General features: G+C 38.9%; 7 protein-coding genes across 28 annotated transcripts; 2 read left to right on the top strand and 5 right to left on the bottom strand.

Annotated features, from left to right (window-relative positions):
• Window positions 1-65,510: 65,510 nt before the first annotated feature.
• Window positions 65,511-183,407, bottom strand: tnk2b (tyrosine kinase, non-receptor, 2b). 4 transcript variants are annotated; one of them, XM_052134343.1, is made up of 15 exons: window positions 183,205-183,407; window positions 146,274-146,454; window positions 121,401-121,578; window positions 117,979-118,049; window positions 95,687-95,899; window positions 87,213-87,365; window positions 86,649-86,926; window positions 86,281-86,407; window positions 85,857-86,098; window positions 82,477-82,671; window positions 81,020-81,111; window positions 77,893-79,292; window positions 71,394-71,489; window positions 70,824-70,951; window positions 65,511-67,266 (listed from the first exon to the last, which is right to left on the bottom strand). In XM_052134343.1, exons 3-15 carry the CDS (start codon window positions 121,561-121,563, stop codon window positions 67,260-67,262), a joined length of 3,165 nt encoding a protein of 1,054 aa, XP_051990303.1. In that variant the 5' UTR covers window positions 121,564-121,578; window positions 146,274-146,454; window positions 183,205-183,407; the 3' UTR covers window positions 65,511-67,259. The 4 variants fall into 4 exon arrangements, 3 of the variants coding, with proteins under 3 accessions (XP_051990303.1, XP_051990304.1, XP_051990302.1); XM_052134344.1 differs by lacking the exons at window positions 146,274-146,454; window positions 183,205-183,407 and adding an exon at window positions 145,980-145,998; XM_052134342.1 differs by lacking the exons at window positions 146,274-146,454; window positions 183,205-183,407 and adding an exon at window positions 129,076-129,721.
• A 1,041-nt stretch (window positions 183,408-184,448) lies between these two features.
• On the bottom strand, window positions 184,449-205,582 carry LOC127649232 (transferrin receptor protein 1-like). 3 transcript variants are annotated; one of them, XM_052134240.1, is made up of 20 exons: window positions 205,422-205,582; window positions 201,925-202,005; window positions 201,759-201,818; window positions 196,260-196,310; window positions 194,293-194,527; window positions 192,693-192,867; window positions 192,368-192,590; window positions 191,695-191,817; window positions 191,504-191,599; window positions 190,995-191,134; window positions 189,258-189,424; window positions 188,975-189,094; window positions 188,792-188,877; window positions 188,429-188,492; window positions 188,278-188,345; window positions 188,107-188,174; window positions 187,915-187,999; window positions 186,985-187,212; window positions 186,613-186,765; window positions 184,449-186,339 (listed from the first exon to the last, which is right to left on the bottom strand). In XM_052134240.1, exons 4-20 carry the CDS (start codon window positions 196,290-196,292, stop codon window positions 186,097-186,099), a joined length of 2,307 nt encoding a protein of 768 aa, XP_051990200.1. In that variant the 5' UTR covers window positions 196,293-196,310; window positions 201,759-201,818; window positions 201,925-202,005; window positions 205,422-205,582; the 3' UTR covers window positions 184,449-186,096. The 3 variants fall into 3 exon arrangements, with proteins under 3 accessions (XP_051990200.1, XP_051990201.1, XP_051990199.1); XM_052134241.1 differs by lacking the exons at window positions 201,759-201,818; window positions 201,925-202,005; XM_052134239.1 differs by lacking the exons at window positions 201,759-201,818; window positions 201,925-202,005; window positions 205,422-205,582 and adding an exon at window positions 199,562-199,676.
• Window positions 205,583-211,213: 5,631 nt separating this feature from the next.
• On the bottom strand, window positions 211,214-356,814 carry dlg1b (discs large MAGUK scaffold protein 1b). Of its 15 annotated transcripts, none has more exons than XM_052133245.1 (26): window positions 356,181-356,814; window positions 355,687-355,818; window positions 337,748-337,911; window positions 298,747-298,914; window positions 294,106-294,219; window positions 270,540-270,638; window positions 269,925-269,978; window positions 260,695-260,745; window positions 253,746-253,870; window positions 252,487-252,656; window positions 249,508-249,644; window positions 249,275-249,419; window positions 242,023-242,149; window positions 235,266-235,422; window positions 234,785-234,887; window positions 233,300-233,414; window positions 232,858-233,034; window positions 231,702-231,768; window positions 229,497-229,530; window positions 226,620-226,661; window positions 222,717-222,767; window positions 222,440-222,541; window positions 214,845-215,017; window positions 214,477-214,586; window positions 214,072-214,163; window positions 211,214-212,915 (listed from the first exon to the last, which is right to left on the bottom strand). In XM_052133245.1, exons 1-26 carry the CDS (start codon window positions 356,197-356,199, stop codon window positions 212,809-212,811), a joined length of 2,835 nt encoding a protein of 944 aa, XP_051989205.1. In that variant the 5' UTR covers window positions 356,200-356,814; the 3' UTR covers window positions 211,214-212,808. The 15 variants fall into 15 exon arrangements, with proteins under 15 accessions (XP_051989205.1, XP_051989204.1, XP_051989203.1 ...); XM_052133244.1 differs by lacking the exon at window positions 229,497-229,530 and adding an exon at window positions 229,823-229,919; XM_052133243.1 differs by lacking the exon at window positions 229,497-229,530 and adding an exon at window positions 229,823-229,922.
• Window positions 356,815-385,769: 28,955 nt separating this feature from the next.
• Window positions 385,770-389,012, bottom strand: ptmab (prothymosin alpha b). The gene is made up of 5 exons (XM_052133262.1): window positions 388,846-389,012; window positions 386,840-386,902; window positions 386,672-386,750; window positions 386,497-386,588; window positions 385,770-386,394 (listed from the first exon to the last, which is right to left on the bottom strand). Exons 1-5 carry the CDS (start codon window positions 388,888-388,890, stop codon window positions 386,350-386,352), a joined length of 324 nt encoding a protein of 107 aa, XP_051989222.1. The 5' UTR covers window positions 388,891-389,012; the 3' UTR covers window positions 385,770-386,349.
• A 27,820-nt stretch (window positions 389,013-416,832) lies between these two features.
• On the bottom strand, window positions 416,833-431,476 carry phb2a (prohibitin 2a). Its single transcript, XM_052133261.1, has 10 exons — window positions 431,383-431,476; window positions 430,173-430,302; window positions 429,674-429,758; window positions 429,505-429,584; window positions 429,162-429,346; window positions 423,936-424,065; window positions 421,303-421,406; window positions 420,579-420,656; window positions 420,057-420,133; window positions 416,833-418,267 (listed from the first exon to the last, which is right to left on the bottom strand). Exons 1-10 carry the CDS (start codon window positions 431,401-431,403, stop codon window positions 418,249-418,251), a joined length of 909 nt encoding a protein of 302 aa, XP_051989221.1. The 5' UTR covers window positions 431,404-431,476; the 3' UTR covers window positions 416,833-418,248.
• Window positions 431,477-443,792: 12,316 nt separating this feature from the next.
• On the top strand, window positions 443,793-495,155 carry pex5lb (peroxisomal biogenesis factor 5-like b). 2 transcript variants are annotated; one of them, XM_052133259.1, is made up of 14 exons: window positions 443,793-444,037; window positions 465,344-465,436; window positions 472,583-472,694; window positions 473,582-473,794; window positions 475,870-475,999; window positions 476,966-477,056; window positions 478,760-478,846; window positions 484,034-484,153; window positions 485,041-485,184; window positions 486,585-486,655; window positions 488,547-488,765; window positions 489,687-489,852; window positions 491,370-491,527; window positions 493,240-495,155. In XM_052133259.1, the coding sequence occupies exons 1-14, from the start codon at window positions 444,017-444,019 to the stop codon at window positions 493,427-493,429; spliced, it is 1,815 nt and encodes a 604-aa protein (XP_051989219.1). In that variant the 5' UTR covers window positions 443,793-444,016; the 3' UTR covers window positions 493,430-495,155. The 2 variants fall into 2 exon arrangements, with proteins under 2 accessions (XP_051989219.1, XP_051989220.1); XM_052133260.1 differs by lacking the exon at window positions 465,344-465,436.
• Window positions 495,156-498,474: 3,319 nt separating this feature from the next.
• Window positions 498,475-520,559, top strand: gnb4a (guanine nucleotide binding protein (G protein), beta polypeptide 4a). 2 transcript variants are annotated; one of them, XM_052133648.1, is made up of 10 exons: window positions 498,475-498,569; window positions 501,103-501,211; window positions 502,965-503,003; window positions 503,466-503,572; window positions 514,082-514,145; window positions 515,077-515,239; window positions 515,374-515,440; window positions 516,373-516,574; window positions 516,696-516,912; window positions 519,826-520,559. In XM_052133648.1, exons 2-10 carry the CDS (start codon window positions 501,155-501,157, stop codon window positions 519,930-519,932), a joined length of 1,023 nt encoding a protein of 340 aa, XP_051989608.1. In that variant the 5' UTR covers window positions 498,475-498,569; window positions 501,103-501,154; the 3' UTR covers window positions 519,933-520,559. The 2 variants fall into 2 exon arrangements, with proteins under 2 accessions (XP_051989608.1, XP_051989607.1); XM_052133647.1 differs by lacking the exon at window positions 498,475-498,569 and adding an exon at window positions 499,516-499,692 and having other exon boundaries at window positions 519,826-520,558.
• The last annotated feature ends 2,640 nt before the right edge of the window (window positions 520,560-523,199 follow it).

Raw genomic sequence — 523,199 nt, forward strand, 5'->3', positions numbered from 1 at the left:
TGCATCAACATGAACCCTCATTGGTGCTCATGGATCTCTTTTGTGACAATTCTGGGTGCATTAAATAAGTCACTATCCACTTTCATTATACTGAAATAAACAAAATATTTTAAAACATCCCCTTTGTGTTCCACAGAAGAAAGTCATGTGTGTTTGGAACGACATGAGGGTTAGTAAATTACAGAATTTTCCATTTTTGTTTAATTCTTTATTTATTTTACATCAAATGAAATGATGCCTCATAAGAGAGGGATCTGCCAGTGCCCTCATGTCAATAGGCCTGCCCCCCACCCAGTGGCCACTTCTTAATTCGAGTGGTAGAATGGTAAGAGTGGTATTCTAATTTTCCACCTCACATCATAATAAATAGACCAATCAAATTAGATTTAAAGAAAACATCGTTGCATTATGACTGCATCATTGTTTAGCAGGGTGAAGTTTAATTTAAGTTCAATATTTATTAACTATTCACTTATGGTTCATAAGAGATCATCTGAAAAGTCCACCTACTGTGCTAAAACATCACTGGTGTCCATGTGTTCAATGCAACTGCCTTGCATGTTCTGTATTTTCTTTTTGGTCACTTATAATTACAATGCATGCAACATTTTTAAACTCATATAAATTGAGATAGATACATTTAAAAATGCGCCTGATACACTAAACCATATAAAATTTACTAGTGAATTAAAAAATTTGCTAAAAAACTCTTAAAAGATTCTTAAAGGAAATGGTGATCATTTACAAGACCTGTACATGCTGATCATAGCCTACTGTTTAAATTCTTCATTCATTTTACCCAAGAATTTTACAGCATTAGTCATTCTAAAGAACAGAATGACAACGTGGCTTAAAGTTTGTGGGTAAAACCAGAACTTTAGGGTGCATTGACTAATTTAAACATTTGTCACAAGCCTGTTTGTATATATATAAAAAAAGTTAAATAAAAAAATATATATATTTGGTGAATCTTTGGTTGTCTTTAAAAAAACTGCATGTCCGCAAATATTAAAACAGCAAATTATGATTTATGTGTGTAAAGGCGTAATTTAAGGTATAATACAGTTGCCCCCCTACAAGCACACCCGCCCCCACCCCAAGTCAAAATGGTCTAGAACCGCCCCTGCGCACAGGAGACTCAACTTACAATTCACAGCATCTTTCAATGCAGGTGACGCAAGAGGAACAGCATTCTAATGAGCATAAATGCACATAGAACACTTTTTTTGTTTTAGAAAATTTTGTTTTCTATCATATTCAATTCTATTGCTTCGTCCACAATCTTGGTTTAATTTTTCCACCGAGCTCATCACAGTACATTATTGAATCGCCTACCCAGGGAAGAACAAATATGATAATACCTTTGAACCAAAATGAGGCATCTTAGAGACTTTGGAACAGCCTCTGCATTGGGAGCACACCTGTGATGCTTAAAAAATGCCAACTCCAGAGTTTTGGACCAAACCCTGTAACAACCCTGATTTAGATGTTAATTGGTTTATCAAATATCTCAAATAAATAACTCTGTGTAAGAAACTCAGAAACTGTAGTTGACTGAAATGAGCACTGTTACAGTTTAAGCTCTCAAGACAGGTAAAAAAACAAAAAAAACAACATTTGTTAAAAATGAGACAGATCTTATAACAGTTAATAATGATATCTACAACCAAACAGTGTTTTACAAAAGATCTTGCTGAATGTTAGAGGGGAAAGGCAAGCTAGTCATGGCAGGAACCAGTAAACCACCTGGTCCAGCTAATTGATTAATGATGTCATCTTTAAGCCATTTTTACCATTTTAACATACTCCACAGAACTGGATTCAATCTCATGATTGTACACTATTTTAACTCATAGGTACCATGTGTGTGGAAATCTTCAATGCGTGGAGATGCTTCCATGCATTTTTCTGTCTAATTGCCCAGAATTCCAAGCATGGAGCTAAGGCCATAAATGTTCCTCACAAATGATACAAAAGGCACATGACAGATGACATCTCCCAGACCAACTGGAATGTTTACAGACCCACTTCATGAATTTTCAAGGGGGTATGCAGTGTTTTATTTTTATTTTTTTGCTTCAAATCAAAGTTTGTACCACCTGGTTGGTTGGGAGGACTGAAAGAAAAAAAGGAAAAAAAAAGACACAATTTGTGACAAAAGAAAATAGGTCACTTTAAAAATGATCTCTTTTTAACTTTCATTTATTTTCCAGCTCCGTGAGGGTGCCTCATCTCTTGGGATTATAGATCTATACATGTAGCACTCTCCTGTATATTCGACTGGGTCACTAGGGCACAGCACAGTCATTTATCAAACCGCTGCTTATGTAAATGCAACAGCACGGCAAGGAACTGTATGGCATCTGTATTCTGAGGGCCAACTGTTCCTGATGAAAAAAAGTTTAATGCTGTACCAAAATCCATTGATATGAAATTATCTGCTCATTATAATCCTAGCATGCTTTAGCATGATAAATAAAAGGGAAACTCTGATAGTGTTTTAGAGGTTAGGGATGTATAAATCATAATCCATAAGCCTGTAGGCACACCATGCTAATCGTTGTGTCTGACACTTCTTAGTGAATCAATACGCAAAGTTATGTTTTCAAAATGCAATTTTGCAATACATTGCTTTTGGACGTTGATAGTTGTTGTTATGCAGCATGCAAAAAAGCAATTATAAAATGCTGTTATGGTTCTCAACATCTTCACCTGGACCTTGTTGTGGCTCTCAAGGGAAAGCATTTTAAAAAGAGATCTAATTTAAATCTAACCACTGCAGAGCCATAAAATCATTCAGTGAATCTGGAACAGTACTATAGTTTGGGATATAAATGGGATTCTCACAATCACTATCACCTATATTCTCTTCTAAATGACCAGGCAAAGATATTAAAATGCAGTTCCGGTTAGTTCTGTTTCGATAAAAGATTTTTCAAAACTTTGCCATTATAAAACCTCAGTAACTGTACATACAGGTGGATAACAAGAGACCTTACAAAGAAGCTTTTAGGACATATTTAAAAGGGATAGTTCACCCTTTTACTCATCCTGTGAAGATAAGAGTGATGAGACAAGGAAAAGATTAGAGCTCTAATAAAAAACACAGTGGTGTTACCATAGTTACCAATCCGCTCCTGCCGCTGTTGAGGTCTGAGAATGTTACTACTGCCTAACATCTCTTTTTGTGTTCCACTGAAAAAAGAAAGTCATACAGGTTTGGAACAACACGATGGTGAGTAAATGGCCACAGAATTTTCATTTTGGGGTGAACTAGCGCTTTGAGCATTCAGTTTAGCTGGAAAGATGCTACTAGATTAGTAATATTGATAATACAAAATATCAATATTTTTAAATATAATAGAATTAAAATGCATTACATTACATTATTTAGGCACACAAGTTAAGCATTAAAAGAAATACAATATTAAAAGTGGCTTTACTGTAGAATGCAATATATAGTTTATTTCCATATTATTGCACATATTGGCCAAAATTTCACAGCAATACATTTGTCTAATGTCTAATGATGTGTCAATGTACACCTGCTTCAGACGGACGCTTTTGGAGCATCTCAGTTGCGTTGCATCATATACCGTTTTTATGTCGTGGTGTCACGTTAAACTACATTTGAAACTTAAAAAAACACATCTTGAGATCCCTGCCTTCGGATTTGTGCTCCATCAAGCTGTGTTTTAACTCAAGAATATAGATTTAGCTTGAACATTGAGGGGGCAGGAAACCTTTACCCAGGCTTCCACTGATCAGGCTTCCACCTTATCAAAGTGGGTTTAGGTGTGGAAGAGGGACTTTGGATCCAATAGTATCTTTTGAAGCCAATATAAGTAAGGCATTTATAATTAAGGAAAGTGTAATCGGGTTTTCTTCTATATAGAAAAGGCTTATGATATGTTGTGTGAGGAGGGATTATTAATAAAGCTATGAAAGATGTAAAGGAAATGGTGAAGAATGTATAACTCGGTTAAAGAGCTTTTATCGGGAGAAGAATTAGGGTGAAGGTTGACGGGGCTATATCCTCTAGTGGAGTGATTGATAATGGAACACCCCAGGGCAGTGAAATAAGACCACTTTTATTTATCATCATGATTAATGATGTTTTCTCAAGGATACATACAAGTATGGGGAAATCATTGTTTGCTGATGATGGGGCTCTCTGGTTTAAAGGAAAGAATATAGAATATAAAGAAAATGCAATGTGCGTTAAATGAAGTAGAAAAGTGGTCAGGGGAAAAGACAAAAATAATACTTTTTACAAATATGAAGAGGAAGGTGGATGTTAAAGTAAAATTATATAAACAAGAATTGTAATGTGTAAATATAATACGATTTCTAGGAGTATGGTAGATTAACCTGGAGAGAGCATACAGAAAAGATGCTGGGAAGATGTACGTAAGTAGTGAATGTAATGAGGTGTCTTATTGGGTAAATCTAAGAGGTCAGAGTGGGATTCACCCTACAAAAAAGGTATTGATGCCTAGTTGGGAATATGAGAAGAAAGAGTGCGGGAAAATTAGTAAAAGGTATGAGACTGGAAGAATTTAAATATGCTCCATTAATTCCTTTATCTCCAGTGCCATTGTTGGTTATACCCCAATCTATATGTATTAGAAAGAAGGCAAAAGGAAGGTCCATATGAAGCTGAGGTATATGATGTAAGGGAGTATGTGGGGTCAAGATATGGAGATTATATACACATTTATACAGATGCTTCAAAAGATCCAAAAACAGGTCACGTGGGTGCTACATTCATAATTCCAAAGTTAAAAGTGTATAAACAGGATTTCAGATTACATATCAGTGTATACTGGAGAGATGTTTGCAATAATTTTGGCAATAAAGTGGATTATTGAAGTTTATATTATCTAAAGCAATAATATGCTCAGATTCTAGTTCAGCTCTAATAAATCTGAATGAGCAGAAGTCAAGACATGATAGAGATTATTCCAGAATTAAGCAAAATAGTATAAAGGTACAGTTTTTGTGGGTTCCGGCTCATATTGGGTTGAGAGGTAATGAAGAGGCAGATGTTTTAGCACAAAGGCCATAGAGAGAGAGAGAGAGATTCCTTTTTGTAGGTCAGAAATAAAGTCAATAAACAAAGTATCTGAAAAAAGTATTCAAAATACCTTTGAATTTGGCCAAAATGAGGCATCTTAGAGACTTTGGAACAGCCTCTGCATTGGGAGCACACCTGTGATGCTTAAAAAATGCCAACTCCAGAGTTTTGGACCAAACCCTGTAACAACCCTGATTTAGATGTTAATTGGTTTATCAAATATCTCAAATAAATAACTCTGTGTAAGAAACTCAGAAACTGTAGTTGACTGAAATGAGCACTGTTACAGTTTAAGCTCTCAAGACAGGTAAAAAAACAAAAAAAAACAACATTTGTTAAAAATGAGACAGATCTTATAACAGTTAATAATGATATCTACAACCAAACAGTGTTTTACAAAAGATCTTGCTGAATGTTAGAGGGGAAAGGCAAGCTAGTCATGGCAGGAACCAGTAAACCACCTGGTCCAGCTAATTCATTCAATCTCATGATTGTACACTATTTTAACTCATAGGTACCATGTGTGTGGAAATCTTCAATGCGTGGAGATGCTGCCATGCATTTTTCTGTCTAACTGGCCAGAATTCCAAGCATGGAGCTAAGGCCATAAATGTTCCTCACAAATGATACAAAAGGCACATGACAGATGACATCTCCCAGACCAACTGGAATGTTTACAGACCCACTTCATGAATTTTCAAGGGGGTATGCAGTGTTTTATTTTTATTTTTTTGCTTCAAATCAAAGTTTGTAGTGTTATGATTCACCTGGTTGGTTGGGAGGACTGAGAAAAAAAAGGAAAAAAAGATCAGCTTTGTGACAAAAGAAAATAGGTCACTTTAAAAATGATCTCATTGGTTATGGGGGACAATTTTACTTTAATTTATTTTCCAGCTCCGTGAGGGTGCCTCATCTCTTGGGATTATAGATCTATACATGTAGCACTCTCCTGTATATTCGACTGGGTCACTAGGGCACAGCACAGTCATTTATCAAACCGCTGCTTATGTAAATGTATTTCAGGACAGGAATGGGGAGCAGATAGGTTGGCTTTAAAAACCATATATACATCCATGATAAGATCCATATTGGATTAAGGTTGCATAGTATATATTTCAGCAAATAAATCTAATTTAATTAGATAGAATTCAGTCTCAAGCCCTAAGAATTTGTTGTGGAGGAAATGTGACCTCCAGTTTCAGCTCTTCAAGTAGAGATGGGTGAAATGCCTTTGCAGATAAGAAGACAACAATTACTGGTGTCTTATTGGGTAAATCTTATTGGGCAAGCATCAACTATTTTTAATACACATTATTAAATGCTGGGCCCAAAACACATTTTAATAATGAGTGTTATGTTGCGGAAATGTTATATACGTAAATTGTTGCCTTAGAACAGGCCCCCCATTACTCATATCGCATTTTTCTTTCTTTTAAGCCTGCTGCATGCAAGAAGTGTGCAATACAATGCACTTTACAAACTTCCCTTGCTTAACCCACAATTCCTACACTGCAACAAGTACTGGGAAAGGTAAACATGTAGAGATATTAATCTTTATGAAAATCTTTATTGAAGTATCTTCAACATTCTGTACATGAACATTCTCAACATGTTTTATGAAATAAAATGCATACACTGTATATGCAAATAACAAAACCGGAGAAAATATTCTTTCACTTTTGCATTCTTCTATATCGCACATTACACATCAGGAAGCTCTCTGTCAAGTAAGTCTATGGAATTGCATTATCCAACATCAGGCAAAACAGCCTCTGATGAAACGGCTTTAGACAAAAAGGTCTCAGAATGAGCAGAGAGTTGGTCGCTAGGCAGAGTTCGTAGCTAAACTGGCTGAGCTTGGTTGCTAGCTTGCGAAACTAGCTGAGCTATCTCTAACTTTGTAAATGCAGAAGTGTCGTTTCTATACATTAATTACTAGCTAGCTGACATAATTGGTGTAAGTTTAAACTGACATTTGAAACTCGTTAAATTTACTTTACAACTAAAAACAATCCAACCTATAGTCATTTTTAGTCGCTAGGTAATTAGCACACAGCAGCCATAGTTACTGCCAACTGTTAATTTAGTGTCCTAAACTAGTGCTAGAAAATTACATTATTAATTTCATAATCAAAAGATTGATTCATTGTTACCAAAGACAGTACTACAGAACACAAAAATGTATTTATTTTCTCTGCAATTCCATAGACTTGACAGAGGATATTCTGAGACTTGATGCTTTTTCATCTGATGTCCGAGACCTGACTCTGACAGCTGAGGATGTAGTTTATCAAGTCATACCTCCCTCAAACTCATCTCTCCTCTTTGCTATTCTGTTCCTGCTTCATCCAAAGAATTTTCTAATGTCCATCTACAGGATTATTTAGTTTGTAACCAAGTCATTGCTTAATTTGGTTGCACCACCTGTTCTTAAGGCAAGACTTAACTATTAGGTCATAAACTCTCCATAAACAATGCGTAGTATTGTAATATACATAATGTGTAGTTGCATAATATGACATTTACCTGTATTGATCCAATAAATAGCCTTCAAATTTGTACACAGATGTGTTAAAATGCCAAGAATTTCAGATTTATCTCTCTACGGTTGATGATCAAACATTGTCTGCACGTGTAACTATCAGCTGTAATAAATGATATCCCCATTAAAATACGATATGTAATAAAAGTAGATTTAATAAATAGTATATTTGCCCAGTGTAAATAACAATATATAGGAACTGTACCTAAAATAAATAAGGGGTGATAAATAAATACCAATACAGCAGGCTGGAAAAATAAATGTATTCATTTTAATAGCTTATATATTTTGTATATGTTGACACTTGACTCCGGCAGATGCATGAAAAATGCACCGTTTGAAGGGTTTCATGCTGAAGAGCCGGTTAAAAGTACGTTTTTTTTTCTCTCGTGTAAATGCCAACATCATTATATATGTTGAAATGATTGATGACTATCAGGCAAAACATGAGCTCATTGATGTCATTAAATAAGTCTGCTTTTTTATTCCAACCATTACTCCAGGTCAGAGGCTTCCGTAAATATTTAGTTCATACGTAGGGTTAGGTTCTACCTAAGTTTGATGGTGCAATGCTCAAATATTTAGTAGTGTGTAAGTTGTGGCTTAGTGTCCATTTACACTACAACTAGGCTAAATTGTAATGTACTTATAGCTGGTGCAACCAACCCTGGACTTGTGTGTGCGCTGCAGTGGCTTTGGTTATAGCAAGCGCACAGGTGCACGCTGCACGGACATGGATTTCTGCGCGCGTGCATCAGATGTGTTTTCAGTAGAGTTGCGTTGCTTTTACAAGCGTTGATTGGGTGGTTTACTGCATTGCATTTAAAAAGATCCATTTAATTTTTCTGGGATTATCAATCTAAACGAATGCCCTGACAAATAAAGAAAATTGTTAAAACTCAAACTTCAGCTTTTACTGGGGCACAGCATATTTATACTGGGGCACGTGCCCCAGTAAAAGGGGTCTAGTGACACCCCTGCTTAGAACCCACCAGTCAATGGAAACAATTGCCAGAGTGGTGAAATTCATGACCACATTGTTTTAAATTCAGGACATTAATATTGGTCATGTCACACAAATGTATGATTGTCATATGTGGAGCAGAGCAGGTTTATGTCCATTAAATAAGTCAATGAACGATATTGGCAGATCAGCTTATGACATAAAACAAAAAGGAAAGATTGCCAGTTAATTTAGTTGTTTCAACATCACAGGCCTCACACGTCACTCTTCCCACAGTTTAGAACCACTGGAACACACAGCTGCAATTAACTACCGTAATTTCCGGACTATAAGCCGCAACTTTTTTCCCACGCTTTGAACCTCGCGGCTTATACAATGACGCGGCTAATATATGGATTTTTCCCGCTTTCAAATTTTATAAAAAAATTTAAAAAAAAAAAACATTCTGTGACGTGCTCAGTTTTTTGGCAGCGTGAAGCTTTCATTAGACCAATGAAATTGCTGAACGGGTTAAGGTCAAAACAACTTTTTTTGTTTACTGTTTAGATTAAATCGAACGCGCTCAAACTTCCCATCATTCTGATTACGGTAGTCATTTTGTCACCCTCATCATGGAAAAGACACGGAGAAATGCATATGATGCTGCTTTCAAGTTGAAGGCGATTGATCTTGCTGCTGGACGGGAGCTTGGTCTTAATGAGTCGATGATAAGACGTTGGAAACAGCAGCGTGAGGAATTGACTCAGTGCAAAAAGCCTATGCAACTCCGACACCGAAGGAGTTGACTTCAGTGGTTTCATGTGCACAAGAGGAGGAAGATAGTGACCAATGACTTTCTTGGTAGGCTACACGTTTACACCGTGTTTCGTTAAAGCCTATTTATTTTTGTTACAAGCCGTGTTTCGTTAAAGCCTGAGTAAAGTTAATTTGTTTCAATGTACCGGTAGGCACCTGCGGCTTATAGACAGGTGCGGCTTATTTATGTTTAAAATAATATTTTATTTAAAAATCAGTGGGTGCGGCTTATATTCAGGTGCGCTCAATAGTCCGGAAATTACGGTAAACTGAACACTAAAGACAATAATCTTAACCTGAATGCACAAGGCTTTCTTTTTTTTTAAACAGACACTGTGCCCTGACATTAGAACTATAAAACACAGACATAACACAATGACATGGTTACCATATCACCACTGCATAGCCTCAGACTAACCAGAAACAATGATCTAGTATCTATGACCTAATTTTTAGTAAATCTATTAACTTATCTTTAAACACAAAATCCATGCATCTCTCCTCCCTAATGAACATCTCAATCACTTTGTTGTAAAATTCGCCCGCTTGAAGTTTCGATAGCCTCTCTTTCTCAATTTTTTTATGAAATTAACTTCGCAAATCCATGTTGGTCGATGCTTGCACTGCATATATCCCTTTTAGGACATAATAATGCACCAGTTAAGTGAACTTGAATGTGTTGACAAACCTAAAATCAGATAGCGTGACTGAAGGAAGGAGTTTCTGATTGGCTCACACATTTAAGGCTTTCCTTGACCATTTGTAGCGGGTGTGAAGGGACGGATTATGACTTGCTAAGGCCCCAAGCCAATTTAACTACAAGGGCCTGCCTCCAAAAGTTGTTGCCCTTGGGGGTGGGGATGGGGGAGTTCCGTAAGTTTGCACCAGCTACATGCTGTCCAGATAAGCAAGGTAAGCAGTTCTTACCTAACAGAAGGGTGAAAAGAAAAATTACTATGAAATATTATATATATAAAATATATTCATCTTTCATCTCAGTTGAGCAGCACAGACAGTTACTTATTTGCTTTGGCAACACCCTTAGGTGTAATTACTTTGTTATGCTTTCTCTGATTCGAAGCATTGTTCACCACCCTTTCAACACTGTATGTTCATTCACACAGGGATGGATTACAGACCGGACTAAATGAGAGTGTTACATCCCCTAGGGGTAGGACGCAATCTTCAAAGTAAAGGGAGGTGTGAGCGAACAATATCAAATAAACAGGGTAGGTCACCCCTACAAACCTAACTGCTATAGCTCAGTTCTGAAGAGCAACAATGTAACAAACTCTCAGCTCGTGAACACGAGGGATTGGTCTGGCAGATGGTGGGGAGCGTGGAGGCGCATGACTGGCCCAGTCACAACAGCTCGCATCTGAAAGGTAGCACAGGGATTTTATAGGCACACTATCAGAAATGGCCAATCTGCAAATCAGCAGCACCTGCAGATACTCAGAGCAGAAGACATACCCACAGACACAGACAGAGATTATAAACACAGACAGCACAGCAAAAACTGCACACATTACAGAACATAACACTTACCTTCATCTGTATGATGTTTAATTAGTCTACAAAAGGAATCAAATCTACTCAAATGATCTTAAGTGCCCCTTCACGCTGTTGTTAGAAATATAGTATGTCTCTAATGATCATTCTTTTGTCTGAATTATGAACATTAACACTCTTATACATCCATCTTTAAAGTATCAGTCATCATATATTACAATCATAGAGTGTAACTGGCACTTAGTATGGCTGCATATAGCGTGTTAGCACATTAGTGCCATGAATGCAGAATGTAAACATGACAACAGTCAAATTACCTAGTGCAGTGTTTCCCAACTGGGGTCAGTCCCCAGGGGCTATGTGGGAAGATTTTCTAAAATGTGCAAAAAAATATTGGGAAAAGTTATTTCAATCTCAATAGGAAGGAAAACATTTACTGAGGTCCCTGGTGTGAAATCTGTAGTTTATTTTGTATTTATAGGACAATTTTTTTACTTAAGTTTCTGTGTGTATTGTTTATTCACCCTGGCCACTTCCCACCAGTTGTCCCTCGCTCGCTCCTCTGCAGCCGCGCGCCAGAGTCACTCACGATTTCAGGTAACAGGGAGCTAGCTTTGAGAAGAAGAAAGACTCTAGCTATGGATCAATGGCTGAAAAAATGCACTGTTTCAAGCAGCAGCATGCTAGCGGCAGGTCAAGTGAACACGTGGAGCAAAGAAAGAAATTTGACAAGTCAAAGTACCATCAATTTCATGAACCGTATATCCTCTTTGGTTTCACATCCACACCTACGGAGCCGCCTCAGCCACTGTGTTTCCTCTGCGGCGATGCACTCTCAAATAATAACATGAAACCAGCCCCATTTACAAATGGCACCTCACTACCAAGCATCTTTCCTGTGTGGGTAAGACAGACGAGTTTTTCCATAGAAAGCTGTCGGAATTTAAGGGATGTCAAGAGAAATTAATGTAAGCAACTGCAGTATTACCAAAGCATTGGAAGCCTCATATGCTGTGTTGCTACTAGTGGCTAAGTCCAAAAATCTGTTTACTATAGCTGAGCAGCTAATTTTGCCTGCTGCTGTTATTCTCACAGAAACAATGATTGATAAGAAAGCAGCTGATGCACTGAAGACTGTACCAAATAACACAGTGTGCCGCAGGATCGATGACATGGGCATTCGAATGTTGATCAAATGGTGGAAAAGTTAAAACATTCCGGTTCATTTGCTCTGCAGTTGGATGAATCGACCGATGTCAGCGGGGAAGACCAGTTGATTGCGTTTGTGCAATACAGAGACATTTCAGAAATTAATGAGCACAGACTGTTCTGCAAGAAGCTAACAGGGAGCACTATGGGTGAGGACATGTTTCATGTTATTGACAGCTTTTTCTCAGAGCACAATCTGTATTGGAAATCCTGTAATCATGTGTGCACGAATGGTGTGGCATCAATGACCAGGAGGGTGAAAGGATTACTTGCCCAAATAAAGAAGGTCAACCCCGACGTTGAGTGGAATCACTGTATCATTCACAGGGAGGAACTGGCCAGCAAGAGAATGTGTCCTGAGTTACATGATATTTTCAATGACGCAGTGAAAGTTATTAACTTTATTGAGTCCAGGCCTCTGAAGCACAGACTGTTTGAAAGGCTCTGTCAGGACAGTGGGACTTAGCACCAGCAGCTATTGCTTCACACCGACGCACATTGGCTATCGAAAGATAAAACACTACAGTACATAGGCTTTTTGAGCTGAGTGACGAAGTAAGTGCTTTTCTGTCAGAGCACTCACACCCCCTTATGGCTGTGTTCGAGGACACAGACTGGGTAGCCCACTGATGTGTTCAGCAAACTGAAAAACCTGAATCTAACTCTGCAACGTAAAGACACAAACATTCTAAACATGTATGACTAAGTGTGTGGATTCATGAAGAAGATCAAACTCTGGGAGAGGAAATGTGAAGATGGGGACAGAAGTTGTTTCCAGCAGCTTGAGACCTACCTTTCTACAGGTGATGTTGACAGAGCTCCTATGGTGCAACTAGTAAGCACACATTTATCCAAACTCAACAGTGCGTTCAACTTCTACTTTCCTGACATTGAAAACAAGTCTGCCCAACTTGACTGGGTGTGTAATCCTTTCAGGACTGAAAGTACAAACAACAATATTCCTACCATACTGCAGGAAAATCTGCTGGATGTGTCCTCATACCGTAGCTTGAAGATGAGGCACTCAGAGACAACACTGTCACAGTTCTGGTGTGATGTGGAGAAGGAATATCCTGATATGGGGAAACATGCACTGAATGAACTGCTGCCATTTGGATCTACATATTTATGTGAAGTGACATTTTCATCTATGATGATAATCAAGACCAAGCACATGAACAGACACAACTTGGAGAAAAGCCTGATAACTGCTATTGCCACACTGTCCCCGAGATTGACAAAGCTTATGAGTGAGAGATAGGGTCAAGTTTCTCATTGATTGGTGAGTCCACATGTGTTGTACATAAGTCTTTACATATGGGTCATATTGAGAGTAGGCTGCTACTATGTGTATAAAATTAGATCTTTGTTTTTGTATAATTGGGCTGGATTCTTGAATATAAATGTACAAGTATTATTATAGTTATAAATTATCATTATTCACAGGTAAATTATAAGATTATGATCACAGAAAAAACAATATTGATACTAAACCTAATTTTGTCAAATTTACACCTAATCTAGGAATCACACCAGTCACACACGCATAAGGGGGTACTTCAGGCAGGTGAAAGTGTTTTGGGGGTACAGTACCCAAAAAAGTTTGGGAACTACTGATCTAGTGCATATACAGTAAATTACTTAAAATCATCATTGAGTGGTTTAAACAGCTTTTTATACTGATCTCATCTGAATTCTACTCATAGAACGAGGCATGAAGTCATTGATAACACATTTTTATGCCACATTAGTTATTGTTTTACACGTAGTCTTGTGCGTATTCTCGCATATTTAAATGTACTTCTAAACGCGTCCCGAAGCACCATGGTCGGTGTCTGAATGGTCGCAAACAGTATACCATTGCTCAGCAATTTCAAACTTCTTTTTGGCTATGAGCAACAAAAAAAGAAGAACTTTGCCATGTGTATTCCCAAGGCAATTACTCTCTGTTTTTGTTCTATATTCATTTTGAAATACTCAAGAAGGCAAGAGGTCCATATATTGTCAAGAAGAAAATCCCTTTTTTGAAGCACTACTTTCCAGTCATGGTGTACATGTAATTTATATTGCATTACTCATGAATCAGTTGGATAAATAATTCCCTCATACCCATATAGAAGGTTGGGAGAGAAGCACAGGTGTATCTAATACCACATAATAATACCAGTCAATTATATGAAATGGGGACTTCCATCACAAACTGACAGCATAAACCTTTTTCAGCATCAGCTTGTTTTTCAAGGTAGATCGAATGATGCCTAGCATAGCACATTCATATAAGGGCCGATGTGCAGCTGTCTAATTATTTGAGAAATCCTGGAGATATTTCAGGTTCTCCTCACAAAATTGGTATTGAATGCTGCAGAGTGCATCCTTGATGCAGTTATTGTGAAATAAAGTTTTGAATACCCCCTCCCCTCCCCTAAACAGCATAACTCAGCAATGGAATATATTATTTTCTGCTGTGCTCTCAAGAGCAAACTAGTGCCAGCATGTTAGTAGCAAACACTTCAAGCCTTTCCAAATGCACTTCACTGACCAAAGAGTGTAAATATATTGATCAGCTACATTAAGCATCATGTGTTTTTGACCTCAACACAAGAAAAAAGATGGAGAGAGACAGAGAGAGAGAAGAGACCCATCAAAGACACTGGGTGATAATAATTCAGACTGGCATGGGGTTGAGCTTCCAAAGAGAGATGAAGTGTGTGAGGACAGACAGATGGCTTTTTGCAGACACAACCAGAGCTGTTAATCACAGGAAAAGAGGTCCCTATGGAACAGCAGCCATTAAAGAACTCCTCACTGAGTTCAGACAGTCAATGACATTGCAGTTGATGGCTAAACTGGGAAGTCCAGAGTGTCAAACTGTCAGAGTACCAGAGCATGTTGCATAAGAACAGTGACTTTGAATCAAATTTTTAATAAGCCAGAGTAGAAAGGGACCAATTATATTGTTCACATTTGGTGTTTTTCCACACAATTGTGGAACTAGTACCTAAACTAAAATCAGTTAGTTGTGGAACTATATCCGTTCCAATTATATTCCAAGCGTCATTTCTCCACCAGGGAAACGAAAGCATGAACATTATATAACATATATATATATATATATATATATATATATATATATATATATATATATATATATAAGATTTTGTGTTGATTTTCCTGTTTTGTTGTGGAAAAAATCACCAGGACAAGATGTGCTTGGATTTGAAAGAGATGGAAAACAAAGGGAGAGTAAGAGCAGAGAGGAGATGGATTGCTACCTTCATATAGTCAGCTGCATTTTGTTTGTTGTTTTTCATACATTTGCATGATAATATGTGTGCTTCAATAAACAATGTCACTTGAAACTACTGTTTTTGTGTATGAGTTTTCTAACACTAATTTCAACTAGCAATCCAATCAACACTAGGATTCATTGGATAGTACTGTGTACACATGACAAACGTAAAAATTATTCACTGTGCTAACTTTCAAGTTTACTAAAGCCATTGGATTGCATTGTGTCCAGAACTTCCCTATCCCGAGCCACATTAACCAGCTCTGACTGGGGGACCCCGAGGCGTTCCCAGGCCTGTGTGGAGATGTAATCTCTCCACCTAATCCTGGGTCTTCCCCGAGGCCTCCTCCCAGCTGGACGTGCCTGAAACACCTCCCTAGGGAGGCAGACAGGGGGCATCCTTACTAGATGCCCAAATCACCTCAACTGACTCCTTTCGACGCAAAGGAGCAGCTGCTCTACTCCGAGCTCCTCACGGATGACTGAGCTCCTCACCCTATCTCTAAGGGAGAAGCCCGCCACCCTTCTAAGGAAGCCCATTTCGGCTGCTTGTACTCAGCGACCTAGTTCTTTCGGTCATGAAAGCGTTAATTCACTGAAATCTTCCTCTTCAACCATTTGAATCAGGCGCACACTATGGCACGTCTTTGTTTACAATAGTGTAGAGAAGTTGTGTGAGTTTACATTAAATTCCAGGCTAATAGTTGCATGACTTTCACAGTAAATTTTACAGTAGTCTTCGAGTGTTTATATCTTGCAGAATCTTTCAGACCAAACTCCACGCAAGAGTCGCTGACAGCGAACGCTTGTGGGTCCCCAGCCCTCTTGATGGAGGTGAGCGCAATAAGGAGGGCCATCTTCAAGGAGAGGGATTTCAGCTTGACTGACTCTAGTAACTTAAAAGGGGCTTGCCGATGGCCCAGGAGGACCATGGAGAGATCCCATGCGGGGAATAGGAGTGGCCTAGGAGGATTCAGCCTCCGAGCATCTCTGAGGAACCTGATGATCAGGTCATGCTTCCCTACAGACTTACCATACACCGTGTTGTGGTGGGCCGCTATGGTGGCCACATACACCTGCAAGATGGAGGGGGACAGCTGCCCCTCCAGCCTCTCCTGCAGGAAGGAAAGCACTGACCCGACTGCACATCTCTGGGGATCTTCGACTTGGGAATAACACACTACCTCACGAACAAATGCCAGTTCAGGGCATAAAGCTGCCTCATAGAGGGAGCTCTGGCCTGAGTGATCGTGTCTACCACCGCCACTGTAGTGGCCAGACTTGGAGGTTCCAGAGGTCTGGGCGTGGTACCCCGTCCCTTACTTTTTGAGAGCAACATTTATATGTGCAAATATTTCACAATATTATTGTAGATGTTTTCTACTTTTGTCTTTTGTGGTGTTTTTTTGGAGGGTTTTTTAAAGCATAGAATAGATTTGGCTGAAAATGCTGATTGAAAAACTGCCATTGAGATGAATAGTCTCCAGGAAAATTAGACCACTTAATACGGACTCAGCCACACCCATACATACATATATAGGAGCACCATGACAGAAAGAATCATGTGATTACATGTATTTCATGTCCAAGTCTCAAACATATCTGCTGCATTAATGAACCTCCTATTGTAATTGCTACTGCAGGGCTGGAAGACCACTGAATTGTTTGCCTGGGAAAAGGTGCTGACAACACAGCCATGATAATTCAAAAGTGTTACACTCTAATATTGAGACAGCCATCCTCTAAATACGAAATGAGATCCATATCATCTCCCTAAGAAGCCATGTTCTCCCTTGCAGAGGGCTCGTCATTGTTTAATGCTCTGTACCACTGTAGTAAGCGAAAATGTAATTGACTGTCACAAAGGGCTAAGGACAGAGGCAGCAAAGATTTACCTGAAATATCTAATTCATCCTCCCTCACGTAACTTCACAGAGTTTAAAAACCTTTTTGCTTAGTGCATTCAGTCTGTCTCCGTATCTGTACAAAATTGTTCAATGTTATTTTCTGTTTGTTTTTTTTAATATCACAAGTAGTAGAGAGATTCTATCAAATTTAACACTGAGATAATGCATAGAATACAGTGACCTGCAGAATGGATGTCATTGTGTCAGAGTAGGAGGAACTGACAATGGCCAAATTAAATTATTTTGTAAACATACTGTAAGCTAATAAAGAATGACAAAACAGGTAATTTGGACTGGCAAAGGGTCCAGAATGTTTTAAAAAAATCAGGGAGGTCAAAAGATGGGACATAGTGACAAATGGGAGACTGAAGTATTTATAGATGACCTTCCTCTCTCAAATACACACTGGCATCTGCTTTAGAGAGTGACATATTCCTGAGAGGGGTAAGGACATTCACCACGTGTCTTCACAGAGAACAGCTCTAAACGAATTGCCCCTGTCACCTGTACCCATCATCATACCCATATCTACAGGTATACAATACATTTTTTGCTTTACCCTTTCGTTTTCCTTGTGCATTACAATGCTTGCAAGGCAGCATTGTTCCAATATTCTATGCAATATTCTTTTATATTTTTTCAAAACCCCTAACCCTTAGTATTGCAAGTCTGCAATTCATTCTGCCTGAACTGCTCAACCTAAAGACATTAAAAGTTTATTTTGTATGGAATTTCAGTCTTGGGTATGCTTAAAAGTTTTGTTAAATTTATATACACTATATGGACAAAAGTATTGGGACACCTACACATTACACCTACAGGAGCTTTTATGACATCCCATTCTAAATCCATAGGCATTAATATTATAGTTGTACTTTGCAAACTCTCTTCTGGAAAGGCTTTCTACAAGATTTTGGAGTGTGTCAGTTGGAATTTTTGCCCATTCTTCCAGAACAGCATTTGTGAGGTCAGACACTGATGTTGGACAAGAGGGCCTGGCTCGCAATCTCCGTTCTAGTCCATCCCAAAGGTGTTCGATAGGGTTGAGGTCAGGGCTCTATGCGGGCCAGTCAAATTCTTCCAAACTCATCCAACCATGCCTTTATGGATCTTGCTTTGTGCACTGGGGCACAGTCATGCTGGAACAGAAAAGGGCCCTCCTCAAACTGTTTCCACAAGTTTGAAGCATTTCAAACTTGTGGACATTTTCCAAAATGTCTTGGTAAGCTGAGGCATTAACATCTCCCTTCAGTGGAACTAAGGGGCCTAAATTTCAAGAACTGACTTGTTGCAATGGTGGCAACCTATCACAGTACCACGCTAGAATTCAGTTAGCTCTTTAGAACGACCCATTCTTTCACAAATGTTTGTAAAGGCAGACTGCATGGCTAGGTGCTTGATTTTATACACCTGTGGCAATGGGACTGAATGAAACACATGAATTCAACGATTAAGAGATGTGGCCCAATACTTTTGTCTATATAGTGTTGTTTAGTGTGATTAATTATATGAAAAATAACAGGTTAAAAAAAGCAATGCCCCTGACCTGTATGTAAATTCTAAAGAATGTTAACATGACACAGCATCCTGAAAACACAGCCCTTATGACTAAAGATGTGGAAAACTAGTGAGACAGGGCGCAACCAAAGTGAGACCGTCCGAAAGCATCCGTCTGATGTATGTGTACATAGACCAACAATTAAAAATAGCGCAGATGAAATTAAGCCAATAATAAGGTTATGTTCAATGATATATAAATAAAACAAACACTATTTTGATATTTAACATCACTTTTGGTATTGTCTAAATGCAAATAGTCTCTGCTGCTACAATATATGCATAACATGTAATGTATTTGAATGATCTGCATTATAATATGTATATACTATATATTATTATATTTATAATTATTGAAATTGTTATTTACTAAATCATGGGTGACCTTTTTCAGTCAAAATAGATATGTGAGTACTAGTGATTAATTAACATCATGTAATTAATTTGATTTAAATATGTAATTAGCCTTTGTTAGAATGTTCAGCATTCAAAATGTAACCATCATCATAATATTTTCATACAAAGTCTTTCCAGCGGCCATCTTTGGAACACTACCGGGAAGCTACACTGCCAGGCCAAAAAAAAAAAGTTGCCTTCTCTAATATTTCGTTGGGCCACCTTTAGTTTTTATTACGATGTGCATTCATCATTAAATTGTTTTGACAAACTTATGCAACATCACATTTATTTCCATCCATAGTTGTATTCATTTTTGTCCAAGATCTTGTATTGATGACCGGTGTGTCGAACCACTCCTAAAAGTCTTCTCCAACACATCCCAAAGACTTTCATTGGGGTCAAGGTGAGGACTCTGTGGTAGCCAATTCATGTGTGAAAATTATTCCTCATGCTCCTTGAACCACTCTTTCAAAATTTAAGCAAGATGAATCTTGGCATTGTCATCCTGGAATATGCCTGTGTCGTCAGTGAAGAAAAAATGTATTTATGGGATAACCAGGTCTTTCAGTACATTCAGGTAGTCAGCTGACATAATGTTGCTGACCCTAGACTATACCAATTGAATCAACCACAGATCATAACTCTGCCTCCAGAGGCTTGTACAGTGGGCACTATGCATGACAGGAGCATCACTTCATGCACTTCCCATCTTACCCTGACAAGCCCATCGCGTTAGAATAGGGTAAATCTGGACTCATCAGACCTCATGACCTTTTTCCATTGTTCCACAGTCCAATCTTTATGCTCTGTGGCAAGGTTATAATAAAAATAATAAGTCCATAAAGGTGATAATAAAGTGTCCAGGGGGGAATAGTGTTCATAACAAAGGGGGAATCTAGCATCTTAGTGGTGAGACTAGGCTCCGTGAAGGGCGGGGTAGTGTCCATGGAATGGCCAAGGCATGAGCTTGGTCCGTTGGCTGCACATGCTCCCCTACAGGGTCCACGGCGCGAGGGGCGGTGGCATCCTTGGTGGTCTGTCTTCCCAGGTCCTGGTGAAAGGGGAAGGTGGCCCATCCTCTTGCCCGTCAACCACAACGTGTGCAGTTCTCCCCAGTCGACTCATCTAATAGGCCCGGGGGTCCATGGAGCGGGTTCAGAGGCATATCATCTCATCCAAACCCTCCCAGCTCTGGATGCTAGTGTGTGCACACATGGAGATTTGAAGCCGGCTCTCCTAGAAGAGGTGCGCTCTCCATTTTAAAGACAGTGGCGATGAAGCATTATTCACATCAGGTGTGCTTCATTCTCCGCTTTCAGTATGAGGCTTATTAATTATGCACCTCTTCTCGCTCTCCTGCTCAAATCCCTTCATGAGTCTGGCTGAAGGGTGGTTCTAAGATGCAAGGTGACGATAATGAGCCGGAGGGGAGGATCATTCCAATAGTATCCAGCTGCAGACCAGCAGCACCAGCAGTTTCAGAACAGCAGCGCCAGAACCGAAGTGATGAGTGGAGTTATTGACAAAGAGATAAGCATGGCGGAAAGCACGGTGAGTTGTTTGTAATGTTTTTGCCATTATGTGGTGAATAATTATCGTATATATTAACTTAAGCATTTATCTGCTAAATACTGAATCTGTGCATTATGTTGTCATCTTGTTGAAGCCTGTATTTGTTGTCATGCTTTATTGTACAGAATTTTCTTTTTCTGCAAGTGTTCGGTTACATTTCGAACCTTGTTGTAAATGGGCCTTACGATGAAGTATTGAAGACGTTTAATATTTATGAATATAAATGCACGCTGTGACAGTTGTTACAAGAAATACCCAAAAGCTGGTGACTGCTGTTATTTTGCATGGATTCAGAGCTTCAAACTGTTTGTGTCGCACAATGTAACTTTGCATATTAAGAAACATTTTTTATTATTGGTGTATTTTTGTTGCAGTAAGATGACAGCCAAAATTGCTCCTGGCACATGGATGATACTGGAAAACAAGGTTGGTTATTAAGAAGTCTGCTAAAGTACGGACAAGTGTCAAACCCTTACACTTAACCTCATGCTTCTCCTTTTTTGAGGATGTCCGCCAACAAATTGGTGGTGTGGACTGTGGATTCTTCATGTTGATGGTGAGACAAATTATGTTTTGATAAGAAGCACACCAATCATTGGTTTATTTATAGGTAGTAGTTAAAGAAGGAATAATTTTTTTATTTATGACATTTACAGAGAACGTTTTCTTGATTTTTGTTGTCTTTCAGTATACATCTTGTTTTGGGAGCACCCTTTGATTTTGATTAACTTTATGATGCTGTAGCAGTTGATATTTCAAGATTTCTCTATATTTTTGTCTTCCAGTGTGACTTTCCAAACATACGGATGTGGTGGACTCTTATACTTCTGGAGAACTCTGGGTTTTTCTCTGAAAAGTAGATACTGGACATTGCCTCCAGCCCACCATTACATTGCCCCCCTTGCAACCAATTCTAAATTAACCAAGAAATGTATGTTACAGTAGAGAGACCTTCAAGAGCCCTTCCAAGTGGAGAACAAGCTACGCATAGCAGCAGTGTTGTATGTCTCAAATATAGACACACATACTGTATATATCAGTGAATCGTCTAGGTTACGTATGTAACCTCCATTCCCCGATGGAGGGAACGAGACGTTGTGTCGGAGAAGCGACACTAGGGGTCTCTCTTGAGCACCGATATATACCTCTGGTCTATGAAAAAAGGTCAATGGGCTTTGAAAACATAACCCATTGGAGAGAATGCTCATCCCGAGCTCGGACGGAAACAAGCAAGCATGCCAGGGAGGCGGGGGGTTTCGAGGGGGTTCACCCGGCGAAATGGAGCCCGTCATTGTCCCCAGATCGTCTTCATCGCCCGTGGCGCCTGCCTCAATCCCGTAGGTAGGAGGCGAGGTGCGGGGGGCAGCTGAAGTGGCTTTCTCTCACTACAAGAAAAAGCCTACGACCGCAATGCTGTCATGGCTATGTTCTCGTACTGAAAACATAGATCATTCATAAAAATGCTGCCTGCGTGTGATCGCAACCCAGGTACGCGAGGCAGTTTTTATGACTGTCAGAGGTGGGGAGAAATCAACAGCATCCAGAAACTACACAGGGGTGGAAAAATCGTCTTTAAAAAGACGCGTCCTGAGAAGGACGTTAACGCCACTGTGTTTTGCTCTTTTTAGAGCGAAATTACTCTTTCGAGTTGTCTGCGCTGTCGAAGCACCCAGGGGCAATAAATGCACAGCCGTGCAAGGAAGGAGAAAGCCGCTGTTATGGATTCTCAAGATGATTGACAGGTGATGTCTGTACCTAAAAGGTGCTTAACTCTTTAACCTGTTGTACAGGACTTCCTTTCTACATCCATTGATTGTTGGGCATTCCAATTTCTCCCATTCATTTTAACAGAAGTGGCCCATCTCTGCTAAACAGTCTCTGTTGCATTTTAGGCAATGTTCAAACATGTTTTTAGTTTAAAACAAACTTTCTAATGTCATTGTTTTTCAAAGTATGCAGTAGATAGTTCCAGTGTGGATGAGAGGCGTAAACAGAAATATCTATGTGCTTTTAGCTGCAAATGTATTAGCGTCAGGGCTGTTTCGGAGCATATGGGGGCCGTAAGCGAAAACCTACTTGAATTTATATAATTTAGGAGAGAACATTTAGTCTATTTTAGTAAGAGAGTATTTTGTTTGATTCAGTATTATGATTATTTTATGCTCAACAAAAAATTAAACCTTCATGTACATTCCAGTTATAAATATACATTCTCAGTTCAAGCATGCCGTCAACCACGTGAAGCACATGGACAAGTTTATAGGGCATAAATTAACAAGGCCATGCATGATATAGAGCAATGACAGCCATGCACGATATAGAGCAATGACAGCCATGCACCGATAAAATACACTGAGATGCGATTTGCCCTTGCCTGCTCAGTGATGCAGAAGCTGAGCAGACTCTGAATCAGTGAGGAGGCTGTGAGTGAATTCAAAATTGTCTGCATTTCGGGGCTGAGAGGCACTTGTTCCTTTATCACGGCAACATCTGGTCACTTAATCATTCCACGCTGTCCTAAGCTTCAGAGACACTATTCTACTCTCTTGGTATTGCATTTGTTTAAAAATAAAACATGTATAAGTGGGTTAGGCACCCTTGAGGTCACTTACCTAAACCTCAAATAAAGGAATATTCAGAGTTCAATACAAGTTAAGCTCAATCAACATTATTTGTTGCATAATGTTGATTACCACAAAGAATTATTTTATCCCCCCTTTTTATATAAAAAAAAAAAGAAAGCATAATCAAGATGACATTGAGGCACTTACCATGAAAGACAATTTTTGGGGTTTAAAGGCAGACACGTGAATCTTTTTTATAACAGAAATTAATTTTATAAAAGCACTTCTATTAGTTCTTCTGTTAAAAATGGTGTATTATTAGGAGCATTAAAGTTGTTTTAATGGTTGTTTTAGTGTTTACAGCATTATGTCGTCATGGCAATGAAGTAGTAAAATTGGACAACTTCACACAAAATAGAATAACAAAACGAGAGATAAAAATGATTACAAAAGAGACACTAATGTTGCCCTATAGTACAGAGCTATACAATGAATTTGGCTACTATAGTACAGATCATTTGGTTATGAAAGAATTTTATGATACATTTTGGAGTTTATATTGAAATCTCAAACTTTGTTTAACTTGCTTCTGAAACTCTTGAGGAGACACATGTGAGATTCTTAGGTTATTTTTCTCAAGAGAAAAATCTGAAAAGCAATGCATAGAGTCAAGCACAAAAGTCGATTTGATCTCCACTCAAACTTATTGCTGTTGAGAAAGAGTTAAGATAGTAAAGATATATCATTTTTGATTTGTATTTCCAATGCTTTACAATCTGAGTAGAATAGGCTATGAAGAGAATCAGTCGGATCATGCTGACATTGTAATCTATTAGGAATATGGTTGACCATCATCTTTCATTTCTGCAAGTAGTGACATTAGTAGGATGCTGTATTTCAACCTGATGGTAAAGGGGAAATGTGATATAGGCTCATGAATGCATACCGTTTGTGATTTTAATCCCAATGCCATTAATAATACAGAAGCCTCCAAAGACACCTGTGCACATTAACCAAGATGCAGTGCAATGTGATTTACATTGAAGGAGATAGAAACACATTCATTGAGTGTTATTTTTTTATATATTTTTTTTTTAATCTGGGCTGTCCTTAGCTTAATTTGTCCATTAGTATTCATAAAACATAATATATATTTTATTATTGTATATACAGCTTGTGTCCACCAAAACTATTTTAGTTATTTCATTTCCAAGGACCAAGAGGCTTGTAATACAGTAAAGTCACACAAATATACTGTACGTACACACATGCATAGGAAAGAACAATGCTGTCACGTAACTATGGTTTAAAAATAATCCGCTCACAGCAGAAATCAACAGTTTGGAAAATGTCAGCAAAACGTTTTTTTAATGTCTGTGAGCAGTGTTAATTATTTGGCCTGTCTCTCTAGTTTTGAAACCACAGCAGTCAAACTGCCCTCCTGCAATCTACAGCAAATAGCCATTCATCATAATGTCAACATTCACTCTCAAAGACACACGGTTCTCTGATGTAACAACATGTATTTCTCATGTTGGCCAGATTACAAAAATACATATTAATACCACCCACAAATATAATCTAAGTACAGCACATGACTGCACTTTTCTTAAGTATGCATGCATAAACACTTCAGCAACTTGTTAATTTTCCATTTTCAGCTGTACTGTATGTTTCTCAAGGTGATTCTCACCACATATCTACCTGGCATACATAGTTTGTTCTATATTCAATAGAATTAACATAAAGTTTGTTCTACAGTACGTAGAGTCAGGTCCATAAATATTGGGACATCGACACAATTCTAATCTTTTTGGCTCTATACACCACCACAATGGATTTGAAATGAAACGAACAAGATGTGCTTTAATTGCAGACTTCAGCTTTAATTTGAGGGTATTTACATCCAAATCAGGTGAACGGTGTAGGAATTACAACAGTTTGTATATGTGCCTCCCACTTTTTAAGGGACCAAAAGTAATGGGACAACTGGCTGCTCAGCTGTTCCATGGCCAGGTGTGTGTTATTCCCTCATTATCCCATTTACAAGTATCAGATAAAAGGTCCAGAGTTCATTTCAAGTGTGCTATTTGCATTTGTAATCTGTTGCTGTCAACTCTCAATATGAGATCCAAAGAGCTGTCACTATCAGTGAAGCAAGCCATCATTAGGCTGAAAAATCAAAACAAACCCATCAGAGAGATAGCAAAAACATTAGGTGTGGCCAAATGAACTGTTTGGAACATTCTTAAAAAGAAAGAACGCACCGGTGAGCTCAGCAACACCAAAAGACCCGGAAGATCACGGAAAACAACTGTGGTGGATGACCGAAGAATTCTTTCCCTGGTGAAGAAAACACCCTTCACAACAGTTGGCCAGATCAAGAACACTCTCCAGGAGGTAGGTGTATGTGTGTCAAAGTCAACAATCAAGAGAAGACTTCACCAGAGTGAATACAGAGGGTTCACCACAAGATGTAAACCATTGGTGAGCCTCAAAAACAGGAAGGCCAGATTAGAGTTTGCCAAACAACATCTCCTTCACAGTTCTGGAACAACATCCTATGGACAGATGAAACAAAGATCAACTTGTACCAGAGTGATGGGAAGAGTATGGAGAAGGAAAGGAACCGCTCATGATCCAAAGCATACCACCTCATCAGTGAAGCATGGTGGTGGTAGTGTCATGGCGTGGGCATGTATGGCTGCCAATGGAACTGGTTCTCTTGTATTTATTGATGATATGACTGCTGACAAAAGCAGCAGGATGAATTCTGGAGTGTTTCGGGCAATATTATCTGCTCATATTCAGCCAAATGCTTCAGAACTCATTGGACGGCGCTTCACAGTACAGATGGACAATGACCCGAAGCATACTGCGAAAGCAACCAACGAGTTTAAGGGAAAGAAGTGGAATGTTATGCAATGGCCAAGTCAATCACCTGACCTGAATCCGATTGAGCATGCATTTCACATGCTGAAGACAAAACTGAAGGGAAAATGCCCCAGGAACAAGCAGGAACTGAAGACAGTTGCAGTAGAGGCCTGGCAGAGCATCACCAGGGATGAAACCCAGCATCTGGTGATGTCTATGCGTTCCAGACTTCAGGCTGTAATTGACTGCAAAGGATTTGCAACCAAGTATTAAAAAGTGAAAGTTTGATTTATGATTGTTAATCTGTCCCATTACTTTTGGTCCCTTAAAAAGTGGGAGGCACATATACAAACTGTTGTAATTCCTACACCGTTCACCTGATTTGGATGTAAATACCCTCAAATTAAAGCTGAAAGTCTGCAGTTAAAGCACATCTTGTTCGTTTCATTTCAAATCCATTGTGGTGGTGTATAGATTAGAATGTATGTACGACAAAATGAACATTTAGTTTGTTCTAGACACAACATAATTACTTTTTTATATGACATAATTAGCATACAGTTTGCATATAGAAAAGAGAAGCTCTGAACCGGGAAGAGCTTGCTCTTTTCCCAGTTGACCCAAAGCCCTAGCCAGCTGATGTGTGTGAGCACCAGGTCCCTGTGTGCACAACACGTCCCGAGAGTGAGCTATGATTAGCCAGTCGTCGAGGTAGGTGAGAATGCGGTGAGAATGCAGTGACCTTATGAAGCAAGGGCAGCCTCTGCAACATTCGTGAAGACGCGAGAGGACAAGAACAGGCCGAAAAGGAGGACTTTGTACTGGTACGCCTAACCCTCGAATGCAAACTGTAGGAAGGGTCTGTGTCGAGGTAGAATTGAGGCATGGAAGTACGCGTCCTTCAGGTCTACCGCTGCGAAACAATCTTGATGCTCGATGCTTGTTAGAATGTGTCTTAATGTCAGCATCTTGAACGGGAGTCTGTGTAAGAACCGGTTCGAACACCGTTTTTTGAAGTATGTGCTGTAGAACCCTTTCTTTATTTTGGCTGGATGGACAGGCTCGATCACGTGCTTCCGTAGAAGGGTGGTGATTTCCGGGTGATGGCGACGGCCGAACACACCGGTTATGTGACCCAGGGTCTGAGGAAACTGCTCTTTAGTTGAAAATGTGGGTACCGCAGCTACTGGAGCATGCAGCGAAATAAAAGGAAAAGGGAACAAAAATCTATCCTCCCGGCCCTCCACCGGGGGACAGAGTGGTCTGCTTACCATCTCCGGGGCAGTGGCTACTTGTGTCCCTGGGTTGCCCGTCTCAGGGGCGATTTGAGGTCTTCTTCCTAGCGTCTGCTGCTTCACGGCTGACAATTACGGGGCGAAGTCCTCGACAGTGTCACCGAATAGGCCAGCCTGGGAGATGGGGGCTTTCAGGAACTGTGTCTTGTCGGCCTCGCGCACCTCGCGCACTGTGTCTTGTCGGCCTCGACCAGGTTCAGCCACAGGTGGCGCTTCTGGACCAACAGCATGAACATCATCCGCCCGAGAGACCGAGCCGAACCTACCCTCGTGCAATTCTTTCAGTGCCTTGGCTTGGTGGACCTGCAGGAGAGCCATGGCGTGTAGGGCGGAGGCGGCTTGTCCGGCGGCACCATAGGCTCTAGCCTGTAGGTAGAAGGACCAAGGGAGGGAGTCGCTGGGGTTCTTGCTTTCCATCCCTATATATAGGATTATATTCTCTTTTGTGAGGGAAAACTGCTCTTTTGGAATATACACTCTTTTTTAGATCTGCTGAAGCGCCCTTATCTCTGCGGTGCACCAGTGCAGAGAAGGAAGAAAGCCGCTGTAATGCGCCGTAAGGAACCAGCAGGTGTGAGGGATGGAAATCACTTGCTTCACAGCTTGAACCATCGACCGTTCGGCTGCGAAAAGGATGAGCAATATGCATGTCCCCTCCCTCATGAAATCTAATGAGCAATATGCATGTCCCCTCCTTTTATACCCGTATGGGGGAGGGTCATGCAAAAACCACTCATAAATTCCCAATGGCCTTTTATCGAAGATCAGAGGTGTTTTCAGGCTCTCAAGAGTGACCCCTTGTGTCACTTCATCAACACAACGTCGAGTGAGTGACAGATAGGGAAAGTTTGTTCTACATACATCCGAATTAGAATATATAGTTTGTTCTGAATTAGCATGTATAGTTTGTTCTGAATACGACAAAATTGGTGTATGATTTGTAGTATTGTATACAACAGAATTAGCATATAGTTTGTTCTACATACAGTATGTCAGAATTAGCATATATAATTTGTTCTGAATTAGCATATATAGTTTGTTCTACATACAGTATGTCAGAATTAGCATATATCATTTGTTCTGAATTAGCATATATAGTTTGTTCTACATATGACAGAATTAGCACATGGTTTGTTGTACAACAGAATTAGCATATTGTTTGTGAATATACAACAAAATTAGCATATGGTTTGTGTATTTACAACAGAATTTACAGCGTATGGTTCATTATACAACATAATTAGCATACGATTTGTTGTACAAATAATTAGTGTATGGTTTGTTATACAACAGAATTTGCATATAGCTTGTTTTATATTCAACAGCAATAGAGTATGGTTTGTTCAATATTCAACAGAATTAGCATATATAGTTTGTTAGGTCTTTCGATCCGATGGCTTGGGTGCTGTGACATAGAAGGGGCGAAGAGTGCAGAAAGATGAATAACTCAGACTAATGTCTGGGTGTTGCTTGGTGAACTCTTTGTGGAGGTTAACCATTGTGTCTGAGAGGACCATTCTTTGATGCTTTTTCTTCTTTTGTGTAATTGTGTCTTGTTTGTCAGTGGTCATAAGTGCGGAATTACAAAATAAGTTTTGGACTGTTTGTGTGATTGTTTTAAGGTAAGTGGGCCTTCTGAGTTTGGATTTCTTTGGTCTTAGCGTTTTGTATGTCAGACCAAATTGCCTCATTTTGTATAGCAGCCGGTATTTTTTAAGGATCCTCCCTGATAAGAGAAGAATCTTTTTTTTGATTTTGTATGAGATCTCTGAAGTGGTTCTGCACTCTGAAGTGGTTTTCCTTCGTTGAATTCTTTCATTAGAACATTGTGGAACAGGAGAGTTTTCTTTACTGAAGGGGAGCTGGAATTTCTACCGTGCATTATGTCCTCTGTGGTGGTTCTTGGCAATTCACATGGTGTTCTCTTCTGTATTGTTTTCTGTTTTATGCGCCATATCTGCTTTCTTAATTTGCTGTTCTTTTTGGGCCTTTCTGAATTTGGTCTTTATTATTATAATTTCTCTAGAACATCTCGGTCTTGTTTTGACTCTTTCTGCAGCAGCCTCCCTGCTCATCTGTGGTGTCTCATTCAAGTAATTTGATAGACTATGTGAGGGTGTTTCCAATGGTTGATTGTCTGTCTGTCTTGCTCTCTTGATTTTCTCTGGCTATGCTTCCAGTTCTTTATACTTTTTCTCTGTTCTCTTTCACTCAAATCCTTGATTTGCTTTATTTTACCTTCCTCGAGTCTCTGTTTACACCTTTGTCTCTCCTGTCAGATATTCCTCTTTTTATTCTGGCTGTGTACTGATTTTCTCTCTTCGCTTTTTTTATACTCTCTGTTCCTCCTATGCTCCTCCAATGAGAGATTTTGCCTAGCCATGCTGCACTGAAATACACAACAGCACTGATATTTAATCAAGAGTCTGCCTATGTTCCCTCAGCTTTATGTTTCTTAAGCCCTATGTTTCCTGAATCTTATGTTCCCTCAACTCAGCTAGAGTTGATGTCTATCAATCCAAAAAAGCTATATATGCTGTCATGCCACATATTTAGTATTTATACATTATTAGAAAAACTAAACACTATTTCTATATTTCATACAATTAAAATTTACTTGAAAACCATGTCAACTCCGTCATTGGCCAGTCACCACCGTCAGACAGAAAATCGGACAGAGTTGACATCTGACGGTGTTGACATATTTGGCATTTCTTTCACAAAACAATGGAGTTCATATAGTAGTCATTTTGTTTTTTCTGTTGATGCAAGATGCTAATAGAACCTACTTCAGGAGAATAAAATGATCCAAACAATTCAAATAATTTCCTCAGAAATTGGAAGAGGGTGTTGACATATAATGGTTGTGACACAGGGAATATTAACATTAAGATTTAAAATATTCTAAAACTGTAAAACTTACCAGAGCCTGTCTGACATTGATGCACTCTGCAGAGGTGGAAGGTGGCAAGGGGTCTTTCAGAGTGACAGCTGCCCCTGATATTGCCTGATTTTATTACATTTTAATGAATGTCTGACAGTGTTGACAAAAAGTGGGGACACAACTTTGAAACCTTATGAAACATGCATGTGTTGTTGAAAAACAACCTTGCTCTGATATAAGATATTATTAAGTGTTGCTTTTGATGAAACAAGCTCTTTTTAATAATTAAAAAAAATAATGTATCCATTTTATTGCATATGAATGATTGAACCCTTTCTCTGTGGACAAACTGTTTTAGATGTAGTGAGAAGACAATAAGTGCTATAGATTTTATATAATAATCATTAAATGAAATTAAAGGGGAAAATTGTGTTAAAAACATTCTATTATTAATCCCTCATAACATCTACAATTTAAAATATTTTCATTTTTAAACATATGTGGATACAATTGCTGAACTTGTTTTGTCCCAAGTCTCAAGAATAATTGACTGTATAAAACAGAATTATCATATGGTTTGTTATAAAACAGAATTATCATATGGTTTGTTATACAACAGAATTAGCATATGATTTGTTGTACAACAGAATTAGCGTATACAGTTTGTTCTATATAGAATAGAATTAGTGTATGGTTTGTTTAGCTGATTATTGCTGCTGAATTAGCATATAGTTAATTGTACATACGTCAGAATTAGCATATATAGTTTATTCCTTATACAGCAGAATTAGCATATATAATTTGTTCTGTATATGACAGAATTAGCATATATAGTTTATTCTGTATACAGCAGAATTAGCATATATAGTTTATTCTGTATACAGCAGAATTAGCATATATAGTTTGTTCTGTATACAGCAGAATTAACATATATAGTTTGTTCTGCATACAGCAATATCAGATGGTTTGTTCTATATAAAAACAGAATTAGCATTTAGTTTGTTCTATATACAACAGAATTAGCAATTTGGTTGTTGTATATACAACATAATTAGCATGTTTTTTTTCTGAATTAGCATACATAGTTTGTTCTATATACATCAGAATTGACATATGGTATGTTCTATGTATGAGAGAATTATCATAGGCTATACCTTGTTTAGAATTAATGGATATTTTGTGATACACAATAAAATTACCGTATATGTTATTCTATATCCAGGAGAATTAGCGTATACTTTGTTCCAAGATTGACACAGAACACATATTTTTTTTTTTTATAATTTCTAGTAATCAAGACCATAATTCCTTGATTAGGATGCAATAGTGCACAGACACTCATGTGAAGAGCACATGTGCAATCACATCTTTTTCATCTAAACACAGATGGCTGAATGTATCTGAGGGCGGTACGATTTTAGGAACATTTAAATCACATCACCCCATTAAATTTTTCAAGTACACCAGATTTACTTGTGAAAAGCAGAAAATCTTGGTTCCCCTTCTGTCACTCACTTGACGTTGTATCGAATGTAGTGACACAAGGGATCTTTCTTGAGAGCCTCACATACCTCTGAACTTAAGAAAAGGCCAATGAGAAACTGGCAGACAGAATTTGCATTAGCATTGCTGTTAGATCTACGACACGTTACCAGTGGCTTTCTCCCTCTGTGCAGTCCACGCTCCTGGGCACTTTGACAGCGCTTCTGTTAAAAGAATGCTGTCGTGTGCCTGGGTTGCTATCACACTGAGGCAGCATTTGTGGATGGTTCATGTACTCACTGCGAGAATATGACCATGGCAACATTGCAGTCGAGATGCCCAATCTTGAAAAGGCACGCTTTCTCAACGCCCCCGTCTCTCAGATTGGCCTCTTTGGTGACACCGTCGACGACTTTGCCCAGCAGTTTCCCGCGGTAAAGAGCTAGACTGGCTCATTCTAGCTCACTCTTGAGAGTCACAATGCGCCCACAGGGACCAGGTACTCAAGCACCTCAGCTGTCTAGGGCTTCAGGTCAACTGGGAAAAGAGTATACTCTTCCCCGGTTTAGAGCATCTCTTTTCTCGGCATGAAGTTAGACTCAGTCTCAATGACAGCATGCCTCACGAATGAGCGCATGCAATTGGAGCTCAGGTGCCTCGCTCTCTTCGAGCCTGGCACAGCGGTTCCTCTAACAGTTCCAGAGGCTCCTGGGGCATATGGCATATGGGGCGCCGTATGCAATGGGCACGCAGCCGCTGGCTCCTGGATAGGTTCCCGGCTGCATTGGCACATCAACTGCCTAGAGTTTCTGGCTGTATTCCTTGCCCTGCAGAGATTTATCCCACTGATCCGGGGCAAGCATATCTTAATCCATTCAGACAGCACCGCAACAGTAGCATACATAAATCGCCATGGCGGCATGCACTCTCGTCATATGTCACAACTTGCCTGCCATCTCCTCCTTTGGATTCAGCAGTGACTCAGGTTGATGCACGCCACTCATATCCCGTGCACACTCAACACGACAGCGGACACGCTATCGTGACAGGTCTCACTCAGCGGAGAGTGGAGTGGTCCAGATGATTTGGGGCCGGTTCAGCATGGCACAGGTAGATCTCTTTGCCTCCCAAGACAATTCCCACTGCCCGCTCTGGTACTTCCTAACAGAGCTGGCCCCGGGGTCTGCGCAAGTACGCATTTCCCCCAGTGAGCCCTCTTGCACTGGTGCTGTGCAAGATCAGGGAGGACGAGGAGCAAGTCACCTTAGTGGCTCTTTACTGGCAAAATTCTGCTGAGGAAGACACATCTTTCCCCTGGACGGGACACGGAAGATCTGAGTGACCTCCCACCTGCGGATGTAGACATGATCAACCAAGCCAGAGCTCCCACTACCAGGCAGCTTTACACCCTAAAGTGGCGCTTGTTCGCAAATTGGTGTTCTTCCCGGTCTGAAGACACGCACAGATGCAGTTCGATCAGTGCTTTCATTCTTGCAAAACAGGTTTGAGGGGAGGCTGTCCCCCACCACCTTGAAGGTGTATGTAGCCACTATTGCGGCCCACCATGACGCAGTGGACGGCAAGTCCTTGGGTAAACACATCTTGAAGGCTGAGTCCTCCCCGGCCAAGCCTGTGCCCCTCCTGGGATCTCTCAGTGGTCCTCTCGGGCCTTCAGAGACCCCCTTCTAGCCACTTGACTCAGTTGAGCTCAAGGCCCTCTCCTTGAAGATGCCCCTCCTGATAGCCCTAGGTTCCATCAAGAGGGTTGGGGACCTGCAAGTGTTCTCTGTCAGCGACACTTGCCTGGAGTTTGGTCCGGCAGATTACTCACGTCATCCTAAGGCCACGACCGGGATATGTGCCAAAGGTTCCTATGACCCCTTCAGGGACCAGGTCATGAACCTGCAAGCGCTGCCCTGGGAGGAGGCAGACCCGGCCTTTTAGTTGCTGTGTCCGGTAAGTGCTTTGCATATCTATTTGGAACGCACGCATAGCTTTAGATGTTCTGAGCAGCTCTTTGTCTGCTTTGGTGGACGGCAGAAAGTGAACGCCATCTCCAAATAGAGGTTAGCTCACTAGGTCGTTGACACTATCTCCCTGGCCTACCAGACCCAGGCCCCCTTGCAGGATCGAGCACACTTGATGAGAAGTGTGGCATCCTCGTGGGCACTGGCCAATGGCACCTCCCTAGCAGACATCTGCAGAGCAGCGGGCTGGGCAACACCCAATACCTTTGTTAGATTCTACAATCTCAGGGTTGAGTCGGTCTCGTCCCATGTTTTGTCAGGTCCGAGCCGTTAGAACTCAGTAATACGGAACAGCTGGCTGGGTGTTACGCTTGCACCTAGCGCCCTTCAACAAAGTGATCCAGTGCGCTCTCTCTCCCAGGTTAGCCATTAAGATCTTGCTTCCTGGATGTTCTTCCTCCCTAGCCTGGTGGCCTGCGAATTGCGGCCAGACCCACTACGAGCCTCAAGTGCTCTGTACTGTGGTAGGGCTCCACAGGCCTAATTCCCTCTTCAGGCAACTTCCTGTGACGTATTTTTCACGGTACGGTCTCCCTGTTGGTGGACCCACGTCTCCCTTGGACAGTCCCTCTGCCCCCGGTTGTTGTGTTTGTAGAGCTCCTCCCTCATCAGGAGGATGCCTACCACCGCGCCTCTTCCACGTGTGGCTTGACAACCCATGTGACGTATTAGCCACATGTTACCTCCCCCCAGTGTGGGTAGGTTGTGGTCTCCGCAGGGTCTTATCCCCCTGAAAGAATAGGAACGGAAAAGTTCTCCTTCCCCGACGCATTTCATAGTGTTAAGATAGCCCCAGCCGCTTTATGCTCAATGACGAGAAACATAGAGAGAGAAAAGGCAGCCTTTTCTCAAGTTAAGAGGTACACAAGGTAGTTGGTCACACTAGGTAACAATGTAAACATAGAGGGAAAATGCAATCTCTGAATCATGCTCATCATTGATTATGTGAACGTGATTACTTCCTGGTTTCCATGGGACCTGAACCTGTGTCTCAGATTGCTCGCGTAACATGCTTTTAGTAACGTCACAGGAAATGGAAAACATGTTTATACTTATGCTTATCTCAAACTCGTATAACTTAATTTCTTCTGCTGAACACAAATTAAGATTTTTAGAAGAATATTTCAGCTCTGTAGGTCCATACATTGCAAGTGAATGATGACCAGAAATTTGAAGCTCCAAAAATCATATAAAGGCAGCATAACAGTAATCTATGGAATGATATTCCGGACATTATTCAAAAGGAATTGCAAATTGTATTTGCAATTGCATTTTCAATTTGTGGACGCATAAAATGTGACATAATCCAAACGCAATTGCAAATCGCACATTACCGTTTGCATTTTCGTTTAAGCGAATGCACAGTGACTGCCAGATTTCAAATGGAAAAGCAAAGTCCGTTTGCAACTGTGTTTCCCATATCTTACGAGTTTTGGCCCTGTCATATTTAAATAGCGATTTCAATTACCACGTCTGCTTTTTCACTTTCTCAGCGTCGCGTATGTAGCCAGCCAAAACTCAAATGGAATACTTTTTTTTTTTTTTTTATTGCAATATTAACAAACAGAACAAGAAGATACATACAAGAAATATAAACAATCTTTCAAAACAAAAGAGAAATTATGGTTCAGAATACATTAAGAGAGGAAATGTGAAAGAAATTTAAATATATTCAACAATAGTCTAAAAAGAAAAGAGAATAAGAGAAGAAAGAAAAAAAAAAAAAGAAGAAGAGGGCACAAAAGAAAAAAACATTAAGAGAGAATATTAAACATGGCACCAATTCTGGATGTTTTCATTGCTTTCTTGTTAACAGAAGTTGAAATTGTATTTAAATACATCTTCAATTCTTCTTTGAAAAAGCTAAAGTGGGGTTTACTTTTCATATATTTACATTTATGGATATGAAACTTTGAAATATATAAAAGAAGGTTTATACAAAAACATGCATTAATTAGATTCTTGTCTTTAACATAAAATCCAAAAAGAATGTGTCTATATGATAAAGAAAAGTTACATAAAACCTTTTGGACAATCAGAGCATCAATATTGTTCCAGAAAGACTGAGTAAAAAGACATTCCCAAAACAAATGATCAACAGTTTCAGAGGAGGCTTCACAAAAGAGCAGGAAGTATCAATATCATTTCAAAATTTCTTTAAAAAAGTATTTAACTGGATAAAATCTATGAATAATTTTATAGGATATTTCTTTAACTTTATTAGTTAGAAAGAATTTCTGAGGAAGTGACCAAACATATGACCATTTAATATCATCAAAAGGTTATTCCAATAAGAAATGGAGGAAGGAATTGAAGTAACAGGGTCCAAAAATAATGACCTAATTTTATAATTGGATTTATGTATTGAAAAACAAATAGAACCAACCACAGTAGATTCAGGGCTAGGGGAGAAACAGAAGTCACTGTAGCACTATTATTGTTTCTAAACAGCATACAGATTTCCAAAGAGATGGCCTTGAAAACTATATTAAATTCTTTACTAGATACTGGGAATTGGTATCCTGAAACAAAATCGGAATAATTTAATAAATTACCTTCACTATCAAATAGCTGGTTTACTAATATCACCCCATTATTGAACCAGTTTTCAAGAAATAAAGATTTCCTCTTATGAAGAATATTACAGTTGTTCCAAATTAAAAAATTGTGTCGAGAAATTATGCTTGTAAATAAGTTTCCAAGCCATAAGCATCTGCTGATGATAATTGGAAAGTTTGACAGGAAGTTTTCTAATTCAATAATTGCACATTAAAAGAAAATGTATACCTCCTAATTGAGAAAAAAATATATCTTGGGATTATACTCCAAATAGAAGATTGATTGTGAAGGAAACGTTTAAGCCAATTAATTTTTAAGGTATTGTTAAGAGAATCAAAATCAATGAAATTTAAGCCACCTTTATTATAAGAATTCAAAATAACTGATTTTCTAATACTCAAATGGAATACTAATTCCCTTAGTATTTCCATTTCCGATGCCTTACACAGAAACCTGTCAATCAGGGTCAAGGGTGGGATTATGCTATGGAGCGTGTTTGTCTTGGCAAGTGACGCCACTCACAGTCGACGGTCAAGAGGTGATGCCCTGAACAGACGCCGGTTTATCAAATCAAATCACTTTATTGTCACACTACCATGTACACAAGTGCAACAGTAGGTGAAATTCTTGTGTGCAGTTCCGAGCAACATAGCAGTCATGACAGTGACGAGACATATACCAATTACAATAAACAACATACTTACACAACACAATTTACATATCAAATGTACACATACTTACACAACACAATAATTATATACAATGTACAGTAAACAATACACACAATATACAATACAATAAGTAGGAGTATATGAAATATATATATATATATGAAGTAGTATATTGAGGAGAATATGTTGACAGTCCAGTGTGAGATTATAGATGAATAAAGTGCAGTGCTAATTATTGATCCTGATAGACTGTGAGTGATGTCACTTCTCAAGACAAACACGCCCCATAGCATAATCCCACCCTTGACCCTGATTGACAGGTTTCCATGTAAGGCATCAATGGAAATACTAAGGGAATTAGTATTCCATTTGAGTTTTGGCTGGCTACATAAGCGACGCTGAGAAAGTGAAAAAGCAGACGTGGTAATTGAAATTGCTATTTAAATATGACAGGGCCAAAACTCGTAAGATATGGGAAACACAGTTACAAACGGACTTTGCTTTTCCATTTGAAATCTGGCAGTCACTATGCGTTCGCTTAAACGAAAATGCAAACGGTAATGCGCGATTTGCAATTGCGTTTGGATTATGTCACATTTTATTCGTCCACAAATTGAAAACGCAATTGCAAATACAATTTGCAATTCCTTTTGAATAATGTCCGGAATATCATTCCATAGTAATCCATAGTACTCCAGTGGTTTAATATACTGTACGTGTTCAGAAGCTATATTAGAATGAGTGAGAAACAGATAATTAAGTCATTTTTTTACTCTAAAATTCCACTTTCACTTTCAGAATGTGAAAGTGAATGAAGAGATTTAAAGTGATCTAGTGATCTGTTTCTCACTCAAAGTGATTACATTCCCCCTGTGCAGTATTTATCTTCTCCGTACCTCCACCACTCCTCTTCTTCTATAATCTCATGACCATATTTTTCCCATCGACTCCTCTCTTCATCTCTTCTTCCTCTCCTCTATTTCCTTCTTTATTCATCCTTTAAAACACACAGTGTTGGTTACCATATTGAAGATCAGGGTGGCGTGTGATGGATGTTAAACTCTGACCAGCACAGTGCTTGAGATCAGTCCCCTGGTACCCTCTTATTTAAAAGACACACACACACACACACACACACACACACAGCACCTGCCGCAGGCACGCACTTTCATACTGTTCCATACTGCCTACTTTTATGTGGCTTTTTTTAGCAGGCTGATCTCACTGTGAATTCGGTGGCAGTAGGTCGAAATTGCTCTGTGCTTACCAAAATTTGAGGCACTGCCCCAGTTGCAAAAGCTGGAAGTGTTGTTGAATGTTTGGGCATGTGTGATCACCAGTTTCCAGGTGAAATCTCCACAGAGTGGCACCAAAAGAGTTGTAAATTATTGTGGAATAAATAATGCTTCTCAACAACTTCTCTGGTGATGTAATATGGAATAATGAAGGCCTCTTTTACACTTCTTTTGTTGGGGGTAGCTACAACTGTTTCCTGTTCCAAAGATGTTCTAAGGAATGTGTTTTTGTCTCTGTTCTCACGTTTCACACTACCTCGAATGTATGTCACCCCCATATAAGGTAAAGAACTATTTCATTGGTGGGGGTCCAGTGGAATGTGATTTTCTGGACCATATAGCAGAATGCTGAAGCAATAAACGCAGAGGAAAGGATTTGATACCATTGAGTCTGTGTCAGTTCTTTCTTCTGTATCGAGACGGGGATTGCAGATCAACAAATAAATTAAATACATTGGATGACAAAATTATCTAACAGTTTGGGGGCTCGTCCGGGATTTCTCCAGACAGGTAAGACTGATTTAAGTATCAGGTATTCCTGTCTGATGAGAGATTGAATAAAACGTAGTTTAATTTGGCTCTATATTAACTCTAATATATTAACTCTATATCAGCAATTTGGCTGGGTGGTCAGAGAAAGGAGAAAGGAAAAAGGAAGAAAAAAAAAGGAAAAAACATTGTTAGATCAATTCAAGAGTAAATCCAAATCTATGGTTAAGAAGGGTGAAAAGACCCTCAGTGGGATTATAAATACATAAAAGAGTCATATGAGGTGTGGAAGAAAATACAACTATTCTGGGACATAGGTCCTGAACAAAAAGAGACTAATCAAATGCACGCAGCGGTCTCTGTTTCAAAACTAGCCGCCTAAATATGAGATTGTCGTGAACAAAGCTTTAACCCCTAACCACCCAAAGACACCATGCGCACTGTTGTATCCCGATTTAAGACAATTTAAGGGTAACTCATTCACTGCAGCCGCAGCCGCGGATGTATTCAATTCAGATTCAAAGAAAAATAAGAGCAAAGATACAACAGCTGCATTTCCTTTAATCAAGTGCCCAAACGGATATAAAATCGTTTCAATAACATTGTCAGAGACACTGGCTATATGCAAAGAATTACTATATATAAACCGCATACCTTTATCATCGAAACTGGGGCATCTAAAAGTTAATTTACGGCGCATTGCTATGAGGAGTCTATTACGGGACGCACACTGAACTCTGTGGGAATGAATGGCATTCCTGTGAAGTGTGATATGACACCGAAATTACCCGTAACATCTCCAGATAACACAAACTTGTTTAAAATGCATGATTTTGCCAGACCTCGTCTGTAATCCGATGCATAAAATTGAAAAAAAAAAAACTTTTGATTCTAACTGATTACTATTGCTGTTTCCCTCAGTATATTTTCAGTCTGTGTATACAGGACATTACGGAGAAGTTTGCAGCTCAACGTCTGACAACACTTCTGCTGCGAAACAGGAAATGCTCAACCTCGACCCAGCGCTATGGGCTGCCCACAAAGATGAGGCGGGCTTTATTGACGTAAGACCATATGTTGTAAAACTCTGATCTAACCTACCAGTATAGCCTACTGCAAACAGTATCCACTCTCCAAAGAAAGTTACAGCATTGCCTGTAACAAGGTATTTTGAAACACATTCACTCATCATATAAATCATCAATTAATCCTATAAAGAAAGCTAATAATACATGGAAATTAACACAAGATTTGAAAATTAATGACATTGTCACCAGTGGTGCCGGATGTGTGCACTACTATTAACTAAATTCCAGCAGAACACACTCATTTTATCTTTAATAATTTGTGTTAATTCAGTGTCAGTCATGGCTGATATGCAGCCGCTGTTCACATTTACATACGGAGGCCAATAGTAACAGAATTTAGAGACTCGCCTGCTGTGTTCTCTGCTGTAGTGCACGCTACTTTGAAGGACACCAACCTGCCACCTGTCTATGGCAATATGCTGACGACATTCTGCTTTCCGGCCCGGACATCAAGTCATGCACAACCGTTTCAACTATTGTGTGCAATGCATTAGCGAAGGCTGGCTTCAAGACATCAAAAGAAAAGATGCAATGGGTGAACTGAACTATCAATCTGGGTCATGAACTACAGAAAGGAACAGTACGTCTCTCCACAAACAGAGTGAAGATGATTAATACCTTCCAACACCCTAAAACAAAGGCTCAAATGCACAGCTTATTAGGTTTAGTGAAATTTTGTCGAGCATGGGTGCCAAACTGCTCGTTATATGACAACATCCTGAGAGAAGCAACACTCTCAAGGGCTGAGGAACCTATCAAATGGACTGCTGAATTGAACATTACTACCAAACCATGATGAACCCTTTCATCTGTACGTGCATGAGGCGACAGGCACAGCAGCAGCGATCCTCGCTCAGTCCCATGGCGGAACATATAGACCAGTGGCGTACTTGTCAAAATTTTAGAGGCAGTCGCCAAAACCTCCCTGCATGTTTGTGAGCAGTGGCTGTTGCGGCATTGATGGTACAACATGCAGAAAATGTACTCTCACATCCATTAGTTGTGCACACCTCCCACCAGGTAGGAACTATCATGCACAATCATGCACAACATTACCACATGACAGCGCAACATTGATCGGGGTATGAAGTTATTTTATTGGCTACTGCTAATCAGACCATTAAACCAACCTCCGGTGTACACGCCCCGACTTTCACATGATTGCATTGATCGACTTTATGCAGGTCGGATGTTTCATCATCCGCCCTGGAGGAGGGGAACCATTGGAACGTTGATGGGTCCTGTTTGGTTAAGCTGTAATGGAACTTCCAAATCGAATTATTGAAGATTATTCGCTCCCATATAAATCTGCACAAGCTGCTGAGTTGTTTGCGTTGATCAGAGCATGCCATTTGGCTAAAGTTAAATCAATCGATATATACACAGACTCGAAGTATGTTGATGAGGTAGCAAAATGGGCTGCAAGGGAAGTTATGTTAAGCCCAGAGCTGAATCAAGCTGAAGAGACTTTTTCCATGATACAATCAATACTTACTTTACAATCAAAAACGTTTCCGTTTTTAGTACATCATTGTCATGGAAACGTATCCTTATGCTCAAACTCATATAACTTTCTTCTGCTAAACACAAATTAAGATTTTTAGAAGACTATTTCAGCACTGTAGGTCCATTCAATGCAAGTGAATGATGACCAGAACTTTGAAGTTCCAAAAATCACATGAAGGCAGCATAAAAGTAGTCCATAATTCTGAAGTGATTTAATATAGCCTATGTGTTAAGAAGCTGTATTAGTGTTAGTGTTCACTTTCAGAATGTGTAAGTGAATGTGGAGATTTATAGCGAGCTAGTGATCTGTTTCTCGCCCAAAGTGATTGCATTGCTCCAGAATACATGGCTCCCTATCTGTCGATGTAGTGACACTAGGGATCACTCTTGGGAGCCCCAGACACCTCTTCTTTATTTTCTGAGAAAAGGCCAATGGCAATTGACGAGTGGAATTTTCATGCCACTCCCCCGGACATACAGGTATAAAAGGAGATTGCTTGCAACAACTCATTCAGATTTTTTCTTCGGAGCTGAGCAGTGTTGAGCAGCGAGTTTATTCTAACAAGAGTATATTTCCTTCTAAAAGAGTGCACAATGACAGAGAGCGTCTTTTTAAAGATGCCAGATGGCCACGAGCGCGGTCTCTCGTGGCTGGGCCACACTCACGTTGAGGCAGCATTCGTGGATGATTCATGTTCTCACTGCAAGAACATGACCATGGCAACATTGCGGTCGCTGCTTTCCTTCTTCTGGGGAAAGCCATTCCTGCTGCTCCCCGCCCCGGTCCTTGCACCTATGGGTACGAGGCCAGGATGGTTTGTGCTGGGGGAGAATTGGGGACCCCTATGGGAGTGGTTATGCAGGGTAATCCCCCATGGACCTCCCATTGCCTAATACGCTCGTTTGCCCTGGTCGAGTGCTGGGATGAGACAGGCAGCTCACCTCAGATGCGAGTTAATTTCTCATTGGGGCTCGAGAGCAGGATGAGCCCTTGATTGCAGCCTGCTCTGAGCCCTCGCGGCTTGACGACTGGTTCCTGGATTCGGAGCGCCACTCACGGCCACACCTCGCCCCACCCCGGTTCAATTCTTTCCAGAGGTGCACGAGGAACTCACAAAGTCATGGCAGGGCACCTTTTACTGCCCAGACCCGATTTATGGGTTCCTCCGCTCTCACTACCCTCGACGGTGGGGCAGCCAGGAGGTATACGGAGATTCCTCAGGTGGTTAAGGCGGTTGCGGTGCACTTGTGCGGAATTGCCTGAGACTCCTGTCCAGGGCCTGTAAGTTTCATCATCTCTGGTGGCCAAAGCTTACAGTGCTGCTGAACAGGCTGTCTCTGCCCTGCATGCCATGGCTCTCCTACAAGTACACTAGGCCAAGACATTGAAAGAGATGCACGTGGGTAGTCCTGATCCGGGATTGATGCAGGAGCTGCGCTCTGCAACGATTTCACCCTCCGGGCGATGAAGGGCATGGCGCGGGCTCTCTGGCAAGCAATGTCCACCTTTGTGGTTCAGGAGCACCACCTATAGCTTAATCTGTTTGAGATGAAGGATGCCGACAAGGTCTGCTTTCTTGATGCTTCCATCTCCCAGATCGGCCTATTTGGTGACACCATTGAGGACTTTGCCCAGCAGTTCTCAGCGGTGAAGAAACAGACGGAGGGCACCATCTACCGTCGTTGTCACGATCGGCGTACATCAAACACTCGTGGCCAGGACACTTCAAACGCGGGCTCCCCTCCTTCGTGCACCCGGCCGTGGCACACACATACCCATGGCCAGGAGGTCGTGACGAGCCACGAGGGTGCTCGGCCTCCACCCCCGTCGCTGACCGGTCCTATGGTGGGTATGCAGAGCAAAATAAGTGCTTTGATGTGTCCCTCAGCACAGCCATGAGCTCGGGATGCAAGGCTACTCGACGTGGCGGTACCTACTTCTCCCCGACTCGAGGCCCCACTCGCAGGTATGTTAAACACGATTGTCCCCTTGGTGCCCCTCACTCAGAGTTTGGAGATGTGGCTAGCACTCTCCAACCCATCACGCTGGTTGGCCAGGACGATCAGACTCGTTTATGCGATGTAGTTCGCCCAGCACCCGCCGCTGCCCTTGTTGTGGAGATCATGATCCTTCTGCAGAAAGACGTGATAGAGCCTGTCCCTCCAGCCGAGATGGAGAAGTTTTACAGCCCCTACTTCATCGTGCCAAAGAAAGGCAGTGGGTTGCTGCCAATCTTGGACCTGTGAGTGCTGAATCGGTCCCTGCACAGACTCCCGTTCAAAATGCTGACTCAGAAGCGCATTCTGTCATGCGTTCGGCATCAAGATTGATTCGCAGCAGTAGACCTGATGTACGCATACTTCCATGTCTCTATTTTACCTCGGCACAGACGCTTTCTGCAGTTCGCTTTTGAGGGCCGGATATATCAGTACAAGATCCTCCCCTTTCGGTCTGTCCCTGTCACCTCACATATTTACGAAAGTCGCAGAGGCAGCCCTTGTCCCGCTAAAGGTCATTCGTTGTTATGACTGAAGCCGGGGTGCCATGTGAAAAGAGGTAAATGTCAAAGCAAAGCAGTTTCAGTGTGGTTTTATCAATGATGGTTGACAAAGCGTCAGTTTGTGAAAACATCCGTGACATATGAAAGTCGTAGTTATTGTTTCGTAAAAAAAAATACAAAAATACAAGTATTTTAAATGTATAACATTCTAGTTCTTTTCTGTGTTCTTGACATTCTGACATGTTAAATAAGTAAAAAAAAAAAAGTGCAAGCTTTTGTCATAACCACTGCTGAATATTCCTTTATGTCCTCAAAACATGGAATAAGTTGTTAATGCCATTATATTTAATCAAAGTCAAAATATGTGTAATGTAAAAGCAACAAAAACAGTGTAGATTAAACTGTATCCGATTGCTCTTGTTAAAAAGATTCCAACTTTCTAGGCAGATTTTAGGAGGCACTGGAATGGAAACAGAGGTGCAGTGTGTTTTATGTGACCTAATTTACTGTCTTGAAAAGGACAGAGTGTTTTTCAGTCTGTGTTTCATATTCTTATTAACTGGGTCATTCAGAGTGTGTGAATAAAGGTAACAGATGACAGATGTCTTGATAAAGGCCAGTTGTTGCATACAACGTTATAATAATTTTTTATATTGCAAAAATTATAACACAATTACAACGCAATCTAAAAAAAACCAATGATGTTTATTTCTGAAAATAACGTTATATTATTATACAACGTTGGGAAAAACTGCACAAAACCATAACTTAACGTATAGACCAATAGATAATTGTCTTACCAAGAAATTAATGTCTTATTCTATTGTTGCCTTTTTGCTTCTACGGTTAAGTGAATAAGAAATAATTACACAATATTCAAGACAAATGATAATAAAAAAGGATGCTTTATCATGAAAATGCATCTTACTCATTTATGCCTTTGTAACTGCCTTGTAAGACTTGGCAGGTCTTGAGGTTCTCTCCTTTCTTTATATTTTAGAGACTCTAATCCTAGGACAATAGAAAAGAAAAGAGAGAACATATTACTCCGGTACTGCAATCCCTACATTGGCTTCCGGTCAAATTTAGGATTGATTTAAAAATTCTCTTGTTTGTTTACAAGGCATTGTCAGGCCTTGCCCCGCAGTACATCAGAGATCTTATAGTTCCTTACTCTCCTTTTAGAGTTCTCAGGTCCTCCGATCAACGACTTTTAAAAGGTACCTCGTTGTAATTTAAAATCAAAAGGAGATCGTGCTTTTTCCGTGGTAGGTCCCAAACTTTGGAATAGTCTCCCATTCCATGTGAGATCAGCTCCATCGATTACAACTTTTAAGTCTTATTTAAAAACTTATTTATTTTCTTTAGCTTCTGAATAATGTATGTCTGTTTTTTGTTGTATGATTTTCATGTTATTATTCTGTAAAGCACTTTGGGGCAACGTCTGTTGTTTAAAAATGTGCTATATAAATAAAGTTGCTTGCTTGGTTGCTTGCAATAATCCTAAAATCCTCTTTGAAACAATGACAGCTAAGATTTAATTTTAAGTTACTTACTTTAATATAACATTTTCAAAAGAAAAACTTTTTAATAGAAACATTTTAATAATATTGTTATTTATGTAAGATATTTGGTATGCAACATTTAGAAGGGAACTTTAAAGTGCCCTCATTCTCACACCATTATATGTAAGGGAATTTAGAGTCTCGAAATATGTGAGCTATGAACTAAATACATTTGCATTTGACAACCATTATAAATTAGATAAACGACAAATAACTAGATTATTCTCCACCATTAAAATTGTAATATCCGCTCACAATTTCTACTGTAAGGAATTAGCTTTAATAAGTGAATTATGATTTATTCACTTGTTGGTGTGATAATTTTCTCATGGCTTATTGAAAATAATATCACACAAATTTAAGTACAGCTTTGAAGCTAAATCTTTCAGAAACAGTGAGATTATTTATTCTATTATTTATTTAGATTATTTATACTATTCTAAACATAAATCTAATCTAACACATATATACATGAGACAGGTTGGTGAACAGAGTGCCAGAATGTGAACTAAATGATCAATGTCTGTTGACAATGCCTTAAGAACCATTTATCCTTCTTTGAGTCTACATCGATTCCTATCGGATTACCCAAATTATTTGATCAATACACCAGCACCTTGAGCACAATATTGGAGATGTACTTGCATGTTGCGGTGTTTCCTTGCGTTCTTTGTGTTGCTTGGTTCTTGGCGCTTGGTCGAAAGTTTGTTCCGTCGATGTTTTGGAGCTCTGTAAGATCATTTAGTTATTGTTTGTATGAATGCTGTGGTTGGCTTTCTCTGGCCTTATCATGGGTGTGTGAACCGTAGAGAGTGATGTGCTTTCTCGGGACGTTGAGTCCCGAGCTTCCTTGAACCTCACATGGCATGGATCTGGTTGTCAGCGGAGTGACCAGTTGAGTGAAGAGAAGAGACGAAGAGAGAAGAGAGCATGTTCTTCCTGTTTGGACACATTTGAACTGAAATTGGACGCATCCCCAAAGGTGTCCTGCGCCAATCAAAAGTGACATCTCAGAGTCACATGGTCAACTGGGCTGTCTTTTCCAATTTATGGTCCTTTGTTTCAGATTATTACAAATCTCCTGCTCAAAAATAGTGCATATTTAATCATTAACTTTTATATCTTGAGAATGGTACAAGAGACATGATATTCGTTGTCATCAGCTTTCTCTGCATACGCCAGTGAACGCTTACATACTAAACATGAAAAAAAAAATCATGGATATTTTACCTGTAGTTAACAAAACATGAAAATCCCTGGTTACAAATCATACTGGTTAATTCCTTGGTTATGCAACATGGATAAAACGTTACACACATTTTAAGAGGTTCATCAGGCTATAATCATAAATTTGTCAGTTATACAAGTTACCACAGTTCAAAGCAATTGTCAGAATTACCTAGCAAGACTAGGTATTGTATAAATCGTGGATTTAAATGCATTCTGTACATTTTAGAAGGATAAATCGGTAAAGTACTGTGACTTTGTGTAGAATGTTCCTGGATTAAGATGATATGCGTTAGTATTCGAGTCGTGCAAATCTGATGGTCTTTTGGAAACCTTTCAAGGAAAAGTCTGCTTTAACTCTGTGTAGAAGTTCAGGAGGTCGTGCAGAGGGGCTTTTCTGACCCATGACCCTTTTTGCTTTGAATTAGGTTGTTTAGAGTGTCTTTTTTATTTTCCAAAGACAGGCCTTCAGTAGGAAGTTGAGGCTTGGTCCGTTACTTTATGATGCCGGGGAAATCCAGGATTAAAAGGATAAATCCTAGATTCAAATCATGTTGTTTCAATTCTTCTGCATGTATAATCCAACATTTAAAAAGAGACATTCAGCAAGGAGTGGAAAAAATATATATTTTATTTCAATTACATGTGCAATAATGGTGGAAAGCATTAGATTTATAGGTCTTTGCAAGACACAAATGGTTATTTAGAGAGAGCTTGCGGTTTTGGGACTCTTCTTCTTCCCTCATCTTCTACCTCAGCCAGGCAGACAATGATCTTTTCATCCACAGAGGGAAAATACTCTGGTCGCCATCCAGTGCATTAGTTACAAAAAAGAGAACATTGATTTATTTATCTGAATAGAGGGGGAGAAAAGGAAAAAACAGAAAAAAGGACCAGAGGGAAAGAAATGGAGAGAGACTGAGAGAGAGATTGAGAGAGAGAGAGAGAGAGAGAGAGAGAGAGAGAGAGAGAAAGAGATTTAACACAAAGAGCTCTACTTTCCAGCCATTATAATCAGAAAGCACACATACTCAAGAACAAGTTAAAGAAGATAATGTGTGCAAGAAGAGAGTTAAATGGGGCAAAAGAGCTAAACAAATTGACTGGAGGTAAGGTGACTAACTTTATTGACTTTTGGTTCTTTGATGTCAGTTAGAATGGAAGTGACACATTTTTTATGTCTTCCACAATAGGAAGTCCCAGTAGATGTTATTGGTGGAATGTATTTATTCAAGAGGTTTCCCAACCCCCACCTTTTCTTTAATGAGTGCCGTGTGATCCAATAATCAAATGAATAGCCCCATGCTTCTAAATCTATACCTAATATGGAAGAGTTGTTACAGAAACATTATTGTGGAATCCCAGCATTTAGCATTCAAATAATTTCTACACTGTAAATATTATACAAATAATGATAATAAAATTATAATTCAGTGATCTCACTGTTTTTAGGATTTTTATTTTTTATTTTAAATGCTGTGAGGTCCAAAAGTCTCAGAATGCTGCTTTATCAATTTAATCAATTTAAAATAATAATAATATAAATAATAATCATCATTAAAAGTTATATCAGCATAACAAATTTGAAATAAATGTAGGACATATTGACATTGTTTGTCATTCTTATCCGATGTACTTAACCTTTGTACATCGGACAAAGGTTAAATACAAAACAAAGAAACATGTCTTTGTTTTATTTGGTTATTTTTTGGTTTATTTGCCCTATACAGCTTTTTGAAATAATTTGGCAAAGCAATATGGAATTATGTATGCGGTCAAGACCTAGAACTACTTCATAGTCATGCGTTTCCTTGAAAAATAACTGCACACAACTGCACAGAACGTCCATCAACCAATCAAAATCAAGCATTCAACAGACGCGTGGTGTAAACTGCAATACATCTCAATATCATAATTTGCTTCTATTATGTATCAATTCCAATTTAAGTTCCAATTGATTTGGGAATGTTTCAGTTATATACTGATGTCTGATGAAGAGCATATAGCTCGAAACATCAAGTTTTGTTTTCTTGGTGAGCTCATTAAATTGATTTGGAAGAAACAGTGTGCCAAATTTATTGTGTGTTAATATGATTTGAATAAACTAGTAGTTGAATACAAATATTGATACATGAATCTAAAGTATCAATACAAAATCAAGAGAAAAAGTTTCATGATATATCTATATTTAATTGTATCGACACAGCCCTAATTTACCATATGCATCATTCAATTCAAAATACTACAAAAAGTTATATTTTTACATATAGTATGTGTAACATATATTTTTCCGAATAAAAATGTTTTATGAGTTTTAATATGCCCAAATATACATATGAACTATAATTTTATATACTATATGTTCATATATAGCCATAAATAATAATAATTTCTGTATGGGCTTAACTAATGTTATTACATTGCTCACTTGAATACTCTATTATGATAGGCCAATTCGTTCCATCTGGCGTTCTGTTATTTCTAAAAAACGACCTCACATCCTGGGATAAAAAGATGTTTCACTAGTCATCTGGGTATTGCGAGTCATCTTTCTTTGTTCTCGTATCACTCTGCGATCTCTAAAAATAAGCTTATAAAAATTAGTTCAAATCAAAGCAATACTGAATGTTCATTTATTTATTTATTTGGAAAATCGTATAATAAGCAGGTGTAACAATTTTGTTCTCTTGGGCAATGGAGGAGTCAGGAGGTTATGAAGCAGTACAGGCAAGACTTTTATTTCTCGGCCTCAGATTCTGAATACAGTCTGTTCACGTAGATTCAAACACTCAATCAGATCACAAAAGAAATGTTTTTTAAACACTCAGTTAGTTCATGGAAACACTCCATGTAAGTGTCGGGTTCGTGCTCTCTCTTTCTCTCTCTCAATCTCTCTCTCTCTCTCTCTCCACTGGTGAGCTGGTGCGGCTTTTGAGTCTCCCTCCATCATCACAATAGCAAGAGACAGGTGTTAGAGATAACCCAGGTGACGAGCCTTACCGCTCCCTCTCCCACAGACAGACACATGGCCACGCCCCCATCCCTACAGCAGGATATTGAGCTTAAAGATGGACATTTCTGCTAAATAAACATCTTACAGAAATCCGACACAAACCGGATGTGGAATTCAGCTGTTTCTTGCAGGCTATTTCTTCTCACATAATAACGTAATTTCAACTCAAATCAATATTTAATGTTGATTTAATTATTCAGCTTGTAAGAAGCCGTGTAATAAGTGGGATAATCTCTTACTCAAAGTGTTTAGTTACCCAAAAAATGTCTATATATTTCTAGGTTTAAATGAAAATAAAAATCTATTATTTTCAATGATGTCTCAGAGTTTGGGCCATCCTGCACATTTTTCTTTTGATATATGCAGAATTTATATAAAGTCAGCACAAGTCATTCCTATTAAAGGCATGTATATAATCATGAACTTCCCTAAACCTTGGAAACACTTCCCTTGGTGTCTTTCTCTCAGACACGGGATGATGGCCAGGCTATCAAGGTAATAATAATACAAGTAATGATTATCACCCCAAATCACAATCCCCATTACAGAAGGTCCAATAGAACTCCAGCCAATTTTCAAAGGATCTAGAAGAAGATGGACTTGTCGATAAGATGTCATTACCAGAAGCCTCAGCTGTCTCAGTGTTATATAAAGAGGGGGCTTTAAAGATAAGTGGCATCCCCGAAGACCTCTCTCATATAGGCCACCAAGATTACTCCAGCATCTCAGTGGACATTCTGACACCTAATCCCAACTTCATGGTCGTCAATTAGAAATGTAAGACAAGCATGGAAAATGGGGCTCCAAAACCAGAGCGGGTTCACTCTACGGTGTTCAAGCGATTACGCAACCCATGAGATGGGAGAGAAGTTTCAAGTCAGAGTGGGTAGAGGTCTGTCATTGTGTCCTGTCCCTGGAGTATTCTTAGTCACTGCAGATCAGGTGAAGTGGGAAAACCTGCAGGTGTGCACAAATTCCCAGACTCAGGAATCCACCAAAGAAGTCATTCTGTAATGGTGCATGGCAAAGTGTAAAGGGCAGATCGATACAAAAATTCCAGTGAAATCTCTTCAGCGTAGGTGTCAATGGCATCAACCCACTTTAAACACACAGCAGGGGAGAAGGAAGTGCTCTGATCACACTTGATTTCCACATCAATGGACAACATGTTTCCAGCACCATGGGAGGCATGTGGGGAAACTCAACTATTGGAAGTAATGGTCAGATAAAAGATATCCAATGCATCTTATGGTACTTCTGTATTCTTTGGCTGCAATTTTTCACACCTACAGTTGAATAATTTAAAAAACATTTTTATAATAATAATAATAAAAAATAAAAAAAAAAGAATAATAGATTATAATTATTAATTAATAATTTTATGTTTACAATATTATGGTGAACATGATTTTTTTTATTCTGTCTTTGAAAGTCTTTAATTAATGCTTTGTTTGCTCTTTGTCCCTGCAAAAAGTGTTAGTTTATTCCACTTGATGGCAGCAAGTACAAGGAAAAATAAATCTTCCTCTGTCACTTTCCATAACAATATACAGATCAGAAATACAGATGGTGCTCTAACGCAGCTGTGCTCATCTATAGCCATTCAGTCTATTTTGTGATCCCATGCAACTTCCCCACTGTCTTATCAGATATGTCGGCCTCTGAGTGGACTAGAAGCTTAATCTAATTGTCATTGGAAAATTCACTGGAAAGCTGAGATCTCTGCCTTAATTTCTGAGTCCCTGCTTAGTCCACAAGATACTAGAGTGTCCCATTTGTTATTTTAGCACTCAAAAGGATGCTCACAAGTGCCTCTTTTGCACTAATATATCATATATATATATATATATATATATATATATATATATATATATATATATATATATATATATATATATTTGTGTGTGTGAGAGAAACAATGTATAAATAATGCATCATGAAGTCTGTCCTGAATGCACGCTTTTAGAACTCATGCACTCTCATGGACATGCTGACTAGTTTCCCATCAGTATGCACACGCTTGCATCACTGGAGTCTGGACTCGGAGGAGGACAGCAAGGCCGTAGGGTGCCATTTGGGACAGGGCTGATATACAGTTTATGGCTACTTGGGACAGAAGGTGTGATCAGAGCAGACATGAGATTTTTGTTGTCTTACAGAGATTTGAAACATTTTATATTCATATAGCCATTGTAAGTGCTATGTGTAACTTTAGTAGATTACAGTACTTTGTTTTTAGATTAAACACTGTGGCAAAACACTTCTCTTTTTAAGTTGTTCAACAGCAACTTTGGTTTGACCAATGGTATGAGTTTGGGGCAGGACTACCTGAAATCTCATATGGCATCTTTAAATCTACACTATGTAACTTTTGGCCCTCTAGCAGTTGAAGCATAAAATTGCAGGTTATGAGGAACATAGTTTTGTTAATTACGTGAGTTGGGCTTCGACTCTGCTCTTCTACTTGGATGAATCTGATGGTTTGTAGTGTACCGGTGTAACCATGGTTACAGGTGATCGTCTTATCAGAGTGAATGTCACTAACGTCAACAAAACTCGCCCCCTCCCCTAAATATTTTTTGTATAAAATAACAAAATGAAGATAAAGACAGATATCCAAAAATATGTCTAATGAGCAGGTAAGTGGCATATTTTCCGCTGTTGTTTTGACTTACTGAAAACAGTTAGGCAACAATGACATTAGATATAAGGATTATATCCTGCCAAATCCGTCCAGATAGCTCTAAAATATAAATCTGTATTATAGGCTTACTGTACTGAATCTGAGTAAGGCAAAAATATGGGTTGGAAGATGGATTGTTGGTGTACTTGCTCATGAATGAAATTCTGAAATCAAACATAGTGTAGCTTTAAGGAATGTTTTTTTTTTCTTCTTGTTATTGCAGTTTTTATTTCATGACATTCATAAAAGCAGAGGATAAAATATTGCACAAACCAAACCAGCACAGGTGCACCTGCACAAACCTCCTGATCCCACAGAAAATCTCAGACCGCCAATTTATGTTTCCTCTTACTGTACAGGCAGAACATTTAAGACTGAGTTATAATTATGTGGCCCTCAGATGGTCTGCTCCAGATAAAACAATACAACTAAAGCCTTCCAATCTCATGCAACACTATGAGACAATAGATTTAGTAAACTTTTTTTAATTGAAACAGCCCTCTGAGGAGCATCCATCACATCCGCTCATAGCCAAGAGGAACGAGACATAACTGAGCTAAACTCACAAATTTGACAATACACTGCCTGGCCAAAAAAAAGTTGCATGCTCCAATAATTTGTTGCACTGCCTATAGCTTTGATTACGGCACGCATTCTTTGTGGCATTGTTTTGATAACCTTATGCAACGTCACAACATTTATTTCCATCCAGAGTTGCATACATTTTTTGTCTTGTATAGATAACGGGAGAGTCAAACCACTACGTAAAGTCTTCTCCAGCACATCCCAAAGAATTCACAATTGCATCTTAACTATCATAATTAAAATCTAAATCCACATTATCAGTTTGATATTATAGAATCTGACCTTAAGAGCACCTGCTGTGATATAATCTGTCCTCCAGTGTAAGTGTAATTATGAAGCACAGACTTTATTCACACCGGCAGACTACAATGTAAACATTAGTCATAAACACTGCCATGGTTGCTTTCACTTTCCGTGTGCTCTTCATGAGTTAAAAGCAGCTCTTACATTCATACAGACGTGATCATCATAGAAGTTTTGTAATTAATCAGACCACAAAACAACCCAAAACATTTGAAACTTCTTAATGAGACGTTTAAGGTGATGTGCCGCTGAGATTGCCTGGTGTTATGGATGAACTGGAAAAATATCACACCTAGCAAAAATATCAATGTGAATATAAAAGTCTTATAAATAGACAAGTAAAATATGCTCTCAGGAATTTGACTGTATAGTAAGTTTATTTTGTTAACCTAATAACACAGTGAAATATGATTTCTTTAAGAGATCAAATAAAATCATCAACGCAGATGTAAGCCCCAAACAGCTAAAAACTTTATATCTGCCTTTACCTTAGGAAGGTTTCTACAAAATGGGCCATGTTTTACTAGTCTGTGAGCTTGATTTGGTTATAAATCCAATGTTAAATCTAAGATATCAAGAACAAAATGTGCATTCCAGCATGAAAAGCATGCTAAACAACTATTGACTATTGGTGATAAAATGATAAAAATCTTTATCATTGCAAAGGGGAGTATAATGACACCTAGATTGAGGTTCTAGTCAGAAGGTGAGATATTCAATGAAACAGTGGGGTGGTGCATGAACTGAAAATTAGACTGAATATCTATGGACGAGCACATCTGTGAATGATCAAATGCATTAGGGCACCACCTACATTTCAGATAGGCATTTTGTGACCTAAGGTGTTAAAGGAAAAAAACATCTCTAGTACTTCTGCCATCTAGTGAAAAGAAATAATACTTTTTAAAAGGCCAAACAGAACCAGAATTACATGGTAAAAATCTACTTTGAAAAAAAAAACATTTGTTCATGATAAGATTGTAAAAATATACATCCATATACTGAATAATTAGAGTGTTTTTTTCAATTGCAGTATGTGTGAAAGGGGAGCTTATAAATTTGAGTGTGACAAATTGCTGATGGCAGTCAAAACATGTACCAGAGTTTACACATATTAGTTTAAATAACATGGACTGATGGCTTTAACGGAAGCATATACCATCGATTAACAACCTCGGAGCTCACAGTAGGTCTGTCTCGCCTGAAAACTAACTCTCACACAAGATTTTCATTAAGATATTAATATGTTTATTAAGCTGTTTTTCTTATGCCCACAGAGTAACTGATTTCAAGGTTTACTATCCTTGTGGGGACTTTTTGATTTATTAATTTTTTTCTACCATGTAAGTAAAACTTTGACCATCACACACACTTAGCTACCTAAATGAATACATTCTAAAGACATCTATTGTTTTTATATAAAGCTAATTATAGTATGTGTTCCCAAAAATAGCTATGCACATTCACACAAACACACACACTGAGCAGAACCGATGAGCTGATGCACAGGAAATGAGGTACAAAACATTCTCTCAAAAGACAGTAAACGCAGCACCTGAGCCCGCAGGAATACAGCATTATCAACAGCAACAACTGATGAGCTACTAGCATTGCACGGCAGGAACAGACAAGCAGGCAAGCTCAGAATTATTTATGGACAAATCTGTGCGCTTACATTTTACTTCAAGGTAGCAAGTCTTAATTGCTTGAATATCAAACCACATCTTAAACACCTGAGGTCACCTTTACACTCACTGATACAGAGAAGACAATAAAATGCCAACAGAATGAAAACAGAAATAGACAATCAGAGATTGTAAAGATAAAGAGAATTGACCAAAAGGGATAGTCCACCAAAACTGTCATCATTTGCTCACCCTCAAGTTGTTCCAAACCCATAAGACTTTCTTTCTAAAGTAAAAGTAATATATTAGGCAGAATTAAAGTGAGTAACAAGAATTAGAGAAATTTCATTCTTGGCTGAACTATCCCTTAAAAGTTTTATTAATCAAACATTACCCGTGTGTTAACCAACCGCGGTGTATGTATCTATGCTTTCCATAGAAGTTACTGTAACATGTTTACAAATATTATTGCCATCTGAGTATTTTATTACATTGCTGTAGTTTTGAGGTTCTCTAATTGTGTGTGTGCCGCTGATTTCTCATTTATTTTACCCTAGTCGCAGAACTGCACAAGTTTTTCCATTTACAATGTCCAGCAGATAGTTTGTTTAAAAATCTGTTTAAAAGCCACTATCGGTACAAGTTACTACAAGGTAGTTATGTATAATCGTCTCAAGTTGTTTATAATGTACCGATTTCATTGCACAGTAATTTATATATGAATTTGTCAAGCGTATAACCATCTCTCTAGAACAAATTTACTGCTAAAGAAATGATTAATGGAACTTATTATTGTAATTGTTATGTTGCATATTTCTGCATATTATTTGAATCTTTAATAAAGTATATATTTATCCCCATCATTACTGAATAGTCGTTTTATGTTTTTAATTTACGGTGTTGTTGTGTGCAGTGCATAGACAAACTAATGTAGTATTACGGTTCACTTGCATTATCAACTGAGGCTGTACGATATAATATAAAAATAATAAAGTCTTCCATTTAACTTGTATCAACCATACAAGTTAAATGGAACAAAACAAATATTAATAGCAGATAAAACACTGGCATAATCATATTTAAATATACTGTTAACGGGTGTACTCCGTGATCACTGGCGATATCCAGGTATCTTCAAACCATGATATTCCTCCCCGCAGATAAATGGTGCCGAAACACAACTCACGATAAGTGTTCTTCTGCAAGCTGCTTCAACCACAGATTGAGCTGGAGAGCACAAAGTTCCACAGTGCAGCTTTAGGAAAGACTAATTGAACGGTTAGAGTGAGTGAAGCAGGGAAATAAAGCAAAGCAAAGGAACATAGAGTTGACCTCTGTGTGAACTACCTGCTGTTGCTATGGTCCAATGTGTTGTTGAAATGTGTGTGGCAGTAACTGTTAATCTACACATCAAGCTCTGAGTCTGAGAGTGCAGTTGTGTTTAAAGTATGATCTCTCCAAAGTGCATTTCACAGTCAAACGGTTCTGTCCTCGCCACCCGCTCTGCAATCAGTCTGTGAAACCGCCCAGCAATCACTCACCATCAATAGACCGGGTAACATAAGGGAATAGAAAAACAACAGGAGAGAAAGCTGCATAGTGAAAGTTTTTTAAGAGTTCACTTTTAAATAAGCCCTGCTAATGGGATCCTGCCATCCTTCTCATGACAAGCCATAATAATAGTACAAGATGGCAAAATCATAAGAAAAGTGTTATTCTAAAATAAACAAACCAAAGAACGATGTTTCTAAGTCTTCACCCTAACCTAACCAGGATTTTACAGTAATAACTTTCTGTACCATGAAAGAAATAACTTTCATGGTACAGTCATTTAACAGTAAACAGTCATTTATATTGCACAAATTAATATGGAATGAGTAAACAAATTTGTTCGCAGACAGTTCCTTTCTTCAAATAAAGTGTTGGATAGTAGACTAGTTAAATTTTGATGCCTGTATTGTATCAATTATACATTTTGTTTGTTAATTGGTTGCTCTCTATAGGAATACAAGTCATACAATGTCTTGTGATTTTGTCATAGCTGTCATGATACTATGTTGGATCCTGCTATAAGATTTTGAATTATTATGGCTAATTGTTATGACACCATAATATTACGATTTATAGAATGACTTCAGAAAGACTTAACATCACTTGCAAATTTCTACATGTTATGTAAAACTTATTTTGACGCCAGTGGCACAACTTATCAAACCACCCAAGATATGTGGGTTTTAAACAACTAACCTTTGGTTCTTTGGACTTCTTGTTGCTGATGTTGAGAGAGCACAATTGCAAAATTTCACCTAAGGCTATTGAAAAAAAGTGAGTAAACAATTGTGTATTTCAGTTTTCATAGCTTACATGAATGTAAGGTAAGCAATGTCTAAAATAAGAAATAATGCCTACAAAACAATATCACACATAGCCACTCCACACCACATCTGTCACAAAATGGGTCTATAATGGATAGCCTTAGCCACACTAACAAACGCAATCATTAGAAAGGAGCTTTCTGAGTAACAATAAGGATATTTTTTTAACAACTTCACTTAATAACCTACATACACTCAACTATGTAAAGTGCGTTGTGGGTGAATGTTCACTTACGGAACTTTTGAAGCTGAATTTATGGCTTGGTTCTCTCAAGGCAATTAAAAATGACACCAGTGCATTCTGCAGAATAAAATGTTGAGAATAAATGCATACTAATTAGTTATTGGCTCCAGTGGCAAAATAATATATTTTCTGATCACTTGTATCAATGCCTGCCTCATGTTAGACATAGATGCAACTGGAATTTCAATGCTGTTGTACAGTATGCTCTCATTTTACTTTGAAGCATGGTGGAGGTTAAATTTAACCTGCTTCTTAAAATAACTTTCAATCATATTAACAAAGAAAAACTAAAATAAATAAGCTCCTCATAAAACGTAATATCTTACAAAAAGAACTGTTTACTGAAATGGCAACAGACACATTAATTATTTTATTTTTTGTAAATAAATTGCTTGAACAACTTGGGTAAAATGATATGGGCTTTTTACTTGGGGGATTATACAGAAATGCCAAAAATGTCTTGAGCTGTCATTGCAAACCCTTTGTTTTCTTCTCATTAATGTCATTCAAAGGTCACATAGTCTTGAAGAAACTGAGCATTAAGGCACAACGGTGACAGAAACCACTGTTTACAGATGGAACCAGGTTACGGATTAACCTTTTTGTCACAAGCTAAGCTCATTTAACAACTTCTATAGAACTAACGCAATACAGCACATATGAAACTTGAAAAACTTTGGCCATTCAACAAATAATATATTTATATAGCACCTATGCATTAAGTACATCGCTTCAGCAATCATGGAAGATGTCTGTGATACAGTGGCAAGAAAATGTAGTGAACCCTTTGGAATGACCTATATTTATGTATAAATTTGTCTTAAAATAAAAATGACATAAATTACAATTATGAACAAACAAAATCTGTTTTAACTAATAGCACCCAAATTATTGTATTGTTCTTATACATACATCATTCAAATATTCAGTTTAGGTTGGAATAAGTATGCAATCCCCTAGGCTAATGTTATCAACAAAAGCTAATTAGAGTCAGGAGTTGGCAAACCTGGCAACCCAATAATAATACGAGATTGGGGGTGTAGGTTAAAGATACTTTGACTTATAAAAAGCACTGTTTTGTTGCTTTGCATAAAGCTGGAAAGGGTCACAAAGTTATAAATCGTGATGATGTAGTACTGTGGCTACTCTCCATAGAATTGTCTTTTTAGCCAAGATGACAAAGGCCACACTGCAGAATGCTCAAAGAGGTAAAAAAAAGTGACAGCTAAAGACTTGAAGGAATCATTGGAACTGGTTAACATCTCTGTTCATGAGTCTACTATACGGGCATGGTGAAAGGTATGGTGACCATGGCAGGACACCACGAAGGAAGCTGCTGCTTTCCAACAAAAGCATTGCTGCAAGCCTGAAGTTTGCCAAAGACAACATTGACACTTCACAGTGCTATTGGGAAAATGTTTTGTGTACAAGTGAAACTACTGTTGAATTGTTTGGGAATAACACGCAGCACTACGTATGGTGTAAAAAGGGCACAGAATACAAACATGAAAACATCATCCCAACAAAGAAGTACTTTTAGGTGAAGTGCTTTGCTGCCTCAGGGCCTGGACAACTTGCCGTCAGATGGAAAATGTAATTCCCAAATTGCCAGCTGAAGCTCAGCAGAAGTTGTGTAATGCAGCAGGACAATGACCCTAAACATCGAAGTAAATCCACTACAGAATGGCTTAAAAATAAAGAAAATCCACCTTTTGGAGTGGCTCAGTCAGATCCCAGACCTTAACCGAATAGAGATACTGTGGAATGACCTCAAGAGAGCCGTTCACACCAGACATCCTAAGAATATGGCTGAGCTGATGCAGTTCTGTAAAGAACAATGGTCCAAAATTCCTTCTGAACATTGTGTAGGTCTAATCCACAGCTACCAGAAACACTTGGTTGAGGTTATTGCCAGGGGTGGAAAGACTATTGAAAAATCATACTCAAGTAGAAGTAAAAGTGTAGCTCATTTAAAAGTACTCATGAGTAGTGAGTATTGAGTTGCAAAACATATGCCATATTATAATGAACACTGTATGCCAGCTTTTAAAATACATCACTTATCTATGATAAACATTACATTGATCTTATTACAAAACATAAAAAGGAGACATGATGACAGAAATGAAAAGATTAAAAAGTAATTTTCAATACACGGATCACCATTTTAAATCATAATGTATGAAACAATTACATTAAAATCAGTTTACGTCGACAGAGCATTATTGTTGTGTTAAAAAAAATGCAAGGAATGCCAAAAAATGCTAAATAAGCAGGATCACTTGGCACGTCATGTGCTGCACAATAGAGGAGGTAGAGCAGGCATGGGAAAAGTTGTTTGGTACAGGGGCTACATCACACTTATAAAAGAATAATTCACCCAAAAATGAAAATTCTCATAATTTACTCAACCTGATGCCATCCTGGATGTGTATGACTTTCTTTCTTTTGCAGAACACAAATTAAGGTTTTTAGAAGAATATCTCGGCTCTTTTGGTCCATACAATGAAAGTGAATCTGTGCTAAAATATTGAAGCTCCAAAAATCAGCATAAAAGTGGTTTAATCCATGTCTTCTGAAGCAATATGATAGATGTGGTGAGAAACAGATCAATATTTAATTCCTTTTTACTATTAATTCTCATCCCTGCTCAGTGAATCTCCACTTTAAATTTCACTTTCTTCTTGTGTTTTTGGTGATTCACATTTTTCACTAGGCAGAGAGAAGAATTTCTTAAATATTGATCCGTTTCTAAACCACACCTGTCAAACCAATTCTGAAGTCATGGATTAAACCACTGGAGTCACATGGATTACTTTTATTATTATTAACTTTTTGGAGCGTCCAACTTTTTACACTAAATGTACTGAAATATTCTTCTAAAAATCTTAGTGTGTGTTCTAAAGAAAGTAAGTCATAGACATGGCATGAGGGTGATTAAATTATAAGAGAATTTTCATTTTTGTGTGAATTATTTCTTTAAGTAGCACATGGGTGGCAACATTGTCCTCCTTTTGAGATACAATGTTCCAAAATGATTTAGTTCTTGTATCTTTTAACCCAGAAATAGTTCTCATTCTAATGCATGATGCACAATTTTCTGAAGTTTCCACAAATGTTGATACTTTTCTATCTTTATAAAGGCTAAGCATAATTATAAATCAATATTATCATCTCTACTTTCCTGGTAATTTATTGTACCAATTAACACACTCTCTACATCAGGGGTCAGTATTATTAAAAGACGAACAATATTTTCCAAAAATACCCATGTGACGTCTCAAGGCAGCAAGCAGATGCTCAGATTAACCAGTTTGATTGCTTCCTGACCTGGGCCCCAATTAGTCAAATACTATATCTATTAAGACTATGAACCAAATTATTAGAGAAGAGAACGGAAGAAGAGTTCGTCTCTCTTTAGAAGGTCAGGTCTACCCCAAAAACTCTTCCAATTTTCTATAAATCCTATACTATTCTCCAGACACCACTCAGACATTCAGTGACACTAATCTACTATAAACCTCGTCACCATAACAAGCAGGGAGGGGGCCAGAGCATATGACATTGTTTTTGCAAGTTCACACACCTTTAACATTATCTTTAGTGATCACAGACTGACGAAGCCGGACCTTTTTTAGTGACAACATGAATAACTATTTTAGAAAATCTACATTTAGCATTAGCCAGCACTTGTAAATTTGATCTAATGTCAGATGCTCAAGCCCCGGAAATCCATTTAACAATGGTGGCTGGAGTCTCTATTTCCATGTTCCTTAAAATAGAACCACCTATAATCACAGCTCTTTCAAAATTATTCTCAGTGGGTGCATCACTGAGTGGAGAGAATCAATTGGAAACCCTAAGAGGAATAGGAGAGTGGTGTCACTTTGCTGAGCATGCTGCCGAGACGTCACCCAAACGCCATGTTGCGGGAGCTCTATAGCCGGAAACAAAGTGTGTGTGTTTCTCACTGTACTACCTGTACCCAAGACAGTATATACTGGCTTCTATCTCACGGACCTCCACTAGCATTCAGATGCATGTGTCTAACTCATTAACCTTCTCCATCAGCCTGACTAATTCCTTACATTTATCACATGTAATTCCCTCACTGCTGATGGAAGAAGCTATAGTAAACATGTGGCATGCAATGCAGGAAGAAATAACTTGAGCGTATGACATGACTTACAACAATTGTGTTGTTGTTATGGTTGTACTTGTGTAGGGAGGGTTTGAGATTAATGGGGTTTGAGATTGATGCAATAATCCATGTAGAACACAGAGGAGAAAACAAATCCACACAGTCGAGATGCAAGATGTAGACAAGTGAATTAAAAAAAGATAGGGCTGAGGGACTTATTAATGTGTCTTATATTCACTGCCGGAGTAAAAATTCTTTAAAATAGTTTTATGATATATTTCGATATAACATGGTAAATATGACATTTTATGACATTTATACCCATAAGTTACACATAATTGTAAAAAAGTTATAGATTGTGAAATTAAAGATGTGTCATTGTTTGTGTTTTTCAGTTAGACTAAAGTTCAATGACATTCTATCACGATAACAATGTTTTTTGCTTAGTCATTACAAACGGTTACCCCCACGGGGACTCGATTAACCGGGTGTACTCAATTTATCATGACATCAACAGTTATAGACAATCTTTTTTTCTTCATCAATAAGGGAATACTTTAATATTTTGTGATGAACTCTGTGAATATAGCAGGTGAGGCCAATAGAAATATTATAAATACAGTGAGGAAAATAAGTATTTGAACACCCTGCTATTTTGCAAGTTCTCCCACTTAGAAATCATGGTGTGGTCTGAAATTGTCATCGTAGGTGCATGTCCACTGTGAGAGACATAATCTAAAAAAAAAAAATCCAGAAATCACAATGTATGATTTTTTAACTATTTATTTGTATGATACAGCTGCAAATAAGTATTTGAACACCTGAGAAAATCAATGTTAATATTTGGTACAGTAGCCTTTGTTTGCAATTACAGAGGTCAAACGTTTCCTGTAGTTTTTCACCAGGTTTGCACACACTGCAGGAGGGATTTTGGCCCACTCCTCCACACAGATCTTCTCTAGATCAGTCAGGTTTCTGGGCTGTCGCTGAGAAACACGGAGTTTGAGCTCCCTCCAAAGATTCTCTATTGGGTTTAGGTCTGGAGACTGGCTAGGCCACGCCAGAACCTTGATATGCTTCTTACAGAGCCACTCCTTGGTTATCCTGGCTGTGTGCTTCGGGTCATTGTCATGTTGGAAGACCCAGCCTCGACCCATCTTCAATGCTCTAACTGAGGGAAGGAGGTTGTTCCCCAAAATCTCGCAATACATGGCCCCGGTCATCCTCTCCTAAATACAGTGCAGTCAGCCCTGTCCCATGTGCAGAAAAACACCCCCAAAGCATGATGCTACCACCCCCATGCTTCACAGAAGGGATGGTGTTCTTGGGATGGTACTCATCATTCTTCTTCCTCCAAACACGGTTAGTGGAATTATGACCAAAAAGTTCTATTTTGGTCTCATCTGACCACATGACTTTCTCCCATGACTCCTCTGGATCATCCAAATGGTCATTGGCAAACTTAAGACGGGCCTTGACATGTGCTGGTTTAAGCAGGGGAACCTTCCGTGCCATGCATGATTTCAAACCATGACGTCTTAGTGTATTACCAACAGTAACCTTGGAAACGGTGGTCCCAGCTCTTTTCAGGTCATTGACCAGCTCCTACCGTGTAGTTCTGGGCTGATTTCTCACCTTTCTTAGGATCATTGAGACCCCACGAGGTGAGATCTTGCATGGAGCCCCAGTCCGAGGGAGATTGACAGTCATGTTTAGCTTCATCCATTTTCTAATGATTGCTCCAACAGTGGACCTTTTTTCACCAAGCTGCTTGGCAATTTCCCGTAGCCCTTTCCAGCCTTGTGGAGGTGTACAATTTTGTCTCTAGTGTCTTTGGACAGCTCTTTGGTCTTGGCCATGTTAGTAGTTGTATTCTTACTGATTGTATGGGGTGGACAGGTGTCTTTATGCAGCTAACGACCTCAAACAGGTGCATCTAATTTAGGATAATAAATGGGAGGTGGACATTTTAAAGGCAGACTAACAGGTCTTTGAGGGTCAGAATTCTAGCTGATAGACAGGTGTTCAAATACTTATTTGCAGCTGTATCATACAAATAAATAGTTAAAAAATCATACATTGTGATTTCTGGATTTTTTTTTTTAGATTATGTCTCTCACAGTGGACATGCACCTACGATGACAATTTCAGACCCCTCCATGATTTCCAAGTGGGAGAACTTGCAAAATAGCAGGGTGTTCAAATACTTATTTTCCTCACTGTATATTTGTTTTTAGTACTGGAAAAAGTACATTTATAAAACATATATACAGTACTGTGCAAAAGTCTAAGGCACATAACATGTTTCACAATACACGCACCAAAATACATACGTGACCATCTGATTCCTTACTCTCCCCAAAGAGCACTTAGGTCTAGTAATCAGCTTCTCTTAACAGTTCCACGTTGTCACTGTAAAACCAAGGGTGGTCGGGCCTAATCTGCTGCAGCACCTAAACTTTAGAACAGTCTGCCCGTAAATGTGAGGTTTGCTCCTACACTAGCCAGTTTTAAATCAGCTCTTAAATCTTATTTGATCCCTCTGGATTTTGATTAATATTAGTTTAAGGGTTTATATTGAAGTTTTATGATTGTATTGTATTTAATGTGTTTATATTTTTTACATTGCATGTTTTCTAATAATGCTTTCTTTTTATATGCTAGACTTTATATTGTACAGCACTTTGGTGCAACTCAGTTGCTTTTAAATGTGCTATAGAAATAAATTTTGACATGACTTGAATTGATTTGTTTTAAGATGGTTATTTATATCTTCAGCTTTAGTGTGTCAATAGGAAATATATATTTTGCAAATAGAATAGAAGAAAAGGGAGCCCTGCAACAGATGGCATGACCCCCATAGAGACCCCCCACTGAACATCAAGTCAGTTTGGGATTACAAGAAGAGACAGAAGCAATTGAGACACGCTAAATAGAAGAACTGTGGTGAATTATCCAAGAAGCTTGGAACATCCTATCTGCCAACAACCAAGAAAAACAGTGTCCAGTTGTGTAAAAGAGAATTGGTGCTGTTGTGAATGATTTATTTAGCTCTTTTTTTATGATTATTTGACTTTGTATGATGTTAATTGACAGTACTGTACATCATATATAAAACTCTATAATTTTACACAATATTTATGTATGGCACATATGTTCTGTGCTTATTGAAGTATCAAGTTGTTCACTTAGATAAATGCTTACCTTAAATGGTCAATGGTCTGCACTTATATAGCGCCTTTTTAAGCCTTAACGGTATTCAAAGCGATTTACACTGCGTCTCATTCACCCATTTCTACTCAAATCTCTAATAGCAAATGTGAGAGGAGCTATTCATCCGCTACATTTGAGAAGCTGTTAAGGAAGTTTCTGCCTCTGGAGAGCATCTCAATCAAATCAGTTATTTTTAGGCTTCATTTGATCAGAATGTTTATGTAGATAGCTGCCCATGTAATCAATAGAAAGCTTGGTTTGAAAATGCAGCCATGGCGTGACATGTAAAATCTGAGACCCGAAAGCTACACTAAAACATGATGACCTCAATGTAGAAAAACTATGAGATCTTCAGTCAATCTGGGATTCTGCAAGTGCAAGAGGAAGAAAGAAAATATTAAGACACTTTCATAGAAAAAGATTTTAAAAAAATGTGTTTTTAATAAAAAATACATTTATATATTTATATTATATACTTTATAAAATTCACATCATTATGCATCTTACACAATTAGGACACCAAGGTCCTAACTTGTAAAGCTATTCATAGTAAACCCATTTGAGCACATAGGTAGACTAGACTGAGGAGAAAAGAAATAAATTGTAAAACACATCAATAGAAACACAGGGTTATCATGCAACTCCACAAGCCCATTTCAGTCAACCTAAAACAGCATAAGGTAAGACTTGGGCAAGGCTCCACTGTTTACTGAATCTTCAGATGGTGACAGAAGCAGTCTCTGCACTTGAAACATTGGCACTGTGCTAGAAAGCAGCAAGGTGCAGTACGTCATCAAATGGTGTCCCATCAAAAACAACACAGAGGTTGCCATGGTAACAAATTCTATAAGCCCACTTCCAAGATTGCTAGGACAGAGGAAAGGGCTGCAGACAATGTTACTTCATGCACACAAAGCAGCTTCTACATGATACCCACACATACTACACTAAGCATTCACACAGAAAGACAGGGTGCTACAATACGCACAGAACACCATTGGACTTGGCCATATACCTTTGAATGATGTGTTGTACAGGAAAAAAAATATGTCTTAATTTATTTCTTACATTGCTGTGGGGTTGTGTGCTGGTCTCAAGTTTGTTATTCATTGGTCAATTTTCAAGCAGATTAATTTACAGTATGTATACAGGTAAGTTGAAACCACCTTACCATGAAGGTAAGATCTTCAACACCTGAGTGTTATTATATTCTCACAGAAAGAAAAAAATGCCAGTTCATAAGTTCTGAATAAAAACTGTACAGAAGCTACCATTTGAGAGTGAACCAAACCAAAACTTCATGTTATAGTTGTGCTAAATAACAGACAATAGCCTGGTTTAAATAAGAGCAATAACAAAAAATCAAAAAACACTAACAAGAAAATGTTCAGTCGCTTATTTGTGCTTTGGAGGTCTTAGGATGTGTTTTCAAGGGTTTTGTCTCTTATAAATACTTTCAGATCGGAAGCAGCATTGTGCAAATCAACATAAGAAATATTACCAAAGCTTTACTGATGACGGGTGTAAATGAGCTAAAACCAAAAACAGTGATTCATAGTGATGCATGAGCAAAGTAAAAAAAAAAAAAAGGTAAAAAGCTAAAATTAAAAGTAAAAAAGGCAGAGATGTTTATGTTTATGCCAACATGGGTGGAGACAGGATGATTTTTCAACATAAAGGGCCTGTTGAATTCATTTGAACTCAACTTAATAACAAATCATGAGTCAAGAGTCTGAACTTTAATTTGTTGCTGGTGACCCATACAAAAAGCAATAAAAGAAAAACAGCCAAATATCTGACAAAGACCAACAACACAAACATATAAGATGCAAATGTATAACCAAACATTTGATAATACAATATATACATACGTACAGGCTTTCATAAATGTCTACTCACCTCTCTTACTTGTATAAAATTATTTATGAAAATAAAAAAGCAGCACCTTGTTTTCCATCAGCTGTTATAAACTGGAAGAAAAAGAGCAGGTTCTTTCAACTTTGACCTGTGAACTTAGTATTGCACCCTAGAGAAGGATCTCTGACCAGACAACAAGAGGCCTGCAGGAGCACACTCACTGTCTTATGCATGTATACACAGTCAGATCTGGTGCTGGAGTGGAGGTAAAATGTGCTAGGAAAGAGTGCTTGGGTATTGGTCGGCTCTCAGCCCCTCTTTGCTCTTCATATGGGGATATCTCAACAGGGCACGAGGCTTTTCCAATGCATCAGTGTCTGTAAAGATGAAAAAATAAAATAATGATTGATGCATACAATTTTCACTGCATTTGACAAAAATCAGAAGACATCAGAATGGCAGCGAGACTAATACACAAGCAGATGAGGCAGAGCACAACTGACTTGCAGATTTTTTTTATCAAAATTAGGAGAGTACAATAAATTAATGTAAAAACAGAAATTGTAAATTGCAGATTAAATTAAAAGCCACACAAAAATGCCAGGAAAGCATCCTGAAGTGCAGTCCAGTACAAATGAGTAGTGAGTGTGTACAAACTTTTTTTCTTTTACAGGCAGCAATAAAATGACTTCAGAACAACACACACACACACACACACACACACACACACACACACACACACATATTGGGTTTCCATGTTTTATGTGGACTTTCCATAGACATAATGGTTTTTATACTGTACAAACTTTATATTCAATCCCCTAACACTACCCTTAAACCTAACCATCACATATTTTTTTGTACACTCAGCTCCTTGTCTGGAAGTTTCAGAACTGTCTAAAACAGATGGTAATCGAGGGTAGGAGCCGAAAGTGACAAACTAGGGAAAAATGGCCCCCATGATATATTTGCTACCTTAAAGGTTACCTACTGAAATTAATTCAGAGTTAATATAACATCTCTACAGTTAAGCTCTCAAAAATAGACTTAATATGAAGCTACCCGCAGGCTCAGAAGATGAATCTGCCTCTTATCCTGGTTGAGGGCTGATTTCGCCACAGTCTGAGTACAACACAGTTAATGTTGTAAAAATAGGCAATTATTTCCATGACAGATTTAAAAACAGCATGTTGCATGAAGTTTGAAAGGATCACACACTGTTTTGATGAATTCTAACATGAGCAATTGGGGTTCGAGTGAGGTGAATTAAACAGAATAAAAAAAAGCCTTGGCCAGAAAATAGAATCGGTTTATGACAAATCCATTTTTGCCATCAGCTCAAGCGAAATGGAAGATTTTTGGTATAGGAGTAAGATAAGGGGTATGGTTTTATGGAGAGCTAGGATGGCATTTCATAATCGTTCTGGAGCAGTTGACACGAAATGCCAAGCAGTGTCCTCAGGTGTGACAAGCTATTCTCCAGAATAGAACTATTTTTACAGCATTTTTCTAATTCTTGAAAAATAATTATTTACCTTGTACTTATTGAGACTGCGTAGAATATTTCTACTTTTAAAAATGTATTTGATACATTGTAGGACTAAGTTAACTACAAAAAAGCTATATAAATGTAAAATATAAATTAAGAAAACTGAAAAGAAATGCTGACAAGATCCAGTATCTTAAATATAAACATTTCTTCTAATACAGCATGTGGGTCATTCTTACAATTCAGTGACATGTTCGCTTTGAAACGTTTGGAAAATGAAATGTACTTTTATAAGTATCTTTTTAATTCTTAATTTAAGATGCATGTTAAAGGTTTGATAATTCAAAGTCAAGCTAAATGACTACAGCTAAATAAGCAAGATCAGGGTGGAAAATAACAGGGTGGACATTCAGTGGATAAATGAACCATTACACCATGGCCCATAATTGCTATTCAGCTAACATATTTGTAAACTTATAATTATTTTATAATATAAAACAACACCTTGGCACGCCTCACAGCTTCTGGCACACTGTAATTTGGAGTGACGAGACCGAAATAGAGCTTTATGGTCACAACCATAAGCGCTATGTTTGGAAAGGGGTCAACAAGTCCTATAGTGAAAAGAATACCATCCCCACTGTGAAGCATGTTGGTGACTCACTGATGGGGGGGGCCTCTAAAGGCACGGGTAATCTTGTGAAAATTGATGGCAAGATGAATGCAGCATGTTATCAGAAAATACTGGTAGACAATTTGCATTCTTCTGCACGAAAGCTGCACATGGGAAGCTATTGGACTTTCCAGCACAACAATGACCCTAAGCACAAGGCCAAGTTGACCCTCCAGTGGTTACAGCAGAAAAATGTGAATGTTCTGGAGTGGCCATCACAGTCTCCTTTGAGCCACTCTGAAGAGATCTCAAACGTGTGGTTCAGGCAAGACGACCAAAGACTTTGCATGACCTGGAGGCATTTTTCCAAGACAAATGTGCAGCTATACCACCTGCAAGAATTTGGGGCCTCATAGACAACTATTACAAATGACCGCACCCTGTCATTAAAGGGGTCATGACATGGGTTTTTTTATTGTATTATTATGTTCCCTTAGGTGCAATTATAGTATTAATATATTTTTTTTTAAGAAAAACTTTTAAAATCTAGTGATTTATGACCTTTTCCCACCCTGTTTCTCATCCTCTGATTCAAACAGTCTGTTTTGGGGGCGTTTTCCATTTAAGACTTCAGTGTTAACGCCCAGTGTTATGATTGGCTAACGTCAGTGCCTATGTATCAATTATTGACGCCCCAGCCAGAACAATATGCAAGTAAACTAAGTAAAAACACTGTGATTATTCATAATGAATGAAATTGCGCTTTAAAAAGTAGTTTAAAGTTTAAAATAGATTACTTACAGTTTAGCGTCGTTGTTGTTCCCAGAATAGTCGGCACGGACTTATCTTTGAGCAACAGTTTTCTGGCAAAGCCAGCATCATATTGAGATTTGTTCTCAAAACAGTCATCCTTAAAATGTACAGAACAAACGCTTAAGTTAACACTGCCGTGACTGGGACGTCCTCAAAAAATAAACTGCATCCATTTTTCCCTGACGTCTGGATCTTTCGGCAGCTTATTCAGAGGTTTTGTTTGACCACAGCCAGGAACAGCACATCTGTGTGGCATCGTAATTTTCCTGTGCACAAGTAGTCTCTGTCAGAGCTCGCTGTCCATCGACTGAACACTTGTGAGGCGCACGGCGATACGAAATGAGCGTAGTTGTCTTGTGCTGGAGGCGGTCATATGCAAACGCTGTTACGTCACTTCTAACCGACACGTCACTTCTAACCATGAATCCAGTACGAGCTGTATTTTGAGCTTGATTAAATAAATGATTCGTTTAGAATGGGGAGGACGTCTTAAAATATTAAACTTGCAGGACGTTTTAATGATACAAAGACCTCTTATATACCAAAAGATCAAGGCAAATTTGGTTTCTCATGTCATGACCCCTTTAATGCTAAAGGGTGCAATACACAGAATTAAGAACTAAGGGTATGCAGACTTTTGAACAAAGGTCATTTCATTTTTTTCTTTTTTGCCATGTTTTGTTTTATGATTGTGCCATTCTTTATAACCTACCGTTGAATATGAATCCCATAAGAAATATAAGAATTGTGTTTTGCCTGCTCACTCATGTTTTCTTTAAAAATGGTACATATATTACCAATTCTCAGAGGTTATGCAATCTTTTGCGCACAACTGTATTAAAATTAAAATCGGATGAAATAAAAAATAATGAATGCCACAACTTGTACTGGGGACTCAAATGTCACCTAATTGTAGGAATGAACCTTGTATGTTAAAAAGGTTTCATGTAAGGAATTAATTTAATAAGTAAAAAAAAACAGTAGGGGGCAGCATGGACCAACAGGAGAGAAAACCCTACCTCAGCTTGACTGTGCCATAGGAGTCCAACAGTTGGGTGCTGGCCAACTCCAGGTTCCAGTCATACATCTCTAGAATCTTATGACAATCCACCCTCGTCTTCAACCCCAAACAGAAGAGCTGTTCCACCTTTGAATCAGAATGGGTGAAATGGACAGAGAGCAAGAGAAGAAAGTAATACATTAATTTACCTCATTAATGTCCTCAATGAACCCCAGGTGCTCAACGGGCAGTTTATGAACTAGTCCAATGGCCATAAATGTAATAAAAGGGTTTTATTAACATGATTTGTTAGCAAATACTAGTAAAATACACCAGTTATTGTGTTTCTATAAGAATGAACTCAAGAGATTCTGGCTTAAAAGAACCCTATTTATCACTGCCTGCATATATCCTTTAGTTTGTTTTGGTTTATATTAGTATTTTACCTCCAGCTTCTGTGAAAGAAATGTCCCATAGACAGAGGAGGGACGTTTCCAGTGTCTTTTTCTGGCTGATTACTTATTGATTTAATTATAATTAGATTAAAACTAACCAGGAAGTAAGCCATGACAGCAGTAATGGCTGATACCTTCAAGTAATGCACAGCCTTCTGCACGTTCCAGCTGTGGTTCTGTAAAGCTGTCTGACATTCTTCAATTGTTACTCCATGGACAGCCTCCTGCACCTAAACAGGGCAAATCCAACCAATCAGCTCTGTCATGCTATGAGAATAAAACAGAAAAACGAGCTCTGTTCAAAACCCTTATGCAAAGGCTGTTTCAAAAAGTAGGCAGCATAATTGTATGCATTTGAAAGTGCTGAAATTATACACTATATATACTTTTCCTGTCAAAATACATGTATTTCCTTCTACTAGGAAAGAAAACAAAACAATATGTAACAATATAAATCTTTATATTTCAAAGTATAAAGATAAAAATGCACTAAAATAGCACCAATTCAAATAAATTTAAATGTTTGCCAAAGTCTAATTGGGAGGTTGACTAATTGAAAGAACTAGTCACTAACATTTTCATTGCAATGGATATTAAATCTCTTAAACTCTCATCCTCCACAATATTAATCTGCCAGATAGACTGTGGCTATCTGCATTACTACATTACGGAGAATAGCAAAGGTGTTATAGACCATGGGAAGTGTTTTTGGGGTAGACCAGGCATGCTAAAGAGAGACGAACTCCGTCCCTCCAGGGAAGGCTCTCCTCTCTAGTAATTTGGCTCACAGTGATAGTATTTGACTAACTGGGTCTCAGGTCAGGAAGCAATCAAACTGGTTAATCTGAACATCTGCTAGCTGCCTTGAGACATCACACAAGTCATATAAACTACAACTCACAGAGACTGCATCACTAGATTTCATATAGAGACTGTCTGTTCCCCCGAAATACCAGACACAAACCTCTCAATAAATCATTTACAAAAAGTGATTAAGGTCAAACTTGAAAAAAAAAAAAAAGAAATAGCCAGATAAACATCATAAAAAGGTAGGGTTACTAAACATTAGATCTCTTTCAACCAGTGGTGATTTCTCAGGGCCAGCAAAGCCTTCTCTGCTGGGTGTAAATTGCCTAAAAAAAATTTTTTTTTCATCCTTTCCTTCTCATTGACCTTTTTGCCAATGCATTTTCAATCACTTTCTACTCCTAATTCATCTACAAATGAATAGCAAAAAACTAAAAGTTTATCCAATCAGAATTTATTCCTCGATGCTTACAAGCAAAGTGTGACAACTGTCTCACAAATCGCCTGCCCCAAGCCATGCTCCTCAGCCGAAGCAGCGTGCGAGTCTGAGCTACACCCTGTCAGGCCTTCAGAATTTCCACAGAATCACTCAACATTGCAGTTAATAGGCATCTAAAGTCAGATTGTCAGATTCATCAGCCAGTCAGATTGATTGATTTGTTTGGGTGTGGTCTTTAGGATCTATTCCTGTCCAGGACATCTAGCTGGCCTTGAGTGACACAATCACGCTTTAAGTGAAGAGCGCGAAATCTTGCTGACAAGTCGGATGTCATCACTGCTGTTATTGCCGTTGAGAAAGAGATCCTTATGGATTTAAAAACCTGAGGTGTTCCGCATGATCGAGCGATTGATTAATTAAACAGGAAAGAAGGATTGATTTTCACTTCTAGTAAATCTGTAAGTGCTTTTTGCATTGTTATAGCAGAATCAGGAGTTTTCTAAATTAGGCTGCTTGAGCATTCAGTGTCAGATCAAGTTTTGAAAATTAACCATGTACCCTGACAAAACAAAATTTATGGCAAGCCAATTTTAATTCACAAATATTATTAGAGAGGTTTTTCTTGGTATTAGACCTCCTTGGTTCTGGCTTTCGTGCGTGGAATTGTTTTAAAAATGTCAATTGGTATTATAAGTTGACTGCCACGTGATGTATGATGGGCATACGGCATCTTGTTCATTGTGAAACTGTGTTTTCTTAATGTCATGAATTGCACTGAAGGCCTAGACTTAAAATGCTTTCAACCAAAGCACTAATTCTAAATTAAATTATTTCAGATCATAGTTTGGATGTGCTCTGCTTGACTGAAAACTGACTTAAACCAGAAGAATATATTAGTTTAAATGAATCTACTCCCCCAGGTTATTGTTATAAACATGAGCCTCGTCTGAAGGGTCGAGGAGGAGGTGTTGCTGCAATATACAGTGAAGTTTTTGGTGTTACTCAGAGGACAGGACATACATATAAGTCTTTTGAACTAATAATGCTTAATGTGACCGTCAGATATAAATGAAAAAATCACTTTCATATTTTGCCCTTGCTACAGTTTATAGATCACTCGGGCTGTACTCGGCTTTTCTATCAGATCTTGTAGTTACTGTAGATAGAGCTTAAATTGTGGTGACTTCAACATTCACACAGATAACGAAAATGACACATTGGGATTAGCATTTATTGATATTCTCAACTCTCTTGGGAGTCAGACAAAACGTGACAGGACCTACTATAAAAATTCTACCGCAGAGCGTTGACATCTCAGATCATTGCCTCATCACATAAGGGTACAAAACAAAGTAACATGTAATGTACTAGAGGTACAAAACTTTTCTCTACTTCAATCTATGCAAAAATGCAATGAAGTTGTAAATCAAACATATACATTTAAAATGCCCTAAGTCCAAAAGAGGGTGCAAAGATTACATTACAAACTAAATAGCACCTTGTTTTTATTATTGCAAAATAAATAAATAACAATTCTGTAAAAAAATAAATGAAACTATTTAGTTTCAAACATGCTAATTCAAAAGCAAAACGAGCAAAAATAAGCTTAATTAACAGTTTTATGTCAACTTAGTTTTGCCCTGGTAGGCAATAAAAAAATAAAATAATAATAATTTTAATTAAATTAAAAAATATATATTTTTAATTAAAACATTGTGGCCTTCAGAGTCTCTTGTAAAAATTGCTTCAAGATTTTAAAGTAATTATTCAAGAGCCAGTAATTCAATAGAGAACAGAGTAAACAGTGTTTTACATTTTTCATCAACCGTAATTAAACATTTAAAAAATTACAATATAAAACATTAAAAAAGTTATTTAATTCAAAATGAAACTATTAAATATTTTACACTCTTTCTGTGTGATTATTAGATATACATTAATACTAATTTGATGCAGTAAGAATGCCTAAATCCTATAACAAACAGCATTCAGCTTATATTAATTTCAACATCACACAGATCTAACAGAATTTGTCCTATCAGTTTATACATTAACATCTGTGTTTGCTTTAATACCTCGTCAATACAGTACAGATTTAATCCCATGTGTTTACACTCTCGTAATTCATTAACAGAAGTGTTTACATTAATATCACCAAAAGAGGGATATTTTGATTAAGAACAGAACAGAGCAGAGCAGTCTCATGCAGGAGTCCTGCATTCTTCACAAGACACACGCATGTGAGTGTTGGAAAATAGCCGGCTGTAATCATACAGCACATGGGTAGCAACTTTAGTCAGATCTAATTAATGGCAGTATTTTTTTAGCATCAGTTGGTGGCTATTAAAATATTGAACTTTGCAGAGTTTCCGTCACACTCCTAGCTAATTGTGGCTGCACCCTGCAGTTTGTAATCCACTATGCTGGACAAACGTCTTTGGCTGTTGTGTTTTAGCTTACTCAACATCTCATACAGGAGTGCTGTGTTTTGTAGATGCCATTTTTAGTTTAAAAGATCAACATTAAAAAACTGCATCTTGAAGTGAATTTCTCATTTAAATTTGACTGCCTTACAAAAGGCATGCCACGGGAATGTTAATAAACATAGCAGAATCGTTGTTATTTAGAAATGAGATTATGTGGGTGTTTGAATAGAGCTCTTTTAACGATTAATCTAGCAGCTCTACATCACACTATTGTTCAGGTAGAATCACTAAAGATAGCTTCATTAATAATCTTGCAGAATTGTCTCTCTCAGTAAGCCAAAAAGACTAGAAGAACTTGATGTAATAACAGAAAACATAATATATAACAGTCTTCTCTAGCACTTTTGATAGTGTTGCCCCCCTTTGATTAAAGAAAAAAAGCCCTGCACCTTGGTGCAATGATCACACTCATGCTCTCAAGAGTGCAGCTCGGAAAATGGAGTGCAAGTGGAAGAATAAAAAATTAGGAGGTAGTTCACGGTCCATGGAAGGATAGTGTCTGTAGCTATAGACAGGCGCTAAAAGCTGCAGGTCAGCATATTATAGCAAACTCATTGAAAATAAACACAACGATCCTAGGCGTTTATTCATTACAGTTAGGAATCAAGCATCGACTGAACCAGATATTCGTTCGCAGCACAATATTAATGACTTCATGAATTTCTTTTCTGATAAAATAGAAATCATCAGAAATACATTTGGAATAATTCAATGAACTATCATTTCACCTCAGAAAACAGTGTCTCAAATTTCCTCATGAGCAACTTAAATCCTTTGCTGTCATAGTTCATGAAGTGCTAACAAAACTTGTAAAAAATTAAAAGCCACACATGCATGTTAGGTCCAAAATCAACTAAGCTCTAAAAAAAGGTATTCCCTGTAATCTCAGAACATTTTCTTAATATTATTAACTCCTTGCTATCCTTATGAAATGTCCCAAGAAACTTTAAATGGCAGTTATCAAACCACTTATTAAGAAGCCACAGCTTGATCCTGCAGAACTAGCTAATTATGGACTGATTTCAAATCTCCTATTTATGTCAAAAATACTAGAAAAGTTAGTGTTATCCCAACTAAGTTCATTTATACAGAGAAATTGCATATATGAACAATTTCTGTCAGGATTTAGGCCTCCTCACAATACAGAGACTGCGCTTATCAGAGTTACAAATTACTTGCTCTTATCATCTGATCACGGCTGCATTTCTCTTCTAGTGCTTTTAGATCTTAGTGCTGCCTTCGACACGATAGATCACGTCATTCTCTTGAATAGGGTAGAGAATGATGTTGGTATTTGTGGACTTGCATTAGCATGGTTTAGGTCCTATTTATCAGACCACTACCACATTGTTTGTGTAAATGAGGAATTGTCAAATCAAGCAAACGTTAAGCGTTGAGTGACACAGGGATCAGTATTAGGGCCTCTGCTTTTCTCCTTATACATGCTTCCCCTGGAAGATATTATCAGGATTCATGGAGTAAGTTTCCACTGTTATGCTGATGATACCCAACTTTATATTTCTACTATAAAATTTCACAATTCTCCAAATTAGCAGAGTGTATAAATGAAATCAAAGATTGGACGGCCAGAAATTTCCTTCTACTCAATTCTGACAAAACAGTGATACTAATTATTGGACCAAAAACCTCCAAAAGTAAGCCGCTAAAATATAAATTGACTCTAGATGGATGTACTGTTACGTCGTCTTCTACAGCGAACAACTTAGGTGGTATATTTTATAACAATCACATCACATTTCCAATGTTTGTAGAACAGCATTCTTCCACCTCAGAAATATTGCTAAGTTACAACACATGCTCGCTGTTGCTGATGCCGAAAAACTAATTAATGTGTTCATGACCTCAAGACTAGATTATTGTAATGCATTACTGGGAAGATGTCCAGCAAGATCAATAAATAAACTTTAACTGGTTCCAAATCCAGCTGCCAGAGTGCTGACTAGAATCAAGAAATATGAAAATATTTGCCCCATTCTATCATTGTTACATTGACTACCTGTTAAAATTTCAAAATAATTATACAGTTCTGTTAACTACATACAAAGCTTTGAATGGTCTATCGCCACAGTACATCAGTGACATTCTGTCATGCTATATTACAACACGTTCATTACGATCACAAAATTCTGGCCTGTTAATAGTCCCTAGAATATCAAAATCCACAAAAGGAGGTAGATCCTTTTCCCATTTGGCTCCTAAACTATGGAATAGTCTCCCTAACACTGTTTGGGACACAGACACACTCACTCAGAGTCTAGAGTAAAGACTCATCTTTTTAGCCAGGCATACACCTAATTTATCCATCAACACAATTAGGCTGCTTTAGTTACGTCTGCCAGAACCAGAAAAAATTCTCAGAAGCATTTCTCATAATCTATAAATCTGCAATAAATTGAATGGCATCTATGATAATATTATTCTATTTGTTTCTGTGTCTCAACTTTTATAAATGTTTTTTATCTTGGCAACATGCTAACAGTTAAATACTGGAATCAAGTCTCCTGTGTGTCTTGCACTATTTTTGTAGAATGCACAGTTGCTGCCTATATAAAGCACCCAAAATCAGTCACTTATAAGGTTCCATTTCATTCAGCCAAAGCATTGGCAAATGCAGGCAGTAGATAGCAAGGCAGCTCACTACATTTTGGAACAGAGCTATTGGCTATAGGCATGCTGCCCACTATAATGAGATAACAATTAAACATGACAAATACCCTCAATCAACACCACACACAGACAATCCAAGCCAACCATCAATCACTGTTTGACATAAAAAGGAGTAATGCATGGCAATCATGCATGTTTATGGTGAATACACATCTTCTTCTCAAAGTTCAAGAGTGTAATAAACGATCTGTGCAATATCTTCAAATCACTCACCAGTCTGACTTTGTCATGTGTGCCGATGCTGTCAGTCCTGCTAAATAAGCCATCAGTGCTGCCTGTGCACAGGCTGAGAGAGTTCTTCAACCCTCCTCTACATCCAGAGACTGTCAGACTGCTGTTGTTATTGGAAGAGAAGTTGGACTTGAGCTCCCCTGGTTGATGAACCATGGGCTTGACGGTGGCTGTGTTAAAATGCTTCTTCTCCTCACCACTCTCTGCTTCTCTGAAGAACTTATTGTAGCGGTCTAGATACGAAGGCCTCTCTGGCAGGAGGTAGTAGTGTGTATTGCTGACTTTCTTGCCATCACGCACGATAGGCAGAATGCAGGGCCCTTTGGCTGGCTCCTTGTCTTTGCCTTGCGCCTGTATGACCTTGGGCGCAGCATATTTGGGATCTGAGGCGAAGCTCTGAGTGGTTGGCATGAATTTAGCGGGAGAGGTGGAGAGGTAGGATGAGCCATAGATGGAGGCGGATGAGCAGAAGCTGCCGTGGGTCTGCGGGGATCCCACGTGTGGGCTGGGCGTGCGTGAGCCTGGTTGGGAGAGGGGCTCTCGAGGAGGGATCTGGGGTGGACGCTCTTTGTCCTCCTCGTTTCCCGAGACTGGGGAGAACTCACCAGACCAGCGTGCATACTCGCCACCTGTGCGTTTGACTGGACGAGGTGGGATGGGGATGCGTGGTGGTATCTGGGGTTTGTCTTCGGAAAAGGTTAGGACAATTTGTCGATGTGGCTCCAGCCCAGGACTGGTAGAGCTCACGGGTACATTAAGATGCCTCATACACTCCTGCTGCAGCTCTTGGAAGATTTCAACAGACTGGGAAAAGGTAGAGGCATGGCTCTGCCTGCAGGGCAAAAATAAATTGTCTTCTATATGAGCTTTTCCCTCTCCAATGGGAGTACAGGGCGTGCGTGGAGAGCAAGGTTCATCAGCTCCACGATCCGCACTGTTGATGGAGCTTACTTCAATGTCATCCTCGTCTTGTGCTACATCGTCATAGGCTGGGGGTGGAGGTAGGGGTCGAGCATCCCAATCCACAACTGGTGTAGGGTGAAGGGGGCGAGGTAAAGAGCATGAGGGGCTCTGAGGAGGAGTTCTGTCTAAAATATTCTCTGCATCCAGGGCAAGTTTAGCAAGGGTGGGGATTTGGACCTCCACCACAGGAGAAGGAGAAGGTGTGGCTGATGGGAGCTCTTCCCCAAAGTCTATCAGAGATACCTCTGTGGGAGTGCTGCCCCCTGGAGTCCGCACACCATAAGTGGAACGATCACCTATCTTGGTAGCAGAGACCCAAGCAGCTGGTTTGAGTTTAAGGCCCTTTTTCTTTAAAGAGAGTCGATGAAGGCCTAAGGATGTTTGGTCCTCGTCCTCAGCAACAGCGTCATAGCAGGGTTCTGTCCACATGAAGAAAAATAAAGGCACAATCAAATGTCTTATCTGTTGAGCAAAAAAGTAGTGAGAGAGGAAACTGAATCCTCAGAGTGTCACTGTAACAAAGGCCAAATACTAACTGCAAAGTTTTGGGATTGACAACCGCATTTAAGGCAATCATGATTGCATTCGTCTGACAGGGGGGTGCACGAGATGATCGTCTGATGGGAATTGTGTTCCGCGACTGCTATTGGGTCCTTCAATTACATATAACATGCGAGGAAGGACAGCCGGCTGACTTTTTGTTTGCCCCTATTAGAGGTTGGTGCCCTATGCAGATGCCATAATCTGCGTATAGAGAGTGGCGGTCCTGAATGCAGTCTTCTAAAAAATGCAGTTATTATATTTTGTTTTAATTTATCCCCTTTTCTCCCAATTTGGAATGCCCAATTCCCACTACTTAGTAGGTCCTCGTGGTGGTGCAGTTATTCATCTCAATCCAGGTGGTGGAGGACAAGTCTCAGTTGCCTCCGCTTTTGAGACCGTCAATCCACGCATCTAATCACATGGCTCGCTGTGCCTGACACCGCAGAGACTCACAGCATGTGGAGTTTGGCCTAATCATGACAATGAGAAGGTTCCCCCATGTGACTCTACCCTCCCTAGCAACTTTGGCAAATTTGGATGCTTAGGAGATCTGGCTGGAGTCACTCAAATGCCCTGGATTCGAACTTGCGACTCCAGGGGTCTGAATGCAGTTTTGACATCCGTAAATATCCGATCTCTGTGTGTACAAACAGAACTAAGCACACAGAAGAGTGGCAACTGTTGCAAGCTGCAGTGTGCATGTGGCCAACAATGAATAATTTTTCCTGACTAATTATTTTAGAGTAAAAATATGGGAAACTGTCATTAGGGTATTCCACATAAAAGAAAAAATGAACGATACACCCAACAGGATCTCATAGGAGCCTTTTCCTAGCAGTTAGACCATAGCAAATACACAACAAACAGATAAAATGAGCTTAAAACAGGAGCAAATAAAAAAGAGAGAGTATAAATGAATGGGAGCAAGCAAAAAAAAAAAGTTGTACAATACAGATGTGCTGTACCTTTGAGGAGGGGTGCTAGGAGTGAACAGAGGGGGCATGAGCAGTGCTTAAACTGAACTGAGGGTCCACACTTACTCTTAACCAGCAAAGATGGCTGAGGGGGCCGAGGGTGAGACTCCTCTGCAGAGTGAGCGAGCAAGTGCGAGAGAGAGACAGAGCATATGCAAAGAAGTTTAGGGGGTAGGAAAAGAAAAAACAGGAACAAAGCATAATAGAAGTGGGTAAGAAGCACAATGCACGAGGACCTGTCTTAAAAAAAGCAGTGAACTGAAAACACCAAACCAATTTTTGCTTTAGTAAGTTGTAGTTTGTTTGTGATTCATGCATCAGGATTAAAAAATAATAATAATTCAGACTGATCCGCTAATGAAAAATTCAGACAGTTTCAAAAATGTTTTGAAAAGAACACAGTCAAAAGAATGATTTGCTTTTAGTGCAGAACATAACTAGGAAAATATACTGTTTATTCACTACAGAAATTTCTATGACTTTCCATGACCGTGATTTTATTAATTTCCATGACCCTTCCAGACCTAGAACACAATTTAAAAATGACATGATATTATTCCACAGGGTACCCACAATCATGGAAAACATGCAAATGTTCAGACAGTTGTAAATGAAAAGCATTCGCTCACTCTTAGTGCGTCCAGATAGCTGTGTTGGTCTGGCAGAGTTTAGGTCAAGCCCCAGCACATCTGGAGGATCCATTGGGTTACCAAGATATAGACTGCAGAAGGAGCAGAAAAACAGAAGCAGCCCACCAGTGTATATATGATATCATATCTTAGCCTTTTTTTCTTTTTTTTTTTTTTTTTTAAGTTTACAACAAAACCAGGCTCTGGAACCTTGCCATTTGAAGATTTGATAACACTGTATAACCAATGTAATACAAAGACGTTTCAGGTTTTAACCGACAAACATATATTTCACTGGATGTTTAATCGAGGTATTTACAGCTGTGACATTATCAGTTGATAAATCAGGGTTATGGAAGTGACATAGTGTGCTGTGTTCTACTGCCCTCTTGTGCTGATGAAGCAAAGTGCTTTTATTCTGTTGGCATGTGTAAAGACTTGGGCCATGGCTCCACATAAGTGAATGTGACACTTTACTTATTGGCCATGACAGAGGCATCTGTCATCTAATGTGTGACCCACAACATTTAATCTTATAGGTGAGGGTATTATATCACTGCAGCAGCAGCTATTCATATATACCCACTACAAACTAAAAATACATTATACTCAAATTCCTCTGTATTTCAGCAGCTAGCTGGTTATAGAGGTATTTATTATCATTAAAATTTGCAGTAGTATTGTGGAAGGCCAATTATAAAAGAGAAAGATGGTTCTGTGGGAGGATAGCAGGGCATTCAGAATTACAGAATGAACATGTTATGAGTGGACAGTGCATAACCAACAATGTGACTGTGATATAGTAGACACATTCAAACTAGTGACAGACCGATACATCAACCAGGGATTATATTGTATTCACTTCATCGATAAAAACTGATGTCTCTCAATTATTACAGTTTGAAAATGTATAGAGAGCCTTGCTAAAGAATAACACATTTGTATTTTTTTTATTTATGAGTGAACTTGAACTTTTATTGTATACAATATTTAAAATATTGTGTAAATATCAATCTCATTTGGTATAATAAAAAATGTTTGTGTCATATTTTATATGGCATTATCCCAGCCACCACATTCTCTAAATCTTGGCATGAAACACTGAAACGGGAACAGGGCACAAGATTTAGCCATTTTATCAGCATTAGATTGGCTAACAGAATAAACAGAAAGCAAACATGGATAGTTGTAAATGGATAGTGCACATCCATTTGTATTTTTTTAGTGAAACTTGAAAAAATATTTTGTAAAATGAGTGTTCATTTAAATTAAGCAGTTTTGCACATATCTTATTTGCTATGATTAAATTGAATTATGTATTGGCCACTCTGCTCTCTAGAAATTTGTGTCGGCCATTGAAAAACCCATGTCGTTCAACCACCACAGAAAAGCCTGCCAGGAGCAATAGTGTGAAGATACAGACAGTGCCAGTATGAGTTAACATTTAAGGAACTCACTCATCAATCCTGTCAGGAAAGCCCCAGCAGTGGTGAGGGTTACTGTCTCCATGTCCCGTGTGGATGAAACTGTTCTTCAGTGGACGGCTTATGTCATGGGCAGAGAGGCCCGCTACTGATGTGACGGTGTTCCTGGGAAACTGACCAACCTTCAGCGTACGCTTGTTCTGACCTCTCCACCAGTAGTTCTCAGCCCTGCAGAAGAAATGGAGAATGTTCTAGCGCAGGGGTCTTTTTTCACTAAGGAGCCAATTGTTCAATTTTTGTTGATGCATTGTTTTGAAAGAGCCATAGGGATGTCCCGATCCCAAGTATTGCATCGGAGCCTATATGGGCATTTTTTAACTGATCGGGGATCGACAAACAGCCGATCACCTTACTCCTATCATTTAGTCAGCTGAGCACAATTTGTGGAAGAGTGTAAACTGACAAATAACTAAGAATTAAAACCCCGTGGCCAAAATGTCAGCAGTGTGGAAATATTTTAAACAAGAAAGCGGAGACTGCCCAACACCCACTTCAAATATCTGCAATCCGATCGTTTCGCAAGGCGGTAGCAATAGAGATGTGTTCAATACGACCATTTTGATACGACATCTTAAAACTAAGCATGAAACGGAATACGGCGAGTTCACTAAAACATCACAGGAAAAGGCTGCTGCGCCGAAGCAACAAACACTGGACAAAACTTTTAAAAGGAAGGGAAAATATCATCGAGAGAGCGAAAAAAACTAAATGATTACAGAGAAAGTGGTTGAATTCATAGCTTTGGACAACCAGCCCATCTCTGTGGTAGAGAATGCAGGTTTTTGGCCGTCTTTTGGAGCTTTTGGATCCGCGCTATGCCCTGCCATCTCGACACCGCCTTACCAGAGCTGTACAGTAAGGTTCATGACAACCCACAAGGTGATTTAAAACATAATGTGACTGCAGTTAGTTTTACAACAAACATTTGGAGCTCTGACGTTTGCCCCATGTCATTGCTCAGCCTCTCTGCAAACTGGATTGATTCCTCCGTTTGATTAAGCGTGCAGTATTAAATGCACACCAGTTTCGTGGGTCTCATACAGCCGATTATGTAAAACAGGCCATCGAGGAGATGCTGAACATGTTGGAAATAAACAAGTAATTGCTATTTTGTGTGACAACGCAAGGAATATGTTTTGAATTAGTTTTATTGACTTCATTATTGTTGAACTTGGGCTTGTTCAAGTGTAACTGTTTACACCACATTCTAGAGTAATTGCAAGAAGTTTTTATAGAATAAATGTTTTGTTGTGACTATTCAAGTCAAGCTGATTACACCATTTGTAAATGTAAGTAAGATTATATTCATCCATACAAAACTGGATTTGTAATTTAGTTTTGTACCTGAATATTAAAGTTAAAATAAGCTATATTACACCATTCTAAGTAGAAGTTGATTTTATATGTGAGTTTTATAAAAAAAATGCTAGCTGCACTAAGTTAAATGCATTAAGCTGAAGACATCTTTTAGTTACTTTGTTTACTTAGTTATTTTTGTAAACACAAAAACATCTCTATTATCTTGGCAAATACAAGTATCTGATCGGGACTTGGTATCAGCAGATATTTAATATTTAAATATCGGATCCAAAAAAGCTGATCGGGACATCTCTAATTGCAAAAACTGATAATTTACTATTTTCAATAAAATAACATGTTTATTGTGCCCATATACTACACAAAATAAAAAATAAATAAAAAAATGCAACAATTAAAAGTAACATGTTGCAATATGGAATTGAGTACATGTTTGTGCAGGTCTCCATACAATTATGTAATTTGACATTTGTTCATGAAAAAGTGAACTTCCTGATAGGGATGGGTAATATGTAAAAATATGTTAATGATAATCGCCTTAAAACAATTACTGTGATATCCAATTATATCGTCAACACCCCTGCCCAGGGTCAGTGAATGTTTTTACTTTATTGATTTTGTTTAAAAATAAAATCTATTTATTGAAACACAAAAGACTTAAACAAAAGACATTTATAAATTAAAATGACACTTTAAACTAAACGAAAAATGCTATTAAAATAATGGTGATCAAAAAATCTTATATATCCTCCTCCGCAAAACCAAACATTTACCGTCTCCAACAGCCCTATTTGTCATCAAGCATCCGTCAATGAAAACAGGTGAAAAATTACTAATAGTCTACAAAAAGCCAATTATACATTTCAAGATAATAACAATCATAATAAAAAAAGCCTAATACATTTCCCTGTGTTCCCAAAATAATGTTGCCAAATGTGCGTTCTTATCAAATGTGTTTGTATTGCAGTTAATGCTGCCTAAAGAAAAAAAAAGGTTCAAGGTGTCTTATTATTTTTATATCTGCATTTGGTTCTTCAAACGTTTCTTCAAATGTGCGTCTTTGTGTCTAATTTCTTATATATCATATATCACTCCAAACAGAGTATGTGAGCGGTGCGTTGTCGAAGCGGAGCGAGGAGTGGAGCGGCATGAATTTGCCTGGAGCGAGGAGTGGGTTTTTAAAAAAAAATCGTAGAATCATTGTTTTCTCTCGCTATAAGAGCGCTCCACTAATGCTTAATCACAGGCAAAATCCCTGTTAAAGGACCTTAATGCAATAATTCACCATGTGTTTGGCATGGTGGCATGAAGGAAAGATGTAAAAAAAAAATACGGCTCCACTCCACTCACATACTCTGACTCCACAGTGGCTGGTAAATCAGCAAAATTACCCACCACTACGCATGAAAAATCTGCATTTGCCAGGTGTTCATTTGAAAACTTGTTCACCAGGAGTAGGCTGTATGACAAATTCTGGAGAAAGGAAATCAAAACAGTGTCATTAGGGGGCCTATGTAGCTCATTGTTAAAGACACTCGCTACCACCCCTGGAGTTCGTTAGTTTGCTAATTCGAATCCCAGGTGGTTGCTAGGGAGGGTAGAGTAACATGGGGTAACCTCTTCGTGGTCGCAATAATGTGGTTCATTTTAGAATGATGATAAGATGCACGGGTTGATGGTCTCAGACGCGGAGGCAGCTGGGATTTGTCCTTCGCCACAAATTGACTTCAAGCTTTGCAATCGCTCCCACATTTTCTGTTGGAAAAGTATCTCTAGAAAGTTTTAAATGATCAGGTGAAAGATCCCCAGTGAGCCACTTTTTTTTAACAAAGAGCAACTTGTGGCTCGCGAGCCATAGGTTCCCGACACCTGTTCTAGACAGAAGAACTGGAAAAGCTCTTCGTGTTTGGAGGGTTCATATTTATATTTGGTTATTCCTGACAAAAAATAAATAAATGAAAAAATAAAAAGTATGACAGATCTAATCATTTCCTTAGAATAACAACATAAGCATGAAGATGATTGTAAGGGCTCACCTGCCCTCTATGATGGTAATGACATCATTCATCTGGATCTGAAGCTTGTCAGGCTCATCAAAGTCTTGCAGGGCCCTCATGTCAGTAGGCATGGTCTCCACTAGAAACTCCCTTAGAGCCACGAAGGTGGGCCTGTCATCTGTTTTCTGAGCCCAACATTGCATCATGACATTATAGATGTCCAGAGGACAGTCCTCTGGTTTAGGCAGTCTTTCACCCTCCTTATCGATTTTGTGGAGGATCTATCACAAACACAGAGATATATCATCTCACTCAGTAAATTAATTTTACCATGTTCAAATAAATAGAAGCACATCTGATAATAGGTTCTCAAATTTCAGATATTTTTTTAATTTAAATTACTTAGGTTGATTTAGGTCAGTGTTTATGAGTGACTGGAAGTGAGTGAATGAAAAGGAGGCACCTGACTACCATTGAGGCCCAGCCAAGGCTCCTGGCCATAGGTAAACATCTCCCAAAGTGTCACACCAAACATCCATATGTCTGTGGCATGAGAAAACGTGCGCGTCTTCAGGCTCTCTGGGGCACACCTAGGTAAAACCCATGCAAAAAAAATAAAAATACACAGCATGTAGAAATTAAATCAGCAGAACATTATGCCTGTAAATGAAAGACCTAAATGAAATAAGGATCATGCAGAATTAATTTATTCAAAACAGGTGCCACAAACAATGACCTCATACAATTGCAAGCTGAATCCTGAGCTCTGGCTTGCCAGAAATCAACCAAGTTTAAACAGTCCAGCCCTTACCCCTCAACCCATCATCTCACCAGGCAAAAGGGACTTTGCGATGCTCTTGCATGACGTAATGATCATTATTCTTGGGCAGCGCCCTCATCAGTCCAAAGTCTCCTATTTTAACCAGCTCACTGGAAGCCAGCAAGATGTTTCTGGCGGCGAGATCTCGGTGGATGAAGCGTTTGGACTCTAGGTAAGCCATGCCATTGGAAATCTGGATGGCGTACTGACACAAGGTGGAAATGAGGAAATGGCCTAGGTTCTTTCGCAAACGATCTAGCATTGAGCCCAGAGGTGCAAGCTCAGTCACCTTAGAGAGAGAAAGATAGATGGGACATGGAGGGTAGAAAAGCAAGGGGGAGAAGAGGAGAGCATATTCAATTTCATTTCATAACTATTGAAAAAGTAACCCGACAAGAAGCATCTTGCCATCGGAGACAATGAACACTGCCAATCACGAATAGTCTGAGAGAGCACACAAATGTCAGGCCTTATTTTAGCCCACCCCCTCCCTTCTCAAGACCTTGATATTTTAGCACCCTGTCTTTGCCACAAATTTGATTTAGATGAGGGTGCACACACACATACACACTCACCATCTTCATGGGGTGTGTGAGAATGACTCCATAGAGACGGATGAGGTTCTGGTGGTCAAGAGAGTGCATGGCATTGACCTCCCGGATGAAGTCGTCCAGAGCATCTGGCTGGTTAAGCACGTCTGTCTTCAAACACTTCACTGCCACATTAAGCTGAGGAGGACATGTTGAGAGAATGAAACTCTAGACTAAAATATAATCATAATATTAAGACAATTTCACAATATCTCCATTCTGCCAAAAAAAAAAAAAACCCTGTATCTGTATTTAAGGGCCAAGGCATCCGTCTTTGCTGGGGAGAGCTGTCAGCAGCTGGACTGACCTATACACATTACAATCCTCCACACACCAGGGTTATTTTCATAAACTAAAACTGAAATGAAAATTATTGATTAAAAACATTTTCATAAACTGAAATAAAATAAATATTTCAAAATAAATGAAAAACTAAAACTACACGAAACTAACAGCATTTATTAAAAAACTAACTGAAATAAAATACAAATTCTCATGTCATGTAATGCACATGTGGCATATAAGACTGATATATGAAGATGACAAGTCTTTATTTAAAAACAAGTATAAAACAAAATTTCATGATCTTGAATGGTGAAGTTACTGTTTACACACACAAACACTGCTGTTTTTAATTTCCAAAGTGCTGTCGCTGTGACAGATATGAGGTCAAATATAATCTAATGATGATGTTATATGACAACATGTAACAGGAGGTACAGATCCCGTCTCCACCACAGCAGCACATGGACTACTGTTTGTAAAAATAACATCATACTGCTAAAATGATGTCTTTGCATTTATTTTGAATGCAGTAAATAATACTGTTCTATCAAAAATGCCTGTTATTACGTTTTGATAAGGAATATGATCATATTAGGTAAAAATATTATTTATTATTGTATGTGGGTGAATAATTTAAGCAGTTAAGACACATATTGTATGTCTGATGGTAGTTTTCTTTTCTAAGTACACAAATTCTAAGGCTTTAGAGGCATGTTAAACGTGACGATATGTATTCATCAACCTGTTACATGTCCGGCATAATGATACAGGCTCATTGTTTAAAATAGTTTTGCAAATAATTCACAAAAGAACATAATTTCTTTGCTGCAAACTATAGATATTCCTTTATAATAACATTTATTAACATTAACAGACTACAAAGCTTAAAAGATTATTAAAAATGCAGTACTGCCTATTTCCACCATTGAAATCTGCTGCTCAAAAAAACCCAGATGTGCGGTTTCCTGCGGATTCAGGTCCTACTGTGGCGAAGGCTGGCATACTGGGGTAACAGGTGCAATACTATGGCAAAGGCACTAGAGTGTTAGCGTTAGCTCATGTAAATATGACAAATTACTAGGGATGCACCGAAATTTCGGCCGCCGAAAATATGAGCAAAAAGGCCGAAAATATATACCTCCTTGCCCCACCCCTCAGTGCTCTGATTTCACTCTGGATCGATCTAGCCCTTATCACGGCGCTACCAAACAAAGGCCGATCATGTCAATGGTGTGGAAATTCTACAAAGTTTCTGATAAGGACATCACATTTGTGATCTGCAGTGTTTGTTCAGCAGAACTTTCAAGATAAATATATACAGAGTACAGCAAGAGATTCTACAGGAAAGCGCCCCGATCCACAGCAGTGCCACAACTAGCGCAGCTACACCACAACTTGAGACGTATGTAGCTGAACTACGCCAGAAGCTACAATCCCCTTGACTACGGTCGCATAAACAAAGACCGCTTTCCTTTGCTTGCGCAGACTGCGCACAGGTATTTATCTGCCCAAGCACAGCACAGAGAGTGAGAGACTGTGCAGTGCAGCATCTCATGTTCTTGATGAGCTTTCTGACAGGAGAGACTGTCAGAACGTTTAGCAACTTTTGTTCTTGAAGAGAAACCTGTCACTTGTACTTAAATAGAAAGCAGTCCAATATGATGTGTATAGCAATTACATTACACTTGTTCTTCACTCGAGGATACATCTGTCGTTTACAGTTGAGGTTGGATTTAGTTCAATTACTGCTGTTTTGCACTGTTGTTTTGCACAATCATTTTCACTTAGTGTACATACGTTTACATAAACAGAATAGAGCACTGATCTATATATATAATTATATATTATAGTTATATATAGATCAGTGGAATAGAGGCCCTCTGCCATTCTGTGTTCTGCCTTTTGTTTCAATTAAAATTACTGTTGCATATTTAAACTTTTTCAAAGATGTTAGCTAAGTTCATTACTTGACTGTTGTTTTGCATATAATAGTTTTCTAAAACTTTACATTATTTGGATAATTGTTAATAAAATCTGTAAAATTTGATTTTTACAGAACTGAATGAAGAATAATATTTAATAATGTTTTAATATATTTTTTGTCCAATATTGGTGTTACCATCCATCCATCCATCCATCCATCCATCGGCAACCGCTTATCCTGTGTACAGGGTCGCAGGGGGCTGGAGCCTATTCCAGCTAACATTGGGCGAAAGGTGGGGGACACCCTGGACAGGTCGCCAGTCCATCGCAGGGCCACACATAGACAGACATACACTCACACTCACACTCACCTCCACATCCACATCCACACCTAGGGCAATTTTTTTGGAGACACCAATTAACCTAGCCTGCATGTCTTTTGGATGGTGGGAGGAAGCCGAGTACCGGAGAGAACCCACGCAGACACAGGGAGAACATGCAAACTCCACACAGAAAGGCCGGGGCAACCAGGGTTTGAACCCACGACCTTCTTGCTGTGAGGCGACAGTGCTAACCGCTGCACCACCGTGCCTATAATATTGTATATTATAGGCACGGTGGTGTATATGGATAATATAATATTGTATATTATATTATCCATATAATAATGTATAATATTAATACAATTATACACAAATTATTATTTTTGTTTTTCTTAAATAGGTAAAAAAAAAAAAAAATGTAAATTGCGGTTTCGGTTTTCGGCCAAGTGCATCCTGGATTTTCAGTTTCGGTTTCGGCCCAGAATTTTAATTTCGGTGCATCCCTACAAATTACACATAATCTAATACAAATATCTTTCAATCATCATCAAGTTATTATAACTAGGGATGCACCGATCCGATACCTGGATCGGTATCGGCTCCGATACTGAAGGGTTTAGACGGATCGGGTATAGGTCTGACGAGTCCGATCCTAATCCGATACTGTGTGTTAGTTACTGTCAAGCTCAAAAACATAAAAGAACCATAAAAACACAATTAAAGTAGTTCATATGACTTGAGCATTTTAATCAAAGCCACTTGAAGACGTGCAATAGCTCTGTGAATCACAAAAGGCTGTGTTTAATAAGTAAATATGCACTAGCAGCTCCAGCGTGTTATTGAATGGTACTTCTCTGACACGCACACACGCGCGTGGCTATTTTTTAGCCTTCACGCGGTACACAATATTTGAGCACTACTCACAAACAACATCTCAGATATACATGCTCAATAGTTCGGTTCACTTATAATATGCATTTAGAAGTGTGCCGGAGGTGCATTTGACCAGAATTTGAATGAGAAGCGAATTAAACTACTGTGAACTTGCCTACAAACAGACACACTTACAGGACTTCCTGGAGATTTCAGAATGTCAAAATAAAAGGGTGAGAGTTTATAAGTTAAAGGTGCATGATTGAGATATATTACTATATATTACTATTATAATATATTATTATAATTTGTTTTTATATTTATAATAATATTTAAGTTGAATGGGTTCCAAAAAAATAACTGTGTGAATGAAAAGTGAGCTGATATCTCACAACCAAATTGAACAAAAAAGAAATCTGAATCCTTTAAAGTCCAGATACAAGCTGAATTTGTTTTGCAAAAAAGCACATTTACTGATTAATTATACTGGAATTACTGTTAATTTTGCTGCTACATTATCCAGTATACTAGTTAATAATAAAGTGTTTCTTAATAAGCTATACATTTATATTGAAATAATTTGTTGTTAGAGGTTTGTGTTTCTTTACGAGCGCACCCAATTAGTTCCACACAATAATGTAAAGATATTCTAAACTAATTATGTAATATAACAACACTGGTATCGGATCGGGAGATAATGAGATTTCCAATATCGGAAGAGAAAAAGTGGTATCGGTGCATCCCTAATTATAACAGCTTCATTTACTGATTTCATGTATGTTTCATTCATAGAATGAAGCAGGAAGCATAATATTTCTAGAATTTGCAGCCTGAGTCCAGTGCCAGATCCAGAACTGTTCAAAAAACTTATACAAATACCAGCGATCGCTTGGAAAATATTGACAGACCATACTTTTTGTAGTCATCTATATATTCATTTAGGTCTGAAATGATTAGTCGACATTATCAACAATGTGGACAATAAAAATTGTCGAGAAAAAGGTTTGATCTAATTTAATTTAACATGAGATCACTTTAATCTCTAATGATGAGAGCAGAACTGCAGATCGCACTTGACTTAAGAGAGGAAGAATTACACAGCTCAACTTTAAACTTTCCAAAAAGCTTCAGGTGATATAGATCGCAAAGTATGAGGGAATTATAATACAAAAATACAAAGTAAATACAGAAGCACTCTCGTTGTGGAATAAGTGGAGCAGGAGCTGCTGCTCCGCTCCACTGAAGGAAAACTTGAGTGTCAAGCGTATTTAAAGGAAACACCCCGACGTTACATCTTAAATACAGTTATATTTAATGCGTTATAGATTTATTGAAGTTCAAATCATATTCAAGCAGATCATGTAATTAGGAAGTCCAAAACATGCATTTTTCTGTGCGGTCAGCGCCTCTTCTATGAGTTGAGCGAATGTCCCGATCTGAGGGGGAGAGACTGAAACTGCATCTGGCTGATGCACACTCTGTCACGGGGACGCTCCTCCCTCAAACGCACACGCTTAATGCAGCTAGATAATAACGTATTGGCTCGCAACTTATTTAATCATAATATAAGTCACTGTGCATTTCTTATCATGAAGAACATTTGGCAATAAGCAGCTTTATTAATATGAGAGAGGTTTTTTTTTGTGAGTTAAAGATGGATTGATGTGAACAGAAAGGTGAGAGAGGAAGTCTTCACCCCATTATACACTGCAACAGTAAATTTTGCAGTAAATTTCTTTACTGAATTAAATTTATAAAAAGTATTTTTCCCTTTAATTCGGTTAAGAGCTAATGATTAATCGTTGCAATAATCACAGAATAGTCGTATAATTGTGTAATAATCGTTAGATTAATCCATTAACAAAATAAACGTAAGTTGCAGCCCTATATTCATTACATCTTACATCAGACTAAAAATGTGTTTTTCGCTTTACACAGAGTTTATACGTATAGATCCAAATGAGGAAGTCTGTTCATGTGGTCTCTGATGTTCATATTTGGATCATTTCTGCACTGCAGCGGCTTCTGGCTTTGTAGTTGAATGGATAACATACTATATTTAACAGACGACCACGGAGTTCAAGATTATACGAGACAAGCATCATATCGCATGCAGTAAATGTAAACATATAAAAGTGACTGAGCTCGCAGTCGGTACATTGAGCATCAACAGTTAACAAGAGTTTATGTTTAACATGAATTTGAGTTCATTTGAAATTTTCAAACATTTAACTTTTATGCTTTTGAATTGCTTTTGTTTTGTTCTTTGTGACTTTGACCATTATGTTACTGTTATTATGCACAAGTATGCTGAGTCCAAGTAAACTGTGCAAATTTTAAGTGTATTTAGTAAGTTTGCCAAGCTTAAATTCAAACGTCTTGCTTTGGTCTACACTCGGGAAGTGTTCTGTTAACTCTCAAAACTATAATTACTAAAGCTGAAACTAAAATATATAAAAACGAAATAGAAATGTGTTTTGAAATTAAACTAACAAAATCATTAACAAAACTAACAAAAACTAAACTGAAATTAATAGCAAATTTGAAAAAGATAGAAAATAAAAACTGATTTGAAAATGCTAAACTATAATAACCTTGCCACACACACACATGCTAATGACCCCCTCTGAGACCTGCAATTACACTGTTACTGGTCTTTGGAGTACAGAGTACAATAACAGAACAACATTATTCCCTGTAGTTCCATCTCACATTTTTAGGAAATAACGCAGGTTATTTCAAGCTAAATTATGACCAGACCCATCCGCATTACTAATTGTTTTATTTTCTGAAGAAAATGTCAGTTGTACTTGACCATGCAAACATTTCCACCACAATGCTAGTGCACTTAAAGATACAATACTGAAATAATTTCACAAACATGCACACATAGCAAGGAGAATGTATTCATGATAAGATCTCAGCAAATATCAAAAAAGAGCTGGCGGCCGTTTATTGCACTTATTTGCACAAAGCGCGGAAAAGCGAGAAGTTCGTGAAATGTGCGTGAGGTTTAATTAGGGCTGTCACGATTATGAAATTTGGCTGATGATTAATTGTCAAACAAATAACTGCGATTATGGCAATTAATTGTCTATTTTATGGCTATGGTGATTAATTGTCTTTTTAAGGGCTTTCACGATTAATTATCATATAAATTGTCATATTTCTTAAGGTATGAGGTTTTATGTATGTGTGCTTCATACATCTTAAGAAGTCATTTTACACATTTAACTTGAAAAATATAAATAAAAAATAAAACAGGGATATGTCAATAAATTAAGTTTTAAATATCAAAATATTTTCAAATATGTAAAATATGTCTTTTTTGTCATCTTTAGTTTGTCAATTTTACATTTACACAGTTGTTTTTTTTAACTAATTGATTGTACATTTTATATATATATATATATATATATATATATATATATATATATATATATATATATATATATATATATACACACACATACATACATACATACATACACATACAGACAGACAGACAGACAGACAGACATACATACATACATACATACATACATACATACATATATATATATAAAATGTTTACATATATTTTATTTATATAATATTTGATTATATTATGCAATAGTAAAATATCCCAATTTCTTCATTTTCATGTTATTTTAATGCTCTGATTAAACAAACAAGCCCTTATTTATCATGACACAAAACCTTTGAGATTTCTTTTCATCATTTCATCACTCCACAGAGGTAAACGTGCATTTCCTCTGGGTTACCACGTGTATGAACCAGAAATATTTGCCATAACACGATGGATTAAAGTGAAACTGAAGCCCTTTGCGTTCACTGTCACAGTTTATTTTTGTTCGTTCATATTTTTGCGTGAGTTTGGCACGAGCCTCTGCTGACAGTGTGCGCATCAGAGAGCCAGAGGCTCTTCATGCGGTCTTCCGAAACAGGAGTTGGTTGGCGTCCGCAGTGCGGCTCAGTGACGATCGGACTAGGAGTTCAACTGAATGGCACACAAATGTGGCCTTCATGGCATTTATACAGTATATTCGCTTAAAATTCCATTATTTGGGCATTAAAATGTGTTGGAATTAGACTGCCAAATAATCGCGGTTGTCTCAAATAACCGCGGTTAGATCAGATGGTTATTTAATAATCACGAAAGGCCTAGTTTTAATTTTATTTTCGAATTATTCTAATCGTTTCCTGCTTCCCAATACATTGATCTCCTCTTGTGTTCTCTGCATTTCATTGGCTTTTGGTCATTACAGAGTTCTCGCAACTCAGGACAGTGTGCACACCTGACAACTAGTCGGCCATATTTCAAACAGCTTTGTATTCTGTCGTAGCCTCTGTGACAAGTGGGGGCTAGTCGCAGGAGTGTGCACACTGATCCTTGCCTTAGCAATAACAATGACAGAACATAACATGCATCAAAACAACAGGAGGTTTACATACATCTTGTACTACACAATAATTTTATTCAGTATAGCGCAATAAATCAGTGTTTGATTGGCACAGATGGCCAAAGGAAAGATGTTCCCATTTGTGTAACATGTGCAAAGAACCCTTTGGTAAGCAACATGCACTATCACTACAGCCTCCAGCTCAGTTCACATGACATCTGAACCCTCATCAGGCTATTAGAGGCCATCTCCCACCAGCCTCCTCTTGAGATCGCAGCTGCTACAATGACACACAGAGATCAGATCTGAAACAGGATGTACACATGGAGCCCTGGAACATTTGAAGGGAAAGGTGGGACCGTAGTTACAAAGTGTCTGAAAGCTAATCTTGTGCTGATCTAGGGTTCTGAGTGCGACAAACAATGTTCCTGCCAAAAATGTGTTTCAGACATTAGTGTTTGTGTGTGTGTGTCATGATGTTTAGCACATATTTCAAAATAAATCAACAGCACAGCCTGAATCCTTATCCTGAATCTGTCCCAGTACGTAAATGAGGAGGTGCCTACATTTTGCATCTGCAAAGCTTATGTTTTTAACAATGCCCCCTCTGTTTTTCCAAACACTTCAATTCTTTCACTTCTCATCCACTCACCACTTTCCCGTTTGGCGTGAACCACTCTCCACGCTTGACCACACCAAAGGAGCCGTCGCCCAGTTTTTCATAGAGGGCCAGGTCCTTCTCACTGATAAGGCAGGTGAGAGCCTGTTGCTGGCCATCCACCGGAGGCGGCGTGGGGGAAAGTTTCCGGAACGTACTGGCTGGCTGGGGATTAAAATCTCCATCTGGTCTCTTACCACTGAACACCTGAAGGAGAAAAAACAACAAATTCAAGATTTGAAAACAAACACAAAACTTTAATTTAAAACACAAAACTGCTGTGCTAAGAATAAGAATAGGAATCTAAATGTATAATTGTGAGCAGACATAACAAAATTGAATCTGCCGCTTTAGTGTGGTTTCTAGAAAATGTTGTCTGGCTAGTCTCTCTTCAATTGCAGTAATGAAATCAATTAATAGTTAACATCCCAAAGCCAAAAGAAGGATATCAGTAATAATCACAGAGAAAGAGAAAGGCAATTACAGATAGCGCTGCTCTTTTGAACTCTTATCAGCTTATGAGGCACCTTGCATGAGAAGCTTGTGGGTCGGCCAGGGAGAGCGGAGTTATCAAGAAGCAGGGTGTGGGCTGAGGAAATTCAGATCCAGCAAACTCAAGTGACAAGAAGGGCGGGTGAAGGAAGCCGGAGTGACTCCAGGGTATTTCTTCTGTTGAAAATCTTCCACCAAAGCGGTGATATTAGTTATATTCATCTCACATTCTGTGCTTTATTAGGGGTGTAATGATTCATTGATCTGGATCGATGCACCGATCGAATAACCAACGATCCAATGTTAATATCAATACTGACATTATTTTAAGATGTACATTTATTCTGGGGGCCTGGGTAGATCAGCATTGACGCTGACTACCATCCCAGGAGTCGTGTGAGATCGAATCCAGGGTGTACTGAGTGATCCAGTCAGGTCTCCTAAGCAACCAAATTTTTGCATGGTAGAGTCACATGGGGTAACCTCCTTGTGGTCTCAATTACTGGTTCTCACTCTCGATGGGGTGCGTGGTAAGTTGAGCGTGGATTGCGGAGAGTAGCATGAGCCTCCACATGGTGAGAGTCTCCACAGTGTCATGCACAATGAGCCACGAGATAAGATGTGCAGATTGACAGTCTCAGAAGCGGAGGCAATGGAGACTTGTCCTCCACCACCCGGACTGAGGTGAGTAACCACGCCACCACAAGGACCTACTAAGTAGTGGGAATAGGACATTCCATTCCATTACACTATTACATTAATTTCACTTTATAAGCACTAAATACGCTATTCATGTGGGACACAGATATGCACGGGGTCTTTGAATCCAAATTGTGCTCTCTGTACGCGTGCTTCAACCAGGCTTCCCACGAAACCCGAGCTCCAGTGACAGGATCAGTTATTTAAAATGTGACTTTCACTTATGTGTGATGTTTTCTTAATATTATTATATGTATAATTTTTTCAACATCTGAATTACCTTATTTTGTTGTGGATGTCTCAATGTGGGTACTAAATTTGCACTTTTCCGAGAGCTCAATAAAATATAAAATTATATTTTGGTTGCATTTGAGGGTAAAATGTCTTACTGATTGTGTAAAATAGGCACATAATATCGGAATATCGATTGCAGGGCCCTGAATCTAATAAAAATTAAGGCAGACTTTTAAGAATCTGCAAATATTGGATCGCAGGCCAAGAGAATCTATATAAGATCGTATCACGATGAAACATCCGATTTACCTCCTATGCTTTATAAGCACTATATATGCTTCTCATCTAAGATGCGCATCTGCTGTTGACGGCTGGTTTAAGACGAGTATCGCGTGAGCCATCTTAGAATCACGCCAATGATCTGCTGTGCACTATCCTATCTCTGGAGCATGCAGGTGCATACAAGTTTACCAGACTTTCTGAATCACAGTCCTGCTGATATAGTGACAAAGCACAATTACGAGTGTGATATTACTTTACTAAACATCACGTATGGTTGTTTTACATGTCAATCAGATGGCTGCTCACCGGTTCTTACATTGAGAAATTAAGCCTAAGAGATTATTTAAATAAGATTATATCAACATAGATTGAAAATAGCAAAACGTTAAAAGTCATTTTCGAATGTATTTTATAATATTTTGTTTTAGTTTGTACTGTAGTGCACATATATATAGTTTCATTTGAGTTTTTGACTTTGACATTTTTTTTATTTTAGTTTACAAAAGTATCTTTTCACTGCCAGTTTTTGTCATAGTAATGATTTTTGTTCATGAAAATAACCTTGAATGAGGTAAGGGAAAATAACTTGTTTTTGCCCTGAATAAAGTTTATTTCCCTTACCCCACTGACAAGTAGTATATATATATATATATATATATATATATATATATATGACCATATAAGCATGAACATTACTAAACATATCTTGTCATTTTTATACGCAAGTCACTTTGTCTTGTTTTAATAATGTAGATTATTACTGGAAAACAAGACAAAAATACTCAATAAGAAAAAATATTTTGCCGTGTAACCCTATATCATAAATAAACAAAAAAAACAACATCAGATTAGCCGGAGACACAGTGATGAAAAAAAAAGAGAGAGTAAACAGAAATAGAGGAGAATGGAATGCAATGTTCGCAGCCTTGAGAGTGAGCCCAGATTTGATGGACAGGCTGAAAATAGATGAACTGAACTGAGACCCGAGTGAATGTAGAGGATCTAGACAGAGCCTTGAACCCCAGATGATAGTCTGATAACATACACATAGGAAACATACATTACACACTGGCGAATGTGTAGAAAATCCAAACACACACAAGTTTTCTTATATCATAGACAAATAGTAGATTTTATTGTGTTTACACACGCACACTCTTTATATAATTATATATAAAAAAAACGCTGTATAAATTAACACAATATATCATGTCTCCGTACTGTGACAAGGAACTTTCCTTCCATCTGAGCAATTCAAGCTTGAAGTACCACCTGTTTTCAGCAGGGGGCAGTAAGCTAAACTTCTGCTTTTGGGCAACAAGCAGCTCGAACAGACAGAGAACAAACCACACTAATCCAACAACAGACAACACAAGATGAAAACACATTCTTGCATTCAAACACTGCTGATGGAGTGCAAATACTAACGCAGGGATCTCAAGATGTGTTTTTCTAAGTTTCAAACTATGTTTATCTTGACACTGCAACCTAAAAACAGTGTTTATGGTACGACGCAACCGAGGCACAGCAAAAGTATCTGAAGCACTAAAGTGTGATGCAGGTGTACACTGACGCGTCCTTAGAAAAGACCTTATAATAAATTGATCTCAGACTGATTGACGAATTCAATTTGAAAATGAGTGTGTGAACTGTAGGCCAATTATAGGCAGATGACATAAGTTCAAAAATATGGAAACAAAATATTAGATAATGCATTAGGTATCATGAACAAACAATTAACAATATATTTGTTACAGCATTTATTAATTTTGGTTAATATTAGTTAATAAAATACAGTTTTGATCGTTCATGTTATTTCATAATGCATTATCTAATGTTAACAAACACATTGACTCATTCATTGAAAGGGTGTGTTCAAAATATGAAGTTGAATTAGTTTAATTAGAGAATTGATTAATTATGTGAAAAAACAGGTGTCATTAATTGTCATTTATTGAGGAAGTAGGGAAGCAAATGTTTCACACATTGTTATAAAACATATTTCCTTCTGAATTGCAAAGTAAAATGGTCCGTTCCAAACATTGTTGGAGAAACAACATAATTTGATTCAAAAGTTGATTGGGAGGGGAAATCTGCAGGGGAAGTGCAGCAAAATATAGGATGCTCCGCTAAAATGACCTCAAATGCTTTAAAATTGCAACAAAAACCCGAAACATGTGGAAGTAAAGGAGCAACTACTGTTAAAATGGGTCGAAGAACAGTCAGAATGGCAAAGATTTAGCCAATCATCACCTCCAGAAAGATCAAAGATGATCTGAATTTACCTGTAAGTACTGTTACAGTCAAAAGACATTCGATCGAAGCTAAGCTATCAGCAAAAAGCCTCCGTAAAGCACCATTGTTGAAAAAAATGGCATGTGCAGAATCAGTTCCAATTTGCCAAAGAACACATCGATTGGCCCAAAGAGAAATGGCGTAACATTCTGTGGACTGATGAGAGTAAATTTCCTTTTCGGGTCTAGTGCTCATCGACAGTGTGCCAGGCAACCCGCGGGTACTGAATTCAAGCTACAGTACACTGTGAAGACAGTGAAGCATGGTAGTGCAAAAATCATGGTATGGGGATGTTTTTCATACTACGGTGTTGGGCCTATTTATCGCACACCAGGGATCATGGATCAGATTGAATATATAAAAATACTTGAAGAGATTATTTTGCTCTATGCCGAAGAGGAAATGCCGCTGAAATTGGTGTTTCAACAAGACAATGATCCCAAACACACGAGTAAGCGAGCAACATCTTGGTTCCAGACAAAAAGGATTGAGGTAATGGAGTGGCCAGCTCAATCCCCTGGGCTCAACCCCTCATCCTGGGCTGAAATACCCGTTTCTAGGTGCCAGAAGTTGGTTGACTCAATGCAATACAGATGTGCAGCAGTTATCAAAAAACAATGGTTATGCAACTAAATATTGAGTTTGAAGAGAAAAAGGTCCACACTGCTATTTTTTTAACAGATTAATATCCCTTTTCTTTCCATCCTGTAAAAGAATAACGCAGACTTGATAAAATGTGTCAATGCTTTGATTTGGAATTGAATATTTATTGTTCCCACTACATTTGAAATATGGAAATAAAAGCTATTTAAAAATATTTGCACTTTATTCACTTTTATTAATGCACTGCTAATGAACACAACTGTAAGTTAGAGATAAAATGTGGAAATGGTGTTTTAAAAACAGGGTTTGTAATCATTAATTGTCATGTCAATTGTGAGCCAGCAACGTTTTAGTGCACTGTGTGGATCTTTCAGATAGTCCCTAGAGCCCGACCAATATGGGATTTTTGAGAGCATTACGCATACCAATATTAGAGGGGGAAATTCACCGATTACCGATATGGTGGCAATATAGTCCATTTTTGAGCTGGAATGAAAACAGACCGATTTTGTTCACCGATTGTACTGATATGACTATGCAAAGGTTCTCAGAAGGCTGCTTTCTAAACAAATATTTTTATCAAAGAATACTTGACATTATTACTATTCATTGTCAACAAATTCTAGAAATGAACACTGATAAAAATAAAGTATAAATAAAAATACAATAAATAGCTAAATACAACTATTTGGAACTATCTGGAAAACCAGACTTATAACTATTAAATTTTATAAATGCAATGACTGGAATTGCCACGGAGAGTAAAAGATGGACTCATTGCCACGGAGAGTAAAAGATGGACATTTTTATTTACTTTCCAGCATTGCATCTCACCAACTAACAACATGGCATGAAATCAACACTCAACAGCCACAAATCCACCACTGCACCATTGTCTGCTGAGCTGCAAAATATCTATATATCGGTCGGGCACTAGTAAATATTCAACATCTATCCTATTTGGTCCGAACCGACAGGTCTACTGTGGCTCAAGTCGCAGATAATTTTAATGATGGTTAGAGGAGGAATGTGTCACAACACACAGTGCATCGCACCTTGCTGCGTAGACGCAGACCGGTCAGAGTGCCCATAATGACCCGTCCACCATCAAAAGCGCCTACAATGGGCACGCAAGCGTCTAAACTGGACCTTGGAGCAGTGAAAGAAGGTTGCCTAGTCTGATGAGTCCGTTTTCTTTTACATCAATTGGACTGTTGTGTACGTGTGCACCGTTTAATTGGGGAATTTATTAGATGGCAGCAGGATGCAATATGGGAAGACGACAATCCAGTGGAGGGAGTGTGATGCTCTGGGCAATGTTCTGCTGTGAACCCTTGGTCCAGCCATTCATATGTATGTCCATTTGACATGTGTCACCTACCTTAACATCATTGCAGACCAAGTAGACCCCTTCATGGCAATGGTATTCCCTGATGGCAGTGGCCTCTTTCAGCAGGACAGTGTGTACTGCCACACTGCACACATTGTTTAAGAATGGTTTGAGGAACATAATGAAGAGTTCAAGGTGTTGCCTTGGCCTCCAAATTCCCCAGATCTTAATCTGATTAAGCATCTGTGGGATGTGCTGGACTAACAAATTCAATCCATGGTGGCTCCACCTTGCAACTTACAGGACTTGAAGGATCTGCTACTAATGTCTTGGTGACAAATATCTCAGGACACTTTCAGGGGTCTTTTAGAGTCCATGACTCAGCGAGTCGGCACTGTTTTGGCTGCACACGGAGGACCAAAAGCATATTAGATAGGTGGTCATAATGTTTTTGCTCATCGGTGTACAGTATGTGTTTCAGTTAACATGAACGTGCAGTTTCTGGGGCCAAAGTTCAAGATGTTCTCTCATCCCACAGAGAGAGGAATGTGCACTGCGCACTGATGGTTTAGAAAAGAGCAATCATTTCACTCCCCAACCTGTGTGTATATCACTCCCACATACACACTTTCCTTCAAACACACTGTAAATTAACACACACATCAACAGCCTATCATCCTTAAATATATGTGTGAATAGGAGATTAATGGCATGGAACATCAAAATGAGCAGGAAAGGGATCGCCTTATTAAGTGGTCTCTCTAATTCTAGCTTTGGCACTATGTACACCCAGTGTTATAAATGAGCTACCAGTCAAATACAGAACCCCCCCCCCCCCCCAACCCCACATATTGTACATTCCAGCAGAGAAACATAGACACAAACACTGTAGGTGTATTAAAAGATAAAAAGCAAATGAGGATGGACAAAGAAAGAAAGAAATGAATAGATGTGCCTGTTACAACTACAAATGCAGTAACTGGTTGCTGTTTACACAGGTTTAAACTGACTCTGGCTCAAAAAAGGTCTTTGGTCAGTACCAACCAGACATCCAGCCATATGAAAACCAAGTCTCACATAACGGCCACGCTATAACCAGCCACACAGAAACAGCTCAGAGGAAATCATGCATTTATTCAGGTCAGTTTATGGTATGTCATAAAATATTTTGGGCATAACAAGCTGCTTTTATTTTCTGATAAGGCTCATCGCCTGTTTTTATCCCCCACACCAAATCAACACTCAAGAGTTGCACGCTCACGGACTTCCGGTATAGCCATGAAGGTGTGAGGTCGAAGGAAGAAGGGCTCCCGACCTACATTGTCAAACTAAACTTGTTACACGCCATATAGCGTCATTCATTGTTGATATACGCATTTAGAGCACCGCTGGTTGAATTATGAGTAACTCTAAGCAGAAGCAACCGCACCCTTCAGTGCCACCGACCACGAGAGCTACTGCTAGCATTGCCGGTAAGCTGGTAGCCATTGCCGCCACCCCCAATCTCGAAAAACAGGCCATGACAGAAACTTTTGAAACTGTCTCCATGGACCAGTTGATTTCTGAATGAACTAAACAGCGCATTAGTATCAGGGAAGATATCTCCGACTTGATTTGGGAATCTATCTGTCCTTTACAAAGCTCTGTAAATGCACTGAGAGAGACTGTGGATGGCTTTCAAAGCCGTTTAGCCACGACAGAATCCCTAGTTGGGGAGAATTTTGAAAAGCTGACAGTGGCCGAAAATAATATAAAAACTTTGCAAACGCATAACACATCTCTCCTTGACCGCATTGAAGATTTGGAGAATAGATCGCGAAGGGCTAACCTGAGGATTGTGAACATTCCGGAAGGGAGCGAAAACGGTCATGATCCCGTTATTTTCATTGCTGAGATGTTGCTAGAGATGACGGGCATGGAGGTCTTCAACAAGCCACCAGCACTTGAGAGAGCGCACCGATCACCCAGTCAAAAGCCAACTGACGGCCGTAAACCACGTCCATTTGTGGTGTGCTTTCACAGTTTCCAAGAAAAGGAGCAATTACTGCGATGGGCAAGGCGGCATGAGGCTAAATACAAGGGGAATCCAGTCAGAATCTACCCAGATCTCAGCGCTATCCTTTCAAGGAAACGCGCGTCTTACAATGGCATCAAGCAATCACTCAACCAGAAGAACATTCGATTTCAACTGCTCTACCCGGCTCGTCTGAGAGTGACTTTTAATGAAGAAACTTTCATATTCAACACACCGGAGGAGGCGAAACAGTTCTACGATCAACGTATCAATGTTTAGGATTTCCAGGATTATTCTAATTGTTTATTTTACGCTCAAAGTTTCCCTTTGAGGGGTGTTTTTTTCTTTTTTTTCTTTTTTTTTTTCCTTCTTGAGACGGATCATTTAAAAAAGGTACAAACACTTTACGACCAATTCTTTTATTTATCTGATTTCTGGTTATTAGTATCTCTTTTTTTTTTGTGTGTGTGTGTGGCTTCGCAAATAGTTTGTTGTTCTAAACTTAACTAAAATCGCTGATGGTTCTGTGACATAGACATTAACTCTACTGGTAAAGACTTTATTCACAAAGGTGTTTTAACGCACTGAGAATGATTCTTAAGGTTAAAGGTTGGGTTGCTCCTTAGAGGTTGGGATGGTTTTAAGTCAGTTGAGGGATTACTGGGGGTTTGACAATGGGGGCCTGCAATTTGTCTCTGTTCTTGAGGCAAATATAGGAAAAGTTCAGTTTCTTCAGGGTGGGGAGGGTAACCGCCATTTTTTTTCTTCTTTCTTTTTTTTTTCCTTCTTTTTTCTTTACCTTTCTCTTAATTGCTTGTCATGCGTTGGAGACGTGGTCGTCATATTCATTATTCTTTTATAACCTAACGATTGATTAATGTGTGATTCAAATAGTACAGGAGAGTCTTCAATTCGGTTCACTAGCTGGAACGTTAAAGGTATGAATGGGCCAAATAAAAGATCTCGTATCTTTGCTCATCTTAAAAAATTGAATACTGAAATAGTATTTCTACAAGAAACACATCTACTGGTAACAGATCATATGAGACTCAAAAAACGAATCGGTTACCTAACGTAACCTCAGTTCTCTCTAGATGAGGGAACGAGTATTGCGTAAGCTAGCTTACGCTACGGGAAAGATTCATCTTTTCTGAGATATTGAAGCCAAAAAATTATCCTTAATTTTGTATCATTTGTCAACGCAGTGCAGCAACTGCAGACCTTGAGCGGGCTAGCTAGCGAGCTCATTGGTTGCTCTGCGGCAACTGCTGCAGCCTATAGACGAACTTGGGCGAACTCGCGTCCAATGAGAGAGCGTCCACGCGCTACTGCATCAAAGCCCGCCAAAATGGGCGTGGCTAGAGTGCATATAAGCGTAGTTCGTGAGGCTGGAACCCTGGTTTTCATTGAATGAAGCGAAAGTCGCTGCGTGGCGCGAGCACGGCCGGCTACGCAATACTGTTCCCTCATCTAGAGAGAACCGAGGTTACGTTAGGTAACCGATTCGTTCTCTTACGAGAGGTTCTCTCGTATTGCGTAAGCTAGCTTACGCTACGGGAACCCATTGTCAACGCCGTGCGCGCCAAGCATCCACTGCATGAGCCCCGGAGGTGGGGGACCCGGGGGAGCCCTTGTGAGTGGGGAAATAATATTTGGCCGGCAAGAGTGCGGGCCAGTGTGTGTGTAATACATAAGCACATAGTGGGAAGGGAACGACAGAGCGGCGGTGCCGGTCTGTGTGGAATGAGTCCCATCAGTGCAGCTCACCAGGGGAGCTGTAGCATATTAAACCGCTAGTAGTTTTGCCTGCAGGGCGGGCATTCCAGATTGTAAAATCTGACAAAGGTGGAGGGGGAAGCCCAGCCCGCTGCCACACATATGTCGTGAATGGAAATCCCGCTGGACCATGCTCACGATGAGGCCATGCCTCTAGTGGAGTGAGCCCTAATGCCCAACGGGCATGGCAGGTCTTTTGACGCGTATGCGGCAGAAATAGCGTCCACTATCCATCTAGACAGTGTCTGTTTCGAGGCGGCGAGACCTTTGGTGCGCCCTCCGAACGAAACGAAAAGCTGCTCAGAGCGCGCAGCGCGCAGTATACAATCTCAGTGCTCTGACTGGGCAAAGGAGATTGGCGTCGCGTTCGCTATCGGATGCTGGCAGCGCCGATAGGGAAATGACCTGTGCTCTGAAAGGAGTACCGATCACCTTGGGAACATAGCCGTGTCTAGGCTTTAAAATTACCTTGGAGTCACTTGGTCCAAACTCCATACACGCAGCGCTGACAGACAGCGCGTGAAGGTCTCCCACACGTTTGACTGATGACAGGGCAGTCAGAAAAACGGTTTTGAGTGAAAGGTATTTCAAATCCACGGACTGAAGCGGTTCGAAAGGGGGGGCTTTCATAGTTTCGAGAACTATAGAAAGATCCCAGATAGGAACCGATGGGGGGCGCAGGGGTTCATCCTTCTAGCTCCCTTGAGGAAGCGGATGACCAGCTCGTTTTTTTCCCAGTGACTGGCCGTGCAGGGGTTCAGCGAACGCTGCGACGGCCGCCACATACACTTTGAGCGTGGATGGGGATCTGCCCTTATCCAGCAGCTCTTGTAAAAACACGAGCAGCGACGACACCCCAGTCCTGGGCCAGCGCGTCCTCGCTTTTCGAGAAAAATATTGGGCAGTGAGAGTTCTCTTCTGACGCAAGAGGTCCATCTCTGCTCTGCCGAATATGCGCCATAACTTCTGGACTGTTTGAGCGTGCAGGGACCATTCCCCTGGAGGAATATTGTCTCTGGACAGTCTGTCTGGGCCGTCGTTCAGGTGGCCTGGCACGTGAGTCGCCCTCAGCGAGCGCAGGTGGCACTGGGACCAACTCAGTATGCGTTTCGTCAGATGGAAGAGGTTCCTGGATCTGACACCGCCCTGACGGTTTAGGTAGGACACCACAGATCTGTTGTCCGAACGGACCAGGACGTGGCGACCCTGAATGACCGGGAGAAAGCGCACAAGCGCGTACTCGACCGCTATCATTTCCAGACAATTTATGTGAAGGAGCTTTTCCTGAACTGACCATAGGCCAAAAACCGGAGAGCCCTCGCAGACCGCGCCCCAACCCGTGTTGGACGCGTCTGTCAAGATGACTTTTCGGCGAGATACAGCTCCCATGGTCACTCCCCGCTGATACCATTCGGCCACTGTCCAGGGCTGCAGAGCTGAAATACAGGTCTGAGTCACCTTGATCGGCTGGCGGCCTGTGGCCCAAGCCCGGCGAGACGCCGGGTGTTTAGCCAATGCTGAAGCGGGCGATGCGCAGTAAACCCAGCTGAAGTACTGCTGCGGCTGAGGCCATGTAACCTAGCACTCTCTGAAATTTTTTCAGAAGCGTGAGGCTGTTCATCTGAAAGGACGCGGCTAGTCGCTGAACACGGCGCCGGCTGTGTAGATAAGCGAGCCGTCATTGCCACGGAGTCTAGTTCTATTCCAAGGAAGGAAATTGCCTGACTGGGCTGTAGTGAGCTCTTGGTCCAATTGACTGCAAGACCCAAACTGTTCAGATGGCTGAGGAGAACTGTTCTGTGAGACAGAAGCTCCGTATGTGACTGTGCCATAATCAGCCAGTCGTCCAAATAGTTCAGAATTCGCAAGCCCTGACTCCGCAGGGGTGCGAGCGCCGCATCCATGCACTTCGTGAAAGTACGGGTGCTAAAGACAGGCCGAATGGAAGGACGGTGTATTGATAAACCTGGCCGTCGAGGCTGAATCTCAAGAATGGCCTGTGACGGGATTTATCTGAATCTGAAAGTAGGCATCTTTCAGATCGAGAGAGATAAACCAGTCCCCTGGCGCATATGCGCGAGGAGTTTCCTGATTGTAAGCATTTTGAACGGTCTTTTGCAAGCACCTTGTTCAAACCCCTGAGATCTAATATTGGTCTGATGCCGCCGTCTTTCTTGGGAACAAGAAAATAACGGCTGTAAAACCCCGACTCGCTCAGCGAAGGCGGCACTTTCTCTATGGCCCTTTTGCACAGAAGGTTTGCTATTTCTGAACGAAGCATGCAGGCTGCTTCCGTGTTCATAATAGTTTCGAGCCGCGCTCTGAAGCGGGGAGGGCGGCGATCGAACTGTAGCAAATAGCCCTGTTTTATTGTGCTTAACACCCATTTGGATATCCCTGGGATAGCTTCCCACGCTTTGAAGTGTAACGCTAGAGGGTGAATGGCCAAATCGCCCTGACTGTTCGCAGACAGCAGGGAACAGGCTGTTCTGTGAGTGACTTCCCGATTGAGGTGAATGGGGAAAGAGTCACATCTGTTAAGTTATGCGCGAGCATAGTCACGGGCACGGGACTTACATACAGAGAAGTGTTTGCTGGCCGTGTGACAGAGCGGGCAGAGAATGGGCGCGCGCACGTATTCGTGAGCGCGTTTATTGACTCTAACACTCGAGCGGGTTGTGTCCGCTTTATGTGAGTGGGCTCTGATCGGGACACGGGAAGTGTAATGCTTGTGTGTACAGGTGAACACTGGATTGTGGGCACATTTTCTACACATAAGGCATGTTTGCTCTTTACAAGATTTCTTTGGGTCGCCGTGAAAACGGCGTTTGAGTGCAGGCAAGCGGGCAGTATCACCGGCTTGTTGGCTGCTGAATCCACCACTGTAGTAGCCTGAGAGAGGGGACTGACAGGGGCGAAGCTTTGACGGTGGTCCGCCGCGGCGGGACTGAGCCGTCGTTTTTCAACAAGGCTAGGAGGACTTCGGTTGCTCAGGTTTCAGCGCAACCTTAGACCGAGGCCCGCGGGGGGGCGGCGGTCTGCGGCGGCTGTCTGAGCGTGATCGAGGGCGGCCGCCCTGTCGACGCTGAGAAGTCTGACTTTGTTGAGCTGGGCGCTGTGAAGAGGCTCGTGCAGGAGGCTGGTCACGTGGGCGGCCTGCAGAGGAGCTAGCGCGACGCGGCAGGAAGAGGTTCATGGCTTGGGTGGCTTTCTGGACTTCTGAAAAGCGGTCAACAATGCCACTCACCGCGGAGCCGAAGAGACCGGTCGGAGAGAGCGGTGCGTTGAGGAACGTGGAGCGCTCTGCTTCTCCCATGTCGGCTAGCGTTAGCCACAGATGTCTCTCGGTCACAGTCAGCGAGGCCATGCACTTCCCTTGAGCTTGGGCTGCAGCTTTGGTGGCGCAAAGGGCGAGGTCCGTCGCGCTTCTTAGATCTGTAACAGCCTCTGGGTGCCTGCCTTTCTCATCCCACTCCCGAAGAAGGTCCACTTGGAGGATCTGTAAGACGGCCATGGAGTGCAGAGCAGATGCGGCTTGGCTGGTGGCAGAATAGGTGCGGCCAACATAGGCGGAAGTCGCTCTGCAGGCCTTAGACGGGAGCACTGGCTTAGACCGCCATCTCGCGGAGGGCGGGCAAAGGTGTGCTGCTACCGAATCATCGACCGGGGGGATGGAGGAGTAGCCCTTGAGTGTGGAGTTCCAGCAGGAAGGGAGCGGCGACAGCTCTGAAGAAAGCAGCCATCGAGTCTGTTGGGAGCCTGCTCAGGGGGCGGTGACCACTCGAGCCCGAGGCGGTCGACGGCCTGTGTGAGGAGGCGTGTTAGTTCCCCTGAGCATTGCATGCCCCAGTCCCAGGCAGAGAGCGCAGATGATGTAGCGGTCTCCGGCGCTGACAGGGGCGGCATGAAGCGCAAGTGGTGCGAGGCATCTTAAAAAAGATGCTCGTTACTCTTTTGTGAAGTTCGTTAAGAACTAGCTTGCTCTAAAAAAGGATACGTCGCCGGATGGCGTAGCTCGCAGGATGGCTGAAGGTGGCGGAGACGGCCGGCTTCTTCGAGCGCTGTCCAAGCTTGCTAGATGCCCCCGAACCGCGACGCGGCTTCCAGTTCAGAGATGCGAAGAGCTTCGCTGAAGAGATGAAAATCAGGGTTCCAGCCTACGAACTACGCTTATATGCACTCTAGCCACGCCCATTTTGGCGGGCTTTGATGCAGTAAGCGCGACACCTCTCATTGGACGCGAGTTCGCCAAGTTCGATCTATAGGCTGCAGCAGTTGCCGCGAGAGCAACCAATGAGCTCGCTAGCTAGCCCGCTCAAGGTCTGCAGTTGCTGCACTGCGTTGACAAATGATACAAAATTAAGGATAATTTTTTGGCTTCAATATCTCAGAAAAGATTAATCTTTCCCGTAGCGTAAGCTAGCTTACGCAATACGAGAGAAACTCTCGTAAGAGAACCCTGGATTGGTCAAGTTTTTCATTCTCACTTCAACAGTAAAGCAAGAGGAACAGCAATTCTAATTCATAAGAAAGTACAGTTTCATACTTCCAAATGTGTTTCAGACCCCCAGGGACGTTTTGTCATTGTGACAGGTCATTTATTTCACACCCCTGTTGCCCTGGTATGTATTTACGCCCCCAATTGGGATGATGTTAATTTCATTTATAAAATTATTTCACTTTTACCCAACTTAAACTCACATCAATTAATTTTTGGTGGGGATCTGAATTGTGTTATCAACCCAATCCTAGATCGTTCGAATCCGAAAACCACATTCCAGTCTAAAATTTCCCAAGCTCTCTCTACTTTCATGGCACAAACGGGTTGTCTGGATCCGTGGAGATTTTTATTCCCGCAAAAGAAAGAATTCTCTTATTTTTCCCATGTTCATTCTTCATACTCAAGAATAGACTATTTTTTTTATAGATAAGACACTACTTCCTTCAGTGGAAAATACTCAATATTCAGCAATTATAATATCAGATCATGCACCATTGCTCCTTGATCTACGTTTTATTCAGCATTGTACCCAACGCCCTACATGGCGATTCAACTCTACCCTGTTGGCAGATAAAAATTTCCACAGACATATATCAGTGGCGATGGATAACTTCTTGCTCACAAATGCTTCAGAAACGGTATCACCACTAATTTTATGGGAGACATTTAAAGTTGTCATCAGAGGTGAAATTATATCTTATTCTGTATCCAGTAATAAAAAGAAAAATGCAAAACTACAACAATTAATTGATTCGATAGAAAAATTTGATCAACAACTCTCTCTATCCCCTTCTGAAGAACTGCTCAAAAAAAGAGTGGAAATTAAAGCACAATACGATCAGATATCAATTGAAAAAACTCAACAAAATCTGCTTTGGTCTAAAGGGAATTTTTATGAACATGGGGAAAAAGCGGGCCGTTTATTATCACATCAGATAAAGTGTCAATCAGCTTCCAGGTTAATTCCACAGATTCGCAACGCATCACAACATTTGACAGTGGATCCTAAAGAAATTAATGAAACTTTTAAAAAATTTTATTCAAATTTATATACTTCAGAATTTCCCGGGGATATATCAGGTATGTCAACCTTTTTGAATGACCTGAATATCCAGACAATTAATCCAGATTATAAAGAAAGATTAGAACAGCCAATTGAGCTGCAAGAGATTTTAGATTCTATTAATGCAATGCAAAATGGCAAAACCCCTGGCCCAGACGGTTATCCTGTCGAATTTTATAAAGCTTTTGCTCCCAAATTAGCCCCGCTTCTCCTGAAAATGTTTGAGAATTCTTTAAACAGTACAGAATTGCCACAGTCCCTCACAGAAGCATTTTTACACTCATTTTGAAGCCTGGAAAAGATCCACTAGAGTGCAACTCCTACAGACCAATCTCTTTGTTAAATGTTGATGTTAAAATTCTTGCCAAATCGTTGGCCTCTAGAATAGATACTGTTATACCAGAAATAATATCCCCAGATCAGACAGGCTTTATTAGGGGTCGCCACTCATTTACCAACTTAAGGAGGCTTCTTGGTATTTTGTATTCTCCTGCGTCCAGGGATGCCCCAGAGGTGGTGGTATCCCTGGACGCAGAGAAGGCATTTGATAGAGTGGAGTGGAGCTATCTATTCGCAGTATTGGAGCGATTTGGTTTTGGGCCAAAATTTATATCCTGGGTCAAATTATTGTATTCTAACCCTAAAGTATCTGTTATAACAAACAAAATACGTTCACAATTTTTTCCAATATTAAGGGGCACAAGACAGGGTTGCCCTTTAAGCCCTCTTCTTTTTGCATTAGCAATAGAGCCACTTTCCATTATGCTTAAATCCTTGCAGTCTATACAGGGCATTGATCGAATGGGGATGGAACATAGGGTTTCTTTATATGCTGATGACCTATTGTTATACATTTCAAATCCAGTTGAAAATGTCCCAAAAATAGTGCAGAAGCTATCTGTTTTTGGCAGTTTTTCAGGATACAAACTTAACCTTTCTAAAAGTGAATGTTCCTTATTAACCCTCTTGCTTTACAAATTAAGGCTGCATCCCTCCCATTTCGCATCTCTCAATCTGGTTTTAAATATTTGGGAGTTCATATTACTCGTACTTTCTCAGGTTTATATGCAAACAATTTTTTACCACTCATAAGTAATATTAAGTCTGATCTTCAGAGATGGGATGCATTACATTTGTCTCTAGCAGGCAGAGTAAATTGTATAAAAATGAATATCTTACCTAGATTCTTATACTTATTTTGTTCACTTCCAGTTTTTCTCCCAAAAACATTTTTCTGTTCAGTAAATAAACCCATATTATCATTCTTGTGGGGGGGAAAGAACCCTAGAATTCGTAAGGAGCTCCTCGAAAGGCAAAGGCCCCATGGAGGCTTAGCTCTTCCTAATCTTATGGGCTACTACTGGGCCGCAAATCTTCAAAAAATTATTTGTTGGTATACTTCCCCTGAGGTTGATTGGTGTAAGGCGGAGGCAAATACTTGTATTTCTACATCGCTTTCTGCTCTAATAACAATGAAGCTACCATTCTCTCCCTCTAAATACTCTTCAAGCCCAGTAGTACGCTCTACACTTAAAATATGGTCACAGTTTAGACAAAGGCATAAACTCAGCAACTTTTCTATGCTAAGCCCTCTCTGTAATAACCATTTGTTTCCTGCTGGTAAAATAGATCTCACGTATGCACAATGGCAAAGGATAGGCTTGGCCAGGTGTAGTGACTTTTATATAAACAACACTTTTGTCAGTTTCAATGACCTCTCAGAGAAATTCCATTTGTCACAGTCCAACCTATTTCGTTACTTTCAAGTCCGACATTTTGTTCAATCTCAGAGCTCAACTTTCCCTGACCTGCCACCTACTTCACTATTGGATAAAATTCTATTGTCTCCTACCTTTCTTAAGGGTGAAATTGCAGCAATATATAAGATGGTTATGTCCTCAAATGACGTTTTAATTGACAGAATAAGAGGTGAGTGGGTAAAGGACATAGGAAGTGAAATACCTGACGAAGTTTGGGATGAGGCTCTTAATAGAGTAAATGGATCAACCTCTTGTGCACGCCTCAGCCTTATACAACTTGAAGTCCTCCACCGTGCCTATTACACAAAATGTAGACTTTCAAAAATGTATCCAAATGTTGATGACTTGTGTGATCGATGCAAAGGTGACAAGGTAGACTTTTTTCATATGTTTTGGGCTTTTCAAAAGCTGAGTGACTATTGGACATTCATATTTAAAACATTAAATGATGCCTTTAGCTTGGATATAAAACCCAGTGTTGAAGTTGCTATTTTTGGAGTACCAGAACATGGAGTATCATTGACAAATAAAGTAAAAAATGTTATTGCTTTTGCTACCTTATTAGCGAGAAGGAGAATATTATTGGAGTGGAACTCAACAAACCCGCCTAAGCCTCAAAGTGGTTATGTGATCTAGTATCATACTTAAAATTAGAGAAAATTAAATATTTAATGAAAGGATCTGTTGACAATTTTTATAAGACATAGCAACCCATGATTTCATATTTTGAGAAGATGAAGACTCTCCCACTTATTGATCAATGTTAAATATGATCACCAATTGGGGTTTTGTTTTATAACTATGTACGGACCACGGAACAATAATTTTATTTTTGGCTATTTATGTACATATCTTTTATTTATTTATTTTATTTATTTTTTTTTTTATTTTTTATTTTCTTCAAATTATTATTACTATTGTTGTCTTAACTTGTATGTAATGTATGGTTAATTATTGTGGCGGAACGGGTTATAATGGGGGGGGGGAAGCTCTAACTTTAATTGTATTTTCTTTCTGTTAATGCTTTAAAAAAGTTCATAAATAAATAAATAAAAAAATAAATAAATAAATAATAATAAAAAAAAGAATTGCACACTCACAGCAACTCAAACAGGTCTTTCTTCTGAATATTATACAGGTATTAGCAAGGCATACATATCCACTAGGGCTATTTATTGATATTTGATATATATATTTGTCTGGCTTTTGACCAATTTTATTTATTTATTTTTTGCATCATGAAGGCGCCGCGGATGGCCGCCTCGGTATGGAGCGCTCCTATTCTTTTGAAGTTTTTGTTTGTTTGTCATGTGTTTAGTAATAATTTTCCAGTCAGTTTTACCAGGGATGAACTGCTGAACATTCGGCAGCATATACCATACAATCTTTTCCCGGTTTTTGAATATTCAGACACTTTGCTGGACATTTTAGTCGGAGGCGCAGCTTTACTGTTCAAGAGACGCAGACAAAGGAGACGAGCAGGCGCGCTGGTCAAGCTCCGTCGGCCCAGCTTTCAAACAGCGTCAAGCATTCATCAAGCAAATCTACATGTGCTGTCCTAATTTGGAAGGGCTCTTTATTAATTGTAAGCCATTCTACGAACCACAGGAGTTTTAACCCAGATGGTGTTTCACCTGCGTGTCTTAGATCCTGTGCTAACCAGCTTGCCCCCATCTTCACACAGATCTTCAATAGATCACTGGAGCAGTGTGAATCCCATGCTGCTTCAAATGCTCAATCATCATTCCCGTTCCAAAGAAACCAAAAATCACAGGAATTAATGACTACAGACCTGTCGCCCTGACATCTGTGGTCAAGAAGTCAATCGAGAGACTGGTGATGGCCCACCTGAAGGACATCACTGGACCTTTCTAGATCCCCTTCAATTTGCTTAAAGCAAACAGGTCTATGGAGGATGGTCAACATGGGATTGCATCATATCCTGCAACATCTGGACAGACCAAGGACATATGCAAGAATCCTTTTTGTTAAATTCAGTTCGGCTTTCAACACCATCATCCCAGCTATACTCCAGAGTAAAATACACTAGCTCTCTGCTCACCCGTCTTTCTGTCAGTGGATTACCAGCTTTCTGACAGACAGGCAGCAGGGGGAAGACAGGGGCTTGTGAGAAAGGGGGAATTCACTACCAGCACCTGTACAAACAGCACTGATGCCCCCCAGGAATGTGTGCTCTCCCCACTACTCTTCTCCTTCTACACCAATGACTGCACCACCAAGGACACCTCAGTCAAGCTCCTGAAGTTTGCAAATGACACCATAACATTTACATTTACATTTACATTTATGCATTTGGCAGACGCTTTTACAGGGACAATCCCCCCGGAGCAACCTGGAGTTAAGTACCTTGCTCAAGGACACAATGGTGGTGGCTGTGGGGTTAAAACCTGTGACCTTCTGACCAACAGAAGTCCTGTGCTTTAGCCACTACGCCACCACCACCACTCCACACCACCACACCACTGTCATCGGCCTCATCCTAGATGATGATGAGTCTGCATACAGAAGGGAGGTTAAACAGCTGGATGTCTGGTGCACTCAAAACAACATTGAGCAGAACACATCCAACCTCTTCTGCCATTACATTCCCTTGCACTGTATATAACAGATTTGTATTAAAATTGCACTATGTATGTTTATGTGTATGTATGTGTGTGTGCCCATATAGTACAAAAAAGATTGTATTATGTAGGCCTATCTGCGTTCGCTTGGCACTATGTGCTCCATTTAATCCATATTATTCAAATTGAGGATTTTGTTTGAAGATTTTAAAAATGTTTAGGGCTATGACGTCATAAAATCTGAAGACAGACATTAGAAACTTCATTCTAAAACCTCAATAGAGGTTTCGAATGTAAATATGACATGAAAAAAAAATGACATTTGGTACAGTTTAGTATGAACGGTGGCCATTCTAGTAGTTATAGAATTCCGGTAGTTCTAGTGTTAAGATGTAACGCTGGGATGTTTCCTTTAAAGAGCCCCGCCTCTGCTTATTCCACAACGGTACACGCACTTTTTCACGGTACATGAATGTACTTTTTTCCCTAATACTTTGGGATCTACATATAATAAACTGTGAAAGTTTAGAGTGCATCTGGACTGATCTGTGTAATTCTTCCTCCCTCAGGGGTGAACTGCTGCTCTCACGCGTCATCGTTACAGTTTATTGTGATTTTATGTTACGTTAAATGAGATCAAACGACTATTCAACAACAAACATTTTTCTCATCAATTTTGTATTTTCGACGAGGTCGATAATGTCGACTAAACGTTTCAGCCCTAATGCAAATGATAATATGCTTTTAAACTCACCTGCTTTATTTGCTTGAATAAATCCGGGTGTCTCTCTTTCATGTGCTTTATTAAGTTTGATGTGTTTACAAATAGGTTTTTGCTGATCTATGATGTTTCCCTAACCTATGAATTTCCAAACCTGGCTTTTTCCACTTTTCTTTTCGACAAGATTCAGTTGAGACTCCGCAGCAGCAGCTACTTTGCTTGTGAGCGTTCCAAAGTTCCCAACTCTGCATGGGTACTGGGTAGACCCGGTAGTCGGTACCCTGGTACCTCCAGAAATTCTAGTATCGTAAAAAAATAATTTTTGAGTACCGACTTGGACAACACTACTTACCACACCCTCCACAGTTTTAGACCATTTTAGCATAATGTGTTTTGGACCAGCTTAAATACAGGAAATCATGTCCAGTATCAATTCAATAAGGGACGCATCATTTCATCTTTAAATACGGGACGATACCGTATTTTATTGTATGGGTGGCAACCTAACTTAGTACTGGAGCTCTGAAATGATGATGTCCAGAGATTGGATTGCATTCAGACTAGCAGGTAATGCATGGAGCTAGCACATGCAATGCTATGTAAAGAGACTGTCCAAAAAGTATATTTCATAGCATTGATGGATTACAGTGATTGGACAGCTAATATTTAACGTAAGAGAAATGCAGCCTCTTATTTATAGTCGTTTACGTAAACCTGAAGATATTAACATGATTCAAATAAATAGAGGCCACTGTTGCTCCAAACATTGCAAATGTACAATTATATACTTCTAATTGATCATTTGTTCTCAGGATAGAAAAGGTCTTGCGACCCAGCAGACAATCGTGACCTAATGGTTGAGAAACCCTGCTCTTGAGTGTTCACAAGTTGTAAAACTAGTCTATTGCAGCACTCTCCAGGAAACTTGAAAGAGTGTTAAAATCATCACAAGATTTACAAAATCCCTCTGTATTATCAAACAAAATAGCATTGAATATATTATAAATATTCAATGTATTGCCCAGCCCTAACATGTGCCATATTTCATTTGTGCAGAATGTTGCAGCTACACAAAGTTCAGACTGGCTCACAGAACCAAACACTTACTTAATTTCCTCTGCATTATAAATCTATCTGCAAGCATGCACACATACACAAACCTCAGAGAATAGCCCACATTGTGCAGATTTATTGCTTGTGACTGAGGCCAAGTTGAGATTCTGCCTGCAGCATTTGATGGAGCATTAACCAGGTTAGTGCCTGAGAGGTATGAGCGACAGGCCGGAGTGTTCACTTCCTGCCTAAATCCCAGTGACCAGCTACATCAAACAAAAATCCACAGAGAAACTGCCAACAGGGCACGCACAGGACAGAGACCACATTTCAGCTCCTCTGTGTGCAAAGTAGTGGGAAAATAAGAATGCAAATAAAAGGGGACACTTTAAAATAAATTAAACACAAACCACTTTTGAGTGGATAGTAGGCTGATCTTCCGACTCATTCAAATGTAGTGTACAGTATCTTCCTGTTCATTATTTCAAAGATTTTGTATAGAAACCTCAATTCCATAACTGTGAGTTATCTTCTGAGAAGTATCACGACTGTGACCTCAGCTTGACAAAAGCAACAATGAATGTTGTACAAAAGATGAAAGGCAGCTGAAATGGTCTAGGTCAAGCTTAAGGTTAAACGTTAGTTCTTGATTTATTCATTTCAGGTTCAATGAGAGACTGTGGAAGTCACAGACTCTAAAGTGCTTGAGGGAAATTGTGAGCTGAATCTCCTGTGAATGAAACAAAGTCCTTGTCCGACTGAACTGAACTGAGTGTGTATGCTTGTAAGGGAGAGTATGAGTGTGTGTTTGTGTGTGAGACATGATCCTAGACCAGAAGTGTCATTGTTCGGTCAAAGTGCGAGGAAGGTTGTTGACATACCTTGCTCATCCAAGACTTGCGCTTGCACATGGTTTTTCTCCTCTTCACTGCCTCCCACAGTCGTCTCTGCCCTGTCAGAGAAAACAAATGACAGAATGTTATTGTTAAAGGAATGTTGCAAGTAAAAAATGTATGCTCTATGCTCAAACTGTGACAGAGTCTATAAAGAAAATTATTTTATTTATAAAAATAAAACAAATCTAGTTTTATAAAATCCCTTTGGCCTGTTCAATATTACTGAAATTGATCTTGACGTGACGTAACTATCTGTGAAATACTGTTGACACGAAGCACTCTGCCTATGTCAGTAACGGATAACCAGAAGTACTGCCTAGAAAAGTAATAGCGCTGATAAAAGGGCAGACAACTTTACAGCTAAAATAAAACCTTTTTGTATTGAAGAATGCCTTACCATATACACTTTCATTATAAGCATGTTACTGTAAACACGGTTTTTGCCTGATTATACAAAATGGACCAATTAAAAAAAACAAATTGTGTGGTAATCAAAAACATGTCACAAATTCTGTCAATAGAGCTTAAAAGGTCACTCAATAATATTCTTGTATAGTTCTCAGTTACAGATGTCTTTGTTAAATGTGCTTTTCGCAGTCAAAAGTTTTTCGCAAGACAAAGTGTCCAATTACAGGGAATTATAGAGATGAAACAAGTAATTCTGGGTTGGCCATATGAGCTTAACATGTCTTCATCTCATGTGAGTGTCCATCATTTAAACATCCTTTCAAAAATCAAAAACACTATTCTACTATTATTATTTCTTTCTGTGTAAATGTTTTAAAACATAAAAAATACTGAGTGCAAGAAAAGAAAAGACAAACAGAGACAGACTGAAAGAGAGCGAGAGACAGATGAAGGGAGGGTGCAATAGAAGATGTGATGAAAATGGAGTGTGACCAAAAAAGAGAGAAAAGAGAGAGTGCTAGGAGAGGCGTGTAATGAGTTTAAGACGAGAAGTGATCAGGCTGGCTTAAGTGAAATTACATTATTAGAGTTTACACCTCACACAAATGCTGAGTACTGAGTGTGGACTGACACACTGATTAGGATTTGGCAGACACTCAAAGCTTATGCTACCAGTGAAAAACATCCCTCTGCTTTACAGAGTAATGGTAGTTTCATAAATTTACTTTCACTACCTGCTTTTGTGTACTTGAGGAATGGTTAGGTAACAGGTGTTACAGCCCTAATCCCCTTTCACTGTCATTAAATGGAAAAGAATGACCAGGATATTCTTCAAAAGAGAAGAAAAGAGAAAGATCATTTTTAATTTTGGGGGAATTTTTCCATTATCGTGTTGGTAGACACAACATTACAGAAGTGACATTTGCAGTTATAATGTAAATAAATGTAGTCATTGCCAGTATATCAAACCATTTGTATGTATAATCGTAACCCCCTGCAGAGTCCAGACATCAGAAAATTCAGAATAGACAATTTTTTCTTCAATTTAGATCAGGAAAAGAAAAAGTGTTCCGGATGTTTTTGAGAGACTGCACACTTTGTATATACATTTTGAAATGAAATGCACAATCCAGAAATATGAATAGCCACAGAATGTAAAAGGGTTGGCACTCCTAAGACTAGTATCATGTAATTTACTAATACTGTAGTAACAATGACTGTAAGAACCATGACTGCTGTCACCAATGTTTTCTCATCAGAATTCATGGTTTTGACTGCAATACTGTTTCCATATAGTAAACATGATTTTACTATATATATTGTAACCATGAGAGTAACCATGTTGATTTTGTGGTTACTATGATTTTACTACAAATATCATGGTACTAAACTATTGCCTCTGTAGTAAAACATGACGATTTTAAGTAAAGGCAAACCTGTTGAAGTGTGTTACCATATAGAGTATTTTTATTTTGGATTTGGCAGAAGAAAAAACAAATCTGAACATAGTAAATACTGAACTGTATCATGACCCTAAAACCATGATACAAACCAAACTGTTAGAAATTTGAACTATTACACCCCTAAATTATATTAATATATATATACATGATTTGATGTGTCTGTAATGCAAAATTATGCAAAATTAAAGAAGGGAGACCATTTGTTCATCATAATTAAGGTCGGCATATGTTAGCTTTGTTCAAATGTTTGTATGAATATTGTATGAGTGATGAACTTGGCACAGCATTGAAATACAGCAACATAATAAATGTGGCTCTTACAATAAAAAAAAAAGTGCTGTTATAAGAAAGTGTATATATATATATATATATTTCTTAGTCCTTTCCTTATCATTCTGGAATGATACATTACAAATATATATATTGTAATCAATATTGATGGTTGAAAATGTTGTTTTAAATATAGTGAACCAATAATGTAAGGTAAATAATGCAATTTCCTAAAAAAAAAATCCCTTATAGCATTGTAGTACAGTATGAACAATTAAATTGTTCTTTTGCTTCAAAAATTATTTTTTTCATGGTATGGTTAAAATTTACATGGAATTGGCCAAATGCGATGTCATTTCTTGTTTATAGCTTCACGCAGCACTGTGTTCTGGAGAACAACTACCGGACATTGAGGTAAAGTGCATCTGATTTGGTATTCAGAGCCGGGACAAAAACAATAACAGCTCTGACTGGAGAGGTAGTAATGGGAAAGAGAGATGGAAAGAAAAGAAGGAAGCAGGAGTGTCTCTGGTCTGGTGAATGGCAGGCAGAGGCTTTCGCGCAGTGCTCAACATAGCAAAATTCAGTATCTAGTACACTTGTACACTAAAGCCTTAGGCATTCTTCAGATTTGACGTGAACACTCAGTCGAACGTGAGCCTGTCAAAGTATACTGCATACAACTGTGCATGCATACGCAGGCAGATGGCACATGCACGCTACAACTGCTATGAAACCCCAAATTATTTCTCGTCATGAGTTAATACCCACAAAGATGTCTTTATATTCCTTCAGACTAGAGTTATACAAATAAAGGTATCTCCAGAACTCCTCACACACACGCACTCTTGAATTGCATATCCACTGTTATTTTTACCTTTATCTCCTGATGGCAATTACATCTTCTAATGCTTCTTTGTGACAGCAACGGCTCAAAGTGTTAGCATTGCCACCTTGTGGACCCACTAATTATTGCAAATAACTTCAGACACATGTGCATTCTGTGCATTCAAAGATGTACGGTTAGAAAAATCGGGCTGCACATGCAGTGCTCAAGAACTCTTGATGATGCTGATGATGAGATTTGAGTCACGCATTCTGTATGCGGTCTGACCGAAGTATACTTTGGGCTTAATGCGAACCCCCTCCAAAATATTCTGTTGCTTTTTCGTCTGTATGTAACAGTGTCACAGTTTAGATTTACATTTTTTGTGCAGACAATGTAAAGAAAAGCTATATTTGTTATAAACCCTGGACTGGACTCACCGGGTCGGCCCATACCGATCTTCTCCAGGTCCTCATTCTTCACATAGTCAAAATGCGAGAGGCGTGTAACATTGAGCTCATCCCGGATACGTAGGAAGTACTGCTGCAGTTGTACTTCCATCAGCAGCTCTAGCAGCCACTCAGTGCCCTCCTCACACTGCATACTGCTGCCCAGCTTCTGCAAAGAGAGAAATTGACCAGTGAACTCCACTCAGCTATACCCTGAGGGGTAATACTGATTTTTATATACACAATGCATTACAATCTTTTTTAACAAAGTCACAAACATGCAAGAGAAATTACTCTCCCAAAAGCCTGGAACCAAAATTAGTCACGCTATTCTCTGCAAATTAACAATCCCCAACCCATTAGCCAAAAATAGTGTCAACCTGGACAGCAACAAGTGACCAAGTCCAAATGTGTGATTGAACATTCATCATGCTATTGATATGATTTAGGTCAGTGTGCTACAAAAACGGCTCATAAAAAAAAGATAGCTACAATTGGCTTTCTCTGTTCGACCATACCGCACATCTAGTCAGCACACACAAATACACAAATGAACAGGCACACCTGAAGTTCATGAAACACAGATGGCATTGGCCCTGGCCACATGTGCTGAGCTATTCTCTAAGCCAGGGGTCAGCAACCTATGGCACGCGTGCCAGCATTGGCACTCAGAGGGGTAATCACTGGCACACCAGCAACGGCGAGAGAGGAGTACTCTATTTAATTTATATAAATTCCGCATCTGCATTACAATCTACATCTTGATGTAATCCTTACTCGTGATCATGCAGCGCGTTTTTATGAGCTGAATGGGAGGCTGAACAAAAAGTTTAAATGTGACAAGAATGCAGTGTACCCAACAGACTCGTGCAGCACGTGTACTGTATTACATCAAGATGTACTGTAGATTGGAACGCAGGTGTGAAAAACGTAATAAGTAAAATAGCCTTCTCTTTCACTGGTTGCTTGCATGCTAGTGATTACATGATTACAATGACATAATATAAGAAATATTTAAGATTCCACACAATTGGGGACTGGGTAGCTCAGCGAGTAATTGACGCTGACTACCAATACTGAAGTCGTGAGTTTGAATCCAGGGCATGCTGAGTGAATCCAGCCAGGTCTCCTAAGCAACCAAGCTAGGGAGGGTAGAGTCACATGGTGTAACGTCCTCATGGTCACGATTAGTGGTTCTCGCTCTCAATGGGGCATGTGGTAAGTTGTGTGTGGTTCGCGGAGAGTAGCATGTGCATCCACATGCTGGGAGTCTCCGCGGTGTCATGCACAACGAGCCACATGATAAGATGCGTGGATTGACTGTGTCAGAAGCGGAGGCAACTGAGACTTGTCCTTTGCCGCCCGAATTGAGGTGAGTGACCGCGCCACCACGAAGACCTATAAAGTAGTGGGAATTGGGCATTCCATATTGGGAGAAAGGGGTATCGGTAATCAAGTAAGCAAATTTGTACCAAAAATGGCACTCCATGTCAAAAAGGTTACCTACCCCTGCTCTAAGCCATTTAATGCCTCCAAAAAAGAAGCATCTTCACACCTCTGATTTGAACCAATTAATACAGGCCTTACTGCAATAAGGAGCAATAGTAAGCTCCTTAGAAAGCAACAAATAATAATTGCTGAGTAAATCCCTATTCAAACAGGAATAATTTTCCAGACATATGTCTGGAAAGTAATTACTCTGAATGTCTGTTGTGTTTACCGCCAATTCGCATGAGATAAGCGATGTCCGTTAAAATTTTCCATAAAAAAATTGCATTTACATACCGTCAAACGCAAACTGACTAATAAGAATTATTTATTTTTTTATCCCCTTTTCTCCCCAATTTGGAATGCCCAATTCCCACTATTCATGGTGGCGTGGTTACTCGCTTCAATCCGAGTGGTGGAGGACAAGTCTCAGTTGCCTCCGCTTCTGAGACAGTCAATCTGCAGATCTTATCTCGTGGCTCGTTGTGCATGACACCACGGAGACTCCCAGCATGTGGAGACTCAAGATACTCTCCGCAATCCACGCACAACTTACCACATACCCCATTGAAAGCGAGAACCACTAATCACGACCACGAGGAGGTTACCCCATGTGACTCTACCCTCCCTAGCAACCGGGCCAATTTGGTCATTCAGCACACCCTTGATCTGAACTCATGACTCAGGGGTGATAGTCAGCATTATTTATGCAGGAAATAGTATACATGACACTGCATCAGTGATTACTCGAAGAAATTGATTGGAATATCTGGCAAATTACAAAAGAACTGGTTACACAGCGAGCCTGTAATCCTTTTACACTATTTAATTAAAAAATATGTAAAGCCTTTTTCACATTATGTAATTTTATTAGTGCCTCTGTAAAATATATTCTGAAATGTGAGGCTCAATCCAATTCCCACCATTCACTTAGCTGAAATCACAAAATAACGTGCTTGTGTCCCTTCTAATTTTCCTAAAAAAATAAAATAAAAAAAATGCTTCTTTCCCTTTTACACAGGTCAATAAATACCCGACAGACAAAATGCTTGAGAAAAAAATGCCTTAGTCCAAACGCATCATCTGAAGTTGAGAAGCGTATCTTTAATTTTCTAGCATCTTGACTTAAATCCACTTCAGACACTGAGAACTTCAGAAACAGTGCTATTTAAAGGGCTCACAGGCTGGAAAGTGCAGATTCACTGGCTTTTTACCAGCAAGTCAATTCACATGAGATTATTATAAAAAAATGTTTTTTATTATTTTTACAGGGCTTTTAAATATGCTGTAATTTTTACCTGCGATGGACCCTAAAAAAATTACTGACATACTGATTAGAAAGGAAATAAAATCAATGAGAGGCTATGGTAATTATTACATTACCCCACGTCCCCATATACAACTAATCCCCTCCGAATAGGGCTTTAGAGTTTCTATTGTCAACAAGTTTTTCTGAAATATTCAAATTCCCAAATCCAAATGTGTTATTTCAACCATACACATCTCTCTCCCATAACAGTGAACTTCCCAGTAACCTTTCACACTTAAGCTGGGAAAAGAGCCAACGTGATGTCACAATATCATTCACTGTTTCCTGTCTACTTTGCCGGCTTGCAAATGGACAGTCACTGAAAGGCATTGACGTCTAAAGTTCAGACATACCTCTGAATATACAGGAAACATTGCTCCTATTAAAAAAAGGGGGCTTGGAATGTGTGAAAGAGTAAGAGGAAACCAAACCTCTTCAGAGCAGCTGATGGTGGAAAAAACAACACTTGCCCTCTGCAAAGTGGGTCATCAGATTGGAAGTGGAAGAGAGTAAATGTGTAGTGGCTGCAAGCAGATATGCTAGGAGTCAAAACTACAGAAAATTACTTACAATCTTCTGCTTTTGTCTGACTGCAACTATGTGCAAATTCTTATACTAAACCAAAATGTTACTCAAGCAGTAATCTGTCCTCACTGTGCCAAAGTATCCATCAAATGTGGCTGAAAGGTTATCTTATCTGATCCACTGTACCTGACAGTGTTGTAGTCAAGACCACCTAAACCGAGACCAAGTCGAGACCAAGACCAGAGTGTATCGAGACCGAGACAAGACCAAGACTTTGAGTGGTTGAGACCAAGTCGAGTCCAAGACCAAGGCAGAGCAAGACCGAGTCAAGACCAAGACCAGACCAGTGCGAGTCACACACTGCATGACACACTCACGATAAAATATGGAACACGCAAACCATAGGCACTCCTCAAATTGATCTGAAAAGATCAACATTCCCATAAAAACAGCCACAGAAAACAAATGTAGATTCCTCTTCATTCACCTCTTTTATTGCCATATGTGTGTGTGTGTGTGTGTATGCATCAGTGTACCATGACAAAATGTCTTGATAAAATAATCAAAAGGCATTGCAGAAGTGAATAGTGTGTGTGTGTGTGAATTTTCCTTTGTTTTCTATGAGCAAACAAACACAAACAAAAACTAAGGAGCTGAAATCAACTTAACCATCTTTATTCAACACTCCTTTTCAGGTGGAGGCAACTGAGACTTGTTCTCCGCAACCCGGATTGAGGCGAGTAACCATGACACCATGAGTATTTGGGCCTTGCAAATTGGGGAGAAAAGGGGATAAAAAAACCTAATGGGTCAGTTTGTGTGACAGTGTGTAAATGTGATTTTTATGGATGATTTTTACCATACACCTAAAACAATAAAATTTTTGTGCAAGCCAGAGTATGTGAGTGGAGTAGAGGAAAAACAATTACCCCTCCACGCTCAAAGTATTCTTTAATCACTCCGCTCTAGCTCCACTCCGGGTCGTTCATTTCCTGCTCCTCGCTCTTTCCACGCTCCTGGATTAGAGAAACCCTGCATTGTGTTTGCTCCATGGCAAAATTAGTACTACCTCTCCACTGTAAAGTTATTTCAGTATGTTTTTAATATCGCAACCTTCCATGCAGAAGCTGTATAAAATTAAAAATAAATATACAATGCTAGAAGTTAAGCTACAATGTGATTTATTAGAACAGTAACATTAGCACAAAACTAAATTCAATAATTTGTATAGCTTACTTTTAAAACATATTGGCAGCATTCTCTGGGTTTGATCAAATAAATAAATGGCTAGATGCAAAAACAAACAACAACAAAAATAAAACATTAAATTAAAAATATAAATTACCCCCCCCCCCCCAAAAAAAAAAACATTATTAGGCTTATGTATTATTGCCTATTATTTTCTATTATTGCACTTTTAATTAACCTTGCCTTATAATTTTGTGAATGAAAAAAAAAATACATTTCTCAGAATGTTCTACACTTTTTTCCTCCATTTGCATTTGCTGAGCTTCTTCATCTGCAAATGTATAACACAGATGACAATCGATTAAAATCAAACTATGCAATATTAACATGTTGATTAGTTCAGTTGGTGTTTTACGTCGTTAAAAATTCTATTCTGTTTAACGCAGGACATAATAGCCTACAGTTAATATTGAGATGCATTCCATTAGAATGTTGATATGATTGTTCAAAATATTTAATAGGGGATATATGTATTACTGACCTTTAGATTTTCTCTCCACATTATCATCATGATTTCACAACAAACATTTCACAACAGATCATGGCAATCACCTCCCCATTAGTGTTCTCCTTTGCCATCCCATTAATTTTCACTATATGCCAGTTGACGCAAGAATAAAGATACGAGACACACGCATGTAGTTAAGTCAAGCTTTACCGCAAGCTTAACTCAATAATAGGGAGCGTGAAAACAGTGAAAGCGTGAAAGCAAAAGTAACCTTTGCACTGGAGGTCGAACATTGCTGCTAGATTTTAAATTTGTATTTTTTTATCACATTCTTTCTGGTTATATCAGAAATTCCATCTTTCCTTCATGCCAATAGTGTTTAACACTGCTTAACACGTGGTGAATTATTGCATTAAGGTCCATTAACAGGTGTGTTGCCCGATATAGAGCATTAGTGGAGCGCTCTTGGAGCTAGAGAAAACAATGACGCTCCGATATTTTAAAAACCCGCTCCTCGCTCCAGGCAAAATCATGTCGTTCCACTCCTCGCTTCGCTCCCACTCCACTCACATACTCTGATGCAAGCATCACATAAGGTTTACTAGATGACTCTTCCCATAGAAACCATCATTAAGTACAGAATATATCAAACAATTATTCAATGCTCAAGTCATCACTTTTCTCTGTTTTTTCATAAAAAATACAGCAACTTTCCGATTTGAATAGAATTGCAGCAAGAGGCAGATTTCTAACGTTAGCTAGCTAGTTTTGCTAGCATCACTTACACTTAGCTCATCTTTCTTTATGCATCCTTTCGAAGTGGCGATAAAAGTTTGACATGGTCCCAGCCTTCTAACATCGCATTGCAGAATTTACATACTGCTGTGTGTTTTCTTTTGGATGCTTTTTTGTAGATGAACTATTTGTGGTTTAGGTCATAAAAAATTCCATGGCACACCACTATCCAACATAACCATCGTCGATAGTTTTCATTTTAAGAAAGTATCCATGTTTTCTGTCTTAGTAGCGTGAACTTGTAGTGTTTGAAATTCGGCTATTCAAAAAAAACTGCTGTATAATGAGCTGTATAATGAATAAAACGCTTATATCATCTCTATGCCTACACTAACATCCCTGGGAAAAAAAAAATTATTCATTTATTTAGAGGAAATTGATCATTTTCCTGACAATCTTTCATGGCACACTAGTAGGCACAGTGGTTGGGAAACACAGGTAGCCAAATTGTATTACAGAAGATTTGACTGACATCTCTCAGGCAGCCACAGATCTCCCACATTCACTTTTTTGGAGTGTGTAAAGGGGGGTGGGCAGGGGTGACAGCCATTAACAGTAACAAAACAAGTCCTCTTTATCTGAGACCGAGACAAGACAGAGTAAAAATGTGGTCGATTCCGAGATGAGACAGAGAGCTTCAAAAAGTGGTCTTGAGACCGACCGTTCTCGAGTACTTCAACAATGGTACCGGATGCCTACAGCATCATGCTTAAGAGTGATGGTTAAGACATACTGTGTACCAACACCAACAAACAGCTAGACAGTTTTGTGGGTTGTTGCCTTGCCAGGGCTTTGCTATACAGTTGCAGGTGGCTGATTACTGGCCCAGGACAAAAGAGCCCCCCCAAAGATACTATGATACTCTGGTCTCTACATATAGCTCAAGTCCCTCCTTGAACTTTGAAAAACCTAACCTTAAAGGCCAAATTATACTTCAGTTGTCCGTGTTGCAGATTGCTCCTCGCACATTATGCATGATGCAAATTTCCTTGAGGAAGGAAAATTTGCATGCGCACAGTACTCGTCTGTGCACAGCGTTGGCGCATGCACCTCACACAAAAGTTTTACTAAATGAGTATCACAGAGTAGTCATAGTGCGCATACATCGAATGTGTTTTTTTATTTGCTCAGTCAAAAGTATACTTTTAAAGGTGTTATCCGATCTGGAACCCAGAAAAACTAAGTATATGCAGGCATTAAGCAATGATAATAAACAAAATAATGTCTGTTTTACTGCCAGCTAGTGTCTGCCAGAGTAGGGAAAGATGTCTTATTGAAATACAGCATAGCAAAAACAATTAAACAGAAACATAGTCCAGTGGTATCGTGTGAAGCTTGAGCAGTGTGAAGTAATGCATATGTTATTAGAAGGCTGCTGTCTCTAATCCCAAAGGAACTATTGCCATGGTCCTTGGAAAAAGGCCATGAGTCACAACCAAGAGTGGTCACACCCTGCGCACCAAGCAAGAATTCGAATTTAATGGCTATAATGAGATACAAGAAATCAACTACATTAAAGATTGTATCAACAATTGTAGTTTAATAGATATAGTGCATAACGGTCTGACTGTTGACAGCATGTGCATTATAAATCAAGCGTGGACTGTGTTTCACAGGATGCTCTAAAGTTATGCAATGTGAAATCTGATGCACAGTATTGTTGGGGTCAGGCTCTGGTATGGTCTGATGATATCCATGTGCACAGCTAAGATATTGCACACATGTAAGGAATAATGTGGTTTCACACCAACACAGATGCTGTCAAGAATTGGTACACTCGCACGTGTCAATCCGGAAACGTCCAGGTCCATTTCCCATCCTGAAACAAATAAGACAACCAAAAATAGACTTACTCTGTAAACATGGAAATGAGCAAGAAATGGGAATGATTTCTTGAGCTTGTCAAAGCGACGCATCTTGAATCGTTCAAAGGCACATGAAAATCCTCAAAAAGTCAAGCTCGGTCTAAATGTCCCAGATGATTTTGCTGGAGAACAGTGCAGGGAGACCGCTCCAGAACTGTGAAGGTCTCCTCAGTTTGAAGGTCTCCTCAGCTTGTGCAGCCCACAGACTAAATTCCATCACGGGACAATCCACATTAAGCTCATTTAACCAAAGTTCAGTTTGGGGAACCGTATGGGGCTAGGCAAGAAAACAACAGAGGGGTCTGCCACAGGGTAAGTGTTTTCTTGGCAGCCTAGAAAGATTACACTCCACACTGTGAGTCAGAAGCTGCATAAGATAAAGACCTCCTTGTTGTTCAAGAAGCGTTTTAAATTAAGGCTGAAAGGATTTTGAAAAACATGAAGATATTAGAGTAATTTCCCTCAGTTGTCCATCTACTCAGTCTACTGGTCAGCTATTAATAGGATGGTTTCATCTCTCCCCGATACCCTCACTCAGATGACAGCCACAGTGGAAATGATAAGAGAAATGGAAGAGCAGCAAAGTCGAGATACAATTCCATCCCTTAGTGTCTGAAAGGTCTGTTTAGCTAGAAAAGGTAGGTTGTCTTTTTCTTCAGTGTGGATGTTTGTGTCAGAGAGGAGGCGTGTTGTTTTGTAGAAGGAGGAGTGGCTAGAACTCTTTTTTCTACTGCGTGCCTGTGTAATTCCTGCAACTTACAAACAGATGCTGGGGAAGTGTCCCTTCTCTCTCCCTCCCACTTTCCCTCCCTCTGTCAGCCCATGCCCAGGACAGAGACTCTATGGTATTCGGATGGAGGAGCATTTGATTGTGAGCCAAAAGGTCAGATTTAACTGCAGGATGGAGAGCTCATTTCCTGTACTCCTTCCATATGTTGGGCTCTTAACAAATCCCCCTCCTGAACACTACCATATCCCCTCCTATCTTTCTCTCTCTCTTTCCAAGCCACAACAATCTCTTTTATATTCACTCTCTCTCTCTCTCTCTCTCTCTCTCTCCACTCTTCTTTCAACTCCCACAAGTCTTTTCTTCTTTATTTGGTTCACAACTTTCTATGGTCTCAATCCTTCTAAAAATGTTATCTCAACCTACTGTAAACAAACCCATTCTCAATTTTTGTCTCCTCCATCTTTCTCAAACTTTTGGCTTCATCATCACAAACAGAATAAACAATTTATGTTTTATTTACATTCAACCCCTTTCCCTCATTCCCCACTGATTCATCAAGAACATAGACTAAACAAGATGTACAGCATTTTAAGCAATAAAATGTACGATGCCAGTTGAGCTTGGGTTTTTTGGAGCCAGCGGGAAGATGAGGTGGGCAGGGACAGAGACAATAAAGCTAGGCCATGCATGTCATAAACAGTCTGCCTCCAATTACTGCCCTAACACAAAGAATTTCCAGCACTGCTTCACACCATGTGGATAATGCAGAAGGAATGTTATGGAGACTTATTGAAAAAGGAGCTTTATTTTAAGAGACTATGGTCTCTTGGTAATGCCAACTGTAAATGAGGGAAAGTCTGGGTTCCTGTGACTTAGCTCAGAGATTCAGCTGTACATTTTAACCAGCTGCAGACCAGACACTATGATACCAACAAACAATTTGCAATATAATGGACCTGTATATTTATCTTCACACCAAATGCATCCTTGAGACCATTGCTAATTCTTTAAAATTATAAACCAAAGAAACATGGTAACAATCCTCGCCAAGGAACACTTAATTCAATGTGTCTATGTGACCAGATTGGAGCTTTGCACATTTGGACCGGATGAGCAATATTCACACTACACCTCCATATGTAGCACCTCATAGGGAAGAAAAATCCAACCTTACTCTCATGTCTGCCTTCAGGATCCAGTGATAGTCAGTGTCAACATAGTGCAAGTGTTCAAATCTGACTGATGCAATTAGAGAGTGGGACCCATATATCCCCATTCACAAAGCGGGCGGCATATCGCTATTCTTTGCGATCCGTGTCGCTCGCAGGCGATCCTACTGCTGCCGGTGCTCTAACATTATTGGTGGACTGCACAACTGGCCATACAGGGCTCCATACAAAAAAAAAATTTACTTGGGAGCCATTGGCTCCTAAACTGAAACATTAATGAACCAAATGGCTGTTTTTATTTGCCAAATCACAGAATTGCTCGATTGTTTAGATTGTTGTTCAGAAACAAGATAGAAAGCAGAAGAAAGAGGTTTAATAAACAGTATTTATAGTTGAGAAGTTTGCATCCCCTTTTGTCTCGTAAATGTTCATGCCCCTTTCATAATTTATATAAACATAAGAGATAAAATATTTGTTTTATTTAGTACTGCTCTTCAGAATCTACATTACAGATAATAACAAAGTATAGTATATGCTTAAAGTATATATGCTTATAGTAGTGTGTTGTCTTCTTGAGCATCAGTGAATATTTGCACCTTGGTAATAGTTGTGAACAAATCCCTCAATTGTTTTAAGTGTCAAAAGCTTAATCTCATTTTATATATATATATATAAAAATGTTAATTGTTTTACAGTATTGCCTTAGTCTTTATTTACTTTTACCGATGACCCAGACACAGCAACTACAAGAGTAAAAATGTTATCAAATTCCAGATGCAGTTTATTGTGCTACTCCAATCCCAATCAATAATTACCAGCAGAAGAAAAAAAAGTGGTACACAATACGGGACTTTTAATAATAAAGAAGCCCGAAATACATATGGGACTCTTATTTTGAAATGTCTGCACTCCCAGTTGTGAGCTCACTGATGGCTGATTCGCTGAGAAAGTGAATGAAAGTACCATTTGTGGTGTGAATGGGGCTTAATCCACTAACTATTGTATTGCTTGTTCTTCTTAACCAGATTTGTTATTTTTGTCTCACAGATCATGTTTCCAAGCTGCATTGTTCGAACAGTCCCCCAGAGGGCAGCAACCACACAGAAGTGTTGTAACCGGTGGCATTTGAATGGCACCTGGAAACATCTATTAAGACCATCTTTAGAAGATATTCCACTTCAAAAAAATAAATGATGTTACAAATTCAATACGACAGAAATCTAGTAACCACAGCATAAAAAGAAAGTCATAGGTCCTTTGCATTACATCTAGCTTTTGTAGTTGTGTTAAATTGTCCACATTTGCACCCCTATTCACATACACAGAACTAAAGGGACTGAGTACGTTCTCTTTCTCTGTCACTCACAGCCAGAATGGAGATGAGCTGAAGCCATCACTCTTGCGTCCAGAAAGCCTTTTACAATAAAGGACAACAGCAGTTACATAACTGGCTCTTTTAAAGCTAATCTGGAAATCTCATAAAAAGTTAGAAGACTGAAAAATACACGCTTGAACATGGCTAAAGAGACAACCACATGCTTCTGTTTAACAACAATACCATGGTACTGCACAATTCAGCTTTGTAAATGTTAATGAATATGCAGCTGAATTCACCAGTACTCAGCTTTAAAGACAACAAAACTTATCAAAAAATAAATTGCAAGATTTTTGAGTGAAAAAAAGAACCTTCAATTGGATTAAATGTAGACTTGATCAAATATCCAACATGATTTAATTGGATTGTGAAAAGTGGGCTAAAATATTGGTTAATATTTTTCACCTGCCTGTGTGGCCTTGGTTACATCAGCAGAAATGTTGAATAAAAAGTCAGGACATTTCCATATGATATTATTCTAAAAAACAAACAAAACATCTTTAGAATAACATAGTCTAAATACCAGTAACTTTGCCACAATGTAAAAAAACATTTTTGAACAAGCTGTTGTGTTATCCTGTGTATGATCAGACGTAGAGAAGATGCGATGGAATATGAACATCTCTAAACAAATCCATTGGCCTCCCTGTATCATCCACACAGACAATCACATCGGTTCAGGAGAGCATGCAGTTACATTCATTCATATGAAATCTCACCATCAAGAAATATCCCACAATCTACAATGTGAATTTTTTATGAAATCAAATCTATATCTTCTATACAAGTTGCTACTAACAGTAATATATTAATAGATAATTAATATAAAAAATAATCTGAACTGAAAATATATTAAGAGGAAAATTTCAATACTCCCATTTCTTACTTTCATTTATTTGAATGATATTTAAAAAGTAGGCTACATGCACATGCTTGCATCAGTGGCTGTTTCATGTTTTCATGGAAGTAATTTTAGAGGTAATGTTGATGTTTTCAAGTTTGCATTAGAATGATTAGTCAGTCAAAAGTCAAACTTTGTATAAACAAATTTTTGAAGAAAAATGTGTCTTGCATTTGAGTTTGAAGCTATTTACCATTTAGTTTATTTTTGTTATTGTTTATATGATTAATCAATTTTCATTCATTAACATTAACGATTGGAGATTAAGAACATTTTAAATAATTTGCAACCCTAACCTACGTCCCTTTTCTGGATCTCCCGTGACAAGCTCTGCATACCATTTTGTACACAGCATGCTTTGTAAACACACACTGCCAGACTGAGACTGCAAAAAGACTGTTCAGCCACGTCTGACCTCACACATTCAGATAGACACAGAGTACCACGTCACGTGACAATTCATCCACATGTGGGTTAATGTAACGTCTTACAGACACACTGACACACTTGTAGACCTTCACATGTCTAGCGCATTTAATCAACTCCTGAGCATCACATTTTTAATATATGTGGTTACAAAAATCAGAAGGTAAGAAAAATGTCTCATTGACCCCCCATCAGAAAATAAGCATTTTCAAAACAGATGACATCCCAGTAAAACTGTTATTGGCAATCTGGATGGTCTCACGATATGTTCAAAGAGCTGTAATACCTCATCCTCATCGCAATCGCTTGGCAGACGCTTGTATTCTGCAGTGTCCCACATGTTAAGGTCAAACAAAGAGTCCTGGCGCGTCACTTGTCAGCCCTCCTGTTCAAATCGACATGGACGTGCACTAACTTCTGCTCCTCATAACGGACTGCTGACCCTGGTTCCTCGATGCCTTGTCGGTGTGTATTTGTGTGTGATCCAACCCTATCTCCGAATTCTATTGTGTACAAAGCAGATCGCACATCCTCTTTTCCCGAGCTGTTTTTCAACCTGGCTCTTTCAGCGAGGTTATCTGAAATGGTCCATCACTCCTCCCTCTCCCTCTTTCACAAACAGCTGTGTGCGCTATGAGTTTTCTTTAATGGAGTCCTGCTGGCTCAGCGATGCCATGGTCTAATCCATTTATATTTTTGTCATGTTTTATTTTCTCATTCCTTTCCCTTCCTCTTGTTTTTTTAAACCCTGGCTGCCTGTCTCTGCTGCTGCAGTGAGTGGTTTCCCCCGACAACACAGCAAGGGCACTCGATAAGGGCACTAGACAGTGAGCGGTGGGCTTGAGGTTCTCGACCAATCAGAATGCATGGTGGCTCTTCTTGATGAGGAGGCTTTAATACAGCGAGCAAGTACGCTCGAGTGAGAGAGGGAAGTGAGAAATAGGGACATACACAGAGAGAGAATCAGGGCCATTTGGGAGCTCACAGTCCATGCATTTAGATGGATGAATGAGGGGAGAGGAGGGAGGTGAAGGGTAGCCTGTTTGTCGCATCCGGTCTCCTGATCTCTCGCCACTTTCTTTGAGCAGGCTTAATGTGTGGCCAATCTGTTGTTTTATAATCCACCCAACCAGCGGTCTTCACTCGTTTGACCCACTGAGGCAAAGTCTTAACTAGGATACAAAAACATCCACTGTGTCAGCTTATTGCTCTGTAGTATGTAGAACAGATTTCCCCGGAACTTCTGGAGAAGTTGAGTTGGCCTCATGTAGTTTCAGGTAGGTTTTTCCATTTAGGACACTTCATCTTGTCTTCCCAAACAGAAAGTTAAATCCACGTGATGCCTAATGTCTCAAAGCTTTAAGCTATGAGAGAACTAATCCTTGACCATCACCCAGGTGTGAATACAAAATATTACACTCTGTTCCACTAACAATGATCACTGTCACCCTGCCAAGCCTCTCTCTCGCTCTCTCAAACACACACACACACACACACACACACGCACGCACGCACGCACGCACGTACGTACGTACGTTCGCTCTCATCCATCTAGAGGTTTTCATATGCAAATCTCTGGGCCCTGCCTTCCGCAACAAAGCTTGTTTGAAACCACCACATCTATCCTTTCAACAATTGGTCAACAGGATGCCAGTTTGCGCTCTTTAACTGCACTCCTTCAAATGATGCATCTGTGCAGTTGTTTTCTACCTTCTCTTCATCTCCTGCTTATCTCAGAGGGCATCACACTGTAGTGTGTCCCAATGGAGGATTGAGCATGTGTAATGGTATAAAATATAATTTCTCTCCCTCTCTCACTAAACCAGAATAAAATTGGACATATTGACTACAAACTAAACAGAACAATACTATTTTTGTGACATTCTAATATTTTTATTTAAAAACATTTATCACAACAAGTCTTGTGAATGTGTATCTTTAATTATGCATTGTCATACAGTCTATAAGCAGTGATTAAACTGGGATTTCAGAGTTGGGGGAACCCTGAAATCGGGTGGTGATTCTAGTGCAAAATAAAACAATTTCATTGCAAATTATTAGTGCTGTCAGTCCATTAAAATATTTACTCGTAAATACTTGCAGGATTTTGCATAGTAAATTGCAATAAATTGCAGATTTAGAAAGGGCTGTAATTTAACTCTATATATTAGGGCTGCACGATTTGGGGGAAATGTCATATTGCGATTATTGAGTTTAATATTGCGATATAATAAACAAATGGTATCATGAGTCCACTTGCTTTGTTATCAAGGAAAATGCACAAATAGATTACTGATAATGCTGAAATGTGTTTTTTTCAACTCAAACATACAAACTAGCAACAACAACTATAAATGCAGTGTTTTCAAATAAAAATATTTTTACAAAATTAAATAATATCTTTGCATTAATGCAAACTTGTTATTTTCTCAATTCTGCACATAAATAAAATAGAACAATAAATAAGAACATACAAATTTTCATGATATTAAGATTGTCCAAACAAACAGGGACATTTAAGCAGGATGCAACATGTACTTTTGTATAAACTCTTTTGAAAATGAAACTGGATATAAAAGTGTGGTTCACTCAAACCACTAAAACTGTTGTTGTTGTTGTGTGTGTGTGTGTGTGTGTGTGTGTGTGTGTGTGTGTGTGTGTATGTATATATATATATATATAGTAAGTCAACCATCACTGCAGCCATCCACCAGTCGGGGCTTTATGGCAGTGGCCCGACAGAAGCCTCTCCTCAGTGCAAGACACATGAAAGCCCGCATGGAGTTTGCTAAAAAACACCTGAAGGACTCCAAGATGGTGATAAATAAGATTCTCTGGTCTGATGAGACCAAGATAGAACTTTTTGGCCTTAATTCTAAGCGGTATGTGTGGAGAAAACCAGGCACTGCTCATCACCCGTACAATACAGTCTCAACAGTGAAGCATGGTGGTGGCAGCATCATGCTGTGGGGGTGTTATTCAGCTGCAGGGACAGGACGACTGGTTGCAATCGAGGGAAAGATGAATGCGGCCAAGTACAGGGATATCCTGGATGAAAACCTTCTCCAGAGTGCTCTGGACCTCAGACTGGGCCGAAGGTTCACCTTCCAACAAGACAATGACCCTAAGCACACCGCTAAAATAACGAAGGAGTGGCTTCACAACAACTCCGTGACTGATCTTGAATGGCCCAGCCAGAGCCCTGACTTAAACCCAATTGAGCATCTCTGGAGAGACCTGAAAATGGCTGTCCACCAACGTTTACCATCCAACCTGACAGAACTGGAGAGGATCTGCAAGGAGGATTGGCAGAGGATACCCAAATCCAGATCTGAAAAACTTGTTGCATCTTTCCCAAAAAGACTCATGAATACTTAGGACCATGTGATATTTCAGTTTTTCTTTTTTAATAAATGTGCAAAAATGTGAACAATTCTGTGTTTTTCTGTCAATATGGGGTGCTGTGTGTACAATAATGAGGAAAAAAAATGAACTTAAATGATTTTAGCAAATGGCTGCAATATAACAAAGTGAAAAATTTAAGGGGGTCTGAATACTTTCCGTACCCACTATGTGTGTATGTGTGTATATATATATATATACACACACATACACACATACACACATACACATACACATACATACACACATACACATACACATACATACATACACACATACACACACACATACACGTACATTTTATTGTTGTTTTAATTTTAGTGTTATTTTTCACATAAGATTGATCTTATCATGATGCCGGGGGTGAGAGACGAGCATCTCCGTGTTAAGAGGGCGCACCAGCCGGGGAAACTTTAAATCTCCCGGTCTCCCACTCAGATTGGGTCTCTTCCACAACTGGTTGAAGCAGCTCTGACTGCACAAAGAATGACAGTTTTGGAGTTGTGCTTATTTACATGTCACACTCTCAAATTATATTAACTTAAATTATTGATGAAATAAAGATCTATCGCCAAGCTGTTATCGGTGTTTCTGTGTTGTTTTTTCTGACCACCAGTTCAGTGTCGGTCTGCTCGGCATCTATCTTCACCTGATTTCCATGCTGCACACCGGAAACTCATATGGCATGACACACGTGCCACTCCCTAAACTAAGACTGACTGGTCATCTTTTTATTAGGAGGTGTAGAAAATGGGCAAACAGCTCTCAGAGAGAAGGGGCTGTCACGTTCACACATGCACTTATTTGTTTAATAAAATCACAACATTTGCCGTCTTATAATCGCACAGGCTGATATCGCGATTGCGATATGATTAATCGTGCAGCACTACTATATATATATATATATATATATATATATATATATATATATATATATATATATATATATATATATACACACACACACACACACACACACATATACACACACACTTTTTTCTAGAAAAGAAAACAATATGTAACAATGTTTTATTAACATTTACCAAACAATGCATTCCAGTATAAAAATAGAACTGCAATAAAATAGTGCCCCGACTTAAAATATTTTATTAAGCATGCTTACTAACAATAAAGAGAACAAAATCATCTTTTAAAAATACCGTTGAAGTCATGAATGTACATAAATGTATTTTGGTGCGAAAAGTGCAAATCAATCCCAGAAAAACATCAAAGGACCTGGTAAAGATGCTGGAGGAAACAAGTAGACAAGTATCTATATCCACAGCAAAACGAGTCCTATATTGACATAACCTGAAATGCTGCTCAGCAAGGAAAATGCCACTGCTCCAAAACCGCCATAAAAAAAAATCCAGAATACAGTTTGCAAGTGCACACGGAGACAAATAATTTTTGGAGAAATGTCCTCTGGTCTGATAAAACAAAAATGTAACTGTTTGGCCATAATGACCATTGTTATGATAGGAGGAAAAAGTGCAAGGCTTGCAAGCTGAAGAACACCATCTCACCCGTGAAGCATGGGGGTAGCAGCATCATGTTGTGGGGGTGCTTTGCTGCAGGAGGGACTGGTGCACTTCACAAATTAAATGGCATCAAGAGGAAGGAAAAGGCCAACACAAAGTGGCCAACACAAAGCCCTGACCTCACTCCAATAGAAAATGTGTTGGCAGAACAGAAATGTGTGCGATCAAGGAGGCCTACAATCCTGACTCAGTTACACCAGTTCTGTCTGGAGGAATGGGCCAAAATTCAAGCAATTTATTGTAAGAAGCTTGTGGAAGGCAACCCAAAATGTTTGACCCATGTTAAACAATTTGAAGGCAATGCTAACAAATCAATCAATAAATGGCATTTTGTTCATTTTAACCTAAAAATCTTCCATAGTGCAGCTTTAAAAAAGAAACTGGCTAATTCATGTCATTCATGTCATGTCATAAATAAGATAACACTGGTCAAACTGTATGCTTGTTTGTTTTTACATGAAGTCAGAGAGGACAACGCAATAGAAAGCCTTGTTTTCCATTTATTGTCTGTCTTTTTCTGTGGTACCCATTCTTTCTCATCACATTTAATTCAGACTGCAAACTCACAAAAAGAAATGCAATGACTTTGGTTCTGGAGGGGAAAAGGTTAACCTAAAGTAAAGTACAATAAATAGGCTGAAAAGGTACAATAACAGAGAAGAGACCATTATCATTCAATTATTCTAGCATTTCTTTCTCCTTTCAAGTCTAACCTGGTCATCGTCCTCACTTGTATTATACAAAGCAGAGCCTGTATTTGTGCCTGGTCTCCATTCTCATCCCTTTCTCCCTCACTCTCTCTTTCTCCATTTCTAAGCTTGCCTTGCATCAGGACTCTCTCTCTGAGCAGATGGCTGAAGTATCAACAGCAATGTCATTTAATCCCACTTCACCCACATTTCCCCCTCCCCCACCCACTGGGGATATTCTCCTGATGCCAGGCCATAACCACACACATCAATGTGACAAAGACAGACTAACGTTCACCCCAACACTGTTTTCATTCATGGACATTCTTCAGAATAAAAACAACATTGTGCTTTTTTCCACTCCGAATCAACAGGCTATGTTTAACTCAACTGATCTAGTGTAGCGCATGGTATTAAAGAAAAAGCTTTAATGACATGATCCAATTCACAACTAAAACAAAGCCCATTTAAACAGTGCACTGGTTAACGCCACATCTGGTGCTCACAACAACACCAAGATATAGGACACTGAAACAAATGGAAAAGATAAAAGAAAGGTGGAACAATAATGGGGGGGAAAAGAGAGTGGGTGTATGTTATAGTCCATCCCCATGGTGCTTCTAACCAGTTTTCTCAGATGAAACTTTAAAACAGGCTATTTGATATCCCATAAGTCTGGAAAGACCAATACAGAATCTTGTGTAAACAGTCTGGTCATGTCTACACTCAAAAGGAAAACTTATGAAAGATCTTTCATTGGTAAATGGGCTGCTTGGTACCAAGTGAGTCTCCTGAAGACAAGAATGGGATTAACAACAGCAGATAAGTACTGCAGTTCAGCAAAATTTACTTTAATCCCTCGGCAGTTCCACTGAATAATGTGATTATTCATTCTCAAGTAGTCAAAACCGGTTCATGCCCTTTACTTCTGCATTTAAGAGATAAGCTACAAAACTGGGGTAACTGCGCAAACTGAACATTAAGAACTTATTATGCAATTTATCTGTATGTAGCTTTTATTCAATCTGTCAAACCACAAAAATACATACTTCCAACTGAAAATACATTGAGTAGGCTATATGAAAAATAAAGTTACTAAATATACAATCCACTGATGTCTCAAGTAAATAATCTTTGACTTTCGATAATAATTTGGGTCCAATTAAATGGAAAACTATGTTAGTTGAGCTCCATGGCGCTGCAGAATTTTGAGCAGCCTATGGAGACGGGCAGTGGCAGTGTGTGCGTACCTTCGTAGAAAATAATTGGGTTACACTTTATTTACTACAGTGTCCTTGTTACTGTGTAATTACACACATAAGTACAGAGTAATATTAATTAACAACATGTACATGTTTAGGTTTATGGTTAGGGTTTGGTTTAGGGTTAGTTGCTTGTAATTATGTATAATTTACTGTTACTACCATAGTCATTACATGTAATATGTATAACAAGTACAATTGTTGTAAAATGGTGTTACCAAATATTTTTTTCCGAATTTAAGAACGTGCCATGTCGTACGCCAGATGCGTCTGGTGTGTGACCCCCTTTAATTTCCCCTGCCACTCACACTTTATGTTGTGTTGTGAAAAATGTCAGAATTATTGTGCAACAAGCAGCCCTATTTATATCTGAATTTTTTTTAGATATATATTGATTATCATCAGGAAAACTGTCAGATTATTTACGCTTGAAAAAGGCATAGATCCCAAGCCTAGTAGACATCTTTGTTAATTATAACAGGAGGTTTCTAGATTTGTTGTGCACATTGCACCGCTTGCTGCAGTGTAGATGTAATGCTATTTGTGTGTCAAATGTTGAAATTATATACTGAGCAGTTCATTATCAAAGCAATGAAGTATAGATAGGCTGTAAAATTTACTGTTTACTCATTACATTTACTCTGAGCATCTCACTGAAGATCACCCTGGGAGTGTTTTGAAAAACAATACACATTCAGGGGTGGCACGTTAAACCACAAAGTGGAAAAAGCCCTGTTATGTTACCAACAAAAGCAGCAAAAACAGATGAGTAATTAGATTGTGATTGTACAATTCAGTGTGCTGGTGAGACTTTGTAATGTCCCCTGAACTAGTGATGACAATGCTGGGTTTGAGCTTGCATATTCATTTTAGTTTCCTATGGAGACTTAAGTTTATCCTTCAGAAAATCCGCCCTCATTTTCTGCCTGACTAGTACGGGTTTAGACATATTCCACAATCTAATCTCCATCAGGATCAGATATATGTATTCTTCTCCATATGCTGTGGCTGAAGATAGGCGAGATGGTTCAATATGGAGAGAGATGTTTTAACTCATCTTAATCAGCACATCTCTGTTTGGAACTTCTAAAACTGCCTTGTAGGGAAAGAAGAAACATGCAATAATTTCTCTAAGCTTTAGTCTAAATCATTCACTGACAATCGGCAAAATGGATTATTCCAACTTCCCATAAATAGGTTAAAGGTGCAGTATTGTAAGATTCAGAAACCCTTGTTATTAATGATAGCTGTGGCAGTTAAGCAGCCAGCTACCTGTTGCTCATGCTCGTGCACACATGTCATAGGGACGTAAGCGAGCGAGCATCAGCCAAAATAATGATGCAACGTACAAAGAGACTGAACATGATTCACCAGCATAATTTCACAGTTATGATGGTTTTACTACAATCTTTGAGACTAAATTAAAATTACATATCAGCTAGCACAGCATACTGATACATGTTTTATATGTCATATGATGTACTACGATCAAGAAACCAGCATATTTGCTTAAATGTATCCTGTATACCTGACTTTTAGTATAAAGAGAAGATCGATTAAATTATTTGAAAGCTACAAAGCAAGGTAGCTTGCTATTCGTCAGCATTAGCAGGCAAGATCAAGTTAGCTAAAATTACCAGATGTATTCCATCTCTAAGATAATGTTACCTAGTGTTGTTGTCGCTGTTGAATAGTGGAAGAGAAGCACTGAGGCAAGACTCTTGGGAGTGCGCATAAACATCACATCCTTTGAATTTTCAAGGCTTTAATAGGCAACCTAGGAAGTCCAGGAAGGGCTAATTTTTTAAGTTGCGTTACAAGTTGCCATTCACACATTTGCCAAAAAAGATGAAGATTACATGAAAATTGTTACATATTGCACCTTTAATGAAAACAGTGCGATGGTATGGTCAAGTCACTAGCAACACTCCTTCCTCTGAAGAGGAATGCAAATATGCAAATTAGTTATGCAAACTAAGCCCAAAGTATACATCATAAAATAAATACAAATCCACAAATGTATGCTGTGAATGCATTACTAAATTCACTGTATGTTTACAAAAGGTACATACAAAGAAAAGCACGCAGCAAAAATTGATCCGAGTTAAAACAGGTCAAAGTCGGTCGCCAAATTATGATGAAATCCATCCAAACGGATGCCACACCTCCCCCCACCCAGCAGAGCCCTAACATAGCGTATTAACCCTACTTCCCAGAAAGCTTTACAGTTACGTTTAAACACAGGCAGTGGTTCACAGGGTGAGAATCTAGGATAAACAAACACACTGTGAGTGTGTGTGCAGGCTGACTAATCTCTACTTTTGTGGCATCTTTCTAGGAAGGTCTGTTCAGCCATGTGAACCTAACTGGCACCAAGGCATGGTGTGTGTGTGTGTGTGTGTGTGTGTGTTTGTGTGTGTGTAAATGTATTTGACAGGTGTAGTTTAGTCCCACAAGGCGAGAGGATTACTGATCTCTAGTGAAGAGTGAAGGGGATGGGTTGACCCAGGTGAATCCTAAGGTCATCAAACAAATCCACAGCCCCTAGAGTGATTGCACCCAGCTGTGTCACCCTCGCGGGCAGTGAGACAGTCGGGGCAACAGACTGTAAACAATATGCTATAAAAGGACAGACAAGTTACATACATGAGGTGATTTGTGCAAGGTTACTGAAAGAAATTATTCAACCATTTGTATTTTTCCCCTTGACAGAAACACATGGGACATATGCAGAAAAATACACTCCTTTAAAGTGAGGATTAGGTCATAGCCATTACACATTTGCATGTGCTCTAGACATGTTTAGTTGTAGTGATCATTTGGGTGACACAGGTTTGAGGTCAGCCTGCAGCACATGTCCCAATCACATTCCTTCTTTGTACCAAAGTATTTTCTGTCAGTCTTCACTATACAGTATAATAAAGAAAGAGCCCTGAATTAAAAAAAATTGGATTTCTACAGATCATTGAAATGATTGTATCAGCAGGGCTTATCATTCATTCAATAGCGGATGCTCATTCACAATGATCTGTTTCTCTTCCTCCATCCTCTTTGTGTGCAGTCGCTTGGGTTGCTGTAGTTCAAAATGGCCACTGGAGGCAGCGGAGAAGAACAAATTAGGCTCAATGAACAACAGTTAGCCTTGAAGAGTGTTACACAAAGTTTACAGAGGATGAACTGTCAGACTGTGAGGTTTCCAAAAACTTCTTACACATTTAAGATGAAAGTAGAAGTAAATAAACTTGTAATTGTCAGAGTCCAAGTCTTAAATCTCAACATGCAATTTAGTACTTAAGTAACTAGAGTAAACTTCAGCATATGGAAAAAAAAAAAAAAGCTGTAAATTTACAATGTGGCCAGTTCCACCCAAAACAAAATGGTGCTCTGGACAATGAATGTTTTAACAGTATGTGGCAATTTCCATACCAGACACAAACACATGTAGGCACTCGCACCTGTGTGAAACACTGAATCACAGCTAAGCCTGTTTCTTCTAAAGTTGGTTAATGACCAGGCGCCACCACTCACTGGAGACCTTCATTCTAAAAATACATTCCCAGAACTGAGCATGAAGCATTAAAATAACATTAAGCAAAAAAATGTGTTAAAGAAATGCATATGCAAGCGCATATCTGTAGACAGCATGCATGCTGTTTTTAGTCCATAAGCACTGTGATGTTATGTTCAAGTTAACAGGCATAAACAGAACTGTGCCTGTGTACGCACGTGTAAGAGTGTTAAATACACACAGTTGAGCTCATGGGCTCTGTGTGTTTACACTACAGTTAAACTAGGTACTTAGAGACACACCAAGCCAGGTGAGCAGACAGTCAGCTGACAGGAAGTGAAGGTGAGAGAGACATTAAAGGAGCGAGACACAAAATGAAGACTGACTAGCTTATTTTCACTTAGTTTTTACTTATTGGTTTGTCAATATGCTATAACATTTTTAACAGCGAGTTTGTCTGTGGTTGCAGAAGTGCCACTTTTGTCAATGTGTAACCTGTCTTTCCTTCTGACGTGGTGTTGAAATGCACATTGTAATACTGAGAGAGAGAGAGATGGACAGACAAAATGAGACAAAAATAGAGAGTTGATCTTATATAATTGTTAGGCTACAATCCAACTCTCCCAAGGACCACATTAAGAGCACTCCAGGAATGTTCGTCAACACTGACATGTCTATGAGATGGGGCGATTCAAGGCAATTCTGGACCATTTGAAGAGGTGGACATGGAAATGGAGTGAGCATTGGCGACATAGAGGAAGGGACAGATAGAGGGGTTAAAATAACATTGTGCTGCTAGCTCCTTCCTCTTACCTCTACGCAAAGCACCAGAGCTGTCGGTCTTGGCTTTTCAGTCTCTCCAGGCATGTGCAACACTACTAAACAAGAAGCATGCTCACTGCTATTTCAGCACACACAGAAACACACTTCCTATGAGGTAAAAATAGCCGCACTTCCCCTGATGGGAACTAAACCCCCCACCTTCTGTGAGCAGCCACTCTTCTGACAAACACTCATGCGTATCCATATCAACAGTCAGAGCTGGCATGAAAGTTCCAGATCGGGTTTATCACCTCGTTATAAAAGACACTCCAAGACCACTGCTGTATCAAAACCAAAATTCCTACCAAGCATAATTAACAAAAAGAAGATTTCCTGGATTCAAAATTCAGTTAATAAGCCAGGAGACATGAAAAGTAATGTATGCAGTCACAGACACACACAGGCATGTTTAAGCAGGTGTATGTCAGAACTGCTCCACCTCCAGATAAAAATCTAAATGTGTCCGTAATGTATTCTGTTCTAATTATAGAGCTATTTGACTAAGATGGGAGCAGTGCAGTGCAGATAAGCATACAGTAATTACACTCAGACTGAGATAATTACCTCTCAACACACGATGCACACACAGTGCTAAATGCTAAACGTATACACAGATGTTTTTTCTGATTGCTAAACTTCTTGTGAAGACATACCAGTCTCTAAGACTGACCGCCACATACCCGCACTGAGCTTACCTCAGCTTAAAACAGCACTGTGCACTCTTTGTGATGTGCTTTGGGGAAAAAATAACTCTCGTCAGTCAGAAATCTGGGGCTGACATGATTGCCTCCTGTTTATGAAGGAAACAGTTGACCACAGTGTGTTTTATAATATGCCTTCTGCACAAACCTCATTCACCATTATGGGCTACAATAACGCTGCAAGCAAACCCTTGGGTATGTTTTTACAATGGAGCAGTCCAGTGCATCTAAATCAGGTAAAAGCCAAATCTCGAAGCCACTACACAGGGGGCTACATAGGGAGGCATGTCAAGGCAGTGGACCACACAGAGTGTGCTTGATTCTAGGGAACAGAGTCCATAGAGTAATAAGATACAGAATGCTCACCTTCGTTCTCCATTTCACCCTCCACACAGCTAATGATGGATGGGACATGGCGAGAGAGCTGTGTGGCATGTGTGGAGAGCAGTGATAAATATCAAGGGCGCACACACACACGGACACAATAGTGCTTGCTGCAAATACCTGGACTCACACAGCTTTAATTAGCACCATTTAATTCAAGAACATACAGTAAGATCACTGCAAAAGACAATACACACATATACAAAGACAAACAGATATGCAATATTCAGTCACAGCACACTTTTATGATGACATGAGCAAAATGTGTGGTCTTACCAGCTGTCCACTCCGTAAGAGGACTGTTGGTCACTTTGGTTTATGGGCAGTGTGAGTGTGTGGCACAGCAATAGATTCACACACAGCATGCAGGCAGGGTATCTTTGCAGTGACTGGCTTCACAGGCTTCTAAGTCCATCACACCATCGTGCACATCTCCGTCCATAGGGATCTTCTGTAACTGTAAGACACAGTCACACACACACACACACTTTGTCACACATTGAGTTTGTGTAAACACATCCCTGTGAATACCCATTAATTGAAAATCAACTGAAGAGTATTACACATTTAAATATGTGGAAGTGTCTGTCTCTCTCTCTCTCTCTCGCTCTCTCTCGCTCTCTCGCTCTCTCATCTTTTGGTACTTTTTGGAAGCTTTTTTGGAGGTCGATACCATGCATCCCCTTTTATTGTCATTGTAAAAGAGCAGGGTGGAACCTTCTTTAAAACTTTATCATTTCTCAGAAGAAAGTTAGATGAGTTTGGAATGACATATGGATGAGTAAATGATAGAGATAAGTCTGGTTCATCTGATAGAGATAAGTCTGGTTCATACCGCTCAGGAAGAAGACGACGAACATAGTTTGGTGTGAAAAGTGCAAATCAATCCCAGAACAACAGCAAAGGACCTTGTGTGAAGATGCTGGAGGAAACATGTAGACAAGTATCTATATCCACAGTAAAGCCAGTCCTATATCGACATAACCTGAAAGGATGCTGAACATGGAAGAAGCCACTGCTCCAAAGCCACCATAAAAAAGCCATACTACAGTTTGCAAGTGCACATGGGGACAAAGATCTTTTTGGAGAAATGTCCTCTGGTCTAATGAAACAAAAATTTAACTTTTTGGCCATGATGACCATTGTTATGTTTGGAGAAAAAAGGGTGAGGCTTGCAAGCTGAAGAACATCATCCCAACCATGAAGCATGGGGGTGGCAGCATCATGTTGTGGGGGTGCTTTGCTTCAGGAGGGACTGGTGCACTTCAAAAGTTAGAAGGAAAATTATGCGTATATATTGAAGCAACATCTCAAGACATCAGCCATGACGTTAAAGCTCGGTAGCAAATGGGTCTTACCAATGGACATTGACCCCAAGCATACCTCCAAAGTTGTGGCAAAATGGTTCAAGGACAACAAAGTCAAGGTATTGGAGTGGCAATCACAAAGTCCTGACCTCAATCAAATAGAAAATTTATGAGCAGAACAGAAAAGTATGTGCGAGCTAAGAGGCCAACAAACCTGACTCCGTTACACCAGTTCTGTTTGGAGGAATGGGCCAAAATTGTGGAAGGCTACCCAAAACGTTTGACTTAATGTAGCAATGCTACCAAATACTTACAAGGTCTATGTAAACGTCTGACACACTGGGAGTGTGTTGAAAGAAATAAAAGCGGCAATAAGTAATTATCTCTAATGTTATTCTGATATTTCCCATTCTTAAAATAAAGTAGTGATCCTAACTGACATAAGAGAGGGAATGTTTTCTATGATTAAATGTCAGGAATTGTGAAAAACAGAGTTTAAACGCATTTGGTTAAGGTGTATGTAAACTTCTGACTTCAACTGTATTATCATCCAGCAAAGTTTATTTGGCTCCCTATGACAGAATCATCGTGATTTGTTAATGTGTGTCTAAGCAGCTAATACCCGCAGGGCTGATGAGAGAAACAACAGTGAAGACAGACTGCAATATATAAATGAATGAAGTATACATGCCTCTGTTTGTGTGATTTGCACCAGGAGAAGACGGACAAATCTCACACGCGCTATTGATCATGTCATTAACAACTCATTTTTCAGTCCATACACACTAAGTGCAATTTCTGAAAATGCAGTTGTAATTTTCAGGAGTTCATTTGGTTGAAGAGTGCGGTTGTCACCCCTGTAAATTACTGAACTGTGTGTGTACAGAACAGGATTAAGCACTAAAAGGTAAACTGACGTATTTAGCTGTAGTGTGTACATGGCCTAAGATCACTCCTCCAGCCACAAAGAGAAATGCTGATTATACTCTGAAGCCACTCTGTATCAGTGGCGGATTCTCAAAGCCTTCTCTGCTGGCCTAACATGCCAAAAAAATAAATACATTTACTTTCCTTCTCAATTACCTTTTTTCCTATGTATTTTTAATTGCTTTCCACTCTTAATTAATCTACAAACAAATGGAGAATAACGAAAAGTTTATCCAGTCAGAATTTATTCCTTGATGCTTACAAGGGAAGTGTTACAACTGTTTCACAAATCACATGCCCGAAACAGTGCATGAGTCTGAGCTCCACCCCGTCAGGCCTTCAGAATTTCCAACAGTGCAAATGAATGAGCAACTAAAGTCAGATTGTCAGATTCATCAGCCAATCAGATTGATTTAGTTGTTCTTGGTGGGTGTGATCTTTAGGATATGTCCCGGTTGAGGCCTTCTAGCTGGCCTTGAGTGACGCAATCATGCTTAGTGATATACGTAATTTGAAAGCGAAGAGCGCGAGATCACTCCCTTCACTGCCGCTATCGACATTGAGAAAGAGATCCTTATGGATTTACAAACATGAGATGATCTGCATGTAATTTATAAAACAGGAAAGGACATCTGATTTTCACTTCTAGTAAATTTGTAAGTGATTTTTGCATTGTTATATTAACATCAGGAGTTTTCCAAGTGTAAATTAGGCTGCTTGAGCATTCAGTGTCGGATCAAGTTTTGAAAAGTAGTGCTGCATTCCATTCAACTCGGAAAGTCGGATTTTACAACTTCCTACTAGGAAAAGTGCAATGAAACCAGTCAGTAAGCTTTTATTTTACACAAGCAAACAGTAAGCATCACATAAAAAGATGCAAATATTTTTCAGCAGGTGTAATAAAAAACATTTTGTAGCTATGAAGGCGATTCATCTGACGTCAGAGAAGTATAATATCCATATGGATTACAGGTTGGAAATCACAGAGTAGGCTGGCATAACTATGTTTGTATAGGATTTACTCAGTTTCTATGATGTCAGTGATGTCAGACATGACACAGCTGACTCACGGTGGCATGGTTGGGAGGGGGATTGGTCAGTGGGCAGAGTCTGTGCTTGGTCAGTGGGAAGTTTAGGAATGCTACCAGGCGCCAGGCCCTGAATCAGTCCAATTCACACGGCTACCAAACCTCCACCTACAGTGAGGAACAGGCAGTACAGACACGCCACGCTATTCTACTCTCCAGCACACAAAGAGCACTTTTGTCCTCACACAAACATACACAGTACTGCATTTCCTCTGCAGTCCTGGTAATGGCCCTGTTGTGGGGAATGACAGCAGATGACTGACTTTTCCAGCCAAAACATAAACATTATGCAATTAGAGTTCAAGGAAAGGGCTGTGTTTAGGTCGTTGTGGAAGGAAACAGCTTTACCAAACAATTGCTGATCTAACCATTACTGTAGGCAATCATTGTAGAGATGGCTCCAACTTATGAAAGAGCAAAATAACAACACTATGTACTAGTGTGTGTCTGTCTTTTCACATTTGGGTGCCACTGACATCATAGCAACATGGTAAGGGCATGATGCCATGTTGCTTTGCAGCCTGCATTATCTGTGCCACAATAACAGCAGTCATTCACTGTAAAATACAGGGTTTAATCAGAGATGCTCCGATTGATCTGGCCACTGTTCTGCATTGGCTAATATTCAATTCTTATGACTTGATTGATGGTCTCTTAATTTGACTGTTCGAATGTCATTGCACATAGGACATGTCAAAGGGAAAGTGGCCGTAGCCGGGTGAAACGGTCTTAACTTTCGTCTACGCCAGGCATAAATACCATTATAACATATGCAACAGAATGGGCTATGATTCAAATATATTTATAAAAAAAAAAAAAGTTACAGAAGTACCTGCATGCAAAAAGAAGCTCCAACATCACCAGCATCCAACAAAAGTAAAGGCATGGAATGTTGTTATAAATGAAATTATTTAACATACAATGTGTAAGGGATAATGTACAGTTAGCCGGTTGTTTTTGCAAATTGAACCCCTTCAAGGTGATACAAGACCAAGTCCTGATCATCCTGTCTGGGTTTTCTTTTTTTTGTGATTATTTCGAAAAATATTGCTATTCCCATTTGAATTGTGATATGGTTATTAACATATATATTTTATAATAATCTTATATATATACACACATGGCTGCCAATCGATTAAAATTTTTAATCGAATTAATTACATGGTATCCCGTTTAATTAATCGCATATACAAATATTTGCTGAGAAAGCCACTCATATAACAATAATTCAATATATAATGATTAAATAATTATACATAGTTAACTTCAAATATAACAAAAAAAATAAAAAATTATATATATATATATAAAATAAACAAATATTCAGATAATTAAAATGCATTACATTCTTGTAGCAGAAGAGTTCATCATTGATAAAACAATATAAAAGTGGCTTTAGAACACAATGTATTGTTTACTACCATATTATTGAACATGTCAATCACTGGCACAGAGTTCACATCAATCCATTTCACAAGCGAATTTGTTAATCAGTTCAAGATTTATTGTGAGGGCTTGTTGAGGTTATCAAATCTGTGAAAACCAAATAAAACATCTTTATAAAGCAAAGAAAAACTAGTTAAAATAGAGGTACATACAAACAAACAAACTTTTCATCACAGCATTACAGAAGGAGCAAAGTGGATCTATTTCAGGGAGCATGTTTCTTAAATAAAGATTGACTGGGTAAAAACGGTGTAACAGTTTAAAGGACACCTCCTTAACCTCATTGGTAATTAAATATGTATGAGGTAAAGACCATACGACCTGCGTCAGACATGCTTGATTCGCGTCTGGGGTGTGTTGCGTCATAAAAATTAAATGTTTAGTTCACTGTGTCAAGTTAAATATAGTTTAATACTCAATCTTTAAACACATCTTAAGATCCCTTAAAGATCGCATTTGCGCTCCATCAAGTGTTTTGAACGCAAGAAATTGTTTTCTTCATCGTATAAACTGTGCGTTGCTCACACAGCTGAAATTTCAATTACTGCCCTCTGCAGTAAACAGGTGGTACTACAAGCTTGAATTTCTCAGTTAAGCATTGCGATTAAAGTGCGTTCATTTTAACGCGTTAATTTTTGTCAAATTAATCGCACGTTATTAACGCGTTAAATCGACAGCCCTATATATATATACACTCACCTAAAGGATTATTAGGAACACCATACTAATACTGTGTTTGACCCCTTTCGCCTTCAGAACTGCCTTAAATCTACGTGGCATTGATTCAACAAGGTGCTGAAAGCATTCTTTAGAAATGTTGGCCCATATTGATAGGATAGCATCTTGCAGTTGATGGAGATTTGTGGGATGCACATCCAGGGCACGAAGCTCCCGTTCCACCACATCCCAAAGATGCTCTATTGGGTTGAGATCTGGTGACTGTGGGGGCCATTTTAGTACAGTGAACTCATTGTAATGTTCAAGAAACCAATTTGAAATGATTCGAGCTTTGTGACATGGTGCATTATCCTGCTGGAAGTAGCCATCAGAGGATGGGTACATGGTGGCCATAAAGGGATGGACATGGTCAGAAACAATGCTCAGGTAGGCCGTGGCATTTAAACGATGCCCAATTGGCACTAAGGGGCCTAAAGTGTGCCAAGAAAACATCCCCCACACCATTACACCACCACTACCAGCCTGCACAGTGGTAACAAGGCATGATGGATCCATGTTCTCATTCTGTTTATGCCAAATTCTGACTCTACCATCTGAATGTCTCAACAGAAATCGAGACTCATCAGACCAGGCAACATTTTTCCAGTCTTCAACTGTCCAATTTTGGTGAGCTCTTGCAAATTGTAGCCTCTTTTTCCTATTTGTAGTGGAGATGAGTGGTACCCAGTGGGGTCTTCTGCTGTTGTAGCCCATCCGCCTCAAGGTTGTGCGTGTTGTGGCTTCACAAATGCTTTGCTGTATACCTCGGTTGTAACGAGTGGTTATTTCAGGCAAAGTTGCTCTTCTATCAGCTTGAATCAGTCGGCCCATTCTCCTCTGACCTCTAGCATCAACAAGGCATTTTCGCCCACAGGACTGCCGCATACTGGATGTTTTTCCCTTTTCACACCATTCTTTGTAAACCCTAGAAATGGTTGTGCGTGAAAATCCCAGTAACTGAGCAGATTGTGAAAGTCAGACCGGCCCATCTGGCACCAACAACCATGCCACGCTCAAAATTGCTTAAATCACCTTTCTTTCCCATTCTGACATTCAGTTTGGAGTTCAGGAGATTGTCTTGACCAGGACCACACCCCTAAATGCATTGAAGCAACTGCCATGTGATTGGTTGATTAGATAATTGCATTAATGAGAAATTGAACAGGTGTTCCTAATAATCCTTTAGGTGAGTGTGTGTATATATATATATATATATATATATATATATATATATATATATATATATATATATATATATAAACTAGCAAGTCTTTTTTAAAGTCATGGGCAAACACGCTCTTCTGCCAATAGAAATACTGTTTAAGAAAGGGTTTTCACATTCGAGTCTGCTGTAAATAAATAAATAAATAAATAAAACAGTAAACATTAGGGATGCACCGAAATTTTGGCCGCCGAAAATATATACCTCCTCGCCCCGCACCTCAGTGCTCTGATTTGAATCTGGATCGATCTAGCCCTTATCACGGCGCTACCAAACAAAGGCCGATCATGTCAATGGTGTGGAAATTCTTCAAAGTTTCTGATAAGGACATCACATTTGTGATCTGCAGTGTTTGTTCAGCAGAACTTTCAAGATAAATATATACAGAGTACAGCAAGAGATTCTACAGGAAAGCGCCCCGATCCACAGCAGTGTCACAACTAGCGCAGCTACACCACAACTTGAGACGTATGTAGCTGAACTACGCCAGAAGCTACAATCCCCTTGACTACGGTCGCATAAACAAAGACCGCTTTCCTTTGCTTGCGCAGATTGCGCACAGGTATTTATCTGCCCAAGCACAGCACAGAGAGTGAGAGACTGTGCAGTGCAGCATCTCATGTTCTTGATGAGCTTTCTGACAGGAGAGACTGTCAGAAAGTTTAGCCACTTTTGTTCTTGAAGAGAAACCTGTCACTTGTACTTAAATAGAAAGCAGTCCAATATGATGTGTATAGCAATTACATTACACTTGTTCTTCACTTGAGGATACATCTGTCGTTTACAGTTGAGGTTGGATTTAGTTCAATTACTGCTGTTTTGCACTGTTGTTTTGCACAATCATTTTCACTTAGTGTACATATGTTTACATAAACAGAATAGAGCACTGATCTATATATATATAATTATATATTATAGTTATATATAGATCAGTGGAATAGAGGCCCTCTGCCATTCTGTGTTCTGCCTTTTTGTTTCAATTAAAATTACTGTTGCATATTTAAACTTTTTGAAAGATGTTAGCCAAGTTCATTTCTTGACTGTTGTTTTGCATATAATAGTTTTCTAAAACGTTACATTATTTGGATAATTGTTAATAAAATCTGTAAAATTTGATTTTTACAGAACTGAATGAAGAATAATATTTAATAATGTTTTAATATATTTTTTGTCCAATATTGGTGTGTTACTTTCAATAAAAGTGTGATTTATTTTATTGGTTTGTAGTTTTTCAATTCAGATTCATTAAATTCATGAAATTAATGAAAAAGTATAATATTAATTTATATACTATTTTTTTCTTAAATAGGTAAAAAAAAAATAAAAAAAAAGTAAATTTCGGTTTCGGTTTTCGGCCAAGTGCATCCTGGATTTTCGGTTTCGGCCCAGAATTTTAATTTCGGTGCATCCCTAGTAAACATAGAGGGGGACAACCAGATTTACATCACCTTCACATCAAGTCTGTTTACGAACATTGGAACATGAAGACGTTTGTTTGTAGAGTTCACAATGGCCTTTCACTGCTGAGAACGGTTCTAATCAACTCTTCTATCCACAAAATCCCAGTGTTCTTTGCTTACTTTAGATTTGGATCGTAACTTCAGCGGCCAAGCATACTTGAAAACACAAAACATTAGCAATTAGTGAATCTAGAGTGCTGTAAATGTTCAGTTCAAAGCTCAGTTCATTAGCCTCACACATGCTTCGAGTATGTGTAACACTACAGATAACAGTGTTGTGCACATACAGAAAGCGCAGCATAGGGTTGCGCAGTATACCGGTACTAACAGAATATCGTGATACCAAAACATTTTTAACATTATGATATCATCTTGTTGTTAATTTCTAGGGCTGCCCCCGACCAAAGATTTTCCTTGTCGACTAGTAGTCGTTAATTTAAGCCATTAGTCGACTAGTCGCACATTTATGATATTAATTTAATAACATAAATATATATTTTGTGGGGCATCTGAAAATGGTTTGAGTTCCAGGGCTGAGAAAGAACGTTCTAAGTAGCATTACAGAAAAATACTAAAATGCAATAATGAGTCTTTAAAATATAAGTTTTACAAGCGCACGAATGAAGCGAGCCGCAGCGACACCGGCAAAAGCAGTAATGATTCTGAATGTGTCGGAAAAACCAGCAAGGAGACTGTCTGACTATTTAGTTAATTTATAGACCGAAATGCACATTAGTGTTGTGCCGACAGATGATGATCTCAGGGATCAACGATGGTCAGAGTGATCACAAATAGCTGATGCCTTTGACGATGTCAAGATGATATTGGGCTAGTTTTCCCATGTACTAAATATTATTATTATTTATTAGGCTAATATTATTATTATCAAATTAATATTACAAATAATTTGCCTGTGGACACACTGACATGTGCTTGAAGAACACACTTTATTATATTATTAAGAACAGATGACAGAAAACCCATCTATGCGCATGTATGACACACTGATACGGAGGTGTGCAGTCTCATGGAACACACGCATCTATAAGGTTCTCACTCTTAATCTTCGGATTATTTGTTTCGATTTTTTGTTGCAAGAACAGTCATCTATGAGTGCTCCAAATGACCTCAAACATCTCAGCTAAGGAGGTGCTTTGAGTTCAGTTCACTTTATTTCCACAGAGCAGTTTATTGTGAACACAACTCTGCAGCTTATACATCTTTGATTAAATCATAAAATAATTAAAAAACATTCAATTCGAACCATGATTTATATTTCAGTGATTATTACCATCATTAGAATTATTATTTGTACATTTATAATTGCTTTTATTTATTTCATTTGTGTAAGTCATTTTCCACATGCATGTTTAGACTGATACTTGTCTGATGGTAAATGGAAAGGTATATATATATATATATATATATATATATATATATACACATATATATACACATATATACATATATATATACATATATACACACACACACACACACACACACTATTCTTTTATCACATTATTTTATTTGCTTTTTCGTTTCGTTTGGAGTGCAATTTGAATTTAGAAATGTATTTCATTTAAGTTTGTCGTTTTTTAAATAAATAAATTACATTTTCAATGCAAAATCCCTAAAGCAAGAATATTCACACACATGATGTATTTTCCCGGATAAAGAAATACCCGACTGGTAGAGAATGCACAGATGAAGTAGGTTCTTTGTCTGAGAGCTGTTTCCCTTCACAGCTGTTGTAAAGCCATCTTTCAAAAAGTTGAACATATTTTAATTGCACTTCATTTTTTTCATTAGAATTTTTTGTTAAAATAAATTAAAAATTACATTTGAAGTTTGAAATCAAGGCATCTTGCTTTATTGTGTAGGCTTAACCCTAACCCTGCTTAACGGAAATTACCCCATAGTACCACCTAGTGTCCAACCACGGTAATACCGGTCTTCGTCATTTTTCCGGAATTTTTTTCTGCGACCAAACAACCAATCAAAACTTAGTTGACCAAGACTCTTCTCATCGATGAACCTTTGGTCGACTATTTGATTTTCATGCAGTGTGTCCAATAGTATCCATCAGTGTATAAATGCTGTGAACTCTCAAATTACTTTTTTCAATGCAGATATCAGCTTGCGAGTCACAGGAGTTTGATAAAACAAACCTTTCAAAAACAGGTAGAACTTTAAAGGTCATTCTAAATAACAGTCCAGCTGAAATGACAGCTTTATATAATTGGATGCGTGAAAAAATATTACTACTGCATAAAAGTGTAATATTCAAAGTAGTAGCAATAATACTCATAATAACAAAAAAATTATATTAAATGGTTACATTATTAGTATTATTATTATCTGTAAGCAATAGCACAAAAGCTGAATACCAGTACTGAATATCAGCATGTTGTGATTCAGCCATGGCAGCCTTTTGCCTCAGCTAATCAGATTGTTTTCATTTAATGTTTTCATGAATACTGTAAAGCTCTGTTGTGAATCTTTTTTTTTTTTTTTTTACAAAACAATTATTATCATTTATAAATTATTATTATATTTTCATTTGATCAAAACTGTACAGTATGTATACGATTAAACACAATTTGATCATAACATTATTTAAAACATTTAACATGGAATCCAGAAAAAATTAAACAGAAGGCATATTTTTTATCTATAAGACTTTATGCAGTTCTTTTTGTCAATAATTTCTGTGTATTTTCATAAAGAATCGTAGGTTTCTTTTTTATTTGTTACCCAAGTATCGAGTTAGTATCAATACCCAGGTCCCAGGGCTGGAATCATACTGAAGCCAAAATTTTGGTATCGGAGCAACCCTAGCGCAGCGAGCAATACATGCAGACCATTTATTTATTTAAATTGCAGCCCTTTGCTGTTTGATAATCTCATAAAGCCCTAGATGAACCCTTATTTGGTACTATTTAGAACCAATTTTCTTAAGTGTAATATCTCAACTGAGATCCCAAAAATTAGGGAAGATCATTCACAAAAATGTTTTAGTAACAACATATTTATGTAAATAATGCTTTTTATTAGGCTACTATGTATCATTATATATGGATGCATATAAATAAAAACAATACAATTTAATTCTTCCTTGTGTTCATTTAATTCGTTTTAGGGCCCGTTGATATCCGCAATGCAGAAAACACGCTGTAACGAGTTTCCACTGAGGAAGGGACGGAAACTGCAACAGGATTCAGGTAAGGTTGTTTTTAATTCTCACACACTAATTCACACACTAATTCACTCACTAATACAACACACTAATACAACACACTAGCTTCTTGGCCTTCGTGTCGGGCTCTTCCCTGGGCTCTGTTGCTGCTGCTTTTTACGCCGCTCTCCTCAAGCTACTGCAATTAGAGACAGGTGTTAGACATAATTTAGCTCTCAGGTGTGAGCGCCCTTACCGCTTTTCTCTCCCGGACGGGCGCTTGACCACGCCCCTGCTGCCACATACCCCCACCGCCCGACTCAGGCCGGGGCGTCATCCGGCCTGCCTACCACCCCCCCATTTCTGGAGAGGAAGTCAGCGGCAGCCATCTGCACCCCCGGTCTGTGGACCACCTTGAACTTAAAAGGCTGGAGGGCCAGATACCAACGGGTGATCCGGGCGTTAGTATCTTTCATGCGGTGGAGCCACTGCAGTGGGGCGTGATCCGAGCAGAGGGTGAAGGCCCGCCCCAGCAGGTAGTATCGGAGGGTGAGGACCGTCCACTTGATGGCCAGACACTCCTTCTCTATGGTGCTGTACTTGGTCTCCCTCAAGGAGAGCTTCCGGCTAATGTACAGCACCGGGCGTTCCTCTCCCTCCACCACCTGCGAGAATACGGCCCCCAGCCCTCTGTCTGAAGCGTCCGTCTGCAAAACAAAAGGGAGAGAGAGAAGTCAGGTGCATGCAAAAGCGGCCCCCCACAAAGTGCAGCTTTAATCTGTATAAACGCCTGTTGGCACTGCTCCAACCATTGGACCGGATCTGGAGCCCCCTTTTTAGTGAGGTCAGTCAGCGGGCTGGTGACATCCGAATAATTAGGCACAAATCTTCTGTAATAGCCAGCCAGCCCCAGGAACTGCCTCACCCCCTTTTTGGTCTTGGGTCTAGGGCAAGTCGCAATCGCCGCGGTATTGTCAATTTGGGGACGCACCTGGCCATGACCCAAGTGGAACCCCAGATACCGTACCTCCACACGCCCAACCGCAGCACTTTTTGGGTTTGCCGTGAGCCCCGCCTGCCGCAGCGATCTCAGGGCGGCCCTCAGATGTTGCATGTGCCGCTGCCAATCATTGCTATAAATGATGATATCGTCTAGATAGGCAGCGGTGTAAGCAGTGTGCGGTCTGAGGATCCTATCCATGAGGCGCTGAAGCGTGGCTGGTGCCCGAACAAACCGAAAGGAAGCGTCACGAATTGGTGTAATCCGAACGGCGTGGTGAAGGCCGTTTTTTCACGGGAAATTGGTGTCAAGGGGATCTGCCAATAACCCTTCGTTAGATCCAAGGTCGAATAAAATCGAGCCGTACCTAACCGATCGAGCAGTTCATCAACACGGGGCATTGGGTACGCGTCAAACTTAGACACCGCGTTGACTTTCCTATAATCCACACAGAAACGTACAGACCCATCGCTCTTGGGAACAAGGACGACCGGGCTGGACCAATCGCTGTGGGATTCTTCTACTACTCCCATCTCAAGCATCGCATCCAATTCTTCTCGAACTACTTTCTTTTTATGTTCGGGCAAGTGATAGGGGCGGCAACGTACCACCACGCCCGGCTCGGTCTCGATATGGTGATGTATGATGTTTGTGTGGCCCCGGTAGAGGAGAAAACACGTCTGCAAACTCCTTTTGTAATTCGGAAACCTCTGCGAGTTGGCGCGGTGAGAGGTGGTCTCCACAAGGAACCGGGGTGTTGAGATTGCGGGCTTTGTTTACCTCCGGTCCGAGCTCCGCCCTCTCCGGAACTACCGTTGCCAATGTCACAGAGGCCGCCTCTTCTCTCCACAATTTCAGGAGGTTGAGGTGATATATCTGACGCGCGCCCCCTCTATCGGTACGTTTAACCTCATAATCGAGATCCCCTACTCGTCGTGTGACCTCAAAGGGTCCTTGCCACTTGGCGAGTAATTTTGAGCTCGATGTGGGGAGTAATACAAGCACTTTATCTCCCGGTGCGAATTCCCGTAGCTGGGCACCCCTGTCATACAGCCGGCGTTGGCGTTCTTGAGCCTGGAGCAAATTCTCCTGTGTTAATTTCCCCAGTGTGTGGAGTTTTGCTCTAAGATCAAGAACGTATTGAATTTCATTTTTACTATTAGAAGGTCCCTCCTCCCAAGCTTCGCAGATGACGTCGAGGACCCCGCGTGGGCATCGCCCGTACAGCAGCTCGAACGGTGAGAAGCCCGTGGAGGCTTGTGGGACCTCCGTGCACTGCGAATAACAGGGGTCGAGCCACCTATCCCAATTCCTAAGCGTCTTAGTGTACGAACTTACGAATCATATTTTTTAGTGTTTTATTAAATCGCTCCACTAGGCCATCAGTCTGCGGATGGTAAACGCTAGTGCGAGTCAACTTAATGCCCAATAGTTCGTAAAGCTTGCGAAGTGTACGTGACATAAACGTTGTGCCCTGATCGGTGAGGATTTCTTTCGGAATCCCCACCCGGGAGATTATTAAGAGTGCCCCTGCAACACTACGTGCGGAGATGTTGCTCAGGGGCACTGCTTCCGGATATTAAATGCTTCCGTTGCGTAATCCACTAGGACTAACACAAAGCGATGTCCGCGTGCTGTCCGTTCTAATGGCCCGACGAGGTCCATTCCAATTCTTTCGAAGGGGACCTCGATCAATGGAAGGGGGCGCAATGGCGCTTTTGGGGTGGCCGGTGGGTTTACCAACTGACATTCACGGCACGCCGCACACCACCTGTGGACGTCACCGCCAATGCCCGGCCAATAGAAACGGGCTATTAGACGGAGAAGTGTCTTTCTTTCCCCTAGGTGACCGGCCATAGGATTATAGTGAGCCGCACACGCCTTTAAGCAGCTTTGAAAATTCCTGAAAATTGTCAAGCCTTTAGACAATTAGCCTAAATGAAGCTTCTGAGGTGTACTGTATTGGAGGTGTGTGGATGTATTTTAAGGCCTACCTTCACTGCCTCTTTGCTTGACATCATGGGAAAATCAAAAGAAATCAGCCAAGACCTCAAAAAAAAAAACAAATGGTGGACCTCTACAAGTCTGGTTTATCCTTGGGAGCAATTTCCAAATGCCTGAAGGTACCATGTTCATCTGTACAAACAATAGTACGCAAGTATAAACACCATGGGACCACGCAGCAATCATACCACTCAGGAAGGAGACACATTCTGTCTCCTAGAAATGAACGTAATTTGGTGCGAAAAGTGCAAATCAATCCCAGAACAGCAGTAAAGGATGTTGTGAAGATGCTGGAGGAAACAGGTAGACAAGTATCTATATCCACAGTAAAACAAGTCTTTTATCGACATAACCTGAAAGGCTACTCAGCAAGGAAGAAGACTATGCTCCAAAACCACCATAAAAAGCCAGACTACAGTTTGCAAGTGCACATGGGAACAAAAATCGTACTTTTTGGTAAGTCGCACCAAATGTCCTCTGGTCTAATGAAACAAAAATGCAACTATTTGGCCATAATGACCATCATTATGTTTGGAGGAAAAAGGGTGAGGCTTGCAAGCCGAAGAACACCATCCCAACCATGAAGCACGGGGGTGGCAGCATCATGTTGTGGGGGTGCTTTGCTGCAGGAGGGACTGGTGCACGTTATCAAAATAAATGCATCACGAGGAAGGAAGATTAGGAGGATATATTGAAGCAAAATCTCAAGACATCAGCGATGAAGTTAAAGCTCGGTCGCAAATGGGTCTACCAAATTCCAAAAGTAGATTAATTGATTATCAAAACAACCGTTAGTTGCAGCCCTAATTAAAACCACAAAAGGATGAGTTTTAATTTAGTAAATATATGGTCTGCATGTGCTGCACACTTTAAAGTAAATATGTGAAGCCGGCTGCTCATATCCCACATCATCAGCATCACAAGAGCTCTGTGTGAAGCAGATGACAAGAGAGCAGAGCACTCATTTACTCTAAAGCGTGCAGCACATGCAGACAATATATTTATGTAATTAAATCACAGCCTTCTGTGGTTTAAGAAGCACATTAATCCACAAAGCAAACTGCTTATTCAGAGGGGGTTGTCAAAAACATACTGAATGAACCAAAAAAGTGCTTAATTCGGTTTTCCACCAAAATAAAAGCGCCATTTAACTAGACACGTGAAATTGAAGAAACTGCGACCGGAATATAGGCTATATTACTGTATAGCAGGGCTCCAGACTCAAAAAATTATTAAGGAGCCTTTTGCTCCAAAACTGAAACATTACGTTTTTAGACACCAAATCACAGAATTGCTCGATTTAGATTGCTTTTCAGAAACAAGATTGAAAGCAGAAGGAAGACAGTTGATAATTAATGTTTTGTTTTGACTTTATTGTCTGTTCAGATTTCCTGGACAGAAATTAATCTTTGACACTGGCATAAAAATACATCTAATCAGACAATACTCTACATCCACTTACATACCACATAATGAAACACATGGGACACACATTTGTCCCCATTAAAAACAAACGTAAAACTAGTGAATACTAGGGCTGCACGATATGGCCAAAATTTATATCACAATATATTTCTTAATTTTGGTCAGTATGATATAATGTACCTACAAACTTCTGAAAAATGAATTTGCCAAGTCTATAAAACCTCCTCCTATATAATATTTAAGAAATAAAAACTGTACAAATAAATTAATGTTCACCTTTTATTTGCACTTAGCCTTCATACAAACAAAAAATGTCAAATAAACATAAAACGCTCACCTTTGTCAATATTAATATTTTTTACTTCAAACTACAACATAGAATGATTAACTTTATAGATTGAAACAAAGGTTCTTCAGCTAGGATAAAGAATATTAAAGTGCTCAGAGTTGCTGCAGAAAACAGATAAAAAATAGTGAGCAACAACAAAAACTTGCTGGGCCATTAAAAACCTTGCTGTGTATTGTAAAAATATAATGATATATACTTAAAATAACTAACTAGTAAAACAATACAAACGGGCCAAAAAATGCATTTTAAGTTCAGAAACATTTCGAGTCCCCCCTCCCTTGCACCACAGTGGTTTGGTCCACTGCCTGCTTTCACCCTTTACGTCACCTACACACACAAGTCCGGTGTGGATTAAGCTTCGTTAATTGTGGAACTCCAGTAAGCAGGCTGGCAGTGGCAAGGCCATTTATTTAATTTCATTAAATAGCACACACACACACACAAAATCACATATGCATACACACACCTACCCATATAAATATATAGTACCTCAATTAAGAATTTGGTTTAAAACAGTTACCGCTAATCGAACAAATGATCTTTTATACATGTTCTTTTTAGCCAGCGGTATACGCAGCCTGTGCCCCGAAGGAAGGGCCTCAAAGCAGGAATGGAGGTGATGGGTCTGGTCTGAATATACTGCAATTGCCTTTTTCCATAAAGTGTGAAAACAACTCTAGCAATGTACTGTTTCTCGCTGGTGATCTTTTTGCTTCATTAATTACTCCTAAACATACAATGCGAATGATTCTCATAGTCTGTGGAGTTTCCAGCGTATGAGCAGCCTGCTTCACACATTCATTTAAAGTTCATGCAGCTCATACAGACGAAGATTGCAGCATTTCACGGTTTAACAATCACACTAGGACATATCACGATTTTAATTTGATTAGTTGTGCATTTCAGTGTAAAAGGAGAAACAGAGCACAGGCTCAAATAAGTGAGTAGGGTGTCAGAAAGATAGTGTGCGGTTACTGAATTAAATCAGTGCTCGGTACTATCAGTACTGTAGAATCAGTGGTATTGTTACATCTTTATTTTGGTACTGAATAGGTACCGAAGTACCGGTACTTTTGACAACACTATAGAAGCCTACTACTAATAAATAATAATAATAATATTATATTTAAGCAATATCACACAAGCAAGAGTGTTGTTGAACTGAATAAAAGATTTCATGAATGCTTTCATTAATACTGTGATGCTCTGCTGTGCAGCACTGTATTTATATATATATTATATTTTTTCTCCCAATTTGGAATACCCAATTACCAATGCACTCTAAGTCCTCGTGGTGGCATAGTGACTTGTGGCAGAGGACGAATCTCAGTTGCCTCCATGTCTGAGACGTCAACTCCCACGCAACCGGGCCAATTTGGTTGTTAAGAGACCCGGATGGAGTCACTCAGCACGCCCTGGATTCAAACTTGTGACTCCAGGGCTGGAAGTCAGCGTCTTTACCACTGAGCTACCCAGGCCCCCCCGTGCAGCACTCTATTTGACAAAAACTAAACGTTGTGATTTGGTTTGTGCTGTGAAGATCTGTTTAGAAGCACTTCATTTGATATTTGAAAAAAATTGTATGCAATGTATTCAGAAAAGTAATTAGCAATTATCAAGATACTGTATATATTGAATATCCTCAATTTGCTGAAAAACATAATAATATAATTAGCCATATTGCTCAGCCCTAATTGGAAAGTGGAATTCCTACCATGATGCTTCATTTTGTATAATCACGATAAATACAATAGACTGCAATAAAGACAACGTAAAAAAATGCATACCTACTGACATATTTCCTGTAGGCCTATATAAATTTAACCACCCACCCCTAACTTGACCGTTCACTAAAATAACATTTTGCGACCAAGTAGAAAACTAAAAGATTACAGCACATTGTCACAATTGGGAAGCCTGAACTGTATGAATCATATAAGGAAGTTAGCCTGAACAACAGCTTCATTGATAAGTTTGAAAAAGCATCACTTGAAACTATTGATAGGTCGTGCAGCCAAATAAGGAGGTGAAACAGAACCACAGGGAGTTGGATGTCAGTGCTCATGTACCTGAAAAATGAATTTCAGGCTCTTGAGTAACCAAAGAGTGAATGCAGTTGTTCTGTAACTGTACCATGAACAATAGGGAGTGAAGCACAGGCCTAACTGCTACGAGAATGTGTGGGAAAGCAGAAAATTAATCATTTTTTTATCCAAACATTACACACCAGAGTAATTCCTTTCATCGTTTGTCATCAGCTGCATAACATCATCTCTAAAGGGGAAGATAACTTAAATGGAACCTAGAAACAATGTAAGAACTCCACTATAAATCCTACAAATATTAAGTTCATAAAAAGATAAAAGCTCATGTCCTTAGCCCCTCTGGTAATGAAAACAATTTTAGCCCTACATCAAGACCAATAAATCACCATAGGCATACATTTTGAATAGGAAGAGGGTTTTGAAGATTCAGCCTTTTCTGAAGGTGACTATATCATGCAAAACTTCACTGTTTTTGACCTTAAAAAAAAAAGCTAGCTGGAATCAGATGAACAAACTAGGCGAGAAATGATAAAAACAAATTGAATTAAGAGACTAATAAACCAAATGATACTTGATATTATTTATTTTCTTTGTATTTAACAGCAATATTTTGTATTTGGAAAGATGGGTTTAAATATGTGAGTTTCTGGAGCTAGTGCTGGACACTGAGTGATGCTCACAAAGATAGATAAAGCAAAGAACATAAATGAATAAAACAGCTGATAAATGCATTAAATTAAAATATTTAAGAAGCTTCTTGAGCCCAAACCAGATTAAGTGCTCTGTCTGTAATTATAATCCAGGAATATAATTTTGCTTTCATGTGAGTTTATAAGGAACAGTGCCTTTCGAAAAGCCAGTTTCCGCAAAGCTTAAAAGCAGAATAATTATATTAGTTGTATTTCTTTAAGCAACAATAACAAACATGCTCTATGTTGTAAAATATAGTGTTTTTTATTCATGAATAGTGTTTTCCTTGACTAATTTAAATTATTCAGGTTTATTTTCCACTACAAATAACCCATTGAACCTCACATTAAACTGAACTCCTTGTCAAAGCTACATACTGAATCTGTTTTCATTGCAGGGAGAAAAATAAAAAGACAGAGAACAAAATTATAAGGACTGTCCCATTCAGAAATTAAAGATTTAATTTACTGGTTACAATGTTTGAGTTCAAAATCTACAAAAATAAAATCACAATATAAGTGTTTATTTAGTAAAATGTGAATCATTTTCATTTTTAAAAGTGTAGTGAGCTTATTAAGAACACATGTGGGCTTAAATGGTACCCAAGTTCCTTAAACGCCCATTCCAAACTTTTCACATTTGCAGATAAATAAAGTAACTTAAAGTAAGTGTTTAGATGACAGAATAATCTTTGATTTAATACTGATTTTGTTGGAAGGCGGTTAACATTTATATAAGAAAACATGTAAAACTTAAATTTGGGTGGGCTTAATTGGGTAAAAAAGTAATATTGGATGACAGATGCTGTACAAGGCGGAGCAGGAGGATTGCAATGCAAACACGTCATTGTTTTCCATGGTCTGTCCAGTGTCTACCACCCACTAACAAGTGAAATAAGATCTAAATTGCTGTTATAAAGTGACTCACATTTAAAAAAAAATGGTCTTAACATTTAAGAAACAAAGCAGTACATGTTGCAGCGTAACACCTATTTTTCCAATTCTGAGCTAAACTCTGGCAGGGTAAAGAGATATTACAAACTTCACTGATCATTGGGTACGTAAAATGTTAAAGGGGTCATGACATGGGTTTTTTTATTGTATTATTATGTTCCCTTAGGTGCAATTATAGTATTAATATATTTTTTTTTTAAGAAAAACTTTTAAAATCTAGTGATTTATGACCTTTTCCCACCCTGTTTCTCATCCTCTGATTCAAACAGTCTGTTTTGGGGGCGTTTTCCATTTAAGACTTCAGTGTTTACGCCCACTGTTATGATTGGCTAACGTCAGTGCCTATGTATCAATTATTGACGCCCCCAGCCAGAACAATATGCAAGTAAACTAAGTAAAAACACTGTGATTATTCATAATGAATGAAATTGCGCTTTAAAAAGTAGTTTAAAGTTTAAAATAGATTACTTACAGTTTGCGTCGTCGTTGTTCCCAGAATAGTCGGCACGGACTTATCTTTGAGCAACAGTTTTCTGGCAAAGCCAGCATCATATTGAGATTTGTTCTCAAAACAGTCATCCTTAAAATGTACAGAACAAACGCTTAAGTTAACACTGCCGTGACTGGGACGTTTCTCATGTCATGGCCCCTTTAATCAGTAATAAGGCTAATGGCAAAATAAGTTGCTCGCTGGATTGACAAAGATAGAGCTGGGGGACAGATACTTGGGTAAGATAAGGACACTGTACAAGGCATGTATTTACCTAAAGACAATTTGTGCAAGTTATTCAGGTGGCCAGTCTAAGAAACAATGTGTCTATGTTGCAGGAAGCTACACCTGAATGAATACATACCAAACACATGACATATGTCAGACAATCACATCCACTCAGCTTTAATACGTTTTTTTACAAGTTTTTGACCAGCGTTATTTTTTACACTTTTTTTGTTTTAGTCATAATTTTAGTCTTTTGTCAAAAATGCCCTTTAAATGTAGTCAATATTTCATCATGTCATATTTCAGAGCACAACGCTAAGGATATATTTTACTGGCTTGAAAATTTTTCACAAGCCCCAACACAAACATTAAAAATAGCTATTTTAGCCATCATGGCTTTAAAATGTGCCCACAGCTAAATATATATATATATATATAGCGAAGAGTTCTGTGGAGAAAATTATGGGTTTTCGGTCAACTGTTTAGTCATTCTGTCAAATTTTGGGCCATGTGTAGGGTTTTCACAAGCAGGATCAAATATTTAGTCACAGAGTTAAAAATGTCATTGTTGGCTGCTTGTCATAAACATATGAATACCTGAGAGAGGTGACCATGCTACTAAATCAGTTCACTAAATCACATCAAAGACATGTAATATACAGTAGGTAAATATTTGGCCTAATTTGTCAATTAAGAATGTGTAAATAAACAAGAAATTAGACAACCAAACCAAGACTAACACTGACTGATACACAAAGCACAGAAAGAACCCTGCATTTTTATGTACAGTCTAGAAATTAGAAATGTAACAGGTGTGTTTTGAGGATGATATGAAGTAGTCCATTTAAAATAGTCATCTTCACCTGCAGCTAAACAGCTCTGATAATAATTATAGCCAATGTGATTTTGCAATTTTTTTAAATATTAAACATCATTAGCATGTTGAATTAATGTTTATTTTTTGAATCAAAACCTAGTTGTTATATGTATCCTTAAATTTTGGATACTGAGCAGCTCATGATTTCCAGCCATGTGGATAACTGGGGTTTAACGGTTTAATTACGTTTTATACAGCACTTTATCTAGATTCCCTATAGGTGAACAAAAATACAGTGGAAACAATACCTGTGTTCTGTCCCTTTACAGGTGCGCATGCACGCTAAACAGTGTCTACGCTGTTCCAATGTGTGGATTACTAATTTTCATCAACACTTTAAAATGAAAACATCATTCCTGCACTGTGAACACAGAATGTGCGGGGATAATTAAATTGCGTAATACGCACAATCCCAAAGTAATTGTGATTACGTAATACGCAATCACAATTGCGTATTGCGTATTTAGCCCTTAACAAGACAATTAATCATCACACCCCTAAAACAGACAATAAATCTTCATAATTGCAATTATTTGTTTGACAAATAATATATAATAATAGATAATCTCCAGAAAATTTCATAATCATGAAAGCAATGTAGGAGCACACAAATAAATTTAGGACCACAGTGAAAAATGTAACAGAGTTTATTAAACAATTTATTACATACATATTTATACTGCGTGTGTGAGTGTGTGTGCGTGTACTAAGGGACACACATCTGTGGAACAGCACATACCACTAAAATCACACATTAACCCATGCCTACTAGAATCATAGGATATCAGTTGTCCTGCTGCTTTTGTATGTTGGCCGTATGGCATGCTTAAAGGTCAGCCAGCGATCATCTCCACACATCGTTCATCATTGTCGTATGAGGGATTGATGTCAACGTCATGGTAACTGTAGGGAGGGAACGAGACGTTGTATCAAATGAAGTGACACAAGTGGTCGTCCTTGGGAGCCTCGCGTACCTCTGAACTTGAGAAAAGGCTATTGTGAAATTGGTAGACAGAATTTGCATGACCCGCCCCTGGACATACGGGTATATAGGGAAGCGGGCGTGCATCTGTCAGTCAGGATTTACACTGAGGAGCCAGTGGTAGGACTAGTGCTGTGGCAGGAGGGACACAACGTCTCGTTCTCTCTCTAAGGGAACGGAGGTTACGACAGTAACCATGACGTTCCCCATCTGTCACTCACTCGACATTCAAAAGTGCCACGCCCTAGTCCATGTTATGTGAACTGACGAGACAGGTGCAAGCAGGCTGTTGCGTGCAAGAGGCAACTGTGTCGGCTGCGCATAGCCCTCCCCAACTCCCCCAAAAAGAGATGTCATATACAGACCTTAAGTTCCTAGCACCCCTGAGGGGGGATCAGATGCTACATGACTAGAATGGGAGCAAGCCCGCCAGCCGTGGCCTTTTCTCTATAGCATGTGAAGCGGCTCCTATTATTTCAATTGGAAAGGACCCTGCGTAGGCCACATCCTGCCCAGGCTAGGGGGAGGTAACATGTGGTAAATACACCACGAGGGTTGTGAAGCCGTATGTGGGAGCGGCGCGGTGGTAGGTCCTGCCTTATGAGGGGGGAGCTCTACAAGAACTGTGACCAGGGGCAGTGGGACTGCCCAAGGGAGACGTGGATCCGCAGATAGGGGGACCGTACCGCGGAAAATATATCACAGGTAGTTGCCTGAATAGGGAACTTAGCCCATGGAGCCCTCCCCCAGTACAGAGCACCTGCGACTCATAGTGGGTCTGGACGTGAGTTGCTCCGCTGAATTCGCAGGCCAGAAGGATAGGGAGGAGAAAATCCAGGAAGCGACGCTTAGTGGCTAAACTGGGAGAGAAGGCATACTGGATCAACTTGGTGAAGGGTGCTGTGTGCAAGCAGAACACCCGGTCAGTTGTGTCATGTTACCAAGTTCTAGTGTTTTCTAACCTGACAAAACACAGGACGAGATCGACTCAACCCTGAGATTGTCAAATCTGGCGAAGGTGTTGTGTGTTGTCCAGCCCGCTGCTCTGCAGATGTCTGCTAGGTTGGTGCCATTGGCCAGTGCCCACGAGGATGCCACACTTCTTTTTTTCGCAAGGGGGCGGGAACGGCCTTGGTCTGGTAGGCCAGTGAGATGGCGTCACCAACCCAGTGGGCTAGCCTCTGCTTGGAGACGGCGTTCCCTTTCCGCCATTCGCCAAAGCAGACAAAGAGCTGCTCAGAATATCAAAAGTCGGTCCAAATAGATACGCAAAGCACGTACCAGACAAAGCAACGAAAGGGCTGGGTCTGCCTCCTCCCGGGGAAGTGCTTGCAGGCTCACGGCCTGGTCCCTGAAGTGGGTTGTAGGAACCTTGGGCAAGAAGCCCAGACGCGGCCTCAGAATAACGCAAGTTCACCTGCCTCCTCTTCTCGTCCTCAGACAGCAGCACTTGTCTCCTCAAGGCTGCTGACACCATGCCTGATGCTTTCTCCTGTCCCAACAGATACAGATTGCTGCACTCCGCTGCGATATGCTACCGCGAGATATTAGGTTTCACTATACCATCTCTTTTCAGATGCGGGTTTCCTGACACAAAGGATGAGTTGCCCACCTGTTTCTGCCCTCTACAATATTTGCAGAACATGACGTTGTATTCGAACTCTAGCCATAGGAACATTTTGAGCCAATTCGCATTGAATCTATATGTTCTCCCTCTACCAGCTACAGTGGACGTTGGAGTGAGAGCCTGGGTCACGGTAGCTTTGCTAATGTTGTCCTCAGCATCCTAACGTTAGCCGCCTCAGGTAAACCTCGTGAAGAGGCTTCATTAGTTGAACTTTGCAAATCCCCCTCGCTGGATTCCTCTTTCTCCTAGTCTCTTTTTCACTTAAAATAAAATGCGATGTCTGCACGTTAACATATAGCCTATAACAGGGGTTGGGAACGTATGGCTCGTGAGCAACAAGTGGCTCGCCGGGTGTCTCACCATTCACCAACACATGAACATTTAAAACTTTCTAGAGATAATTGTCCAACAGAAAGTGTGGGTGCGATTGCAAAGCTTGAAGTCAATGACAATTTTGATTTCCTTTCTTCCGAATTTGCCATATTAGCTACTCCTGGTGAACAAGGTTTCAAATGAACACCAAATGCTGATTTTTCATGCGGAATATTTTGCTGATGTACCAGCCACTGTGGAAGGCGACCTGTAAGACTTCTTGGAGTGATATATTACAAGAAATTAGACACAAAGATGCGCAATTGACAAAACGTGATTATATTTTGAAGAACAGATGAAAGAAAAGCTGCCGATGCACGTCTGATTTAATATATGTGTGCCGTGAATGCTGCTGTTCACGAGTGCAATGAAAGCAATTCTCCAAGACATGCACATTCATAGAGTTCTTGGTCTCGTTTCCCAATAACTATGGATCTTAGCTGTTAAGAGCATTTTCTACGAGCGATTTTAAGAATGTTCGTTATTTTTTATGTGCACCCAGGGTGTGATATAGCACCTGCAAAATGCGACGAGACTCAATCCAGTTCACGAGCTCCTCGTCCAAATGTATTTCATGTGCCAGTAATTTTGCTCATCTACCCACAACAGGTGGGTGATCTGTAAGACGTCTCGGAGTGACATATGACTAAAAGTTCTGTTTGAAGAAACACACTTTATTATATCTTTAAGGACAGACTAAATAAAATCCATCAATGCTCATGTCTGAGTCGCTGATTGTTCAGAGGTGTGCAACGGGACCCTGTCTTTTGGAACAAGTGCATGTAAAGACTTATCACTCAACTGAAAACTGTTTGCAAGAATAATGTTGTCTACGAGAATGCTGCAAATGATCTCCAATCATCTCATAAGGTGCTGTGATTTTCGCTTTATTTCAACTGAGCATGTCGTTCTTACACATTGTGAATGCAATCCTGCAGGTTCAGTAATATATACACGTATATTTTATTAAAGAAACAAAGACAAAAATTATTAAATCATAAAGTAATACAAGACACGTTCACTTTGAACCTAAAATTTATTTATATTTTAATTTCTTTAGGCAGCATTAACTGTATTAACAAACAAAATACAAAAACAGATTCAATAAGAAAAAACAGTTATAATTGTCTTTAGTTCTAAATTGTATGCTATTAGTACATTTTTCACCTGTTGTTGTTAACTGATGCTTGCGTGATGGCAAATTGGGCTGTTGGAGATGGTAAATGTTTGGATTTTGGGAGGTGGTTATATACAAGTTTCTTTAATTACTTCGTTATTTTAATAGTTTTTTTCGTTTCGTTTAAAGTGCATTTTGAATTTAGAAATGTCTTAAGATTTTTGTGTCTCAATAAATTAATTCAATTTTTAAAGCAAAATCAATCAAGCAAAAATATTCGCCATTTTAAATTAAAATAAAGAAAAAACTAAAAATTAAAAAAATTGGCTCCTAAGTGAAAAAAGGTTCCCGGCACCTGGCCTATACCAATACTTTTTCCAGTGCTTTTCAGCTTTCTCTCTCTGACTGGACTGCGTTATCAAAGAAAACTCTAATGTGTGAGTGAAATATGCACACTGTTGATCCCTGCATGATAAGATGCGTGGATTGGCGGTCTCAGAAATGGAGGCAACTGAGACTTGTCCTCCACCACCCCGATTGAGGTGAGTAACCACGCCACCACGAGGACCTACTAAGTAGTGGGAATTGAGCATTCCAAAATTGGGAGAATAGGGGATACATTTTTTTTTTTTAAATCATGCATCATAAGTACGATGCATCTTTTTCATATCATATTCAACATCATTGAAAAAATTATAAAACCGTAAAGCAACAAACAGTTCTCAGTCATTTTCTTGATGGTATTGACACTCTTTATGTCACCGGTATATGCATCTTAACACAAACTGCAGATTTTACTGCTGCTATAGCATTACTGGAACCTAATTACTTGAAAAAAATAAGACAAAGCTAATTCGAATATCTTGGTTACACTCCTGAGGTCTATTGTATTGAACGCATGTGTAAAGGGATTCATGGAAAGGAGGCGGCGAAAACAGGCTTGACAATATAAATAATAGTTTAATAAAAAACTTAACCAAAAAGACAAACACAAAAGATGTCGGACAGCTGTCTGTAAGTCTCTCTCTGTTGCACTACAGCTTTCAGTCGGCCTTTATCCCTCTCTGCGGCTTGATTATGGGCTGGGTGTGCGGAATCACAACTCTGCCCGCCCTCCACCCTGCCACATTCCTCCCTCGTTCTCTCAGACCGGGGAGCCCCCGGCATGACGTAACCCCCCCCTTTCCCTGGGGAAACTACCGCACGTTTTTGGTGGACAGTAGGGGTCTCTCCGCCACTGGCAGCGGTAACCGCTCCAGGCAGTTGGTTGGGAGCCCCTCCTCTCCTCGCAGTCGGCGGCCGTTCCTCCACTTCCAGGCAGCCGGGCTCTTCCGGCGGAACACAATAATAAACAATGTACAGTAAACCACACACACACAAAATATATAGAATACACATGGCAAGCTGGCAAGAAAAGAGAGTACACCCCTAAGTGAAAATGCCCAAACTGGGCCATTTTCCTTCCCCGGTGTCATGTGACTCGTTAGTGTTACAAGGTCTCAGGTGTGAATGGGGAGCAGGTGTGTTAAATTTGGTGTCATTGCTCTCACACTCCCTCATACTGGTCACTGGAAGTTCAACATGGCACCTTAAGGCAAAGAACTCTCTGAGGATCTGAAAAAAAGATGGCCTAGGCTACAAGAAGATTGCCAAGACCCTGACACTGATCTGCAGCACGGTGGCCAAGAACATAGAGCGGTTTAACAGGACAGGTTCCACTCAGAACAGGCCCCGCCCTGGTCGACCAAAGAAGTTGAGTGCACGTGCTCAGCGTCATATCCAGAGGTTGTCTTTGGGAAATAGACGTATGAGTGTTGCCAGCATTGCTGCAGAGTTTGAAGGGGTGGGGGTCAGCCTGTCAGTGCTCAGACCATACACCGCACACTGCATCAAATTGGTCTGCATGGCTGTCGTCCCATTAGGAAGCCTCTTCTAAAGATGATGCACAAAAAAGCCTGCAAAAAGTTTGCTGCAGACAAGCAGACTAAGGACATGGATTACTGGAACCATGTCCTGTGGTCTGATGAGTCCAAAATAAACGTATTTGGAGTCAAGCGTGTATGGTGGAAACCAGGTGAGGTGTACAAAGACAAGTGTGTCTTGCCTACAGTCAAGCATGGTGGTGGGAGTGTCATGGTCTGGGGCTGCATGAGTGCTGCCGGCACTGGGGAGCTACAGTTCATTGAGGGAACCATGAATGCCAACATGTACTGTGACATACTGGAGCAGAGCATGATCCCCTCCCTTCCGAGACTGGGCCACAGGGCAGTATTCCAGCATGATAATGACCCCAAACACACCTCCAAGATGACCACTGCCTTATTAAAGAAGCTGAGGGTGAAGGTGATGGACTGGCCAAGCATGTCTCCAGACCTAAACCCTATTGAGTATCTGTGGGGCATCCTCAAACGGATGGAGGAGGAGCACAAGGTCTCTAACATCCAACAGCTCTGTGATGTCGTGATAGAGGACTCCGGTGGCAACCTGTGAAGCTCTAGTGAACTCCATGCCCAAGAGGGTTAAAGCAGTGCTGGAAAATAATGGTGGTCACACAAAATATTGACACATTGGGCCCAATTTGGACATTTTCACTCAGGGGTGTACTCACTTTTGTTGCCAGCGGTTTAGACATTAACGACATGGAAACCTAAGCCCGCGGACGGGCCCTTAAATGTACAAAATAAAAGTATGCGATAAACAAAACTGCTGTGTGTTACATTGGTACACATGCCACATATCTTTGGAAAGCTACATTTCTTGATTTTCTATTGATATAAACCATTTTAAGATACAATCACAACAGCAGGTACAATCTATATCTTTGTCAGACCACCAACATATAAACAACCAATAACAAAATTTAGGCAACTCACCTATGAAGCTTCATAGTAGTCCACTGAGCCATAACTTCCCGACAAAAACGGTGTTGTTTCATTGTCAAATGTCCAAATGATCAAATCAAGTAAAATGTTTAGTCCAAATCACATTATTACATCAATAAATATCCACAGACTCTTGTTGCATCATTTCAAAGCACCTGGCAGCTGTGCCTAATCTTTCACATATAATCGGTACTAACTTCAGTTCAGATGTAAACATTTCCTATATCCGGTATCAAAATGGAAGCACGCACTCTGACCTTTCGATTGACACCTCATTTGACCCAATAGGAGCTTCCATGTCCTGTCCAAAGCCTTCAATACCCAACCACAGTCTGTGTCGAATGTAAGGGCATACCCACTTTCCTTTGTTTACTGATCAAACCAATTACATTGAAGAGTGGAAATGACTGACGCATCGTATAGCCAATGAAATTCTGAAAACAGTGATATGCGGCTTTAGTGGAACGATTAGAGCACGATTCTGTTATGCGTGTGCGCAAACTATAATCTCCTTTACCCACTGTTTTGCGCCTCCGTGCGTAAAGCCATTGGAGAGTTGTTTTGGAACTGTTTACACATTTGGCGATTTAAATATGGTGAAAGCGGACCTGAAAACAGGATTTTCACCTCAGGATGTGATATAAGAAGGCATTCATTGTGAAAATTCTGAGTTTGGAGATGAAATTTCTGAAAACAATACGGATGATTTGGAGGCAGAGGAAATATGGAGAGATGAGACATGGCTCTGGACAAGTAAGTGTTTTCTTGTGTTTTATAACATATATTACTGTATATTCCGCATAAATAAGCTTTAGTTTGAATAATGAATACACATTTTGTAATAACCCTTTGTCGTGTGTTTCCTCAGTGAGTGTTTGAACCGTTTGTGCGTGTTTTTAGTTCATTGTTTGTTTCAGATCTATTGACATGCTATATAGATGTTTTGTATATTTACTGTAAATATATATTTATATATATATATATATATATATATATATATATATATATATATATATATATATATATATATAAATAAATCAATAAATATAAGTTGAAAATAAGAATATATGTTGTGTTTGAGAGTCTATTTGTTACAATGTGGGGAGGTGGGGAGGTGTAGGCCCATCTATTTGTTACAATGCTGAATTCATGGGGGAGGTGTAGGCCCATCTCTTTGTTCCATAGTACATTGGCAAAGTATACAGTATTTACAGTAAATATACATACAATAATACATATTTACACACTCGAAAAGAAAAACTATATATATATATATATATATATATATATATATATATATATATATATAGAATACAGAAAAGATGGAAAAGTTGTGTCTAGCTTTGTAAATTACATTTATTTATTCTCCCCACTCAGCAAGCGGCCACATAAAGTGGAGCAGCAGGACAGCACCTCATCAAGAGAGGAGGGCTTTCAGAGAGACCCTTGCTGAGGAGCTGGCAGAGTTGGGGTCTCACTCCACAGCCAGACCCGTATCTCCTGCTCCACGAAGAGCACATCACAGGCCGTTGCACATCACCAAATCTTGCACCGCTGGTCGTCTGAAGTGCAGGCAGTGTCATGCAAAGACACCAGTGAAGTACTCTTCCTGTGATGTGCCTTTGTGCTTTGTACACAAATGTGACTGCTACAATGACTGGCATGTTGCTAGAAACATGTAAAATTTTATAATGGTTTGTAAATACTTTGTGTAAAAATTCATGTAAATAGTTTGTTGTGTATTTTTTATATAAACAAATTGTCCACCATAGCACTAGTTTTGACTCTTTTATATGCACAACATTTAGTTTCAAGAAGGGAAAAGGCACTCTAATGTGTTTATGCATCAGTTACTCTGTGTCAGCAAAACTAATAGTGGATCTGGATATGGAATATGATAGCTCTAAGTGTCATCTTTCATTAGAGCCCAAAATTATGACTGTACGTTGAAGCGTTCAAAAGTAGTAGCCTTTTTGTCCTAGGTTACCAAAGGGTCCTTTTGGAGTATCCAAAAGGCACTTTTGTAAAACGCCTGGGTGTACCCTTAGAAAAACATGTGTAAAATATTCATTTTTTATGTGGTATTGTTATAACATTTGAACTTGGACTAGGTAAGGCTTCATGCTGTGATCCCATTGTGTTCTCAAGCTAATAGCTACAAGTTATAGTCATCTGCAGGCATCTGTATGCAAAAAACATTTCAGGCGGAAAAAAAAAACTTCTATTTCATTGTGTTCAAACTTCTATTACTCAGAATCAGTAGCACTTACAGTAATTCTGACTGCTGGGGAAAAAACTTCAGAGTGTCCCCTTTCAAATGTGACCAAAAAAAAACCATGCATGTACTCCAAACGGTTCAAGAACAGCTTTAAATTTACTTTGGGTATGCCTTGATTAGGCATTTTAGGCTAATTTTACAGGATTGGGAAGAGGTTTTAATGGCAGTGTGTTGAGTTATTTTGAGGGGACAGCAAATTTACACTGTTATACAAGCTGTACACTCACTACTTTACATTGTAGAAAAGTGTCATTTCTTCAGTGTTGGCACATAAAAAGATATAATCAAATATTTACAAAAATGTGAGGGGTGTACTCACTTTTGTGAGATACTGTATTTGACAGTCCAGTGTGAGATAAGATTAGTCCAGTGCTTATTATTGATCGTGAGAGATGAAGTGTTCAAAAGTCTGATTGCTTGGGGGAAGAAGCTGTCATGTAGTCGGCTGGTGCGTGTCCTGATGCTGCGATACTGCCTGCCTGATGGTAGCAGTGAGAGCAGCCCATGACTCAGGTGGCTGGAGTCTCTGATGATCCTCCGAGCTTTTCACACACCGCCTGTTATATATGTCCTGGAGGGAGGGAAGCTTACCTCCGATAATGTGTCAAACAATTTTGGTGCAATTGTTTTAAAATTGTCTTTGTTAAAGTCCCCGGTAACAATGAACACGGCCTCAGGGTGCGTGGTTTCCTGCTCACTTATGCTCCCATACAGTTCCTTGAGTGCCTGGTCTGTGTCGGATTGTGGGGGGGGGGGGTGCACAGCTGTGATAATGACCGCTGTGAATTCCCTCGGTAGCCAGAATGGACAACACAGAAGCATGAGATATTCCATATCAGGAGAGCAGAAATACTTGATAAAATGTACGTTCCTCTGATCACACCATGATTTGTAGATCATAAAACATACACCACCACTTCTGCTTTTACCTGAGAGGTCTTTCGCTCTGTCCACTGGAATCTCCGCAGTCATCCAGGTTTCTGTAAGACAGATAATGCAGCAATCCCTCGTCTCTCATTGGAAAGAGATCCGCGCTCTCAGCTCGCAGAGCTTGTTGTCCAGAGACTGAACAATTGCCAGTAGTATATTGGGCAGCAGGGGTCGATTTGCGTGACGTCTTACTCTGAGTACGCCGGCTCTTTTTCCCCTTTTCCTTCTGCATTTCCGCGGCCGGTCAGCCCAGACAAAGGGCTCCGCTGGTGTGTTTGTAAACAGCGAGCATTGAGGAATTTGAAGTCCGGTTTTCGGTGTGTAATTGCAGAACCAATGTCCAAAAGTGTTTGTCTGTCGTATACAATAAGGCAGACAACAAGACAAAGACATCCAAGACAAAAAAAAACAAAAAACTAAACAAAACAACAATAAACCACACTGTTGTGTCGGTGCTTGCAACGCAGCAGCCATACTCAGCGCCATCTTGAGTCCTTCCATGGACAACAGGTTAAACCTTTTTTACTGCAACTATTTATTTATTTAAGCCATGTCAGACTGAATCAACAAAATAATTTAATCTCTCCACAGGACCTCATATATATGGGAGTATTACTCAAAGCAGAGAATTTAACATCTGCCAGTGATCACCTTAAAATGTATTGTTAATGCAGTGCTTTGATTGCTATAACTGCAGCACATAAAAGGTCTAAACCCAAAGCATTAAAGAGACAAAACTTCTTGCAGAAGGTTTTACCATGCTAACGGTATATATACAAGTTATTATCACACAAAAACACTCTCAAAGCTGTTACGTCTCTTTATTAATTTGAGAAATGCATAGTGCAACCATAGTGCATCTCTATTAGGTGACGCAACACAAGCACCAGTTTCTAAAGGCAGCATAGTATTGGCTAGTGATAAATACCAAGGACAACTTGAAATCAATAGATAGATAAACAAAAAGGAAATTTTCAGAGGTGAAGGATGTAGCCAGGAAATGTTTAACTCTTTATTACAGTAAAAACATTGCTCTTCTTCCAACCAAACAAACAAAACTCTGCATTGCACAGATTGCAATTAGAGGTTTTGTTCATGTGTCAACTAATTACACCTCACAAACTTTATTTTGGCTTTATGTCTGTAATTAACATTTCCAACCAGAGATAAAAACCTCAAAGTTAAATTTGCCCAAATTTTGTAACATTATTATGACACAACTACACCAGTATATATCACCGGCAAACTTCCACCAACGTTTTAATTAAACTTTTTACTGAAAACCAAACAAACACCACCCTAAAACTCTGAGAGTGTTTTATTGCAAAGGTCAGAGTGATACAATAGGAAAAGGTCCTGTGTTGGAAAAGCTGGGTAGAAACTCCCTCATCTCATGTGCCCTGCCAATTCAAGGGCAGTACCGCACAGCATCTGTCATGCCCAGCGGCAGTGTATGGCACTCAGTTACATCTATGAGCTGTTTTGTGACAGTAAAGACCAAGTTAGAGCAGGAATGGAAATGTTCTTGGCAGGGACACATCATCCACAAGGGAACAAAATTAATGGCAGCACTCATAATGATGCTATTCTGTAACATTCAAGCAGGCGGCTGACGTAAAATGCACCACCATGAGTAAACATTGGGGGCTGAGAGCTAAGAGTGTGCACTGCTAAATGTTAACACACCACAATTACATCATGGGCAAAGCCTCGTTATTAAACACGATATATTAAATCGCTGATGATCTTTTTTTTTTTTTTTAACCAAAATCAACAGAGCCCAATGCTCACATGTTTCACAACAGGCTAATACATATAGTATGGCATTGATCTGTACTGGATTTTGGAGCAAGGAATCAATAAGCGCTAAAAGTCCTAACTGATGTGAAATTGACTGGTCTAAATGCTTCATTGTATAATGATGCACTATACATCTGCATGCAAAAAAATCAATTAACAATAAAATAAACAAAAAAGGGCTTTCTGAACAACAATATCCAGCACCTTATTAATAGGAAGGCTGTTTTCTTTGAGCTCTCATCAGGAACAGTTACCAGTCTGGACTTGGCTTGTCATAGAGATGTCTGGCACGTGGCCACATTTTTGAGACTGATGCCCAGTGTTGAAGGGATGCCGCTACTAACAATTGGCACACAGCCATTGGAGGTAATCCAGGTCTGTCAAATTCTGATTCTTCACCTGATTCAGTGGCTACACACTAACTACACAAGCATGGTGTTGGTTATCAGCCTGTGTCGTGAATTTCTCTATCCTCTTTTAAAGGCTTATCTTCATGTGATTTTATTCTCAAATTATCATCCAGTCATTGTGAGGCTGACTTAGAATTTTGATGCCTTTAGAAGTAATTATAATGCACTGATATCTGATGTATGAAGCCAATGGTAAAATCAGCATAAATGGAGCTAGTAAACAGAAATTATACAGCAAGTAAAGTGGCAAATTGTTGTGCATTTTTTATTCTAGGCTGTGTCCATGAACGATAGAAAAAAATAAATAAATAAATAAATAAAAAAATCACAAGCTCTTTCGATGTCCCTTTTCAACTAACCCATCACGCTCTCTTCAGAAGTTTCAAGCATGCTCCAAAACACAGCCCCAGAAGTACCATGTGTCTCGTTTGTGCATCGTTTTGAGCTGTAGTGTTTTGCACATACCCTGAACACATAAAAGGATAATGATATGTTTAGGGCCCTATGATTTTGAAAACAAGAACAGAATTGCTGAATCATTCCTAAAAACTGATCTAACTGTAAAAAGCGTAATGTGACGGAATTTGACATAATGGGATAAAATTAATGTATGAAAGCAGAATTAATCAAATAGGTCCTAGTGTGATGACCTTGCAGTCCTGGTCCGGACCCTGGATGGAGTCATGAAAATGGTTGCCCCATCTCACCGTTTATACACTTTAAGTGAGCAGCATGACAAAACATCGGAGCGGTGTACATCGCAAATGCTCAGGGGCATAGATATCACTGAACTTTAAGCACTGAATCCTCTAATATTTGTCTCTATTGAACACACTTCATTTATACCCTTTTTTGCTAAGCGCGCATTGCCTTTTTCTTCCACGGCCCGCATGAGAGTAGACATGAAGTGCCACGTAGAGATGCAAGTGTGGTTATTATACAGAAAATAGACCATCGTGGAGACATATAGTGAGCAGCAATTTAGATGATACCGGCATCTTTCACTACTAGACACTGCAGAAAACGAGAATGAAGCAAAGTGAAACTTTCTGCATGTGTCTGATAAGACTCTGACGGTTTAGCCAGGTTTGTAAAAGGATAGCATGCTTCAAGGAGCGCCTTTATACTAGGGCTGGGCAAAAAAAATATATATTTTATGATAAAATTTGTTTTATTATTTGGTCAATTCCATATCAATTCTCAAAAAGCTATGGATCGTTCTTTTTCTCTAAGCACAGCACTCCACTACAATGAGAGATAGTCACTCGCATTTGGAACAAAATTTCATGCTACACAACTAAAATTAATATTTTTGGCAACTGGCTGGTAAATGTTTCGATTTCACTCACCAGTAGTTGTGTAGTATAGTGGTGGAGTATTCAGCAGCGAGATCCTTTCACTGCGTGTTGAGAGTAAAAGTCGTTCCGTGTTATGCATGTCCAAAGATGAAATCCATGCAACCGAATTGTCATTAAATACAGTCTACTACTCTTTCTGTTTTCTGTTGTTGATCATAAACAAACAAGCAAAATACAAATTATGCAATTAAACAATAAAAATGGAACAAAATATAGCATATACAATATAATATCATTTGGCTCATATGGGGCAGGTCTTTGCACATGTTTTTGCCAATACTCTGCAAAGATGCTGCAAGAGCCCATTTGTAAAATTGTATAATTGCCTCTTTAAATATTTAGATATTAACACATTTGTTACCCATTCTACATTGTTACATGTTTGTTTATACTTTCCTGACAGCTTGCAAAGTCCTAATCCGCAACTGCATTGGGTTGTACCCCGCACAATGACAAAAGCAGCTTATTAATGATTCGCATGCTCACAGTGAGAAGCTTCTCACTTTAGAATCTCATTAAAGATTCTGGAGGAGAAGGACACCAGGCTGAAGGCGGTCATACACCAGATGAGAAGCATCACACCGTGTAGCAGGGTAGTTCATGGCACAGGTATCAAACAGTTTTTTTGTCTTTTTTCATACATCGGTTGTCTCATTTTTCATCTCAAGCATGCTCTTCACCGACAACTTTATCCAAATTGTTTGGTGTGGTTTAAATGATGCCACAACTGTGGGAGTCGTAATTATATACATATTTTTAAACAGAGAGAAAGAAAAAAATCATCCCTTGAGATATGAAATTGCCCTAAGTGGAAGAAACACCCAAAAACTGCCTATATGCATCAAATTTAGATGTCACTCTTGCTCTAACTATAATTTAGTTTAATTATGGCAATGTGGCTTCTGCATGTCCATTGTGTACCTTGATCTGCAGGTATCGCAGGACAAATGTTGCTTGGGGCGAGCGGATGCGTGTCTACAGTCTACCCTATTCTTCACAAGCAAAAGAAGAACTGGGCGGCTTTTGTGGCCTGGCTTGCCTTTACACGCAGGGATGATTATCACACCTAGACTGAGATACAGGGCCAAGAGGCAGCACTTCTTGAACAACAGCCTTTTACCTCCTACACACTGAACACCAGAAGGCAAGGCAGCACCCAACAGACCCCTAAAACCACAAACACATATGAGTGTGAAATTGATTGCAGAAAAGGCCTCAAACCATTAATTACCACAAAAAAAAAAAAAACACACACACACCTCTACAGGCCTGGATTAGTCACAGTGTGCTGCAATAATACAAATCATGACACTTTTTATACCTCTTATTAAGCAACCCCTCACACTTACATGCTACTACAATCTTAGGTTAGGAGCAACAGCTTCAATATACATGTGGCATCTGAATCGTCCTGCAATTCTGTTCAGCATTGATCATAAGAGAGTCTTTCTGGGCTCACAGAAAGAAGCTGTAATGCAAATAACAATGGCAGTGATGAGTCTTTGCTGAAGCAGGAAAAGGTGTTCAGTATCTCAACCATCGACAGTGACAGCAGCAAGGCCATTGAATTTATTGTACACGTCCTTAAATTGTGTCATCTGTTGACCAATGTTGAACTTATTTGATCCCTCCTCACTCAGACATATCAGTTAAATGGGGGAAATCTCTCCTGAAATCCACAAGCAGTGTGACCCAGTTAAATCCTAATCACCCAGTGTTAATACAGTAAAGCGAATGCAGCTCTTTTTGAAGGTTGAACGCCTATTTTTTTCCGTATCTAAAACAAATAATGCTAAATAAAGTTTGACTAAACTGATAACGACTTTTTCAGCCACTAAGAGCAAATTTCCCGCCACACACTTTTCTTCACGCGCAGGTGAAATCTAGAGATTAGCGCGAGCACTGAGACATGAGGAAACGTTTGTTCTCTGGATTCGTGTATATTAGGCACAATTCGCACCACACGATTGTGAAATAGTGTTTTACACCAGTGGCATGCAAGGTAAAGCGATCATGTGTGACACACAATGTCATATAAATCCTACCTGTCAGACTGTCGGTGTTCACGCGCAAACGCCAGGAGTCTGGTGACTGAACAAAACTGCAGTTGAAGTTGCTCCTCTGTGCGTACACCGATGTACAACGCGATTCCTATGTTTCAAAAGTGTACTTAAGTGAGTAAACTCTTATTTTCACATATCCCTCGCTCTAAAGTCGCTGTCTCCTTCTCGTTCATTTCTGGCTAGCTCTTCTGTCGCTTCGCTTGAAGTGCAGCAGCGCTTGAGCGTCATTACTCAATCGCGCTCGATGAACATGCTTCTATTGACAACCCACTCTTAAAGGGACAAGCACTCCATAGGGAAAGAAAACCCTAACCTTAAAATTACTGATATATATATATCAGTAGTAAGTAGTATATATATATATTTAGCATTGCATATTTCTGCAAAGGTATGGAAAAAGTAGAAAAATCTATTATGCTTTTTGAGAAGCATTTTCATTGTAAAGAACCCCATCATCAGGCTGTTTTGTAATGAAAGGATTACAAAATGTCACGTTTGTCAAGGTGTGAATTATTATAATAGAACATCAATCAGCCTAATAGATTGTGACAGTGAACAAATCAGTTAATTCTGCAAAGAACTCGAGTTCCATCATGTGGTCATTTTGAAGAACTGCATGCAGGTCACTAGCACACACAAACACAATGTTATAAATGTATTGTAAATTGTATGAATCAGTGGCGAATTCTAAGGGCTAGCATAGCTTACTCTGCTGGCCTAACATGCCAAATAAATACATTAATATTCTTCATCCTGTGATTCAAATGATTCAAAATCAAATGATTTTCTTAAAGATACTTAAAACTGTTATAGCACCTAAATTATATGCTGTCCTTTATAGATATTTATACGTTTTAATCTGAAATATTTATGTCGTAAATAAACAAATTGTTTGTGCATGTTTGTCTATTATCCACATGCAAATCTTGAGAACAGTCCAAGCTGAAAATGACTTTGGAATTTCGTTTGGGGGAATTTTTTGTACGATTTCAAAGAAATGGGTGTAGGTTTAACAGGCTACAGAATTTAAGCTATCTGCACATTGTACAGTAATTGTTGTATTGTTTAGGTGTGCCAAGTGTGGTCTGTGCAAATTAAAACCATGATTACAAATACATGTGATAGTTCACAAGTGAAAGAAAACCTAACTTTTCTACTGCAGTTTTGTCAGCAGTTTTGCATAAGAATTGCTCAACAGATCAGACAGTCTCCACAGTTTTGTTCGAAATTTTTATTAATCACTTGTAGAAAACTGAGAACTAGTGCTTGAGTGATGTTATAAACCAAGTTCACAACAAAACTAGACATTGCAAGTGCACTGAATGCAAGGCTAAAATTATGCATGGCCAGTACATCATGAAACTGTAATTCCTAACCTATATACTTTTTTCTTAGAATAACCTTTAATCTACATGTTCTGTCCAGACAAGACATCTTTAAATCTTTGTTCTTTTGTCAGTGCATAAACATATTCCACATGCAATTAAATTGATATTTATTTTGACAAATATGATGATACTGTTATCAAAAGTTGAATATTAAAACCAGTTACCTGCTTATTTTTATTATTTAATCTCAGTTTGAGTTGCTGGTTGTGGAAATTGCAAAAGTGGAATCAAATACACACAGAGAAAAGAAAAAGTACTGTATTTTAAAAGCCTAATCACAATCTAAAAGAAACAAATGTGTAATTAAAACACAAGAAATATGGAAACCAAAGAACAAAGCAGACTCAATTACAGAAACCAATCAAAGACTTACAGAGTACATGTTTCTAGTTTGCAATCTCTTCTCCTGATTCCCAGGTATCAGCACTTAATTGTTCATGAGAAGCATACAATAGCGTACATGAATCATAAAAGATATCTAGCATGTTAAGCGTGTGAATACAGATCATTTGTTCATCATCATAGGAAACACTGTTCCCGATTATTACATCCACACCACAGTGAAATATGAGGGGCACTGCCCTCGATATCAACACATCGGTAGGCAAAAACTACCTTAATTTTCTTCGCATTATGGAAGACACTGCTCCCGATAATGATTATGGATCAGGTATACTGTAACATGATTTCAAAAGGACGATGCCAGAGACATATGTAATCTGATGGATGTACCATGTACGCGTACGTCTCTGGTCATAGCTTTTGAAAACAAGGTTATCTCCATAGCAGATGCTGCTTTCACATTTCAACAATATAACTGTCATAATTATGGAAGGCACTGCTTCTGATAATTATACATTTGTTAAAAAAAGGCATTACAAAATAATACTTATAGTGATCTCTGTCCCTGATAAATAAAAAAATATACAAATAAACAAGAGATTTCAGAGCCACACTCAGATCTTGGATCATTTGTCAGAATTGTTCTGAAAATAGACATTTACCCAAAATAAAGACCATCCAACCGAAAAATGTAATTGACCCATTGAATTGTGTTTTACGAGTACTGAACTCCACAGCTAAGTTAGGTTTCAGACATTAAAATGACAATGACTGATGGTCTGACTAGTTCTTGCCTTTATAAATAAATGATCCACCTTATTTTCATGCTCACTCATGTTCAGGTATTACTTATTTTAGGAAATTAATTACTATGTCTTAATATGTCAAACAAAAATAATACATTCCAAATTTGTAACAAGAGTATCATTTAAAATTTAAAAAAAAAAAAAAACGCATGATCCCACATACTAAAACTTAAATATAAATTTGACTGCGGTCTCACTGAAAAATACGGAGGTAAACCTGTAATCATAGATTTATGTTAATGGAGCACCAATTATGGGATTCTCTACATTCATCTTATTTTTGTACAGAGGGATGGTTCAGAGTCAGCACATAAAAGCAGCGAGCTGGATTTGTTTGCCTAAATTTCATTATCCAATTCCCATATCTCCCCTGCAAGTGAGTTGGCACAGCCTTGGATGGTCCAGGTGGCCAAAGCAAACATGTTCCTGAGTTGGTCAAAGTCCGCAGATTCGAGGCCTTGGTTAATAGAGTCAAGGTGATCCACTAGAGCTGCTAGTGTGTGCGAGCCGGAGCCGAGAAGAATGTGCCGGAACGGACTCTCTCGCGGAGATACGAAGGGAGAGAGCAGACTCCCTTCCACCTTCAGAAAGAGACATCATATTTTAAAATTTCTGATCATTTCTTAATAAGTTATAAAATGATTTACTAATTTAATATTTAAGAATATACATTGATATATTATGTTAGTCTTAGAATGAAATGAATGAAAGTTAATGGTGACTGAGACTAACATTCTGCCTAACAAATTTGTGTTCAACAAGTCATACAGGTTTGGAACAATGAGGGAGAGTAAATTACTCAATTTTCATGTTTTCAACCCTTTAAATGCAGCAAAAGAGTTGATGTTGTTTACCCTCATAATGCGGTTGTTGATGATGCGACACTGTTCCATGTCTTCAAGATCACTGTTCCGAACAGTGGAAGCAAGAGCACTGGCAGCACGATCGTACGAGCCCAGAGCTGACAGAAGCCACTGAATTGTCAACGTTTCCAAAAGGCGTCCAGACTTTAAAACGAAGTAAATATATAGTGAACAAACACAAAGCCTAACTTCTTTTGGGTTACACTTCAATTCCATGCAACTTTAAAACAAACATTTTGGAACATGACACTCAACATTTCACCATATGACCACTTGGGTGCAAATTCCTTTACAGTAATTACATTAGTTCATCCTGTGGTTTTACCATGCTCCTCTCATTAAGAATAGTTCAAGTAGACTCACGCTGTGGACTTTTTGAAGTTTAGAGCTGATCTGGGACACATAGTCACGGATGACACTGGTATATTTCACAGCACTCAGCTTTAGCAAGTGGTCATGTACCAGCCGAAGAGCAACCAGCCCGGCAACCTCACCTGCTGCCTTGACCAGTTTGGGAGTATTGTAGGAAGTGTACTGCTGCAGATTTTCATAGGTATCCTCAATAGTGCCAAATGGGTACGCCTTTGAACTCTAAAATACACCAGGCAATGTTTAAACTACTTTAATTTGACAACAAACAGTATTAAAGTACTGCTCTTAAAGGAATAGTTCAGCCAAAAAAGAACATTCTCTCATAATTTACTCCATTCATTTATGCCATTCCAGATGTGTATGACTTTCTTTTGCACACCACAAAGATTTTTATAGGAATATCTCAGCTTTGTAGGGCTATACAATGCAAGTGAATGGTGACCAAAACTTTGAAGCTCCAAAAGCACATAAAGGCAGCATTAAATTAATCCATAAGATTCCAGTGGTTTAATTCATGCCTTCTGAAGTAATCTAGTCGGTTTTGTGTGAGAACAGACCAAATTGTGACAAATTTTTCCCACTATAAATCTTGACATCTGAAGTGTAATGAGCTTGTAATGGCAAGTTGTACAGTGAAAATTGAGTTATATGTTGGTCTGTTCTCACTGTAAACCGACTGGATCATTTCAGAAGACATGGATTAAAACACTGCAGAGATACATTTTAATGCGCGTTTTGGATCAAAGTTCTGGTCACCATCCACTTGCATTGTATGGACATACAGAGGTGAGATATTCCTATAAAAATCTTTGTTTTCTGCAGAAGAAAGTCATATACATCTGGAAACACATGAGGGTGAGTAAATGATAAGAGAATTTTCATTTTTGGGTGAACCATTTCTTTAAAAGTCACACGACTTACCAAAGTAAATCGAAACGAGAATGACGGAATGCCAGAGAACGTCTGGAATGGATAGGCAGTGTCAGACAAACCTATGGGCTCCATTCTGTAAAATAAAATGTCACCATTATAACTTCTGACAAAAGAAACTGCTCAACCACGTGAAATTATAGTGATTTTATTTTTAGTGTATGCAGTGAAGATTACACATACACAGACTTCTCCCAACTGGATCCAGCAAACTGTTCATGCAAAGTTTTGGTTGCAGTTGGAGAGGAGACCTGTTTGTAAAAAAAAAAAAAGTTTCAGTTTATAAATAGCCTCTGCATGTTATAAGAATCAAAATGCTTAGAATGGTGAATATTTAGCATTTAGAAGCATCACCTGTTTCATAGTACTCTCAATTAACTCGTACAGAAGTGGACTGGCAGACACTTTGAAAGTTTCAGAGCCTAAGGAGAATATCAGATGATTAGCATCAGCCGAGACCTTAAGTCATCCTTAATTGTTCTTCACGAACTGACTCCTAACAAACCTGAAACAATTCCATCGAGGTTGATAAAAGAAAATGCTTTCATATTCAAGGAGGCCAGGTAGCCCTGTGGGTACAGAAAACAAATATATTCAGCTGAATGTCCATGTTTACTGCTCAATGCACAGACTATGCTCAGAACAGCATACTAACATGCTACTCTAAATAATAGTATGTCGAGTATGCACATTTTCTGTATGCATGGAATACCCCGATGACCTGCTCCATTTTCAAAAATATATATTTTGTGTATTCAGTATACAGTTGTATAAAGAGTAGCTATTACAAATACAAGGTACACATTCTCACAGTGCAATATGCCCATATTGGTAATTAGAGAACAATCATTGATTTATTTATTTATACCTCCAACCACTCGGTGGCACCAATGCTCCCAAATTCACCAGCACTCCAGCTAGCAAACACTATGCTCCTTCTTGGCCTAAATCCATCTTCAAGAAAAGCCATTACAAATACATGAATGTTTTTTGTGATGCACAATTATTTAAGCCTTGAAAATGACTCAATCGCTGCCTGCACAAAACATACCATTCTTGATCATGTCGGAGATCGTTTTGGCCAACTCCACCAACAAACTAGTGCCAACTGTGCTTTTGGCAAATCCAGGCCCCCAGGCATCTCTCTGGGCTCCAATCACAATATAACGGTCTAAACCAATATGATAAAAATTGGATTATTTGTCATAATTGTTCTGAAAATAGACAAAAAGGGGATCAGGGACCAGGACCAATTCCTTGTTTCATGCTCACTGCTGTTGTGTCATATACAAAGTATATGGAGCTTGATTAATGTGTGCAATGCAACAGAATACCTGCATCTACATATCCTTTAATGACTCCAAACACATTGTGGATTTTCTTCTGGGTAAGAACATTGTTCACTTCCACCGTGATATTTTCCTTATCACCAAGCTGGTATGGGACATCCCGAAGCATTCCATCACTCCAGCCCCGAGGAGACTTCTGACCACCTAACTGCCTGTTTGAGAACAGGAGCAAACAAATATGAGAAATATGTAAACGGGGGGGGGGGCACGAAAGTTTAAGTTAATTTTAATTTTGTAGTTTTAAGTGTGAGAAGTATGTTCACACTTAAAAACGCAACAAGAAGAAGAGTACCACGAGTACCTGGATGATGTACTTCAACCAAACAAATGTTGTGGAATGCATGACATTTTATGCACTCAAAAGGTCTCGTTGCTCTACGTAGAGGAAGGGTGGGGTTACCTGATCACAATGCTGGCCTGACTAGAATTGTAATTGAAGGTGAATGTGAAACTAGCACAACTTCAGTGAAGACGGCATATTACAAATGTGAGTTGAATGCTTTACCATCGCCCTACGCTGAGTGAATATGTACATTAGTTGAAATATCCAAGTGGTGTACTGAGGTGTTGCTTCCATCAACTGAAAATCAACGAATGCTTCCATGTAGTAAAAACTTTGTGTTCCATTTGGGATGATGCTACACTTTCTTACACTCGATGACCAAATGCACAGTGTATAGTTGGTCATTTGAGACACAGCTATATCTAGTGTGTTGGGTGTTGCAATGCCGTTGCTAGGTTGTTCTGGATAGTTGCTAGCGGAGACTATATAGCCAGAGACAGAGCAAATGGGAATACCAAAATTGCATTTGCTGCTTTTACACCACAATAGTTTACTTCTGCATTCCAAACCCAGAAATGTGAAAAGGGTCCATAGCACACTAGGGGTTTCTTAAAATCCCTAACTCATATAGGAGTAATAGTGACTAATAATCAGTGTTTGGTAGTAAAGGATTACATATAATCTGGATTGCATAATAAGATTACATAAATCAAGTGCTTGTAATTGGATTAATTTACATTTTAAAATAATACTAAATCTACAATACTCCTAATGACTACATTTATTTTTTAATAGATCACATGATTACATATTAAGGCGGCAATGGCAGTACATTTATTACAACAGTAAGATATGCATCTCAGCTTTGGAACAGGCAGTCAACTATCAGTAAGCAGTAAGGGTTAAACGTTCAGTGTTTTTAGATAAAAGCTTTGACCTAGGCAACGTTGTTGCCTTTGTTTTATAGTCATTCATTTTGGTTAATTTTATGGTCATTAATGTTCGTAATCCTGCTTTTGTTTTATGCACTTAAAATGAACTTTATGTCTCAGTGTTATAAACTCAGAATGATAAACTTTTGCCATGCACTGTCATTGCTGTTAGATTTAATGCTTATTTAATTCATGTGATGTTTAATGCACTTTTAAAAAATGTCATAAGGAGATCTTTTTGTTAGTAATAAAGAATGGAATACATTTTCTTTAACTTTGTACTTTTATATTAAAATGATTATCCTACTCAAATGCACGTGACATAAAATAGAAATATGTAGAAAGTAATCAAATTAGATTATCCCTAATTGTAAATCTAAGAGATTACAATACTGATCACATTTTTTGTCATTTAATTTGAAATCAGTACCTGATTACAACAACAAGTAATCCACTCAGCACTGCTAATAAGGTCCACTAATTAAAGATAACTTATTACAATTGTACCTCATAATCTCAGCAGCCTGCTTTGCAGTGATAGTCTGGGCCAGAATGCTGGGAAGACCAGAAGACTGAGCTGGCGGAAACTGGGTATGATTGAAGGAAGGGAATCCAGGAGTGTAGGGATCACCAGTGCCCAGATGAACCTACGTAAAGAGTGACATTAAGCACAATTAATCTGATAATAGATAGGTTCCACAGCAAAAGAGTACTGTGCAAAAGTCTTGGGCACATTAGAGGTTTCACAAATACATTTGTCTTAAGATGGTTATTTGAGATCTTCTGCTTTAGTGTGTCAATAGGAAATATACATTTTATACTCCAAACATTTATTTTGCCAATAGAATATAAGTGAGCCCTGCAACAGATGGTTTGGCGCCCACAGAGCATTGTATGAAGTTAATTGATAAATAAAAAATATTCAAGGCATTATTTTTTAAAACATCCTCACTTTACATTTTTCACAACTGCCTAAACTTTAGTCCAGTACTGTAGCTGTCCATAGGCTCACTTACATGACCAAAAAGAGCGGTGTCATCTTTAATTTTGTAGTCCAGAGGATCTGGATAGATTAGCACAGCACTAGCATTCAAGACGGCAGCATTAGCAACCTTTAATAAACAAATAAAAACAGGATAGAGAAGTAAACATTAAAATGAACACTCTTAAAAATTCTTCAGCCCAACGAGAGAGAGAGAGCACCAACCTTTTCAGCAAAACTTAGTAGTCCAGCTCTAACCAAGATAACCTTTCCATTCACATCAATGTTCTTGTCTTGTAGATGCCTGAAGTCATCAGCTCGCCCATAATAAGCATACAGAGCTAGACCCTATACAATATAATCAGTATAACTTAAAGGAATAGTTAATACAAAAATCACAGCTCTAAAATCTTTGTGATCAAGTACTGTATATATAAATATGGTACATGAAATTGTGATGGCAATAATGCCTAATGCCATTTGTTGTAGTGTCTCTCATAACAGATTGCAATCTGACATGCAGAAATGTGAGATATAGGAGCTGTAATTTTCAGTGAATAGTTATTAAAATTTCAGTCTGTTCCTCACACAATGCAATCCTATGTCTTCAGAACAGTTGGCGTATATCATATGATTCATATGGACTAATATTGGAGCTCGATGGTATCCATTCCCATTAACTTTCACTGTATGGATAAGAGCAGCATGAACATTTTGCCAAATGTTTGTGCTGTCATAAGAATTTGGAAAAACATGGGGATGGGTAATCGATCACAGAATTTTCATTTTGATGTGAAATAACCCTTTAATAAAGTCTTCACACTCTTTACCCTTTAATAAAAGTCTACAGATTTTTATCCTTAATGACAAAAGTTTGCAAAAGTGTTTAAATACTAACCTTCACTGTACCATTTGCACTGTACGCCAAATAGCTCTCGGTTGTTCCCACAACGTTATCACGGAACAGCACTCTGTTATATGAGAGACCAGGATCTTGGACTTTAACGTAGTGCTCATCGGTCCAGGGACTCATTCCTAAAGCTTTGAACTTTCCCATGACTTTATTAGCGAGTGCCTCATCTCCAGCTGTTCCTGCCTGATGACTGTAACTAGAGAATTCCCTGGAGGGGGGAACATAACAGCAGAGATTTACAAAAATTATTAGATTGGGTCTCACCTTTCAGTATGGAAAAAAATCAACAGTATGTAGTGTGTGTAATTACTTGAGGTTGCTCTCAATGTTGGAGGTTGTCAGTTTTTTCTTCAGCAAAGCTCTAAGATCACTCCAGTCCAAAGAATAAACCGGATCTGGAATAATGTTCTCATCATCCGGACAATTTGTATGGTTTATTACTGGTTTGTCTGTGCTTCTATTAGACAGATAACCAATGAGGTATCCTAAAAGACAAAAATATGGCAATAGAACTTCTGACTGTGATGCCACATTGCTGCCTTTGCCAGCGTAAATCTCACAAACTTTTTCATATTACAAATTTTTCAAGATTGCATTTAAATTTACAACATTATGCTTGTTATATCACCCTGGAATAAATAAAAAATTATAATAATTACCATAGCTGTGAGGGGTTTCAATTACAGCTGCTGAGAGAGTGACAGTACATTTGTCATCTCCTATTTTACCGTCATAACCCACCCTTCTATATTTTTTTTCCACTTCTGGAAAATCATTAAAACGTAAGAGTGGATGGAGGTGGCTGCAGCAGCAGCGGCACAAACAAAAGAATCTGGTAGACGGAGAGTACGGGAGACGTGGTGGTGCTCATGCAGGAAATTCGAGGTAATGCCAACAGAGGCTGAGAGTGTTTGCTGCCATGTATGGATGATTGGAATGACTGGATAGACACACGAACACACCATTTTAAGACTAATACAAATCTACAGTATAGCTAAAACAACTCACTTTTCGCCTTTTCCTTTGCTGTAAACGACACGCTTCCTACGCTATGCAGGGCTTGACTGGGAAGAGAAATCTGCCCGGGATTTTATATGGCAACTGGCCCAGCTGTCCTTTTCTGCATATCACAGCTACGTTTTGTGGTCCGTTATGCATAACGTGGCGGCTCGTTTTTGCTTAGTTATAAATATGGATATTTTTCTTACAAAAACAGAAAGCTTCACTTCAGAAGGCCTTTATTAACCCCCTGGAGCTGTATGGATTACTTTTATCATGGATGGATGTGCTTTTTTTGGGCTTCAAAATCTAAGGTACCATTCACTCCCATTATAAAGCTTGGAAGAGCCAGGATATTTTTTTAATATAACTCCAATTGTGTTTGTCTCAAAGAAGAAAGTCATATACACCTAGGATTGATTGAAGGTGAGTAAATTATGGGATAGTTTACATTTTTGGGTGAACTAACCCTTTAAATCATGGTTTCTTAAGATGACTTAGAAATAATATTGTTACAATTAGAACATTTGGACAAGTGATATACCAACAGGAATTTGCAAGGATGTAAATTAACCTGTATAAAGAGTTTGCTGAAGGCTACAAATAGAGATTAAGTTAGGGATAATGCAACTGAAGGGGTTTATTTTGCAAAAATGATCGGCTGACTGTACATTATCCTGCTTATTATATGGCTCCTTGCCAAAAAATATTAAATATTTATACAAGTTGAAATAATTTGTAAATACACACACACACACACACACACACACACACACACACACACAAGTTAAACTAGGTTATCTGCTACAACCATCAACTAAAAACTTTATTGCACTCACTGCAGAATGCTGCAAATGAATCAAGTGTTCCAAAAATCCATGTTATAAACATTAAAAATGACCTTTGCTTACCAATAATAAAGAGGACCAGAATGGCAATGACAGAGATGCAAATGCTTTTAGAGGAGCGCCAGCTTAGCTTGCTGGGGTAATATGGACCATTTTGTTGGTTTGTGTTTCTTCCAACTCCATTAGCCTCCATATCTTCTTCCATATCAGAGGAGAGCTTCATCTCCACTTGGCTGTTGTCACCCTCCATGTTTTGGGTCAGGTTAAAGCGAGTGTATGATCGTGGCTCCCCATTGAACTGAAATATACAGTTACAAGTCTCTTATGAGAAAAACTGTCCTCACAGGTTTGGAACTACACTGCCCTAGGCTCTCTTCACTGTTAGAAGACTTAAAAACCTGGTCAAGTATTAAGTAATGATGGTTTTGCGATGTCATTACATCATAGTGCAATAATACTTTCTATTTAAGTCTGGTGGCTACATAAGGTTTATTCATTTCTCCTCAATAGGAGAGTTGATTTGAAACATCCAGTTAAAAGTTTCCAGGTTTTACTTTCCAAAAACTGAAAGAAATTCTGACTAGAAAGTAATGGTAAAATAGATTTCTTTATTTTAAAATGTGCATAGTTAAAGAGTGTTCACACAAAAATTAAAACCATTTCATCATTTACTCAATTCATATCAACCCAGATGTGTATGACTTTCTTCTGCACAACTAAGATTTTTAGAGGAATATTTCAGCTCTGTAGGTCCATACAATGCAAGTGAATGGGTACCAACATTTTTGACCTCCAAAACTCACAAAGGCAACATAAAAGTAATCCACAAGACACTAGTGGTTAAATCTATATCGATATGATAGGTGTGGGAGAGAAACGTATCAAGTCCTTTTTACTATAAATTCTCCTCCCTGCCCAGTAGGTGGCTATATGCACAAAGAATGTGAATCGCCAAAAAGAAAAGTATATTAAAGTGAAAGTGGAGATTGATACTAAAAAATGTATTATGTATCTGTTTGTAACCAAAACTTATCATATTGCTTCTGTAGATATGGATTTTACAACTGGTCTTATAGATTACTTTTATGCTGCCTTTATGTGCTTTGAGCTTCAAAATTGTGTTACCCATTCACTTGCATTGTATAGACAAACATAGCAGAGATATTCTTCTATAAATTGTTGTGTTCAGCAGTCAGAAGTCATACACATCTGGGATGGCATGAGGGTGAGTAAATGATGAGAATTAAAATTTTTGGGTAAACTTTTTCTTTAAGATAGTGCAAAGGGCAGAGTGAATTAGAGCGTGTTCCCACTTGGCAGGTTTGGTTATATTAAAACGAACGTCTAAACGGACCAACAACAGTAATTTGCCTAATACTGACCTCAAGCATACCTGGTTCTTCTCATCATAGGAGCTATGTTGCACATTACAGTTTGGTACAGGCGTCGGAACCGCCGTCAGCTGTCCTTGCACTGTTTTGACTCCTTTATAAATTTTACTAGCTTTTTGTTTGTTCTCAGCTGGTAAAAATACCACCATATATACACACATATATAAATGTAACAAGTGCATTTCGCCCAGCAGCCAGCATTGTTTTGGATAATCGGCAAGTTCAGTGTCAATGTCATAAAAGTTGTCCAATCAGGCTGTGACTTTTTCCTGTTGCCTTTGGTTTTGTATCGTAAGGTTCAGTGTTAAAAATGCCAGTGTGAAAGCTAAAGGAACCAGGACTACATGTATAATTTTCTTTTTTTGTCCGACCAAGAGGACCGAACTAAAAGTGTGAACACGCCCAAAAGCCTTTTTGGTTTTACACAGCTGAATCAATGTAAGTTTGACTGATTGCAATTATAATTTCAGATTTTCCAGGTATTACTTTCCACATAACATAAGTTGTTATGTTTAAACGATACAATAAACTGCCTTGGTAATATAAAATTGTGCTAATGTGGAAATTTTCCTCTCTCAAATGACAATTTAATTGTTCAGATCACTCAGATGTAATGCCATATATAAAATAATATCTTACAATTTTTGATATTGTTGTCCTGGCTTGATCCATCGTGGCGTCAAAGAGTTACTGCAAGAGACAGAGATGTTAAGATAAACACAGAAAACCTATTTCCAAGATTACTTTAAGGTAGGTAATAACATACTTTTATATATATCTTTAAGCAACACTGTCACACTGGAAATCAGCACGTTAGTTCCAAAATTTTTCCACCTAATGTCAGACACAATGAGTCAAATTCCGACAAGCAGGATCATGCGGCAAATGTTAATTCCCCAAACATTGCCCAGGCTGTGCCTTTGACGTTCCATTTCTTTTGATCTCTAAGCTAGCGAGATACTACATTTTCACAGCAAAAACAGTGTTTTGGTCGCAGTTGAGAAGGTGCACATTGCTGTAGTATCAGCTTTGACCAGTGGTGTTCAGAAGATCGAAAAGTATATACAGCTTTTGGCACACACAAAAAACCATCCTGCGACCTGCTGCCGCCAATCATCTCGTGAGATCAGTCTGAAAATATTAGGGGGTGCACCTTGTATGTCAAGTAATAAGAAACTTTATCAATCATCATATTGCAGTGTTTGAGTGTGTTTAATGTGCTGAACATTCATTTCAAAAACAGGTCTTTAACACATGACTGGCAGGCTTTTTAACTTTTATTAAAGATTGATGCTTATAAGTTAACCTAATACTCCTAAACACAAGGCACAGACACTGCTGTCTTGATATGCATGCATCCTTGAGATTCTCAGTTGGCAAATGGATAAAAGGATTACAAATAAACAACAAAAAAAGATTTCAGGAATAACTAAATACAAGGAAGTAGACTTCAAAAAGTGAATCAAATGGCTTATTCCTCGGTGACCGGCTCTGGAGTGTATTAAAATACTGCAGTAGTTATCTTAGACACATGCATGATAGAGATTAGGAAAATTTGGGCTGCTACACCCTACACACAATCAGATCATGAGGCAAAGAATGGCTACAAAATGGAAACAATAAATGGCACACTAAACCGGTCTTTCAAATCAAGTTTAGGCTCAAGGACAAGCATGTATGCAGTGGCATTTACTGCTTGGGAAAAACTCAATTTTATCCAAAACTCTCCACAAGCTGGTTCTTGTGCTCAGGCCAGAATCCTGAATGATTTTGTACTGGGTGCCGTTGGTTTAATCCATTCACACATTAGACCCAGACCCACACATATATCATTCTTTCTGAGAAGTAAATAGTTGAACTTTATTCTAAATAATTGAACTATTGGAGCCATATACACATGTTTTAAATTAACCTCTCACGATGGATGGGTTATGAATATATAAATCACATTTTTTGGTCTCTACAGATTAATGTCAAACAATCTTGGATCATGGTCTAAAGGATTCCAAGAATGCAGACATTTGTTGAATAATCTTTACCGAAATGGAAGAGAGGATTAAACTAACTCACTGTTCTGTAGCGGATCATGTGATAGTCACACAGTGTGAAAACACACTGTAAAAAATAATTGGTTATATATATATATATATATATATATATACATACACACATATATATATACACACACACACACACACACACACACACACACACACACAACATTAAAACCACCTGCCTAATATCATGCAAGTCCCCATTGTGCCGCCAAAACAGCTCTGACCTGTCGAGGCATAGACTCCAGAAGACCTCTGAAGTTGTCCTGTGGTACCTGACACCAAGACGTTAGCAGATCCTTTAAGTTGCGAGGTGGGGCCTCCATGGATCATACTTGTTGGACTAGCACATCCCATAGATGCTCAATCTGATGGAGATCCTCAAACCGTTCCTGAACAATTTTTGCAGTGTGGCAGGGCACATTATCTTGCTGAAAGAGGCCACTGCCATCAGGGAACACTGTTGCCATGAAGGGGTGTACGTGGTCTGAAACAATCTTTAGGTAGGTGGTACGTGTCAAAGTAAAATGTACATGAATGTCAGGACCCAGGGTTTCCCAGCAGAACATTGCCTATACCATCTCACTGCCTCCACCGGCCATAGTGCATCCTGCTACCATCTCTTCCCCAGGTAAACGACACTCACGCACCCGGCCATCCACATGATCTAAAAGAAAACATGATTCATCAGACCAGGCCACCAACTTCCATTGCTCCATGATCCAGTTCTGACGCTCACATGCCCATTTGTAGGCACTTTCGGCAGTGGACAGGGGTCAGCATGGGCACTCTGACCGGTCTGTGGCTGAGCAGCAAGCTGCGATGCACTTTGTGTGCCGACACCTTTCTATCATGGCAGCATTATGTTTTTCAGCAATTTGTGCTACAGTAGTTCTTCTGTGGGATCGGATCAGACTGGCTTGCCTTCTCTCCTCAAGTGCATCAATGAGCCTTGGGCGCCCATGACCCTGTTGCCAGTTCACTGGTTGTCGTTCCATGGACCACTTTTGGTAGGTACAAACCACTGCATACTGGGAATACCCCACAAGACCTGCCATTTTGGAGATGCTCTAACCCAGTTGACTAGCCATCACAATATGGCCCTTGTCAAAGTAGCTCAGATCCTTACGCTTGCCCATTTTTCCTGCTTTCCAACACGTTAAATTCAAGAACTGACAGTTCACTTGCTGTCTTAATATATCCCACCCCTTGACAGGTGCCATTGTAACGTGATAATAAAAGTGCCAAATCCATCTGGTATAATAATATCAATGCAAAATGAAATTTTTTGAAAATCTGCTAAAACATACTAGTATAAAATAAAAATTACGAGGTCGTTTAAATATTCAGAGAAAGCTTTTTTTTTATATATATATATATAGTTTTGCTAGTAATCTTTTTCAATTGAACGGGTAACACTTTACAATGAGGTTCAATTCGTTAACATTACTAAATGCATTAGTTATTATGAATAAATAATTAGTATATCTCTGACAGCATTTATTCAACAAAAAAAAAAAAAAAATTGTTAGTTCGATAACTAATGTTGTTACCAAATGTAATCTTATTGTAAGCGTTACAATTGAATGTGTCTATATCAGATTGACACAGTCTATATGAAGGTCAGAACACGTGCGTGAACTTCTTTTGTGTAGAGAAATATGGGTTCAGTCCTAACTGCACCTGTTCTGTGCATTCGTTTACCTCACGTTTTAGTCTATTTTAATGCTATTATATAATTAGATTCGTATCGTTGCAATTATATTTCGATGCTGTAAAGATAAATAAAAAAAAAGAGCTTCAAACATCTATCCAACACTGTTAATGCAGTGCAGTGAACATTCTGCAGACCATAAATGTATATTAGAATAAGGTCTGTATTCTTACCACTGATTTAATGTGCCTGCCCTGCTCAAGGCGAAAGTCACGAACGCTGCACGACCACCGCTGCGCTTAAGGATGTAACCTTGCAGCACATGCATACACGGTCATTTTCGAATTGAGGGGCAGTCTCTTCTGCGTCACTTCCTTTCACTATATAAGGATATTCCAACTGATTTAGATTTTTTTTTTTTTTAAAGCCATCATCATTTATTTTGGTATTTTTTTAAATGCCTTTTATTTATTGATATAATTCTTTTAGCCCTATGTAAGACCCAGACTTTTTAATATTAAACGATTAAAATCCTGTACAAACATATTTGTACAAACAAATTAGGCTACATGTTTAAAACTATCATTTCCAATCAAGCTGTAATTTTTCCAAACTATGCAAAAATTGTGAAAACATTTAATTGTGTGCATTAAGATACATAAAATGTTAGATATGTAATGTGTCTTAGCAAGCTAGAGGACATGGTTTTTTTAATTCAACCAATAAAGTATTCTATTAATCACAATACCGAATGTAACATTTATTGGAAAATTTTCAATAAATCTCTTGTGATGCATGTACTGTACATTCACTTGAAAATATTATTAAAATGAATATATATGCTTAGCTTATAAGTAAATGTTATTCATGATTATTTGTTATTTTTACAATACGTCATCATCCTATAGTAAATCAATCCTATAGAAAACTTTGTCATATTTATTTGTTAATTTGAGAAAATGTCAGTAGTCCATCAATCCATTCATCCATCTTCTAATGCCGCTTGTTCTATGTAGGATCATGGGAAGTCCTGGAGCCTATCCCAACTGTCTTGAGCAGAACTAGTAGAAGTTTTCAGTAATTCAAATAAGTACATTTTACATTACTTTTTTTGAAGCTGTTTAGAGCAGGCATTGGATTGGACTTGAATAATTAATGAGCTTGCATGTTTTCACTGTTTGCACATTTCTTTACACCATTTACTTACATTTACACCATTACTGTTAATTTTGTTGTTACGTTTGGTAACGTCATGTTTTGTGAAGTCTGACGTTTTTTTTCTACTCAAAATTAAAATTGATTCAATTGTTAAATGTTACCATCTTGTGTTTTCTGCTCCAAGTGTTCAGGTCTGCATGTGCAGTTACATATTGTAATCCCATTTCCAATATTGCAAGGTGGAAAGCCTCCATATGTCATATGGCACATTATTTAACATGTTAGTAATGATAGTTTAAAATGTGGAATGTTCAAATAAAATGATCATTTACATTTTCTATGCTTCTTTCAATACCATGTACATCAGATTTGTAAGTAAAAGATACTGAAACGTTTAAGTTAAATTTACTCTCTCACTTCAATAAATATTATATCATGTAGATTTTACTTAATTGTATACTGTAAAGGTGATATAAGGGAAAGGAGGATGCGAGAACCGGCTTGACAATATAAATTATATTTTAATTATTAACTTAACCAAAAAGACAAACACACACACACTTGTCGGGCCAACGTGGAGCGGCAGCGAGAGAGAGAGAGAGAAGGAAAAATATATACATTTACTCACCGGTTCTCCGATACGCCATAGCTTGGTCCTCGGCCACTCCTCCACCCTCTAGCGGACGACAGCCACGCCTCCCCGGGAGTATCGGAGGCAGTCCTCCAGCCCCTGGCAGACAGAACGACCTGCCGCATTCCGGTGGATGGAAGGGGTCTCCACCGCCCCTGGCAGTGGTCCTCCCGCTCCAGGTGTACAGCCAGGAGCCCCTCCCCACTCACACTCACTGGTCTCAGACCCTGCCACGTTTCAGCAGCTGGTAGTGGTTTCCTCCGCCCCTGGCAGCGCCCTGACCGTTCCAGGCTGTTGGTTAGGAGCCACTCCTCCCCTCGCGGTAGGTTGCCATTCCTCCGCTCTCAGGCGGCCGGGCTCCTCCGTCCCCCGGCAAATGACCGTGGCTGCTCCATTGGGGTGGATGGTAGTGGCGAGGACTTTACTGCGGCGCATCCCTCCTCCTTCCCGGGTTTCGGCACCAATATGATGCTACCTTCTAGCAACCGGGCCAATTGGTTGCTTAGGAGACCTGGCTGGAGTCACTCACGACTCCAGGGGTGGTAGTCAGCGTCAATACTCGCTGAGCTACCCAGGCCCCCTCTTGTTGCTATTTTAATTATATTAGTGGACAGTGTAATGTAAAGTGTTATATTACTTACAGAATATGCAGAATATTTAAGGGTGTTTTCCCCTAATAAGGTAGGTCTTGTGTGTTGAATCTGAAAATCAAAAGATTGCTTTATTTCAAAATGCCTGCTCAGCAGACTTTGACACCACCTCTGTAAGTGAGCAGACAGGAAAAAATAGGGGCCAAAGTAATCTAACCTGGGACAGATTTTCCAGGAGGTGCTCTGGAAAGTAAAGGACACACAAACAATGTGGGTTTTCTTCACCATTTAGCAGCACCTGTGAAAATAGTGTAAAAAACATTGCATTCTGTATAATTTTAACTGCCCGTGCAAATGTGCATGAGCACATTTAATTAAGTCTACAGAATCTCTTTAACCTATTATTGTTGCTAGCACAGTATGTAATAATTACAGTATGTAATTGGTTTACAGCAACCCATAACAAGCAGAAAACACAGTGGGAAATAATGCTGACCTAATTATGTGCTTCATGTGGTAACATCTAAATGATCTAGTTTTATTCAAGACAGAAATATTATTTAATGTCACTTAATCAAACCTAACTGCATTAAATTACACCAACAAAAATATTTTTAGTGTTAGATCAGCTCGAATAATATTCAGGTTGATTCAGTGATATTAAATCATAATTCTGACTTAAATAAAACCAGTTAATTTAGATGTAACAAATGATGCATATTTTTAGGTTAACATTTTTTTCAGTACCATGAAAAATTGTTGAATCCTTCAGATCATAAACCATGAATGCATGCTACTAAGAACGCATCTCCCAGGGAAATAAAATTATATGCAATAAATGCAGAATATAATTTGCATTCATGTAATCTGCATGCAGTCTTTTGCCCAGTTCAGAATATACCGGAAAAATAATTGACTAATTCAGCAAACGTTTTAGCCAAAACAACTTACAGTGACAGTCACTATGGTCTTGCTCAAAGGCACAATAATATGAGAACCACAAAACCACCTCATGATTCTTTCTAGGTAGTAATGGCAGTATTTCTTGATTACTGTTTAGTACATATGTTAAGCACTCTTTGTATATTTAAAAGGCTCTTATATCCACAACTATGTTGCTATTATTAAGGTAAACCCATTTTGCAAGACACCAAAACACAATGGGTGGTCACGGAGGCTGTACAGTGCACTTTGTGTAGTTTCCAGGAGAATGCAAGAACAAGTGTTCAGGGAGCAGATATATTTTTTAAGAGAGCGCTATATTTCAGTGGAACAAAACTGAGACAGTGAAATGTTATTTATGTGTACACCACAGATTCAACGTGGTCTTAGCATTTTCTTTTGCCTTAGCTGTGTACTGAATTAGTTTCAACACATCACAGAATAATGCCTGCCGTCGCCGTTATAAGAGTGCATATACTGCTCTACTTTTCCACTGCAAGCTTGTGTGCTTTTCTCATTTCTTACTATTTAAAAAAATCAAATGTTTGAACTCGTTTATACAAATTCTCACGGTTCCACTGTAATTCTTTGCTCTAGGAAGATGAATTCCATGTCTGTTAGATTAGTAGATCAACACATAAATACTCAAACACAAATACAATACAAACACTGATACAGCCATCTCTGTGTGATAGTAAATATTGATGTATGATACTGAGACAGGATATCTGTGGTTGAACCAGACAGAGAAACTCATAACACATCTGATTACCCTCATCCACCTGTGCAAAATATAATATAATATATACAAATAGATCAGGGTTAGGTAGACAAAACTTTTTAAAGGGATAGTTCATCCTAAAATTTAAATTCTCATCATTTACTCACTCTCATGTCATCGCAGATGTGCATTACTTTTTTCTTCTGCTGAACACAAACAAAGATTTTAGAAGAATATTTTAGCTCTGTATGTATATAAAATGCAAGTAAATGGTGAACAAAACTTTAAAGCACCAAAAAGCACATACATGCAGCATAAATGTAATCCATAAGACTCTAGTGGTTAAATTCATATCTTTAGAAGCAGTATAATAAGTGTGGGTGAGAAACAGTTGACCAGTTGTGTGATTTTTCACTATAAATTCTCCTCCCTGTCCATTAGATGGCGATATGAACGAAGAATGCAAATGACCAGAAACAAAAGAAGAATGTGAAAGTGGAGATTTATAGTAAAAAAGTACTTAAATATTGATCTGTTTCTCACCCACACCTATCATATCACTACTGAAGACATGGTTTTAACCACTGGTTTTCTTTTATGCTGCCTTTATGCTGTTTTTGTAGCTTAAAAGGTCGTCACCATTGACTTGCATTTTTTAAGGTTCATTGGTTTTAAGCATAATAAGAATAAAGCAAATCTATAATTTCCCTTCGGTTTGAGAGCTGCTGAGCATGACTTTTATCAAAAGACAATATAATAAATAATAGTCTATAATAATTATGAGTTTTAATAATGTCCATACATTTTCATGTATAAAAAAGCATGTCTACATATCTATTCAATTCGTAAAATTGTGTTTTAAGAACACAGCTGATCTATATTTTTTCCTAGTTTGTCGACTGCACACTAACATAGAGGTAAAGAACTGGAACTGATAATGAAAATAGCTTTAAATATTTAACACAGATCTAGTAATCTGCTTAAATTGGCAAAAACAACCGATCAAACTATTACGTCACAAACATAATGTAAAAAGCATAACTTAATAAAGACTCTGAGATAAACTCCACTTACAACGTGTGCTTAAAAGAAGGGTTGTCTTTTGTTTTTTTCTGCAGTGCATTTCATGTAATGTTGCCAATCAAGAATGATATGCCGATAAATAACTCTCGTTTGTGTGTTCCTCATCTCTAGATTATTCGTTTAGATCAACATCAATGAAGAACATGGATAAATGAGCATTGTTGAAAGCAACTTTGTTGAAATGAACAGAGCTGCATTGATAAGACTGTCTGACTGATGGCCTATTACATAAGGGATGTTTCAGCTAATGAAACTCATCTGTGATTGGCTGGATGGTCGCTCAATCAGCCCAAAGTAACAACATGCAAAGAATTCTGTATACAAATCCACCATTAGGACTCGGTTTGGGTTTAGCTTGGAAAAGTGCGGGGGACAAAAATCACCTTTTTAAAGAATGCGGGGGATGTGTCCCCGACATCTCCCACGGCTGCTACGCCCATGAGGGTGAATACATGATGAGAGAATTTTCATTTTGGGGTGAACTGTTTTTGTAAGGTAACAACTGCACGCTTTCACCAGGGTCTTGTGTCATCCTGGTGGGGTTTATTTTGGGATAATGATCAGATGACAGTATTAACCATATTTTTACAGTGCAGTTCAGGGCTTCCATAATAAATGGACATTAAATATTGATGATTTGAATTATTTTATTATGTGACAATAAACACACTTTGGCCAAGTTCAGAATGGGATACTACCACACATCTCTTACTATTTCTGCAATAGACAGACATTGCCATTCCGAGCTCAGCTTTTCTCTATTATTAGAGAAATATTATCTCTATAATTTATGCACTTATGATTGGATCACCTAAAACGCATCCTAATACTGGGTGTGAACGGGAACTTTTATACCGGTTAAACTTGAAACAATCTGCCTTTAATAAAGGTTAAATACACTAACTGAAGTCATAACTGAATGAATGAACATATGAATGAATGAATGCATGAATGGATTTTACACTCACGTAGCGCTTTTCTGACAACTCGTTGAAAGCTAAAAAGTCAGACTGCTGTCTCTTCATGTGATGCCCAGCTGTGGCAGACTGTGTTCAAGGCCTTGTATTGTGTATATGGGCACCAGACTCTGCTGACATGGTGAAAGAACACCATAACATTCACAGAGAAGCTTCAGATACTCCCCACAGCTGCACACCTCCAGTATGAGATTCTGCACGCACACTTTTCTGCATGCAATCCTTTCCCCGCCTCTTTCTGCTGACCAGTATTAGCAGGCTTTCTCACTTTCTCAGAAGATCCTCTTATCGGTGTCCCACATGCAGGGGGAGAGGCTTGGCACACAGCGAGGGTGAGATCACAGAGAGAGAGAGAATAATAGAAGACCCTCTTCTTTGCCCTCCTTCAACCCTTTGGTGCCATCAGTTCACAACAGCAGTGTTATCCTCTTAAAATCTAATCGATTATTTAAACGGCTTTAGAAGTAGCTGCAACAACATGATTCAGAAAGCATTCCAGATCTTTAAAACAGTCCTTAAAGGCAAAGTAATCGTTTCAATGTTCAATTACTTTTTAATTTCCTAGCTTAATATGCAGAGACCTGTGTTGTGTAAGTCACTTGAAAAGTAATGCATTACAAATTAAATGCTTCTATAAATTGTAATCAGATTGGCAATTGTGGCAAGCAAGTCATACACTCAGCACCACTTTTCCACTTTACTGGGACTTTGTCAAAGTGTTCAGGAACCCTGTTTAATAATTAATTTTTGCAACTCCATTTTAAGACGCTGAGATTGCAGAATTTACACACACCTACTTTAAATCTAATTTATGGGCTAAAAAAGTTTTCAAATTAAAGTGTTTGAGCTTTGAACATATTACAATTGAAAGACTTATGCAGTGCTATCATCCTTGGAAAATTAAGTTACTTGGCTTGAAAGAAAAAAAAAGAGTTTTTCTCAGCCAGCGTGTTAGCTGTTACAAGTTATTTCAGCAAGCGATACAGTTTCATTATGGGCATTTTGGTTTCTTTCTTCTTTTTTGGGTCAGAGGTGAAGCTCTGTGATTATTTTACTCACAGCAGCAAGTGTTGTGGTTAAATGTGAGACCACAATGAAATGTTGTGCTTACACAGAGCTCATGGAGATTATCGGAAAATGCATGAGAATTCAGATGCTATTTATATGTTGAGGTTTTCCTGTTTGGCCGTGATAGCTGACTTGTAGCCTGAAGTCCACATTAAGCATAGTCACACTCTTTCTCCTGAAGAAACACCAGGAATGAGGTTTTAAGGTCAGTAAAATTGTGAAACAGAAATCTCTTTACAAATACAGACCTCATAATACTAGCCCTATAGACCCCGATTACCCGAGTGTTAAAGCGATTTACACATGCAGGTCCGACCTGCTGTGCCTTACAAACAAAGAGGCACAATTGAATTTTAAGGATCTTCCTGCACTGAGGGCTAAAGCCAATGCTATTGTAATGATGTAAGGCATAAAGGGCATTGGGCATGAAAAAAATAAATAACTGAATGGAGTGGCTTTTGCATTGGCAGGTTTTTCTCTGTAATGGTTTCAGGAGAACGTCACAAGAGCAGAAGGGTTATAAGTGATGATCCACACATTATGCAATCCCCATTTAAAATGCAGCATGCCAGTTGCATATGCATCTGCCTGAGCAGTGTTGCAAGCAGATACACTATCTGCTCTCTACACACCAGATCTTTTATAAACTAAAATGCATGGCAACAGTCAAAAAAAAAAAAAAAAAAAAGGAAAAAAGATAGCATTATTAATATAAATAAACACCTCACTATTATACAAATTATTCCTGGCCTACAGTTATCAAGGTTATTTTTATTGCAGCTAGATCAAGGTTCTGATAATAACACTGCAAATGTAGTGGTTGAAATCCAAGATAGCTAAAAAAAAAAAATTATAAGGATTATAAGAATTAAACATGAACTCCCTACATAATTTTTTAATGATTAATTACTGCCTTACACATTTAAAGGTATATTCAGAGTTCAATGTAAGTTAATCTCAGTCGGCAGAAAATAAATAAAATTAAAAATAATGTAAAACAATCGAGGTTAAAATGAGACACAATGGAAGTGAATTTTTGGGGGCCAACTTTTGGAGGGTTTAAAGGCAGAAATGTGAATCTTTCATTTTATAAAAGCACTTACATTAATTCTTCTGTTAAAACTTGACTATTATATGAACTGTAAAGTTGTTTTAATTGTAATTTTTACAGACATTTTAGGGTTTGTTGACCTCACATTGTCATGAAAACCAGGGAGGAATTATGACGTTTTCATTGTTGATGGTTTCATTAAGGTCATTGCTGATCTTAAAGCCCAGGCCCCCCGTGCAGTCAAGGGCCCGTGGGCACTGGCCCCATTGGTAATCCATCCCTGATGACAACTCTACACAGAAAAGGTCATAAAATAGTAAGCAATTTTATCACACTGAAATCATGTATATATCAAATTATTTTTGGTGGTAATCAACATTATGCCACGAATGCTACCGACTGAACCCAAGTTCACTGAACTTGCATTGAACCCGTAATATTCCTTTAAATCGATTCCGCCCCACGCCTGTTGGGCGCACTGTGGTGCACAAACCCTTCCGGTTGCAGGCCGCGTTGAAGAAGTCTCACTTAACGAAGTGCAGAGTAGTCGATTGGGGACCTTGAACTTATTGGAGGTAATCTATTATTTACATAACAACAAAATATATTTAATCTATGTATACTAAAAACAGTCAGATAAAGGCCAAAAAAATAAATAATGTAATGTCGGTGTTTGTAAAGCAGGTCCAAAATGGTGTTGCGGCAGATACTGCATGCCTTGATAAATAATGCTCAAGTTGTGGAGAAACTCGCAGAGTCTCGACCCATCAGACGGGCCGCGCAGATCACAGCCTTCGCCATCACTAGAGCACAGATAGCCGGGAAAGACGCATCAACAAAGCTGCTCGCTTCAGAGACCGTCCGCCAGATACGCGAGGAGACGTCAAAGATGCCCAGAGATGCGCACGAGTTGGGTCGGAGAGTTACAAGGCTACGGAATACGTTTGTGAAGGAGGTTAAAGAGGGGGTGAGAGATGCCAGCAGACACATAAAAGATAAAAAATGACGACGAGTGAATCGAGTGACTGAGAAGAGACTTGACATTTGTGGCAGTGGAACCTGAAGACACCGCCATTACAGACTGCTGAATGTTTTGCTGTCAGTTGCATCATCAGGCTGTTGTTAAATGGACCTTTATAAACTTGTTTTATTGAATAACACTGTAAAGATTATAAAGGTGTTGATTATATGAATGTGGAAGTGCCATGTGATTGGTCAAATAAACTATAATATGCGATTATGATGAATTGGAATCAGCGTGCAGAAATCTCATTATTGCCCATCACATATTCGGTCAGGCATTTAAACACTGCAGTGATTTTGTTCAGCACCCTGAAGATAAGAGACAGTGCAAGATCTGAAGTTCACAGCACCAAAGTGGTTTATGGGACATCCATTAAGTATGATAGCCTGATGTCACAGAAATATTCTGGGTTCAAAAGAGTTAAGTTCAATCTAGAGTTTTTGTGACAATGTTGATTACCACAAAAATTAATTTACTTGTCCTCCCTTTAAAAAAAAACTTAAAATAATTTAGTAAAAATCCAAATAACTTTATTGTAAAGGGTTTAAACAATGTTTTGCATGCTTGTTCAATGAACCATAAACAGTTAATGAACATGCACCTGTGGAATGGTCGTTAAGACACTCAGACCGGCCCGTCTGGCACCAACAACCATGCCACGTTCAAAATTGCTTTAAATCACATTTCTTTCCCATTCTGACATTCAGTTTGGAGTTCAGGAGATTGTCTTGACCAGGACCACACCCCTAAATGCATTGAAGCAACTGCCATGTGATTGGTTGATTAGATAATTGCATTAATGAGAAATTGAACAGGTGTTCCTAATAATCCTTTAGGCGAGTGTATATCTCCACTGACCAGCCACAACATTAAAACCACTGACAGGTGAAGTGAATAACATTTATTATCACGTTACAATGGCACCTGTCAAGGGGTGGGATATATTAGGTAGCAAGTGAAGTCAGTTCACAGAAAAATTAGCATGAGTGACTGACAAGGGACAAATTTTGATGGCTAGATGACCGTGTCAGAGCATCTCCAAAACGGCAGGTCTTGTGGGGTGTTCCTGGTATGCAGTGGTTAGTACTTACCAAAAATGGTCCAAGAAAGGACAACAGGGTCATGGGTGCCCAAGGCTCATTGATGCAGTTGGGGAGTGAAGGCTAGTCCGATCCCACAGAAGAGCTACTGTAACACAAATTATTGAAAAACGTAATGCTGCCATGATAGAAAGGTGTCGGCACACAAAGTGCATCGCAGCTTGCTGCTCAGCCACAGACCGGTCTGAGTGCCCATGCTGACCCCTGTCCACCGCCAAAAGCACCTACAATGTGCGCCAGAACTGGACCATGGAGCAATGGGAGAAGGTGGCCTAGTCTGATGACTCATGTTTTCTTTTAGATCATGTGGATGGCCAGGTGCGTGTGTGTCCTTTACCTGGGGAAGAGATGGCAGCCAGATGCACTATAGGAAGAAGGCAGGCCGGTGATGGCAGTGTGATGCTCTGGGCAATATTCTGCTGGAAAACCCTGGGTACTGGCATTCATGTAGACTTTACTGTGACACGTACCACCTACCTAAAGATTGTTGCAGACCACATACACCCCTTCATGGCAACGAATTCCCTGATGCAGTGGCTCTTTCAGCAAGACCGCAAAAAAAAAAAAAACTGTTCAGGAATGGTTTGACAGAGTTCAAGGTGTTGACTTAGCCTCCAAATTCCCTTGATCTCAATCCAATTGAGCATCTATGGGATATGCTGGACCAACAGAACTTACAGCACTTAAAGGATCTTCTGCTACCATATTGGTGTCAAATACCACAGGACACCTTCAAAGGTCTTGTGCAGTCCATGTCTCGATGGGTCAGAGCTGTTTTGGTGGCACAAGGGGGACCTACACAACATTAAGCAGGTGGTTTTAATGTTGTGGCTGATCTGTGAATATACGTATATCTAATGTTCAAGGGCTTTACGGAGTATGTACAAACGTTTAAAACCCAATGTCTGAAAAAACAAACACATTTATACAACAGTTAATGTTGCTCAGATTCACTAATTTGATTAGACAAGTGATGTTCCAAGGGTGCTGATATTTCATACATTTCACTGTTTGTGTCACGCGTTCACTATATAGAATTATATCGCTATGGTTTTCAATGATGTAACCAAACTATTGCTGTTGGAGCAAAAATAAAAACAGCTTGCCATATTGTGTCAGTTGCTCGCTATTTACTTTCTGATAATAAAACTGTTGTATCAAAACTATTTCACTCCAACAATTATGCAGTGATAATGGGTATCAGAACTCTTGCAACAAATTTCAAGGAAATGTTTTGATAGCTTGAACACTTGAATGTCCCATTCTTAAAATCTTAAAGCTAAATAGTAAAGTCATAGACATTTCTATGGTGAATATAAATTGTTCTAGTTGCATAGCTCTAAAATATTTAATTGGCTAGAAATTGCTCATTTGAGTGCAAAAAAAATCTCAATTTTAACCAGTAATCTCTAATGACTGAAAAGAGTGGAAACACTGGTGTTAGTAAGAGTCACTAAAAGTTAAAGCCTGGTCCCAAAACAGCTGCACAGAATAACAGTTTAAACATATATACATCAGCCCTCCATCTTAAGGAACACTCACACCAGCACTGTGCTGTATGAGAAAAATTTAGTTTTATTTGTCTTGAATTAGCCATTCTCCTCTTGTTCGATTTCATCAATGGAATGAATCAGATCAGTAGGTTATTTACATTTTTTTTTCCAGTCCCAAAATGTCCCTAAAAAGCAGAAGTGGTGAGCTGGTAGAACAAGCAGTCTTAGTACAGAAAACAATCATGTCAAAGGAAGAGCAGGCAGGACCCCTCCCCAGGACGGCTTTGGAAAAAGACAAGTCTCTGTGGAGCTTCCAGCATCAGCCCTGCACCGAAGCTTTATTAGCCCGGACAATCTTTTCTTCCAGCTGAGACGGTTGGTGTCTGAGAGGGGGGATGGACAGAGCACCTTCTCCACACAGTAATGACTCTGATGTAGCACACTTGAGCAGACAATGTTGAATTGGTGGGCAGAGTGAGGAGATGAAGGCAGAGAACTAGCTGATTAATGATCCGCTAGTCTCTATTTCCTGTCCACATAGAAATGTAGTCCCCTCACTGCCCTGTTTCTTGTTGTTTGATTTAGTGTAGGAAAATAAACAAAGGGTAGTAACAGAAGAAGGAAAAATATATATTCATACTATTTCATTTAAATCTCTTGCTCTAATATACATTTTACAATGTCAAGAAAATAACTCCCATCATAATAGTGCTTAAGTAAAGCTCAATATAGACTTTTATTATAACAAAATAGGCAGTTTATGGAGGGTGAAATATCTGTTAAGATCTCATTGTACAATAAATTTCTTCCACATACGAGCTGGCATTTTATTGCCAATGATATGTGAAGACATCTCTTAAAATATCATTACCTTACAAATGGCAGACTTTCCTAAATGTAAATCAAAGTGTTGAAAACACATACTCTGTGTAAGACACTGATTGTAGACTCCAACATTCTAACGGTGGCAGCACATGTCTCATACCAGTGCAGGGCGACATCATCTAAACACAACAGCTCCATGACGCGGACATTTAGAATGAGGAGAACAATAAGCATGCCAATACAACAGTCAAGGGGAAAAAAGAAGACAACTTAGGTGGAAATTAACAATAAGGAAGAGGGCCAAAGAACACATTGTCGTAAAAGCTATAACGTGCAAAGTTTTGCTTTTTTTGTTTTGCATTTCACCATTTCATGAATCCAATGCCTGAGACTTGAGCTCCATATTACCATCTCACATGAAAAGAACAAATAATTGAACAATAAAATAAAAAAAGAGAGACTTGCATCAGAAAATCCACATAACTTTTTTTCCTTACAAAGTAACCTCCCTTAAACATTAAGGAACTGTACCGTTTCCAAAACTCTGGTAAACAAGATGCTGGTCTGGCATAGAAGCAGTGGAGATCTGAGGAGGACAGATCCTTGTCACTTTAAATAGCTACTGAAGAGCTAGAAGTCAGGAGGTGATGATGTAGGATTAAACTGAGAAGTTTGTTGGATTAAGGAATTCATTTGTTCAGTGAAAGTTATCAATTGGAGAAGCCCAACTGAGATAAAAAAAATGGACAGAATCAATAAATAAACCAGGCAGAGAGAGAGAGAGAGAGAGAGAGGGATGACAAACTCATGAAGGCGCTCATAGTTTCTCCTTGGACTGTACCCATATGTATGGCCCAGACTGTTCCTCAATGATCTGTTTTACTTGATCGTAGGTCTCTTCCAAAGTGTCCCCCTGAACAATGCCTGCAATACACAGAGGATCACAGTGAGAACACCATTAAAGGAATTATCTGGGTCCAATTCAAGTTCAATCTACAGCATGTGTGGCATTATGTCAACAAACACTAAAACCCTAAAAAGGCCTGTAGTAAAATACTACGATTTAAAAAAGAATTACAGTTTAAATAATATGTGAGTTTTAACAGAAAAATTACTGAAGTGGTTTTATAAAATTATAAGCTTTGCATTTCACCCATTAAACCCTGAGAAGAAATGAGAAGGATAAAGTTGAAGTCATTGCTCCAAAAAGGGGTGGGAGCTCCAAACTGCCATTAAAGATATAGAAGCCCCTTGCTTAACCCTTTCCCTAACCTTATCTGGGAGTGGAAGTGATGCCCTCTTTTGGAGTAGCCACAGTTCTATTTCTCAATTGCTTCTGTCTGTTCATGTAATCCCAGACTGACTCGATGTTCAGTAGGGGTCTCTGTTGGGGTCATGCCATCTGTTGCAGGGCTCCCTGTTTTTCTATTCTATACACAATGGGAATATTTGGGATTCTAAAATGTATATTTCCTTTGACACACTATAACTGACGAAATAACCATCTTAAGACAAATGTTTTTGTGAAACATCTTAACAGCCTAAAATTTTTGGACAGTACTGTACATAAACTGATTACAGTCACTAATAACGGTGATCCAAGATTTGATCTTCAAAATGACAGTAGAGATGGGTAGGATGGATGGTTTAAGCACCGCTTTTGTAACAAATTTACCACCACAACAATACATTTTTAAAGACAATTATTGCTGGACGAATAGTCTGCTATAAGTATTATTAATGTTATTGTACATAACCCATAAGTCTCTGTTTTTTGTGAGGACAATGTTTTGTGTAATAACAATTATATTGTTGTTGAATATATGTCAGTTACCCTATTAAAGGACTGTGCTTTGCGTCCATATATTCCTAAGAAACATGCCTGACTGGTGTTTGGTGGATATGTACCTTAACCCACCTAACTATACAAGGCATTCTCAAGACCGACAATTCATTCACACAACCCACTGATTAGTATATTTTGAGAATATGTAGTTTGGCATGACAGCACTTTGGTTCAGTGTTTCAGAGTTTGGTTTGGCTGTTATTCCTGAAGTCTGTAGGAGAGAGACGCACAGACCTGTGAAGTGCTCCATAAACTCCTGTTCCAGCTTCATGGCTCTGTCGTATGTCTTCCTGCCTTGTTCCTCTGTCAGTCTTTTGTTTATCTCCCTGAGGAAACAGCACACAGCATTACACTCTAATTACACATTACACTCATTTCAATGTGTTTCTTTACACAACATTTATAGATTAGTGATTCTTGCATACTGCCTTATTAAAGTGGGTTTGAATGGGTAAGGTTTATAGCATATGACACACAATGGAACATACAGAAGAAAGGAGGATCCCCAATACATAATCTATTCTAGAAATACAATAGTAATGTAATAGTCAGAGATAAAGTGTGACATTTTAACAAATATGTTTTTCTGGACAAATTTCTCTCTCTAAGCATTAGCTTGATCACTGGGCTTGTACTTACATGATGTTCTCCATTGATTTTGGTTTGATGAAAACAGCGATGGGATAAAGCAGAGCCACTTGCAGTCTTTTTATAGCATTGCCTGATACATCTAGAATGCAGTGTTTGCCCTGAGAAAATCACCACAAATATGGTTAGTAATAAGGATGCATACTATGCATTAAAAACTATTGTCAGCAATTGTGCAGGTATCTCATTTATATTTTATGTCTTCATCTAAAAACCAATGCTGAGCTAAATGATAAAAATAATAAAATCTTTTATTGTTCTAAAAATGTAATGTATATATCCTTTATGATCAAATTGGTGTTGGCAATGGTAGTAAAAATAGTTCCTATGCAGAACAATAAATGTGTGAGTGAGCTCACCTTCTCGGCCACCTCTCTGACAGACTGCACGCTGGTTCCGTACAGGTGACCGTTGTACTGGCCTGCCTCAATAAACTTGTGCTCCTGTATATCTTTCTCCATCTGCTCTCTGGACACAACAAAGTGGTAGTCTCTCCCGTCCACCTCATAATCCCGCTTTGGCCTTGTTGTATCTGAAACAGAGAACAGCACATAAGCTTCATTTACGTACTAAATTCATGGTTGTTTTCTCATCAATTATCATCAGTAGTCTGTGTGCACACAGGTTTGGGCAGAATATTTTAAGAAAGTATTCTGGGTTGAATACTGAATAATCTTTCTTAAAGGTATTCTGTAATGTATTCTGAATAAATCACACAAAAAAGTAACAAATACAAGAATATTTTTTAAAATACATACTTATAAAAGCAAGGCACAATTGGAAAACGTACATGTGATATGTCATTATTATCTTATCTGAACTGCTACATCCCACTATTACCATCTAAATGAATTTGCTTTAAATTAAATGTGGAGTTGGACATGAATGTATTTCTTAATGGAAGGCAGGTTGTGGTCAACTACAATATTTGAATATTTTACAAATATTTGAATCTTTTTAAACCATTATTTGATTGGACTGACAAAGAATAATACATTTTGACACAAAATTAGATAAGAAATGCAAATAAAACATATTTATATGATCCACTTGCAGAAATTAAACAAAATAGTGAGGTAATTTGATAACAGTACCTGTATAATATATTAATGATTTTAACTAGGCTTGCTTGCATATTTTGGCCTATTTATTATTTTTGTATTATTTTATAATCTCTTATTACCGACACTTTTATTTTTGGGTGCTTTTGATTCTTTTCTCTCTTTTTTTTGCTGTTTTATATTTATTGTGAATCACTTCTAATGAGATTTTTTTTTAAAAGGGAGTAAAAAAAAGAAAGAGATATAGATATTAAAATGCCTGTATGTTTATGTGGCAGCGGGGGCGTGGTCAAGCGCCCGTCCGGGAGAGAAAAGCGGTAAGGGCGCTCACACCTGAGCTAAAATGATGACTAACACCTGTGTCTAATTTCAGTAACATGAGGAGAGCAGCATAAAAGGGCAGCAGTGACGGAGCATGGGGGCCCCGACAACCCGTCCAAGGAAAAAACCCCACAACACCGTTATTGTGTATAGTAAACAAGAGAAATAAAAAGCTTACCCCTTAAGCTGACACCTGTTTCCGTCCCTTCCTTTGGCGGTTGTCACATTGGTGCCGAAACCCGGGACATTTTTTGAGTTATGGAACAAGGTCGCCCCATAGAGTCCTCCCAGCTGGCGGAAATCCTCCAGTCCCTCGCTACTCTCCATCAAGGCCACCAACAATCCCTGCTTGAGCTCCGGCAGGATCAAGATCGGCGGTTCTTCGAGATCACACGGGCTCAGGCAGAGGACCGACTTGCTATCCGGAGCCTCCTCAGCCAGGAGGCTGCGTCGGCCCCAGCCGCGACCCCGGACATTCACGCTACGCTGCCCCCGCCCACGTTACAGAAGATGGGGGTAGCAGATGATCCTGAGGCCTTCCTCGACTTATTTGAGAAGACGGCTGAAATCTGGGGCTGGCCGCCCGAACAGTGGGCAGCCCGTCTAATTCCTCTCCTGTCCGGGGAAGCACAACTCGCGGCACAACAACTGCCGGCGACTAACCTCCTGGCTTACTCTTACCTAAAGAGGGCCATTCTGCAACGGGTTGGTCGGAGCCCGGAGGAGAATCGCCAGCTCTTCCGGAGCATGAAGCTTGAGAAGTCTGACTGCCCGTTTGCGTTTGCTCAACGGCTCCGGGACGCCTGTCGGCGTTGGCTGCTCGCGGGGGACCGCGACGTCGAGGGAGTCATCGATCAGGTGGTACTGGAGCAATTCGTGCAACGACTGCCCAGGAGAACGGCGGAATGGGTCCAGTGCCACCGCCCGGCGTCGCTGGAGGCAGCTGTTCAGCTCGCGGAGGACCACTTGGCGGCGATACCGAGGGCGGATGAGCCCTCCCCCTCTCTCTCCCCTTCCCCTGTGTCTTCCCCTGCTTCCCCCCCCCCCTGCTCCCTCTCGCTCTGCTCTCTCCCCAGGGCCCGTTCCTGCCCCCCGCAGGCGTGGAGGATACACCAGGCCAACTTCCCGGCCGTGGGAGAACCCGCCTAACCCTTCCCCGTCCTTCAGCCGCTCTCCTCCTCAGGTGGTGGCGCCCGCCAGCACGGGTGCGGCCGTGGCGCCTGGGCCGGTCTGCTGGAGGTGCGGAGACCCGGACCACTTCCGGGATCAGTGTCCACTGATGGAGGTGGGGACGGTGGTGCGGGTCTCCGATGTCCCGCAGGCTGCCCCCGGACGGGCTGGAGCGTACCGGGTCCCGGTAAGGATCCAGGGGGGTACATACCAAGCATTGATGGATACCGGCTGTAATCAGACCACCATCCACCAATGCTTGGTTCAACCCGGGGCTTTGGGCACAGCTAAACGGGTGAGGGTGAGGTGTGTGCATGGGGATATTCACAAGTACCCCATGGTGACTTTAGCGATCAAATTCCGGGGAGAAAAACATAGTGTGGAGGCAGCGGTTAGTTCCCGCCTCACCCATCCGCTAATCTTGGGTACTGATTGGCCGAATTTTAGAAGTGTATTAGAGGGAGTTTGTGCGGATGGGTCCTGCATGAAAGTGAAGAGGTGTGTGATGTGCGATGCTTTGGCAGGGAGGCGGAGCCGGGCCGTCCTCGGCTGCTCCGAGTGACGAGGGAAGGGGCGAGGGGGTCACCCCTCCTCTCAGGGAGTTCCCTGAGGGGGACTTTCCCTTGGAGCAGTCGCGGGATGAAACCCTTAAGCACGCTTTTGACCAAGTGAGAGTAATCGATGGTCAACAACTCCGGCCGGGTATCGCCATTTCATATCCGTATTTTTCAGTTATTAAAGATCGGTTGTACAGTGACGCAGGACGCTCAAACAAAGGAGGAGCTGACACAATTGTTGATTCCACGGAGCCGCCGGGAAATGGTTTTCCAGGCGGCTCACTATAATCCTATGGCCGGTCACCTAGGGGAACGGAAAACACTTTTTCATCTAATAGCCCATTTCTATTGGCCGGGCATTGGCGGCGACGTCCGCAGGTGGTGTGCGGCGTGCCGTGAATGTCAGCTGGTAAACCCACCGGCCACCCCAAAAGCGCCTTTGCGCCCCCTTCCATTGATCGAGGTTCCCTTCGAGAGAATTGGAATGGACCTCGTCGGGCCATTAGAACGGACGTCACGCGGACATTGCTTTGTGTTAGTCCTGGTGGATTACGCAACGCGGTATCCGGAAGCAGTGCCTCTGAGCAACATCTCAGCACGTAGTGTTGCCGGGGCACTCTTCAAGATAATCTCCCGGGTGGGGGTTCCGAAAGAAATCCTCACCGACCAAGGCACTACTTTTATGTCACGAACACTTCGCGAACTTTACGAACTATTGGGCATTAAGTCGATTCAGCACTAGCGTGTACCATCCTCAGACGGATGGACTGGTGGAACGATTTAATAAAACACTCAAAAATATGATTCAGTAAATTGCGTACGCGAAGACGCTAGGAATTGGGATAAGTGGCTGGACCCCCTGTTATTTGCAGTACGAGAGGTTCCGCAAGCCTCCACGGGATTTTCCCCATTTGAGCTGCTGTACGGGCGACGCCCACGCGGGGTCCTCGACGTCATCCGTGAAGCTTGGGAGGAGGGACCTTCTAATGCTAAAAATGAAATTCAATACGTTCTTGATCTTCGAGCAAAACTCCACACACTGGGGCAATTAACACAGGAGAATTTGCTCCAGGCTCAAGAACGCCAACGCCGGCTGTATGACAGGGATGCTCAGCTACGGGATTTGCACCGGGAGATAAAGTACTTGTACTACTCCCAACATCGAGCTCGAAATTACTCGCCAAGTGGCAAGGACCCTTTGTGGTCACACGACGAGTTGGGGATCTCGATTATGAGGTTAAACATACCGATAGAGGGGCGCGTCAAATATATCACCTCAACCTCCTGAAATTGTGGAGGGAAGAGGCAGCCTCTGTGACGTTGGCAACGGTAGTTCCGGAGAGGGCGGAGCTCGGACCGGAGGTAAACAAAGCCCGCAATCCTAACACCCGGTTCCTTGTGGAGACCACCTCTCCCCACGCCAACTCACAGAGGTTTCCGAACTACAAAAGGAGTTTGCAGACGTGTTCTCTCCCTACCGGGCCGCACAGACATCATACAACACCACATCGAGACCGAGCCGGGCGTAGTGGTACGTTGCCGCCCCTATCGCTTGCCCGGACACAAAAAGAAAATAGTTCGGGAAGAATTGGACGCGATGCTTGACATGGGAGTAATAGAAGAATCTCACAGCGATTGGTCCAGCCCGGTCCTCCTTGTTCCCAAGAGCGACGGGTCTGTACGTTTCTGTGTGGATTATAGAAAAGTCAACGCGGTGTCTAAATTTGACGCATACCCAATGCCCCGTGTTGATGAACTGCTCGATCGGTTAGGTACTGCTCGGTTTTATTCGACCTTGGATCTAACGAAGGGATATTGGCAGATCCCCTTGACACCAATATCCCGTGAAAAACGGCCTTCACCACGCCGTTCAGTATTACACCAATTCGTGACGCTTCCTTTCGGTTTGTTCGGGCACCAGCCACGTTTCAGCGCCTCATGGATAGGATCCTCAGACCGCATACTGCTTACGCCGCTGCCTATCTAGATGATATCATCATTTATAGCAATGATTGGCAGCGGCACTTACAACATTTGAGGGCCGTCCTGAGATCGCTGCGGCGGGCGGGCTCACGGCAAACCCGAAAAAGTGCGCGGTTGGGCGTGTGGAGGTACGGTATCTGGGGTTCCACTTGGGTCATGGCCAGGTGCGTCCCCAAATTGACAAGACCGCGGCGATTAGCGACTTGCCCTAGACCCAAGACCAAAAAGGGGGTGAGGCAGTTCCTGGGGCTGGCTGGCTATTACAGACGGTTTGTACCTAATTATTCGGATGTCACCAGCCCGCTGACTGACCTTACTAAAAGGGGGCTCCAGATCCGGTCCAATGGTCGGAGCAGTGCCAACAGGCGTTTACACAGATTAAAGCTGCACTTTGTGGGGGGCCGCTTTTGCATGCACCTGACTTCTCTCTCCCTTTTGTTTTGCAGACGGACGCTTCAGACAGAGGGTTGGGGGCCGTACTCTCGCAGATGGTGGAGGGAGAGGAGCGCCCGGTGCTGTACATTAGCCGGAAGCTCTCCTTGAGGGAGACTAAGTACAGCACCGTAGAGAAGGAATGTCTGGCCATCAAGTGGGTGGTCCTCACCCTCCGATACTACCTGCTGGGGTGGGCCTTCACCCTCTGCTCGGATCATGCCCCACTGCAGTGGCTCCACCGCATGAAAGATACTAACGCCCGGATCACCCGTTGGTATCTGGCCCTCCAGCCTTTTAAGTTCAAGGTGGTCCACAGACCGGGGGTGCAGATGGCTGCTGCTGACTTCCTCTCCAGAAATGGGGGGGAGTGGTAGGCAGGCCGGATGACGCCCCGGCCTGAGTCGGGCGGTGGGGGTATGTGGCAGCGGGGGCGTGGTCAAGCGCCCGTCCGGGACAGAAAAGCGGTAAGGGCGCTCACACCTGAGCTAAAATGATGACTAACACCTGTGTCTAATTTCAGTAACATGAGGAGAGCGGCATAAAAGGGCAGCAGTGACGGAGCATGGGGGCCCCGACAACCCGTCCAAGGAAAAAACCCCACAACACCGTTATTGTGTATAGTAAACAAGAGAAATAAAAAGCTTACCCCTTAAGCTGACACCTGTTTCCGTCCCTTCCTTTGGCGGTTGTCACAGTTACAAAATGTCTTGTTTGGACTCTGATCTACTTTATGTCCTTTTCCCTCAGTCAGTCTTTGCAGTACTTTCTCCCATATTTTACCGATTAATTTTATTGTCATTAATAACTGCTATTTCTCAACAGATATTCACTCTGCAAGTTTCTGATGTGGATATAACTCAAAGTCATCTGTCTTTACACAGACGACTCATCTGCATAAATGTAGTTACACGGCAACAATTGCGGTAGTAAACAATGTATCGTCCTCAAATGTTATTTATTTCATTTTAACGCCATGTCAGCAACCAGGCTATTCACATAGCAAACAAAGGTTCATCAATAAATATTTACAATATTATAAGACACTTAAAATGTATACAAGATAAAAACTGTAAAATCTGTTCAGATGGGTGCTCAAATGTTATATTTATGAAACGAATGTTGCGGACTGTATTGATACTGTTGCACAGCTGACAGCACGCTGATTGTTAAGACAACAGTATTGCTGATGCAGTTGCCAGATATTCAATCCAGGAATCTTTATACATGAATAAAATGTTGTATTTTCATTCTTTAGTGCCTACCATCAAACATTTGGTGACTGCGGTCCATTTTTAAAGTATTCCAAAAACGCAACCCACGATTCTATTATTTTAACTCTTAATTGTGCTTTCTGATGAGCAACATTCGTTTCATAAATATAACATTTGAGCACCCATCTGAACGGATTTTACAGTTTTTATCTTGTATACATTTTAAGTGTCTTATAATATTGTAAATATTTATTGATGAACCTTTGTTTGCTATGTGAATAGCCTGGTTGCTGACATGGCGTTAAAACGAAATAAATAACACCTGACTGTAATTTTCCATGACTACTCTCTGATCCTTTGGATTAAACAGGCAGTTTTTTTTGCTGCCATGCGTTTCTCTTACTTCTTCTCAAATACCCTCTATGCATCCAAAATTAGCAAAAGACAACAGTTTGGATCTCTTGGATTTTCACTCTTTTTGTTAGTTCTTCTGACGTGTAGGAATTATTTGTATCTATCCTGCCAAGTTTCTAAATATTGATTAGACATCAGTGACATGCAAATGTGGGTGGTAATGTATTTAAGTATTTATCTTATATTCGCAAGTTGAGAAGTACGTAATGAGCCTTTATTGCAGCTTAGTTTAAATACATTGTCTTTTTTTAAATGGAAAGGAAGCTTCCTATCTGTCACTCACTCGACGTTGTGTCGTTGGTTCGCAAGCCAGCTCCTTTATACCCGTATGTTTGGGGGAGTGGCATGCAAATAGCACTCGCCAATTCTCACTGGCCTTTTATCAGAGATCAGAGGCATCTCGGGCTCCCAAGAGTTACCCCTAGTGTCACTTCATCGACACAACGTCTCGTTCCCTCCATCAGGGAACGGAGGTTACGGAAGTAACCAGGACGTTTTAAGTTCTCAAAGTTACAGTATGTTTTAACTGTCCCATGAACTCTTATTCCAAAAGATCAAAGAAAAAACCCTTAAACCTTAACTACAATTTCAAAAAATCCATTATAAAATAAATAAATAAAAAATAACAACATATCTACCAGACTATGGTGCAGGCTGTCAGACAGATCACACTGTGTCAGTGTAGTATGGAATGCCTTTTTAATTTGATTTGTTTGCAAAACACATTGTAATCCTTGTTGGATCAACAATAATGATGTGTCAATATCTCCTCAGCCCATACACATGGTGTACAGATACTTACGGGGAACACAGGAGCCAAATTTGTCAGGGAATTCTGAAATCAGGTCATCGTTTACTCTGTCTTTCATCGGACCCAAGATAATCACTGGTCGTGAGTAGTTCACTGTGAAAAGACATTTCATGAAATCAGTTTATACAAGCCAATACAAGTGTTCATGTGGCATACAGAAACCCTTACTATCCATAATGTGTAATTTAGGTTAAATTTATGGGATGTATTTTATAATAAAAGTCTTCCAAATTTTGCCATTACAGAAAATCATTACAATATATCTTACCTTCTTGTTGACAGACTGGCTCATAGGACAGCACATAATCCTCCTGTCCACCTGAGAAATGAACACACATTCAGATAAGCGTATCTTAGAATATCCAAAATATCCCGTTGTATAATTAATCATCTTCTTTATGTTACTGTTGTTTTAGAAAAATTTATCCAGCCAAGCTAAATAGTCTGTATGTCACCCCAAAGGATGCAATGTTCAAAAAACTTTTTTATCTCATGTATTATTAAATGTTTGACAACTATGTGAGATCCACTTGTGGCCACTAGAGGTCCAATCTCCCATGCAAATGTTTAGTGGTAAGGTGATGGAGTCCTCAGTCATGGTTGGTGTGAAACTGTCATAGTGATTAAAGTGGAGCTCTTTCTCAGCAGTCCTGATTGCCTAAAGGCGGGTGCACACTGTACGATTTATAATAGTCCTTTAGGATTGTTGCTTGTCAGACTGTACAATATGAAAGCATTGCTATTGCCATGGCACACTGTGCAACATTATGTCAGACTGCACAATAAACATCATAGCCGACTGTTGTCCTAATCGTCCTGATCAGTGAACATGTATCGTTATGGGAGTGCTGCGGAATAGAAGCGAAACTTTGCCCACCACGGAGGAGCATTTTTTCTCTCTCTGAAAGGACATCAGTATTTCCGTTGCTCCAATAACACTCCATCATGAGCATAGGCTAACATTTACAAGAGAGATGGATTTTATCAAATAGGCCTATAATAAGAAAGTACAGATATTGAGAATGAACACGAGTGCGGGAGGTGGCATAGAGTAATAATGAACTACCACAAGCAAATATTCATTGTGGAAATAAAAAGACTTGTGGCCAGAAAAATTACAAACTTCACCATTCACATTGGAGAAAACAAAAAAGGTGGATTATAGTACGTCTTTCTCCTCTTTTAGATTATTAACCTATAGGTCACGCAAAATTTAGAAAATTCATAAAGGCTGATAATATATCACACTTGCAAATTCCCTATGGATGATGCACAAACATGACATAGATTTCTATAATTGTATCCAACTGTATTTGCTGATTTGGATTAAAACGTCCCATGAATACTTACCAGTATAAACTGTTCAATCATTCTATTGTATTTTATTTATTTATAAATAATTGGAGTGGTGTGAATCTTAACTAAAGAAGTTTACAGATGTTTAAAATAAATTTATTAAAAGTAAAATAGATATTAAAATTAAAATAATGTTGTAAAGGAAATGCATGATAAATGTAAAGAATTTTTTTAAAAAATGTAACAATTTATTGATCTTCATTTTGTAAGCTCTGTATTTGTTTAATTCAGAGAATAACGCTTTCATATTGCTGACGTGTTACACTTTTCTCTGAGTGTTTTCAGCTTATTTATTTATTTATTAAAACTTTTTATATAAAACGAAAAGAAGAAAAAACATTGAAAGTGCTTGAGTAGAGTGATAACTGGGCACAAATGTTGCTATGGTCCAGACGCGGAGCAGGATTCTTTTGGGTGCGATAGAGTAGCTGAATATCGCATCTGGCCGTCGTAATAACAGTCACACTATACAACTGCAATGCTAAATTTCAGAAACTGGCCAAATTTCATCGGAGGCTGAAGATCATCGCAAAAGCTATTAATCGGCGTCTGTGAACAGGTCACAATGAACATTGTAAGATTGCCGATTTTGCCCTGCGACGAGAGACATCCTTTAGGATTCTTGAAATTGGTCTCAGACGGCAGAATAGTGGCCAAAATCATACAGTGTGCACCTGCCTTAAGGCTCACTTGTGGCCCACCTGTGCATTTTGAGTTAAGCGCAGAAATGTGATCAATGTAAGTGAATGAACAATGCTCATTAAATTGATAAGGTAGAATTTGTAAGGGCCTGTGATGTACTTTAAAAAGTGACTGGCAAACTGTTTTAATTGTATCATATTTTAGTCAATCAAATGATTAGATCGAAAATTTACTTTAAGAACAAAATATTAATTATTTCCTCCCCCCAGCAAAGCAGTGTTAAAAAAAGTTAGAGTTCAAGGCATATGTGAAACAAAACATTAATTGGGTGATTTTGTTAGTTATTGTCTTATTATATATGAGAGATCACACAGACTACAGTCTCAACTATCTCAACTCAGCCACTGTCCATAAGACATGAACAGCTGTTGAATGAATGGGCTATGCTGATTAGGGTTGGAATCCAAGAACCGGTTCTTATTCTTGTTCCATTTCAAATAAATAAATACCAGAACCAAATAATTTTCATGACTTTTGGTTCATTAACATTTCTTGAAAGTGCATAATTCCCTAAAATACCCTGACAGTGTTTCCTGCACTACCATTCAGCAGAATTACGATGCTGCTATTGAATCAGCAGTGCAGAACATACAGCACAACCAGTATAACCCGAATTACGAACAAATGACTCTAATGCGTCGGTTCTTTTGAATCTACAGTGCAAATCATACAGTGCTACCACCCGAATTAATGATTCTTATCAGCCTGTTCTTTGTAGTGAATGCAAAATTTAATGAAGCGCACGTCATCCATTTCATCATGTCCAAATCTAAATAAACCAAGAATTGTTACTGTGTTATGTGTAGGCTGCATGAGGCATGTGAGACTTAAAGAAATTCCTAGATGGTTGTTAATATGTGTAGTTAAAAATACACATTAAATGTTTGTTGTAATTAGTGGTATTTTACAAAAATGTATAAATAAATAAAACATCTATATTAAAGTCTGTATTAACGCAAGAATCTGTTCTGTTAAAATATAAAATCATGCCTCATTTGATAACATGCAGCTGAAGGCAGTAAATCCAATAAAAAATGCATTTCTTATTTCCAAATTTTTCTTCTTCAAAAGTACAAAAAGAATCATTAATGGAATCATTAAGAGGAATCCAAATTGTTAAATTCCTTACGATTACATCCCTAGTGCCGATACAATTCTACACCAATACATTACGATTTTGTTTCTCATGAAATTCCGTAGATACTTTGGATCCTTCTATTAACATTTTGTATTGGTTATTCTGTAAAACATTATTATTTCCTACATTTTTAAATGAAGAAAAATTTGTTTAAATAAGCTGAAAATCAAACTGCCATTTCTCAGTACCGTCAGAACGCTTCTAGAGGATGAGGTGTAAAAAACTAAACATTCTATACTCTATTTCCTGTATGAAAGTAAAGTGAACCATAAAAGAGTAATTGAAACTGATATCACATATTCACTTTCAAGTGTTTGGTGTAGTTTCAAGAGCAATTCAATTATGATGATGTGATACATTGTGTATACTGTGTCATACTATATGTATCACAATGTGCATTGTATTGCGAGTTAGTTGGGGAAACCTAGCCGTAATCTGCTGTCTGTGCTGCGGATCACAGTTGTGTGTGTAATATCTGGCCCCCGTGAGACAGTATAGTAATATCTTTAGAGTGGCTTTGATATAGCACCGCTGTGACTCTGTTTCTGACAGAGAGAGGGCAAGGGCTGAAAAGTGATGGGGGGTGCACTGTTGCTATGGAGACTGAGCCAGGGCCTGACGGAGGGCTCACTGATTGATTTTGGTATTGTATCTGTGAGGCTTCAAGTACATTACCCAGCCTGTCTCACTGCAGTACTGCTCAGATAGACGGAGGTGGGCGCTGATGTTTGTTGAGCAATGTAAACTCTTAAGAAGTCCTGAATAACACTGCTTGGTCATTCAGAAGCAGCGAAGCCTTTACCACACTTTATATAATACATTATTGTTTATACACTATGATGGATCTCCCATACACAAAGGGTAATACTGCATAGCACAGACAGAGAGAGCATGACATTGTTAAATGTGTGAAAGAAAAACAGGAAATTCAGACGAGAACGACGGATGAAGGGCTCAATGAAAGGAAGAACTTACGGTAACTACTCTCACTATCACTGGCATTTGAGGTCACATGCTCTGAAATCATAACAGAGGGGGAACGGATGATGAAAACCAAGAACAAGAGAACATGATGATTCATGAGGTGACTTAAAATGAGAGCAGAAGTAGAACTACAGTGAAGGATTCCGCATACATACCACTAGAGGGAAACAGCACTCTTCCTGAGAAAAACAACTGTAACAGTGTCCTCTCTTCTGCAACTTAAAGTTACACAATTTTTCCCCCCCACTTATATTTAAGTAGTTGTTCACCAAAATACACTCACCTAAAGGATTATTAGGAACACCTGTTCAATTTCTCATTAATGTAATTATCTAATCAACCAATCACATGGCAGTTGCTTCAATGCATTTAGGGGTGTGGTCCTGGTCAAGACAATCTCCTGAACTCCAAACTGAATGTCAGAATGGGAAAGGTGATTTAAGCAATTTTAAGCGTGGCATGGTTGTTGGTGCCGGTCTGAGTATTTCACAATCTGCTCAGTTACTGGGATTTTCACGCACAACCATTTCTAGGGTTTACAAAGAATGGTGTGAAAAGGGAAAAACATCCAGTATGCGGCAGTCCTGTGGGCGAAAATGCCTTGTTGATGCTAGAGGTTAGAGGAGAATGGGCCGACTGATTAAAGCTGATAGAAGAGCAACTTTGCCTGAAATAACCACTCGTTACAACCGAGGTATGCAGCAAAGCATTTGTGAAGCCACAACACGCACAACCTTGAGGTGGATGGGCTACAACAGCAGAAGACCCCACCGGGTACCACTCATCTCCACTACAAATAGGAAAAAGAGGCTACAATTTGCAAGAGCTCACCAAAATTGGACAGTTGAAGACTGGAAAAATGTTGCCTGGTCTGATGAGTCTCGATTTCTGTTGAGACATTCAGATGGTAGAGTCAGAATTTGGCGTAAACAGAATGAGAACATGGATCCATCATGCCTTGTTACCACTGTGCAGGCTGGTGGTGTAATGGTGTGGGGGATGTTTTCTTGGCACACTTTAGGCCCCTTAGTGCCAATGCACTTTTAAATGCCACGGCCTACCTGAGCATTGTTTCTGACCATGTCCATCCCTTTATGGCCACCATGTACCCATCCTCTGATGGCTACTTCCAGCAGGATAATGCACCATGTCACAAAGCTCGAATCATTTCAAATTGGTTTCTTGAACATGACAATGAGTTCACTGTACTAAAATGGCCCCCACAGTCATCAGATGTCAACCCAATAGAGCATCTTTGGGATGTGGTGGAACGGGAGCTTCGTGCCCTGGATGTGCATCCCAAAAATCTCCATCAACTGCAAGATGCTGTCCTATCAATATGGGCCAACATTTCTAAAGAATGCTTTCAGCACCTTGTTGAATCAATGCCACGTAGAATTAAGGCAGTTCTGAAGGCGAAAGGGGGTCAAACACAGTATTAGTATGGTGTTCCTAATAATCCTTTAGGTGAGTGTATTTAAATTCTGTTATCATCTACTCAACATTTCCAAACTCTCATATTTAAACCTGGGGTGGGGTGTCTCCTTTTGTGTTCCACTGAAGAAAGTCATACAGGTTTGGATTTTTGGGTGGACTATTCCTTAAAAAAAAAAACTCTCACTAAAAGAAACGGTGGCTGCTATGTTAAAATTGTATGACCAGGTGAATACTAATTACTTTTTCTCAGTAACCCTGCAATGTTTTTTGACATTTTCAGTTGCAGAATAAATAAATCATGGGTGACAAATACACCAGTGAATAGGGTATTTCTACAATGGCATAATGTATCCACTCGAAAGGTGTCAATTACAAAGTCCAACAACAGAGCTGTTCAGCTGTGACGTCAATTGTAGGCGAACCCGGAAGAGAATTCGCCATGGGTTCCCTCTGGATTTTCCTAATGATGGTTTATAATAATGGTGTTTTTAATTTCTGTGTAAAATAAGGTCTGTAGTAAATATTAATGATGATATGTGGACAATTTGTTCTACAATGTAAATGACACACTTTCATACCTCAAATTTACATTCTGAAGCTGCAGTGTATTTAAAAAAAAAAAAAAAAAGAATTTAGTTCAATATGATTTCAAAATACATGTTTTAAGTATGACTGTCAGTTTTTAAGAATTGTACAACTAAATGTCCACGTATCAAGTATTGTTTACCCCAAACCTTATTTTTAAGTTAAAAAACCCTATTATAAAAACCCATAGGAAAATACAGAGGTAGTAACCCATGGCAAATTCTCTTGGACAACAACCTCAACAGCTCTATGTTGTATCACTTGTTTAGGAAGATGAATAAGAGCAAAACAAAATAAAATTACTTAGTGCACCTTTAAGGAGTCAACTGTAGAAAACTGCAAACATAATAGCTAGAATGTATGATGCCACATTAATACAATGCAGTCTTATTCTTGGTCAATCATGAATATATTTTATGATGGTACAGTTGCTTGTTACAAACAAAACTTATTGTGAGGGAATGCAAACTATTTCAGAAAATAAATTCCCTCCCTGTCCTCTAAGAGACTCCGTAGCTTATAGTTCTAGGGGAAAATCTATAGATTATGAATATCAAGCCAAGATAACATAAGCAGATACTGAATAATGGAAGATTCCATATAGCCTAGAGGGAAAATCCCAACCCTCCACCATAACCAACAGTAAGAGACTGGGATGTCTGATGCTAGTGTAAAGTGTAAAAAGTGTCTGGAGAAATGGCTCTTGCACTCTGGGACTAAACATGCTCTTTAGAGAAAGATCAGCATGATCTATGAGAGTGAGCGCAATGAGATGTCAGAAAAACAAAGTGAGAATTAAGGTCTGGCATAGAGGTGGCCAAGTGGACATCTACAGGGGACACTTACTCTGGCCTTTGGATAGCATGTCATCTGGGTTGTCCTGTGGAGCAGTCAGGAAAGAAGCAACAAGAGAGACAACAACCACAACAGTACATGGGTTACTGAGACAGTCTGAGGCCTGGTCCAGCCACTGGACACAGCAGGCACCAAGCTTTTCTGAGGTTCACACACCTTTGTCCGCTGGATATGTAAGCACATGGTGCCGTTATGTCTAAAGAGGGCTAGGATGCCCGCTGTGCCCAGTGGAGCAGTGCCCACCTCTGTCTTTATGACCTGCTACCCTATTCTTGCCCAGTGGTGCTGCTTTCAGTGGCGGGACTGTCTGTACTTACGGTCCACATCGCTTGTTTCCTGCTCACTCGCCTCCTTGTTCTTGTAGAAGGGGAACTTGCGGGAAAAGAGGTTCTTTTTACGCTTGTCATTGAGGGACTGCTGAGGAAGTAAAGGAAGGGGAGGGCAAAAGAAAAGAAGGGCAGGGAAAGATGTCTAATGTACGTATGGAGATAATAAAATATGGGTTTTCTGCTCTTGGATTTGTGGATCTCTGATGGTTTAATCAACCATTTCAAGTCAAATGCCACTGCCATAATAAGTCATTCACAATTTATTGTAGATAGGTGTTAACTTTCTGTTTTAAGTGGTGGAGGACAACACAAACTCAGAAATATGTATGAAATGCATCAAGAACTGAAGTGAAAAATTAATGGATTGGAGTATTAGACCCAAAGAAACACAAGAGAGAAAGCTTGTGAAGGCAGATGGACAGAGTGGCTGTATTTGCATGCAGAGGTTGAGAAGCTTTGTGAGGGTGCCAGAAGCATGTGGAGGCCTATAACTGCTTTGATTTTGGCTACTTTCCTTATCAGCAGGACAAAACAAAGAGCAAGTTTGGCTGATTTCCTTGTTCACCATATTTGATGTATAGGCACAAGGACAGAAAAAAGAGCCTGTATGTAAAATTCATACAATTATTAGTATGGTTAAGTAGTTCTACAAGGCTGTATTTTTTGGAAATCAATGAGTATTGGCAGCGACGCAGCATCCTGATTGCAGGTGCATCGCATTCAGCATGTCAGGCATATCCATTCTAACACAGAGATCAGTTATAAGCCTAGTGGTTTTACACTGCAGATTTTTGAAGAGTATTACAGTAGTAAGTGTATGAAAAAGGTTCTGATATAGGACAGGAGTGAGGGAAGAGTGAGGAGAAGAAGGGGTGGTGTACAGAAGGACAAGCAGTCCAACATCAATGGCAAGCGTATTGTCTTCTGTTTTCCTATCATGCATGTTTTGCCTTTATTGGCATGTTAGACAGAATGTGCTATGACTACAGGTCTGGTCTTTTAACTTATTTGCCTTATTAATGAGTTACAGATGCTTCACAGTACTGTTATAGTATATATGTTATATAACATGTGGCCCCGCTTGGGCCTGCAGCACTTGCGGTTACACATGCTGTTAATTTAGACTGGGCCATTCGTACGGCAGACTGATTAGTACATGACATTCAGAACATTACAATACCACTGAGCGCACTGACTGAGATTTATTATTACAACTGGTCAAACTTTCACAGAGGTAGGAACATGAGCAAAAGCAATTTTAAATGCATTTCAATTGTATTTACTGTTAGATATTTCGCTTTGTTGGACACTAACACCACAACTACGCAAGACCTCCATTGCAAAACCTAGTTAGCTTCCTACCTAGACAGCATTTTAAACAGAATGCGGTTACAAAAAGTAGACACCAGCCATATTTATGCTGTCTTCTATGTCTAAGAAATCTAATTTTGGCCAAAATCTAAAGCAGCATCATGTATCCTTTGTGGACAGACCCCCCCAAATGTATTCAAGATGGTGGACAAGTCAAGAAAAATCTATTGTGTGTGCTTTGTGCTGTATTGTAATGCTTTTTACAGTATTTCATTGCTAACTTAGCAACATGCTAATATCAAACTGAAGTCTGTCATGTGACACAGTTTGTGTCACTTGTGGAGTTGCTGCCAATGATGAGTGTTCAAAATCAGTCACCTATAAGTGTCCATATAGTTTAGGAGGCTGCCTAAGTCTGCTCCTTATGTAGGCAGTAGACAGCAGACAGCAAGGCAGTTTACTAGGTTTTGGAGAGGAGTCTTAGCAGTTTGACTGCTTTTAGATGACATCAGTATCTTATCTCAGTAGCTATGCAGGTATGAAATGGTTTACTCACCCCTTTCTCTCGTGACTTCGAGTTGAACTTTACTGTCTTTAATCTGGCTCTCTCCTTCTTCTCCACTCTTGAAGGAAAACACACAGGATTAGAGTAGCTGTTGATCAACATTTAATCCATTTTACAACACATTTAAAGCACAAATCCCCTTTATTAGGACATAAGCTCAAGACAAGTGCTAGGGGATACTGAAGATGAGCTATCAGCAAAACATATAGGATGACTCAGGTCCAGTCCAGATTCAATGTCTATGACTCTTTAACAGTCTTTTATTTCCCAGGTATTGTTGAGGCACCTTCCAAGGAAGTAGGCCATTGGAGATGGCATGTTAAACATGCATGAATTATCAACAGGGAGCCATATTCATATGACCGCATTGGATCAGCCGAAAAGCATCCTAATACCAGGTGGAAATGGGGTCTAAGTCTCTACACTTAGCACACATTTTTAAACATAAAGCTGAAACAGCCGAAGTGTCTACCACATTCTGACTCAAAAATATTAGGAGGTGTTGCCACATCCTTATACAAATATCTTGAGAAAATGATTGTGTAAGTAACTGATCATGTTTAACATTTTGTACTTGTTTTTGTGCACCTCTGTGCTATTTTCCATTTGTTTCCTTATGTAAACACATGCTGGACAGACGTCTTTGAACATTGCACAGCATTTCAAGTAAAAAAAAAAACTAAAATGTTTTAAAATGCATCTCGAGACGTTCTGTTTCATTCATTGCTCTATGTCTATCTTGATTTTAGCGCAGGTGTTGCAAAGATTCAACGTTCTGAAGGAGTTCTGTCTGCAAAGAGGACTTCATGTGACTTTTACACTGTTAGACATAATTCCAGATTACAAAGTTTTAAATGGTAAACGGTAAAATCTAATGCTTTTTTCTCTTCAACACTAGTGTGCTGAGGGGCCACTGTGCCTTGTTAAAACTGTGTATGTTTACTGTTACTATACTGTTACGAATGTTGCCAACTATGCTTACATAAAATCCAGTCTACTGCTTCAAAACTAGGAGAAGAAATGGCAAAGAGAGTAAGGAACTTCAGGTTCAGGTCGGCTTAAGATCTGTCTGTACCGGTTGGGTTCAGGCTTTATTTTAAGGCCTGTGCAGACCTCTAATTTTTGTAAGCTAGCTTCATTCGCTCACCTCCTCTTGCTGGGAATAACGCCCATCTCCTCCACCTCTCCTTCAGCAGTGACCTGCCGTGCCTGCCACCACTCATCATCTGAAGCATTCACAACATGCAGGATGTCCCCAAACTTGAAGTTCAGGCCCTGGCTGGGCAAACCCGAATCCTTTGTTTTATCATAATCAAACAGCGCTCTGCAGAAAACATCAAAAAGAGAAACACAGACTCGTCCTTTACATTTCAGCATGTGTGGCAAAGTCTGAGTAGCTGCTCTGAAAATGCTAGCTTCCCTCTGATATCTATTATGTACAACTTAATCACTTAAATGAGTGCATGAACTAAATAAAAGTAATCTCTTTCTAACTATTCAATACAATTAAAAATAAATAAATAATAATTAAGAGTACTTGTGTCCAGTTTATAGTTCTATATGGTGAATTGTAGATGTCTGTCCAGTACCTGACATATAGCGATCTCTTCTGACTAGTCCTCAGGGATCCCGAGCCTGAGCTAATGCTGCTGTTCATCATCTGCTCTCTCAGGTCATGGATCTTGGCCTCAAATCGGCTGTACTCTAAAAAACACAAGGCAGCAAATCATCAACACTCTCAGAGTGGTGCTGATATACAAACCTTTTTTAGGTGCTTTAGTTTGTTCAGCCACTCACCAGACATAACACATATATACAATTAGATATGTGTAGAAGATATGCAAGACTTTAAACAAAAAAATTGGAGCAACATCATGAGGAAAAAAATGTGTTGCACATTTGATGTCACACATAGTAGTTTGAAGTTCAGCAGCATTCTCTAATTTACACAAACAGATCTCCACACCAAGTTGGGGAGAAAATGAGAGAGAAAAACTGTTTACTCTGACTACGAGCAGTACTTATGGGGGGTCCAGTTCTCTCTCCAGTGGAATCAGAGAGCAGATAACCACCTCTGAAACAAAATACCACCTCTGCATGCCACAAAGAAAAAAAGTCAACAAAAAATGAAAAAGTTATCAGTTATTTAAAGCCATTTGAAAATCAAAAAGCGCCTTTTTGAGTGATATTCATAAACTAGCGCACCTTACGCAGTTTACCATTTACTAATCACACTAAGTAAAACAGTACTTACAATCAGCAACACTGGGGTCAGGGGTAATCCTTGAAGCAGTATGCACCCTTTCGTATTTAGATTTATATACTGTGGAAGAAGTCTACTTGTCTACTACCTGATTTCCAGAGCTCAATGACAGTGTATTACATACTGTCTCTAGGAGTGAAGGAAATACTGTAGGGCGATGTTCATGTTCTCTCTGTGTAACCCCTCCTGGACAACATACTCCTCCCTCTTTCGCATCTCTTTTGAAATCTCTCTTTATGTGAGAGTTCACATGTGCAATTTTACATGCTTACAATGTTAGGTACTCTCCAAGTACTATAAAAACAGTTAAAGTGGTATGAAAAACACAGCTGTAAGTAAATGTAATTCTATATTTTTCAATTATTTACAGAGTGTTCAAAGGAGATTTAGATGGCCTAAATAATGCAGCCATTTACTCAAAGAGACACTACACTCATAAATGAGACTTCTATTGTCTTCAGTTAGTGTCCAGAACTGAAAGGCTTATGAAGAAGCCATTTTAAAAGGAACAAAGTAAAGACCATTAGACCACTAAAAATTTACAAGCATTGTTTAAAGAATAACAATGGCTTATAGGACAGGATGTGTTATCAGCTTCGGGTGATTCTATATCCATATATTATTTTTATGAGTTCTATTTAAGGGCCTGACATGACTAAAATGAGCCAATAGATGGCTATAAAACTGGAGTATTGGCTTATTGGCTTTTTACATCTCGTTATAAGACAGCTAAGCGACTCCTGCTGATCGCTGATTGATTTCTCATTTGTTATTAATGGGCTGTCAAAATGTCCTTCAGTGAGAGCCTCACCCTCTGGTCTGTACTGAGCGACAATGGTGACGGTTTGTCCGGCATTCTTCAGGGCTGTTGCGGCCTGTTCGTGAGTGGCACTGCGTAGGTCTGTTCCATTTACCTGAGAGAGGGACAATGGTAAGTCAGCAATTTTTGCATAAACTGGGCAAAGACAGTTCACCCACTTTACTCACCCTAATGACTTTCTTCTATGGAGCACAAAAGGAGATGTTAGGCAGAATGACAGCCTCGGGCACCATTCAATTTCATTGTATGGAAAAAAAGTGAATGGTAACAAACAAACTACCCAACATCTCCTTTTGTGTTCATTGGAAAAGAGAAAGTCATACAGGTTTGAGTAAATGATGACAGAATTTTCATTTTTGGGTGAACTATCCGTTAGTGCAAAAAAGGCTCAGTTCATCTGCAGAATACTCCTGATTTGATAATTGTCTTCAGTATGAGAGGGTCAAATTTCAGTGGCTGCTCAAATACTCACAGACACCAGGCGGTCTCCTTTCTTCAGCTCTCCACACAGATCTGCAGGGCCTCCAGCCAGGATGAAGGAGATAAAGATGCCCTCTCCATCCTCTCCACCCACAATGTTGAAGCCAAGCCCTGTAGAACCTCGATGCAGTACTACCTTCCTTGGCTCCCTGCATAAGCATGGGGGGAACTGTGAGAAACAGTCCTTGTACATCCATATAAACACATGACACAAAACTTGCAGATCCTTTGGGTAGCATGTACAAAGTGTTTATTGCATCAGAAACAGACAGCTGGCACAGAAAACGTTTCCCAAGACTTAAACATTATACATTTTAATAAGAGACTAGAGTGCTAGACCTAATATTTCAACATTCCTGAAATATTCCGTTAAGAGTGTAAGATTTGTGTATATAACTGGCCTCTTATGGGGCTTTTCCACTGCACGGTACAGCTCAACTCAACTCGATTTTGCTCACTTTTTGGGGTTTTGTGGATAGTACCTGGTACCCGTGGATAGTACCTGGAACCCGTTACTTTTTTAGTACCACCTCGGTCGAGGTTCCAAGCGAGCCGAGCCGATACTAAATGTAACGTAAAAATTCTGCAGATCACTGATTGGTCAGGGAGAATCGTCACTACCAGCGGTACTGGATTTCCGAAACGTGACATCAACCCGCTAGTTTTAAAGTTAGCAACAGCAATAGCACCATAATTTGTTCATGCGACTTTCGAATTGTGAAAAAAGAAATGGCTGTGCGCAAAACCACGCCAGGGTCAATAAACGAGGTGCAGACAGTCCACTCGTTAGCGATAAGCGAAACGAAAAAGTCTCTCAGGAAGTGTCTCAGCTGTTGGCCGCAAATGGCTAACACCGGACCTACAAACAGTGTTAAAAAAAACTTAAAATTGACTACAGAACCATCAAGGAAAAGTGGAAATGGTTCGACCAAATGGACACTATCTAAACCAGCGAGCAATGGGAGGGAGGGTGCCCTGGACTGGCGTTGATCCACGATGAAGGATGGTATGTTTTGTTACGTTAACTCTATACTCCGCTTAAAAAAAGATTCACTTTATTTAGCTGACCAGCTACTGGAAGCTTGCTTCTATAACAACCAGGCCAATTTAACTGTTACACTTGTGAAAAATCACTATGCAGCACAATAAGCTAGTAGCTAACAGCTTGCGGTCGTGTTATCATTTTGATCCATTTGTATCGTGTTTAAGTTGATGTCACGGCAGTAGAGGCGGCGCAACTATGACGATGAGCCTATAATCCCAGCCACGTTGAGATGGCAATAACTGCAGTGCAAAAGCAAGCTCACAAAAGTAAAGCGAGTAGAGTTGAGGTGATTCGAACCGTGACGTGCAGTGGAAAAGTGTCTTAAAATGCACGGCTGGTCTGGTTCGACTCTATTCAGGGTTCCCACTCTTTTCAACAAATACATTTCCATGACATTTCCATAACTTGAAACCTAACCCTAAAGCCTTTCATTTTGAAAATGGTACCGAAATCACATAATCGCAAATTTGTAAAAAATAAAACCACACCATTGAATCCTAAAATGGGTGGGGATTAGCGGCACATCGTTGTCTCTTATTGGTCAGGTATTCTAAATAACATGACATATAAACTCGCTGGCGTGAAATTTCAATCCAATTACAATTTTAGTGCCCCCAACACCCCGATTAAATAATTTAGGACAGATCATAATACATAATGTACTAACTATAACAAAATTAGATGATTTTTCCATGACTTTGAAGATTTTATTAATTTCTATGAATTTTCCAGGTCTGGAAATCACAATTTTAAAATCCCCTGATATTTCCAGGTTTTCCATGTCCGTGGGAAGCCTGTCTATTGCACATAGCATTATTCTACACCACAAAATATCCTGTGGTTTTTCGCCATAGCTCTACGTTTGAATACTGATGCTATAAGGTAGCATGAAATGTCTCAACAACTCTGCTTACACAAACAACTTATGTTGCTTTATTTGTATATTACTCTAGGTAGCTGCTATATGAGGACAGTCCCTGTAACGTGTATAACAGGGATAGTCAATTGGCAGCTTGTGGGCCAAATTTGCCCACCAAACATTTTTGTCTGACCCTTCGACTGATTTTTGATCAAGCTGTCTCGCCATCTGAAATACCAGAGTGCTCTCTGTGCACAGCTCAGCATTCATAGGCATGAGCCTCAGCAATCAGCAGTAGGTTTAACAATGCTCAATGGTGCATGCAAAAGCATTCAGCCATCATTAGTTGTCCAGACTGGAGTACATGTTTAAGCTTTTCTGGCAATAGTTCAGTTACACTGTTTTGCTAAACATGGGTCGCATTGTTTAGGTGAGCATTTGATTGCTTCTTTTTGATCAAATGTTTTTATGTAAAAAGATCAGTTGTGTGGAGTGCAGTCAAATCTACAGATGTAAAAAATTATCACCGCAGATGTAGAAATATTGTCAGCACATCTTAACCAACAAAAGAGAAATAATTTCCGAATACCAAACGTTCAAAGAAAATGCGCTGAAAATGTTTGCATTTATTCACTATTATTAAAGTGTCAAACGGGCATGTCTCATCGGTTCAGGGTCTGTAGGGCTCGTAAAAAAGTGATACTGTGAAACCGAACCTGCAAATATCCTGAATATATTTGGTTCTATACAGCTGTGAGTCAGCCCTCTCAATCACAAATAGCATCAACTCAGCTTGTTTTTCTTTTGACAAAGATTAACTGCACAAAAATCTGGCTCCTGCGCTGGCTATTGTGTGCAAATTCACATTTACAAAGTAAAGTTGATCAAAATGTATTTGTTAGTTAAGAGTATAAGTCATGTTTGTTCTTCAGCCAGATTTTACAGAGCAACATAGCCTGACCTTAAAAAAATTATATTTCAATACAGTACACCTTGTGACTATTTTAATATGAATAAATGCACAGCATTAGTGGTGCTTTTTAAGTAACATTTTACATGCAATGAAAGTGCTAGCTAAGATAGATATGGAAAATATCTTGGTCACCTTCAAGTTTTCTTCTGGTTAATCTGGCACCTGCAAGAATGTAGTTGAAGAGCCCTGGTGTATAATGTCATGCACTTTTGATAAAGGCATTGGATAAATCAGTGTTTCTCAAACTGGTGTTTCTCAAATGTGGAAAATGCCTAAATTGTGAACATTGTTTTGCACTTTTGTAATCAAATAAGCAATAGAAAAAAAAGGAAAAACTACTCAATATAAAGCTAATGATAGTTTAAAAATTCTACATAAGAGAAGTTTAGAACTATTTATTCTAACAGCCTATACAGTGGATATAAAAAGTCTTCACACCCCTGTTAAAATGCCAGGTTTTTGTGATGTAAAAGAATGAGACAAAGATAAATCATGTCAGATCGTTTTCCACTTTTAATGTGACCTATAATGTGTCAATTGAAAAACCGAAATCTTTGTGGGGGAAAAATTTAAAAACTTACAATAAGTTGCATAAGTGTGCACACCCTCTTATAACTGGGGATGTGGCTGTGTTCAGAATTAACCAGTCACATTCAAACTCATGTTAAATAGAAGTCATTACACAACTGCCATCATTTAAAGTGACTCTGATTAATCACAAATAAAGTTCAGCTGTTCAGTGTAGACAGTCATCATCAAGTGGAGAAAATATGGCACAACAGAGACATTACCAAGAACTGGACGTCCCTCCAAAATTGATAAAAAGATGAGAAGAAAACTGGTCAGGGAGGCTTCCAAGAGGCCTACAGTAACATTAAAGGAACTGCAGGAATTTCTGGCAAGTACTGGCTGTGTGCTACATGTGACAACAATCTCCCGTATTCTTCATATGAATGGGCTATGGGGTAGGGTGGCAAGACAGAAGCCTTTTAAAACATCCAAGCCCAGCTGAAGTTTGCAAAAAGAAACATCAAGTCTCCCAAAATCACATGGGAAAATGTGTTATGGTCTGATGAAACCAAGGTTGAACTTTTTGGCCATAATTCCAAAAGGTATGTTTGGTGCAAAAACAACACTGCACATCACCCTAAGATCACCATACCCACAGTGAAGCATGGTGGTGGCAGCATCATCCTTTGGGGCTGTTTTTCTTCAGCTGGAACCGGGGCCTTAGTCAGGGTGAAGAGAATTATGAACAGTTCCAAATACCAGGCAATTTTGGCACAAAACCTTAAGGCGTCCGTTAGAAAGCTGAAGATGAAGAGGAAGTTCACCTTTCAGCATGACATGACCCAAAGCACACATCCAAATCCACAAAAGCATGGCTTCACCAGGAGAAGATTAACATTTTGGAATGGCCCAGCCAGAGCCCAGACCTGAATCCAATTGAACATCTGTGGGGTGATCTGAAGAGGGCTGTGCACAGGAGATGTCCTCGCAATCTGACAGATTTGGAGTGCTTTTGCAAAGAAGAGTGGGCAAATATTGCAACGTCAAGATGTGCCATGCTAATAGACTCCTACCCAAAAGAGTGCTGAAATAAAATCAAAAGGTGCTTCAACAAAGTATTAGTTTAAGGGTGTGCATACTTATGCAACCAGGTTATTGTGAATTGTTTTTTTTTCTTCCCCTCAAAGATGTCAGTTTTTATTTTTTTCAATTGAATTGTTCACGTTATAGGTCACATTAAAGGTGAAAAAAGTTCTGACATGATTTATCTTTGTCTCATTCTTTTACATCACATGAAACTGGCATTTTAACAGGGGTGTGTAGACTTTTATATCCACTGTATAAAAAAGTTGTAGATTCCGGACCACAAATTAAGTGTGAGGACTCATCCCATGGTAACAGCGACTCTGCTTGGTGATTTAATCTCGCTTCAAGATGACTAGAGTGGAAATTACTTTTTACACGCGTTATTTACAGGAGTTTCTGCAGATTACTTTGGACAATATCCATCATAAATTGAGACACAGAGCTGTTACTTCATCTGGTAAAAATAGAAGGGGTTAACAACATGTATTTCAAGTTATACAGAGTGTGAATATACACAAGCCTAGACAAAGTATACCTCTTTCATAATATAAGTTAGTATTAATTGATGATTGACTATCAAGCTTCTTGTTAAATCCGTGGTGACTAGAAACAATCTGGTGATTGCTTGTGCTCACTCTGAAATGAATCTCTTGTGTTGTCGTATTCCTCACTTGATAATTGCTGTACAATCGCTGGATGTAAATGCAATTGAAACACTTTGCACACAGAAGCCTCACACAACACGACAGTAGTGCTTGGCAGTTCTGCAAGTTTTATATTGTATGCATTTAAACTTATTGGAACTCACTGACCTAATTTTATACTTTTAGTAAATCATATAATATTTTTTGTGATGGTGGGTGTGGGGCTTGGGTCCACCAACAAATTGACATCATGAAAGGGGTCCTTGGTTCAAAAAAGTTTGAGAAACCCTGGGCTAAATGACAACTAGCTATACTTGCATATGACACATAAATATGAACATGAACATGGTATTTAATATAATTAATTACATAAAAATTAAAAAAGAAAACAATCAATGTATTTCAAGAGTAATACCAGTGAATGCATTGAATACAATAGTAAACACATATGGGTCATAGAGAACCCATTTTTTCATTCAAGGGTTAGTGATGCAATTCCCTTATAATTAAAAAAAATATTAAACTAAATGTTAAGTCAATTCACATGGTCCAAGACACCTTAATTGAGAAATGCCTGGAATGGCAGATCAAAACATCACTTCATGTAAAACTTACTGCCAATATGTAGCCGGGTGTGCAATGTTTAACCAATTTATGTGTTCAAGGGTTAAAGTATGGCAATTCCTAAAATTACATTGGATCAAACCCAGTAAATCATCACAAGCACAAGTTTCTCAGCCTGCCATATGCCAGTGAATTACAGTATATCAAAGTTCAGATCCTCTCAACTGGTTCTAGAGCATCTGGCCTATCAAACTGCTCATGTTATCATCCTGAACATCATGGATGTGCAGTAATGCACTGACCTTTTCAGGCAACACATTACCTTATTGACAGGGTTGGGGAGTAACGGAATAAATGTAACGGGAATACATATTTAAAATACAAAATATAAGTAACTATATTCCACTACAAATACAATTTAAATCATCGGTAATTAGAATAGAGTTAAATTGAACAAGCATTTTGATTACTGAAGAGATTACTTTACTGAAGAGATTACTTTGCAATTTATTTAATTTTTTTTTTTCATTTAATATTTAGTCCTTTCAGATGGAAAACATTTATACATATAAATGATGTGATCCAAAGTGCATTTGAACAGCAGTGAATCACTTTCTTATGATGTGTGCATTCATACGAGCAGACAGAGAAGTACGTTTTAAGTAAGTCTGGAGCAGAAATAAACCTTGTGTAAATTGTCAGTTTTATGTTAAAGAACTTGGGTAGCAGAGAAAGAAAATAAAAAGGTGGGATACCCCAAAGAATGTCAAATGATGGAGCTGCTTCTATCACAGTTGAGCACCTGTTAATATTTCACAACTTCTTCCTTACCAGCCTTATGTAGGCAGAGAATGGAGGCTGGGGAAAATGGAGTGAGAAGATCATGGATAAAAAGAGGACGATGATGATAAGGAAGAACAGAGAATGCCAAAAAAAAAGAGAATAAGCTCCTGGGAGCCAATGAATGTATATCCAAACTGATTAAAGGAATGAGCAAACTATCTCTTCAACTAGTCATATAAATAACCCTGAAAAAACAGTGTCGTTATTGAGACAGGTGAATTGTACCTGGGGATGTCATCATCGCCCATCATGGTCTTTGGGGTCGGGGAGTAGCGTCCAGACTGCACTGAGGGCAACGGTTGGTTCAGAGAGCTCAGAGGGCTGATATGGTTTTCCATGTGCTGGGAATAGGCTGGAAAAGAGAGGGGAAAACAGATTCATTAAAACAGAAATAAAAAGTTCACAAAAACAAGTAAAATATTGGAATGTCTGTATAAGCTTGCACCAAATGGTTCCACTATCCCGTAACAGCATCACAAGTCCTACAAACTTGCATAATTATATTCTACTTAGCATTTACACCGTATTACAGGTTTGAAGCCTTATCAGCAGCAGATGCACATTGACAGTAAATTATACTCTGGGCTAAGCTTTTAGCACCTGGGCCTCCACTGAGGCTCTGCTTACACAGATATCCATGTGGGTGAGTGAGACCTGGGGGTTAGTGTGAAATTGAGCATAAACTATCCTTATATTACCAGGCTGTCTCTCTTTGTCTCTCTGTAAATGTCTCATTAGATGCAGACAGTTAGCTGAGCTCATGACAAAACTCTGCCTGGTTATCAGTGCCAGAGACCAGTTACATATGCAATATCAAAGGACAAGTTTAAAATATTACAATATGCTATTGCATAAAAAAAATAAAATAGGAGAGAATAGCATATAATATATATACAGTGCATCCGGAAATTATTCACAGTGCTTCACTTTTTCCACATTTTGTTATGTTACAGCCTTATTCCAAAATGGATTAAATTCATTATTTTTCTCAAAATTCTACAAACAATACCCCATAATGATAACATGAAAGAATTTTGTTTGAAATCTTTGCAAATTTATTAAAAATAAAAAAACTATAAAATCACATGTACATAAGTATTCATAGCCTTTGCCATGACACACAAAATTGAGCTCAGGTTCATCCTGTTTCCACTGATCATCCTTGAGATGTTTCTACAACTTCATTAGAGTCCACCTGTGGTAAATTCAGTTGATTGGACATGATTTGGAAAGGCACACACCTGTCTATAAAAGGTCCCACGGTTAACGGTGCATGTCAGAGCACAAACCAAGCCATGAAGTCCAAGGAATTGTCTGTAGACCTCTGAGATAGGATTGTATTGAGGCACAGATCTGGGGAAGGGTACAGAAAAATGTCTGCAGCATTGAAGGTCCCAATGAGCACAGTGGCCTCCATCATCCGTAAATGGAAGAAGTTTGGAACCACCAGGACTCTTCCTAGAGCTGGCCGCCAGACCAAACTGAGAGATCAGGGGAGAAGGGCCTTAATCAGGGAGGTGACCAAGAACCCGATGGTCACTCTGACAGAGCTCCAGCGTTTCTCTGTGGAGAGAGGAGAACCTTCCAGAAGAACAACCATCTATGCAGCACTCCACCAATCAGGCCTGTATGGTAGAGTGGCCAGACGGAAGCCACTCCTCAGTAAAAGGCACATGACAGCCCACCTTGAGTTTGCCAAAAGGCACCTGAAGGACTCTCAGACCATGAGAAACAAAATTCTCTGGTCTGATGAAACAAAGATAGAACTCTTTGGCCTGAATGGCAAGCGTCATGACTGGAGGAAACCAGGCAACACCATCCCTACAGTGAAGCATGGTGGTAGCAGCATCATGCTGTGGGGATATTTTTCAGTGACAGAAACTGGGAAACTAGTCAGGATCGAGGGAAAGATGAATGCAGCAATGTACAGAGACATCCTTGATGAAAACCTGCTCCAGAGTACACTGGACCTCAGACTGAGGACGAAGGTTCATTTTCCAACAGGACAACGACCTTAAGCACACAGCCAAGATAACAAAGGAGTGGCTACAGCACAACTCTGTGAATGTCTTTGAGTGGCCCAGCCAGAGCCCAGACTTGAACTTGATTGAACATCTCTGGAGAGATCTGAAAATGCACTGCCCATCCAACTTGGAGCTTGAGCGGTCCTGCAAGGAGAAATGGGAGAAACTGCCCAAAAATAGGTGTGTCAAGCTGTAATTGGTGCCAAATTGCTTCAACAAAGTATTGAGCAAATGCTGTGAATATACTTATGTACATGTGATTTTTTATTTTTTTTTTAATACATTTGCAAAACTTTTTCACATTGTCATTATGGGGAATTGTTTGTAGAATTTTGAGGAAAATAATTAATTTCATCCATTTTGGAATAAGGCTGTAACATAAAAAATGTGGAAAAAGTGAAGTGCTGTGAACACTTTCCGGATACACTGTATAATAGCTATACTTAATCTGATCATCACAATACTTTTCCCTAGCTGAAAGCAAAAAATATTTTCTATTGCAGGGGCTCCCAATACAAAAGATAAAAACTGTGAAATAGCTATAACCATAAAATATGCTAAATTTAACAGAGATAAATGGGTATTTCTTTAACTTTGGGGAATTTTGGCACCGTGGACTTTTGCTATAACATTTTTCACACTCACTGTTTTGTTTTGTTTTGTTTTTTTTGTCTACAAACAAATGTCCAATATTGCATGCACATGCATCAACAGGAGACTTATCTATTTTTTTCTGAAAGTCATGAACTTCCCACCACAGTGTCTCTTTAACATTTGTGAAATAACATGGTTGACTCCACTGCCTTTCAAAGGTTAATTTCATAGCAACCATTTTATGTATCCTAAATACACACTATCAAATAATATTTTCACACTTTCAGCATAATTTGGCAAAATTACAGCTTGATTGCAAAATATATAGCTTGTTTCATCTCAAGACATTTTTGTCAGCTTGGTTAAAATTACACTAACTTTTGGGGGAAAACTAGAAAAGAAGGTATTTTTTCCCCAAAGGAAAAAAGCTGAAATCTGTTTGAATTAAAATCAACCCCTGGGACATGAAATTGCCTGACACTGAAGAAACACCTAAATACCATAAAATATATCAGATAAAAGAATGTAGGAATTCACTATGTGGCATTTTTGCCCCCACACTAGAAATATGTGCAAGCTTGTCACTTTCTGTAGCATTTTGTGGCCCAAGCCTGGCTAATTTTTGACACTGGTCTATATCCAGCTCTCCTGTTTGGCTAGTAATGATTTTGAGACGAATACTGCACCGTGGAATGTAATAGATTGAGAGGCTTAGCTGCAGAAACCTCGCTTTACCCTCAGGCAGAGCAGAGCGGAATGGAGCAGTGCGATAAAAAAAGCTTAACAGATGGTGATATGCACGCTTTATAGCTCTCTGTGGGGACAAAAAATATAATCTACTGACACGAAAAGGCACCCCCTCTGCAACACACTAACCAAATCAATCAGATCACTCTGCCCTCAATACAATAGCTCTCGCAAAATAAGATAAACCACACTGTTTGATATTCGAAAGCATGACATTTCCAAACTATTTTGCTCAGTGTTATGTAACCGGTGTTATCTCCATTCTGTGTCAAGCTGCTGAATGATTGTGTTCACTAAACAGAATTATTTCTCATTCATTAACTCAGGTTGGCTCTCTGTAACCAGTGTGGCATCGTTCCACTTGCTGCCTTCTCCCCTACATTAGGATATTGCTGCTTGGATTAGCAATACCGGCTTGATTGAATTTGCGATTTGTCTTTCACGCCTACAAGTAAAGCAGAGCAAAGCATTCTTGTCTGCTGGCTTCACTGTGATGGCATGGGCCGTCTTAAGGATAATTTCAATCTTTCTGTTGCAACATCAACCCTGTCTCTCGTAAAAGTCAGTGACCCTTACCCATTTAAACTGTTCATTCTTTTCATGGCTCCATGTGCTTTGAAGGCATCAACATACATTGACTCTGGTATGATGCAAATAATCCTCCTAACCTCATGACTTACTTTCTTCCATGGAAGACAAAATTAGATGCTGATGCACAATGATATTGACAGACTGCCTCTGTCACCTATCATTGTATGAAGAAAAAAAATAATACAATAAATGCGAGTAGTTTTCTGGGGCTGGCAGTCTCTAACATTCTGTCTAACTCTTTGTGTGTGTGTGTGTGTGTGTGTGTGTGTGTGTGTGTGTGTGTGTGTTTTCTATGGAGAAAAGAAAGCCATATGGGGTTGTACCAATATGAGGGTGTGTAAATGATGACTGAATTTTCAATATTTGGGTGAACAATCCCATGACATCAACAATCACCCTCATGTCATCCTAAATGTGTATGAACACAAACAAAGATTTTTAGATGAATATTTCAGCTCTGTAGGTCTATAAAATGTGAATGGGTGCCAGATTTTTGAAGCTCCAAAAAGCACATCTAGCCATCATAAACATAATCCATTAGACTCCAGTGGATTAATTAATGTCTTCTGAAGCTGCTAATAGAGTATCAACTTATGAATATCTATGCTAAGGAGGCTTAAGCTTATGTCACGTGAGAAGCAGTTTGAACGCCACCCTCGTCAACGTGCAAACCACAGCTGGCCGTAAGCATTTTTGGTAAAAATAATAATAAAAATAAATGTATATAAATGGTTTTTTTTTTTAAATATTGATCTATTTCTTACACACACACACCTAGCATTTAGATTCAGAAGACATTAATTAATCCACTGGAGTTGTATGGATTTCTTTTATGATGGCTGTGTGTGCTTTTTGGAGCTTCAAAAATTTTACACCCATACACTTGCATTTTATGGACCTACAGATCTGAAATATTCTTCCAAAAAATGTATTTTGTGTTCTGCTTTAGAAAGAAAGTCATACACATCTGGGAAGGCATGAGGGTAAATGAGCGAATTTTCATTTTTGGGTGAACTATTCCTTTAAGGTCAGGGACACTCTTTCTCTTCTAATAGTTTTAACCCTGGACCTATTACTTTATCTGTGTCTAATTGGCCACAAATTGTAACCGATATGGGGATGGTTTTGTTTAATTGCTCCATACACAAGGGGGATCAGAGCTAACAGCAGAGTTGTTCTGGCTTTGACTTTAAAACAGTAGTTAATCCTTCACTGTACTGGGGTACATGCCGAGCACCTAGTTTAAGGATTACAAATTTGTGTCTAAAGGGAGTTGTGCAGGACATATCAGAAGAGGCAGAGAGATCAAGAGCCCTTTATGACAAAAGCATGTCTGATTGGGTTGTGTGGTGACTTGTCTGTAAGTGTGGCATTGCGTGTCTTAGGTCAAACAGCAGTTGGAGTGCTTAGCAGTGGCTGATTATGTAAATGCACTGAAGGCTCCCATGGGCTGAAGCTGGATAACTTTCGGAGGTGACTCTCATAAAACAAGCTTAAGCTAATTGGGGAATTTTAAAGACAGAGACCAAGAGAAACACAAGCAAATTTTGTCCTCCATTTCCATACATCTTCATATTCAAAATAGAGGCCCATTAGTGTCCAAATGCCACCCAAGATATTTGGTGAAAACACTTGGAAAGGTACTGTAATGCACCTTAACGTGATTATAATTTCTTCAGAATGTGTTGTAGGCTTACGCCATTAAATTGTTAATTCTGTGACCCTGCTTAATTTATAGATAAGTCTTATCTGCCTGTCTACATGACAGATTACATTTCTATTTTATTTACTAGTTTACATCAAGTCAGACATGATGTTTTTCTTGATTCATAATGACTCAATATTTAATGTAACATCAGTATTATTCTTCATCTTACATTTGCAGTCACACATAAACCAAACCTCCCTGTATTCGCTAAATGCAAACAACGTTCAGTAAAGATTGAATCTTCTAACTGCTGTTCTTCTGTTCAACACAATGCTTCATGAATTTATTTCTTATCCAAATTTACATTTTTGAGCCAGTGAATGTAAAATCTGGTGCATTTTTGTCAGTTTTCCTGTAAAGTGCAAATTGCCCTTCAAAACAAATGAATGCAATTGTTGTTAATGGTACACCTCACTTTCTTGTGCTTCAGTTTTGCACACTTAGAGCCTTGTTTCTGGCTACGCCACTGCTTCAAAAGTCAAAATACTAAAAAGGTAGTCCACACGTCAAGCTCCTGTCACATGACTCACGCCTCTCAACGCAAGTGCCATGTGCCGATTTGACATCCATATGAAAGTTGTTACAGATAGCGCCATGGAATGATCTCAGAATTTCATGATATGCAATTAACGTTGTGTCGTGCAACTCATCGTATCTAAATGCACACAGGATCAGCTCCTCTTCCATCCTCCGTCTTGATTTTCACATGGTACCTCCTACATACTGATAAATCATGTGAATCATCTGGCAATCATAAACTGAGCTTCGAAAGATCAGTGGCAAACAGAGTCAAAGTTGAAATTGTTTGAGCAATGCTTGGCCGCGTGGCAACGCTATTGTTTACTACACTGCAGAACGTTGACACAAACCATCTAAAAGGACCTTAAGGACAGGTTCATATATGTTTGCCCCCTTTCTTCTCAATCAAAGAGATGTAAATCATGTTTATTGACACATAAGAATGATGTTCTCTTCACCACAGATTCAAGCCAGGTCACAGCCCTTAGCATGAGTCATTAGTCTCAAGTTGGGGGTAGGAAGACATACAGAGGGGCATTTGTGCAGATGTACCTTCACCTCCCCTGCACTCAGACACAATGTAGGCTTTAATGGCCGCGGGGGGCAGTGCGCTCAAACAAGAGTAATCGATAGTAGTTTAGTCCTCTCCTCTGTGGGCTATTAGTGCTCCCGCTGGCAGGGCTAAGAACAGAGCACAGATCAATAAACTCAGTATGACAGTTATTTTTCCCCCTCACATTTCTGGTTTTACAAATGAGCAAGCAGCGCTGCAGCTTGAAGTTTCCATTGAGGTGTAGGTAAAGAGAGCAGTGGAGACTGGGGAAGTTTTGAGGAAGTTGTGAGTGGTATTAATGTATACTATAACTTCTTTAAAAGTTTCCTACCTCAATCTTCAGAATGGCAATGGGCATGTTACCCTTCAATGTCACACCCATGTGTGTATGTTAAGCTTTTAATTTTAAACCATGTGCATTAAAGCGAGTTGGTCCCCCCTAACAGCTTCCACTCTTCCGAAAAGGCTTTCCACTAGATGTTGGAACATGGCTTCAGGAATTTGCGCCCATTCTGACACAAGGACATTAGTGAGGTCAGGTACTGATGATGGGTGAAGGGGCCTGACTCATAGTTGGTCTGCCAATTCATCACAAATGTTCAGTGGGGTTCAGGTTACTTTCAATTATCTAACTGGCAACTCCTTCACTGTGCCATTAATTAATCATTAATAATTTCATAGCATTAGAGTACAGTGATTGATTTAGCTGATAGTAATGGGTCATTGAATAGTGGAACTCACAGTTGGTGATGTCGGGAGGGGCAAAACTGTCATTCATGAAGACACTACTGGGTTTAGCCACTTTCAAGTAGACCACATCTGGGGTATTTTTCAAGGCAGTCACGGCATGCTCATGGGTAACCTCCTCCAGGCAGGAGCTATTCACCTACGACACACCAATACAGACAGAAAAACTTAAGTCTCTTTAACAAGTAGATAGTCATCAATAATGCAGACTAAAAATGTTTTCTTACAGCAAGAAGTTTGTCTCCTATTTGCAGCCTTCCATCTTTGTGTGCTGCTCCACCTTCAATAATCTTAGTAACATAGATGCTATTGTCCCCTGGGATGTGCTGATTTCCAACACCCCCTGCTATACTAAAACCAAGACCTGGGATCCAAACAAAGGCAAAGGGTTAACTTATGACAATACCTCAACACACAGATTAACCTCTTATATATTTGGCATTATGACCTATAACATCTCAACATGCAACAATATGGAAAAAAAAATCAGGCAAGATCATAAAAAAAATCTATTAATATAAACATCCTTAACATTCAAACGTGCTATACTAAACATTCTAAATCACACAACAACATAAAAAGGCCATTTTGTAATCTTCAATTCCAAGAACAGAAACAGATAAATAAACAGAGGTAAATTATTGCAAAAAGACAAAACAGTCCAAGGGAGTGGAGTGTTTCCATGGCAACAGCAGATTAAAGTCTTTTCTGTGTTGTAAAAACACTGCAGAATGTTGTGGCTGGCCTTAAAATAGCCCCATCGTGTGTGTATGCATTTATGCCTGTGTAGAAGAATCTCTTGATAGTGGAGAATGTGTATAGACTGCGGTCGAACCATTGTACACTCTCAACTCTGATCGGATATTAATCCCAAGAAGTGATGTAGCAGCACTCCTGCTTCCTTCACAGTATTACACTGAGGATTAGAGGCTTGGGTGGAGAAGCAGGAATAATAAACACCAAGAAAACTGCACATTTCATTTGCTGAAATTGAAACTCTGTTATTCAGTTTGTTATTTGTCCTTGTTGATGCAGTTGACCTTGTTGTGTCATAAGAATTACTTCATATATAGCAATTTATTTCCTGGATAATTTACACATTAATCTGTTTTATAGCCTATGTAACAGCAGGAGACAAAAGGAAGTTGCATGATGATGTACATTATATTGAACCACCATTAGTTTGGTATTCTAAAGAAGTATTGAAACATGCAACATGGTGCACAATAGTTCTGAGTAATATTTTAAGATGCATTGTATGCAGTGAAAATACTGTCCTGTATTGACAAAGCACAATAAAGTAAATTTCCAAATCAGTATAACTGTTTTCAGCAAGTTGTTTAGCAAAAGACAACCAATCCTAAACTAAATAGTGCCTTATTAAATATTCATGCTCATTGCACTGTCGCAGAAACTTTCACAAGCCGTTTACCGTAATTTCCGGACTATTGAGCGCACCTGAATATAAGCCGTACCCACTGAATTAAAAAAAATATATATTATTTTGAACATAAATAAGCCGCACATGTCTATAAGCCGCAGGTGCCTACCGGTACATTGAAACAAATGAACTTTACACAGGCTTTAACGAAACACGGCTTGTAACAAAAATAAATAGGCTTTAACGAAACACGGCTTATAACAAAAATAAATAGGCTTTAACGAAACACGGCTTATAACAAAAAATAAAAAATTAGCAGTAAACAGTAGCCTACCAAGAAAGCTTTAGTTGTCTTTTTGCACTGAGTCAATTCCTCACGCTGCTGTTTCCAACGTCATATCATCAACTCATTAACTCTTTCCCCGCCAAACACAGAATTTTCCGGGTTTTATGAAAAACCGCTTCCCCGCCAAACACGGAATTTTCCGGGTATCCGTGTTTTAGGTGGTATACGGTAAGGAAGACCCGCGCGCATGTTTTGAAAGAGTACGCAACTCTTTGATCAAAGAAACAGACTGCGATCATCTCAAACGTGAAGAAGTGGAACACCATACTAATACTAAAGCACTTGTTTGATAAAAATGCCTTTTTCTCAGCTTTTTGTCCGAAATGTTGTTTTTGACAAAACCTACCTCCGTTCAAGTGGCAATAAAAAAAGAACAAATGAAGATAAAATAAAATCGTTTTTTGCCTAAAAGCAGAGGCTCAGATCTTTATTTTGATATATAGCATCTTCATATATTCATGGAAGAAAATATTCTGCGGGCCATTAAAATTTAGCGAAAATCGTCAAAAACCCTGGCGGTGGCTGGCAACTTTTTTTAAAAACGCTGGCGGGGAAAGAGTTAAGACCAAGCTCCCGTGCAGCAGCTCTTTTTGCTTTTCCAACAGCCAGATCAATCGCCTTCAACTTGAAAGCAGCATCATATGCATTTCTCCGTGTCTTTGCCATGATGAGGGTGACAAAATGACTACCGTAATCAGAATGATGGAAAGTTTGAGCGCGCTCGATTTAATCTAAACAGTAAACAAAAAAGTTGTTTGACCTTAACCCGTTCGGCAATTTCATTGGTCTAATGATAGCTTCATGTCGCCTAAAAACTGAGCATGTCACAGAATGTTTTTCGTTTTTAAAATAAAATTTGAAAGCGGGAAAAATCCATATATTAGCCGCGTCATTGTTTAAGTCGCGAGGTTCAAAGCGTGGGAAAAAATTTGCGGCTTATAGTCCGGAAATTAAGGTAGTTTCAGCATCAGATGGAAACAGCTAAAAATGTGGGGAAATGAAGAAACAACTTTACACAGATAAGGATAGCAAGGGATTTTATCACACTAAAATCATGTTAACATGTATAATGTTAACGTCTTGTGGCTATACTTTTGAAACCGTGTGTATTTTTATGTTTATAGACTGGCCCCATTTCCATTGCAACCACAATTTTTGTTTTTTAAATGAGGCACGAAACGAAAATTATTTTTTGTGATAAAAAACTTTATGTCACAAATGCTGATAAGTGAGCTTAACTTTTATTCAACCCGGAACATTACTTTAATTACTAACCAAGAGTTAAGTATGAACACTGAAATATGAACAAAATAATCCAGGATTGGGTTAATCCAGGGTGAAAAATTAAGTGTCAACTTTAATATCCAAGGTAGACAGTAAAATCTCCAAATCTGAACTAAAAGTATTTTCACTCAGCATTACAGTTGGATGCACTCAATTGCACCACTGTTCTTGGACACTAATTGTGAGTTATTGTACCTTTGGGTCCTTTGATGAGCTTGATCTCCATGACTTTCTCAGAGGGAGACTTCCTCCTCCTGACATACAGTCTGACCAGTGACCCTGCCTCCTTCAATGCCTCCACAGCTTTACTGTGGGTTACGTCCCTGACGTCTACCTCATTTACTCGCAGTATTACGTCGTTCACCCTGTGTGGAGTAAAGAACAGGTCTAATACACATTCACACACAAGGGACATCGTAGTGTACATAACATTTCATCTCATTTGCACAGAGCACTAGAGGTTAAAGGTGAACGGTCACTAAGGTAGTGCACACTATAAAATGTCAACAAAAAGTTAAGAAATCCTCAAGTGTGATTGGACACTCACTGTCTAACCCTTACCCACATTCAAATCTGCATTAAATGATTTTCGTGATCCATTTTACTTCTGTAATGTGTTGTATTTCCAAAGTGGTTTATATGACAGGTGGTTGACAGGAGGGGAGGGGTTGAAAAAGACTGAAGCATTAGTGACATCAGCAGAGAATGTAATTTCAGAGGCAGAGCAAGTTTTTACAATTGAGAGATTTTCTTTAGAAAAACGAACACAGATTAACTGTTAAAAATAAGCAATTGACCTACAATTCAAAGCACAGTGTTTAGTGTTGACTACGGGATGTAAAAATAACTTAACAAGTCAATCAAAACAATCTTTAGTTCAAAAGTTTATACATCGCACAGTCACTAAGTATTCCAAAGCCTTCATGACATACATTCATTAATTCTTTGACACACAATTCAATTAAAAAAAAAGCAAGCAGCCAGCAGCACGGCTGACCTCTTTACACTGTGTGTGTCTGTGTGTGTGTGTGTGTGTGTGTGTGTGTGTGTGTGTGTGTGTGCACCAAGCTGTCAGTGTAATGCTGTCAGGACCTCAGCAGTGCCACTTTAATGAGCCTCTGACAGTATAGAGACACTGGAGGGCTCTATCGGTTAGTAACACCACTCCAAAACAGAACAAATCCATTCATACACAATTCAATGCATGAGGAGGAAATCTATTACAATGTATGGTCAGTACAGTACAATAAAATCAACAACAAATACATATCCAAGTAATTTACACTGACACTTAAAAAAAGCGTTTATTGAAGGGTGTTCTAATATACATACAGTGGCTCTTACAAAGTATTTGGACACTTAACCCAAATTTTGGGTCTCAAACATGCATCAACTGCATGAGCACCTGCATGTGTGTTAACCACTTTATGTCAGAATAAATTTTTCAGCCTTACCGTAATCTCCTGTCCTGAGCAGCAGCACCCCCTGGGATGACTTTGGTGATGAAAATGCTAGGGTCTTCACCAATGTGTGGGTTATCTGTGCCACCGGCAATACTGAAGCCCAGGCCTGAATTACCCTACACAGAAAGCAGAAGAGCTGCTCACAGAATTCTGGGAATTCAAAACATCAAAAACCAAACACATCAGTCACTGGGCTATTTTTGTTGTAAACATGTAACCTGTGGTTGACTTTAGCAGGGCTCCAAGTAACAACTATTAATGATGATCATTGCTACATCTGCTAATTATGTCTTCGATTTATGGATTTATCTTATAATAAAAGACACTTTTTATTTCCTGCATTTTACTGAAAAAGCATCTTGCCCAGTATTCTGCCTTCAAACAATGTGCAAATTGAGACTATTTAATTGTATGCTATACATTGTGTGCACTGCACAAAGACTACACTAGATGATATTGAGAGAGTTTACATGCACAATTTTACACCGATAATCCTGAATAAGCCATCAACGTGTGTGTCCATGTAAACACATTAAATGGTTTTTCTTTATCGGGTAAGGTCAAAAACAACTTGCGCAAAAAACGATCGACACAGGCAGATTTTTGCACTTTACCCTGATTTTGTGTTGCATGTTAACACCTTTACCGTCATATCCAATGTGCACAACTCTGTTAATGTTTTGATGTCGAAAGCAGAGAATGGCCAGATGATTTTAAGTCTCATGTAAACAAGTTTTTCTTATTTTTGGTAATTACCAGCATACTTTATGAAGGTATACATGTCAATGACCACCGTTGTTACGTCGTATCACACATTTTTATAGCCATTCACTTACAAGACCTAAAAAATATTATTAGATCACTTATAATTAAAGGTGCACTTAGTAATTTTTTTAATGTTGTCTTTGACTTACACTGACACCTAGCAGCAACAAATGCCACTGCAGATATTCACTATTCACAGTAAGTTGTGATTCATTAAATTTTAGAGTGAAAATGTCCATTAACAGGGCAGTTACTTAGATTAAGCGAGTAGTATTCAGCTGGTCATGTGATCCTAACTAGGCAGCTGCCATGAGGGGACCCTCTCCATGTAGAATAAAACTGTTTTTTTAAGGTTACTGATATGACTGGTGCAGGGCATGAAATTAGCACCCACCACACATCAAATATGGGAACTTTTTGTGCAGTGGCAGGTAATTTTGGTCATCTGCACGCCACTGTGGTGTGTGACCTGTAACACGTTTCAAAGTGACACAGAAATGTCTTTAGACACAAAGAACGGCATTCGAAAAAAACACACCTGATTGGATTTTGAAGAACAGATGAAAGAAAAGCCAATGTGCATGTCTGATTCGCTGTTTGTTCAGAGGTTCAGTGAGAGCACTTCTCGCGGTACAATCATGTGTACAGTTTTCACTCTTTCTTCTCTGTCAGTCATCTGGAAACAGTTTGCCAGAAAAGTGTTGTATTTGTGAAAGTTGAATGCTGAAAATTATCTGACCGACCATCTCAGGAGGATCTCGAGTTTAGTTAGCTTCATTGCCACGGAACAGTTTTGTGTTTTACATGCATAGTGAACGCAGCTCTCCGTTTCACTGTATTTTGACATTATAGTTTCAATAATTACTTGTATTTGTGGCTGTAGATGTTACTGTACAAAGCAAAGGGCATGCAGCAACATTGGGACAACATGTGAATTGTCATGTGTAGACATATTAATTCAGTACAGCTTCAGAAAAAGATTATTTTAGATTATCTTCTATCAAAGATTGTCCACTCTTTAGATTATGTGTGTTAAAAATTTACTATTATGATAATCAGGGGCAGACTGGCCGTCAGGAGCAGCGGGCATTTTCCAGGTGGTCCGCTGGGTAATTTGGGATAGCCCGTTGCTGTGCAAGTACCGGCCCATCCTAAAGGCCATGTAGGCAGCCACCCTGGGCTCCAACATGTAATGGGGCTCGTGCAGACCCCATTACAGAATGATTGTTAAAAAAAACTCTGTAATCTAAATTCAAATATTTATTTTGAAATTACTTCCACATCGTAGCGCATTTCCGTATGTGTGCATTAACTATGTACCTCACGTGGACCTCGTTATCTGACACACAAATCACAATAATGGTGACAACAAAAGACAATATATTAAGTATAAGATGAGCACTTACTAATCACAAAATGACAAATAACGACAAGTTACAACAAATACAATAAAAGCAGCATATATAAAATCTGCAAACATTTGCATAATTTATTCATACCGCAAAGCATTATTGGGAGCTGAAGTGCGGCTTGCTGAATAATGCTCACACCCAGGGCGTAACCACAATATACTTTGAGCCCCCAATAGTCAGATATGGTCAGATTGTCCCCCCAATAACTGATATCCTTGTTGCTGTTCTGCTGCAGTTCATAATGCACCGTTGTCTAATTGTCATTAAGTTGTTGCAGGAATAACACAATGGTTTAAAAAAAGTTACATTTTTTACCACGCTCAGTAGTTTAACACCGCTCGTCAATGTCATATGAGATTGTGAATAAAATCGATGAAGGCGGGACTCAAGTTTAAGATGCTAAGCGGGACCCTTGTGGATTATTTCAGCAGCGCGCATCAGCAAGCAGTTAAAGTTAAGAGTGTTTGTGTCATGTGAGATAAACATGCAATATTTGACCATAGTTTTATGATTGAAATGTTGTTCAGAGTCCCGACCGATATTAATTCCCAAGTGGTGCAAACTATTCACCATTTGGCGAAATTCACCGTTTTGAATTTAAAATATGTCACGTACAGTACGTGCATGTATTCATAATTGTGAATGTGAAAACATTAAGGGAGCAGTTTACAGCATAACAGGCTTAAGACAAATTGTGATAGGGTGTATATTGTAAAGGAATTGAATGAATGTGGTAATCTGGCAGGCTTTTGAAGTAGCTTTTAGAAAATGTTATTGACATTGTCTAAGAAAATTATACATATATATTTTTTTTTAAAACACACATCAGAACTAGAACATGGCGAGACCTGTGACTTGTGAATTGTATTGTGCTTTTAGGTTTTGGCAAGGACAGCATCATATATTCTTAATGCAAATATTATGAGGTAATAATTCTAAATTAAAGTTAATTAAATAATTCTAAATAAAGATTTTCTAAATAATTTATTTAATGAATGTTGTACAGCATATCCAAAGAGTCTGCTTTTAAAAGAGACCATTTTATTTTGAGTATGTTTTGTCAGGTTTGTGGTCAAACATTGAGCCATCAGTTAAAGTAGTTCACCAAAAATCTTAAATGTACAATTACTCACTCATTTACTCATCTTTATGTTGTTCAAAACCCACATGCTGGGTTTTTTCTTGAAACATAAAAATAGATATTATAAGCAGTTCTATGGCACAGAATAACAGTTTATAGTGAGCAGGAGCTGTCAAGTTTCATAAAGGACAAATACTATAAAGAATTATTGAAGGTTCAGTATAAAGATTTCATAACAGTAGCCCATATGACAAGTGCACTATATTCCAAGCTTTCTGGCGCCACACAACAGCGATGTGTTATTTTGACTACTTTTATGGTATTTTTCTAATTATTTTTTTTTGCTCTTTGGATCTTGACAGCAGTGGTCAATATGAACTGTTTTTGTATGGAAAAGAGCAGCACTAGGATACTTTAAGAAAATATTTTAAGATTCTACTGGGAGGAAAAACAATAAGGGACAACTTGAGGGCAGTAAATTGTATTAATCTTTTCTTTGAGACAGCACAAAAAAGAAAGATGACAAACAAAATTGCTAGCAATGCAGACGGTGCATGTCTTGTACTGTGTGAACTTTAAAAATACATGCAACTTTTAAAAACAAAAACTATAAAATTTTGGGCCTTTATCTCATTTCAAGACTTTGCTATATTAAAGGACCAAAGAGGACCATTATATGTGTGACCTCAACACCAGTGTGTGTTGATGTTCAAGACGTGGTTATGGCCTTGCTCACGCCTGATAAACATACAGAAAATAAGTCATGAAAAATATTACTTTGTGTCTTTGAAGCTTACTTTGTTTAAAATACATCAGAAACAGTGCTTGTCAAAGCATAGGGCTTTCCACTTTTCATATGAATAATCTAGGGAAGGAATTAAAACACCTTTGATAAAAAGACACAGCAAACTCACACAGAGTGAAAATATGAGCAATTAATCTGCAAGATATCTGCAGAGTTCTACACTTTAAAAGGTATGTTCATTTTGTTTTACATATATTTGTTTATATTTATATATGTACATATTTGGCCAACTTTGTTTTCATTGATTTTAAAAACAAATAAACATTTACACGAGTAATTAACAGGAAACTTTAAACATTGTCATCAGTGTCCTGCTGTGTGACACTGTCTTTATCTAACAATTGTATTTTTATTAACAGTCAATTTTATGATCTTGTACAGCTATATATACATATATATTATTATTAGACTTTTTCCCCGCAACTTCATATTAACTAAGACAATATTTTATTTGCACTTCTAGAACATTTGAAAGGTGATTAAGATCTTTAAAACTTCTGACTTGTCACAGCACATAAAATACACACTTTCCCTTGTATGTTTATGTACATTTTAACCTAACCTCTGCATGTTAGGAAAAACGTTTTCAGACAGAGCTATAAAGTGCTTATTTTAGTGCTTTCTCTAAAAAAATCCACTCATCACATTTACAGTGGTTTTATATGTTTTAAAGTTATGAGAATTTTTGCACTTTTGGGTCCGTTGTCAAAATGTTCAGGTAAGACACATTAACTAAATGTAAGTCAACATACAAGACAAAGAACATTAAGCAATTATCGAGTGTGGACCACATAAATATCACTCTGTGATCAGTTGTGGATTTAGACTGCAAGTTTGGCTTAAGAACAGGCTTTAAGTTCAGCTGACAACAGCTTGTAGAGGAGCATTGTTTATTTATGCAGAGTTAATTAATGTGCACTACAGAGCAGCAATGAATTGGGTCACCAAAAAAAAAAAAAAAAAAAAAAGCAGATTGGGGTGGGGGATTTAGGCAGAGTTGGGGATTAAGTCTTGACAGTGGAAGGCAAGAGGGTGCTCTTTTTTCCCATCCCTGGTAACAGCAGAGATAGGGTGAATTGGTTAGGCTGAGCGTTTCTTGGTTTTTCTTAACTGCTAATGGCTGTGACATGTTGCATTTTAATTGACATGCTATGAAGTTGATAAATGGAGACATTGCAGAGTTAAGTATTTGCTGTGCAGCTGCTTGATTTTTAATAATGGCTGCAGGAGACGTACAAAGTAACCAGAGTCAAACTGTTTGCAAGGGAAATGTAATGTAAGGAATACAATGGAATGAAGAGATCAGTGATGCAGTACTTATAAAATGCATCTGTACACCGCTCAGTTCTAATCTGAAGTTTATTACCTGGAACTTCATGCATGCAATATGGAAATTGTCTTTAAATTTCACTTTCTCTGTAAATGAATGCATTGTTCATCCACCTACCAATTAGTCAGACCTATTAGACATGTCTGTTTATTACACTGTCATAGCATGACAAAGTGGACCGTAGTCAGGTAGACTCCACATTTAATTTGACGCAAAGGGAAATGAGGCTGTGAGGGATTATGTCGTACTGTCTTAAGTATTTCATACAGCACCCTAAATGTGGTCTATGAACGAACGTAACACTGCGGCACCGCTTAGTGTTTTCCGACGACACCCAGCTATGACTTCGGGGGCTGCTCAATTTTTCTGCACCACTTTGTGCAACTCACACACAAAACCTTTAAAATGTGTTATCAAGGGACAATCATTATTGACTTTAGCTTAGGCCAGAAGTTACACTGTGTATAGGCAAATTTTCTGTAACAATTTTGTCTTTCTGTGGTTTGAAAAAAGCCTAGGCTACATACAGAGAAATGGCATAATAAACGTTGCCCTTTAGTTAGCACAGTTGCACTGGCAGAGGTATTGCAAGGGGGGTGTGGAAGACTGACCCGTCTTCAAATATCATTCACTTTCACACATTCAACAAAAAAAGTGAAAATACACATTAGAACCGATGTGCGCAATTTCTTTTCCTCTGCCTTTTCTCCTGCCTTGTTTAAACTTTCGCCTGGCACTGTAGCGCATCCTGCACGTGCAGCTCTCGACAGTCCAAAGCGTTTATGTCAGGTGCGCTCATATAAACAAAGTCATTCTTTTGCGCATGCCCATTTCAAATGAATGACGAGGTGAATTAACACTTAAATTTCAGACCGTTTCTCATACAATACTATCATATGGCTTCAGAAGAACAGAAATCTAAGGCACGAGTGTTATGGATGACTTTAATGCTGCTTTTATGTGTGCTTTTGGAGCTTCGACAGCCACAAACACGATCCTCTCGTCCCTCAGTCTTGTGTTTCACAGATGAAAAATGTAATACTGATTTTGAACGATGAGGGTGAGTAAATGATGGCAGAAAGGTCTGTTTTTATTTAAGTTTATAAGTAGCAGGTGCAAATTATAGTTCCTGACCACAGGTGTATTTTGTATACACAGTGGCACTGTCACGTGATACTGGTTACTTTTTTTCAGCACTGGCTAGGATGTGACAATCACAAGTCATTCATTATTACTGGATGAGGATAATTTTTTTTTTTTACTTTTACAGAGATTTCCATTCATAGGTATGAATATCCTTGCAATTATCAGTTTTTATTAAAAAATTTACTTTTCTTGAGTAAAATCGTCTCCAATGGGATATAAAACTTTCTGGTAATTAAATGCAGATGAATTGAGGATTTGGTTTTCCGAGCGGCCGAGCATGCAGCTTTTCAATCAGTTTTCATTGTATTTTTAAATAAAATCTTTTTTGTCAAATGAAGATGAAAGAAAACGTAGTTTAATCTTAATCTAAACACAAGAGCAGCACTGGTCAGTCCACTCACCCGTTCCAGTGTAATCTCCTCATATTCAAAGTCAGCCTCTGTACCGTTAACCTGTGAAAAAAAAAACAAGATGTCAGACACAATGTGCATACTCATCAATTCATCATATGCACTAGAATTGTACAGTTCAAGTTACGGATGAGTTTGGTAGGCTATTGCTGACTGTTGGGTAGACTGCAGACAGCTTTTCTGTAGCTTCCTTTATGAATAGTATGTATATTGTAGCTCAAAGGTAGCAAGGAAGAATTTAGCAATAGGGCTGCATTAACGATTATTTTGATAATGGGTTAATCTAAGGATTATTAGAACAATTATTCGACTATTTGCCGATTATTGCAAAGATGAATCATTAGCTCTTAACCGATAATTCTGCTTGTGTCCCGACTTAAAAGGTTGGATTAAACATGCTAACGTGCTTCTTTTAAAAAATACCTCTAAAAGACATTCACTGAATTAATGGGAAAAAATACTTTTTATTAAGTTTAATTCTGTAAAGAAATTAACTGCAAAAAAATCCTATTATAATCAAGTTTTTTGTCTTGTTTTCCATTTACAGTTGTCTAAAAAACAAAATAAATTTTCTTGAAAAGCAACATATAAGATATTTAGACTTGCTTTAAGAGAATGTATCTTAAATTTAAGTGTATTTTGTATACAAGTGTATTTTTTTACTTGGTTATAATTCTCCAAGTGCAGTAACGACAAAATGTACTTATTCTCTAAAAGCAAGTATAAATATCTTATATGCTGCTTCTCAGGTGAATGCATCTTTTTTGTAAAGGGTTTTAGATATTTAGCCATCACGTTATAATCTAGCTGCATTATGCGTTTGAGCTCGAGGGACGAGTGTCCCCGCGACAGAGTGTGCATCGGACGAGTGTCCCCGCGACAGAGTGTGCATCGGACGAGTTTCCCCGCGACAGAGTGTGCATCAGCCGAGTGTTTTCCCTGCAAATGACAACAAAGCATAGAATTTTGTTATCTGCTGTGCATGACCATCAAGGAATATACAAAAAAAGACAACATAGCCTGAAAGTAATTACATCCTTATGTCATTGTAATGTCATTAGTCACTTTAACGCTTAATTAATCCAGCTCCTATCTCCTTGTTAAACGGGACTACCGAACTAAATGAGCAACATGCCTCCTATGTCAATCGGTCATAAGACGCTGATCCTTGCACGTTCATAAATTGAATGAGGAAATGGGCCGTTTTAGTTCAGTAGCTGATTGCAAAGTTACAAAATGTGTGCTTCTTCACACACCTTAATAAGTAATTTTTACATATTTAACTTCAAATATAAAAATCTAATAATAAAATAGGAATAAACTAAGATTTTATATATTTATAAAAAAATAAATTTATAAATGTATACATATATGAGAGAGAGAGAGAGAGAGAGAGAGAGAGAGAGAGAGAGAGAGAGAGAGGAGTTATATTTATATTATATTATGCAATAGTAAAATATTTCTTTCCTATCATTATATAATTTACTCACCCTCATGCCATCCCAGATGTGTCCCACAACACAAATAAAGATGTTTAGAAGAATATTTCAGCTCTGTAGGTCTATACAATGCAAGTGAATGGTGGCCAAATGTTTTGTGCTCTAAAAAGCACAAAGGCCACATTAAAAGTAATCCATAAGACTCCAGCAGTTAAATCCATATCTTCAGAAGCAATTGGTTTTGGGTGAGAACAGACTACAAAACAGAACTCCTTTTTCACAAAAATCTTAACATCAGCAGTCTCCTTAATGATCGTAATTTCAAGCTTGATTACAAACACATCCTAGCGCACTGCACATGAGTAAAGCATTAGGAAGTGTAATCAAGCTTGAAATCATGATTCTGGCTAGAGACTGCAATGGCAAGATTTACAGTGAAAACTGAGCTACATTTTGGTCTGTTGATATTTACCCTTAGATTACTTCAGAAAACATGGATTAAAACACAGGAGTCGTATGGATTTATAGTGCTTTTTGGAGCTTTAAAGTTTCAGGCACATTTCACTTGCATTGTTTTGACCTACAGAGCTGAAATATTCTTCTAAAAATCTTTGTTTGTTTTCAGTAGACGAAAGAAAGTCATACACATCTGGGATGGCATGAATTTTCATTTCAGGGTGAACTTTCCCTCCAACATTGATAGTGGTTGGTTTGGTTCATAGCTTAAAACACTTTTATAAAGGATTTTATGAAATCCATAAGGAAAAAAAATGAATGAGAAAAATACTTCCGGAAACAATTTGGCTGAGAAAGTGGGAAAGCACTGTTGCGGTGCTCTATTGAGTGCATATATTGATATAGCATCAATATGTCAATGAATGTACATCTATCTTTGTATGTGTGTGAGACTGATGAGCACAATGAGGCATAGAGCTATGAAATGGCATCAGTAGCATGGTCAGACAGCAGTCACTCAAAACAGAAGAATAAACCCATCAACCCTGCCACTGAAAAGCTAATAATGAGCAGGTGAGTCTCTTACACACAAACACAAGCAAACACAGCTAAAACTCTTCATGTGCTCCATTAGAAGACCAAAACAACTGACAATATTAATCTCGATGATTGTTGTTGAATGTCTTTGTCCAGGGAAATGTGACTTTAATGTTCATATAGTACTACTGTATGATTATCATTTGTATTACTTTCTGAAATAATCTGTACATTTTTTTAAAAACAAAAGCTTTTCCCCATTTTAATAGCACAGATTAGGGATATTTTTCAAAGATATCATAGAAAAATGGATATTTCCAGTCCTTGGGGCTGATAGGTCCATACTGCTAAATAATACTGTGAACAAAAACTGGATCCTTAACATTTGTATTATTTATTAACCATTTAAAGCTGCACTATGTAAGATTGATTTGATTACAATGAACAAAAGTCTATTATTAAGTGAGTGCATAAATAAAGTCCTGTTCAAAACACTTTTTTTTTTTTTTTTTAACTGTCAGGTTGTATTTGGCACCAAATCACAGGCTTACATCATTCCTCCTTGCACATTTAAGTCATTTCCGTAAGCACAGAAAAGAAGGACCAGCTACTGCGTCACGTATATGCTGGCTTGAGAAGCTACTGATGTTTGGTCAGGACATCAGGGAGGACATCATTCTCCGGATGCTGTTAACTGTTGGCGAAGATGTTTATTTGCTATAATGCTTGAATACATGTTTCGGTAGGGTTGTTGAAGCTTATATTGGTTGTCATGCTTTAATAAATTGAACATTACTCGTGTGATTACCAATCGCGATGTATTTAATAGACTCCATTTTCTGGTGCAGTTACTATAACATATTTACTAATATTCATGACTTCTGATTATGTTATAACATTGCTTCAGTTTCAAGATTTCCTAAGTGTGTGTCCTGATAAGCGTGCATGTGCTGCTGTCTTTCTACTTTTCTTAAAAATATATTTTTCCCCAGTTGCAGTAATACACAACTTGTCACTTACCATTGCAATTTTTAAACAGAATGGACAACATATAATTGCATCTAAAAGCCACTATATGTACATGCTAATTCCGCACGAATGTATGCTCATCTCAAGTTGATTATAATTTAATGATTTCATTGCCGCAGCACAACTCATGTAAACTGTTTTTCCGAAAGTTGCTTGCAATTTTACGTTTCAACCACAGTTTTTGCTAGACAGAATTAATAAAAGCAATACTGCACTCGAGGAAATGCTATACTGTGAATGTAGGCACAGCTCACAATATTCAATATTCACAATGAACCCACTTGTTTCAAACCCCTGCCTTTCTTAGCCTCAGTCAACATTCACTTCACATACAGTTGTTCAAATAAATAGCAGTGGGTTAAAAGTGAATAAAGTGTAAATATTTTTTTAATAGCTTTTATTTCCATATTTCAAATATGAGTAATTTCAGATCACAGATCACTAATCTGTTAAAAAAAAATAGCAGTGTCGACATTTTTCAAGATTTAACTTCACTTTAAATTACTGAATTAATATTTTGGAACCAAGATATTGTTGCTTGTGTTTGCGGTCGTTGTCTTGTTGAAACACCCATTTCAGTGGCATTTCCCCTTTGGCAAGGCAAAATAATCTCTTCAAGTATTTTGATGTATTCAAAACTGATCCATGATCCCTAGTATACGATAAATAGGCCCAACACCGTAGTATGGAAAACATCCCCATACCATGATTTTTGCACAACCATGCTTCACTGTCTTCACAGTGTACTGTAGCTTGAATTCAGTACCCGCGGGTTGCCTGGCACACTGTCGATGACCACTAGACCCGAAAAGGAAATTTTACTCTCATCATTCCACAGAATGTTACGCCATTTCTCTTTGGGCCAATCGATGTGTTCTTTGGCAAATTGGAACTGATTCTGCACATCCTGTTTTTTTTCAACAATGGTGCTTTACGGAGGCTTTTTGCTGATAGCTTAGCTTCGATCGAATGTCTTTTGACTGTAACAGTACTTACAGGTAAATTCAGATCATCTTTGATCTTTCTGGAGGTGATGATTGGCTAAATCTTTGCCATTCTGACTGTTCTTCGACCCATTTTAACAGTAGTTGCTCCTTTACTTCCACATGTTTCGGGTTTTTGTTGCAATTTTAAAGCATTTGAGATCATTTTAGCGGAGCATCCTATATTTTGCTGCACTTCCCCTGCAGATTTCCCCTCCCAATCAACTTTTGAATCAAATTACGTTGTTTCTCCGACAATGTTTGGAACGGACCATTTTACTTTGCAATTCAGAAGGAAATATGTTTTATAACAATGTGTGAAACATTTGCTTCCCTACTTCCTCAATAAATGACAATTAATGACACCTGTTTTTTCACATAATTAATCAATTCTCTAATTAAACTAATTCAACTTCATATTTTGAACACACCCTTTCAATGAATGAGTCAATTACTTGGAACAAGCAGAGTGCATGTCATGACAGTTTGGTGTCTTGTTTTTCTGTTACACTACTACATCTACAAGTAAATTATTTGCAATTCAGAAATATCACTACTAATAATAACAGGTTCATCAGGTTATTGATTTTGTACTGCTATTTTTTTTAACACAACTGTAGCATCTTTTTTTCCAATCAATGAAAGTGAATGGTGACTGAGGCTAACATTCTGACTAACATCTCCTTTGGTGTTCCATGGAAGAAATAAGTTCATAGAGGTTTGTAACAACATGTTTTTGATGCTTTGCCTTTTTGGATGCTAACTGTGCCGCATGTAAACAATTGAAGATCCTGATCTGTTGTTGTATGAATTGGATGTCCAACTAGCATTGTTCTCTATGCATAAAGCTCTGTGCTTTAATAATACTCTCGATTGATGTCAATTGAAATGAGCTAAACACAAAAACAATCAAATTGGCAAAGATGACTATTAAACCAAAATGTCTATCCAATAATGGTACATTATGTGACTGCAGTGAAAACAGTTTTTTCAGAAGAACTCAGCTTTGTTTATGTAATGCATAGAGGTGTGACCTCGCATATTTATTAGCACTGTAGCCGGGTGTGTCTGGTTTGATCCCAGCACCATGGACACGGCAAAGGACCATCTGAACATTGAGTTAATGAACAAGGACATGGCTGTAATGTGTGATTAGGGATGAAACGGTTACCGGTTTCACGGTAAACCATGATAAAATTCCCAGATGATTAGTATTACCGTGTTACGTAATTATCGTGCGATTATCGTGTTTTGTTTCTGTCCACATGAGTCTGACGCATGGGCGCAGCATGCAACATTGTTATTGTTGTTGTTTTTTTAGCTTGAAAACATGACGCAAGGCAATGACAGCGCTCGGGAGAATTTCCAACCTTCCAAGAAGACCAAATCAGAAGCGTGGTCATATTTTGGATTTTATAAGAATACTGAGGGAAAATTAGTAGACGATGGTAACTCTGTCTGCAGAGCTTACCAGAGGAAAGTCACTGCAAAATGGGGCAATGCGTCCAATTTGGCGAGTCATCTTCGTGACAACCATCCATCACTTTATAGTGCATGCAAGGTAAGTTAACTTTTAGCTCAGCTCATGAGTTGGGGAAAAGTATGAGGAAAAGTAAATAGTTGGACACAATATTTAATTGGGTTGAAATAATTTCTTATCTCACTTGTAAAAAACGCTAGCTTCCACAAAGAAAAAGTTCCTAGCAAGTGCATCACTTTGAGCGAAGACAGACTAACAACAAGACAATAGCCTATTTTCCATCCACTTTTTGCGCTAATTTTGTTATAGACTAAGTGAAAATGCGTAAAAAATGTAATTTGCTAAATTTGGCGTCTTCTGTCGGTATCTAATCAAATTGACTTTTATTGATAAAAAGGTTGTGTGTGATGACATCATGCCTAAAAAAAAAAACTCTGTTGCATAAGTTTTGGTTTATTGCAAAAGAAATCTGCCCTTAAGCCGTTTCCATACAGAAATGTGTGTTTATCGCTAATTCGCCTCCCAGATTATTTCCTCCTAAGTTTTGGTAAAATGGAGACAATATTGAGAAAATTCATTGAAATTAGCCAGTTTACTGTCATTTTAATTTCACAAATAAATGCAATCAGAAGAGGAGGAATTCCAATCAAAAAGGAACAGTTGCACTTCTGATAGGACTGTAATATTGGTCCTGATGTTGCGCTTATCGCAGGTTGCCACCAGTTCCGACCCAAAAGTGAATCATCATGGCCCTGTTCAAGCTGGCAACCTGCACCAAGTAGTGGGGGAAACTTTCAGTCTTAGTATAAGGATAATCCGTCGATGTGTATATGCTGCGTGCACAGCTATTAAAGACGTGGTGTAATATCAGGGTTTATATATATGATACATTTCTGATATTCAACAGGCTATTTTGAACAACCATCTAATCTAAAGCATCACCATCACAACTGCATTATGTCCCGCATATTTGTCCAGCAACTTTTAATGACCAACTGAACTTGATTGTCACATTTTATGTCATGATGAAATGTTAATTTTCTGAAGAAGCTCAGCAAATGCGCCCGAGGTAAAGAGCGTTAGATTTTAAATATTTAAATGTTTTAAAATGTTCAAAAGCTCATTTTCTGAAAGTGAACTCATTGGACAAATAGTTCTGATAGTTTATAGTCTTGAAAAAAGTGGAGAACATTCTGAGAATGTCATTCAGCCAACTTTTTCATCTACAGAACAGGGTAAGGCTAATTTAAGTTTGTGTAAATAAAAAGCATATAAAGGTCTAAAAATTTTAAAAAAAAATTCATTTGGCAATTATTTTTTTTAATTGAATGCTTTTTTAGTTTGGTAATTTAATTTAATACAGGGAATTTTGTTGGCATTTTTTCAAAAGAAAGCTAAACAATATTTTTATAGAATTTTCTAATGCTTTTCTCCTAGTATTGTGTATTTCTTTTAAAATTTAAACATCTTTGTGCTTCGAAATTAAATGTTTTTAGTTTTTTTTATATTTTGGACTAATTCCGTGACTGCTGTCTATTATTTTGAAATGTGTGGAAAAGCAACTTTAAGAAATAAATGAATTGCTTCCGCGATAAAAATAATCACAAACAGTGGCCATTCATTTGTTCTCCGTGCACTTGTCGATGTGCATGATACAAGATATTTGTGTTGGCACTCCTGGAAATGTCATGTTTGGAGCATCGAATCTATATGCCATTAAGATCAATCCATAATCCCTTACAATAAATTAGCTTTCAAGGATATATACCGTCGTCATGATTAATAAAGGGCTAACGATTGGGGTAAATTCTTGGATGGAAATGTAGTTAGTAACAAATAAAAAATATGTGCGACATTTGAATGATGTACATTCATAACACTAATACATGGCTTTTCAAATAATTACGGGGACATGAAATAGTGATCTGCGATGAATGTTTTAAAATTGTACCTGTTCTTTAATTATTTTATAATCCGTTGCAGTCTACAAAATAATCGTCCAATACAAATACTAAAGTCCGATTTCATTTTCAAAACAATCGATAACTATAACAGAGACTCACGATGGCACTAGTTGTGTTTGTATGAAAGGAGAGAGTGTGAGAAATTAAAGAAGCTGGAGTTTCAGGATGAGCGACCAGAATCAAGAATTTCAGAGATATGTAATAACATTTTATGTAGTTTAGTCACCCAACCAGCATATTTAGATTTTTTATTTGATTTAATGTTAATATTAATAATAATATTTATAAAACCTCACCAATAATAATAATAATAATTATTATTATTATACTTAATTTGATATTCCCTTGTTTACTCATTTTATTTCAAATATAAACCTGTTTAAATTATTTCAGTGTGTATCAGTACTTTTTGTACACTGTCATAACAATACCCTGATAATACTGAGAACCGTGATAGTTTTGGTCACAATAATTGTGATACAAAATTTTCATACTGTTACATCTCTGTGTGTGTGATCGGTGAAAAATACCCTTTTCTGTGATTTTCATTCAATTGTGATTAGTGGTTTTAGTGGCTCAAATCTTCAAGCCTTCATCACAATATCTGAACAAATTCAATAAATGCAATGATAATAATGACATTAGCCTGATTTCATTCTCAACACATCTCGATTGAGTCACAGCAACACTGCCCACATTATGTAGTTTGCCTAAACAAGTCAAACTTTAAACATTATTTCCACCCCACTTGCCTTCACAACATAATTTCCTCATGAAGTCAATTATGGTCCCCCAATCACAAAAGACAAAGCGGCGATGAGTACCATGAGGCTCTGTATGCTACTTAGAATCTGTGGTGCTGTTGATAAAGCAAAAATGCTAAAATTAAGGTTGTAATGTATGTGTGGTGCTGGATAAGAAAAACAGACGCAGTGCACCCGAGTTGCACAATCACGACTACTGACCTTACTACTCCACATGCAAACTCAAGGGAAATGAAGCGGAAACCAAACCATGGAGATGTCATTTCCTCCTCAGTGCTCAATGAACACCACCTCAGTAATGATATTCCAAACACTATGCTAACATTAACCTGAGTTCGAAGATCCAACACTGTGGTGCTTGACACAAAGTCAGTGACTTAAAATAGAAAATCAAATATCGCTTTGAATAAATACTCAAAAATGGCTTGTTCCAAGCTGTTTAAGTTCAAGAAGCAGTAGCAGAATCAGAAGCAGATAAAACATGTAATTAACATGCACAGTGCTGTTTTGAGCAGGGATTCGTGAATTTAGTGAGAAACTAATGTAAAATAAGTAAAAATGACACTTACATATGGGGCTGAATCCAAATTCTCTGTATTTACCACAACAGGGGGAGGATTTGCCTGCAAGAGAAAACAGTCCAGTTAAGGCATTAGTTTCAGCACATACTCTGTCCCTTCCAAACTGCACCTGAAGTAAAATGCGTTAGTAGAAGCAGTAACTAGGAAAAGCTGTGTTAAGCTTGCAGTGTTCTACGCAGCAAAGGTATATTCACTTACTCTCGACATGACGCTACATATAACACCACTGGCACTCACACCAGATTAACACAGCGCAGCCAGCATATGTACGTACATGGCATTTTATACTGCAGAACATGCAATGCTGAAGCATGAATGCTATTAAGAGCCTAAAGTAGCCTAAAATTAAATCCACTCTCTCTCTCTCTCTCGCTCAATCACTTTGTCTGTCTTCCTCTGTGGCTCGCCACTTCCTCCGGCTGGTTCACGCAGATGCAATTAGTCAAGGGGAATGGCCGTAGTACTTTACCCAACTTTGGGGCCGATAATCCTTCAGCCCCATCAATGAGCAGTGGAATGGCAGGGATCAAGACAAATTGACCAGGAAGAGAGAGAAGAAGAAAAAAAAGCAGGCAGGGGAGAGGGAAAATAGAAAAAAAAAACCTGTGACGTTGATGGAGGGATGACAGCGGGCTCCGCAGGGACAGTGGAGATTGGGATCACAGGGATTATGAGAGTGGAGGGTGGGACAGCATCTGTCTGCTGAACAACAGCATGAAAGGGGAGAGGTCAGGTCACATATATACACAACAACACAACAGCACAGAATTGCATAGGAACCAACCAAGGGGGATGGGTGAAAGTGGGTATCTTTATGAGTGTGTGTGCAAGATTGCAGCAAATCTGAGAGGCGTCACAGCAGGGAGCTGGGAGACACTCAGTTTGTGATTATTGGAGGATTTCAGATGAGTAGGGAGTGAAAATGAGCATGTGAATAAGAATGAGGCTGCATAATCCATGCTGTTGCACATGGTACAGTTATAATGATGACAGAACAGTGGACACAGATATTTTTGGATGGACAGTGCAATGAGAATTCCTTATTTAAGGCTCGGGTATATTTCGTTTTTTCGTCTCAGACACGGTTGAGTGCTCAGCCTTTCAAAGCATACTCTTTTGAAGGCAAGCAAATACAAATGCATTCGAAACATGCACACTACAACAGCTTTGTGTTTTTCTTTTATGTGGAAAGCCAAAGTATACTTAGGGTTTAACAATGATTAGATAGGTATCTAGCAAATGCCTTGATTTTTAGTGTAGACGGTAGTTCTACTTCCTATTTCGGGAGTGATTTGCCATACAGTCTTCTTGTCCTATGTAGATTAATTTGATCTTATGGCCATATTCTACATAAGTATCTAAACGGCAATGTTTCTAGCAACGCAAACTTGATTTCAAACGTTTTTGAATTCTGAAATGTGTTAGAATGGAATTCATAATGCAATGTACATAAACTCAATTACATTGCATGTTGCATTCTCAGCATTGCCATAAGAGGCACTAAAGCATTTAAAGAGAATCTTGATGAGCAAGTTAAACTGTTAACTTGTTTATAGCTATTCACTTGAATAAGAACATATGGAACAGAAATTCTAAAACCCCATTACAGTTTGTTACTACCACAGTAACACAAGATCGCACATTTATTATGTAAAATGGGCTTGCAATGAGTTGGCCAAACACAGAGTATGTTTGTAGCATTAAGGCCAAAGTACACTTTGGTTTTCCACATGCCACTATGCCTCTCGCAGTGTGTGAGACACAAAATTTATAACCAGCACAGTACACGCATTCTATCTGTTTGCAGCTCAGTATTTCTAGACATGCAAACAGTCCGCATCTGTGCGCATTGTCTGCCCATGCCCTTAGCGTTGACCTTACTTAAAAAGTATCGCAAAGCAGTTGTAGAGTGCAAACATGTCTGTACAGGCTTGCAATCAAAAGGGTCTACTCTGAAAGGTTGAGCATTCGACCATGCATGAGATGAAGCAGAGCATGGAAAAAGTGTAACCTAGGCTTTAGGGCAGGGGTCAGCAACCTATTGCACACATGCCATCATTGGCACATGGAGTGGTAATCCGAGAGAGAGGAACAAGTACTTTATATATATATATATATATCAAGAATCAAATCCATTTATATTACCTGTATGCCAATCTACCTCTTGATGTAATTCGTCCTCAATTATGCAGCGTGTTTTATGTGGTTATAAACTGAATGGGAAGCTTGACACTATTAAAATGTGACTAGACAGTGGTAGTCAGCAGCCGAGCAGAGTGCGTACAAACCATTCATGCATCACCAGCCACTGTTATGTAGGCACAATCAATCAAGGCAGCACTTGTAAACGTGTCCGCTTTGCATCAGTAGCGATGGATGGTTGAGTGGATGAAATCCTTCATTTCCTAATCATATTTGTTGCTTTCAGAACCACACTAGATGCAAGTAACAAGATACAAGGGGACCTAGGTAGCTCAGCTATTAAAGACACTGACTACAAACCCTGGAGTCACAAGGTCAAATCCAGAGCATGCTGAGTGACTCCAGCCAGGTCTCCTAAGTAACCAAATTGGCCCGGTTGCTAGGGAGGGTAGAGTCACATGGGGTAACCTTCTCGCCCACATGACTCCACATGCCGAAGTGTCCTTGGGCAAGACATTGAACCCCAAGTTGTTCCCAATGGCAGGCTAGCGCATTGCATGGCAGCTCTGCCGCTATCGGTGTATGAGTGTGTGTGTGTGTGTGAATGGGTGACTGGGACACAGTGTAAAGTGCTTTGGTAACCGCTAAGGTTAAAAAAAGCGTTATATAAGTGCAGACCATTTACCATAAAATGGGGTTCTCGCTCTTGGTGGGGTGCATGGCGAGTTGTTTGGGGAGTTGTGCATGAATGCCAATCTGAGACCGTCAATCCGCACATCTTATCACATATCTTGTTGAGCGCGTGCGTTACTGCGGAGACGTAGAGCATGTAGAGGCTTAACACTATTCTCCGCGGTAATGCGCTCAACAAGATACGTGATAAGACGTGCGGATTGATGGTCTCAGATGCAAAGGCAACTGAGATTCGTCCTCTGCCACCCGGATTGAGGCGAGTCACTAAGTCACCATAAGAACTTAGAGCGCATTGGGAATTGGGCATTCCAAATTGGGGAGAAATAAAAAAACAATTATAATAAAATAAGATAATTAATGTTTGAGATTTTCAACCCAGCTACTCTCAAACTAAAACTACAATAAAAAGGGAAAAGAAAAAACACAAACACACATAGTGCGGTTCAAAAGTCTATTTCGCCACCACCCTCCATCTGGTCCTCACCCACCAAGATAAAAAGAACTCATACGTTCGAATGCTGTTCATAGATTTCAGCTCAGCATTCAACACAATAATTCCTCAGCACCTGATTGGAAAGCTGAACCTGCTGGGCCTGGACACCTCCCTCTGCAACTGGATCCTGGACTTCCTGACTGGGAGACCTCATTAAGTCCGAATTGGGAACAGCATCTCCACCACCACCACACTGAGCACTGAGGCCCCCCAGGGCTGTGTGCTTAGTCCACTGCTGTTCACTCTGCTGACTCACGACTGTGCATCAATGCCCAGCTCGAACCACATCATTAAGTTCGCCGATGACATGACGGTGGTGGGTCTCATCAGCAAGAACGACGAGTCAGCATACAGAGAGGAGGTGCAACGGCTAACGGCTAGTGTAGAGCCAACAACCTGTCTCTGAATGTGGACAAAACAAAAGAGATGTTTGTTGACTTTAGGAGAGCACAGAGTGATTGCTCTCTGCTGAACATTGTCGGCTCCTCTGTGGAGATCGTCAAGAGCACCAAATTCCTTGGTGTTCACCTGGCAGAGAACCTCACCTGGTCCCTCAACATTAGCTCTATTACCAAGAAAGCCCAGCAGTGTCTCTACTTTCTTCAAAGGCTGAGGAAAGCACATCTCCCACCCCCTATCCTCACTACATTCTATAGAGGGCCTATTTGGGACTTACACCGTTTCGGACCGCAAAGCCCTGCAGATGATAGTGAGGACAGCTGAGAAGATCATCGGGGTCTCTCTTCCCTCCATCAAAGACATTTACAAAAAACACTGCATCCGCAAAGCAACCAGCATTGTGGACGACCCCACACACCACTCACACAAACTCTTCTCCCTCCTGCTGTCTGGCAAGAGGTACCGAAGCATTCAGGCCCTCACAGCCAGACTGTGTAACATCTTCTTCCCCCAAGCCATCAGACTCCTCAATACTCAGAGAATGGACTGACACACATGTCCTGAGTTGCACTTTAATTGTTGTCACTTTATACCTCAATAACTGCTATGTGCATAGAACACTATTTCATAGTATGTTATGTTTACATTTGGCATTTTTAGAAACTGTCATCTTTTTGCACTGCTGTGTCTCACACTGTGCCTATTGTCTGTTAATTTTTTTGTCATTTATTGTACTGTCCCGTACTTTTTGCACATGTTTGCAAGTGCACTTTATATAGGTATCTTATTTAGTCTGTGTAGTCTCATGTGGTTCTGTGTTTGTCCTATGTTGTTTTATGTAGCACCATGGTCCTGGAGGAACTTTGTCTTTTTTCACCGTGTACTGTACTAACTCTATATGGTTGAACGACAGTAAAAAACACTTGACTTGACTTCAAAATCTAAATTAAACCTTGAAATTAACACAGTTTCAAGATTTTGATAACTGTATGACATAAAATGAATAAGAAATATTTAAGATTCCACACAATTTCTAGGTCACTAATAAGCAAATTTGTGTCATTAACTATGTTAACACCTTTTGTACAAAAGGTGATATTTCCTTACTTCCATTAAAGTACTCAATGGTCTATGGAACATTAATCAGGTTTTGCCCAATTTTTCACTCAAACGTTATGCTAATAATATAATTTGTAATGAAAAATAAACTATTAAATAAGAAACTGAGGCAAAGTGATTTACAAGGAAACTTAAAAGTTGCACTTCATGTCAAAAAGGTTGCCGACCCCTGCTTTATAGGGTTAGATATGACTCAAGCTACTTGTTATGTTGCTGTGACTACTTATTTACTGAGCAGTGTGATGACAAGAGGAGGAATGAGCTCTCCTTAAACATTCATGGGCATACAAACACACACTGTAACACTATGACAGGGCAGATGTCTGCATTACACTCTGACATACGGCCTGGAGGACAGCTTGGAGGAGTTTCTCTCTCTCGCTCTCTGGCACAACTCACAATCACCCCTCACTGAGACCACAGGCGCTTCTCAGCCACTGAAGCACAATATGTGCAGATTTCACAATTAACTTGATGGTGTATCTATTTGGAGGAAACCTTGAAGGTGATTCTGTGAAAGCTGAAATCACATTCCATCAGGCCACATTCCAAAGTGGTTGTATTACACTGGGATTATTTTGGACATGTCCCATTAAAGTAAGGAGTACCATAAATTATATGGCAGTACTATGGTACATATAATAATAAATGGCATTAACATTTAATATAATCACTGTAACATTGTACTTTCAAATTACTTTTTTGTAAGAGAGGGTAGTTGCCGGGCCATCTGTCTGAAAATGACAGATGCAAAACAATACCTGAAGCCTTAATTTAAGCGAATATTTTTACTTGAAGTCTGAAACTAGACACTCCTCGTGCATAAAGATGTAATTTTTTTACATAATGATTCATGTCACTTTATGTACAACAGTGTCTTATAACCTTTTAAGAAAGACAAAATATTTTCTAGACATTCAAATATTTTCTAATACTTTCAGTCACCCATTCACACATTTGAAGTCACCAATTTAGGTAATCATAAGCATTGTAACAATAACTGATTGGATAGCACATTGAAAACAAATGTAATATGCAGATGTATTTTAAATTTGGCACATGGTAACAATTTTCTCTTAAACCTGGAACATCACTGCTACTTATGCTAATGCATTGCAATTGCACTCAACATTGTGCTGACTAAAGATTATACTTATCAACACATGTTATTTGAGGATAAATCTTAACTAAGAGTGATATTATGGGGTAAAACAATACTGGGGTAATACAAATAATAAACTTTATTTTCTATAGCACCTTTAAAAGTTGCATCTCAAAGCGCTTTACACAAGTAAAATAAAAATTAATTTAAATACAAAAAAGAAAACATGCAATCAGAACAGTTTAAAAAGAATAAAACAATAATCACATAATTATCAAAAAAAGCAACCCTAAAAAAAAAGTGAGTTTGACCACCAGGGGTGATTTGATTGCTGTGGTGCATAACCATAAACACGGTCCACACAAAGACTAAAATTAGGTCTCATCAATGGCATCGACTGTAGTCCCACTTAAGCGATCCACTATAGACCTTTAATTGGACATTGAAAAACAACACTTTAGGAAGATGAGATGCTTGACAATCAAGCTGACGATAACTGATATTTGGATCAGAAAAAAATGCATATGTTAAATGCAACAACCAACGTGTTTGCTAAGAGAAGATAAAGAATGAGTTGCAGAAAAACTACAAGGAAATACAAAGCTACTCTGAAACACTAAGGGGATGATAAATATCAAGTCACGTAGAGTACACCAAAGACAGAGGACAGTTAATCTCAGCATAACCACTGAAATAGATATCATCATCAACAAAAATACTAAAAAGAGCACACCAGTTATGAATGTAAAGCCAAAGTCGGGACTATATTTGACAACACCACAAACAGCAGAAAAGCATTCTGATACAAGGATAAGAGAGCCAATCTAGTTCCTCTGTTCTTACTAATCCTAACATACCTCATCAAATGACACAGAGGCCCATCGAGTGTCAACCATGCCAAAAAACCTCTCCCCCGGGCCGATAACTTTGGCCGTGCTCTTGGTGGGGCTTTTCTTCACACTATCACGCAAATTGAGGAACTTGGTTCTGCTCTTTCCTATGTTTGAGGGCAGGGTGCAGGAATTGAAGGCAGGCTCCTGGTTCAACATCTGCTGGAGATGTGGTTGCTTGAGGATGGATGTGGGCAGCGGGTTCTGCCCTAGGATGACCCGTGGATAAGAGACAATTCTCCTCTCATGAACTGAACTCTCGCAGCAGTCCACTCTCCTGCTGCCGCACTCGTGGCCAGAGTATAAGGTCGTCATGTTCAGAACATGGACGAAATGTGAAGCAACAGCATCAAATTTGAAGAAAACAAGGTCGGCGGTGAGAAAGCTGCAGTGTTTTGGTGCAGCGCCTTGGCAACAAATAAGTGGAGGGAAATTCAGTCCAGACTCTCATGCATTCATGAGCACACCGACCCTCTTACTCTCTCTGTGTCTCTCTCGTTCAATCTTCCTCTCATCTCTTTGAATTCTCATGCCAATTAGAGAGCTCCAATGGGCACAGCCATCAGGCATGGAGGGGCTTTTTCCTGGCATGAATAATCAATACAAAGCCAGCCCGCTGAAACCACGGCAACACGCAGAGAGCGACGGTATCCTAGCATGAGGGGAATCCATATAGTAAACATATCCTCACCTACAGTACATATTCACAGATATCACTGGAAATGGCAGGAATCTGTTATTATGGAGAAGTGACTAAGGTTCTTTGAGTTGGCTTCTGTAGTTCACAACAACATTGTGGGGGGCTTTTCTCTGATGCTTTGTTATCGTAGTAAGTAGGGCTGGTTATTGCCAAACGTCTTTCGATACGACACACGTGAAATACGTTTCACAACACATATTATGATTTCACAATAAGATTGCATTGAAACTGCACCAAACGAGACAGAAAGACCTAGCAAGTCCTTGAGAGAAAGAGTGAATCTGCAGGTTCAGTTTCAATCTTTCTTGATAGAAGTGGCTCACGCTGAGAAATCCTAGTTTCAGTGTTTGCAAATAGATGAATAAAAATAGATACAAGGATTCAAAATATCGATTCATTATTATGAGAAAAAGTATATTAGGTTCAGTAAGACAATATAAATAAAGTTAATTTGTCATTTGATTTTGTTTCTTGAAATCTTTAGTTTAGGTCTGAATTTCTTTTTTGACACTCAATGAGAAAAAAAATAGCCATTGAAACTAATGCATATTTTATATCGGCACTTGTGACTGATGGCTTGCCACAGTATATGGATGCAAACGATCTTTCTTTTGGCAAAATTATGAATATATAAATTATACAAAATAGCCTAGAATAGCTGCGTGACATGACAACTCAGGTGATTGGATTGGAGGCTGATTTTATAAGTGGATTTAAATGGATGAGTCCGCCAAGCTGTTAACGACCACTGCTTCAGCATTTAGAGTAGTATGCATGTCAGCTTTGTTGAATTTATAAAATCAGCAGGTTAAATGTAATTTAATCATGTAATGTTAAAGTGCCAAGCACACATATTTAGATTTCTCAATGAAGAAGTGAACATCAGTCTATGTGACTCTACCTATAAAGTAAAACAGCTGCTTTTAACAGTGTCCTTTTCATGAATCCAAAATTATATAATAATAATCATGTTAATAATAATAAAGATGGTGATAGCAATAATCCTGTGACTCTCTGAAACTTCTATTTTCATGGTGCATTGCAGGTTAAATTGTGAGGATTATATCTAGAATTGCTAGAATTTGGTCAGGATTAGGATCAACATTACAGCAAGCCAGGAAATGAAACTACTCCAGTGCCACCTACTGGCCACACACCCAACAAAAACAGCTCTTTGACAATTTTGCTTTGATTCCCTCAACTAATAACGAAAAATAGACGAAAGTGAATAGAATACATTAATGGGCATGAAATTAATATCAAATGAACAGTACAGAGCACATGCACTCATATTTGAGAATCACGTCTTGACATGGGTTGAATCCTACAAAAAATGGTCAGGTCATTGTATAAAAAAAAAAAATTGTAAATAAAACATTTTTTTATTAAATTTTGAATTAAGAAAATGCAGCACGCTTAAGAACTATTAATATTGTGTGCATTGTGACAATGATTTAATAATAATTAGGGACAAATTGTCATTACTGTAATCCGAAAAATGTAATACTGTAATAATGAAAATTATCTTGTCTGGATGCAATTATAGTTTTTTTAATTAATCAATGTAATTGTATTCATCGGCATAAATTACATTAAGTAAAACAAATAAGGAAATGTTTAATCATTTAAATAATACAGTAATTGTTTATTTTTACACATAACAGTTCCTTTAAAATAAATAGGCTTTATTTAAATTTTATCAGTTTCCACTGATAAGATCGGAATCCGTGAGATGAAACTGAGAAGGTTTTCAAAACCGACAAGTACATGCTCTATATAAGTAGCTCATAGAGCATTTAGGTCTGTCAGAATTAATTAAATACAGTATATCCTAAAAAGTCTAATGTGTTGGAAAAGAAATTCCGGTTCCAAAATGATTCCAGTACAAAGAGTTTAATGGGTAATAATCGGTCATAATGACTACACTGTAAATCTTTGGTCTTATGGCACTCAAAACAAAAATTATAAGATGCATAAAGCACAGTAAACAACAATGACAACTCAACTATAACAAAAACAACTATGTTACACTAAGAAAACAGCAGAGTAATAAGATACTAACTAAACACAGAAACACACAAGCTTAGGTTGTAATGATACAGAAAACTCATCAGTACCTCCAGATTTCTGAATTACCTTTAAGGAACCTTGTACATATGTCCACAAAGCATACCTGAGTCGTCCTTGATACGATGCAGTCAGTGAATGTATTAAGGCCTGTGAGGGTAGCAAGCGTCCGGCGCCAACGGGACGAGGTTTGTTTTGCCGCCTCAGAGGAACTACGTATGGACCACTGTCTATTTTTGGGTCCTGCTGAGCCACCATGAGCTGAATTGGTGCTGCTGCCTCGACTTCCCCTGGAATACAGGTTGTTTCCACTAAAGATGTAGTTCATCGCTGCGGATGAACTATGGATGCAAGCTTTGCTTTTCAGGAGTGTCGATGACAAAATCAGGAAAACAAATCTAGCCAAAATCTTAGAGCACTTCCAAACAACTTCCTTAATTATGAGTGTGGTTTCCTGTACTGTGCGTATCAGGAGTTTTCATCTGAACAAATCTTCAAGTGTGCTGTGTACTCATGACCCAGGATCTTCAGACACTCCTTCATTCCCCTCCAAAACTTGCTCTGCAAAACAGCAACACTCATCCAACACTGATTTGGTTTGAATTTCAAAAGAAATAATGATTAAATATTCTGAGCAAAGCTAGCTGCTCTTTTATCAATCACAAGTAGCCAGGGAGTCAGAGTTATAAAATGATCACTGGCTGGACAAATTACAAGTTGGCACTACTTTGTTCCACTGAGGACATCTGTGCAATTCTGTGTTCCAACAAGATACTGAATTTGAAGGCCAACAAATGATTAACAGCTGTCTATCCAAGTTCAACTGGAAATGTTACTCTGCCCAATTAACAATGCTTCCAAGCGTTAAAATCCAAGCATACTTTATCTTAAAGTTAAGTTCAACCCTCTTGCCGTTTGGGTCATTCCTCTGACATGGTTTTCCCATTTTACAAGAAATGTCAATTTACACAATTTACACTGAACTAGAGGAATATGTCAGTAATTAGACAAATACAAGAAAATAAAAATAAAAATTATAAAAGCATAAACTGAAGCCGCGCAGGAACGTAAAAAGCATTCCTCAGGGCTGGATCATTTGGATAAATATTTCATGTGCATGTAGTAGCCGATCTTTGACAGTGACCTCTTTCATCAATAGTCCTGTAGATGTGCCAAGGGTGCTGGATGAGTTGTCTGGTGTAGTCACCAGGCAATACCTCCACTCCCTTGGGAGCTTAAATCCATGGTAACTGCTCACACATCTAAAAGAGCCAGCAGGACTTCCCGTGCAGGATCCAGTACCCTGTCACGCACTAGAAGCCACAGTAAACACACTCTTTGGCTTTATCGGTTGACATACTCATTAGTGCAGTACAGCCTACAACATTATCGTTTGTGTTAACACTGTGCTGGCTCGAGCACTATGATTGTGTCGCGTACCCATACGTATTCAGATAGAGCCCTTTGCATGTACGTAGACTCTATTCCAGTGGTTCCCATCCCTGATCCTGGAGGCCCCCAACACAACAATTTATATTATTATTAGGATATCTCCCTAATCAAACACACCTGATAAAACTCATCAGCTTGTTTGTGCAGACTCCATGACCTCAATTGTGCATCTGAAAAGGGAGATATACAAAATTTGCAGCTTTGGAGGGCCTCCAGCAACAGGGTTGAGAACTACTGCTCTATTCAATTACACTGAATAATTTCTCAATTACATACTCAATTGGCTCATATGGATTTTGCTTTAACTATTGATTTAGAGGGTAAGATGGCATCCCGAACAATAATGCTGAAGCTCCTCCTCTCCTTTGAAAAAACAGCCAATAGATATGGCAGGACATCAATAATACATAACAAATTTCCTCTGAACACACTGTGTGCATGTCTAATGAGATCCCTACAACATCCATTGAGAGCTACCACTCAGAACCGAGCCACACTGTCACCATCATACTGCAGAACACAATGGCACAGCAAGCTCTCTGTCTTATACAAACTACTCTTTACTGTATATAAGATAGTACTAATGAATGAGGCTTAATGTCAAACTAAAGTTGAACTGATAACCCATTGGCATAATTTTGGAAAATTTTGGTTAGTTTGTCACCATTGCATTTAATTATTTTTATTCATTATTTTATTATATTTAATTTAGCAATGCATTATATTATAGTAACTAAATATTTGATATAGATTTATTATATGTACTTTGCTTCCTTATCATTTTGTTGGATGTTGGTAATATTAGTTCAGCTTTCACTTGTTTCTGTGGCGTGTAATAAGTAATAAGGTCGACACACTCTCTCTTGAGGTAAACAAATGACAGGAGAATAGAGGAAGAGATGTTTCTGGACTCTACAGGTGTTACTGTTAATGCTGTTTGCTCAGCAATCATTTAATAAAGATGTTTGAATTATACCCCATCTTGTTTTCCGTGTTATTATTATGATACTTATACCTTGCGGAGACTGAGGTGCTGCTACTGCAGATAATAATAAAAAACACTTCACGCAGGACGAGAGGGATTTGTGGAGCACAACAATGCTCTGACTTAATATAGACTGGACTGAGCAGCGCAAATAAACTGAAGCGAGCAGACTAGCTGACATCATCTCTGCTTGGGTGTGGGGCAACAGGTGATCACACTCGCTCTCTCTTTCTTTCTCTCTCTCTCTCACACACACACACTCACACACACACACACACACACTCTCTCTCTCTCTTGTTTATACAACATTTCTGAATTACTAACGGAGGCTTGGACGCATCATTTGGTTTGAACCAGCAATGGCAGATTCTGATCCACCGCGTAAGAAAGTAGTTCCATGGATAAATGCATTTTTATGACCATTAGGAATTTTCCTAATTTTTAAAAAATTTACTTGTTCATTAAATTGTTGTATATTAGCACTGCTGTGATTACCTACGGCACGTATACCTACGATGTAGGGCCATATTGCACTCTTGCTCGTGTGACATTGCTTATATATATATATATATATATATATATATATATATATATATATATATATATATATATATATATATATATATATATCAGTCTTATTGTGTATTCTATATATACTTTATTCTCTATTCAATTTTTATTTATTTAATTAAAAAAATAAAAATTATTTATTATCTCTTGTTGCTGTATTGTATTGTGCACTGGAAACTCCTGTCACCAAGACAAATTCCTTGTATATGTAAGCATACATGGCAATAAATATCATGGTGTTCCAAAACCCTATGACTTTCTTTCTTCCATGGAATGCAAAAAGGAATGTTAGGCAGTCACGATTCACTTTCATGCATCTTTTTTTTTTTTTTTTTACATACAATTGAAGTAAAAGATGGCTGAGGAAACAGTTCTGCCAAGCATTTATTAATTAAATAATGACAAAATTTTCCATTTTGGGTAAAGAGTTGAGAATGCGACAACAAAAAGTACGTGTTTAGTGCAACTGCAACAGCAAGCATTACTCCTACCAACAGTATCTGGGTACTGGCTACAGTATGAAGGTTCTATTGCTAAATGGGCATCTAGCGTGGGATATCCGTTTTCAAATCTTCCACAGGCCACACAATGGCTGACAAATCAGGCCAGCCACTGACAAGGTCAGACTACTGGTCAGCCTCTCAATAGATGTTGACAGCAAAGTCAGGATCCACAGATGTTGTCTTGGCTATTCCTGTCACCGCCTTTTCTTCTGATTCAGACTTTTGATTAAAGCTTGTTCTGTTCAGAGAACATTAAAGAGTTGATGACATTCTCTCCCAAAACTATGACCCACGAATTTTCTTTAAGCACCATGATTAGATTTAATGAAGAAAGTTATTCTTTATAGTTAACTTTTTTTATGCTCACAACATTACATTTATGTTGATTTATATATAAATATGTTAGTGTTTAGGCCCAAACGAAATCTGAATAATTTATTTATTTTTTTTTATTATTTACTGCACTGATTTTGAGGGAAATTTGTTAAACAGCTTTTCTTAATTATAAAATTTATTTCATTTCAACTTCTTTGGATTGCTCAGGTTTTTAATACGATAGTGTGGCAGTTATTTTAATCATTTAAATGAACAAGTAATGTATTGATCACCAATGTCTCATGTCTGCCAAACATGTTGAGTGGTACAAACATCATCTGCAGCCTGAAACTAAACTTTTGGCCAGATTTTAGGAGTGAATGCACTTAGATGCACAGTGAGCTATGGGATGCTCCCTTGCTCCCTATTTAGTGAATGACTAAACCTCTTGTGTTGTTCGTCTGCACTGGTCTCAGAACAGTTTGAAATGCACCTTATTTTTATACTAACTCCATTTAAACCCTCTGAAAGCAACATTTTTCTGTTTTTTGATGAACCCATTGATTCTCAAAGTGAAAATCCATAGTAAATATAGGAATGCATTTACTTGTTAATTAATAGAACCGTATTGTTTAGAGATAAAATAAAATGAAGCAAAATTGTTGGAATGTAATAATAAAACTATTTTAATTAAAAATAAGTAACATATTCTTTTAACTTTTGCGGGACTAATGTTCCAAAATCCATGTATGTGGATATCATGTTTATTAACGTGTGAAAAATATATAAATTTGGCATATCAAACGAAACTAGACATGCTATACTTTACATCCAAACAGGTTTCAATTAAAAAACTTAGATGATTCTTACCAGAGGCACTTTTAAGCCATACATTTGTTTAAGTTTAACACTAGAAGCGCCGAGCCACTGTAACCTACAAATAGCGTGAATTCAGAGGTCAGATGACCGGATAGTCTTCAGACAGGGACACGGCTACATACGATCGCTAGATGGCTCCTCTTGCCAATGGACTGGTCTTAAAAATGTCACTGTGAGTTAGGCAGCATTTGGCCTATAAATGCTTAGACTGAATTTATCAACATTCTGTCTACGGTTGATCCAGTTGTCCTGGCAACATTGTCTTACAATTATTTTAGGATATGCTCCTATATTTAGTTTGTATCATTTCATTCTCGTTTGGCATAAATTACGTTGTGATTGAAAGCTTGTAACTGGAGGAGCGCAAGTTGATATTTATAAAAAAATTTTAGGAAAGGTGTGGTTTGTCTTGCAATAAAAATTATTCTAATATAATCAATAATAATTGTAGTGGGGGAAGGAGAAAAAGTCACTTCTGTGCTACTATATATATATTAGGGCTGTCAATCGATTCACATTTTTAAATCAAATTAATTACATGGTGTCCCGATTAATTAATCGCATATACTAATATTTGCTGAGAAAACCCCTCATATAACAAGAATAATGAAAGATTCAGATAATTAAAATGCATTACATTCTTGTGGCAGAAGAGATAATCATTAATAAGACAATACAAGACAAAAGCGGCTTTAGAATACAATGTATTGTTTACTATCATATTATGGATCATAAGCCAATCATTGGCAAACAGTTCACAGCAATCCATTTCGCAAGTGAATCAGTTTGAGATTTATTATGAGGGCTTGTTTAAGGACCCATCAATGTACACCTGCGTCAATCATGCTTGTGTAGCATCTCGGGTGCGTTGCGTCATAAACGTAACCTTTTTTTAAGGTCACTGTGTCAAGTTAAATATAGTTTAATACTTAGAACATATCTTGAGATCACTTAGTTAAAATTTGCACTCCAAGTGGTTTTGAATGCAAGAACGTAACGCATGTTTGTGTTGTTCTGCTACTCAAGGTTGTTTTCTTCACTGTATAAACTGTGCATTGCCACAGAGCTGAAATGTCAATTACTGCCCTCTGGAGTAAACAGGTTGTACTACAACCTTGCATTTCTCAGGAATCTTCCTTATTACGGTCCGGGGGCATTGCGATTAATTGCGTAAACTTTAACACATTTTATTATATATATCACCATTACACAAGCCAAAATATGTTAAGTCTTTTTTTCTTGAACACTGAGAAATTTTTTGTGATTTGTGCTCAAAATCAAAATTTTTTGTTTTATTTGTGTTAACTTAAGCAAATGGGTTGTTTTTCAACTCATTGAAAAATGATGGTTTCATTTTTTCAAAAACACTGGGTTAATTTTATATAAAAAATGGGTTAACATTTTCAGGGTAATTTTTATCCTTTCAAGATGTTAAATATACCACATTATAAACAAATATGTCAACATGGTATCTCCTTTATTCTAACAAAAACAATACAACAATTCCAGTAGTAAAATAAAAAGGAGTACTTCTACTGTTATATGACTTCATAACATTTTCAACATGAGATCATATAAAACTAAAACAATGACATGAGAGGAGAGGAGAGGAGAACTGCAGCTTGAGTGTCTGAAAATTATTTCATCCTTCAGTCATATAATATGGGAGCGAGAAATGTAAAAAAAAGCACAAACTCCAAAACGGTCATTCTCTGTGTAGTTAGAGCCGCTTCAACCAGTCGCAGAAGAGACCCAATCTGAGCATGAGCCGAGACCGGGAGAGATTTACAATTCCGCCGGCTGATGCACACTCTAACCCGGAAACGATCGTCTCTCAACCCTCGTTGATGATGCAACACGTTCAACGAGAAGTTGAATTTTTAGTCATCGCATTTAACGCATTTTCCGTTAATACAGCATAAACCAGTATAAACACTGGTTGGGAGGGCGGAACCTTTGTAATGTGTCCTCCCGGAGTCATTACACTGACGCAAACACCACAACAGCGCTTCCCTGTCAGTGATGAAATGAGAATGGACCTCTTAGCGCTATTATTTGATGTACAAAACAAGCCCAGATTGGACTTGTGATAGAGTATTTTATTTTCAGCCTATGTAAGGTGCATTTTAATTACCACAGAAGCATGTCAAGTCTCAAATATCACTCCATTTTTCCCGTGGAGTTCAAAGTGACGCTTGACACTGGCATTGCCACTCTGACGCAAATTATGAACGCAGCTTCGTGATTATTATAGGAAAGCAGATAGTCACAGTCTACCAGCAGATTAATATTGTGAAGGATGAGAGTTTAAGAGATTTAATGCCCATTGCAATGAATACTATACCTATGGGGACTAAAGACATCTTTACACAGTAAAGGTGGCACAGAAGCTGCATCTTAAGTGGCAATTTGATGTATTTTCACAGAGCAGGAATAAATACATTTACACAGCTGTTGAAAATGCATAAATAATGTTATGAGTTGAATATTTTCAATGTAAAATTATAGAGAATACAGAAATATGAAAAGAATGAAAATATGAATGAATCCTCAACCTATGGGGACTAATTATTTCAATAAGTTATCCTCCCAATTAGACTTTGGGAAAAGTTTAAATTGAGAAGAAAGGGGTATTTTAGTCCATTCCTGTCTTCATACTGTGGAAGGTTTTGTTTGGAAAATATTAATAAAAGCATTATTGTTATATATTTTGGATTTTCTTTACTAAAATGGAAAAAATGCATTTTTACAAGAAAATACGTTTACATGGTGTACAATTTCAGCATTTTCAAAATCTGTGATTAATCGTAATTCAAAAATGTAAGTTTCGTAGTTATAAACTGTTCTCCTAAATTCCTAAAACTGTATTTCCAGTTAAATTTTTATTTTGAATCTAATATTTTCAATGTGTAGACAGACTTTTTGAACTCCACAGTAAATCCCCACGAACAAGAAAACAGTGTTTCCACAAACCAGGCTATTCCCATATACAACATGTCTTTGATAACAAATTACATGCATCATTTAGCGACAATAACAGTAAATCGAAGCAGTAAAATAAGATTTTGCATTCCTGCATGTTGAACAACCATGATTGGATCAGTGGCAAAGCACTGTTGCCATTCACACCTGTAACGTGCACGTTTCATGCAGCGCATTGTATGTGTGTAAGCCACTGTGAGCACTACTGCATAACAGAGGCACGCAGGTTGCAAGGGGAAGAGATGTGCTTTCACATTTTGTCACCGAAACGCACTGTGCTGGACATCACACACTCATGCAGGTGACTAACGCAAAGTAACGCAGAACAACACTCGTATTTAATGCAACAAATCAAAGCACTTTGCTGAGGCCTTACGAGACAGCCTGTCAATCAGTGCCTTGAAAATCATGATATAACACCTAAAATGTATGCACTTCTGCTCTGTTAGAGCACAGTCTTAATCTGGCTTACAGTCTTAGTGGTATTTAAATAGTCATCCATGTCATTTAAATGTAAAACAAATTAAATAAAAAAAAATAACTACAAATCCAACATGGAATAAGCATTCCTCATGCATAAGACTGACAATAATTTGATCACATTACTTTAAGATGACAAAGATTAAAGAACTTCAGTCAACACCAAAAAAAAGGTTTAGCATTTATGATTTATTTAACTTAAAGCCAATTCTGAATGCATGGCAGTGATTGACACGCAGCTATCAGAGCGTTTTCCTGTTGCAGAGATCCAGACCTACCAACAAGTGCAGACGTCGCCTCTTGGTTCTCCTGAGGGTACCCATGATCCGGCGACCCATATTTTTAGCATACCACACAGAGTTGAGCATTGTGGGCTGAGGCTGGTTCATGGGGTTCACGCTCCAGGAAAATAGCGTTCCTTTCCCAAGTCTGACCTGCCCCACAGCACCTCTTCTTACGCAGGCATCTCAAAGCCAGTATCTGCACATAGTGTGTGCTGGCGTCAAAAACATACAGTGCAGGTGCCTATGAACGTACCGCGAGGAAAACAGAGGCAGAGGCTGCCTGACGCATGCAAACTGCAGCAGAGAAAAAGAGCTTCACAATCTCTGCAGCCCTTAGATAAAACGCTACTCGATTCACCTTCACTCTCGCTCTCTCCCTCTGCTGTGGCTGATGCAGTTCCTAGTATGCTGATCCGATCTCGGCTGTGCAGTGGTGGGATGTAAGCTCAGGGCAGAGCAGTGCAGATGGCTGCAGGTGCTTGCGTTTGCCTCTTCCAGCTCAAAATGAGTCAGCAGTAAGCTGAGAGAGTGAGACTGGGTGCTTGGCTTGGCTTGGCTAGCACTTACTCCGCTCCTCTCTGTTACGAGGCTGATTTCCCGAATTGAGTCCAGAGGCTTGAGGCAGAGAACACCTTAATGCTATGCCTTTCACAGTCTCTGACAAATGGCTACAGTGTCCCTGTGTCTCCACCTCTTTGCATTCAACATGCTCTCCTGTTGCTTTCTTCAATGTGCGATCAAGCCATTCGACTCTGGCTCACAGGGAGATATATCAGGACTGACGTCACTGACGGGAATCCAGAGGCAGCTCAAGGCTCATGATTGGTATGAGAAAAGTGACTGAAGGACACAGCCTCACCTCAAATCCATACCATCACAGCCTTGTTCTTATAAATGCATTGCAGAGCAACATGCAGGTTGAATTTATAACTGAATTAATATTTTATATTGTCTGCAGAGGTCTTTTAAAAACACATATGTAGAAATTACTAATGAAATCTCATTTGATGTAGAGATTTTGATGAAAATGTGCTAGGCTCTGGAATACGCCTTTCCGCTATCAACGCGTCATATGACGTAGAGGCTGAGGCAAACAAAAGAGCTCAGCGGTCAGCTCTCATTGTGGGTGTTGATGTAGTTAGAGCAGTACAGAAAGTTTTAGAGAAGCCATAATGGTAAATTATTGTGTTTGTGCTGGTTGCACGAATTCCAGCCTGTCAGGACATCGTGTCCATCATTTTCCTTCTAGAAAAAACAAGGCTTTTCGGTCTTGAGTGTGTTTTGTGCAGGTGAAGAGAGCAGACTTCACTGCCGCGTCTGTTACCACACACTCGGTCGTTTGTGGCGCACATTTCACTCCGAGAATTATCGACCTGGAGATTTGTTGGAGTCTCGGATGGGATTTCGGAGTAAGGACCACGTGAGGCTGATTACTGATGCTGTTCCCTCGGTGCACTCGATGGAATCAAGTCCACCGTCAAAGTGTACACCGGATTTTGGCACGGGCTGGACTGGAGGACAAAGTGCTAACGTTAGCAGACATTCTGTGCAACGAAACGAGGACCAGAGTAAGTCTTACTTTTAATTATTTTAACTCTTAATTTGCTCATAATTATAGGCCTGTGGGCCATCATAGGCATGTTCGGTCCACACCGGAGAACTTCGGTTTCTTCATTCGCATCCATTGTAACCTGAGCTTGAACTTGACCAGACTCCTCAGCCCATCGTCACTTCCGGTTAGTGCTTTATAGACGCGGAAGTTATTTTATCACAATTTATCTCAAAATATCGTTAATGGCTAAATATATATTACTCCAGTTCAGAAAATCTAGTTGTTTTATCATCAACATACACTATGCTATATAGGGGTGTCCAACCTGCATGTTGCTCTTTAACATTAAAAAATATTTCTATGTCCAAATAAGATCTTCCTATAGATCTATATTTTACATAAATGAATCCTAAACGTATGACCACTAAGATTTTTTGCATTGTGACATTATTTTCAAGACTTTTAAACACATTTTACCTCCCAATTCTCATTACTGTCCTTAGAAAATGGTTTACACATTAAGCTATCTATCCATTCATTTAAGGTCCAGGTGATATACCAGAAAAAGATGAATAGTCTGAATTGATGGGCGCATCTGCGTGTGCAGCCAAATTTTGTTACAGGGCGTGCTGCCTTATTGTCTACATATTGCATCTTCAATTTACAATACCAAGAGGAAGCAGCATGCACACTGAAATTTACAAATTTGACACACTTTTACCATTTATTCGTTTGTTACATTTTTATTAATATGTATTTGTTGACTTAACAGAACAGTTCAGTCATGACAACTCTCGGAATGCTTAGGCACCAAATGGGCTAGAATCTAAATAATTTTCTCAAAACCCTTCAGTCAAGTCAATGTCATGTATATCCAAATACATTTCTGTGAATACATTTCTTTTTTCGCTATTTAGAATTGTTCAGGCAGTTAATATTATATTTTTTTTTTTTACTGTAATCAGCAAAAAAAAAAAAAAAAACAATTCTTAGCTTTTTTTGAGGTCATCAGAAACACTGAAGTTTTGGAGCAACTTCCAAAATGACCGCCGAACAGGGGTAACACATGTTCCCAAATAATAACTCAAGAATGAAACATTTGATTGACTCCAAATAATAAGTTAAATGATACCAACAAAGCAAACACTTTGAACTGAAAACATGAGGAAAAGAATGGAAAAAAATTATAATCGTGAGACAACAGTTCGGGAGACAATCAGGTTTTATATATTTTTTGTCTCCTGCATCCCAATGCCTTTCTTTCCTCTTGCGCTCTCCATTTCTTTGGCTGTTGCTTATTATTAATAAAACAACTCAAAATAATGTAGATAAAAGATGTCTTTTGGGTATTTAAAGATTCATAAGTTTCCATCCAAGTGGTGAATTTAATTTACAGACTTTCTCTCTTCCCTGTTGTGTAGATCAGCAAAATAACAACAGGAGTACCGGGTGAACAAACAATCGTAACAGACTGAAGAAGGATGCGATTAATAAAGTAACTTTGCCCTGTGTATTTGTATGTGTGTGATTTTGTATTTATCCCCTCGGGGCTTGCTGTAGAAAGCATTACGGCGCTTCAGTGAGAAAATGAGTTGCGTTCAATAAACACACTGTCCGTCTTTGATTGCTCCGATTTCTACATTTTTTTGTCAATAATCTTCATTTTAGTGTATGAATATCGCAGTGGCATGTCCGGTGTAAACAGGCAGATAGCTTTTCGTTGGAATCTTATTGCAACGCATCTGGTTAGGACAAGGTTTTATGCGAAAGAATATCACAAAACAACAGCGTGTAAGATTTTGTGAATACTATGTGTGCGTTCCTTGTTCTTTTGCCATGCGGATCTATAAGATATAGTGTCAATTAACCTGCTCTTCCACACACTTCAAGTTTGTGATCAACTTATTTTATCTGCAAACCCTACACAGACCAGAGCAACATTTCAGATGCAATGATTTTGCTCCACTGGTCAGTCTAGTAATAAATAAAATAATAAGTCACATTATTTTTTGAAGTGCATCCTGTATTCCTATTTAAATGATAGTTTATTCAATGAATGTGTTTCCATCACAGTTTATACACATTTCATCTTATCGAATAAAACATTAATCCACCTCAAGCGAGCGTAAATGTTTTTGATGTGCATTTTGGAGATTTTAATAGCATCTTGATGTTTCCATTCAGCCGTTTTTATGCAATATCCCAAATGCGCAAACAAATAGGCTGATGGAAACCCAGCAGACACAAACACTATTTTTGTTCAGTAAATCTGACTGAATCCAGACAATATAAGTTTATATTTAGCAAATTGTTTTTTGGGTTCTGTTCTATGTTAAATATGCCTTTTGAATGTAAATGTGGTTTCCTCGTCATGCAAAACAGACTTACTGATGGTTAAGTTTGAAATAGTCTGCAATGCCTCACTCCATTTTATAACGTATGGCCTTTATACCAGGAAAAACTCAATGTAGTTTCTTTTATTGTACAGCTCATTCCCTGCAGATGCAGAATGTAACAGGTTTTTCTAGAATAATTTTTATTTTTACAATATAAATCTCTGCGTTGGGTATCTGATAGCTTAAAGGGATAGTTCACCCAAAAAGGAAAATTGTCTCATCATTTACTCACCCTCTTGCAATCCCAGATGTGTATGACTTTCTGTCTCCTACTGAACACAAATGAAGATCTTTAGAAGAATATCTCCATACAATGTAAGTGAATGGTTACCAAGACTATGTAGCTCCAAAAAAAATCACATTAAAGCAGCATGAAAACAATCCAAATGACTCAAGTGGTTAAATCCATATCTTTAGAAGCAATATGATAGGTGTAGGTGAGAAACTGATCTAAATTTAAGTAATTGTTTTAATATAAATTTCCACTTTTATGTTGCCTTTATGCTATTTTTGGAGCTACAAATGTCTAATCATCATTAACTTGAATTGTGTGGACCTAGAGAACACAGACATTCTTCTAAAAATATTTAGTTCACCAGAAGAAAGAAAGCCATACACATGTGGGATGGCATGAGGGTGAATAATTTATGAGAGTTTTCATTTTTGAGTGAACAACTACTTTAAGTCTAATGAAAGCATTTAACCAAATGTGACTGGCACACAGGCTGCCAGTTTCTGCTCAGTAAATCTGATGGAATCCATGCATTACTCATGCTGTACATTCCAAGATAACTACATTAAAAAGTATGAATAAAATCCAAATTCATCCAATTGCCATTGTATTCAGTAGTGATCACCTCTAAAAGAATTAAGGCGTGTAGTGTCTCGAATACAAACGAATTTGCCGTTGTTCTTCCTCCTTCGAAATGTATGTTCAAGCCAAGGTAACCAAGGAAGGGAACATGATTTTAAAATATCTAAAAACACACCTATTCATCTCTGCATTAGCTGATTTGATGCCAGTTTTTTTTTTTTTTTTTACATGACTCTTGAAAGGGCAGTGTTAAAACTGACTAAAAACTGGCTGATTTTGATTAAATATTAAGTGGACAAATGTTTTTAATAAAATAGCAATAAAATAAATAATGATTTTCACTACGGCAACATAGTAATACATTTTTTACTGCATTACAGTTAAATGTACTGGAATTTACTTTATTTAATTTACTTGTTTTTTATAATATCAGCGGAAAATTAAAAGGCAGTAACAAGAGAGTACTACTATGATGCATAAATATACTTGTCAATTTAAATTAAACAGCACTTTTTTCACATTGCAGTAAAGAGAATATCATAAATTACCAATCTCGTTCCGTGTTACGGTGATGAGAATGAGTGTAACTGGAAAACAATGTCACAATGTAAAAAAATCTTAATAGCCTTGAAAACAGGCTTCATTTTCTATATGCAAAAAAATATTTTAGAGTAAAATAGGACTAGGGCATTTTCTTGACAGGTTTGTGAGAATCACCATACTTCATATGCTGGCAGAAAAGAAGCAGTATGCCATAATCAAACCAAGTCAAAGAGAAATTTGCCATGTGCCATATATAATTAAACATTACATTCAATGCAGTAATCAGGCTATAATTGGAACCTATTGCTGTCAAAAAAAGGATCAATAAAATACATTGGTCAATGACTGTGGAAGCAGAGCTGCTTCTTTGCATGACTGCATGCACCAACACATAACAAATAAAACATCAACAGCTATCACCTCAATATACGCAGCCAAACAACTGTTGCTTTGAAAGTACAGTCTGATTTTTTTCAGAAGCTACATAGGTAGACTCTAGCAGACTCATGCACATATCAAGCTTTCATAAACACAAACGAGAAGGATGATAGAGGGGTACAATACAAGATCCCATGCATTTTAGGAATGGTACTGGATTGTACCTTTTCAGCATTAAGCCTTTTTGAGAAAAAGTATACCAGTCTCATCATGAAACAATGAAAAGCTGCATGGACCAGCCATTTTCATCACATAGAGATGACCAACACCAGACTGCACATGACTGACAGCCATATGACAAACAAAATTGGCAAGCAACAGCAAACAGAAATGGCAAATGCCACTTGCCATGTGAGAGAGGTGACTGTTACCTGGACGGTCAAAGGACTTTGAGGGTATGGGTTGAAGAGGGGAGTAGTGGGAGGAGGACTCTCCTCATTCACTACAGTGGACGGCCCATCGAAGATGCATTCCAGCGATTCAACCTATAGAGGAGCATTGAACTCAGAGTATTACAACAAAGGATTGCCTGAGGGCTTTAAAGTCGCAAAATATAAAAAATTACATCATTATGAGATGCAGATAAAGAGAGGACAGACAGAAGGACCAAAATAGAGTAGTAAGGCTGTGTCTCAAACCTAAGGTTATAAATGCTCAAAAACTGCCTTTGTAGGCAGCTCAGTAGGTTATGAGACCGAGCCAAGCATTAGCAAAATGGAGAGTAGTTTGATAAGGACACCATGTTAATGAATGCAGACCTTATAAATCACCAGGATGCAAACATTCATCCCAAATGCAACTGTGGGGACTATGAAGACAAAAATGTAAGCTTTATACTCTTTACACTTGCACTTCATACACACACAAACAAACAAACAAACACGCACACACATAAATATGGGTGTTTCTTCAACTCACATATAGCACTGTGGACTTCTAAAATATAAAGTCTTTTAAAATATTTTCACACTCTCTACACCTAGTTTATTTACTTTGTCTATGTAATGTATTTATATGCAAAATGTTGTATTTGTTGTCATTTTTTTCCACCACATCTTAAATTTGTTATTGTTTTTAACAGAATTCTGCAGTGGAAATGACAGTGACATAAATTTCTAGGTTTAATTTTTATTTTGATTAGACTCACAATGTGGGTTTATGTTTTCTCTTTTAATCATTTAATGTAATTTTGAGTGTGACTGTGGTTTAAGGAGGGTGTGCTTGTATGCTGGGTTGGAAATCTCTAGGGTAAATAATGGTGATTTCCTTATTACATCACATGTTGTTATCAAAGCAAAAAGAAACAAATGAAACATGGAATGTAGGCTGTCATCCGCGCAGCCTGACCGAAGCAAAGCGGGTGCGTTTACTCGTGCAATTTACTGAAATTGAAGCACTGCCGTCTCGTGATGCGCGAATGGCTTGCACGCGCTGCACGAGTCTTTTGGGTAAACTACAGTATCGTCAGACTTTTACTTTTTGTTTAGCCTCCCATTTAGCACATGAAAACATGCTGCGTGATCATAAGGAAGGCTTACATCAAGATGTAGATTGGAATGCAGGTGCAGGATATCATATGAATAAAATAGTCTACTCCTCTCTCGCTGTTGTTGGTGTGCCAGTGATTACCCCTGCCATAGGTTGCCAACCCCTAACCTAGAATATATTTATGCCAGTCTTTATTCTAAACCAACCAGGATAACATCACTACCACCCGATTGCCACTAATAATACATAGAAAATCTATTTATGTTGCCACATCACCACCAATAGCATCATCACCACTAATACCCTGTAATGATTTCATTGTAACACAAGGTGGCAACAGAACCAAACACTGCTGTCAGAGGTGAACTGAATGGATGAACTAATCTCCAACACTACAACATTTCCCTTACAGAGTTTCCCATCAATTTGTCTGGTGACAAATTACAATGGCGGGTGATTAATCACTGCAAGTGAATATATTCTTAGACCTATTACACCTCAGGCATTTTACCAATAAGGAAAACAAGACTCCACTAAAACGAGTGAAAATGTGTCTATCCCAAATGTCCTTGCACGATACTAAACATTTTAACAAGTTCAAACCTTAGGCATGAGTATAAAAAGTACAGTACAGCCGTGGTCAGGGTGGAAGTGCCGTTTATAGGGTCTCAAAGGAGATGCTGAAGTGACTCTGAGACCAATTGTCACTGTGAGTCGTAACCGTATGGACCTAGTGAGGGTGTATTTGAGATGGATGGCATGTTGTGAGGTGGGCTAAAGAGATAAAAAGGTGCAGGTTTAAGTGTGAGTAATGTAGGTTATGAGAAGTGCCAGGCATTATTTGTCAGCTGTGGTGTGTGTGTGTGTGTGTGTGCTGCTGGCGTAGGCTCTGATCTGAACTGAGGGGGAGCCGTGCAGGGTATAATAAATCTAAAGGCAGAAGGGAGCACTGGAGCACGACAGGCACAAGGCGAGTGGTCATAAATGTTCACACATACGTACTAGTTCCTGCCTCACAGTATAGTCACTCTCTCTGGACACAGTCACCCTGCTGCTTTCCAGTTAGCGCACAGTGCTTCACCTTGAGAAAACAAAGGGCTAAGCATTTCACATAAATATTCAAAGAAGCCAATAACCGTAAAAGCACCTTGGCTTTGAATGCTCATTACATTAACTACAAAAAGTGGCAATCATAATAGCGCACAGTGAGACACCTGCCTAGTAGGGCTGCGCAATTTAGATTTTAAAAAAAGCAACAACCTTGAAAAGAGCGTAATTTCTATGTTCATTTGAACAATACTGATATGAATTCTTAAAATTCCAAGGTTGATCTTTTATTTTAAAGCTTACGTCAGTATTTGTTGATTATTTTATCTGTTAAATATATTATAATTGAACTGCATAGTTTGAGCTATTTTTTTAAATGTTTATTTTTATAAAATGTACCATGTCAGCCATCCCCCAAACTATTGTGTACCATCACTCAGCCCTAATAAATAGAGTACTATACACTCACCTAAAGGATTATTAGGAACACCTGTTCAATTTCTCATTAATGCAATTATCTAACCAACCAATCACATGGCAGTTGCTTCAATGCATTTAGGGGTGTGGTCCTGGTCAAGACAATCTCCTGAAGTCCAAACTGAATGTCAGAATGGGAAAGAAAGGTGATTTAAGCAATTTTGAGCGTGGCATGGTTGTTGGTGCCAGACGGGCCGGTCTGAGTATTTCACAATCTGCTCAGTTACTGGGATTTTCACGCACAACCATTTCTAGGGTTTACAAAGAATGGTGTGAAAAGGGAAAAACATCCAGTATCGCGGCAGTCCTGTGGGCTGAAAATGCCTTGTTGATGCTAGAGGTCAGAGGAGAATGGGCCGACTGATTCAAGCTGATAGAAGAGCAACTTTGACTGAAATAACCACTCGTTACAACCGAGGTATGCAGCAAAGCATTTGTGAAGCCACAACACGCACAACCTTGAGGCGGATGGGCTACAACAGCAGAAGACCCCACCGGGTACCACTCATCTCCACTACAAATAGGAAAAAGAGGCTACAATTTGCAAGAGCTCACCAAAATTGGACATTTGAGGACTGGAAAAATGTTGCCTGGTCTGATGAGTCTCGATTTCTGTTGAGACATTCAGTTGACATTCAGAGTTAGAATTTGGCGTAAACAGAATGAGAACATGGATCCATCATGCCTTGTTACCACTGTGCAGGCTGGTGGTGGTGGTGTAATGGTGTGGGGGATGTTTTCTTGGCACATTTTAGGCCCCCCTTAGTGCCAATTGGGCATCGTTTAAATGCCACGGCCTACCTGAGCATTGTTTCTGACCATGTCCATCCCTTTATGGCCACCATGTACCCATCCTCTGATGGCTACTTCCAGCAGGATAATGCACCATGTCACAAAGCTCGAATCATTTCAAATTGGTTTCTTGAACATGACAATGAGTTCACTGTACTAAAATGGCCCCCACAGTCAACAGATCTCAACCCAATAGAGCATCTTTGGGATGTGGTGGAACGGGAGCTTCGTGCCCTGGATGTGCATCCCACAAATCTCCATCAACTGCAAGATGCTATCCTATCAATATGGGCCAACATTTCTAAAGAATGCTTTCAGCACCTTATTGAATCAATGCCACGTAGAATTAAGGCAGTTCTGAAGGCGAAAGGGGGTCAAACACAGTATTAGTATGGTGTTCCTAATAATCCTTTAGGTGAGTGTATGAGTTACACCTGCCAAGCTGTAATCTCATGAAACAAGCAAACAGTGTTCAGGTGTAAAACACAGCATGTGGTACACAAATATCAAATGGATCCTCCTTAATCATCAAAAAGGCACAACAAATCACAGTACCAGAGTAACTGTTTGCATTATTGTGCATGCAGAGAGGGCAGATTTCTAAGAATCTGTCTAAAATCATTAAACAAGTGTCCGGCAATATAACTAATAAATGTTAAGAGTCTTTGAAAGACTACATCTCTTTGTATCGATTATGCCAGTCTTTCATGTCCTTAAGCAGTGTGATTTGGATCATTGTCCATTCAGCAATACAACAGATTATAAATTAGCCTGTGGGCTCTGCATATTATTCACCAAGATTATATGTGTTATAAAGCACTTTGCACAGTAATAATGAGATTTCCATTTAACCAAGTGCTGTGGTGGATTCTGGATTAAGATTCAATGTAGTGAAATCCTCCTATTTGGGGAACATTTTTTCATTCAGACCTCATATCTTGCTTTTGTCAAAGTTGATCATATTGATTGCTTATAGCAAAAAATGGCTGACAGTATTAAAGTTGTACCATGGCTCTCTGGCTTTACAAGCCATTCAAAAAGCATTAGAGCAAGTATGTGTGTGTTTGTGTGCATGTGAAAAAAATGGAGGCATACAGTTAAAAGTAAAAGTACAGTTAAAGCTGTATGGCAAGGCAGAATTTGAACAACAAGTTGACTGACAACATGGCAAAAGTTTAAACATCAGCAAGTCTAGATCACTAGTTTACCTTCATTGGGGAGATGTGAGCATGTGCTACATATCCATGGACATTTTCAATCTGGGACAGGCTCTTCTCAGCCACCTGGACTAGCTCAGGCCCGGGAGTCTCATCAGTGAGCTGGGGTGAGCTTTGCTCCTGTTGAGATCCTGTGTCTTCATCATGGTGCCTGTACTTCTGCAGAGAACATGAGACAAGTCAATGACTGCTAAAGAGAATTGAGAATTTTTCTGCTAAGATGGCATTGATATTGGAGTCACACAAGATTTCTGACAAAGAAATATCCAAGCAATCATAAAAGTGAAATTTGTGTTGATTTTGCAAGTATGTAGTCTTCATATAACAACAGGGCAATGTGCAAAAAGTGTGGAAAAATAATTTAGTTTGGGGGATGGCTGATAATGGTAATCTTTGACAGAGTAGAGATGCAGTGAAGTGGTCCATAGACAAAGAATCAACAAACTGATGCTACATTCATTGTCACTATTACTGACAGCAAATTATGCACAGCAGTCGGTACCAACAGGGATATACTGACTAAGCAAATACTTTTGGCCTCATCTGTACATGAATATAGGCTAGTAACACACAGCCTAACTATTGCAATCTTTCTAGGTTATGATAACGGGAGATAACCTGTTAATGTGTTAGACTACGTCCACATAAATCCCAAAAACTTCTTAATGCAAACAGCGTTTTCATATTCAAAAGGCTTTGTCCACATTGCTGTTTTGTTCTCTCCAAGTTTTCCAAAAGTTGATAATCGACACCGAAACGTCTGAAAAAGGCTTCAATTCCCTCATTGCACATGCGTAAAAAAAACTAAGCATAGTCTTGTACAGCATAAAACACAATTGTCCTCATGTTCCGCCACAAGACAGCAATTCTGAGTTAACTTCCCGTTGCCTTTGAAGGAATACAATGTTAAGGTTGTGCAAAGTAACCTTTATTTTTAACAACACTATCAAAAGTGGATAACAAGCACAACAACGCCGCTTCAAAGTGGGCAGCCATCTTGATTGTTTTGGGTTGAATGGGTCACAAGAAAACAAATGTGTCATCGTTTTCAAATATCCCAGTTTTCCCTGTAGACCTACAATGCGAAGACAGCGTTTTCAAATGTATCCATTTGGGAGAGCATTTTTGAAAAGCTCAGACTCAGTCTGGAAAGACAAAACTTAGCAAAATTAAGATGTTTTCAAACAAAAACATATTAGTGTGGATGAGCCTTAGTAATTTTTATTTTATTTTATTTTATTTTTTTAATGTCTACATGTCTAAAAAGTCTACATGTATTCATGTTTTGAGTCTGGAAATGGTTTAATACACCTGGCCAAAACACAGAGAATACAATGAACCCCTTCTCTTGCACTACTATAGTGTTTTCTCATGAGAATGACTGGGTTCCCCATTCTCTGTAATACAAGGGTACATGCCTAAACAGAGAGGTATCTGATGAGACATTTCCACACTGGAAGAGGATGGCCATAGTTGCCATGGCAACAGGTTTATCAGACACTGACTGCTTCTCGCTATAGGTTAGCCTGTGATTCAACCAGTCTTATTTAAGGCTGACACCAGTCTTATTGAACTGGTTCACTCACTCAGCTTTTATATTTGCAAAGTTTATAATTAGTTTCTGGATAATAGAAATGAACAATGGTGGCTGCCTAATTCTAGAACGTTTCAGTTTAAGCAGATAAAGGGAAATTATGTATATTGCACACCATGTTTCAACATGCTGTTTTTAACATGCTTGTTTTGTAAGATAGTACATGGGCAATTCAAGAATTTTGGATGTGACATTTGTAGTAAAAAATTTGAAATGTTACCAGTATATTGAATCATTTTGCGTTTCCCTAAACCCCACATTCCAGTCTGAAAAATGTTTTTCCAGTTCAGATTGGGAAATGAAGTTGCATTGTAAACTTGAGAAGAACCTTTTGGGAAACACCACATTTGGTAAAAACAAGCTAATTAAAAATTTTTTTAAAGAAAAATAATAGCCACTGATTAGCTTTGTAAAAAAAAAAAACCACTATTTATTTATTTATTTATATATTTTTGACAATGACACAAAAAAAAACTGCATTAGGGACATGACATATTCTATATATATAGTATACAGTTCTGAAACTGTCCCTTCTATAAAAAGGGGAAACAATCTAAAATGCTTTGAAACCAGCAGACTTTGAACTCGAGACATCAGTATGATATTTTTTATGGCTGAAATCACAAAACTTCCATCCAGGATAACTAAATGTGATTTAAAATATAGTCTGCATTCACTGCTTCTGTTGAGTGAAGCAGTGGTGCTCAAGCTCGTGTGGGGCTCGCAACAAGCAGCAGAAACATGAAACGATCAATGTTTATCATATCATCATATTTGCGTTAAAATAAATCTGAATATAAATTTTATTTTACCAAATAATATGATATCTAGCAAAAAAAGCATTTTTTAAATCATATCACAAATCACAGCAGCACTCTGTGTCCTACAGTGGCTGAATCATTGGGAGAACCTCTTTGACTATCCCATTGATATCAATATGATTTGATATGAAGCATTATTAACGGTAACGTCTGTAACATATAATTATTGTTAAAGTAAAAAGCGGAGACCATTTGTTCCTCAATCTTAACACTGACATAAGTTAGTAGGATACGGAGGCAACATGTCACTAAAAAACAGTGACTTCTTAAATGTGACTTTTATGAATTCAAAAAGCAGTGTTGGATATACTGTATATTTCTCAGAGAATTCTTTGTCTTTCTGGAAAATGCTTACTGATAACAAAGTGTCCTTTGACCTCTCTTTTGAAACCTTGAAACATGGCTGTCAAAAAAATCTTGTTTTAGTATTAGTGCGCATGTGTATAAACAATAATATTTTCTATAAAATCCATGACAGCACTTAAATACAGAGTCGACGGATAGTGGATTTTGCCAATACCGATAATTAAGGTGGTGAAAAAGGCAGATAAACTTTTAATTGGTTGGTATATTTTCTATCTATTTAGAAAGATCAAAGATTTCTTAGTCTTTTCTTACTATGTCAGGCGCAGACATTTAGGCTACAAGAGTCCAAAATGAATAAAATCCCAAAACCAGTTTATTGTGCAACCAAAATTCCAATAATAACCAGAAAAAGTATCTAAGGGGGTCAGGGGGCATGCTCCCCCTATAAGAAAATGTGTACATTTTAAAAGTTAAATACTTCTATCTGGTTCACTTTGACAGCAACATTAAGCCCAATCTCCAGACCTGAACCCCATTGAAAACCTCTGGAATGTGATCAAGAGGAAGATGGATTGCTCAAGCCATCAAACAAAGCAGAGTTGCTTGAATTTTTGTGCCAGGAGTGGTATAAAGTCACCCAACAGCAATGTGAAAGACTGGTAGAGAGCATGCCAAGACACATGAAAGCTGTGTTTGAAAATCAGGGTTATTCAGGGTTTAAAATGTACCTCTCACTTTTTGTATGTTCACAGAGCTTGGGTTATTTTGTTTTTCCCACACAAAACTGCCCTGTTACGTAATTCTCTCTGAACATCCATAAATGGATATATCAGCAAGACTAGCATCAAGAATTCCTATCATTAATATTGATTTGTAAGTGTTTAGTGTGTTTTGAGCAGGTGGGATGAAGCACATGACAGAAGAGGACAGCTCACAGTCTTCCCTGATGAGCGCATGAGGAGGAGGATCTCCTGGCAACCACGACCACTCATCATTGAGTCATGGCCCTCTCTGACTGAGGTAGGCTGCTCTCTATTCAATCTGGAGCTTTCCTGGGACATACCTGATACTCCAGCACTGAAAACTGGAATACAAACACACAATTTTTCTACAAGCCTATAGTTTCCATCTCTGCATTCTGTGCCAACATCCACAGCATAAAATGAGGCCACTTACAGCAAAAAACTACTTTAAATGTAAATTTGTCAGTAATATGAAATGCCCAAAAAGTCTATTAAGCCACAAGCTTTAGTTTGATTAGATGAAACGTTAAAAAAATTATAATAACCAGAAAATATATTTAAAGAAATTTAAGAAACAAACACCTTAAAAGTTTGTAAGCCCACAAAGAGAACTAGATTTTTACTTTAGGTAAATAAATAATGAGTGGTCCTTGCCAATGCAAAAGTCTACACCACAATGCTAGGGTGTTGCGGGTGGTTGCCAAGGTGTTGTAATGCAGTCGCTAATGCTAAGGTGTTTTGAGTGGTTTTTACTATGTTGCTATGTGTTTGAGAGGTTTTTCTGGATGGTTGCTATCTGGACCCAGTTAAAAGAGCCCACCCCCAAGTCTATGGTAGACCTTTTCCACCGAAATTGTGATGGTTCTCTGTCCTCGGCTGGTTATCAACCAAGCCAATCCAGCCGCTCTTTTCCACTGAAACCAGAATGTTGGCGTAATGGGTTAAGTGGCAGTTTTACGTGACTATCTCACCTGTCCATAAACAAATATGGCATGTCACAGTGTTTGTGTACAGCTTTTACTTCTGTTTTTGAGGACATATTTAAACATACAGAAAAATGCAATCCAATGTTATTACATTACTCAACAAGATTGCCAGGGACAACATCAATGCTCAAGATGACATTTAAATTTGTCTTAACTTGTTCTACAAACTGTAAAATTTGAATTATTTACATTGGAGTAGCAGATGGTTATATTTGGATTTTTTTCAAAGCATATAATATTATGTTTATGTCTTTCATGTATTACATAACTCAGTAAGTAGCTGGTCAAAAATCCCTTTACTTGACAAAACAATATACAAAATACACTCACTAAGCACTTTATTAGAAACAATATGGTCCAAATAAACTTCACTATAATTGTACAGAGGGGTTATCAGAGTGACCGTAGCCTATCTGTAAGCTCGAACCAGTCTGGACATTCTCTGTTGACCTCTCTCATCAACAAGGCATTTCCTTCAGCATAACTGCCACTCACTTGAAGATTTTTGTTATTGGCACCATTCTGAGTAAATTCTAGAGACGGTTGTGTGTGAAAATCCCTGGAGATCAGCAGTTAAAGAAATACTCAAGCCACCCTGTCTGGCACCAACAATCATGCCACAGGCGAAACCACAGAGATCAAATTTTTCCCTATTTTGATGGTTGATGTGAACTTTAACTGAAGCTTCTAACCAATATTTGCATAATTTTATGCATTGCACTGCTGCCACACGATTGGCTGATTAAATAAATCACATGATTTAGAGTTGGCAAATCTAAAAACTAACTGAGATCAGCTGCAGAGGACACCAAACACTGGCATGAATGAATTCTTGCTGTATCTCCTAATAGGCTCTTTTTTCCTTTGCGATCTCTCAATTTATCTTGGATCTCTGTAAAGACCATTTGGTGTTTTTTTTTTGTTGTTATAGAGTGAAGTACTCGTTGCTGCACACGGTAGCTACTGTTGTTGTTTGATTTAACTCGTGTTGTATGCTAACAGTCCTGTGCCCTTTGAGTAGAAAAGGTCAAAAGCACTATCAATTAGAAATGTACTAAACTTTAACTAGAGCAGAGATAAAAATATAAACGTACGTGCAACTGCCAAATGTAAACACATGCCAGCTGAAATCTAAGAGGCATTCATTCTCCAATAAATACTAAATATTTATGTAAAGAGATCAATGGAAAGGAGGAAGTGAGAACCGACTTGATAATATAAATAATATTTTTAATATAAAACGTATACACACGACAGACATGTCCGTAAACAATCTCTCTCTCCCGCACAATCCTCTGCAGTCGACCTTTATCATTTTGTTACATCATTTCCACTGGATGCCTTCCTATATAATTGGGGAGAAAACAGTCTGTTTACTGGATTTCTTTATCCTAATCCGGCCCCACCCTCCCACATTCCTCCCTCCTTCTCTCAGGCTGGGGAGCCTCCAGCATGACGTACACCCCCTCCCTGGGGGAGGGCGTGCCGTAAGCCCCGTCTGCTGGCAGGTCATCCCCGTCTACCTGGACGAGAGAGGGGACAAGGGGAGGGAATCAGAAATTATTAAACTGTGGGGGTACTTCCTGTACAAGTGTAGTACCCCCACCCCCCCCAAAAAAAAACACTGTAAAATTCAAAAGAGAGGGAAAAGGCCAACGCAGAGCGACAGTGAGAGAGAGAGAGAGAGAGAGAGAGGAGAGAGAGAGATGGGGGGAAAAAACCTCTTACTCGCCAGTTCTCCGATACGCCGTAGCTTGTTTTTCGGCCACTCCTCCATCCTCTATCGGAGGACAGCATCGCCTCTCCGGGCGGATCAGAGGCAGACCTCCAGCCCCTGGCGGACGGAACGCCTCGCCGCGTTCTTGGGGAACAGAGGGGGTCTCCCCCGCCCCTGGCAGCGGTTCTCCCGCTCCAGGCGGTCGGCAGTGAACCCCTCCCCGCTCGCGGGTGTTTCAGCGGCCGGTAGGCAACTCCTGCGCCCCTGGCAGCGGCCCTGACTGCTCCAGGCAGTCGGTTAGGAGCCCCTTCTCCCCTCGCGGTCGGAGGCCATCGTCCTCTTTCAGGCGGCTGGGCTCCTCGTCCCCTGGCAGATGGCCATGGCTGCTCCGTTGGGGTGGACGGTAGTGGCGAGAACACACATGACAGACATGTCCGTAAACGATCTCTCTCTCTCCCGCACGATCCTCTGCAGTCAACCTTTATCCCTCTCGGGAGGCTTGATTAGCCTAATACGGGACCAGGTGTGTAGGATCACGACCCGGCCTCGCCCTCCGGCCTGCCACAATTGAATAGCGCATCAAGTTTTCCAATAAACATGTTTACTAGAGAAAGAAAGTGACTATTAGAAATTTCTTTCAAGAGCAAGCTGCTTTCATCATTTATCAGTTAGCAATATCTGAAGAAAGTGAAGTTAGCATTTAGTGTTAGAACTAGTTTACATGTCTCTGAGGTATTCTCCAAATTACACTAGCAACATCCCACTCACTAGAACATAAGCTCAGCTTCAAGGATTAGGATAAAGAAATCCAGTAAACAGACTGTTTTCTCCCCAATTATATAGGAAGGCATCCAGTGGAAATGATGTAACAAAATGAGAGTAGATTTGATCGATATAAGCCTTGGAGATCTATAATAGATGAGTCAAGTTAAAAGAACTTCAACTTATAAAAACTTGTCTTGAGACACCTGCATTGTGTTCCATTAGTTGTGCTGTGTTTAGCTTTTTTAATGCAAGACTGCCCTCTGTCTTAATGGCCTCTTAGAAGGGAATGGTAAAGAGCACAAGAGGAATTTTATGAGCAGTTGACCAGAGAAGGTTGACTCTACACAGAGAGAGATGGAATGGGAAGTGTATGTTTTCCACCGGCTCACCATGGTGAGATGTGCGGGTGAAAAATTGCACCACATAGCTTGGTTTTGCCATGGTTAAATCAATGGATCAAGGAAGAGAGAGTAAGAGAAAGAGACAGGGAGGCTAATAAAGCCACCATAAACGCCCATCTTTCTTGAGAATTGAAAATAGAAGCTGTACTCTCGGCCAGTTTGTTCTGGAACAAAGGACAGTTGACCAAGAAGTTAGCATTTACTCAAGCAGCAGTTTCGAACCAAATTTTGCACTAGTCAGTTTAATATGTAACACTTACCAATAAGTTTCCATTCCATTCGCTAGCATTAGTTAATGCATCAGGAACAAACAATTAACAATTTGTTTGTACATAATTTATTAAGCGGTTGAAGATGGATGGATGGATGGATAATTTATTAATCTTTGTTAGTTAATAAAAACACTACTGTTCATTGTTAGTTCATGTTAGTTCATAGTGCATTAACTAATGTTAATTAATTTATTACTATATTTAGAAATTAAAATTAACTAAGATTAATAAATGCTTAATAAGTATTGTCCATTGTTAGCTCATGGTAACTAATGTTGTTAAACAATGTTAACAAAAGGAACCTTATAGTAAAGTGTTATCGTTTAATTTTTATGACTTTATGAAAACAGGCTCTGATAATCATTAGTCCACAATAGCTCGGTTTCCATTGCAGTGTTTTGCTCTTTTTGTATGCGCATTTCTGAAAATTTGACAAAACAAATTGCGAAACATTGAGCACTTCAATAAACTGTATTATTCACATTATCTTGTATCATGGAACACCTGAACGGGAAGAGTTCTATTGTAATCAGAGCTATCTTTGAAGAATTGTCTGTCAAGGATGGGCCTTTCATTGGGCCAGTCACATCAAGCTATTGCGCACCTATACCAGCCGATGCGTGCATTACCATCGCACATTACAAATGGTCATAACAGGTAATTGTTTATAATGCACATTTTGAATGGGAGCTTAAACGAATAGTTGATTTTATCAACAACATCAACAAAATATTGTCGACACATATTTTTGTTGTCTAATAGTTGTTTGATCTCATTTAACGTAACATGAGATCATATGAAACTCTAATGATGGCATGAGAGCAGAACTGCAGCACATGCCTGATTGAGGAAAGGAAGAACACACAGCTCACAGTCCAAATACACTCCAAACTTTCCTAACAGCCTAAGAGGTGATGTAGATTGCAAAGTATGAGGGAATTATATTGCAAAAATACAAGTAAATACAGAAGCAGTGTCATCATAAAATAAAGCAGAGCTGGATCTGGCATTCCACTTAAGCAAAAATTGCATGTTAGTTTGTCTAAAGTTTTAATGCCAGGGTGTTTCCTTTTTAATACATCCTTTCTTAAAGTTCTTAATGTAAATAAACAAACTCCAAAACTGTCATTTCCCTGTGAGGTCAGTACCGCATTTCTGAGTCACGTGAAGTGACCCAATCTACTATATTATAACGTGACGCTCACGACGAATTTAATTATAACATATTTACATTTACGCATTTGGCAGATGCTTTTATCCAAAGCGACGTACAGTGCATTTATTAAAGGGACAATCCCCCCGGAACAACCTGGAGTTAAGTGCCTTGAGACACAATTGTGGTGGCTGTGGGGATCGAACCAGCGACCTTCTGATTAACAGTTATGTGCTTGCCACCACTCCCAATCATGAAGAACATCTGCAATACGCAGCTGTATTAAGAAGATAGAGTTTGTTTTTTGTGAAATAAAGATGGATCGAAGTGAAACAAAGTAGTCTTAGCACATGATACACTGCAACAAAATACATTTTTGATTAGTATTTTTTTGGCTTGTTTTTTAAAATAATATCCAATACACCTTTATACGTTTCAGATGCGGAGGCAGCTGAAATTCATGCTCTGCCACCCGGATTGAGGCGAGTCACTACACCGCCATGAGGACTTGGGAATTGGGCATTCCAAATTGAGAGATGAGAGATAAAGGGGACATCCCATAAAATGTTGATTCTCAAGTATATGCATCTAGTTTTAAAGAAAACAATACAAAACCTCATGATAACAATAGGATTTTTTGCAGTGAATTTTTTTACTGAATTAAACTTAATACAAATTATAAAGATTATCAGAATAATCATTAGTTGTAACCCTATTTTGAATTATGCAAAGCTTCAGAAAATTCACCTTATCCAAGCGCATAAACTTTTGAGCAGATTTTGAGGGTTTAGTCGCGTAACAAGCATTTCCATTCAGGTTTTCTCATGCGCAGTTTAAAAATTAGCATCAAATTTGTTGGATGGAAACTTAGGAGAACTCACTGACGGAGTTTAAGCAAATTAACAATGCATTCTAATTCAAATTCAATCCCAAGCAGAGCAGATCCTATGGGCTGCGCATCAAGGATTTAAGAGGTTTATGCCATGGTTTGAAGTGGCATGGGACACCATATGGCAACATACAGACAGTAATCAAAGCAGAGGACGAAAGGGCTCTGGATAAACACTGCCAAATGTTCTGCCAGTGACAGAATATTGTGGGAGATTAGAGAGTCACTACACAATAATTTAATTTCATATTAAAAATAAAAATCATGGACGTGTATGAAAAACGTTATAATCCACCCATGATAAGCCACTCAAAAGCATCAACAATTTAGAAAAGTTTGAAATACAATGCAGCAATCACACCGTAACACATAATGTGCAATAGTTCAGCATCAAAACAAATCAACACGTTTCATGCATGTGATTCTGGTTAAGTGAACCCAGTTACTCAACTGTTAGGATCAGGAGGTTCTTATGCTGTGTTAATGCCAGAGCTAACAGATTACAGTGACACACTCTCATTAAGGACCCAAAGGATTTACTCTGAGCTAATTCAATGAAATGCACTCTCCATCGGTGTAGAGAGTGTGATTACTGGAGAGCAGAGAGAGTTAACTACAGTCAGAACAGAGATAAGCCAATGACTGATTAAAAGAGAAAGAGCTGTGAATAGGGGAAAACACATACCTGATATATGCACTGACAGCTCTTGGTTTAGTGTGCTTAGAGTGCCTTTATACCAGCAGTCAACAATTACAACTACTAAACCGAGAGCTCCTGCATAGGCAACATAAGACAACTTCTCGTTTCTCATCAAGCTGATTACAGTGTGCCTCAGAGTTTAGACTTGCTCTTTCTATAATTGTTTCCTCACAGCTCATTAGAAGAAAGTGTGAACTCTTGGCTACACCTGAAGGTAAAAGCTGTACAGACTCTTAAAGTCTGTCATTTATCTCTACCACCCACCTTGCATCCAAACATGAGTGAGATGGTGCTGTTGGTACAGGCCACTTTGCAGTGGCACAGCATGGGTGAGAAGCAGTCCAAATTCTTGATGCTGGGCGACATTTTCTCGCTACTATGGCAGCTGAGCCGCTCGGCCACCGAGGAGCCGGAGACTCGCCGCCGCAAGCGATACTTGCTCCTGCCTCTCCGGCCACCTCCGGCTCCACCACCTCCCCCTGCAAATCCTCCTCCTCCTGCCCCTCCACTGCTGCTGCTGCTCCCCGCTCTGACCATCCACCCTCATTCCTCGTCTCACTCCATCACGCCAGGGAAGGGACAGCCAGTCTGCTTCCTTCATCCAGCGAGTTTTTCACACTCCCACCTCTCTGTCGCTACTGCTCTTTTTGTCCGCTCAGTCTCTTTTGCTTCACTTGCTCACAATAAACAACCTCTGTCTCCTACCGGTCTTCCACGCTCCGTCCTTCTTCTTGACGAGCGGTCTCACAGCTGTCTGTCAGAGTGGAGACGTTAACACAGAGGCCCCAAGTGTGCAAGTCAGTATGTCTGTTTGCATATGTGATGTCCAGATTTCAGTTCTTTTGGTTAAAGCTTCTCCATCACATCAGACCACTGGCTCTTCTCCATAAGAAAGATGAAGAATGCCACAGTGAGCACAACGAGCAGTGAGTAGTGAGAAGAATGAGGGAAGAGGAGGATAGATGAGAGGGGAGGGAGGGAACATTAAAGCTGTTGCAGCGCGTGGGGTTTGTCACATGGACTTCGTCAGAGAGGAGTTGGGTTGAGTCTCTCTCTCCATCTCATTCTCCATGTGGGTCCTTAACATCACCCTTTTTGATGGAAATAAAAAAAAAAATCTAAAATCTAAAGCAGTTAACAACAGAAAATTACCAACTTAAGGGAGCGTAGCCTTCCATTGAGGAGGAACAATAATAAAGTGTCTTCCTGCACGTTTACACAGTGGAGAGAGAAAAGAGACAAGAAGTAGGGGGAGCCCTGAGACTGGCCAATAAGACAAAAGAATGTCTTTGGCAGCTGACTGGACAGTCTGCCTGTGACCTTTTGAGAAATATTTATAGAATCCATACAATATGGAGAAAGTGACCTATGACAGCACCATACCGAGAGCTACTCAAGCTCATTTAAGTCAATTATTCCTCTAAATTCCCCATTTTAATCTCTATTATGATGTCTGTGGAACAGTCACACAGGACGAAACAGGTCATTGGGCAATAAGGCCAGTAAAGTGGGGAGGGTCTCCAATGACAAAGATCTCTCAGATGACTTTGCTTGAGGAAAATTTTAAATCAGCAGTCAAGCGAATAGGGATGTAGCAATATAGTGAGATAATCTAATCCTTCCCGTTAATGAAATCCTCTTCATCCAGTACACCAACATTGGTGCGCACATTTTCTACAGGTACTTTCCCTGCCTATATTATTGCCCCAGCAAAAACATTTTATTTTTAGCAATATATTTTTGTGTGTCAGATAAATTTAATCATTAAGTTTAATGATGTATTAATGTATTATGTTGTTAATTTTGCCATAATTGCTAAAACCATATAGCAGCAATTCAAGCTTGAAGTACCACCTGTTTTCAGCAGGGGGCAGTAAGCAAAACTCAAGCTATATGCGCAAAGCGCAACTGTAGAACAAGCCACAGGCTTGCTTGACACTACATGCAAGATGAGAATGCATTCTTGCATTTAAACACAGTTGGACGGAGCGCAATTCCGAATGCACGGATCTCGACATGTTCAAACCACGTTTAACTTGACACAGCAACCTAAAAACACTGCGTTTATGGTGCGATGCAACCAAAGCGTTCTAAAACAGTTCATTTGAAGCACGTTTACATTGAGACTTCCTTCGAAAAGCCCTTATAATAAATATATCTCTGACAGATTGACTAATTCAAATGCAATATAGATTGCTGTGGACTGTAGGCTAATGAGAAAATAATGTTAATATGGAAATATGGAAAAATACTGCCTTCTAAAGACACTTTTTGTATAATTAATGCTTTACTTTTCTGGTACAATACTGTAATACATTTGAATAAATTGTTTTTATAATATACGTATATAATATTCTTATAATTAAATAAAACTATTTATAATTATTTGATCATTATATATTATTGTTATTAATTTATTAGTTATTTGGAGGGCTTTCACAGCAAATATTTATAAATGTGATAAATTGCTGTTAATTTGATTAATTACTCACATATCATGTAATTAAATCGATTAAAAGTTGTAATCTATAAAAAGCCCTAGTTTCTACCCATTTGTGAAAAATAATATTCAGCATTGTGTATATGGCAGTAAAAATATACACCTTATACAATACCACTGTTAATCACCATTCTATATTAATGCGCCCACTCTACTGTTCTCCGAGAGATTTATGCCAAATGACCTCTGGATGTGAATATAGACAACACCACAAAACACAACATCATCAAGTCATGCAATGCCAGCCAATGAAGTGATACAGGAAAAAAAAACCGAAAGGGTCACCAGTGTTCATCAGCTCTGTATTACTGAGTCCAACCTGGAGATATTTAGATATGCACCTACACTTTAATCTTACACACACATAAAGCTTGTAAGGAAAGTATGGTTTGATATTCAACTATGTTTTGTACAGAGTGGGAGAGAAGTAAACCTGGAGCTAGTAAATTTTCATACCGTGGTATACCGTGAAACCGGTATACCGCTGCAACCCTAGTCGAGCGTCCGTCAGGAGAGAGCGAGCGGTAAGGGCACATACACCTGAGCCGAATAATGACTAACACCTGTCTCTATTGTAGTGAGATGTACGCACTGGGAACGCCAGAGCGTACATTGTGCTTTTGAACTTCCACCGCCTGCCCGCTCTGGTGCTCTCAGAGGCAATTTACGAACACACCCACAATAGCCTAGTTTTTTATGTACCTGTTCGTTTTTTTAATAAAAATGACTAAATTCACACACTTTTACGATGTTTTTGGGACTCAAACTGTTGGACAGCTAATTCAGAAAAAAATACTTTCAAAATTTAAGACTTTATAAAGCCGTGATAAGACTTTAATACTTTTTAAGGGTCTTAATTTTCCCAAAATTGATTTATCACCTTTTAATACTTTTCAAGACCCCGCGGATACCCTGCCAGTAGAATATTACATAAAACTAAATTATTACTGTGGGATCCATTCAAGTTTATTAAAGGGGTCATGACATGGGTTTTTTTATTGTGTTATTATGTTCCCTTAGGTGCAATTATAGTATTAATATATTTTTTTTTAAGAAAAACTTTTAAAATCTAGTGATTTATGACCTTTTCCCACCCTGTTTCTCATCCTCTGATTCAAACAGTCTGTTTTGGGGGCGTTTTCCATTTAAGACTTCAGTGTTAACGCCCACTATTATGATTGGCTAACGTCAGTGCCTATGTATCAATTATTGACGCCTCCAGCCAGAACAATATGCAAGTAAACTAAGTAAAAACACTGTGATTATTCATAATGAATGAAATTGCGCTTTAAAAAGTAGTTTAAAGTTTAAAATAGATTACTTACAGTTTGCGTCGTCGTTGTTCCCAGAATAGTCGGCACGGACTTATCTTTGAGCAACAGTTTTCTGGCAAAGCCAGCATCATATTGAGATTTGTTCTCAAAACAGTCATCCTTAAAATGTACAGAACAAACGCTTAAGTTAACACTGCCGTGACTGGGACGTCCGCAAAAATAAACTGCATCCATTTTTCCCTGGCGTCTGGATCTTTCGACAGCTTATTCAGAGGTTTTGTTTGACCACAGCCAGGAACAGCACATCTGTGTGGCATCGTAATTTTCCTGTGCACAAGTAGTCTCTGTCAGAGCTCGCTGTCCATCGACTGAACACTTGTGAGGCGACGGCGATCTGAAATGAGCGTAGTTGTCTTGCGCTTAAAGCGTAGTTATCTTGTGCTGGAGGCGGTCATATGCAAACGCTGGTGCGTCACTTCTAACCGTCACGTCACTTCTAACCATGAATCCAGAACGAGCTGTATTTTGAGCTTGATTAAATAAATGATTCGTTTAGAATGGGGAGGACGTCTTAAAATATTAAACTTGCAGGACGTTTTAATGATACAAAGACCTCTTATATACCAAAAGATCAAGGCAAATTTGGTTTCTCATGTCATGACCCCTTTAATATAATATACTACTGAATCATCATTATTATTTTGAGAATTAATAATATATTTCTGTCCTTTCTAATTCCTCTTTCTTGGGGCTTTTATTTTGACACTGAGTGCAGAGTCAGTGTGACAGTTTACAATGTCCTGCATCTGGTGAAACGATGTCAACACCTCTTTTTCTGTTATACTGTGCCACGTTTGTAGATTTGTATAATAATTTGTTTTCTTGAATTTGCAGTACTTTTATTTTGCAATGCATGTGAATGCTCTAAAAGTGCTAAAAACAGGAGCCCATAAGCTCCACGCATGCACAGTACAGTGCATCAGCCACATATTCTCAAGCACGTGTCTGTCTTTAATCAACACCTTTAGCAATTTACTAACCACATCGCGATTTTGATGTTATTTTGATTCATTGTGCAATCATGGATCATGAAATTAGTCTACTAATGCTCTTTATGAAACTTAATAGCCAAATAAATGCACATTAAAATCAAATCGCAATACTCACAATATTGTTTAATTTTATTTCATCAGTAAAATCATGGCAATTGTATTGTAAATATTAGGGATGTCCCGATACCACTTTTTCCACTTCCGATCCGATTCCGATAGCGTAAATCTCAGTATTAGCCGATACCGATCCCGATCCGATACAGTGTTGTTGTTTTACATAATCGGTTTATAATATCTTTACAGTATTGTGTGGAAATAATTGGGTGTACTCTTTAATAGGCTATGTAAAGAAACACAAACTGTTAACTACACATTATTTCAATATAAATGTATAGCTTAAGAAACACTTTATTATTAACTAGCATACTGGCACTCCCTGAGTTCTGATTACACGCACCTGCATATCATTAGTGGCTAATCAATGACTGCATAAATACCCTGCTTTCACGCACGCGCACACACACTTTCTCACTCTGTGCCTGTTCTCATCGATAGTATTTCTGAGACTCCAGAACTTTCTACTATGTCAATCATGTGTCTTCATTATTGCCTGCATGTATCATAAAATTGTTTTGAGTTATCTCTTTCATCATATCTATACACTGTCTGGATATTACTTACCTGCTGTTTGCCTCAATGTTTACATCACTGTTTCAATCCTCTGCTCAATAAACCCAGCTACTGAGTTCATATCTCTTCCTCTCCGTGAGTCTCCCATGACAGCTTTAACTTTTAAACCCTCACCCTTTTTATTCACAGTTTAATTCGCTTCTGGTTAAATGCACCTCCAGTGCCTTTCTAAGTCCATATTATAAGTGAACCGAACTGCTGAGCATCTATATCTGAGATGTTCGTTTGTAGCGCTACAAATATTGTGCACGTGTGAAGGCTATAAATAGCCGTGCGCGTGTGTAAAACCACCATTCACTACCGCGCTGAAGCTGGGTGTGCAAGAGCATATGTTTACTTATTAAACACAGCCTATTGCAATTCACAGAGCTATCACGTGGCTTCAAGTGGCTTTGAATAAAATGCACTAGTCATATGAACCGCTTTAATGGTGTTTTAACAGTTCTTTTATGTCATTTTTTAAGCTTGACAGTAATGAACATGACTAACACAGAGTGTCGGGCTCGTCGGACCGATACCCGATCTGTCTAAAAACGTCAGTATCGAAGCGATACCGATCTAGGTATCGGATCGGGACATCCCTAGTAAATATTCAATAAATCACCTAGCACTACTATGGTACAGATTGTTCTGACTGTCTAAGGGGGGTATATTTCATTATAAACAATTACACTAAATCATTTTAAGTTTTCTGCCACTAATGAACATGAAAGCACTCACCCTGAAACACAATTTAGCACACTTCTTTCCATTACTCCAGCACTGTAACACAGCAGGCTTAATATACCCTCTTATTAAAAGCAATTTATTTTTAATCAAATTCTTATTTCTAAACGGTAGGTAAGACATATCACAAAACCAATAATGGACTTGTCTTCATTGCACTTTCGTGGGCCGTGTTGTCAGTCAGCACTAGATCTGCAGTGGTGCACAGTCACAAGGGCAGTGGTTCTCAACCGGTGGGGCGCGCCCCCCCACTCTCCCAGGGGCGCGAGTAGGCTACGATGGAAGGGGAAAAAAACTGGAAAAAATAATTTTTTGGGCACATTTTTTTTATCACTAAACTACTGTCATAAAAAGTTATAGTTTTGTATATACATAACTCCTGAATAAAAATTAAAATGTGGTTGGACTGATTTTTAAAAAAAAGTTTTGAACAAATTTGACTGGTTTGTCGATAGTGAGCGCAAATGCAGGTGATAAGCATAAGCGGTTTCATTAAGCGAGTCATTGAGTCGTTCATTCAAACGATTCGTTCAAACAGCCGATTCATCAAGAATGAGACAGATGTTTGTGAATGGGTCATTGAATCTTTGACTCAACCGATTCGTTCACAACACTGAATCATTCAAAACACGATTGAGTATTGCTGTGAGATGCGCTATGGCTATGCTGTGATCTTTGTTTGGATTCATCGGATCTATTTTCAGCTGCTAAAATAGACCAAAACAGTCATTATTTCGTCTAAAATGTAAGTGACTTAATATTATTAACTTGTTTGTTGAACTGTCATATGAAATCAGTGTCACATTTTCAATCGTGAGGTGATGGTAAATTAAGTGATGGTCAATTGTCAGCTCTCTTGGTCGTCAGGTCGTGATGTATGTTGCTGAACTGTATTCAAATGTTATAAATATAAAAACACCACATTTTGAAATTTAACTGCAGTATGTCAATTTAGTTTATTTGTGTGTGCTGCGCTCATAGACTTTAGAAAACGGCGCTCATTTGTTTGATTTCAACCTGTCTTTGCAAGGCCGCGAAACTCATATTTTGCTCCTTGCAGACAAAGTGCACGCCTTCACACAAAAACTAGACCTCTGGCATGGCTGCATCAGTCGAGGGAACTGCGACATGTTCCCCAGCCTTGCAGACTTTATCACTGATGCAGGCACGTCACACGATTTCTCCTCCCTATTTCAATCAGCGTCTGAGCACCTGTCAGCAATGAGAAAACAATTTGCGACGTACTTTAAAGAGGATTATCGCTCTTTTGCGTGGGTTTGTGATCCGTTTGTGTGCACAGCAAACGAGCTATCAATTGATATGCAGGAACAGCTTATTGAGCTGAAGAGTGACAGTAGACTGAAGGAACTCTTTAGCTCCTGCCCTCTTTCGTCATTCTGGGCAGCATTGATGCAGGAATACCCTGAACTCTGTGACGTCGCCTTGAAGATTCTCCTTCCTTTCGCGTCGACATATTTGTGTGAGGCAGGATTCTCAAAAATGACTGCACTCAAAACGAAATTCCGCAATCATGCACAAATCGAGGATGATTTGAGGCTATGTTTATCAAACATTGAGCCACGAATTGAGGATCTTTGCAAGGCAAAGCAGGCTCAGGTCTCACATTAACATCACCTACCAGCAAGCTTCTGTAAAAAATGCAGATGATGCCTACTATTAGGCCTAGTAATAATAACAATAATAAAGCATAAATTAATATCAGAGGTCTGGTGCCAATTCCCAATTATAGCAATAGCCTAGTAATGATAATAGGCCTACTGATGATGACAATAATAATAATAATAATAACAATAACAACAATAAATCATGTAACCTCATATAATTATATAGCAATAGCCTAGTAATGATGATAGGCCTACTACTACTCATAATAATAATAATAATGCCTGCAAGCTCACATTAGAAGTCTGGTGCTACTGCCAATTATAATAATAATAATAATAACAACAACAATAAAGCATGGGGCGGGGGGGCACAGGGGCCCCAACTGCAATGAACCAGCTTTGGGGGGGCCCAGCTTGCAAAAGGTTGAGAACCCCTGCCTTAGGGGATCATGAAATTAAAGCACACAGCTCCACCCTGTGGACTAGCTCTACAGCACATTAATCTAATGACATGTGTTTTGCATAAAGGCAAAACTATTCCAACTGCACAAAGTTTTAGCATTTCTCATTTAACCCTTCAGCGTCAATAGAAAAAGTTACACAGAAATGTTCATGTCAAAAAAACTGCAATAATAATATTATATAAATATTATTTTCCACTTTCAATTAGTTAATTTTTAACCAACATAAGTTTGTTTAAATAATGTCACTGTTGTTTTTCCACACACACAGAGAGACACACACACACACACAAATCACACTCTGACATCCACATCAACACACCCACACAATTTTAGCTGCATCATTTATTCAATTGGCCTGCAATGCTCTATAATTCCGCAAACAGAAAATAGGAAATAAGCATGTATTCGTTCCATAGGCCATCTGGTGGAAAATATAAAAAATTATAATTTTGAAGCCAGGGCTCTGGAATGAAAGCATATCATAAAATTTATGATTTTATGCTTTAAATGGCACTGAGTTCAAATATTGCCATTTCAATGGGTTTCAATGGGGACATTTTTGTCCTGAAGTTTCTGAGTGTAACTATTTTGTGTACACAGTGTTATTATAGATCAAATTTTAGGAACTGAGATTGAAATATCAAAATTCCCCCAAAAATACACACCTTTGGCAAAATGTATGCCGTTGGCACTACCACAGCCAAAATGATAAAGACAATGTCCCAAAGGTCGCACAAGGGTTCATACAGAGATTCTGAACTACACAATATTAACAGAGGAAAAGTGGTGCTGTTTTGCTCTCCTTGTTAGCCTGCTTTTAGAATGAACTTGTGCAGTACACACGACCACACCCAACTTTACAAGATGCTGGACATGACAATAACAACATTCATCTTAGCCCATCATTTGATTTAATTAAATGACTTACATCTTCAGTATGTAATACCATATAAAACCAGGAGAGGGAAGCAAATGAAAGGAAACCCCTTAGTGTCCAATGACCAATTTAAGTATTTAGTTCAATCAAGCAGACCATCCACACCAAGAGAAAAAAAAAACACTGATATTTTCAGGTTTCCTAATTGATCATTGCTTTTCTATATACACACAACGCCACGAGAAATAACCACAATGAGAATGAACCCTAAACAATCCCCATGCTGCTGATTATGGGGCTCGCTTGATCAGGAACATAATATTTGAGCAACAAATCCCCTGATAGTTATCACAATGATGTTTGTGAGCAGATCTGAGAGCAGGAAAGTCATTGCAGTAGTCCCTGTGGAGGTGTCGGTGCCCTCCACCCAAATCAACTCCCATGATACACACACAACAGCCCTCTGGTAAACAAAGCAATGGAGAACTTCCCTTTCTCCGTTCCCATCAGGAATACAAATGTTAGATTTGGAGATTTGGTTTACTCTACAAGAGAAACATCAGTCAATGAGGTCTCTTTGTACGGAAGCCTTTTTCATAGTTTATTAAATTATTTAATAATCATTTAAAATAATTCAGAATTAACTCAACATGCCAAAAGTTGTTTTCTCTTGATCACGACTTAAGTGTAAATCACTGTAGAATCTTTCAGAGATGTCATTCATTATTGCAATGTCAATACTGCTTCAATCATTTTGTGAAAATTATGTATTGTGATGTTCATTCGTCTGACCTCGTGACTGTTTCGTTATTTAGTTCAAAAGAAGCAAATTCCAGTAAAAGTTTAACCCCCAATACAGTAACATTTCACTCCCATTTTGATAAAAAAGTTGCAGCCCATCCCACAAGAATATTTATTTCCCAATCAACACATTAATAATCAGCTATTAGTTTTCACTCAGACTTACTAAATTGAACAGTGTACAGAAGCTTTGAAAAACGCATCCAATTTCAATACATTTGTAATGAAAGACCCATTGCTTCAGAGAGCTTAATTTTCCCATCATTACTCCATGGATACCGGATTATGACTGAGAGATGCAGGTCACTATATAAAACAGATAAAATCCATCTCTTTAACCCAGAGAAGCCTACTGTTGCAATAAATAAGATGAAGATGCTGTGCCTGAGTCATTATGAGCTGCTCCAGGCACGAAAATTTGTTTTCTTGCTAGAATTTTAAGTCGAAATCACGAGAAGTCGAAACAAAACAGAAAATTAAGTCATGATCACAAGAAAATTAAGACATGATCACAGGTAAACAAGAAAGAAAAAAGTGATAAACCATGGACAAAACAGACTTCCATATGCTTATATACGTGTCATGTGTGTACTTGATATATATGTAAAGAAAGTTACAAATAAAAAAAACTTGTTAAAACACCCCATGAAACGGTTTGAAGAGCACAGATTTCTTTCTTGACATATTCCCTATTAAAAAAGTAAGTTGGGGCAAGGCGATTGCAAAAGAGTCGATTCCTCTGACTAGCCCTAGTTAGGGAGTCGACTCTAATATAGAAATCGGAATTAAAGTCTTTATACTAGCATACATCTTGTGATGACTTATCTTCAGCCACTCTATGAGTGACAGTAGCCTATGTCCCGAAGTTGACGCCATCAGACAGTGCCCAACCTTCTTTGGGCGTTTTGACCCTCAACCGTAATGCCCTCCAGTTGGCGGGTCAGCAGTGGTTGCCAAGTCACTGACCATCTATGCCTGGCCTCTAGCTCACCTCCTCCCTCCTATTTCAGAGCCAGCTTGAGGCTCGTTCTGCTGCCTCTCCCAGCCTGCAAGCTGCGGTCTTCCTATCCTTTCCTGCTATTCCAAGGACTGTCAGCATTTTCCATACAGACTATGCCAGGAAACCCCTGCATCTGACTTCAACAGGGAATAGCCATGCCTGCCATCCTTTCTCCCTAGAGTCTTTGAGTCAGTTCCTGGTACTTGGTGGCTTTTCTTTAATGAGCCTCATCACACCCTTCCTTCCACAGGACTAAGTTCAATCAGGATGATCTTCTTTGCCTCCTCAGACCAAATGACCATGCCCAGCCTCAGGGATGGTTGAACCACTGGGGGGAAATGCAATTTCCTCTCCAGGTCCACCCTTATCTCCCACCCCTTTGCTTTTTGGAGGATGTTACTTTTGGTCTTTTTAGAGGCAAATGGCATTTTGCCCTCCCTGATAAACTAGATGGATGGTGTCTGTGTCCCATGGGTCCGATGTTTCCTGTGTCGCTGCTGCTCCAGGATGCAAGCTAGTTCCAGGAGCACCTTGTCATGCCGCCACCTATATCTTCCTTGGCTGAATTTGATGATACAGCTTGACAAAATATGGGCCATGGTGCCTTTCCTTCCACATAATTTGCACAGTAGGTCTCTCAGCCCCCACCTATATAGATTTGTGGGTGATGGGAGGGTGTCATACATTGATCAAGGCAGAAAGGAAATTCAAAAGGGCTTCAGCTTCAAGAGTTCAAACCATAAGACTTTCCTCTTTGGGAGGTCCCACTTCATCCAGGCTTCCTGAGATGACAATTCCACAATCTTCACCCTCCAGCTTTCCGCTTCCAAATGTTGTACCTCAGCCTGGATCATCAATCTTCTCTCTTCTGGTTTTTCTCCACTGCTGGGAGTGGGTGATTCAAAGGCCTTGTCTTTCCGTGCAAAGCATCAACATCAATGAGCTTTCTGCTTGTACCACAGACACGTTCTTGTTGACATTCCTCTCCTTCCACAACTGACAGTGGTACTTCATATAATATCAGAAGCCACATCAGTTTAGGTAGCACACCATGCTGGTAGAGCCATGATGTACATTTTCCCGAAGCCAGATCGTTAAGTGTCTGTAGGACCAATTTTGCCTGTACATGGGATGGAGTTGTTTTGGTGAGGTCATCCATTAAGCGTCTTATTGGGGGCTGCCGTGCTCCAGGGTCCATTACTGGCACTCCCAATTCTTTCCCTGCGGCGGTCATGAGGTGGTTCTTTCCCATTATGAACAAGATAGGAGAAACTGTACATCCACTTACAATTCCTTTTTCCAGCTCCTGCCACTGGGTAGTGAACTGGCCTGATGTGAATAGCATCCTGAATGCTCCAAAGTAGCAGGTTATCATGCTTCTGATGAGCTGAGGGATGTAATAGTTCTCCATTGCCATACTAATGAGGCTGTGGCGGATTGTTTCGTAAGCACTGGCCAGGTTGAGCCAAAATACTGTTAGGTTGCCTTTACTAGCCTTGGCCTCCAGGACCATCTGGCTAAGGACCCCGGCGTGTTCCAAACACCCAGAGCAACTTGGAATGACACCCTTCTGGGTAGAGGTGTCGATATAATCATTCTTTATCATGTAGGTGGTCATCCTTCTAGCCAGGACAGAGAAGATCTTGCCCACTACGCTGAGGAGAGGGATTGCTCTGAACTGGTTGATCTCAGGAGTCCATTTCCTTTGGCACAAAACAACCTTCTGCCCTTTTCCAGCTAGATGGAACAAATTAAATAGCATGTAAATGTTTGAACTGACTTTATGCTTTGTTGGCCACTCACAGAGCTCTAATTAAGATCTTAAATATGTTACAAAAGCATACTGAAAACTTTAAGGACGGGATAACGCAACTGTATCCAGCATATTTGAGGGGCTACCAGCGCTTTTGATCCAGTCTTAGACAAAATTGGTAATAAATAAATCATGAATTCTCTGTCATTTTGTTGTCCGTGTCTGTTTGGGTCTCCTCTGCATTATTGCAAGTGAAAAAACACACATTATATGTGGATAAAATCATCCGCAGCCAGCTCACCTCTCTCTTACACACCTGTACAGCTCCAGAATGAGAAGTAGGGCAGAGAAAATCACATCTGCTTGTTTGCATCCTGGACACTTTCATAAACAGGGACATTTTTGACATTTCTTCTCTGATATTTCACCTCATTCACATGCTCCTGACACCATCATAAAACTGACTGTGGTAAACATATTTTTTTGACACTCAAGATAATATCCTTGACATTTTTACATCATGAAGCCAAACCAAATTAGATAAACAGTACATCAACAAAGCACAACGCTTAAATTGAAAATTCAATATTTTTTGCAGCAATTTTATCATCCCTTTAAATAAAAGAATTGAACCATGACTGTAAAATGTACATAAAATATCCCTTTCGGGAGATGTATGTAAATGTTCTTACTTTATTGAATTCATTATTATTGGTTCCAAAAAATTATAATGAATAAAGGGCAGAGACCTTATCACAAAGTTGACAAAACAGGTACAAATTGACCAGATACAATGTTAAGATGATGTTTATCTTTATTTTTTTCTAATTTCACTGTATTAAAAAAAATAAAAAATGATAAGGTGTGGTATGCAAGATTCAGAAACCCTTGTTATTAATGACACCTGTGGCTATTAAGTGAACTGCATCCAGCTACCTGTTGCTCATGCTCATGCACACACTCCATTGGAATGCGAGCAAGTATCGGCCAAAACAATGACGACGTAATGTACAATGAGACTGAACGTAATTCACCTGCATCATGCCGACAGATGAGGTAGCATCATTAAAATTACACCGTTATGATTATTTTACTACAAACTTTGAGACTAAACTAAACTACTTATCAGCTAACATAGCATACAGATAATCGGCAACAAGGTGTGTGCCCAAGGCTCATTGATGCATCTGGGGAGTGAAGGCTAGACAGTGTTGTCCGATCCCACAGAATGTCTAATGTAGCACAAATTGCTGAAAACAATGCTGGCCATGACAGAAAGGTGTCAGAACACACAGTGCATCGCAGCTTGCTGCATAGCATCATTTATCACTTCTAGCAGATCTCCTAGAAGTGATAAACTCCTTAATTCTCTCTCAGAGTTTTCCAAACTCCCTGAAAACCGCAGTTGTCAAGCCCCTCTTGAAAAAGAGCAATCTGGATAAGACCATATTAAGCAACTACAGACCGATCTCAAATCTTCCTTTCATAGGCAAGATCATTGAAAAAGTTGTCTTCAATCAGCTGAACAAATTCTTGAACTCAAATGGATACTTTGACAATTTTCAATCTGGTTTCCGATCTCATCACAGCACAGAGACAGCGCTCATAAAGATAATAAACGATATTCGCTTAAATACTGATACAGGAAAATTATCAGTACTGGTACTACTCGACCTCAGTGCTGCATTTGACACTGTTGATCACAACATACCTCTTGACAGGCTGGAAAACTGGGGGGGGCTTTCTGGGATGGTCCTAAAATGGTTCAGGTCATACTTAGAAGGGAGAGGTTATTAGGTGAGTATAGGAGAAAATAAGTCTGAGTGGACGTCCATGACATGCGGAGTCCCTCAAAGCTCAATTCTTGCGCCACTCCTGTTCAACCTGTATATGCTCCCAATGAGCCAAATAATGAAAAAGAACCAAATTGCTTACCACAGCTATGCAGACGACACAGATCTACTTAGCCCTATCACCTAACGATTACAGCCCCATTGACTCCCTGTGCCAATGTATTGATGAATTAAACAGTTGGATGTGCCAAAACTTTCTTCAGTTAAACAAAGACAAAACTGAAGTCATTGTGTTTGGAAACAAAGATGACGTTCTCAAGGTGAATGCATACCTTGACGCTAAGGGTCAAACAACTAAAAATCAAGTCAGGAATCTTGGTGTGTCTCTAGAGTCAGACCTCAGTTTCAGTAGTCATGTCAAAGCAATAACTAAATCAGCATACTATCATCTGAAAAATATTGCAAGAATTAGATGCTTTGTTTCCAGTCAAGACCTAGAGAAACTTGTGCATGCTTTCATCACCAGCAGGGTGGATTATTGTAATGGACTCCTCACTGGCCTTCCCAAAAGACCATAAGACAGTTGCAGCTCATACAGAACGCTGCTGCCAGGATTCTGAGCAGAACCAGAAAATACGAACATATCACACCAGTCCTCAGGTCTTTACACTGGCTCCCAGTTACATTTAGGATTGATTTTAAAGTATTATTACTGGTATATAAATCACTCAATGGGCTAGGACCTCAATATATTGCAGATATGCTCACTGAATATAAACCCAACAGATCACTCAGATCATTAGGATCACATCAGCTAGAAATACCAAGGGTTCACTCTAAGCAAGGAGAGTCTGCTTTTAGCTATTATGCCGCAGCTGGAACCAGCTTACAGAAGAGATCAGATGTGCTCCTACAGTAGTCACATTCAAATCCAGACTTAAAACACATCTGTTTAGCTGTGCATTTACTGAATGAGCACTGTGCCACTGTGTGTCCGACTGTTTGTACTCTATTTTATTTTATTTTATATTCTAAACTGTTTCAATTATTCTTATTTTTTTATTCTTATTTTAATCTCTTCTATTTAAAGCACTTTGAATTAACATTGTGTATGAAATGTGCTATATAAATAAACTTGCCTTGCCTTGCCTTGCCTTGCCTTGCATATGGGGGGGCTGCATAGCCGCAGACCGGTCAGAGTGCCCATGGTGACCTCTGTCCACCGCCGTGCATCAAAACTGGACCACGGAACAAGGAAATAAGGTGGTCTGGTCTGATGAATCACATTTTCTTTTAGATCATATTGACGGCTGGGTGCATGTGCGTTACTTGTCTGGTGAAGAGATGGCAGCAGGATGCACTATGGGAAGAAGGAAAGCCAGAGGAGGCAGTGTGATGCTCTGGGCAATGTTCTGCTAGAAAACCTTTGGTGCTGGCATTCTTGTGGATGCTAATTTGACAATGTAGAGCGGAGGGCCGGGCTGGAACAATGTAAGCCCGGTCCCCAATCAGGCAAGCGAGGGATAAAGGTGGCTGGTGACAACGGTTAGAGAGAGAGAGAGAGAGAGAGAGACAGAGAGAGAGAGAGAGAGAAAATGACATGCAGCTGCTCTGTGTTTATGCTTATGTGTTTTTCGTTCAGTTTCTTATTAAAACTATTATATATATTGTCAAGCTGGTTCTCGCCTCCTCCTTTCCACTGAACTGCTTTACAGACATGTACCAACTACCTGAGGATTGTTGCAGACCATGTACACCCCTTCATGGCAATGGTATTCCCTGATAGTAGTGGCCTCTTTCAGCAGGATAATGTGCCCTGCCACACTGCAAAAATTGTTCAAGAATGGTTTGAAGAACATGACAAAGAGTTAAAGGTGTTGACTTGACCTCCAAATTCCCCAGAACTCAATCTGATTGAGCATCTTTGGGATGTGCTGGACCAACAAGTCCAATCCATGGAGGCCCCACCTCTCAATTTACAGGACTTAAAGGAATGTCTTGGTGCCAGATACCACAGGACACCTTCAGAGGTCTTCTGGAGTCTATGCCTCGAAGAGTCAGAGCTGTTTTGGTGGTACGAGTTGGACCTACACAATATTAGGCAGGTGGTTTAATGTTGTGGCTGATCGGTGTATATGCAGCTTCTCTCATGTGGGTCAGCACTATCCGCTCTCTTAACTTCTGAAAATGCTAATATTGGCTATATCAAGATATCAAATACATAAAGAAAGACATACGTATACAAACACAAAACTTCTCTTATTGGAACTCTGTATCAGCCCATACATAAAACTAGGTACTCGACATAGTTCATTCTACCCATTACGAGAGGATTTAAGAGGGTGAGGCTTTACCAAGCGACTACACACAAGACAACCACGTGAGGGCTTTTCCTTCTTTTTCTTAACCTCCTTGTGGTCACGATTAGGGGTTCTCGCTCTCAGTGGGGCACGTGGTAAGTTGTGCGTGGATCGTGGAGAATAGCATGAGCCTCCCGTGCTGTGAGTCTCCGTGGTGTCATGTACAGCGAGCCACATGATAAGATACGCAGATTGGCTGTCTCAGAACCGGAGGCAACTGAGACTTGTACGCCGCCACCTGGACTGAGGGGAGTAGCCCCCACCACGAGGACCTACTAAGTAGTGGGAATTGGGCATTCCAAATTGGGAGAGAAGGGGATAAAACATTCTAATAAAAAAATAAATCCTAAAAATCAATAAAATATTGTTATCATTATTATTATTTGTTTACAAATTTAAGTTGAATGGGTTCCAAAAAATAACTGAATGAAAAGTGAACTGATATCTTTCAACTAAATTAAACAAAAAATCTTTTAAAATCCATGTACAACATTGAAAAATATTTGCCCCAAAAAGCACACAAAAAAAAATTCTTCATTTCTACTTAACACTTGGACTGGAATTACTGTTAATTTTGCTGCTACACTATCCAGTAGACTCACTAGTTAACAATAAATATATATTTGAAGGAAGTGATTAGAGAAGACTGTAATGCCCAGAGGAGAATGGTCCTCGATTCAGAGAATGAGTCAATGAGTCATTTATTTTTGTGGATGTGGATTCCGGCTACACTATAGTGACTTCCACACAACTCTACTAAGCCAGATCTAAACAGTACATAAACAAGCGCAAATGAGCTGAATGACTTGTGTCTGTTTAATCCCTCAGGACAGGCTATGGCTAGTTTTTATTCCAAAGCTCTGCTTAGTTTAATAGGCCTGTAGACTTATTAAAAGCATTGACTGTAAACTCTTGCCCTGATGAAAACGTTTTAGAGCGTGTAGATGTTGAAGGGTGTGATTTCATTTAACATGATCAGTAAGCACTGAACATTTTTAGCATGTAGCATATGCTGGCAAATCAATAGTGAAACAGGAAGCACCCACCCTCAGAACGATCCAGTGCTGGTCGGACCAATCAGACTCTATGCTACAAGACTGTTTTGATCACGCGGACTGGGAGATGTTCCGGTCAGCCTCTGATGACGACATCGAGGTTTACGCTGATAGCGTAACTTGTTTCATCAGGAAGTGCGTAGAGGACGTTGTTCTGACCAAAACAATACGGATATACCCCAACCAGAAACCATGGGTTAACGGCAGTGTTCGCGTGGCAGTTAATTCGTGGACCGCTTTTAATTCTGGGAACGCGGAGGAGCATAAACAAGCCAGTTATGCCCTCCATAACTCTATTAGAGCAGCCAAACACCAGTACAGTACAGGATAGTTCAACACCACTGACTCTACATCATTACCATCATCACGGACTACAAAGGGAATAAAAACTCTGCCGTGAACACCGCTGTCTCTCTCCCGGATGAGCTTAATACATTTTCTGCTCGTTTCGAGGACAATAACCCCACCCTCGCGGAGAGAGCACTCACGGCCGATGCTACAGATGATGGTTCACTCTCCGTCCCTGTTGCGGATGTAACCAGATCCTTCCGAAGGGTGAACATCCGCAAAGCCGTGGGTCCAGACGGCATTCCGGGCCGCGTCATCAGAGCGTGCGCAAGCCAACTTGCTGGTGTCCCCACATGCTTCAAAACGGCCACCATTGTGCCCGTACAAAAGCAGTCAAAAATCACAGGCGTCCTGTTGCTCTGACTCCCATCATCAGTAAATGCTTTGAGAGGCTAATCAGAGATCACAACTGCTCTGTGCTGCCCACCTCTGGGACCCATTGCAGTTTGCCTACCGCGACAACCGCTCCACTGATGATGCCATTGCATCTACAATATACACTGCTCTCTCCCACCTGGAAAAAAAGGAACACATATGTGAGAATGCCGTTTGTAGACTACAGCTCAGCATTCAACACCATAGTGCCCTCCAAGCTTGATGTGAAACTCCGGGCTCTGGGCTTAAACAGCTCGCTGTGCAGCTGGATCCTGGACTTCCTGTCAGGCAGATGTCAGGTGGTTAGAATGGGCAGCAACATCTCATCACTGACCCTCAACACTGGAGCCCCGCAGGGCTGTGTTCTCAGCCCACTCCTGTATTCCCTGTTTACACATGATTGTGTGGCAACACATAGCTCCAATGCCATCATTAAGTTTGCTGATGATACGACGGTGGTAGGTCTGATCACTGACAATGAGGAAACAGAGAGGTGGTGCACACTCTGACACGCTGGTGTCAGGAGCACCACCTCTCCCTCAACGTCGGTAAAACCAAGGCACTTGTAGTGGACTTCAGGAAGAAAGACAGAGGACACAGCCCCATCACCATTAATGGAGCACTGGTGGAGAGAGTCAGCAGCTTCAAGTTTCTTGGTGTCCACATTACTGAGGAACTCACATGGTCCGTCCACACTGAGGCCATTGTGAAGAAGGCTCACCAGCGCATCTTCTTCCTGAGATGGCTGAGGAAGTTTGGAATGAACCACCACATCCTCACACGGTTCTACACCAGCACTGTAGAGAGCATCCTGACTGGATGCATCACCGCCTGGTACGGCAATAACACAACCGAAAAGCCCTGCAAAGGGTGGTGTGAACTGCCAGACACATCATTGTAGGTGAGATTCCCTCCCTCCAGGACATATATATAACAGGCAGTGTTTGAAAAAAGCTTGGAGGATAATCAGAGACTCCAGCCAGCCGAGTCATGGGCTGCTCTCACTGCTACCATCAGGCAGGCGGTATCGCAGCATTAGGACCCGCACCAGCCGACTATATGACAGCTTCTTCCCCCAAGCAATCAGACTTTTGAACACTTGATCTCTCACGATCAATAATCAGCACTGCACTTTATTAATCTTATATCTCACACTGGACTGTCAAATATATTCTCCACAATACAACTACTGTATATATATTTTTTATATAGTCTTTATTTTTTATTGTACGTGTATTCTATAGTGTGTGTATTGTTTACTGTACATTGTATATTATTATTGTGTTGTGTAATTATGTGTAAATTTTATATGTAAATCGTGTTGTGTAAATATGTTGATTAATGTAATTGGTCTATGTCTCGTCCCTGTCATGAATGCTTTGTTGCTTGGAACTGCACACAAGACTTTCACCTACTGTTGCACTTGTGTACATGGTAGTGACAATAAAGTGATTTGATTTGATTTGACCAGGCAATTTAGGGAGGGAAATCTTGAACCCAATCACTCGCATCTCTGAATCAAAAGATGCAAACTATATATATAAACAATATAGGCCTTTTTTATCCATTTTGTGGGGACAGACAGATTGACGGAGCAAGAGATAAGCCAAGGATAGATATCGGAAGAGTTTCTTTCTATCTTTGCCTTCTAGCACTGGGTACAGTCGATTTAAAGCCCACATGGAAATCTATGTGCTTTAACGGCAAGTCTGACATGCCCTGGGGCAGGCACCGACCAGAGGAGACATGAGCATGAGCAGTCATGCATGCGAAAAACATGCAGTCACTGCAACTGGAGCCCATCTTCTGTGACGCCTCACAACTAGGCACTCTGAATGAAGGGTCAGTGAGTTAGAAAGAAAAGAGAGATATAAATAGGGAAATGAGAATGAGAACTCTTTGAGAATTCAACCACAGGTACACAAATACCGCTTTCTTATATTCAATTGATTGCAACATTTCTGGCAACAGAACCTCATAGGTTATTCATACTTTGAAATGTAATTTGTGTAGTCTATATTTAGGGATAATAAACCTAAGGGTGCACTATAGCTAAAAAATGTGCAACATACAAAAAAAATCCTCAATTATCATGCATATAGAGACTAGTACAGTGTGCTCTATACAAATGAGGAAGTGATTAATACATAAGATGATTCTTTTCTTACATTCTGCTACCACTCAAGATCCAACTTTCCCCACTCTCGCTTTAGCCACCAAAGGCCTAGCTTACATTAAATGCAAACATTTTTGTAAGGTAATTTTTCCAAAGATCCTTTGGAATCTCTCTGCCCTGGCACAGTCACCATGACCACCACTCACTACTAGTGTTGTCAAAAATATCGATATTTCGATAAATATCGATACTAAAATATCTGAACGGTACCAATACTAATTTCCCGAAGTATCGATACCAGCCGAGCTGTCACTTTCACTTCTCTCCAAAGGCGCTGACAAACACCACACACACACACACACACACACACACACACACACACACACACACACACACATACACGCACTCGTCTCATTCGCTCTGGTTAAATAGCAAAAGTGAAGTGAATGTAAAGATGGCGAGTGCATGCGGCGCCCCCGCGACCAGTTTTGGTTGATAAAGAACACAGCAGGAGTGCTATCTGGAAATATTTTTGATATGAAGCCAGACATCCCAAGTCTCCCGGAAGTTCCGGGAGTCTCCCGCATATTGATAGCTTCTCCCTGATGCCCGCAAATTAGCTCAAATCTCCCGGAATCTATAGCGCACATGCGAGACAGAACATACTGCGCGCATAACATAGATAGCGCGCGCACAACATACATAGCGCGCGCACGGCAGAGAGGGAGAGAGCGAGAGACCTTATGAAAGCTAGTCAACCCCAACACCCCCCCCCTCTTGACGTTTAAGTATCTTTTGTTGACATTGAGATTGGATTTGATTTGACTTGGAAATACAAAGACTTTTTATTTACTTGCATTTTATTGGTTTTTGAATGTATGGCAATCTGAGAGGCTTTTGAACAAGTGCACTACCTCTGGACATTTTGTTCATGTAAAATATACCTCATTGTCATGTTCTAGACTTAGTTCTACCCCCTTAATATAGTGGCAGTTTTTTTTCTCCGTGGTATCGAAAATGGTATCGAATATCGATATTTTTCAAGGTATCGTATCGAAGTAATAAATTCTAGTATCGTGACAACACTACTCACTACCCTGTTTCCCATGAGCAACCGAGATGCAAAATGTAATGGTGACACTGTGCAAAATGCAGCCATGCACAACTTGTTTGCACTATATGTCATTTTACTGTGCATAGTAATCACAGGCAACCAAATAACACCTGCTGTTACAGCAAAACATTTTAAACTATATTCTTATTCTTGGGTAGTTTAATTAATTCCCTCAAAGGTAAAATCAGTGTGAACAGATGTGGCTTTGTTTTGACCATTATAAACTTGCATTTTTCCACTGTATTTTCCTTCAAACTTTTATAGGAGCATAAACATTCACTTTCAGAAAAAAAAGAGCAATCCTAAAAATCATTAGAGGGAGCTCTAACAGGATATGAATATGTGCATTACTGTCATTACTTTGTTGTTAGTAAAGTACTACCATTCTTATTATTACATGTACAGGAGCAAAGCAATAAATCAAGCTATTGAAATGTGTCCGCTAAATGCCATCAGTGCAAGTGCAGATCTAAGCTTACCTTGGTCGTAACAATACAAATGCAATCCATCCTCTCTTAACGGACAGCGACCTTGTGCCTCTCAGCATCTCATTTCATAATTCTCTTCTTTCCTGAGAATAGCACTGAATCAGTCAATAAATGCGGTGCTGACCGCAACTACTCAAGGACAGAGAGAACAATAAGAGCGATCCACATGTTTGTATTTGCTTTCTCTATATTTATATGCTGTCTGTATTGGCCATTTTAGTAAACTTCACAGAAAAGAGAGACTGATGCGCACACGTCTCCAAATGATCCCGAAAGTGCATCAGTGAGAGCACGCAACATCACACCATACGAGGTTACAAGGAGCGACAAGCACAATTACGCTTGCACTGTTTAATCAAGCATCTCACAAATTTATACCTACAAAGCAAAGCCCTTTACTTCATTAATGTGACTGTCAAATCTATATAAATGGAGCACTAGAGACAGCTTGTTCTCACTGGAAGATGATGTCCGGATAAACTGAACAAAAACTAAACCTCGACAGGATGAAAGTTGTCATGATTTATGTCCGGACCTCCGTTGCATCTGAGAACTAATGCTAGAAAGGAGGGATTCGCTGTGTTTAAAGCTTACATCTCCAGTGGTCAGTGACATCTTTAACATGTCAAGCAGCAACAGATAACATTAAATAGCCATCTACTGTGGCATGTGCATTTGTACAAGTCCATGAAGTGTTGAATGATCCAGAACCAAAATAATTCTTCATTAAAAACCGATATTATCAAGTATGAAGACCTGATGTCTATACTATAATAGAGCAGGACTTCATGAGCTCATTATCAGGTTTAATAGCCACATAGGACTTGTATTTTTGAGTAATAGTGAAAACAAAATATAAACACAACTATTTGCCATTGTAGTATGTAGAATATATGAAGACTCTACTAGGGATAAACTTAACTATAAATGTTGTGCAAATGCACTGCAATGTTATTTAATTGAACTTGCACCACACCCTCTTAATATGCCAGAAAAAAATACTGTAGATTTGAAAATGTCAACATATGCATTAGAGAGATTCAGATGCCCCACAGAGAAACTGTTTTGGCAAATCTCAAGTGTTTCTCAGCAGATGCAGCCCCATCATCAGTCACCTCACACACATTTTAACACTGAACTGACGGTGTAAAAACAGGCTTTATATAGCTCATACTGTAGTGACTGGTAGATTGCCCTGAAATGAAGCACAAGAATAAATATTTGATGTACACAGTGATTGGCCCTTTCCTTCAGAAGCAGACTCTTGTGCATTCTACAATGGCATGGAGATATTGGATGAAGGAACTTGAACCAAGAAAATTAACATTGGGCAAAAACATCTTGGATTATCTGGGTCCATCCACAAGTAACCTTGATATCACAAAGTGACAACACAAACTTAACTTCTTTACAAACTTAATAGTAAAAGTTAAGCCTTAATAGTAACAATAAGACTTGGAGTTTTTCCATAATAGTTTTGGTTCAAAATAGACTAAATGGATAATCATACTTCACACTAAAATGATCAAGAGGTCAAACCCCTGGAAAAGTGCAAAATACAGAATATGCTTTTACAAATACTTAAATTATGTATTTTAAATTATTATTTTTAAAGCATCAAAATATTCTAAATTAAATTATTATTATTTTTAAACTAAGGTAATTCATATAATCTTTGTAGGATAAGACCTTAAAATATCTACTGTATATCAGTCAATATGTGTGTATAAGGTGATGTTAAAACTTGCAACAACACCAAACTGGCATTTTCACAATTTAAGGGGAGTATAAACAAACTTCCATTGTAATATTTACCCAAGTACACCTCTTTTTAGTACAAGTTGCATTAAAAAAAAATCCAGTTTCGCAAATCTTAAAATGTATCAATTACCAGGCTGATCACATAGAATTTTGGGCTATATGAATTTGAATGACATTTTCAGCATTGTGAAAATGTCATCCACAGGCTAGCCACTGAAACTTGACAGGACTAATAGTATCCTATTGATAATGCTGTGACCTATGTTAACAGCCAACCCATGAGGCGAGCCCAAATGAATGGAGCGCAAAGACACACGAGTCCCTCTATTCTTGGAGCAACCCCGGCGACGAGGTAATGGAATGGAGAAAATGATTGGCCCAGGCATGTGACCATGGGGGATGCCCAACCCACCAGACCCGTGCCGGTATGATACTTACTTGGTCCAGCTCACTGGGGGTGGATTTCACTTTAGCGAGAACATGAAGAATTTCATTTAGGAGGGGAGAGTCCTGAGAGTGGCCATTTTATTAACACAGAAAGAAACAAGAGGGGAAAAGAGAAAGGACATTGAAATACACAGCATAGGTGTGTGAGTTTGTAAGCTTATTTAGAATAACTTTCATTCCACTAAGATTAATTTTAAAAACTTAAAAATATGCAAACACTAATATTTTGTAACATACATAACATTTCATTTTGAGATAGAGAAGACATAAGTGATTATTGCTTTAATGGTATGATTTGTAACAGATATCACAGATATTTCATATTATATATATATATAACTTATATTATATATATTATACGTTTTCTGAGTTGATAAAGGTATACCAGCTCAATTCAGTCAGATCTGCTCATTGACTAACTCACCGACAGAAAAACCCAATTTCATCTGTTTAAACTTAAACTGGATTCAGGGTGAAAAGCGTTTCTGAAAGCGAACACATAAAAACCCTAATAAGCTGGCTCTACTCAATTAAATAATGGCGTCTCCAAAACTTGTGTAATTAAGTTCATTTAACTTGATGTTTATATTGCATTAACTTAACTATTTAAATTAAGGTAACTAGATGCAAGTAGACTTAACTCAGATTTGCCATTTAAATGTTGTTTCAACTTAATCAATTGAGTTAAAATGATTCAAATTTAGGTCATGCAATAAAACAGCTTAAATAATGAAGATTAAAACTTATTCTATAGGTCAATTATTAAATAAACTTATTGCTCCACAGAAATGCATAGACGTCTGTATTTCAGTTTCACATACACAAAGAGAACTCAACTTGACCAGAAGGGACACAGATCACTCTAACTAAATCGGCCAATAGTAGTCTTATATCTGTGATCGGCCAATTGTGCCTAGAATCAGGGCTGATCTTTTTTGCAGCATGCAGGGAATCACACATACACTGCTCCTCTAATAAATTAGTGCTTGCTCAGCCCTTAAAGCATGACAGAGTGTCCTTTGGAGGGTGAGCTGTTGGCAATTCAAAGCACTCACAAATGTAAACTTTTAAATTACATGTGTATTTATATTAAGTTGGCCATTTTCTAGATTCAATACAGTAGTTATTCTGACTCGCTGCAGAGTGATCGGGAAGAGGAAAAAAAGCTGCTATTGGGCATAAAAGTTAATTAAACATCAAATAAACATGCAAATACAAATACGTTGTGTGGAGCAATAGAGACTGTTTGAGCCTTCATGAGCGCTTCTAGCTTTACTCTCGTGAGTGCTCTCGGTGTCAATCAAACATGCACGCTCTCCAGGTGCTCTTAATATCTCATCATCAGTCACTCATCTCAGTGCTATTCCCAATTTAAATCAGACTGATGTTGGTCGCAGTGCCACTAATAACAGATATACCTACAACCCCAATTCTCAAAGTGCTGGATTATTTGCTGAAGCATCAGTTGGCAAATTAACAAGTCTTGAATGATCTTTGCTCTTGAAGGACTATGCTGTATTTGGAGGCTCCTTATATACTATCATGATTGCCTCACCTGTTTAACATCTCCTGTTTCACATAATCTTGTTATTTCATCTCGTCAAATTGTTATTAGCCTTAAATTGCAGTGCGTTGCAATCATCTGATTTAAAATGACTGTACATTTTCAAACAACAATGAAATTAACACGGAAAAACATCATGTATTGTGTAGTTGTAGTTATTTCAATATAGCAACGGGTGAATATAATTTACAAATCACTCCTTTTTGTTTTTACTAGCATTTTTCATACTGTCCCAACTTTTTGGGAATTGGGGTTGTATTTAATCTTAAATAACGGCACCTGGTCTTCATGCATATTCTTACTAATTAGTGATTTGTGTAACAACAAGACACCAAAGACAGTAAACAAATCATAGATATAAATCTGCTCACTGGAGCAGATTTAGAGCTTGTAATGGATACATTTTTCATATTTTTGAAAGTATCTCTGCTGTGTATGATGTTCTCATGGTTTTTGTTTGCCGGTATGTCACAAAGACCTTTTGATATTGACAACAGAACTATTAATAACGGTTTTCAATACAAATAAATGTTAGCAATTCACAATTCATGTAATTTTAATGTAATTTTGGTAACACTTAAGGTTTCATTTCTTTATCATTAGTTAATGAATTAAGTATTAGGTCTGAAACAATTAAATAATTTGATTCAAACGATTTGTTGAAAACTCGTTTGATCCAATTTAATTTAACATGAGATCACTTTAATCTCTAATGATGAGAGCAGAACTGCAGATCGCACTTGACTTAAGAGAGGAAGAATTACACAGCTCAACTTTAAACTTTCCAAAAAGCTTCAGGTGATATAGATCGCAAAGTATGAGGGAATTATAATACAAAAATACAAAGTAAATACAGAAGCACTCTCGTTGTGGAATAAGTGGAGCAGGAGCTGCTGCTCCGCTCCACTGAAGGAAAACTTGAGTGTCAAGCGTATTTAAAGGAAACACCCCGACGTTACATCTTAAATGCAGTTAGATTTAATGCATTATAGCTTTATTGAAGTTCAAATATTAGGAAGCGGATCATGTAAAAAAAATAAAAACTCCGAAACATGCATTTTTCTGTGCGGTCAGCGCCTCTTCTATGAGTTGAGCGAATGTCCCGATCTGAGGGGGAGAGACTGAAACTGCATCTGGCTGATGCACACTCTGTCACGGGGACGCTCGTCCCTCAAACGCACACGCTTAATGCAGCTAGATTATAGCTTGTGTTTTGTGAGGTCTGATAGACACTGTATACCTAAACAGTAGTCCAACTAAAAAGATGCATACTACATCAACACATCTATCGGCTGTGTTTTTACGGTTAGACATAAAGATAGTGGTCTGACGAGTCACTAATATTCCTCTGGTGTCCTGATTATCCTTGTTAAAAGGGAATGTCAATTAATTTAATTTAGATAAATCTGAGAAGTTGGGCATGACAAGATAGCCCACCTATTTGACTTGAAATGACCCAAGACCTTTTTCAGTTTGTCTTCAGTTATGCACAATTGTGTCAGATGTTACAGTGAAAAATATTTCCATTTAGTGAAACTTGATTAAAACTTACAGAGACTGTAGGAATTCAAACTGTGTTGAATATCTGGATTTAACTTCAAATTGCAAATATTTGACTAGCCTGTAAACTACAAGTTGAATTTACTGACTGAATGTTAATTTCTTTCAGGATGCTGAGAGCAATCAATCCTCTGCATCATGAAAAAAGAACATCTGCTACTAAAGTATTCAAAGTGTAAAATCAGCATGCATGGAGACTGCAGTTAGAGCCACAGAGCGTAAAGGCCCCTCCATCCTCTTTGTTTTCAGCATGTCACGCACACCTACTGAGACTGAAATGCCCTTCCTGAATCCAGGGTGATAGAGAGTCTTTTCAAAACGTTTCAGTGCCATTTCAAGTACACTATGTGGGAGAATTACATTGAATTCACAACATACTGACAATTGTGCTGATAACATGCAGAGTAGGATGTTACTTTCCCAGCAATCTTGACTCATTGCATAAAGGGTGTGACAGTAAAAGCACGTGTGCTTCACGAGCAACATACTCCACGAAGACCTGTTACAAATTAAGTTTTAGGGAAACAATGTCCCAATGAAATCACAACAAATGCCCTTTTATTTAGTGCGCAGCATCCATTTTCAATCAAACTTAGGGCATGTTTAGTTGTTGTGTTGTTGCAATCTATAGTCTAAATAAATGACCATGTTGTGGCATGAATTTTTAAGAAAAATTAGAAGCTTGTCTTTAAAAAAAAAAAAAGAAAATTCCCTAACACTTAAAAAATTTCTTTGCAGACACCGGATATCACTACAATGTTGTTTCAACACACAAGTTTAAATGCAGCATCAAATTGACCTACATTCAGACCATATTTCTGACTTTTGTTAAATCTAATTCAGATGATAAGAAAAGAGATTGTCTGCTGACTAAGTGAACACAAAGGGTGGGGCACTCTTACCTCTATGCTGGTGCTAAGGCTTGGCAGGGTGTCTGAAGTCACTGTTGTGCTTTGAACGCTGGAGAAATCCCACAGGTTCACAGGAGGCAGGGCATCGGGCACTTTCACGGATTCCCCACAACTCTGATTATCCAATAAGGTCACTTCATAAAATTCCTGGATATCTGTGAGAAAATTAAAGATGTGTTTTCAAAATGTTTCTGCAATATGCATGCCTGATAAATGACTTACTGTACTACAAACAGAGCTTACCAAAAATGATTTTATTCAGAACAAGGAAAGATAAAGTGTCCTGCAAAAATATTTAAAAACTTAAGTCAAACCAAAGAATGTAGGCTGATGAATTTCATTGTATGGATAGTTTCATTATCATATCAAAAAAGCAATTCCATTTAACTAACGGGACCCAAGGTCATTTTTAACGGCTATATGAAGTCAGTTACCCTCAAGTTCACACAGGTTTCCTAACAGAGTAACCACGGGTGCAATTCATTACATTTACTATGGACATTGTGTATATGTATATGTATATGTATATGTATATACACACATATATACACACGTGTATAAAAAAAGGTTATCTAATGCATTAACATTCATAAATTTTAAGTGCAGCTTAATTGTGCAAATATAATTAATTCAAGGGTGCATTAATTCTGCAGGTTTTATACAAACAAAACCCTCTCTCTTTCTCGGGATCCTTGTTCATTACTTATCAGGATTCCTTTACTGATGTACTTCAGTAGTTAATGGTATCTATCTATAAATACACAACCTGGAGCAAAAATCAGTTTAAAGATTACATACAAAAGCTTGGGCTAAGGTTGGAGGTCATGGGAGCTTTAAAAGGTCATTCACAGCTGTTTCAGCATTCATCAGGTTACAATCATGCATTATACAGGGGGGGTCAGAAAGCATGCATTCCACACAGTCATGTGTAAACAGTATATATATATATATTTATGCATTTGTTTGGAGGATTATATAGTAGCTCACATATTAACAATCAAACAAATAGCAACAACAGCACAAGTTTAACATAATTTAGGGAAATAGTCCCTTTCCCAGTCAGAAGGGAAATTACTATTTCAGAGTATGGTGTGCGGCGTTGAAGTTGGCTGTGGTGTTCGACATTTGGCAGAGAGAGAAAATAGCAGAAGGGATATAGTTCTTCTTTGCATGTCAGAGATTGGGTAACAGGGCTGAAAATACATGTGGGATCACATGGAGCTGTCCAGTACTGAGAATAAATATTTTTATAATACACGCTGGTGGGGGTGATTCCCTTAGCTCTGGTTTCCCTTTGAAATACTCTATCAAGTGTCAATGACTTCACAACCTTTTGAAAAATCTCCATCTGCTGATTATTGAGCTTCCACTAATGAAGCATTTTTCCTTTGACAATTAATAATTGATATCTTGCATTTTTCAAACGTATAGGTCTGGAATGTGATTTTGGTGCTGATAATAAGGTTAGCCAAAGATAAAGGAAATGTTTTGTTGTATGGACACATGTATAGCCCTTGTAAGCCTTCAGAGAACACTTGAGGATGTCACAGAATCTTACCATTTAACATGACTGACTGACCTCTCAGTCAAGCAAATAGTAAAAAACTAAACAAGGCAAAACAAAAACAGAATCTATTTATGGACAACTAAAGACTGACATTCATATTAACGATGTGCCAAGGTGGTCGACTAATCAGCAAGTCATCCAATAATGGACTAGTCGATTAGAGGGGTCAACTACAAAGATTCTTATTTTTAGTGGTGGTAGTTTTAATGGGAGACACAACTTCTTGGAGAGCATTTTTGTGTGATGATAAATTGCAGTATTTAACACAGGGATGCAAACTGATGAGCAGTGAAAAAGGTGAGAAAGTCACAGCAGGTGTTTCAGATGTATAATTTCTGTTGATTTGTTTGTTGTTTTTAAAGCTATATATATATATATATATATATATATATATATATATATATATAAAAATAGGGCTGTCAATTTAACGTGTTAATTCAGTGTGATTAATTTGACAAAAAATTACATATTAAAAAAAATTAACGCCATTAAAACGCAATGCCGGACTGTAATATGGAAGATTTCTGAGAAATGCAAGCTTGTAGTACCACCTGTTTAGTCCAGAGGGCAGTAAGTGAATCAATGCGCAGTTTATACAGTGAAGAAAAACACACTTGAGCAGCAGAACACAAACATGCATTATGTTCTTGCGTTCAAAACACTTGGAGCGCAATTCCAAACTAAGGTATCTCAAGATATGTTCTAAGTATTAAACTATATTTAACTTGACACAGTGTAAGAATTTTATGTTTATGACGCAACGCACCCGAAACGCTACACAAGTATGTCTGATGCTTGTTGAAATTGACGGGTCCTTAAACAAGCCCTCATAATAAATCTCGAACTGATTGACAAATTCACTTGGATTGCTGTGAACAGTTTGCCAATGATTGGCTTATGTTCAATAATATGGTAGTAAACAATACATTGTATTCTAAAACCGCTTTTTGTATTGTCTTATCAATGATTAACTCTTCTGCTACAAGAATGTAATGCATTTTAATTATCTGAATATTTTACTTATATATATATATATATAAAATTTTAATATTTAAAGATAACTATGTATCATTAGTTCATCATTTTATATTGAATTATTGTTATATGAGGGGCTTTCTCAGCAAATATTTGTATATGCGATTAATCGAGATGAATTAATCGGGACACCATGTAATTAATTCGATTGAAAATTTTATTGATCTGGTTTTAGAAACAGCACTGAATAAGATATTTATGTTTTTTAGAGAATGTATTTTTAACATGTGTATTTTGTCTTACTGTACTGGCAGAGTCTTTATAGTCAAAACAAGTGAAAAAAAAAAAATCTACCAGTGCTGAAGAAGTAATCCATAATATTTAGAATACATTATTTACAATACACACACACACACACACACACACACACACACACACCTAAAGGATTATTAGGAACACCATACTAATACTGTGTTTGACCCCCTTTCGCCTTCAGAACTCCCTTAATTCTACGTGGCATTGATTCAACAAGGTGCTGAAAGCATTCTTTAGAAATGTTGGCCCATATTGATAGGATAGCATCTTGCAGTTGATGGAGATTTGTGGGATGCACATCCAGGGCACGAAGATCCCGTTCCACCACATCCCAAAGATGCTCTATTGGTTGAGATCTGGTGACTGTGGGGGCCATTTTAGTACAGTGAACTCATTGTCATGTTCAAGAAACCAATTTGAAATGATTCGAGCTTTGTGACATGGTGCATTATCCTGCTGGAAGTAGCCATCAGAGGATGGGTACATGGTGGCCATAAAGGGATGGACATGGTCAGAAACAATATTCAGGTAGGCCGTGGCATTTAAACGATGCCCAATTGGCACTAAGGTGCCTAAAGTGTGCCAAGAAAACATCCCCCACACCATTACACCACCACCACCAGCCTGCACAGTGGTAACAAGGCATGATGGATCCATGTTCTCATTCTACGCCAAATTCTGACTCTACCATCTGAATGTCTCAACAGAAATCGAGACTCATCAGACCAGGCAACATTTTTCCAGTCTTTAACTGTCCAATTTCGGTGAGCTCTTGCAAATTGTAGCCTCTTTTTCCTATTTGTAGTGGAGATGAGTGGTACCCGGTGGGGTCTTCTGCTGTTGTAGCCCATCCGCCTCAAGGTTGTGCGTGTTGTGGCATCACAAATGCTTTGCTGCATACCTCGGTTGTAAGGAGTGGTTATTTCAGGCAAAGTTGCTCTTCTATCAGCTTGAATCAGTCGGCCCATTCTCCTCTGACCTCTAGCATCAACAAGGCATTTTCAGCCCACAGGACTGCCGCATACTGGATGTTTTTCCCTTTTCACACCATTCTTTGTAAACCCTAGAAATGGTTGTGCGTGAAAATCCCAGTAACTGAGCAGATTGTGAAATACTCAGACCGGCCCGTCTGGCACCAACAACCATGCCATGCTCAAAATTGCTTAAATCACCTTTCTTTCCCATTCTGACATTCAGTTTGGAGTTCAGGAGATTGTCTTGACCAGGACCACACCCCTAAATGCATTGAAGCAACTGCCATGTGATTGGTTGGTTAGATAATTGCATTAATGAGAAATTGAACAGGTGTTCCTAATAATCCTTTAGGTGAGTGTATATATATATATATATATATATACACACACACACTGGTGGCCAAAAGTTTGGAATAATGTTCAGGTTTTTTTGTTTCGGAAGGAAATTGGTACTTTAATTCACCAAAGTGGCATTCAACTGATCAAAGTATAGTCAAGACATTACTGGTATAAAAAAACAGTACAATCACTATTTGAAAAAAGTCATTTTTGATCAAATCTATACAGGCCCCAAGCCATCACTCCAACACCTTTCCTTGAGAAATCATGCTAAATTGCTAATTTGGAACAAAAAAAATCACTTGCCATTATATCAAACATAGTTCAAATCTATCTGGTTCGTTAAATGAAGTTTAACATTGTCTTTGTGTTTGTTTTTGAGTTGCCACCATATGCAATAGACTGGCATGTCTTAAGGTCAATATTAGGTCAAAAATGGCAAAAAAGAAACCGCTTTCTCTAGAAACTCATCAGTCAATCATTGTTTTGAGGAATGAAGGCTATACAATAGAGGTTGACCGATATAGGATTTTAACAATACCAATAACTAAGTTTGGAAGACAAGCCAATAACCAATTAATCGGCCGATAGTTATTAAAATTGATACTGAAAGATAAACAACATTTAAAAGTAAAATAGTGCTGAACTTTATTAAAAAAATAAACAGTACTGACTGAAACATGAAAATGTTTTCTATTTTTTAAATAAAATAAATATATAAATATTAATATATGAACTATATTAATAAATATTTAAGTAAATAAAAGATATACAACCAAACTGAACTGCTGGAGGGTTGTGCTTGAGATTAATTCACATGTTGGTTGCATTAACTATTATTGCACTGTGCTTTTCCTGGTAAAACCTCAGTAAAATACTCCCACACTGGTACTTTCTTTAAAGCCTTTGCCATCTGAAAATTATTAAAATATTAATAAAATATTACAGGTCAAATGTGTGAAAATTTCACTGGTAGGTTTTCACTGTAAAGTAACACTTTACAATAAGGTAAATGCCTTAACTAATGTTAAGAGATATAACCTAAATTTTAAAAATGTATTCAGTAAATGTTGAAATTAACATCAACTAACAATGAACAGTATATACACACAGCATTTTACATTTTACACTTTTTAAATGCCTTAGGTTTTCTCTTCTCATGAAAAGAGTGAGGAAAACGCTCTTTATTACCCTAAAACCAAGACAACGATCACTTCACTTCTTGTGAGGGATCTTTAATGTGAAACTAGGGCAAACTAGTGAATTGCAATGTCTTATAATTTTTTTTTATGCTTCTATCGGTGTGGATTTTTGCAGCTAACTGATAGTTCCAGAAATCGGTATCGGTGCTGATTAATCTGCAAAACCGATATATCGGTCGACTCCTCAGACCACTGTCAGTAGGTACTACACACTGCTGACCGTAAGCACCCCACAAGCCAAGCCGTTTCAGAGATGCTCTGACCCAGACGCCTGGCCATAACAATTTGGCCCTTGTCAAAGTCACTCAGGTCTTTACACCTGCCCATTTCTTCTGTGTACAACACGATGACTATGAGAACCGATTGTTCGCTTACCAGCTAATCTAACTACACCTTGACATGTGGCTTTGTTAGGAGATGATCCATGTTATTTGCTTCACCTGTGAGTGGTCATAATGTTTTGGCTAATCAGTGTATAATATATATATATATATATATATATATATATATATATATATATATATATATATATATATATATATACACATACATACATATACACACACACAGATGAAGATAGAAGTTTACATTCAATTAGGTTGAAATGTAAAAACAAATTTTTTAACCACTTCACAGATTTAATTAGCAAACTATAGTTATGTATAGTTATGCAAACTTTGTGCATAACACGAGCACATATTTCCAACAATTGCTTACAGATTGTTTCACTTTTAATTGACTATATCACAAATCCAGTAGATAAGATGTTAACATACCCTAAGTTATCTGTGCCTTTAAGCAGCTTGGAAAATTCCAGAAAATTATGTCAAGCCTTTAGACAGTTAGCTTCTGATAGGAGGTGTACTGAATTGGAGGTGTACCTGTGGATGTATTTTAAGGCCTACCTTCAAACTCAGTGCCTCTTTGCTTGACATCATGGAAAAATCTAAAGAAATCAGCCAAGACCTCAGAAAAAAAATTGTGAACATCCATAAGTCTAGTTCATCCTTGGGAGCAATTTCCAAATGCCTGAAGGTACCACATTCAACAATACAAATGCATTAGCACCATTAGTTCACGCAACCTGCTCAGGAAGGAGACACATTCTGTCGCCTAGAGATGAACTTAATTTGGTGCGAAAAGTGCAAATCAATTCCAGAACAACAGCAAAGCACATTGATGTGATGGTGCTGTTTTTTTACATCAGTAATGTCCTAAATCACAGTATCTGCAGGTTCGAAGGAATGAAATTTAAGAATTTTAAGGTCAAATAAAAGAAAAATTTAAGACCACTTTTATAATAAAAAAAAAAAAACATTAATTCAAAGCTGGTAAATACAAAGCCACTGAGGCTACTTGAATGTCTCCGGACATGTTTTGTTTTGTTTTATATATATATATATATATTTTATTGTGCATTTATGTGCTAATAAGTTAATACAATATTAAAACTCTAAATGAAATCATTAAGAATGTATGTAGCCTATGTTGTGACACTTCTCTTTAGTTACTAGCTTTCTAGCAAGACATGACACATTAGACCAATGCTTTGGCAATGTCACCGCTTATGTCAAACACTGAAGTGGTGGCAAAAACCATGCATAAAAAGTAAACTTTTATCGGATTACGATGTTGAAAAATGATTCAGAGGGCTCAAGTTGACTGCTGTGGCTTCAAACCATGGACTGAGATAATTTCAACTCACAACTTTGCTGCATAAATTTACAGCAAACATGATTACATGTTTGTTATTAATCTTTAATAACTAATGTATTTAATTTATCATTAAAGAAATTGTAACGCTAAGAATATGTTTGTCTTTATAACGGTTTTGTGTAATATTTTCGTTTAATCCTCTAATCTGTCAAATCTAACACAATAGTCCATGGGCTTTCTTTTGAAACGAGAACGCGCTTGCAAATTGTTGACCGCTTTGTCGATTACAAACAGGAGCTACAGTGTTAGCGATGCAAAATAATGCTGATGAATGAATTTGACTCACACAGATTCTGCAGTTTTAAGCGTCTCCTCTATTCAAACCTCAAAATGTAAGACCTCAGCAAACGACATTTAAGACTTCTTGTAATTTAAGATATTTAAGACTTTTTATGGCCTTACATTTTAAAAAGTAAATTTAAGACTTTTTAAGGACCCCGAGGTTTCCTTGTAAATAAACTTTGTGAGTGATACACACAGTGAAGCGTCAGAGTGCTGATGGTGTCAGACCATCAGTGCTCATGGAACGTCTCTCGTCCAATCAGATTCGAGGACCAGAATTAACTGTTGTGTGTGTGTGTGCACGCGTGCGTGTGTGCGTTCGTGCGTGTGCGAGAGAGACTCACAGCTTTGTGCGTCTCTCTCGAAGTGGCGTCTCTGCCCCCCCCCCCCCTTATCTATCTCCCGCTGATTCCAGGCATGCGCCATGACAGCCCGGCCACGCCCACCTCCTCGTCACACTCTTCCGCCACCAGATTCAGGCCAGGGAGACCTCCGGCCTGACTTATTCCTCCGCCTTCTGCAGAACCGCTCCAGTACTACCGCACTATATCTCCTCAGAGTCATGACCCTCCAACAGCAAGGGCTCTCCGACAGCGCATCCCTCCTCCGTCCCGGGCTTCGGCACCAATGTAACAAGTTCACAGGAATGAGGAAGTGTTTTTAAACTTAAATCAGAAGACACGCTCGCTTGACAATGAAAAAGAAAACCAATGCAAATAACAATAAATCCAAAAGGGGTCATTAAAATCACACTCCGAGGACTCGCCCTTTTATTTCCCCCGTCTCTCACTGTGAACACAGAAACAAGCAATTACCAGCAATTCATCTCAGGTGAGAACCCGTACCGTTACTCTCTTCCAGACAAACACTTGACAACGGCATATATATATATATATATATATATATATATACACACACACACACACACACACACACACATAGCAAACATTAGCCAAAACATTAAAACCACCTACCTAACATTGTGTAGGTTCCACTAGTGCCGCCAAAACAGCACCAACCCACATCTTGGAGCATTCTGGGATGCTCTTCTTCACACCACAATTGCAGTTATCTGAGTTACCGTAGACTGACTTTGTCAGTTTGAACCAGTCTGGCCATTCTGAGCAATGCAGTGCAACTAATCATACAGATACGGGTCAGGAGCTTCAGTTAATGTTCATATCAACCATAAAGTGAAGAAATTTGATCTCATTGATTTGGATCATGTCATGATTTTGGTGCCAGATGGGCTGGTTTGAGAATTTCTGTAACTGCTGATCTCCTGGGATTTTCACACCCACAAAACAGTCTTTAAAATTTACTCTAAATGGTGCCAAAAAACAAAAACACCTAGTAAGCAGCAATTCTGTGGACAGAAATGCCTTGTTTTGATGAGAAAGGTCAACAGTGAATGGCCAGACTGGTTCAAACTGACAAAGCCTACAGTAACTCAGATAGCCACTCTGTACAATTGTGGTGAGAAGAATATCATGTCAGAATGCTATTCTGAGATGGGGGTTGGCACGGTTTTGGCGGCACGAGGGGGATCTACACGTGTGTGTGTGTGTGTGTGTGTGTGTGTGTGTGTGTGTGTGTGTGTTTATTGTTTAGATGCCTAATTTGTCTTATAAGTACATCAACATGTAGAACACATGCTAAAAACTGATATTCTCTCTTTAAGGACATGGACTAGAATGCAAATGAAGTTGAATGACTTGATATCATCTTTAAAAGGCAAACCCAAATTTTACTCTTTAACAAACAGTGAAAGGATTCTTAACTCTGTGCTGAACTGGTGAGTGAAATTTGGCAGTGGCTAATAACAGACATTTTAAGTCACGAATGCGAGTGATATACTCGCATTGTAAAAGGCTCCGCAGAGAGTAAAAGATCAGTTTGGAGATTTTAAGAATCAATATCGATAATCAAATAATTAGTCCAAAAATCTAGCGGTTAGTCCAAAAATCTATAATTTTGCTCACCCTAATGCCAAACGTGTGAAACAGAACAAGCGTGTCCAAGAGAGAAAAGGGCTCAGTTTCAGTCTCTCTTGTGCCTCATAGAAGAGTCTCTGACTACACTGAGAAAAGCCGCTCTAAGTTTGCCCTTATTTAGACAACCTGGTTCGTCTTTATTGAACTGTTATGGTTACACGTTTTTTTAAAGAAACCTTATTTCTTTTACACTAGAGCAGTTGTTCCCAAACAAGTGTAACAATTCTGTTATGTTTAAAAATAATGAGAACAGTGATGTTCTGGTCAAAAATTATCCGAATAGAGTAACAGTAGATTTACAGCACACTCATTCATTAATTATTAACATGGCAATATGCATAGGCTTAAATATATGTTTTCACACTGAATACATGCTAAAATGGTATCATTATAAATTGCGAGTTGTGGTACTACATATATACATTAGACAACAGTAAATGATTAGCTTTACTGTAAGGAATTACAGTACTTAAAATCAGCTGATACTTTGATTCCCAACCAATTTTATTAGTCTGAAAGAAAAACTGAATTATGATTTATATACTGTAACATTAAAACAAAAGGAATACTGCAAGAAAGAAAATATATTATTGTACAGCAAGTGTCTGTGTGTTATAATGAAATGTTAAGTTATAAAAAAAGTGGTCCCTATGTTTTTATGAGCCACATAAAGTGCATCATCACCAAAGTTTGTGATGACTATATTTGCAAATAGCGGGAGAATAGTAGACTTAAATCCAGTTTGTGGAGGCACATTTATGTATCCAATAGTAAATGGAATGTGCATTCCCAATCAGATAGCAATCTGATCGATGAAGCATGAAAGTGTAAACAGGCCAGATTACTATTTTATCCATTGGTCAAAGTTTCTAACATCAGGCCAACTCCAAAATGGTTACATCTTTTTGTTCTAATTAGATGTAGTTTAATCAGTGTAGACAACAACATGGCTTGCCCTCTAGCTTTTAGTCAGCCATGATAAAACATGCATATTATGAAGTAATAATAACTATACCAGTGAGGCAGCTTTGTCAGTTCGATCTGTAATCTGCTACCTGGGGAGGTTTACATTATCATATGAGGTTATGATTGAGGCAAACTATTAATGAGCACAAATCAAGCACGGCCCTCTGAGTGGGGAACAGAGAGTTTTAATTATTACTTATGAGTTAGTTATTAAGAGGTAAATACTGAATGCACCTCACTGCATCGAGTATAAAACCAATGCCATTCTGTTTATTCATGACAGTTCAGTGAACCTATCTATGTTCTACAAGGTCCATGATAAAACTGGTCTGGAGTTCAAACACTTTTAATCTTTGACTGTTACTGTAATACAACCATAACACATCAAAGCCGGCAATTATATGAATTGTCTTGCTTACATCACATGTCTACAAAATCTGTATAACTTCAAAACAGTTCAAAGGTGTCCAATATACAGTATAAATAGGTGCAATGTTCAAATGTATTAGAAAACATAAACTGCATCAGAAGCTAACAATTTTCAATATAAAAATTAGTCATAACTAGGTTTAACAATTATCTATGAAAGCTTCACAAATCAGCCTGCATGTTTTACAGAGGGACTCTGAACACTGAAAGCAAGGTTTAAAATTAAAAATTACAATTCAAAATATTTATCGGATTTAAGATAAAAATTAACGCAAAAAATATATGTGTGACAAGGAGAAGCGCTGAACTGTCCTAATCAGCCGGGAGGGGGATAGAGACGAGCCGGAGGCGCCAGTTGAGAGAGAGTATGTGCGTGTGTCTGTGGGTTTATGTTTGTATAAGTTGATTTACATCATTAAAGTTATGCTGCCAGTTCCCGCCTCATCCTTGCCCATCGTGAACCCCCTTTACATTTGTGCCGATACCCAGGAAGGAGGAGGGATGCACTGTCATGGAGTCTTCGCCACTGCCGTCCACCAGGGGAAGAGCCGCGGCTGTCCGCCAGGGGTTAGAGGAGTCGTTGTAGGCTGCCGGGAGTCAGAGGAACCACTGCCGTCTGCCAGGGGAGGAGCAGCTGTGGTCCGCTAGAGGGCGGATGAATGGCTGAGGACCAGGCGACGGCATGTCCAGGGACCGACGAGCGAGTTTTTCTTTCCCTCTCCCTCCCATCGTCTCTCCCAAAGGCGAGGAAGTTCTGCCGGCAGAAGGACAGCTAGAAGGGCAACACCTCCCCTCCAGGAAGGGAGGGGAGTACACCATGCCGGAGGTATCCCCGGGCTGAATAGGGTGGTGGAGTAGTGTGATGAGTAGGAGGGCATGGCCGGGCCATGAGGACACACACCTGTCGCCGAATAGTCCTAACCAGCCGGAAGGGGGATAGAGACGAGCCAGAGGCACCATTTTGAGAGAGAGAGAGAGCGGCCGCGTGTGTGTGTGTGTGTGTGTGTGTGTGTGTGTGTGTGTGTGTGTGTGTGTGTGTGTGTGTATGTTTGTTTAATTGATTTATGTCATTACAGTTATTTTGACTGTTCTGCCGTTTCCCTCCTCCTCCTTGCCCATCATGAACCCTGTTACAATATGCATTTGAATTACAGATATGTGCCAAGCCAGGACAATGACTTAGGTAGAGGTCTTTGGCTGTTGTGTCTTGTCTCTCTCTTATCAGCACATTTTAAGATCCCTGTGTTCTGTTCTGTTGCACTCTGTGCAAATGTACTTTTGATTGACTGATGTATTATAGCTCTTTTCTCCTAACTGAAATAATGTATTTTTGATGAAAAATGAAAATGAAAATTTTGTTTTTCACCCCTGTTGACAGCCCTACTAGAAAGTTAAAGTGTCTTTACAATCACTTCACAATTAAAGTTAAACAAGGAAGTCTATCAACCAGATAAAAACATCAAACCAAATGAATGTCTATTGAACAGCCAGCAATAAGATAAAGATCAATAATCTTTGCACCAGACTGTTAACCAGTCATTAATTATTTACCAATTCCTTGTGCTAAACAAAATAAATGTGACAAAACAAAAAACATACGTTAATTATAACCCAATTGCAGACTGTTAAATGAAACATTTAGTGAATTCATAAAGAAAACCCAAAAATAAAGACCAGTAACTGAATTAATCTCCTTAAATCTGTGATATTCCACAGCATCAGAGTCAAGCCCTCCCCACTGAGCCAGTCAAAACAGAGGCATAACTAATGGCTGATTCCCAGGTTTCCCAGACTCTCATGTTCACTCTTCTCTCTCTGGAATAAGGTCTGTGGTAAGGTAGTCCATAAACAGAGCGCTGTATCGATGTCTGATTAACAGACCTTCATAGCTACAGGATAGTATTGCTGAATTTCATCTGCTGGTTCTCCTTTCCCCCTTTGATACATGTCTTCATTATCTAATGGCTTACTTACAGACTTCGGAATGCTTGTACTTTTTAGCAGGCAATCAATAACTGACTGTGATAATAGATATAACAGAATCACTAAATCATCGTATTCACTAAAAATCTTAAGGCTAAAAGTAGCATATAACTTGGAAATTCAGGTTCAACTCTTCAAAATACACTCCTGTGTCATTCCTAATTTTAAGATTTGTAAAACATTTTAATGCAAAAAGTATTGCCTGAACCAGTGACAATTTAGAAGTTGTCCCGAGGACTCCTAAACAAATTATCCGAAGCATGACTGCTGTCGACAATCCAAATTGCAATCGAGTCAATGTATTAGATTATAATGACATACTTAACAAAAATTATTTTAAGGTTAATGTATTTCAATTTCATAAAAACCCATCAAATTGGATTGATTAATCTTTAATAAAATAAATAAAAAATAAAATAAATATTTTTAAGTTGCATTCATTTGTTAAATATTATACAATTCAATTACACAGAATTTTAACAAATCTTAGAACTTAAAAATAGGTTAATATATATATATATATATATATTTTAGGGCTGTCAACAGATTCAAATTTTTAATCGAATTAATTACATGGTGTCCCGATTAATTAATCGCGATTAATCGCATATACAAATATTTGCTGAAAAAGCCCCTCATATAACAATTATTCAATATAAAATTATGAAATAATGATACATAGTTATCTTTAAATATTTTAAAATGATATAATATATAAAAATAAAATATTCAGATAATTAAAATGCATTACATTCTTGTAGCAGAAGAGTTAATCATTGATAAGACAATACAAAAAGCGGTTTTAGAATACAATGTATTGTTTACTACCATATTATTGAACATAAGCCAATCATTGGCAAACTGTTCACAGCAATCCAAGTGAATTTGTCAATCAGTTCGAGATTTATTATGAGGGCTTGTTTAAGGACCCATCAATTTCAACAAGCATCAGACATGCTTGTGTCATGTCTCGGGTGCGTTGTGTCATAAACATAATAAATTTTGGTCACTGTGTCAAGTGCCATACAGCTGAAGTTTCACTTACTGCCCTCTGAAGTAAACAGCTGGTACCACAAGCTTGCATTTCTCAGGAATCTTCCATATTACAGTCCGGTGGCATTGCGATTAATTGCGGTAATTATTTTTAACGCATTATTTTTTTTTTTAAATCGACAGCCCTAATATATATATATATATAAAATTTTATTATATTCAATATTTTGACTGCATTGACCAAAACAACCCAAATTATACCAGAGATAAAGGTTTTGAGCGAGGTAGTTAACAGAATAAAGCCTACTATTTGTGGGTGAAATATCATCAAGTTCAGGTAGCCAATGTGGGATAAATCTATATGTATTTTGTATAAATCATTTTGGTCAAATTTTAGCTTTGTAATAATGAACAAATCAATTAATTTAATAAATATAATATTGCATTGCCAATTATCTTTTGTTACATTTTTATTGTTTAATTGCATAATTTGTACTACAGGTATTACATTGATTTGTTGAACACATGCTAAAACCCGGTACTGTCTCTTTAAGGAAATCCTGCATTTCTACAAACACCGTCTTTAAAGAAGTGCATGTTAACGAGAGAGACTCATCTGTGCTATGCAAGATTAGAACAATCTTGAATGTTTGTTTTTTTGCCATTTTTAATCAACAACTGACCGTAGAGAACAGAAAAGCTATTAAAAGAGACATTATTCAGTGATAAATGGGTCGCGTGTATCTCATCTTTGGGCACCCATTAAACCCAACTTTTTCTCTAAGCACACACTGAAAGGATCTCGCTGCCAAATACTCCACTCACCAGTAATTGTGTAGTATAGTGGTGAATTGTATACATTTTTAGTTGGATAGTGCTAAATTTGGTTGCAAATGTGAGTGATTTTCTCTCATTGAAGTGGAGTGCTGCGCTTAGAGAAAAAGATTGATCTTGAGATTTAAGAATTGATATCGAGATCGTTCAAATGAAGATCACTATGTATCAGAAAATCAATAGTTTACCCACCCCTAGTTTACATGATAATACTGTCAGTCAATTTATCCAGTAGGTGAATTGCAATAGTTTGTAAAAAGCCTAAAAATGTTCTTCCTCGTTAAACAAATCAACAACAACAAAAAGAGAATTCCATCCCATGGTTGTTCATGGTGTGTCTAGACGTTAACCCGCTGGCAGCCTAAGTCTTGCGAGAGTTTAGGGTAAGATTTAGTGGTAGGGTTAATTTTAGGGGTAGAGTTTCTGTAGGACTCTAAATAAACACAAAAGACACAGTGTGTAAACATTCAATGTGGCACTCGTGAGACTTTAGGTAACTGGAAGGTTACCAGCTAGACAGGATAGTTGTTTACTTGTCAAGTTCTTCTTCTCATCCTTTATGGGTGAAGGTCAGAACAGCTGAAAGGTGCTTCGAGCCACCTAGCGTACCAGGGTAAAATTGCGTGTCGATCAGCGCCACCTAATGTAAAAACGTGAATGTGCTAACGGCGATATTTCGCCTCACTTTTAATGTGAAAGTGCCATTTCTTTGGCGATTCATTTTGCATAATTGCATAGCATTTGGTGTGCAAAGCCCTTTACTCTTACCTTATGATTTCCTTAGTATAACTAGCTCTTGATAGTTTTGTGTATAGGTTTTAAGCAGAAACACTCTACTGAAAACTTCTAGTGGCAAGATAAAAATGTTGTGAATACGGGCCCAGATAATTTACAGAACCACAATCAGCCAAATGACAAAATCATTAAAAGAAATTGTTATGGATCGTTTGATATATTTTTCTAGCTGACCTGCAATGTGTTTTAGGGGACGCTTCCTATCTGGCTAAGGAAGCGGTTTATATCCATTAAATATTATTTTCCAAGTAGTACTGCTGTATAAAGTTTAGCAAAAAATACTGGCCTGTCTGTGCAATATCAAATTCACAACCACTCCACTTTTCATTAGGCACTCAGAGCTTTTAAAAGAAGGTTCTTCTGTGAGAGTGTGTGTGAATAGAAACCCTTGCCATTATCTACTTTATATAATATGATTGAAACTTCCCCCTACTGAGGGTCTCATTTTCAGAACAAGGAACTCATGAGGCAGATGGCTTATGTCAAGGGTAAACCTGGTCTATCTTGTGACCCACATTGTGCATGCAGGAGGAGACCTGGCCTGCTCTGGTTCACTTTTGTTCCCTGGTGTCCTGGGAAGAATCTTAAGGCTCTAATCACTGAGAGACATGCACGGAGTCCGCAGTCGTGCTCTCTCAGAGAAACCACCATAAATCATCAGCCTTCGGATTAGGACTGTGGTAATCATGTCAACAGACAGATTACATTTTGTTTGTCCTTTAAAATACATATCTGAGGAACGGTCAAATTGTAAACCGTCACTCAACTGCATTTTTCATTAGCGGCACTCCTGAGAACATGTGTGCATGTGGGACGCACATGAGAAGAGGGATTTTTGTGTGCATGTTTAGGTGCATTTGAACATCAGTACACATAAAGGGCAGTCTGCACTTCACAAGCATCATGTATGAACTTATCCAGGAAAGTTGAGCTCAGCTATTCATCACAGCAGCTTAGAGTAAGATTTCTGGGATACAGAACAGAATGAACAGAAACTGCTGAGATACACGTACCAATACTCTCTACCGCTCCAGCCTGGACAATGAAAGCAAATATTTACAGCTTGTGGTCTTGTGATAACCACTTGTGTTTCTTCAGGGCATAAGTGTTTTGTGCTGTTTAGACATTGGTTGTGGTTTAAAAACTGAGCCCTAATTGATGCAAGACACATGACTAAAACAAATCCACAAAGAGGAAGTTGACCAGCCTTTCGCATAAAGCATGTGATCATGTCAGTAAACAAACACAAAACACAAGTACCTACCCAAGCATGCGTCAATAATCACTCTTTTTTTTCCCTCAGTCAATCAAGCTATAAAAATGATTTATATGCAGAAATAAGAAGCTTATAATTTTCCTAAAGTACTTACATTCATTCTTCTGTATTATTTGAATTTTTTTTTTTTTTTTTTTTTTATAAATAAGTCAAAATATTTGTTTTATGGTAATCAACAATATACCACAAATACTGTCGACTGAGCTTAACATGTATAGAACACAGAATTTTCCTTTAAAAAAAAAAAAAAAGGATGGGAAGCAGAAGACAGAGTTATAACAGGAAGCCTCCACACATCTGGGGTCAAACGTAGGGAGTCACTGACACAAAGTCAGTCTATAAACCCTGAGAAACTCAAACAGGCTTTTCAACATTCCTCGTGGTTGCTTTCCTTACTGAGTTTGTTAAAGACAAGCCTAAGAGAAGATACTCTACATTGCTGTTACTCTGAATAAACTGTCTGATCATATCATACAGATACACAATTAGCCCTTATGCAAGACCATCACCAAAAAAAAAAAAAAAAAAAAAGATTTAACACTATAAATGGTGAATAACACAATTTAAAAGCATGCATATTGCTTCAAAATACTAGGTTAAAATTTAAACACTGGAATTTCTCTCAATATACTATGTGAATGAACAGGAAAAGGAAGGGCTATGTGGTACCTATAAAAGGTCTAGAAACAAAGTTAAAGAAATTCCGTGTTTAATACAATCTCAATCGACAGCATGTGGCATAATGTGAAATTGATTACCACAAAAAAATCATTTTTACTCATCCCTCCTTTTCTTTAAAAAAAATAAATAAAGCAAAGAGTTGACAGTGAGGAAAGTTATTTGAACATTTACAGATTGGAAACATTCACTTACATTATAAGTGCCTCACTATTTATTTATTTTGTATTTATTTATTTTTTAGAAAAGGAGGGAGTAATCAACATTATACCACAAATGCTGCCGATTGAGCTGAACTTGTATTGAACCCGGAATATTCTTTTAAATGGTCACCAACAAACAAGTGATTTCTCACCCATCTGAAAACTGTAGCAATGGTCATTAAATGACAGCATGGTTTGAGTAACACATAGCTCTGACTGGCTTTTACAACCCAACACCTTAGTTCAATGACAAGGGACTCCCACCAAACTTTAGAAGGGAAAAGGTTGTAGCCTTGAGCCCTAATGAATGAAGGCTAGACCTGAATATTTCCTATAGACATCACAACAAATGGGAGGGCACAGTACTTTCATTATAACTAGTACAACACTGAATGACACACTGTTGTACCTATGAGAGCCAGGAAGAGGTTACTCTGGAAGATGTCAATGACTCTCTGGATGGAGTTTCTCAACTGTCTGTCTTCGGTGTTACTGAGTTTTGACCGGTATTCCTCCAGCAGAAACAAAGCCCGCTCTGCATCTATGAGACACACAAAGTTTACATGAATTACATATTTATACAAGACATCGTAACATTCGATACTTGACAACTGGTCATTTCAAACTCCTTATGAAGTGGATATAGCATAAAGACTATCAAATGACACGGTTGACTAAGTGAGTTTGAAAAAGTATCCAAATTAACGAGTTTAAATCCAGTGACTTAACGAGAGAAACAGGGAGGTTAGTCGTATCTCAATATTTTCTCGTCTGAAATGTTCGTTTAAGCCTCACAGAAGTGACTTCCCGGTAACAGTGTAAGAGTATGTAAAGTTATTTCGAAGTTAACCGTGATTATGAGTTTTAATGAGAGTTGTTTAGAGTCAGGGTAAATGCTCTCACCTTTTTTCCTGACTGGCATGTTTCGGTTGGGCTCGTGCGCGAGAGCCAATCCAGTTGAGCTCGCGTTATAAATGAACAACACGCACGATAATAAAGCACTCCTCTTCCCTACACGAGTCCGTCCAAAGTGTCAAGGGGGTGGGGGAGGTAACTTAGACTCAAATATTTATCGGGTAAACATGATGTTCAGGTTGATATGAAAATAAGCCGTAGGATTTTTGAGTCGAGCGCGAGCCAGTGCTGCGCTTCTTTAACCTGACAGTCGCGAGACACCACAGTACTGAGCTTTACTCCGCTGACAGCCGCGCACTTTCATTCAAAAGACACACTGACGCTGGGATCCAGCCTCCGCCGCCAATCTGCTCCGCGGCTGCGGGAGGGGGGAACGGAACAAATGTCGCCGCCAGTTGCAGGAGGACTTCCAATAAACTCCCCAATGCAAATATGCACCTAGCTGGCACGCGCTTGCAAGGGCTCCACGTGAACACAAGCGATTCAAATCCTAGCGTCCGTAGTTTGGCACATTCTTCTTTCCCTAAGGAGAAATGGGGATTGTTTTCCTAAACGTCAAACTTCTTTCGCTATCTCCTCCTCTTTTTTTCTTCCTATGTGTCAGAAATTCCAAACTTTCCTCCAAAATGGCGTCCCAGTGTTGGAACCATGTCACGTGATTCTAGACCCTACCCTTGACCGCCCAATCAAGGGACTGGGATACCTTTCAGATCAGGGTTGGGAAGGTGAGACTTGACACTTTCTTAAAGGAGACTCACTGACACGAGTGCTTTATAAACATGGGTCCATATGAGAATAGAAGCTGTTTAAATTCAACAAAGGTACATAAAATACACTTTAAATACACCAGGTCTGTGTTAGCAATCCACTGCCAATAAGTTGTAGATGCTGTTCACGTGGCAGATCTACTGAGTGAGCATTACGTAAATCCACACAGAACCTGATCTTGAGATGTGGCTACACAAAGTTCTCTGTGTTAATCCTGAGGTTTAATGGTCAACCCTAGAGTGGAACTGTTTTAGATGGTGCAGTCATGCGGCTTTTCAACAGATTTTGTATTCTGTGTTTTTCATGATGATGATGGTGTTCTTTAATGGGTTGGTATTCATTGAAGTGGTGCCAAAATTTGAAGGTCATTTGGCTGCACTAATGTAGATTTATTTGGTGTTTAGATCACTAGTGCAAAATTATGAACATTTAAAGCAGTGATTTTGAAATGGTGCAAGCATAAAATTGTTTTACATGTCCACAGTGAAATATCCCAAATCGGGTTAAAACAAAAACATTATCTGTGTCTTTCAATCCCAGAAAGTACAATCAAGCATTGGATGAATCATCTGTGAACAGAACATGACCGATAGAAGACACAGTCATGCATTTCACAGCTAACATCTATCGACACAAACAACCAAAGCAGTGGCCCAGATTAGAAAGTAGTCATGGTAAAAGAGGATTTTATTTTTAGATGATCATGTTTTATGAATGACCCTCTCTGATCTTGGAGAGGCTACCTCCTCCTTGTAGTCAGGTTTTCATTGTATCTCATGAACATTGGATTTGTGAGTGTTTACTATTTTAAAATTAAAGTACACTCATAAATTACTCACTCTCATGCCTTTCCAAATTTGTATGACTTTCTTCTGAAGGACACAAATAGGATTTTTAGAAGGATATTCCAGCTTTGTAGGTCCATACAATGCAAGTGAATGGTGACCAAATCCTTTAAACACCAATTAGCGCATAAAGGCAGCACAAAAGTAATCCATAAGACTGCAGTGGTTTAATCCATGTCTTCTGAAGCGATCAAATGGGTTTTAGGTGAGAAGAGACCAAAATGTAACTCCTTTTTCACTGTGCATTTTGCCATTGCAGTCTCTCTAGGCATGATCATGATTTCAAGCTCGATTACACTTCCTAGTGCTTAATGGATGATGGTGACTATGTGAACTTCTGCAATTAATCAAGATGGACTTCAAAGACTTTGGTCATTAATCTTACAGTTCAAACACAATCAATGTTTAATCACTGACCCTTAACACTTAGTTTAATAATTTTAAACCATGATTTTAACTATACATAATTAATATTTACATTACATTCAAAATGTTAGCCAGAGGGGAACTGGCCCCCACAGTGAGTCTAGTTTCTCCCAAGGTTATTTTTCTCCATTAATCAACATCTTATGGAGTTTTGTGTTCCTTGCCACAGTCGCCTACAGCTTGCTCACTGGGGTTATTAATACAATTATCATTTAATTATTTTTAAACACTATTAAAAATCGTATTTTATCTAAATTCCACAATGATGATTAATCGACTTTATAGACATTACAGTTCTTATCGTCTGTTAATGCTAATATTCTGTAAAGCTGCTTTGAAACAATGTGTGTTGTGAAAGGCGCTATACAAATAAAATTGACTTGACTTGACTGCTGATGTCAAAATGTATAGTGAAAATGTAGTTATATTTTGGTCTGTTCTCACCCAAAACCAATTGGATAGCTTCAGAAGAAATTGATAAAAACACTGGAGTCTTATGGATTATTATATGCTGCGTTTATGTGCTTTTTGGAGCTTCAAATTTGGTACCCATTTACTTGCATAGTATGGACCTACAACGCTGAAATAATCTTTTAAAAATTATAATTTGTGTTGAGCAGAGGAAAGAAAGTCATACACATCTGGGATGGCATGAGGTTCAATAAATAAGAGAATTTTCATTTTGGGGGAACTGTCCCTTTAAATTTAGCTTGTAGCCCTGTATATTAGTCCTGGTTAAGGAGACATTTCCTTTTATATGGTTGATATGGTTTCGGGAGACAAGCCTTTTTTAAGTTGTACCTTCTTTCATTGTTAAAACATGGTATTTTTTTGTTTTAATTGATACACTGTATAAAGTAGTAACCTGAATTTGCTTTTAATGAGCTATTTCTACTTGATCTAACCCTTTAAATGACATTTGCTAGTGTTTTCTAACGTAGTCAGGTTGATTCAGTCATGTTAAACAATATTTTTAACTTGAATAAGACCAGATAATGTACTGTAGTTACCACATTTTTTGTTACCAGAAAACATTGTTTTTACAGTGAAGCTCACCTGCAAATTAGTACCTACGGTCCACATTTACTTACCCTCATGTTGTTTCTTTTCTTTTTCTGTGGAACACAAAAAGAGATGTGAGGTAGAATCACCATTTGCTGTCATTGTTTGGAAGAAAACAAAAGAGATTAAATGAAAGTGAACGGTGACTGAGACTAACATACTGCCTAACATCTCCTTTCATGTTCCACAATGTCATACTGGTTTGAACATAATGAGTGAGTAAATGAGGACCGAATTTTAATTTTCGGGTGAAAAAGAACTGCGGATGTAATCAACATGTCTTAATATTTGTAACTGGGCACATCCTTTGTGACAGAATGTGTATCTGTAAGCAATATGACATTGGCTCTTCCCAGCACATGTCGATCCCGTCTGGCTCTCTCGTACGGCACAGTGATTATAGCAGCTGTTTTTTGCAGTCATCTCTGGACAAATTGCTCACAATTAATCTTGGCATAAATCAGGATTTTGGCAGCAGTGTTGGTGAGCACAGTGACATGAAAGTTTGTCAACAACAAGAGAGATAATATTCAAATGGTGCAGCAACAGTGTTATCAGAAGTGAGATTTCAAGTAACTTTAGTTTTCCTAATGGTAAAGCTATAGGGGTTTGTTAAGGTGTTTTAGATGATGTGGTCATTTTGCAGTGGCTTTATTTACATTATTTTTACCAATGTTGTTATCATCATTAATATTTCTGGTATTATGGTATATCTTACTGCAGGGTGGTATGTAATGTGAATTTATTCCCTTAATGCGATGATGGTCTATTAAACAAACCACAGCCTGTAAACACAATCACAGCCTTTCAGGATGCCAGGACCTGATTAAACATGATTAAATCCCTGTCTTCCATTTGTTCTACATCTCAGTGCATCAGAGGTAGTCCCTCTTCAATGTGAGAATTGAAGTATTGTAACAATACTGCCTGTAAGAATTGTACTGTTATCTGTTTGCATGTGGATAGGTGGTCTGACTTCATATCAGTGTGTGAGGAGAGATTTCCTTGTAATCTATTCAAGCCCCTTGGTCGTGTCTATGATTAGATGATATGGGAAGGGGCTTATATAGTTTGTGAATGGCCAGATGGCACCCTGCAAATCCAACCTTACATCATAAAATAAGTCGGTTAATTTAATCTCCCACAGTAGTATTAATACACAACACAGTAAGTCTTATCTACATCCCAGTAGGCCCAAGAGGACTGGGAGACAGTAACACACAATGTGCATCAGTGTGTGCACAAACAAAGCACAATGATTGAAGTGGATGGACTATTGTGTCAAGTCGCGCCATTCGTCACTGTGTACCGAATTGTGTGCTTGAAAACCAAGAAAAAAATGCATCTTCAAATAGGGCTCATCTTTGACAATGAACAAAATGTTGAATGTGCATGACGAGAGTCCAAAGAAGACTATGTACATATGTGTCAAACATACGTACATAAAATGAAATGTGTTTGTCGTGTTAAAGGGGTAGTTTACCCAAAATTCTTTTCTTATCATTTAGTCACCCTCATGCCATCCCAGATGTGTATGACTTTCTTCTGCTGAAAAGATTTTTAGAAGGTGTGGGTGAGAAACAGATTCATATATCCTTTTTTAGAACGTGAAAGTGAAAGGGGAAATTTATTGTAAAAAATCATTTAAATATTGATCTGTTTCTCACCCACAACTAGGGTTGCCACCCATCTCGTAAAAAATGGGATCATCCCATTTTTAATGAAATGAATGCGTCCCATATCTAATCAATATGAGAGGCAATTTGTCCTGTATTTAAGCTGTTCAGATACCATTGTGGTTAAATTGCCCTAGAACGCTAATTTAACATTAATAGAAGTTGGACATTTGAAAAGTCAACACAATATGCTAAAATTTGGATTTTTGTTCTATATAAATGTTCAATAAGATGTACAAAATACGCAGATCAAGTCATAAAGACAAAAAGAACAGGTGAAGGAAAAAACTATAAAAATGATTAAAAAAAAAAAAACTTATATACTAACCAAAATGTTCTGTATACATAAATAAGATAAAAAAGATAAATCATCAAAAATAAATATATTGTGTATATATATATATATATATATATATATATATATATATATATATATATATATATATATATATATCATGGGTCAGGAAAGTTCTTATTTTAGCATATAAAAAAGGATATACAATGTTTTCATTCATACTTTCAAGCACTTTTGCCACATGGCAGAGGGTAAACATGAAGATGTTAGCTGATTTCAATAAAGCAGGTTCAATTCTCAGTTCTCAGTTTTTTCAGCTTAACAGATAACAGAATATTAGGCTTGAAATCAAAACAATATCCATTATCTAAGCAGCCGTGAACCTGCATAAAAATGTTGGTATATTTATATATCTTATTCACTTTTGCTTTCCTAGATTGTAATACATTAGTGTCAACAATCCATGCTCCTTTAAATTAATAATGACAAATCATCATTAGGCTTTCTAACAGATTATTTCATGTGTGTGCAACAAAAGAGACCTAAATCCTTTCACTGTTTTCATATGGGATGTCACAATAATGCCAGTATCAATGTCAATACCTGTCATCTGGCATTATGTAATACTGATAAATGGACTCAGGCTTTCTCAAATATGGATGTCATGTTTTACTCAGAGTTTCCGTAAGATGTCATACACTCCAAATTTATAGAAAAACTTTTAAACATTCTTTTTTTTTTCTTTTTTTTTTAATAGTAAATTCTGCTTATCGATGGACATTTGTAACCTCTAAATATACTGATTTACAGTGGTTTATGGAAAGATCCTTAATTGGAGCATATTCTAAGCTGTGTATTTACAGGAACTTCTACTTCTAACTTAATCTACTTGTATTAGTTAGTCTCAAAATTAATCCAATGTCATGGAGTTTTTCACTCAACCATGATTCTGTGACATAACACAAGTGCTACATAAATGGAGTTCTTTGAATGAACAGAAAAAACAGGCCATATCACTGATTGTTTCATGTGGGCATATGCTAGTTTGCATTTTTAGAAGGTTGGAAATTATGATTTGTCCTAAATGTTTGTCTGGGAAACAATTCATTGTTGTGAATGACCAGCCTATCTTTATTGCAATGTAATCTGAGCACACTCCACTCTTGATTTGAACAAATCCAGCACAAATCCCAGCAGCGAGTCAGATAATGGTTTGAATTAGCTTCTTTGACCTCAGGGATTAATCCCAGAATAACAGAGAACACAACAATAGGGCAGATATATATGTGTGAAAATGAAGATAAACCAATGCCATAAAACAGATTGTGCAATTGTGGATTAAATATGCATAGAGCTCTATACATATCTAACCACAAGTGTCTACTACATTGAGGACACATTTGAGAAGAGAAAAACAGCATTTGTTGGTTCTTGGTAGACAGTTTGCTCTAGAAAAGTAAACTGGGTCTATTACACAGAGTGACAACGTTAAAAAGCTATTGTACGAGATTAGATCCATTTCTGGCACAGTGTGTTCACTCACTCTCTCGTGTCAGTTTCACTGTCCATCACATTTATGGGTCAGTGCTGTCTAACAGCTTCTGTTTTTTTTTCTCTTTATTCTAGACTCACACTGGCTATTTTTACTGCCAGAAAATTCATCACTGTCTGTAGCCTATCAATACAACATGAAACCTTTAAAATACATGTACACTTCTTAGGGAACTATATGTTCTCTCATATAATTCTAGATCTTCTATAATATAATACATGTTCTCTCCTGAAAAGTCATTCCATAGGGACAGTAAGGATTAGGAAAATTGTGGTGCGCCTCTAGTGTTCATTTCACCATAAAACTGCAGCAAAACGTAGAAAGCGGCATGTAAAACTCAGTTTGCAAACATTTTGTTATAGTAATGTTCATTCTATGAGACAAGATTAGAAAATTGTCTTATCATTTTCTCCCCCCCACCCTCAAATTCTTCTGTTCCATCTTTCAGTAGAAGAATTCTTTGAGCCCCGCAGGACAAAGTTTTTATGAGTCGGACCCTCTTGTCAAAGAACCCAGGACAATGTTCCCCCCTCAAGTAGGCCCTAGGTGTGAATAAACTAATTTTGTCTTTCAGGGCAAGTTATTCTGAATTTTCTCTACTTTTGCAATACAACATAATGATAAAACTATTCATTTAAATGCTTGATAAGGGTATAAAACTAGTCTGTTCTGTGCCTTACACTTTCCACTGAGCTCAATGCATATATAGCAAACTAGACACAACATACAAAACTACCAGAAAGGCAGAGTAAATCCTAGTGCGAGTCTCCCTTCTTTAGATAAATGTGTATGTGCAAGTGGTGTGACAGTGTGTTTTGGGCATTGACCAGGCCTGGCAGCTACAACCACATTCCACATGAGGAAAAGAGACCTTGTGCCAGTGAGACCAGTGAATGAGTGCTGATCAGGAGGCAGTTTCCTCTAATGGAAGGCACAGAGAATGGAGTTATATATGTGCCACAATTCTGCAAGCATGTAAGAGTTTATTTTGAGCACACAAAAAATATTCTGCGAGCACAAGATGATATTTTGAGTGCATTAAAGGGTATTTTATATGTCCGTTAGCTTAGTAAATCAATGTAACTTCTTGCAAAGACAAATTCATTTTGAGCAAACAAAAAAACAATTTTGTGATTGAATTGAATTGAACAATTGAATGTGAATTTGCACAGATTTTTTAAATTTATGTAACTCCGCTGTTTTGGTTATTGCAAGATCTCACTCGCTCTCTCCTCATACCCACTCTGCATGCACTCATAGCCTTGACCGTTTGCTTGCTCAACAAGTTTACAGCATTATAATGTGCCAGAATATCAGCCAATAAGAGATGAGGTTATACATTTTGATTGGCTAGCTAGATCACAGATCAAACTGCTAATCAAAATAGGAGGAAGAGGAGAAAGTGATAGTTTGTTTTCAAGAAAGGAAATGTACTGTATAACACACTATGACCACATGAAAGCAGCTCTTTTGTTAGCTTAATTGTTTTTATTTAACCTTAATGAAATATATTTTTAGCCTTTACACTTCCAATAGGCTTACTAGCCTGATAACTATCTGTCTAGCTCTATTAGTTTAGTCTATATTAGTATTTGGTTCTCTTGGCTAGTATTTGATTATCTAGTTTACCAAGTTACACTTACATAGCTACTAGCTTGGCCATGTTAGCTACCACTTTTATCTGAAATTATGTTAATATAATCTCTCCCATGTGTAAAACTACATTGTAAAACATAATAGTGTAGTTTTGGTGGAACTTAATATGACCTCCATCTGTCCCAAATGATATTCTAAGAGATCAGTTTATTAAAATAAATTGTATCAATTTAGAGTCTACAATGAAGCTTCTTCTTTTTGTTATTATTAAATTAAATATTATTTTCTTTAATAAACATGCTATTTTGTCACCTTCTTTAGAGTATCCTTTCCCATTTATTCGACAGCCTTGTGTATTGTAAATATTATGAATATTATAAATTTGGCCTAAATTAACATATTCTATTTTGATAATACATTAAGTATAGATGTTTATGTTTGCATTTCAAAGCTGTGGGTTATCTTGAAATGTTCAGTATGCTGTTTTCATGAAGTTTAAGCATTCTACCACAACCCTTATTGCAAAAATGATTACTGAGAAGAAAAGGAATAGAGGCTAATTATGTCTCCTGTCATAGTTTGGTGTAAATTAAATGTAGAGTATATTGAACATCAATTGTTTGAGACTGCAAAAATTAAAATCCCAGGCTGCTATATTTGGAAAAACTTACATTACAGTAAATAAAGACTTACAGTATCCCTAGTATGCATATAATCCACAGGGTAAATATCTTTTGTAATGGTTATTGCATATAAAGTGTGTAATGGACTTGGAGCGTTGTGCCTGTTGGCTCTTCTGCAATATTTACACTGAGATGTTCATGGTTGTTGTAGCTACCCCAACTGTCCAATCAGTTAAAGAGTAAGCAGCTCCTAATAGCCAATCCTGACGTAAGAGGCAGGACTTGTCGGAAAATGGGTATAATAGCAAGCGAGCAGTCTAAAGTTCTGAGTGCACGCAGAGTGCATACGAGGAGAGAGAGCGAGCTCTTTCAGACGCAAAATAATTTATTCAAATTTGCACGGAGATACATTGCTTTACAAAACTGTATGTGCAAAATAACTTTTTTGTGCACTCAGAATATCATCTTGTGCTTACAAAATTATTTTTTGTGCTCAAAATATCAAGTCACATGTTAAAAATATTGACTTGCATGCACAGAACATTTTTGTGTGCTCAAAATATAAAAGTTTGCACTCACAGAATTTTGGCACATATATAGTTCCATACATAGAGCCCTGGTGTCTGGTTGCTGTAGAGAAAAAAGTGAATGGAAGGGCAAAAGAAAGGATAGGGAGCAGCGCCACAGAGCCTCCTTGGCAGTCTCAACTCGGCAGTCATGTACCAGACTGTACAAAAGCTTCCTCTGTCCGAGAGAGGGATCTGTAATGGATGGGCCAATTGTATGAATATGAGTGTGTGTTAAAGTGTCAGTGATTGGGTTCCACTGCACACATATTTGTTTAAGCATGCGCACTGACGCTCAAACACAATATGCTCCAACACACCCTTCACAGGATCTCATAAGAGGCTTTAGCTCCCTGTTAAGCAAGTTTCCCTGGTAGTTATAAACTTATTTCTACATCTATCTAATCAAAATCCATGTCACACTACAACAAGGGGAAATGTGCGTATTTGGCATCCACCAATCCCAATCAATGTTAAATCTGAGAAAGCACTTAGTTGCTACATAGCATGTGCATTTACATTTTACATTTATTAATTTGGCAGATGCTTTAACCCAAAGCGACTTACAAAAGAGGCAGTGGTATGAAAAGTGCCATACTACAAAGTTTCACTAGCATCAGAATAATATTTAAAACAGATTAAACTGCAACAAGAATTTTTTTGTAGAGTTTTTTAGTTAGTGACATTTATTAAATTTGTATAATTAATTTATTAATCAACATCAAAAATTTTGGTTAAAATTGTATGCATGCATTCAGCTTTTATGCACTTTGTATGCATTTTAGAGAGTGCATGGAATATTAGTACTATTAAAAATTCTTGTCTTTATGCTTAATTATAATTATGAAAGAATTAGCAAAATGCTGTTTAAAATGTACTCACAGAGCACTTTATTAGGAAAACCTGAATGAGTACTTATTCATGCATTAATCTAAATAGCCAATCGTGTGTCAGCAGTGTAAGGCATAAAATCATGCAGATACGGGTCACGAAGGCGACCTACACAATATTAAGTAGGTGGTTTAGATGTTGTGGCTGATTGATGTATACAATGTCATTTTTTACTAGCAATATTTATGCTGTGTTGCAACTAGATTTAACACAACACACTTTAATGTAAAACAAATTGTGGAACCCTCAAGTCCAGATTTTGCTCTCAGCTGAACTGCCTGTTTGAGTAGGACCAGTTGTTTGATGTAGCCTTTGGTTATGCTAATCACAAATTGCCTGTGGAAATGAGCCATTCTTTGTGTATTGTCTCTTATAAGCACCGCTCCATCCTATTGAAGTGTGCCTTTGAAGTCTTCCATTAATTATGTCAAAGAAATAAACCTGAACAGAATGGAAGCATCCTAATCCTCTTCTACAGCATTGTTTTTCTCTTAAGAATAGAATAGCAAGAATACCCTATTTGTATGTAACAGTGAGTGAATTTTATCCATTCAATCCCATTATTTAGGGTTTTACACAGATGTGTCCTGGAATGGTCATAATGAATCAATATGTTTTACCTATTGATAACTAAACTGTACTTTAAAGTACAATGAATGAATCATAAACAATTAATGAACATGCACCTGTGGAACGGTCTTTGAGACACAAACAGCTTATAGACGGTAGCAATTAAGGACACAGATATAAAAACTTAGTACACTAAAGAGATCTTTCTACTGACTTTGAAAAAAAACAAAAGAAAGATACCCAGGGTCCCTGCTCATCTGTGTGAACATGCCTTCGACATGCTGCATGGAGGCATGAGGACTGCAGATGTGGCCAGGGCAATAAATTGCAGTGTCCATACTGTGAGACACCTAAGACAGCGCTACAGGGAGACAGGAAGGACAGCTGATCATCCTTGCAGTGGCAGAACACATGTAACAACACCTGAACAGGATCGGTCCATCTAAATATCACACCTGCGGGACAGGTACAGGATGGCAACAACAACTGCCTGAGTTACACCAGGAATGCCCAATCCCTCCATCAGTGCTCAGACTGTCCGCAATAGGCTGAGAGAGGCTGGACTGAGGGCTTGTAGGCCTGTTGTAAGGCGGGTCCTTATCAAACATCACCGGCAACAACGTTGACTATGAGCACAAACCCCCAACGATGGACCAGACAGGACTGGCAAAAAGTGCTCTTCACTGACGAGTCGCAGTTTTGTCTCACCAGGGGTGATGTCTGACTCACATTTATTGTCGAAGGAATGAGCGTTACACTGAGGCCTGTACTCTGGAGCGGGATCGATTTGGAGGTGGAGGGTTCCTTCATGGTCTGGGGCGGGATGTCACAGCATCATCGGACTGAGATTGTTGCCATTACAGGCAATCTCAATGCTGTGTGTGATAGGGAAGACATCCTCCTCCCTCATGTGGTACCCTTCCTGCAGGCTCATCCTGACCCTCCAGCATGACAATGCCACCAGCCATACTGCTCGTTCTGTGTGCGATTTCCTTCAAGACTGGAATGTCAGTGTTCTGCCATGGCCAGCGAAGAGCCCGGATCTCGATCACATTGTCCGGGACCTGTTGGATTGGAGGATGAGGGCCTGGGCCATTACCCCCAGAAATATCCGGGAACTTGCAAGTGCCTTGGTGGCAGAGTGGGGTAACATCTCACAGCAAGAACTGGCAAATCTGGTGCAGTCCATGAGGAGGAGATGCACTGCAGTACTTAATGCAGCTGGTTGCCATTACAGGCAATCTCAATGCTGTGTGTGATAGGGAAGACATCCTCCTCCCTCATGTGGTACCCTTCCTGCAGGCTCATCCTGACCCTCCAGCATGACAATGCCACCAGCCATACTGCTCGTTCTGTGTGCGATTTCCTTCAAGACTGGAATGTCAGTGTTCTGCCATGGCCAGCGAAGAGCCCGGATCTCGATCACATTGTCCGGGACCTGTTGGATTGGAGGATGAGGGCCTGGGCCATTACCCCCAGAAATATCCGGGAACTTGCAAGTGCCTTGGTGGCAGAGTGGGGTAACATCTCACAGCAAGAACTGGCAAATCTGGTGCAGTCCATGAGGAGGAGATGCACTGCAGTACTTAATGCAGCTGGTGGCCACACCAGATACTGACTGCTACTTTTGATTCACATTATTCAATTTCTGTTAGTCACATGTCTGAAACTTGTTCAGTTTATGTCTTAGTTGTTTAATCTTTTTATATTCATACAAATATTTACACATGTTAAGTTTGCAGAAAATAAAAGCAGTTGAAAGTGAGAGAATGTTACCTTTTTGTTTTAGTTTATATGAGCATTAAAAAGTATTTACTTTTACACTCACAAAGAACTTTATTAGGAACATATGTACACCTACCTATTCATGCAATTATCTAAACAGCCAATTGTGTGGCAGCAGTGCAATTAATAAAATCATGCAGATATGGGTCAAGCTTCAGTTAATGTTCACATAAACCATCAGAATGGGGGAACAAATGTGATCTCAGTGAGTTTGACTGTGACATGATTGTTGGTGCAAGAAGGGCTGGTTTGAGTATTTCTGTAACTGCTGATCTCCTGGGATTTTAATGCACAACAGTCTCAAGAATTTACTCAGAATGGTGCCAAAAACAAAAAAAATCCAGTGAATGGCAGTTCTGCAGATGGAAATGCCTTGTTGATGAGAAAAGGCAATGGAGAATGGCCAGAATGGTTCGAGCTGACAGGAAGGCTAAGGTAACTCAGATAACCCCTCTTTACAATTGTAAAGAGCAGAATAGCATCTCAGATAGTACAACACATTGAAAATACCACGTTGGGCAATTTATTAGGACCATAGCATTCGTAAAAAAGAGCTAAGTGAGTGTATAATGCAAACACATCAGGTTTTCTACATAAATAACCACAGGGGGATGTTGTGACCTCTGGGTCCTGTGTCATGCCATGGCTCTCAGTTTGAAAAAGTTATAAACTATCAGCTAATTTACTTTGGTAATTTTGTATTTAGGAATTATTCCTTTGTCTAGGAATTATTCTTTGAATTACTCGGTAGACTGTAAAACTGAACATAGCATTACATTGCTTTATAAAAGGTTTATCATCTTGTGCATTATAATATCATAAACAATAATCCATTACAAAGGGACTTGGTAGATGTCAGATTGTCTAAAACAGATGTCAAGATTACTGTACTAATCAATACATCAATGTCTTTTATACCCGTTATGTAGTAAATCCAAAATTAGCAGCTGGTAGTGAAATGCTACTAAGTGATGTTCATAATCACCTGATGATTTCCTTGAGTCCTTTATCAGTTCCACACAGTTCAGGTGGTCTTCAGTACTAGGGTCATCTGACTGAAGAGGCAAAGCTGCTTATGGTTCCACAGACAGTTCAAAATCCTCACCCGGCTTGAGATAAGCTTAGACTCACAGAAGGGAAGATGAATTTGGGTTGATTTGTGTTCTGCAGAAGTGTTGAGGTTTAAAGCCTTCTTCGTTCCCTAATGTACCTTGGTAAAGTGATTATGGTGAAGTTAGTTAAGAAAGTGTATGGCCGAGATGGGGCTTGGTTTAGATTGGATAAGCTGGTTAGGAGCAAGGCATGCATGAATCAGTTTACAGCTAGGGGTTAAATCGACATTTTTGAGATGGGGGAACCCTAAAACCTGGACCATTATGCCCCAATTTAACCCCTGCTTACATCGTATCAGAAAGTGAAGATATTTACCCCTCTGTATCAGTTTGATCAAAGGTCAGCATGCAAATGATTAAAAACAGACTGTAGTAGACTACACGCATCAAAAGTTACTTATGACTAGAAGCCATTACTGAACACTAAACAACTATAAAGATTACTATGAAATGACAAGATTAAAAGAGCTTTGTATAGCTCAGTATAAGGTCTAGGAGCAATGGAAGTATTATTACAGAGTATGCCCCAGAACCACATTTTACCCACAATGCACCTCTCAATTCTCACTAATGCTTGTCTGCAAGGGTGTGGCAGGTTGGGACATGTTACACTCCTACAATGTTTTCACATAGAATTGGTGAGCAGTGGCTCACCAATTCTATGTGAAAACTTTGATTGTGATTTAAGGGTGTGTTGACTTCTAGTGATCCCCTGTCCTGATTTGAATACAGTTAATCTCACAGCAGGGTGAACACGAGGCCATACTTCATTTGTAGTATTTATTTTTCATTTGATGGAATTGAATTGTAACTCTCCAAGCATATTTATGTTGCTGTAAAAAAAAAAAAAGACATCTTTGACATTCAGATTTGTACAGACTGATAAATAGTTGGTTTTCAAAGAGGTTGCCAGGGTGTTGCTATGCTAGTGTGTTTTGGCTGGTTGCTAGAATATTGCTAGACAGTTGTTGTGGTGTTCTGGGTGGTTGCTAGAGGGGTTGCTAAGCGGTTGATAGGGTGTTCTGATTGGTTGCTTGGGTGTGGCTAGGCGGTTGTTAGGGTGTTCTGGCTGGTTGCTAGGATGTAGCTATAGGTGGTTGTTATGGTGTTCTGGCTTGTTGCTAGGCTGTAGCTATTGGCAGTTGCTAGGGTGTTCTGGCTGGTTGCTAGAGCATTGCTAGGCCATTGCTAGAGTGGTCTGTCTGGTTGCTAGAGCACTGCCAGGTGGTTTCTAAGGTGTTCCGGCTGTTGCTAGGGAGTGGCTAGATGGTTGTTAGGGTGTTCTGGCTGGTTGCTAAGAGCATTGCTTGGATATTGCTAGGGTGTTCTTGCGTTTTGCTAGGGTGGGGCTAGGCGGTTGTTAGGGTGTTTTTGCTGGTTGCTAGATCAATGCTAGGCGGTTCTGGCTGTCTGCAAGAGCATTGCTAGGTGTTTGCTAGGGTGTTCTGACTGGTTTCAAGGGTGTGGCTTTTCGGTTGCTCTTCCTGGTTGCTAGGGTATAGCTATAAGCAGTTGCTAGGGTGTTCTGGCTGCTTACTAGGGAGTTGCTAGTTCTGGCTGATTATATTGATGGACGGACGGACAGACAGATGATGGATGGATGGATGGATAGATAGATAGACAGATAGACTGGCTTATCATCATCCATATCTGACTTATGATATTTGACATTTTCCTGGGGAAGTTCAGATGGCACACTCTACTGAGCACTCTGCCAACTCAACTGGAACCCACTCTATCAGAATGTCAGTAAATCTAGACATTATTTGGAATTTGTTGAGCAAAAAACAAAACTGTTTGTGTTTTAGAAACTAACATAAAAGTAAAGTTATTAGTAATGTGATTATTTTAAGTAATCTGATTACAATTGGAGTTAATAAGTAATTGTAGTGGATTACGTTTTTGAAAAGTTTACCCAACACGGTTAGGTACTGACAACTATTCACTTTCTTGAATATTTTTTTTTACACACAATGAAATTAATGGTGACTGAGGCTGTCAAACCCTAACATTCTGCCTAATGTCTCCTTGTGTCTTCCACAGAAGCAAGAAAGTCCTACATTTTTAGGCAAACTTAAAGGATCAGTGAGGAGTAGTTGAGGATGGGAGTAAAAACTGCTGATAAACTGACGTGATCTGGATCGTGATTCAGTTTCTCCCACACACTGACCACTGGTCGACCCATCATGGCTGTGGCAACAGCGACAATATGCTCTCTTAGTTGAATTTCAAGCTTTATACTATTTTTATTTTGTTTTGTGGCTAATTATTTATTAACATTTTGGCTGTAGCTAAGGCTGTGAAAAGTGATTTTAAAAAAACATTTAACATGAAAGAGGCCCAGAAGAATATACATTCAGGGGACCCAGAATTCCTTGCTAGGTCCTAATTAACATTAACTGCATCAATACTGGAGGCCAGTCCTGGATTAAATGCTGCCTTCTACCTGCAGTAGATTACACAGTTTGGTCTTTGAACTGACATGACAAAAGCACAGAGAAGGCAGGCGTAAGACACAGACACACAAGGATATATAGTAAACCAATTAACAGCCAAGCTCAGAATAGGATCAGTGCCCGCGTCACATGCAGACGACACATACACTGATAGAGACACACTCTCCTCTATGAGCTCACATACTGTACACATATGTATGGGCTCACACACAGGCTCCTGGAATCCTACCAAAAACTAATATTAGAAAGCAAGAGTCGTTTCCTGCGGTTCAGAGGTGGGAGGAGGTGATGTCTTCTACTGCGATGCAACCAGAACCCTCCCTGCGTGAATATGGACGAGGAGAGTCCTGGAAAATCCACAAATTCTGCATTGCCTCACATCATGACGCAGTCAAACGACTGCTGTGCCATTATGCCACCTAGTGGACAATTGCCTTTATAGCAACACCATTCAAACCAGCTTAGAATGCCGAACTTGTGCTTTGAATTCTTTACATGACTAAAATGAATGATATGAGTACGTTTAAACACAAAATATGAAATATTTGTTGTTAAATCCTGACGAAACATTAGGTAATTCAAGTTAAGTTTTCAGCCCTTGAAATGGCTGCTTGCTGTGCTCATTTATCCCAATTATGTAATTGTAACACTAACACAAGGGGACCGCTTACATCGCACCTTTGTCCCAAACATATCGTGTTTCACAAGGACACTCATTACAATTAATCTAATTTGATTGGACAAGCAGCCACAGCCTTGCTACTTGGGCAATTAACAGCATACCCTGCCATTTGCTATCAATGGCACTTGCTGTAACCAACACAAGATGTCCCTTGACTATAAGTTACTAAGCAATGGCTGCTTTGTTTTTAAAAAGGTGGGGTGACAAATGGCCGGCTGATTTGCATGTGTGATGTGGGTGGAGGCAAAAGGGAGATTGGGGGAGGAAAGTTATGATAATGGTTCCCCCCTTGAGCAACTGAATGGGCCAATGGGCACAGCTGGTAATGTCTAATGTATCTGTTTAAAATAAAAAGTCACCTGAATTTGTATAGGGTTTGGCGACAAAGATATTTTACTTGGGTAGAATGTACTATTTGACTAACAATTGCTTAATGAAGTTTGGTAGTCATGTTTAACAAGAGGGAAGACTAATAAAAAAAAGTACCATTGTATTGCAAATATTTTTTGATCAGCATATAGCACGCATACATCTTCGATGTTCATCAGATGTCTTTGAGACATTTTTGATTTTGAATGTTTGTAAATCTGCTCTTTTTAAAATGTTTAGCTAATGTTAATTTTCTGATGCTTTCCAGATGGAAAGATCTAAAACAGACATCTTGGAGATGTATGTGTGCTAACTGGGATACTTCTATAAGATGTTTGCTCGCGGATGCCAAATAAACTCCTTTTAACACACCTTTTGGCATGTAAGACATGGACGTGTGCTACCTGGGTATCTATGAAACGACAAATCAAAAAGATTACCAACACGAACATCTCAGAGGTGTGTGTTTTAGATATTTTAATCTGGAAATCATCACAATCTAATTAACGTCTGCTAAACATCTTAAAAAGATCAGATTTGCAAACATTAAAAATCTTAAATGTATCAAAAACATCTGCTGACATACTTATTGACATCTGAGACATACTTATTGACGTACTTCTTAGACGTGTTGATGAGCAAACAGAATAAAGATATGTCTTCCAGATGCAAACACACACACACATCAAATAGCAGTCTGGTTGAAGTACATGTGCTTTTAGTGTGTAGTTTAACAATTAAACTTGGTTTAAATCACAATAAAAGACTCCAAGTAACATTAAAAACCAATTAAAGCACGTTAAACACGTTGTTTTTTTTTGTCATTTTAGCATTAGCTATGTTCAGCAGTACACAGAATAGTCTCCATAAAAGAGTTATACTCACAGTGCTATAGACTACAATCAGTTTATCCTCAGTAAAATAGTCAATTTATTTTTACTTTGTGTTAACCTGTGTGTTTTATAATTATAATAATGAATAACGTATCGGTTACCTAACGTAACCTCGGTTCTCTCTAGATGAGGGAACGAGTATTGCGTAAGCTAGCTTACGCTACGGGAAAGATTCATCTTTTCTGAGATATTGAAGCCAAAAAATTTTCCTTAATTTTTGTATCCATTGTCAACGCAGTGCGGCAGCTGCAGACCTTGAGCGGGCTAGCTAGCGAGCTCATAGGTTGCTCTGTGGCAACTGCTGCAGCCTATAGACGAGCTTGGGCGAACTCGCATCCAATGAGAGGCGTCCGCGCGCTCACTGCATCAAAGCCCGCCAAAATGGGCGTGACTAGAGTGCATATAAGCGTAGTTCGTAGGCTGGAACCCTGGTTTTCATTGACTGAAGCGAAAAGTCGCTCGTGGCGCGAGCACGGCCGGCTACGCAATACTCGTTCCCTCATCTAGAGAGAACCGAGGTTACGTTAGGTAACCGATACGTTCTCTTACGAGCTAGCTTACGCTACGGGAACCCATTGTCAACGCCGTGCGCGCCAAGCATCCATTGTATGAGCCCCAGGGAATTAAGGGGGGACCCGGGGGAGCCCTTATGAGTGGGGAAATAATATTTGGCCGGCAAGAATGCGGGTCATTGATTGTGTAATACATAAGCACATAGTGGGAAGGGAACGACAGAGCGGCGGTGCCGGTCTGTGTGGAATGTGTCCCATCAGTGCAGCTCACCAGGGGAGCTGTAGCGTATTAAACCGCTAGTAGTTTTGCCTGCAGAGCGGGCACTTCCATATTGTAAAATCTGACAAAGGTGGAGGGGGAAGTCCATCCCGCTGCCACACATATGTCGTGAATGGAAATCCCGCTGGACCATGCCCACGAGGATGCCATGCCTCTAGTGGAGTTAGCCTTAATGCCCAACGGGCATGGCAGGTCTTTTGACGCGTATGCAGCAGCAATAGCGTCCACTATCCATCTAGATAGTGTCTGTTTCGAGGCGGCGAGACCTTTGGTGCGCCCTCCGAACGAAACGAAAAGCTGCTCGGAGCGTCTGAAAGCAGCGGAGCGCGCAGTATACAATCTCAGTGCTCTGACCGGGCAAAGGAGATTGGCGTCGCGTTCGCTATCCGGTGCTGGCAGCGCCGATAGGGAAATGACCTGTGCTCTGAAAGGAGTACCGATCACCTTGGGAACATAGCCGTGTCTAGGCTTTAAAATGACCTTGGAGTCACTTGGTCCAAACTCAAGACACGCAGCGCTGACAGACAGCGCGTGAAGGTCTCCCACACGTTTGACTGATGACAGGGCAGTCAGAAAAACGGTTTTGAGTGAAAGGTATTTCAAATCCACGGATTGAAGTGGTTCGAAAGGGGGGCTTTCATAGTTTCGAGAACTATAGAAAGATCCCAGATAGGAACCGATGGGGGCGCGGGGGTTCATCCTTCTAGCTCCCCTGAGGAAGCGGATGACCAGCTCGTTTTACCCCATGACTGGCCGTGCAGGGGTTCAGCGAACGCCGCAACGGCCGCCACATACACTTTGAGCGTGGATGGGGATCTGCCCTTATCCAGCAGCTCTTGTAGAAATACGAGCAGCGACGACACCCCACATGTCCGCGGGTCCAGGTCTCTGTCGGTGCACCATTTTGAGAACACAGACCATTTTGACGCATAGAGTCTTCTCGTGGAAGGGGCTCTAGCGTGTATGATGGTGTTTATTACTCCTTCTGGCAGAGCGATGGGTAGTCGTTGATCACCCACGCATGCAGCGCCCAGCGCTCTGGGTGGGGATGCCAGATTGTGCCGCGAGCTTGAGAGAGGAGATCTGCTCTCACTGGGATGGGCCACGGCGCTGTCAGTGACAGCTGCGTAAGCTCCGGGAACCATGTCTGATTCTCCCAACGCGGGGCTATGAGGAGCACCGAGTGACGCGTTTCCCTGATCCTCTGCATTACCTGTGGCAATAGTGAGACGGGAGGGAAGGCGTCTGGGCCAGTCCTGGGCCAGCGCGTCCTCGCTTTTTGAGAAAAATATTGGGCAGTGAGAGTTCTCTTTGGACGCAAAGAGGTCTATCTCTGCTCTGCCGAATAGGTGCCATAACGTCTGGACTGTTTGAGCGTGCAGGGACCATTCCCCTGGGGGAATATTGTCTCTGGACAGTCTGTCCGGGCCGTCGTTCAGGTGGCCTGGCACGTGCGTCGCCCTCAGCGAGCGCAGGTGGCACTGGGACCAACTCAGTATGCGTTTTGTCAGATGGAAGAGGTTCCTGGATCTGACACCGCCCTGACGGTTTAGGTAGGATACCACAGATCTGTTGTCCGAACGGACCAGGACGTGGTGACCCTGAATGACCGGGAGAAAGCGCACGAGCGCGTACTCGACCGCTATCATTTCCAGACAATTTATGTGAAGGAGCTTTTCCTGAACTGACCATAAGCCGAAAACCGGAGAGCCCACGCAGACCGCGCCCCAACCCGTGTTGGACTGCACTCAAAGCATAGTGCAGTCCAACATTGCCCGTCTGGCAAGATGACTTTTCGGCGAGATACAGCTCCCATTGTCACTCCCCGCTGATACCATTCGGCCACTGTCCAGGGCTGCAGAGCTGATATGCAGGTCTGAGTCACCTTGATGGGCTGGCGGCCTGTGGCCCAAGCCCGGCGAGACGCGCGGGTGTTTAGCCAATGCTGAAGCGGGCGCATGTGCAGTAAACCCAGCTGAAGTACTGCTGCGGCTGAGGCCATGTAACCTAGCACTCTCTGGAATTTCTTCAGAGGCGTGAGGCTGTTCATCTGAAAAGATGCGGCTAGTCGCTGAACACGGCGTGCGCGCTATGTAGATAAGCGAGCCGTCATTGCCACGGAGTCTAGTTCTATTCCCAGGAAGGAAATGGTCTGACTGGGCTGTAGTGAGCTCTTGGTCCAATTGACTGCAAGACCCAAACTGTTCAGATGGCTGAGGAGAACTGCTCTGTGAGACAGAAGCTCCATATGTGACTGAGCCATAATCAGCCAGTCATCCAAATAGTTCAGAATTCGCAAACCCTGACTCCGCAGGGGTGCGAGCGCTGCATCCATGCACTTCGTGAAAGTACGGGTGCTAAGGACAGGCCGAACGGAAGGACGGTGTATTGATAAACCTGGCCGTCGAGGCGAATCTCAAGAATGGCCTGTGACGGGATTTATCTGAATCTGAAAGTATGCATCTTTCAGATCGAGAGAAATAAACCAGTCCCCTGGCGCACATGCGCGAGGAGTTTCCTGATTGTAAGCATTTTGAACGGTCTTTTTGCAAGCACCTTGTTCAAAACCCTGAGATCTAATATGGGTCTGAGGCCGCCGTCTTTCTTGGGAACAAGAAAATAACGGCTGTAAAGCCCCGACTCGCTCAGAGAGGGTGGCACTTTTTCTATGGCCCTTTTGCACAGAAGGCTTGCTATTTCTGAACGAAGCATGCACGCTGCTTCCGTGTTCACAGTGGTTTCGAGCCAGCTCTGAAGCGAGGGGCGGCGATCGAACTGTAGCAAATAGCCCTGTTGTATTGTGCTTAACACCCACTTGGATATCCCTGGAATAGCTTCCCACGCTTTGAAGCGTAACGCTAGAGGGTGAATGGCCAATTCGCTCTGATTGCCGCACACAGAGCGCTGAACAAAATGTGTGAGCTGTTTAGTGTGTTCATGCATGATTGCTCGCAGACAGCATGAACAGGCTGTTTTGTGAGTGACTTCCGATTGGAATGAATGGGGAAAGAGTCACATCTGTTACGTGATGCTGAAGCATAGTCATGGGCACGGGACTTACACACAGAGGAATGGTTGCTGGCCGTGTAACAGAGCGGGCAGAGAATGGAGCGCGCATGACGCATTTGTGGGCGCCTTCATTGACTCTAGTGCTCGAGCTGGTTCAGTAATCAGCTTTATGAGAGCGCGTGCTCTGATAGGGAAACGGGATGTGTTATGCTTTTGTGTAGGGGCTGAACACTGGGTTGTGGGCACTTTTTCTACACATAAGACATGTTTGCTCTTTACAAGATTTATTTGGGTCGCCGTGAAAACGGCGTTTGAGTGCAGGCAAGCGGGCAGTGTCACCGGCTTGTTGGCTGCTAAATTCACCACTGTAGTAGCCTGAGAGAAGGGGACTGACAGGGGCAAAGCTTTGATGGTGGTCCGGCCGCGGCGGACTGAGCCGTCGTTTGTTCAACAAAGTTAGGAAGACTTCGGTTGCTCTGGTTTCAGCGTTACCTTAAATCGAGGCCCGCGGGGGGGCGGCGGTCTGCGGCGGCTGTCTGAGCGCGATCGAGTGCGGCCGCCCTGTCGACGCTGAGAAGTCTGAGTTTGTTGAACTGGGCGCTGTGAAGAGGCTCGTGCAGGAGGCTGATCACGTGAGCGGCCTGCAGAGGAGCTAGCGCGACGCGGCAGGAAGAGGTTCATGGCTTGGGTGGCTTTCTGGACTTCTGAGAAGCGGTCAACAATGCCACTCACCGCGGAGCCGAAGAGACCGGTCGGAGAGAGCGGTGCGTTGAAGAACGTTGAGCGCTCTGCTTCTCCCATGTCGGCTAGTGTTAGCCATAAGTGTCTCTCGGTCACAGTCAGCGAGGCCATGCACTTCCCTAGAGCTTGGGCTGCAGCTTTGGTAGCGCGAAGGGCGAGGTCTGTCGCGCTCGTAGATCAGTAACAGCCTCTGGGTGCCTGCCTTTCTCATCCCACTCCGAAGAAGGTCTGCTTGTAGGATCTGTAAAACGGGCATTGAGTGCAGAGCAGATGCGGCTTGGCCGGCGGCGGAATAGGCGCGGCCAACATAGGCGGAAGTCGCTCTGCAGGCCTTAGACGGGAGCACAGGCTTGGAACGCCATCTCGCGGAGGACGGACAAAGGTGTGCTGCTACCGAGTCCTCGACCGGGAGGATGGAGGAGTAGCCTCTCTCAGTGGCGCCGTCCACCGACACGAGAGAGGTGGAGATGTGGGAACGGGTCCTGGCTGAAAAAGGAGCGTTCCACGACTTTGCAAGCTCCGTATGTAATTCCGGCAGGAAGGGAGCGGCCCGGGCCGCGGGTGTAGAGCGGCGATGGCTTTGAAGAAAGCAGCCGTCGAGTCTGTTGGGTGCCTGCTCAGGGGGCGGTGACCACTCGAGCCCGAGGCGGTCGACGGCCTGTGTGAGGAGGCGTGTTAACTCCCCTTCGATTCCGGCGCGGGTCCTGCTGGATTCCTGGGCCGAGGAGGAGGCTTGGGAGCCTGTCCACTCCTCGCTGTCCGAAGCCATGATGGAACAGCGGCCCTTATCCTCCGCCTCGTCATCCGAGATGGCAGCAGTGCGGCCGCTCGGCGGCAACTGCGCGTCCCGGGGGGGCGGGGAGGGTGAAAGCGATGCTCGAGGGAGAGGCTCCGGTGAGGCAGTCGCTTCAACCACAGTTTCCGGCAGCCTTTGTGAGCGGCGCTTCTTCCTGCGCGGCTGAGGGTAAGGCGGTGCGGCGGTTTCTGCTTTGACCGCTTCGAGTCGAGCCCGCAGGGTCGACATCGGTAGCTCCTCGCAGAAATCGCATCCGCCCTCAGTGAGGGCGAGCTCTGCGTGCCCCAGTTCCAGGCAGAGAGCGCAGATGATGTGGCGGTATCCTGTGCTGAGAAGGGCGCGACATGAGGCGCAAGTGGAGCGAGGCATCTTGAAAAAGACGCTCGTACTCTTTTGTGAATAGTTCGTGAGAACTAGCTTGCTGAATAAAAGGATACGTCGTCGGATGGCGTAGCTCGCAGGATGGCTGAAGGTGGCTGAGACGGCCGGCTTCTTCTAGCGCTGTCCACGCTTGCTAGATGCCCCTCGAACAGCGACGCGGCTTCCAGGTCAGCGATGCGGAGAGCTTCGCTGAAGAGATGAAAATCAGGGTTCCAGCCTACAAACTACGCTTATATGCACTCTAGTCACGCCCATTTTGGCGGGCTTTGATGCAGTGAGCGCGCGGACGCCTCTCATTGGATGCGAGTTCGCCCAAGCTCGTCTATAGGCTGCAGCAGTTGCCACAGAGCAACCTATGAGCTCGCTAGCTAGCCCGCTCAAGGTCTGCAGCTGCCACACTGCGTTGACAATGGATACAAAAATTAAGGATAATTTTTTGGCTTCAATATCTCAGAAAAGATGAATCTTTCCCATAGCGTAAGCTAGCTTACGCAATACGAGAGAACCTCTCGTAAGAGAACTCATTCTCTCCGAGACCTCGGATTGACGCTATCTGACATAGTTGATGTACACTACCTCTGCGTTATGGCAAGCCGAATTGACTTTTATTCATTCGAAGGATTGGAATAGTTGATATCAACAATTCAGTTTTCACTAGTTAAAATTCTAATTCTTGATATAAAGAATTACATTTCCACTATTAAAAACGTAAATACTTGATATAAAAAAGGACGTCATCACTCGCAGAAATCACATTCTTGATATCAAAACTGGAATTTCAACTGGTAAAAATGCAAAAAAAAAAAAATATATCAGTAATTAAGTTTTCACCAGTGACAATTTATCATTTCTGATATCTGTAATGTAATTGTTACTAGTGAGAAAGTCTTTTTAGATATTATTAATTACACTCCAAATTATTGATATCTGAATAAAATTTCCAGATATAAGAAATACCAATTGCAACATTTTGGCGTAGTCGTTTCAACACGAAGGGTTCCAGAATAATATTCAATTTAGGAAACATCGGCAATTTAAATATCTGGTGACATAAAAATTCAAATTTACTTCAAATTTGTATACTATTTAAGGTAAAAATTTTAATTTTCTCTCTTAGCCCTGTTGTTACGGCGCCCTGCCCTGGTGATTCCATGCACTCTCAGTCCCGTGCTCTCTCTCCTGAGTACTAAGTGTCTCATACTTCAGCTCAGCATGGATCGTCATGCTTTGATTGCATCCCAGCTGTTCCGTATTAACTCTCGTCCCTAGACTATATCTGTCTCACCCCGTGTTTCATGTCTGAGCATTCTCTAGTTATTCTGTTTTACCGATCCCAGCCTGTTACTAACCATTCTGCCTGTCTGCAGCCTGCCTAGCGACCTGTGCCTGTTACTGGACTCTGATTCTCGCCGCCCGTCCTGAACTAAGCCTGTCTCACGCCTTCCTGCCGTCTGCTGCCCATCTCGAATGAAGCCTGACCTTGCCCCTGAGTTTGAGCATCACCCTGTGCTCCAGACTGGACCTTTACCGATTATCTGCCTTGTGTTTACCTTTTCTGAGACGCTTTATGTTTGCTTGAAGTCTGCCAATTAAATTGTTGCAAATGGATCTGCCCAACATGTCTGATTCTTCACACCTGTTAACAGCACTATGTCTGTCTATCTATCTATCTATCTATCTATCTATCTATCTATCTATCTATCTATCTATCTATCTATCTATCTATCTATCTATCTATCTATCTAAGATTTACACATTTCAGTGTCATAACACAAAAATGTTGTGACCTTTAGCTAATATTAATAAAACTTACATTTATTGAAGTTTTATTGATCTAATATTGTTAAAGATTGCTAAATATAATTTGATGAAATTTTGTTATGAAATGAAAATGTGTGTGTGTATATGTATGTATATATATATACTAAGGGTAGGGTGAATGTTCTACCTGTCAATCGGCTTTGAAGGGAAATAACTGTGCAAACGGACAATTTGAAAAGTGCATACATAACTTTTTCGTACCTGATATCAACATTTAGCCTATAAGAAGAACCCCCGTCTGAAGCTTAGTTAATACATCCCATAAAAATAACTGAGAATTTCTATAATGTTTGTGCTTGGATTAAATGCAAGTCTAATTTTGGTTGAAAGGGTGTGGCCATTTTTATATATTTTTTTGTGCTGTCTTCTTGCACTTTATTATCATACAGTATCAAACAGACGTACAATATTAGCATTCTATACCATTCATTTATGCTATTATGCACTATCGTAACACCCACTCCTCCTCGATTATGGCTTATAGCAGGCTTTTTCCTTGGGCAGACAGCAGCATATGGGAGGCGTTTAGCACAGTGAGCAATTCTTTCATTACTGGTTTCATGTCAGAATTTTTTTTATACAAATATTAGTTGGCATGAATACAGTTTACACCACCTGCTACTTCTGTACTCCCTTAATCCCATTCACCTTTACATTTATTAATAAGTCATGAAAACAAATGTATTACAAAATCATACAATTTATTCAATAAAAAAAATTATATATTATATAGAGTATATGAGATGAAACTCCCAATGTGGATTGCAATCTCTTACGCATCATCTTATGCCCTGCAACAATATCCTTCTGCGTATGGCATATGTAGTTTACAGTGAGTGGTAGCTCAAAACAATATTTACTTGAGCCAAATATGCAGAGCGGTACCAACTGTTATTCTGGCTAAAAGGATTAAGGCAGTAAAGAAGACGTGTGGGTTGGCCAATCGGATGAATGGGGTGTTGCAGTGCCACCCAAATATGCAATCATTGATTTTATTGTAGTGTTTTAGTACAATGAAAAATTCATTATAATTCAAATTTTCTGTTTCTTAAACATAAAATAAAAACTACTTGCAAAGGCAATATTTGTTACTAGTAGACACCCCTTTCCCAATCTCATTAATTACATTGCTACTAGTAAAATGTTAATTCTTGATATCAACAATTAAATTACAACTACCGTAGTCAAAATTGTAATATTGATATCTGAAAATTTTGGAGTGTAATTACTGATATATGAAAAGACTTTCTTACTAGTAACAATTACATTCTGACTAGTGAAAATTGAATTGTTGATTTCAACTATTCATATCCTGCTAATTAATAAAAGTAAATTCGTCTTGCAGCAGTATCAAAGATCATTGTGAAATTGAATTGGTGAAAATTCAATTACTGATATCAAGAATTATGGTTTTTACTAGTTGAACTTCCATTTTTGATATCTAGAATGTGATTTCTGCGAGTGATGACGTCATTTTTATATCAGTAATTCACGTTTTTACTAGTGGGAATGTAATTATTGATATCAACAATTGGCATTTCCACAATTGAAAACTGAATGGTTGATCTCAACATTTAAAATCATGCGAATGAATAAAAGCTAAAACAGCTTGCCATACCTCTTTCCAGTAGGAGGCAGAAGAGGACGGGCAGTTTTAGCAAGTCAAAACTTCTGAATGTATTTGTATGAGGTGCGTTTCACATTCTGTCGTCAGTTCTGCCGAGAAATGATGCAGACTGTCCGCCTCCGCACCGCTGTCCTGGAAATGGAACTCAGTAAACAGATCAGTTACCATTTGACGTCAACCTGGACGTGAAGTGGACTGTTTTTACCAGTGATTTTCAGACAACGTTAAAATCGTTTCTATTTACGTTTGATTATTTTTACCAGTAACACGTTGGGGCATCAACTGTAGGTCAGTCAAATGAAAACATTAAATGTGGACAGATTAAAACGGGATATCCATCGAATCGGGCTGTTTTATTACGTCTGCACCCGGTAAGACAACAGTACTGAATGTATAGTAACAATTCCTAATAAGATTCCATTTGATAACATTGGTAAACATGAACTAACAATTAACAATACTTTTATTAATGTTAATATCATCATATAGTCATACATTTTTTTTGTCAAAAGTTGTATTTGTTAACATTAGCTAATGCACTATGAACTAGCATGAACTATGAACAATAGTAGGCTACTTTTGTCAACTAAAATGAACAAAGATTAATAAATTATTTAAGACATATATTGTAAATTGTTTGTTTGTTTATGATATTCCTAATGCGTTAATGTTATTGAATGGAACCTTATTGTAAAATGCTACCAAATATATGATGTAATATTTAATGTGCCATCTTATTTTAATATTAGTAAATGTAACTTTAACAGTCTACATGTTGTTTTAGTAGAGCTAGAGATAAAAGCAGTTGTAATTCACCTCATATACAGTCTTATATGTGAACCACATATGTGAATGCTGTTTCATTTAATGCAATTTATACATATAATAATTTATTTCTTCTTCCACTTCATCCCTGATGGAAACAGCACCTTCTGAAAAGTGTCGCTCTCCATGTATGTTATTAGGTCTATCGCAAACTTTGAAATGTGACCAGTTAATTATCAAGTCAGACTACATTATTTTTTTTAGGTAACTGAATTTGGAGCCACATTTTGACATGCATTAACATGTAGTGTTGGATAGGTTGGTGTCATGCTTTTGTCACATACCAGCATTGGTGCTGATGCCTCACACTCAAGCTGCTGCATGCATATTGATATGCACTTCAGTGAAGTCTCCTCGACAGCTGCTATCCAGTCTAGACTGAGCAGCTCCACTTTTATCAAGATCAAAGCACATGCTTACACAGAGAAAACGGGGAAGTGTGTGTGTTTGTGGTAAGAAACAGAGAATTCAACATGAACAGAATTGCTGTTTTACTTATCTTACAGCATGATTTATTCTAAACTGGTAAAAGAGCTAAATTCTGGTTACCTTACAAAATCATAGAAGGCCTGATGACTTCTATCTTAGATGTCCTTTATTTAATGGCATTTTATAGCACACATGTGGCTGCTTGGTTTACTGATCTTCACACATGCCCATTCACTTGCTCAAGACCACAAGCATTCAGCCTCCACAAACCTGACCCTGACATATAAGCCTGAAATAGATGCCTGTTTAGACATGACATCAGCCAGTTTGTCAGCCAGAAAACACACACACATACTTACATTTAGTGCACGTCTGCAGAACTAAATGACATCTGCTGAAAAGTCTAGTGGGGAAATCACAATCAGCTGTGGAAGGTAGGCAAGGACACAGATGTAAAGTGTGTCTGTCCGTACGTGTTAGAAGCCTGCTTCAGTGCAGGGTCTTTTATTATCACACCTGAAGACCCCCCTTCAAGGCTTTAGATCTGCTGCAGGACATGCAGCAAAAACACCATCTTTGGCACTTACGCAACTCTACTCATACTCACCGCTATTAGTTTGACTGTTAGTTCTCACATTAAAGTTTACAAAGCTGCTTTTACTGAACCACATTTTATATACTAGATGTTTTTGGAACACTTTACAATCAGGTTTCATTCATTAACATTAGTTAGAATCTGGTAAGTGTTATTGCTTTCTGTATATGTTGGTTTAGAAACAGGGCCTTACTTTGTCAATGTATCGTGTTAAAGGAAATTGAGCAAGTTTCCTATTAACCGATTGAATGGATGGAAGCACATCAAATTACAATTGATTCGATGAATAATACAAGAGGTTAAAGTAGTTATAACTTTTCTCTCTCCTTTCATAATTCATCTAAACCAAGCTTGTTTTGGTGGCAAATGTATGAAACAAAGAATTGGGTATAACTCACAAAATAAAAGTTAAGTTTATTGCTGAACAACAAACTTCACACATACAACAAACAGGCCAAGGTAAAACAAATAATGTAGACAAAACAAATAGAAAGACACCACAGCTCCTTTTCTTTGGCCTAGCCCTCCCATTCAAAAACTAGTTTTATGGTACAACTAAAGATCATACATAAAATTTACTGGAATGCTCTGAGTTCAATGGCTGTTGATTTTATACACGTTGTCTTTTATGTCAAAATATTGAGACATGGTCAAACAAGTAAAATTTCATAAAGAAGCACCATTTTGGTCACAGGAGATCATATTCAAGTGGCTGATCTCTTCACAATATGTACAAAAATATAAAATGTAAATAAAAATACAAACAAATCCTTGTCTTGTATATTTCATTGTGAATGTGGGAAATCTGAGTTGTGGTCTGTCCTCTAGAAAATTTTGAATTGGGGTCAGTTGGTTGACATGGGTGACGAACTTGAAAATGACCATGTTTTATGCATTTGAGTCCTTTATGCCAGTCTCCAACAGTTGTGTTGAAACGGAGGCGGCGACATCTGCTCAGCAGTACGAAACAATCTTTAATCGTCATCGTCCGTCTTCTGCTTCTTGGGGTCAACATCATCCTGAACAGAAAATAGTTTAATAAAAAAAAAATCAAAATCACCTTAATAGAGAAAAGTTAAACAAATTGGAGTGATTATTTCTTCAGTTGTTCGTGACTATACCTCATCATCTTCGTCGTCGTCATCATCATCATCAGCAGCACGTTTTGTTCCTCCACCCAGCTCATCATCATCTTCATCCTCGTCCTCATCACCTGCACGAAAAAACCATTAGCCATGCCATAAAAATGTTTCCAAACACTTTTAGACAATTGTTTGTGAACATTGTTGCACCAACCCTCTCCTTCCTCTTCATCTTCCTCATCTACTTCATCCTCATCTTCATCAATTTCAGGCTCTCCATTCTCCTCATTCTCCTTTTCATAAAATTCAGAAAGTATTGCACCGTTACACTATATATTTTCCCAAAAATGTTGAGTAGACCAAACATTAGCTAAATATTTACCTTTCCGTTAGTTGCATCTTTTCCATTTTCCTTTTCCTCAAGGAGCTTCTTCTCCTTCAAGTCCTATAAATGAAAAAAAAAAAGAAAAAGAAATGTATAATGGCTTTAATAAACTAATTTGCTTAAATCAACACGATACCTGATGAATTGGCTGAAACATTTAACTGTCAGACTGGAGCCATCTTTTCATCCAATGGGCCGAGTCAATTAAGATTAGGATTGACGTGAGCAAAACGCCCCCTATGCGCATAAATGTAAATTGCATTTCGAATGACGCCCCTCTGACATTGACACCTCATTGGCTGAAGCAGAGATTTTTGCTGTCCATCAACGACTCCTAATCCCGCCTGTAACAGTGTTAGCGCGTTTGTAATATTACACATAATTATAATGCACCTTCTGTGGGTGCTGTAGATGGAATATTCGACAAGCAACCATATTTCGCTGTTTACACGCTTGTTTAAACCCAAAACGCGCAAGATTAATATACCAAACAAACGATTATTTAGAGCCATAGCATTGTAGGTCAGCAAGATGAAGACGAACTCTAATAAAAGGACAAAGGAAACGCACGCATGGCCTTCAGCATCCATTCCGAACACGCCAGAACACGATTGATTTCGGCACGCACACCATCACAGTCGTCACGTTAACCTGGATTTACGTCGCGCAGTCGCAGAATAGACAAGAAACTAGCAAAAAAAAAAAAAATTCTAACCCGAGATGTGTCAGAATATCTTTCACTCGTTTAATTAGCATGAAACCACTTTCTCTGCAAATAAAGCCATACCAAACGCATTTAAAGAACCCGTATCCTTGTAAATATTTTCATTAATTCGTTTATATAATCTTCAGCCCTTAAGCCGTTTATAAACCACATCAACTAGGACCGCCCCCTTACATTTTCACCGACGTCTCTGGCTGCAAACTAGTAAACCAACAAGCCCACGTTGCAGTCACACATGGAAAAATATAAAGTAGTCCGAATATCACAACCGACACAATCTTGACAAAATTTTAGTTATTTGGGTGTGCATTTACATAGAAGACTGCACGTCATCGCCCAAACAGAGTTCATATAGCCTATCGAACGTCAACCCCGTTCGAATATCACGTACATCATTTCTTCACCATTGGCTCACCAAAATTACTTTTAAAAATGGTCTCATTTGAGTTCGAAATATGATGCACTGCGGCGCCAATCGGAGTTCCGCGTATCGCGGCATCAACCAATACCGGACCTGAGCTTAGTTAAACCCGACATTCGAAATTCAGTCAACGAACATGATTTTTACATTTCGCGAAATGTTCAGTCAAATAACATGTTTAGTTCTGGTTTAATTTTCTAACGACTGAGGTTCAGAAAAACCGGCAAACTTTCAGCTCCGGAGCCACCGACCGATCAACCCACTCTCGATCCCGCCGTAACGTCCGTAAGTCACAAACTAAGCGGTAAGGAATAAACAGGCTTACAATAAACGAGTGCTCGAAGTATTTAAGAAGTTTTAGGAAAGGAACGGGTGCTGGAAAACAACAAGCTTCAAAGAAAACACTATAAATTTGTGTTACCTAAACATGTTGAAGACCTGGTAAACGGAATCCAAAAGAATCGCACGTTTAAGCACTCTAAACGATTTATCACGATAAACAGCCGTTAAAGTCCTCAGCGCACATCGCCGCTGTTCAAAGAAGAACCGACACGCTTGTATAAACAAAGAACCCGCGCGCGCAGACTGTTACATTCCGGACAATGAGAAACTGCGCTTGAACGTGCTTTCAGCCCGCACGCGCTACAATGTATCAATTTAAACATCTTGTTACGATGGATCAAGGTCCTTAGAGACCAGTTATCGCATACTTCACTCCCATTTGTCACGATTCTCTCCGGCTAATATACATCATAAATATGTAATTTGCGTTCGCATTAAATTTAAACTAGAAGACAAATTAAAATCATTTTCTTTTTCAATGTGAATTTCGTTTTTATGGAGGTATTCCTTTCTTACCTTTGCGGAGATTTCTGTTGCGGAATCAACCTTCGTATCTGCCATAATTTATATTGTGTTTAGCAATTCAATTTGGAAACGGAGGCAAATGCGAGAATAATCCGCCTGTGTCCTCCTACAATCACTATTGTAATGAAGCTTTCTTTTGCCGACGGCATGCAAGGAAGGAGGCTTTAATATAGAATTGTGGGCGGGGTTTCAGAGGCGGTCGGTTCTACATGATTGGCCAGCGAGCTCCGAGGAGGTGTGTCTTTAAGGCAATAGAGTGGAACAATGGAAAATATTTCTAAACGTAAAAGGACACACCCCCAGACGGTATTTCAACAGCACTGACAGAGAAGACACACCTCCAACCTCCGTTCTTTTTTTTTTTTTGCAACAGACGTATCTGTACAACATTTTATCAGCAAATACGTCGATACAGCCAAACTCCAAACATATGAAGTCATGGCACTATTATGAAATTCATGAAATTAATTTGTTGACAAATATCGAGACTCTTGGCGTCTGTTTATGAACTGCTTAGACTTGCTGACTCCCCTAAACACGTTATGCACAATTTTACAGAGAGTTTAGATGCCAAAGTGTGCAAGGCACTGGCACATGAAAGATTTTCGGCGATAGGGCGGTATTTGGGAAACTGTGTTTTCATGCCAGACGCAGCCCCTCCCCTTTCCGTGAATTTCGCACTAAACTTAGCACTGCGAGTAAACGCCAAAACAGCTCTTTTCCAACACTTTCTTCCCTCTGACTAATTAGATAGATATCACGTACACAAACAAGCCAAACGCTTCTTCAGTAATATTCTTTCAGTTGCATTATCCCTTTCAGAAAGTAAGACATGTTTAGTTGCTAATCTGATATTTATTAAACAACCATACGAGTAAAACACGACCCAACCACGGGCGTTGCTTATCAAATTTGTTTTATGGAAATACCATTTTAAGCGACTCGTGAAGTTGGGCTCGGAATTAAACCGATTTAACTTTTATTTTATTTTAAAATCCAACACGCGTTTTGGGAATCATTATTCGGCATGTGCAGCATTTAAACAAAGCAGAAGCCATAACCTCTCCGGCGAACATAAAGGGAGGGGTATTTCAGATTCTTCATCATAACCTACATTCAAATTATACTTTGATGATGAGGCTTCTTGCAGTCGGGCGCATATGATTGGATGCTCGTGCAGTCAAAACCTACGTTTGACGCTTTGCACTAAATGATTGGATGCCAGAGATGCCAATCAAAGGAATGCCCCACAGTTTGCGTGAAAGCATGGAAAATGGATTTCTTAGGATCCCTGACATGGATGGCCGTGTAAGAGCAGATACAAAGTGTATGACTTTCTTTCTTCTGCAGAAGATAAATGAAGATTTTTAGAAGAATATCTCAGCTCTGTACAATGCTAGTAAATGGTGGCCAGAAGTTTGAATTTTTAAAAAGCACATAAATGCAGTATAAAAGTAATATATATGACTCAAGTGGTTAAATCTATATCTTAAGAAGTGATATGATAAGTGTGGCTGAGAAACAGATCAATATTTAAGTCCTTTTTTTACAATAAATTCTCCTCCCTGCCCAGTAGGTGACGATATGCACAAAGAATGTGAATCGACAAAAGAATAATGTGAAAGTGGAGATTTATTGTAAAAAAGTCATTAAATATTGATTTGTTTCTCACCCACACCTATCATATCGCTTCTGAAGACATGGATTTAACCACTTGAGTCATATGGATTACTTTTATGCTGCCTTTATGTGCCTTTTGGAGTTTCAAAGTTCTGGCCTCTGAGATGTTCTTCTAAAAAAATAGTTGTTTGTGTTCAGCAGAAGAAAGAAAGTCATACAGATCTGGGATGGCATGAGGGTGAGTAAATGAGGGAATTTAAATGTCGGGTGAATTATCCCTATAATCTATTAGTGCTGGACTGCTTTCATAATCAATTAAATTCTATCTATTGTTAATTCTTATAAAAGCCTCATCTGTTATCAATAAAAAACTCTATAATATACTCTTATATTAAAGTCTATGCTATAGGGAACCAACGTACCTAAATACAATTATAATATACTGAGGTACAGACAAAACCCTTCTCATCCCTCATACCTATAATGCTCCTCCTTAATTCTGGCACCTGGACATGGGCATGGCAAAACAGCCCAGTCACATTGTGCATTAGGCCAAATATCCTGCTGCTCCAGCTGATCTCCCCTGGGGCACAGTATATGTTGCTGTACAGGGTAAGAGACACAGAGAAACACTTCCTTATGAGTAGGCAGTGAAGACTGTGTATGTATGGACCTGTCAGGGAGATGTGGAGGAGGAAAACACTGCTGTAAAAGAAGTAACTCAGATAAATGCTTCTCTCTCACTGGGGTACGGACAGGTGTAGTCTTCTGGCAAAGGCAGATAATTGCTTGTGCAAGACATGCAGGAAGATTCTTATGTCCAGGGTTCTCTGGTCTTAAGAACACAACCCAACTACCAATGTGCATTCCTTTGCTATGAGGTTCTTCACTGTAAAAATAATATATGGTCCTTGTCCAAATGGCTGATTATTTCCATTTGTCTATTTGTTTTTCTTCTTATTAAAATAATGTGTTCCCTCTAGTGCATGGGAACAACAAATTATAACAGCTATTGACATGTAGTCACCCTTTTGGTGATGGCAGTATTAATATTCTGTGTCATTTATTCCATCGCTGAGGGGGGGCTCACCTCTTGGGAGACCTCTTTGAAAGTAATTTAATCTTTGCTTTCTGATGGGGGGTCAGAATAGAACTTCCTCTGAAGGAATGTTTTGGAACAGGGATGCCGTTTCCGCAAGGAGAAAGTGCTCATTTGAAAGTAATAATACTGGCCTGGTGTATTTTTAGCACAATGAGTGCAAGGGAGGGAGTGCACACTGGTGATCCCTCACAGAGAATTACACATATACTGTAATGATTCTCTTAAAGGCACAAAATACTTCCTAAGAGAAGACATATAAATCTTGCATGTAATTTCACTAGTATAGCCTCAGATGATGATTATAATACCATGTTAGGCATATTAACCCTAAAATGCATATGTGAGTATAAAATGACACAACCATTTACTTTCTGACTATAATTTTGCCTTTTTATCTGATGTTTCAAGATGTCTTTGACCATGTGAACTCACTTTTTAACATATAGTTGAATATGTTTTACAATTATAAGTTTACTATGGTATTCATTGCACTTATACGCTGCTAATACACTTGTAATACATTGATTGATTTTATTTTCCATCTTCTATGCTATTAAATATGTTAAATCAAAGTGTTAATATGTTAAATACAATGTTTACATTTATATTTATGTGTCGTGCAAGTATATCGGCATTCAGCTGTTGCATTTATCTTAAGTGCATGGCATTACTCCCATTACAGGGACAGGCCCTATTGAGAGGCTAGATGCCTAGTACATGGCAAGGGCATAATTGTAATAGCTCATTGACCAGATCTTAGTATGTATTAAATTTTTTCAGGATACGCCTTACCACTCCCCAAAACAGTATAGCTAGAGTAATGAAGCGGTAAAGGGTAAAACAGCAATATGAGTACATATGGTAGTCATTTTAAAAGTTTATGATTTTATTTTTGGGGGGTGGGGATGGGGGGTTTGTTGCTAAAAACATTTTATCTTATTCCATTTTACTTCCTTGTATGTATTTGTGTTTGTAGGGTTTTTGAGACATTTCATATCTTACCACCAAAACATGCAAATTGTTATACAGTCTTTTTTATACAGATACCCAAAAGTACTACTTAATTTTCAATGTGTGTGAAACTCTTCAGAATTGAATTAAATAAATATCAACCCTTTTAAAATGCAAATTAGGAATACAATTATCATTACAGTTAATTTTCCTTGAAATAAATAATTAATTTAATAAAGAATAAGCATGTAGATTCCACCTCTTTTTTGACCCACTTATGCATTTAATGGTGGTAAAATAACATGTGCATTTCAGGCTTAATGTACTGTAACATAATACATATTCCAAGTCACATGATCTTGAAGGTTTAGAATATTTAATAAGGAAATCTCCTTTTAAATAAAGACTTGTTTGTTATGTAAACCTGTGGAGGTGGCGGGGTGTGTTATACTGATTTATCTGAGGATGCCAGCTGTTTTGATCGTATATCTGACTGCACACATGATCCATGTCTAAGAAAGGCCAATCAAGTTTGAGTCACATGAACCATTAGACAAATATAAACATATACAATCCAGAGTGATTCTGGAGTTCAATGTTTCAGACTAAGCAAGGTGAAACCCAATTCTTCCTGTCCTCCCCACAAGAGTGTTAAGTCATAAATTAGGCATGGTGCCCTTGGTGAAATGATCGATAACAGGAGAGGGGGAAAGAGGAGAGAAAGGATGTGAGAGATATATACAGACCTCTACAAAATGCATGCCAGTTTTATATAAAACATTGAAGGTTAACATCTGAATCTAAACCATCAACAGACCATCTAAGAGTGTCTTAGAAGAATGGTCAGACTGGGAAACCACAGCCATGTCACTCACTGCTTATAATTTCTAATTTAGCCGGCTGATGAAAACAGTGACCTCACATTACCCCAACTCAAAATGCTTGAATGACGGCAGTGCTGTCTCTTAGTGGAAATTCTTGACTGTCATAACTAGCCAGAATGATTTCCAAACTACTGGAACATTCAAATGGCAATTATTGTCATCTCGATACTTTCTCTTTATGCAGTTCATGCTAGGATTAATAGAAAAATATGTACGCACATGTACAATTTATATAACTAAACAGCTCTAGAGGTGCAGACAGCACCCTCAGGAATACGATTCTTTCTGATCCTCTACATAATTTGTTAACAGCTGCAATATGTTTTGGACCATGCCCAGGCAACATTTCAAGCTTAAATCTATGCCATTACCAGGGGCTATATTCAGGATACACCCATGGACCTCAAAGTAATAAAATAATTTGGTAACACAGTAAAAAGAGTTAAACGGATTTGAGAATCAACTAGATTTGACATTTCACATGCTCCAGACACCTCTGAATTCTCATGGTTGTTAATGTTACAGTCGGGGAAGAAAAAACTATATCATACACAATAGATTCAGGAAGCTTTCCCATCCTTTTTTCAAAAACACCTTTGTTCTTTTTGACAGTAAAATTAACTTGATGTAATAGCAGCAATCGATATGTCTCAAATTTAAGACTTCAGGCAGACCTTTTTGTACATAAAGCCGCATTTGAGCAACTGGTTTTTTTCAAGTCACTTTAGTATCATGTAAATTTACATTGTTCTATTTCTTCATTCATCTACTTTATAACTATATCTATTTCTAACTTTTAACTATATCTAGTGTCACAAAACTTTTGCTTATATATATATATATATATATATATATATATATATATATATATATATATATATATATATATATAAAATTACACTACTGGATTGCTTTCTTAACGCTTATGCACTGTTACGGTCACCCCCGACCCCCTCCCCAATTTGGAATGGCCAATTCCCACTACTTATGGGGCTTTTCCACTGCACGGTACAACTTGACTCAACTTGACTCTGCTCACTTTTTTGGGTTTTTCACTGTGGATAGTACCTGGTACCTGATACTTTTTTTAGTACCACCTCGGTCGAGCTTCCAAGCGAGCCGAGCCGATACTAAATGTGACGTAAAAATCCTGCAGATCACTGATTGGTCAGGGAGAATCATCACTACCAGCGGCACTGGATTTCTGACACGCGACATCAACCCGCTAGTTTTAAAGTTAGCAACAGCAATAGCAGCATAATTTGTTCACGCGACTTTCGAATCGTGAAAAACAAAATGGTTGTGCACAAAACCTGCTGCACCTCGTGTCAATAAACGAGGTGCAGAAGGTCCACTCGTTCGCAATGAGCGAAACAAAAATGTCTCTCAGGAAGTGTCTCAGCTGTTGGCCGCATACAGCTACCACCGGACCTACAAACAGTAGGGAAAAGTAAAAAAGTGACTACAAAACCATCAAGGAAAAGACCAAATGGACACTATCTAAACCGGCGAGCAATGGGAGGGAGAGTGCCCTGGACTGGCGTTGATCCACGATGAAGGATGGTATGTTTTGTTAGGTTAACTCTATACTCTGCTTGAAAGCTTCACTTTATTAATTTAGTTGACCAGCTACTGGAAGCTTGCTTCTATAACAACCAGGCCAATTTAACTGTTACACTTGTGTAAAATCACCATGCAACAACTGCTTTATGCAGCACAATGAGCTAGTAGCTAACAGCTTGCGGTCATGTTTAAGACGATGTCACGGCAGTAGAAGTGGCTTATAATCCCACCCACGTTGAGGGGCACTAAACTGCAGTGGAAAAGGATAGCCGGGGAGTGTTGTAACACTGGGTTAGTTGTAACACTGTCAGTTTGACCAATCAGAAAAGAGCTGCGGTGATGTCATCAATATCATTGACTCCCATTTCCTTTTTGAGCTCATATGAGAAGTGGCATGTCTCTGATAGCAACACTGTGAATTTTAAAACCAAAAAAAATATTTTCAGGTATGAAAGATAATTTTTAATTCTATTGTAGATGTAATGTTGCAAATTACATCACCTAAAGTAGCCGTTTCTCTAGTTTAATTTAATGCTTTGCATTCATAACTTCAAACCAGTGGAAAAGGAAGTTCAGAAAAGTAAAGCAAGTAGAGTTGAGGCGAGTCGAACCATAACGTGCAGTGGAACAGTGCCATTACTAGGTCCTTGTGGTGGCACTGTTGCTCACCTCAATCTGGGTGGTGGAGGACAAGTCTCAGTTGCTCATCTTATCCCGTGGCTCATTATGCCTGACACCGCAGAGACTCACAGCATATTTAGGCTCATGCTTTATCCGCGATCCACACACAATTTATCACGCACAATTGAGACTGGGCACCACTAATCGTGACCACATAGAGGTTACCCCATGTGACTCTACCCTCCCTAGCAACCAGGCCAATTTGGTTGCTTAGGAGACCTGGCTGGATTCACTCAGCACACCCTGGATTCGGACTCGTGACTCCAGGGGTGGTACTCATCGTCAATACTCTCTGAGCTACCCAGGCCCCTGTTAGGGTCATTTTTTACCTGTTTCGTTTTTGTTAATTTAATAAAAATTGGTTCCTTTATCTGAGTGGTATGAGACTTGGTGACTTTTCCTCCACTTGCTATCTCAACACACACACACACACACACACACACACACACACACACACACACACACACACACACACACACACACACACAAATCTGTACTTGATTCGCCGAGTAGGAGTTTTTTATCAAACAGTACCCCGTTCATACTGTTCAGTACAAATTTGACCCACCATAAAAAATAATTTGTGAGACTGAAAGACTGATTTTTTCTTTATTTTTGTCAAATAAAAATAAACGAATCAGACACAATGCAGAACACACACACTTACATTAAGGAAGGGGTGATATTATTGACATCCAAGATGCAGAAAATGCACACAACAAACAGACAAACACACGCACACACACACTTGTTTGACTATATTAGTGAGGACTTCTCATATACTTCCATTTATTTAGAATAGAATAGAATAGAATTCTTTATTTTGGTCACACATTAAACACACAGTTTGTTGCATATATACAGTGAAATTTATTCGTTTTCACATATTCCAGCTAAGCTGGGGTCAGAGTGCAGGGTCAGCCATGATACGGTGTCCCTGGAGCAGATAGGGTTAAGGGCCTTGCTCAAGGGCCCAACTGTGGCATCTTGGTGGTGCTGGGGCTTGAACCCCCGACCTTCTGGTCATTAACCCTGAGCCTCAACCACTGTAATGGTTGTATTTCATATCAGGCTAATAATATTGTCTATTTCCAAACTCTACCCCTAAACCTACCCATCACACAAACATGTGCACATCACTAGTTTAAAAGATCAACATAATCTGACCCATTTAAGTGCTTTTAATTATTATTATTATTATTGACGAGGACATTCAGCCCTCACAAGTGTATGCAAACCTGTCCACACATACCAAACATATCACACAAGTGATATTACCCCTGTGTGAAAAAAGTTTATGCAGGAATTTTTATGTTTGTTGTTTGAAATAAATGACTAATTACACAGTCAGGTTTGACTTTGACAGCATGGTCAGCATCATTGCAAAATATGACACTTCAACACAAGTGGTTATAAAAATGCTTCAATTGGACAAATAATTGTTTTTATAGTGTCTAAATATATATCCAATGCATCTTGTGATAATATCTATAATTTAGGTTTATTACAATGTTGGCTTATAGAGGTATGGATCACTGAAGTCATCTACTGGCCATAGTTATCATTTCATGTAATTGTTATTTTTATTCCAGTAGATGCCACAAAAGATATGACATGTTTGGACAATCTTTCAATTTACTAAAATGAAGTGTTTTATAGAAGTGAAGATAAAATTCATAAAAGCATCAAATGTGCTTATTTATGTTTATATGAATGGAGTAATTGAGTAATTTAGAGGTAAGGTAAAAAATATCATAGCTTTAGTGTTTTTACTTTATTGAAATTAGTGTTATTACATTTCTTTCATAATAATACAAATACACTTGTATTGCTTTTGGACCAAATTTGACCTGGACAGTACAAGTGTGATTCTAAAACAAACAGTGCACAAAGGTTCAATTATGAAAGGGCATTGTATACGCTAAGACAGGCCTGTCAAACTGTGGTGAAAGAAGGCCTCTAGTATGAAGAATGTTGTTTTAAGTCGATAATTTGTGGGGGGGAAAGCTCACAGATCACCGATCACCTATTTTCATTGTGTACCAACTGCCTTCTTTCCTTTTAGTGGTTAAACTCCAATTACTTTATGTTCTAAAATACGTTATAGGCACACTATGGCAATTTAGAGTATGCAGCGGTAAATGCCTAAAGCTAAGGAGTTTTTACATAGCTGATCAGTGAAGTGCAGTAACTCACACGTTCAAAGTGCTACAACACTATATTGTAGGGAGAGACCGGGGAGTGTTGTAACACTGGGTTAGTTGTAACACTGTCAGTTTGACCAATCAGAAAAGAGCTGCGGTGATGTCATCAATATCATTGACTCCCATTTCCTTTTCGAGCTCACATGAGAAGTGGCATGTCTCTGATAGCAACACTGTGAATTTTACAACCAAAAAAAATATTTTCAGGTATGAAAGATTATTTTTAATTCTATTGTAGATGTAATGTTGCAAATTACATCACCTAAAGTAGCAGTTTCTCTAGTTTATTTTAATGCTTTGCATTCATGCTAACTTCAAACCCACATACCTTAAACAGTTAGCTATGTAATGGCTGGTTGTTGTGGGGATTGTTGTAACAGTTCATAAAATATGTTCAACCATCCCCTTTTGATGAAGGCAGTCACTTACTGCAAAGAAAATGGGATAGAGCTCCTTTCTTTCCCACCCCACTGTTCTCATAAGCTACAGGTCCTTGATCATAGTGTCTATGGTCCATTCAAGGAGTTGATCAACACAGCCAGTGATGCATGGATGAGAATGAATCCTGCTAAAACAATGACAGTCTATGACATCCCAAGCCTGGTCGAGACTGCATTCCCCAATGCTGCTATGCCAAACAATGTACAAGCTGGTTTTAGATGTACAGGCATCTGGCCTTTCAATCCAGAAATTTTCGAGGAGTGTGACTATGCACCATCACAGGTCACCCTGAACCACCTGCCTCCCTGGTCTCCACCTCAGCTAAGCCAGCCCAAGCCTCCACCTTAGCTTAGCCAGCCCAAGCCTCCACCTCAGCTTAGCCAGCCCAAGCCTCCACCTCAGCTTAGCCAGCCCAAGCCTCCACCTCAGCTTAGCCAGCCCAAGCCAATTTTCCAGTTGACCAGGCAGGTCAAGTCTTTTCTCAGACTCAGCCGGACCTCTCAACTCAAGCTGCTCAAAAAGGTTTCTCCATCCATTTCCCAAAGCAGGACCAAGGAAGACTGCCAGTGGGAATAGAAAGAGGAAATCAGAAATCTTGACAGATACACCTGTGAGGAAGCAAGGAAGAGGACCATTAAAAAAAAGAAGGAAAAAAATAGAATAACCTTGCCATCTGGAAAGGGGCAAAAGAAGAAAGCAAAGCAAACAAGCAAAAGGCACAAGCCCAATGATCAAGAGCATTCTGAAACCTCAGATGATGAGAATTTCTGCATTGTGTGCATGGAACACTTTGCAAACTCGAGGCCAAAATAAATATGTCAGTTCTGGGCCCACAAAGCCTGCACTTCAGGGGCAGCAGTCTACATTTGCCACAATTGTGAAAGTGATTGAACCTGTGACACATGCACATTCAGGAATACAGTCCACACACACTCAAACAAACACACACACACACAGAAATATTTTTTCCGTTAATGTAAAATTTTGAAAAAATATGTGTTTATGTCACTTTAAATTGTTCATCTTGTTTAAAACAATGTCTTCTTTATTCTTCAATAAAGTTCTTGTATAACTTGTATAGTGTGGATCTTATTTTATCAAATTACCTCTCATTGTTACATCCATCCCCAGCTAGTGTTACAACTCACACCAGTTGTGGGGTCGGTTGTAACAACAGAACTCTTTGTATTTGACACTAACTCACATAATCTGTGATTGAGTAGTAGATGTCCAAATGAGTTATATTTGTAGAAGACAGATATGGGTAGTATGTATCAAAGTTTGAGAGACCTAGCACAAACAACCACTGAGTTACTGACGCTCAAACAAAATGTGTTACTTTCATCCCCAGTCTCCCTACAGGATCTGTAATCAAGAAAAGAGCAACAGAAGGAAAAGAGATGTGACCACAAGATATATTTTTTAACTTTCTAGACTCAAAGCAGAGCCATTAGGATCACATTTATGAATGCTCTGAGTAGGCCAACATTTTATTGACCTTCTCAATGTTTGAAGCTTGCTGAAACCTTCCGAAAGAAATTTCTATTCTATTTTTCACTCCAAAATTAATTACAAACTTAGTTTCAAGTGTAAAATTGACAGCCATGACATTTCTAGTTATTCCTTGACCTAAACGAGGCTTAGCTTAGCTTATTTCTCCAAATGTTTGCTGAACATAAACTACTGTCTTTTTGACCTCCTGCAAAGAATTCCTGATTTTCTCTCCCAAACTTATCGGGCCCCAACCCCCAGTTTACCTAGAGGACTTGTAAATACCCTTTCCTTCTTTGTTCATCCCTCACACATCTTGCCTGGCAAGGTTTGATGTTTGACAGAGAGTCTTGTCATGCCACTGGATGTTATTCTCTATTGAAAATAGTTTAGAAAAACTGATTTCTGTAGCAAAGGTCAGAAAAGGGTGTCTGGATTCTTATGCACTATAAACAATGTCTAATCAAGACACAACAAACAGTATCAAAATATGAAACATTCCCCTCCACTGGACAAGGTTCTTTTCATTCACACGACATTAGAGAAGTCCTCTCTTCAGCTGCAACACACATTGTGTGATTAAACTATAGGAATGTCTCCTGCATAATGGCTGCATTGTAGATTATTCATTAACTATAATAAGAAGCATTCACAGTCACATAGAAAAAAAAAATAATAGAGAGAAACAGTGAACTGGGCTCATTCTGGCTCTATATCTTCTAGTTTGTCCACAAACCAAGGCACATCTTAAACTCACCCAGCAGTGCATAAGCTCATTAGAGAGTAAGTTGGTGGCTGAGTATCCCATTATTATGAATGGTAAGTTGCGGGTAACATGTCCCAAACATGTTTAAATATCACTCAATCCGATCTCATGAAAAGTCGTACATGGTATCACTTCATGCAAATAGTTTGTTTAAGAGAGATTATAAGAGCATGTGAAATGCATACAGCATAGGATCAAAGGTATTCATTTAGTGAATAATATAACACAATTTTCTCCCACAGAGTAACTGAGGTCAAACGACAAGGAAGAGGGGTACAGGACTATCCCATGGATGACTATATTCTTTAAAATGTCCTAGTAGGGATATGTGCATCCCTACTAGGACATTTTTATCATTCAACAATGATAAACCATGGTTCACAGGAAAACTCAGACAGCTTCATCATGCCAAAGAGGAGGCTTACAGGGGTGGGGATAGAGTCTTGTATAATCAGGCCAGGAACACACTGAATAGGGAAATCAGAGTGGCTAAAAGAAGCTACTCTGAGAAGCTGAAAAACAAGTTTTCAGCTAACGACCCTGCATCAGTGTGGAGTGGCCTGAAACAACTTACTAATTACAGGACTCCTACCCCCAACCCTGTGGCGGACCAACGACTGGCTGACGACCTGAATGTGTTCTATTGCAGATTTGAAAGGCCCAATTTCACACCACACATGCACTCGGACCTTCCCCTACTGCTACACAACCAGCACTCAAGATCTGTGAAGATGATGTGTGCCGTGTCTTTCGGAAGCAAAGGTCAAGGAAGGCTCCAGGCCCAGATGGCATCTCACCAGCATGCCTTCGTTCCTGTGCTAACCAACTGGCCCCCATCTTCACTGAGATCTTCAATAGATCACTGGAGCGGTGTGAGGTCCCATGATGCTTCAAACGCTCAGTTATTATCCCTGTCCCTAAGAAACCTAAAATCACAGGACTTAATGACTACAGACCTGTCGCCCTGACATCTGTGGTCATGAAGTAATTTGAGAGACTGGTGTTGGCCCACCTGGCCCACCTTGCTTATCGAGCAAACAGGTCTGTGGATGATGCAGTCAACATGGGATTGCATCACGTTCTGCAACATCTGGACAGACCGGGGACATACGCAAGGATCCTTTTTGTGGACTTCAGCTCGGCTTTCAACACAATCATCCCAGATATACTCCGGACTAAGTTAAACCAACTCCCTGTTCCCACCTCTACCTGTCTGTGGATTACCAGCTTTCTGACGGACAGGCAGCAGCTTGTGAGGCAGGGAAAATTCACTTCCACCACCTGTACCATCAGCACTGGTGCCCCCCAGGAATGTGTGCTCTCCCCACTACTCTTCTCCCTGTACACAAATGACTGCGCCACCAAGCACTCTGTCAAGCTCCTGAAGTTTGCAGATGACACCACTGTCATCGGCCTCATCCGAGATGATGATGAGTCTGCATATAGAAAGGAAGTTGAACGGCTGGCTGTCTGGTGCATTCAAAACAACCTGGAGCTGAACTTTGCTCAAAACGGTGGAGATGATTGTGGACTTTAGGAGGAACACCCTAACATTGTCCCCCCTCACCATTCTAAACAGCACTGTGGCAGCAGTGGAGTCATTCAGGTTCCTGGGCACTACCATCTCACAGGACCTGAAGTGGGAGATACACATTGACACCATTGTGAAAAAGGCCCATCAGAGGTTGTACTTCCTTCGCCAGCTGAGGAAGTTCAACCTGCCACAGGTGCTGCTGAAACAGTTCTACTCAGCAGTCATTGAGTCTGTCCTCTGCATGTCAATAACTGTCTGGTTTGGTGCAGCTACGAAATCAGACATCAGAAGACTACAAAGTTCGGTCTGCTGAGAGGATTATTGGTTGCCCCCTGCCCCCCCTTCAAGAACTATACACTTCCAGAGTGAAGAAAAAGGCTGGTAAAATCACTCTGGACACCAATCACCCTGCCCACTACCTTTTTGAACTGTTGCTTTCTGGCCGGCGCTTCAGAGCTCTGAACACCAGAACCATCAGACACAGGAACACTTTTTTCCCTCAGGCTATCCATCTAATGAACAATTAAATTGCCCCATTGAGCAATAATTATGTGCAATACACAGTTTAAGTCTATTTATATTATCCAACATATCCACTTCTGCCATTACTTACATTGCTCTGTACATAATATACTGTTTTTTGTTCTTTATATACAGATTGTATTAGATTTGCACTACGTGTGTGTATGTGGGTATGTATGAAGGTGAGTGTATGTACGTATATGTATAATTATTTGTTTTTAATTACCTATGTCTTGCTGCTGTTTTTGGTATTGTTTGTATTGTTGTTGACTGGAAGCTCCTGTCACCTAGACAAATTCCTTGTATGTGTAAGCATACTTGGCAATAAAGCTGATTCTGATTTACTTTCTGATTAAAATGTATACTGTATCAGCTTGGCCACCAATTCTATGTATACCTCTCCACAGCTCTCTCCCAGAGGAAACATTTGACTACTTTTCACTTAACATTTTTGAAAAGCAATAGAAATATCAGAGGAATTTTAGTTAGTATACACACAGCACGAGCATATTGGATCTATAATTAAATGTACAGAGTGCAAATGTTTGTACAATGTTTGTCAGGTGTTACTACAGGTGTTAAATGCATGCAATTGCTGCAACATGTTTAAAAAAAAAATTCACTATAGCAATCCAATGATATGCATATCTTGATTAAACTAGAGCAATCAGACCATATCTGGAGGTTATTCAAGTGTGCCGGGGGTGGACTTTGATCTTCATTCAAAGTTTAGGCAGGTTAACTTAAGTCAACACTATGGGCTAAAATGTAGCATTTCGTATTAAATTCTGTAATTGTATTACTTTAAAAAGCATACTATAGTTGACAACTTTGATTTCATCATTAAACCTGAAACATAAATAAATATAATAAACAGTGAGTGGCCATTAAACCGGCATTCACTCCCACTAACTCCCACACTAGAATCTGAGTCCATAAAACAAGCTGCCACAGGAAGAGCTGAAATGACTTTAAAAAAAAAAATTTCACTGCGATCTAAAAGCCCAACATTAATTCCTTCCATGCATCTTCCATATACTCTAGCCTCCTCTTGTGGCCAGACAGAGTAACACATAAAGGTAAACCAAACTGCTCGATTTTACCCTGAACCGAAACACTGACCATGATAGAACCAGACATAAACTCATAATATGACAGAATACAGGAGGGAAAGTCAATCCATTATATTTGAACTTTGCCAATAAAATATACAGGAAAAAGGTTGTTCATCCAATGAAGCTACAATAAAAGGATACAACCACATACTCAGGACTGAGTGGTCAAAATAGAATAATTAGAGGAACTAACCATTGGAAAATTTACAGTGCCCCGAAAAAGTATATGGAGACTTTAGGCATACTTAAAAATGTATGAATGCCTTTGCATGACTTAAAGGGATAGTTCACCCAAATATAAAAATTCTCTCATCATTAACTCACCCTCATACCATACCAGATGTGTATGACTTTCTTTCTTCTGCTAAACACAAAATAAGATTTTTAGAAGAATATTTCCTCACAATGCAAGTGAATGGTGACCAAAACTTTGAAGGTCTCTAAAGCACATAAATGCAGCATAAAAGTAATTTACACTACTCCAGTGGTTAAATCAATATCTTCAGAAGTGATATGATAGATGTGGGTGAGAAACTAAACTATAAACTGCCCAGTAGGTTGTGATATGCACAAAAAAATGCAAATCGTCAAAAACAAAAGTAGAACATGAAAGTGGAGATTTATTGTAAAAAAGGACTTAAATATTGTTTCTCAACCACCCTTATCATATCGCTTCTGAAGATATGGATATAACCACTGGAGTGATGTAAATTACTTTTATGCTGCCTTTTGGTCACCATTCACCTGTATTGAAAAGACCAACAGAGCTGAGATATTCTTCTAAAAACCTTTGTTTGTGTTCAGCAGAAGAAAAGTCATACACATCTGTACTAGGATGAAGTTGAGTAATTAATGAGAGAATTTTCATTTTAGGGTGAAATATCCCTTTAACAAAATATCAAATCTAGTGGCATTTAAAGAGAGGTAGCACAAGCACACTTTTAAAGCAAAATGTAAAAAAAAAAGTTATGTCTGAGAAAAGGTCTAGTGTCATTTGTTTCTTGGTTTTATGTTTTATCATAAAATGCAATGAAATGCACACATTTGACTTGTAACTCGAATCTGAACAAATACTGTTTGGGGCTGCTGTATACTGTATCAGTCAACCATTAATCTGAATATTGGGAAAGGGGGATTCTCCCTTATATATATATATACATTATCCAATAATTAATTACAATTATTTGAACAATTAATGAATTACACTTTGACTATGCATATAGTATAATCAATTACATTTATATTTTAATAAAGATGTAAATAATATTTATCATTAACCCTACAATGCATATGCAACCTTACCCCCCTTACCACCATTGTGCCCTTGCTGTGATCTAGTAATTTAACCTCAGGTTGCTCCATGAGGAGCTGTAATAATGTCATGCACTTTGGGCTAAAGCATCGGCTATACTTGCATACCACAAATAAATATGAAAGTGAATATGTATTTAACAAATACTGAATTACATAAAAATGGAAACTGAAAACAATCAATATATTTCAAGAGTAATACATATTTGAAATGCATTGAATGTAAACACATTTGTGTGTCTCCAGTCCTATCTTTATATCTTGAGTACATATACAAATTGACAACCATACCAATCCTCTGTATCTTTAAAGTGTAGAGCTATTGAGAAAGGCAATTCAGTACCATCTAGTGTAATCTCTGTGACATTACACAATAAGAAAGGCCCTTTCACTATTACCAAAATGGATTGGAAAGTGAAAGGAATCTTGGCAAGATCAATTTCAGTCCATTCATTTTTCAAGACAGTGTAAGGATAGCAATCAACTGATGAAGGAATTAATAAATAAATAAAACTGGGAGTGGAATCATCTCTACATGCAGCCTAACCAGTTCCTATTATGTCTGTTGGTAACAGAGAGGGCCAGCTGGTTTATCAATGTGGCCTGTGTTATTGAAAAATATCAAAGTGTTCAGTTATTACTGTCCTAACCTACTTATTTGGACTAGACCACACACATTATAAATGAATCATTATAAAGAAAGTGGAAGGTAAATGGAGCCAATAAACACCTTTTATTTAAAAAAGTTAAGAAGTTAACAAACAACATAAAAAAAATCAAATAACAAAAAACAACACTACTTAAGTAATTACATTAGAATGTGCTCCGGCTTTAAATCTTTCCATTTAAATACGCCCATGTAAAAGGCTGTACTAGAAACACAACCCTTTCCTTGCTTTTGTGATATATTAGGGTTAGAGTTTAGCACACAATGAAGGCTTTAACAACCTGACTAAATTATTATTGCCCCACCCAAATGTCATGAAGTGCTTGACCAGGATAATGTACATATACTTTTATAACAAAAAAGATTCAGTAACACTTTAAAACAAGGTTGGATTAGTTCATACGAATTAACAATGATCAATACTTTTACATCATTTATTAATCTTGGTTCATGTTACTTTAAACATATAGTAATGAACAATTAACAATTTGTATTTCTTATTATTAGGCAATGCACTACAAACTAATTATATTTTTAATTAACAAACATTAACAAAGATTAATAAATGCTGTAAAAATAAATTGATCATTGTTAGTTCATGATACATAATGCATAACTAATGTTAAAAAATGGAATAGTATTGTCGTATTACCAAAGATTGGTTGATTTATTTTATAATTCGTTCATTGCATGATCAAGGTGAGTTCAAGGCCACCGAGCAGTGTGCCATCCAAACATGCCTTCATTGACTACTGTAAAATGTTCCCATTCCCCTTTACATTTCGGAATGGACTAACAGATTAAATGAGTCTAATGTATCACAAAAGACCATTTAGTGTTTTAAAGTGCTAGTTTATTTAAAAAACAATATTCAAATAGCTTAACGGCTTTTCAGCACCTGTGAAACGCTTAAAACGGCAAACACAACGATAAAATTCAGTATTGTTGGCTACTGTATGATACATGTAGCGTCTGCTTAATGAGCAGACAACATTTCAATGTAAATTAATGTAAACAACAACTTTATGTGACATGGTTTTGCTCTGTCGATTTCCTGCACTGGCTAATCCCCCAAAGGGCAAAGGGAATATCCAGAATAAAATGAAACAAAATAAAATGAGAAACCACTGTCATTATTAATAATTTATTGGCATTCGATGTATTTTCTTTGTGTTCATTATATCGCGGGCCGCCTTCCTTAAATGCTTCCTCACGTCACAACCGCAATAAAACAAAGACGCTTAATTGTTCTTCCATGACACGACTTGCAAACAGCCCTGCAAAACAGCACGAAATGGCGGACAGAAGCGGTCGAGAAGACGGTGAAATCCGACCTAACAATTGCAGGCAAGCGCGAAAACACGGATCGGATCTAGATTCCGGATTAAAAAATCTGGCAGGCTGTTGTTATAATACACCCCTCTACTAATCTACGTTTCATACTTTATTATATATATATATTTTACGTCAAAATATGATTACACGTTTGGATTTTAACTGAGATTTTATGGATGTTTTTTTTAGTTTTTGTTTTTGGGCACTTTACAAAAATTATTGAAAGAGCCATAAGAAACCACCCATTAAGAAAAAAAAAAAGAATAGAAAAAAAATTCAGTTCACATGTGGGGTGAAAGGAATGTTACAGGTGTAGTAAGTCATGTTCTTACATGCTCTGTGTTTTGATATCTTGTGAACTTGTGAAATCCTGAGCGGTGAAACAGATTTTCCCTCCTTTTCCCCCATAGAGCATCTTTCCATTTTTATGCTTGAATAACTTCATATAATCATCTTTTAAAATAAAGTGCATGGTGCTTTTTGGGTCTTAAACATACACTTTTTCATCTTGCACATTTGTTCCCTTCCCCCATTGCTTACAACCCCTCCCAATACAACACTTTCTTCAAAAGCAAACACTATGCAAGAAGGCGGTCCAATGTATAGATTTAATGGATGGTTTCAGAGATGAGGGATGGTTTAATGCTAAAAGAAGTTTCAAGACTTTAAATGTTTCTTGATTACTTTCTGTATAGCTTTGCTATAGAAAGATATCAGACAGCTTTATTAGCATAAGCCTAAAACAGTAAGGAAGTATAAATAGGAAATTCCCCAAACAACTGGATAGTCTATCTTTATGAAATCCCCAGAAAATTTAGCAATATGGTTTTAATCAAGAGAACACTTAAGTGTCTTGAGATCATTCATAATTTCTTTAGAATGAGTACGAATAGATTGGCCGAGCAATGTACTTGAGCTGGTATAGAAAAAAGGAGTGAAGTTGCTTCAAGCCTTTTTACCTCAGCAGTCCCTCCCCCTCCATGTTGTAACTTGAAACCCTTGAAGGGTAGCAGCAGAAGCATGGGAGTGTCCTGCTGATCTTGCCATTAAATATTCATCATATAATTGAGAATTGAGGTTCACTATCACAGCACGGCTAAAATATTGGTAATATTTAGTGGTTGAATGATGTGTTGTCTACAACTCATAACATTCATTACAATCATGAACAAACAGAGAGCTGATTTTGAGTATCAAACGTTGCTCAGATAAGTATTCATTATGGGAATCTCATCCTTCAGGTAAGAGTTTATCTGTATTACAAAAGTATAAAAGTTGCTACAAGATTGCTCACCTAATTAGACCAATGGGTTTTAATGACACAACTAAATGCGCCCAGTTTTACTGTAAAGTAAGTTGTCATAAGGAAAGTCCTCCATATTGGCTTCAGACCATGAAATCCCACTGGGTAAGAGCCCTGAGAGACTACGTTAATCAGTCCTGACTCAGTGTGTCAAAGCCTAGAGACCCTCAGTGCTCACCATCTGTGCCAGACACACAGTCATTAGTGGGAGTAGACCTGATGAACACACAGGGGTCTGTTTAACCCCAAACAGAAGAGAAGATGGCAGAAACCTTGACAGATCCAGTGACATGTAATAAGAGTCCTTCATCTTCCCACTGAGAGAAACATAACGCTGGCATGTTTATTAAGACTGTACACCTATGCAGTTACATTTGGAATTACATTTTGTATGAGACATTATACGGGGAAGGAGAAGGATCACTTGTATCCACCTTTTTCCTGGATGCTGATGTTTCCTCTGATTCACAACGGAAGCCTGTTTTCATTTTCCTGTCTCCACTGTTTTGCCTCGGCGTATGTTCTTACCGGATAATGTGAATACAATTTTTAATAAATACAAAAAAAGCATTTTGTTCCATAGTGCTGACACTTTACAGTCCCGATGCCCAATTTTTGACTGTGCCTCACCCGCCAACGTTTAAGGAGTGGGTAGATGACATGAAGCTATGATGTTAATTACATTGATCAATTGAAGTTATGACAGCCAATAACAGTACAAGTTGTAAATGAACACCTTGTTACTCCAATTAACACTAAGAATGGTTGTTCTTCTCCATCTGGATCACTCGTTTTGGCAGTTTTTACATAGTTTTTTATGGAGACCAGAGCCAGAATATAGTTCAGCAGAATGGGAGAAATCCAGGGCCGACACTGAAGGGAGCAGGTCCCCCAATATTTAAAACAGTGGTCAATCAATATAGATTTTAATGATAGATACTTATCTTTAATAATGAATAATAATGAATATTTGATTACATCTTGATTATGGTCTATATGGAGCATGTGGGAATCAGGCTGATCTCACAGTGAAATTGGAAACAGTATGTTGATTTTTCTTTAGCTAAAATCAGTCTATACTTACCGAAATTCGGAACACTGCCCCCAGTGGCCATAGTGTTAAGTGTCGTTGGGCTTATGGGCACATGTGAGCTTCATTTTCCGGGTGCACAGAGGGGTGCCAAAAGCGTTATTTTTGTTTTTCAGCTGTAAAGGATGTAATACAGTGAAGAGTGGTGCATATTTTATTAACTGTACCCAACACTAAACATCAGGGGAGAAAAATCTTAATGTTAGTGGGAGAAAACCAACCTCCAAATCGCGCTCTTCTCTGATTATGCGAACATGAATACTTCCTGGTTTTATCTCGTGATCAGAACACAATGCTCCTGGCAGAGCAACAAGGGAAGGTAAACACACTTAAGCCGATGTAAAAATGTCTGATGGGAGACAGTGCTTGTCTGTTTGTCAGCATAATGTGGCCGATAGGGTACCGGAACTCCCGGAAATAAGATGCTGACTACCGGTGTGATCATGTTGTAGGAATAGAAGTCCCTGCTTACAGTTTAAAGAGCCAATCATCTTAGTGATAGAGGTATTACAGTGCTCAATATGCGATCTGTAATAATGGAAGTCCCTAAAGAGCCAATTATATTTTCAATTTATTTCAAGAAATGATACCACTGCTGTCAGATTTTATTGCTGGATAAAAATATGTTTTTGAAACAATCTTGACAAACAGTTTGTGAGATTTTGTTCTTTTCACATTCAAGTAAAAAGGAGCTCTACTTATTACAAAATGGCCACCGACATAACTGATTAACCTCAAACAGGTTGGTTGCACCAGCTGTAAGTAAGTTACAACTTAGCCTAGTTGTGGCGTAAATGGGCACTGAGTCACAATTTATGCACCACTAAACTTAGGTAGAACGTAAACCTACGTATAAACAAAATATTTACAGCAGCCTATGACCAGGAGGAATGGTTGGAATAAAAAAACAATTATATTTTATGACATCAATGAGCTCATGTTTTGCATGACAGACTTCAATCCTTTAGACACATATGATTATGTTGACATTTATACTCATGCATATATACTCGCATCTCTTCAGCATGAAACTGATCTAACGCTGCACTTTCCATGGTGCGTCGCCCATTGTCAAGGTTCAACACATACAAAATATATAGGATATTAATGTGAATTAATTAAAAAATGTTCCAGCCTGTTGTATTAGTATTTATTTATTTCCCTTTATTAATTTTAGATACAGTTCCTGAATAATATTATTTACATAGACTGAATGTACTATTTATTAAATCTATAATTTATAATGGATTGTATTTAAATGAATATAGAATTTATAACAGCTGACAGTTATGTGAGAAAACAAGGTTTGAACATTAACCGTAACAAGATAAAAATTAAAATGCATGGCATTTTAACACTGTTCAAACTTGAAGGCTGCTTATTGAACCAACTCAGGTAAATGTCATAGTATGTGACTAAACATTATGTATATTACAATACTACGCATTGATTATGGAGAGTTTATGACCTACTAGATAAGTCTTGCCTTAAGGACAGGAGGTGCAACCAAATTAAGCAATGACTTGGGGCTTAATAACTACTAGTTAGTTTGTAACTAATGTGAACTTTACTTCCCAGCTTAAGACCTTACGCACAGCTGGTGCAACCCTACCCAGGAGAACTTTTTTTTTTTAGCTAAATTGACCTAGATTGAAAATCACAAAAACATAGTACCATTAGCATTAATGTTGAGCTTTGAAAGTGTTTTTTTTGTTGTTGTTTTTTTTACAAGGAAGATATAAAAAGCAGACTGACGTAGCAGAGCAGAGCCATTTGGCTAATTACAGAATTGAACGACAGCTTCTATCAAGTGTTACAAACAGAGGTCGGCCATGTGGTCTGAGGCTGATACGTGCAGTGTCTGCACTTGTGGGAACTGACATTGGGGGATTAAGGGCCTGTTTCCTGACATACAATGAAAGAGGAAGCTACCGCTATTGCTTTGGATAAAAATGATAAAAACCTGCAAGCTCTTTCCCTCAAAGTTAGAGCTCTTGGTGTTTCCATTCAGAGCTGGCTAGTTGAGAGATAATTTCCACTGAACTAAGATTACATAAATAATCTTCAATGGCTTTCCAGTAGTCTTTTGCAGAGGACCAAAATATCCCTTAATAAGCATGTTGCTCCAGTAGTGTAACCTTCAATCATTATTCATCAGCAGATCATTTCAGTTACAAAAACTAAACAAAGTAATTTTGTCACAAACTAAGTTTTTCAGTCCAGAATGAGACCTAACACCTTATTTTCTTTTTACAAATCTTCAGGCATTGAAACTATTATAGCCATAACATATTACATATATCAATGAAGTGTGAGAATTGATGCTGCACACAAAGAGGTCCGATTCAAATTTAATACCTACTTGTGAACCAGAGGTTAAACACACTTCCAATATTTCACTTAGCATTCCTGTTCTTCTAGCAAGAAACAAAGACGTGAGTGTTTGACCCTCAGGTGTCAGAAGGCAAAAACAGAATGCCTCTTTGGAGAAAAAACATTGCACCTTTTACTAAACTTGAGTCTATGGATATGCAATTACACACTTTTACAGGGAGGTGGTGTCTGGAGAGGGTGTACAGAGAATTTTGATTTAAGAACACCAAAGCCAGGACAAATCTATGTATAATTTTGCGTACAGTGTGACCTAAACTATAGAAATTTGAGGAAAACGGAAGACGTAAAAGAAGCAATATTAACCAAACTAGGGCAAGCTTTCCAAATCCCTTTTGACACCATAATGAGGGTGCCATAAAAAAGAAACAGGTTAATTAATTCCACACAGTAAATTAATGTGGAGGCCAATGGCACCAATTCATCAATTCATCTCCAGGGGAGCGAATTCAACCTGGAAACAAGAGGCCTGTAGCTTATGTTCTTTTACAATCAGCCTCAAAGAATTACCTAAATGTGACGCCATTTCCGCAAAATTATATTACGTACATACGTAGGTGTAATTTACAGATGGGACCGGGGGGACATGTCCCTACCACTTTTTGCCTTAACCAATTTTGTCCCCACAATTTTTTGAAATATCTTTTGTCAGATAAGAGTCTAATTCAGAAGAAACATCTCCAGCTCTTGAGCAGGAGTTTCCATTTTGCTCGTATGTGTTAATATAAGTGGCAATCCAGCAGTCGTGTTTGTTATTTTCTCTCCCCTAATTTGGAATGCCCAATTCCCAATGTGCTCTTAGTCATCATGGTGGCGTAGTGACTCGCCTCAATCCGGGTGACGGAGGACGAATCTCAGTTGAATCTCAGGACGAATCAGTCCATATCTGAGACTTTCAATCCGCGCATCTGATCACGTAGCTTGTTGAGTGCATTACCGCGGATACATAGTGTATGTGTTGGCTTCACGTCATTCTCCACGGCCTCCACGCAAAACTCACCACACACCCTACTGAGAGCGAAGCACGTTATAGCGACCACAAGGAGGTTACCCCATGTGACTCTATCCTCCCAAGCAACCAGGCCACTTTGGTTGCTTAGAAGACCTAGCTGGAGTCACTCAGTCCGCCGTGGATTCGAACGCATGCTCTTGCGCAAGCAGCTCATGCTTCTTTACAGTTAAATCGCAAAGCAAAATACAAACAGACGTATCCCCGCTCATAATATACAAAAGTTTTATTAGATTACAACCCAGAGCCAAAAACTTTCCATAAAATGTACTGATACATGTATTTGAGTAGTAGTTAACCACCACTTTTTAAAACAAATTAACGTATCACAGCAGTTCTGAGGTGAAATGCCCACTGTTTTGAGAAAAGTAAAAATGTAATAAGATAGCATAAAAAGGATGTGTGATTATTCACTGATAATCTTCCATTTGACGATTTGTGTGAAAGTGAATAAAAGTCAGAGCTATTGTAGCGCCTCTAGTGCTTATTTCACCAGGAATCTGCCACGATATGTACAATGAACCACATCAAAAAAGTCATAGTAACATGATTCTACAATACCATGTTTTTTACAATACATTTTTCATGCATGTACTTGGAAGATGCTTTTATCCAAAAGCAGAATGCATTCAAGGTATAATAACCTATATTTTCTGTATGTTCTCTGGGCATTAAACCCATGACCTTGGCATTGCTCTACCATTTGAGCTACAGAACTACTACTACTATAACAAAGGCTAGTAAGTTACTTTCTTCCAATAAAGCCTGAATCTTCATTTTCTTAGTAAAACATGAATATGGTAATTTAATCTATCCCAACTGGGAGGCACATGCAAAGCTTTAATCCTGAATTAATTTCCCTAGGTTTGCTATTATTATTGCATTATTAACAAATAGAATGGACTAAGATCAAAATGACTGAATGCTGTAGGCCATGACAACAGTGTTGGACTTTTCTCAATGCTACAAAAAGGCTTTGAGTATGAAATGCAGTGTTCACTCAGTGCAAATGACTAAGCAAATGCATCAGTGTGCATTTCTGTAGACCAGTGGTGCAGATTCTGAGGCAAGGACACAGCAGACATGCACTAACTGCAGTGCATCATGACTCTGAAGTGGGATGTAGGTCACACATCTAGCATGAGCGCACAATTCTTGAGCAGCAGCACCAATGGTACTCAATATCTGCAGTGCTACATGGCACTGTGGAAAAACAACTTGATCCCAGGATGTGCTACTGAGCTTCAGAAATAGCTGCTAAGCCGCTATTAAGTGCACCGTGCTATAGGTAAGGGAGATCAAGTCTAATGTCCTGGCGGATCGCCATGGTGACTGGCCCAGATCGCTCGTCCCAGCATGAGGTCAGCGTCTCCATGGAGATATACCAGCTGATAATCTGCTCTAGTTAATGCATGGGCAGGGACGGGAGGGGCGAGAGAGGATACAGGAAAGGGAAGGGTGGAAGGCGACAGAAGTCTCCTCTTCTACATTTGCATATTAGTGCGTTCAGCGCAGCACGTTCTGTAGATCAAACCAAAACCGGTTTAGGATTAACCGTGCATTTGTGCCCAAAGCGAGGTCAGAGGAGCTGGATATTCAAGCTCTCAAACGTTACAATAACACAGATATCTTCGGCAACCTATATGACAAACAGGCAGGCTCCCTCGCATTTAGGTTTTTATGCGTTCAAAAAATACCAATCCACGCTATAGGCTGGGAGGTTAAGAAAGGGGATTGGCCCTGTACGCCAACTTCAGTGGCTCCGCCCCCTCTTTATTATACCTCTCCTGAATATTACCAAAGGGATAATATATTAAGTACTCTTCATATCAGCCCCTCCTGAAAATCTGTCGCTCTAATCCATTGAGGCTTTCAGAGTCACTAGAGACCCTATTTCAATGGATCACGTTAAAACATGAAACCCTCTAGCTACCGCTCTTTCTCAACATTAAGACTCATCTTTATCTCATGGTTCCAGAGTTCCATGTAAAGGACATTTTGGACAAGGAAGTCCTGGCTTTGTGTTTGGCGCCACCCACTGACTAAATATCCTCTTTACTAAAAGTCTTTTCACAGTAAGCTTGTGTCTATTACTCTGAATCCTTATTATAGGCTTCTCTTTAATCTTAACTCAGTGTATTTACAACCGGAGAACATAAAAGTCCCAAACTTGAGACAGTTAAGACTAAAACTACTGCAGGGTCCAAAAGTATGAGACACTGAATATCAAGTTTTCTTTTCCTTTTTTAAATTTCCAATCTGGAAATAAAAGTTGTAGGAAAATGTCTTATATTTAATATTCTGCACTATTTTTAAGTCACTAATCAAATGCAGGCAAAATTGTGTCAATGACCATATCAACACATTCATTTTCACCATTAAAACTCACAAGATGCTCCTTGAAACATTTTCAAATCATGCTGGAACTTTTGGAGTCCAAGCTAGCTTGAGTGCATGCTGTCATTAACGCAAAAAGGGGGACAGACCAAATAATAAGAAATTCAGAAATTCATGTGCAGTTTTCAATTCAACTAAGCAATATTGTATTCAATTAGAGAAATGCAAAAAAGAAACGTCACAAGAGGTCTCAGACTTTTGGGTCGTATTTGGATCTCAATTCTAAATAAGGGAATATCAGGCAACACAAGTTTTCCCCACAAGTAGTCTAAAAAACACATTATTTATTAAAAACCTCTGCCAGTACTACAGTGCATGTCAAACACATTCTAAAAGCGTAATCAACAGCTGGAAACATGTGAAGAGAAAGAAACTGTAAAAAAATTCAAGATTTAAACAGTGAAAAATGGCAGGATTCCCACCTCCCAAGTTTTTTTTTGGGACTGTTCGCAATGGCATTGCTATTTTAGCAGTATGTATGCCAGTGGCGTAACTACTGGCAAGTTCGGGTGGGCTTGTATAGTATAGACATATAGTAGCAACATTGAGTAAACACACACACACACACACACACACACATACACACACACACATACATACATACATATATATGCCAAACCATGTCACAGAAAGGCATTTTGACAAAACTGCATCATTTAATATGCAATATACTGCAGGTCATATTTGACATAGGTTTGATTTTTGGGTGTTTTTAATTTACTCATTTTTAATCAGCAGGTTTTACTATTTTTGTGAATTACTCATATGACATGTTTTTAAAAGTGACATATAGCCTAAATATTAACTACTACCTACTGTATGTTAAAATGTGTTACAATGATGTAGCAGTCCATAAATATTTGACAGTATTTGCATAATTTGTTCAGTCATTATTTGGGACACTTGTGAGCTACTCAAAGTAATTTTTATGATAATGTTGCTTCTATCTGCAGTTCCTCAACATGCCTACAAGCTCTACATGTTACTGATGTAGATGTGACTCATCTATGCTTAATCTAGAGCTGTCACACAGCCATGTTCGGCACAGATGCAGCATCGACTGATGCATAAATACCACAAAAATAGACTGACATACAGATTTTTAATAGTGTAGACTAGGTGTTCCATAGATTAATTTACATAGGAACAACATTTGCACGTAACAATGTCTCATGCGCTCGAATGTTACATTTTTGACTGCGAATTTCAGTCAAAATTGACAGTGTACTGATTGAAAGGTGACACTGTAAAGATCCTAAAGTATCGATACTGACGTTGTATCGTGAATATCGATCTTTACATAAATAATACTGCTTCTAATGTTTTTTTAACTAGTGATTTTAATTATCATAAAAATTATGGTAATTATCACATCATATGCTTCCAAGTGGAAAAAACAACAAAAAATAATTTTAGCAAATATTTATGTAGGATAGATTTTTCTTCTGTTCATCTTATCTCACAAGCAATATGAAAGACACAAGCACTAACAGACAGAGCTCTGTCAAATAAGAGAAGTGCTTGGCAAAAGTAACATCAAAAACAAAGCAAACAAAACAAAACAGCATCTGGAGTTAATTCACACTAAATAATGAGTGACATTTTTGATAATAGATTTGTGTGAAGTTTATTAAATCCTAAATGGGCAAGAATATGAAGGTACATCTGAAAATGTATTAAATGCTATTTTCCAACATATTAGGGCCCACATAAGCTATTTCCATGTTTTTTTTTTTCTCTCTCAAAAAATTATACTTTTATTTTAAATGTTACACCTTGTAAAAATCATGATAATAACATGGAAAGATAGGAGTCTTTGCCTCGAGGCCAGCCTCCTTCTCCAAAAAATGCTGCCATGTTACTTTTAGATAAAGATTGTGAGATGATGCCAGACTTTATACACAGTCACATGTCCTCAGTTTTAGCAGGAACCCCTTTTTCAATATTTTTCACAAAAATTTAGCTGACTCACTCATTACTCACTGCTCCACTCCCCAGTCTCATAAATGTTTGTATTACCCAGGATACAGAAACCTTTTTAGGGTTAAATTAAAAGTTGATTGATCATGTTTCGTCATTGATAAAAAAAATTATACACTTATGAAAATTAACCATGGTTTTATATAGTAATATTGTAGTAAACATGACTGTAGTAACCATGGTTCATTTTGTGGTTGCTAAGATTTTACAACAAATACGATGGTTAAACAATTTACAGTAGTAAAGTCATGGTTAATTTTCTTATCTGTAAACAAAACAGAAGTCTAATAAATGTCAAAATAAAACAAATTTTGGCATTAGAAATATTTTAAATTGCCCATTTTATCCTAAGAATTTGAAAAAAATAATAAAATAAAAATGTAATAGGTATCGGATTGCGAAAAAAAAAGTGGTATTGCCTTTTCCTAACTCTTGAACGCTGCTTGCAGTTGCCAGGTATTCAATCCTGTTATCATTATCCTTCAGTAAGATGCTACATTTTAATCTTTCTAGAGTCTACCATCAAAAACAATGGTACACTTTAAGAATAGCCTAAATAAACGCAACTGCATTTTCAAATTAGCCCAATTGAGTTGGAAAACTGGGACCCTGGCAACACTGTTTGTTAGCATATTAAGGTTCTTATTTGTATGTCTTCATTATGACATGTAGGAATAAATTACTTTCACTTATAACATGATCAATATATTGTTTCAAAGGTTAGAAAACCCATCTGTGTTTTGTGAACACTTTTAATTTTTAACGCCACCTGATACCACAGTGCCAATTCTGGAGCTTAAATCACCATCCAAATCAACCAAAAGACCCAACCAAAAAACCTGCTAAATGACAAACAACGGAGTATAAATGGGTAGTAAGTGCGCAAGGCTGCCCAGCCCAAATCTTATCTGAGCCCCAACAGAACTGCAAAGAGAGGCTCTACTCAGGGACACGGTCACATTTATAAGTAGGGCATAAGTATAGTGGCTCAACAAACACTGCTAACATATGGATATGTTCTCCATGGATGATGCATCTCATTTCCCCAATGACAGCCTGCAACAGAAGTTAAATGCAAACATTACCACCAAGATAATCATGCTAACAACATATACACTGGCTGCCAAAAGTTTGGAATAATGAACAGATTTTGCTCTTATGGAAAGTAATTGGTACTTTTATTCACCAAAGTGGCATTCAACTGATCACAATGTCTAGTCAGGACATTAATAATGTGAAAAAGTACTATTACAATTTGGATTTTTTTTTCAGAACTTCTTAAACTACTTCAAAGTGTTCTTATCAAAAAACTCCATCACATGCGGCAATGACAGCTTTGCAGATCCTTGGCATTCTAGCTGTCAGTTTGTCCAGATACTCCGGTGACATTTAACCCCATGCTTCCTGTAGCACTAACCATAGATGTGTCTGTCTTGTCAGGCAATTCTCACACACCTTTCAGTCTAGCTGATCCCACAAAAGCTCAATGGGGTTAAGATCCATAACACTCTTTTCCAATTATCTGTTGTCCAATGTCTGTGTTTCTTTGCCCACTCTAAACTTTTCTTTCAAAAGTGGCTTTTTCTTTGCAATTCTTCCCATAAGGCTGCACCTCGAGTCTTCTCTTTACTGTTGAACATGAAACTGGTGTTGAGCGGGTAGAATTCAATGAAGCTGTCAACTGAGGACATGTGAGGCATCTATTTCTCAAACTAGAGACTCTGATGTACTTCTCCTCTTGTTTAGTTGTACATCTGGCCGTCCACATCTCTTTCTGGCCTTGTTAGAGCCAGTTGTTCTTTGTCTTTGAAGACTGTAGTGTACACTTTTGAATGACATCTTCAGTTTTTTGGCAATTTCAAGCCTTGTATAGCCTTGTTTCCTCAAAACAATGACTGACAGACAAGTTTCTAGAGAAAGATGTTTCTTTTTTTTTTGCTTTTCTGAACTAATGTTGACCTTAAGACATGGCAGTCTATTGCATACTGTGACAACTCAAAAACAAAGACAATGTTAAGCTTAATTTAATGAACCAAACAGCATTATAAAATGGCAAGTGATTTTCTAGAATCAAATTAGCAATTTAGCATGATTACTGAAGGATAAGGTGTTGGATTGATGGCTGCTGGAAATTTCTCGATTTGATAAAATAAATTACTTTGTGACATTTTTTTTTTTTACATCAGTAATGTCCTGTCTATACTTTGATCAGTTAAATGCCACTTTGGTGAATTGAAGTACCAATTTCCTTCTGAAACAACAAAATCTGAACATTATTCCAAACTTTCGGCCGGCAGTGTATTAATTAATATAAAAAGAAAAGAATAATTAAATGCATCCTAAAATTTTAATTTTTTAATAATGCTCGAAGTTCACATTTCAGAAACACATTAACCCTTTAAAAGTCATTCATTATTAATATTTGTTGACAAAACAAATATAAACATTTAAGCAGAAGCCTTTAGATCAACAAGTCTTATTAAACCCATGTTCAATCAAATGTGTCCAAACTTTTCACTGGTAGTGTATATACAGGCCAATTCAACCTAGGTTTTAAGGCAAAACTGGCACACATGATTCAGTTCTTATGGTAAGGGGACAGAAATCCTATTATATAATAAGTGGGAACTGAATCAAGTTAGAACAAGCTAATTTAGTACATCAGGTCAAGCACTACTGCACTGCTCTTAGATTGAGGAACAACAGACATCCTGACTGAGGTGAATTTCTGTGCCTTCTTTCTAACTGGAACCAAGTCTGTGTGTTTCAATTAGTTTTGAAAATCATGGTTGATTGGGGAAAGGAAATATAATGTGTAAAAGGACAGGAGTGGTTGGGATCTTACTTGTCAAAGTAGTTGTCCTGGAGGTTCAAGACCAGGCTGTCCGCACTCAGGTACACCTTATTCTGAGAGGTTGCCACCTGATGACAAGACAAACAGAACATTTCACTACTACTGCAGTGTATAGTATATATACTGTGCATTTTGTGCAAATGTACTGTCTGCTTGAAATGACCAACTATATTTGTCAAAATGTGCATTATACTAAAGAGCACACTGCATAAAATACTGCATTTCACAATCCAGTGCACTTGACCTTTTATTTCCAGTGTAACATATTAACAGATGTAATTGGGTCAGTGACATGATGCTCACATTTATTTCGTTCTGATGTTTTACAGGTAATCAGGAAGTATTTTTCTCATTTAAAACACTTACTTTTAAAGAAAGTAATAGTAATTTTTTAACTGTGGAACTGTCCTGCCAGTATAGCACTGCAGTACATTGCTTACATATATCAACATCTGCTAATGTGCTTCAATGAAATTCAACCAATAACTTCATTTGGAAACATGTGTCTCATACCGTTTTGGCGATACTTTGTGCAGCTCTGATGCGTCTGAGTTTTAGGTAGCCGGGATTCTTCGTAACAGCTTGACCCAACTGGATTGCACAAACACAGAACAAAAACAAAACAAATTATTCTGTACCCTTACTTGAGCCTTTGTTTACTGTCAGCATACAGCCATTGACCTGCGGCCCATTTTAGCAACAGAATTGCATCACTCAGCAGGAAAGAGTCTAACTGCAAAGTAATTTGCAAAGACAGTGCAAATGCTGAAACGTGGCAAACAATTTAAAGATTCTAGGCAGCAGAACAATAGAGAGAAATGCCCATCATGCACAAACAACACAAAAAACAAATGCATGTGTTTGCTCGTTTGAACCTTGCTTCCAATTCAATTTTCCTGCTTCCACTGAAACTCACAAGAGGCTCTTTAAAACATTCTCAAATCATGCTGGATAACAAGGATCATCAGGTTTTGCACAAACTTGTGGAATCCATGCCAGCTCGACTGCTTGCTTTCATTAGAGCAAAGGGTTACATACAAATGATATTATCAGCATAGCAGTTTGAGTGTAAAGTTGCATTTCCTAGTGTTTCTTAATGCTTATTTGCAACATTTGTTTTTATTTTATTACATTAGCAAAGAATGCCAAATAGAAGTTTTTTCACTTGTGGTCTCAGACTTTTGGACCCCGCTGTATATGTGTGTGCTTGAGAGATATAGACACAGAAGCAGCATACCATTTTAGCAGCCTCAGCTTCACCCTCAGCCTGGATAATCTTGTGTCTCTGGTCCTGTTTGGCCTTCTCTACATAGAACTGAGCCCTCTGGGCTTCCTGCTGGGCTGCACATCAACAAGGGACAGGTCATTTAAGAAGTGAAAATGACTCACGCATGCATAATCACCTTTCTCGGGCTGAACTATATATTGATGTGTTTAAGTGATAAAAACAAACAAACATGACATTTCAGTGCTTAAACAGAAATTATATTATGGAGGTTGTGTATTGTTTTTTTAAGTCATGAGTGAATACTGCTAAATCATGGAATGACAAGACTGCCCTCTAGCGGATAGTATAAAGATCAGCAAATACCACTTTGAATAACCATTCTGACAAACACACTTATTGATTTTATTAGGCATGAACTGACCTATTTGTTGTTACAAACTGAGGGAAGAGTCGATTTCTGTGGCAATTAACAGCATGTCATAGATGCTCTCCAGTAATTTATACTGAATGTACTTTGAATAATGCATGAACTGACAGAAATTTTAGTCAATAAAATAAATACATTTAAATAAAAAAAATAGGCCATGATATTATTTACTTCAAAGTGATGACAATAATAAAAAAAAATTACCAATATTGGCAGCCAGTACTGAAAAAACACCAACATAGTGTACATTACTTTTATATAAGTAAAATGTATCAATGTGTTGTAACACACTCATAATATTAAATCAAGACTTGTACTCTAGTTACTTTAAGGAATAGTTCACCCAAAAATAAAAATTCTCCTCACCAATAACGGATGTACTTGACTTTCTTCAGCAGAAAACAAATTAAGATTTTTGAAGTGTAAAAATGTTGGCACCCATTCACTTGCATTGTGAGGACCTACAGAGCTGAAATATTCTTCTAAAAATCTTTGTGTTCTGCAGAAGAAAGAAAGTCATACACATCTGGGATGGCATGAGGGTGAGTAAATGATGGGAGACGTTTAATTTTTGGGTGAATATCCCTTTAAGCCCAGTTTTGTTTGCAGGGAGAACACATTACAGTGAAGCAAAGACAGAGAATCTAAACTTAAATAAAAACAACTTGATATAATAACATTGGCATATACACTGATGAGTCAAAACATTACGACCGCAGGATCTTGTGGTATCTGACACCAAAACATTAGCAGCAGATCCTTCAAGTCCTGTAAGTTGCGAGGTGGAGCCGCCGTGGATTGGACTTGTAGGTCCAGCAAATCCCACGGAAGCTCATAGGATTGAGATCTGGGGAATTTGAAGGCCAGGGCAACACCTTGAGCTCTTCATCATGTTCCTCAAACCATTTCCGAGCAATGTGTGCAGTGAGGCAGGGCGCTTGCCATTGCCATCAAGGGGTGTACCTGGTCTGCAACGATATTTAGGAAGGTGACACGTGTCAAACTGACCTCCACATGAATGGCCAGACTGAGGGTTTCCCAGTAGAACATAGCCCAGAGCATTACACTCCCTCCACCAGCTTGTAATCTTCCCACAGTGCATCCTGGTGCAATCAATTCCCCAGGTAAACAGTGCACAAGAACATGGTCGTCTACGTGATGTAAAAGAAAACGTGACTTATCGGACCAGGCGACCTTCTTTCACCGCTCCAAGGCCCAGTTCCGTCACTCGCATGCCCATTTTAGGTGCTTTTGATGGTGGACAGGGGACATCATGGGCACTCTGACCAGTCTGCGGCTACCCAGTCCCATACGCAGCAGGGTGCGATGCACCTCTCAGGCCCGACAGAATAGCCTTCGTTGGCCTCATGCATCGATGAGCCTTGGGCACCCAAAACCCTGTTGCCAGTTTGTGGTTTGTCTCTCCTCAGACCACTGTCAGTAGGTACTCACCACTGTTGACCGGGAGCACCCCACAAGCCTTGCCGTTACAGAGATGCTCGGACCCTGTCATCTGGCCATAACAATTTTGCCCTTGTCAAAGTCACTCAGGTCTTTACTCCTGCCCATTTCTCCTGCATTCAACACATTGAATATGAGAACTGATGGTTTGCTTACCATATAATATACCCAGACCTTGACCGGTGGCCTTTTTAGGAGATGATCAAGGTTATTCGCTTCACCTGCGAGTGGTCATAAAGTTTTGGTTCATCGTGTATGTCAATTAGTTTAGCCAATGCCAACAGTAATAAAAACCCATTAGGAAAATGTGAAAGGACATGCCAAAACATCTGGCTTATCAAAAGAGTGTGGCATTTAGACAGGTCAACATTTGACTTTATGCTAGAAAAGGATTGTTATATTGTATTGTTATGAATTGGATCTCACAAATCTAAAGTAAACACATTTTTAGTTGGCAAGGAACAATATAATTCACAATAGTTAAGGACGAGAACTCAACTAAAAAAATTGCCATCGCAGCTGACACTTAATGATGCCAATGCCTGTGAATTCTTTTAAATTCCAATCTTTTACAGTCTGAAAAGCTAAAATCATGCCAAAGCTTGTGGAAAACAAACAATTGTGATCAAATGCGTTTCTTTATTTCTTGCTTTATTTGTACTCTATAAACGCTTGCAAATTCATTGTTTTCTGTTATAAATTGTCCAAGACATATCATAACATAAAGCCATGTATGTATTTCAGCACTACTAACCGACTTGTTTGGCCTCTACAGCGGCGGTGTATTCCTTGCTGAAGCTGAGCTCGGTGATGGCCACGTCATCCAGTATGATGTTAAAGTCTTTAGCTCTCTCGATTAGCTCTCTCCTTATGAGGAGTGATACCTGAATACCAAAATAAAAATGACACAAATAACTGCTAAACTGACTTTCAGCAACAAGAATTTAATTGCAATGATTGCAGTTACCAGAAAGCATTCAAAAAGAAGATAGACAAATGTATTTAATCTGTATATTTACTACCAACACAAGCAGATCCTTTCAAATTAACCATTTCATCTTTAGTACGTCAGATGAAAATGTAAGAATATTGTTCCTAAGCATCAGGTGAGAGAGTGTGAAATAACAGCCTGTCGTCTTAAATATATCTGCATTACACAAAACCAGAGCTTCTCAGCCTCCACTGAAAGTTAATCATTTCTGTCTCGCACCAGGCTCAGACACGAGATGTTGACAGGGTCAAGATCAAAGGTCAGGGGAGGAAGATGAATAAGTTTTGCAGTTATTCTTTTGGCAAAAGTGATTTAAAGATGATCATTGGGAATTCAACTGTACATTAAAATACAGAGCAGAAATATTCTTCTACAAATCTTCATTTGTGTTCAGTAGAAGAAAGTAAGTCTGGGATGACAAGAGGGTGAGTAAATGTGAATCAGTTTTGGGTGAACTATCCCTTTAAGGGTCGTACACATTCAGTATGTTAACACGGACTTTAAAAGGTAACATGGACTTTGATTTAAGTCAGACTAAAATCATAATTCATCTTTTAAAATGTCATTGTCTGACTGAAATCATATGAGTCACATTTTTGCCAAATCTGACTAACAGACCTTGATATGCCATTGTAGCTTTGGCCAGCATGTATAACCATTAGACCACAATTAGCCTTGGCATATTGCACATGCTCCAAAAGACAGGTGACTTGCAACATGTATTTAATAGGGGTCGACCGATAGTGAAATTTGCAGATACTAATATCTATCAAGGTGTAATAAGGTGGTGGAAAACAGCAATAACTGATTAATCAGGCTGATCGAAGAGAAAAAACTCTTTGTATTTCCTTAATATGATGGCCATAGACATATAGGCTGCAAGGGTCCAAAATGAATACAATATCAGATGCAGTTTATTGTTCAACCAAATTTCCAATAATACCTAGGAAAAAAAAAAGATTTGGGTGTATAAGGCTTTTGAATATAATCATGCCCAAAATACATTGGAAACTCTTATTTTGAAATGACAGACATGGCTGTTACAATGTATGTACTGTAAATATTTACCAAATTCTGCTTTTTATAGCCTATATATTATATATATATATATATATATACACACACACCAGATGAAGAGTTTTGTATATATTTTTCACCAGGTGAGATTAAAGAGGAATAAGATATGATGTATGTTCTGACAGGGCACACTTTCATAAAGTCGCATTTGTTTTTGCATGCCCTCGCTTCAATTTAGAACACTTGATTATCTAATCAGAATAACAAAATATGCATTAAAGTGAGGATAAAAATATGAATGAATAATGTCAATGATGAAAGCTTTAGAAACAGCAAATCCCCACAAGTTTTCTGTGATTGTTTTTTCATCTCTAGAGGCTGCTGTTATACTGTAGAACTAAGCCATTCTAATCGTAGAATCCTCCAGCGCCCGCCACAGAGAAACACAGAGGAATCATAAATAAATAGTTTCGGCAACTATCGGAATAGATTTTTGCAGATAACCAATAGTTCCAAAAAGCAAGTATCTGCACCGATAAATCAGTAAAACCCAGAGGTGGGAGTAAGGAAAACATGATCAAGTCACAAGCAAGTCTCAAGTCTTCACCATCAAGTCTCAAGTGCAGTTCAGACAAATCATGCTAATTGAGTCAGTGACTTACCTCAAGTAAGTCGAGTCAAGCCACAGTACTAAAATAAATAGAGGTTAATTTTTGAAAGAAATATTTAATTTTGCTCTGAAAAGATGAACTTATATAGATATCTTTACATAAATTGTTTATATGAATTGTATAGCAGTAATGTGTTATATATATATATATATATAAAAACACATTACTGCTATAAGTAAATTGTATTAATTAACATGCATGGTATTTGTATCGTGGCGAAAAAGGAATACTTCTTGATAACTTATTATTCAAATTGTTTAGATTTTTAGAATTAATACACTGTGTATGCAGTGTAAAAATGCGGTCAGATTTTCACATTGATCTAACAAAAAACGGTAGAAGGGCTGAATGAAAATGCAAATTCGCTCTCTGATATTAAGTGGCACATATGCAGCAGAAATATAGCTGTTATCCTGGTAACACCTGAACACAAAGCAGCCCTGCGCTTATAAACAATAATTTATTAGGCATTATATCAGGGGCCGGGAACCTATGGCTCTTGAGCCACAAGTAGCGCTTTGTTAAAAATCAAGTGGCTCACCATTCACCAACATATGAACGTTTAAAACTTTAAAAAGATAATTTCCTAACAGAAAGTGAAGCTTGAAGTCAATGACACTGTTTTGATTTCCTTTCTCCCAAATTTGTCGTACAGCCTACTCCTAGTGAACAAGGTTTGAAATGAACACCCGCCAAATGCAGAGTATTTTGCTGATGTACCAGCCACTGTGGAAGGCGACCAGAAAGACTTCTTGGAGTGATATATTACAAGATATTAGACACAAAGCTACGTGTTTGATGAAACATGTTTATATTTTGAAGAACATATGAAAGAAAAGCTGCCGATGCGTCTGATTTGATGTGTGTGGGTAGTGAACTGTTCACCAGTGCAATGAAAGCGCTTCTCCAAGACACTCACATGCATAGAGTTCTGGGACTCATTTCCCAATAACTATTGATCTTAGCGGTTAAGAGCATTTTCTACGAGCGATTTTATGAATGTTCGTTCTTTTTTATGATATTGCACTAGCTCCGCCACTAGCAAAATGCGACGAGGCTCAATCCAGTTCACGAGCTCCTCGTCCAAATGTATTTCATGCGCAAATAATTATGCTCATCTACCTGCAATAGGCGGGTGACTTGTAAGACGTCTCGGAGAGACACATGACAACAAATGCTGTTAGTCAAAAAGACATGCTTGAAGAAACACACTTTATTATATTTCTAAGAACAGACAAAAGAAAAGCCTTCAGTGCTCATGTCTGATCCTCTGTTTGTTCAGAGGTGTGCAACAGCACCCGGTCTCGTGGAGCAAGCGAGTAATCACTCCTTTTTCTCTACTTTATTCAACTGAAAACTTTTTGTAATAATGTAATCTATGAGAATGCTGCAAATGAGCTCCTATCTTCTCGTGAGGTACTGTGACAGAGCAGTTCACTCTTACACATTGTGAACGCAACTCTGCAGGTTCAGTAATATATACACATATCTTTGAATTAAAGAAACAAAGACTAAAGTGATTAAATCATTAAGTAATACAAGACACGTTCACCTTGAACCTAAAACTTTGCTCTATTTTCTTTTTTTTAGGCAGCATTAACTGTATTATCAAAACGCAATACAAACACATTTCACAAGAACACACATTTGGCAGCATTATTTTGGGAACACAAGGGAATTTATTAGACTTATTTATTATGATGATTATCTTTACATCTATAGTTGTCTTTAGTTATTAATTTGTAGGCTATAAGTACCGGTAATTTTTCACCTGTTGTGATACTTGAGTGATGGCAAATGGGGTCGTTGGAGACGGTAAATGTTTGTATTTGGTTATATAGAAGATTCTTTAATAACTTTGTTATTTTATTGCTTTTTTCGTTTCATTTAAAGTACAATTTGAATTTCTTTTAAGTCTTTCATGTTTCAATAAATTAATGCAATTTTTAAAGCAAAATTAATCAAGCAAAAATATTCACCATATAATCGAATATCACGATATTTTAAAAGCGATTATCATTAAAATATTTTTACATATCACTCAGCCCAAAAGGGAAGTTACATTTTTCATGAACAATTGTAAAATTAAGTAATTTTATGAAGACCCGCACAAACTCAATTCCATATTGCAACGTTACCTATTAAATTTGGCATATTTGTTTGTTTTTGAGTAGTCTATGGGCAATATAAACATTTTATTTTACTGAAAAACATTGTTTTTGAAAATAGTAAATTATTTGTTTGTGGTATGGCGTTTTAGAAAAAATAAATCAACCAAATATTTTAAATATTTCTAAGTGAAAAAAGGTTCCCGACCTCTGCAATATACGAAAAGAAAATGCCATCAAAACTTTTCTGAAGACAGTCAGTTCCCTTCAGAGATACATTTATATAAAATAGTCATAAACGTATTGCATTCAAGGGCTTTTGTTAAACTCTTCAGAAGTCATAATCACTATGAGAGCACTTGGATTTCGTCAGAAGTCATTCTGGATATTTTATACTACTTTTATACACGTTTTAAATAAAGTGTTGTAACTGCAAATCTGCCTGTTAAGTTTTTATATTGCCAACAAATGGTTATGGTATATTGCTGACTGCTGAGAAGATTTAGAAAAGGCACACACACATTTAGAGACAATGTCGGGTAATTTCAATCTTGTCGCGCTACAAAACATGGGATTAATCGTGAATCATTTAAATTTACTGACAACCCTCAAACATTTGAAAAGTAATTTTACCTATTATTCTTTCTGGATAATGAAATGATTTACTTACCTTTCCTTGTGGTTTTTTAAATGTCTGATGAAATTCGAGGTTGTGGTGTTTGTATTGGATATTTTTGCGTTGCATATTTTCAAAAAAAAAAAATCTTTATATACAAAGGAGTTTATTCTCTACAATCATCTGTCTTAACTGCGCTGATGCAGATGCAGATCAGTGGTGCTGGTGGGCTTACATTTTTGCATATGAATTAATTGATGTCGCAATCATTTTATTACTGTTTAGAAGTTATTGAAAATAATAATAATGAAAAACATTCAAGCCATTGTCGAGTCATGCAGTTTAAGTCAAGTCAAGTCTAGAGTCACTGGCATTTGCAGCATTTATTTTCAAGAAGAGTGAAAGATACCGTTGGAGGTGCGGAGCTCAACTTGAACAAGTTCAAAACAATGCAATTGTGACAACTACCAAAGGGAATGCAGACAATGCAGGTCACGTGATCTGCCAACAGCAACAGTACAGCGACTTGGCAACATTCAGCAATATAATTGGTGCACCTTTAGTCTTCATACTGTACCTGGGCTCGCTGTGTGATAAGTTGGGATGCATTGAACTTGGCCACCACACTCTTGAGCACCTCATTGACGATTGAAGGAAGCACACGCTCGTCGTAGTCCTTTCCCAGTTGCTGGTACATGGCTGGCAGGTTGGAGGCAATGGGGCGGGACAGCACACGGAGACCAATGTTCACCATCTGAAGATCTATGATGGACAGAGTCATAAGACATCACATAGTTGGGGGTTTAAAAGTGTAGATCGGGCCAAAGAAAGATCAGACAAAAGTGAAGAATATGTTGCTTCTTTTAAAACTTTCATCATTGGTTTCCATTATGAGGACGAAACATCTGCTGGAAGGTCACCTTTGCTTCCAGTGAGGGATGAAATCTTCCTGGGTCTGGCTCGAATATCATAGATGATGGGGTACTGGATCCACGGTATCCTAAAAGGCACATAAGCCATGATCTATTAGTCACAGACTTACAACTGAAATCAGTATTGGTGGTAAGATAGAGCTAATGTGTAAAGCACCTGAAGTGCAGTCCCTCAGAAAGCACAGTGTCCATCTGCATCCCTCCAATTCTGTTGAAGATAATAGCTCTCTGCCCACCATCCACTGCACAGACACACAGTTAGTGATAAATCACAACACAAAGGGCAAATCTGCTGTGCTGTGGTCAGAGATGTCAAAATTAACCACATTTAGTCTTAAGGCTAGGGTGTACTTTGTTTTTCAATATTAACTGGGGGTTTTTTTACGCATTACTTTTTTAGTGGGTGGAAAACAAGAGGAGAAATTTGAAGAATGTTGATGCTGCTCTTATTTTTTTACAGAATGAAAGTGAATGGTGATTGACTCTAACATGAGGTGATTATTCTCTAACATTCTGCAGAAAACCTCCTTTTTTGGGAAAGTCCTACGGGTTAGTACCTACATGAGTGTAAATAGAATTTTCATTTTTGGGAGAACTTTCCCTAAAGGCGGAATTGTTACTATAACATCATCTTTATATTTCAGCGTGCACTCTACCTGTGTATGTGGCTTCTTTGACCCCGTAGGCGAGGGCTCCAGCTCCGATGAGCAGCTTCAAGCCCAGCCCAGCACCTCGGGGGCCAGACCCCATCCTGCCAGCAATCTGACGCAGCTGCTGCAGAAAACCCTGAGACAGATAGAGACATAATGTTAGTCTAATCAAACATATATCCAGATGTAATGGGGATTTAATTGATAGAATATCAATGCTGCTGATGATTTACATCCTCCTGGTGATCCTGTGATACAAACCCATACATTGACACAATATTTAAATATAAGGACATACATCTGAAGTGGTCGTGATCAGGGTCCTTTTGACCAATGAATTTCCATGATTTTTCCAGATATTGGTGAATATATGATACAGACTTGTAAAACGTATTTTGATCAGACTAATTTGCAAACGATTCACTTAGAATATTTTTAGACCATTTTGTGAAGCGTTTCGACTAATTCACTTAAAAGAGCTAACTCAAAACAACGACTCACTGACAAATCGGACAAAGTTATGGCTTGCAAGCAAAATTTACTGTACACCAGATCAATATCTAGTTAATTAAATATGCTAGAGCAGAGGAAAATATAGAAACGTAATTCTATGGGGTCAAGAAAACTATTTGTTTTTTAATTCTCTGATATTTCCAGGTTTCTACTGCTGATTCATTAAAGAGATGTTTGTAGTAGTGTAACAATAATACCAAAATTATTCAATTCTGTAGTTGTGTATAAAAATAAACTTTTTATACAAGATGCCTGTAGCTTGCTTAACACTATGAAGACTTCAGTTTATATATGAATTTGACATTCTTGTACTTCTATAAATGTTACAAATTGACCTTGTCCTTGTCTAGGACAGATGAGGGGCAACTTCTGGGCAAGGTTAAAGATGTTGCTACAGTTCTCAGGATTTCGTCTATCTATTATATATTCACCACAACATTGACACAAATTGTGATTTTAGAGTGATCTATCAAGTTTCACTCATTTCATTCAGGTCACACAAAGTTAAATATAGAGTTGTAAATTGTTACATCACAGTGGCTAGCAGACTACTAGCATAGCTTTAATTAAAAAAATCAATTATACGTCTAAATGTAAGTACAAATTACAACACAAAATACGCAAATGTAAGTTTAATCTACATACAAAATGTCTGTACACATATGAAATCACATATATTTGTTTTCAATATAACGTAATGTACCTCGGGATCTTTATTCGCCATGCTGTCCTGTGTTCTAGGCTGTACGTCACTTGGTCGCGTCTAGAAGGGATCCCTCTGTCGTCAACTCCTCGCGCATGCGCATTCTAATAAGATGCTTTCGCCCGTGCTTTTTCGCTCGCATCTCAGTGTATTAATGCAAGTGATGAACATCTTCGATTTACTGTCAATTTTGAATGGTCCCAAACTAATTATTTTTAAGATATTTTGATTATTAGGGATGGCGATAAGATTTCTGCATATCTGTACATAAAACCAACTTATCGGAATACACTCCTGCATGGACAAAGTTATCATCCTACCCCTCTGAAGTGTAGTTTGCCTATTAGTCAGTTTAACCGTATAAGTCGTATTTGTAGCACTAAATAGTCTTGTGCACAACAAAGCATTGACTTAACGAAAAGATTCAGATAGAGATGTTATAATGAAAATTGGATACAGTCTGCTGTTAAGAGATTTGAAAATAAAAATCAGGAAGTATGCTTAACCATAAATCAGGCTAAATCTGAAGAAAATAAAGTTGTCTGCACATTCCAATACTCCCCTGTTTGTACAGACTTAAAGAAGATTGTCAATAAAGACTTGTACATTTAAACTCAGAGCCAATTCTTCATGAGGTTTTAAAAAAGTCACCTAGATTTGTATAAACATCCCTCTAACATTTATAATCTTGTCATGAGAGCTGATTTGCCTATGGACCATCCCGCTAATTTTTTGTCACCTATCCCAATTGGCAATTATAGTTGTGGTCACTGTGCCCAATGTGATTTTACAATTAAAACAAATGTTTTTTTCCCATTCCCATTCAGGTAAAGAATTCAAGATCAAAGATTCCGGTCAGAGAATAAAGAGTTGGAGGAGAGATTCTTAGTTCAGATGCATTTATTAAACAGTCATGATTATTGGTCCAGTGCAGATATTTTGCACATCTGTGAAATGCTTCTGTGATATGGTATTTTTGCAAAAATGCATTACACAGAGCAGAATAAACAGCTGCATAGACCAAGATTGGCACTCATCTCTACCCATGTGCAACACTGGAAACGAAACGTCCGGGAAACAATGACTGAACTTTGGTTCCTAGGACAGTTTATTTTGAACAAGATGGGCAAATGGTTACGGAGTTTAATGCAGGAGTACAATACTTAACTTTGATGCGGATTGATAGTAGTAGTAGAGAGGCCATCTGTGCGCGCGATGGTGGCAGGAAAAATGTAATAATGTAAAACTCAAAAGAAGATCGCAATGTATGTAATTGAAACTATATCAGACGCTATTAATAAAACACGGGAACACGTTGCGTGGGCAGTTTTGGCCCCCATATTTTTTTATTTATTTTACGATTTCTGAGGCCCCAAGTAACCGACCAAGCTGAAGTCCCATTTTGAAAAGGTTTGCTTAAAAAATTACTTAAGATTTATTTTAAATCATAATTTTAAATTTGTACTATCAGTGTAGCCAGTGATAAAAAAAAAGAAGCTATATTTACCTACATAAATTTATACAAAAAATGTTTTTAACATGGTGTGCAAAACCTACTAGGCTAATTCACCTAGTAACATTTTGGAATTCAGTTATTTATTAATATTATAACCCAACAATTATTTATTGTTGTCCAGTTTGCTATTATAAAAAGATACAGTATTATTATTACTTTGAGGATTTGTTGTATACAATAGTAATATATTCCTGGTTTTCGTTTTCATTGTTGATGGGTTTTCGAGCGGGGGGATCGCCAAACTAGATCCCACACACACACACGCACGCACGCGAGCGCACACACACAAAGACATTTTATATAATTATGGGACTTTGTTGTCCAGCATCTGCAGAACATCAAAAACTAGCATTTAGTAATAGTATTTTCACAAAGTTTTATTGCATAGGCTAAGTTAAATTTAAATGTAAATGTTGGCTATGTGTTTATATATATAAGGAAATAAAATTACAGTGCAAATTATGATAAGGCTACTCCAGGGATACTTGTGCATCAGCATTAGATGCTGGAAATATCCCGCCCCTTAATGAAATGGAAAATTGGATTGGTTAACAAATATCCAATCGTGTCTGAAATGAACGTTCTGATTGAATCAGTTCAGTTGCACTCCAGCTGCTCCGTGCCAGTTTACGCCAGTTTCACGCCCGTTTCACATATACTCCGTTTGCAGTGCGTATGCGGTGCGTATTTTTTTCCGTACCCATGTTAACAGGTTAGAGCTTTTACACTGCACGCGGATGCAGTCCGTCGATCCGTTCCAGTTGCGGTACGTATATGCCTACAGCAGTGCAGCGATGGTTTCAGCACCGAGTCCATTTTTGCTGTGCTGCACCGCACTGAATTAAAGTGGTAGCGCATTGTTCACATTAAAATAGATATAGATTGACAAGAAACTGTAATAATTTCATCATATACGCATAATTTCAGTTAATGTGTTCTACAGTTAGGCTACTAAATTACAGGGTCAAGAAAAACAAAAAAGTATGATTATAGTCCCAAAATTTGCAAAATGCCATCATATATGATTTTTTTTACCCTAAAAAAAGACAGCGTGAACCCAAATGCATCTCATTCTTCTCCGTCTTAGCAACAGATATAGAGCGATAGCTTTTCTTCAACTCGAACTACATGTAAAACAAAGAATCACAATGATTAAAATTAATTTTCATACTGTTTCAATGCCTTAAACAATCTCCAAGTTAACGTTTGGATTTAAAATCAAAATTACTAAAACATTTTTGATTTTGTGGCACACAGAAACTGCGGATCAGTAGTGCACTGCAAACGCAGCATATGTGAAAGCACTATAGCGCGTGCTGCTCCTGTACCGTATACGCACCGCATACGCACTGCACACGGAGTATGTGTGAAACGGGCATTAGAGAGAATCTTTGTACACACACACACAAAAAAACACGGTTCACTAAACGGTATTGCGGCATCACATTAGTATACTGAAAATGTTCTGGGTCAAAAGCCTACTCGTTGTTCTGGCAGCCATCATCACTTATTTTAGGTGGGCATATTAAAATCCTAAGAAAAATAGGTGGGTGGGCATACGGCGTGTGCCCTAGACTACCGGTGAGTCGTGGAGAAGCTAGAGAAGAGAGGACACCAGCGGCAGTTTATGCAAGCTGCTGTGCTCATGATGCCGTGCCCTGCGGGCTTCTATCCTGCAGCACACAACATGATTTAGCTCTTATAACTTTGTTCTTCCCAAACATTCAGAAATATTATGTATTTTTTTGTATTTTGTAATTGTGGTGGAAAAATAACAGTAGTGAAGTTGAATATTTCATTTTTATTCAACTCAAGTAAAAGTACTATGAATTATTTATACTTAAAAAAGTAGAAAAAACTTACTCAAGTACTGTAATAAGAGTAGTTGTAATTTGTTATTTTCAACATCTGTTGCTGTGCAACTTCAAATTAACACTGTAAGAATCTCGTGAGATTGAGGAGAGAGGGATCCCGTCCAGACATGACCCATCACTTGTGAGTTTAAACATTCTGCACTTCCTGTATATTTTCACAGTCTCATTGTGTAACATTTAGCCCCTACATCTGCCAAACATGTCTAACCTCACTTTACTTCCTGTGCTGGGCAACCGGCCACCGGCCTGCCCTAAAAACAGCAGTGAGGTTCCTGGCCGGGCCTAGACTCTGCTCTCTGAAGTTATATGGGTGTCTGCTTCCAAACATCCTCATATTTGTCATTTGATCTATTTTGGGCAAAAGCATTCTATTGTAAGTTACAGGCAATCATTCAAGTCTACTTTGAAATGGCCTTTTATATCAAAATATAAAAGTAAGTTATTTTGACTTCTGCTGGTTACCTGTCTCTGACTCACAGTGCATTTGTTTCTATTTGTCACAGATACCTTTAACTGACATGATTGACTTTCCTGCTCCAAATCTTGCACTGAATCAGTCACTTTTTGTCTCTGCTTGTCTCTTTGGCAGACGGCAGATGTGTAAATTTAGACAATGACACTCTGAACCCCCATGTGATGCTGACTGCGCTGTCATTGTGTGTCTTTTGACTAGTTTGACATCAGACCATCTGGCACCTCCCGGGCTGAGGCATTTATTCATTGGTATTCACTTCAATATAAGAAAGTCTTGGCCTGTGTCTATTTGACTGACCTGAGGTCAACGTGGATCAAAATAAAATGAAGCCGCCAATAATATGAGCATGAGTATGGCATGAGTCTGTCCATGTTCATAAGTGAGTCAGAGTGTCCGAAATGGTAACATCTACATTTACAAGTTTTAAAAGGATAGTTCACACAAAATTGTAAGTTCTCTCATTCTTTTTTCTGCAGAACCTAAACAATGATTTTAAGTAGAGTATCTCAGCTCTGTAGGTCCATTCAATGAGTGAATAGTGGCCAGAAATTTGAAGCTCCAAAAATCAAAGTCAGCATAAAAGTAATCCATAAGACCCCAGTTTTTTAATCCATGCCTTCTGAAGAAATATGATAAGAGTGGGTGAGAAACAGATCAATATTTAAGTCATATTTTAATATAAATCTCCAATTTTACTTTCACTTTCACATTCTTCTTTTGTTTTTGGCAATTTACATTCATCATGCATATCTCCAATTACTGGGCAGGGAGGAGAATTTATAGTAAAACATTATTTAATATTGATCTGTTTCACTTCTGAACCTATTATTTAACTTCTGAAGACATTTATTAAACAACTGGAGTCATATGGATTACTTTTATGCTGCCTTTCTGAGCTTTTTGGACCTTCAAAGTTCTGGCCACCATTAACTTGAATTGTATGGACCAACAGAGATTAAATATTTTTCTACAAATCTGAGTTTGTGTTCAGCAGAAGAAAGAAAGTCATACACATCTGGGATAGCATGAGAGTGGACAGAAAAAAAATATGGTTTAATTTGTCTTTTACCTGACAACCTGAAAAGTTACCAAACCCCCTCTAAAACCAACCTGATCAGTCTGGTGGACCAACTAAAACCCAGCCTAACCGGCTTTTAATATTTTTTTCAGCTGGGTTTTAGTAGGCTATCTGTTTTTATGAGAGTGTGCTCAACAAAATTACATTTCAAATTGTGAATTCATAAGGCATAGCCCACACACTCAAATATATGATCATTATTTTATTTCCCTCACTCAGCTCAACAGTGCCTTTATATACTGTATAATCTTTTAATTTCAGGTGTTCAAGTTTGACCAAGATGACAAATATTCTCTGTATTTGCCACTCCTCACTTGATAATTATTTTTGAAATAGCAAAAGAGGTTATGGATAAGTTTTAAATAGCAAATTAATGTATGTGCCCCTTGATGTGGAGATTTGTGGGCTAATTTAGCTTAGCCTAAACTTTAGTTTTGTATGTTTCTAAAGTGAGAGGTCTGTTGAAATTAGTAACACTCACAATTAATTATAAGACAAGAAATAAATAACTTTACTTTGTAAAGTGACTCTTGGGAATAACTATGGTGATGATGACAGATAAAGAATTCTAAAGAGGCCCATACATTATGAGTTTGCACTAGTCAAAGCACAACATCATGTGGTTAAGCAGAAATTTGTTTAGTAAAATTGACGTCTTTTGGAATGAATGCAAAGTGAAATATTCAGCCTCTGGTCAAATGGGTCCAAATAGGATGTGTCATGATCTGAAACCTACATCATACAGTATAGATGAAACAAATAAAAAAAAATGTAACTTACAAAATCTGCAGAAAATAAGGCTTTATATAAAGCTTTTTGTTTAGCATGTTTTGCCTGTAAAATAGGCTGTTGTTTCGTGTAAGCTAGGACAAAATGTAAACTACTGATCTAAATTATAAACCAAAACTATTTGCGTCACAATTTTGAGTCAGCAATAACAATTTCCAGTAAACTATATTTGAAATGGATCTGGCAAAACTCCAGATTTAAAAGAAAATACTACTGTAAATATGCACAATGCTCCAAGCCATGTCCAATGATGCATAAGAGATGGCAATTTCAGACTGATATGGAGCTGAAAAACGCATTGGGCTGGAAGACAAATGCTGCTCATACATGGAGAAATTAGAGATGGAGAAAATGGGTAGAATGAGAAAGAGCAAAAGATGTAACAAACATATTTCCATTCTTTATGATCTTCAATATGGACAGAATATTGGATAAACAGCTCAAAGAGGAGAACCAGAATCCCTCTGCTACTACTAGGGTGCACCTGTGGAACAGGTTAAACCAGTCAGGTCAACCAGCACATTAAACAGCATTGCAGGAGTAACAACCTGAACTACTCAGCCAACAAATTTCAATAAGTGAAAATCAACTGTAATATTATGAAATAAGTCATAATGTCATGTTATCGAGAACAAAAAAGTCTATCTTTAGTTGGACCAAAAGTTTACATTTATTATAATTTTCACAAGATTTCAACTGTTTGGTTTTTGTGGCATAAAATAATAATTCAGAGTCTGCTGGATTTGTTGGAATAATTTTTTCATGAAATCCATGAAACATAAATTAGAAGGAAAAACAGACTGGATACATGCTTTTTTTGAGGATCTATAGGGCCTGACCTAATTTGGAAGTCATGACTCAGGAGGGTAAAAATTGTATTACATATCAGCTCATTAATTTGAAGCTGTCAGACAACTCAGAGTAGATAACTCCTATTGACCTGCTAGGTTATAGTGTGTCTTACTTCTGATTAAGCTTGGTCTGCTACACTGAAGAGGAGACAATCAATCATAATGAATGCCTCTAATGAGACAGTGATAAAAAGAATAGGCCACCACTAACACAGTCCATGAATTAGGTCCAAGCAAAGACATCTGTCATCACATAAATTCTATAAATTCTCAGATAAATTATAAATAAAGTAATTAATTTGAGTTTAAATTAACATTTAGTTGATAAACTGATAAAGAAAGAAATAGCCACTAGGTCACATTTCACATTAATATACAACAGAATATTAACTAGAATATACAAGTTATTTAAAAATTGGCCATTTCAAAAGTGACTCGATTTAAAAATAAAATGTCTTGTTAAAAAATAAAGAGGCAGCAAATTTCCTTCACAAATTACCAAAAGCTAAATTCAAGTATTTAGTCTCTTTTACAAATACTTAGTAAAAGTATTTGTAAAAGAGATATTGTACTTGTACTCCAGGGAAAAAGTTTGAAGCGTTAAAGTACTTAGTATCAGTATTCAACAATAACATAATAAACCTTCTAAAATCATATTTCTGGTCAGTCTCGGGGGAAATTAGGAAGTGGAAACTAGCTTACACATTTTAGTGATATTTATTTTCTGACGCTTCCCAACTGCAGCTCTGGCTGCCTTTTTATCTCTCTCCAGCTCTCACTGCAACACAAAACAGCTGTTGGAGATACTAAGGTTGCTGCTGGACGAGGTATTAGGGAGGCCAGCAAGGGGTGCTCACCCTGCAGTCTGTTTGGGTCCTAATGCCCCAGTATTGTGACGGGGACACTATACTGTAAAACGGCACCGTCCTTCGGATGAGATGTTAAACCAAGGTCCTGACTCTCTGTGGTCATTTAAAATCCAAGAGCATTTTTCTCGGGAGATAATTCTGAAGAGTGCCTCCGCAACACTTCGGTTGAGATGTTTCGCAGAGGCACTGCTTCTGGATATGGCATTGCATTTTCCACCAGAACCAACACAAAGCAATTCCCACGTACCATCCTTTCTAATGGCCCGACGAGGTCCATACCAATTCTTTCGAATGGGACCTCGATCAATGGAAGGGCCCCAGCACTGCCTCCCCAGCCAGTGAATCGCAAACTACACACCGAGACAGTTTGTTGCAGGACACATCCACACATATTCCCCTTAATAAAGTCGTAAATGCCAGCCAATGCATACCTAAAATTAGTGTATGGGAGAGGCGGGGATTAACTGCAGCTTCAACACTATGCTTTTGTTCCCGAAATTGAATGATTACCATCACTAAATGGGTAATCTTGAATATCCCTGTGCACACACCTTACCTTCACCCACCGGTTGTAGCCAAAGCCTTGGATAGAACCAAGCTTTGGTGAATGGATGTTTGGTTACAACCTGAATCCACCAAGGCTTGGTATGTACCCCCCTTTATACTCACAGGTCTGGTACACTCCAGCTCAATTGGGGGCGGTCTGTGGCACGTCGAGGATCTGGACCGATGCCCCGTGATGGAGGTGGGGGCATTGGTCCGCCAAGTCATGGAAGTGTCCAGGTTCCCCGCAGCTCATTCAGACAATTCACCAATCTGGAGGAGAGTGGATAGAGATAGTGGGATCTGGAGTGTTGAAAGGTCCCCGAGAACTGGTAGCCAATTTTAGGGAAACAACTTCCAGTTTCCGGGGAGTAGGAACAGGATGGGGGAAACAGGAGGGGGAGGATAGAGAAGGAGAGATAGCGAGAGAGACAGCAGAAGAGGGCATGCCAGTCCCCTGATATGCAACAAAGTGGTCCTCAGCCAGCTAGACAGCCTCATCCAGTGACGTTGGGTGGTGGCACTGGACCCATTCCACCGTCCCTTATGTTATTTGAGTGATAAACTGCTTCATTACTACAAGATTGACAGCCGCCAGCTGCCACTGCCGGCAGGAGTCATGGAGCTGTTGAGCAAATGCAAATGTGCGGATGAGCTCGCCAAGCATCTGCAAGCGGAAGCATGGCGGTACTCTTCTGGGCCACGGCTGATCCATTGCAAGATGATTTGTCTCAAGTTCTCATACACCAGGGGGTCTGTCACCAGAAGCCGTAGGGCTGCGAGTTGGGCTTCCCTGGTTAACAAGGGTAAAAGCCAGACCGCCCACTGGTTGTTGAGCCATCCCCACGATTCGGCCGTCCACTCAAAAACATATTCAAGTCTATCTTGATGAGCGTGATGTGGTGTAGCACCTGGAACCGCTGCTCCTGTTCCGCACGCAGATCCAGAAGAGCCTGATACTGGGTTTGGCAAAAATAGCTTGTTTGCTTATGACTGTATTTTAGGTTGCAGGTCATTCTGCCCCATGGAAATCAGAACACCTTGTATAAATTCAAATGTGTATTTTAGCGACTTTGGGTAATTTAGATGTAACGCGTAAATTAGGCCAGAAGGAACAGAAGGCACATTGATTGTGGGAGGTCATGTAGGTTGTCCATCACCACTTTCCCCTCAATTATTATTAGAATAGAGGAGGGAGACAAATGCAGAGTGTTGAGCGGCTGAAGACTCATCCCATTTTCAACTAATACAATCCCCATTTATATATAAATATATATCAGCCACGGCCTATGAAATTTAAGTCTTGGCCTTCAGTGCGATTTATGCCATTAAGAAAACACAGTTTCACAATGAACAAGATGCCGTATGCCCATCATACATTATGTGGCAGTCAACTTACCAATTGAAATTTTAAAAACATGTCCATGCCGAAATCCAGAACCAAGAAGGTCTAATACCAAGACAAATCTCTCTAATAATATTTGCAATTAAAATTTTGCTTGCAATAAATTTTGTTTTGTCAGGGTACATGGTTAATTTTCAAAACTTGATCTGACACTGAATGCTCAAGCAGCCTAATTTACACTTAGAAAACTCCTGATGCTGCTATAACAATGCAAAAAGCACTTACAGATTTACTAGAAGTGAAAATCAATCCTCCTTTCCTGTTTAATTAATCAATCTCACGATTATGCAGAAGATCTAAGGGTTTTAATCCATAAGGATCTCTTTCTCAACGGCAATAACAGCAGTGATGACAGCCAACTTGTCAGCAAGATCTTGCACTCTTCACTTTCAAATTATGTATATCACTTAAAGCGTGATTGTGTCACTCCAGGCCAGCCAGAAGGCCTCAACTGGGACATATCCTAAAGATCAAACCAACCTAGAACAAATAAAACAATCTGATTGGCTGATGAATCTGACAATCTGACTTTAGATGCCTATTAAGCTTGTAGAGGGATTCTGCAGAAATTCTGAAGGCCTGACGGGGTGAAGCTAAGACTCATGCGCTGCTTCGGCTAAGGAGAATGGCTTGGGGCAGGCGATTTGTGAGACAGTTGTCACACTTTGCTTGTAAACATCGAAGAATAAATTCTGATTGGATACACCTTTTTTGTTTTTTTGTTATTCATTTGTAGATGAATTAGGAGTAGAAAGTGATTGAAAATACATATAAAAAAAGGTCAATGAGAAGGAAAGGATTAACAAATATTTATATATTAGGTATGTTACTCAAGCAGAGAAGGCTTTGCTGGCCCTGAGAAATTGCCACTGATATATACATATTTATATATTTTTATTGTCTAAAACATGAGCATTAAATGTGACAAATTCAATTAATTTACATACATGCATACTCATGTACATATTCATTTATGTACATTTTAAAATGTGCAATTTAATAAAAGAAAAAAAAAGTTATTTTTAAGCCCTGTACACAATGATTTGTCATGTTTGTCTGAGAGGCATGTTCTGCAGTCAATAGAAGTCACAAGAGTTCAGACCTCAGTTGGCTCTGATAACTTTTGTGGAAAACATGACATTTTATAAAGCCAGCCAGTTACTACCAATACGTTTCATTTTATGGAATTCATAATAGACTTTAAATAGTACAACTTATTTTCTCTGAGATTATCTATGCATTCTATATTGCAGGGCATACTGTAAGTAGTTTAAGAGCGCAGTTCTCTGACTGGCGGATCTTCCTCTGCTGGACCATAGATAATGTAGTTGTTCAACAGGAATTCTGCTATTTAAGACAATTTTTAATCAATGAAGTTGAAATAATGCAGACGGATGACTTCAATAGAAGCATATTCCATCGGTGAACTATCGTAGGTCTGTCTTTACAGGTTTATAAGTTAGCACTGAAAATCAATTGGTCTATGGGAGAAATTAATGGGATTTTTACTACTGGAAAAAGACTGTTGTGCTCTATAGGGAGCCCCAACCAGGTGTGGAATTGACACATACTTTTGGAGTTGGCACAACCCCATTTTTAAGTAATCACTCCCCTTCCAGAGGTAACCCCACCCTTTTTGGAGATCCCGCCCCCATTTGGAGATATCCGACCTGCAGTTATAACTTGAAATTTGAGTACCTTTAATAACCAGACAATTACTATCTTTCATCGTACATAACATGCTCTTTTGGCTTCTTCTTCTGTTTGGGAATCTATGGTTAGGTTTTGATATGGGGTTTGTTTGGGTAAGGGCATATAATTAAGAAGCATATACACAATGTCTGACACTCGGTACTTTCACTTACTTCCGCATTACACATCCGGGGTTTGCACATCTACAATTCGTACAAATTCATATGAACGAATTAATCTGACCAAACTCGAGACAGCCACGACAAATTTATTTGGGGTCAACTGCTGATCAAACGAAAGCAGGCATATTTGAATTTTTCATGATGGGGCAGGGGCATTAAACTGGTTAAGGGGTTAGACATTTTGTGGATTAAGAGATTGGATAACTGGGTGACTTTTTGCACTCCAATGGTCTGGTGGAAAGACCAAAATGTGTAGTTGTATTAGCTTTGGATGTAACAATGGTATGTGTATGGATTGTCATGCTGGAGATCCGTGTTTGAATCCCACCCCTTGACATACTTTTCCCCATGTCTCTAATCTTAATATTTGCTATAATACTACTTATATAAAAGAGATTTCTCGCAGTGATTTGGTCACAGTGAAGGTCAGGGAGTTGAGTGAAATATTTGATCTGGATAAAATGAATCGTGGTTTTACTGTAGTAATATTGTAGTAACTATGTATTTATTAACCATGGTTTTACTAGAAAATTACCATGGTGATACTTTTGTAAGGAAAGGTTATGGGTAGAGGTTGGTATAGGGTGTCTGTGGAACTCCAAATAAACATAGTAAAAATGCTGCAGTGATGACACTATACTGTATGTTAGTATTTAAACAGGGGTGTAAGAGTATATGACACTATTTGCACTAGAGTGCTATTTGCGCTTTGCAAAGAAGATGCTTTTTGTTGCTTTTTACACGTAATGTAAAAAAAAATTTTATTGGGTGAACATCAAGCAAGAAATGCGCAAAACAGAATTAATGGATCCCACATTATAACCCTAATTATTATGTGAATATGCTTGCTACAAATATGCATGGTTAGTATTATTACTATGCAATAGGCATATGAGTATTATCGACGTGTAATGTGAAGTAAAACAGAACATGTCCACTCAGCAGTATTAGGTAAATGAATAAAAGTCTAGAGTAGTCTAATGACACCCTCCAACATCATCAGCAGCAGCAGCAGCACATCTTGAGCGTTGATGTTTTTCATGGGAGGTGGCATTCTGCTCACTGAGGCGTTTCCGCCCTGAAGTGGGCTGGGACAGGAACATTTCCACTAAGGAGTGGAATAACCCGAGGAAAAAAGCCCCATATCACACAGTGATCGCTCTACCTCAACGCTCACGACATGATATGAACGTCAGAAACTCGGATGCGCGGTCTCGTGAAGAGGAATCCTCACGTGGACGCAGCTGGAGCATGAAAACACTTCAGTACTCGAGACTCAGGGACAGCTCCGCTCGTCTATATCCCCCTAATTGACAATTTACCAACAGACGGAGGGTGTTTTCAATCACTTGGACTCAATATGTACCAGGGACATTCACAGGTAAGCTCGCGTGCTTCTTTGGTCTATTATTGGGCAACGGCGCGTGAAACATCTATATCGCAACGTGTGCATGTGAAAACTAAATAGAGTTTTTACTATTCTCCTTAAGCCGTATTTTTAGCATATGTGAAAAGGGGGACATATTTAACGACACAAGCGAGAAATGTAAGAGGAGGAGGTGAACTTAAGCAAAGATCATGTTGCAATGCGTTAATTTATCCCATTTAAGGCTGAAACTGTCTGAACACTCTGTTCCAGTTGTTTTTGTAGATCTCGTGCATCGAATAAAAACATCTTGACTTGCGAGCGGCCTCTAAAACTCAGTAAGTTTTCTAAGTTATGAGACTTGTCATAGCCTATGATGGTTCTTGAAAAAGTCAAAATCTGCCTGTATAAATTGCTTTAACCAATAAACAGCTTGTGAAATTGTACATGGATGTGTTCAGGCCTAAGAACAAGCATGCCATTTTTAATCAAGTAGATCCTAACATATGCCAGTATTTTGTAGAACTTGTAGAAATGCAGTGATAACTGCATTTTTTTTAATTCATAAGATCTAATACTGGAGTATGGTTAAAACCAAATGAACATGGATGTCATGACCCCTACATGATTGCCAGCTCAACATCAGTGCTCTCTTGGACTAGAAAGGAATTTGACCTTCATAGTCACATGAACTTAGATGTTGCCTGCTGCTGTTCATATGACTGATGATGCTGCACTTGCACTTCAGGGAACTGCCATCAAGTGTAGTTTGCTTCCAGTTTCTCAAGATAAATGTCTTCAGGTTACCAAGCTGTAAATCTGAGTTGTACGATATTAGTCCAAAGGTCTGTGTCACATTTCCAATGATTGTACAATGTAAAACACCTTTGCATTTGTGAATAGGGACCATTGAAAAGTAATGTAATGTCCTCATGTTTGCTAGTAAGCGTGATTTACGACTTTTCGTTTCAGTTCCTGTTGGATGTTCTTGATGCACATAGAGGAGAATGCACAGAGCGATATTGTAAAACATGATTTTAAGTTTAAAATTGTGTTGTAAAGCTTGCATGGTGATGTTTTATGGATGTTACTGAAGCTCCAAACTAAGCACTGCCACTCATTGCACCGCAAGCTTTGAATCTACTCATAAGCCACTGAGAGTGAAGGGGATCAATGCTTAGTTGATTTTCAGTGCATTTTAATCATCCGACTACTGTGAATTGGCTCTCAATGGTGATGCAAGTACTACTTTTAATTCTCAGATTAGAGACGGTAATGCTTCTCACATGCTTTTATGCCCATTTGAAACATTGTTAGGTGAAAATGGTCCTTGATGGCAGCAATATGGAGGCATGCAAAATAAGTTGAGGCCATTAGTTCAGCCTTGTGTGGGACTGTGGGAGACTAACAAAGAGAAGCGTGAGAAAGCCCTTTGATGTGCTCTTGGCTCTTATCAGCTGAAATTTACCTCCTCTAAATCATTATTTTTGGAGTTTGGCTCTTGGATACTGCCTTTGTCCCATTTAAGTCAGCAGACTGAGGTGTGTGAGCTTTGTAGTAAACTGTGTTCATAACATTTTATCAGGCTTTTGAGATAGGTAGAGTTCAGATTCAGTTACATTATTTACCCTTAAATTTGATCTTCAAGAATTTAAGATATTTAAGTTTTTCCAGTTATATTCTCAGTTGATGCTGTTGTACCTCCCCCACCCTTAATTAACTTATCAAATATTGTCTCCGTATGTGCTTAATAATACCCAATGGATTCTGTATTTTTCTTCTCCAAATTCTGTTTTATTTTCTGCAAATTCTGTGTTTTAAAGTTTAAACAAACTGAAACAAAACTGATTAAAATTAAAACAAAACAATTACTTTTCATCATACCATTGATTATCTTTATTCCTTATAAGTTTTAGGCTATTATATAGAATATTACATTTTACTTTACAGTAGTAATATAATGCTATCACATGTTTATCAATTTCACGCATCTAGTTAAATTGAGCTTTTATTTAAAACCGGATAAAGCACATTCAGTTTGTATGTTTTTGATGACAGCTGCACACCTCTGGACAAGCAGTTCACTATATTGCCTAATATATGTGCTTATTAAACCACAAAAGGTTGCGATTTAATTCTATAAATATATAGTCTGCATATGCTGGGCACTTCACAGTGAATTAGGACTGATGAAACTCTGCACTCTGTCATTAATTACCCAAACAGTGTGCTTTATGCTCATGATGCGTGTTTGCGTATGAGCAGCCAACTTCACATTTGCTCATGCAGACTGTTAATTTATTACATTAAATCCCTCACTTATGTGCTTTAATCATCACATTAGGACATACATTCATTTGATCCCAAATATGTCAAATTCTGTGACATTCTACATTATATAGTTAATTCTGTTTTTATGAATGGATTCTGTGATTCTGTCTGTGGTTTCCATATCATGGAAATCCTAGGGCCCTAGCTAAAGTATCTCAGAAAAGGCAGTAATTTAGTGCTAATAAACCTGCCCAGGCACCGATGAAAGGAGGCATAATCAATAAAAGAACACATTGTATTTTTCATTCTTTCAAAAAGTCACTCACACTTTTGTTTTTTCCATTGTTTTTTTAAATGGAAAAACAAGAACATGCTGTTTAGGACTTCATCATGGACAACCAAAGGAGGATAATTCAATAAACAGCATCAGAATCAAACAAGAGTCTGAGAGAATATGTTGAAACAAAACTATATTTTTCAGCAATATACAATATATACAATATATTGCAATTGACCTTTATAGGGATTAATTACTAATCCTGATGTTTTTAACCGACTATCAAATGGACTTTGTCAGTACGTTTTCAGTTCACATAACATAGGCCAGTTGATAGTTGATTAAAAGCATCTGGATAAGTAGATCTTACATTGGAACATTAGAAATCAGAGTACTGCTTTTGAAAGTCAATGAAAGTTAAACCGCACAATAAACCATTGATCAACTGACATTTCTTATCCGTTTATGTTCCAGAAACCGGAGAGAATTTCCAATTATCACTCATACTGAGCTCTGTAGAGAACATTGAACATTGAGCACAGCATATTATAAAATCAAAATTGACAAGATTTACTTTGTAAATGCATGTTCTAGTGCATCCAAATGTAAAATTCATTAATTAATTATTTGAAATAAATAAAATTAATTTCCAGTTATAAATTGCTTTGCCTCTGTAACAACATTTCTTTACGGCTGATATCATGATCCCTATTACTTTTTAACCCCTCCGCCATCCATCTGACCCCATTCTGGTATGTAATGACCGCTTTTCACAATCCAATCAATTCCCACCCTGTGCATTTTTCCATTAAATATCCTCTTTCACTCAGAAATATGTAGGATTATGAAAGTCAAATGGGTTGCGAACTGCATTTCATTTTGACTTTAAATTGTGCTGAGCTCACCAATTTCAATGTAAACTAATGGATTAGTCCCATTCATGAATTCAGCACAAGATATGTAAATGCCACTGACTCCTTGGAGCACTGAAGACGGGGCACATACACTCCCTCTGGAATTCATCCCATCCATGCCTTCAAAAAGTGGGTCAGATGCGAACCCTAAGGCAGGTTGCTCTTCACTGCAGCTTAAACTGCTAATCACTAAAAGCATCTGGATTTGCTCATGCCATTAAAGCTGTTGTGCCACTTTTCCTGAACCATATCATGCTCCATAGACCACATATTGCCATCTGATACAACTGCCATGGTGGGTGGCACAGATATTAAGTTGGTGCAAAATGCAGAGGATTATTGTAAATTGAAAAATAAAAGAAGCTTGGTGCAAATAGCACAGGCTTTTTTGTTTGACATATAAGCATGCTTCACATTTGCGGATTATACTCACATTGCCTTTCTCTGTAAAAGCAAATCTCATCCTGCATGGCCTTAAAATAATGTTGTCTCATGCTTTGTGTTATGCTCTAGCCAAACATTTTCTGGTTGTCACTGTGAAGGGATAATTACTTGGATACTGTATGTATAAAACTGGGGTCTTTTAACTGACTTTGAATATACTGTGGTTGCTGAAGATATGATTAATGTTAATAAGCCTCTGGTGGGCCTCAGAGGAGCCGACACTGACCTCAAACTCAAGCAAAGATTGATGCAGCCTTAGGATGCCTCGTTTTCCAAGGTATTGCTTGGAGGATGTTCAAGGTAAAACAATGTTTTGTTCCTACTAGAAGCTGCGCTTTGATCATTGCTTAGTATGTGCATAGTACTCTAACAGAAATGTGGAATTATCTTTCAGTGGATTTTTTTTACAGCAGTAGTGCTGTTGTGCATGCATCCACAAGCCTGAAATGCCAGACCCGAATTTACTCATGTCGGTGGAGGAATAGGTTAAAACAACCTTAGAATCATTATAGATGGGTTAATCATGACGGGAGACGCTGGTTCTAAATGCAGGGGTTTAATGATGATAATATTGAATAAAACTGAGAGGAACTCATAAAGCAAAAAACCGGAACTGATAAAGAAATGCGAGTGTGGTGGCGTAGTGGCTAAAGCACATAACTGGTAATCAGAAGGTTGCTGGTTCGATCCCCACAGCCACCACCATTGTGTCCTTGAGCAAGACACTTGCATAAATGTAAATGTAAAACCAGAGGGTATATATATATATATATATATATATATATATATATATACAGTGAGGAAAATAAGTATTTGAACACCCTGCTATTTTGCAAGTTCTCCCACTTGGAAATCATGGAGAGGTCTGAAATTGTCATCGTAGGTGCATGTCCACTGTGAGAGACATAATCTAAAAAAAAAAAATCCAGAAATCACAATGTATGATTCTTTAACTATTTATTTGTATGATACAGCTGCAAATAAGTATTTGAACACCTGTCTATCAGCTAGAATTCTGACCCTCAAAGACCTGTTAGTCTGCCTTTAAAATGTCCACCTCCACTCCATTTATTATCCTAAATTAGATGCACCTGTTTGAGGACGTTAGCTGCATAAAGACACCTGTCCACCCCATATAATCAGTAAGAATCCAACTACTAACATGGCCAAGACCAAAGAGCTGTCCAAAGACACTAGAGACAAAATTGTACACCTCCACAAGGCTGGAAAGGGCTACGGGAAATTGCCAAGCAGCTTGGTGAAAAAAGGTCCACTGTTGGAGCAATCATTAGAAAATGGAAGAAGCTAAACATGACTGTCAATCTCCCTCGGACTGGGGCTCCATGCAAGATCTCACCTCGTGGGGTCTCAATGATCCTAAGAAAGGTGAGAAATCAGCCCAGAACTACACGGGAGGAGCTGGTCAATGACCTGAAAAGAGCTGGGACCACCGTTTCCAAGGTTACTGTTGGTAATACACTAAGACGTCATGGTTTGAAATCATGCATGGCACGGAAGGTTCCCCTGCTTAAACCAGCACATGTCAAGGCCCGTCTTAAGTTTGCCAATGACAATTTGGATGATCCAGAGGAGTCATGGGAGAAAGTCATATGGTCAGATGAGACCAAAATAGAACTTTTGGTCATAATTCCACTAACCGTGTTTGGAAGAAGAAGAATGATGAGTACCATCCCAAGAACACCATCCCTACTGTGAAGCATGGGGGTGGTAGCATCATGCTTTGGGGGTGTTTTTCTGCACATGGGACAGGGCTGACTGCACTGTATTAAGGAGAGGATGACTGGGGCCATGTATTGTGAGATTTTGGGGAACAACCTCCTTCCCTCAGTTAGAGCATTGAAGATGGGTCGAGGCTGGGTCTTCCAACATGACAATGACCCGAAGCACACAGCCAGGATAACCAAGGAGTGGCTCTGTAAGAAGCATATCAAGGTTCTGGCGTGGCCTAGCCAGTCTCCAGACCTATACCCAATAGAGAATCTTTGGAGGGAGCTCAAACTCCGTGTTTCTCAGCGACAGCCCAGAAACCTGACTGATCTAGAGAAGATCTGTGTGGAGGAGTGGGCCAAAATCCCTCCTGCAGTGTGTGCAAACCTGGTGAAAAACTACAGGAAACGTTTGACCTCTGTAATTGCAAACAAAGGCTACTGTACCAAATATTAACATTGATTTTCTCAGGTGTTCAAATACTTATTTGCAGCTGTATCATACAAATAAATAGTTAAAAAATCATACATTGTGATTTCTGGATTTTTTTTTTAGATTATGTCTCTCACAGTGGACATGCACCTACGATGACAATTTCAGACCCCTCCATGATTTCTAAGTGGGAGAACTTGCAAAATAGCAGGGTATTCAAATACTTATTTTCCTCACTGTATATACAAGGGCTAATGAGGGAATGGAAAACAGGTGAAAATTATGGGGGACAGATGGCAGTGATGAGGGCAGTGCATTATGGGAAATGTAGTCCAGGAAAACACTTCAAAATAAGAGTCCTAGGAAACATGAGGGAGACATGTCTCCTGGCACCCCACAGATGGCTGAGGAGGGCAGGAAGATAACCAGGGGGCCAGGGATGAGACCCCAGGGTAATGATTGTGTCCGGTGGTCTGGGGGTGGCCTCAGATCTGGGATAGAGTCGGGAGGCCTGGGAGGTGGCCACAGGACAGGGACTGGGTCGGGAGGTCTGGGAAGTGGTCTCAGAGCTGGGATAGAGTCAGGAGACCTGGGAGGTCACCACAGGGCTGGGACTGGGTCAGGTGACATAGCCGCTGGAGGGGCATGCGGAGCCGCTGTAAAGGGAGTCTCTGGAGGAGCGGGCGGAACCGCAGGAGGAGGAGTCTCTGGAGGAGCAGGCGGAACCGCAGGAGGAGTCTCTGGGGGAAAGAGCATAGCCGTGGAAGACTCTGATGGTGGTGCCTGGAGAGACTCGATTAAGGCAGGTGGAGCGACTGGGGAACGACCTCCGTGGTCGTGAGCACTGGAAGAGACTGGGGAACGATCTATGTGGTCGTGAGCACTGTCAGCGACTGGGAAACAACCTCTGTGGTCGTGAGCACTGGCAGAGACTGGGGAAGTACCTCTGTGGTCGTGTGCACTGGTAGAGAAAGGAGAGAAGGTATCCTTTTCCTTCTCCTCCTTTTCTGGACCGCTGAGAACGTAGTTAAGGGAGTGGGCGAGGGGCTGGTTGAGGCTACAGGCTTGGGCGCTGGCTCGTTGGGCTTGGTTGGCTTGGTAGGCGTGGGTGCTGGCCCATTGGCCATGGCAGGTTTGGAGCAAGGAGTCACGGGAGGCTTGGAGCAAGGAGCCGTGGAAGCAGATTTTGGCCCAGGGTTCCCACCATAATCCACTGTGAAAGGGGAACCGCAATGTTCCAGAGCCTTCTCAATATAATCACAGTATAGTGTATATAGTGTAAAGTGATATAGTGTAGATACTGAGGCAAAAGTTATAGTGCACAAATTGTCAATTTATGAAAATAATTTTGAGATGGCAAGATGCTTTTTTTAAATTGCCACTTCAGAAAAGGTTGTACAATTTCTTGTTAATTTTAATCATATTTGGCATTTTATAACAATTCAAGTATTCTAGAAACAAATTAATCTCCATTGTGATTGGATCAGTCAGTGTGAGCCAACTTTGAACATTTTTCAGAACAAATCTATTCCCCCCCACTAAAAACAAACAAACAATGTGTTTAATAGGGGCCTTTAGCCCCTGCAACAGAGGGGACGCTTTATCCCAAATACCATCCTTTCACTTATTGGACAGTTATTAAAAATGTTTTGATTTAATCACCTTGAACAAAATTTTAAATGACAAATAAGTAGTTTGTTTCAAAATAAATGTGATATTTCCCAGGCTATTCATTAGCTATATAAGTTTACAAGATTAAAAAAAATAATAAACTCAAGCTATTTAATGTTTAGGGAGAAAATACATTCAAAGGAGCCTTTTACCCCATTGTACCCTATAAAAAATTTGCATATCTACAAATCTACTAAGAGAATTAAGTGTTTAAGCATCATAAGCATTTTCCCCACAAATGACAACAAGCATAGCTATCATTTTGAGAACTGCTGTGCATGACTGTACAAAAAGACAACAATATTAGCCTAAAAATATTCATGTGGTTAAATTACTTCCTGATGTACTTTAAATGTCAACAATTATTTTGCTTCTTAATTCATCCTGAACTATGAACTTTCTGTCCTTCTTGAACGAGATTACCAAAGTAAATGAACGACATGCCTCCTCCTCTCCTTCAGTCAGTCAGCAGATTATGATCCTTGCTTGTTGATGCTGCATGTTCATTCAGAGGTCAAACCCAATTGTATGTTTCTTCACAGCCAGCACTTGAATGCTATTGACTCACGATATAGTCAGTCTTTACAGGCATAAATATCCACAGACATCATTGGCTTCGAAAAGGAGGGACGTCAGTGAACGAGAAATATTCTAGTTAGCACACGTACATCTCGGAGATGTATGTTTTAGATCTTTTCCTCTGGAAATCACATTCTAATTAACATCTGCTAAACATCTTAAAAACATTAGATTTATAAACATTCTAAATCATTTTATGAGGAAATCATATTAAAGACTTTGTCTCATTGACATCCGAGAGGAACTGTCTTCTAGATGTATTGCAGATGAGCAAACAGCCTAAAAAATACATCTTCCAGATGTAAATAAACACATTAAATTGATGTCTGGGTGATGCACGAGTGTTATCAGGGACAAGTCATTGTATGAAGGTGGACAAGAATGATTTGTTCACTTAAAAGATTATTTTAAGAAAACAAAAGAAAACACTAATTCGTTTACAAACTAAATATCACTACTGCCCACAGTGTAGAAATTGTGTAGCTGACTTTGTTAGCATGCGTTTTTACTAAAGGCCAAAAAAAGTTAAGCATGTAGTATAGCATAGTGATAAAATATTTGACAAAAATATTGTTGCATTATAAAGACAAACAAACTGTGCTCCGTATTAAAAATATGTATTGACTATAGAAATTCCCTTCGCTTTTCAGGATTTTATTACGTTCCAGGACACTTACACTGACATTATAGTGTAATTTTAGAAAGAAATGTTAGATTTAAATATAAATGTAGTGCACTCGAAAATTATTATGCTGCTTCAAGCTTGGATGACTTTCTTTCTTCTAATTTTTTAAAACATTCAAGGCTAATCAGATTGGATACCATGTACACCTTTACTAAAGTATCTTAATACACAGATTATATAATTTGAAGTGTTTATAGTTTGATAATCAGGTTAGAAGGACCACAATCAATTCATAGTCCATTTTAAAGTCTTACAAATAACAGAAGCTAGATGATCTTTAGTTATCTAAGCATGCCATGAGCAGCTCATGACTATGGATATGCTGCATTGAAATTAAAAATGTATAGCGCTTGTGTTAGCATTCTCAACAATTCCTCTGCTTGCAGATCCTCTCAGGCGTGGTCAGTTTTCACCCAGTCAACACAACCTGATTCCACCACATGTGGGGTCTGAATTCATCACCCACTTCATGAATCAGTTCTTATTATAACACGACACTACATTTCTATATTTAATCTGGAAAATGTACATTTTCTTCACTGTTGGGAGCACTCAGAATGCGTCCTGTTAGAACAGCCCCTAATAATTCTCAAAACCATCTGGATATGAGAGTAAGGTAATTTTTTATTAAGCTCACAGCATTGTATCTTCTATTGGATGTCCCGAAACAATTCTGGGTGCATGGCAATGTCTGGCAGTCAAAGTGTGATACCCTTCCAAACTGTATTGTAATTCTGAACACCATAATCCCTTTACAACACAGTAGTTGCAAAAGCATGGCATATACTGTTGCCTTAATAAAAGAGTGTGAAGTACCTGGGTAGGGTTAAGCGTAAGTTAGAATGTAAAGTTCACACTAAGGGCTTAGTAACTACTAGTTGGTTTGTTACTAAGTCAGTGCTTAATTTGGTTGCACCTCCTATGACTAGTAGGTCGTAAACTCTCCGTAAAGTAATGCGTAATCCCATAATATGGCATTTACCTATACTGATTCAATAAGCAGCCTTCAAATTTGTACACAGAAGTGTTACAAATCTGTGAATTTCAGTTTGACCTTGTTACGGTTGATGTTCAAACCTTGTTTGCTCATATAACTGTCAGCTGTAATAAATTATATCCCCATTGAAATATGATACGTTATAAAAGTAGATTTGATAAATAGTATATTTGCCCTGTGTAAATAACTATATATTGGAACTGTATCTAAAATAAATAAGGGCTGATAAATAAATACTAATACAACTGGTTAGAAAAGTAGATATTTATTCATTTTAATATCCTATATATATTTTGAATGTGTTGAAACTTGCCATCGGGCGACGCACCCTGAAAACTGCACCGTTAGAACTGTTTCATGCCTAAGAGTTGCTTAAAAGTAAAATATTTTTCCTCTCTCGTAAATGTAAACGAGTGTAATGCAACATCATTCCATATGTCGAAAGTATTGAAGCCTGTCACGCAAAACATGAGCTCATTGATGTCATTAAATATCATTCTGCTTTTTTTATTACATCCGTTACTCCTGGTTGGGGGCTTTCGTAAATATTTAGTTTATACATAGGGTTACGTCCTACCTAAGTTTAATGGTGCAACGCTCACATATTTATTAGTGCGTAAATTGTGACTTAGTGCCCAAGTTTTAACTTATGTATAGCTGGTGCAACCGGCCCCTGATTCCCGGCAATCAAACCAACAAAATAAGTAAATACCAATATCTGAGCCCTCCTACAATTTTGGAGTCATTAGGTCAATCCAAAATGTTTTCATAATCTTGGCTTGTTACTCATTTCCTGTGCTTTAGAAGAAAATAATTTATTATAAAAGATTTAGGCTTTTGTGAAAATGTTTAAAGATCCCAGTTTTACGAAGTGGCTGTTTAATTTTAAATGGCTTTTCAAAATATTCTCTGGAGCAGGTCCTTCATCGTACAGACAGAAGGTCAAACTTGATCTTGATGGAGTAGTGTTGAGGATTTATATGCCACTTGATGTGTTGTCTGTAGGAAGACTGAGCGAATAAAGAGGTGTATGGATGGATGATCACAGATATGCTTGAGGGAGACCTCAAAGTGCTTAGCTTGCTTTTAAACAATACTGTCCTGTTAAACTACTAAGTGTGAACATATGCCTGACTTCAGTTTTCTACTTAGGGGAATAAGTCATGACCAATTTACCGGCATAATGAACAGGTTCAGCACAGCTGGCAATAGGCTATGTTAAATATAGATTTGCAGAGGTTATTATTGGCTGTATGAGGTAAGTACATTTCTTGGAAGATGTTTTACTGACTCAGAATGTTCTCACACTGGTATATCACCTCAAAGAGAAAACATATAATTAAGTATTTTGTTCTTGTTATACTTTTTCACTAGGACAAGTCTTTGCAAATGGGATGTATGAAAATGTTTCTGCAGTTTTCCAACTCTTTGTGAACTTCTGATATTTTGTTGTTGATTTTCTATTAAATACCATGGCCAGGCTATAATAAGCAAAAGTTTAATAACCAGACTGAACACACTGGAAAATTGGTATGCTTTACAAATGTCCAAACTGCCCCCAAATATGTAAAGCTGGATCGTCAGTCGTGCGCATATTACTGCTGCTTCCTAAATATTAACGTTACCCAGTCTGTTTTGGACACCATGTCCCTAGAGGGTGTCCTTCTAAACCTAGGGGAACCAGAAACTCCAAAGACTGCCCTTACTCGAACATTATACATTACTAATTACCCCAATGCCCCATTTAAGCCATCAGGATTCCTTATCATTCCCTGGAGGGGGGAACAAGGTGCTGGCCGCCAACCTGGGAACGGGCCAAGCCTGGCCGGGCCTCTTTTCTCTCTATGTTTCTCGCATAGAGCAACTAAGGCCGGGGCCCTTACACGCAATGAGGGAAGGGGGTCTTAGCCCTTATTCGGGGTGGAGAAGACCCTGCGGAGGCCATGCCTACCCAAGAGGGGAGGCAAGTTTAAGTGGCAAAACCATCAGAGGCCTGACTTAGGGCCTATGTGGAAAAGTTGGTGCGGTGGTGGATCCAGCCTCATAGATGGGGGAACATACAGCACGGCAACCGAGGCAGCCGTGACTGCCTAAGGGAAACACGGGAGTCCGCTCGCCAGAGGGGACAGAACCGTGGTGTTACACACAGGGGGAGTTTGAAGGAGGCCTTACCTGTGGAGCACCTATACCAGTACAGGGTAGCTTGCGGAATCCGCAGTGGCTTGGGTCGGCGAGTTCCTCCGCTGAACTGCGACCCATGAGGGCTAGGGAGGAGTCAACCAGTGTCCCAAACCTGGGATCTCCTGGGAATGAAGGCGCACTGTTTCCCCTGGTTAGATGGAAGGGCGCTAGGTGCAAGCGATTCAAGAGATCGTGGGCGTGCTACCGAGTTCTACGGGCTCGGTACCTGAGAAAACACAGGACGATACTGACTCAACTCGGAGATTGTAGAATCTCACAAAAGTGTTAGGTGTTGCCCAGCCCGCTGCTCTACAAATGTCTGCTAGGGCAGTGCCCCTAGCCAGTGCCCATGAGGACGCAACACTCCTGGTGGAGTGGGCTCGGACCTGCAAGGGGGGGGGCACGGCCTGGGTGTGATAAACCAGGGAAATGGCGTCGACAACCCAGTGGGCGAGTCTCTGCTTGGAGACAGATTTCCCTTTCTGCTGTCCCCCAAAGCAGACGAAGAGCTGCTCAGAGCGTCTGGTGCTCTGTGTGCGGTCCAGATAAATACGCAAAGCGCGTACTGGACACAGCAGTGAAAGGGCTGGGTCTGCCTCCTCCCGGGGCAGCGCTTGCAGGTTCACCACCTGATCCCTGAAGGGTGTGGTAGGAACCTTGGGCACATAGCCCGGTCGCGGTCTTAGGATCACGAAAGTGTCTGCCGGACCGAACTCCAGGCAAGCGCCGCTAACAGAGAACGCGTGCAGGTCCCCGACCCTCTTGATGGAAGTGAGCGCGATCAGCAGGGCGGTCTTGAAAGAGAGGGCCCTGAGTCCAACTGAGTCAAGCGGCTCGAAGGGGGGTCTCTGGAGTCCTGTAAGGACGACCGAGAGATCCCAGGAGGGGAACAGGTTAGGCCAGGAGGGAGTTATCCTCCGGGCACCTTTTAGGAACCTGACGATTAAGTCGTGCTTACCAAGAGACTTGCCGTCTACCGTGTCGTGGTGGGCCGCGATAGCGGCAACATACACCTTGAAGGTGGAGGGGGACACCCTCCTCTCCAGCCTCTCCTGAAGAAACATGAGCACTGACCTAACTGCGCACTTCTGCGGGTCTTTGGCTCGGGAAGAACACCAGTCCGTGAACAGACGGCTCTTTAGAGCGTAAAGATGCCTGGTAGAGGGGGCTCTGGCTTGATTGATTGTATCTATGACAGTCGATGGTAGGCCGACTAGATCTTCCGCATCCCGTCCAAGGGCCAGACGTGGAGTTTCCAGAGGTCTGGGTGCAGGTGCCAGAGCGTGCCCCGTCCCTGAGAAAGAAGGTCCTTCCTCAGGGGAATTCGCCAGGGAGGGGCTGTCGTGAGGAGCGTGAGGTCCGAAAACCAAGTCCGGGTGGGCCAGTAAGGGGCTACCAGAATGACTTGCTCCTCGTCCTCCCTGACCTTGCATAGCACATGTGCAAGAAGGCTCACTGGGGGAAATGCGTACTTGTGCAGCCCCGCAGGCCAGCTGTGTGCCAACGCGTCTGCCCCGATGGGAGCCTCTGTCCGGGCATACCAGAGCGGGCAGTGGGAGGTTTCTTGGGAGGCAAACAGGTCTACCTGAGCCTTGCTGAACCGGTCCCAAATCAGCTGGACCGACTGGGGGTGGAGCCTCCACTCTCCGCCAGGCAAGCTTTGTCTTGACAGCGCGTCCGCTATCACATTGAGGTTGCCGGGGATGTGAGTGGCGCGCAGTGACTTGAGTCACTGCTGACTCCAAAGGAGGAGACGACGGGCGAGCTGTGACATGTGGAGGGGGCGTACTCCGCCTTGGCGGTTTATGTAGGCTACGACCGTGGTGCTGTCTGTCCTGACTAGGACGTGTTTGTTCCGAATTAACGGGAGAAACTTCTGCAGGGCCAGAAAAACAGCCAGCAGCTCTAGGCAGTTGATGTACCAGCGCAGCGTGCCTCGGTTCAGGACACCTGCTGCAAGGGTACTCCTGCCCTTAGAAAGCAGAGGTCTGTCCAGGGTTTGAAGGTTTGGTGGCAGGCAGAGGTAACTTTTACGTTGTGCGTGCCGCGGCGCCATGCTCGTCTTGGGACTCGAGTCTGGAGCCAGTGCTGAAGTGGTCTCATATGCATCAACCCCAGCGGCTCGGCCGCCACGGAGGATGCCATATGCCCCAGGAGCTGTTGGAAACGTTTTAGCGGGAACACGGCACCTGGCTTGAAGGAAGTGAGGCATTTCAGCACTGACTGAGCACGCTCGTTGGAGAGACGTGCTGTCATTGAGACTGAGTCTAACTCCAGACTGAGAAAAGAGATGCTCTGGACCGGGGAGAGCTTGCTCTTTTCTCAGTTGCCCTGAAGCCCCAAACGGCTGAGGTGGCTGAGCACCTGGTCTCTGTGTGCGCATAGTAACTCTCAGGAGTGGGCCAGTATGAGCCAGTCGTCGAGGTAATTGAGTATGCGTATGCCGGCTTCTCGGAGAGGGGCAAGAGCTGCCTCTGCGACTTTCGTGAAGACGCGAGGGGACAGAGACAGGCCGAAGGGGAGGACTTTGTACTGATTCGCCTGGCCGTCGAACACGAACCGTAGGAAGGGTCGATGTCGAGGGCGAATTGAGACGTGGAAGTACGCGTCCTTCAGGTCTACCGCTGCGAACCAATCTAGATGCCGGACGTCAGATAGAATTTGTTTCAGGGTGAGCATTTTGAACGGGAGTTTGGACAAGGTCCGATTGAAAACTCGCCTTTCTTGGGTACAACGAAGTAAGGGCTGTAGAAACCCTTTTTCGTTTCGGTTGGAGGGACAGGCTCCATCGTGTCCTTTAATAGAAGGGAGGCGATTTATTCACGCAGGGAATGGGCATGTTGGCCGTGTACTGCGGAAAAATGTACGCCCACGAAGGGGGGCGGAGACCTGGCAAACTGAATTGCGTAACCGAGTCGAATGGTCCGGTGCAGCCAGCGTGATGGGTTGGGCAGTGAAAGCCACGCCTCTAAACTCCGTGCTAGGGGCACCAAGGGGACGAGTTTTTGGACGTACCGGCGGGCTTCGCAGCGGTGCAGAACAGGTAATGCGGCGTCGGGAGGCAACGTGGCGTCCCGAGGCTCTGGTGCTGAGAATAAACTCAAAGCACTTACCTTGCTCCACGCATCCGGCAGGGGGCGGGTTCGTGACTGAGGAGGAGGTCTGATGCTGGTGTCCTCTGGACTCGTCTGAACCGGCCGGCCGGGGAACAGTCGTGGGGCTGAAGGCGGGGACACCGCGTCCATGGAGCCGGGACTGTTGAGGCCTGAAAGCAGAGTGCCGTGAGAACGGCATTTGCGGGCCAGGTGACCCCAGAGACAACAAGGAAATAGCTCTATAGAGTGTAAAGAATTTAACCAAAAATTCTTCTCCCGGCCCTCCACCGGGGAACGGAGTGGTCTTACCAGCTCCGGAGCTAACGTCTCGGTCTCTGGGTCTGTCATCTCAGGAGCACCTGGGAGATTTCTGGGTCCTCAAGGGGGTCCGTGAGACGATGGGCGTCCAACTTCTGCGGGGAGCTCAATGCTGGGGCTGAGAGCTGGGCCCACTCACTTGTTAGTTGAGGCGGAGCACCACTTTCTTTCTTTCTTGAAAGCCGCAGGAGGACGCCCTTGGCGAGCAGACAGGGCATGGCCCCTGGCAGCAGGTTTGCGGCAGGGCAGGATGCTTTTTTTGCTTGAAAATAGCCTTCGTCTGTTTCTTCACCACTGAGGACTGCTGGGTGAAGTCGTCAAGTGGTGTCGCCGAATGGACGGAGCTGGGAGACGGGGGCGTTTGAGAAAGCGTGCTTTGTCTGCCTCCCGTACTGCCTGTCCATCGTTGTGTTTCTGGACCACGGAGTGGCCATCGCCTGTTTGAGTGCAGTTCCTGCAGCACGTCAAGAACAGGACCACCCAAGTGCAGATTTTGAAGTGCCCTGGCCTGGTGGACTTGCAGGAGGGGGCCATGGCGTGCAGGGGGGAGCAGTCTGGGACCGTTCTACCACCGAGGGTAGCGAGAGCGGAGGAGCGAGGAAGCTGGGCTTGCTCAGCTCGTCATGCACGTCCGGGAAGGATTCCAGGGGGGGCGCGGCTGTGAGCGGTGCACATGCCCGCGGAACCAGTTAAGCCCAGGGAAGCATAGCGGACCTTCTTGCGTCAGGCTCAGACTGGGCGGAGACCCGAAGGTGGCGGGCCAGGCGAGTTATCCGCATCCGAAGCCGCTGTTACGCTCTCACTCTTGAACTGGAAAGCATAATTTTTTGTAACCCCTACAAACATGTACATGACAACCTTACTTCTACCAAAAATACCACAGTTACTACAGGTGGGTCATTAAAAAAAAAAAAACAATAAATAAAATAAATAAATAAATAAATAAATAAATAAATATATATATATATATATATATATATATATATATATATACAGTGAGGAAAATAAGTATTTGAACACCCTGCTATTTTGCAAGTTCTCCCACTTGGAAATCATGGAGGGGTCTGAAATTGTCATCGTAGGTGCATGTCCACTGTGAGAGACATAATATAAAAAAAAAATCCAGAAATCACAACATATGATTTTTTAACTATTTATTTGTATGATACAGCTGCAAATAATTATTTGAACACCTGTCTATCAGCTAGAATTCTGACCCTCAAAGACCTGTTAGTCTGCCTTTAAAATGTCCACCTCCACTCCATTTATTATCCTAAATTAGATGCACCTGTTTGAGGTCGTTAGCTGCATAAAGACACCTGTCCACCCCATACAATCAGTAAGAATCCAACTACTAACATGGCCAAGACCAAAGAGCTGTCCAAAGACACTAGAGACAAAATTGTACACCTCCACAAGGCTGGAAAGGGCTACAGGGAAATTGCCAAGCAGCTTGGTGAAAAAAGGTCCACTGCTGGAGCAATCATTAGAAAATGGAAGAAGCTAAACATGACTGTCAATCTCCCTCGGACTGGGGCTCCATGCAAGATCTCACCTCGTGGGGTCTCAATGATCCTAAGAAAGGTGAGAAATCAGCCCAGAACTACACGGGAGGAGCTGGTCAATGACCTGAAAAGAGCTGGGACCACCGCTTCCAAGGTTACTGTTGGTAATACACTAAGACGTCATGGTTTGAAATCATCCATGGCACGGAAGGTTCCCCTGCTTAAACCAGCACGTGTCAAGGCCCGTCTTAAGTTTGCCAATGACCATTTGGATGATCCAGAGGAGTCATGGGAGAAAGTCATGTGGTCAGATGAGACCAAAATAGAACTTTTTGGTCATAATTCCACTAACCGTGTTTGGAGGAAGAAGAATGATGAGTACCATCCCAAGAACACCATCCCTACTGTGAAGCATGGGGGTGGTAGCATCATGCTTTGTGGGTGTTTTTCTGCACATGGGACAGGGCTGACTGCACTGTATTAAGGAGAGGATGACCGGGGCCATGTATTGTGAGATTTTGGGGAACAACCTCCTTCCCTCAGTTAGAGTATTGAAGATGGGTCGAGGGTGGGTCTTCCAACATGACAATGACCCAAGCACACAGCCAGGATAACCAAGGAGTGGCTCTGTAAGAAGCATATCAAGGTTCTGGCGTGGCCTAGCCAGTCTCTAGACCTAAACCCAATAGAGAATCTTTGGAGGGAGCTCAAACTCCGTGTTTCTCAGCGACAGCCCAGAAACCTGACTGATCTAGAGAAGATCTGTGTGGAGGAGTGGGCCAAAATCCCTCCTGCAGTGTGTGCAAACCTGGTGAAAAACTACAGGAAACATTTGACCTCTGTAATTGCAAACAAAGGCTACTGTACCAAATATTAACATTGATTTTCTCAGGTGTTCAAATACTTATTTGCAGCTGTATCATACAAATAAATAGTTAAAAAATCATACATTGTGATTTCTGGATTTTTTTTTTAGATTATGTCTCTCACAGTGGACATGCACCTACTGATGACAATTTCAGACCCCTCCATGATTTAAAAGTGGGAGAACTTGCAAAATAGCAGGGTGTTCAAATACTTATTTTCCTCACTGTATATATATATATATATATATATATATATATATATATATATATATATATATATATATATATATACACTCACCTAAAGGATTATTAGGAACACCATACTAATACTGTGTTTGACCCCCTTTCGCCTTCAGAACTGCCTTAATTCTACATGGCATTGATTCAACAAGGTGCTGAAAGCATTCTTTAGAAATGTTGGCCCATATTGATAGGATAGCATCTTGCAGTTGATGGAGATTTGATCAAAGATGCTCTATTGAGTTGAGATCTGGTGACTGTGGGGGCCATTTTAGTACAGTGAACTCATTGTCATGTTCAAGAAACCAATCTGAAATGATTCGAGCTTTGTGACATGGTGCATTATCCTGCTGGAAGTAGCCATCAGAGGATGGGTACATGGTGGCCATAAAGGGATGGACATGGTCAGAAACAATGCTCAGGTAGGCCGTGGCATTTAAACGATGCCCAGTTGGCACTAAGGGGCCTAAAGTGTGCCAAGAAAACATCCCCCACACCATTACACCACCACCACCAGCCTGCACAGTGGTAACAAGGCATGATGGATCCATGTTCTCATTCTGTTTACGCCAAATTCTGACTCTACCATCTGAATGTCTCAACAGAAATCGAGACTCATCATATCAGGCAACATTTTTCCAGTCTTCAACTGTCCAACTATGGTGAGCTCTTGCAAATTGTAGCCTCTTTTTCCTATTTGTAGTGGAGATGAGTGGTACCCGGTGGGGTCTTCTGCTGTTGTAGCCCATCCGCCTCAAGGTTGTGCGTGTTGTGGCTTCACAAATGCTTTGCTGCATACCTCGGTTGTAACGAGAGGTTATTTCAGGCAAAGTTGCTCTTCTATCAGCTTGAATCAGTCGGCCCATTCTCCTCTGACCTCTAGCATCAACAAGGCATTTTCGCCCACAGGACTGCCGCATACTGGATGTTTTTCCCTTTTCACACCATTCTTTGTAAACCCTAGAAATGGTTGTGCGTGAAAATCCCAGTAACTGAGCAGATTGTGAAATACTCAGACCGGCCCATCTGGCACCAACAACCATGCCATGCTCAAAATTGCTTAAATCACCTTTCTTTCCCATTCTGACATTCAGTTTGGAGTTCAGGAGATTGTCTTGACCAGGACCACACCCCTAAATGCATTGAAGCAACTGCCATGTTGATTAGATAATTGCATTAATGAGAAATTGAACAGGTGTTCCTAATAATCCTTTAGGTGAGTGTGTATATATATATATATATATAACATCAATGATAAATTCTCTTAAAAATAAAATGTTCTAAGGTGGTGTCAATAGCATCATAATTAAAAACAATTGAGACTAAAATTAATAAAATCATGTCATTAAAGTTTGTTTTTTTTAAATAAAAATCTTTCACTGTCTTTGGAGAGTGTTACATGAACCATGTGAAAAAATACAGTACATTGTAAATACAATTTTTTTTAATAATTTTTTTATAATATCACTATTTGCACATTTGAGCAGCCTCTTCTTCCTCTGAACTTTGACCTTTGTAGTTCTATTCTAGAATTTTTTTTATTGTCAAAGTAATAATAAGAATAAGAATGCTCAATTCCCAATGCACCTATGTCCTTGTGTTGGCGTAGTGACTCGCCTCAATCCAGGTAGCGGAGGACGACTCTCATGGTCGGATCTTATTACGTGGCTTGTTATGTGGCGACATAGCGCTTGTGGAGGCTTCATCCCATCAACTGCGTCATCCACACACAACTTGCCACACGCCCCACCATGAGTGAAGCACATTATAGTGACCACGAGGAGGTTACCCCATGTGATTCTACCCTCCCAAGCAACCGGGCCAATTTGGTTGCTTAGGAGACCTGGCTGGAGTCACTCAACACACCCTGGATTCGAACTCACGACTCCAGGGGTTGTAGTCAGCGTCTTTACTCACTGAGCTACCCAGGCCCCAAAATAATAAGCTCTAAACATTGGCCTTGCAGTAAAGCATTTTTTTATTATTATTAACAATTTTTTATTGATCCCATGTACAAATTTAAACAAACAACACTAGAATACACGGAATACATTTTTAACAATTATGTGCCCCCACCCCTTCACACCCACCATCCAACATACATCCCAGTGGTCAAACATTCAATAACAACAGACACACATATAAACTAACAGTCCAAAGAAAATACTTGATGACATAACAAAAACAAATACAATTAACAAATATAAAGGAAAAGGGTTCCACATATAATTTTAATTAAACTCATCCCTCTCCACTGCTCCTCCCTGGCAACCTTCTAAGAAGGCCAAATAAGTGCCCCACATCTTCCCATATGCACCCAAACTGCCCAGCCATCAATGCGACATCTCTTCAAATGCCACCACTCTGCACAACTCAGTGCAACTTTCAAGAAATGAGGGTGCATCAGCCAACTACCATCCCCTTAGCATTACATGCCTGCCGATCATGTCTGCACTTATATAGCACCTTATTTAACCTTAGTGGTTACCAAAGTGCTTTACACTGTGTCCCATTCACACTCACTCATACACCAATGACGGCAGAACTGCCATGCATGATGCTGGCCTGCCATTGGGAGCAACAACCATCACGCTGGTAAGGACCCAGTTTTATATTTGTTTGCAGTCTGCAGTGTTAAACATTGCCAGTGAATTGCTTCCACTCCAGCTTGCTGTGTCCCAGTGGTGGCTTAAGTGCTTAGATCTGTCTGAATGGGGTGGGGACTGTTAAAAGCACAGTTGTAAGGCTTGTGTTTATGGACAACGTCTAGTCATTGCATCCCTGAATAGAGCAATGCTAGTTTAAATGGTGTACTACTCAATGTACTTTAGCATGTCCTTAGATCTGCATTGTTTTTGGCGACGATGAGTTGTTTTTGACAATTTATTTTTCTTATATCAAATATAATTTATTTATTTTGTGCTTTATAACTGATAGATGATGAGCATATTAATTATACACATTGTTTTGTGTCAGTTGGGTTAATTGCAGTTTTCTTCAACAAAAATGGCTTTAAAAGCGCAAATTTTAAGCCTCTAAATAATCATGGCTTTGTTTGAATTCCTGCAAGAATATGAACACAAACTGACACAATTCACTGTTGATTTCACTGTTGTAGGAGAAAGACTCTAGGGTGGTTGCTATGGTGCTGAAGGAGCTACCAAGTAAGGCATCCTCAGATGGAAAACCCCTGCTCACCGTGACAACCAAGGTGGGCTGATCACATACACCCACCAACAGGGTGCACCAAGCATCTTTTGAGTGACTGTGTGAAGTGATGTAAACCCAAGAGCTTGGTGCACTCTGCTTTGAATATTCGTTAGTGTTACACACATGAGCCATGTGTGTGGAAGTGCTTACTTGTTTCTAAAGCAAGCTGCTCTATGGGGTTCAGACTAGATGATGTCATAAAGTCCATTGGGACCACTCAGTATTTCACAATACAAACAAGAGCATTTGCTTTACATGAGAGCTGCACGGTGCTATCTACTTTACTCCCCATAAGCAGCTGCAGAATGTTCTGTTGCTTTACATTCATTTCTGTTTGTTGTTTTGCCTTTGAATCGCATGCACATTACCTATTTTATACCAAAGCCAGAGATGCATGTTGATGTTATTTAGTGTTTGTTCTCATGTAGGGAATAATGTGTTAGTACGAAGCAAATAAAAATTTATTTTATGGATGTTCTGGATTCTTGCTGAAATATGGGGTGGCACTGTTTTCCATGAATGCTTATATATTGTGGCACCACTTATCATCATAAAATGAAGTGTGGACATCATCTTTGGCTAATTATTAAAGGTTTAGCCCACTGTTTGAGGATTTTGTGATTTGGAAGGCTTGGTTCTATTCCATTGGGGACGTGGCAGAGAGCCATGGATTTCTCAATACATAGTGATAAGCTGCTCAATGGTGAATTTACTGCCAGTTACTGCTGAGAGCATGCTGTGTGAAAATGGGTTAACAAAGACTTGCTAGCTCATCCTGTACAAAGGAGGAAGTGTAAGTGAAAGTAATTGGTGAACTCTTGGACAATTCAAGCTGGAGTTAGAATACACAAAAGGCAAAATTGTAAGCAATCCACAACCTATTTAAAGGTGAAGTGTGTAATTTTTTCATTGTTAAAGATCCACTCTTTTTTTTATTTGTCATCTTGGACTTCCACCATAGACTATTTAGCAGAGACGGGCCACTTCTATTAAAATGAATGGGAGAAATTGGAATGTCCAATGGTCAATGGATGTAGAAAGGAAGTCCCACCTAACAGGTTAAAGAGCCAATCACATTTTAGATATAGACATCGTCAATTAACTCTTGAATGCGTATGCACATTAGTTATGCAAGCCAGGAAACTTGTGTTTTTTATCGTAATTTGAGGTAAAGAAGCACAATTTTACTGCTAATATATGTTCTTTGATCTTAATCTTGACTAACCGTTTTGGAGATTTCTGTCTTTCCCCGTTCAAGTAGATAGGAGATGCATATTCATGTCTGGAATTAGCTTCCTGGGAGCGTTCCAAAGATGGCTGCCAGTGGACTGACTTGCTAGAAAGACTTTGACTTCCACTGACACCTAGAGGGGTTGATGCAGCATCATTCAGATACAAAAGTATTCAGTTACCAATGCATTGTAGAAATTCAACAATTAATAAGCCATTTGTAGGTTTATTCCCCCCAAAAAGTAGACTTTCAAAAATGCTCTCCATTACCGCATACTTTGGGACACTATGATGATAGGTAACAAAACGTTTTCAAACAACAACGGATTAGTGTGTTAGTGACCTAAACCAATGGTGTGAGACTGGAACTATCTGTATACCAGTTGCAGAGGGGAAGTGTTCAGGAGACGTGTTTGAAAACAGTTCTTATTTTTGCACATCCATGTGGTGATGTTAGAAATTACACACTTCAAGTATATAGAAATGAAAGTGTGACTTTCAGATATGAAAAAGAAAATTAGCTGCGTTTCCACTATCGGGCCAAATGAGGGCATGCTAATGTGTGCTAGTTGTGTTCCCAATGTCACTTCCAGGGCTTCATCGTGCCTCCTCGGGGGTTCCTCTGGGCCAATGGCCTTTGTCCCACCAAATACCCTTGGGCCAAAGAAGGCCAACTGGGGATTGAGGCATGGCCAATGTCAAAGGCAGAGGTTTAAGCACCAAGATACTCATTCCCCAAGTTTTCACATCTAGCTATCAGCTTACCTCAACAGATCAATGGAGACTAGAGGATCATCAGTACTGGTCAGAAGACAAAATCAGGGCTCTTCTGAATATTTGGCCTGATGAAAATGTGAAACATCAGATCGACGGCATTTGCCAAAACTAAGATGTGATTAAGTATATTACAAACAGTAAAAAGTTCAAATCCGTGTTCATTTCGAGGGCTAGCTAGCCTTCAAAGTCTGATACCTCAGCTTGAGTTCCCTTCTGACTTGTAAAATAGGTGGGCTGTGTGACGTTGGCACCAGGGCGTGAATTAAGGACAGGTTTTAGGGCAACACTGTAAGGCTATTAGCCCGATGGTGGGAATGCAGGTCAAATTTTGTCTCACGGCTCGAGATCAGAGACTAATGGCCCCCGCTGACCAGTTGATAGACCTGGCTCACACTGGCCCGATAGTGGAAACGTGGCTATTGTTTCGTTTTTCTGGAGTGTTAAGATGGGTTTGGTACTTACAAGACCTAAGCAAGATGAAACTCGTGTGTTCTTTACATGGCGCCTTGACACTGTTACAAAATACATGGCTGATAGATTTATTCTCCTGTGTGCCCTCTATTTATTGATGATTTATGACCTCCATTATGAAGTGAGGAGCACTCGCGGTGCTGACCTGAGTCAAGGGCAATTCTTTTCTAATTTTGCGATTCTTGACAGCCACATATTTTACCATTGTATTATTTCTTATTGCCAGGTGCAAAGAAATTTATGTCATAACTTGCCAGACCACAGAGTGATTCATTATATATATATATATTGGTATTTTAAATAATAGCTGCAATATTTGAATGCAGTAACTGAAAACAAAACAAAATATTTACGGCAATATATTTATCATAATTATAATAATATTATAGTAAACATGACTATAGTAACCATGGTTTTACAAAAAATGCCAAGGTTAAACTATGGTTCTAAAATTTGTCTTTTTAGGCCTGTAAGTGTAAAAACAATATGACGTTTAAAAATGATTAAAAAAATTACCCATTACTGTATATGGGAATTTGCAAAAAAAAAAGAAGAAGAAAAAAGAAAGAAAAGATAAAAACATTTAAAGAGGTATTGATATTTGCGAAATTGGCCTTGATAGTACGTGGAAAAGAAATAAGTGGTATTGCCCATTCCTACCTGGAAATGCATTAGTCCTGACTGTCTACATCTTAAGTTTGTACAACTGAATCCATGGTTATTATTTTATCTACCACTACAATTCCTTCATACAGTGATGGTTCTCTGATTTTTATTCATGCTGTTCATGCATATGTCAATAAAGATTTAAAAGTGATCATCTCAAAGCATAAATCCATAATGCAATAAATGTTCACAGGTTAAAGGACCATAGATGACTTTAGACCTTGGAAGGTTTACTTTAAAGAATAACAATCCCAGTGCTTATTGTTTTATATTCTCACTGGAATAGACATATAATATGATGCAGCTTTTGTGGAGATAATCGTTTTTAGCAAACAATGCTAGGCAAAACAAAGGAAACATAAAGTCTATAAATATATTACGAAAAGTACTGGGTAAGCTATTTTGAAACTGTAGTTTGCCAGGATACAAGCTGCTTATAATTCAACTACAGTAATCTAGTCTCACGCAGCCAGACCTTTGATTAAAACGGCTAAAGGTCTGGGGTTAATTGCTGCTTAATGTGGCCCAGAATCGCCCACTAAGGAACATCCTCTCATCCTCTCTTCCACTAAGGAAGAGAGGATGAGCCGTCTAAATCAGAGGTTCTCAACGTTTTTCAATCCAAGACCCCCATTGTCAGAGAAAAAATTCGAAGGCTATTAGATATATAGCTAGGCTATTAGATATATCTATTATAATATATTTCCTTAAAACTTGTGATTCCAGAAATGTCTAGAACTGTATATTCTTCATAAAAAGCAAGCTGTTGAAGGGAGTTATTAAATATTTATAATTTTCATTAAGTTGAATTATAATAATTATATAAAAATGATAATAATCTATCAGAATTTAAGTAATTTTAAGAGATCATGATGCCCCCCTGGAAGTGTGCAAAATTGTACAATACAAATTGTACCGGCAACCTTTTATCTTTTGAGCAGCTCATTAAAATATATTATTGACTTTTCTTTACATACTGTACATGTTTGCAGTGGATAATGCTGAGAACCTAAAAATAGTTTGTTTATGAAGTTATTCTCACATTTTAAAGACAAATGTATTGTATTGCATATGAACAAATATACTGGTTAAAATTATATTATATAGACTATCACACAAAGTGACATTGCACTTCATTAAATTATATTAGGCATTTAATTTAAATTAAAATAAAAGCTTTTACATTTAGATAAATATATTTTTAAGCCTGTGTCTTATTGTAAACCAATATCAGTTAAATTACACAATAAATTCCATTGTTTTTCATTTGCGCAGCGTTTCTAAAAAATAGTTAGAAAGATGAATTAATATAATACCTGCAAATAATGATTGATTCTTTTTTCTTTTGATTTTCTCCCCTTTTCTCTCCAATTTGGAATGCTCAATTCCCAAATAGCTCTAAATCCTTGTGGTGGCGTAGTGACTCCAGGTGGTGGAGGATGAATCTCAGTTGCCTGAGCAACATCTTATCACATGGCTTGTTTTGCACATTACCGCGGAGATGTAGCGTGTGTGGAGGCTTCACGCTAATCTCCGCGGCATCCACGCACAACTCACCATGTGCCCCATGGAGAGCAAGAACCACATTATAGTGACCACGAGGAGGTTACCCCATGTGACTCTACCCTCCCTAGCAACCGGGCCAATTTGGTTGCTAAAGAATCCTGACTGGTGTCACTTAGCACGCAATAATGATCTATTCTTAAATATGAAAAGCTTAAACACTTCACAAAATGGTTATAGGAAGGGACGAATGCCTCCAAAACCACTTCTTTCATGGACTAGAAATTAACACTTAAAGTTCAATACAAGTAAAAAATTACAAATATGTCTAATTATTGCACACTAATTATCGTATACAGTATTCTTAATGCTTACTTTTTTTATTCAATAGTAGCGTATATTAATTTGTATTAGGATTCAATTATATTAAGCTTTCACTTTAAATGAATACAAAAAAAATTATATTTTAAATGAATAAGCCTGCTTTTTTTCTTGCTGTAGACCTATATGAATTGACTTACACATTGATATAACAGATGTTTCATATTTTTATCACATTCAGAATTTTTGTTTCCAGAAGTCCTCTTGAGCTCACACATCAGCTGTTGTGTTTCGTCTTGCTGTGTTTTAATGTTTTCATAATTGTACATTGATCCCTTTTGCTGTGTAAATCATGTGTTTTAATTCTTCATGATTTCATGTTGATCTTTTCTGCAGTGTAAATGTGTTTGAAAAGGGATTAATGGAAAGGAGGAGGCGAGAATCGGCTTGACAATATAAATAACAGTTTAACGAAGAACTTAACCAAAATGACAAACACAAAGGTGTCGGACAGCTGTCTGTACATCTCTCTCTGTCTCACTGCAGCTTCCAGTCGGCCTTTATCCCTCTCTGAGGCTTGATTAGGCTGATTAGGGGCCGGGTGTGTGGAATCACCATCTGGCCCGCCCTCCGCCCAGCCACAGCGTTTTAATTTTTCATATTTTTATAACAATTTCTTGTTATGCTGTTTAAATGTATTTAAATTCTGCATTTTGATGAGCGGCACCAATTAAGCATGCTTGGATTGGTTTGGTTTTGTCAACTCAAAACTAATCTAAGCCTGAGTTTGTTCAACTAGCTCATGGGTGTCCAAAGTCCGGCCCGTGGGCCATCTGCGGCCATTAGACTGCTCTGATGTGGTCCACGAGAGATTTTAGAAATAGCACAAAATTTGCTCCTCTATGAATAAATTATATGCAATTCATATTCTGGACACTGGATGTTGCAATGACGTACAACCACTATTCAAAAATGTAAATAAGTGAGTATAATAATTTGGATAAGACACATCAATGTTCCATTAAAAGTGTTTTTGGTCAGGGCATGGGAAGCTCAGTGACTAAAGATGCTGACTACCACCCCTGGAGTCGTGAGTTCGAATCCAGGGTGTGCTGAGTGACTTCAGCCAGGTCTCCTAAGCAACCAAATTGGCCCGGTTGCTAGGGAGGGTAGAGTCACATGGGGTAACCTCCTCATGATCGCTATAATGTGGTTCTCGCTCTCGGTGGGGCACGTGGTGAGTTGTGCGTGGATGCCGTGGAGGATAGCGTGAAGCCTCCGCTGTGATGCTCTCAAAAAAGTCACATGATAAGATGCGCGGATTGACGGTCCCAGACATGGAGGCAACTGAGATTCATCCTCCGCCACCTGGATTGAAGCGAGTAACTACGCCACCACGAGGACTTAGAGTGCATTGGGAATTAAGCATTCCAAATTGGGGAGAAAAAGGGGTCATTCTATTCTTTATTTACATGTAAGGCCTATACAAGCATACCATAGAGCACAAATTTTTATTAAAATGTTTATTAAAATTTGTATTGTATTAAAGTGTACAACATAAAGATTATAAATAGTGCCAATCTTGTAGCATCTAGCCCTTTTTTAATTATTACATATTTATTTCTGCATTTCGCCCCCAAACGAAAACGTTTGGACACCCCTGAACTAGCTTCATGTTACAGGCCCTAGGAAGCAGGAGCAATGCTGAAAACTAAACTGGCAATCTTTAGGAAATACAGTGACAGTTTTATCCTCAAAAACCTGGAAGCTTGTGAACTCTGTTTCCAGGTGGACAGATAAAAAATCCTGTGTGTTTTTACCCACAGTAGTTACATCAAACCAGCCAATCAGATTAGGATTTACTAATGTGAGAAAGCGTTTCCACTTTTGTGTGGAAAATTCATCAGTACATGGACTGTCAACCTACAAATTGCTTACTTATATTTGTAAGGAGATTTATGACACACATCAACATAAAAATGTCATTAATTCAAATCAGGGGACAGGGAACATGGACAAGACAAGAACTAGAAACAAGAACTTCAAAATAAAAAGAGAATGAAACCAAAATAGAAAATAGAAAAAAAAGAGTGATCTTCATTAATGTTAAAGCGGAGTAAGATGAATACAGTGTAATGGCTGTACTGTAAATGAAGTATGTTTGGTTTGTGTGTTATAGTTGTGTAGTGAGCAGCAAGAGAGCCGTCCGTTACTGAGTCCTTCCATCGATGACTTCCAGATTGAGAACAAGAGTGATGGAGCAGCTCGGCCAGTCACCTCCAACACAGCAGGTTCCTCATTTCATTACTGCTCTGTCATCTTTTACTCCTCTCTTTCTCATTCATCTTCCCAATCATTTTCTACTCTTCTGTCTCTTTGCTGTGAATGTGCTAAGCTTTCTATCCAAGAATGCAGGGCTACTTTCATCACATAATATAGTTATTAATTGATATTTGCTTTGCGGAAAAATGTAGATACTTCTTAGAATTTCCTTCAGTCAAAATTATTATATGTAAAGTATCAATTTAAAGGGATACTTCATTCAAAAAATTTGAATTCTCTCATCATTTACTCACCCTCATGCCATCCCAGATATGTACGACTTTCTTTGTTCTGCTGAACACAATCAAAGATTTTTAGAAGAATATCTCAGCTTTGTTGTATGGACATACAATGCGAGTGAATGGTGACCAGACTTTTATGCTCCTAAAAGCACATAAAGACAGCATAAAAGTCATTAATTAGACTCCAGTGGTTTAATATATGTCTTCATTATCTGAGTTGGCATCTAATGATGAAACAAATTTTTTGGGGGGGTGAACTATCCCTCTAATATTTGTGACTATTGCACATAATTTGGGTTAGGGGTTTGTTCCAAACTTTTCTAAATGATCAGACATAAGATTTTTGCCTTGTGGATAATAAAACAGGTGAAATAAATTCCCATAGTCTTACACTGAAGCAGGGACCTGAGCCAGATCTAGGGACCACAGTAACATAGGTAAGCACTTTTGACTAATGCTTAGCAACATATGCCCTCTTAGCAACCATCCAGAACACCCTAGCAACCACAAAGCAACACCTTGACAGCAAAAACAAGGGCTGGGTAAGCATCACTCACATTTTCCTCAGAAAATGTAAACGTCTAGTTGTTAATGCATTGTTCTATGTCCTCTAGTTTTGTCAACAACACTAGACCTGGTGGACTTGAGTGAACCATGTGAGAGGAGGTGGAACTGGGACAGACGGAGCCCCCGCGGGTCTTTTAGGAATGGTTTCTCTAAGAGCAGCCTCCGGAGGAAGAAGACTGATGAGACAGAGCTGATTCAAGTGGAGAAAGAGCCATCATCTCCCAGCCCCTCCATCCCTGAAAGAGCCAATTTAGATTCAGGTATAGCTCTTTGTTAAATATATTAAGTTTAGTTGTACATTATAGCAAGGTACCCAGGACTTCTTTTCATTGCATACTCATAATTACAGCAAAACAAGTGTAAGTGGAGTAGATGTAAAGAGAAGAATTTTACTGTCGTGGTGAAGTGTGTAATTTCTATGCCGCTGATGGCAGCAAACAGAAAAATAATATTTGTGCATTATCATAATTATTGTTTTTAGCAAAAATAATAACTATTCCTGCCCCAAACTCAATTGGCCCTTTTGCTCAAACAAAGAGTTTGAGCAAAGAGTTCTTTAAGTTGTCATTAACGGAAGTTGCGACTGACCACACTTCCATATTGCTATCTGTTTTTGAGTGAAACGGCTTATCAAACAAGAAAAAAATGTAGGGCGGTGACTTGATTTGATCTATCGGTTGTTGATTTGATTGTGAAAAGTACCGGAATGGAGGGGAAATCTGAATCCGAGTTTGCTGTCAACACAAACACATACATCTTTCACCGTGCTGCTCGAGCCAGAGCCGGTAACTGGGGAAATTACTGGAAAAAGCAGCAACCTCAAAACACTGATGATGAACCTGACAACATAAACATAGGAGCACATCACAGTTTTGCTTATGACGAGGCTGTAGCCGTTGAGAAATGACAGAGCAAAAGATCACAATATTTCAATGTTTTTAATCAAAATACACTAAATGTAAAGGGGAAAAAACATTTACTCATGCTGTACATCCCAAAATATCTGCTTTCAAAAATATGAATAATCTCTGGTGGCATCCGAGTCACATAGTATTCAGTAGTGATCGCCACAGCAATTTAGGTGTGAAACATACTTGAATTTTCTGTTATTCCTCCTCCTTCTAAATTTGCTGGCCCGTAACCAAGGATGTTTGGGTTAAGGAATGTGAGTTTTGGAGGAAAACAGCAGAAAATACACTGATTTACAGTATATACACTTAATTTTGAAAATGTAGGTAGATATTAGCTGAATATCTGAATTAGCTGCTTTGACAGCAGGTTTGTGTAATCTTTATGGGCAGGGTTAAAACTGACTAACCCTTACATACGTCAGCAGAGAAGAGTCAGTTATATCACCGGAGGATCAAGTTTATGAAGTCAATTTGTTTTTTTAAAATAGCAAAAATGCATAGATTAATCATTTAGACCAGTTACATGCATTATTAAAATATATAGGATCAATTTTGATTTCATACAGTGCTCTCAATTCTGGCTCACTTGTTTCCCCATTTGAAAGGATGATATTTGCATGAATATCTACCTACATTAACCTAGTTACCCTCAATATCAGCTGTATTTCCCTACTATGAACAAAATGAGTAATTCATAAAACCCTGCAACCCAATTTAATAAATAATCTATGAAAAGGCCTTCATTTTTTAAATTGCTTCAAGTGTACAGTTCTTTTAATCAATTTAAGAGGTGCATATGATTAAACTTACAGCTGATTTAATTCAGGCTCTCAGTGTAATTAGATTTTTACGCTTTGTTGTCTATTTTTTAATGTCATTGGCCACTCAGTCAGGAAGCAGTTACTTTAGCATCAGCACTCAAGTTTAGCATATTATTTAGTAAAATTTAGTGGATCTGCAATGTTGGAAAATTATGCAAATTGATTAATAATGGCACAAAACTGTGGCTCTCATGTCTCTGCTGCTCCACAGTAGAAATGTATGCATTTTCTATTTTAGCTCTGTTGTCTGTCTGAAGCTTACACTAGAGGAGGTTTTAAATGAAACACTACGCTGGCTTATCATAATCCTCTGGAAAGTATTAAACAACTTAATTTCCATTTGATTGCGCCTTAAACTACTGTAAGCTAAACGCATTGGCGTGTTTTCCCTGTTGAAATGAATTTATCATTGAGCAGCTTCTTTAATTACATGCGAGCTTCAGGCTGGTTGAGATAGGCTTGCCATATAAGCTATATCCTTATCTTCTGCTGGGTGGCTTTAATCTAACTTTTGAAATGTTGTTTCATTAAATAGCATAGAATGGATGACAGTCTGTCGATTTTGTTTCCCGTCATGCTGCACGCTAACCGTCCTGACTTCAGTGAGCAGCTCACACCTGGAGAAATGGGAGGAGGTGAACCTTCACCCAGCCCGTGCCTTGAATGGAGTGAGGAAGTGGAGATCTGAAAGGAAGAGGTGCACTTCCAACCATTCATCCAGTGAGCTTCTGTGGTAAGTTCAGCTTTGTCCCAATATTACATTTGTGCTTCTATTGAATAAGGGTGCTAACACACTACAGAAAGCTCTGGCAGAGCATGTGACAGATATGAATTTAGCGAATTGGAACTGGACCTGCCTTTCTGAAGTTGACTACATCAAAGTGGTCAACCTGGTCAAATAGTATAATTTTTCTGGGATTGTTGGTTGACCAACGAGACCAAGCGTTTTGGAGTCGTTGGCCAAACCAGGATCCAAAACACTTTTCAACAGGGTCTAGTGTGTAGGTGCCCTAAGATGTGGCCAGCCGAATTTCATAAGTCAACATATGACTTTTAACCAATTATATGCCATCTGGTTAGGTAGGGTGCTTTCACACTTGGTTCAATTGCTTGGATCGAACCGAGTTCGTTTCTTCCCCCCTTCCCGTATTTCCACTGGTCTCTGTTTACATCATATTGCAAGAGATGTGACGAATGTGAGCTGCGATTTATTTGGACACAAGCAGGTATGAAAAATGCATTATACCACAATAATTGCAATCGGGAGCCTGCAAAGACCCAAATCAACGTCATCAATAGTGGTTCACTTCCGTGATTTGGTACAATTGCGCTCATATCAACAGCAAATGGTACCATAGTTTACACGAACCATACCACCTTTTCAAGCACACCTTACCGCACCCGAGCAGCATTCACATCATCCAAACGAACTGAACTTTGATGTAATTCGAACCCGGGTGCGCATCAAAAGTGTTAGTGTGAAAGCACCCTAAGTTTAGGGGGGAATCCATGTGATTCCAGCAGTGGAGTTAAAGCATACATTGCTATAACAGTCCAATTTTAAGAGCATCATAATTCATCATGGATGTCAGATTGGATTATTTATTTCAGTATATTAATTCAGTTTTCTCTTGTGCATCAATGTCATTATTGCAGACATAACTAACAATGACCATCCATGGCATCTCTCCCTCTTCAGGTCTGCAGATTTTAAGACAAATTTCTCTAACAGACACAGTGCCCTGGAGCAGAGCATTAGCACAGAGTCAGACCCCGGACCCACCCCTCAGGTACAGAAGCACACTAATGATACTTAAATCTCATAAATCACTGTGAAAAAGACTACAGCAGTGTTCAATATTGATCAACATTTTCCTCACACTCTCAGAAAAATGTACCTGAGTATACTAAAAATGGTACAAACCCTTGTCACTGTGGTCTTTTGTGGGAACAGAATTGTTCCATTAGATACAGAAACAAATACTTGGGGGACTAGACTCCAAATAGTTTGGAGAGGTAGACTTCCTCTGGAGAGGCACATTTTTTTGTACCCATACATCTTTGTAACCTGCCAGATACAGTGTTACTAAAAGGCCTTCCATGTTTCTAAGGTGCAGTTGGAAAGGTACAAATTTGTTCTTTGAAGTAGGATTCAAAGGATTTGTTCCCTTTTTGTGGGAGCGCACCAAAAATACGTTTTTATTTGTCCGATTTCAGCTTTTAACTTCCTTTTTGTGCACAACAGGCTGGGCTTGTTTCTCAGATATATTAGTGAATATTAAAATGTAGAAATACTATATTAGTAATTCTAAATATATAATATTGCCCACAACCTTAAAGCTGCCTATTACTTGACAAAGTACTGTACCAAGTATAGGAATAATATGCAATGGCCCCAATATGTAGCTATTTGGAAACCTATGCCATACCTACAAATACTGTGAATGCCATTGCAATAGATAACAAAAATGTTCAACTCCATATTAATGAACTACTGACAAATGCCATCCCCAAGACTCTATTTGCATCAATTTGAACCTTTCCCTGTGACACTACTGATAATCACAGGCGTAATTTATGAGTGGGATGGGTGTGACATGTTTTTCCTTATTACTTCCTGAAACAAATATATAATATATACAATGACATGTTGTAACTTACAGCAGACTATCCTGAATCAAATGAGCCCAAACACAACATAATATGATAAGGAGATCTTGAAATATTCCCCAAAGAGTGTACATGGAAAGACGATGCACAGTGTGTGTGTGTGTGTGTGTGTGTGTGTGTGCGTGCGTGCATGTGTTTGTGCGCACATGCCCGAGGACTTTGGATGTGCAAACAGATATCCACATATGTGCTCATCTGAAGGATTTGGATGGTCCTGAGCACTTAATATTTCTTTATTTTGTACTCTAATCCATTTATTTCCAATGGCCGGTCACTTTAGGCTGGGAACACCACAGCTGTAACAAAATTACAAATATAGTTAAATAAAACCTATTACATTTTATGAAAATTATGTAAAAAAAAAAATTGTGTTCAGATGCCCTGTGTGAACAAAGTCATGCAATTTTATTCCAGCTGGATGAAATAAACTACAGTTTTCAGAAAAAAAAAAGAATGAATCAGTCAATTTTTACTGGAACACAATATAGGGGTTAAAGTGGACTGACTTAATACATCCACTAGCCTTGGGACCAGTTAGTTAAAAGTACTGGTAATTCCAAAATGGCTAAGAAAGTTATTTCTAAGAAAAGGTTCAGAATTATTTGTTTGCAGATACCCCTCGTTTTGGTATTCTGCAATTAAATTCATACATTTAAAAAGTCAAAATACTTTTGGTAGATACACATGCTAAACAAAATTATTATTGCCCATAACTTTAAAGTTGCAAATTCACCATGATCTGAGGACAAATTAGTGTTACCGAGTGGCTGTTTGACCTTGTCTGTGTGTGTGTGTGTGTGTTTGTGGCCATCTGTGTGCACAGCGGCAAAGGCCCCAGCTGGGCAGCGCTTTACTGGGTAGACAACAATCATTAGAGGAGGAGTTTGTGCGAGCCAAGGCAGCTGTGGAGGTGAGAGTCCCTACAATACACAAACACATATGCACGCACGCACGCACACACACACAAGAAAATCTCAGTTATTTATTCATTTGAAAAGTTTGGAGAAAGCTTTCTCTGCTGTCACACAAATCTTCTTACCTAAGGGCTTATTCACAATGTATCTGCCCACCTGGGAAGTGCAGTTTCTTGCATCTCGTAAGGCCAGTCTCACCCTGTATGTTAAGACTGCATAATTGGTGTATTTTTAGCTGAAGAGTGCAGCATCAACACAAATGACATCTCAAAGAGGCTGCTTTGTGATGATGTCAGCTCTTACCTCCCTAGCCTCACATCTAGAGATGCTTATTGGGCAGTAATATTCATAAGACATCCATTTTAAAGTGATTTGCTCAATAAAGGAAAGCGGTAAAAGCCAGAGAAGCTTTGGAGCTATATTTAAAAGGGATACTGAGATCCAGTCAATATTCTGCTGTAAACTGTCTGAAGTTTCCTACTATCAAATATTTGTTTGTTCTTCCAGCAACTATCAAAGTAACTAGTACAATGTAACTTTCAGAACACGGCTTCTAAGGCATCATATTCCTTAAAATAGTAAAGTTTAATATAAAAGTAGAATTCTTTATTTTATTTTGCATGAAGATGATGCAGTGGAAATTTGTCAGTGGAATTTTGTGGCGGTGGAGTCATATATTTCTGATCTGCCCATGTCGCCCATGCTTAAATGTTTAAACCATTTAATTTAGATGTTTGCACATAAAGCACATTTGTTGGGTTAACATTTGTTTTTCCACTGTAGGCATATTAATGATAATATAGATTAATTTATTGGTTACTGTAATAAATAGATTTTTAACGACTTCTAATAAAGTTGGAATCCATACAAAGTACAAAACGGAGGAATGCAGGCAATGTAAATTTTAATAGCAACATAATATTACACAAGTACACAACTTTTTTAATATTATATTGCTGTTAAACTTCAAGTATTTCTTGCTTTATTGCTTCCCCTTCTGAAACTATGAATCTGGACAGAATGTATGTAGGCTGTCTGTGCTACTAGGTGATTATTTATGTATAGATGAATGAGGTCCCTTGTGGTTTTTCATCTGCACAGCTCCTCTTCATCATGGTGACAGAAATGCTTGAAGGAAATGCAGACAATCTAGGAAAAGATTGATCATCCATATTCTTTTGGGCTGATAACAAAACTGTGGCAGACAAGCCTCTTGTTAATCAGAAAGGAGGAAGTGGGAACCAGGTTACCTACCACAAAGACTTTTAATAAACAAAACACAACATAAAACTTATTTTCATCAAAACTCAAAACATTGACGCACACACACACACACACACACACACACACACACACACACACACACACACACACACACACACACACACACACACACACACAGCGACTGCGTGTGCCTCTCTCTCTCTCTCGAACTGGCATCCTCAGCTCTGCTTTATTCCTCTCCCAGCTTATTGGGCTGATTCAGCGACAGTCTTGTGTAGAGGGAAAAGAGCAGTGTGAAGAGCACACATCCCTGGGGGGCACCAGTGTTGATTGTACATGTGCTGGAGGTGAATTTCCCCAGTCTCAAAAGCTGCTGCCTGTCTGTCAGAAAGCTGGTGATCCACTGACAGATAGAGCCGGGAACAGATAGCTGAGTTATATAGTCCATAGGAGAGCAGGTTTGGTGGTGTTAAAAGCCAAACTGAAGTCAACAAATAGTATTCTTGCATAAGTCCCTGGTCTGTCTAGATGTTGAAGTATGTAATGCAGTTCCATATTGACTGCATCTTCCACAGACCTCTTTGCTCTTATAAGCAAAATGTAGGGGATCCAGAAAGGGTTCAGTGATGTCCATCAGGTTGGCCAACACCAGTCTCTCAAATGACTTTATGACCACAGATGTCAGGGCGTTATTAAGTCCTTTGATCTTGGGTTTTTTGGGACAGGGGTGATTGTGGAGTGTTTCAAGCGGCAGGGAACTTTACACTGCTCCAGTGATCTGTTGAAGATTTGTGTGAAGATGGGGGCCAGCTGGTCAGTAAAAGAGTTTAGATAAGTGGGTGAAATAACATTTGGGCTCTTTGCTTTTCTTGTCTTCTGTTTCCAAAAGACCCAGCACACATCATCTTCACAGATCTTAAGTGCATGTTAAGTAGCAGGAAAGGGGAGGAGGGTGTTGGCAGGAGGTGTAAATGTTTGTGTGCTGTGAAGGTCGGCGCGGGTGTGGGGTTGTGTGACTGGGTTTTTGAATTTACAGTATAACACATTCAGGTCATCAGCCAGTTGTTAATTCCCTACAGTGTTGGGGGATGGTGTCTTGTAGTTGGTAAAATCTTTCAGGCCTCTCCACATTGATGCAGGGTCGTTAGCTGAAAACATTTTTTTAAACTTTTCAGAATAGCTTTTTTAGCCACTCTAATCTGCGTTTTCAGTCTGTAATTGGCCTGATGGTACACGATTTTATCCCCACTTCTGTAAGCATCTTCTTTGGCCTGACGAAGTTGCCTTAGTTTTGCTGTGTCGTTGTTGTATGTTAAATAAGTCCTAGTAGGAATGCACATATCTTCACAGACACTGATATATGATGTCATAGTATCTGTGAGCTCATCCAGGTTAGTGGCTGCAACTTCAAAAACACTCCAATCAGTGCAGTCAAAGCAGGCTTGTAGTTCCAGCTCTGCTTCATTGGTCTATCTTTTTTACAGTCTTTACTACAGGTCTATCTGATTTTAGTTTCTGCCTGTAGGTCAGAAGAAGTTGAACCAAACAGTGATCAGGGAGTCCTAAAGGTGGACGTGGGACAGAGCAATATGCAGTTTTTGTTTTGTTGTGTAGCAATGATCCAGTGTATTTATGTCTCTGGTGGGGAATGTAATGTGCTGTCTGTATTTGGGCAGTTCATGTGTGAGATTTGCCTTGTTAAAATCTCCAAGAATAATAATAAGTGAGTCCAGGTGTTGCTCCGTGCCTGTAAATACACGAGGAAAACTCCCATGGCAAGTAGAAAAGCTTACAGTTTATGAAGAGCACCTCTAAATTAGAACAGCACATCTTCTTCAGCATTGTTACATCTGTACACCAACATTTGTTAATGTAAAACCATGTTCCACTGTCTCTTGTTTTCTCCGTTAACTCAGTGAAGCACAAAGCAGCAGAATTTGAAAAGTCCTTATTTTTTGCAGGTGAGGCAAAGTCATTTGTCTGTTTTGTTATTAAGAGAGCGCAGATTCACTCGATGGATGCTTGTCAGAGCATGACCAGCGCGCCGACTCGCTTTCCACATTTGCGTCTTTTAGCACACTTGTACAGCACCGCGTCTCCTCCGATTAAAATATCCAACAGTACATCCGAATAATCAAAAAACTTTAAAAGATTGTCTGGCGTGTACTGCTGAATATTCAGCAACTCGTCTCTGATAATACTGATCAGATATAAATGACTAAATACAGGACAAACAAAAAAAAACAGCAAAAGATCTTGAGAGCTCCATACCGAGGTGGCCATCCGTGGTGCCATTTTAGTCATTAATCCTGATGTTATCCTAATAATGTGAAAGTTTTGAGTGAAGAAAGCTGATTGCACTCATTCATTCAGGTAATTTTTCATTTGTCAAGACCAGTGTAGCCTTTGAGGAATTTAGACAGTCTACAGACCTACTGACATTGAGACCATTACTGTATGTCAGATTATATGAGATTATGGTAATTAATTTCACTCAAGGGAAATGGCTAACTGTTACTCATACTATACCTTTATTGCACGGCTCAGTGAAATACATGATTCTGATCAGTCAATCGTGTCATTCTGTGGTCATATATTTTTTATAATTGACCAGTCTCAGGCAACTGCTTTCATTGATAGCTATGCTAGTTTCATAACCCCTTTCACCATTGGTCTCCTTCTTCTTACATGATAAATCATTTCAAATTAACTCAAATGGACATTTCATCTAAATTTTTATTTATTTATTTATTTTGTAGCTGTGTAAAAAGTAGGATAATTACAGTCAGTTTGTCAGTAAAGCAAAATAAACTTCTTTAGGATGATATCAGGGTGACCTCCTCTTCGCAGTGGGGTCCTTATCACTCTGTCAGGGTTATTTTAAACGATGAACTTGAGATTGCTTATTATGCCTTATTTTACTATCTATTTTATCCAAACAGGTTTAAGACAAAACTATTTGTCAGTTAATATATTAATATGAATAAACTACAGGTAATATTCACATCAACCATCAGAATGGGGAAAAAATGTGATCTCAGTTATTTTGACCGCAGCATGTTTGTTTGTGCCAGATGGACTGGTTTGAGTATATCTGTAACTGCTGATCTCCTGGGATTTTCACACACAACAGTCTCTAGAGTTTACTCAGAATGGTGACAAAAACAAAAAACATCCAGTGAGTGGCAGTTCTGTGGATGGAAACGTCTTGTTGATGAGAGAGTTCAACAGAGAATGTCCAGACCGTTTCGAGCTGACAAAGTCTACGGATGGGGTTCAACAGCAGAAGACCATCTGGCTCTTTATTAGACCATAGTGTTCCTAATAAAGTGCTCAGTGAGAGTATATGCATACACATTCAAATGCATGCACACACATATAATAATAATACTTTCCCCTTGAGGTCTACGGTCAATGATGTAATGTAACTGGACTCTGCTCGGACTTAGAGCTATAATAACCATCTGATCTGACACGTAGAACTCAGTGAATAAATTCAGACACACGTTATATACTGATAAAGCTGACCTGTCAGATTGATTTGTACTAGATACTGTATGAAATCTGAGAGGTGTGTCATTGTAATCTAATTATAAATGTGCTTCTTGCATATGACATTCAAGTAGCTCCATAACAAGATAAGTATGGCTCTGACCTTTTGACATTGCGGCTCATCGCAGCTTTTATAAATAAAAAACAATATGTCCGCATAAAAATGGAGCACCTAATTAAAATGGAAAAACACAAATCCAGCAGTTTAAATGCTGTAAAGTGTTTCCTCAGTTTTCCAAGCTGGGTGGGTTACGGTATTGTTAAAGCTGTGCGAATACGCAGTATATTTGTGAAAACTGGAATCTTTACAATAAACCTTCTTTAAACATAAAAATGGTGGGCCTCATTTTGTGTTATATGTCAATATTTGTTTGTTTTCTAAAGGGCTGTGTAACTGTCTCCCACAGTCAGACACTGAGTTCTGGGATAAAATGCAGGCTGAGTGGGAGGAGCTTGTAAGACGGAACTGGCTGGACAACACTGACAGTGAAGGACTGGTTCCACTTAACTTCTCACCGACTGAGAAGGTATCTCATCCAATCAGAACACTCTACATTATGCTGTGGTCAATCAGAAGAATTAACACTTTGACGGTATTATGTTAGTCAAGACACTATAACATGAAAAGAGATTGTCAATCATTAAGGAGAGGGTTAGCAGAATGTCGCCCTATCATAAATGCTCTGAATATTGTTAACCAATCAAAGGTTGAATATAGTTTCATAATGACTGCTTTCAGATTCTCAGTATTGCGTTTTCTATGATGACAGAAGTGATAAAGTGGTAGATTATCACTTCAAAGGTTATGGACTCCAGATGTCACATAATGCTCTCTTTCATCTAAAATTCTCTCTCATGTTCCATAATTGTGTGGTTCCAAACAGATAGCAGAGAATATGCAGATAAAAATGACTTCTAAAGCCTATGATGTAGTTCTATCAGAAAAACAGCCTGATTAATCAAAACCTGTTAGCATTGACATTGATTAGCACATTTTTGTACATGCAGTTTGTTATGTGATCAATGTTTGGAACCACTCAAAAACTGCACTCAGTCATTAATGCTCAGACTCTTCATTTGAGAACAGAGTGGGTGTTTATAAGGTCATAAGGTGTTCATAACAAGATTTTTACATTTTCAGAAGAAAATGCTGTTTTGCGGTGGTGTTCTGTATGGTTTCCAGGGCCTTGCTATGATTGCTAGTGTATTGCTAGGTAGTTTCTAGGATGTTCTGGGTGGTTGCTTACTGGTTCAAGTAAAAAGAGCTCACCTCCTCTATGATATTCTGGTCCTTAGATATGTCTCAGATCACTCCTTTAGTGCAAGTCAATTGGAGTTTTTCGTAAGAGAGTCCCTCACTTAAATACTCGCTTAAAAAATGGCTGTGTTTGTTCTTTGGTTCTGTTGCTTGCAGGGTTACTACTTCCACACCAATAACCCCTATAAAGAGTCTGTCAATGCCTTTGAGGAGGGACTGCAGAGGTGCAGAGATGGGGATCTGAACAGCGCTGTATTGCTGCTGGAGGCGGCCATCTTACAGGACCCTCAGGATTCAGAGGTAAAAACCTCTACAACAAAACTCAAACACACTCTTCCCTCCAGTTTCTTGCCAGCCCATTTGTTGAGCATGATTTCCAGGCCTGGAAAAGTCATTGAAATGAGTTGAATCTTAAGTAATATAATCATTTTTAAATGTATTAATGTTACTAATCATTAGTTTTATTAAATAAAATGTTGGATGTATCCTTTTGTGGAAATGGCAATGTAATAACAAATTGACTATTTTACCCAAAATTTATGTGTGCTTTGTATTTGTATGTTTATTAAATTATTGTGTTGTTAGCTTAGCAACATGCTAATGTTGCAATTGTGAGTAGAGCACTGAAATATATGGATAAAAAAAAATTATCAATTTAATTACAAATGTACTATTTTATCCAACACAAAAAAATATATTTTAGCCTATTTTTAAGATGTATCCATTTCAATTGAATAACACATTTCCATCTAATTGAATTGATGTAATCCATCTAATTGAATTGATGAAAATGTAATTAACAAAACTTTAAAAATGATTTATACATTTTATTTAGATAAAGATTAGGCAATTATATTAGATGGAAATTTGATATTCAATTTAAATGGATACATCTTAAAAATAGGTTAAAATATTTTTTTGAGTGAATATATATGTGTGCTATGTATTTGTGTGCTTATTAGTATTTTGTTGTTTAAAAGTTTAAAAATCTAGTGGGTGGGACGTGTCACCCTCAATGTCAATGGCACTGGCTATAAGTGTGGTTGAGTTGCTGCCTATGTTCCAAATCAGTCATTTATTAGGGTTCCATCTCGTAAGGATGCTGCATTAGAAGACAGCTGCCTATGTAGACAGCAGTAGACAGCAAAGCAGCTCACTAGGTTTTGGGACAGAGCTATTAATTCCTGTTCAACTCAGTTTACTCAGTATCTTATGTTTCCTCACCTCCTTATGATAGATAAGGAAACAGATTATATAAGTGACCAACTTATTTGTTTTATCGCTTAAAGACACGGCAAATCAATTTTCTTCCTATCCAGCCTTCTTTATATCTCATTTATGTCCAGTCATCACTGTCGAAAATGTAATGAAATTTCCCATGTTTTATGAGCCAAGGCGGTGGCAGACAGATGGTGTAAACCTCTGGGATGGCTTATGAATTTGATCCTGTTTAACTCTAATCAAAACCATAGTAGAGTCCATTGTCAACATCCCCTGAGTGGCATGCAATTAATCACACTGGCCAAGTACATTAAGCGAGGCAACATCAATATGTTTCATACAGCTGGCAGTCCCAGTAATTGAACGTCATTTTTATAGAGCCCTTCGAGCTGTTTATGCTCAGCCTTTTCATTTCTGCTTTGCTCTTATAACTCTAATGTTTGTTTCAAATTGTAGTATTTTTTTTTTCTTGTTCAAAGGCTTGGCTGGTTTTGGGGACCACACAAGCAGAGAATGAGAATGAGCAGGCAGCCATTGTTTGTCTTCAGAGGTGAGTAGACATTCATGAGGGCATTGCGATTTATGCTGGTGTCTGATGTTTGCCAGAGGGGCATTAATGCTCTGTTCTATTAGTGTAGATGATGTTGCAAATACAGCATTTGAATGCCCTTTTGTGGGGGATTACACGTCTTACAGACACTCAGATAAATCTGAAGCATCTTAAGAAGGACAGCGCATTCAGATTCCTCACAAAATCCACTAATCACTGAATCATCTGTACAAATAGTCACATTGTGTTTAACACACCCTTGTCTATATAAAGGATGGTTTTCTATACTGAAAACCATCCAGACGCAGTGACACAATTTCCAGTCTGCACAGTTGAAAAAGTATTCAGCCCCAACCCCTTTTCATTCCACGTTTTTTAATTTTTTATTTTTTTGCTTAAAGGTGCTCTATGTAATATTTTTACTGTACTAAATCGTAAAATGACCATCATGTGTCATTAGAGAATTAGGAAACATGCGAAGTTGAAATACTGGCTTCTCCGATAACAATGCTGCAGCCAGTATATTCTACTTTGAAGTTTCCATTCCGGGCTGGAATTTCTGTTTACCTTTTGGCCTGTGTGATCCCGCACACTGCCCACTCACCAATAGTATTTCGACACCGCCGGGTTGCCAGATTTGAACAAGTTGCAGGCAAACAACACTGTGTACTGCATCCATGGAAGCCAGCAAACGAACTGGATCAGAGATAACAGATTCCACCCGAACTGAACAGCCTCACCATCCGTCTAAAAATCACCTTGACCAGAGGTGTACTAAAATAAGGATAAATATGGGAGATGCCTTTGGAAGATGGAGACAGCTTAAAGCCCAAAAATCCTTTAAAACAGATGCTGAGTTGGCTAATTTGAATATCCTCATTCTGGCAACCCGCATGAGCTTTGAGTCAGGGGTGGGGAAGACAACTCCAATATTTTGAATTTGGACTGCAGTACCCATTTCAAACACTTGTTGTCAATCTTACATATAGCACCTTTAAGCTGTACCAGGTTAATTAAGTCAGTATATACAGTATATATTGTATATATATATATATATATATATATATATATATATGCACAGTATACACTCTTAGGGAGTTTTCAGATTTCTGCCTTAAAACCCTCCATAAATTGGCCCCATTTACTTTAATTGTAAGTGCGTCACTGTAACCTGTTTATTTTTTTTTTTTTGTGGTAATCAAAATTATGCCACAAAATGCTGTCGATTGAGCTTAAATGATAAATTGTCTACACTTATATAGCACCTTTTTAACCTTAGAGGTTACCAAAGCACTTTACACCGTGTTCCATTCACACACACTCATACACCAATGATGGTAGAGCTGCCATGCAAGGCGCTAGTCTGCCATTGGAAGCAACTTGGGGTTCAGTGTCTTGCTCAAGGACACTTCGACATGTGGAGTCATGTGGGCCGGGAATCGAACTGCCAACCCTGTGATTAGCGGCCGACCCACTCTTAACAGGAAGCTCAACTTGTATTGAACCCGGAATAGTCTTCATTAAAGCTGAAGTATGTAATTTCTGCGACACTAGAACCACCGAATAGAATTGCAAAAATAAACAATGTTTTCGAAACAGTTTTCCGAATACACCCCTCGTCTGTTGTTGTTCAAACAGTCAGATAGCCAGGTCTAAGTGGGTTGCTCTAAAGAAAAACAGGAATTTTTATACCACACAGGCAGTCGTCTCTGCACATTAAGCTGGGATAGAAGAAAGTATTTTAACTCTGAAAAAGTGATATACTTGGAAAAAAAGCTGATACTTCAGCTTTAACTTTCTCTCATTCATAAAATGTCTTTGTCTCATTGTCCTTCACCTTTCTCGCTCACTTCGTTTTGCATGTTGTGTCCATCTGTCCTCGTTCAAATAGATGTTTGGAGCTGCACCCAAATAATCTGAAGGCACTGATGGCTCTGGCAGTGAGCCTGACCAACACAGGACAGCAGCCTGAAGCCTGTGAGGCTCTCCACCGCTGGATCAGATACAACCCCAGATATAGACATCTGTTGCAAGACCGCAGCCCTCTAGACGGCTCCCCACTACCCTGCCGCAGAGGCTCCTCCATCTCCCCTATCTCCACTCTCGGATGGTACAGTCCACTTTGCTTGCATGAATCAATGTCCTCATCCAGCATATATAACGCAGCAAAGTAAAATGGCATCTATGTGGTTTTAACTAAGACAGTGTTATCTGGTATCGAAAGGTTGTATTTTCAAACTCTGTAAGGGGTGATCCCTGATCTATCACCATTGTGTCCATAAGCTAAACACTTTGGGGCCTACACATTAGACAAACTTTTGACTGAGTGTTTGATAGATAGAAATACTTGAGATGCACCCAGTGAGCTTTTTACATCCTTAAATGCATCTTACGCATTTCTATCCATCAAGCGCTCCATCAAAATTTGGTCAAAAGTCAAGCGGGAATACAGTGAATGGGATTTCTGATAGAATAACTGGACATTTCTGTCTGAAACTCTCATTGATATGTGGATGCCTAAGTCAGAATGCATTGTGGTAAAATTTACAATTTTCTCAACTGTTGGTCGCTTGACACACAGTATTGTTCCTTTTGCAAACCTTTGTGTATTTCCTCTATGTCCTTGTGATGCACCATTCCCCATTGAATTTGTCTGTGTATCCCTATTGTCAGTGTAATAAGTGTACTGTTAATATATTAAAAAGCAGCCGTTCTTGTTTTCTTGTCATTACTGCATAGAATCAGTGACACATTGCTCCACCTGTTGGTTGGTTTACACTTTAGTTTTTTGTACTTCTGACTTTTAAGTCAGGCAGAGCTGATATATATATAACCTTTCAGCTTCTGAGTGTGTTTTTTTATTATTATTATTTCTTGAAAACTTATTCTGTTCTACGGCTCTCATGTTTCATGCTTGAAAAACTGCATCAGAACACAATCAGATAATCAGAGACAAGATATTATGTTCCTTGTTGTTGTTTGGATGTTAACATACCATGTTGGGTGTTATCCTTATGGTGTTTGTGTGTAGCTCTCAGCTGGTAGAGGTGTTGGAACTGTATCAGGAAGCAGTGCTGCAGAACGCAGAGGGAGTGGACCCTGATCTTCAGACAGGTCTTGGTGTGCTCTTCAACCTCAGCTCAGAGTTCGACAGAGCTGTAGACGCTTTCAACGCTGGACTGTCTGTCCGACCCGAGGTGAGAGAAAAGGTCATGTGAACACACTTCAGCACACCTATTTTTAAACTAATTTACACGCAGCCTAACAGTGTGCAATTTTATGCTTGTTCTGTAATGCGCAATGATTTTCTTATCTAGTTCATGCATATAAATGGCATTAGACTGAAACCAACCTTCAGGCTTTAATGATGTAAACTACACTACCGGTCAAAAGTTTTGAAACACTCATTCTTTCTAATATACAGTGCATCCGGAAAGTTTTTTCCACATTTTGTTATGTTACAGACTTATTCTAAAATTGATTATATTCATTATTTTCCTAAAATTCTATAAAAAATAAACATAATGACAAGGTGAAAGAAGTTTGTTTGAAATCTTTGCAAATGTATTAAAAATAAAAAATGTACATAAGTATTCACAGCCTTTGCCATGAAACTCAAAATTGAGCTCAGGCTCATCCTGTTTCCACTGATCATCCTTGAGATGATCCTTGATTGGAGTCCACCTGTGGTAAATTCAGTTGATTGGACATGATTTGGAAAGGCACACACCTGTCTATATAAGGTCCTGCAGTTAACGGTGCATGTCAGAGCACAAACCAAGCCATGAAGTCCAATGAATTGTCTGTAGACCTCTGAGATAGGATTGTATTGAGGCACAGATCTGGGGAAGGGTACAGAAAAATGTCTGCAGCATTGAAGGTCCCAATGAGCACAGTGGCCTCCATCATCCGTAAATGGAAGAAGTTTGGAACCACCAGGACTCTTCCTAGAGCTGGCCGCCAGACCAAACTGAGAGATCAGGGGAGAAGGGCCTTAGTCAGGGAGGTGACCAAGAACCCGATGGTCACTCTGACAGAGCTACAGCATTTCTCTGTGGAGAGAGGAGAACCTTCCAGAAGAACAACCATCTATGCAGCACTCCACCAATCAAGCCTGTATGGTAGAGTGGCCAGACGGAAGCCACTCCTCAGTAAAAGGCACATGACAGCCCGCCTGGAGTTTGCCCTAAGGCACCTGAAGGACTCTCAGACCATGAGAAACAAAATGTACATAAATGGAACTATGGGAATTATGTTGTGACTAAACAAAATCCAAAAAAAATCAAAACTGTTATATTTTAGCATCTTCACAGTAGTCACCCTTTGTCTAGAATTTGCAGACATTTGTACTCTTGACTCATCACCCTGAGATGCTTTTTAAACAATATTTGAAGGAGTTCCCATCCATGTTGGACACTTATTGGCTGCTTTTCTTTATTATTTGGTCCAAGACATCCATTCAAAAGCTTTTTATTATTATTACATTTTAATTTTGTAATTAAATAAATTAATATGGTGACACAATTACATTTTTGTCTACAAAACTAGTTTCAAACATTTAAGCCTTCAGATCAAATTATTTGTAAGATCATGAGAAACATTTCAGGCAAGTGTTTCAAAACTTTTGACTGGTAGTGTACAGTGTATTAGGATCTGAAAGATCCAACACTGCCTTTAACTGTACTTATATGTGCTCATACGTGTGTTTCTGCAGGACTATCTGCTGTGGAACCGGCTTGGGGCGACGCTGGCTAATGGGGACCGCAGTGAGGAGGCGGTGGATGCCTACACAAGAGCACTGGAGCTTCAGCCTGGCTTCATCCGCTCCAGATACAACCTCGGTATCAGCTGCATCAACCTGGGGGCACATCGGTAATGAACCCATGCACTGAACAGGGTTAATGGGACATGGACCATGTTTCCTTACTCTGTATTGAAATAGACTAAAGCAGAAGATAGCAGAGAATAATGCACATGCCAAATCTGATAATCTGGTTTAAGATGGTTTAAGTTTGAATTTGTTATATTATTTGTTATTACCTTGTATTATAATGAATAAAAGCTATGTATGAATCTTTGACGCATGAATCATTAAACAAAACAAAAAAAAATTTTTTTACATATTAGTTAACATGAACTAACAAAGAACACTACTTTTAAAGCATTTAATATTCTTGGTTAATGTTCATTTCAACATATGCTTTTACATTTTTCAAATCAAAAGTTGTATTTGTTAACATTAGATAAAGCACTATGAACTAACAAAGAACTTACAATGATCAATTGTTTTTTTATTCACTAACATTTACAAAGATTAATAAATGTTGTAAAACATTATTTTTCATTGTTTGTTCATGGTACCTAATGCATTTATTTATGTTAACGAATGGAACATTATTATAAAGTGTTACCTCATATCTTAGCTATAGCTCTTGAGTAAACAAGCAAACATAATCAAAGCACACTGGTATACATTAATTGTTTTACTTTTAACATTTTGCTGAACAGCCTTTAATAGGCTGTTTAATGCAGGCCTAGATTTAATGAGGGACACAGATTTTGTTTTGGTGGTGGGTAATGGGATAACGTATGCCCTCATCCCAAATTTGTTCACATGAAACCTATGCCACTAGTTTAATGACAGGATCTAAAAAGTCAATGTGTGTATAGTGAACGGTATATTTGTTCAGGGCAGTAATGTTGAAAATGTTTAATAGCTTTTTTCCTGTAGCCAAGACATACAGTTTATACAGGTTATACTTAAGATATGTCTCTCCTATACTTATGGGATAGTTCAACCAAAAATGAAACTTCTCTCATCATTTACTCACCCTCATGCCATTCCAGATGTGTTTGACTTACTTTCTTCTGCAGAACACAAATGAAGATTTTTAGAAAAATATTTCAGCTCTGTTGGTCCATACAATGCAATTGAATGGTGACCAGATTTTTAAGCTCAAAAAAGCACATAAAGGCAGCATAAAAGTAATCTATAATACTTCAGTGGATAAATCCATATCTTAAGAAGGGATATAATAGTTGTGGGTGAAAAACAGATCAACATTTTTTACTATAAATGATCCTCCGTGCCCAGTAGGTGATGATATGGATATAGAAGATTCTGATTCACCAAAAACACAAGCAGAATGTGAAAGTGAAGTTTATAATAAAAAAGGACTTAAATGTTTATCATATTTCTTCTGAAGACATGGATTTAACCACTGGAGACATATTGACTACTTTTATGTTGCCTTTATTTACTTTTTGGAGCTTCAAAGTTCTGGCTACTATTCACTTGAATTGTATTTACCTAGAGAGCTGAGATATTCTTCTAAAAATCTTTGTGTACAGCAGAAGAAAGAAAGCTATACACATCTGGTATGGCATGAAGGTGAGTCAATTATGAGAGAAGTAAAACATTTTAAGAACAGAGCCATACAATTTTTTTCTTTTTAATTATCATTTGTTTTTTACATTTTCTTTTTTCAAATATATGTATGCATAACGCATGTTGTATGTAATATATATGCTGTTTGTGGATTTGTTTTCAAAAAATCACAGTGATCTCTCTTTTTTTCTCACAGGGAAGCAGTGAGCAACTTCCTGATGGCTCTGCACCAGCAGAGGAAGAGCAGAAGTCATCAGGTGATGTCTAGCAACATATGGGCAGCTCTGCGCATCGCTCTCTCACTCATGGACCAGCCAGAGCTTTTCCATGCAGCCAGTGTGGAAGATCTGGACCTCCTAATGAGGGCCTTCAACATGGACATGTGATCACACACTGAGCTGTGAAATCTGTCATTCACAAACAATAGGCACAAGGCTAGGCTTGAGTGAATGAGGGGTGTTAATCTAATATGCAGAGTGTGCACAGCTATTTATTGTTGTATTTATGGGCTACTGGGCAGCCTTTACTAGGGCGTTTATTCTGTAGAGCACAAACAATTAAAGACAAATTAAGGTATTTGAGACTAGAGGAATAAAGGGCAGAGAGGGAGAGCAAAAGCACTTTTCAAACCATTCTTGATGGTAGTTCTGTTTTATTGAAAAATAATATTTAAGCTTATTTGAAAACTTTGTATTCTTGAGACTTGATTGGGAATGTAGGGAATATATTTGTTTACTTTATGGATTTGCAGTGAATATTAATCCTCTCAAAAATCCAATACATACAGTGAACAATTCCTTCTGTCAATTCCTCTTCATCACCACAATGTGGCACTGTTGTCCCAGAGGGCAAAAAAAACACACCAATTAATCCTGTCATTGCATCCTCTAGCAAACACCCTGACACCATGTGCAGTGTGATGAATGACATTAGCTGAATTTCACTTTAGGACACAACACCCTCTCAGGGTGATCTGTGCCCAGGTGTGCGGGCAGGGTGTGTTCCCCAGGCCATCTGTCTTCCAGCAAGCTCCTTTTAATGCTGTGTGCTCCGGGGCACTCTGGATCAGGGCTCGGTGGGAAGCGACTTCAAAGACTTTGCATGAAAGGTCACAGCAAACGCAGTATCATGTTGAAAGTGAGCACCTTTATGTGAGATTATTTGCCGGAATAGATATATATACTAAATGAACATCTTGGTCATACATTTCAGATGTTGGGCCTGATAAGTCTGTGACTGAAAACCCTTTATTCTGTAGAAATATAACCGTTTATGGAGGTTAAATCCATGTGTTATAGCTCTTTTGATTTCAGACCCTTTCTGTAGTATTAGGCTGGACATTTTTTTTGAAGACATAACTATGCAAACCAGAATAGTTGGTTGTTATTGGCTTACCTTACCAAAAGTCTTAGTGGGTCTAGACTTTATTCAGATTTTTCTTTATAATTTTACTACTATGCATTATTAGTGAAGTCAATATAGCAGAAGCAAGTCTGCTGAGGAAACTGAACTGCACTGAATGAGATACTGGTATATAAACATATGTTTCCCAATGAGAGAAGAGACAGCTTCATTAGATGCACTCACAGTTTAAATATTACAGATGATTTTGGAGAATTTGGGCAAATCTTAAATGATGATTGCATGTACAGCTTTTTCTCTCTATTCTTCCCTATACTTTAAAAATAGGAAGAATGTAACTGCTAATGTACTTTGTTTTTTTTTTTTATTAATAAATGCTGGAATTGCTATAGAGCAAAATTGAAATGTCAACAAAATATATACGACAATATTTAAAACCATATGCCACATCAATGGGCACAGTATGCGGGCATTAATGACACTTACATTATCTAGTAGTGAGTCACACTAGTTTTGCAATGGCCAGAGCTGTTAACGATGCAACTATGACTATAATTAGAAATGACTGTAGTATAGCAGAATGAAATGCATTTTATTTTTTACTAATGTAAACTAGATTATTCTATGGAATGAACTGTCATAAAATGTATGCATGTCTACCCGTTATGTATCATCTTTCAGTCTCAGCTAGGTTAACAGGTAATCAACCCAAGATGCATTTATAACCAATTTATTAAAATTGTATTTTAGAAGAACTAGAATATGATGGTGTCACTTCTTTGTTTCATTTCAAACTAAGGGCACATGGTGATCCCTAACCTTTCAATGATTTAGAACTCATGATACCGGAACACCCCCCACATGCACACACACAGCACTGCTTTCCTTACTTACAAAGCATTGTAATGGCAAAAATAGCACTTTTAACCTCTCTGTCTTTGAATGGCATTGTTGCCAGATAATTAATAGGAACTAGATGATCCATAATTAGTAATGCATTTAAGTAAAACATTTATGAAAGTGAATGATATAATCATCCACACAGATGATTACAGATTTTATTCTACAAAAGACCTTCCTAAATCCATTTTGAAACGATTGAGTGTGCACTGCAAACTTTCAAGGAGATATGGTATTATGCAACTATTTATTCTTTATTAATTTATCCACAAAAGGCCCTCGTGTTAAAGGGACTTTAAGATATGCCCCCCCCCCATACTTAAAGGAATAGCTCAAAATTCTCTGATTATTTACTCACCCTCATGCCATCTCAGATCAGGGGCGGAAATTTCATCAAAATGTTGGGGGGGACAATAAACATAACAATTCTCAAGAGCAATTTTTGAAGGGGACACCAAGGGGTTTTTTGTTGTTGCCCCGTTTGCATTTGTATTATTTTATTTCTTAAATAATTATTTTAAGACTATATCATTATATTATTTACAATACACATATTTTAATGATATTTTGGGGGGGACAACCCTCAGATAGGGGGGTCCTGACCAGATGTGTATGACTTTCTTTCTTCAGCAGAACACAAACAAAGACTTTTTAGAAGAGTATTTCAGCTCTTTATGTACATAGTACGCAAATGAATGGTGGACAGAACTCTGAAGCTCAGAGAGCAAATAAAGGCAGCATAGAAGTAATCAATACGACTGCGGTGGTTTAATACAAGCCTTCTGAAGTGATGCAATCCAATTTGAGTGAGAAACAGATCAAGTTATTTTTTACTGTAAATGTCCACTTTCACATTCTTCTACTTTTGTTTTTGGTGATTCAAACTCTTCATGCATATCGCCACCTACTGGACAGGGAGGAGAATTCATAGGAAAAAGGGACTTAAAGCTACACTGTGTAACTTTTGGCCCTCTAGCGGTTTTAGCATAAAACTGCAAGTTACTTGCGTAGAAACATTCTACTTGAGTTGCGATTAGGCACTGCTCTTCTGGCAGATTAATCTCATGGTTTGAGGACTCGGAGATGACCTGCAGAGCAGAGTCATGTCAAGCTATTTTAATGTTGATATAACGTTATTCACTTAAAAAATGTTACTGACATAATACTTACTTTGAGGAAGGATTCTAAAAGGATAAAATGGCAAGAGTCCGTACACAGATTTATTGCTCCAAAAATACTTTATTAGCTTACACTAGCTAGCAAAGTTTAGACCATTAGGTCCTCCTCAGGCAAAAAAAAAAAATGTGGTAAGCAATAGCCTAAGAAAACAGTGGCAAACACATTTAGAGACATTTATAATGCAATGTTATAAAATACTCAGAAGTCATGAATATTAGTAAATATGTAACAGTAACTTCACTAAACCAGATTCATTAAAGATTCATTAAAGCATAACAAACAATATAAGCTTCAATAACCCTACCAGAAAACATATCCAAGCAGTATAGCAGGTAAATAACTTCACCTAACAGTAAAAAAACAGTTAAATCCATTAGGAGATTGATTTCACTCTGCTGCTGTCCTGACTCCTGAAACCTCGACTCGACTGACTAAACAGCTGTTGCGCTCACTTCCCGCTTCTCGCGACAAAGCCAGACCTTCTTTCTCAGCCTACGGATACGACGTAAACACGCAAGGACGAATGACCTATGCCTGTGATTTCATGCCAAATCCGACCCGACAGCTCAAATATCCTCAAAATAAAAATCATTATTGTAGCCTTACTGTGAATAAGGGTAAGACAAGGACATGGTTATGAACATGGATTTTTTATGTACTCACTCAATAATTAACTTTTGTTAATTGTAAACAAAAAAATCTTACATAGTGCAGCTTTAAATATTGATCTGTTTCTTACCCACACTTATCATATCTCTTATTATGAAGATATGGATTTAACCACTGGAGTTTTATATTTACTTTTATGCTACCTTTATGTGCTTTTTAGAGATTTAAAGTTCTGGCCACCATTCACTTGCATTGTGAGGACCAACAGAGCTGAAATATTCTTCTAAAAATCTTAATTTGTGTTCTGCAGAAGAAAGAAAGTCAAACACATCTAGGATGGCATGAGAGTGAGTAAATTTCATTTTTGGGTGAACTATCCCTTTAAAGACTTTTTGTAATGACATAAATGTGTATTAATGGAGCACACCAAGCTCCTTAATCAAGCAAGAATCATGCACATGCCAAACTCGATGAAATCAACACATAACCTTGGGTGGCCTTATATAAGCATTAGATATGGATTATACAGCCTCACTCTTCCTTTCATAATGAGACATTTTAGACAACTACATCAACAAGGGTTTTAAAATATAGCTCCCTGTTCAAAAGGAGAATGGCTTAAATTAGCTTAGATGTCTCAGCAGGGTCATATTTCATGACCTACAGTATCATATCATCCTCAGAAATATGGTGACTCAAAATACTTCCCATTAACTACTTTGTAACTGGAATCGCTTCAGTGCTGCCAGTTCATTTGGGTGGTTACATGCAAGAAAATGTACTGCCTGCAATTTGGCAACGTGACTGTAAAGGCTGATTTGCTTTTTTAAAAGCTTTGCCGTTTTTAACCGATTTTGACTCTTTGGTTTCAAATGATCAATTATGATATATTAATGTGAAGGCGATGTTTATCCGGTGGAACTGTGCTGTTAAATCAAGCTTAATTAAACAAGCTAGGAGGCATGTCTGCGAATATGAACGTAATTACAGGCAAGCAGTTCATTGAAGCATTCGAATGAATGTGTTGGTAATGCACTACATAGAAAAGCTTTCCTTTTTAGTAAATTATTGAGAGCCTTTCATTATGTACTGATCTTACATTCTGGAATCCTTCTTGCATTTTTAGAGCTGACAATCTACACAAACAGTAACTAATTCAATGCACAGAACAATCCTTATTTATTTTGACATTTACTCAGTTGTGACACTGACAGAATGAACAGACGTTTCCACAACTACTGTCTCTTTAAGACCTCATATTCCTACTTTCACTTAACAACCTCCTCCATCCAGCCCCACCTTGTCACCACTATGAGCAGCTCTCAGTGTAGATGTGCTGGTCATTATCTAAAGTCCCCACTTGCTATCCTATAGTGACAGCACTCTGATCATCACAGGCACACACACTACTGAGGGAGCTTGTGGGATTCCACTAACCAGCTTCTTTCTCAAAGCTAGCTGGACTTAACACACTAGGTAAGACTGTAAGTAATTTTATAGTGGTTTTGCTACTTCATTACATTGTTCTTTATCTGAATACTCTGGATATGGTTTATAGATCAGCAAGTGTGAGATGAAGGATGATGGTGGTGTTTCTTAACCCATTGGATGCCACAGATGCTTAAATTATTGGTATAACTGTGTAATTCTGATGCATTACTTGTATATTACCCATATAAAAGGTCATAATAATTAACAAATGCAGAATAACTCTCAGTAGCAAATGTAATAATTGCATCTTAAATTATTGACATAGGCCTAACTATTTAATTTCCATGCAGATTAACAGTATATTGCCCATATGATCTTTCATAATATTTGACTAATATTTTTAAACACTTTTTTAACCAGTTGCCACTGAAATTGAAAGTAAGAAGTGGCAAGCTGGCAGCCGCTCATTGTACAGGGGATGTGGCTTGAAACAGGTGGGAAAAAGTGAGTTTATGTTGTGACAGGGTTCACCACCTCAAAATCAAATAATGAAACTTTGTTACCCAACTAACATCATGGGACCACCTGCCCAGGTTGCATTACAAAGATAAAAACATTTCCACAATTATGGAAAGTACCAATTTGTAACATATTAGTGTTTTTTATACTATATTCGTCCTTTTAAAATGGTAGAACGTGCAATTCTCGTGTATACTTTCCACAGGCATGTGAGACTGTATCCAAATGTATCAAACTACTTCAGTCATTTTGATAATTGAGGAAGCTGATAGCCAGAACCATTTCCAGCGCGGGTAGGACGTCGGGTTTTTGCTTAGTTATATCAAACGCTTTAAAGATGCCAATGCGCCGTTATAATATACAAAAACAGTCATAAAGAGACGCACTGTACTAATTTCCTAACAGCTACACTCAATATCTTCCTTTTAAAAACACAATTCCCCCCCCCCAATTGTTGCTATGCTCTCAATATCAGTATGGGTGTGGTAATCGCACTGTGAATGGATTGAATCTTGTCAATTTAGCGCCCGAGGCCCTGTTTTGGATTAAAATAAGACGAAATGAGCGAAATAATATTTTGACATTTTTAGTCTGCATATTGAGGCACCCGTCCAGGCTGCAGAAGGATATTGTTGTGTTGTTACAGCAGGTAATGTGTGCCAGTGTTTGTGATGATACATTCACAGCTCGCTAGCCACTCTGCTAACCAAAACTATCTTCATACAACTCGCTAATTAGCATGACAGATGACAAATCTGCTTGTAGAGGTACTTTTCTATCCTTTATCGCGTTAATAGTGGGTTATATAGTGGTTTATGTGTTGTGCAACATGTGGTATTGAACCTGTTGTCAGTTTAATAACAGTCTAATAACATGGACTGTAACGTTAACATCAGCATTAACGGCATATTTGTCGTATTTAAACTATCGCCGGCTAAATGTAACCATTAACAGTCAAACTATTCCAGTCAGTGTGGGGATTTTTATTTTCTAGTGAATTTCCTCTTTATTTATCGCGGCAGATTTAACTGGCTGTTAGAGTTATAGGTTAAATTAGAGATTAGCACATCGGGATTAAGGAGTTTTTTTTTATCAGATTATAAAATCCCGGATATACAGATTAAATATTGGATTAGAAATGTATTTCATATGTTCGGACTAGCAGATTTTACGTATATTTTTCACAAGACGCTCTATTATTTAAGTAACCTGAGTTTACCGAAATTACTTTTGTGTGTTGTTGTTGTTATGCTTTCAAATAATGTACAAAATGCGCAGTGGTAACTGCTTACTTTTCCTGTAATTTGGCTTGGTAGGGTTGGGACCAACAGTCTTCCTGTTTTTACCAACATTGCTTGTGGTCATGCTACTGTGGTTTCCTAAAAATAAAAATATGCTGAAATGTACAAATTTCAAATATGCTTTACAAAAGTCAGGGTAGTCCTGAGCTATCTTTAGCGGTATTCCCATTTTGTGTCAAAGCTTTAATGTGTCAGTGTCAAGTCATTGTCCAACCTTTAGTAAAGTTTTTGAGATCACACAATATTTGCTGGCAAGCTGCAATATGACTGAAGGTTATTGAACATGTAAATGAATTGAGTAACTTAGATCTGCACATGTGCGTTGTTGTGTAATACAGCATATAACATCTCACAACTTTGATCATTTGAACTTTTCGAAGTTGTGATGGCTGTTTTTAGGGAAGTCAACTTTTAGGCAGTGCCAAGCAGTGCTGCCCCTCATTAAACAAAAGAGCCCAGCGTGTCCATCTCCTCAGTTGGCAGTGCTATAGCTGAAGTGTTTGGATGATCCTTGGTTCCATTCAGCATAGTGAAAACATTGATGCTGATGCATACACTTATAACACTTTCTCTGTTCCCCATAAACTGTATCCAAAGGGCCTGTCATGTCGATAAGACCTCTGACAAAACCTTAAATTGATAGTTTTATGTATCATGATTTGTTATTTGAATGGGTGCCTTAAATTATTACAATCATCACACGTACTCTGTTGTTCTACCTGTATTGATGACTGTATTTATGCTTGTGTGTTCTGCAGGACTTCATCAGTATTATCAAATTTGAGAAGGGTGTGAAACGCTTGGAGGATCATGAGTGAGCTGGAGCAGTTGCGGCAGGAGGCAGAGCAGCTGCGCAATCAGATCAGAGTAAGATCCCATACCCTTTTTCTGCTCCACCAATCATATCAAAGGAACTCACTGCTCCTCTATTTAGATCAGCTATCCTAGGACATGAACTTGACATAATCACACTTCATCACCAAAATAATTCTAATCACATAGTTTGCTACATTCAGATTGGTGTATGCGCTTTAAGAAAGCGGTAATGAAAGACCGATATTACGGTTTCGTATCAATAACTGCACCCATTTGCCTCTTGTGCCTGTTCCAAAATCTACTAGCAGAAATGGATAAAACTAAGGCTGGGTGAAGATATTCATATTCCTATAAATTGCAATCTTCATTTGAACAATCCCAATATTGATTATTAACATCCCAAAGTTGGTCTTTTACTTTAAAGATGACTTTGGTTTTGGTGGTGTTGATTCTTTAGATCTGTTAAATAAATAGCAATTGAACTGCATACCTTGGGCCCTGAACAGCATATCTTGGGCCCTGTTGTATTTATTTATTTTTTTTATTAAATTATTTTTAATGTTCTAAGTTAGAAGATGTCCTCTATAATTAACAATATTTGCTTAGAGGGAATAGAGCACAACAGTCTGTTTCCTGAAGTAAAAATCCCATACATTTTTCCATAGACAAATTGATTTTCAACTATAACTATTAAACCTTTAAAGACAGACCTACCATGAGCTCCCAGGTTGTTCATCAATGGTATAAGCTTCCATTAAAGCCATCCATTTCAACTTCATTGTTTAACAATCTTGTTTGATAACGGAATTCATGGTAAACAATGTCATTACCCATGGTACAGCAGAGTAAGATCCACCCATCTGAGAACCGCAGCCAACCAGCTCACGAAACGTGCCATGGAGCGACTGCACGCTCCCGTGACACATTGTGAATGATGTAATCGATTTGGTGTCTCTTCACTCTTAAACAACGTATCTATTTGTACATATAAGAATATTTTGCAATAAACATAACATATATTGTTTCTATACTTATAAACAACTACCTAAAATCAATAGTTTTATATATTCCCATCCTTTTCTTATTCAATTATATAATTGAATCTGTGCACAGTCTTGTACCATTGTCCGATTTTCAAATTGTTTTTGGCTCAAAACAAAGTTTGTGATGTTGTTGTTCACCTCAGAGCTGGTGTGTTTGGTTCATGGCTTACAACTCTTATGAAAGATTATATAAAAAGTATATGGGGAAAGATTAATGGGAACACTATATCTGGAACAGAGATGGCTGAAAAAGTGAACGAGCACTGTTGCGCTCTATTTCTTTCATGTAATAAAAATGCGACATTATAATTGAAATTTACCCAAATGAATAGGAATGGAATCGTAATCAAATTAAGAGCTTGTGATTTGGAATCAAATTAAATCAGTAAATCTGTATCGATACCCAGCGTTTCTGTTTTCAGTTTTTTTTTTCTTCTTGCAATTGAGTAAATATTGTCTACAAAAAAATACAAAATGAGTGTTCCAATAATTTAAGTAATTTTGTGTGCGTCTCATTTACCATCATTAAAATTATGTACATATCTGGATTATATAAAATCTTTAGATATCTGCATCCACATCAGTCATGGAAAAACGTTCACACAAACCTCATTCAGGTTTCAACTGTAAAATCTTTTATTCAAAACTGACTGCCAGGAAATAGATGTTCTCATTCAGCTACATGCACTCAAATGCTGCATTTTCCTTGGCTGTATTCAATAGAATTACTGCACTTTGACATGCTGCTGTTCCCATTGCAGGATGCCCGGAAAGCATGCAGTGACTCCAGCCTGTCCCAGGTAAGCCGCTCTGCATCCACCCCTGCTGTGTCTCCCTCCCCACAAGAGCAGCGCTGGTCTAACCAAGCTTATGATGAGGAGTGTCTATGGAGGTTCCCACTCTCCTGTCCTCCGATCTCTGCACAGACATGCAAATCGGCCACTGACATACATGCTGAACATGCTCTTTATTGCACTGAAATATTAAATACCCTCTTACATGCCAAGGCCTCCATCAAAATTTAAACATCAACCCACGTCCTGGTGAATTTGTGACTTCTATGATTTTATAATTGGGTGTTTGGGAGTTGTTGTTTTTTTCTCTTTTTGCTCTTGTCACTTTTAAGCAGTTTGATCGGTTTAATTCCTGTACTGTCCAATCAACTAATACAACCCATTCCACACTTGAGTGATCAACAGCATGAAATGTCTCCTGCTTGCTTTATAATGTCATTGGGTAAGATAAGACTTCTGTGTGCTTAGATTACAGCTGGTCTGGATTCAGTGGGAAGGATCCAGATGAGAACGAGGCGGACCCTCCGAGGCCATTTAGCCAAAATCTATGCCATGCACTGGGCCACAGATTCCAGGTCAGTTTTTTGAGAATGAGAGGGAGCAGGAGGGGGCTGGAGGATGGGCCCTCTCAGAGGAACCCTGCAGCTCTGTCAGTGTACACTCAATGAATAATACAGCAGGCCTTTCACAACTCAGGGGTGTGCTGGGATTATGCAGGCTACCTCCGGCTCCAGTGTCTCTTTTCCTCCCTCTATCATTCACTCTTTCTCCATCTGTGCATCCCTTTTAGGGCTTGTGGGAGGAGACATAATTGTTTGATGTAGCAGGTGTACAGTGTGTTTGTGTAAATTGTGATTTAAATGAAGGATTTAAATGCTACAGTACATGCTGAACATACGCTGTACAGTCACAACCGTTATCCACACTCACCCTCTTTCAAACTTATTTAATCTGTTATAGGGCTTGGCGATATGGCTACAAAAATTATATGTAGATAGTTTGAATCTTATTGATGACATTCTACATTTGAATTCATAAGTTTACATACACCTTAACCAAATACATTTAAACTCTGTTTTTCACAATTCCTGACATTTAATTGTAGAAAATATTCCCTGTCTTATGTCAGTTAGGATTCACTACTTAATTTTAAGAATGTGAAATGTCAGAATAAAAATAGAGAGAAAGATTTATTTCAGCTTTTATTTATTTCATCACATTCCCAGTGGGTCAGAAGTTTACATGCAATTAATTAGTATTTAGTAGCATTGCTACATTGGGTAAAACATTTTGGGTAGCCTTCCACAACAATAAGTTGCTGGAATTTTGTCCCATTCCTCCAGACAGAACTGGTGTTACTGCGTCAGGTTTGTAGGCCTCCTTGGTCCTACACACTTTTTCAGTTCTGTCCACAAATTATATCTTGAGATGTTGCTTCAATATATCCACATAAATTTTTGTCCTCATGATGTCATCTATTTTGTGAAGTGCACCAGTCCCTCCTGCATCAAAGCACCCCCACAACATGATGCTGCCACCCCCGTGCTTCACTGTTGGGATGGTGTTCTTCAGCTTGCAAGTCTCACTCTTTTTCCTCCAAACTTAACTATGGTTATTATGGCCAAAAATATTTGTTTCAGACTGGCTTTTTTTATGGTGGTTTTGGAGCAGTGGCGTCTTCCTTGCTGAGCAGGTTATTTTGATATAGGACTTGTTTTACTGTAGATATTGATACATGTCTACAAGTTTCCTCCAGCATCTTCACAAGGTCCTTTGCTGTTGTTCTGGGATTCATTTGCACTTTAAGCACCAATCTACGTTCATCTCTAGGAGACAGAATGCGTCTCCTTCCTGAGCGGTATGATGGCTGCGTGGTCCCATGGTGTTTATACTAGCATACTATTGTTTGTACAGATGAACATGGTACCTTTTTATGCGTTTGGAAATTGCTGAGGTCTTGGCTGATTTTCTTTAATTTTCCCATGATGTCAAGCAAAGAGGCACTGAGTTTGAAGGTAGGCCTTAAAATACATCCTATCAGAAGCTAATTGTCTAAAGGTTTAACAGAATTTTCCAAGCTGCTTAAAGGTACAGTTTACTTGTGTATGAATAAATAATAAATAATACATTTCTGACCCACTGGAATTGTGATATAGTTTATTAAAAGTGAAACAATCTGTGTGTAAACAATTGTTGGAAAAATGACTCATGTCATGCACAAAGTAGATGTCCTAAACGACTTGCCAAAACTATAGTTTGCTAATATTAAATCTGTGGAGTGGTTAAAAAAATGAGTTTTAATGACTTCAGCCTAAGTGTATGTAAACTTCTTACTTCAACTGTGTATCTCGATAATTATGGATTTGCCCCAAAATAACATTAAAAGTGTCATTTGATTTTAACCAAATGGCCATTGTAGCAAGTAGATACAAAATTAATAAATGCATGAATTAAAAATATAAATATAATGAATGTTTTTCACATATTTTCACTAAATTAACACAAGAGTGATGTTTAATCATTTTCATTTTAGATGAACCAATACAACAATACAGATTTTCCTACATTTGTATTAAAACATTTTTTGTGAACACGTTCACAATTACATTTTATTATATAAATTGCATTATTAGGGGCCAAGCACAGAAGGTGCATAGGCTCCTATTGTGTTTGTTAGTGTTCTTTTTATTAGGGGGCCAAGCAGTGAAGCGAACTGCTCCAGAGTTTGTTTGCAATCGATCCGAGACCACCTCGTTCAGGAGGTCTCAGACCGATTGTTTTGGTGCAGATCCGAGGGCGATTGCCTCACGAACCGATATATGGATATATATCATGCGTCACCATTCAGCCTAAAAATACAGAGATATGAATTTTCAACAAACATATTTGTAACAGTAAAAGAATGGGCAAGGAACCGACTGAACCGTAAATGTAAGTTTAATGTCAAAACTCAAACTTAAAACAACATAAAACAAACACAGACACACATGCAATGTGGCCACGTGTGCCTCTCTCTCGAACAGGCTTCTCAGGCTCCCCTTTATCTCGCTCTCCCACTAATCAGCTGATTCAGTGCCGGCTGTGAACATTCACGGCCCGGCCACGCCTTCCTCCTCATCACAATATTATATTTTTCTGCCATAAATTATACAAGGTAATTCCTCTGGATCACTCAAAAGAAACTGAGAAAGGCCAGCCCATGTAATTAAGGAAACTTCAAACTATTGCCTACATGACCTGTGAGTCAAACCATTACTAGAGATCTATTGGCCGGACTGATCTAGGTAAATAGACAATGTGCATGTGGTAATACCACTGTGTGTCTGATCTGTGTTGAATGAGAGCTCTGGCTGTGAATCACAGATCAAGGTGTGGGTGGGCTTAAAATACTCAGAAGAGTCCACAGAATGGGGGAGACCGATTTTGATAGCATAAAAATGAATTGGTATCAACATTTTATTGAAATTAGACATTTATGATTACATGATAACAAAAATAGAGGATCAGTTGGGTTTTGAGTTGAAAAGTTTTTTAGAGACCATTTTCATCACTGGACCCTCATGTTAGGCTTGTTTATGATGTCAAATGCCACGCCTTGAAAGTAGATGATAGCAGGTTGGTGCAGGAGATCACTGGGATTGAGATTACTTTGTAAGTTAAGAATGTTTAATTTTTTTGTCTGATAAACCTTTGGAAATGAAAATCTATCATGTCCTTATCCTATTTGTAATGTTAAGTAAATACTAGATCCATAAATGTAGTAGGTCAAAGAAGATTCCACATTTTGGAAATTTTAGTTTGCGCTCTATCAGTATCTTGATACGTTGGAGGGTGTAAGGAACACCAAGGCAACAAAGACTCTGGACTGCTGTAGAGCCTTGAACTTTTACCTATCTTAGACACCCTTGCATCCCTGGCTGTTGAATATTTTAATACCCCTTTGTACATAGTTATTTATATGTTTTTGTTTTTCTCTTTCTTTGCTTGTTTCTTTTTTTCCCTCTGATAGAAACTTCTGTTATGTGAACTGTTATAATAAAGCATTAAAAAGAGAGCAGGCTTGTGCAGTCAGGGGAGGAGTGACATAAGAGCGGTCAAGTCAGACAGTTCTCACTTGTGGTGTAAGCGAACCGAGCTGAGACCACCTTGGGAGGTGATCGTTTGGTGTGTTCACATATGGGCCAAAAATCCCCTGAACTAAGCTCAGACCCCTGAAAAGGACCAAGAGTGAAAACACCCTAAGATGGCCTCTGTAGCACACTAATTTTCACCTACAGTCACAAAAATTGGTACGTATGTCAAGCCGGACAACTTTCATTATAATGGTCATTAGGTCTGCCCAACAGGAAAGATTTTGGATTTTTTTAATATTGCAGTCTCTGAACTGTTAAATACTCCTCCAGTGTGATTCATGAGACTGTCACCACATTTAGACAACATTATGCCAAGACATTGCAGAACAGATTTTTGATATATCGAACGGTGTAGCCATGGTGAGGCAATACATTTATGGTGAAAAAAGGGAAATGGTGTCTCATATCTTCAGTGTGCATTGACAGATATAAATCAAACTTGAGCAGTATGTTTGGTCATGTCAGCTAATCACATTGATATGGCTATTGTGTGCCACAGTCCTAGTGCCACCAACTGAGAACAGGAAGTGTAACACTTTCTGTGACTTTGAAATAGTTCTCTTATATTTACCCTCTCATGCATGCACCCACCATTTTCTGTTTTTCTAGAGCCACCAGGTGGCGATGGCGCCATAGTGCTTGGGGCTCATCATCACTGCTTGCAGCTATATTCTTCTTTTTCTTGTTTTTTTTCTGCCCATAAAGTGTCTGGGCGTCAGAGACCCTAAATCATGGAGACACCAAACTTGGCAGGATGATCCCAAATCCCCCTCACTACTCAGGCACACAAACGCACACGTGTCTGACCTTTATTATATATTATAAACAATTTTTGTTTTGGTTCATATCTCTGCAACCGTAAGGGCTAGAATAAATTTTTTTCCTCTGATTCCTTGAGTCAAGCCCTACAAAATGAAAATATCAGATTTCATTTCCATCTATAATTATTTCTGCAATTTGGATTTTTTTTAAAAAACCTTCTTTTCGAACTTCTAGACCATTAGTCCAATCTGCATGCAATTTGGTATACAACTACAGACCCTTCGTACAAAAAGATATCAAAAGAATTTGTATACGTCAAATTGTTCAGAAGATATTGATACAGTTCCTTCGGTTTAATGTGATTTGAGTAATTGATCAGTATCTACTCATCGCAAACTCCAAATGTAACCAGACTTGGTGCACCTAGTCAAGAGGACATATAGAATTTGTCAGCAAAGTTTCATACAATTCCGCTCCTAGGGGGCGCTGCAACTAAACTCATAACATTTCAGCCGTTTGAGCGGCAAGTTTAAAATTAAATATGCATCTTTGTTGGTTCAAATGATAACATGACATTTTCAAACTTCAAGCAAAACAAAACATGGAAAAGGGACATTTCTGAGGTCACTTGCAAAATTACAGCAATTTGGCTAGAGCAATAAAAGCTATTTTTACTGCATTTTTAAATAATTAGAAATGTGGTGAAAGACAAGATGTTTTATTGTTTGTTCACCAGAGGGAGCCACACAACAAGAAATGTCTTGTTTTTGATTGCACTATTTTAAGCAACACCTTAATCCTGCAGTAACACAGTAATGTAATTATTGATGTATTGCAGCTCGTTACAGATATTGTTGGGTCCAGAGGTTATGTTAACCGAAAATCTCCATCATTTTGTCACAGTCCTGGTGAGTTTGTCAGGTTTGTGTTCACGTGTCACTTGTTGAGCAACTTGATGATCAGCAATTCTATGGAGAACACACGGCTCGTTGATTATCAGTGTACCTGTCTTTCATTTTCTCTCCAAATCCACAATATTCTCAGTGAATCCACTATATTTTGCAAGGTGGGCGGAATTTCTGGATGACTAGCAGAAGTGCGATTTGTAGCTGGTCACTGCTTGCTTGCGTGTCAAGCAGATAGATCCTTGCTTGTTGTAAGATGTCTTATAAATTTACTGGATCATGTGCAGTTAATGATTATCCTATTAATCAAGCGAAACTAAAGTTTAGTCTAAAACAGTAATGTTATTTTAAGAAACCACTCTCAAAGCACAGCGCTCCAGTTCCAGATACTGACTCATCGGCTGCCTACAGAATGATTGACTTAGAAACATCTGTTTGAAAAAAGCTTGGAATAATTTGTTTGTGTGCTCTTTTCACTTTATTGGCAATAAATCAACAGTGGGGGTTACTTATATTATCCACTGTTACGGTCTGGCTACGATAGATGACCAGAAATGGAGCACAATGAATTTCATAAACATATAACATTATTATTGAACATTATTATTGTTTGTGCACGTGCTGAAAGTTCATTAGAAATTGAGATTTTCTATTCGGTGTTTGCCTTTTGTGAATGTTTCATGTGTTTTGAAATGGCATTATTACTGAGTATAAAAAAGAACTGTGTTTTTCCTGAGTTGTGACAATGTTTTCAACTGTTTTCATGCTGTGATGCTAAATGGATAAACTCTACTGGTGAAGACCATAATTATTAGATGATACATGTATAGTAGTGAGATGTTTTATTATGTTTCAAATTAATTGCATTATGATTTTCCTCTTTCCCGCATTTTTCCTGCATGCAATTCACTTTCTTTTGAGTGTCTTTGCAGAATGTGCATGTCTTTGTGCATGGACATTAATTAATTATCAATTACATTTATTTGTACAGTGCTTTTAATAATACATATTGTTTAATAGTTGCTTCACAGAGAACATTGAACTTTTGTGTAAAATGTTTATAGTGTATGTCCAAATAAATTGTTTATTTTTATTGCATGTAGTTCTTTTTGTACAGTACAGTTTATTGTGTGACTGCTAAGACATCGTTATTTCCTACACAAGAACAAATTCAATCTATCAACTGAATCAGTTGCTTAGTCAACACTAAAACATTTCATGTAGGTTATAGCATTTAGATACAGATTATGTATGTAAAATAACAATTATAAAGCTAGATTGAGCTTTCTACACAGTCATGCCCACCAAATTATTTTAACAGCAGCATGACAGTCTCCTCGCCTGAGCCCTGTAATACACAAGCATCTTGCTGTCTGGACCTCCGCTGTTTTTCAAAAACATCCTAGACTGTTTGCCTTATTCGCTCGAAACTTTGTATACATTATCTACAGACATTTCGGACAAAATGTTATCAAAAGAATTTTGATACGGTAAATCGTTCAGAAGAATTTAGCCGATAGGTTTTTGGGCATGGCCTATTATGACTAATTGACACATTTAGTGAGCACATATTTTAAAGTTATCAAAACTTTGTATACATGCACAAAAGGTAACATGCAAAATTTCATCAATTTGGCATGGCTGTAACAAATTCCTAATTTCTCAACTGTATCTAAATCCTTTATAGGCTTTAAAGGTAGTACTGTTTGTCCACCAGAGGGTGCCACATATAAATCATTCAAAAAGTATTATAAAACAGAACCAACCAGGATTAATTTTAAACTAAACCACATAGAATTTCTTACATGTTATATCCAACTATCTGTTTACACGTCTAGTTTGTAATTAACAGTAGTCCAAAATGCTGACGATATATACAATATAATGGGTATGAAAGGGATGTGTTTGGCATGATATTCACCCAAACAAATAGTTCTATGTGCAGTATTCATGTACAAAAATATAAAACTTGAACAGTTAATGTAGTTAACAAAATGTTTTCTTGGTACTTGCTTCAGAGCTATAAACAACATTGCACATTAGAGGTTAAACACAACAGTAATAGAAATGTAAAATTGTATAAGTTAGAGGGTCCCATATATATAAAAAAAGATACTTGAAGAGGTACAACGTTTTAACTATAAATGATATTTTCGTCATATTTATTGAAATAGACCATGACATGCAAATGGCAGACTGCTATTTAAATATAAGTGTTTCACATGAGTCAACGTATTCTATGAAATTGTGTTGTATGAATTGTACAGGGACAGAGTTCAATGATCATACATATTATAATAGCAACATATATTTTTTTACAGTTATATATATATATATATATATATATTGGATCAGACCTGTATTTCAGTCTTACAGGACAGCATGTTTTCTTTATGTAGTTAATTGTCTCTTTTGAGATCAGCATGTATTTTTGTAAGCTGTTTTCCTGAGTAAAGTGTTTGAAGGGAGCAGGTAGACAAGATTTGTTTAGTTCCAAGTCTTCTTGAAGTCTTTTTGTAAGGAATTGAGTTTGGTAGGTGCCATGCAGGTTGGTTGTATGCTGGAAATAGGTTTATGTAGATATTATCTGGGGACACAGGAAAGAATAGTTAGTTAGTATAAAATATTCCAAGCAGCGAAGGTGCTGGAACCGTATTGTAATTGTACAGATTTTTAGAGGGCCAAGCAGCGAAGGTGTCAATAGTCAACTTGAAATAGACTATTAAAAAGCGACTTCAATAGTCGCTTGTGGCTATATTTAGGGGCCAAGCACCAGAGGTGCGTAGGCACCTATTGTGTTTGTTAGTGTTCTTTTTATTATTTGTTCTTCTGTATATGCAGCCCATAGAACCGTTTGTGGGAAAGTTATGACATTTTGCACACAGGTAAAGGACTGTCTGAATTGAAACCATAGCAAATTTGGAATCTTTATCTCAAACATTATAGAGCCACCAACAGTTCAAATTTCACTCATGTTTATGCTAATAACTTTTGAATTAAAATCTCAAAAATTTCAAAAACTGTTTTCCCCTGATTTCTGAGCTCATGCCAAATTTACAAAAAGAAATCATACCATGGTTTCAATTTCCACCCTGCAAGATTTTCCTCCATTTTGAATTTTCAGAATAAGCTACTTTTTCGAACTCGTCCTAGGTCATATGTCTGATTTGCCCGAAAATGGCTGTGCGTCATGTGGAGACAATCAGGACAAAAAGTTATTAAAATAATTTTGATAGACCAAATCAGTTTTTGAATGGCGCTTCAACAAATTCAACGAAGAACGCATCAAATTGAATTTGAGGCTGTATCTCCACAATACTTTTTCGGATTGTGACGAAACTTGTTATGTGTCATACCCATCATCCACTGAGGTGACTTGTAGCATTTAGGCACAGTGCCCCCTACAGTTCATGAGATATAAAAAACAGCTATTTTTGCTTTTAATTTCTGACTCTTTCGATTCTGTGGGGCATACTGTGTCGAATGATACCAATTTGATGAAACTGGTCTTGATAGATTCCTTGGGTCAAGCCAAGTTTAACTATACCACATTTGTCATTTTTACTAAATGTTTGCTCAGATCATCTTCAGACCATGCTAATCAAATGTTTTGTTAGCTTGCAGTCTAAACTGAATGTGACATCACCAAAAAAAACATGTACCACCAAATAATACCAAAAAAAACACTTCTTTCTCTTTGTCATTTTCACTCATTCCACTAAATTTACTGAAATTAAAAAAAATTACACTATAGCATCGCCTCTTTAACCTGTTGATACGTAATCCGCGGTAGTGAAGTCACTCTGCTTATATTTAATATATAATTTACCATCTATAAATGTAATTAATGTTAACAAATTATACATCTTTTCAAAGGTCTAAGGGTTCAACATTGATATTCGATCTCTGTTTCACGATAGCAATGCTCCAGAAACAGCAATTTAGTTATTTGTGCCAGGAGTACAAATGAAAACACGCAATATCAAAACGGGACTTCATACTTTTGTTATGAAAACGTGATCGTTTTCGAACGTGGAGTGGTGGTGGTGTAGTGGTCTAAGCACATAACTTGTAATTTGATAATCAGAAGGACACTGGTTCGAGCCCCACAGCCACCACCATTGTGTCCTTGAGCAAGGCACTTAACTCCAGGTTGCTCCAGGGGGATTGTCCCTGTAATAAGTGCTCTGTAAGTCGCTTTGGATAAAAGCGTCTGCCAAATGCATAAATGTAAATATAAATGTGATCGCCAGATGAATCCAGTTCGCCACACTTTGGTCAATTGTCCATGACAAGCGTTCATTGAAAAACCTCCAATAGCACTTTTTGTCCATAAAAGTGATCAATCTGAGAAATATTGATTCATGTTTACATGCGATCTCGCCTGAAAGAATTACCCTTTGTCATCGTTCTTCAACAAACTATGCAATCTGAGCAGCATTCATGTTGTAAAACTGTATATTATCTTATATATTAGAGTCTCATAAACAAAACGACCCTGTCTCCAAAGTCTATTTTTAAAAAAGTTTTAATCATAATAGCAGAGCAGTGCAGTCAGATTTTGTGTTGTCTTGAAAGGCGGAGCCTTAATTTTACTCTGTATGCTTCCAGCAATTTTACAGAGAAAAAAGCTTGCAGGAACCTCATTTATTGTTAGATCATCTTCAAATTTGAAACATAACTTCTTTAGACTTGTGGCTTTGAGAACATTGTATTTCTGGGTTGTCTTGGTACTTTTATTATTGTTTGCCCTGTTATAACATGGCAAACTATATATAACATGTTATAAAACATGTTCAGCACAAAATATTTCCATTACTATAAACTTCAGCTTCTCTAACTTAAAAAAAATTACAACATATATTAATTCTGCCCAAAGTGTCTTCTTTCAAAAGATACTACAACTGTGTCCATACTCCAAAGGGTCCAGTAAATACAACCATTTAAGTTCAGGTATGGCATTTTCATGGTTTTTGCTCAAAAAGGGGTGCGTATCAACATGTTAAATAATTCACTCTTACTCACAAATATGCATGTTGATTCAGTCTGATAAATCATTCATCTGGACATGGATCATGGACAACAGTAAAAAAACAAAAACAAAGTGCACTACAATCATCGCAATATTCACAATAATGCTTAATTTTATATCGCCAGAAAAAACATTGTGATAACATTGTGAATATCCAATATATCACCCAGCCCTAATCTGTTTAAAAAACTGTTGTTTTGTATAATGAACACTGCTTTGCTCTTTAACCTTTTTCTGTTTTCAAATATTAAGGTTACTAGTTAGTGCCTCACAAGATGGCAAACTCATCGTTTGGGACAGCTACACCACAAACAAGGTGAGTCCAGCCCAACAAGTGACTATATACTGTATATGCCTGGTTATTATGATATCATAGATTAAGTTGAATATTAAAATGGGTCTTTTAATACTTTATAAAAAATAAACCTTAGGGCTCGCACTATGGGACATTTAATATTTGCTTAATATCAGGATTTCAACTTGCCATGCGTTATCTGAAGCTTAAGAGTGTTACTCTTTCACTGTTAAAAAACTTTCTCCTTACCCAGCTTAATATGCAGAGACAGCTATAAAGCAGGATTCACACATACTCCGTGAGCAAGGCGTGAGCAACGTGTTGCATTTGGGGTTTCACATTGGCTGCGTCTCTTTTCTAGGTTCCTACGGCAATGGCGGGCAGTCAAGTGCACTTGTTTATCAGTGTACTTGGTCGTGATTGGTTAATATATCAAAGTCCCTTTCAAGGCAAGTCAGTCCATTCAGCAGTCATCTTTGGAAAACTTTCAGGCAGGCTTGGCAGCGTTTTCTTTGTAAACAAGCAACATAAAAGTACAGCTTCCATTTACTTGAATGGGGAAAGACTGAAATTTCGAAGAAGGTTGGACAAGTTGGTTAGGTTTAAATATTGTTTTCTTTGTTTTCGTATTTTTTCTAAAATCTCCTGATTATTTTAGTTTTCAGCTGCTCCCAGAGCCACGGATTTCAGCGTGAGCCGTGCAGCAAAAATAGGCTCTCCGATCCACTCACTGCAGCATCTGGGATGCTTCTGTGACGTTTCACCTCGCGACTCATGCTTGCAATGTGAAGGGTGCAATCTGTTAACATGGGCGCCTAGACAGAAACACGCTGCTCTCGGTTTTTTGTCTCTTGAGGAACTCAAATGGAGACATTAAGCAGAATACCAAAGCTGCTCTTCATAACAAAAGTAATTAGTAACAGCAAAAGTTTTCATGTGGGGTTCTTTCCAGATTCACGCCATTCCTTTACGGTCATCATGGGTGATGACTTGTGCCTACGCTCCCTCAGGGAACTATGTAGCCTGTGGAGGCTTGGACAACATATGCTCCATCTACAGCCTTAAAACCCGTGAGGGCAACGTCAGAGTCACCAGAGAACTGCCTGGACACACAGGTAAATGCGGACTACAACAGGGCTAGTGAGGTGATTGCCCATACATTCTGGGAAAGCATCAGCTGGCGTTAGCCAGTTGGATGTAAGTGGAAGATGCAATCGGGTGAAGTCTTGTTTTCTTTCTCTCTCTTCAGGTTATTTGTCATGTTGTCGCTTTTTTGACGATAGCCAGATTGTCACCAGCTCTGGAGATACCACATGGTGAGACCATCACAGCTTGATGGACTGTTTTAATCCATTGCCCCACATTACACAACATGAATAATAAACAGTAATGCTGATGTTGTGAGTTTAACTTTATTTTTCACCTGTGGTGTAGTAGTAATCTGCTCCATGAGAATGATCCTACTTTCCACTTCTGAAGCCCCAATAACGGGTACTGGATGTCTTGTTCAAGTGTTTTGTTGTCAGAGAGAAAGCATGAAGGAGGCCAGTTTCATTCTTGTGTATTTCTTGGGGGACACTTATATTGATACCATCACAGTACTCTCCTCCGCCATGTTGAAAGTTTATGGTGGAGTTTGGTAGGCCATACTACCCATACTACTCTAACTACTACTTCCATATCTGTCTTTGGCAGAAATAGCCTATGTCTCCTCACAACGGGCAAACACGGATATCAAAATTAACTCTGTCTCCTAATTGCAATTATGAATTGAGGGGTGTTTCTGTGTGTCTTCCAAGTAAACTTGTATGATAATTCCGATAGCACATGAAGGCAGCATTAGAGAAAATGACGATGTTCTGACTGAGTAGATCCGCTCACTGCCAGACAAGGCGTCTCTCTCTCTCACTCTTAACACAAAAGATGGTGATTTGTCACCATCTCTTGGCATAGTTGTGTAATTTCACAGGGATGAATCAAATTCTCTCTCATTATTCTGGTTTAAAATGTCACAAACACAAGCAGAGTGATGCAAACAGTAAAGCAGCCTAGTACTGGTATGACTCCTTTTATCAGCACTCTTGTAACACCTCTTGTCCAAACAGATTTGAGAACCAGAACTGTAATATTTGTATAAAGTGGGTTAAACATTATCCAATTTAGCATTTATATTTAATGTGACTAAATTGTTTAGTTATATATTTTTTCTCTGTACTGAATGTGAGCCAGCTCTCTTTCTTCCCTGCAGTGCTCTGTGGGACATTGAGACTGGTCAGCAGACCACCGCGTTCACAGGGCACAGTGGAGATGTGATGAGCCTATCCCTCAGCCCAGACTCCAGGACCTTTGTGTCAGGTGCCTGTGATGCATCCTCCAAACTGTGGGATGTCCGAGACGGAATGTGCAGACAGTCTTTTACCGGGCATGTGTCTGATATAAACGCTGTCTGTGTGAGTGTCACAGAGTAAAGTCATTATCACTGGCTTAGTATTTATCCTGTGTTACGATTTCAATACACTTATTCAGAGTTGTGTTTGAAAACATGCATCGAATGTTGTACTTTTTCCTCAGTTCTTCCCTAATGGTAACGCATTCACCACGGGATCTGACGATGCCACGTGTCGGCTGTTTGACCTTCGTGCGGACCAGGAACTGATGATGTACTCACATGACAACATCATCTGTGGCATCACCTCCGTGTCCTTTTCTAAGAGTGGCCGTCTGCTACTCGCTGGTTATGATGATTTCAACTGCAATGTATGGGACACGCTAAAGGGAGAGCGTGCAGGTCTGTACCTTACTGTCCATACCTGCCGGTTTTTTAAAACTGAAATGTGTAATCTATGTGCCACTAGCATCTCCAAGCAGAATAGTATATATGGACCCACATTATACTAGATGTCTTTATCTACTAAGTAATTAAGCCTTTGATACAATGTACTTATGTGCATATGTCATATACTTTTAATGTACCTGCATTTAATTACATCTGTAGTTACACTGTTGACCTTTTGCAAATTTCCTAACCCTATCCCAGCCCTTACCCTAAACCCTAGCCCTAATTGAAACTCTACCCCTACCCCTAAACCTACCCGTACCTCAAACTCAGTAGCAGCAAATGTGAGTCTTGTGAGAATTGTTCCGAACAACATGTAGTTACACAATAAGTACATTGTATTGTATGTATTTTAATGTTAGTGCGTAGTAGTTAAAGACACCTAAAATAAAATATAAAGTAAGGATAGTACCACCCCAAAATGTATTGCTATGTTGGACTGAACAGGATGTTCATAGATACAGAGCAATGTTTTGATAGTGCCGCAGTGTTTACACTTTTCTTTGAAATAAACAAATTAATGCCTTAACGTTGTCACTGAATATCAAGCCAGGATAATAGAAAGTATTTTAACTAGTGCTGTCAGTCGATTAAAATGTGAAAATGTGAAAGTTTATTGTGATTAATCACAGATTTAGAAAATGGTGAAATTTTACACTATATTTACGACTTTCCCTTTCCAAATGCTTGTATTTACATCTTAGTAAAGAAAACTAAACAATATGTAACAATATAATGTTTTATTAACATTTACAAACAAAGCCTTCCACAGTATAGATAGAAATGCCATAAAATAGCACCAGTTCAAGCAACATTAAACGTTTTGCAAAGTCTAATTGGTAGGTTGACTAACTGAAAGAACTAGTCCCCACATACAGTTGATGTCAGAAGTTTACATACACCTTAACCAAATACATTTAAACTCTGTTTTTCACAATTCCTGACATTTAATTGTAGAAAATATTCCCTGTCTTATGTCGGTTAGGATCACTACTTTATTTTAAGAATGTGAAATTTCAGAATAATAGTAGAGAGAATAATTTATTTCAGCTTTTATTTATGTCATCACATTCCCAGTGGGTCAGACGTTTACATACACTTTCTTAGTATTTGGTAGTATTGTCTTTAAATTGTTTAACTTGGGTCAAACATTTTGGGTAGCCTTCCACAAGCTTCTCTCAATAAGTTGCTGTAATTTTGTCCCATTCCTCCAGACAGAACTGGTGTAACTGAGACAGGTTTGAAGGCCTCATTGCTCCCACATGCTTTTTCAGTTCTGTCCACAAATTCTCTATCAGATTGAGGTCAGGACTTTGTGATGGCCACTCCAATACCATGACTTTGTTGTCCTTGAACCATTTTGCCACAACCTTGGAGGTATGCTTGGGGTCATTGTCCATTTGGAAGACCCATTTGCTACTGAGCTTTAATTTCCTGGCTGATGTCTTGAGATGTTGCTTCAGTATATCCACATAATTTTCCTTCCTCATGATGTCATCTGTTTTGTGAAGTGCACCAGTCCCTCCTGCAGCAAAGCACCCCCACAACATGATGCTGCCTCGCAAGCTGCACCCTTTTTCCTCCAAACATAATGATGGACATTATGGCCAAACAGTAACATTTTTGTTTCATTAGACCAGTGGACATTTCTCCAAAAAGATTTTTGTCCCCATGCGCACTTGCAAACTGTAGTCAGGCTTTTTTATGGCAGTTTTGGAGCAGTGGCTTCTTCCATGCCAAGCAGCCTTTCAGGTTATGTCGATATAGGACTCGTTTTACTGTGGATTTATATACTTGTCTACCTGTTTCCTCCAGCATCTTCACAAGGTCATTTGCTGTTGTTCTGGGATTGATTTGCACTTTTCGCACCACATTAAGTTAATCTCTAGGAGACAGAAAACGTCTCCTTCCCAAGCAGTATTATGGCTGTATGGTCCCATGGTGTTTATACTTGCATACTATTGTTTATATAGATGAATGTGGTACCTTCAGGCATTTGGAAATTGCTCCTAAGGATGAACCAGACATGTGGAGGTCCAAAATATTTTTCTGAGGTCTTGGCTCATTTCTTTTGATTTTCCCATGATGTCAAGCAAAGAGTCTTTGACTTTGAAGGTAGACTTTAAAATACATCAACAGGTACACTTCCAATTCAGTACACCTCCTATCAGAAGCTAATTGACTAATTGTCTAAAGGCTTGACATAATTTTCTGGAATTTTTCAAGCTGCTTAAAGGCACAGAAAACTTGGTGTATGTAAACTTCTGACCTACTGGATGTGTGATATAGTCAATTAAAAGTGAAACAATCTGTCTGTAAACAATTGTTGGAAAAATTACTCATGTCATGCACAAAGTAGATGCCAAAACTATAGTTTGCTAATATTAAATCTGTGGAGTGGTTAAAAATATATTAAGTTATAATGACTTCAACCTAAGTGTATGTAAACTTCTGATTTAAACTAAAGGTGGCATTTTCATTGTAATAGACATTAAATCTCTTAAAAACTCATCACCCACTATATTAATCTGCCAGTAGATTGTGACTATCTGCTTTCCCACAGCAGTCATGAAGCCACGTTCATGATTCATGTCAGAACGTCAATGCCAGATTCAAGCATCGCTTTGATCTACATATAGAAAATATCTGTGTATCCTTTTATACAGCGGTTTTGTGAACCACCAAAGAAATGCTTGGGGCCCTGGATGTTTGAGGGGTCCCCCTCCTGGCTGCAAGTGATTGAAACAATTAATGCCTTCTACACATCTCAAACCCGGCCTTTCTTATGTACGATGTTATTGAAGCCAATGTTATTTATTCTACATTGTCAAGATATTTAGCTCTGCTTTGTTGCTCTTTTTGCAGGTGTTCTAGCTGGGCATGACAACAGGGTCAGCTGTTTGGGGGTGACCATTGATGGCATGGCTGTAGCCACTGGTTCTTGGGACAGTTTCCTCAGGATATGGAACTGACCTCACTGGACGGGACTCCGGGGAGCCACTCTTTCCAATCACAGTCACTGTAGAGCACTGCTGCCTCACTGACCCCCCCCCCCCCCTTACTGTTGACCACCAGATTTTCTTCTCTTTCTTAGACCACACTATCCCTCCAACCTGCAGTCAGTTAAAGAGTTGATGACCAGCAGTGAAGACACTGGCTCTCTGTCTGTCTCTATGGCTTCATGTCTGACTCGATTGTTTGGGGACAGACTGTGTTGTATATATCTGCCATTCTTTGTGCTTGTACGTATAACATATGCACTTCTGACAGTGTTTGGATATTATGGTGTATGGATACTTGTGGTGGGTGTCTTGAGTGTCTCCATTGTCTTTTCTTGCTTGAAGATTTTTTTTGTCCACAATCACAGTGATTTTGTCACACCCAAAGGCCAATGTCATGAACTGAAGGATGAATTGAGTAATGAAGATGAGGCTGACCTGCCCTGGCACAGTAATGTTGCATCAGTGTTTTACCTTCAAGGGATAATTAACCTAAATTAAATTCTGTTATTGACTCAACTCATGTAATTCCAAAACCTTGGATTTCTTCAGTGGAACATAAAATGGAGATATTTAGCAGAATGTTAACCTCAGTCACCATTCACTTTCATTCCATCTTTTTTTCCATACAGTGAAAATGAATGGTGACTGAAACTTATCATTCTGCTTAATATCTCTATTTTATGTTACACTGAAGAACTCCCAAGATTTTGGAATTACATGAGTTGAGTCAATGACAGAATTTGTGTTTTGGGTGAACTGTCGCTTTAAGGTTAGTTTAATTGCTTTGGCTATGTTGATTTGTTCCATCATAAATGGTGCAGTCTCAGGTTGTTAAGAGTGTAGTGTTGAATTAAACACTGTTACAACTAAGCTTGTATTTGCTGTCCTCTAAGCTTGGCTTAGAAAACATTACTGACTGCAGAGAAGGATTTACTGCCAGCCTGTCTGTCCCATCTGTCTTCAGAGTGTTCCACCAGCATTTTGGTTGAATTCAAAAACCAAGACTGGCCTTGATGCTCTGTGACACTCTTGGCCATTAGTGAGCAGGCAGGAGGTGCTGCCTAATATGTAACAAGGCTTTAGCCACTACCAATATGACTTTCAGCAGTGTTTACATTCCCACACATTTTATGAACACCTATCCCTTTTGAGATGAGGGCGTAGTTAGGACTGTATGCTTTTGCACTAGAAGATCACGTAACTTGGCACACACTGATGTTTCTGCACATATTTGAGTTCATGTAGTGCTTCAGCTCTGTGGCAAAAAAGCTGAAAAAAAACCCTCATAGTTTTATAAGACCACAAGCTACACTGTGCATATTTTTCACAAATCTGAATATTAAAGGTGTAGAGCCCTCTGCATGTGTAAGACTCCAAAAAAAAAAAAAAAAAAATCATAGTTTACTGAAATTACCTTATAAACTTTGTGCCAATCGATATGAATGGAAAAACTGTATTAATGTTTTTTGCTTTTAATCATGGCCGTTGGACTAAACCGTTTTGGGCATTGTTGTTTTGTTTTTTTATATTCAGAATGCTTGCAGAATTAACTTTTCTTTTATTATTACAGATTTCATTCTGTGTTTAAATGGATTTGTTTTATATCATGCATTTTGGTTTATTATCTTTGTTTACTGTTCACCAGATACATATTTTCAGCACTTGTTTCAATACTTCTGTTGAATGATGCAGTTGGTAATGCTATGAATGGACATCCAAACAAATGTGAAAACTTAGGGATGTTCTTAAATTCTTCAAAGACGTTTTAAGTTCACCCAAAACCTTTAATTCTTTCATCATTTACTCACCTCATGCTTTTCCAGATGTGAATTACTTTTCTGTCTTCTGCAGAACACACAGATTTTTAGAAGAATATTTCAGCTCTGTAGGTCCTTACAGTGCAAGTGAATGATGGCTAGAATTTATTGTAGAAAACAAGAAATATTGATCTGTTTCTCACTCAAATGATTGCATTACTTCAGAAGACATGGGTTAAACCACTGGAGTATTATGGATTACTTTTATGCTGCCTTTATGTGATTTTTGGACCTTAAAATGTCTGCTCACAATTCACCTGCATTGCATAGACCAACAGAACTGAAATGTTCTTCTAAAAATCTTAGTTTGTGTTCAGGAAATGAAAAAGTCATACGCATCTGGGATGCATGAGGGTGAGTAAATGATGAGAGAGTTTTAATTTTTGGGTGAACTATCACTTTAAGGTACCTGAAATGATTCAGTATAAGCAACAAAGTTTAATGTGATATTTTAGTAATCAAAAATAGCCTTTTATTTTCTAATTGACCAGTTAAACATTCTCTAAAGTTCAACCTGAAGGAGCAAGCTACATACTATCCTATGGATATTTCAGCTAGCTAACTGAGCCTTATCCTATGGATAAGATCAAACACTGTACTAGCGAGGCCACAGTCCACTGACTTCGAAGAAATCAGCTTGCTCCCTTAATACGGTTTACAAAAAAAAAAAAAAAACACCCTTGATGCTTTTCAATTAACTGCAATTCACTATTTTTGGGATAGTTCACCCCAAAAATGCAAATTCTGTTTTCATTTGCTCATGTTTTTCCAAACCTGTATGACCGACTTTCTTCTGTGGAACACAAAAAGAGATGTTAGGCAGAATACTAGCCTAACCATTCACTTTCATTGTGTCGTCTTTCAGTGACTGTTGTGTTCCACAGAGGAAAAAACATATATATGTGTGGAATAACATGAGGGTGAGTAAATGATAGAAGTTTAATATTTTGGGTGAACTAAAGAACCCTCAAAAAATGAAAACGGCTCAGCAGCCTAGACTTTATGAATTTCTTATGAAGCATCCTAACAAGAAACTGAAATGATGTGAAGGTAACAACTGTGGAAAAAGTGTTAGAATGATCATATTTCAATGATGGTGCTTTGGGAATATCCACATCTTTATCAATCAATCATTGTTGTTTTTTTGTTTAGTTTTTTTCCAATAGACACTCTGCATAATCTATGACATGAGCTCTGAAGATTAATATTTTCTAAAACATTCATTTTCCAAAAGTGCAGGCCTCATTGTTAGAGGAAGTTGAGCGAGAGCTTCATTTTTCTCAATCAGAACTAGGCCATGGTTGTATTTGCTGAGGTGGTAATGTTACCAAACATATTCAAATTACTGCACTGAAACCTTGAGGTTGATTTCCTCATTGCAGCAATTCACATCAATCATGTGATCACAATACTACAAAGA

The sequence above is a fragment of the Xyrauchen texanus genome, chromosome 9 (assembly GCF_025860055.1).
Source record: "Xyrauchen texanus isolate HMW12.3.18 chromosome 9, RBS_HiC_50CHRs, whole genome shotgun sequence".
Lineage (NCBI taxonomy): Eukaryota > Metazoa > Chordata > Actinopteri > Cypriniformes > Catostomidae > Xyrauchen > Xyrauchen texanus.

Excerpts from the sequence above, each read along its gene's own strand:
- phb2a (XM_052133261.1), bottom strand. The coding sequence starts at position 431,403 with ATGGCGAATAAAGATCCCGAG. Across the intron at positions 429,585-429,673 it reads TCTGAGGGACTGCACTTCAG|GATACCGTGGATCCAGTACC; the intron begins GTGCTTTACACA and ends TGTGCCTTTTAG. Across the intron at positions 429,347-429,504 it reads ATCCCTCACTGGAAGCAAAG|ATCTTCAGATGGTGAACATT; the intron begins GTGACCTTCCAG and ends TGTCCATCATAG.
- dlg1b (XM_052133243.1), bottom strand. Across the intron at positions 252,657-253,745 it reads GCTCAGGACAGGAGATTACG|GGTGAACGACGTAATACTGC; the intron begins GTAAGGCTGAAA and ends TACTCCACACAG. Across the intron at positions 231,769-232,857 it reads GTTATTCCCAGCAAGAGGAG|AGTGGAGAAGAAGGAGAGAG; the intron begins GTGAGCGAATGA and ends TTTTCCTTCAAG.
- gnb4a (XM_052133648.1), top strand. The coding sequence starts at position 501,155 with ATGAGTGAGCTGGAGCAGTTGCGGCAGGAGGCAGAGCAGCTGCGCAAT. Across the intron at positions 501,212-502,964 it reads AGCTGCGCAATCAGATCAGA|GATGCCCGGAAAGCATGCAG; the intron begins GTAAGATCCCAT and ends TTCCCATTGCAG. Across the intron at positions 516,575-516,695 it reads CTGATATAAACGCTGTCTGT|TTCTTCCCTAATGGTAACGC; the intron begins GTGAGTGTCACA and ends CTTTTTCCTCAG.
- ptmab (XM_052133262.1), bottom strand. The coding sequence starts at position 388,890 with ATGGCAGATACGAAGGTTGATTCCGCAACAGAAATCTCCGCAAAG. Across the intron at positions 386,589-386,671 it reads AGATGAAGAGGAAGGAGAGG|GTGATGAGGACGAGGATGAA; the intron begins GTTGGTGCAACA and ends TTTTTCGTGCAG. Across the intron at positions 386,395-386,496 it reads ACGACGACGAAGATGATGAG|GATGATGTTGACCCCAAGAA; the intron begins GTATAGTCACGA and ends TTTTCTGTTCAG.
- pex5lb (XM_052133259.1), top strand. The coding sequence starts at position 444,017 with ATGTACCAGGGACATTCACAG. Across the intron at positions 478,847-484,033 it reads GAGCCAAGGCAGCTGTGGAG|TCAGACACTGAGTTCTGGGA; the intron begins GTGAGAGTCCCT and ends TGTCTCCCACAG. Across the intron at positions 488,766-489,686 it reads CCTATCTCCACTCTCGGATG|CTCTCAGCTGGTAGAGGTGT; the intron begins GTACAGTCCACT and ends GTTTGTGTGTAG.
- tnk2b (XM_052134342.1), bottom strand. The coding sequence starts at position 129,138 with ATGCGTCGCTTTGACAAGCTCAAGAAATCATTCCCATTTCTTGCTCAT. Across the intron at positions 87,366-95,686 it reads TCACGCCAAACGGGAAAGTG|CTTAATGTGGCAGTGAAGTG; the intron begins GTGAGTGGATGA and ends TGTCCTCCTCAG. Across the intron at positions 79,293-81,019 it reads GCTATCTGGACGCACTAAGA|AACCCTGCTATGACGCTGTT; the intron begins GTGAGCGAATGC and ends TCATGTGGACAG.
- LOC127649232 (XM_052134241.1), bottom strand. The coding sequence starts at position 196,292 with ATGGATCAAGCCAGGACAACAATATCAAAAATT. Across the intron at positions 191,135-191,503 it reads ACACCGCTCTTTTTGGTCAT|GTTCATCTGGGCACTGGTGA; the intron begins GTAAGTGAGCCT and ends CTCTTTACGTAG. Across the intron at positions 188,175-188,277 it reads TTGAGAGTACTATGAAACAG|GTCTCCTCTCCAACTGCAAC; the intron begins GTGATGCTTCTA and ends TTTTACAAACAG.